Source organism: Cynocephalus volans, chromosome 5 (genome assembly GCF_027409185.1).
Source record: "Cynocephalus volans isolate mCynVol1 chromosome 5, mCynVol1.pri, whole genome shotgun sequence".
Lineage (NCBI taxonomy): Eukaryota > Metazoa > Chordata > Mammalia > Dermoptera > Cynocephalidae > Cynocephalus > Cynocephalus volans.
Genome location: NC_084464.1, coordinates 162,191,492 through 162,768,207, shown reverse-complemented (window position 1 = coordinate 162,768,207; position 576,716 = coordinate 162,191,492). Strand labels below are relative to the sequence as shown.

At 38.7% G+C, this 576,716-nt stretch overlaps 2 protein-coding genes across 2 annotated transcripts; both read left to right on the top strand.

Annotated features, from left to right (window-relative positions):
* The first annotated feature begins 129,585 nt into the window (after nt 1–129,585).
* On the top strand, nt 129,586–437,157 carry PDE10A (phosphodiesterase 10A). The gene is made up of 22 exons (XM_063098382.1): nt 129,586–130,462; nt 263,862–263,990; nt 306,215–306,243; nt 330,167–330,287; nt 331,543–331,592; nt 340,539–340,679; nt 342,432–342,587; nt 343,931–343,981; nt 345,032–345,090; nt 347,027–347,078; nt 362,584–362,726; nt 365,432–365,524; nt 368,032–368,218; nt 385,935–386,077; nt 387,147–387,230; nt 388,801–388,951; nt 392,924–393,079; nt 402,657–402,829; nt 425,541–425,652; nt 428,676–428,756; nt 434,057–434,145; nt 437,040–437,157. Exons 1-22 carry the CDS (start codon nt 129,586–129,588, stop codon nt 437,155–437,157), a joined length of 3,195 nt encoding a protein of 1,064 aa, XP_062954452.1.
* A 19,507-nt stretch (nt 437,158–456,664) lies between these two features.
* Nucleotides 456,665–476,771, top strand: C5H6orf118 (chromosome 5 C6orf118 homolog). Its single transcript, XM_063098380.1, has 10 exons — nt 456,665–456,689; nt 460,843–461,531; nt 463,265–463,387; nt 464,239–464,298; nt 465,529–465,653; nt 468,849–468,907; nt 472,648–472,829; nt 474,682–474,735; nt 475,278–475,339; nt 476,663–476,771. The coding sequence occupies exons 1-10, from the start codon at nt 456,665–456,667 to the stop codon at nt 476,769–476,771; spliced, it is 1,488 nt and encodes a 495-aa protein (XP_062954450.1).
* The last annotated feature ends 99,945 nt before the right edge of the window (nt 476,772–576,716 follow it).

The window sequence follows — 576,716 nt, the reverse complement described above, 5'->3', positions numbered from 1 at the left end:
GGATCCATTTTCTCCATGTATTCCAGAAGAGTTCAAAGTCGGGTGATGTTTCCCAGATGTGCTGCTGCTGAGGGAGAACCGGGAAGGTGTGTGATCCATCTTTGGCCATCAACCACGAGCCTACACAGCACGTCAGGGTTAGAGGGCGCCGAGGAAGAGATCTAACATGATCGATCACAATGTATATGTAATTCCACGGTAAACACTGCGAAATGGGCTTTTCCACATAACTTTTTCAAGGAGCCTGAGATACGCATGACTATCCGCTTTCTTTCGGCAGGGAATCGGCTCAGAGAGATTAGGCCAGGTGGGCCCTCTGTGCAGACCTCGGGAGCGGGGCCAGAGCTCTGACCGGGTGTGCAGAGTCCGACCTCTGCGCTCTCTGCCCGGGGTCCTCGCTTATTATGTTACGTGCTGCTTCTGTCCTTTACAGAATCTACTAGCACATTTGAGCAGAATAAAGACAGCATATTCCAAAAAGTACTAAATTGTCTCTGCCAAATACAACCTTACTGCGCAGGAGCAATGTCAGGGCGTGTTGATCATTTGTCCTGGGGAACAGCTGGGTGCAGGGCGGAGGTGCAGAAGGGGGGCCCTGTGCAATATCCATTCGAGGCCGCTGTGGGACCCCCGTCATCTCCCCTTTCACCTTTTAAATTTATTGACACAGACTTGTGAGTGGAGTTAAGAGACCGAGAGCTGGGGAGCCGTCGGGGTGTCGTGACCAGACGGGTGGGGCTCTGAAATGCGAGTGAGCTCTCGGAGCAGCAGGGGCCCAGAAGGGCTGGCGCCGGGGCTGGCCGGCTCTCCGGCCAGGGATCGCCCCTTTTGTCCTCCCCCGGGGGCTTTCCCACCCTCCAACGTGTACCTGCCTGACCTGGATTCTTTCTCTTTTTCGTCCTCGGCGCCTTGGCCTTCTCCCACCTCCCTCTGGAGCCCCGAGAGAGAGGGGGCGAGCCTCAGATGCCGCCCCGAAGCCCACAAGCATGGGGACTGCAGGCGCCCGCGGGACGGTGGCTCTGGCGGGGCGTCCCCACCCGCACGCCTGCGCCAGGCCAAGGCCACCCGGCCACGCGCTCAGGTCGCTGCGCCCCCGGCCTCCCCCTGGAGCTCTGTCCTGCAGGACGGGCTGCGCCCCGCGGCTCCGGCCCCGCTCGCCTTCCCCCCCGGACACCCCCACCTGCGGCCTCGCGACCCTCGGACCCTCCACCGGGACCCCCGTCTGTCTCGCTCCCCACGCGACCCGCGTCCTCCCAGCCCAGCGAGCGGTGAGAGCGCGTGGCTGCTCAGGGACGGCGACCTCTGGCCTGTCCCCAAACCCCTCCTCGCGGTTCATTCGGTCCCCTCCTCGCCGCCCCCCACCTCCCAATACAGCCACGTGAACGTTCTGGTTTTCTCAGTCAGCTGGGGACGGAAAGCAGCAGCGGGTATTCGAATGACTGAACGTGGGAAAACGGTGACATTCGAAGGGCATTTGCAGCACGTTCCTGCGGCAGCTGTCAACGCCTTAGCACGTTGACGGGAGAGAAGGCCGCACTGTGAGGACCTCGGGGTGCAGTGCTTTGGTGGAATGTTTCCCCTGGAATCTTCCCCATCGACCTGCCCCATCCGACCACCCTCCAAACACACCTGTTCCAATGGTGTTTTAGTATCCAACTTTGTGAACCCATGTTTTTACTTAGAAAGTGAAATTAAATCGAACAATAGTTCTTGGTTAAACACGTTTGTTTCCTCCTTTCATTCTCTAGTTTCTTCTTCAAAAACATCCACCTTGCAATTCTTGTTATCGAAAACTATGGCTCTTCCATTAATCAAAGTAGAGAAAAATAGAGGCCACAAGATTTGTTGCACGGGAGGCAAATGCGGGGCACACTGAGAAGGCCCCGCTCAGGGAGGGACAAGGACAGAGTGGTGCCCAGCAGGAAGAAGAGATTCCATGAACCCTGGTAACCACGTCTGCGGGATGGCGAGGTCGGGGGTGGCGGGCAGTGCAGCTGGATCCACCCTCACCCAGGGGCGTCCTGTGAGTGGAGCGGGACAGAGCACGTGGCCGGAGAAGAATTTACCTGCATGTCCTAAACGTCACTCCTTTTTTAGCAATTCACTCTAGGAACTGTCTGGTACACATCACCCATCCATCTACTCAATCCCAGGTTCACTAAATTCCTACCTTGATCCAGCTCAGGTGACGTCCGGGACATGGAAAGATGAACGAGACTCATTTCTGCCTTCCAGGAGCTTATCCTTTAGTACAGGGATGAAAAGGCTTAAAAACATTTTTTAAAACGTTTTCTTTCCCACAGCTGCCTTCCTATATTTAGATGTGGATGAAATTTAAGTTCAAGTTCCCTAGAGACGTGGAGACACAAGGGTGCATTTAGATATATACTTGAGTTCCGAGCACAGGGGAAAGTTCTGGGCCAGACATATACGTTTGAGGGGCCTCAGCACATATTAAAAAGGTGAAATCATGGGAGGAATTAAAATCACCCAGGGAGAATATGTAGAATGACAAGAGTAAGAAAGTAATTCCAGAGAATTTAAGCATCTGAGAGATGAATTTGGGAAGGATACCAGTTTATGTTCAGAGGTGACTCAATTGGTACAGCTGGAGGTGCTATAAAAATCACACCCTTTGGTCCTATCAAACATTGGTTTCAAAGTGTGGAATTATCAAGTTCAATCATTCCTTCCAACTATGACTCAAGCAAGTTTTAATCACCAATAATATGCTCAATATTATGCCAGACACCATGGTATCTGGAAGATAAAAACAAAGCCCTGCTCTACAGGAGCTTATAACTTGTTTGCCAAAATCCATCTAACTTAAACCAACTGAAAAATTATATGAAGTGCTATGTTTGGTGTAGGATCACTAAAAGTGCTACCACAATGCACTGGAGAGAGAATTAAGTGAGAATAATTGGTGATGTCTTCATGGAGAAACTGTGATGAACGGGGTCAGGTCCACTTGGTAGAATTTGGATAGGGAGAAGAGATTCCAGGTAGAAGCTACTAGATCAAACTCTTTTGATCAACGGTAGAGAGATGGTGGTAATATCGGAGACCCTGCACGAATGAACCATACCAGGTGGTCTAGGAAGCTGGCAGTCCCTCAGCTTTAGGGCCACTCATTTGCATTTGTAATTTTGTGGTATTTTGCTTCAAGAGGGCCGACTGATTGCAGCAGCGCCAGGCCCCACTCCACCTGGCTGCACCCTGTCGCCCTCTGCTGTAGCTGCCCATACTGACACATACCTAGCTTGTGTCTGCATGCCCGCCTGTCCCTGAAGGCAATGGGGTTCATGTCATCATCTTAGTATGCACACAGGGACAGGCGTGGGAACTTGGGTAACAGGCACTGTAGTGCAGATGACTGCAGAGGCAGAACCAAGGGGTGAGGTGCGGAAGGACAGGGACAGATGTCAGTGCAGCCTCAGGTGGGGACAGGGCTGATGCAGTAGGCGCGGGGCAGCCGTTCCCTGCTGCTGAGCGGAGAACAGAAGGAGTGTGAGGAGAAAACGCAACTCCCGGCAGCGAGACCAAAGGCAGGGGCCCACTAGATAGCTCTTTCGATAATTGAGGGCAAGGAAAGACCCATTCCCAATTATCATCATGTGGCATCTGTCACTATTTGTGAGTTTTGGACTCAGGTAGCACAAATCTTTTTGCTCAGCATCGCTGTCAGTGACTATGACAATCACCTTCATCCTTTCCTTCCCACTTTACTATAGGAATTTCAGGATCTTACATATTTCATCTTTAAAAAATCATCTCAGCATGTCGGTGTGCGTGCCTGTCTCCACTGTTGGTACCATGAGCACCCCCTTTAGTGCATATTGGGTCACTGGAGGGAGAAGCCGTCCTATGGACAGAATGCCACTAGAGATAATGGCCTTTGCTAGAATGTCAAACCAGCAACCACCTTGTCTCCTGGACCACCTCTCAATCCCGACAGCTTTCATTTCGATCTTTAATAGGGAAAACAAAAAGCTCAAAGCTTCAACCTTAAAACTAGTCATCTCCATAGCTCTATAACAAAAATATATAACAAGAACTAACTAGGAACACAGTGTTGATTTGGCTTGAAAACGGGTTTAAACTTGGAGCCGCTTGCATCTTTGAATGGGGACAATCAATGTGTCCTAATAATTTAGCAATTTTTTAAAATCTCAAGACAAAATGTTGTTCCGCACCGATTTCCTAAGCTGGTCCAAACTGAATGAGCGAATGGAAAAATTTGTGCGATGTTTTTGAAATGCTGTTCATGTTGGTGACATGGATGTACACAGGTCTCTACGATGGACACCTCTGTGAGAAGTTCTCTGCAGAAAGAGACATCTGGTTAAAGGATTTTAGAGAACAATTCAGGAAGCACTGATGATCTACCACAACTTATAAGATCTATGCAGCAGCTTTCTGCTAAATATTAATGCCTTTATAATGAGTTTCCGATCTGGGGTGATACCTATAGCTCTAGACCAGGATCCAGGCGATAGAGATTCTAGGCCCTGCTCTGTTCCTAGAGGAATTTCAACTCTCAGCTTATTACCGTGGGAGCAATAGGGTCTCCCCTGTGTCCTCTCAGGCTGGATGTGGCTTTATAAATGGATTGAAAATGGTAATGCGATCGACAGAGGTGGAGAATTGTTGTGAACCACTTCCAGTCTATGACTCTAGGGCACCAAACAGGGTGTGCACTTAGCTGTGCAGTAGCCACTAACTGATGGTCCGCCCCTGGACAAGTTGCTTCACTTCCTCACCTTTTTCAATAACATTATGCCAGACACCATGGTGTCTAGACCATGAATCTCAACCTTGAAATAGGGGCATGGGACTGCAGATTTCCCAGAGCCCTCTGGCTCCATAGGTCAGTCATTGCTATAACCAGATTCCAGAAAAGCTCTGCAGCCTCGCAGACCGTTATACGGTGTCTCCTTCAGCGTGTGGGCTGCTGTGTTGAGGCCAGAGAGGCACTCACACCTCTGCCAAGCCAGCCGCAGTGCCAGCTGCTGGTCCCCAGCCCTCCAGCAGCCTGCCCCACCTGTCTGTGTGTGCATCTCCCACGGCAGCCTTTCCAACGCACAGGGTGGAACTTCCCAATGTCCTTACCCCTTTACAGGCGAATGGTCCCCGGGGTCTGTGACACAATATAGTCCATTGTAAGAAGACAGAGGCTGGTCTATGTATCTCTCAACTCCTGACAAACTGCAGAAAAGAAAATCTAAGTTTTCTTTTCTTCTGTTCTTGTTCAGGGGTCAGCAGAATGGTACTTTCCTTTTTGGAGAACTGCCTGCGTATACTTGCTTTGAAAAAAGTTTCTTAACCTAGTTTTATGCAACTATTAATCCTCGATTCTGAGCACATCTGCTTAGAAAGATGCCAGGAATCTTACTCTCAAACAAGTAGGGACTGAAATGTACTCCTGGGGAAATTTAAAATTCCAGGACCTGCACTATTTATCTTTGATTTAAGCTCACAAGAAGGAAAACAAGAAAGGCCTGACAGATGTCCCAGGGGATCTGCAGCCCACGCTGTCCAGATGACCTGGTTAACGACATGAAGCACAGACTACACAGAGCAGGAGTGAAAGCACGCTGTTTTGTATGGCTTCGCACATAAAGAACTTTAGTGCTTATGTTCCCCTGGGTTATGATCTATTTAGCACGGATAATGATATCTGTAAAAGAGGGAGAGAGGTGTTCAGGCTCAGGTGTGTTTACTAATTTCAGTAGTAAGCCCCCAAAATAAAATCACCACCAATTTCTGAAGACGGTTAAGATAAAGTAGATAGTGTCTAGTGCAGAAAAGCGCAGGGAAACTGTTGGACTCTGGTGTGATGCCATGCACATAGATGCTTCGTGCATACTTATTGAAAGGGGGAACTAATTAACAGCCGATTTAACAATGCTTTGTGGATTGAGATACAATAAATCCCATACAGTAGATGATCCAAAACAGAAAGTGTTTTTTAAGCACTTTCTTCTAGGGAAGTCCCTCTATGATGAAAGAACTTCATTGTTATTGGCTTTTTAGATACGGAAGGAAAAATGAAATGAAATAAGCCGTCACCAAGAAGCAGGAGCAAAAATATGCCCTTTTAAAAACTTATTTTAAAAGTTTTGAAAAGGAAAAATTACCTCTAACCTGTGCTCCCCTATCCAGCTTAGAAATCCTACCCAAGTCGTCATTTGTTTGTAAGGTTTTAAACCACCCACAAAAGCAGCCAACAGGGAAGTGCTGGGTGCTTGCAGAAGCAGAGGTGAAGGTCAATGGCACAGATCTGCCCTCTCCGTCTGGTTCTCATTGCCCTTTGCATTCATGACAGAAGCTGGGTTTGAGCTCCACATCAGAGAACAGCAGCGCAGGCTGCCGTGGGAGTCATTCCAGCTTTGGCGTATTTTATGTGGTGGTTGTTTGGCCGGAACTGAAATTGGAGTTGCTGATGTTTTCACAGGGTCTGTTGTCTCTCCTTTTTACCACTAATACTCACAGCCTCATTCAGATCGAACTGCTCTTAGTATGCGATGGATTTACATTTAACTTGGATAAAACATCATAGTTTCACGTGAAGGTTTTCAAACTTTCTCTTAATGATGAGGCAGTTTCACATTTGGAGGGGGATTCCAGATTCTTCTCTCCCCAACCACACTTCCTCCTCTAGCCACCACTTAAAGAGCTAAATGCTATTTTGAAACTCTGGACAGTGGTTGCAGGTTCTGCAAACACATGCATATTTGGATTCTGTCTTCTGTGAGGTCTGGAAGTGACCAAAATGGCCACACGTCCTGACACACTCACAGCAGGAAGACTTATCATGGGGACCCACTGGGTCTGGGCAACAGAGACACAACAAACCTTCAAAAGGCCTCCCTGAGTTTGAATCTTGTCTCCTGTAATGTCTCTGTTACAGTTTTTGTCTTGATTTTCTCCCACGAGGACCCCATTTCACAAAATCTACCTTTTTTCACTTCTCAATAAAGCAAATAGGCAGAATATTTATAATTGGTCTTGACTGTATTTTTGAGAAATGTAGTATTAATAAAATCTTAAACTTTAAGAGCTACCTGATTTGCCAACTGAACATGGAGAAATATATACATATATATATATACACACATACATATGTGTGTGTGTGTGTGTGTGTTTGTGTATATAATTATATACCATCAAATAGAGAAGAGAAAACAAAACACCTCCAGAAACCCCAATAAGGAATGAGTCCAGCCACGGTCCTGTAAGCACAGTGTTCTTCTCTCTGCTCAGAAACGAGAGACATTTGGTGTATAAATATAATGTCTGTCTTTCATTATTTCAAGGGAAAGATTAGGAAATACTCATATCTTAAATATACCTACTTTCATGTTAAAACTGACTATAGCATTTTAGTTATTTGCTAAATTTACAGGCCACAATACACCTAAATTTATGATCACGTTAAAAACTTGCTTGCCATCAAAAAGAATAATTACTATAAATGGTTGTAAAATATTGAATAAATAAATAATCTTAAGGCAATGGTAATACTAAAAAGAGAGGAAACTCATTGCTCCCCTATTTGAGGTCACTGTTATTGCAAGTCCTCCTTCTGAAAATTATAAATTAAAGGGAAATAATTTACCCTGTCTTTGTATGAGGGACTGTAGTTTACCCTAAATAATGAGAAAAATATTTTCTCTACAAAAAATCCATGCTAATCCATGCAGCATAAATGATAGATTTAGAAAATAATTGTTTTTTTTAACACTTTAGGAAATAGTTGATTTGACAGGGTTACTGATGGGTTCTAAAACAACTGGATGAAAACTGCTGGAGGACCAGATTTTCTCCAGGTGCCTTCCCCCAAAATAATCACCCCACAAATTATATGTTTATTTGCAAATGGTAAAACAATACCTATACAATAAAGAGATCGAATGATCACCATTAACCAAGTAATTGAACGTAGCATCATGGTGCATGCCTTCCAATGCATGTCAGGGAAGCACCCAAAACCTATCAAGTGTCCTTGCCCGAAGAGCCCCCCCCGAACCGAATCAAGCCTTTTGACTGAGGGCCGCCATGTACCCACTTGCTAGACAGTCCTGTTCTACGCCTGTTATTCAAACACAGTTATTAATATTAATAAAGCCCTTTTTCTCTCTCAAAAGTATTTCAGTTTGGATAATTATTTAAACCACACTTCTAGTACACAAGAAATACAGGGGATAGAGGAGTAAGTTAAATGATACCATGAGGACGCAGCCAGTAAAATGCAGTGGAAAAGTATACTGAAAACACAGCCAATAAAAGTATTGTTCCACGGTGACAATACTTCGGTGGAACTTTCTACCGAAGTATTGTCACCGTGTCTTCAGAGCATTGGTGTTCTGACAATGAGGGGAATGAAGGGGGTGGGGTGGGGTGAGGTTTTACGTACTCAATGAGACTCAGGCCACCCAACCACCAAAATGCAGGGTGGAAGCTTGACTGGGTCTTGGTTTGGCATAATGAAAATAAAGCTTTAATAAAAACACTGGGAATAATTGAGAAGATTTGATTCTAGAAGTTGTTGGAGAACTACTCTTATTATCTTGTGAAATATATGTGAAAGAGAAAACATATTACTGACCTCTAGAGTGATAATCCCTCCTTCATGCTCACAAATAACTGTATTGATTTTTATATAACACCCAATATTACACGGCCTGGGCATGACTGCTGGCTGTGTCTCTACCATTTTGGGAAAAACTTCCATAGGCCCAGATAGGTAAGCAAATGGCCAAAAAGATGCAAGGAAATGAGGTCTTCTTCAAACTGCACATGTATTGAGAGAGATGTGTAAATGCATTCTAGTGCCAAAATTTCTGTGTTCCGTTTGCAAAATTTCCCTGTATTGAATTCAGAGACTTTTCATGTGCAAAGGCTTTGGATGAACATTGAGAGAACAAAAGCTAAAAAAAAAAAAAAAAAAAAAAAAGGCCCCAAATGCATATTGTAGCAGTAAGTCTAATCCAAAGGACAGTCTGACTGGTGTGGAGGGCAGCGAGGACAACCAGATGACATTCTTTTTGATTGTGCACGTTCACCCAGGTCATCAGCAGTAATAACATCTTTGAGGCAGGAGGGTGGTAAACATACTAGACTCAGGCCACCGAGCTCAGCTGAGGGCCGTGACCCATTTTTATCCTAAGAAACCAGTCTCGTCATGCAATATTCCATCAACGCCTGTGAGCAGCCAGTGTCACCTGTACTGGGCTCCTGAAAGGACACCTGAGGAGAGTCACCAGCAGTAAAATTACTGCTGGTAAGAAAATCAACTGCAGACAGCTCAAAGGTGGACTGAGAGTGAAAGAAACAGGAAAAGTGCTAGAGAATTTCCAGGAGGAAGAATAAGAAAAAAGTAGAGAAGAGAAAATGGAGAGACAGGGCGTTGGCAAGTCACCCTCCAGAGGAGGCACTTGTTTCAGGCTCTTCAGAACCACCTCCAGGAGAGTCAATTCGGGTGCACGGCGCTGGCAGGAACAATAGCGGGGAGAATGGGGTATGCAGATGGGGAAATTAACTCTCTTTTTGACATGAAAATGACAGCTATGTTTTGACAGAGCTCTAAAATAAGCCCATGTCACATAAGGTTTTCTTTTATAATAGAGCATCTATATAATTTTAATTTTTTTCTATTACAGGATTGTGTGCAGCACAAAACGATGGGTACATTCATGTTTATTCATTAATAATCTTGTAGATCTTTCTCATCAGTACTACAAGTTCTTTATGTGAGAAAGTTTCACTCACTCGCAATGACTTATAAAATTCAACGATAAAATCATCACTTCACTTAAGATGGCCCTTGAAAGTATGATTGTGTCCAGAGACATCAGCTCTCAGAGCATCTAATTGTTTCAATATCATGTTACTTTTTCGTTAAATGAGAACATAGTCGTCTGTGTGTGTGTTTGTGTGTGTGAGTCTGTGTAGGAGTGAGTCTGTGTGTGTGAGTGAATGCGAGAGTGTGTATGCGTGTGGGTGTGTGAATTTTATGTGTGCATGAGTGAGTCTTGTGTGAGTCTGTGTGTGTCTGTGTGTGTGTGAGTATATGTGAGTCTGTGTGTGTGTGACTGCGAGTGTGTATGTGAGTGTGAGCCTGTGTGAGTGTGCATGGGTGTGTCTACAGCAATACTGCATAATCATAAAGAAGAGACTGGGATATGGAGACAAACAGCTCAAGTTTTGAATCCTCTCTCGCTCTGCTCTATACCAGCTTTGAGATATTGAGCAGGTTTTAATTTTTGTGGGACTCTGTTTTTAAGTCTGTAAAATAAAAATAAAGTAATAATACCTACTTTATACGATTTTTGTGAAGATTAAACACAATAATTTGAGCAGTGTGAAAACCCCAGTTCCTAGCCCATAGCAAGTGGCTGGTAAACGCAAGTTACTGTCGTTCTGTGCCTGTCTCCTTTTCCTCAGATGCATTTTGATGTGGAAATCTTTAAAGCACATGCAGAAGTAAAAGTGGAAAATGCTGGCCTTCAGCTCGGTTATCTACATGCCTGCTGTTTGCCATATTTGCAAGTTGGTGGTGATTAATCACTTCCAAAGGCCCATTTTTAATGTTTGGCCTGAGAAAGTCTATACAGTCTGCTGTATAAAATAGTGTGAAGGCTTTGTATTGCTTTTTTCCATATTGTGTTATTTTTGAGCATTTAAATTTGCATTATGAAATGAAGATCTAATTCTTAAGGGGACTGACAGGTATGGAGAGCAGCCAGCCTCCTCCACTGTGTCTGCCCGGGTTTATCCTACCAAACAGGAAAAGTTAGGAGACATTCTCTTTGAAGGGGACTTCTAACAATTAGAGAATAAAATAAACTAGTAAGACTTTTGCATATGTGTTTATCAGTAAAATACATTGACTGAGTTAATGCTGATGCCACAAGAGCCACCTAAAATAATCCCCATCCCCCACAGTGTGGCATGTTTCTGGCCTGCACGTCTTCTACAAGTGCCCGGAGGATGGATCACAGCCACCCTCCAGTTCCCCCACCCAACTGGACATGAGTCTCAGCCATTAGATGTTTGCAGAAAGACATTAATTTTCAACTCTCAGCTGTGTGCCCACCCCTAAAATGACAGATCTGTGCTTCTATGTTTTTTGACAGATTTTATTTTTTAGAGCAGTTTTAGGTTCAGAAAAATTAAGTACAGCATACAGAGAGTTCTCCTAAACTCTCCCCCCGCTTCCTGCCCATCCCCCCCAATAGTTTCCCCTGTTACTAACACATTGCATTAGTGTGCCATACTTGTTACAACTGAGCAACCAATATTGACACACTATTATTAACTAAAGTCTGAGTTTACACTAAAGTTTGCTCTGTGTCGTACAGTTCTAGGGGTTTTGTTGTTGGAAAAGGGATTGATAGAGGCAGAATACCACTGCTTTGCAATTACAGATAAAAACCACACTTAGGGCTTGACTCAAAGTAGACGTAATAAGAACCTGCTGAAATAATGTGACTTTGGGGATATGGAGAAATCCCTTTTATCCTGAAAAAACAAACATTTTCTGGACACATGCCTTCACCTTACCAGTTCCTTAGTTCGTTCACTGTGTGCGTGCTCATGCCTGTGGTCCTGAGACTCACCAGGTCACATGCAGAAAGTCCTCCAACCTGACTCTTTTACAGCCCATTTGACAGTACAGTGCCTAGAACCCAGGCCTCATGGAAGTGCAGCGAGGCTGGGGGAGGGGGTCTCCATGGCTCCTGAGCTCCCTGTTTGCAAATGACTAGAAGATTCCTGCCCAAATATGCAATATTCCTGCCTCTGACGTCGCAAGATGAGTGTGTTTGTTTTTATACACTTGTCTGGAAATGCTGGAGCTTTTGGTTAAATCTTTGGAATAAAATACTGGCCCACAGAATGCTTACCCCCAACAGATGTACCTGGGGAGTTGTGCGGTGGGGGGAAGGGCGTGGGGACGTGTTGTCTGGGGCAAAGGCCACAATAATCACAGAAGCCCATTCAGTAGCTGTGGAAGCAGATCTGAAGGCCTAGTTTTTCCCAATAACCTAATAAAGTTCAAATTAAAGCGGTGAGGTTTAAAATGCTTGTTAGTGAATCTTTTCCTTTCTTCATTTCACTTCTTCAGCTTTTTAAGCTCCTATTTCTTCTCCCCACAACTTAAAAGCTATGAGTGTTTCCAGTCACTCCCACAAGCCCCCAACGTACCCCTTCCCTGTGAAATACCAAGAGGATAAACACCTGCCCCTAAACACACAGAATTGTGTGGGCACTTTTAGTGCCAGAAATGCTATAGATGCTTGCTGGCGTATAGCTATTTCATGCTTAGCCATACTTTCTTAGATTAAAGCAGGATAAAAACGAAAACGGGACCTCCTCCCCCAGACTCGTGTTCACACCGACCCCTTCTGCCTTTAGAGCAACATTCCACGTAGCAGCTGGGAAATCTTTTCCAAGGTGTATTTTCTCTCTGCTTCCCTCTTTGTCTCCTGAATCTAACTGGAAAAAACATTGTAAATATAAATATTGTGCTTTCAACATTTGCTAAATGTGATGTTGTCCTCACCGCTTCCCGTTAAAGAAAGCCACAGGATAATTGTTTTAGAATTTAGAAAATTTCTCTGGATAGTTACAGAAATACACACGAGGAACTACATTATGGTCCTGTGGGGGCAAAAGTCCTGACACGGGGGCAGTTGAAATTAGTTTGCAGGGGATTGCGCCTTCTCAGAGTCTCCCTCCTCTCTGCCAACAGGTTACAGGACACAATTTGAAAATGGACAGTTCCTAAAAATGTGGACTTTCTCTCTCTCTCTCTCCCTCTCTGATACACAAACACACGCAACCTGATTATCAGCTTGAATTACCAGTGTCAAAGTATCAATACTACAGTCACCATAAGTAAACCATGTATGTTTTTCCCATATATGCAAAAAAATAGTTGAGTGATAACCTAAAGTAGAAAAGTAAGATGAACCATGTCTGCAAATAATAAAATAATTGACTGTTAATCTTTTCAAAGACTGGAAGCAGCGGCCGACTGTACTCAGGACACCGTGTCTGTTGTAGGCTTGGGAGCTCAGCTGGTGTGGAAAAAGCCATACTTTTTGGTCTTACCGGATTAATATATTCAGACGACAATGACGCCATTTGTGTTTGCCATTTTCTTATGTAATTAAAGTAGTATACCTTGAGTAAAATCACCAGTGGCCAGGAATAAAAAAACAAGGCATTTGATTTATAAACTATTCCATTGTGCATCGGACCCCAAGGAACAACTAAAACATTTATTAATGTGTACGTTTACAAGCTGGTTTCAAAGGCTAAAAGTGAGTTTGAACCACATTTCACGGATTGGTTAAAGGTGCTCCCACGCTAACGTGTTTCCTGAGCCTGGTCATCTGTCGTGAAGTCCAAGACTTGTGAAGTTCTAGTACATAAAAATATGACTACATTTTTTTGCTAGAGGCCTATTATGAAATAGAATCTATTGAAAAAAAATACATTTTAAACTTAAAGGAAAAATTGCTAATTTCTGAATTGCTTTTTGTGCAGTTATTAACCAGCATTTAGCTGTACCCTGTGTACTCGGCACTGCCTCAGTTCTGAACTCCAGACCCTACAGTTTCCCCGTCTGTATCAGGTCACTTCCACACCGCCTCCCTCTCCTGCAAACTCCCCAGAGGCTGCTCTGTGCTCCTACCTGGACCCCCCCCCCCCCCGCCCTCAGCAGGAGTAGCAGCCGAGTGACCACCGCCCCACCTCTGCCTTAGCTTTTGCTGACCTCATCCTAGTGGAACCTGCCAGACGAAAGCAATTATGTCCCAACAGTCACCTTCACTGTCTTCACCCCAGCTTGTAACACACTTTCCACCCAAATCCTGCACAGAGAGCCACCTGAATCCAATCTGCCTCGTCTCAATGCCCCTGGCTATCCCAAGACCCATGATTTTTCTCACTCTAACAAGCTAACTCACCTGGATGGAAAAAAAAATAAATAAAGAAAATAGAAGCAAAAATGATTGGAGACACTTGGTCTCTATTAGGAGATTGCTGTTCGAATGGTAACTTTCAAGTGCACGTTTAAGTAGGTGATTTGGCATTTGCTTGCTATTGGTTGCATTTAACTCCTACTAAAAATAGAAACAACATGAGTTGTCTGTTCTATCTTCTACCATATTCAAGGTTTGAAATTTGGTGTTTAAATTTCTTTGATTGTCCTAACTTCCTGTAGTAGAAAGGGCTAAAAATAGAAAAGAGAAGAAAGGATTTAATTATTGAATAGGGCAAGAGATACAGTACACGAACACAAATGCACAGAAAGTTAGCATAGAAACTTAGAAACAAAGAAAAATAGAAAGGCTAAGGTAAATACTGTAGCAAGAGGGTACACATGTGACGAGTGGTTGATGAATGGCTGAGAGAGACAATCGATAAGTTTTATTGAACGCTGAAGTGCAGCACTACAAGTCAAATGAATGAACAACACACTTTCCTGCCTCCGCAGCCTCTTTCTCCTTCTGACACTGGTCCATTCATTTCACACCCTCAAACCTGGCTTGCTCCTGGCTTTCAAGCTAACTAGCAGTATGAACTTGGCGAGTTATTTAGTAGATCCTATGCCTGAAACTGTTTACTAGAGCTACTTAAATACCTCATTTGTTCTAATTTCCTCTTCTCCAAAATGAACGGGGTTGAATTAGATGGACTGAATTGAATTACTATTGCCCCTAGATCTCAGTGTTTTCTAGAGTTCTTTTTTTTTTTTTTTTTTTTTTTTTTTTCATTTATTTATCTTTTTCGTGACCGGCACTCAGCCAGTGAGTGCACCGGTCAGTCTTATATAGGATCCGAACCCGCGGCGGGAGCGTCGCCGCGCTCCCAGCGCAGCACTCTACCAAGTGCGCCACGGGCTCGGCCCTCTAGAGTTCTTTAAAAGGCCTGTCCACAGCTAGCAAAGGGTTTGTAAAGCGCTGATCCTATGATACTTTGGTTCCTAATGTGAGATTTCTCTAAAGCGGTATCACTGTGTGTTAATCCTTTCCCTCCATGCTTCTGATTTGTTTCTTCTCAGAAGGAAACTTCCTCTCTCCTGTGATTCACGTACACCACTACTTTAAAAACCAGGCCTAAAACAGAATCATCAAACTACTAACGTTAGGAGGGACCTCTTTTTAAGTGTACACATTTCTTTTTCTTTATTTTATTCATTCACTGTAGAAATTATATAAATGAGTAAAAACTGCCACATTACGTGCTATGGTGGGAGATAAAAATCTAAAAGGCCTTGTCATGCCCTTTAAAGAGAATATACCTTAGTACAACTAAGTCAAAAACTATGACTGTGACAGTAATTCGCATTACATTCTGTAACAGCTACTCGGGTATGTGCGACCAGACACATATGATAAGGCACTTTCCTTCGTAACTTTGGCAGCTCCAGTAAGGGTTTCAGTCACAGCATCTACTCAGGAAACACCTGCTAACTGAATAAAATATTTTAAATACTATTTCAGATTGCTAGGTAGCCAAAAAATATTTACTGCCTTTGATGACTTCGTAATTTCATTGAGTAGGTGAGTTATTACTAATGAATTTATAAGGTAAGAAAGTGTACATAGGGCACCAGAGAGCACTACAAAGTAACCATCAGAAAGCTATAGTAGTATGAAAAGAACATATGAAAATCTATGTTTTTGCATAGGGTTGCTTTTCTTCTTTCTTTTATACTCAGCAGCATTTTAAAAATTATACACAATTCACACAAAAATATTGAACTTGGATTTTGAAATTGGATTGTATGATTTCCTGCTCCCCACTGTGTACCAATTAAGTCTCGCTGCATCTGCAGGAGCTGGGCTGTTGCACTGTGGGGAGGTCACTGGGCACACTAAAAGATGTCCTTCTTGGCATCTTCTGAAAGGGTGTCTCCATTTTACAGTGAGTTTATGATGGGTACTACGTTTTTTGTGGACCCAGGGGAGATATGGTGAACTGAGTTAGCAGAGTTCCAAGTTCCACAGGAAATGTCAGGGGAGGTTGGATAATTGAGTCCAATGCTCACATGTGAAAGTCAAGTGAAAAACAGCGAAACTGCACCGATCTCTCCCTCTGGATGTAGCTCTTGGACACATCAGAACTGCCTCTGGGCACAACCTGTTTTTAGGCAATTAGTAATAAACATAGTCAGATTTCCCAAACCTTGGCCCTACTGTGGACTCTCTGACTAGGTTATAGAGTGATTTCCAGTTAGGATGGCCAAATACATTTCTGTAAATTAAAGTAAGAAGGGATGTCTACGGCACTGCCTGTAAGACAGACTTAAATTAGCAATATGACTTCTCTGAAGCAATAAATCAAATTCATGTGGAGGATGACAGCAAAATCTCAGAGGACAATTAACTTGTCAGTGATTCACATGACTTAGTCCTTTCACTGAGCTATATGCTAACTTTGTGATTAGATTTTGAATTATTAAGAAACTTTTGATTTAGGGAATTTAAGGTGAACATACTTTATTTAGAACTTTCAAATTACGCTTAGCTTAGGCAGTAAATCAACTACTTTTATTCTCATATACTTGGGTATTTTCCCCTTCCCTGGACATTTTTGCCCTTAATATATGAAGCATTGCATTATTTTTCTATGACTGATGTAACAAATAACCCAAAATGTTGTGACCTAAAACAATTATCTTACAGTTCTAAAACCACAGCGTTGGTGGGGCTGTGCTCCTTCTGGAGGGTCTGGTGGTGGAGGAATACGTTTCCTTGCCTTTTTCAGCTTTTAGAGGCACATGAGTGCCTTGGCTCATGGCCCCTGCCTCCATCTGCAAAGCCATCTGAATCTCTCTCATATAGCATCACTTGACCTCCTGTTCTGTAGTCAGATGGTCCTCTGATCTCCTCTCTATTTCTATCTTCCATTTGAAAGACCCTTGTGATTATATTGGACCAACCTGGCTAATCCAGGATAATCTCCCATCTCAAGATCCTTAGGTTAATCACATCTGGAAAATCCCTTTTGCCATATGAAGTAACATAATCACAGATTCCGGAGGTTAGAATGTGGACCCCTCTGAGGGGACATTATTCTCTACCTGGTGCTCACTAGGATGTGATTGATAGTGCATATGTACTTTATTTCTCTAGCACATAAAACTCTGGATGGATGATGTTACTTTTTGCCTCCACATTTCTTTGCATTTCCTCTAGTTCTTCTACTCTGATGCCTGTCTTGGGGCTGAATGCCCCCGAAAATGAATGGCAAAAGCTAAACCAAAGTTGGACCAGTCAGTTGTCAGATGTCAAACAAATACCAAAGTTAAACAATCATGAAGAAAATGCTGAGTTGAGGACACAGTCAAGGTCAGACACTAAACTAAATATAGCAGAAGAGCCAAGAGGGTCAGACAGGCAAATCCAAGGGCAACGGCTGACCTCGTGTGGGAAGACGAAAGTTTGCATAATATGAGCTCAGTAGTTATTTATTGTGTAAGGATTTGGTAAGAAAGAGCACAAAGATGGTGCAAATAAATTCTCATTGATGATGCTTTCTTTCAGGGTGGACTTCGTTGAGTACTGGGGGGTGGGAGGGAGGGACATCTGCATTCCAAGCTATGATATTTTACTTTATCATCTCCATTTATCCCTTCTAGAAGGATTCTTATTCTTTATAATACAGGTTCTTATGTATCATTTGGAAAACACACACTTAACAAATTAATCACATGAGGAATTTATTAACTGTTCTTATGATGCACCCACTTTGATTTGGAATGAAGGTAATTGTTATAAACTTATATTTGTGATTTTACTAGATTCAGCATCTCTGTCAATTTCATATTGAGATTCATTGTGCCTGGAATGGACCAGAGCGAGCCCACTGCAGGGCATAACAAAGCACGTGTCTGAATTAGGAAGGTCGAAATGAGGTTTGATGGGAGGCAATATGTGAAAGTGATATTACAGTGGAGGATTTGGTGATGGATTAAGTTAGAGGGTGAGAAAAATTTTAGATGCAAAAATAACTTCTAAGGCCATCACCCTGGAAATAAAAACAAAGAAATCAGATGGAAGAGGGAGTTACAGAACAACAGCAGTGTATACAAATTTAAACATTCTGAATTTGAGGTATTAGTGGAGTTTCCAGATGAGGATGCAGACTGGGGGGTTGGGAAGAGGGACTACAGCTTGTGGGAAAAGATAAAATACTTGGGGGTCATGAACAGAGCTACGGAATTGAAGCTAGAAAAACATAAAATTCATGAAAAGAAAGAAGTAAGCAAAAAATGGCAGAGGACCAGGACCAAAGTGTAGAGGAGCACCCATTTTTGAGAAAACTGGACAGGTAAGAGAAGACCCAAGTAATGCCAGTCTTACTGGAAACGAAATGAAGGGACTCTGAGATGCAACAAAAATGCCAAATAAAATCAGCCTTTAGATTTGTTCACTGGGCGGGCAGCCACGGCTTCCAGTGGACGGTTTTATTAGACCAGAGTCCACCTGGGAGCAGGAGGGGAGAGCTGGGGGCAGCCTGCAGCGCTGAGGGCCGGCTCGTGCAGGGCGCTGGGTTCCTGGAGCCCCCTGGACACTGAAGGGAATGGGCCAGCAGGAGCGAGGTGTGGACCCCACGGAGAGGATGCTGGAAGGAGCCAAGTTTCAGAGGAGGCGGTGGGGGATCGCTGGGGAACTCGAAGGTCCCCATATCCACAGTTTCTTCTGTTTCCTTGAATCACTCGTTACCCTTTCTATGGACTGACCCTCCTCTTTGCCCTGAAAACCCTCCTCCTCATTGAAGACTCAGCTCCTCTCACTCCGTCCAGGAAGTTGTCACTGAGCACCTGCCTCCACTCCCTGCCCTGAGAGGTCAGGTGCCGCTGCCAGGTGTGACCTGCAATCATACGTTCACCCCTGTTTTTGAGCTCAGCAGATTGTCGACAGCCATCTGTCTATGTCCTCGTGTGCCCCACTTGCCTGTGAGCTCCCATGGGCAAGAATCATGTCTTACTTTGTCGAATATCACCGTCACCTAAAACATACGTATCTGTTGACTGGACACCAGAGCAGACTGGGCAGGTGCACGGCTGGATAAAGTGGCAGGTGGATGGTTGTGGTGTTGAGAATGGGCTGAGTTCTCATGCTGGCGTGGATGCTGGCCCGAGTGCTGACAAGGCTGTCCAGGGCAGTATGTCTGGGGGATCAAGAGGAAGGTCACATGCATATGCATAAAGGCCAGGTATTCAAAGTTAGAGTATTTGATGATTCATCAGTGGGTGAGATGATGCTGACGGCCAGGAAGAGGTCAACAGAAGGAAACAGTGGAGAAGTGTGGAGAAGGTGGAGGAAAGCTCGAAGCACACTGGAGAAGAGCACAGAGAGCTGGGACTGCACCCTACAGAGGGGCCCATGCCACATGGCGTGGTGGGAGTGGCCTCACTAAGCTCCATATTCCTTATGAGACCTGCAGGGTGAGGCACACAACGGATGCTCTGGAAGTACTGTGCATCAGGGCATGAGTGAAAGAGTGGGCAAGAGCAGGGGACCGGGGAGTGGAAAATGCTCCTTTCCTGGCAAGTCAGAGGACAAGGCAGAAGTGGGAGAAGCCGCTCACTGCAGCCATGGCAGGGGGAGTGCCAGAGATAGCCATGTGGCAGGTGCAAGGTGAGGGAAAGGGCCGTGTTGTGATGGGTGAACGGGAATTCAGATCTGCAGGGAGCCTGGAACTCTGTCTGCCAGTTTGCCTGACGTCAAGAATTTCTGCAGTAAATTCCAGAAAATGCAATGCAAACAAAGTAAAATGAGTCAACTTTGTAGCCACCACCCCAAATAGTTAAGCAGTATTTTAAAAGCAAGTAAAGTTGTGTGACTCTTTTACAGGGCATTAAAATATAGTTGTTGGAAAAGGGATTAATTGAGGCAGAATACTACTGCTTTGCAATGACAGATAAAAACCACACTTAGGGCTTGACTCAGAGTAGATCTAATAAGAACCTGCTGAAATGATGTGACTTTGGGGATATGGAGAAATACCCTTCACCCTGAAAAAACGACCTTTATTTACACACGTGTGTGCACGCACGAGCATGCACACACACATTCATTCACTACAGAATTTCTTTCCATTATTATAAGGCAAACAATGACTTCTTTACCTATTGAAGCACTGGACCAAACACTGTTCTTCAGTAAATGAAAGTGAGAATGCCAAATATTATAAAGGTTTTGAAGACAACAGGGGGATCAGATCAGGTTCCCCTCACCCCTCATATCCACTTCTCCTTACATTTAAAGTGAAGAGTTGGAGAGATAATACACAAATACACAAGTCTGTATGTTTAATTTTGTTGCACGCATCATACACAGAGAGAAACTCTTACTGGAAGAACAGCCAGGAGATTTAGGTCCTGGTGCTGATGTGACCTAACCTTAGGCAGTTGCATTACCCTCTCTGAGCCCCAGTTTCGTCACCTCTACAGTGCAGTGACATTTGCCCTGCCCTTCATCCTCTGCTGACTTGACGAAAGACCTCCACGATCTCTTTCAGGGCTGAATACAACACCCGAGCGGGATGGACAGAAAGGAGGGCAAGAGGGAAGGAGAGAGAGGTAGGGTCAGGGAGGAAGGCAGTTCGACCACAGCACCTTGCTGAATAACACAGTGCAGGAAAAGGTTGTGTGGACTTTGGAGAGTGTTCTATAAATTTAAAGTGATTAATGCCATTACTAAGGTCGATTACTACTAATGATGATTATATGCATATCAAAAATAACTCCCTGCTCTGCAAGGAGCTAGATTGAAAGCACGGAATTCTTTTATATTTATAAAGCATTCATTTGCCTTGTATATTTCGCTGCAGTAGTTTGATTTCATAGAACTGAGCAAAAATCGCCAATGACTCTACCGACTTCTGAACTTGTTAAATCAGTATGGACGTTATAAGTCACTAGGAGAAAAGAAAAGCAGGAAGACTGTGTGTTGATGTTCTCCAATTTTCTTATATTTTTACCATTTTATACTTTAGAAAAGTTTAAATGTGTGTAATACAAGTGCATAATTAGTTTTAAAACCTACTTGATTTCTAGAATTAGCAAGGATCAATCTAAAATAAGTTTATTTTAATTAGTGTGAATTTCACAGCTAAAAATCTTTGTTAAGGAACAGCTTGGTTATTTTTTTCTCATCAAGTGGGATGTTTGAAAATCGTTAATAAATAAAAGCAGCCCAATACTATTGGCTATTTTCTCCCATTTCTTCTTGAATATACCAATCTGATAAAATTACTTCAAGACTTAGGCAATGTAGAAGCTGATAAAATTTAATATTCAAGAGAGTTCCACAAGAATATGAAACACTCTCTATCTGCAAGTAATACAATCACTGGCCACTGTCTTCTCACTGAAAATTAAGTGTAAGTTTCAAGCTCTAATAGTCGTTACAATTTGAGCATCAATTAAATTTTTATTTTTGCTAATTATGAACTTCGCAGGCATAGTTTAATAACTGGCTTCAAAAAATAAACCAAAATAGTTCCAGACTGCTTAAGCATATAGGTTTGTTTTCAATCAGTTTTGTTTTTTCTATTCTTCCGCTGCAGAGGACTAAAACATAGTCAAGCAACACTAGGACTTTTCCCTAATATCCCCAACATAAAATTTTATTTTCCCATTAGAGAAATGTAAAAAGTGCATTGTTTTTTCTCAACAAATTAGGCTTCATGTCCTACCATGTGACAGGTGAGATAGAAGAAAGGAGGGGGTCAGGCAAAGGAATCCAGGCAGGCTTGTTTTCAGCCCATGACCTTTTAAAAGTTCATGAACAGCAAATAGTCATCCTGTTGCCAAAATAACTGCTGATGTCAAAGTCAGGGTGTCACACAGGTTGATCAGGAAGTGCTGTGGTGGGTGCTGTTGTGCAGCTGGAGTGGGTGTTACAGGCACCCCACACTTTACAGAGCTGCCAGTCCTTCTGGAGAGGCTGGGAAGGTTGCCTGGCATCGCGCTGCAAGGGTGACTGTGACATCACCGTCCTTTTTGTAGCAACAAGCCAGTCCTCCAAAACGTTTTTGAATGGTTTGAGTTTGTTTACCCCCTTGATTATATTCTTGATAATATTACTGGGATAAACCAGAAGAAAAAAAAGTTTCCACATGGTCAGCTGGAAAAATATTCTCATTTCTGTTTGGTAGCATGGATCGTTTCCAAGATCGCCAATAACACACATCAGCTTTCACGTCACTCAGCCTCACAGCGTTTCCCAGGACTCTTGTGGCTAGCCTTTATTTCTCTTTTATAAAGGATGACGTAGGAAGATGCTGAGATAAAGGTACCCGCTTCTGAGGGTTTTTACACTCATTGTCAGTCCACATCACTGCCAGTCAGTGCTTTCATACTGGTGAGCTTTGGGGATTTTTTTTTTTTCTTTTTATAAATCTTAAAGAAACAAACAAACAAAGAAAACAACAGAGCTGTATCTCAACCATCTAGAATTAAGAGTTATAATTGTGTCACATTTGCTTCCTCTCTGTTCAAGTAAAGAAAATATTACTGGTGGCGTTGAAGAGTTTTGGATCCTTAGTCCCAGTTCCTCCTTAATGTCCAGAATCAAAGACTGTCAGGAATTCAGTGCGTTTTTTTCCAGCCCAGTTATTGAATATAAATATACTCAAGAGCTATGTATTCAGGAGGGATAGTCTTTTTATATGTGTTGTTAAAATATACATTAAAATATATATTTCTTTCTACGTGTCTCCACAATTCATTTTCTCCCTCAGCTTTATCTTGTAAGATAAATAATATCTGTTGTTGGAAATCTGTTCTTAGGAGTCTTGCTATTCAACACTCTCAGATGGAATTAAAACGTAAGGAAGCACCAATGTTGTAGTCACTTCCAAGTCACATTCGTCTCACCTTTCCATTTTCAGAAGTTCTTTCACTTTACACCGACCTCGTACTTTAATTTTTTTCTGTTTAGCTTTCAGAGGGAGCTAGTGTTTTAATCTGAAAAGCCTCTAATTATTGGGGATTCTTGAAGAAGCTGGTGTTCCGTGTAAGTGAATTTTCTAGACATTTGAAGTGCCAGAGATCTTTAATTGAAAAGTTTTGATGGAAGTCTTTCTGAAAGAATGTCTTAAAAACATGTCAGCCTTAAAAGAAAAAAGAAAGAAAGAAAGGGCACGTTGAATATGCGTGTTTGAATCACTTGATTGGTGGCAATGCAATGTTACTTTTAAGATTTTCCGGAACAGAGGGCTGTTTTTCCCTACTGTGAATGGCCCTGTGAGGTTTTGAGTTCTTGCATCTAGATTTTGCAGTTTTTCTGTCCATTTACTTATTGTCACACTGACAGCCATTTTTCTTTTCTGCTTCTTGATAGACAGTTACCTGAAAATATTAGCCCAAACTAATATTTTATCAGTAGTGGACTCATTTAGTGCATAAATTTGAGTCAGGGGCCTTTTGTTCTCGGCTATGACCTGGTCAAAATAACTGAACCTGAAGATCTAGGCTCTTCTGAAATTTGATTTAAAGAAGAAAATATTGTAAATTAGAAATATTTTCTATTCTTCAGCTTACACTTTTATTTGCAAATATAAAAAAATTTAAGCTTACACTTTTATTTGCGAATATGAAAAAAATAATGAAGCAATAGGGTATAAGTTGCCATCTCAAAATACAAGAATGACATTTCAAGTGTACCCTCTGTAGTGACATGAGGTAAACTCTCTGTGGGACATTATTTCAGATGTGGAAACATCTAAGAGGACTAATATGTCAACACACATTTCCCAAATTAATAGACAAGAGAATTTGTATTGTTAAGAAAAAGAAAGGATTATTTTTATGGAAGAGACCAGATATGCATGTGCCTATTTAAAAATAATCATCTGTGCTTTTCGAGTAGAAATAAGTAAAAGCTCCTTAATTTGAATCTGAATATAAAATGAAAATTCAGAGGAATACATGTTTGCACAGATCATTTTGCTTATCTACTAAAAAAATGATCTGGCCTAGGGAAATGATAAAAATGACTTTGCTGAAAGAATCATTTCTGTAAGGATAATACTCAAAGAACTCACATAACTGATTTTTCTGAAATGACGGTGGTGTTCAAACACAAGTCCAGCGGTGTCTGCACTTTGCAGGGTTGTGGGAATGTTGCTCATTTCAGTGCATACGTCCAATTGTTAAAATGTTGCTTCTAGAATATTCTGTCTTTTGGATTTTTCACTCTGTCTCATATCCTTGCTCCCCTCAAATCAACAAGCATAATAATCTTTCCTCTCTTTCCCCCTGTACATTTGTTTTCCCAATGAGATTCCTTTGGAAAATAAAGAACTACTGAAAATATGTAACAAGTAATAATCATAATTCATGGATCATAGAGTCAGGAAGGGGCCCTGAAGACCATGAGCCCCTCGTTTTCACGGGTGAGGAGACAGCCCAGAGAAGGAAAGAAGGAAAGAAACCTTTGAGGAATGTGCCCCCCCACCCCGGGTGGCAAAGTGGTCCCTGACCACAGGACAGCAGGGGGTCAGAGGTCAGAATGGAAGGGTCTGAGGATGGAGGGTCTTGGGTGCCCTTGGAGAACTTTGGTGCTGATGTTTAAGGTAGGCACTGGGAGCAACGGGGCTTTGAAAGAGGAGTGAAAGTGTCAGGGTTTTCCCCTCTGCTTTTTAGGGCTTTACTCTGTGAGAAAGACTAATGTCCATGTGGAGGAACGTAAAAACCGTTTAGCCCGCCTGCCGCCTTGAATCACTGTCGTGCCTCCACTTGACACTAAAAACAGTCCGCGTAAAGCCTGGCTTCTGTCCATGCTGAAGTTGCCTGGTCAGACTTTCTTCAGAAACACAATGCTTTATCATGCTTGCCATTGGGCCTAAACGCACTTTGTATTGTTGAAATAAGATATGATCAGGGTTAAGTGTTATTTTAGTTTCACAGAAATATGAATATTTAAGGTGGATCTTTTAAGGAAGCATTTCAAATGCCATAAAAGATGCAGGGTGTACAATACTAACCTCCAGGCAGGGTGGCAAGGTGAATGGGTGCTGAAGGTGCTGGAGACACCCACAGGCCACCACCACCCTGAGTCAGAGCTCCAGCCTCCCATGGCCCTCACGGCCCAACTAACAGCAGTGTGGGCGTCGGGGACAGGCCTGTCCCAGGAACCAGCTAGAGTTCGTCCAGAATGTCCCATGTCAGGAGCTAGAGCATTTGTGTGGTGTAGGCAGAGCTTAGATAGTTCAGTAACTTCCCGATGCTGCCATCAACTTCCCACCTAAAGCCTAAGTGACATGCAGAGATAAACAGGGCTTTTTATTTTGTCCTTTTGTTTTGCTTGCTTTTTTTAAAAAAAATGGAGATTGACAAAGGTTTGAGATGGGTTTTGAAATTAATTTTTTCCCCATTTTTGCAACTTTATTATTTGTTTTATTTATAGAATTGCTGAGGAACACAAGCTTTAGGAAATAAGTTTAATTTTCTGTTTATGTCACCCGCGTGATCTCTTGAGGTCTCTCCTCCATAACAGAACCTGGGTGTTGGGTGTGGGAATCACAAATGGTCTGGGGAGCCCAGCACATCAGACGTGCTGGTTACACTGGAACCCACGGGGTCTCCAGGGATCATGTGACTCTATAAGGCAGCAAATATTCTGGGCCCCATGTTGCAGCCACAGATTGTACTGGACACCACAGATAAAGTTATCAGCAAAATGTGGGTCTTGCCCTCAAGACCTCTTCTATAGATCAAGTTCTACAGTGGCAGTAACAGTCACTTTAGGAGCATGATCTCTGGGCAAAGTGTGATGGAGTGGAGAGTAGGGGACAGTGACCCTGTGTGGTCAGAGGGCCCGGAAGGACCCCCAGAAAAGCTGCCATTTGCAGGATGACTGGGGAGGGAAGGCTTGGCAGAGCACGGGGTGGCCAGTGCAAGCCAGTCGTGGATGCCCCTGGGGACAGCCAGCGAGGGCCTCAGTGCTCTCTTCTCCTGCAGGTGAAGCTGTGACATCACCTGGTTAGAGGAGAAAAGGACACTCCTGTAGTTGAGAGACCTCACCCTTGAGGGGACGTGGAGGATGGTTTAGAGACCAGCTTGAAAGCTAATACACACGATTAGGGCAGAGATGGGGAGGCCTGGGCCACACCAGTGACACCCTGCTGAGAGGAGGGGACACTGTGCTCTGGAGCCATTTCCCAGGCAGAGCAACAGGCTGTGGGATCAGGTGGAGGAAGGGCAGACAAAGGCCCAGAGGCGCTCCAGTGCTTCTAGGGTGCAGTTTCAGAGCACGCCTTCCAGCTTGCGAAACCTGCAGAACTTTATTTTATTCAAAATCTTTTAACATTTACTTGTATATTTTTGTGGGGTACAGTGTGTTGTTCCAATACATGCATACCCGGCACAATGACTCGCTTAGGGTAGAGAGGATAGTTTTGTACCCGTTAGTCCACCACGTCTCCTCCGTCCCCCCTCCCCTGTGTTACCTGAAACTTACATAACTTCTTGAAATAGAAGATTACCTATTACATATAAATGAGTATATGTAATACAGAGAACATTCTGGAAGGATACAAGGAGAAATGTTCTTTTATCTAAGCAGTGGATTGGGGGTTGAGGGTCAGTAGGAAGGACTGTAGTTACCATTTAATGCCTTTCTGCATGTTTGATTTTTTTTTTTAATAAACATGCTATTTTACAATTCCTAAGTCACAGACTCTAGGAAATCTGACTCGTATTTCCAGCGTGACTGGGTGCTTTTCGACTGCGTGAGAGAGAACCCTCACAGAACCTCCTGCAGTCCTGAGAAGAAAGAACCTACCTTCTTTTCTGTGCTTTCCCTTTCGGGTTTACTTTCTTTTGTTTGTTTTTGTTTGGTAGTGCAAGGGTACCTCAGAATGTTCGTGGGAAAATAGCACTAAAAGAGACAAATCTTTTCATGAATTTTTTGAGACACCCTCATATTTCTATTGTAGTGTTTCTGTACTTACTCAGAAATAGAGATGGGAGCTGGGATCTTGTCAAGACTCCTCTTGGAGCAGAGAAACTGTTTTCTTGAGATGTTAATATATCGGTCAATATTTCCTTTTTTAAAATTACATTATAAGAGAAAAATCAAAATTATGTAATAGATTAAGGGTGGAATTTGTACTTATAAGGAGCTTATGTCTGTAGAGTCCTTTCCACTTCTTAAGATAGTATGTTGCAGAAGTGATTTATTATATTTGCAATGTACACAGAAATTCACTAAGGCTCAGGTGCTAGGTAAGTGGGCAAGGTGTTCCTAAAACACAGTGCGGAGGGAGCCTCTCTCTCGTCCATTACCTGTTATAACATGCCTTGTGATCTCTGTTTAGATTCCAGACACTGCCTTTGTTCATGAGCGAATTCGGTAATGTTTTACATTTCTATCTGCATGTCATTTCCATGATTATGTGCTTTCCAAGATTTTCACAGGGAATAAAAAAACTATTAGCAATTAAACTTTTGTTTAATTTTAGTTACATGCTTGGCAGAGTATAGGGTGTATCCAGCCAGAAGTCTGCATATGTTCTTTGCTTTGGCAGAGAGAGAGGAAGTAAGTCTAGCAGTATGCACCACTGTTTAAATTAACCGACACAAATTACCCCAAGAGCTGTAACTTGCCTTCTCACTTTTTTTGAAATAGGTTATCATTGCAGTAGACTGCCCTATCTACTCTAATATTCATGCTGTTTTTGTTATTGTCGTTGTTTTTTCAAGAAGATTACTAGCTACCCGATGACACGGTATGATTATAAAGCTGTGCAGTCCAACACAGAAGCCACCAGCTACATGTGGTTATTTAAATTTAACTTAATCAAAATGAGATGACATGAAATATTTAGTTCCGCAGCCACACTAGCCACAAGTCAAGTTCTCGGTGGCTTTGTGTGGCCCCTGCCCTCCACGTTAGGCAGCACAGTTAGAGAACATTCCACCCCACAGGAGGCTCTACTGGACAGCACAGGTCTAGAGCACACAGATTTCACAAAGGGTTGAAATGGAAAAGCTTCTGCAATCATCTGGAAAGTAATGAAGGAAAAGATGCAGTTTTATGTACATTCTTTATAGAATAAAACCGAATATTCAATTAAAATGTCACATTTTTAAACTAGGCACACTTTTTACTGTTTTCATTTCGAAGTGTAACGTCATTGACTTTGTGGAGTGTGGTGCTCTGGTCTGTTTTGTTTGGCTCTTCCTTACGCAGAGGGAGGAAAGTTTGAGAGTAACAAAGATACTGATGGTCACAGTGTTCCTCTGGTTGGGCACTTCAAGATTTGACGCAAAAGCAGCTTCAGTGCCGCTTTGGGTGGAGTTACAAAGTTAACTGCCCTTAACTGACATCCAAGGAAAAGTTTCAGAGTCCAATCTTGACTTCCTGCCTTTCTTCCTAGTACTTTTTGAATTTCTAACCCTACGTTATGTTTTAAAAAAATATATGACATGCTAAGCTTCAAAAGGGCTTAGAAATACTGTATAATAAGATTACTTCCTATTAAATGCTGTTAATAATGTTAGATAATGTTTCCATATAAATATGGAAAATTTTGAAAATTAAGGGATAGACATTTAATATAAATTATACAAAATAAATTATACCATGTACAAAAATGTACGTAAAATAAATCAAAGACCTAAGTGTAAAAGCAAAAACTATAAAACTCTCAGAAGAAAATGTGTGTATGTCTTTCAAGACCTTAGAATAGGCAATGATTTCTTAGATATGACACTTAAAGCCCAAGCAACCAAAGAGAAAATAGATGAATTGGGCTTCACCAAAATTAAAAACTTTTGTGCTTCAAAGGACACTATTAAGAAAGTGAAAAGACAATCCACAGGATGGGAGAAAATACTTGCAAATCATATGTCTGGTTAGGGTCTGGTGTCCAGAATATATAAAGAACTCTTACAATTCAACAACAAAAAGACAAATAACCCAATCTTTACATGGGCAAAGGATGTGAATAGACATTTCTCTAAAGAAGATACACCAGTAGCCAATAAGCACATGAAAATCAACATCATCAGTCTTTAGGGAAATAAAAATCGAAACCACAAAGAAATTCCACTCCAGAGCCACTAGGATGGCTAAAATTAAAAAACAGACAGTGAGTTTTGGCAAGGATGTGGAGAAATTAGAACCTCTATGCATCACTGGTGGGGATTTTTAAATGGTGCAGCTACTTTGAAAAAGTTTGGCAGTTCCTCAAAATATTAAACAAAGAAACAGCACATGACCCAGCAATTTCACTACGATACCTACACAAGATAACTGAAAGCACACATTCACACAAATGCTTGTATTTGAATGTTCTTAGCAGCATCATTAGTGATAGCCAAAAAGTGGAAACAACCCAAATGTCCATCAACTGATGAGCAGATAAACAAAATATGTTATAACTATACAGTGGAATATTATTCCACCACCATTTTTTAAAAAATGAAGTTCTAACACATGCTACAGCATGGACGAACCTTGAAAATGTTATGCTGAGCGAAATAAGCCTGTCACAGAGGGCCACATATTGTATTATTCTATTTATACGAAATGTCCAGAATAGCCAAATTCATGGAGACAGAAAGTAGACTAGCGGCTGCCAGGGGCTGACAGGCAGGAGGAACGGGGTGTGACCACTAGTGTGTATGCAGTTTCCCTTGGGGGTTGTGAAAATGTTCTTGAATTAGATAATGGCAATTGCACAAACTTGTGAATCTACTAAGAACCACTGAATTGTGCACTTTTGAAGGATAGATTTTACGGTATATGTATTATATCTCAATGAAATATTTTTAGAGCAAGTATATATTTATGTGACTACAATTCTTAGTTGCTCTTTTTTTTACCATCTAATCTAGTAATAAATAATTTTTTTTCAGTGCCAACTGTCCCAGTCTTTTAGGGAACTTGAGGCAAAAAAAAAAAAAAAAAATCTAATAAGAACACATGTCAGAGTGAAATGATAATAGCAAAATCCAAAAGTCTATGTTTTTATGCAGAAGTACAAGAAGGCATCTCTTTTCACTATAGCTAGAAGTACAGATTAGCAAGTGGTGCATGTTATTTGTGAGCCAGAAAATTCAATTATAAAACAATGGAAAGTTTGAAAGACTCAAGTAGTTTGCATCTCTTTAGTCAAAATTACATGTTATGTAATCTTTCAACGGCAATATAAAAAAAGCTCTGAACCACATAGGATTTTCACATGTCTCTAGTCTCCAAAGTTTTTAAAAAATGGAATGGTTCTGAGTGCACCAGCAAACTATTAAACACATTTATTTCAATTTATTTGTCAACGTCTTTGCATTTTTATTTAAATACCTGTGAAGTGCCTGCTTCTCTCAGGAAGTGGAAATTGAGTCACTGCGGAGCCCACAGGTCTGCTGACTTCATTTCCTGGGTTGTACAAAATCCAAGCATTGGACACACTTCCTGGAGGAGTGTTTTCCATATGACTAATAAATAATAAAAATGGGAGCCTTAAAAACAAAAGAAATTGACTAGTTTGCAAAACAAAGCAAGTGCAAGTACATGGAGAATTGACCTTGATTTGCAAAAGCCTTCAGATTATCTGATGGGGTTTCCATTTCATTGTCTGAACTTTCTGTGGAGCTTTTTAATGGGGCACTAAACCTTGGTTTCTCTGCCCAATTAATCGTGAGGACTAGACAAATCAAGCTTTAAAATAAAATTCTTGGTAAGGCCTATAAGCCATGCATAGCTACGTGACATAATCATACCAGGGGTCTTCAAAAAGTTCACGGAAAATTCATATTATCTGTTAATTTTATTTTTCCATGAACTTTCTGAAGTGCCCTCATAGGGATGAATCTTTTGTAATGAAGAAAAGTTTTTCTAACCTAAAATTTTATTTTATTTTTATTTTAACTTCTCAATATGTATTGTAGTTGATTTTCATGTCCCTTAACCTGTTACCCTTTCCCCCCTCCTTCTCTCCCCTCCCCCCACTACATCATCTCTGTTCACTTGTCTTGACAAGTTCAAGGAAATGTTATTGTTGTTGTTCTTCCCCCCACTACCCTTTATTCGTTTGTATATTTATTTATTTTTAACTCCCACTAATAAGTGAGAACTCGTGATATTTCTCTTTCTGTGCCCGACTTGTTTCACTTAACATAATTTTCTCTAAGTCCACCCATGCTGTTGCAAATGGTAGTATTTCATTCTTTTTTATAGCAGAGTAGCATTCCATTGTGTAGACACACCACAATTTTCTTATCCACTTATCTGATGATGGACGTTTGGGCTGGTTCCAATTCTTAGCTATTATAAATAGAGTTGCATTAAACATTGCAGAACAGGTATCCCTTCGGCATGATGATTTCCATTCCTCTGGGTATATTCCCAGCAGTGGAGTAGCTGGGTCATAGTCTAACCTAAAATCTTTATTTCAAGAAAATATGAGTGATTATCACCCCATACACAGGATGTACAAAAGCAGCTGGAAATAAACCCTTTCCTCTCTGTTCTGGCCATCGGAACCTGTCAGTCACTGTCTGTGACACTTCCCACTGAGCATTATTGTGGAGCCAGGAGCTGAGGGGACTATGGGACAAATAGAGCTGGGAAAAGGCACTAGCAGTTAGGGACTAAGAAAAGGCTTTGTGCCATAGGCGTTGTCCACCTATTTATATTTTATGGATTCTATCCTTTAAAATATTTTCTCAAGTTTTAGAGGAAATGTTTTAGAAAATTGCAGGGCATTTTTAAAAACCTAGTAATGGGAAGTTTTGAACCAATTGCTTCACTGTTTTAATTAATCACTATAGAATATTACAAAGACAATATGTAAACTTTGTAGATTTTCCCAAATGGGATAATAATCAGAGTATTGCCCCATCTACTGTGTTTGATTTCATTTTTTTTTCTTTTCTTTTCCTTATTTTTTATTTACTTATTTATTTATTTATTACAAATATTCATGAAATACAAAGCTGATTGTCCCCCCTCCTGTCCATGATGTAGGGGCCAGATTCATACTGGGAGCATATCCATTACCAGAAATTGCTTTTGTACCTTTTGTCTCCTCCCAGTTACCCCCTAACCTCCCTCCCCTTCCCCCTCTCCCCTCAACTCCAATTTGTAGCCCTAGGAATGCTCCTTCCCTCTGTCGGATCACGGCACCACTGTGGTCTTTCTTTCCTGCCTTCCTTTTTCTCTCTTTGCTCCCATATATGAGCGAGCATATGAGGTATTTATCCCTCTGCGCTTTGCTTGTTTCACACAATGTAAGTTTCTCCAGGTTCATCCATTTTGTTGCAAATGGGAGTATTTCATTCTTTTTTATGGAAGAGTAGTATTCCATAGTGTATACATACCACAATTTCCTTATCCAATCATCTATTGATGGACATTTAGGTTGGTTCCAAATCTTGGCTATTGTAGACAGACCTGCAATAAACATAGGAGTGCAGGTATCTCTTTGACATGATAATTTCCATTCCTCTGGATATATGCTGAGAAGAGGGATTGCCGGATCATATGGAAGATCTATCTGTAGTTGTTTGAGAAACCTCCAAATAGATTTCCCAAAGTGGTTGCACTAATTTACAGTCCCACCAACAGTGCAGTAGTGTTCCCTTCTCTCCACATCCTTGCCAGCATTTGTTATTCACCATCTTTTTGATTATAGCCAGTCTAACTGGAGTGAGGTGGTATCTCAATGTGGTTTTAATTTGCATTTCCCTGATGACTAGTGATGTTGAGCATTTCTTCATGTATCTGTTGGCCATTTGTATGTCTTCATGAAAATGAAGAAAAATGTCTATTCAGCTCCTTTGCCTATTTTTTAATTGAGTCATTTATTTTTTTTTACTGTATAATTGCTTGAGTTCTATGTATATTCTGGATATTAGTCTCTTGTCAGATGCATAGTTGGCAAAAATTTTCTCCCACTCTGTAGTCTGTCTTTTCACTCTGTTGATTGTTTCTTTTTCTGTGCAGAAATTTTTAGTTTGATATAGTCCCATATGTTTATTTTTTCTTTTGCTGCTTGTGCTTTTGGGCTCATGTTCATAAAGCCTGTGCCCAGACCTAACTGCTAAAGTGTTTCACCTATATTTTCCCTTAGTAATTTTACAGTTTCAGGTCTTATACCTAGGTCTTTAATCCATTTTGAGCTGATTTTAGTGTATGGTGAGAGAGGTATATCTAGTTTCATTCTTCTGCATATGGATATTCAGTTTTCCTAGCACCACTTGTTGAAGAGGCAATCTTTTCCCCAATGTAGATTTTTGTTGCCTTTGTCTAATATCAGATGGCTATAAGCCTGAGGAGTGATTTCTGGGTTCTCAATTCTACTCTACTGGTTTGAATGTCTATTTTTATACTAGTACCATGCTGTTTTAGTTATAACAGCTTTGTAGTATAATTTGAAGTCAGGCAAAGTTATGCCTCTGGCTTTGATTTTTTTTTTTTTTTTTTGCTTGGGATTGCTTTGGCAATTCAGGGTCTTTTGTGTTTCCATATAAAAGGTAAGACTGTTTTTTCCTTTTCTGTGAAGAATGTCATTGGTATTTTGATGGGGATTGCATTGAATCTGTAGATCACTTTGGGTAGTATAGACATTTTCACAATGTTAATTCTTCCAATCCAAGAGCATGGAATATCTTTTCATCTTTTTGTGACTTGTTTAATTTCTTTCAGAAGTGGTTTGTAATTCTCATTGTAGAGGTCTTTTACCTCCTTGGTTAAATTGATCCCTAGGTATTGTATTTTTTTGGTGACAATTGTAAATGGGCTTACTTTCTTTATTTCTCTTTCTGTTAATTCATTATTTTAGTATATAAATGCTACTGATTTCTGGGCATTTATTTTGTATCCTGCAGTGTTACTGAAGTTATTAGCCAGCTCTAGGAGTTTTTTGATAGAGTCTAGGTTTTTCTATATATAGTATCATGTCATCTGCAAATAGGGAATGTTTGACTTCATCTTTTCCAATTTGGATTCCTTTTATTTCTTTCTCTTGCCTGATTGCTCTGGCTAGTATATCCAGTAGTATGTTGAATAGAAGTGGTGAGAGTGGACATCCTTGTCTTGTTCCTGTCCTTAAGAAGGCCTTCAATTTTTTCCCATTCAGAATAATACTGGCAGTGGGCTTGTCATAAATGGCTTTTATTGTGTTGAGATACTTTCCTTCTATACCTAATATGTTGATAGTCTTTATCATGAAGGAATGTTGAATTTTGTCAAATGCTTTTTCAGCATCTATTGAGATGATCATATGGTCTTTGTCCTTGGGCTTGTTCATGTGATGTATCACATTTACTCACTTTTGTATGTTGAACCATCCTTGCATCCCTGGGATGAATCCCACTTGATCATAGTGTACATTTTTTTAATATGTTGCTGTATTCTAATTGGTAATATTTCATTGAGGATTTTAGCATCTAGGTTCATCAACGATATCGGCCTGTAATTTTCTTTTTTTTTTGTTTTGTCTTTATCTGGCTTTGGTATCAGAGTTATATTGGCCTCACAGAATGAGTTTGGGAGAGTAGCATCTGTTTCAATTGTTTGGAACAGTTTCATGAGAATTGGTATTAACTCCTCTTTAAAAGTTTGATAGAACTCAGCTGTAAAGCCATCTAGATCCGGACTTTCTTTTTGTTGAAAGATTGCGAATTACCACTTCAATCTCCTTGCTTTTTATTGGTCTGTTCAGGTTTTCTATTTCCTCTTGGTTCAGTCTTGGTAATTTATGTGTCTAAAAACTTATCCCTATCTTCCAGATTTTCAAATTTGTTGTCATACAGTTGTTTATAATAGTCTCTAATGATTCTTTGTATTTCTGTGGTTCCAGTTGTAATGTCTCCATTTTCATTTTTGATTCTTGTAATTTGGGTCTTCTCTCTCCCTTTTTTTGTTAATCTAGCTAATGGTGTGTCTATTTTGTTTATCTTCTCAAAAAAATAACTTTTAGTTTTGTTGATCTTTTCTATTGTTTTTTGGGTCTCTATTTCATTTAGTTCTGCTCTGATCTTAATTATTTCTTTCTGTCTGCTGCCTTTAGGTTTGGATTGTTGCTGTTTTTCAAGTTCTTCGAGGCATGGAGTTAGGTCGTTTATTTGGAGTCTTTCCATTTTTTTTTGATATAAGCATTTACTGCAATAAATTTGCATCTTAGTACTGCTTTTGCAGTATCACACAAGTTTTGGTATGATGTATCTTTATTTTCATTAGTTTCTAGAAATTTTTTGATTTCCTGTTTAATTTCTTCTTGGACTCATAGGTCATTTGGGAGTCTATTATTTACTTTCCATGTATTTGTATAGCTTTCAGTGATTTGCTTATTGTTTATCTCCACTTTTAGTCCATTGTGGTCTGAAAAGATTATTGGAATGATTTCAATTTTTAAAAATTTTCTGAGACTAGATTTGTGACCTAATATGTGGTCTATCCTAGAGAATGTACTGTGAACTGATAAGAAAGTGTATTCTTTAGCTGTTGGGTGATATGTTCTGTATATATCTCCCAAGTCCAGTTGGTCTAGTGTGTAGATTAAATCCTCTGTCTCTTTGCTGACTTGTTGCCTGGAAGATCTGTCCCATACTGAGAGAGGGGTGTTCAGATCACCCACTATTAATGTATTAGGTCTTATTTCCTTCTTTTGGTCTAAGAGTGTTTGCTTAATATATCTGGGTGCTCTGATATTAGGTGCATACATGTTTATGATTGTTATGTCTTCTAGCTGGATAGTTCCCTTTATCATTATATAACGGCCTTCTTTGTCTTTTTTAATGTTTTTTGGTTTAAAGTCTATTTTGTCCGATATAAGAATAGCTACTCCTGCTCATTTTTGGTTCCCATTTGCATGGCATATCTTTTTTCATCCCTTCATTTTTTAGTCTATGAGTGTATTTACAGATGAGGTGGGTCTCTTGAAGACAGCATATACTTGGGTCTAGCTTTTTAATCCAGTCAGTTAGTCTGTGTCCTTTGAATGGGTAGTTTAGTCCATTCACATTCAGAGTAGTTATTGAGAAGTGTTGTTTAATTCCTGTCATTTAACTGCTACTTGTTTAGGTGGTTCAAATATCTTTTAATCATTATTTCCCCTTTTATTTCTCTTCTTCAATGTGAGTTGGGAATTTAAGGTGGCATGATTTAGCCTCTTTGTCTTTCTTGCTGGCATTTTTGTCTTAACTGTGGGTTTTGCTCTTTCTTGTGTATTTGTGATGATGGTAACCATTATTCAGATTCCAGATGGATGACGCCCTTGAGAATTTCTTGCAGGGCTGGTCATGTGGTGGTGAACTCCCACAACTTTTCTTTGTCTGGGAAATACACCATTTCTCCCTCATTTCTGAAGGAGAGCCTTGCTGGGTAAAGAATTCTTGGTTGTTCGTTTTTTTCTTTCAGTATTTTGAATATATCATTCCTCTTTTTTCTGGCCTGTAGGGTTTTGGTTGACAAGTCTGCTGTTAGGTTGATGGGGGTTCCTCTGTAAGTGACCTGATGCTTTTCTTTTGCTGCTTGTATAATTCTCTCTCTGTCTTTGAGCTTTGTGAATTTAACTATACTATGTCTTGGGGCGGATCTTTTTGGTTGGAATCTGTTTGTGGACCTTTCAGCTTCCTGGATCTGAAGATCTGTATCTCACACTACACCTGGGAAGTTTTCTGTTGCTATTTCCTTGAGTAGGTTTTTGATACCTTTTCCTTTCTCCTTCCCTTCAGGAATACCCACAATTTGGATGTTAGAGCGCTTGAGGTTGTTTGCTATCTCTCATAGGTTTTCCTCATTATTTTTAATTCTTTTTTCCTTTTTTTTTTGTCTGCCTGACTTATTTCGAAAAGACCATCTTCAAGCTCTGAAATTCTTTCTTCTGCTTGCTCTACCCTGCTGCTCAAGCTCTCTGTCATGTTTTTTATTGCATTGAGTGAGTCTTTCATTTCTAGAAGTTCTGTTACACTCTTTTTTATGGTATTAATCTCTTTGTAGATTTCCTCTTTCATATTCTGTAGGTTTTTTCTTGTTTCATTGTGTTCTCTAATTGAGTCTTCTTCTATTTCTTCAAGTTTTCTTAAGATCATTGCTCAAAACTTTTTAAAGACATTTCAAGGATTCCTTATTCGATGGAGTCTGACTTTGGGGCATTACTGTATTCTTTTGGTAGTGTCATTTCTTCTTGATTGTTTGTGCTTCTAGTGTTTTTCTTGCTGATGCTTGGTCATTTGGTAAGGGGTTTGCTTCTTCTATTGCACTGAGGTTGGCTGTGGAGTGGCCTTGGTTGCTACTGTCAGGGGTGAGTCGTCTTTGCTTGACAGTAGGTGTGGTGGTGGTTATGTTAAACCACCTTGGTTCCTGTTGTAGACTCTGTGGTCATAGAATAAACCCCTAGTGCGTGGAGTTCTGCTGGGCCAAACTTGGTGGGTCAGAACCATAGGCTGGTGCTCCCCCCGAGTCTGAGGTGGGATGAGGGGCTGCGTGGAGCTGCATGGTTCTGCTGGCTGCTGTTGCTGCCAGCCACCCCCAGTGGGCTTACCTGTGCAGAGCCAGTTTAAGGCGCAGGAGTGGGGCCTGGAACTCCCCCCGGCCTGGGTTCAAGGTGGCAGGGTGAGGGAGCTGCATGGAGCTGCGGTTCTGTTTTCTGGTGCTGCTCCGTGTTTGATTTCTTGCAAACAGATTAACACTAGGATATATTAAAACTGGCATGATTTTCTATAATGGTTTAGAATCATATCTCTCAGTTCTTGAGTGCATAGGAGGAAAGTACTAATATTACCCTGGTTTTCCAGATGGTAGAACTGAGATTCCAAAAGAAAATTCACATGCCATAGGGCAATAGCAAAGATTCAGAGCAAGGATCTGATCCCAAGTCTGTTGTTGACATAGTCAAAAGTTTCATCCCTCTGCTTCATTTTTCTGTAACCATGATTAGACCCTGAGATTCTCCTGGTCAGTCTCCTATCATCTGTACTGAATTGAATTCTGTTATTTAAAGGCAGCATTTTGTGCTAGTTAAACATGCTACTAATTCCATCACTTACTAGCTGAGGGGTCTGGTGACTCAGTTTCCTCATATATAAAGTGAGGAGTAATAACATGGACATAATAATAATGTCTACCTTATGATTATTGTCAAGATTAGATGAATTATTATAAGTGCATTTCTTAGAACACACATGGAACACAGCAAGCATTCAGTAAGAGGTAGCTATTGCTATGCACAAAATGCTTTCTATGCTTGTGGATCATAGGCTAGATAAGAATGCACAAATATTTAAATATTTGTTTCAATCGATGTACTGTAACATGAATTCCTATAAGCATGACCAGATGCTGCTGTGTAAAATCTTGTTACTAGTTGGACAGACATGACACTGTAGGGGACATGGGAAGACATCCCTTCAGCCACCTGAAGGTTCCCTGAAAAATCACCTGATAAACACAGGTCTCTGTGTAGAAAAGGCACCATGAGTTTTATAATATCATAGTTTCACATGACCTGGGAGCCTTCAGAATGAAGACCCAAAGATATAGGGAAAACTGTCCATTTTGAGGCTTGGGTTCTATGAGGCAGGCGCAGCCGTGTAGAAATGTGAAGGGACAAGAAAGGCATGATCTGATGTGCACAGACTGAGGGGACCCAGCAGGGCTGTCTGCTCAGACTCTTCTGGCCTCTCTGTGCAGCATTCCTTCCTCCAGGGTGTGGGGCAGGACCCTTTCTGCAACAGGGGTGTTAGGACCTACAATCAGACAAGGTAGGTCAGAGAATGTCTTTACAGAGAGGCAGGGGGGAGATGAGAGCATATCTGTGACCCGCTTTGGGGTAGAGGGATTCTAGTTTCTGTGGCTTGTCTCAGAGGAGAATGAGGCTGAGGGACGGGGGAAGGAGCAGATCAGAGGAAATCTCTGATTTTGAGGCTGCCTCTGAGGCCTTCACTTTGGGGTATCGCTTTCTGGGCCCCAACAAGAGAAACATAAGAAATCACAAGTTATTAAACAAAATCTCAGACATAAAAGGAGTATCATGGGGGGTTGTCAGGAAATACATCATGGTGATCTCTCTAAGGAAACAAGAAAATTAGGCATACGAGGGCAGTCTGGGGTGCTGGTGGTCAAGTCCAGTATGTAAAGTGAGGGGAACTCGTAGGGACGCTGGACACAGGGTGAGGGATGGGCATTCTGTCTCTCTCCATCAGTAAAATGGTGGCACTCTAGCTGCTGGCTTATAAGTCCTGCTCTTATGGATCAGTAAGTCACAAGACTTTGGACCAAAATGTGTATTAGTCTGTGGACAGTGTTCAGCATAATTTGCTTTTTCCAGTACTTTTGAAAGTATTTGTGGTTGTTGAGTTGGAGTTTGTTTTCTCTTTGCTTTCTTTCCTTTCTTCCTTCTTGTCTCTCTCTCTCTCTCTCTCTCTCTTTCTCTCTCTCTCTCTCTCTCTCTGTGTGTGTGTGTGTGTGTGTGTGTGTGTGTGTGTGTCAAGAGTTTAAGTTCTCAAAAACTTTGATGCAGGAGTCACCTGCTGCTTGGTTGCAGAGCCACATGGAATGCCACCCCAGAGATGGAGAAAAAGCCAAGTACAAGCTATAGAGAAAAGTAGTGCCCAGTGTGTGCCTGAGAACAACTGTTTGCCAGTGATAGTTTTTCCCAGGCCATGGTGACGTAGAAAAAGAAGCATAGAGGTCCACGTATTTGATTTGCAATCACTATATACTTTCGTTATAATTCACTTCATTTGTAATGATCTGTTGAATCTTACTAAGTGTATCATGCAATTGTAAAATGTAATTACAGAATATGTCTGACATTACAGATTGACAACCTGCATCTTGCCCTGCTCCCATCATCTTTATTTTTAATGTTTCTGAAATCTAAAGATCTGGGGACCACTGACATAGAGTATGTTGTAATGAACCTTTAAAAAGGCATCACTTAGAAAGACCACTCAGTGCATTTCCATTACAAATAGCTATAGAGAAGATCATTTACTAGTAACACAGCCACTTCTTATAGAAGGTAGTTCTATTCACACATAATGATGTATTTTTTTATATCAATATTATAATTCTGCATCTCATTTTCCTTTGAGAAGTGGTATTTCCTTAACTACTATATTAACTATAGCACACTAATAAATATTCATTAAAAGATTATTTGTAATTTATATTATTTGCATAGAACACTCAGCTTTTAATATTTTACTAGTTTAAGTAGAACTGTAATTGTATATAATAACTGAGCCTGTTTTTTAAATCTATTTTTCAAGCACCAATTTGTGAAGTGATGTCTTCACCGAACTTCACAGTGACCATTTTAAATTTAAAGAAAAGGCCAGGCTTGTATATTAAGCAAAACTGAAGGGAAATTGAAAAATGTCCTTTGCAAAAATGTGATGAATCCAGCTGGCCTTGCATGTGACCCACATGAAAGGGACGCTGGGCTGGTGGGACAGAGGCCATTCAGGGAAGAAAATTAGCTGAAAGGGGACTGTTGTCACCTTCACTCCCAAGGTCTACATTAATTTATTTTGTGTGTGTGAATTTCTGTAGCATTTTAATTCTCTATCAATAGTAGGAAATCATTTCATATTACCTTCTTGCATTTTTAGTCATGTCTGCTAGCTTGAGTGCAGCACTTTTTAGGAGCAGACAAGCAAGAGGCTTTGACGCCAGCTAGAGCTGCTATCAACCTCAAGCCCATGACTTGAATCCCTTCCCTGCCACTTACCAGCTGTGGGGCCTGTGACGTCACCTAATTTCTAGGGACCCAATTTTCTTATCTTTGACATGAAAACAATAGTGCCTCCACTGAAGGATGGGATGAAATGACATCTGTAAAACACCAGGTCAGTGTAGGAGTTCAATGAGTGTTAGCCCTTCATTTTCCTCCACTCAAGAAAGCAGATTCCTATATTTCATTCTTTTGCATGCATCCAGCAAAATGACTTGTTTAGTATGCACAGGGCATTCATTCATTCAACCAACAAATGGTTTATTGAAAATCTATTAGCTGGTATAATGAAGAAAAGCATGGAGAAGGAAGTCAGAAAATATGGTCCAAGCCCCTAAACAGCTGTGAAAACTGTGAACTAGAAAGCTGGATTAGCTTGCCCAGGCCTCAGTTCTCTCACCCTCAAAGTGTGGTGTTGAACCGAATAACATTTGCTGGAGACGGAAGGGAAGAAAGCAGGAAAAGAAGGACAGGATGGAGGAAGACGGAGGAGGGAAGAAAACACGTGCTTCATATTAACTGTGAGTCCCCCAAAGACAAAAACCATTCGTTCTTCTAATCCAGGCTGTAACCAAGGAGTGAAAACATTAAGCATGTGAATCTTGCATTTTCAACTTAAATTTCAACAATACAAAATAAAGGAAAGAAAAATTAAAATTTATTCTTCTAAAGGGAGCAACCATGAGGGTGCAAATAAATGCCCTTTGGAAATCCAGGGCAGTATCCAGGACAGGAGCACGTGGATAGACACCCCTGACCCTGCTCGTGGTGGGCCCGAGCCCCAGTGCCATGCCACGGAATGGACTGAGAGGCACCTGGCACATGGCTATGCTCACAAAGTGTCCATTATGATGCCAGTTATAGTCATTATAAGTTAGTATTTGTATCATTAACCTCATCACACTGGCCGGGATACACAAGCACTATCATTCTGCTGTTAAATAAATATACAAAAAGATGTAGAAAATACACTGTGTTGTAAATAGCCTCTTTGCATGAAATAGGGCTCTTCCTGAAAATAAAGCTTGGTTTAGGGAGCAATATTTATAAAAAGCTTGGGACTTGACAGTACAGAAGTGGGTGAAAAATGGCTACTACCAAAAAGCAAAGAAATGAATTAAAATCCTGTATAGTAAATAGCAGATCTAGTAGAGTAATCAGCAGGTGAAGGAAGCTGATAAACATCCAGGGAAAATGCAGTGACCATGTGTGTTTGTTCTTTAATGCTGGCATTGGTTGAACAGCCAGTTTCATGTTTGGGAAAAAATTACCTTGAAAATGAGTTTTAAGTAACCCCACTACGTGGCAATTCACGTGTCTAGTGTTTTAATGGCTGCAGTGAATGGCCCGGGAGCAGGTGGAGAGGTGGGCTGCCCTTCAAATCACTCTTAATTCTAGGCTGTGAGGTGGTGTAGGAAGAATAAATTAAATCACAATTTCACTGTAATCAAGATGAAAAACCTTTGTGACTGGGCATGCTTGCTGTATTAATTGGGCATGGTAAGAGAAGATGAAATAATTTGAGAAATATCTTTGCTTTTGTGCAAAAGAAAATTATTTTTGGAGAAGAGTCATGACAGTAAATTCCATACATTTTATTCTCAACCAGATTTAGCTTAATGTGCAACATTATAAAATTAATACCAGCACTGGGGCAGTACATGGATTTTAGCCAATACACGCAATTGAGTACAAAATAATTTTTCATGGTATGATGCAGAAGAGAAACAAAAACAATTCCACTTACTAGATCAGTTTTAGAGCTTACTTTCAGCCCACTTCAAGTGTGATTTAATAAAGATAAGGAGAAAACATAAAAGTAGAAAAAAATTAAATCCAACATGTAGGCACACAGGCCTAGATGGCCTGGTTGTCTTTGTAAACTACTTTTCCATGTTTTCATTGAGGTGACTGAGTTAACTTACCTTTAGGGAAAGTCCTTTTGGATGTTGCTATTTTGTGATCTATCATACAGGTGAAAAAATATCATTACTTGGAAGCTGTCTTCAGAAACCTACAAACAAGGTGACTCATGGTGGTATAGGAACCCTTAATATTCCTTCCTTCACGTGACAGTTGGTCTGCATGTTGGAGCCACATTTTCACAGAGTAGAAGGAGACAATCTGTGCGGTCTCAGAGAGCCCATCCTTCCTCGCCTTCAGAGAAAAGCAAAGTAAATCAGGGGTCTACCACATACTGGACGGCAGACTGATGCTTCGGGCCCATCTGAAGTGGGCAGTCCTCACTTGGACTGATTCCACCTCATGGCCAATGAGAGCTCACCCAGGAGATGCAGGATGAGCCCACAGCTCTGTCCCTGCAGAATTGCATTTGTCATGCATCATTAAGCTCACCTCTACCAGGGTGTAACTCAGGAAAGATAAAAAGCTATCCAAGGTTATTAAAAACAGCCCCCCAGGATTACACAGAACACTTTGTGTGTTCTGTGTACCACCTTCTTTTTAAAATGTATTTTTGAACCTGTCCCAGAAAAGTTTCTCCCCTTTACCTCAACAGAGCTGCTGTGGGCGTTAGGCAGACTTGCTTTCGGCCACCAGATGTGGGTACGGGGCTCAGTGTGCCCTTCATACCCTCAGCATTCATCTTAGCTGAGCGTGTGGCATTAAACCACTTTGTCTACATTTACAAATAATTTAGACATATCTGATATACTTTTATTTCATGTAAGTAAATGCATGTTTTTCAAAACTTTGCAGGATAATAATAAGAAGAAAATTTATATGGAGAAAATAACATGTATCTCTATAAGCAATTCAAGTGGGGACTTTGAACATACTAGCTTTTGTAACATTGTTGGAAATGGAAGAATTTTTTTAAATAGCCTTATTAAATACTTGGATATTTATAAATTGAAAAAATTAAGTCAGGAAAACATAAAAGCCTAATTGTAATTTTTTAATTTCAAGCAAAATTCAAGATAATTTAGCATCAGTCATAACCTTCCATTTACTATTACTAATGACAATTCTGGTGAAGAGCACACACTCATCAGAGAAATGATACATATGGATATTTCAATTTCCTGTCATTTTTATGTATTTTTGTCTCTGGAAAACCACAAATAAGCTTAACATTTTGTTAGGGTTAAATTTTTTAAAAATTAGAAATCAAACTGAATGTGTCATATTTTCAGAAAAAAAATTCAACATTGTAAAGTCCATTCTCTCTAAATTAATTTATGTCATCATTCCAATAAACATGAAAATCATTTTTAACTAGACAAGGTGATTCTAAATGTCATAGGGCAAAATATATGAATTGAAAACTGCCCTACCAGATATTAAAACATACCATGATGCCTCGGTAATTAGAACCATGAAGGCATGTGATAGACATATGAACCGATGAAACAGAATAGAAAGCCCCAAAGTAGATCCAAATCCATAAGAGAAGTTTGTACATTTTGAATGGACTACTCAATAAATGGTGTTGAAAAATATTGGTGCCATCTAGGAAAAATTAGAAGTGGTTCAATACCTCTTGCTGTAGTCCAGGATAAATTTCAAATGAATAAAAGATTTAAATGAAAAAAACAATAAGTCACAAAAATGCTAAGAAAATGTGAGAACTCTCTTATAAAGTCAGCATAGAAATGGCCTTTCTTACTATATTTCAAAATTTAGAAGCTATAAAAGGTAAGAATGATATATACTTCAAAAACGGAAAGCTTCATCATAGCAAATACATCAGAAACAAAATTAAAAGCAAAGGACACAATGGAAAAGAAAATGCAGCTCACACCATGGCTCTTGCAAGTTAACAATAAAAAACTGATATCCTAATGGAAAAATGGGATGAGGAGGGAACAAAGGATATGAACATTTGATTCACAGAAAAAGAAATAATTGTGATTCTTAAACACTTGAAAGATGACCCATCTCCCTCACTCAGGTACCATTTTTCACATAAGACTGGAAAGAAATTCAAATATTGGCAATACACTCTGCTGGTGGGGTGTTAAGAAAACAGGCACATTGATACATTTCTGAGCGGGCAGTTTGGCAATATCCACCCAAACTGGACAGATGTACAGCTTTGGATATTTTTAAATAACCCGCCACATGTTCAAGTTTGGTGTGGCATTGCCTGCGATAGCAAAGACCAGGAACAACCCCAATGACCATTAATGTGGAATTAGTTAAATGGACTTTGCTATCTCCGTCCATTTATCCATCCAAGCAGGTATAGAAAGAATGAGAGTGAAGCTTATGTACTGAGTGGGAAGGGTCTCAAAGACGCATTATAGACAGGAAAATGTAAGATGCAGAACTTAGTGTTTTAATAGGGAGAGGTAAATATTCTCTTTTTTGTACCTTTATGAACATCAAGAAAGTTACAAAAAGAGAATAATAACAGTGGTTAATCAATTGTTTCAGGGGTTGTGGGTAGTGATGGTGCATGGAGAACATAGAGAGAAGGGAGACTGTCCATATATGACTTTTTATAATTTTTTTTTTTATTTTTGAGCTCTGCAAATGCATAACCTTCTCAAAAACTAAACATGTTTTTCAAATAGGAAATCAGCAGGAGAAAAGAATTTCAGGACACCTCAATCTTCCTAAAAGGACTTTCCCAGTCCTTTTCTTAATGAAAATTTAAAATAACTTGTCTAACATTTCTAACACGATCTCTTTGTCAAATAATATCCTTTAATATCTGTGCGTCCCCAGAGCCTAGTTTATCCAGCATTGCTGGAGTCATTCAGGTTGCATGTGGTGCACGATTTACTTAGGACGCTGGCCATGATCGAAGTGTCCTGAAGGGGTGATGTGCCTCCCCTGGAACTTGCCACCAGACAGGAGCTCACACACCAGAAAATCAGCCTTACGTGGAGGGAACATGGAACAGGAGAATTGCTGGGGAATGTTCTGCTACTTCTGAGGTGCTTCTTCAGAACTATCGGGCCTGCGGTCCTGTCATGAGCTGTGCAGCTCAGTAAGGCGGTGACTGGATTGTCTGTTGTGACCCGCTGGAACTGCCCCTGACCGGGTAGCAGTATCTGCTCTCCAGCCTCTTCCAGATGAGCTGTCCTCTCCTCTTCCCTGTTTCATTTTCTACAGACAACCCTCGCCCAGTTCTTTCCCTTTACGCCTTCCAAAACTTTAAACCCTACCATTCCTTGGTCTCCATCACTGTTTATCCACCGTTCTTCCCAATTACCAGGTAAAGAACAGCTTTGAAGCTGACTTGATAAGTGAGACTAAACACTGTGCTTTTTGTGCTGTCTTTTAAGGACAAGAGTGATTCTAATAGCAGTGTTTCTGAGGGATGGCAGAACAGCATTTATAAAGAGAAACTTTTTTTCCTACAGGAGCCCCACTATGTGATCATTTCAAATACTTCATTTCTGTAGGGCAACTGTTTATTTTACAAATCTCATAAGTAAGCTTAATTAAGCAAGTGAGATTGATAACTTGCAATTATTATTTCATAGTATGGTGGGAGGTGGGACCTTGTTAGCATGAAATAATAATTGTCACTAGACAATTTCATTAAAAATCATAATTTTTTCATGAAAATGCAGACTATTTCAGCAAAGCACCGAAAGATTCAGGACTTAGATTCTTCTCCTAACTAGTGCTCTTCAGAACTATGCAGATCGGGGTTTCAATTATGGATTTGCAATTTTCTAGCCAGGTGTCCAGAGGCAAATTACTTGCCCTCTCTGAGTCTTGGCACCTTTAACTGGATAGTGAGGATAATACACACACACACACACTCAGTAGGTTTGATTGAATTAAATGCAGATTGTGTCTAGTAGTGCGAGGTCTACTGGCACTTAATATTTTGTTTCTGCTTTATGAAAAATAAATGAGTAATAAAACCTAAACAAATCAAACCTGTTGCAGGGATGATAGTTTTTCATTTTTCAGCTCTTCAAAATCAGTTTGCTGTTCCTTGACTGCTACAAGAAGTCCAGATATTATTTGGTCCCTAACTCTCATTATAAATATAACACTGAAAAAATAAATTGTTAAAAAACTACAAGGAGAGGAGCTCCTGCCATCATTTTCCATAAGGAGAAAGGGAATATGTGAATCCTATATGTGGCATTTTGTATTTGAATATGCTCCTTTGAGGGTTATTTCTTAAGGATGTGCATTTGAAGACATTCCCCAGTTGACTGACTGTCTTTTAATTACCATTTATAAATATAGTTTCTTATATTTTAACCTTTACAGTTCTATAATACATGAAACTTGCACAATGCATTTTTATTTCTAATATCAATACATGTAAAACATTTCATATTAGTGATTTGTAAGAAAATAGAGGATTTTTTTCAGTAAGTGATCATTAATGCATGTTCATGAACATTCTTTTATTAAAGCACATAGCACAGCTCCCTCATCTTTCACTGACTTAGCAACAGAAAAATGAGCACTGATTATCAGATGCCCACCGTTCTCAGAGACTAAAGTCATTGACTTTATTTATTTAAAGTCCTGAAATAATACAGCTGGATTCATAATTAACATTACTTTTAAGTCCTTCATTTTTTTCCCTCCTGAAGCTGATTCTCATTAATAATGGCATTAAGGAAACAAGCCTTCGAAGACATCTGTGAATTTCAATGGCCAATTATATTTATTACAAACTGCCCAGCAGTTTTGTTAGGACATGATTCGTCTTTATATAATTTCAAATATTATTTGTTAGCTAAGCATGTCTCTCTCTATAAAACCCTATTTTACTACTTGGGGCTTTTGTTCAATTTCAAGTATAAACATTTATTATTGAAACAAAAATATACTTTTATAGTATTTCTTAATAAAATTCAAGATAATGTGCCCAGATGTCCTAAATATGGATTGATTAAATGATTTAATGTAAGACAAGTGCTCAGATGAAAGTAAAATATCTCTATTTTTGACACAAAAGGGTGACCAGCTAAGTCCTTTACATGCTTTATCTAATTAATTCTTAAAGCAACCCAATCGACATGATACTACTATGATGGCCATTTTACAGATGAGGAAGCTGAGGCTTTAGGAGGTTAACCGACTTGCCCAAGTTCACATAGTAAATGCAGTGAAGTTTCAGTTCTGAAGCCAAAATTCCTGTTCTTAACCCTCAACCCCCTTCAAATATGCATATGAAGGAACTTTCAGTTGCACATTCCAATAGAACTGTTATATTAAAATTTAAATCTATTTTTTTCTAAAACTACTTTTTAAAAAATTATAAAATGTATCACATAAATTTAATGCAGAAACATTTTACAAAATAGTAAAGCTTACTGGAGTAGGCCTGGTAATTTTGTAGGCAGGGAACTGGAATTACGGTGTTACTTTTTTGTACATCATTAAATTAATAGAGTATTTAAAGTTTTGCTTTCTATATTGTCGAATTTACATACCAGCTGGCATTAGAAGTGGCGACCAGATTAGGTAAATTTGAGGTGCCTGTGATCTCTGTGAAGATGGTCTGAGATGTGGAAATAAAGGCGTGAGTCATGAGCATACAGGTAGGGCAGTGATTCCGGCTGTGGGCCAGGTTGAGATTTCCTAGCAAGAGGGCCCAGGGTGGGAAGAGAAGGGGCCTAGGAATGAGCTTTGAGGATCCCTAATTCTTAATGGCTGGATAGAAGATGCTTTTCCAGACGTCAGAAACTATTTCTAAAGCAATATTTGTCTCCAGCAACATTTTGATGATAGGCTTTAATTAGTATTAATAGTATTAGTAATCCTAGGTCTTCACTCCTCTATACCAGTGAAATGATTTCTGTAGTTTGTTTTCTGGAAAATATTTCCAATGTGTGTTTCAAAACATTGGAGGTTCAGTGCCACAGTTAGTTATTAAGCACCAAACTGTGTGCAAGGCACCAGGGCACAAATGAAAGCAAGCCCTGGAGGCTTCAGGAGCCCAGTGTCCAGCAGGAAGAAGGAAAAGCTGATAAATACTCAGAGGAAGGTAATTTTCAGGTACGGATTGAAAACACCTGCTGCAGGTGATCGTCTGCACATCAGGTAACTATGTCAAATGTTTTTCGTAGCTTGTTTTCTCTTAGAGCAGTACCCCATTTGCACATAAATCATAAGCCCTGTGAACGCTACCGGACCTTTCATAGTATTTCACCGAGAGAGAGGTCCATGAGGAACACCTTGTGTAAGTACTCGGCAAAGGAGCTGCCGATTTAACTACATATCTTACTAGTTTGACATGTTTGGGCTTTATTAACTCAAGAAAATGAAGTAAACGATTGTAGAAGAATTGTTTACGCTTTCTCATTTCTAGCTTGTAGTTGTTTCTATGCTTATTCCAATTTGGGGAAAAAATGTACATAATCATTAGTATTTCCAAGTATAGCAACATTGTAGACTCCCAGGAACTTTTTACTACTGTGGATTAAATAAGATTCTGTCATTTGAAGGAAGTTATTCAAAATTCTAGTAACCCTATAATAAATTATTAAACATCATTTAGTTAAAATTTAAGTAAGTTAGCACCTGTGGTAGAAAATAATTCCAAATACTAAAATTAAAATTTTGTCTATTTTTAAAAGTAAAACCTGAGAGTTCTTACATTTTTATATAAAATAAAACTAAAATTCTACATTTGGCTTAGGGAAAAAAGGAAGGCTAGTCACACAAGACTTCCATAATGTGAAATAAAATTCCTGCCTTAGATTCAGGTGATGGCACTGCCCTGCCGGTCCACCCTCTCACCAGAGTTTGGTCCTCACAGTCCTGTAGTGGCTCCTGTGATGGCTCAACTAAGTGAATGGAGTCCCAAAGTTGACCCCACCCAGCTACCTACCCTCAGCCCTTGTGAAGAGCATTCCCTCCACTTAACCCCACACGCCCAGGGAATGCTCTTGGGACTATGTTATTTAATTTGCTAAATAACACAAGGTGGCATTGACTTATTGCTTAGATTTCTAATGACTGAACTGTTTTAGTTACCTAAACTTTGAGTTATTTAGTTTCACATATCAAAAAAAATTGATAATAAATTTAAATGTTATTGAAATTTCTCTCAAATACTAACAACAGGTAAAGTATGAATTTCATGTTAAAGATAATTTAGTTATATATGGATGCATACGTATGTTTTAATATGTGTATACATGTATAGAACAAATAAATGGGTACAAAATTCCCTAATGTGATAATTTTGGTAATGACTTTCCCACCAGAATGAAAGAAAAGCATCAGAAAAATCTTTCTAGGTAATGTAGTTCACACTTTGAGTAACAATTAAGGGGTGATTTTCTTACGTCTCTGTTGACGTTGAACCATGCTAACATTAGTGTCCCGATAATGTTTCCTTCTGAACAGGGGCCCCAGGATTATAATCTAAGGGATGAATACGTGAGAATTTTAAACACTTCTGCAGTGTCAATATATTCATTAAGACTCTCTTGGTTGCAAATAACAGAACCAATTACATTCGTTATCTATTGCTGTGTAACAAATTACCCTAAAACATAGCGGTTTAAAGTGGCACCCACTTCTCTTCTGGCAGTGTCTGCTGCCAAGAGCAGGTGCAGCGTGGCTGGGCCTGGGGGGGGGGGGGGCAGCTCCACACACAGCTGCCTGGGCCGCGTCACAGGGCTGCTCTCAGCATGGAGCGAGCTTCAGAGAGAGCTGTGAGTCAGAGCTCAGAGTCCTTCGTCACCCCATCTCGGAAGGGACGCCCCATCCCTGATACTGTATTTGACCCTTTAGCAGTGCGTTCCTAGGTCCAGTCCGCTCTCAAGGGGAGGGGGTCCCGCAGGGGTGCACACCAGGAGGCGGGGATCCTGGGAGCCACCAAGGTGCTGCCTGCCAAGCCCACTCTGGAAGCGCAAAAGCAGAAAAGGTGAAGGTATTACAAAGATTTGGGGGTGCCTCTTGGAATCCAGGGGCAACAGTGCACCTGCGCCTGAAGATAGCGCTGACAGTTTCAGGTGCAGCCTCCGGTCGCCTATGCAATGCCGTGCGAGTGAGCACGTAATGCACCTGACAGAGACAGCGCCACCGCGATCACGCTGCTCGTCCTCTGTCCCCCTGCCGGGGAGCCCTGCGGTTGGCGCCCTGTCCCCGGGGCTCCTCTCCCTCCCGCCGGCCGGCGTCTCTGCTTCCTCCACTCCCGCAGGGCGTGTCGGAGGCACAGTCAGGGCGCTGGGGGGCTAACGCTGCGGCGCTGACGGTGGCACGTCGCACCATGCCACTGTGCCACCGCAGCGACGACGCGGGGGCCTGGCGGGCGTCCGCGCGAGCCCGCGAGCGCTCGCCTCCGAGGACGAGCGGGCACGTCTGTCCCCGTGCTCCCCGCGGTGGGCTCTGGGTGTGGGGACACATAACGCGCCAATGTGACTCTCAGGGACGAATCCAAAGAGTGGGTCTGACGTGGAAGCGACAGAAGCAAACACAAGAGGCAACTGCACCAGAACAGGGGGACCCGCACGCGGCCCGAGAGCTCAGCCAGAAGCCCAAGCACAGCGCGCACGCCCAGCGCTCCACGCGCTGTGTGTCGTGTGAGACACTCCTGCCCCCACGGCACTGCTTAGGGACCCGAAGTCACCTCCCTCTCGGCGTGGGGAGGTGAATCCCCCTCCACGCGGGGTGCGGGGTCCGCGCGTGGCGGAGAGACACGTGCACGGTGCACACAGGTGGGGCTGCGCCCAGGTGCGCGCGGCGCGTGGCCCTGCACCTGCCCAGCCACCTTCATCCTTGCCGTTATAGAATTGTCACTAGCTGTGTCGCTGTGAACAGTTGACTCCTAGAGCCCACAGATTCAGCCACTGCTTTTGGCACAGAAAACGTCAATATTTCTGTCACGTCCTCGACACTGAAATAACAGTGCTGTTAGCAGAGCCAGAGACTCTGAAGCACATTGGCAGGAAAATACTTGAGAGGTGGAAAAATGCAAACGTTGCGATTCCAGCACAAGGAGAGTGTCGCTGTGCATGATGCTGCGCTGCTGGCAACCACGCGACGAAACCCAAGCCCAGCACCCGGACCCAAGCGCTTCCCGAGGCCGCGGGGAGCTGGCCACTGCGCGCTTCCTAACCGTCCTGTGCATCGATCTTTAGACAAGAGCTGGCTCTTAGTCTCCTTCGATGCTCCAAGCACCTAACCAGCATGAATGATAAAAAGAGAAATTTACGATGAAATACTAAAAAGGGCCCAAGCTGTTTCTCTCTGGGCTGTCTCGTGTCGGGTCTCTGTGTCAGGTTTGTGGGTCCGTTTCTCTGCCGCATCGCCACCCTGAGCAGGACAGTCGGTGGATGGTGCCGGGTTGTGCAGGGCTCCCCACCGCCTGCTTACCTGGAGGGTACCTGAGCAGCCAGCAGGGTTGGCGGCTGGGACCCAGCTGCAGAGGGACGGCCCCTGCCTGCTGGATGCTGCAGCTGCCCTGATAGTCCCCTGTGGGTGGCTTAATGTTTTGAGAGAAGTGTGTGCTGCCCTTCTCTGCACGTGGTAAATGCTGAGCCGCTTGAGCTGTGTTGACTGGGATGGAGAGACCGAAAGGGGAAGAAAGGGACCAGTCTGTGCAGCGATGGTCAAACCAGCCCCTCCCGGGCCCTCCATCCGGCCTATGGGCCTCAGCCTGGGGCGTCATCCTGGCCCCACACAGACCTTCTGCCCGCGACGGAGGCCACCTGCTCTGGCGTGTGACCCACCTTTGGGCTCATTTTCTCACTGCCTTCAGGACATCTGCTAAGCTCTGTCATCCACGAGCGGAGCGGTCCCCTTTCCATTCTTTCTGAGGTTGTGGATTCATTCACCCATTATATTAAAAAAAGGTTACTTTATCGTTTTGAGCAGACTTGAACCAGACTGCCTGAGTTCCAACAGCAGCTCCTCTACGGTCTAGCAGCGTGATCTCATCTTGGTTTCCTCATCTATAAAAAGGGGACAACAGCACCACTTCACAACGAGGTTGCAAAGGTTAAGTCAGTTAATGGGAACGAGGCATTTTGAACATGATCTGACTGGCACAAATGTTTGCACATGTAACGCAGTCTCATGAGCTAGTGCAGACAAGTACATGTGCTCAGCCTGACATCTTCAATTGGAAGCCTGTGTTTCCTTTATAATTTAAAAATGATATTAACTTTAAAATAGTTTTTTAAAAAACTAAGTTGACTAAAATATATAAAAAAAGCGTCAACACTAAGAAGCACACACAGCCTTCAATCATGTCTGGTCTCCCTCCTCCTGCTCCAGGGTAATCACTGTCCACAGTTTGCCATTTATCTTTCTCTCACATGTTTTTATGCTTCTACAACATACAAACATGTATCTAAACAACACTTCATAATATTTTGCAAACTTAAAACTATGGGCTGACCGGTTAGCTAAGATGGTTAGAGCACAGTGTTATAACACCAAGGTCAAGGGTTCAGATCCTGTACTGGCCAGCCACCAAAAAAAAAAAAAAAAACAAAAACACCTGTATATAAATAATATTGTATTTACTATTCAGCAACTTTTTTCATACATTGATATATAGTTGTAGTCTATTTTTCCAATGCTATATGAGATTCTATTATACAGATATGCTTCCATTTTATCTACTTTTCTTTTGAAGAACATTTAGGTTGCTTCTGTTACTGAATTGAGAGGGGTCCAAATGACTAAATGGTCTCTCATGCCAAATTTGCAGTGATAAAAACCAGTTTTTTGCATGACCAGTCAAGGAGATTGAGGAAACTAAAGGAGCTTAAAGACCTCGAGCCTCTGAAGGCTTAAAATCGCAGATACTTAGAGGGCAGGAATTTGGGTGAGGGTCTCAGGGAGCGTGTGGGTCTGGGACTGGGCAGCAGTAAGGTCAGCGTTATTATTTCTGGCATCTTGAGAGATGTTTTCTATGGCTTCTCCAAGCCTAGGGGTATATGTGCGTCAAAGCAGTGATCACAGGTGGTCTGGAAAACATCTCAGAAGTGACATTAGCGATATTATCTATAGTCATTATCCTAAGAAACAAACATCTTGTTATCTTTGCATTATGTTTACCCTAAGCAAAGTCCGTGTTTAACTGCTTCTAGTTTCATCTTATTGTCAAGTGAGCTTTATTGGTATCCTAGGAATTCGGTGGTCGGCTTGGTCACGCAGTTTTTCTTTTGCTGTCTCCCTCTTCCCCAAGCCAAGGCCTGCTCTGACTGGGATCAGGGAAACAGCCAGGGGAAATCAGGGATCTGTCCCTCCTCCTCTGGTTTCACTTCTTTTTATGCTTTATTTTTTATATTATAAAAACATTTCTATGAAAGTTTTTGGTACATGCCTCCTCGTGCGTATTTATGAGAATTTTTGAGGATGGGTTATCTAGGTGTGCAGTTACTGGGTCACAGAGCGTGTACATCTGCAAGTTCTCCAGATGTTGATAACTCGCCTTCCAAAGTCATTAGACCAATTAGAAGTGGCTCCAAATTCTCTATAGCTCTTGGACATTTTAGTTTTTTTGCCAAAATTCTACATGATAAACAGTACTCGTGGACTTAATTGTTATATTTGATTACTAGTGGTTTTAAGCATATTTTCATGTGTCTATTGGATGTTTGCTTTTTTATTATTTTTTTTTTTCCATTTCATTTGCTAATTTTCCATTGGAGTTTTGGTGTTTTCCTTGTTGATTTGTAGTTCTTTTAATATTCTGGATTCTTGTACTTCCCTATTTATATTCACCATAAGCATCTTCTTGTTGTTCATGTCTTGATTTGTTTTAATTCTCTCTGTCTTTTGATGAACAGAAGTTTTTAATTTTAAAAGTTCTCACTTTCATCCATTATTATTTTTACGATTTGTGTACCTAGAACCTATGACTCCCAAATTTTCTTCTATTTATGCTGAAGGTGTTCTTTTTATATTCAGAAGTATATTTCTCACCTGAATTGATTTGTGTATGTGACACAAGATAGGGAGCCAATTTCATTATTTTGTTCAATATAAAAAACCAGATGTTCCAGAACTGTTTATTTAATTTCCATTCTTGTATAATCCTGTTTCTAGGTTCTGTTTCTTATTCCTTCTCTGCACAATTACATCATTGCCTTGTTCACCAAGTGCAAATTAAGTCTCGATGTCTAGTATGGCAAGTGCCCCCAGCCTTTTCTTCCTCAAAATGGTCTTGACTATTTTGGGGCCCTTTGCTCTTCCGTACTAATTTTAGAGTCATCTGGACCCTGCTGAGATTTAGGTTGGAATTGCGTAGAACTTTTAGATTCAGTTAGGGAAAACAAAGAACCTTCCTGTCTCAGGTACCTGATGTTGCACCACATATTTTGGCCTTTATAAATATTTTTCAGTGATGTATTCAAACGTTTCTGCATAAAGATAATGAACACCTTTTATGAGATTTAATATTAGTTACTCTAGTTTGAGTTGTTATCAAAACAGTATATTATTTAAACTACATTTTCTAAATAGTTGTTGCTAGATTATGCAGAGACAACAAAGTTGAATTTATTCTAGCAATTCACCTCTATGTTTCTTTGGGTTTTCTATGTAGTTAGTAATATTATCCATAAATGTGACGATTTTGTACTTTTCTTTCTAATAGTTTGAATCATTTATTTTGCTTGCTTCCAGTACTATTCTAGCTAATGACAGTGGTAGTGAACATTTGTGTGACATTTCTGATATTAAATGAAATGCCAGGCAGGAACAGTAGGAAAAAGTGAGTTACAAGTCAGTCCCTTTTATTAATATATGAGCAGCGGTTCATAAAAAATTAGCAAATTGCATCTGACTGAGTTTTTCAAAAATTATGACCAAGTTGCATGGATAGTTTAACACTGGACTACTTGTTATTAATCTACCACATCAACATATTAAATAGAAAAGCTATATGATTATCTTAACGAATGCAGGGAAGTATTCAGTAAATTTTAAAGCTTACTGCATATTTTTCTTTAAATCTAGAAAATCTGATTTTGAAAAAAAACTTCAAGTGTTTATGATTATGCCTTAGTTCTTGTATTAGTCTGTTTCTGTTGCATATAACAGAATATCTTAAACTGGGTGGTTTATAAAGAAATGAAATTTATTTATTTTAGTTTTGAAGGCTGGAAAGTCCATGTTCAAGGGAACACAAACAGTGATGGCTTTCTTCTGTGTGGGAACTCTCTACGGGGTCCCATGGTGACCAGGGTGTCACATGGTGAGAATGGGCTAAGCAAGAATCAGCTAACCTGCTCACTGGCTCTCCTTATAAAGCAATCAGAACCCACCCATTACTCCATGAATGGATCAGTCCACTCTTGAGGTCACGGTCCTCACAATCTAATCACCTCTTAAAGGACCCACTTTCAAATACCATAATTGGATTTTCCATCCTCTTAACACTGTTACAATGGTGGTGAAGTTTCCAATATACAAACTTCTGGGGGACACATTTAACTCATAGCAGTTCTTATGCATGGTTATTCTCAACATAGTAACTATTTAAATATTGACCTACAGTCAGGCTAAATGATCAGAAATTTGGCTTTCAAGCCCAAAAGTTGACTGTTGCTCCTCATAAAATTTTTATTGTTTTATGGATTGCACTCCCATCTTGTACAAGTGCCTTGATTTGAGAGGATGCTATTGCAAATGAGTTTGAGTGTCGATCACAGTGTTGAGACCTGTTTTCTCCCAGCAATGGTCTTTTTTATCACTGGCACAATGTGAGCTGGTGTTCATTTCCCTTCTGACCTCTCTGTAAGGAAGCTCAAATACGTGCTGGTCCTCCAGGCACTTTCCTAAGAAGTTTAGCAAATAATTTTGTACTGTGGGCCCTGGCTTTAAGTTAATGTTCTTAAACTCACTTTCGGGGTCTCAGTTCCTTGTATTAATTTTATCTTGGCCTGTTTTACTGAGTGTTTTTTAAATAAAAAAAAATACCTAAAGAATGAATGTGAGGCCAGTCATCTAATTAGTACAGTACTTCTAACTGGTTATCTGATTTAGTCCCCTGATCTGCCCTCCTCTGAAATAGATATACAGTGTCTGGATCACTCATTTGGTGCTTCTGATTGTTAGTGTTTCCTGAGCTACAGTCTGGCCTCCTAAATAAATTAAAAAATACTCAAGTGCAAGGATCAGTTCTAATATTTCTTTCCTACCCTTCATGCCAAGAGGCATGAAGCAATCACTGAGGTAAGAAGGTTGATGTGAGAGTGAATGTCTCCTGATCTTAGGCTAAATGCACAGAAGAACTTGCAAAGAGGATCGCATGTCATAAGACAGTACCCTCAAAGTTGGGAAAATCCTTACAAAAGGAATAGAGAAAGGTGAGATCAATGTCAGTTGTAGTCAATAAACCAGGTTTGAGTTTTGACATTATCTGACTAAAGGTACACTGTGAATTAAACACACTTATGGTAAACGAGTGGTTTACTGACTTCCATGATCATATCTGGGTCATAAAGTTATCTGTTTTTAATTCAAGAAAACAGTAAAAATAGTATTTTTAATTAGTTCTGAAAGGATATTGGTTAACTATTCAAATAGTTAGAGTTAACTATTCAAATTTCAGAACTGAAATTTGTCTAATAACAGAGCAATTTAAGACATCATGAAGTAAAAGCTGAAAGACCTGACTTATGTATGATGAAAACTGATACACTAAAATGCAACTAAAAAAAATCGTGGAGAAATATTTGTGATGTGATGGGCAAGGGTCGATATATATGGCATATCATACAAGTAGCTAAAAATAAAGACTGCACATAAGCATATCAGGAAAGTTCACAGACACTTCACATAAAAGAACTGTGACATGAACTTTCTACAACTCTGAGTGCTGGATGTCAGGAAATCATTTTATTAAACTCACAAACTGGAGAAATGGTTAAGTTTGCTAGTATCTGAATAAAAATGAACTAAAACATCAACATGTTAATATTTTAATCCTGTTAAAACTAAAATAAATTTGAGTTCTGGAGAGGTTGCAAGACAATAGCTATCCTAAAAAATTACTAATGATATTGTAAATCAGAATAACACTTTTAAATAAAAACATCTGTACCCCTTAGGCCAGGAATCCCACTACTAGAATCTTGTGAAAAATAAATAACTGAAATAATAAAAAGGCAACACTGGTCCACAATTCCTTATCCAGAACCCCACGATGGATGTGTTTTAGAATTCAGGATTTTTTTTAAGGTGTTCTGGTGTGCTTACTCTATGTCACATAACATCCCAAGGGTCCCAGACAACACCTCACATTCAAACACATCAGTACTTCTCCTGTGACATATGCACGTGTCCACTGCAAGCAAGATATTAACTCCCCAATGAGTTTTGAACTCAAATTTTTTAAAAAGGCTTTTAGTCCTTTTTTATTTGATAAATGTATATAAGGCCCTTATCTCAAAGAGATATTAATATCAGTATTATTTATATCACAAATAATGTTAACAAACTACAAAACAGTTTAAAATTAAATATGAAAAGTTTTAAGCAAATAGTGATGAATCAACTCAGTGAAATACGAGGAAGACAAAAATTAAAATTAGGGAAACTATGTACCAATGTGCACAGATGTTTAAAAACTGGCTCAGTCTTTACAATCAAATCTAATTTATTGTGGAGATTAAAATGCAAGCTTTCGTGCCTTATTTGCTTTAAGGTGTTTGCTCCATAAGAAATAGACAGATTTAGATGTACCACAGTTTTCTTATCTCCTCTGATGATGATGGACATTTGGGCTGGTTCCAACTCTTGGCTATTGTAAATAGTGTTGCAATAAACATTGGAGTATAGATGTCCCTTCAGCATGATGATTTCCATTCCTCCGGGTATACTCCCAGCAGTGGGATAGCTGGGTCATATGGTAGATCTATCTGTAATTGTTTGAGGAACCTCCATACCATTTTCCATAGAGGCTGCACCATTTTGCAGTCCCACCAACAACGTAGGAGGGTTCCTTTTTCTCTGCAACCTCTCCAGCATTTATCATTCTCAGCCTTTTGGATATTAGCCATCCTGACTGGAATGAGATGGTATCTCAAAGTGGTTTTGACTTGCATTTCCCAGATGCTGAGTGATGTTGACCATTTTTTCGTGTTTCTGTTGGCCATTTGTATATCTTCCTTTGACTCTGCTATAAAAATGAATGAAATACTACCATTTGCAACAGCATGGATGAACTTAGAGAAAATTATATTAAGTGAAACAAGTCAGGCACAGAAAGAGAAATACCACATGTTCTCACTTATTGAGGGAGCTAAAAATAAATAAATAAATAAACACAGAGACAAATAAAGGGTATGGGGGAAAGAAGACATAACAATCATAACAATTCCTTGAACTTGTTAAGACAAGTGAACAGATATGATGTGGGGGGAGGGAAGTGAGGAAGAGGGGCAGAGGAATGGATAAAGGGTCATGAAAATCAACTACAATGTATATTGAGAAGTTAAAATAAAAAAAAATAAAATAAAAAGTAATAACAAAGTAAAAATAAAATAAAGTAAAATAAGAAATAGAAGAATTTAGAATTTCTTTTCCTGTAAACAATACTACTTATAAAAATGAATACATTATTTCAGGACTATGTAATGTAATGAATCTAGTATCTTATGTTATTTCTGCCATTTTCCCAGAGAGACTTCAAAACCATTGTTAAAAAATATACCTTTCAAGCAGATGACACTTTACCTTCAGCTTTACCCTAAAGGGATTATTGGTGTGGTGGGTGTGTGGATAAATCACTATCCAGAATCACAATCTATCTTTGGCTGTGATTCTTCATGCACAAACTTACCTGTGTGTGAGCAAACATAGGTAATTCAGCCTGCTTGTCCAAGTCCTGTAAGGAATATTCATTTAAATAAAAATAAAGTCTGTGTGATCACATCGAACCTCCTTTTTAAATCTATACAGTGAGAATAATACTAACATTCTTGCTGAAAATTAAATAGGGAGTCAGAACATCTCGATTTGAATCCCAGCTTTTCACTTAATTAGTTCTGTGATTGACGCTAATGTAAATGAGTACATGTTAAGATGTTAATTGTTCATTGCGTTATCTCTGGAAGAAAGGAATAAAACTAGCAGAGCTGATATGGAGTCTGCAATATACACATCTGTATGCTACATGCATAAGGACATTGATCCATTTTATGGATTAAGAAACTGAGGCTCAAACCCACATATGTTGATAACTCAGGTCTCTGTCAATGCAGTCATCCAGTGATTCCACAGACAGAGAGTGGAAGGGCAGCATCCTCTGTACGATAAATCACAGGCAACAGTAAGTCATGCTTTTGACAAAGCAGAACTTCTGAAAAAGTGGTGTCCAAATAAAATCTGTAGTTCAGTTATTAGTGTCATACAAATGCTAATTTCTCAATTTTGATAATGTACCATGGTTATGCAAGATGTTAGCAGAGGAAAGAGGGTGACAGGCATGTGGGAGCAGTAGGCATTATGTCTGCAACTCTTCCACATATCTAAAATTATTTCAAAATAAAAAGGGTTTTAAAAGTGACTGGGAGCACTTACACCTTAATTCCGCTAGAATACAAGGGACTTCATCCCTAGTGCCTAGAAGAGTATTCAGCCCATGGTAGGTACACAATGAATTTTCATTAAATGAATGAATTTCTGGCCCATTCCCCCAGGAATGAATGCTGGCTGAGATAGCAGCAGGCTGCTCGTTGGGTGTTACAGGCTGTCTTTCCTAGGAAGAACCAGTCGCCAGGCTCTGACACAATTTACTAGCAACACTTTTTTTCTCTGTGAAAGACCAGGGGACAGGAGGAGGAGATTAATGGAACAAGTGCTGTGAGTACTGACACTCACACCGAATTATCTCATGTATTCTGTTGATGCAAGGAGGCAGGAGCTGAGTCTCAGTTTTTTGTCTTGAACTAGGAAAACAAACCCCTGCTTCTGCAGCGGGCTGCATTGAGGTGGCAGGAGGTGGCAGGGCATGGATAAGACAGACAGGCAGTGATGGAACAGGGAGAGCTGGAGCGTCCATCTATAGGAGAACACCTGTCCGAGAACTGTTGTGCCAGCCAGTGACCAAAGACTTAAATCTAGTCTGCTAGAGGCGTCCTTGTTAGACACACAGTCGAGTGGAGTACCTAGGCATTCAGTACGTGGCAGAGACCGTCGCCATTGTCATGACCTATACCAAAACCTATGTGGTTTAATTCAAATCCTGGTGTTCTTCACACCCAGCTGCCAACGTAATTGCATTATGCATTTTGCTGTCTCAATATGTCACCTTTGCAAATGAAATACCAGAAAAATTGAAATAAATTCTCTAGGGAAATTCGTTTTGCCTATGGTTGTGATCTTGTAAATTTAGAAATTAGGCTTTGCAGATTTTTTTCAAAAAGTAAATCATTAAAGATTTAAACAAATCTTCCTATATACCCACATTTCCTACCTACCTTCTTCATAAGAGATCGCTTACCTGAATTTAGCAACTTTCATTCCCATGCATATTTTAAAATTTTTACTATAGATGTATATATCCTGTATATATCCGTATATAATATTTAGTATTGCTGTGCATACTTTTCAATGTTATAAAATGACATGCTTTTTAAAAATTTATCATGCGTGGAGTAGAACTGCCGGGTAGTAAGATATGCTTATATTCAACTTTCCTACTTATAGCCAAATCACTCTTAAAATTAATCATATTAATTTAAACTTCCACCAACAGTTTCTGATGGTCCAGATCTTTGTCAACATTTAGACTTGTCAGGCTTTTTAATTTTTATCCACCTAATAAATTTAGAATGCTATCCCATTTTTGTTTTAACCAACAAACAGTAATTATAAAAATAATACCAATATAATAATACAATTGGATTAATAATTTTTTTTTTTTTTTTTTTTGTCTTTTTCGTGACCAGCACTCAGCCAGTGAGCGCACTGGTCATTCCTATATGGGATCCGAACCCGCGGCGGGAGAGTCGCCGCGCTCCCAGCGCAGCACTCTACCAAGTGCGCCACGATTAATAATTATTTTTCAGGCTATTCTTTTTCAAAGTTGCCTATATGTTTACCAATTTCTTCAATTTTTTTCCAGTGTATTTTTAAGGTATAATTGACAAAATGTGTGTATATTTAAGTGTACAAGGTGATGTTTTGATGTATCTATACATTTTGCAATGATCGCCATTGTTAAGCTAATTAACATATCCATCTCCTCACATAGTTTCCTCTGTGTGTGTGTGTGTGTGTGTGTGTGTGTGTGTGTGTGTGTGTGTACACACACGTGAGGGTACTTCAAATAGTTTATGGAAAGATTTGTATTGTCTTTCAATTCTGTATTTCCCAAACTTTTTGAAGTACCCTCCAATATGTATTACATTTTCTTGATCCATTTATGTGTCAAGAGACACAGGTTGATTCCATATCTTGGCAACCATGAATAAAGCTTCACTGATCATCAGAGTACAGACATCTCTTCAAGAGACTGATTTCATTTCCTTTGGATATATATCTAGTAGTGAAATCACGAGGTCATATGTGGAGTCTTTAGGGTTTTCCCTATATGAGGTAATGCCATCTGTAAACAGAGACAATTTTATATCTTTATTTCTGAATTGGATGCCTTCCTTTTTCTTTTTTGCCTAATTGCTCTGGCCAGACTTTCAGTGCTATACAAAATAGAAGTGGCGAGGAGTGGGCATCTCTGTCTTGTTCCTATTAGGGAAAAGTCTTTTTTCTTTTCATTATTGAGAACGATGTTATCTGTGGGTTTGTCATGCATGGTTTTTATTGTGCTGATGTACATTTCTTCTATACCTAATTTGTTGAGAGTTTTTAATCATAAAAGGATGTTGAAGTTTGTCAAAATCTTTTTCAGCATCTATTGAGATAATTTTGTGGGTTTGTCCATTAATGTAGTGTATTACATTTACAGGTTTGTGTATGTTGAACCAGCCTTACATTCCTGGGATAAGTCCCACTTGATTGTGGTAGATGATCGTTTTAATATACTATTGAATTTGGTTTTCTAGCATCTTGTTGAGGATTTTTTGCATCTATGTTCATCAGGGGTATTAGCCTGACATTTTCTTTTCTTGTGTCATTATCTGACTTTAATATCAAGGCAATGCTGGTTTTATTAAATGAGATTGGAAGTGTTCCATTCTCTTTGATTTGGGGGGGAAAGGTTTGAAAAAAATTGGCATTAATTCTCCCTTAACTGTAGAATTCAGCTGTGAAGCCATCCAGTCATGGGCTTTTCTTGTTGGGAGGATTTTTGACTGTTTATTTAGTTTCCTTATTCATTGGTCTCCTCAAATTTTCTATTTTTTCATGATTCAGTCTTGGTAGTTTTCTTGTTTCTAGGAATTCATCCATTTCTTCTAGGTTATCCAGTTCATTGGACTATATTTGTAGCAGTCTCTTGTGACCATTTGTATATTTGTAGTATCAGTAGTAACGGTTCCTCTTGCATTTATAATTTTGCTTATTTGAGTCTTTGCTCTTTTGTTCTTAGTCTAGTTAAGGCTTGTCAATTTTGCTTATCTTTTTACAAACCAACTCCTAGTTTCATTTATCTTTTCTATTATCTTTCTCTTCTGTTTTATTTCTGTTTTGATCTTTATTATTTCCTTCCTTCTGCTGACTTGGAGCTTAGTTTGCTTTTGTTTTTCTAGTTCCTTGAAGTGTAAAGTTGGGTTATTTATTTGATGTCTTTCTTTTTTTCTTTTAATGTAGGCATTTATTTCTATAAATTTCCCTCTCAGAACTGCTCTTTCTGCATCATATAAGTTTTGGTATGTTGTGTTTCCATTTTTGTTTCTCTCAAGACATATTTTGATTTCCTTCTTTAGTTTTTCTTTGACCCATTGGTTAAAGAGCTGTGGGCCTGGGGCCTGAGATCTGTCCTAGCACCAGGGTTTATTGGAGTGAGCCTGGTGCTGGAGTCCACAGTGGATTTGGAGGCTCACTTCACTCTCCATTACTCACAAGAAGAATATCTGTCTCTCGACATTAAGCTTGGGAGGGGATGGCACAGGTAGTGTGAAACTGTCCTTCCTCCCCTCTTTGATGCATTTTTTCTTATTTCTGTGCTCACCCAGGTGCCTTTATCCTTCACCTGGTTTCCTTAGCTCTTGTGAAGTGTTGTGTGTGTTGTACAAACTGATGTTTCTGTGAGGGGACAAGCACTGGAAACTCCTGTTCTGCTATCTTGCTGGTGTCACTCCTTGCCAGTTTCTATAGATTTGCTTGTATGTTTGCTGCCATTACTTCTGCCACCCACTTCTTTCTGGGTGAAGTTTCCATGTAACTGAGGAACATCCTACAGGTAAGATCTAGGGGATGTAAACTCTCTCAGACCTTGTTTTCCTGTTATAGTCTTTATTTTGTCCTTATTATTGAACAGTAGGTTAATTATAAAAGAAAATCTATGTTAATACTTATTTTTTCTCAGAACTTTTAAAACATTTTTCAAGTATTTTCTGATTTGTGAAAAATCCCTTGTACAGCCAAATTTTGTTCTATCATAGGTCAATATCTTTCTTCTCTGCTTGCTTTAAAATTTTCCCTTTGTCTTTGGTAATTTCACCAATAAAAACTCTGTGATGGTTAATTTTAATGTGTCAACTTGACTGGGCCATGGGGTGCCCAGATATTCAGCAAAACATTGTTCTGAGTCTTTCTGTGAGAGTAGTTTTGGATGAGAATAGCCTTTAAATTAGTAGAGTGAGTAAAGAAGATTACCCTCCAAATGTGTGGTAGGGGGGAGGGCTCATCCAATGGAAGGCCTGAATAGAACAAAAGACTGCCCATCTCCCAAGTAGGACAGAATTCTTCTGCCTAGAAGCTTTTGATCTCAGACACCAGCTCTTCCTGTTTCTATAGCATTTTCCAGAATTTGGACCCAAACAGGGACATCATTCCTACAGGTTTTGGACTCACCAGCCTCTGTAATCACATAAGCCAATTTTTTGTAATAAATCTCTTTCTCTCTCTCTCTCATCTCTCATTGGTTCTGTTTCTCTGGAGAATCCTGACTGATAGAGAATCCAAGTGTGAATATTTATCCTGCTTAGAACTCTCAGGTTTCACTCATCTGAAGGTTCATTTTTCAACCATCTTGACATTTTTCTACCATTTTCTCTTTGAAAATACGGTCTCTGCCATTCTCTTTATTTTATCCTCCTGGTGTCACAGCTAAGAATAGGCTGGATATTCTTCTATGTTCCATATCTCTTAACTTTTCTTTTATGTCTTCTAGCTCTTTGTGCTATGGTTGTATTTTTGGTAACCCTCAGTTCTATCTTTCAATTCACTGGTTCTCTCTTATTACTTTCATCCAATATGCTGTTTGTTTCATTTTTTTTATTTTCAGTGACTGCATTTTTGTTTCTAGAAGCTATTATTTGGTTCTCTTTCCAAATCTGCCTTTTTCTTTTTAAGTTTTGTTCTTTCATTATCGTTCTGAATCACTTTTTGTCTAAGAATTTCAAATATACCTATAGGTGTTTTGCTTGTTCCAGCTTCTGAAATTTGGGGAGTGCTAATCTTTGTTTTACTGTATGTACAGTCTTTCTTGTGTGCATTTTCCCCTCATGTTTTGTCATTCTTTACTTGGACATCTTTTTTCTGTGGGAAGAGGGTGTGGCTTAGGTGGTGGCAATGTCCTTCCGGACAAATTTGCTTCTCTTCCTGGCAGGTGGTCCAGGAATTACTTCCTTGAGACCCATTCTTGTTAGTTAGTTAGTTAATTAGTTAGTTAGTTAGTTAGTTAGTTAGTTAGTTTTTTCCCAGTGTGTGTGTTCTCACACCATGCAAATACAGTATAAGTAAGGTTAGTTTCCAGATCCATGGTAGGTGCAGGTATTGTGTTTTTATTTCCTGGAGACCTATCTTTTCATCATGAGACCAGGGAGAGAGATGTCCTATTGCAGTCTCTTTTTTGGATCCCTCTAGTTCCTTTTCCCATGGGGATTAGCCTTTCTAGAGTCCTGGTTCCAATGTAGCAAGCTTGGTTCCATTTCCCCATCTTGTACAGACCCCAATGCCTCATATCATATTCATAAATAGGAATTAAAAGTTGTCTGAGCACACAGGATGTTGTACTTTGGATCCTATATGTAAACATAACTCTAGGAGCTGATATTGAGAAAAAGGCACAAGTTTTTCTTCCCAGATCAAACTGTTACTTTATGGCATAGCTATATAATATTTTTTTATATATGGAGCTTTCTTGACGTCAGTGAAAGCTTAGTGCAGGAAGAAGAGATTGTGGGGTACAGTAAGTAATGAGACAGAGGCATTATATCTTTTGAGACAGGAGAACAGTTTAATTTTCTCCTATCAAACAACTGGGTGTTTTAATAATCTCAGCCTTTTAAAGTCTCAGACTTCTAAGCTTCCTTACATCTTTGACATGATTTCTCTTTGCAATTCCTCCCACTCTGTGAGAATAATAATGTACTAATGCTCTTTTCTTCTCCTGTGCTTTTTATTCAGAGAACTTCAAGCACTTTACAGACATTGCCATTTATCCTTACAACACCTTTGCATACTGTGGTAGCTAGTTTGTTAGCAGAAAATTGTTTTATGGAAAATGAAGACCAGACAGCCTAACTGCGACAACACTAACACAGATATCAGATTATACCATGAAGAGCAAGTTCACACAAGTGCAGCAGGAAACATAGGAAGGGTCTGTGTGCTTTATCCCAGCAAGAGGAAGCTAATTCTCATCTAAAATGACACATAAGAGAAGTAAATTCTCATCCCAGATATTCTTTAGGGAAGAAACTTCATATAATAGGTTCTTCCTCCCCCCCCCCCCCAGTTGTGAAGTGACATGCAGTCACCCTCCAGAAGGAAGAGTCCAAGGGCCCACAAAGTTCTTGAAAGACACTGGTCTCACAGCTCCCACTCTATGATAGGCTCTTGTTTGACTATTTTTTGTATCTCAGGTCTCGGTGGAGCACAGCCAGTGAGGTTCTCAGCAGGATAAAGACAGCATTTACTAGGGTAATCTTAGCAGGAAGGTTCTGGGGAAGTGAATATATCCACAGTACAGACTGGAAATGTGTTGCACATATAAGGGCATGTTGTTTCTGGAATAGCACAGGCTCCGTTGGCAGTGAGAACCTTTGGAATTTGGAGCAGCTGGTAGTTAGTCATCCCAACAGGCAACTAGTATCACAGAGAACTGTCACTGGGAACCAGGGGCCTGACAGCCAGCTACAGATCAGGTCCTGTAAAGGTACTAGCAGGAGGAAGAGAGGCTTGGGTTCAGGAGAGCCAGCTGCACTAGGGGCTGGCAGACTGATGCAATTTACCAGGACCAGGCTGATGCTGGGGAGAGGCCTGACGGGAAGAGCTGGACTGGGAATTGGAGACAGGGCTGATCTTCTAGGTAGAGCCTCTAGAGCCACTGCCACTCGTGGGGAGCTTTAGATTTGAGGCTGAGACCAAATGGGCATAACATTGTCTGCTTTTCCCAGTTTCACCCAATTTGCTTGTCCTGGAAATCTACAAAGTTTAAAGAGTACAACCTCAGCAACTAGTTGAGTTTGCTCTAGTCACTGATATTGTCAGAGATGAGCTGGCCCTGATCAGAATCAGCAGGGTGACCGTGATCAGCTGGCCTTGGCATGATGGCTTGTGAACAGCACCAGACTAAGCTATGTCTGTCTGATCCAGCAGTGTTCCCAGGTGGGACTGTGCACTGGCGCTACTCTTAGACAACATGGGGACAGGGGGAGGGTTCAAGTCCATGGGATGCTCACTGACTATTTTAGAGGTTAGCATGTCTGTGTAGCCGGCACAGCCACCACCAGGGGTGCCCCACCTCTGGGGTGGTCAGCGTCCAGCTCTCACTTCCTGTACGCCAACAGACTCATTTAAAAGAATTAATGAAATTTGTGAAAGACTGCCAGGTTATCCCTTTGAGTTAGCTCAGCCCATAAAAACCCTATAAATAAAGCAGTGAAACAAAGCCTGAAATAAGAAATGGCCAGGTGGTCATTGTCAGAAAGCTGAGCCTAGGTCCAGTTGCTTCAGCAAACTGTTTTCCTTTGAGCTTCCTGAGAGTCATGGCAAAAAAGAAAACAGTGCAAGTTAATTCATTTAAAATGAAAGGGTACTTTGTGGTCCATCCTGTGCTAGGGCTTGGTGCAGTCATGATTTTCTGGTAAACGGACACTAATATTCCCTGCCCAAGGTAAATCCAGAAAAATTAACTTCGTGAGTTTCACATAAGGGGATCTGAACAACACGGTATCCCCAATAGCAATTTAACCAAAAATCTAGATATACTTTTATTTGGCCACTTCTTACCTGGATTCTTGATACCAGGTAAAATATTGAGTTTTCTGCCGATATAACTTAATATAGAGATAATAGCTGAGTCTTTCTGAGCACTCACTAAGTACTAGATGTAGTTCTAAGTGTTTTAATACCTGCACTCATACGATCCTTATAACAACACTATGCAGTGTCTCCATATTGCAAATGAGAAAACTGAAGCACAGGAGGGTAAAAGAACTTTCAGAGCCAGAATTCAAACCTGGATATTTTGGCCTTAGAGGCTGAGTATTTAACTGCTGTGCAATGTTTTCTGGATCAATAAAACCTGGATACAGCTGAGGGAATTATCTCTAAGACACACTCAAATTTTGATCCCCGAATGACAATTTTTATTGGTTTGCTGTTATTGTTCTAAAATAGCTATTAGGTTTTCTCCTCATGAAATCTGCATGTATTTATGGTAGTGTGATCATGTTCCCCTTCTTCCAGTTACCCATGGAGACACTCTGCTTCTCTCTTGTCAATCTGCTCTAGCCACACTAGCGCTGGAGGCCTTTATGCCGGGGCCTCCGTACTGGGTGCTTCTGCCTGGAACCTGATTCCCAGAGGTTCACAGGTCCCCCCTTCTCATTTCCCTCACATCTCTGTTAAAGTGTCCACTTCTCAATGGAGGCTGCCCCGAATGCTCCTCTGCCCTTCAAACCCTTCCCCTGTGTGACTTTTCCCCACGGCACTTTCCATCATCCAATATGCAGTGTGCTTGAGTCGTGGATCTCCTGGTGTCTGTCTCTCATTTTTGCCCATCGTGTTCTCTGCTGTGGCTCCAGGATCCACAGGATGGTGTTTCCCTATGGGAGGAACATAGGGCCACTGCGGGGGGAGCTCTGGCAGCTCTGGGTGTGGCCGTGTCCTGGTGCCTGGCATGGGTCCATGGGCTCTGAGGTGTTGTCTGTTTTTAAGGTTGCGTGCATGCCTGCGTTTGTGCATGCAGGTTATGGTTCAGGATGATACAGAAAACAGCCTGGGATCAAAGGGAGTGAGTTACTCACATGGGGGACTGGGAGTAAGGACCAGCTTCAGGGACACACAGCTTTTGAGGTCAGCCTTATAGAATAAGACGAACTCTCGATAGAAATGACAGGTAGGATGCTGAAATACTTGACAGCAAATATTTGATAACTTGGTATTACTTGATAACAAATAGATATAAGGACCTGTAATACTTTCTCTTTCACAATTTTTTTTTAAAAGGCTCACCTCCAAAGTAATTCCTTCTGTGGGACTCACCAAGCATAAGGATTCAAGATATCTAAGTCAAAGGTGTATTAAGATTATAATTCCATTAATACAGTGACCCCCCCAGAACTTTGGGCTCATGTGTTTGGATCTCTGGTCACCCATGTGGGGGCCCAGATTGGATGAGTTTTGGGTTGCTGTCCCCCAGCAGTAGGAGCAGAAAGTCCCGATTTATCATTTTATTATTATCTCTAAATGTCTCTCAACACAATCCTTTTTAAAGCAGATTTCCAACTCTCTATGTGTAAGAAAACTGTTTCAAGTATCTTATCAAAATATGTTTATGTTTTCTTTTATCCCTTCATATATGTAAGTTAGAGGATAAAACCAGGTGAAAAAAAACCTCATGCTATGTTTTCAAGATTTTTCCATCTGAAAAGAATCGATATTCAGTTTTGCTGAGAAAAATAGAATTCCACTGGAAAGCTTTAAATATGTAAGTTTTCCTAAAAACTATTCAGACATTTATATGGAACAATAAAAGACCACGAATAGCCAAAGCAATGCTCAGCAAAAAAAATAAAGCTGGAGGCATAACACTACCTGACTTTAAGCTATACTACAAAGCTATAATAACCAAAACAGTATGGTACTGGCATAAAAACAGACACACTGACCAATGGAATAGAATAGAGAATCCAGAAATCAACCCACACACTTACTGCCATCTGATCTTTGACAAAGGCACCAAGCCTATTCACTGGGGAAGGGACTGCCTCTTCAGCAAATGGTGCTGGGATAACTGGATATCGATATGCAGGAGAATGAAACTAGATCCATACCTCTCACCGTATACTAAAATCAACTCAAAATGGATTAAGGATTTAAATATACACCCTGAGACAATAAAACTTCTTAAAGAAAACATAGGAGAAACACTTCAGGAAATAGGACTGTGCACAGACTTCATGAATACGACCCCCAAAGCACGGGCAACCAAAGGAAAAATAAACAAATGGGATTATATCAAACTAAAAAGCTTCTGCACAGCAAAAGAAACAATTAAAAGAGTTAAAAGACAACCAACAGAGTGGGAGAAAATATTTGCAAAATATACATCTGACAAAGGATTAATATCCAGAATATATAAGGAACTCAAACAACTTTACAAGAAGAAAACAAGCAACCCAATTAAAAAATGGGCAAAAGAGCTAAGTAGGCATTTCTCTAAGGAAGATATCCAAATGGCCAACAGACATATGAAAAAATGCTCAACATCACTCAGCATCTGGGAAATGCAAATCAAAACCACACTGAGATACCATCTAACCCCAGTTAGGATGGCTAAAGTCCAAAAGACTATGAACGATAAATGCTGGCGAGGCTGCGGAGAAAAAGGAACTCTCATACATTGTTGGTGGGACTGCAAAATGGTGCAGCCTCTATGGAAAATGGTATGGAGGTTCCTTAAACAATTGCAAATAGATCTACCATACGACCCAGCTATCCCACTGTTGGGAATATACCCAGAGGAATGGAAATCATCAAGTCGAAGGTATACCTGTTCCCCAATGTTCATCGCAGCACTCTTTACAATAGCCAAGAGTTGGAACCAGCCCAAATGCCCATCATCAGATGAGTGGATACGGAAAATGTGGTACATCTACACAATGGAATACTACTCAGCTATAAAAACGAATGAAATACTGCCATTTGCAACAACATGGATGGACCTTGAGAGAATTATATTAAGTGAAACAAGTCAGGCACAGAAAGAGAAATACCACATGTTCTCACTTATTGGAGGGAGCTAAAAATTAATATATAAATTCACACACACACATACACACACACACACACAAACCGGGGTGGGGGAGAAGATATAACAACCACAATTATTTGAAGTTGATACAACAAGCAAACAGAAAGGACATTGTTGGGGGGGAGGGGAGGAGGGAGAAGGGAGGGAGGTTTTGGTGATGGGGAGCAATAATCAGCTACAATGTATATCGACAAAATAAAATGAAAAAAAAAATGAAAAAAAAATATGTAAGTTTTCCTAATCTCTTCTTAATGCATCATTCTAATGACAATTCTTCCTCTTTTTTAGTAGATGTACATAACTCTTACATAATATACATTGCCCAGTAAAGTAGGCCTCAAAAACTAAGGACTTGGGGGCCAACTCATGCCCTATAGACCTATCCTGTTCAGCCCAGAAATTGATTTAAATCTTATTTGGGGGTGTCCGTGACTTTGAGTGTGGTACAGACTCTTCCTGAGGTTGCAGCAACTCCTCCCTGTTGTCTAACACCAGGATAGTCTACACTTTGATGTATCTTACCTAGATTTTGGATGGCTTGAAAATGTATTTTTGCCTTAAAATGTTATCATTCTAACACCCCTCTTTTTACCATCCCGGCTCCCTGACAATTGGGCAGTCATCCTCACATTGCCATCTTAAGGAGTAGTTTTTTTGCACGGTGATAACTGGAAGGTTGGAATTGCAAGCAGATTCTTTCTCTTCAAACCATCACTTTTTCTAAAGATGTGTATTATTTCTGGCAAGCTCCAAATGGAAGCAGGAAAGCCAGTCTTTGCATTGGGCTGGTGCCACGTGCCAGCGTATTCCTCCCGGAGGGAGGGGAGAGTCAGCCCAGTGTTACACATCCACTTACATGTGTGCTCTCTACTCCAGCAGAAGGTCTGCGTGTTTCTTGTTTTGCATCAGAAGCTGCTCAGGTGCATAAAAAAACAGCTGCCTGGAGAGGGCTGATGTTTACTGGAAATGGAAGGGTGGTTAAGAGCACTGACAGCTGGATGGGACTTTCAGATGCTCTGCCAGGGGATGCGTTTTACTCGTACAAGCAGGACATCAGTAAAAACCGTGCACAGGGAGAATTCCTGCCCGCCACCCGGGGTTGTTACTATTACTTCATCCGAAAAGAGAGTGTGCGTGTGTGTGCGCGCGCGTGTGTGTGCGTGCATGTGTGTGTGCATGCGTGTGCGCGTGTGCGTGTGTGTGCGTGTGCGCGTGCATGTGTGTGCGTGCGCGTGCGTATGTGTGCGTGCATGTGCATGCGTGTGTGTTGGGGGTGGATGGCTATTCCTTGGTCTGTTGGATTTTCTCCCAGTTTTCTACTAAAGACCAAGACCCAGTTGTCCTCCTTAGGAAAAATAAAAGATCTTAACCCCTTTCTCTTTCTCCTTTTCCCTTCGTCTCATTCTTGAAAACTTACAAGGCAGATTTGAATTTAGGTCTATTTCAGCCGCATAACATGAAAAGCAGCTGAGCAAAATAAAATGTCTTTGTTTTTCTGTGGAAACATGGATTATTCAAGGTACATGTTATTAAACAAACAAATATACTAGGATTTTTCCTTGCCACGAACCTAGTGGTTGGACAAGAAGGCAAGAGATTTTTTTCTTTTCTTTTATTTTTATTTTTCTTCTGAGTGTACATTGCAGTTGATTTTCATGCCCCTTTGCCCGTCCCTCTCCACCCCCCCCCCACGTCATATCTGTTAACTTGACTTAAACAGTTCAAGGAATTTTTGTGGATTTACTCTTTTTTTAAATATTTTTGATCTGTGGCCGTCCTCCTGCTATCTCCTCTCTCACGGCATCTTGAATTCTTCAGTGTCCGAGGGAACGGGCAGGGGGCTGGCCCACTCTGGGTCAGTTGGGGGCCGGCTTTTTCCTTCTGGTTCCTGCGGGGACTCTGAGCACCTGGCGAGAGACGGAGCAAGGAACGGGCGCCCAGCGGAGCTTTGGTCAGCGCTCGGCTCCCTGCAGGGGGCTCGCCCGGCGAGCGCTCCCCGGCGCCGGCGCCGGGGTCCTGTTGGCCCCGGGGCTCCGCACCCTGAGCCCTGGCGCTCCCCGGGGCTCCGCACCCTGAGCCCTGGCGCTCCCCGGGGCTCTGCACCCTGAGCCCTGGCGCTCCCCGGGGCTCTGCACCCGGGGCTCTGCACCCTGAGCTCTGGCGCTCTCCGGGGCTCTGCACCCTGAGCCCTGGCGCTCCCCGGAGCTCTGCACCCTGAGTTCTAGCGCTCCCCGGGGGTCTGATCGGCCCCGGGGCTCTGCACCCTGAGCTCTGGCGCTCCCCGGGGGTCTGGTCGGCCCCAGGGCTCTGCACCCTGAGTTCTAGCGCTCCCCGGGGGTCTGGTCGGCCCCAGGGCTCTGCACCCTGAGCTCTGGCGCTCCCCGGGGTTCTGGTCGGCCCCGGGGGTCCGCACCCTGAGCTCTGGCGCTCCCCGGGGCTGTGCACCCTGAGTTCTAGCGCTCCCCGGGGGTCTGGTTGGCCCCAGGGGCTCTGCACCCTGAGCTCTGGCCCTCCCCGGGGCTCTGCACCCTGAGTTCTAGCGCTCCCCGGGGGTCTGGTTGGCCCCAGGGGCTCTGCACCCTGAGCTCTGGCGCTCCCCGGGGGTCTGGTTGGCCCCAGGGGCTCTGCACCCTGAGCTCTGGCGCTCCCCGGGTTGTCTGGTCGGCCCCGGGGCTCTGCACCCTAAGCTCTGGCGTGAGCTCCTGAGCAAGAATCGTGACACCCAGTGGTAACATTGGGTGGCGACCCTCGTGCGCATGATTCTGGGGAGGGAAACGTATCCGTTCTGCAGAAGTGCCCCGCCTGGGGTCATGACGCCCATGTGTCCGTGCTGCCGTCTGCAGTCAGCCTCCGCCACCGGTGGCAGCGTCTCGAGTGCGGTCATCACGGCTGAGAACGGTGCCCGTGGGGGACGGCGAGCAGCACAGGCCCTGCGGAGGACCCCGCCGCAGCGTGGGCCCAGGTGCCCTCTTTGGTCCCGGTCGCGTTGTCCACCCGTCCTGGGGGGTGCTTTCCGTTTTGCTGGTTTGGAACGCATTTGGGCTTCCCTGTAATCTGCGGTCACGAGCGAAGGCAAGAACTTTTCCCAAAGGGAACCTTCGGCGGGGTTTTGTCTGGTAGGCCACCGTCCCTGTGAAAGACTGGACTGCGTGTTCCGTTCAGCGAGGGACAGCCGCTCAGGATGTCGCGTGTTGTCCCGAGCGCTCCGAGGGCCGGCAGGGCCGGCTGCTGGGCGCCGTGTGGGATCTAACTCTCCCACCTCTTCCTCCTGCTCAGTCCAGGGCTCACGCCACTCGGTTTCTCCCTGACGTGCTTGAATTATATCCCCCAGGTGGTCGTTCATTCTGCTTACTTGTAAGCAGCCACGCTTATTACCAATGTAGAATTTTGAAGGTTTCCGTATAACTGTTGAGCCTGATTGTTTTCCCCAAGAAAAAAAAGTATTTAAAAATTTTTTTCATCGACATATTTTTTCCCGACATTAGTGTTTTCTAATTTCTGCAACCTATTTCTCAATTTATTTATCTGCTTGCTTTAGAGAATAGAGAACTGCTGGAAATCCTCAGTGCAGAGGAGCTGGGACTCTGCAGGAAACAAATGTTCTGGTAGAACAAGTGGCCTGTGGTCTTCCAAAGCCCTGGAACTCTGTCCTGTGTGACTGTGCAACCTTGACGCTTCCTTCCCCACTTGGCATGTACATCGTCATACAATATATTATATACCTGTCTATATTAAATCAAGTAGAAATAGAGCTTTTATTTCTAAGACTATATTCTCTTACTTAGCAGTGAGTGTCAGCCCCTGAAGAAGATGGACTGTGCCACTTGAACTCCGTTTCTGTCACTCTGCACCAAGTAGACAGAACCCTTCAAAGACAGGGAGCTCAGAGCCAGCTCTCGCACCTGACAGAGAACAAAACTGCCGACTGGATGTCTGCAGAGGGTGCACAGAGCTGAAAACGACAATTCAGAAACATCTTGGTGGTCAACTGGTGCACAAGAGTGTGTCTTTATGGGAAGCAACAGACATGAGAAGAATGGTGAGGGAGGCAGGAGGGGGTGGCAGGGGACGTTCTCCCAGTTGAGCACAGCAAGGGAGGGACAAATAAAAATTTTCTGGAAGTACAAAAGGCAAAGCGACTTTGAGACAAGTGAGAGTCAAGAGACAGCCGTGAGCGTCTGTGTCCACTGGGTTCAGGTCAGCTCCTCACATCTGACTTTATGGGACCCAGGAATTCGGAGGACTCGTCACTTTGAGGAAATGACCTTTGATGAATGACCCACTATGTCCCTGTTCTCTGTCCATAGATAGGGAACCTACTTTTGCTTTACTGAGAAAGATGACACTGCAAGCCAGCGCTTAAAGGACCAGCTGCCACCTGACTTCCAAACGCTTGCGCTGCTTGGCCGCGCCCTGTGCTTTCAGGCTGTTTCTCTCTACCTAAGCCACACGAGTTAGCCCCATCTGATCACAGCCAGTTTTCAGGGAATGAGGACACTTGAGCAACTTCCACTAATTACTCTTGTAAGCATATCTTAGAATTATAAGGACCTGGTAGACCTGGTAAAAGAAACTTTAAAATTACCCTTGGCGTATTCAAAGACTAAATGACTAGATGGAGCCACAGGATATCCAAAAGGAATGCTACTAATGTGGGGGTAGGAAAGACAAGAGTGCGAGCCTGAGTTTTTGCTGCTCCTTTTCTGACAGTCTGTCTATACCTGTGGGTCTGTCATAATGCTGGTAATAGGCGTGATTATTTAATTGTGCATTTGTACTGCTCTTCTAATTTTCTCACTGCACTCATCCCAGTGACTCTCAGTCTCAAAACGGCCCGGAGGAGAGTCGGAAAGACCTTATAATCTCATTTTATAGATGAAAAATCTGAGCCCCTGGGAAATTAGACTTGGTGACTTCTACTGTCTTTCCCAACTCTAACTTCTGTAATTCTATTCGTTTAAATAAACTCCCCATTTTGCATAGTAAGCATATGGCAAAGACTTCCAGGATAACACCTTCCCGGCGTGATCTCTGTGCACACAAACAAAGGTCATTTTTATGTAGTAGTTTATTGATATTCAATGCTCTTATCTTAATTTTGATGGCTATTACATGCTACAAATGTTAAGCCCATAGTGTACAATGAAAAACCTGAATAGCCCTAGTTCTGGAATAGCTTACATAACTCATGACATGCACTTCTTAGTGAAGCAAAGTCCTTTTTTTCCCCCTGCATCATTCAGAGGGATTTTATTATTTGATTAAAATTCATAGACTGACCTCCATGGGAAAATTTTTTAAATAATTAAACCTTACTGTTACCCCCTTGTTTCTTCCCACACCTTCAAAATTGGCTTGAACATTTTAAGTAACCAACTGGAGACAATTAATTAGAAGCAGAATTCATATCATAAACAAAGCTCAAAATGAGATAGTTAAAATTCATGTCCTGCCTTACTTCTCTGGAAAGGGTGAGGGGTTATTTATTTTTCTGCTATTTCTAAAGTATAAAGCTTAAGTATGGAATTGTTAGCAACTATAGCAAAATATGTTCATTTTGAGCATTGTGAGATTCAGAAACCACACATCCTGCCACGGGCTCTCTGGAGCACGGCATGTTTGAGTTGGAATTACAGCTTTACCACTTTCTACCTGTCCAGCCATGAGCAAATCCCTCTGCTGGACCTGAGCACATGGAATTTCATATGAAATAGGAAATGAAACCTCACTGTTTGTGTAGCATATGTCATGTTATAAAAGACTCAGAGATTTTTATAGACTTAATGGCGAACACTCTCCCCAGTCTACTGAGAAAATAAAGGTGGAGAAAGCAAAGAGAGAACTGGCCAAAGGAGAAACAGCACATCAGTGCGATTGTCAAGAGCAAATCTCAGCCTCTTCACTCCACTACAGGCCACAGTTCTGGGAGACTCACCTCCTCTGACCCTCCACAGTCCATGGTGCAGTGCGACTCTCACCACAGTTTGCTTTAAAGCAATTAGCTTTTTGTCTCATGTCTCAAGTGGGTTGTGACTAACCAGAGTCAGAGGGCAAGTCCTGATCATTCACCTTATTCCCTAAAATGCAGGTGCACAGAGATGGTGTGTTGAAATTTTGGTTGGGTTGAATGGAGTGAGCCTTTTATTATGTTGAATTCAAACAAAAACAGTTCAAATTGTGCTTCTGGCTGCAAAAGAAGATACACATAGATTTCCCTAAAGTTGATCTAATATTAGGATTATATTAATGAGGTAGAATTACCTGACATGGTTATATAAATAATTCTGTACCACTTGAAAAATTTTAGAGAAATACATCTTTGATTAAATATATAAATTTGTGGTTAAGTGTGCATTAAGAAATCACTTTGGAATCCCTATGTTTAGAAAATAGTGTAATGTCATAAAAATGTATCATTTCAGCACCAATGACTTTTAGCTACATAGAGCAAGATTGTGATAAGTAGTTCTCAGGGGAAACTTTTAGCAGCTTTAGGAATTTTATTAGAGTCTTAATTTCTTTTAATTTATATATCAGTATCTTTTTTATTAGACTATATTTGCTTTCTGTCATTTAAACATTACAATCAATGAATTAATTAAGGGAAGAGCAGTGATATATGAGACAGGTGGTACCTGAGCAGACGGCAAATCTACAGGTGGGAATTGGGAACTTAGCAGGGGTCTCACAAGGACCCCTCTCAGAAGGGAACGAGCATCTTGGGGGAAGTTGATGCACATCCTTTTTGTCTGTCTGCTTTCCCTACACAGGAACTGTTTACCAGAAAGGGCATCTGGATTCCATTGCTTTTTCATTCCTTGTGGACCACTGAGGGAATCGGGAACCACTTATGTCACAGTCTGTAAGTGGCACTTAGAGTAGGGACAGGAAAATAGGAAGAATGACAAAAAGTGTTTCCTGTGCAGCTGAGGACATTTGAGTCTACCATCTTTCTTAGGAAATTCTCTTGGGTCTTAATTCGTACTCCAAAATATTATTCACCTTAAAGCAGATAAGAAGCAATAGAGTTTTTTCAAGTTAAGAAGTAATAAATGGGACTGCAGATGAAATTATTCCTCACCAAACAGCCAAATCAAATATTTTTTGAATTGTCCTTTCACAGCTCAAGGTTCAGGGAAGTGCTAAGTGCACTAAATCACAATCACTTCACACTGGAAGTTGGTCTCAGCCGGCTTAAGGAAGCTGTCCTGACCCGCTCCATAGGGACCCAGTTTTAATCCTAACAGTGCAGTGGCTTTGCTCCACTGTCCTAGAGCCCAACAATGCTCTTGAGAAGCAGAACTCCATTCTTCAGCTCCGTTCTGCTTCCCTTTCTTTTCTGCACAGCCTCTTTCCCTCTCCGGGAGCTCTTGACTCTTTTCTGGATCACTCCCCATGAAATGTCATAAGGGTGTGACTCGGGCCTGATCCTTGGCCATTCATTGCCCTGAGCATGTGACACACCCTTCACATGGAGACTCATGGACTCCAGCTCTGGGTCATTTATTTTCCTGTTTTACTTCTTTGAGGATTTCTTCCCCTCAGTTGCTTTTTATTTCTTCCTGTGCTGAATTAAACCTCCCCTTTTCTTATCTTTTCTCTCCTTTTGCTGTCTTTTTAATTTTTGTTCTATTTCTGGGGGATTTCTTCAATTTCATCCCCCAAACTATTGATTTTTAAAATTTTTAGTATTTTATTTTTTAATTTCTAAAACGTCTTCATGTTCTCCAGTGGTTCCTTTTACTGCATTCTTTTTACCATGAATGCAGTATTTTTTTTCTCCTCTCTCTGAGAATGTCAAAGTTTTAAGAATTTTTTTCCCCTCTCTGTATGATCTCTTTCCAAGTTTCTTTTTGTTGCAGTGGTGGTGGTGGATTTCTTTTTTAATTTTTTTTATTGTGCATGTTTATGAGGCACAGACTGACATTTCGATACATCAATGTCTTTCCCAAGTTTCTTTTTACTGTTTATTATTTTAGCCTCAGTCTTTCCCGTCGAAAGCCTTGCTTGATTGTGTTATCTTTTGCCATCCTTTCCTGTGTAAGCGTGAGGCACTAAAATGCAGATCAGAAGCTCCAGGGAAGGGTGGACGGCTGTCAGGGGTTGGTGCCTGGTGAGCTTGCTATAGAGTGATTGTGTGGGAAGACAGACACCCCCTCCCCACATTTCAATAACTGTAGGTTTTTCTTTGACACTATTTCTTATTGGGGGGAAGGGTAGGCATAGAAGCATTCACTCTAGGAGCTGGACAGGAGGAGATTGTTGGGGTGATGGGGTGGGACGTACCTGCCCTCTGATGTGTTGACTCTCATTGTGCTCTGTCCCGTCTACAGCCTCGTCTCTGCCCTCTGCTAGGCACAGCTTGTCCAAGTCCAGTCTCCCTGGTTTGGTTTCTCCAACGCACAAACTCTTTGCTTCTTCTGGGTATGGGGGACAGTGTATCATAAACAAAATTCATTTTTATACATTTATAAAAACTGAAAATGGACCAAAGAACTAAAAGTAAGAGCTAAAACTATAAAACTCTTAGAAGAAAACATACGGGAAAATCTTCAGGACATTGGATTTGACGATGATTCCTTGGATATGGCACCAAAAGCACAGGCAACAAAAGGTAAAAGGGATAAAATAAACTTTATCAAAATCAAAAACCTTTGTGCATCAAAGGACATAATCAACAGAGTGAGAAGGCAACCCGTGAAATGGAAGAAAGTAGCCGTAATCATATATCGGATAGGGGATTGTTATCTAGACTACGTAAAGAATTCCTACAGCTCAACAACAACAACGGCAACAAAAACATGCTGATTTTTTAAATGGGCAAAGGACTGGAACATTTCTCCAAAGAAGATACACAAGTACGAATGGCCAACAGGCACATGAGAAGACGTTCAGCATCATTACAGAAATGCAAACCAAAACCATGACGAGATACCTCCCCACACCCATTCGGATGGCTATTACCAAAACAAAGAAACAAAAACATAAACTAACAAGGGTTTTGGTAAGAATGTGGAAAAACTGGAACCCTCTTGCATTGCTGGTGGGAATGTAAAATGCGGTAGCCACTGGGAAAATGGTACCGTGCTCCTCAGAAGCTTAAACATAGAATTATTATACCCGAAAGAGACAAAGGCAGGGACTCGAAACAAATATTAGTGCAGCATGTTCGCAGCAGTATGATTCACAATAGCCAAAAGGCAGAAGCACCCAGTGGTCTCTCAGTGGGTGAATGGATCAACAAAATGCAGTATATTCATACAGCGAAATATTATTCAGCCTTCAAAAAGGAAGAAAATTCTGACACATGCCACGATATGAATGAACCTTGACAACATTATCCTAAGTGAAATAAGCCAGTCATAAAAAGACAAATACTGTGTAATTCTACTCATACGAGGTACCTAGAGTAGTCCGATCCATAGAGACAGAAAGCAGAATGGGGCTTTCAGAGGCCGAGAGCAGGGAGTCACGGGGAGTGAGTGTCCCGTGGGGACACTGTCAGTTTTGCAGGATGGAAAGAGCTCTAGAAGGGGGTAGCAGAGATGACTGAACAGTGAGAAGGCACCTACTGCCACAAAATCGAACACTTTAAAAGGGTTGAAACCATCGATTTTGTGTTATGTATATTTTACAATGATTTTAATGAGTAATTGTTTTAAAAAACAATTCATTATTCAAAACAGTTCATCCTTCACCCAAACGTCATCGTCCGTCTACTCTTCTCAGCCTGTGTCCCAGTATTCTATTGAAACTGTTCCCAAAGGTTACTACTGATGCCAATCTTCAGGTCCAGTATCTTTTTCTCGGGCCTAATCCTTTGAAAGCTGCCTGCAGCAAGCGACACACTTGCCTCTACCTTCCTGTTAAAGGACAAGGTGTGTGCTCCGTTTCAGACCCTTCACACCAGATCCCTCCTCCTTGGGAAGTCCAGGAGGCTTGTGTTTAACCCTGAAGCATCTTTTCCACATTGCCTTGCAGTGTGTGTGAGTATATTCAGAAAAAGAAAGACAAGATGCTATAAATCAATCCTATTGTGAGTTGCATAAACCAAATCAATCATAAATAGCCTGTGAATTTTCCAGCTGTATAGGCACAACCCAGGGCTCTGTGCAAAGCGTCAAAAAGGACTCCTACTCTGGGTCCACAGTCCAGCAGACTCAGTGGGCATCTGACCAGTTCAGTGTCCACGTGCCCAGGGCTGGGATGCAGGGTTTGAACCCAGGCACCTGGGGCTTCCTGCAGTCTGCCCGAGAGAACCCATTCCTGGGCTTGGAGCACTTTTAGAGGTCTTTCTGGGGGAACACTTCCATTCTCGTTGTCTGTCCTCGGCGTACAATGCTGCACTGTAGTACAGGAGCCAGAGGGGAGGACTCCTCCCCGCATTTACAGGAAATAACCCTGTATTTGATATGACATTGAACTCCCAGTCATGGCCTAGAGAAGAAAGGGAAACCTAACTGTCTGGCGGGACAGAATAAGGCTAGGGAAGAAAGGAATTTGCAGTAGTAACTTGGGTGATTCCACAGAGGAAGAAACGCAGCTGGGAAATTAGGGTTGAGCCTGTACCTTTTACCACAGCGCCCGGAGGAGGGACGCTCCCTGCTGTGCCAGAGTGTCTGATGGTCCTGTGCTTTCTGCAGAGCAGGCTCACATTCTGTCTTCTTTCCTAGACCTTGACCCACCTAATCCATCTTCCATTCTGCCCCACCCCGAACACACTGAAGGAGTCTCAGCAAGTGTGTGCACGTGTGTGCATGCATGTGCATTGTGTATGGGTATGTGCACGTGTGTGTGCACGCATATGCACGTGCATGTGTGTGCATGTGTGTATTTGTATGTATGTGCTTGTGTGTGCGTGCACATGTGTGAGAGCATGTGTGCCTGTGAGTCCCTCTCCTCACCCCTCTCCCCTTCATTCCTTTGGAATCTATTACTTCCCTGCAGGTTCCTTCTCCTTTGGGGGAACATGGTCTTTTCACTAAACCAAAACACAGCATTCCTGGAATCTGCTGAACAGTGGATTTGGGGAAAAAACATCTAAATACTGGCTCCAATTTAGACAATGCTCATCTGACCCACATGCAGCTTCTGTCGGCTGGTTTTTGAGTGCATGGGCAGTGCAGTGTGGTTTTAGGATGAGTGTCTTTGATCTCACTATTAAACGTTTTAAAGTCCTGATTCTCATCTGTATCCTTTGCAGTCAGTGTGTCCCAAAGCCTCACCAGCTGCTGAGCGTGAATAAGGGCACAGTCCAGGTCATGGTCCCTGAAACCCCTGTGAGTGTCCCCACCCAGGCCCCCATACTGGCCCAGTTGCCCTTGCTCCATGCAGTCCTCAGCTGTCTTTTGGACCCTAAATTGGGACTGAGTCACAATCAGCCACCACTTTGCCTGCAGAACTATTTCTGCCCTACAGCCTTGGACTCTGGGGCTGGATCCAGCCCACCACACAGATGCCTTTGCTCTAATGCATGAATTGAAGGACTTTTGTCTCCAGGGCCCCAAAGATCACCTTTATGATTCGGTTCCTATGACCCTGGTCTGAGGACAGGCCCACATATGCCTGACACTTGGTACTCCACCTTGTTTAGGTTCCATCCCAGGGAGACTGCCAGCCTCCCGTGAACAGGTGGTTGTGTCTGGGTCCATGTCGGGGCTCCCTCATCTCAGCGTCTCACTCTGAGCCACGTCACCTACTGAAACTTTAACTTTCTTTTATCAGCTGTCCTCATGATTGAATTTAATCACTGTCTATTCCTCTTATTTTACAAAGAAAGCTTGGCTTTGGTCTTTTACATTCAGAAAACATTAGAATGTACTGAAATTTGAAAGCAATGGACACAATCAGACACACAGGACTGGAGGCCTGGAGGTCAGCACCGGCAAACAGTGACTCCTCTCCCTGCTCCTCCCCATCCAGGTGGCACCACATTGGGGCTGGCATAAAACAGGGAATAAAGCTGGGTTTTGAACACAAGCCATGTATGGGAGTTGTCCAAGGCTACGAAGAAATTATCAGAAGTGGACTAGCGTATATTTACCAGACCCCAGTATATGTTCTGTTTTGTGTTTTGTTTCCACACCACTCTAATTACTCAGAATGTCAGGCAACTGATGGCTCATGGTCTACCCACATGTCAGAGTTTGTCCAAGGGCTCTGTCAGTGTATGGGTAGGTTATGTATCGATTATACCTCAGTATAGCACCCTTAAAATATTTTGTAATGTTATAGGTCATATTTCAATTCCAAATGTTTATTACACATCCAAAATCTTTCTCACACCAATAAAGCATTCTAATATCTACACATAGGACTTAGAAATTATGTATAATTGATCGTCATATGATTTTTTACTTCAGACTTCTGAGACTTCTGTTAATCATGCACCAAATTTAAAAATAGAGGTGCAGAGATCCATGAGCACGAGCTCATAGTTGCACTCACACTACACACAGAAGTCCTGTTCCTCCCCCAGCCCGTCCCACTGATGGAGGGAGCTGCATCACACTGGATGTTTGGGGTAGTTCTTGTCTGTTTCCCCCACTGATCTTCCTTGTCATTGAGCCTTACCCTTCAACCACCCTTTGCTGCTGTCCTCATTCTGTGCTTGTGCCCCACACGAGGCACAGAACCCAGCTCTTCTGACCTTTGCTGCGGTATCCCCTACGTAATAATCCTCTTGATTGTGAGCAAACTTCCATGACACACTTGTGAAAAGGACAAGCCCCACAGGCTCCCTTTTCGCTGCCTAAATTAAACCCTGTGTCACCTCTGAAGATAGTCTTTTTATTTCTTCCAGTCACTAGTCACTGTTCACTCCCTATGGATACAAGCACGCTATTGATGCATGATAACTAACTGGGAAAAGTTCCCAGCTGTTCCCCGTAGTTGACCAGATTGCCTTTGCTTGTGTAAATTCACACAGCGGGTGCCTTGGGGCATGAGGTCCGCTAGGAAAGTATGTTTCCCCACAATCTGGCCATGATGGATCCTCTTGGTTTGCTCTCTTATGGTTTTACCGCAACGCTGGGACCCTGAGGGTGTGGATCTAGAAAGGTGGTCTCAAGCCTTGTTAACCATGATGATGTTCACGTGTGCACCTCTCTCCCTTGGAAATATCCAGGGCCATGGGCAATTCCCACTGGATAACCGAAACCCAATGCCATCTCTCCCGCTGCTAGAAAGCGTTTCAGGTTGCAAAGGGGAGCTGTGAAGCTACTCATTCTGACTGATTTCTAAGGAAAGTGAAAACCTTCCTCATGCTTTAGTACTTATCAATTTATGTTTATTGTTACAAATTACTTTCAATAGCATAAAAGCTCATGGTGCAAACTGACTCAAGCTATCTGGGTATTTCTCACGCATCAGGTTCTTAATGGGAGGTGCTGGTGGGCTCCAATGGTTAGAGTAGGGCGAAGAGTACAGAGCCCTTCCCTATGGCCTCACACCCACTGGTACCTCCCAGGTGAAGAAAGTCTCAGAAGGAATCCTGCAGCACACGCAGACACTCGTTAGGGAGCAAGCACAAAGACACATCCTGGTCTGTAAATCTGATGAAAATGCTGCTCTTTGGGCATCCTGCCCATTGCCTCTCATGAAGCATTCACTTGAGGCGGGTCATTATTGTCCTAGCAGCAGCCTTTGGCTACCTTTGATTCCTCCCAGGTCCTCCCTGCACATGTAGCTCCCAGCACTGGGGAGAATTGCCACCACCGTGGCTGAGCCTGGAATTTTCTACCCCTAGAGGACAAGATTTTCATGTTTCTTTCAAATGTTATACACTTCCAAAGTGCGTCACCAATCAGGGTGCCTCAAATGCTGACTAATCACCCCTAGGATGTAGACTAAGCCCCACTCACTCCTATATCACACTGCTTATGCTAAAGCATTTTACAGTAAATTACAGATAATATAACACCAGGCACTCCTGAGTCACAAAAATGCATTTGAGATATGCTGGTCTGATGAATGAACTAGCACAACTCCTGGGAGTTCCTGAGAGGTTAGTTCCTAAGCTGAACACAGGTTGGAATAGTGACAAACAAACACACATGTGGAGTCCAGCCCTTCACCTTCAGTCTCTCTCACCTTCACCTCAACAACCCTCCCCACCGAGACACACACACACACACACTCATGTTCCTTACGGTTTACCGTTTGGGTCTGGTTGGAGGCTCTAGAAAGTGCAGTCTGAACTGAAATCCCCTTAGGAAAATCTCCGGAGGGAAGTGTAACTCTAAGAGCCCACTCCAAATAGCTAATGCTCACAGTCTGCCAGGCAGGGCCAGAGGTGAGATGTTCCAGCTCAAGAAATTGGCTGGTCTGCCCAGCTCTGAATCAACAGTTTGGAGCTGTAGTTGCAGGTGTGTACCCACATTCTGATGAAAGTCTGCCTATGTTTACTCTGAATCTTGCCATCCGTAATGGCACCAAAGGAGCCCAAAGTGGAGGGCCAATTGAAGCCCAAGTCACATTATACTTACCCCTGTAAGTGATCGCCATGGTTGCAGATGTCCAGGGAGAGCCCCGATCATGATGGGGTATGTCAGTCGTTTTTAACGTTCACACGGTGTCCTTTTTGCTCTCTCCAGCAGGCTGCCTCCCCTTCCCACTTAAAGGTGGGAGCAAAGGACCTGCTTTGCTGGCTCCGAGAAGCAGGACAGACCCCCAGGAGCAGATGAGCAATGACCCAGCAGAAAGCAGCCTGGACGCCTGCCATACAACAGGTACAAAGGAATCCCTGCTGTGACATCTCGTCCCCTGGAGACAATTCCCACCCTTCCCTGGCATTCCCTCATTGTTCTGAGCTGGAATCTCGTGGACAAAGTAGCTAAGAAAATTGCCCGTGAATGGGAAAGACATGAGGATTACCCATGTTAGAATAGGGCCTGGGAATACAGAAGTGGCTTTACCTGCGGTTTTTGAAGCCTCTTGTATGGCTTTATTTTTTATTTTTTATTTTTTTAAATTAGGTCAGCTACCTTCTTGATAAGTACAACTGCCAAATTACAATGAAGAATAACATCCTTAATGACTAATAAGTAACAGCACTTTCAACGTGAAAATAATTTACTTTCTTTTTATCTGATGGCTTTTACTACTAAACTTAGTACCTAACAAAAGTTCCTGATTTATTTGAAAAAGTTCACAAAATGGGATAATTAGAACCTTGAAGCAAAGTTCCTAAAATACAAAACAAATGCGCTTTTCTGTTTCTAAGGTAGAGAAGGTGGTGACCATCTTTAAAAGTGACCAATTAATATATTTAGACATGTTTTTAATAAGAAAACACTATAAGTTCTTAGCTGTCTATTTTTATATATTCGTAAAAACCGAAAGGACTTTTCACGTGGCCGGTGGAGGGCTCTCCTTAGCTGAGAGTGCTACTCCAGTGGTGATGTTGGGTCATTCTTCTGTAAGTATTATTGGTCCTGGTCATCTGATTAGGAGCAAGATACAGTCCCCGTCTCCAGGGGTTCACATTCTGCTTGGAGGCAGACACTAAAGAAGCGAACAGGTGCTGTGGTTTCAGAGAGGGATAAGCACCAGGAAGACAACCAGGCAGGGTGTGGGACAGTGGGTGCGGAAGAGCCGCGGGAGCCGCGCAGCCCCGTGTGAGGACATGGGAGGTGCCTTCCTGCAAAGACAAGTGCACGAGTCAAGGCACTGAGGCCGGCCGCATACAGCGAGCAAAGGAGAGGAGCAAGGCCACACAGCCCTCAGCAGGCACGGGTTTTGGTCTTCAAGTGCTGGGAAAACATGACTGAATTTGAAGCAAAAGAGTGAAGGGATGTGACATGCGATTTTAGATGACCGCTCCTGTGAAACGACTGCTGGAGTGAGGCTGGGGGTGCAGATCCCAGGAAGGAAGGACAGGCGGTGGCACTGGGGAGAGGGAATGGAATTAGGATGAAGAGTGATCTCCGGGAAGCAAGAGAAGGAATGTTCCTGGGTTTGTGGTTTTGTGTTTTTGTCCTGGGCCCAGTTGCCGTGATCTGGGGAGTGGGGCCACTGAACACTGTGTTGGGACAGGCTAAGAGTGGGGAGCCGTTTAGGTATCCATGCAAGGGACCGTGAAGTGCATGGTTCTGGTGCTGAGAGGACTCATAGCAGCTGAAGATGCAAATTTGGGAGTCACAGAAAGATGTATGGCATTCGAAGTCATTGTACTAGTTGAGATCTAGAGAGAGAAGTGGCGTTAACAGCTGAGATGTGAGCCCGGGAGCATCACACTCTCTGGATTCAGGAAGAGGACATGCCACCAGCAAAGGCCCAGAGGATGGAGGGAGAAAGCCAGCAGCTGTGACAAACGCATCTGGGAGCTGAGGGTAGGGATTGGTGATGTGGGTTTCAAGGTGACCTTGACCAGAGCTGCTCAGTGCAGGGCAGGAGGAACGTCTGACCGGAGAGGCTCTGGGGGGAGACACTGGGGTGAGTGAGTGGAAAACTCTTCTAGAGGGTTCTGTCTTAAGGAATGAAAAAGTGGGATGACAGCTGGCAGGGGAGGTGAGGTCAAGAGGTTTATTTGGTTTTCAGTATTTCTAAACTATAGGGCAGGGCAGATCTGTTGGAGCCTTTCAGCAGAACACAGTGATTGTCTAACAGCCATCAGGAGAATTTCTCTTTTCTGTAGGAGGATAAAGGGCAAAATCAGTGCCTTTGTTTCATCCTTGATCATAGGGAAACAGCTGCTTACCCCTGTAGTCAAGAGCCCTTGCAAGAAAAGAGACTCAGGCAGCTGCAGACACCCCAAACACACGGACGTGCAAATATGTCAAACCCAATTCCAGTGCACAAACCAATGAGAATGTCCTTACACAATTGGGTGGCCATTCGTTGTCATTTAAGTTTAAGTTAATCAAAATTTAATGAAGTTAAACATTTATTTTCTCAGTCGCACCACTCAACAGCCAGGTGTGAGGAGTGGCTGGAGCTGGGCTGTTTCCGTCAGTGCAGAAAGTTCTATCGGATAATACTGTTCTCCATCCTAAAGGAACACAGCGTTGGGATGGAAAGAGAGGAGGTATTTGTTGGAGAAGGAAATAAATTGAGAGACTTGTCAACCCAGAATCATGCTGACAGTAAAACCAAGCATTTGAAGAACGGGAAACAGCAAAATCATAGGTGGCCCATGAGAACCTGAAAGGTGAACTCTAAACCCATGACAACTAATTGGAGTTGAATGTGAGAGAATAAAAAATAGAAAACAGTAAACATACAGTAAAGACAACCCCAGCAATTGTATTTCAAATTTTTATTTGTAATTCAGTTCCTTGCAACTCAGAACACAACTCCCTTGGAACCGAGACTGTTTTATGATTTACCCGAGGAGCTTCCCACCTGCCCCCGACAGCATCCTGGAATTATGAACAGAGTCGTATTAACACCTTGAGGCTTAGACATGCTGGCTTCTCAAAAGATGGAAGATGGAAGTGGCCTCTTGAGTCCTGGTGCAGGGCCTTCTCTGTGACCCCAGTATCCCTGTGTGAGCTCCATCAGAGCTCCGCGAGCAGGACCCCTAACTAGAGTTTGAGAACTCAGTAGTACTCAAACTTGGTTCTGAGCAGGGTTCCATGCCAGCCCAGTGTTGGAGCGGGACTGGGGCGGGACCGGGAGATCAGCTGCAGCAGACTCGAGGAACCTGGTTCCAGGCCTAGGGACCAAGACACAGTGTCTAATCAGGGTCACTATCAGCCCCATTTTAGCTACTTTGGGGGTCAAATAGGATGTTCTGGGATTCCCCCAGGAATTTCCATAATCTTAAGACTGTTTCTAAGGGAAAACATTTCCTGTGTTTTAAACAACTGACTGAAAAATGAACTTCTGGAGCCCAACTTTTGTATGCTAACATCTCTAGATGTGATTACCGGGTTAACATTTTTCAAAGGCTTAAGTAGCATAATGTGGAACTGTGCCTTCGTAACATAGGACTGTGCCTTGTTTTGTTCAGTGAAATTCTGATAGGATGGTCCTGGGGTTAAGGCTAAGAAAAATGTTTCATCTTTTGAAAACTCATTTGAAAAATCTGCTTTTTGGTGAATAAAACCATGTAAATCTGTTATTCTTAAGTCTTTTTCTCCCTAACATCTGCGTGGGAAATGAAAATAGGAGTTGATATCTCCTAATATTGGTTCTCAAAGGCTCCTTTTACTAGGTAATAAAAATAAATTATTCTCCAAGTTTCCCCTTTTTGTCTTGGCTGCCTGGAAGCTCTTAGCAAAACGTACTGATTCTAGAAAGTCATAATGAAGTTATAATGTTGTATTAGTCTGTTTTCTGTGGCTTATAACAGAATAGCTCGAACTGGTAATGTATAAAGAAATGACATTTATTTCTTACAGTTTCAGAGGCTGAGAAGTCCAAGGTCCAGGGAATACATCTGATGAGCACCTTCTTGGTGGGGGCTCTCTACAGAGTCCCACAACTAGGGTGTCACATGGCAAGAATGGCAAGAGCATTTTCACGTGCTCTCCTTATAAAACCACCACTCCACACCCATGGAAACCCCTTAACCCGTTAACCCATTACTCCGTGAATAGATTCATCCCCTCAGGACTGCATAGTTCTCACTACCCACTCACCTCTTAAAGTGTTTTCAAATACCATAATCTGATTTCCCACCCTCTGAACACTGTTACAAAGGGGATCCAGTTTCCAACACATGAACTTTGCAGGGACGTATTCAACCCCTAGCAAATGGGGAGAAAGTGTTAATGTTAAGGCCAAGGAGTATCAACAAGATAGGATCGTCAGGCTAGGGAGAAAGGGACAGTGACTTTGACTCCAGTTCAATCCCTATCCTTAGCTTTGCAGGATCAGAAATTGGGCTTTATCAATTGACCTACATAATAACTGCTACCTTGTGTATTCATCAGAACACGAACTTATTGACTTATAATGGCAATAATCCCTCTTTAGCAACCTGAATATTCCTGTCCACGATCCATGGACACCTCTGTCCTGATACTGAGATACCTGGGAAGTCAGAATCGTAATTGCAAGCTTGCTTCGTGAACGCAGAATTAAGGGGAAGAGGGATAAGTATCTGGAAGTATATTCCATCCACACCACAGTAACATTGTTGCAATATTCTTGCTGCCCAACTGAAAAAAATTTCCTGAGGACTTACTTCTGTTTCTCAGACTTTATCTTTTTCCCTCTGCACGGAGCCAAACACTACTAGCATAAGCACTTCTGGAACCAGTTTGCCATATCAGCAGTCCCCCTGCATGTCCTTAGGATGTGTCACTGTCACGGGCGGTGGTAGAGGTACGTACCAGGAGGGTGGCAACTCTACTCAGAGGACAAGCATTTCTTTTTCCTCCATATTCTTGGGGGAGCATGTCACTGTCCCCTGTTGACTACCAACAGCAGGAACTATCGCAGCTTAGAATCTGGGTAAGTCCATTCTTCCCTCTGTCTTGGAGTAGCTCTGTTATTACCATTAGCAAAGTCAGTTGTTTTTGGAAGGAGAGAGAAACTTTTTTGAATGCAAATAAATAAGATTCCCAACGATTGCTTTATTTTTGTCTTAATATTTTTAAAGTTATGGCACCTATTTTTAAAAAAGTAAACTCCATATTTTGCCTTTTATCAAGAGTATCTATTACCTGAATTGTAATAGCCATCTTATACATCAAAAGAACAATATATGAAAAGTTTTTCAGCTGAAGGTTTCCTTATTGTCAGGTGTATTTGACAGAGCACAATTCTGTTACAACAAATTATTTGAACACCTGCTTGAATTCACAGAACTTGCCTGACCACTGTAAGAGTATTTTTTGAAGACTTGCTCTGCATTTGGCACTATGCTAGATGATTTGGGGAACACGATAAAGTCTAAAACAATATTTCTAGTTTAAGAGGTTTTGTCCTAGAAAGTGTTGCAGGAATCCCTGAGTCCCATCTCCTGGTACCGTCTCCTTAGTCATGGTGTGGGACCCTGGGATGCAGGTAGTTAACAGACAGCTCAAGCTTTCTGTCATGGCAACAGGGCCACACCGGGAAAACTGCTGTCCTTTCTTAGGGATATAAATAATCGGGCCAGTTGTTTGCAGCTGAGATGATTTCTACCTGTTCTTAACTTCACCTGTCTCAGGGGTGGAGACAATTGGAACTCAAGCCCCAGCACACAGGTTCACCAAAACTTGCCCAACCATACTTTCTCCGTTCCACAGCTGGTCACTGGGCACACACATGGTGCCAGGTGCTGGTGGCAAGAAACACCCTGTGGGGGGGATCAAGGTTTGGGCTTTGAAGCGTGGCTTTGAAGTTTGGGCTTTGACAGTGGGGTCTGCAGTGAAGAGGAAATGGACTAAGAGGACACACCAAACAGAGGCCCTGAGGGGTCAGGGCAGAGCAATTGACCTGTGGGAGGGAAGCCTAAGAGACACAAGCGGTGTCTGGCTCTGGACTTCTGTTGACTGATGACAGAGTTGGTTTATTTTTTTTAAGTATGACTTTTATTTCTCTTAACAAAAAAGTGTGACATGATCAGGTAGTTAACAAGAAAGCTGTTTTCATTGATCTATTTGGTTTTGCATCTCTCTGTGTTTATCGTCAGCTATCACTCTTCTCATATAGATCCACAAAAATAGGGGTATTTCCTGTTCAGTAAAACCTGTTCACAAAACTTAAAACTAATCAACAGAATTTTTTTTTTTTTGCTGTTGATGAAATCTCTTTGATTTTTCCCCCCTCTCTTAACAGTTGACACGGTGGTGTATTTTCAGGTGTGGTGGTAGAAGCTGAAATGTCTCAAAGGGCTTTAGGGGTAGCGAATAGGATAATGTATGTGAGCTCTGTGTGAACTCTTCCTGGAAAAGACGCCATACGAAGAAACCCTGGGTTGCAGCAAAGTTTGCATCTGTTATTCTTGCTGCCGCTTTTTCCTGACGTCATCTTAGCCACCTATATCCTACCTTACTGATTGGGCAGTAGTGTCATCGGTTTGGTTTGTGACCTCAGTGGGTGTCTCGTACGTTCCTCCTCCCTTTCTTTCCTGATCTCCAGGAGCACAGTGGATCCTTGCAGAGCCGCTGCCATCCTGTGAGTCTGTTCAGCTGGCTGTGGAGTTGTTCAAGGACCGCAGCCAACATCACCCACGGTTTTTGCTGGCCCGGAGCCCAAGAGCTTGAGCCAGTTCCCAAATGTATACAGAATCTCTGTGTTAGGATACAACATGCTGTTGTATGTGACACCCCTGCAGCTGAGTTTACTCCCTCCTCAGTGAACATGTGTGAATATGTTTGGGTGTGTGTACGGCAGCCTTGAAATACATGTGGGAACAGATAACACTCGAAGCTCCGTTTTCCGTGACTCGGCTACCCCTGCCACGGGCTGTTCCTCCATTCATCTTTGGGATCTGATTCTGTGATGTGAGAAGTCATATCCCACTGCTGTGGTACCAGGCCCCAGTCTCCCTTCCTGAGAATCTCAAGGGATTTGGAAGCAGGGAGGGAGGCGGTGGGTCCCTCACCCGCTGCTCTGCTCGCGCCTTCTGGGCAACAAAGAGGAGGGTCAGTGGCAGGGACGGTGGCTGTGGGGAAGGAGAGCTGCTCAGAATAGGACAGAGACAGGGAGACAGAAGTTCCCGAAGGTCAGGTCACCTGTTACTGCTTTAGGCCTAAGGCCAAGACTCACAGAGCAAAGGGCCATGTACAGCATGATCTTTGCAGTAAGTGAGCAAGTCAGACAGAGTTTCTGAGCATTCAGATGCCCAATGTTCCTTATCTGCTTTCTTACAAGAACGCGCCAGATCCATGTCCGTGTTCCTTTAACTTCGTGTCTGAAGTGAATTCTGAACTCACTTTCGAAGCCCTGAGCTGATCCACATCTCGGCTGTGCCCTGCCGTTCTCTGGAAGGTGTGGAGAGAAAAGCTCACTACAAGCCAGTGTGAGTGACGCAAGGCAGCCAGCTCTCATCTCTGGCTTTACTCCCAAAACCCTTGTGTAAAATCTCTGAAGTCTGCTGAGAGGGCGTGCGTGTTTTTGTCCCCCACCTGTACTGAAGGGAAGGTGGAGCTACACCAAACTCATGTGGGCCCAGCGTTCAGAGCGCAGTGCTCCTGAGATGGCCCTTCTTGAGAAAGGAACACAAGGGACCGGAACTGTCCTGGGCCTTGCGTCAGCCATGGGACAGGGTGACTGCAAAGTCCGAGTTACACTGTTGGACTTATGGAGATGTTACCGTTGTGTCCAGCTAAAAATAATTTGCAAGGTTGCAAAACAGACCTGAGCTCTGCAGCCCAGCACAGTCTTTACATATCCAAAGCGAGCTGTTCTTTGAGCAAGTGACATGTGTGCACTTTGTACCTCTAAGGGACACTGAGTAATTGCTACGGAGCCGTGTCCCAGTCTGCACAGGCAAGCAGATGAGCAGCACCCCATGCACTGAACCAAGCTGCCCGCCTCGGCCACCAGCCAGCTGTCACCTCTCAGCCTCCGACCCTTCCCACAGCAATTCCTGGTTCCAAGATTCCCCTCTCATGGATTAAGAATATCAGGGCCTCATGTTCATGTGATTCTAGAGCAGATTCAATCAGGGAGAGCGCCACTGTTGTGAGACGTGTGACCTGCAGGCTTCCTTCAGATGACTCGGGGACTCCAGCCACTGTGGGGGCAACAGGCTGGCTGCCCAGGCCCGACCGGGGCCTCGTCTGGTCTGGCTCCTGGCGTCTCTGGATGGCGTGATGCTGTGACGCTTTTTCAGTTGAGCACTGTGTTCATAGGCACGCCACCACTGCCACCCTCCCACGGGCAACAAGTTGATCTTAACAGTGCGCTCATTGTCACACAACAGGTTTCTGAAATGCTACTGACGAGCTCCCTCTTCTCTGCGGGCTGGCCGGCTTGTGCGACCCGGAAGGGCAGCGCTGTCACATCTGAGTGTGCGCCTGCTCGTCACCAGGGGGTGAGGGACGCTGCCGAGATTAGCATCACGCCCTCAGGGCGGCAGTGAGGTCCCCACTCAGGCAAGAAGCCCATTGACGTCAGCAGCTGGGGAACAAGGTCTGGCTTCACTGTAGGTTCAGAGTGGTCACAGTCAGAGGAGGACAGGCAGGGTGTTTTTAGAAAATTGCGTTTGAAAACGTACCTGCTCTCTGCTCTGCCTGGTTTTCTTTGGCAGCTCATTGCAGCCGGAGCTTATCCTGCTGAGTCAGACCCTTTGCGGTCTCGGGGCGTGCTCTGACCCTGAGGTGGCCCCACCCTTCAGGGGTTCAGACATTGTTTGGCCACTTAAGGGAAATATAAATACACTCTAACACAGCTGAGCCAGCCTGCCTACCCACTAACTGTGTCCTCCTGCCCTCCCCCTGGCACCCCAAGCAACAGCGCCTACTGCCAGGCTGCCAGCTGCTCTTCCTGCCCACCATCATGCTCACATCTCACGAGGGCCCTTTCCTGTGCCTCTGCTCCTCCTTTTGCTTCCACAGTGGTCATTCTTCAAGATGCATTTCAAGGCTGTGAAGCCCTCCCTGTCCCCCACTCCAAACACACACACACGCACACATACACACAGAGTAGACCATCCCCCACTTTGCGACACCAGAGTATCTTGTTCTTATAGCTTTTGCTGTTCTGCAACTATTATGTCTCCCTTCTCTTCCAAATTATGGCTTTCCCGATGGCAGATCATTTCTGTATCCCCAGAACCTTGCACAGTGTCAGAACATGCCAGAAATTCAACCAGGTTTTGTCAGATTGAAGGGAATGACCTAGTCCAAGCTTGTATGTCTGAATAGCTAGCACGCACAGTGTTCTCCTGTGAAAATAAAAAGAACAGTGACAGTGATAAATTGTGTTGTTAGTTTTGCAGTTCTGCACGCAATCAGAGGACAAAGGAAGCACACCTGCATAAGGCATGTAGCCACCCAAGACCATCAAATGGTTTCTGTCCATTGATGCCTGGACAGGTTGCTCTTTGGCAAGCTTTCCCATTTTCCCAGGCATCTGAAGCCAGGGCCTTCTGTTTTAACAAAGTAGCGCTCCTCTGCAGAACAGTGGGGCACTTTATAACTGGTCTGTTTGGTTTATACGTGCAAGGCATTTAACTGAGTTGCTATAACCTGTTAGGCACAAGAGAAACTATTACGTTAAGTAGGATCCGCCTTCGCCCTCCTGTTGTCACGTGATAGAATGCGGGCATCAGACACAGCACGTTGAATACCCAACAATTTCCCGCTCAGTGCTGCTGACAAATCTGCACAGATAAACCCTTCAAATGTCTTACTTTCTCTCATTGGTAACTATGAAATCATCCCCATGATAACTCATCCTCCATCCAAGACCAAGTCCCTTAAATGTTCGGCAGCAACTTCCTCCTCCAGAGGTCCTTCTGGGATGCAGCGACCCTAGTACACTTTGTAATTTAAATGTTATTCAGAAATCGAAGATGAGCTGGTGGTGAAATACTTCTCTGTGATTCTATACTTAGTAAATACTCTTACCACTGGCACCCGAAGATGTGGTTTCATTCCAAGCACAATGAACTCCGAGCATTATCCTTATTAAACTGGGTGTAAAACTGGATATACCATGTAACCTGAGCAAAATCTGATTTAAATTCCAATGTGCCTGTCTGATTTTCTCCAATCTCCAAGCTACCCAACATATTGGGCGATAAATGGCATTTCAAGTTTTTCCCCCAAAGTGTATTACACTCTGTATGTTACCTGCAAAATGGTAAAAGACAAGGACACATTGTACAGGTGCCAATGTCAGGAGTCGAAATATGATGTGAGCATTTTTGTAAAAACAGCTTTATTGAGATATTACTCACATACTGTACAATTCACCAATATGAAATGTGCAATTCTGTAGTTTTTTACATATTCACAGGTATGTGCAACCAACTGTTGCCACAGTCAATTTAGAAATTTTGTGTGTGGGGGGGTTATCTTTTTTGTTGTTGTTTATTTATTTATTTATTTATTTTACATTCTAAGATGTTGCAGGCAGTTGGGGGCAGGAGGAGAAGGGAAAAAGGAAGGAAATAGGATGGGAGAAGGAGGAAGGAGAGGGATATGGTTGAAGCCTGTGGCATCCCCCTCATTCCTGCAGGGGAGACCAGGGGACTCCCAGTGTTGGCTTGGTCATTGCTGGGCTGAGTGCAGATGTCAGGGAGTTGTGGCTAAAGTGCTCAGCCCCCCAGTGTCCCAGCTTAGGAGCCCAGGGTGTTTCCAGTGGTGGATCGGTGGTCATCACTGGGCGGGTTGTGGGTGTTGGGGGGATGTGGTCGAAGTTCTTGGCCCCCAACACCCCAGCTCAGGGGCCTGGGGCATTACCAGTGGTGGCTCAGTGGTTGTCACTGGGCTGGTTGTGGGTGTTGAGGGGGCGTGGCCAAGGTCCTAGGCCCTCAGCCCTTGGTGCCCCACCATCCCATCTTGGGAGCCCAAGGTGCTACCTGTGGCAGCTCGGTGGTAGTAGCTGGGCTGGTTGCTGATGTTAGAGGGCATGGCTGAAGCCCTCAGCCCTCTCTGCTCTCTGGCTTGGGAGCCCAGTGGGCTTCTGGTCATTCTAGGTGTTATAGGTTGTTCTTTGGTGATGTGAGACATTTACTAGTTAATATCAGAACTTTGTCTCTGATCAGTGGGTATTTTGTTTTTTCTTTCAGATCAGTGTTGGATTATTTCCTGTTTCTACTACTTTAACTCTGCACTGGAATTATTTATCCTTTGCTTACTTCTAAAATAGGGGAACTTCCTGTGGGGACAAGCACTTGAGCTCTATAGTTGAGCTAAATTACTGCTTTGCTGCTAATTTTCTGGACAAGGCTTTTTGTGCAGATCAGGTTTTAATTGTTGACCTTGTATGTACTTCCAGGTCTTGTGAGTTCTGGTACGTCTGGGTTATGTGGAAACTCTGGTCTGGGCCTGAGACTTTTCAGTGAACTGTACCCCTTGCAGATCTGTATTCCTGACCAGTCTCCAATGAGTGGTCCTCTGCTAATTGGAGGGCAGATCAGCTGTCCATGCCATGCCCCAGTGTTCTCCCAATGGCCTGTCTCCCCCACTGCCCATGCGCCAAACACTTCCCTTGGGACAGGCCATGTGCCATTCCCTTGTAATGACTCACTGGACTCTGCATGGCTCCTTTTTTCAGTTGGCTGTGGCTCCTTGCTCCTATGTGGGTCCACAGGAACCCTGTTAGTGGTCTTGCTGGCCTGCGGGCACCAAAGACCTCTTCTCCCCTCCCGCTTCCAAGCAACTCCATCTGAAGGGCACAGCTGCAGCTTTTGCCAGCCCCTGCTCTGTATGCTCAGCAGCTCCAGCCTGGAAGTAGCCAGGATTTAAACTTGAGGGAGATCCTTTCTTTCTCTCATTGTGGCTTTTCCTGCCTTCATGAACTCCATAGGTCTCTCCTCCTCTTCCCCGAGCTTTACCCTAGAACTTTCTTTTATTTTAAAAAGAAACCCATGCCTTTTAGCTCTCACGCACTCTATCCCTTTCCTATTCCCCTTCCCCCACCCCAAGCAACCATCTTCCATCTTTATAGATTTCCTTATTCTGAACTTTCACATGAATGAGATCATATAATATGTGGTCTTTTGTGACTGGCTTCTTTTATTTGGCATAATTTTTTCAAGGTTTATCCATGTTGTAAGATGTGTTAGGACTTCATTTCTTTTTATGGCCAGATAATATTTCATTGTATGGATATACAATATTTTGTTTATTTATTCTTCCATTAATGGACATTTGGGTTATTTCTGCTTTTTGGCTATTATAAGTAATGCTGCCATAAACATTTGTGAACCAGGTTTTTATTTCATTGATTTTTCCATTGTTTTTACATTCTCTGTTTTATTAATTTCCACCCTAATCTATAATTTTCTTCTTTCTGCTTGCTTTAGGTTTAGTTTGCTATTCTTTGTTCAGTGTCTTAAGGTGAAGATGAGGTTATTGATTTTAGATCTTTCCTCTTTATTAATATAGGCATTTGATGCTATAAATTTCTTTCCTAAGCACAGCTTTGGCTACATCCTGTAAATTTTGGTAAGTCGCATCTTTGTTTTTATCCATTATTCATTGTCTATTTCTTCTTTCATGTTGACCAGGTTTTGCTTCATATATCTTGGTTCTCTGTTGTTAGATGCACATATCTTTATAATGATTATATCTTCCTGATGGATCGACCCTTTTATCATTGTAAAATGCCCCTCTATATCCCTAGTAACATTTTTTTTTGTATTAAAGTCTGTTTTTTTCTGATATTAATCTAGTCAGTCTAGTTTTCCTATGGTTGATATTTATATAATATTATCTTTTTCATCTTTTTACTGTAAATCTATTTCTATTCTTAAATCTAAAATGTATCTCCTGTACACAGCACATAGTTGGATCATATTTTTTATCTAAACTGACAATCTCTGCCTTTTGGTTGGATTATTAACCCTTTTACATTTAATGCTATTGTTAATATTGTTAGATTTATTTCTGCAATTTTATGTCTTGGTTTTTATATATCTCATGGCTCTTTTGTCTTTCTATTTCTCCTTTATTACTTTCTTTAATATTGAGTGAATATTTCTTAATGTAGCATTTTAATTTCCTTAATTATTTTTTATTCTTTTTTTTTATTTGTTTGATTTCAAATCCTTTGCTCTTTCCACTACATCAGACTACTTCTCACATTTATGATTACATGTATTCCCTTTGTATGGATCCAGCCTGGGTTGCCTGACTTCTCCTCGGGTATTAGCCTTTATTATGGTTGTTTATTCCAGTTTCACTTTTTTATAACACTGGGAAAGGGATTAGAATTTAAGGCTTAACCCAGAATTTCTGTGTTTTTTCTGTAGAGACAGAGGAGATTGCTAACCAGAGCTCACCCAAAGCAGCCTTGGGCAACTAGTATTATTAGTTTATAATAATCTCCCTGGTGTTTAGGGGAAGCATTTATAGCATTTATAATTCAGTTAGGTACTAAGGAAACATGGTTTGTTTGTTTGTTTTAATAATAGGAAAATGAGAGGTGGAAGGGAAAAGAGGGATTCAACTCATGGTATTGATTTTATAAAGCCAAAGCCTGAGAATAAAATAATAGTCTGAGGTGCTCATTCTAAGGGTTGGTGGGAACCAGTACTAACTACTGTCAGTGGGAGCGATGACAGAGTAGAAGGCATAAGCCAGCAATGTTTTCTGTTTGTCTCTTTCCCTGTAATTACAATTTGTTCTCTTTTTGTGGTAGTAAAATATACATAACATAAAATTTACCATGTTAACTATTTTTAAGTGCTCAGTTCTGTGGCATTAAGTACATTAACACTGTCATGCAGCCATCACCACCATTTCATCTCCAGAGCTCTTCCATCTTCCCAAACTGAAACTCTGTCCCCATTAAACACTCCTCATTACCCTTCCCCTTCATCCCCTGGCAACCACCATGCTCCTTTCTTCTCTAGGATTCTGACTACTCCAGGGACCTCATGTAAGTGGAATCATGTAATATTTGTCTGTTTGTGGCTGGCTTATTTCACTTAGCACAATGCTTCCAAGGTTCATCCATATTATAGACTGTGTTTATTCATGCAGTCTTACATTACAGTCTGGGGTAACTTGTTTTCAACCTGAAGAACTTTCATTAGTATTTCTTGTAAGGTGGGTCAGCTAGTATCAAATGATCACAGTTTTTGTTCATCTGGAAAAGTCTTTATTTTGCCTTTAGTTTTTGATTACATCTCTGCTGTATATAAGATTAACAGTTCTTTTTTTTTTTCTTTCAGCACTGAATATATTATCCCACTGCTTTCTGTGCTCCATTGTTTCTGCCAAGAAATCAACTGTAGACTTATTAATGCTACCTTTTATGGTGCATCATTTTTCTCCTGCTGCTTTTAAGGTTTTCTCCTTGTCTTTGACTTTAAGAATTTTTATTATTATGTGTCTTTGTTTGGGTCTCCTTGAGTTTATCCTACTTGGAATTTGTTAAGCTTCTTGGGTGATTATTGTTTTTCAATAAATTTAGGAAGTTTCAACCATTATTTATCTGAATATTTTTTTCTTCTTCTTTCTCTCTCTCCTCTCGTACTTCCATAATATGTATTCTGGTGTGCTTTATAGCACCCCACTTTTCTCTGAGGCTCTGTTCACTTTTCTTTATTCTGTTTTTCTCTCTGTTCTTCAGCTTGCATAACCTCTATTAATCAAGTTTGCTCTTTCTTTCTCCTGCCAGTTTACATGTATTTGGGGGCCCCTCTGGTGTGTTTAAATTTCAGTTATTGTACTTTTCAACTTCATAATTTCTATTTGGCTCTTTTTCATAATTTCTCTTTCTTTATTAATATCCTCTACGTGATATGGTGACATTGTCATAACACCTTCCTTATTTCTTTAATCATATATGTATTTTTAGTTCTGTGAACGTATTTACAATGGCTCATTTGAAATCTTCTTCTGTTAAACCTGACATTTCTTCACTGTCACAGGCAGTTTCTGTTGCCTGTTCGTTTTTTGACATTTCACCCTGGTGTACAAGTATAGGTCATACTTTTCTGTTTCTTTACATGCCTCATAATTTTTTGTTGGAAACTGGACATTTCAGATGATATATTGTACCAACTCTGGGTACTTGTCCTCCTTACCCCCAGGGCTCATTATTGCTGTTTACTTGTTTATTTGGTTAGTTACTAACTGGATTATTTTAGTGGTGCCTATCCCCCCCCCCCCCACACACACACAGTGTTATGCCTCTGATGGTGCTTCTCAGGGAGGCATAGCTTTAGGTATGGCCAGTCACCATGGGGTGACAAGAGTACTAATAGGACTCTCTTCCTCTTTCCTTGATTACACACAGCTCTAAACCCCCTAGGGTAGTGCCCTCTTATCCACAGGGGATATGTTTCAAGACCCATACTAGATGCCTGAAACTGAAGATAGTACTAAACTCTGTATATACTATGTTTTTTTCTATACATACATACCTATGATAAAGTTTAACTTATAAATTAGGCATGTAGGAGATTAATAATAATTAATAGTAAAACAGAATAATTACAATAATATGCTGTAATAAAAGTTATGTGAATGTGGCCTCACTCCTTCTCTCTCTCTCTCTTAGAATATCTTGTATTCTGCTCACCCTCTGGTGAGGTGATCATGTCAGATGATGAAATGCCTATAATGAGATAAGCTGAGCTAAATGATGTAGGCATTGTGATGTACGTGGAAAATTCCAGAAATATGCAATTCATAACTTTTAAGTCACATTCTGTTCTGAGTAGCATGATGAAATCTCACGCTGTCTTGCTCTGTCCAGCACAGATTACTGTGAGCCACTTAGTAGCTATCTCAATTATCAGGTCAACTGTCATGGTATTGCAGTGCTTGAGTACGAGTAACCCTTGTTTTCCTTAATAGTAGCCCCAAAGTGCACGAGTTGAGATGTAATAATTTTGGACCAAGATTGACCAAGGGTAGCTTAAACTGTGGAAAGAGAAACTTTGGGTAAGGGAGACTACTGTAATTGCCTTGTTGGCTGACTGCTCAATGTATTCAACAATATGCTGGGGCATAAATTGCTTTACAAAGGAATCCAATCAAATTCTAGCTCCTCTGAAGGGATAGTTTCTGAGGTCATTGTTTGATATTTATTCTGACCTCAGGAGAGCTCCTGACAGCTTTCTTGTTCATTGGTTCTCTCCTGCAAGCTAGCCAGCCCACCATGTAGTCTGTCTCATCATTAAATCCACAGATTTCTTCCCAGTTGACTTTCACCACAACCTCCACTGTTCTTGAGAGTGCCCTCAGGTTTAAACTTCTCCAGGTTCTGTTGCAAATGAAGTCAGTTCCTCTGGAAGTAGATAGGAGCTATCTGTGTTACAGCCGGCCTGCATCTGCCCCACCCCCTGACAAAATCCTTGAGCCAGGGCTTTAGGACTGGCGGTGGACAGAGTGCCAAACTTCTCTCTGAGTGACCCCTCTGCTCTGGGAGCTGAGCACCTGTAGGGGAGGGGGGAATAGGCAGCAGCCTGGGGTCCTCTTGGGTTGCCTCTCCTGGTGTGAAACTCCTGACTCACAACTGGGGAAGAGCAATTGGGAGCCCAGTATTCTCAGTATGCACATCCAGGGTAGATCCCCCATTCCATGAGTGGGGCGTGGGCAGAAGAGAAGAGCCCCCACCTCTTGACCATACTCACCTGGCACTTAGCCTTGGCAATAGGCAGCTGGGGACAACATGAGAAACACTGGCGTCCTGTTCCTCCCAGGGGGAAAACCCTCTGGCTGGGTGCTGGGAAGGGGTTCCCTATGTTCTTGATCTGGGGGAGGGAAAACCCTGGGTTCTCGGCTGGGGCTATTTGGCATGAAATCTCCACTTTGCTGAGTGGGGAGGAGGGAGCAGAGGCACATTTTTAGTTCAAATACCATAGACTCTTGCATTCTCACCAAATTTCAGTAGATTTTCTTGAATAAATGTTTTTTTCATTTACTGTTTGCTCCTAGGACCATTTCCAGAGGCTTTAAATGGTTGTTGTTTTTTTTATAGTTTTCACCAGTTTCACCAGGGAGGGAGTCCAAGGAGCTCACTACACTGCCACGCCAGAAGTTGGTCTTTAAATGACTCACTCTTAGTATTATGCATGTTGTTTGTCTTAGGGAAAAAATTCTCATTTATGTCTCTGTATAAAAAAAATGTTCACTTCAGGGGAAAATGCGTTACAGAAATGGGGCTGTAAAATAAATGTAATTTCCATTGACTTCATTTTCAAATAAGAGATTTATTCCTAGGGGGGAAAATCCCATAATTGACTAAATTGAAGGCTATGGCAAATACAGAGGGAAAGCTGCCAGCTTGTTAATATTGTGCTTTTAGAGAGCTGATGTTCTCCATGAATAGGTGTTTTTTTTATTGTTGTTTGGTTTTTATTTTTGTTTGTGTGTGTGTTGGTTTTGTTTCATTTTGGAGCCTGATTTTGTTCTCAGTTTGCATTTTCCCTGTACCTTCAACATTCCCTTCTCATCTACTCTCTGCCCCAGATAGTCTGAAATGAAACCCTGCTGGATGGCTTTTTTGACTCATAGAAGCTTCCAGCAGGACAGGAACTTAGAGAACATGGAGTGCAATCTCCACCTTTTCTATAAATGAGGAAATGAAGTCCACAGGGGTGGCTTCCTCACAGTAGACCAGCCATGGGGTGGCAGAGTGAGAGTCCAGGTCTTCCTACCCCACCCACTGCTCTTCTGACCCACCTGCTGGGAGCAGTGGATTCTAAACTCCAGCACTACATGGTTGAGTGGCGGTGTTTGTGCATCTGACTGACCTCTGCTCCATCCTATGGCATGTAGCTCCACGACTGCACTCCTTGCCTCCCTTATTTACAACACTACTAATCAACCTGGCCACAGTCTCTCACGTTCCTTGCCTGCAGCTACTACAGCTAAATATGGTGCATAACATCCTGAAAATTGTTTAATTACAAGGCTGAGGGTAATGTTAAACAAAATAAACAAGATTCCCTATTTCCTTGATTTTGTAAGTTTGTCTCTGTATTTCATTAACTTATAATAAGATATACCTCTAAACTGCCCTCAAAGAAAGCAAGCCTGTTAGAGAGCAAACCAGCTTCTGCTTTGAATGATGTTGCATTTATAGTGCCTTAAGTTATGCATTAGCTAACACTTTTGCACATCAGGGTTGTGTGGTTTTGTGAGATGTTTCAATTTCTATCTATTAAAAGTAAAATATTTACTTCAAACTAGATATTAGGAAATCCGGAATACATTTTAGAAGAATTGATTTTTTAAAATTCTGTATTAATTAGGGAAAAAACTTCTAAGACTCTTTATAAGCATTTATGGGAACAGTAGATATTATCTGAGGTATGAAAACTGCTTCACCAAGGCCCTGTGAATGTGTTAATTTTTTACGCTCTTGCCTGAAGTGAATTGACTCTCCCCACTTAATCCCCCCAGAGATGAGTGTAATTGGTGCCAAAATGTGGGGAATAGAATGCTGTCCTTTGAGACTGGTGGACATTGTTCAACCAAATCAGGTCCTCAAAACCAATTACTGAACATTATTGCCAAGAAAATGCTTCCTGAGGGTTTGAGGAGAAACACTTCCCCTGATATACGCAGCCCCTGGAGGTTTTAGCCACAGGGCAGCAGCAGAAGAGAGGGGGTCTGAAGCACTGTGAGCGTAGTAATAAAATGTGCCCTAGGGGGACAGATAGCATTCCTGGGCCAGTGACCCAGAAGGCTGAGCCCAGGCAGCCAGAGCAAGCAGAAGTCTGGTAATGACGCCATTACCATAACACTAGGGCATGCACTCCTGTTCCCATTCACAGCTGCTGAGAGATGTTAGCCTCTTTCATTAGTGTCAGCATAACAGGCCGCCACCACCCAGTTATTCCCAGTCCATGCTGAGCTCTTTGCCCCACCCACTCTCAGCAGCACATTGGTCTGAATATAATGAGAATGTAGTGGCATTATCGAGCATCAGGCTCCTTTATAATCTCACCACAGTTCCCTGTGGCTAAGTTTTATTATCACCTCTCCTTAAGGGAAGACAGATCTGGGGTTGAGCAGGCTATGAGCCCACACAGTCCTGCCTTGACATCCCCCACCTCCTGTCCCACCGACGGCCACCCTGAGCCTAGTGGTCCAGGAACCAGATCTACATTTGAGAGTCAGTCCTGCCACTAATTAGGTACTTTCTAAAATCAAATCCTTTAACTTAAAATTACTGAGCAAAAGGGATCTATTCAAGAGATGACACACTGTAAAGACTTCAAGGGATGACACAGTTGCCAGCTTAGTGATTCGTACCATTTGCTTTCAAAATGTACAAAGGATATCATTCAAATTAATTGATTCAATCCGTACTTATGGAATGCTTGTTTGAAAAGTGTAAGGTAAAAGGGTAAACAGGACTAGCACAGTTCTACCCACCCAGACTTCATAATCTGGCAGGAACACAGGACAAGTATCCAGGCCACTCCAGGGCTGTGTGCCACATACTGTGCTGGGAGATGAAGGCATGACAGGCGGCCTCGTCGGGGGCAGCCAATATAGGCTCAGAAGCTCAGAGAAAGCCTCCTGAGGACATATGAACTAAAGCCTGAATATGAGCTGCCCAGGAGGGTTGGTCAGGGTTCCCCAGAGAAACAGAACCAACAGGTGTGTGTGTGTGTGTGTGTGTGTGTGTGTGTGTGTGTGTGTGTGTGTGTGTGTGTGTAGAGAGAGGGTGAGAGAAAGAGAGAAAAGGATTGATTTATTATAAGGAATTGGCTCATGTGACTATAGAAGCAGACAAGTCCCAAGATCTGCAATCAGTAAGCTGGAGACCCAGGAGAGCTGGTGGTATAAGTTCTAGTCTGAGTCTGAGAGCCTGAGAACCAGGAGAGCAGATGCCCACACTGGGGAGAGCTATCAGCTGTACTCAGTCTCTGATTCACATGTTAATCTTATTCAGAAACACTCACAGACACATCCACAATAATGTTTGACCAAATATCTGGGCAACTGTGGCCCAGTCAAGTTGATACATTAAATTCATCATCACACCATGTAAGAACGGAAATGAGCAGAATGGGAAGATTCGGGGAAGAGCTTGTGTGAATGTCTGGGAGACGAGATGGACCAGCACATTCAGGGAACTGAGAGACATTTTGTACATTTGGGAGTCTGTGTAGGTTTGGGACTGAGGCTGGAGAGCCTCGTGAACATTGTACCCGCACACCAACAAGACTGAACTTGCTGCCAAGAGCAGAAGGAGTCACTACAGGGTTTTGAACAAGATGCAATCAGAGTTGCCATTTCTAGAGATTACACAGCTTTATAGAAAGCCAGGAATTGGAGCAGAGTCAGGCTGAAGGCAGGGAGTCAAGAAGCCAAACATGGGTGAGTGATGCCCATTTGTGAAAACATTTGGTGGAAGAATTTGTAGGGAAATGTGCCAGAAGAAAGGTGAGTGAGCAGCCCACAGCTGAAGACTCATTTTCTGCTGGAATGAAACCATGTGAAGGACAGGAGGTCATGTGAAGAGGTTCAAAACCTATTGAAAAATTAGTAATGGTCCCTGCAGAGTTGGCCAAGCGGGGCTTGGGCTGCGACTATTTGACATTAAAATGAAATAGGAGGTAGCACATGGAGGAAGGATCACGAGCTGTGGTGTGAGGCAGCCCTGGATTCACACCCCGCCTCTACTGATCCTGCCATTTGACCAAAGGAAACAACAGAACCCACATGGAGAAAGCGCTCAACATTCTGTTGTTAACATGCCCAGAAAATGAAATCCTACAGTGCATACGAAGTGCCTGGTAATGAAAGGCAAAATAAGCCACCTTACTTATTAGAGAAAGATAAGACCGACCCACGGACACCCGACGAACTCTGCATTGTACTTCGTGTTGAAGGAGCTTGAAACAGCACCAGAGTATGAGAGGTCTCTGAACTATCATAGCCATGTTTTTTGCTGTTTATTACAGAATACCTGAAACTGGGTAATTTATAAAGAAAAGAGGTTTATTTTGTACAGTTCTGGAGGCTGGGAAGTCCACAGTTGAGGAGCCACATCTGGCGAGGGCCTTCTTCCTGGTGGGGACTCTCTGCAGAGTCCTGAGGCAGTGCAGGGCATCACGTGCTGAGGGGCTGACTGTGCTAGCCCATGTCTCTCTTCCTCTTCTTATAAAGCCTCTGGTCCCACTCCCATGATATCCCATTAACCCATTAATCTATTAATACATGAATGGATCAATCCACTCATGAATGCAGAGCCCTCAAGATCTGGTCACCTGTTAAAAGCCCCACCTCTCAATACTGCCACATGGGGGATTGAGTTTCAACGTGAGTTTCAGAGGGAGAAACATTCAAACTGTAGCATCCCACCCCGTCCCCCGCAAACTCGTGTCCTTTTTATGTACGAATACACTGATTCCATCCCCTTAGCCCCAAAGTCTTAACTCATTCTAGCACCAACTCAGAACTCCACAAAGTCCAGAAGGCTTATCTGTGAGCCTGTGATATCAAAACAAGCTCTCTTCCTCCAAGATACAATGGTGGTACAGGCATGAGGTACACAGTCCCATTTCAAAAGGGGAAAATGGACCAGAAGAAAAGAGTAACAGGAGCCAAGCAAGACCGGAACCCAGCAGGGCAGACAATGAATCTTAAAGCTGGACAATAATCTCTTTTGGCTCCATGTGCCACCTCCTAGACGCACTGGGGTGGGGCCCCCAAGGCCTCAGGCAGCCCCACCCCCATGGCTTTGCTGGGTGCAGCCCATGGGGCTGCTTGCACAGGTTGGAGTCTGGTGCCCATAGCTTTCCCAGGCTGGTGCTACACACTGGTGGCTCTACAGATCTGGGGTCTCTATGGTGGTTCCACTCCCACGGCTCCAGTAGGCATTGCCAAAGTGACACTCTCTGCGGCAGCTTCAACCCCACATTCAGGTCATAGCATGATATATTGAATACACACCATGGGCCAGGTACATTACCTCGTTTAACTCTGGCAATAGCACTGAGGGTGAGTGTTGCTGTATCCATTTTAAAGGTACTGAAGCCAAACTGTCACAAGCTTACATGACTTGACCAAAGTCACACGGCTAATACAAGGCAAAGCCTATACTTGATCCCAGATATGAGAGATTTTAATCGCTTGGTTAATTCTACGTGAATTGCATTCATATCCTACTTAAACCATGCCCGTGGAAGATGTTTTTATTTCTGTTTTCCAAAAACAATTTAATTCATTTGATTTGAAATAGAAACAATATAAAAAGGCATACTTTGAGAAGTCTTACTTCTACCTCTGCCACTGTCCACCGCAGTGCCATCTGTCACACACACACACACACACACCATGGAGGGAGGGGGAACCATTCTTACATTGTTTTCCAATGTTTCTTTACACAGTGCATGGAAGTATGACCGTATATCACTTTTCTTGTTGCAAACACCAAAGGTAGCATTACAGAGTCACTGTTCTTCACCTTGTGCTGGGAAAAGATAGGGAAATGGTCAGGGCCCCTCAGATGTTCAGAATCTTGCCGAGCATTTGCTGTAAATGTCCTCAGGTGTTCCTTGTTACTACTTAATGTAATTGGGTATGGGCACCCAGGTGTCCTGGGTTGTGGACCTGAGTATAAAGGACTAACGGCTCTGACACCCCCCCCCCCCCCCCCCCCCCCCCCCCCCCCCCGTGCTTCTCAGAACTCTCAGGGAAGCCACTAGGATGGCTGTTCCTAGCTCTGAATAAAGCCTGTTAATGTTTTACCCACGGCTCCCAGGACCTTTTTCCTATTACCGAGCTCATGGATCTGCGTGTGGAGGGTTTGTGACCCAGTCTGTGCACCAGACTCAAGGGGTTTTTGAGCCCTAGCCCTAGCTATAAACCTTGCTTTCTTCAGACGACGATTCGTCCTGGAGATCTTCCTACATCAGACGTAGATCTATATGTGTTCTGTTCCACTGTGTGGCTGCGCAACAGTTACCTATTAAAATGTGCCGTTTGAGAGCAACCTCATGTGATGCCCGTGGGGTCCATTGAGGCCTCGCTTAGCTGGGCCTTCCTGCTGTCACTTCTAGTCCAGGGAAGTCCCCTGAGTTGGCAGCCACCTAGTGTGGAGCTTCATCAGTCACACTGCTCAACCACTCCAGCACTGGTCCATTACTAGAAGGGGGTGATGTGTACCCTCAGATTTGGGATTCATCGAGATTATGCTCAAGTTAATTTGTCAATTTGCATTCTCTTTCCCTTGACTTCTTTTTAAGTCCATGTAAACCAATTCTCTTTGGATTTTTAAAAGTGCATCACTGTAGAAGGAAGAGATAAAAAGCTAGACGTAGTTCCTTGAAGTCCCACTTCTATAGGAGGAAAATGCATGTCCCTATGTGGCACTTGGGTGTGTTTTCAGTTTCTTGGGTGTAAACACCCCACACAGTCCCTGCATTTGTGGCATTCACACACTGGCCTGGGGCAGGGGTTTGGGGGATGAGCTGTGGAGTCAGTCGTTCATGCCTGGTTCACATCTGAGCTTTGCCACTTACCTGCCATGACCACGGGTGAGTTCCTAACCTCTGCATCCTTCAGTTTTCTAGTCCCCACCTCACGAGGCTGTTTAATCATGATAATTAAATGAGTGAATGTTTGGGAAGCACTTAAAATAATGTCTGGCAAAGAGTAAGCACCATATTGTGTTTCTTTAAAGAATATAAATCTCTCTAGGACTCTTAATCTCTGCATCTAAGGCTGTGTATTGAAATGTGCAGCCAGTAATAATATAAGATTGTGTGAAATAAAGTGTGTAAAACAACTTAGAAAAGATATACCTTGATACATTATACTAACGTCAGCTGCTCTCTGATACTTGTGGAATCTTTTTCCAATTGGTCCCTTGGTAACACTATCAAAGCAGTGAGAGTCAATGCTGAAAATCGTGTCTTGCTAATGGAACTAGTGGGAAAATCAAATTGGTTAGGCAGTATTTAAAGATTGTCTCACTAGATGGGGTGATAGTTCAGAGCCAAAATCTTTTATTTCATGATCTTCTCAGTTTTGTGATTCCGCAGTTCTTACCAGAGTGGAATATAATGTATGATCATTTACCTTTATTTTAAAGAACCATCTCAGGTTTTTTCAGTTTGATAACTTTGATTCCATAGTTAAGAAATCTTCCTAAGTAATGTGTATTTAAAACTTTCTCACAGAAAGCAGGCCTCCCGCATGTGGGCTGCAGCCTGCCTCTGGGCATTGTTCTGAGATCTGGGCTGTGGTAGTGACAGGTGCTTGCAAGAAGAAGGAACATGGTCCTTCGTCCCAAATCATACATGGGACATAGGTGCATGTGTGGGTGGGTAGAAAGGAAGGCAAGGGAGATGGAAGACAGCCCTGGTATGAATTGTTCTTGGTGTGCTAAAACTTACCTGAGTTTAAAATGTCTCTCCCCAACTCTTCTGCCAAACGAGCTGAGTAGAGCAAATTTTTAAAGTCATTTAAAGGAACTATTGTTTTAGCTGGTGTAATTGATGTCATTCTGCTGACGCATTACTAATAGCATTTAATAGGAAAGGCAGTTCTACAGACGCACACGCTTACATCAGCACTGATGTCTGCGATGAGCTGCTAAGGAACCACTGCGTGAAGATGCTCACGGCCATTGACAATCAGCAAAGGAGCTGGCTTCACTTGTGTTTGTGCATGTTCTCTCAACCAAACGGTTGATGTCTTCCATGCTTTCTAAGGGTTTTATAAGAAGCACTTACAAAAAAAGCTGGAAACAAAAGAACGAACACAAACATAACTCATGATTTGATGGGAAACACTGCTATTTCTCTTCCTACAAATGCACATGACATTGTGGTCCTTTGTTTTAGAAGCTGTTGTGCTCTGTCCTTCTTATTGATAATTTTAAATATTGCCACTGCAAGAATTCAGTACTCACCCTAATGTTTAAATCAAAAGGAATAAACCAGACTTCGGGAGTGTGACCACCGCTCCTCCCAAGCAACACCAACAGGATGCTTATACCTAGAGCTGAAAGTCAAAGAGCATCAGACAACAGATATGGCAGCAGAGTGAGAGAGAAACAACCAAGACCAAAGACGGTGGACGTTTAGAGAGTCAGACACACAGGGGAACTGAATCAGGAAATACTTACCGAGCATCCTTTATCCATCAGGCACTGGACCCAAAAGACCCAGGAGTTTTATGGTTGAGAATGAACACATCCTATCTTAGGACCCACACGCTACTGTGCAGAAAATGCTGTCATGAATGTCCCTCATCTCATGCTAAAGACACAGCATGTGCATATGTGTGTGTTCATGCACATGTAGGATTGGGAAAAACATTTGCTTAAAAGGCAGCTCTGAATTCTGCCACAGTGATTTCCAGCCCATCCTCTGATGAACCAATATTAAAACTGAAAAATGGCTGCCTCTTTCTCCATAGGCTCATGTATTGAATTTATTTGTTTTAAATATTATCCTTTTTTTTCTTAATGGCTTCTGTTACCACATGTCTATACTAAAATCTGGTATAACTAAATCAGGTGTATTATATTCTAAATCATACATAAATCATATTTTAAAGTTTCATACATCAGATTTTGATAGTGTTCACAAGAACATTGTGACCTTCTGGTGTTTTGCCACCCAAACGTGTTTGAGAAGCCTGCTGCTCATGTCAGCATCCTCGGAGAGCATCGATGTGTTTAGCTGGTATCTAGCTGGAGCTCTGCCCTCTCTCCTGCATGCCCCACCCCAGCTCAGGCATCCTGGCTGGGCATCAAAAGGGCTTATGTGCTCATGGGGGGAATTGCGCTTTGGATGGTTGGGTAACGAGTAAAAGAGTAGTGCAGGTCATGGTGGAGAAACTGTTTGGGAGCCTACACAGTAGACTTTCTCCAGAGAAAAGGCAGGGGTTCCTGTCTCTGAGCCTGCACTGAGGAACAGTCAGACCCTCTTTATGAATTTGCAATCGCAGTTAATGGCGTGTCTGATTTTCTCTTGGTTAGCTTTGGAGTTATGAACTGAAACATGGCCTCAGAAAAAGGCTGACTCCCAAACCCACACCCAGTTAACCACCAAGCAGAAGGACACACTTAGTAACCTTAACATTGAACTTACCTGCAAATATAGGTCATCATTTTGATTCCTTTTATGGTGCTGATGAAATGGTTCTCTTTTGGTGAATTTTCCAAATCCTAAGTTAACAGGTGTCAGTGAGTCAGTTGCTGTAAGACTTAAACAGAAGTGGGATTGTTCACTATATTCTTACACGAGCATATGATTCAGGTATCCATAAAATTAAAGCTTTAATGAAGGAGAAAATGGGCTCTCTTAGAACTCTCAAAGGAATTTACAGATTATGAAGAGCAATGGAACAATTATTACACGGGAGTGTTTCTTAGGCTATTTCTTATACTAGTGAGCATTCGCTAAAAAAATAATTCCAGAAATCACAGACGTATTCCTTGGAGCTTATAAAGGCAGTCTTTTTCTAGATGGCCGCATATTTAACTTTAAAGAAGTCAAGTTAACATCTCGCTGTCCACTTTCCACAATTATTAATGCATTCATTCAACTGATCACAGTGTTATTCAAAATACTGATACTATGGCAGAAGAGATTTTGAAAGAAATTTAAAATCACCAAACAGTATACAGAACTTTCCATATAATTTTAACATCAAACAAGTTTTATTAAAAGCCAAAGTTTACGTATTCATTAAATTCATTTAAACTTTAAATGTGGCCTTTGGGGAAACATCACTGAAATACCCAAACACAGGTTTTTGAAGGAGCCAGGAAATTATTTTGGGGAAATCATTAGCTCCTTTGCTTATTCTTTGGACATATATTTATTGATTTCCAGGTACGTGGCAGGGGTGGTGCTCTTCTGCATTGGACGTAGTCGTTCATGGAGCAATCGTTTGTTGCGCATCCACATGCAGCAGACTGCTCTCCATTCTGGGCTACAGCAGTGTGTAAAACATGAGTGTCACAGTCCTCAGGGACCTCAGCAAGGGGAGACACAGTAAATTATTAAGCACAGAGTGTATCAGGTGCAGATCAATGTTGCAGAGAAAGAAAAAGCAGGGGAGGGAACAGAAAGGCAGTGAGGGGAGAGGTCCGGGAAGGCCTCACTGAGAATTTGAGTTTTGAGAAAAATCTGAAAAAGGTGGAAAATATGGTATCTAGACAAAGAACATTCCAGACAGAGGGAGCAGCTGATGTTAAGGCCACAGAGTCCCATCTCAAACCTGGCACATCTGGGAAACAGCAAGGAGGCCAGAATGAGCAGGGGAGGTGTGTGGGCAGGAGACGCGTCACAGAGGCCGTGGAGAGGCGCAGAAAACCTTAGATGGCGGAAAATAATAAAAAGCTTGATGAGTAATATCATCAATAAATTATGCCCAAGAGCGCCGCAGAGTCAACACATGTTGGGTCCTGTGGCCTGTACCACCCGACCCTGCGTCACATCGACGAGGCTGCATCACAGCCCAGTGTCCTCGAGAAGAGAGTCGCTTGTGTTGTGTAGGCTCAGTTTGCAAACTCAGGGAGGCTTGTAATATACTTTGGAAAGTGTGCCGTTTAAAACATTATAATAAAATGTGGCCCTTAATCTTCAGTTATCTGGAATAAGAAACACTTCAAATTACTTAAGCAGGATCTCAAATTAAGCATCCCGCAGATGAGCCCTTGTGTCTCTCACACTCCCACAGCTTATTGGACAAATGTGACCTCAGAGCTAGCGTACTGAGGTCTTAGCAGAGCAGCGTGTGCATGTGCGTGCATGTGTGTGTATGTGTGTGTGTATGCTTCCAGTAACGTTTTCTGGAAGTCTGTGTTGGTCAGACCCCATTCAGAGGTCTTCAGTGTTCTAAACATCACTCATTTTTGCCCATGCTGCTGTTTATTGCATCCCTGCCCTTGTCATCTGAGAATTGTGTCAGTCCCCTGTTAATCCGTCTCTTTCAGTTACTGTCTACATGTTCAGTCTTCCTTCCTGCCTTTCATTCACTCAACAAATACTTTTGTGAATGTGCACCACGTGCTAGGAGCTGTGCTAAATGTTGCAGATGCAACAGTCAGTGTAGACCTGGCCTCCACCCACACATACTTTTCCTTTCTGGTAGGGGAACCAGACAAGTAAACAGGCATTTTTAACACAAGTTAAATGCTGTGATGGGGGAAAGTTTGGGTGTCTGAGGGGGCACCTAACCCAGTCCTGAAGGGGCAGGCATAGCTCGCTGGAAGCAGTGACTTAGTAACTGACAGTCAGATTCCAGCCCTTTATGGTTGATCTCCATCTTTCTAGGTGATGGTAAATATGATGTATAGATGCCTTAGTCCATTTAGGCTGCTCTTACAAAACACCATGGACTGGGTGGCTTATAAAGAACAGAAATTTATTTCTCACAGTTCTGAAGCCTGGGAAGTCCAAGGTCAAGGTGCAGCAGATTTGGTGTCTGTTGACGGCCGCTTCCTGGTGCACAGACAGCCGTCCTTTCACTGTGTCCTCATAGGTGGAAGGGGTGAGGGAGGCCTCTGGGCTCCCTTTACAAGGGCATTAATCCCATTAATCTCCACCCTCATGACCTGATCACCTGCCCAAGGCCCCGCAACCTAATACCATCATATCTGGGGGTAGTATTTCAACACATGAATTTTGGGGGATACAAATATTCAGCTTACAGCAATAGGTAAATTTGACTACTTTTATAGACTGATGGGATATCAACAAGTGAAAACCCGATCAAGGACAACTTAGAGAAATTTCATAATGGCTACGTGAAATATATTTTCCAGAATTTCAGATAAATAATTTCAGAAAATCTAAACTCCTTACCATTAATACAAATGGACATGTCGTCATTAAGTTGGTTTGGAATCTCAACGAGCCTCTAAGCTTCTCACTTCTTTGCAGAACAAGTAGTAGTGGTGATGCCTTTGCAAAACTGAAGGGGAAAAGTATACAAAATAATTGTAGATTCCTTTATGGTTCTGAAGAAGGAGTAGCCTTATGCTGGGCCTGCAGCATCAGTGTCACCTGGCAACTTGCTAGCAGTGCAATTTCTCAGCCCCCCTCCGGAGCTACTGAGTCGGAAACTCTGGGGGGTGGGGGGCAATCTGTTTTTAAGAAATTGTCCAGATAATTCTGAACCATTGCTTTAAGAAAAAATATATGCACACATACACACACATACATACACACAAATAAATATATTTTTCCAACACAATTTTTAAAAAATTTTAATTTATGAATATACAGTGTAGTTGATTTTCATGTCTTTTGACCAATTCCTCTTTCCCCCCTCTCTTTTCCCCCTCCACCCATCAATATCATATCTGTTCACTTGTCCAAGACCATTATTGAGGTTAAGTATTGATGCCTCACAGATGTAATATTGAAATTTTCTTTTAAAATTTCCTCTTTTTCTATAGCCACATGGAATCAAGCAACAGGAAACTGGCTTTTTAATTCCTTTTGGTACAGCAAACTCTCTGTTCACCACCTGGAAAACCAACTTAATCATGCAGATGCTCATGCAGGTGTGTCAGGTGAGGTAGACTAGCGTCCTTGCGACACACAGGCGCTGTTGTCATGAGAGACGCCCAAGGTTGGTCTGTAGTATGTGAATGCAGCAAGTCCCCTCTGTGCTGTCCAGGAGCTTCTCATACACAACTTACAAAGTGATTTGAGAGTCTTCAGAATTAAAGGCTCTGCGGCAATGTAAAGACATTAGGACATAAAAGCATTTTCTTCAAGTTGGCGCCTAAGTATATGGAAGGAAATAGATGTATCTAGGCAGGAGGCAATGAGTGTTTATGAAAGGAAGCATTTTTGTGTGTATGTGTTACGCAGTGGTAGAAATTGTCCAAAATTCTTTTATCGTTACCTAAAAATTGTCTGTAGATTATGACTCAGGTTCAAGGTCAATTTATGGAAACAAGATTCCATTTATCTTATTTTCTTATTGTACTTGAGAAGTGCCTGTCTCTACAGAAAGCACCTCAAATTATAGCTGGAAGTTTGCCTTTTGGTAAAATGGAGAAAGTGTCATTTCTCCCCTTGTGTTCTCAGTGGAGGTTGCTACAGCTGAACGGTGATCTTTTTGCCTTTTTGGCAGCAACTCACTTAAATTTCAGACATTGCAAAATATTATATTTGGCTTTAAATCTCTCTGCTATATCACTCCCAAAATCTTTCAGAGGAAATTTTATGATGTTTTTTTTTCACGTCTCCCCAGTTAGATGTTATAATCCTTAAGAGAAGAACCAAAGAACAAGATCCATGTTTTTTTGTTTGTTTGTTTGTTTAATCTAGTCCCAGTGGTGTACTTAATACCAACAGTACCCACCGTGGGTATCCAGCAGTATCCATGGTAATCAGGATGGAGATTATTCCAGGAGAGCCACTTCCCAAACTCTTCTGTCTTCATCCCTAAATTGGACCCATGAAATCTTGCGGCTCTGTGCTTTAAAAGGAAAGTAAAAGAAGGCATAGCTATGCATGAGGCTGAACCATGTAAAAATACCATTTCTGAAAGTCCAAAACACTTGACTATTAGTAATTTCATAGGTCCAACTTTACTGTACATATTTTTCCAAGCTGTGAAAGAGAAGAGCCTTTGGCCTTAAGGAGGCTGTGAAGTATGTCCTCTGCGTTCATCAGCTCTGACAGCCGTGGAAGCCCAGGCTCACTTTGCTAACAGCATCTCCAGAGGGTTTTGTCTGGAGGCAGAGGGAGCTTCACAGGCCCTCAAGGGCTGAAGGAGGGAAGAGCTGGGTTGGAGTCTAGACTTCCCTTTCCAAATAGTCTTTCTAATCCAGTGTCTATCTCTGGGCTTGGTAGGAAGGTTGGGAGAAGGTTCTTCCCAACTTTTCTGTATCAACTTTGAGGCACTATTTTTTCTGCTTTGTAGCATAAAGAACATTAAGGTAAAGATCAGGTTATCTGGGTTGAAAACAAAATTTATCTGCCTGAACTAGTGCTTCTTAAATAGGGCTTCATTACCTCACTCCTGGCAGTTCACCTGGCATGCAGATTAGGTCTGACCTACCTGCCTGGGGAGGTTGTTGTGAACGTGAACTGAGTGATCCATACGACAGCCTCTTGTACTGGACATCCCAGGCCATAGTGACCTAAACTCACAACATGCTGCATACTTAAAATGTCTATCACGCATAATATGTTTTCAAAATATCCTTAGGAAAATTCAGAACCTCCATATGGATCATTTCAATGGGATTTTCTTTTCTCGTTTCTTCTCTCATCTAATACTGCATTTCTTAACATAAAAGATTCTGGAAAAGTTGGGCTGTTTCTAATGTCTTTCTAGAAGAAAACAGACCAGAGATCCTGGTTGAATGACAGTTGATTTGGTGGCTGTTGCTAGGATAGAATTTCCACCATGTGTAAAAAGAATGTGCATGCTAATTTATCAGAGAGGGATTTCTTTTCCTTTTTGGTAAGAGCTAATGTACAAAACCTGTTAGCACGAGGAGTGAAAGAGAGGTGGAAGCTGAGTGTGGGTGGGTGAGGGCGCCAGCACCGGGAGAGGGCTTGAGGTGAACGCTGCGAACGACACTAGCTGGGGCCTGGGGTCAGCATGAAAAGTGTCACGTAAGTGAAAACTGATCCCACAAGACATGGGGGTAGGGTGACAATTTTTAAGAACTTTATTTTGGAATCCAAATGAAATGGCTGTGAGGATTTGAGCATTCACACTTCTAGTTTAAATTTTAAAAAGAAATCCTCAAAGCTTATAGCTTCTTAAAAGATAACAGGATTATTTTTCAGGAATACAAAGAAAAAGGTCTGAATACAAAGGTGGTGACGTGACAGCAGAGAAAGAATTATAGGGAAGTGTGCTGGTTAGCGTTCTCCTGAGAAACAGAACCAGCAGGGGAGATGCACACACACACACACACACACACACACACACACACACACACACACACACACACACACACACACACACACACACACACACACACACACACCACATATATACAGAGAGAGATTTTAAGGAATCATCCATCTCTCAGCATCCCAGCCGTCCTAGAGAGTAATTCAGGGAAAACATACACGTGAAATGTGAGTGATTTTTTGAAACAAAGGTCAGTTCATATGAGTCCACCAGTGTTTCCCATTTCATGAAGAACGAAGCCACAGGCCCTGGCCTGGGCAGCCCGCCAGAGCTGGTCCCAGCGCCTTTCCGGCCGGGCCACCCACCCTCCCCTCCTGGTGCTGTCCGCGAGGCTTCTGCACGGATGCCACCCTCAAGCCCGTCACGACCCACCGTGGGGTGCCCTTGCAAGCCACGTGACACAAAAAATGCATTTATGCTATTTATTGCTTCTTATTCTCCATCCTGTGATGTACGGTTCACAAGAACAGGGGTTTGTCTGTCTGGTCCACTCGTGGTTCCCAAGTGCCTAGAATAATGTCTGAGTTAGGGTAGACACCCAATTAATGCTCATTAAGTGAAAAATGAATGAATGATTTTCCAGGATGGCAAGAGGGCTGGCAGTCGGCTGCCCCAAGTCCCTTACCAGCAATCCTTCTGGCTTTTCCTCATTAGCAGGACTGAGGTGATTTGGAAAGAGCAGGGAGTCATATTCCATGTTCAGATTCGCTCTGGGAGCCTCCAAGCACAAATACCTCAAGAGTATTTGTACATCTGATTTTAAATGATCTTACTTCAACTAAATGTAGAACACAAATCCTCTACCAAATTTTTGAATTTAATATTTTGAAGGCTTTTTCCTTTCCTTGATATCCAGAATATACTTAGAGAACAATATACTTCCTTCTTAGCAATTAAAAATAGACCCTTATGTATAGGCCCATGCACAAACAAACACTGTTACTGTCTTGCCAGCAACTAGTCCAATTTTGTTTACATTTTCCAAGGATGAAATGTGAGGTTTTATGGTTTAGTTTTTCACTTAACACATGTCCTCCAAAACAAAAGCAAGCAAACACAGCAGATACTTAAATCTCAGGCTTAGAAAAGTATTTAAGATCTGCCTGATTGCAGAATAACAAATTTGTGTTACAAATATAGCCAGATTTTTAGGGCAGACACAGGAGTAGACAAAACCATTGATTTTCTAGAATCAAATAATCCTGATGTCTCCACCTCTTCCTCATCACTAAGATGACTAATTCTGAAAACTACAGCCTGACAACGTTGACCCTTCCTGGCACAAGAGAAGGTCCTGATTGCAGGGGGTTGGTTTGTGCTGGGGGCACCTGGGAGAGGAAAGCAAAGACCCAGCGGGGAAGATGGGGTCTGAGAGCAGACAAGGAGAGATGCTCAGAGTAAGGCAAATTTCCCCTATCTTTAGGAATTGGGCATGGGATTCCCATACAATGCAGGAATAACCCTACATTGGGAGTTGGTGTTGGAAGCTAGGACTACAACTTTCGAAGATGGCTGCGTACACGTGTTGCCTCTGTGCTCCTGTTGGAAGAGACGTCAGAATCCAGGCATTCTGAGCTGCTGTTGGCTTCTGTCCTTGCTTTGTGATAAGCTTCTTGGCCTTTGTTTGGCCTGGTTACGCCCTCAGTAATAATAAGTTAAGCTAAAAGTTCGTTAGCTAAAAGCACAAGTCAGTCAAAGCTGTCTCATTCTGCAGTTCTAACAAAATGAGTAGGTCCCAGTTACTGGGCATGTGCCCTATGGCAGGCACTGGCCTAATGGCTTTCATGCATTTTCAGTGATCCTGCTGTTATTCCAATAGCACTTCTTGAGAAAACTCAGAATGTGAAAGGACTTGCCCAGGGGAAGCTGGGAAGTGGGAGATCTAGAATTCAAGACCAGATCTGTTCTGAATACAGAGACCAAGCTCCTCCTTCGTCCCCTCTGCCTCTCGTGTCTCTATCCTTTGTGTGCTTACTGCATGCCAGAGACAACTCTAGGCATTTTTATACAAACAGTCTTATGGAATTCTCACAGCAACACTAAGAGGTGAACATTGCTATTGCTTGCAATTTATAGACGGAAAATAAAGCTCAGAAAAATTCTACATTTTGTCCAGGGGCAAACAATGGGAGAGGGGTAAAAAGCAAGCTATGAACCTGGCAATTTGTCTCTAGAACAAAGACTCAAGTCCTTGTTTCTGTGTGTCTGACCAGTGCAGATTCTCACTCCCTGTTGGATGTTTGTAAACTTTAATCATGTATGTGGACACACAGAGCACTTTGTTTAAAATTTGAAATTAGAGATTTTATACGTCATTTTCTTTTACTATAATCAAGTCAAATCAAATAATAATAATGTAGCTGAAAATATTCTTAACTACTTGAAAATTAATAAGTGTACTTCTGTAACCCATGTATCAAAGAGGATATTAAAATTGAAATTGAAGACCCATGTAGAAGGATATGAAAAGGGGAATATTTTATTTTGAAAACTATGGGATCCCCAAAAGCTCAACTCAGGGAGAAATGTATAAATAAAAATACCTCCAATAATAAAGAAAAAAGACCAAAAATAAAGAATGAATACACACCATAAAAATCAGAAAACAAACAAAAAATCAAAGTGTAAAGAGAGAATAAATAGCTGGAACTAATAACATCTAAAAATAGGGAAAGTAAAAATAAACACATAAACTGATTCTTTGAAACCAGAAGTGGCTAAAGAGGCTTGAGTGTGGGTTTGGGAGAAGGTCTCAGGGTCCTCGAGGGAGCCACCTGCCTGGCTACCCCAAGTCAGCCAGGGTGTCCCACCCATGGGAAGCCTAGGTTTTAACACTTGCCCTTCTAAATACAATGGAGAAGCTACATTGGTCTAACAAATCCAAACCTACTGTGAATGACATGAAATAGAACTTAAAAATATTTGACTGCTCTGCTTTGCTTATTTCAAAATAGTATACATCAAAGTTGAGCTATAGACTCCTAGAAGAACCTGTACATGTGAAGCTCACTTTTGTAAATCAGCTTCTACATAAAGGCACTGGCAAGGTCTGTACACTCACAGGGAATCTGTGCAATATTCAGGACTAATGGTGCATGTCGCTTTCTCCTCCTTCAACCTAGTTTGTCTGTTGAAAAGTTCAAATTTTCACTAATTCTGTTTTCTTCAGAGTTTACACTGTGCTGGTGACTGCTTTCTGGGTCAGTTCACCTATACGTGAAAGCTCTGGGACTTGTCAAGTGGTTAATTCCAGGTTTAATTGCTAAGAATGGTGTAGACCCTGCTGTTAGCTTACTTAATCCATCGTATAGGGGTGGGGGAAAGTGTTCTTTTATATCCAACAAAAATTGGCAACTCCAGTCAATTGCTGGAATTATTTTTAAAGGCTTTGGTCAAGCTAAATGAGATTGCTTTATATCATTGACCAGTAAGATATATATGAGTGTTGCATATCTCTGTGTAATTAACGAGTTTCTGATGAACTTTGTGGAAATCTTCTTTTTTTATAAATAGAACCAAGTTCTAAATTCAGAAAGCAATCTTCAGTATTCACAAGAATATTTTAGTGAATCACAGATTTCCCTCTTTGGATTGACCTCTCTCCTGAAAACTTGTTTATGTTAGATTTGTTTAAATCAGATTTCAAAAAGTAATATCGGACTTCACCTGTATTTTATGGGTACTTAACAAATAACATTTGACTAAAAACAGATGGGATGGATTTTCATAGCATACATTACTTACCCAGCTATAAAATAGGGCTTTTTAATGTGGAAACTTGCTTTTATACGGGAAGGGCATTTTAATTGAGGCCCCTCTAAAATAAGCTCACCTTAATATACACAGAAATCTAGGAATACTGAATGTTAACACCCTGCCTTAGAGAATAAAGCACACAATATATATCGAAAGGGGACATCAAAACCCCTACTTTGCCCTCTAGTTACTTTTCATTAGTTTTATAATTCATATGTGCAAAAATCTATAAAATGGGCTTAAATCCTAGCTGTTAAAGCTGCCCCTAAGGGCTGTTGTTAGGTAGTTACAGGAGTATTTAATTGAGTCTTTGAGTGCAGTCATAATAAGCACATTATAGAGAGATGTACAAAAGAGCCAACGTGAAGGTGGCAGAATGAGCGATTTACTTTTTCTTCTGGGTGACACCTCGTAAGTGGCTGTGTAAGCAGAGCTCGTGTTCATTTCTGAGCAGTGAGGGACAAAAGTAGTTGGGCTGTCTGGGGCTCTTCAGAGACCACACTTACTCTGTGATCACTCATAGGTTATTGTGCTTATAATATCCCTAAAAAATAAAACCACCAAGTTGATCAGTCTCAGTAGAAGAAGGTTGGGGAAATTTGATCAAAATAGTTAAAAAAACAAAAGAGGGTTTCACTCTAGACTATCACTGGATGATATTCATAAAAACAAGTAGACTTCGGGAATTAATACCAAGAATCATTTTTTCTTTATCCTTAACAAATAGTGAACTTCTTGCCAAAAAAGGGTGATTTAACATTGATACATTAAAAACCTGTAAGTTTCTTCACCAGTGCAGTCTGATCTAAAAGGTGGGTCAAACGACCTTAGGTCATAGAAACATAAAGCAATCATTTATTTGTTGGACTTCAACAATTAGAGAGCATGCAGTGGGATGTGATCAGCAGAGACACCTTGCAGATATACGATCAGCGTCTCCTTCAGACTTTGAGACACTACCATAGCTCATCTACAGGGTCCCCACTGCTACTTTAACTTCTAAATTATTCGAATACATTTACCCCCTTTCTCATTCTTTACCAAAAGTGTATATAATCCCGGCAGTTTGGGGTATTCTAAGACCCCAGGAATCTGAAACCCTCTCTACCACTCCTAACCAGACCACCTTCCCCATAAACAATGCTACAGCTGCTAGGTAACTCCAGAAAGCAGAAAAATGCATTCATAGGAAATACTCATATTTAAATTAAGTTGATTATATCATGATTTATTTGTCAATTATATAAAATTATCAGATTAAAAATCACAGTAATTTTTATCTTGGTTTTAATTGTTCAATTCTATTTTTTTAATCAAGTAGGAGAATTGTTCACGATGCACATGTTAACATTGCATAAACTTTTATTATTGACTGAGTTGAATCTAAGTTAATGATGTTCCATTGTATTTCTCAGTGCACCTCTGGTAAGACCTTCATGCTATGGATCGAAGAAATAGCCACCGCTGAATGGTAATAATGCTATAATGGCCTTAAAGCCACCCTTTGTTCCTGTGTTTTATCAAGCGCATTTTCTGTGACTCACGTGAAGAGACCTAGTAGGGGTACATTCGTTTAGATGCCACTGAGCCTCGTGCATTCTTCTGTAAAGTTGGAATTTGCCTTGTTTACCATAGTGGTGTCCTTCAACCCGAGGGTCTCAGGGCACAGGAGATGAATGATTCATAATAAGTAGAAAATAAAATTGAGATTTATTATGGATATTTCAAATCAGGAGAGTATATTTGATGTTTTAGTATATTTTGATATTGATGGGCTAAATATTTTGTCGTCATTACTGATCGCAAGGATGGTGAGTTACGTGAGGGGGGCAAGAGTCCTATTTAGGATTACTTTGAACATCACTAGGTGTGTAGGTATAAGTCCAGGGGCACTACACTCTTGGGTTGGAGATTTCTGGAAACTTCCAGTAGAAATCTCTACTAGAATTGGAGTGCTGGAGTCAGAAGGAGAAAAGTGAACTTTCATGTCACCAGTAGGTCACAATAATCTAAGTGGAAACCTGGAGTCAAGTGAAGAGACAGTGATTTGAATTTGGGAGACTTCCAAGTGCTTCACTAGCCTGCTGTAGTCACTAGGTATACCCAGTTTGAAACAATGACAACCTTATGAAATTATTGCTTAAACGTATCCTCCACTGTTAGGAGAATAATGCGGGTGCTAATGAGATCCTGGGTGGAGAAGAAATCCCCCTTTGTGGACATTGCCTTTACTGTTGACTAAGGAGTCAGCGCAGCATATAAACACAAAGTTATTAACCCCAGTTTCTGAACCAAATAAATGAACGTGACCAGGGGATTACAGAAGATATATGGCCGAGTCTCAACTTCCCCTCCCTTCAACTACCAATCTGATTGATGTTAGCAGATTTCTTTGGCTCTCCGTCAAGTCATACAGATAAGAAACATGGCTGGGAAAATAAGGCTGATTATCTCTTGGCTTCTGTGAGTTATTCTCATAAGGGTGCATTTCATAAGATTGAATATACAAAGTTCTACTTACTTTTCACATGTTGCTCTTACAGACGCTGGGTGGATGGTCTGTGTGCCAGCAACAAGGTCTGACACAGTCTAGACTAGGGCCTTCTAAATCGTAAAATCCAAATCTCTGAGAAAGTGGCCTGGGCACTGTGTCTGAGAGAGCGTAATGCATGTCAGCACCTGGGGGCTTGATCAAGGCATTTGGCTCTCTCTTGCCCTCCTTTTCCTCCTGGCACTTTAATAAGAGAAGCTCAGAGACAAAAAGCATTGCTTTCTCCTCTTTAAAACCTCTCCTCTTTATAAGTCAAGGTCTGACATCAGAACAATTCACCCATGTTAGTGAACTGGCCTCAGCATTATGACCTTAAATGCCATCCAATTCTGGTCCAGACTGGAGTGCCCACTTGTGCCCTGGGCCATGCCTTGCTTTTGTTTGAGGTGAACAAAAGAAAACCAATTCTCTGGGTTAAGTGAGCCATTTGTCCTTTATTTTTGAGACAAATCTCAAAGAGCCAAGGTCATCCCTTCTTCCTATAATTGCATGAGACCCCTTGTATACATGTCAAGTCCTATTGTAAAAACTTGGCTATTAAAATTTAAAATGTTTGCAAGAAAAAGATTCCTGAGCAACAGATGAAGACTTGCTTATTTCAAACTGCAATTAACAATACATAATTCAAACACCACACAATAACTTGTGTGGGCTCAAGGGGTCATCATGGTGGGACAGAGTTAGGGGAAATTTTGGCAACCCTTGCTGAAGCTGTATGCTCATTTGTACAGAAAGTGTTCACAGGGTTCGGGATATAGCCTCTTCAGAAATTCCAGCCATGCCCCAGCCAATCCATTTTATCTCTAATGTCCCTCCATGTCCACTGTCTGTTTTAAACTGGACTTTGCTTCTCTCAAAGAAGTATTTTCTTTCTTTTAGGCTTGTAATTATTATTAACTTTTTGAGGTATGATTCTCTCACACTGCTTTTATTTACTTCTTAAAACAGTCTCAAACATAATCGATACATCTGATTTGTGAAGGTTTGGTGAAAGAATTGAATATTTAAACAGAACTCATAGTCCTGTTCTGATTTGTATCTGTTTTTAAGAATTGAAAACTGCTGTAGCATTCTACAAATGCCAATGGGTTTCTAAAGTGATTTGATATTTTTAATGGCAACATATTTGAAATTTAGTTCTTTGTCACAACTTGGCAGTATTATATAAAAGAGTTATTACTCACATGGTTATCACAAGAACTCAGTATTGATTATATAACCTCAGGAGCACTTTTTAACACCACTATCTTTAGGGCTGGATACAGCCATTATCCAGAGTTTATTTTCAAGAGGGAATTAAGTGTTTTGCTTTTGATTAGTGAAAATTTCTACTTGGATCTTATTTTAATCATGCATAACCCCCTTCTCAGATGAATGTTTTAACCATCTGCATATTAGCACAAATATTGTAATTGAAAATGAGACACTATTTTGATGCTTATTAAATAAAGAATAATATAACCTATACTGGTTTTTACTTGTTTTATAACATAATCAGATTGATAATAAAATTGAATTTGTTTTATAGGTAATTTGCTTGCATTCATAAAAAACAATTTAATTGAAATTGAAGATCTGGGAATATTACTGGTAGCTGAAGTAGTTATTTTTATAAACTTTGGTCTGTTTTCAAGACTGCCCTATTCAGTGTACTCACTTTAATAATAATATTTTTCTTACTAAAATTATAATTTTTTTTAGGCTTGACTATGACAATACTATAAGGATGCACACCTCATTTTAGTCAAGATTTGTTAACATCAACAGTAACAGAAATTCGTAATCAATTGGCATGCAGGTGACAGGTGGGAATCAATTATTGAGTGTCTATTCTGTGCTGGCTTTATTAAAGGTTATGAATGGTAAGGGATGCTGAACCTGTAATGTTAAGGTGATTGAAATGGAATTGACAATGCAAATTACATGTGCATTAAGTTTCTTAAAAAGAGATTTAATAGAAATATGTTACTATGTGCAGATTAATACATGAGTTCCAGGAGTCTAGACAACAAAGCTATGATGGATTGGGAATGAGAAAAATTGAGGGATGCTTCCAGGAAAGACAAACTTAGAACCAGTAGTGAGGGATTTGTTTAACTTGGGAAGGTGTGAATAAAAACCTGTAAGCTGGACTTTACTTTTAACATACCAGCTAGTTTATAAAATATCTTATCAGAATGTAGAGAGTTCGTGTGATATAACATATCACAACTTACTGTGGTCATCTACTAGCTCTTAAATAGAAAAGCTTGACATGTAAAACCCGTGTGTTTTTATTGAGCTTGGAAACAATAGCCACTTGCTTATGAGTTATTTTGCTATGCATTTTAAGTGTTACAAAAATTAAAATCAAAGTAAAAAAGAAAGTGCCTTTTATAGATCTTATCTGTATAAGAAGATGAGTTTCACATTTAATTAACCTTTGTTTTTATATATTTATAAAGAAAGGTTATAAGCATTTTAAAAGAGAAAACAGGTTTTTCAAGAACCAGTGATGTAAAATTTACAGCCGTGAGCACTAATATCAAAAGTTGTAAAATGAAATCAGTGAAGACAGAGACCAGCATGTTTACCCATAAGTTCCTAAAACATTAACTACGTTAGTTATGAACCTAACTTTTGGTAATTAAAAGCGGTACATGGTTAAATTATCACAAATACATTTCATAATTTTCTGAGAAAAATCATCATTAAAAAATGTCCTAGGCTCTACCTTGACCCATGTTTTTAAGAACAAATAATCCAAAGTAGGTAATAATCAGGCAGGTGTTATTTCCTCTATAAATACATTTTTAGGCATAAATACAAAAAGTAATATACAATTAACTTGATTTTAAAATAACAATAGACAGAAAAATGTTTAGAGAATTTAAATAAACTTACGGTTTCATAGGTCCACTAGTGTAAGGTTTCATTGCCAATACAAAACTCCTAATCATTTTCCTCAGCAAAGGGTGAACACAAATGCTTTATATTCTTTTAAAATGTTGAACTACTAGTAAGGGTCATCCTAATTTTGTCAACTGTACCGGTGTTAACTGCCCTCTCAATATTCTTTTAGTTTTTATTCTTTGCAACGTGGGCTGACATTTCCTGGAGAGTGAGGAAAACCATTAATTGTACAAGAGCACTGCAACGGTGTGAATTTCTGCCACCACTCTTCCCACGCTCCTGTAATTACAGTTGTGCTCCAGTTGTGACGTTATCTGGTAACGTTTTGGCTATACACTGTTGCAGACTTGACGGGGACTGTCAGAATGCAGTGTCCACTTAATTTTGGGCTAGTGCGTTTATTCATAAAAGGTTTGGAGGGACAACTGTTTAGTGGCACAGTCCTCTCCCTTTTCTCATCTATCACTAGAGAAACTCAAAGGGAAGGAAAAGAATCTGCAAGAAAACACATTCTGCAGGTGTTTTCACACCTCAACACGGGGTGAGTGATGGAGTCTTTACGTCTGTGCGTTTGTAATTTACTTATCTACCCGAGCAGTATTTCACGAAGGAAAAGTAGCTGACTGCCTAACAGCCCTAGATTAACAGACGTGGACACCATTTATCAAGTAGGGAGAACACTTATCAGATTTTAATTGCCAATCAATAAACACCTCCTCAAGTTATTCCTTTTCCGTTGTCATGCTTTATGAGTTTTAATTTGTCCAGGAAACCTGTCCCTTCCTGCAAGCAGTTGGAGAAAAGAAGGACGAAAAATAGAAAGGTTCTGGAAAAGGGTTCATGAAAATTCTAGAGTTTGCGTCTTGATTTAACAAACACGCATAGAGCAAATATTTGATGTTTTCCACCCCCCGCCCCCTGCGCCCGCAAGGTGGTTTATATTCAAGTTAAGTGTCAATTTTCTTGTTCACTGGAAAACCGCTTTGCTGACTCCAAAAAATGCAACTAGTGAAACTTAAACGACAGGGAGAAATATTTTGCATGTAAAGGAAATGAACGACAAACACTCCGAGGAGGAGCAGCTCGTCTTCCTTAAATGCGTGGACAGCCCCTGAGACCCTTCCCGTGCGGTCCAGTCCCCGACGGGCTCCAACTCCGGTCTTTCAGCAAAGTAGCAAGTGTCGGGTCTGCGCGGCCAGAGAAGCGTCCAGCGGGGACGCTGCAGCGGGACACCGGGCAGCGTCGCTCCACGGTTCTAGTTTTTTCCTTGCCGAAATAAACGCAAAAGCAATGGCACCCCCGGCCCCCGTAAGGTAAGAGTCACAGGGATAATTTTCTTGTTCGGCAACTTTAGGGATTCCGACCTAGTGAGTGCCAGGGCTGGCGCCCGTTACACGCGACACGCACAGTCCTACGGGAATTGCGGAGACCCCCGTGCACGTTCCTGGTCGAGGGGAGCAGCACCACGTGCCTGGCGTTTCACCTGCTCAGTTGGTACAAATACAAATATGCCCTTTTCCACTGTAGGGGGTTTGGATGGGATGCAGGAAAAGCATCGACTAGGGAAGAGTCTGGAGCACGCTTCAAAACAAGAACGTGAAACGGGAGAGAAGACGTGGAGGGAGAGAGATGGCCCCGGGGCAGGCACACGCACGGAGCCCAGGGCCCCGAGTCAGCCCCGCGGCCGCATCACACAGTGCAGCGCGCGCCTCGCTCTCCGCGAAAGCCGGACTTTGGCGCGCGGGCTCCATTCCAGGGAAGGTGACCTAGTCCAGCGAGTCTGGACAGCTCGTCGCGCAGTGGGGCAGCAGGGCCAGCGCCCCCCGAGCGGACACAGCCCTTGGTGGTGGTCCCGCCGCGCATGCCTGCCCACACGCGGACACCTGCGCATCTGTGCGCTCTGGCGCTCCAACTTCTCCAAACTTCTGGCAGCTGCTTGTTCTGAGCGCCCGTTGGGCGGCACATTTCGCTTTGGTGACAACTGTCTGGATCCGTGGCTGCGGAAGGGGGGCGGGGGTGGGGAGGTATTCCAAGAGAGCCACGACCTCAGGGTTTTGGGGGCGATGATTTCACAGTTTTGCTTATGTAAACCATCGTGTTTGCTCTTTCCATTCTCTCACCCCACAGAGGCAAACTGGGCTTGTGAACTCCAAGTTTATTTTCAAGTGGGCATGGGAAAGGGAGTCCTGGGGATGAACCGTCTTTCAAACCTTAGTTTATTGGAGACACTGTGCGTTGATTTAAACCCTACCCGAAGTTTGAATTCCCCTCCTGGGAGCTCTGGCTGAGCACAGCCCGGCTGGTGCTGCTGGCCCGCCACCAGGAGGATTCCCTGTCTCCAGCCACTGCCAGGCCGACGTGGCCCGCCCAGCGGCGCACAGCTGGAGCAGCTGCAGGGCTGCGGATTTAGGAACCAGAACACCGGGCCCAGATGTGACAACGCCCTGCAGAGACTCAGGCGTTCCCTTGCCCGCCCTCCCCGACCCGGGGTGCACGCGGTGCGCAGAGGACCGCTTGGGTGCCAGGGCCTGGCGCCTTGGGGGGCCCAGTCCCGGCCGGGCGCGCTACGTGGGCACGGGCGGCGGCGGCGTGGGGAGCGCCCCCTCCGCCAGTGGGCGTCTTCTGCCGCCGCCACCGCCTCCACGGGCAGCGGCACTGCGGCGCTTTTCTCCGCTGCTCGTGAGCGGTCGCCGAGGCTCCGCCACCGAAGCGCGCACAAACCACGCCACGCCCGCAGGCAGCGTCTCCGCAGCCCCTCGCCAGGCCCGGGAAGACGCCGACTGTGCGCGCCAGCCAGGAGCCAGGCGTGGCCGCTGGGGACTCGCCCCCGGCCCCGGGTCCTCTGGCACCGAAGCGGAGAACAATGTGAAGACTGGGCCGGGAGCACAGCCCACGGGAGAGCAGGACCGACCGACGCTGGGGCGGGCCGGCCGGGGAGGGCAGGTCCTGCGAGGGCGGAGCCCGCCGAGCCCCGGCCCGCCGCGCCCCTCCTGCCGGCGGCCGGCCCCCACGGCGGCCCGAAAAGGAGGGCCATGGCCGGCCCCGAGAAGCCTTTCGCTCCCCGCCCCCAGGCTCCCCCGCCAACGGCCGCGGACGAGCCGGGCTCCGACCCAGGCAAACTCCGCCCGGAGCCCCGGCGCAGCGCGGCCGGCGGGGAGAGCGCGGCGGGCCCGGGCCCGGCCCCCGAGAGGCCTGGCCGCGGCCAGGCCGAGCGCGCCGCGCCCCCGCGCCCGGGCCCCTCCTCCGCAGCCCGCGCCAGCCCCGCGGGGGGCCCCGGCGCCCTCTCCGCGCGCGGCGGCTGCGGTTGGGTCGCGGCCCGCGCTCCCTCGGCGCTCGCCTGGTCCTCCCCGGCCCGCTCCTCCGCTCCATCTTCCCTCTACTTCTGGCCGCCGCCCCCTCCCGCGCTCCCCCCCTCCTCGTCCGCCTTCCACCTCCCCGTGCGTCTCCCAGGAAGGGAGGGCGCGGCGGCGGCTCGAGGAGGCGGCGGCGGCGATGCTGGCGGAGGAGCGGGAGGCGGAGGACGAGAGGCGGCTCCCTTGAGCGTCCCCCCCAGCGGGAGTCACCGCGGCGGCGGCGGCGGCGGCGGCGGGCGGCGGCGGCTCTTCCTCTTGCCTGCGCTCCAGGGCTTGCTGCTCCCAGCCCGCGCCGGGCCCCGGCCACCGCCGCCGCCGCCCCGGCTCCCCCTCGGCCCGGCCGCGCGCCGCGCGGGCTCCCCCGGCTTCCCGGGCGCGGGCGGGGGCTGCCCCGGCCCCGGCCCAGGAGGCGGCGGCCGAAGTCCCTGGCGGCCCCGAGGCGCAGGCTTCGCCCTCGCCGCCGCGTCCCCGCTGCTCTTCGGCTCCGACATGGAAGATGGACATTCTGCTAACGCGAGCTGCTTCCGAAGGCTGACCGAGTGCTTCCTGAGCCCCAGTAAGTGCCGGGCTCCGCGATCCCCGGAGGGGGGGACAGAGCTGCCGCGACGCGCGGTGGGCAAGGTGCGTGAGCCCGGGCCGCTCAGCGTCCGGAGCACTAGCCGGGAGGCGGCAGGAAGCGCGGCCGCGTCCGTCAGCGCAGGGGTTTTCCAGGCTCCTGGTGCACCCGGGGGCTGGCAGGAGCCGGGCGTGTAGAACGGGACCTGCTGCCCGCCTCGGCCCCTGGTGCTGTCGCTGGCCACGGCTGCCCGGCACAGATTTCTACTCGCAACTTTGTGACCACTTAGCCAGGTTCCTCTGTGTCGAGCCCGTGGCAGCTGGCTGGAGTTAACGCTCTTCCCTCCACTAGGGGGTCCCGCCCGCGGGGATCCTGTGGCTGGGGTGGGGGCAGGCCGGGGTCCCGGAACCCCGCGCCTCCGACTAGGAACGCGCTGCGGCTCCCGCGCCCCTCGCGGGGACCGTGTTCTGGAGCGTGGCCCGGCCGGGGTGGGCGCGGGGGCAGCACCGCCACCCGGAGTCCTCTCCGTGTGCACGGGCTTCACGCGGCCAGGGATGGGCTGGTGTTGGGCTTGTTAAAGAGAGAGAAGGACAATGGGCATGGGGGTGCGGGGAGGAGGAAGGCGCCGCCGGCTTCGACCCGCGAGGCGCGTGCCCAGGCCGACGGTGGCGTGGCCACTCCGCCTCGCCACCCGCGCTCGCGGGGCCGAGGGCACGCTGGGGCAGGGGTGGCAGGCGTGTCACGGGGGGAGGGTGACAAGGTTGAACAGAGAAGTCAGGGCAGAGGTTGGCTAGAAGGCAAGAGGCAGGCGGGAGATGTTAAGGAAGGACGCGCCCGGCGTGCGGAGGAGGGGGTCGCCGTGGTCGCGGATGGAGGGCGAGCAGGGTGAGGACGGGAAGACCGGGGCGGGCTCGGCTGGGGGCGCCTCGTGGTCCGGAAGGTCGCGCCGTGGAGCACCGGGCGAGTCGGGCGCCGGCCGGGCCTGGCGCGGCTCCCGGCGGCCCCGAGCGCGGCTTGGGCGCCGCCGTCCACCGCGTGCGCACCGAGCCTTTGTCTGCTCCGCGCCCGGGACCCGCGTTTCCGCGGCGCCCGCTCTGGGCGTTCTCTCTTCCACGGTGGCTGTTTCGGCTTCCCGCTCAGTCCCCGGCCACTGCTGACCCGCGTTCCTGGGGCGCTCGGGGGCGAGCCCCTCCTCGGCCGGAGCGGGTCCGGGCTCACTGCCCGCTCAGGCGCCTCTGGGCTGCCGCTCCTGGGCGTGAGCGCGCGTCCCGCGCGGGACTCGGATGCCCCCGCGGTCCCGCCTCCCGGGCGCCGGCCGGTCCACAGCGGCCGCGTGGCCCAGCGGCCTCCCGCACCTTCGCGCGCTGGCTCCGGCTGCCCGTGGCCGGTCCCTGCTCGTAGTTGCGGGTTGACTTGACGGGTCGGCGGCGGGGCACCGGCCCTGTGCTCCCAGCTGACCCTTTCGTGCTGTGGCTTCCTCCACACTCTCCCTCCCCACCCCGCTGAGGGTGTCGGCTGAGTTCACGGATGCTGCAGTCGAACGGGGATGCGGGGCTGGGTGTGCGCCGGAGAGCACGGCCCCGCCGCCGCCCTGAGGTGTGGTCAGCAGGGATACTTTCACCTACTGAAGGGGACCCCCCGTGGCCCTGAATTGAAAATGGGGACCCCACCCGCTCTCCAGCGGTGCTGGCGTTAGCCCAAAGTCTGTCCTAGGACTGGCATTCCTGCAGGTCGCTTTCCTGGCACGTCGTGAATTCCTTCAACAAAACATAAACATCTGCTTTTCTCATTTGGCGGTTAAAGGGCAGGTCGGGGAGGGGTCGAAGGCCAGTGTACCTTGCAATGACAAACACTGTCTTGGGGAGAAGATGGTGCTACAGAGGCTGGGATGTAGGCATTTGGAAGAAAGGCCCTTTCCTGGCATGGTGGTTTCTGTTGTGCTGCTCTAAGTGCTGCTTGCTTGTTTATTCGGGGTGGGGCTGTCCTTTTGACGGAGGTTGTGGAGCAGCCCAGGACAGATGGTTAAGTTGCCCCAGGGGATCCCTAGCAAGCTTTCCCTTCAGCAAGACAGTACCTGGAGAAGAGGAGAGACGTTAGAAGGGATGCACTGCAGAGGGTTCCGACAAGCAGAAGCCGAAGCCTCAGGGAAACCAGAGCAGCCGTCGTGCCCCAGGATCCCCCACCTCCCCCAGTCCCATGTCAGGACGAGTAACTTGGGATTTGGATAGAAGCAAAGGCTACAACATTCTTATTTGGAACATTACTAAGGTAGTAAGTACTAAGATACTTTTAAACAAAATATGTTATTAGACTCACCTCACTCGAGTGTGACGAGGATAGATTGATTCTTAAAGAATAACTGATTTCATCTCTGACACTCACATCTCCGATTTTTGGGTCTTTATTTCTGTCTGTCACCGCATGACGAGCCCTGCTAGTGTGAATTGCTGAAGAACCTGTAGCCTGGCAGATTTTTTTTTGATAATTGTCACTAAAAGCGAGCCGTTTGGAAAAAAAAAAAAAATTCCAGATTTTGTAAGAATGTAAAAATGTCCAAATGCATACAGTTATTGTCTAACATTGTCTCCAGGTCTGGCAAGCAAGTTGTCATGTAAAGGCCGATGGGTCCAATTATTGTTTGTAGGAATGTCTGTTTTGTTTTTGTTATCATCAAAAATCAAATTGTGTGTTGAAGGTACACTGTCCAGTTCCATTCCTGTCCATTTTAGCTCAGCATTTTGGCTCACCCTGATCAGCAGTTCATTTAGTCATATGCTAAACAAACACTTGTTGAAAGCTGCCCTGTGCCAGGCCCTGCCCTAGCCAGGCCCCGGAGCCACGAGACACGAGTAGAAGCCATGGACCCTGCCTGAGAGGGGTTTATCAACCAGTAGGAGAGAACTAGCTTCCCAGAAGCAGGTCTAGCATTAATGCCCAGTGCCACAGGTGGTCAGTGGTCAATGTGCCTGATGCCCTTGCTCTGTCCTTATCAGGACATTCTGACTTCAACTCATTTCCTGCCATCTGCCTTTAACTGCTGTCCCCTCCACTTTTCCTCAGGCACCCAGCTTCACACTTCATTGATAGGGAAGTTGCTGGTTGGAATAGAAGAAAATTCTGCTCATGGAGAGCCCAGACTTTTCCAGAGCAAATTTAGTGAAGTTCACTTTGCAGTGTGATGTGTATACAATGGAGGGCTGTAGAGAAGTCATGCTGCGGTAGGCCAGTATGAGTTGCATTCAGTCTGCTGGAGAAAACAATTTCAGTGGTCTGCACTAGGTGGTCAGTGGTGTTGCCCACTGTAACACAGCTGGAGGAGGTGCAGTGGTGGCAAGCATGTGAGATTCACCTGTGGAAAAAAGGACTTTTGAGGTTGAGAATAATGCCTTAAGGACAATCAGAAGCCACAGACATTCTCAAATCTCTCTGTGTAATTTTTTGTTTCACCTGTTAGCTATTCTAAATGAGACAAAGGGTTGATAGAGGAAAGAAAACACTAGGTGGTCAAGTAGGGAACAGAGAAATAAAAAAAGATGTGAAAAATTTGTGAATGCAGGCTGTGGATACCTTCAGACTCCAGTTTCTTGTATATTTCTCAAATATGCGAGAAAAAATGTACATGTTTTCAAGAATAGTGGCTTTTAAATATGCTCCGTATCCATCAGGAACCACTCTTATTCCGATTCTTGAGACATCAGATACTGTGTGGCCAACACTTGAAGAAACTGAGATGAAACTGAGATAAGTATGGTCCCTTTTAAGAGCAAATGTGTTTAACATGTACAAGCTACGTGAGACTTCACGTTGAACTTATTTTTATGGGCTCTGTGAGACTGAGGTTGCAGAGGAATGCAAGACCAACAACACAGTAATAGAAATGGGTCTAAATCACTTAACAGCTAACTAATAGATAATTGTCAAGGACGTACTCAATGTAAATTGTTTGGGGATAATGAAAATAATGATAAGAATTCTCTCAAAGGACCTGAAATGTAGATGTGCATAGTTAAGAAGATAACCAGCAAAACAAGGCTGTGAATTCTTCCTTCGAGGCTGGGATGGATGGGATGGGGGCAGGGAGTGTCCTTAGCTGTCTATGGAGAGGTGAGCTATTTTTTGGCTGGTTAATCAGAAAGGGCTTAAGTCCAAAGGGCAAAACTATTTAAACTGGATGGGATTATTTAGGCTATTAATATGTAATTTCATGAAAGTGCATGTTTAATTTAAAAAAAAAAAAAAAAAAAAAACCTTTGTGGACAAAGATAATCCCTAAAATTTTAAAACATTAAATATTCTTTCTAATTTTTAAATTAGAAACAGAAGAAACATTAGAGATGGTGTCTTCTGCTATCTAAAACTGATGTAATTTTTGCACATAAAACTTTTTCTATCCCATCAGGAAGAAAAAAAAAAAAAAACAATGCAGTGCAACAGAGAGTTAAGTGAATATTAGGTTTTGTTTACTATCATGCCAATTAAACATGGTGTGCTGAACATTTCACCAACTAGTACATTGTTAATTTTTGTTTGTTAAAAAACGTCTGATGCAGACTGAAAAGGAGAGAAAAAATATTTTCCATGTAAAAGGAATATTTTCCCTTAAAAGGAAGACTCTTAAGTTGAATTCAAAACATTTTAATTTCCTTCTAAAATGTAAATCAAGCTCTAACAGCTGATCTTTTTTCTAAGTCTATCTAAAAGGAAAACTCCCCAGTGACAGAAGAGCTCGTAATCTTGCAAAGAAAACAAAAGGTATCTAGCACTTTTATTTTATTTGCAGCGCTGATACTTTCTGGAATTGTCTTGCTCTTTTATTGGCTTACCTGTTTATCATCTGTGTTCCCTTTCTAGAAGGCAAGCTTCCTTCTAGGACTCTGCCGGCAGGGGCTCATCTTTTTTGATTATGTCCCTGGCACTGTAACAGTGGCTGCCCATGTATGGAAGGTACTCAGATATGTGTGTGGCAAGTTCAAAGACGAAAACAAAACAAAACAAAAAACAAAACAAACACGGTGCCTATCATCAAGAAACTTAGAAATTGATGAGCACTATTGAAAGATTCTTTGCATGAGTCTCTGTTCCAGGGACCCAGGATTCAAAGGTGTATGAGACAAAATCGGTTCTCTCAAGAAGGACACAGCTAACAGAAGAGACAGACCAGAGTTTGCACATGTGTTCACCACGCCACTGAAGAGCTGTGTAGGGTGCTCTGGAGACAAAACCAGGCACTCTCTGACTGGAAGGCCCTGAAAAGGTTTCACTGGAGGACATACCTTAGACTTGAGGGTGGAGGGGTTCTCTGGAAGCCTGGGAGAGGCCTTGCAGGCCAAGGGAAAGGTAAGAAAATATCCTGGGACAAAAAGAGGGGAGGAAGGGTGGTAAGAGGAGAGAGAATTCTTTGGAGCTAAGCTAAGGATTCTTTACTATTAACCCTCAGAAAATTGTACAACAGACAAGTATGGAGGAAAGGCAGGAAGATTACCTTCTGTGGTGGAGCTGAGAGCAGGTGAGAAGAGGTGAGAGCCCCAACCCAGGCAGGGACCATGCAAGTGAAAAGTCTGGGGAGTTGGAAACCATAGGTAGCAGGTAATATTTACATGACTGGGTCACTGATTGAATGAAGTAGGAGACATTTGACTCAGTTTCTGGATTGGAAAGATGGGTGTTTGTGGGGGTCAGTAGTGTTAGGGTAGTTTCACATCCAGAGATAAGAAATATCAGAATGGGAAGTATCAGAATTGAGCCCCTGCTTTGTGTCCAGCACCACTACAGTAGTGTGGAGTCTCTGCTTCGTCTGGTGCCTGGAGTCTAATGGTGTAGATAATAACAAAGGAAGCAAGCAAACAAAAAATACCAAAGGAGCTGTGCAGCGAATTAAAACTGGGAAGTGACTGTGTGGCTCCTTTAGTTCGGTCTCTGAAGTTTTCTTGGGTAAGGGCTGTTACCGAGCACCCCAGGCAGAGAGAGTCTCCAAGGTTAGAGGAGCAGAATGAAGCTCTGTTTTCCTGGGGCCAGAGCCGACCAGACAGTGGTGTGCAATGAAGTGGGAGAGGCAAAGGGGCCAGATTAGGGCTTTGTAAGTCAGGGGGAAAACTGCATTTCACTCCACGTGCGAGGGGAAGCTTTTGGAATGTTTTGAGCAGGTGGCTGATGTGTGAGGGCTGTAAGGAAACAGGGAGTATATGGAGGCTACTGCAGTAGTCAAGACAAGAGATGATGGTGACTTGGATCGGGGTGATGACAATAGAAATGAAATGTAGTGGGTGGTTCAGGAGGTGTCTGCAGGTAGAGTATGTAAGACTTGCAGGTGGATTGGATATGTGGAGTAAAGGGAGAGAGGGCAGTCAAGAATCCGTGTCTGGGTTTTTAGCTGGAGTGACTGGGTCAGTGGTGGAGCTGTTGGATGGGAAGCCTGGAGGAGGAGCATATTGGGGGTCGGCACGGAATCAGGCGTTCTGTTTGGCAGTGTTAAGTCCGAGATGTCTACTGCACAACTTAGTAGATGTTTCGAAGGCCGTTGGGTAAACAAAGTCTGGAAATCAGAGGATTGATCAAGACTGGAGAATAAAGACTGTAATCACGGTATTTATATTACCATGGGATTGTGTGCCTCCCAGCGAGAATTTATAGATGCTCCATATGAAGTCTGGGGACTTTGAGGGAAATGCAGGTGGAGGAGGCAAATGAACAGTTGGTTGGTGTGTTGTAAGTGCTCAACTAAAATTTGGTGAATGAAAGGATGGCCCCCTGGAATTCCATGGTGTGAAGTGGATTAGAGACAGAGATTTGTGACTCTTTAGCACCAAGGTAGTTGTGAATGGAAGCGGGAAATGAACAGTGGGAGTGAGAAGAGAGCAGACGACAGATATGACAGGAGAGGGAAGAAGAGCCGTGGAATTCCCTGGAAAGGAGTGATCCGAGCGAGAGCAGGTGAAATGGAAGAGAACATGCCATGGAGTTCAAACGAGGCACCTCGAGATGGGAAAAGCCAGGTGCCCAGAGGTCAAGTAAGTTCCAGCAACCAGGATGTTATTGGTGGCCTTTGTCGAGAGGTTCTGAGTGGAGGGCAGAGATGGAAGCCCGATTTCAGGGGGCTGGGGAGTGATGGCAGACACGTCTATATCCGGCAGTTTCAATCCTCAGTAAAGGAAAGGTGAGCGGCAGTCCCATAGGTGTCTGCAGATAAATGCTGTTTTTCCCCATGGAGGACGGACTCAAGAATGTTGGAGAAAAGGGATTTGAAGAAATAAGAAGAAGAAGATGTAACAAAACCTTAAAGAGGACAGGAGGAGTAGAAGGTAGTAGACATGAGAAGGCTTCGGGCACTAGAATGACCGTCTTCCTGCTAGAGGGAACTGTGGAAAAAGTGGGCGTGATGCTGATGTGTTTTTAGGTGTGGGGGGCGGTTAAGAAGTGAATGGTATTTTCACCAGGTACTATCAGCCATTTCCCCCGAGTGGACAGCATTGTGGTCATCTGAGAGTGAGCAGACTAGGAGTGTGAGGCCTGAGGCACTTGGGATGGGCTGTGGACAGCAGGAATCGTGTTGCCCAGGCCACAGAGAGGAAGCAGCAAGATGCTGAAGGCCCTGCCAAGGCTGGAAAGGGTGGGCTGGCAATTGAGAGACTAGGTGGGTGAAGGGGAATGTCTGGGAGGTCTGTAGAAGGAAGGCGATGTGGTTGAAGCATGTAATAGTTAAGGAGGACTTGCCCACTAGTGGTGTGCACAGTGAACTGGACTGGAGAGCGGGCGGAGTAAATGTGCACACTCTCTGCTTTTAGCAAATACACTAAGCCAGAAAATGTGCACACTTTCAAGCTTCCACATAAACATTTTGATGAAAATTGACCAACAGGATGAAATTTGAGTGGTGTCTTGAGGGAGGAGGAGTATTTGTACGTGGAGCTGAATGAGGGAAAGACTGCAGAGAGAAGAGAGGACCTGGAGAGAGGCATGAAGGTAGAGACATGCAGCCAGGACTCAGGAAGCATTAAATGGCATGATTTGATGGTGGCTAGGGCTTCATGCAGAAGAGATGTAGGAGGTAGGTAGAGCTGGAAGACAGATCAGGGAAAGACTATCAGGTCTTCCTTAAGAGAGGTCATTCACATTTCCTTAATGAAGGTCATTCAAATATATTTGATGCATAAATACTTGTGGAGCATCTACTATGCAGCAGTTACTGTCTTAATCATTGGCAGTAAGTATGTGAAGACAGACCTGTTCCTTGCGTTCAAGGAGTTGCTGTTTCATAGGGATCCAGACAAGACAGAAGGCGATGACAATACCTCTTAACGAGTGACAATTGGTAGAGGAGCACATAGTGGGACAAAACATTTTCAAAGGCATCCATTGCCCTTGAGGTAAAGCCTGAGTCCTTCATATGCTCCTGCTGTGACCCCTGCCTTCCTACCCATTTCTCCACTTCCTATAGTGTGTTTTAAGCACCAGACTGCTTGTAGTTGGGGAACTTCTGCCCTGGGTCATGATGTCTCCTCTGACTGGGAGCTTTTCCTCTTGGTCACCAGCTTCCTGTGCCCTAGAATCCCTTTATAGGCTTCCTCATGTTCCTGTCATCTGTGCTTCCATAATAAATGGTGCCGGTCATCGTCCACTTGTGTGTGTGTCTCCCATTTGCCTGTGCAGTCCTGAATGGCAGGACATGTGTGTTATTCATTTTCTTAACCCAGTGCCTCGCATATTGCCAAGCACAACAGGTCTAATGAGCGAAAAAGTAAGTGAAGGTGTGTAAGTGGGAGAATATGATTGAAATAGTCCTTTAAAAATATAAGGAGTCTTCAACAATTTCATGGGAAGAATCGTATTATCTTTTAATTCCATTTTCCACAAACTTTTGGATGTACTCTTGTATTGATTTTCCTAAAAGTAAAGAAAATAAATAATATGGTTGTAAATTTTGCTGGCATAACTTGAAACTTTATTTGATTCACTATTACTATATTTTTCCATGTAATCCAAATACCCTCTTTGGCACTGATGAGCAGGGCTTCTGAGTTACTGTGAGCGTCCATGTGCCCGAGTGGCCAGCCAGCGCCATCAGTGTGGAACCACGCTGCAGTTGATGGGAAGGAGGCAGATAAATGGTGAAGCGTTTTGGATACCGCAACTTTATTCCTGAGGCAGTGATAAAAAGCTTTTTACTTTGACAGAAAAATTTTCTCCATAGCAAAGAGAATGTGTTGCTTATAGTTTGGATATGATGAATTATTTATAAAAATAAAAGCATATTTGGACTTTTGAGAGTTAGCAAGTACTATGGAAGGAGCAATCCTGCATGAAGAGTGGTTCACTCTGATGAAAACAGAAAGGGTAGGAGGCGACAATAGAGCTGGGGCGGGGGAATGATGCAGAATGAGGAGAGAAAGCACGATGCTCTGTACTTACCTGCACATGATGTGATTTTATGTGTTTCTGTATTATAGTTTTAGAAGCTTCCAAAATAAACATCTAAAGTGATATCCAAAAGGGCTTGATTACTGTGGCTTCCTGGATTTGGTAATTATATATTATATCTGTTGTTCTCAGGGTTGCATACATTTTCAGATTTTCTTTTTGTCCCAGGACCAGAAGTTTACTTTTAATAATATTCTTGTCTAGTCAGTCATCATGCCTTTTAAGGACAATACTCTTTGTTCTCATAATTAAATATATCATCTAATTTTTAAAGGCAGATTATAAAACCTCAATAATTAAAATAACATGGTATTGGCATGTGAATAGACAAATCAGTGCAGCAGAACAGAGAAGTCTTAAAACAGACCCAGACACATAAAGCAATCTAGTGTATTATAAAAGTGTCATCTCTTATAGGAGAAGAAAAGATAGACTACTGAATAAATGATTTGGGGAAAACTAGATAGTCATTTAGAAAAATTTAAAATTAGATCATTCCTTGCATTGTACCTCCAGGATAAATTCTAAATGGATCATATGTTTAAATGGAAAAAAGGAAACATAAAAAGAAAAAAAAAAAGGAGGAAATTTCTTTCTAGCCTCAGAGTGGGGAGAATCTTTACATTTGACTCAAAATCCAGAAGCAATCAAAGAAAAGATCGATAAGTTAATGTACATTAAAACAACAAAACAAACACCTTTTTGTGGCCCCAAATGCCATAAGCAAGGTCCTCAGGTATTCCTGCAGAGCTCCCCGTGCAGCTGCTCACTGCCTTTCCACCCGTCTCTCTCTCTCTCTCTCCGCTTCCTGCAGCATGCTGTAAGCTCCAGCGCCACCAAACTGCTCGTGGTTCTTGAACACAGGCCCTAGGAAAAACACCTAAAGCTCATATCACAGAAAAGGGCTAACCTTCTTAATATGTAAAGAGCACCTAGAAATGATTTAGAAGAACAACCTAATTAAAAAAAGTCAAAGGATATAAACAAACAGTTCATAGAAAAAGGGAAATAGATGGCTCTTTAAAAAAATGAAAGGAGGCTCAATTTCATTCACGGTACGATTAATGCAATTTAAGATAAGACCAAGGTACCATTTTCACCTAGTAGATACTCTCCTACCTCCTGGTGGGGGTACCAATTGGCACAGCCCTTGAAGAGGGCAATTTGGCAGTATTAATCGATATTAAGCATGCATGTACCCATTGAACCAATAATTCTACTTTTGGGTATTTATTATTCAGATATACTTGCACATGAGCAAAATGACTAAACAAGGTGTTAGTACAGTGCTGTACTGTTTGAAATAGAACATTGGAAACCACCTGAAAGTCTATCAGTGGAGGCCTGGTTAAAGAATATTTGAAGCAATAAAAACTAATGTATTAAAGATCTTCCAGATACACTGTTATGTGAAAAAAGCAAGGTCTAAAATAGTACACACACACAAACACACACACACACGATCACACTCACACGAACACACATATACTCACTCATTTTTCTGTTAGGAAGGAAAATAAAGTATACGCTTGCCATGTGTTTGTAACTGCATAAAGAAACCAGGAAGAAACACAAGAAACTATTAATAACACTGGGCGGAGTAGGGTGGCACAGGGAAGGAGTGGGACCTGGGTGGACGGGGGAATGTGACATAGGGAGACTTTTCAGCGTATGCCATCTTATATTTTTTGATTTTTGAACAATATAACTTGTAACCAATTTAAAAAATAAATTTAAAAATAAGTCAGAATTTACTGAAGTGCCATTTACTTACTTATGCGTTGCCTCACTGTTGCTGATGTTACGCTTTTTGTTGTGTTTTTCCTGTCTTCCCATTGAGGTCGTAGCTTTGTCAGCCTCTAAAGTTTGTTCAGATGATTTTTGTCTTCCTCTAGCCACCCACTTACTTCTCCTACATGAGACCCCAAAATGTCAAACCATAAATATTAAAAAAAAAATATATGCATCAATGCCCCTCATAGTTATATCAACTCCTTTTCTACGTCATGCACAGATTTGAAAATGGAAACAAAACGCTTCTATTTTAATATGATTTCTGACTGTCATACAGTCGATGGTTTCATATTTAAGATATGAACTATTGTTTAAACTGTTGGAGACCTGCCCAGCCAGCATCATCTGGTAGAAATCACTACATTTTGGCAAGAAACTGAATGTCTGCGTTGTGAAAATGTGAGCTTTACATTCTAGCACTTTTCAAACGAGTGAAAATGTAGTTTCAAGTGGTATTGCCACTTAACGATACCAGTAAACGGGGGTCCTGACAGTTTCTTATAAATTATTCTAATACGACACAGATTTGAGTAATAATTTGGAGCAGAGACAGTGGGAGGGAACTCACGCCTTTGTTCTTCACAGACATTGCAGACCTGGTGTGGGAACCGTTCTGTGCGAGGTGCTGGGCCATCCAGATGAGAGAATCTGTCCCGGTCAGGATGGACAATGTCTTCTCTCTGGCTGGGCCTTTGTGGTGGAACTTGAATTATTTAGAGTATTTGATCTCTTTCCTGATTCCTTTTGGGTTTAAAGTTCATACTGTTCTGTGAGTATCAAAGTGGGTTCCATTCCTTCCACTTCCCTTGCTCTTACCCCTTGGTTTGGATATCAACCCTGCTTATTTTCCTGTGTTCTGCTTAAAATGTTGACATTTTTCTTTGTCTTATCACTTAATATTATTTCCTTCTAGTCCACCCGTTGGTTTTATTTTAGCTGCTACTTCCTTCCTACTTACTGGATTTTGTGAGAACCCTTTCCTAATCTTAAAAGCCAGCCCTCTGCTACCCTTGCTGGCTTCTCTTGGGAACCCTGCCTCCGATCTTCTGAGATCTCTGTGCAGTTAGTCCATGCTGCAGACCCTAGAGCGTGTCAGCTTGCACATGCTTAGGCTTCTTTATTACGGCTGCTCTTTTTTCTTGGCTTGGGGCACAGGGATGGCGTGGGGAGAAGGCAGCATCTCAGTCCTTTCACTCCACTGAGTGCTGTGAATCCTTCAGAGGCTTTGGAGGCCACCAGGAATGTCTTTATGTTAGAGGTTATTCTTTGTTAATAACGTTACTGCCCCAGTTTAACTTCATTTCTCATAAGATCCGACTGTATCTGCAGAGTTTTGGCACATTCTTTGTTTTGTAACTGTTCTGTTCTTTTTGTCAAATGGGCCATCATTAGGAAATCTGTCAATTTTTAAATTTTCTTTTTGTTTTGTGTTGGTACATTTTTAAATGTATCTGGCCAAATTTTTGAGATTCAGAATTGTTATGATTTCATGTATCTAGGTTACAGTCTGGTGGGAAGTACCACATATGGTATTTAGTACCAGGTTTTGGGATGACTAAAACTTTTTCTAAATGGCCTTACAGGTGTGACTTCAAAAAGTTCATGGAAAGGTTCATGTTATCTTTAAATTCTATTTTTCCATGATGTTTTTGAAGTCCCTCACATTAGATAGAGATCTCCAGAGAGGGTGGGCTTGTGTAGAAAGAGATACAGTTTCCTCTCGCTCTTTTTTTCTTTTTTGCTAATACACTGCTGGCCCTTGTCAGTATTTACCTTGTGCTTTGTGACTGGCAACTTCTCAATGAGAAAAAGTGGATAGTCTGATGTGTTGAGAAGTGTGTGTGTGTGTTTATGTTTGTTAAACAAGGATCACGGAGGCAGTGTAAACTAGTGCTTAATTGCGAGTGTGGTCTCCGAGTGAGACAGACCACACTGGAGTGCTTGCTGTGCCACAGTCGAGAGATTGTTGTGAGGGTTAAGTGAGATGACACATATATATCCAGTGATTTTTTTTATGGTGCCTTGAACGGAGCAAGCGCTGAGACACTGTAGCTGTTGTCATTTCCTTGGATTCTGAGCCAGCCCTTTGAGACAGACTTTTCTGGAGCGGCCGCCTGGCAGCCCCTCGAGTGCGGCCCCAGTGGAGGGAGCATGGTCTGGAGGTGAAGAGCAAGGCCGCCCGGGAGGGTGTCTCTGCGTAGTTAAAGGAAGGGCAGCTTCGCAACACACTGATACCAGGAAGTGGCCGGAGTCGTCAAGCCATTCCACTTTCTTGGCAAGAAATGAAAGGGAAATGTGTTGAAAATAAAAGGAAAGAATTTTTGGAAAGAGAAAGAACTTTTTTAAAAAAGTGGCTGTCATTACAATTCTTCCATGTAGGGTAAGCTATTTTTTGAAAGACTGTTACAGTCATTCCCCCCTTTATGGAGCCTCCACACCTCCAAAAGATGTGACCTCTGTCCTCTCATCTCTGAATGCTCTGCATTCACTTGGCCCTGGCTAAAAGAGGAGTGATCCTGCCGGGCCTCCCTGCTGTGCAACGGGTGGGAAAGCCGGGCAGCTCGGGCTCTGGAGGCGAACAGCCCGGGGAGGTGTGCCCGGCTGACAGTGCACCTGGCCCTGCCCGCCCTCCCCTCCGTGGGCCGTTCTCCAGCGGACGCTATAGCTTGTATTTGATTTGCATGTATTCATTTTTCCTTTGTAAGTAGTTATTTATTTATTTTAGAATTTTACAGGTTTGTTAGTGTATATTCTCAATTAACTACATGCGTGGTCTTAGTCTCATATATCCATTAATTTTTTGTAATTTAATTCACTCTAACTTGAAGAAAGGTGAGAATGTGCCCATGAGTGATTATCTCCTTAAGAGTAAATTTTGAGAAGGCTACGTTTTAAACTCCTTGAAAAAACTTTCTACATCTACTTTCCATTTATTTGAAACAAAGCTATCAATAAATTTCATTTTAATGTAAAACTCTACAAATAATTTGAGGAATTACACTTTTATCTGTTATGATACTTTGGAATTCTTAAATACTATAGAATAAAAGTGTGCTTCTTAAAAAAGTATGGAGTGGCTTCTGTTTTTCAGTAGATTATATTTCATAAATAGTAAAGGAAAGCCCAGGTAGGCCTTCAACTGTGCAGCCGTGGCCAGGTGCTCCTCCCTGCACTCTGTGAAGAGAACCAGGGTAGTAAGTGTGTGGTGACACCAACGTGACCTCCTGCTTGTGTCTCTTTCCTTGACATTGTAAGCTTGAGGTTTACTGTCTGTCCCAGGCAACTAGCAGAGTGTCCCTTAGGAATCACGCACTGGGTATGTATTGAATGAAGTAATCACAAGAACAAAAAGCAATACAGTGCAACTGGAAACTTGTGTTTTGGAGTAAAATTAGGCCTTAAATGTCAGGTCTGTTTTAATTTCTCAGGACTCTAATGTCCTTATCTGCAAAAGAGGTGTTCAGTAAATGTTAGTTTCCTGCACTACCTTTTCCTCTAAAGAAGAAACTGTGGATTTCTTTTAGGTTATAATACTTTAAAATTTTCCTGAATTGTAAAAATTTTACATTTGTTATATTTTTGTTTTGATTTTATATTAAGTATGAGAGGCTCAGCTTTGCTTTTTTTTTAATATAAAAAGAGAAAAGAAAATGAAGAACAGTTTTCAGAAATCCTTAAAATGTTGCTTCTAATTTTTAAAAGAAACTGTGACTTCATGAAAAGGTCTATAAATGAATGTCCTTGCCCTGTTTGGGTGGGGACAGAGCTGCAGTGAGGCCTTTACCCTCCTGCTCCTGAGGCTGCTGTAGAATTGTTCCCTGGTCTGTGCTGGTCTGGCCCATTTTCCTGAGAAGACTCAAGCATGCTCCTATTTTAGGATTTGACCTGCTGCTTAGCCTGCTGGGTTATTTTGCTTTCCTTCATACTTGTTTCCTACCTTAAAAAAGGATATTGTCCTCAAGTGGAAGAATATGTGAAACTATTTGTAGTCATGTTCAGTAGTTGTTTTGGTGAGTTTTAGTAACTGGCTGAAGGAAGTAAACTTTTAAGGAGACCTCAGTTCACTACTACTGTAGGTTTTGCCAGATTTAAGTGTGGTTGCTTTTCTGTGAACTCATCCTAAGGAAATCTGATTCCAGTGGCTCTCTGAATTACTCAGTTTCCCTTGAAGAAAGATATCTATGAACTCCAGATTCTTGGTTTGGGTTTCCTTGAAATCAGCCTTAGATAAGGACAGGTAGTTTATCTGGGAGGTGATTCCAGCAGACAGGCGGGAGGGAGCGAAGCAGGGGTCCCTGGCAAGGAGCACGAGCCACAGAAGGTGAGTTATTAAAAGTGCCCATGGGAGCAGTAGGGCTTGGCTCCAGCAGGAGCCCCCTCCCAGAAGCACAGAAGACAGCAGCACCCTAGTTCTGCTCTTCCAGATGCTTCTTGCTGGAGAGCCGAGTGGGCGCTCATGGCCTTGTGATGAGTGCTGGACAGAAAACAGGAAGGCTCCGAGTGTGCCCCTGAAGTGGACTGCTGACCGCTTCTGGTGGGTCTGACCTCACTAGGAACAGGCCACCATGGCTGTGGTAGAAACCAGAGGTGGGCTGAGAGGATGTGGCGTTGAGTGCCACAGGCTTCTGCTACCAACAAACCCTCTGATTAGATGCCATTTATTTTCTTCATTCTACTTTTAGAGTCTGAGACGTGATTTTTTAAAAAAGTATTCATTAATTTTTTGAATTCCAAGGTTTTTCTTGAGATCAGTATACATCCAAATAATTGCACTTTTTCTCGATGTGCAGTTTGTTTCTAGGTAAAATTATACTTATCTAGAGGCAAGGCAGTTCCTTATCAAAGAAAGTTTAATTTATATTCTTGTTTACTATTTGTTAAGGCAGGAATGTGAACATACACATTTTGAAAAGGGTTTAGCAGAAAAAAAAAAAAATTGAAAACAGAAAAGGTTTTCTGATTAACCATCAATTAATGAGAATGTTAAATAAGCTAGAAAATCCTATTCAGAGAGCATTCAAATTATCAGGAGTTTCCACCATTTTGGTGCTCCTAGTCTTTAGCTTTTAAAAGTGATTCTTCTAGATAATGTATTAAAACCACATAGGGAATGCAGCTTTATGTATAAATTTGACACAAATAGGATTTAGTTTAGTAAAAAATACTTTTATTATTGCATTTTTCTGGATTAGAAAATTTTATAAGGTAACTGATTAAATTATTAAAATGGTCACTGTGCAAGACTAATGATAATATTTCAAGATAAATACTAAAAATAGTGTATTCTGTAAAAACACCTGTATGAAATTATTGTCACAGAACACGCGCAAACGTTTTCTGTAGAGGGCCAGATGGTACATATTTTAGACTTTGTGGGACTCCAGCCTCCCTTGCAGCTACTCGGTTCTGCCACTGGAGCTGCCACCATGCATGAGCAAGCATGATGAGTGCCTGATGACTGAGCTTTGTGGTCCCAACGAAACTGTATGCACAGAAACAGGCAGTGAACTCCAGTTTGCTGACCCCTCCCTGTGTTAGGAGAATGCTATTTTTGATACACACAGATTCCCCTCTTTGGGTCTTCAGAAAGCCACAGCATTTTCATGAAAAGAGGGTCCTGTCGTCAAGATCATGTTCACAGTTTGGGAACATCGACTCTCCCCACCAGTATGACTTATTGGCTCTTTTCCTTAGTGGATCACTTCTATATGGGGCTTGGGTGCGCTGCTTCCAATGATACAACTTCTGTGGGAAGCTGTAAGGGCAACATTTTCATGAAACAGGAATTTTTTTATTTTCACCTAGAATTTATAACACTGATTTTCATGTTCTTTAGTTATCTTGTAGTCCTACATCACTTTACAAGGCAAGGAATATAAGTAAAAAGACACAAGTGTAAATGCGTAGCCATCTCTGAGAATCATGTGATATATGTGGAATTTCTTTTGGCAGAATGCTTTATGTGTTTTATGTATGGTTGAACTGGCTTGGAGAGATGATATTGCTGCATCCTTTTCTGTGGGTAACTACATTAACTTACACAGAGGTGGATGCCATAGGACTCAGAGTGGCCAGTTTATCAAGAAATCCCTGTGTCATCCTTGTGTCTTTTTAAAAAAAAATACTGATTACTGATCCTAGTGAAGATTCAGGTAGTACAGTATTACTTATTATTTAGATATGTTAGGAAAACTTTATCAGGCCTTTGTAATGAATATACAATATATGTATAATGTATAATAACATACATGTATTAATTATAATGATTATAATACCTTGCTGTATAGTAATGAATGTGCAGTCACGAATGAATAATGTAGTGAGTACACTAAAGAAGGAAAAGCCTGAGGGAAAACCACTGGTGCCTCTTCACATGTATGATGCCTGGGGGAAGGTCAGCGAGCAGGAATTCTAGCAGTGCCCTTCACTCAGGGAACGTGAAGGAAGTCTCCAATCCTGTGGCATCTCTTGACATGGAGTTTCTTTATCAGCTGTCTTTAGACTGGCGTACCCACTTTCAAGAGAGTACATGGACATAGATTGCTTTAAATAAATTGATTTCTGTATCCTCAGTCTTCATAGAGACTCTTAAAAATGAATATTCCTGAGAATGTTTGCCTGACAACAGATATGCCAGTTCTATTTTTCTGCTTTCCTTTTAAAAAACATTTTATTTCTAATTAACAAATAATAATTGTACATGTTTATGGGGTACATGTAATAATTTGATACATTGTGGAATGACTGAATCACCTAATTAACATCTATCACCCTACCTACTTATTGTTTTTTTGGGTGAGAACATTTAAAATCTACTCTTTAGCAATTTTGAAATGTATAGAACATTATTATCAACTGTAGTCACCTTGCTCTGCAACAGATCACTCAACTTTGACCGACACCTCCCCTTTCCTCATTTTCTCATCCCCCAGCCTCTGGTAACCACCCTTCTACTCCCTACTTCTTTGAGTTTTCTAGATTCCACATATAAGAGAGATCATGTAGCATGTGTCTTTCTGCTCCTGACTTATATTACCTGCTTTTCTTTTCATGATTGACCTTCTTTCATCTTTAGAAGAAGAAAGGCATACCTCTTTCCTGTCCAGAATCTTACTATGGTTCATTGCCCCAGCATGTAAAAATCTCTAGCATACTAAATAAACTACAGTACAATCTGAAGGCTCAGTTCCTGAGGGAGAGTCTAGGGAAAGCAAAGCAAGGTGAGTTTCTGTGAATGTGGGACATTCTTCCTTCTACCAAGCCAACAAACTCATGGCGAGGTGCATATCTCCACCCATCCAAACACACACCTACCCATCCACCCACCCACCTATGCACCCACCTACCTATCCGTCTACCTACCCACCCACCCACCTGTACATCCACCCACGTGCCCACCTATCCATGCACCCACCCACCCACCTGTCCACCCACCTACCTATCCATCTACCTTTACATCCATCCTGCCCACCTATCCATCCATCCGCCCCCCCACCCACCCACCAACCCATTCACCCACCTCTCCATCCATCCACTTACCCACCTATCCACCCACCTGCCTATCCATCCACCCACCCAGCTATCCATTCATCCATCTGCCTATCCATTCGTCCACCCATCCACCCACCTATTCAGAAGTGAGAAATTGCCACAGGGATGCAAGTTAGATTATGTATTTAAATTATAAAATAACCTTTTCAGACAGAAATTACATCTGATTTAGCTGTTTGACTTGACATTGAAGACTGGCTTTCCAGGAAGGTTGTATGATGGACAGACTCCGTATACTGAATGGACTATTTCTTAGCTCCAAGGTTTTGACAAAAATATACATAAGGCATATTTTCTGTAAAAAAGAAAAAAATGTGGGAACATACATCATTCACAACTACTTAAACTTGTGATAAAATTTTTTATATGACAACTTAAGAATGTGTGATAGGGTGCCAATTCTTTTGGCAGTATGCTGCAAAAGAGTGAGTGAATGTGAAGGGTGCTTTAGATCTGAACTGACAAACCAGGTACAAGTGTATTACCTGGGCTGGATGGCATTTACCCACCTGAGAGTGGCTGAAAGCTCAAAGGCTGGAGTGGTAAAGCAACAAGTGTAAAGATTACAAATGGTGATTTTACTTAAGACTTGACTTAGAAATCTCTTCAGCAAGATCAGAGAGGATTCCAGGAATGAGTCTTCGCATTTTCAACCAGTTAATACCTCTATTATAAGCGGAATGATTATTTGGGATGTGCATGCCTTAGTGCTTTGCAGAGCACTACCCCTCTAATATCTCTGTAATTATATTTTATTTATTTTAATTTCCATTTTTGTGTTTGTCTCCCACCACAGGATTCAGTTCAATTCAGTAAGTGTTTTTTGAGTGCCTTGTATGTGTTGATACAATGGTGAACAAATCAGACACTTTCCATGTTAGTCAAGGCAAATCTAGCCAAATACAGCATGCTGGGCAACTAGTGTGGGGCATCTGACAAAGTCTCCCTGAGGAAGTGACAGAGGAGAAGGAAAAGACTGAGTTAGTGTGGATGTAAGGTTGCGGGACAGAAGGTGTTTCTGGTGGAGGGAGCCACGTGTGTAGAGATCTGGGGGACGGGACTTCTTGCTGAAGTACACACATGAATCCAGGTGTAGCTGTCTTAGAACAACAGAATCACGGTGTACTGCCTTCCCAGAGTCACGGCAGTGAGTTACATTCCTCACAAAAGGAACAGATCAGACACACACACATCCATGAGAACACATCCCTAATGGACGACAAAGGAAGCCAAATTCACATGAGGGCATGCCTGTAAAGTTTGAGGCTGATGTCCCGACGACAGATGCTGCTTAGTGCTGCTGTCAGAGGCAACCAAGCTATAGAGTTAAGATGGATAATAGCACCACTTTACAGATATTGGCAGATTTTCAGTGTTAAAAACTGTTCAGTATTCATGATCTTGATTGGTTCTTATAACAGTCCAGATAGGATGAATTGTAAGTGAAGTGAGGCTCAGAAAGTGAGATGTAAACCCCAACACTGTAAACGCAGTGAGGGCAGGAGCCCTGGTTGCTCTGCCCTGCCGTACTCAGGGTCCTGGTGGAGTGCCTTCGCTTTATACGCTTTCAATACATATTTGCCGAGTGGGTGAGTGCCCTCTCTTATTGTGCATTATTGTGGTATAACGCACTACCTTTTCCTCTGAAATCGAGCCTTTCTGGGGAAGAAAGTATCTTCCAGATTACTGAAGTTTAACTTTTAAAACCCCTATTTTTAATGATATAAATCAGTTTACATATAAATCTTTTAAACATGTGTGATGCCTATGCCTTTCTTATCTTCTCTGATGTAGTATTATGAATCTAATATTTTACCTTTTATCTTTGTGAGAATCAATTATTGTTCTTTTATAATATAGAAGTGCCTTTTAAAGGGCTATTAAGGTTTATAGTTCTACTTGCTGCTACAGTTAATAGCCTCTGATTGTAAGCATATTTAGTTACCTTCTAACTTTTAAAGTTTTCTTTTTTTTTCTTTTTTTCTGTTGATCTATGGGCATCAGTCACCCTGCTGCTGGTCCCCACATGCCTGCTCAGAAAGCCTGGCCACCTTCCCCTCCCCTAGTCAATTTGTTGCAGCCCTGTCCTATGGTCAGGTAAAGCAGATAACCATATTGCTGGGTAAGTTATTAGCTGCACTTGAAAACAGGAAGGAACTGAGGGGCTTGCCTATGGATGTCACCGCTTTGTGACAGCTCTTGTGACTGCGTAGACAGTAGTTATTGGAGTATTGACATCAGATAAGTGATACTTACTTTGTATGTGAGTACTCTGAATATTTTCCAGTAGATGCTGGCAGAGGAAAAAGTAACAGTCAATACAAAGTTATTGTACTTACTAGATGAATTGTATTATTATCTGTCAATTATATAAAACATTTTTAATAAGTAATTTTTATAAACAAATTTACAGATTACTATTTATGCAATTTGGGTTTGACTTAAATTTATATCTTATAGAAACAACAGTGCATGGTCCACTAAAACTTTGTTTTACTCATTTGATATCCAGATAAGAATATGTGTAGTTTCAGCCCTTTTGAACAGAAGAGTTTAGAAGAAGGGAGGCAGTGGAGGAACAGCAAAGCAGTCATTAATAGTTAATAGTGATGTACACATTATTACATAAAAGCTCACCTTAACTTTTACTTAGTTTTCATGTTCTTTACATTTTCTTTGAGCCAAAGAACTATTTTCCTTCCCATTTTGGAGTTACCTTAGTAAGCTTGCTTAAATTTGGCAATCCTGTTGATTTAATAACATGAACTTTTTGCTTTTAAACCTGTACAGACCAATAGTACAATGTACTTGCTTAATACATCTGTTCACTGGATAAATAATGTATCATGGTTGGTGGTTTGAAAGAGGTGTAAAAACCTTAATATCACATATATAATAACACAGAAACAGTAAGGCATGCATTTTTTTTAAAGGATTTTTTAAAAAATGGTAAACAGAAGCCATTAGAATCTTTATGATTTGAAAGCCTCTTGGCAGTTTAAAAACATTTTCAGAATCTAGAGTTTCATGTTAAGTCTGCATTTCTTGCATCCTAATCGAAAAGAAAATGCATGCATACAACTTAAAGAACTTTGATCCATTTGATGTTACATAGACTATTTTTTATGTTTCCTTCCATTTTTTATTTTGATTAATTGCAGTTGAGAATTATAATAGGTGTGGCTTGCTGTAAAAATAAAATTAATCTCTGAGTTTCAATAATACAAACTAAGGTAATGGATGAAAAGTGATATAGCAGCAAACCGGGAAGCTATAGGTTTCAGAGTATAAGGTAAAGAACTTGAGACTTGTAGCCAAATGACTGGAGTTGAATGTTGAATAGTTTGAATATTAATTCCTCCATCCACTGGCTGCGGACTCCTGGGCAAATCATTTAACTTCTGAATGTTTTCCCTAATCTGTAAAATGGTGGCAATCTTACTATCACACAGCTTCCTTCCTTCCTTTTTTCTTTCCTTTTTCCATCCCTTCTGTCTCTCTCCCTCACTCCTTCCCTTTTCTGGTCAGAATAAAGATGAAATAATTAATGTGTAAGTGCTCTGTAAACTATAAAATTAAGCACAAATATATTGCATTGTTAGAGTATCATTACAAAATCAGGGGGATAGGAAATATAAAAGTTAACGATTCTCATCGTTATATAATGTTTGAGTGGCAATTGTGTGTTCTAGGTACTTAGAGACTCGAGTTCTCCCTTAGTATAGTAGTTAATTTGCCATTGTTGCTCAAATATTCTATTTTAGGTTGCTAGGTAGGCAACTAAATACATACCTTATTATTCAATGTGGGTGTTGTGTGGGCAACTTAACCTTGGGATGACAAACTTAACTTTTACCAATTTTGACTAGTACGTATTTAAAGTGATGAATTTAAGATTTCATAGTATATGCTTTCTCAAAATTTTATTTTTGTGCTCTTATCTGTGTAATAATGTTAACAATATAGAATACAAAGTTTCAATGTTCTTTCTCAAAAACTAGTGCAAATTAGATGATCTGTGCACAAGAGTAAGGATTACATGTATCTTTTCAGAACACAACACAATGGCAATAATTGGTATAAAAATTAAATTAATTTTCTTTTAAAGCTAGATTTCCTTTGATATAAAATGACCAACTCCTTCCTCCCTACCTCCCTTCCTTTCTTCTTTGATAAAATCCATGTGCATTTAGCTTTTATTTGCATTTAGTTTTGACCCCTACTGTGCTTCAAGTAGTCAGAGTTATGAAGTGGAAATAAGATGGAGGGTGGATGTGCTGCACAGAAGAATCTCTTCCAAAAGGAAAGGGCTAAAATACTTTTTGGGGGGTGGGGGCAAAAAGTAGAAGGCTTTACACTGAGGCATTTCTCAAAAGTCATAATCTCAGAATCTGATTAGGTCCTATTCTGAGTTGGCCCCTTTCAACCAGTATGAAGAAATTCTCACCCATCTTTAGAGATGTCACTGACAGTATTTACGAACAGCAAGTGAAGGACTGGATGGAGGAAATGAGGAGATGAGAAATGAAATAAAAACATATGGGAAAGTGGGATTGTGGAGAACGATTGCTAAAAAACATTTTCTTGTTTCAAGATGTAGAGACAAGGCGCATTTTAAAAAATTATCTTTTGGCTGTGGGGCAATTCAAGCCAGCTTTTGCCTTCTGCTTTGGCATCTTGCCTTTATTGTAAATATCATTAGAGAATTCAGTGATAACTCTTTAAAGGTTTCGGTATATATCTGGGAGGACGCTCCCAGCCTGTGCCAGTAAAGCTCAGGATCTGGTCCTTGTTCTTTCCCCTGCCACCCTTGGATAAGAAGAAATTTGTAGTACTGGTGCAAAGCCTCTTACATACCATTAACAATGATGCCTGGTAACAAACAGAGGTTTTATTTGTCTTTGTGATCTCATTAGCTGCCTGACACATAATGAGTGCTCCAAGAAATATTTACTGAATGCTGACTGAACACAGACTCTTTTTTTTTCTCATGCCAAACATGGATATTTTTCCAAAGTCTTGTGTATGTTCCCACGATCGCCGTAAAGCTCAGTTTCTGGAAATGGAACAGGTGGCACACAGACATTTGGTCAGGTATAATCCCTGCATGTTACTGATGTGTTTATCTGGTCGTGAATACATGCTCTAGAATCCCAGGCAGGACCTCGGTGGTGTAGTCACTTTTACAGCAGTAGATGTGGGCAGTGACAGAAGGAGAGCCCATGTAAGCCACAGCCTGGTATGGTAGAGGTGGATAATCCTTTTTTTGACTAGTTCTTTTTGCTTCAGCCTTGATCAGTGTTCTTTGCCATCCTACTGAGCATTCTGGTTAAGTGCACTGGTCCTGGGATCACAGTAGCTAGTTTCAAACCTGGCCCTGTCTCTGATTGTGTGAAGTTAGTTGCATAACTTTTTTTTTTTTTTTTTGCCTCAGTTATCTCATGTATAAAATGTGATGAAAATAATAGTATCTTGTTCATAGGGCTGTTCTAGTGATTAAAATAGTTAAATAATAGGCATGTAGTACAATGCACTGAATACATATTAACTACTATTTCATTCCTATGATGATTTCATTTATAATATGATGCTTTCACATTAATCTTCTCAGGTGTGTTCATAGCAGTCTTGCTAGAGAAGCAGGCTGTTGTTACTATCCCTTGAAGTGACAGATACTGAAATTGGTTTTGAGGTAGTAGGTGACTAGCCCTTCAGAGGTGAAGAGAGCTGGGACTGGGGCAGGATTTAGAATCAGGAGGTATGTACTGTAGATAGAATAATGCCTGATTAAAGCAAACAAATACACAACATCAAAAGGAGGCCTATTTCTGTACCGCCAATTAGTTTTTCACAAATGTGTTCATGCAAATGCATAAACAGTCTATCTAGTTTTTGCAAAATAATTGCTTGTGTGGCAAGTCTCCTTTTCTGAATAGTAAGTGTTGCATTTACTGTGGGAAGTGTAAGGGGAACAGACAGCTGCTGTTCGTGGGGACTCAGTTAGGGCCTTTGCGATGGAACGTCTGGAATGTGAGGTTTCCTGTAAGTGCTGGTTTTGCCTGCATTCTTCCTTGTGAAGATTTTTCAGAAGCTGTAAATTGTAATAAGATTAGAGTGCTCCTTTTTAAATGATTGATCGTTAATACTCAAACTTCTGTATCAGTGGAAAGACTATGGATTTCATAAACATAACTGGCAAATTTTGCTCTAAGGAGTGTGTATGTGTGTGTATGTGTGAAAATTTCCTTTTCAAGTAGTGAACTAGCTTGTATGTTTGCTAATAAGATAAAGTATGTGAGATGCAAGCATATCCTCACCCAAGGATAAGAAATATGGGATTCTTTTGATAATATGCATCATATGCCTTAGGTAGACAGGAGATTTTTATTTGCCACATGAATGTAAATGTCTATCTCCAGATAGAATTATGTGTTTGAAATTGGTAGAAAAAATAGAGAGCAAGAGCTAAGGGACTTTCTAGAGGTCATGGGAATGGCTCCCATTATATTAAAATGCTTACATAATGATAACATTTAGCTTGTGATATTTGCAGTTATTTTGAATGTTACTCTTTGAAACAATGCATATAGGCAGCTCATTGTAATTGTACAATATGTATAATTTTTCTGTTAAGAAAATGGAATCTTCTGTTTCCATTAAATTAAAATGTGATATTCCTGTCTCTTCATTTTTTGTCATAATTTTTCCTTAGGTGGTTATAAAACATATCTTCTTTCTTGTATGCCCCAAATTAGATATCCTGCCAAAAACAAAGATAATTCTGTGTTAACTATGGTCTTTAAAATTTTTGATTTATACAGACATATTCATTTATTTGGATGTAAATGAAACTGTCCTCTCTAAGAATTCCAAATTTCTGAATACATTTTACAAAATGCATAGGTAAGAAAATATTTAGGTTTGCCACCAATCTCTTTGGAATAAGTTAAAGGTAGATATAAATATACCATAACTAAAGCATCCACCTGTGTTCTGGTATAGCATAATTCCAAATCTGCCATGACACTTGCTTTGGACAGAAGTTTTCTAATTTAATTGCTTATGCTAGTTTCCTTACCTGCTAACTGATTTAAGCTGTTTACAGGTGTTCATTCAGTAAGAAGCAGTATATTACTGAACTCTGCCTTCTTCCTAACGGCAATGAACACACACATAGACACACACACACATACTCACTTGGCTCGCAGCATGAGGGCAAATCCAATCTCTGACATTATGCCTATGCCAAGACTAAACTGGTGCCGACTTTCAGTCTTATAAAATGATAAGTAACAACCACTACCCCCTAAATAATATCCCTTTGGGTGTATGCCTTTTATAAATCCAATCACTGTTCTGGGCACTTGCCCTTAGTGCTGTCTTATTTTGGAATCTTAGTTGCCTGTTCATCTCTCAATTAGAGTGAATCCAAACATTTTTCCAAGGAGAATACTGCCCCTGACCAGGGGAAGCTCTTAGGCTGCCTCTTAGTAATTGTGAAGTGACCTCTACTAGGAATGTGGATTGTCTACTCAATTTTAGTAAAGAAATATCCCCTTTACCTGCCTCCTCAACTCTCAATTAAGGCAAATGTGTCTGTATTTAACTAACAACTCTGAAGAGCTCTAGTCCAGCCAGTTCTCAGGAGGTAAAATAGAGCAATAATTGCTGCATAAAAGCTTGATTTTAGCCAGGCCAGAGACTTATGGACCCACCTAGACCATGTCACGTTGAACCTGTCATTATGATACCAGAGGAGAGGGTCTAGGGAGTACAATAGCTGGCCTCAACCCACCTGTCCTCTACCAGGTTCTTCACTCTGCCACGGGACAGAATTGAAGAGCAGAGGCACAGTAGAGAGTGAAAAGAGGTTTAATACAGAGAATAAGAAATACAGACTTCACAGGGAAAGTGCGGCCTAGCCCCAGAGAGTTAGCAACAGCTGCAGCAAGTTTAATACGAAAGTAAGAAATACACACTTTACAAAGGGCTGACTTGTCCCAGAGTGAACAGCAGCCTGCTCGAGGCAAGTTTGACGCAAAAAGTAAGACGTGCACACTTCATAGGCAAAGTGTGGGCCAGCCCCAAAGAGAGTGAGCAGCAGCCCCACCTTCCTCCTGGATCTGACTTTTATAGTTTGGCTATCTAATACATATTCATGCTATCTAATGAATATTCAACTAAGAGGGTCGTTGCTAGTTATGTAACCTAGTCTTGCACATGCTCAGTCGGTCTCTTTTAGAGTATGCTCACTGGTCAAATTCTGGCACATGCACTGAATATATTCAAATACATTCAGTGCTCTCTGGCACCTCCAGTGGAAGGTCATTTAAGGGGTCAACTCCTTTTTACTGAGCATCCTCCGCCACCGAGATAATACAAGTTTGCCTCCTGTGGTCTCAGTCTCTAGGTGTTGGTACTGAAAATAGGTTCTATAAGCCCCTGTAGCTCAGGACTCAGAGGTGGAGCTTGAGTCCTAGGGGATTGGTCTGAGTCCCAGGGGAGTGGCCTGAAACCTGAACCCAGGGGGACTAAGTAACTCCTATCTCAGTTATGAAGCATGGGTCTGTTTAGGGGACATAATGAGACTGTGTCTACAAAAAGTTTGTTAACGAAGATTGACAATTGGGGGGCATGATCATTCTCTTAATTCCAGGAATATTGTTCTGTTTTTCTAGAACAAATGGTCTGCTTTTATTCTATGGGCACTGAGTTTAGTAAATGTTCAGTTTGCATTTTTACCTTGAGGGTCAGAAAGTTTACAGTTGATTTATGGCTTACATGTAGCATGCATGTCATTGTCTGTGGTATGTTTTGTTTATCTCCACTCCTGTCTCTGTTTTATTCCCCTACCTTTTGTTTACCGTCTCCTTCATTTCTGTTTAATGTATGTCATCTTTTGTCTTGCTGTATTTTAAGTATACTTGAAAACTTACTAAAATATTTTCTGGAGCAAGGCAAAGTAAATAATCTTCCTTTATTCATTATTAAGCCTGAGACAGTAGAGTGTATTGAGACACAAGAGTACCCAGTAGTTTTGTGGTCACACAGCTAATAAAAGGAGTTGAAGCTTTGAGGTTCAGTTTTAGGTCTCTTTCCTAGAAAGTCCAAGCTCATTCTACAAGATACCATGTTCTTCCTCAGAAAAATCAACACATACAATACAGCAACCCATGGTACTCCGCAAATACAAATAAACTTCAGTGGGCAGGGCTTCAGATACATCCATACCACGAACCTAACAAGTCCATGTCTACAGAATTGACCTAAGGCATTGGTTCTCAAAGTGCATTTCATGAAAATTCACTAAAATCACAAATTCCTGGGCCCCACCTGAAACAGACGCTCTGAGGGTGAGGCCCAGCAGTGTGTGAATGAGCACGAGGTAATTCTGTTGCATTCTTAACTATGGGAACCACTCAGGAGATTTTTCACTTTAGAAGAAAATAATTATTTTGCTGATAGGATTTTCTTAAATAGCAGACCCTTTGAGTCTATTTACATTTGAATTCAATTTACAAGGACTCAGTTTGTACTCAGTTTGTATATATCACTTCAGGAAAATACCTGTAGTGAAAAAAAGGAATTTTTAAAAATAAAAGTGGTCTAAACTGTTCCAATTCTGTAACATTCCTCCAAACAACCTTTCTTTGTTTCCTTTGGAGATGTAAATTTTGCATTTTTAAATGTATATTTGTTCTTTAGTTTTATTTCTTAATCATTCCATCTCCTTTTTCTTTTCTAAGGGTGTTTTTTCAGTTTTTTTTTTAATCCTGTAATTTCTATAACCATAAAGAAAAAGTTAACCCGAAGGTAAAGATTTTATCATACCTTTACTAGAGATCCCACCTTTGCACTTAACTTTTTTTTTCAGTTTCAGTACTTTTATTTTTTTAGATTTTATTTTATTTTATCAATATACAATGTAGTTGATTTTCGTGTCCCTTTACCGAATCCTTCCTCCCCGCCCCCGCCATCAGTATCCTATCTGTTCACTTGCCTTAACAAGTTCAAGGAATTGTGATCGTGGTGTCTTCTTCCCTGCCCCGCATTTGATTGTGTATTTATTGACTTATTTTTAGCGCCCACAAATAAGTGAGAACATGTGGTAACCTTCTGATTTAATGCTAAGGGACATCATTAAGTGCTATGTCTTCTTCCCGCTCCAGTGAGGCACCTGGCAGCTCGCATTTCTCCAGGTGGCAGGTGATGCTCTTCTGCACAGAAGCAGCCGGCTGCTGTGCTCCCAAGGCGGCTACTCCTGGGGTAGCACGCGGTACCTCCAGCACGGAAAGGCGGCTTCTGAGCTACATTTCAGGGACATTAACTTAACAGAGTGTGCCAACTTGTGGCCTCTTATTATTAATTCTTGAGTTTCTCCTTGATGCTTTGAGGCTTCAGAAATGTAGAGTCTGTATAGTGCCTTCATTCTGATGTAGATAAGTGAGTCTGCATTTTACACGTGTGTAAACCAAAGGCATTTATTTTATTCTGCAGTGTTAAATCAGACCAAGATCAAAAGCTGTGTTTTTTCTATAGTGACTTTTTAAATTCTCACAAGGGAGTACAATATGCTCTTTTTAGAGGTTGTGAAGTAATTTCTCCCAGCATATCGATTCACTGAAAAATACACAAGGTGAATGGTGATGCTTTAGTCACCCAGCCTCAGGTTGAAGGGGTGCCCTGTGCATTTCAGCTAGAACTGTGATCCTGTCTTGGCAAATATGAGCAATTCTTAGGTGCGCAGCACTAAAAGGCAAAATGTCCTGACAGAGGTATGTCAATAGGACTGTCCTGTAGCTGCTGCTCCATAAGCCCTTAAGGGCTTTCCATTTTGAGTTTATGTGCCCAAAGGGACACCCGTGCCCATATTTGTGACGAAAGTATTGGACTCAGTCTGTTGTGATCTGGTTACTCCATGGCCACTTCACCCCGAAGGGTTGCATAGTTTGGGCAGAAATTCTCTGACCAAGATTTACCAAGATACGTGGATCAGAGTCATAGCAAGTCCATCATTTTTGGTTTGTTTGTTTTTAATTGGAAATCACAAGATTATTTTGAAATACAGTGATTTTGAAGAGCTCTTCCTAACAGCTTCTGTTGACAGGTGAGACTGAGAACACTGCTCTGTGTCTTCAGGACCCTCAGTCTCAAACCAGTGCATTTCAGAATCACTCTGAAGTATGAGTTTCGTTAACGTTACCGTGTAAATAAAGTTCTGAGTGGAGAAAGAAGGTCCCATTATTCTCTGTCCGCAGGGGCATTCTGTGTATCTGCTATTTGATATATGCCATCACAGGCTCATACCTGAGCTTTCCTGAGTCTTAAACTAGAGTTTATTTCCTTTGATTCAAGACCAGCATAGCTTCTGTGGCTGCCAGCTTATGAGGGATGGCGTTCATCCCTTGTCTTCTGCAATCTCAGCCTGTTAATATCTTTAAAAAAAAAAAAAACCCATTTCCGTTACATCACTTTTACCTTGAGTATAAGGTAATGTCTTTTGGTGGTCATTGTTTATATCCCGCTGCTACCTGTCCAAAGATGTTTCTGTTAAACTTAAATTTTGTTTAAGATATAATATTGGATAGACATTTGTAAGTACTACATAGGTTATACACACCTTATCTCTCTACACTTTACTCTTGGTAATTACTAACAATTCTGATTTATTGGTATAATGTTATATTTATCCATGGTTCTATAACAATAAACTTAATCATGTAATAAAAATGTAGAAATTATGTAATTCAGACATACAGATAATGACATACTGTAATTAATAAATGTAGTGATGTCAATAATGCAGAATTTCATTTTTGGAAGGAAATCATGATAATAGTTTACTTTTATCCAAATTGTCTTACTAAGAAAATGCTAAGAGTATTGACATTTTTGTGTCCCAACCCCTTCTCCCAGGGTGGATGTTAAGGGTGATGTGTACATTTACTTGGACATAACAACGTTAGTCATTTTTCTAAAAAAAAGTTCACCTTGCAAATTATGCATATAACAATTCTCATTGAAGTCAATTAAAATCAGTACATATGTCATCTGTCGTTGTCATCAGTCCTCCTGTTTAAAGATTATGGGTTGAATCATAGACCAAACTGATAATATATAAAATTGAATAGGATTTGTCTATTTCTTCAAAATTGTCATGAACAGAGATCAACATGAAATGCCAAATGGTTGAATTGAAATTAGCCTTCCTTTATTCTATCTAAGGAAAAGAGCTGGCTTCATACGTACTGCACAGGAAAACAGCAATTCCAATTATTTTTGATACCTGAAATGTAGTTAAAATAAAATTCATTGCACTCACCTGATTTGCAGGATAGATGGAGCTTTGGACTTAGAGCAAGTAAGAATTCCATCTGGCTGATTCTGGTGGGGCTATCCCTTTGTTCTATCTCTCCAAGATTTCCTTTATTCTTCACCTTTTCTACTCAGAAGACTCTAAGTTGAAAGGTACTAGGTCTTTGGTCTCTTTCTAGGCTGCCATTATCATGCTTTTTGTGAGGGTGCTGCACATTTCCCTCGTCTACATCTCAACAACAGGGATGCCAAGTGTACATACTCATCTGTCTAAGAATTTATAGTACAAACACTTTCTTTTCCAAATATACTCTGTGTCCTACCAGTGTAAGTCATGGAGATTAGAATCAGAGTATTCTAAGTGTGTAATGCAGAGTAAGTCTGAGACAAGTCTTGTCCTTAGTCCTGAGACAAGCTTGTATGATTCCTTGCTATACTTTAAATTATATAGAATTACCAAAATCCGTTTTCTACATAATCACAATCCTTAAATACATTCAGATCCAAATAGCCATGTTTGGATTCTGTGCTTTTATACTGAAGTTAGGAAGCTTTCAAGGAATTTGAAGTGTTTCAGATGATGAGTGTTTCACATATAATTTTTCCTAATTGTGGATGAGATCTTTATATTGACAATGGTGTTTAATTGAAACCAAGATGAAACTGGTACAGAAAAAATGATTTAGTATGATATCAATTTATTCTTATTAGTTTTTAATTGAAAGCAGTTACTATTCTTCAGCTGATTAAAACTCTCTAGTTTGCTTTAATGAGAAAAACAAAAACTCTTAACCCAAACTAGAGTAATTGAAAATAGTTTTTAAGATTCGTTCATGCTTTACTTGGACAATTTATAAACTGATTTATATTTAATTAAGAAAAAAACAAAGTTTAGACTTGAACATGTCATTCAAATGGCATGTTTTCTGGCTTTATAAATGCAGTGTGATGATATTTAAAAACTCCAGGGAGGGGAAACTGTTTTCTATAGAACCTTGGCTATGTGCTGTTGAAGTCATACTTCATACTGGTACACAATTTTCTAGAATTCTCTTTTCCTAATTCTGTTTTCACTTTGGTGTCTAAGAAGAACAAATAACACACGTTATGCAGTGGATCGTTTGTCATTAAGTTTTCTCTGGATTTTAGTTGATTTGGTCCTATGCCTTTGAGTACACTGCTACAAAGTTTAACTTCCATGCACAACACACAGCTTAACTTTTCCACCTCTTCGGAACTCTTCAAATTTTATTTCAACTCTTAGTCATCACATCCTCCCACACCATCTACCCACTTGCACATCAAAAATCCTGAAATAGTGTAAAGTCATTTATCTCTACGTTAAAAAAAAAAGCCATAAAATAATGATATTAGGGATTCTGACAACTGTGACAAAAGTCTGGGCTTTTAAAACACATGGGTTTGCTGCCCTCAGTTAGAGGGTCTTTTCAATACCTAGATTTAAAAAAAAAAATTCAGCACTTTGATTATTCAGAGCATTACAATTCTTTTTACTATGAGAAAAATGCAGTAGCAAAATCTCAGTGATCTATAATTCTGGAGGTTTAGATTATTTAGTGGATTAGTCAATTTGATTTAAAGCACCACACTTTAAAAAATTAGCTACTTTGGGTGAAAATCTTTGGAATTTTGTTCAAAAATTATATGTGCTACTCTAACTTCCAAATCAGGGCAAATCAGTATTACTTAGGCTTTTCTTGATAGAAATAATAGGCATTTGTATATTCTTACCTTGTGTAAGGCACTGTGTTCAGAATTTTGCCTGGATTATTTTATTTACATTACTGTGAGGTGGTAATGACTATTATCTCCACTGAATATTTAAGGAAAATGTGTGTCAGAAAGATTAGGTAGCTTACTTAGCCTTTGAGCACACAGAGTTTCAAAACGCAGGCATGCTGATCCTAGAGTGGTACTGTAAACTGTTCTCTTTAATTTCTGATGGTTTACGATTATGGTAACTCCATACTAGTCTCTTAGATTCTGATGATATAAGGTGATTATAATTCACAGACATTTTTGTTTTTCAGTACCTTGGCTCATGGTTTTAGAATTGTGTGTAAAGCAAGAATAAATCAGTTTCAAGTGCAAGACTGAGAAGCAACCTTGTTGGCAAATGGCTTCAGCTTTATTGATTGGACTTGGTGATAGGTAAGGAGGCTTTTCTGACTTCATTCAGATTACTTCTTGGCTCAGAGCTTTGCTCTGATAGGCACAGTTACCTGTTGCAGAGTTCTAGAGGGAGGAGATAGTGATATGCCACTTAACACCTTCAATTATTGACAGCTCTCTGGATATAAAATAATATGAAAATCACTGCAATTTGTAAACTGAGACTGTTTGTGTGATATTTGATTTGTTCTGGTCATCAGCGGCTAGAGGTGTTACTCCCACCTCAAAGGCTATTAGTCCTTTTTCCTCAAGTGGCAGAGGGGCTTGGATGCAGCAGGATGCTCACAAAGCCTGGTCTCTGTATCCTGGTTGTTTGATATGATAATGCGAGATTACGTCTTCTATAATGGTTTTTGTGATACTCCTTGGCAGCATTTGGACATTTAGGACCATGATGTAGCATCATCTTTATTTAGTTCCCATTTGCTTTGTAAGAATTAATCATGTGACATGAAGATTGTTGAACAGTATGCTTGTGGGAAAATTATGTAGAAATGAAAAAGAACATTGACAGTATATGTATTTATTAAAACATCAAATCATGTTACATTGTGAGGCCTTCAACAAATAGTTAATATTGTCTATTTAAAAAATACATATATAAGTCATAAAACGTCCTTATTACTTGTCTTCTAAATGAAACCTCAAATAAAGGTTCTATATGCGCTTAAGGCAATTGTGTAGTTTTTGAACCAATGAGGTTACCCAGAATACTCTGATCCTGCCTGTCTAAAAGGACAGGTGTAGAGAAGTGGAAGAGGTCAGTTGCATATCATTTTCTGCCATCTCCAAATTGTTGTTTTTCCAGGTGCAATCTGGATCACTATTTGATGTGTTGCTTAACTTCTAAGTTTCTAGACCTCTAGACTAGATGTAGCTTGTGTTGTACAACTGCAAGTCTTCGACCCAGAAGGGCCACTGGGTGCATTCCCATTCCTCATGATGGGCTCTTCTGGAAGGACCATTGTGTGCTACCTGTCCCTCTTCCCTGGCTACTCCTGGCCCTTTTTCTTTCTTATTTTTATCACTGTGAGTAGTAATAAAAGTGAACAGCAACAGAGAAGGAAATTGTAAAGTGCTTTTCAGTTTCTCTTTTAACCCTTAATGGTAGGAAGTTCTTCTTTTCTAACAAATTAGTAGTTTCAACGATAGTATTTTAGGTAAAATACTATGAAAGATTTGAGAAGTGATTTCTGTCAAGAAAAATAATTATCCCCTTTTAAAAATTTGTATATTACAAATATTTTCTCTCTTTGTTAGGTTACTGAAAGTCTATTATTTGAATAGTTATTTCCTATTAGTTATAATTATAAACTCAAAAGATTTTCTATATGACTATATTTAGCAAGATTTATTTAAAAGTTTTATTTTAGAGTTAAGATTAATCATCTGCATGTTTTCTACAATGGAGTTGTTAATGTTGAAACATTAGAGAATAGCCGTAGTCAAAGAACAGACATCTTAACATCTAATCTAAAATAGAAAGCATCTGGAATAAACGACTTCATAAAAATCAGTTCGACATTAATTTTAGGCTTTTGTGTAGTTTTCTGACAGTGATTCCCTGATCTAAGAGACTTTTTATTACTGTGAGGGAGAGAGCTGGGGTTTACTTTCAGTTACTAGCATTTGACAAAGATGACTGCTTCCTCCTCCTTGAATAACTGTTGTTATTTGGTCCCATGACATTTCTTGAGTTGGACTTTGTCCTCTGCTGGCTTCTCCTCATCTCAGCCTCTAAATGTTTGAAGGCTCCAGGACTCAGGCCTCCGACCTCTCTCTCTCCTTATCCACTTAGTCCTATATCTTTTACCTATAAGCTGGCAACTCCCAAATTTATCTGCAGACTTTACTTTTCCTCTCAACTCAAGGATCATGTATCAGACTTTTTATTCAGTATTTTCATTTAAAGTTAGGTATCTCAAACTTGCTCAAAACCAAACTCTAGGCTTCTGCACTCAGCTTGTTTCCTGTCTCTACCCTTCCCTTACCTCCGAAAATGACATCTCTATTCTTCTAGGTGCTCAGGCCCAAATCTTGGAGGTCATTTTTGACTCCTTTCTTTGTCTCTCACCCCACCTGGCAGGTAATCTTGTTGACTCCAACTTCGCTCGATTTTTACCAGCTGTAATGCCCTCCCCTGGCCCCTGCCCAGACCATGGTGATAGCCTTCCTCTTGGTCTCTCTGCTTCTGCTCTTGCTCCGTGGCAGGCTGTTTCCACACAGTACAGAAGCAAGCCTTGTGCAGGCTCAGTCAGCTCTGTCCATTCTGTGCTCTCATGGTCCCATCGCAGACTGGGTCAAGTCCAGCGTCCTCGCCACTGTCCAGAGGCTTATTTCCTTCCTGGCACTCCACTCCCTCCCAACCCCCTCTTTCTCTGGGCCAAGTACTTTGTTCTCTGTGCTCAAAGAGCACACCAAACACCTTCCCCCTTGGAGCCTCTGTGCTAACTGAACCCCTGGTGTAGAAAACTCTTCCTCCAGATACCTGAGGCTCAGCCCTTGAATGCACTTAGAACTCCACTGGAGTGTCTCCCTACCACAGAGTCCTCCCAGACTAACTCAGCCTCCTCCGTGTGTCAGCACTCCGTACTTCTTACTGTGCTTTACTTTTCCCCGTAGTAATTTTTGATCATGCGACTGATATTTATCTCCGTTTTTATTGTCTTGCAGTCTGTAAGCTCCATAGGGCAGAACTCGCTTGGTGTTCTTCACTATTGTGCTTCCAGTGCCTGCAGCAGTGAATGAATGAATACCCTGCTGTAGTCAGTGGTTTAATCACACAAGGTTAGGGCTTAAAACTCCTAAATTGATTACCAATCTCAACTATTTAGTAGCTGGAATTTTGAACTGGATTTATTTTATATTAGAATTTTAAGTTTGGGGAGGGCTTAAGAGAAAGGATGAGAGATCGAGAAATACTGCAAGAGATATTCATGCCAAATCAGAGCTAGTAAATGACAAAGTTTTGTCTCTTGAAATTAAAGTCTTAAACTCCTAAGTTGCTTGCATTATTTGGCAATCAAATGTTCAAATCAACTTAGAAAAGAATTTACTCAGATGAAAGCGTTTTGGATCTGGGAATGACCTGAAGGAAGACTGATGTGCACAGGTTGGATGGGGAGGGAGAGAGACCAGATGCAGAAGAGTGTGCCAGGGCCAGCCTAGAGCAGCCAGCCTACAACCAAGAGGCCTGGGTCGGAAGAGGGACAGTTCTTGTGAGAAATGGCGTGAGAGGTGAATGAAATGACTCAGGGACTGATCTGATATGGTGACAAGGAAGAAGGGGACGTTGCCAGATTGAGTGACAGAAACAACTTGGTGAGGGGGTCTCCACTTCGTGGAGAGATTACTACATTCACTTTTTACCACTGTTGAGTTTGAGTTTGAAGAAGCAGCAGGAAATTCACATAGAGATGTCTGGAAGGCAGCCAGAGAAGTGTGAAGGCAGCTCAGGAAAAGACCAGGCTAGAAAGGGACCTTTTTTGGGGGAGGAAGGGTGGGGGAGTTGAGCTGTTGTATACATTTGTCTGCAGTATTTCATCTCACAGAGCACATCTCCTAGCCCCACCAGGTCAGGACCTGTGCCTTCGCATGTCTTCATAATTTTTAGAAAGGAGACTTTTTAAGTTATTAGAATAGACAGATATTTCAGAGGTTTCAAAGAACAAAATTAGAAAAACCTTGGAGAAATATCCATAATTGGGGTCAGGAAGAGAAACAGTGTTTCTAAAAGAAGCATCATGGTCACAAAGTAAACAGATGTCAACTGGTCGGGGAAGAGGGGGAGGAAAAGCTCACCATCGGGTGCCACAATTCCGAGGTCACTGGTGACCACAGCGAATGCAGTCATTGCAGTCTGGAGACTTTATCTTCTGTGATGTATTCCCAAGCTTCTATTCCTTCTTTCTTTAAGTTTAAAATATATTAATAATTTTGTGCCATTTTTAAGAGTTTGTGTTTAAATTGTGCTTCCTTTGATAACATTTCTGACATTTGCTTTTTGAGAGTGTTTAGGTTTCTCTGGCTTCTTCTCACTCTCCTGTTCTTGCTCAGCAATTCCTGTATCATAGGTTAAAAGGCACAAGAGAAAATAGACTCCCTTGGCGTGTAAGTTAATTATAAAGGAGTTTCTTTATAGCGTTTCTTTTTAGCACAAACTTTTCAATAGAACATGTTTTCTGATGGCTCCACTCTGAGTGTGTGTATGTTTGTGTGTGTGTGCACGTGCATGTGTTTACTGTAAGGGTTTTATCAGATATTTTAGGGTAGAAAGGAAGTGTATTAGGGTTCTGTAGGGAAACGGAACCAATCAGAACTGTGTGTGTGTGTGTGTGTGTGTGTGTGTGTGTGTGTGTGTGTGTGTGTGTGTGTGTGTGTGTGTGTGTGTGTGTAGAAAGAGAGAAAGAGACAGAGAGAAGTTGACTTTAAGGAATCGGCTCATGTGGCTGTGGAGGGTGGGAAGTCTAAAATTTGTAGGGTAGGCTGCTACTCTGGAAATTGAGGTAAGAGTTGGTGTTGCAGCTTTGAGTGTGAGTTCTGCAGAGCAGCAGGCTGCAAACTCAGGCAGGGTTTCTATGCTGCAGTCTTGAGGAGAATTCCTTCTTCTTGGGGAAACCTCAGTGTTTCCTCCGAAGGCCTTCAACTGATTAGACAAGGCTCATCTATATTATGGAGGATAATCTGCTTTACTCAAATTTGACTAATTTAAATGTAAATCACATTTAAAAACTACCTTTGTAACTACCTTTAGACTGGTGTTTGACCAAACAACTGGGCACTATGGCCAAACCAAGTTGACACATAATATTAATCATCACTAGAAGAAGGGAAACAGTTTAGGAAAATGCTCTGTTGGTTGGAAACAATGGGTATGATAAAAAGTAAGGGGAGAAACCTCTCACTATCAGGGATTTGGTCGTCTTTATCAGTCTGTTAGAATTATTTGCTGACAAATTTGATCACATGCAATTTGTCAGAGATTCTATTTTAAAAGGGAAAAAGGTTTTTTTCAGTTCCAGAAAGAATAGGTTTGACTTTCTAAATTTTATATCTAAGCATTATAGACAGTACTTTATTTTATTTTTTATTTTTTATTTCTTTAAATTTTATTTTGTCAATATACATTTTGGCTGATTATTGCTCCCCATCACCAAAACCTCCCTCCCTTCTCCCACCCCCCTCCCCCCCAACAATGTCCTTTCTGTTTGCTTGTCGTATCAACTTCAAGTAATTGTGGTTGTTATATCTTCTCCCCCCCCCCCCCCGGTTTTGTGTGTGTGTGTGTGTGTGTGTGTGTGTGTGAATTTATATATTAATTTTTAGCTCCCACCAATAAGTGAGAACATGTGGTATTTCTCTTTCTGTGCCTGACTTGTTTCACTTAATATAATTCTCTCGAGGTCCATCCATGTTGTTGCAAATGGTAGTATTTCATTCGTTTTTATAGCTGAGTAGTATTCCATTGTGTAGATGTACCACATTTTCTGTATCCACTCATCTGATGATGGACATTTGGGCTGGTTCCAACTCTTGGCTATTGTAAAGAGTGCTGCGATGAACATTGGGGAACAGGTATACCTTCGACTTGATGATTTCCATTCCTCTGGGTATATTCCCAACAGTGGGATAGCTGGGTCATATGGTAGATCTATCTGCAATTGTTTGAGGAACCTCCATACCATTTTCCATAGAGGCTGCACCATTTTGCAGTCCCACCAACAATGTATGAGAGTTCCTTTTCTCCGCAACCTCGCCAGCATTTATCGTTCAGAGTCTTTTGGATTGTAGCCATCCTAACTGGGGTTAGATGGTATCTCAGTGTGGTTTTGATTTGCATTTCCCGGATGCTGAGTGATGTTGAGCATTTTTTCATATATCTGTTGGCCATTTGTATATCTTCCTTAGAGAAATGCCTACTTAGCTCTTTTGCCCATTTTTTAATTGGGTTGCTTGTTTTCTTCTTGTAAAGTTGTTTGAGTTCCTTATATATTCTGGATATTAATCCTTTGTCAGATGTATATTTTGCAAATATTTTCTCCCACTCAGTTGGTTGTCTTTTAACTCTGTTAATTGTTTCTTTTGCTGTGCAGAAGCTTTTTAGTTTGATATAATCCCATTTGTTTATTTTTCCTTTGGTTGCCCGTGCTTTTGGGGTCGTATTCATGAAGTCTGTGCCCAGTCCTACTTCCTGGAGTGTTTCTCCTATGTTTTCTTTAAGAAGTTTTATTGTTTCAGGGTGTATATTTAAATCCTTAATCCATTTTGAGTTGATTTAGTATACGGTGAGAGGTATGGATCTAGTTTCATTCTCCTGCATATGGATATCCAGTTATCCCAGCACCATTTGCTGAAGAGGCAGTCCCTTCCCCAGTGAATAGGCTTGGTGCCTTTGTCAAAGATCAGATGGCAGTAAGTGTGTGGGTTGATTTCTGGATTCTCTATTCTATTCCATTGGTCAGTGTGTCTGTTTTTATGCCAGTACCATACTGTTTTGGTTATTATAGCTTTGTAGTATAGCTTAAAGTCAGGTAGTGTTATGCCTCCAGCTTTATTTTTTTTGCTCAGCATTGCTTTGGCTATGCGTGGTCTTTTATTGTTCCATATAAATGTCTGGAGAGTTTTTTCCATTTTTGAGAAAAATGTCTTTGGAATTTTGATGGGGATTGCATTGAATTTGTATATCACTTTGGGTAGTATGGACATTTTCACTATGTTGATTCTTCCAATCCAAGAGCATGGGATATCTTTCCATCTTCTTGTATCCTCTCTAATTTCTCTCAGCAGTGGTTTGTAGTTCTCATTATAGAGATTTTTCACCTCCTTGGTTAACTCAATTCCTAAGTATTTTATTTTTTTGGTGGCTATTGTAAATGGGCAGGCTTTCTTGATTTCTCCTTCTGCATGTTCACTATTGGAGAAAAGAAATGCTACTGATTTTTGTGTGTTGATTTTGTATCCTGCTACTGTGCTGAAATCATTTATCAATTCCAACAGTTTTTTTGTAGAGGTTTTAGGCTGTTCGATATATAGGATCATGTCATCTGCAAACAGGGACAGTTTGACTTCCTCTTTTCCAATCTGGATGCCCTTTATTTCCTTCTCTTCTCTGATTGCTCTGGCTAGTACTTCCAACACTATGTTGAATAGGAGTGGTGAGAGTGGGCATCCTTGTCTAGTGCCTGTTCTTAAAGGAAAAGCTTTCAGCTTTTCCCCATTCAGGATGATATTGGCAGTGGTTTTGTCATATATGGCTTTAATTATGTACTTTAAATACTTTAAAAAGCTCAGTTATTGTTTAAGCTTAAATTTTCTCTGTGAGGCTTTACTGAGCATCAGTTCTACTTTTTAAATTTTTAGTTCTCTAAATGTGTTGAGTGTACCTTTAAAAAATGTAGTTTGCTTACTGGACTTAAAAATCAGTTTAACGCTTTACAGTGTAATTTTTATTAGCAACAGTTAAATTTGATGAGAGTCTTACAAAATTTGTTTTTCTCAAATACTCAGGACAATATATAGAATAAGAATAAGAACTGGATTAAAGAATAAAAGTGTGAGCAACTATAACTTTCTCTGTCCTTTTTATCCCGAGAGAACTTGTGCTCTAGAATCAAAACTTGAGTCAAGAAGACTTCTGGGCTCTTCTGTGATACTTGCCACCATGTGAAATCCTACCTTGCCGCCCCATATCATACATTATCTGTTCTTTGACACAGATATGTTTTCTCCTCCTTTGGTCTTAAATTGCTCTCCACATAACTTCACCATTTCCTGGGCTGTTTCTACACGAGGGAATAGCCAGGTTTTCCATAGTTCCCAGATGGTGGGCCCTCAGGTATGCTTTGTGGCAACATTAAGTGCGAGGCTGGTAGGAGATTGCTCAGCTTTGACTGGTCTCAAGATGTTTCATTCAGATACTTACAAGTAGTATCTCCTTTTCCACTTCTCCTACCCATCATCACCTCCCCATACCCAAACACTGCTGGGCTGGCCTGGGTGGGGACATGAGGAGTAGACACAGAAGAAAACAAGAAACTGCTTTATTTGATGTCATTATTCCATGAGCATAGAGATTGATCCTTGGTATGAAAAAATGTATTGTGGCCTAGAATAATGAGTGGCATGTCAATTTTTTTTTCATTTCTTTTTTTTTTTTTTTTTAAATTAGATAGAGGTTAAGAATTGACAGGAAAATAATACAGTTAATGGGAGGGAGTGAAGAGATATGAAAAGGGGAAAACTGAAATGTATTCTCAGCTTTGTTGAAACAGATTCTTCATTTTAGAAATCTAGCTGACCATAGGCTAAGACCTTGGAAGTTAGTACAGGGGTAGCTAAGAGTCAGTTATTATAAGTTGAGATTGACTGGGTGCTTATTAAATATATCATCTCATCTCGTGTACAGCTGCTCTATAATCTAGGGATAACAGATGCTAAAACATGCTCAGAGAATGTAAGCAGCTTGTCCAATGTACTTTGTAGTGTGTTTGTCTAATTCCTGAGATTATACTCTTGATCACTACACGACACATTTCTCTTATAGTAACTAACCAGGGGACTAGCCCACTGCCAAACTCTTAGGGCTCTTTTGGTTACCTCTTTAACATTTTTTAAAAATGCTCTCTCAACACATTTCATCTTTGATGTTTCATTGGAGAGTTTGTACTTCTAGCAACACCCAAGGCTTATTACCAAGAAAGTTAGTACAAATTACCACTGTCTGGACATGGGGAGGGGAAGGGAGTGGGGACAAGGGGCAGAGCTGTTGTTGTGACATATCAGTACAAACTGCCCTTTTGCTGGAGACCTGAAAAATTTTTTTTCTCAGGGGTCCCTGAACCCATTCTTTGAGGGTCTCCAGATGGAAAAGGGCCATGTAATTCTTTGCCTCCTGGCTTGTGACCATTTTTTCCTTTCTATTTTTGGTCCTTCCTTCACATAGGCCAGTTTCTCCTCAAGGATAGAGGGCTATATGTGTACATGAGTTGCAGTCAGTTTTGTGTTTGTGGTATGAAAAGACAAAGGCTGACACAGATGGTCAACATGTAGCCACTTCTGGATAATCCCCAAGTGCCTTTCCTATGTTGGTTGAAGGTGCAGGTTTGGGGTGTAATGTGCATCAGGTTTCTGATCTTTGGATTCAAGAATTTCTATCAGAGAGTAAGTTCTGCCCCTGTTTCTTTTACACCTGTGTAACTTGCAAGATAAATTTTTGTTGTCCTAAAACAGAGTAACAAAAAAATCCAAATTATTACACAACTATATTGGACAAATTGGTTTTCTTTTGCACTAATTTTTACTAATGTAGCAAATACACATTTAAACACACATAAAATGCATATATATACATATATATTTTAATAAATTATGTTTGCAATCAGAGAGGCAGTGTCACCGTATTCCTCTCTACTTGTTTTACTGGTCAGTTTTTCTAACAATTAATATACATAATTTGTTCTGGGGAAAAGCAGCCTTACTCCCTATGATTATTTCACTGTTGACACTTTACTTCAGTTCTGAGAACAGTCTGATTAAATATGGGTCTTAAAGCAGAAGTCCAGTGGGGTTCATCCTGTTCTGATTGATTTTGTGTTTGGTGACCTGTACTTTGCTCAGCCCCAGTGCTTTAGTTACACTTATGCTGGTGAGGCTGACCAACTGGGATGTTCCCAGTCTTAGTACTGCAAGTCCCATGTCCTGGGAAACCTCTCAGTCTCAGGCAGACCAGGACCAGTCTTTCCAACAAGGACATCACCATGGGGCTCCCATTATTCACAACTCCTTCACTTTAGTACTTCACTTTAGTTGATAGCTGACCAGATGCAAAGGTTTATTTTAAATTGTTTACATCAAATTTAAGGGTGTGGCACTGTGATAGATATAATTCCTAAAGCTGTCCCTCGTCCTGATTTTTAGGTATTGCTTTCTTGGGGGTGTGATCCCTTTGCAGGGCTCACTTGCCCGATTTCTTCGGTAAGAATGAATGGTCTTGATCAGACTCTCAGGCTTGCTGACTTTCTGTTGTCCCAGAGCTTCTCCTAGCATTTCTGTTTAAGGATGTTAAAGGTAACCATACTTGAGAAAGCATGATGCACTTGAAAAAATGCAGTCAGTCTTTTGTCATTGGGAGTATGTCTAATATCAGTACACATTTTCTTGAAGTTATGCCCATAGCTTTGATTCTAAGCATCTAATACAGAAATAGCGTCGACTCCTTCTGCATACACTCAATAGATGTCTGCCAATTTAATTAAAAAAATATTTTCAGTAAAATACATTGAAAAAATTCTCTTTTCACAAATTTTTGTGTAGAGATTTAAATGTTTTGTGAAAACTCTGTTGGTGCACAACATCGTGTGTGCCTTTCTCTTTACAGATTAGAGATCAACTCTATTTTTCTTTTATTTGAGTAGGAAAATGTAGTGCATTTTAAGTTGTTGGACTCAGGAGAAACTGATCGTAATAAGTTGTCTATTAACAAAATAATTCATTTGTGCCAGAAGGAAGCTAGTCTTTGAAATTCAGTGGCTGTATAATAATTTGCTAGTAGGATTTTAATTTGGCATCTGAGCCAAGTGCATGTTGCCACGACACTGGCTTCTCCATATGCATTGACTGTACGTTGCTAAATCTAGTTAACAGAGAAACTTTAGAAAATTTCACAATAGATCTCCCAGCCTTTAGGCTGTGTGCCTAAAGAAAATGTTTTTCTAAAGGAGTGAAGACTACTTGGGGATGAAATAAACTTTTTTGAAAAAGTGGTTTACTACTGCCTGCCAAAGAACAGCTCCTTCACGAAATCATGCAGTGGCTGCTGAAAGTTGTTCCCTGAGACCTTATACTGTTTTTTTGCTAAATGTAGTTAGGAAAATTTATCCCCTTTGTGATAAATTGAGTACTTATTTCAGAATAATTTTATAAGTGAGTTTCTGATAGGATTCTGGATAAGGATGGTAGAAAACTAATGTCTCCTTCTTACATTTAGTTCTGTTAACTTGTATCCTTATGTCACATGAATGGGGCCAAATAGGGGACTAAAACACATCTGACCCAGAAAATGCTTTCTGTGCAGCTGGAACGAAAACTAGAGGAAATTAGGTTGAAACAACTTACTAGAAAGTCAATTTGCAAACTGCAAATCAGGCATAAAACTGAAGGAGGAAAGTTCAAGTTGGTGGGTAAAAATCAGGATTTAAAAATATATAATGTGAATTAATAAAAATAGATTTTGCTTTATTCCCCCTTCTTCAGGGTGTGGATTCATGCATTCCCCTGCAATGCTGCAAACCCAACAAGAACATGAGGTTAGATCATAGGAATCAGAAAATGAAAATGACCACATTCAGGGGAAATGGTATAAGCTCACAGCGGGCACTAAGTGAGGGGCTGAGAGAAGGCAGCATAAACGTGAAAAGACATTTGAATTTTAGTAAAATAAACTGAATAGTACATGAATAAAATTAATATTGATCTAAACGGACCAAATAAGTCTTATTATTATGCATAAAATATTACTTTGCAAAAAGAAGATTTAAAATAAAATTTACTTTAAAAATTTTGATTACCTGTCATTTTGAAAAGGACCTCAGACTCACAAATCTCTTGCTTTGTCAATTTAAAAAATATTCTTCTTTGAAAAAAACAACAAAGTGTGATAATATTCCACTGCTTTCATTGTAAACTAATATTTTTTGCCTTTTGCTTCTGTTTGTTACGCATGGAAAAAATCCAGACTCACTTTCATCACTTTGGTATCAGAAACATTTGACAGAGTTTAAGAGTATCTGAATAAAATGTGTTTAGAAAACTGACAGATTTAAAATGATAGGTTTCACGTAATTGTTATGACTTAATTAGTCACCTTATCAAATTTGATTTATTTTAACTGAAAATAATTAATAGAATTAAACTATTTATTTTGCATATTTCTGTAAATCCTGTCCAATAAGTTTGTCACTTTGCTTAGATTCTTATTTTATCACATTCTTTACAATGAATCATTCCTGCACTTAGTATTCCTTATTTCTGTTTGGTCAGGAGAATCACTGAGCCTATCCAGGGATTTTGAAATATATTCTCCATTTCAAATCATTATTTAGTTCTACAGATATTTCCTGATTGTCTACTGTGTGCCAAGAACACTGCTCGATGCTGGAAATACAATAGTGAACAAAATGAAAATAGTCCCCATTTCCTGAGAGAATACAGGGAGAAAGCCTATTCCAGGCTTGATGTGTTGGAAAAAACTTTACTGGAATTAGTTATATATCGAAGTGAAGCTTCAAAGATAAGTAGGAGTTAACCAGGTTGGGATGGAGGTGGGGTTGCAGGAGGCTGGATGATCTAGAAGAGGAAAGCAGCACGAGAGGCTGGACGTGCGAAGCGTGCAGAGCATGTTCCTGAAGCTGAGCGAGGTCGGTGGGCTTAGAGCCACAGGAGGGCGATGAGTGGTGGAAGCTGGAGCTGAAGAGCTGGTTTGGGATCAGATGTTTGGAGGCTTTACAAACTGTATTAACATTTTGGAGTTTATCTTCAAGTGATGAGGAAAGGGTAAAGGGTTTTAAGGTTGGCAGCACAGGGAATAACATTCAATTAGCATTTTACAAAGGTTACTTTGGCCTTGATGCACAGTGGTTTGGAGGGGCAGAACTGAAGCAGAGAACACTCAGCAGAGTGGTAAAACAACCCAACAGAGTGTTTAGGAGCTCATGACTGACAGAACGGGTGAAAGTCAGTGGAAATGTCTGAGAAATGTCCGGGTGGTACAATCAGCACAACTTGGTTGGCCGCCTGTGGCAGAGATGGGAACGTGGCCAGCATCCCCGGATGACCTCCAGTTTCAGGTATGGCAGGTGGCGATGCTGTGCCATTCAGTGAGAAGGAAAGTGCAGAGGAGGGGCCAGCTTGGGGAGGGAGAGGTTGAGTCCAGTTTGGGGCCATTTGAATTTGAAGCACTAGTTAGGCAGATAAATAGAGGTAAGGAGTTGGTATCGGTAGTTAATGTAGGGGTCTCAAGCTGAAGAGAAAAAAGGAAGGGCTGGGATATAGTTATTAATTAAAATATCACTGTCTTTAACTTTTATATCACTATCCAGAAGAGGAACTCAGTGGTACATAGTGATTATCATTTAGATAATTTCACACTTACTTTTGAACAAAATAAGTTTTATAATCTGTACTTTACAAGTCTATGCCTTCCCCAGTATCCACAAATTGGCAATTTCTTGACTATAAGTAAGTATTTGGTCCATTGAATACTGGATTATAACGTGTGATATGTTGAAAAAAAATCCAAACACATACAAAGAAAAGTGAAGCATTATTCTTCACGAAGCAGCTTCTTTTGGGAAACTAACATTACCTGTTTCATCACATGATGCAAGGGATTGAAACAAAAGTAAGAGATTTGTTTTTCAGTTTAAAATATGCCTATACAAAGAAAAAGTGGTTAATATAAAAGAGAAGCTATCTTCCCAATAAAGAGAGAATATCCTTTTCTGATTGAGTTTTTAAATATTTTATGTGTCAAATTTGCATGTGTTTTCATCCTTAAACATTATTTCTGATTGCAGATGCAATAAAAGGACTATTTTGCTAATAGTTCCACATTATTTACAAATAACATGTTTGAATTTATGCCCTAATAGTTAAAATGGTAAGATTTTAGTTTTGGATGTGTGGATGCCTAGATATTTTTAGTTATTCAGGAAAGAAATGTAGTGAGGTGAGACCTTCTTGCCAGAAAGTATATTTTGTGAGCTATTTTAGTATTGTTTTTTGTAGCATACTTCAATGTACATCCAAATTGATATGGTTCAAAAAATATGTTTATTTCTCATATTATTTTCTAATGTGAAAACTTTTGAAAGTGTACACAGATAAAGACAGGGTGTACCTCTTTACATACATGTTGTTGGATTGGGGAAGAGAATGACAGAAAAGATCCTCCCCTAGGGTTCCCACAGTTTGGAGTAATAGGAGAACAACAAAGCCTTTCCCACAAAAAACCGACTTTCTATTATTCTCTGAGCAATATAAATCTCATTTGGTTTATATTTATAATATTTTATATTTATCATAGGTAGTATAGCACGGATATTCCTCTGCAGATATTTGTTGTTAATGATTATCGTTCAGTATATGATGATTTTTGAAAGCCTGAATGAAATTTGTGTTGTCTTTTGCATGTGGATGTCTGTGCTCAGTACTAGGGAGAAGAGCACAGAGGCGGTGTGTGAAGGAAGCAGGGAAAGACAGTGTCCGATATTGACACCACATGGAGTTGTTTGCAATCATTATTGATGATAGTATGATTTTCAAATGGAATTTGCTAAGTTGGTTCACAGGCTGAGAAAGAGAGTTGATTTTGAATGAAGGAGGTCAAATAACCTAAACAGTACATGTTCTTTGTTATACTGTGGTAGTGTAAAACAAACATAACTTGTTTAATCCAAACATTGCGGCAGGCTTTCTTACAGAAAATTGTATTAATATTTATGGAGAACTTCTTCATGTTTCTTTCAAGGAAATGGAAACACTATGGCTACACTAACAATGCCGATAGGCTAGCAGGGGACTGATTGCTCAAAGATGAAGTTAGATTAGAAAGAGAAAATTCTATGGATAGTAATAATCACTGCTTATTCTCTGCCCCATCAGCTTTCCCATGTCCCTTCTGGTGTCAACCCAGCTGTCCTGCTGCAGCAGGAGCCATATGACTTGGGCCTGACACCTCGTAACATCTCAGGGATTTGACCATAGCAAGGCTCATGAGAGCCCTGTCTCGGGACTGAGGTTGTTAAGCAGGGGTGGATATGTTTTCAGTCCTGGGAAGAAGTCTGCATATCAGTCAGGACAGGCTAAGTTATCATGTAGTGACAAGTGCCATGAAAATCTCAAAGGCTTAGTATAAGAAGAATGTATTTCTTTTCCACACACACACAGTATGCCATGGGTCCAGGAGATAGATTCATGGGTCAATGAATGACCTTTAAATTTTTTTTTTTTTTGCTAAAGTTAGTATGAGTTGGGCTTTTGTCTCTTGCAGTGGAAAGGAAAAACAAGTGTATTGGGTTTTATTCAATGGAAAGGAACACTATTTTAAGAGAGAGAGACAGGCAAAGCTAAGGGTTAGGAATAGCATTAGGATTTACTCTAATAGCGACTTAGGACCTCAACTGTTCCAACTTAAGTTAAAACTTAAAGTTGGACTAGTGGTACTCCTTATTTATAGAAGTGAAATCTGAGATGAGGTAATCTGCAGAGAATTTAGGCCACTTGCTAAAGGTCACATAGGAATTTAAGGACAGGGACTTAAACCAGAAATAGGTTTTCCGACTCCTTGTGCAGCGATCTTTCTGTTGCTTTATGATCTTTCTCTCACAAATAAAGGTGGAACTTATACAGTAAAGTTTGAAAGCCACTTCTTTATAAAGCATCTAAAGGAAAGGAGAGGTGTGTATGAGGGTAGCCAACACAGTGGGTGCATTGCCTACAAGCTGGGAATTGTATTAAAAAATCCTGTGAGTTATTACTTATGGCAGCAGAAGCAATACTTGAATTAAAAGAACAGTTCTAGAATAATACAGTGCGTCTTTGATCGGACAGGCATTGAGGCTTCACCTCATAACGCACCACAAAGGTAATGTTGTGGGTAATTCCCCTTCTGTGCTCTGTAAACTCAGCTGAAGACCCCCTTTTACATCAGATCTGGATTCTAGGTTTTAGCAGATAAATGTGATGCAGATCTCAATTTTACGCTATTAAAAATGTGTGGCATTTCATCCATAGGAACTGAACTCATCTCCAAAATACATGATGAAAAATGTAATCTAACTCATTTGGAGATACATTTCACAGATGTGAAACTCTTTTCACACTGCACCTGACTAGCTTCAGTCTTTGAAACTTGTTGTCTTAGTTGGTTTTAAATAATCAAAGATAAAGCTCTGTCACACACATTTAATCAAGGAATTGGATATATAGTATAAACTTGGCCTCACCCTTCTAGTGAGAAGGAGACAACTGCTTCTTATGGAGAAGGGGCATGTGCATTAGCTCCTTTAGGTCCCATAGTCAATGAACTTCCAAAAGTTGAACAACTTCTTTCTCAAGTGGAACTATAGTTACCAGAGGCCAGGAGGGAGGGGGTGCAGGGGAGAAGTGGTGGATTAAGGGATACAAAACTATGCTCTCTACCCTAAGTGAATCGTAATGCAGTATATGCATGTATTGAAACGACACCCTGTACCCTACAAATTTGTACAAATAAATGTTAATATTTTTAAAATTAATTAAAAAAAATAAAAAAACATTCTTTCTCTTTCTAAGTGGAAAAATACTTTGATTTTTTTTATTGTTGTTGTTGCTGCGTTTTACAAGTTGTGAAGCAAGGAAATAGATAAAACATGAGGATAATATATTTCCTACTGGAACATAAAGAGCTCTAAGTTGATGCCAGAGTGATTGTATTCAATTACAAATATTATTCTGTTGATCCTCTGGGTTCTCACCACTCATATGATCACCAATATATCAGAAAAGGCCTTAACAATCTGGCTCATCCTATTCCTTTACCTAAGCTCCTGCAAAGCCCCTACACACTCTGTGTTCCAGCCACACCAAACCATAGGTGCTTTTCCCAGACCTGACTTACTGTTATCTCTGTTGACCTACCCCAACTTTCTCCTACTTGCTGTACCTGGTACACTTAACTCTTAAGAAATGTTGTTCAGGTGCCACTGTTCATCACATTAGTGGTGTGACATTTCTGGGTTTTTTTACTCCTGGGTATGAGGCAAGATTTCACTTTCCATCCCCTTCAACTTTATGACCATGTGCCTTGCTTTGAGCAATGAAAGGTTTAAAAGTGAGGTGCGTAACTTAACAGTGGACAGCTCTGATGCACGATCTATTGCGCTGCCATTCCCTGCCATGGTAGCCAGTGCTGTGCCACGTGATCTTTCATCTAGAGTTCCTGAGTGAGAATCCCCAGAACTTTAGAGGACATGAACAGTGAGTGAAAAATAAATCCTTGGTGTTTAAGGTACCAAGATTCAGGGATAGTTTATTACTTCAGCAAAATTTAGCACTTACTGACACATGCCCCTATAGTGAGCTTGTTCTTCCTCATTGTTATTTTAACACTTGATAGCATTTTTGAGAATTTATTGTGTCCCAGGCTCTGTGCAAGTTGCTATATTTATGTTATCTCATTTGCTAATAATGTTACTAATTTGCTCAAGGTCATGCTGCATGACTCCAGGGCCCATGCTCCGAAGGACTCTCACTCCCTTGGCTGCATTATTCAACAGATATTATTCAACACATATCCATATCCATGCTGTGTGCCAGCTCTGTACTAGTTCTGAGGATCAAAAGATGAATCAGAAATAGTCCCTGTCCAAAGATAATAAGTATCTTATAGGGAGAAAGAGAAATTTAAGCAAGTACAATGACATGTTACGAAAGGTAATACAGCATAGTGGGGGTTAGCAAGGTGTAGAATCAAAACCGACCTTTTTCTCCAGGTATTCTTGGACATGTGTCTCTCTGCTCAGCTCCCAGCCTTTCTTTCTGACTTCTATTTTCTTGTTCCTAAAGTGAGGGAAATTTAAAAATTTTATAAGTTCTAAGATGCAGATGGCTACCTACCACAAAACAGCATTGGTGTTGAATGAGACAAAGTATTTGAGGCCAGGCACTCAGCAGAATATGACAGCATACAAGAAACTCATAGTTTCTGTCTGATTTTGTTGTTTCAGTAGAAGGTTCCCTGAGAGCACAAAGGAAGGAGCAAGATGCTTGAGGAGAGAAGGAGCAGAAAAATGTTATGGAGCAGGTGATGCTTGACTTGAGTTCTTAAACAAAGTAATTTTACTCTGACAGGAGGTAGGAGAGGGAAATACACTCCAGGATAAGGGAAGTAGCGGGTACAAATTATGAAACATATGGGGGGACTACAAGAATTTTATTATTAGAAAAATGTGGAGCACAGTGGCAGAAGCGGTAGGAGATGGTCTGGGCAGGTGCCTGGACAGCCTACGCTGACTGCACCTTGTTGCACGGGCTATGCAGAACCACTGGGAGGGTTTACTCTGTGCTGTTTTTTTTTTTTTTATATATGGGTTCTGGAAGCATGAAAGCAATGTCGAGGATTAGAGGAGACACAGGTGAATGAAAGGAAGCCAGTTGGTAGACTGCTGTAAAGAGAGATGATTAAATTAAGGCAGAGGGGATGGAAGAAGAGAACAGAATGAGCAAGGCTGAGGAATTAGAATTGATTAGACATAGCCCATGTGAAAATTTCAGGACTGAGGGAAAGTGGGGAGCTGAGGAGAGGCCCTAAGTTTCGAATTTGGTGACTGGAAGGATGTTCATAATAAAGATTGAGGGTATGGAAAGAGATTCGTTTTTTGTTTGTTTTTTAACTATCAAATTTTTTTTTCTGTGTAGGGACTAGTCACTATAAAAACTCAAACAATGTGAAAAATGTTCAGAGTAAGCAGAGATTACACTACCCATACATGACGCTGTTAGCTTTTTCCTACACATTTAAAACCAAATATTTATGTAATGATCATCTTAAACAAAAATGATACCCTTTGCAGCTTTGTTTTGTCATATAATGACATAGCATAAGCAGCTTTCTAGCTTTCCTCTTAAGAATAGAGAGACAGACCTACTTTACTCATTAGAGTAAAAGGATAAGTATCTTATTCCATTTAGGATGTTTCTATCTATTTCTTTTTATTTACTTTCACAAGTAATGCTATCAAGGCCACTCCTGTCTATCTTCTTTTTTTTTTTTTTTCATACTTTTGATAGTATAGAAATAGATTTTTTAGAAGGGTATTAAGTTCAGTTTTGTGCATGTATCTTTTAAGTAATCAGTTGGACCAGAAAGTGTTCATGTTTAGGAGAGGGCTGAACTGTATTTGTAAGGTATCAAAGTGTGAATAAATGGTACTTGAAGACATAGGCAATGATTCATTTACTGAAAATATTTATGGAGGGTCTACTGTTTGCCAGGTATTGTATTATTCTCGGGACATAATAGTCCCTAACCTCCCAGAGCTTTACTGTAGAAAAGGAAGAAGACAATTAAATGAATTTAATTTACTATTTAAACAAATTTACTATTAAAAATTGTGATAAATGTTACAAAAGAGAAGAAATGAGTATTAGGTTGGAACCTCATTTTTAGATTTGGTGGTAGGGGAATGCCTCCCTATGTCTTTCGCATACGTTTTTCTTAGCTAACCCTAAATAACGTTTTCTTTATGTACATGTCTTGATTGGTGCACTTTCCACGTATCCTAGAACGGGCAGGCTGTGTAAGAATTGGCTTAAACAAATAGAAACATTCCTGCGTGGATGATAATTCATGTGGTTTCATTACCTCCTTTAGCAAATTGGGGATAGTATTCCATTCTTTGCTTATACTACCTTTTATTCTTCCATTCCCCAGTAGATAAACATTTAAGTCATCGCCAATTCTTTGTTATTATAAAAAATAGCTACTTCAGAAAAAACATGTGCAACATGGAACTTGGTCTTTCTCTCTGTATTTCTAGTACTGTTTCTGTATGCAGGTGTCCGTGTGCTGATGGCTGTAACGAAGTTGCTCTCTGCTTGGGATGCAGAGCTTGGGGCTCTCCCTGGAGTCCTCATGGCAGACTGTCCCTCCCCAGACACTCTGCAAGTGACCTTCATCTGAACATTGTGGGGAGGGGACTTAGAGTGCATTAGGAAAGAACAGCATATCTTAAGGACTGAGTGCTTTCTGGTAGACTTTCCTCTGTTACTCAAAATCCTTTCATTATGGTTATTTTCTGTGTTTTCACTAGAATGACTTTCAGCTACATCATGGGGTGTTAGAAGTGTCATTGTTGCTACTAAATGTGACTTCTCTGATTTTATGTTTTAACTGCTTCCCGCTTAACCACATGTGGGTTACAACTGCCTTGACCCTATATCACTATAGTACAATGCTAAAATATGATCAAGTATTCTAAGGAGTTGCTGTTAGGTCTTTTGCGTGGGCTCCTCAGCAGAATCCTGTGGAGGAGCTTCGTGGTCCCTGTCCTAGATTTATTATTCATGCAGACTCTTTGGATAATATATTTTTGTAAAATATGCCTGTGGGTTACCAAAGTTGGCTTGAGATATATCTGAATAGGAGGCATGTCATTAGTATTACATTATCTTTTAACGTAATTGTTTTGTTCTTTTTAAAATGAAATTTAGCTGCAGAGGCAAACAGGTTTATTCTCCGAGGCCAACTGTCCTGGGTTAGTAGTCGCCTGCTGGAGTGCTTTGTTGAGAAAAGGGTGTGAGTCTCCAGTTGTAGTGCGTCAGCTTCTTCATCTCTCCACCTCACAGGGCCGGTGTAAGCACCACGTAAAACACTGCACAGCACATAACAAGTACTCGATAGATGTTAGCAAATTATATACAGAATTGTTTGCAAAACAGAATGTTAATGTTATTGCATTGGAGTAGCTAGAGGGAAAAAAACACTGAGATCATACTTAAACCTTTGAGTACTAGATTTGGCGAATATTGCTTTCAATATCAGATATGTTTAAAGGATGAGACCTTAGTTGTGAGGCAGGAGTGGAGAGGATAGAGTAGGAGCAATATTTGAAAATATCAATTTTTGATTGTTTTTGATATGATCATGTCAGATAGTCAAAAGCAGTTTAGTAGGTCCTGCAGGTCCTGCTGTCAGCAAATACTTTGTGTCCTTAAATAGTCTCAAGGCCATTAAACATTACACACTGTGGGAGTGAAAAGGTTTGATGAGAAATATATGGATGTACATCTGCTAGGAGGAAGGTAAGTGGATGTAGAGAAAAAAATAAAATGAGGAAGTGAGAGGGGAAGCGAGCTCTGATATGCTGTAATGAACCCTGGAGGAATTATGTACTACACTGTAAACGGAAGGGCACATTAGAACATTCACAGGTACACATACACCGCACACACACACACACACTCCCAATGTGGTGTCTTGAATAGATGCAAACACCCTCAAAAGGCAACCCACTTTCTCACTGGATTAGGTTTTACCCTGATCGTAAAACCTCACTTTACAGAGAGCTCACTCACTGCCATCTCATAGACAGTCCTTCCTTAGAACTGTGCACTGGCTTACCCCTTGCCCTCTATGAAGTGGTCAGCATTTTGGAAAGGCTACAGGCTGCCGTGGCAGTTTGTGCTCAGCATGTAGCTTTGAAAACCCAGTAAGTCTTCTGTGGTTCCTGAAATCCCTGGAAGAGGAGTGAAGGTGACTGATTGTAAGGTGCCAAAATCTCACTTGGGGTGGGAAGGAAGTGTTGATTTGAAAGAGACTGGAGCCTCTGCTGGGAGGGGTGTGTGAGGCGTGGTGAGGTGAAGATTCCAGGGCCGGACTGTGATGTCAGCGGCGCCAGAGGGAACAAGCTGGTACTCAGCCTCCAGCAGCTGGAATCTGTTGGAGGGCAGCTGGTCAATCCTTGGCCTGAGAGAGCTGGGCAGTGAAGACCCCACCAATGTGGCACCTTTGACTTCAGCTAGAAAGAAAGTAATGTCAGGATTTGTGTGAGTCCATGTTCCCAACATAGGCTGTGTAACTGATGCCAAACCCAGAAGTAAGGCTGCTGACAAGGCCAGGGAGGCACGTGCATGTGCCCTGTGCCATTGGCTAGAGAAGTGTTCCAGCTTCTGCCTTTGAACCCAGCAGTTAATGGTTAACTGTGGTAGGGCAGGATTATATGGTGAGAAGGGTGCTTGTTCAATTGATAATAGCAACAAATATTAAGCTCTTACTGTGTACCACGTATTCTGCTAAGCCAGTTTAAGGACTCTGAGGTTCTTTAAGGGGTTGTTTTTTGATACCAGGATGTAACTAATGTGCACCTAATATTTTCCTAATGAATATGGGATGGGTTAAGTGATGGAAGCAGTAGCTTCAAGAGTTCCTCTCACTTTTTATTACTCCAAGAGATCAGGAGAGAGACTGGTGAGAAAAGAAAAACTGACTGCTGAAATTTATCACAAAGCTTGGAAAGAGCTAGTACTGAAGAAGAAAAAGAGAAAACTAATGAGACGCTCTGCATTTGCGGAGCAGAGAAAGATTCAACCTTATTGCAAGGGAGTGCATTGAACCAAGCAAGGACTGCACGTGAAAATGTGTTTGACTTGTAATGGGTGAGGACTTAAATTTTGTGACTGCTTCTTTTTGTTTGCTTCTTTTGATATGCTTTTGTTTTCAGCAGAGCATTTATTACTTGCCGGAAACACTGGCAGTCACAGTAGTGGAGGAGTTGGCATAAAATTCATTATGATTATTTGTATTTCTTAAAATTCGTCCACAATTGCCCTATAATGATAATTCTAAGATTACTAGAATGTCTGGATTAGAGTGAAGGCTAATCTGGAGGTACTCAAGGTAAGACCTTTTTTCACCTGTTTTGAAGGGTTGCATATTTTGGGTTGCATTTGAAGGGAGGCATATTTAGATAAGGCAGCACCACACCAGAGGGAGAGTATTCCATAAAAGAGAACTGGAGATCTCTGCCGTAGGTGAGAGAGGATGAAGAGGTGCAGAGGGAGTCATAGGTACTGACCTTGTCACTGTATTTTACGTAAGTTAAGGTCCATAGCCACACTCCTAACTGGTAGCAAAAGCAGGTCCAACCCCTAGTGTTGGATTAGTAGTTTAAAGTTTTCCTAATTTATTTGAAAATTGGTAGGAATAATGGAATTTTTTTCTTTGAAAATTGATTTATGATTCTACTCACTGTATATGATTAATAGGAAGCAGAAGAACCCAAGGAACCACTTACTGAGCAATTACCATGTTTCAGACAATATATTAAGACTTTTACGTGCATTATCTTTATTAGTCTTCATGATAATCCTTATAAGATTGGTATTATTATTATTATTTTTTTTTTTTCCTGACCGGTAAGGGGATCGCAACCCTCGGCACGGTGTGGTCTGCACCACGCTCAGCCAGTGAGTGCACCGGGCATCCCTATATAGGATCCAAACCCGCGGCCTCGGCGCTACCAGTGCTGCACTCTCCCAAGTGAGCCACGGGGCTGGCCCTATAAGATTGGTATTATTATCACTGTTTTACAGTCTGAATCTTAGCATAAGTTAATTGCCCAAGGTCACACAGTAGGGACCATATCATTAGTAGCATGATTATAAATGAAAGGAAGAATTCTTTTCTTTCATGGTATTGAACAACTTCTATACCAGTGTGTTAAGTTTGGAAAATTTTAAACACACTTTTGCTAAAAACGTCTTCTCCATATTTTTCCTGTTTTGAAAGAAATTCTGACAATAAATTGCCAATGCATTGCATGTAACTCTTGAAGGTTTTGCTTTTAAACCTTTGTCAGATGTACAGTTTGCAAATATTTTCTCCCATTACATAGGTTGTCTTTCTGCTTTGTTGATTGTTTCCGTTGCTGTGCAGAAGACTTTTAGTTTGATATAATCCCATTTGTTTATTTTTTCTGTTGTTGCTTGTGCTTTTGGGGTTAAAAAATAAGTTATGTTTTTAAGATCTCTGACTTTGTTAGTCTTGTGGTGCTATCTCTCTCCAAGTTCTAGAAATACAGAGAAAAGAAATTAAATATGAGCACTAAAGTTTGCTTCAAACCTTGCAAAAATAAATTCTGTCATTCTTATATACTGTTATATAATTGCTAAGATACATGTTGGTATTTCAAGATCTAACCAGCAAACTGACAGGTTTGGGGTTTTTCCTAAAAAAATAAGTGGTATAAAAGAAAGTCCTTTAAAAGTAGACTTATGAGTTGTTTTTGGCCTGACTCATGGCACTGAGCAGGCCAGGAGACCAGAGACCAAGATGTTACCTATGCTAGTGTAGTTCTTGTTGCCATAAGTGTCTTGTTCCTAAGGGGACATTTTCTACTTTCCTGTTACATGTGGGCCACACACAGATGACCTTGGCTGCCCTTTCTCTTTTTTCCATTATACCAGCCTCACGGTCTTTTTTTCTACTAGCTTCTATTTACATGCCATTATATATAAATGGATTAAAGGGTCTACGAAGGACATGACCAAAACTGTAAGTAAACCTAAGATCATTCAGGTTTTCTCTTGTCTATTTGAGTTTGACGTTTCTAAGGTCTTGGCCAGAGCTCTCTAACCAGCTAAGCTAACTGGCCAGCCCCTCATTTGGACTTATTTGAGGGAGTTTTTCCTCCTTTTAATTGGTCAATTTAATATCATACATAAGTCACATTAACACTAATCAACCCAGATAACCTAAAGGGAGAAAAAAATTTTGTGGCTAACACCTGAGTTCTATATAGGAAAATGCTTGGGTGCAAATACAACCAAAGACTCATTGGCTTACTTTTCTTTGTACAATTTGTTTTAAGAATTGAAATAACTTCGTGACTAGTTCAACATTAAAATCTGAGTTGGCTTTTAGTACTCTATATTAGAAGAAAGTGGCTTTTTAAAATATCTTCATCTACAGAATAATTTTCTTAATCCAAGCTCTATATGTGTGGGTTTGTCATATATTCATTTATTCAACAGATAATTAGGTGCCTACTATGTGCCAAGAACATTTTTAGGAATTGTGAATATAGCAGTAAACACACAGATTTAAAAATATCTCTCTCCTCCCGAATACCTGCATTAAGGTGGAGGAGGGGTAAAATAGAAATAAACAAATCAGTAGAATATATAGTCCATCAGATTGATGGTAAATGCTCTGGAGAAAAATAAAGCAGTGAAAGGGGGATATGGAGTGCAGTTATAATTTTAATTAATCTGGGCAGGGAAGATTGAACCAAGAAGGTAAAATTTGAGCAAATATTTAGAGCAGGTGAGCCATGCAGCTAGCTGGTGACAAGAGTTTGGGCAGAGGGAACAAACAGCGAGTGTAAAAACTTGACTGAGAACCTGGCTGGCATATCTGAAGGCATGGCAAGCAGGCCATGTGGGCAGGAGAGCAGAGCAGAGGTCGTGGAAGATGTTCAGGGTCCCATGAAGGATTTTGTCTGCACTCAGTAAGACAGGAAGCCACCGAGGGGATGTGATCAGAGTGACCTGGTCTGACTTACTAAGCTCATTTTGGCTGCCGTGTTGAGAACAGACTATAGGAGAAGGGTGGAAATGCTGAGTCATGTTAGCAGGCTGTGACCAGGCAAGGGACAGTGGTGGCTTGGGCCCTGGTGGAAGCAGCATATTGGGTGAGAAATGGTGGGATTATGGGTAAATTTTAAAGGTACAGCCAGCAGGATTTACTGATGGATTGCATGTAAACTGGGAGAAAAAGATGCCGATGTTGGTATCAAGGTTGTGGACTAAGCAACTGCAAGAACAGAGGATCAGGTTTAGGAAGAAAATCAGGTGTTTGGTTTTAGACGTTGCTATGTTCTGAATGTTTGTATCCCCCATAATTCATATGTTGAAGCCTAATCGCCAAGGTGATGGTTTTTGAATTTGGGGCCTTTAGGAGGTAACTAAGCCATGAAGGCTCTGCCCTTGTGAATAGGATCAGTGCTCTGACAAAGGAGGCCCCAGATAGCCACCTTCCCTTTCCGCCGTGCGAGGACACATAGAAGGCACCACCTGTGAGGAACGAGCCCTCACCAGACACTGAATCTGCTGCTGCCTTGACTGTGGACTTCACAGCCTCCAGAACTGTGGGCAGTAAATTTCTATTGTTTTAAAATTGCCCTGTCTAAGGTATTTTGTTACAGCAGCCCTAATGGACTAAGACAGACATGCTAATTGGAGATATCGAATAGGTTTTTGGCTATATTATGGTAGAAATCTGGGTGTTAAATGCTAATTAAAATGAGCATTGATTTTCACTTGAAGCTGTTATAATGGATCATGGGCAGACATTTCACGGGTATGTCACATAGTTGATTTTACTCATTTAAATTGACTAGAAAAATAAAATGATGTCTTAATTTTGGTCGTTCTATAGGCCTATCTTTATTAACTTTGCAGTGATCCGTCTGTATAATAATTGAGCCAGTTTTTTTTGACTCTATAATATTGCTGTCTTTTCTGTAACAGTGCTGTTGCCCAGCTTTGGTGGGGAGACATACTAGTTTGAGTCTCATAAGAGGTCTGATGTAGAGACAAGTAGACTAGAAGAGGAAGGAGTGAGTATAGGGCAGGGGAGCTGCAGGGCTGGCCCCTAAAGGAGTTAGCCAGTGTTTAAGGGAGCAGTCTACATGTGACTAGACCTAGACTTCGGACCCAATGGTGGTTAGGGTTGCCAGGCTCCTGTAGTCCAAAGAATCTGGGTTTTAGAATCAGATGAACTTGGTTCATATTCCAGCTTTGCCAATCACTGGATACTTACTTAACTTTGAGAAAGTTATGTAACTCCTCTGAATTTCAGTTTCTTCACCTGTAGATTGGAGGTAATCATAACTTCATGATCTGGATCATATTTACCATACCGGATTTACCTACTGCCATCCCTTTAAGTGCACTTCTTTTTCAAATTATGCAGGAGACTAAATGGTTCTCTGGCATAGCACAAATTCCCACTGCACTACTTAACGTTATTTCTATTTTTGGTGATGCTAAATTTGCTCACTAGGTTTAGATGATGTCCGCCAGACGTCTCTACCTTAGAGGTATCTTTTCTCCTTTGTAATGAATAATCCATGGAATGATGCTTTGAGAACATGGTGACTATCATGTTTCTCAACACCCTGCTACCATTCATTGATGATTTTTGACTGAATTCTTTATTATTTGGGGGCTTGCAAACTAATTATTTTTGAAAAAACATCTAGTATTCTATGTTTGAAGTTTGAATTCTTCTGGAAAGAAGAGTTCTTCTCAACCCCCCCCCCCCAACCCATCCCCTTTTTGTTTAGCCTTGCTTTGAGTTATCATTATGGACTTCTGGGTTCCTTTTATATTCAGTATTATAGTACATTACCATATTTATCCTTTTCCCTTTTATATTTATGTGTTAAGCCTGTTACTGTACTTATTGTTTCTGATCACCAGACTGCCCCAGATTTGGCAACTATTCCATTTCCTTAGTCCGTTTCACATGACTTCACTAGCCTCAGGCACTTACTTGCTCTTCCAGCACACAATTTTCCATATTTACTTTATACTTGTCTATCTCAGACCTGGAATCAGCCACTTCTTTCTCCAAGGATCCCTGTTTCTGTTCAGTGGGAAATGGTATTTAGAAGCTAAGATCTGAGCACTGGCTGTGTTCATTGCGACTCAGATGTTTGTTATTCCTTTAGGCCCTTTCAGTGGATAAAGCAAGGACATATATGTTTAAATGATGAATTTATAATGCTATTTCCAATTCAAATCCAATACCATAGGGTTCTTACTCACCAGCAAAGGCAATGTTTAAAATTATTATAAAATATGATTGGTGTGCAATTACTGGACAGTTTATATATTATAGGTTAGTATGATTTAGTAAGAATCTTGTTATATGGAATAGGCATATTATTGATTTAGCTCACTTGGTATAATTTCTTTTGTGGGCTATGACAGAACATGAAATCTGAGGAAAGTTTTCATTGTCTTTGGAATTTTGTGAGCACCACGCTCAGCCAGTGAGCGAACCGGCCATCCGTATATGGGATCCGAACCTGGGGTCTTGGTGTTCTCAGCACCACACTCTGTCTTTGGAATTTTGACTGGATTTTGCATCCTCAATTTATTCTGAATAACCTACATAATTCATATCCGTGTCTCTACAAGATGGATAGTTTAGGAATATACTTACCATTTTAAAATTTATTAACAAGTTAGAATAAAATGTCTTTATCAAACATAAATGTTTACAAATAAGGCTTTAAAGGAATTAAAATGTGACTAATGTAATGTCTTAATATTGGTTGTAGATTTTGCTCATTTAATGGTCAGTATATGAATTGTTTATTGATGGCTTTGTTTTTAAGTTTATAGTAGTACCCTGTATTTGTGCTGCTTTTGCTAATATTAAAATACTGACTCATAGTATCAACTTTCTTAAGTAGGACATTTTGAACTTTTAGTTTATCATACATATGTGAGGATTTGAAAACTGATCAAGCTGCAGGAATGGTTTTCATATGCTAGTATAGCCGTTTGGTCTATTTTTATTTTAAAATGTATATTTGATCTTTTTGTGATGAACACATAACATAGTGTTTTAATTAAAAAGCGCTGATGAATGGATGGGTCATCTTTATAGATTTTTAAGTTTCTTTCTTCTGGTGAACAGCATAAAATCCACTGAAGGCAATGTTAGGTAGACTATATTCTTAATTTATATCATGATAAAATATATCTAGCAGCTTCTTAAAAATTTTTTTAACATCTTTTGAAGAGTTCTTTGAGCTCTTCATTTTGTGTGTTCCAAGTGTGAGGTGATCTTGACATTGCCTTTTGGCCAAGATTGCAGGCAGAACAGGACCAGATGAGTAATGCTTGTGGTGGTTCAAATCTCTGGTGACCCATTCCATACAGCTGTGGTTCTTGTTATTGGAAAACCTGGGCTTTGAATGAGGGACAGCAGCTGGGACCAACAGGTTTTACTATAGTAGAGCAGAGCCAAACAAAACAATAAACAATTTTTGTGGTTCCAATTACAGTTGTACCAATTTTACTTCACTGCATAACTTAAATCTCATTCCAGGTTCTGCATTTAAAGAACAAACAAAACCAGATTGAAAATACTTGTTAGAGAAAATGCTTGAAATCCATTCAGCTAATTTTGGGGCTGGGGAAGAAAAGCCCCCTTTGTGTTGGCCATTAGGATTTATAGACAGGAAGGTTGCAACACGATTCCCTTTTGAACCATGCTACCTAATTTACAATAAATTATACATGATCTTTTAGTTTCCCCTCTTTCACACCACCCTCTGCTCCTCCCTTGCTTCCCAATAAAAATACCTCTTTTCTTGCTTCGCTGCTTTTATCATCCAGATTACTAATATGATACAATGAGAAAGTATCTGGGCAAAGCAACTCCGTCTCATTTTCTGATTTATTTTGATTTAAATACTTTGCTAATTGAGGGGAGATAACTATGCAGATCTATGATGTCATTATCTTTGCTGTAATTGAGTTAAACATCTAGACTGTTTTTTTAAAATGACGTTTCTTTAACCTAAGTCCTTTTTTAGTGTCTACCACATTGTAAATTTATGCATTACATGAAGAAAAAAGAAGTGTACACTTTTGCAACTGGCGCATGATAAGCACACAAGAAGTGTTTGTAGGGTAAAAATTAAAACTATATTCTCTTTAAGTTTGGTATTAGCTTTGCATTACGGTTCAGTTTGATTCAATATGTGTTTCTAGTCTTCTGACTTACAGGTGTGACTCTGGAAGCAGACCCTTGGGTTTTCATCCCGGCTCTACCACAGATTAGCTGTGTGACCAGCCATTTAAACTCTGTGCTGCAGTTTCATTTGTAAAATGGAGCAAATAACAATTCCTACCTCACAGAATTTTTGTGAAGAATAAATGAATTAATAATCAATAGGTATTAGCTATTATTATGACTACTTTTCTGTAAATGAATATTACTTGCTTCTATATTCTATGGCTGAACCTCTTCCAGTTTTTATAAACATCTCTGAAAAATGTTCACCAGTAATCCAATAACTTACCTCACCTAAATGTATACAACTGAAAATTCAAATTCTTCAAGTAACTTTCAGAAGAATCCGTCTTTTATACTTTTAGTTTTTAGTCATAAAAACTGAAATGATATAGTATGCATATTTAAACTTAACATTTTTGCCTTTGAAGTATTTTTAAAAAATTAAATTTATACTTTAAGGTGGAGTTTAAATGTAACTGAAAAATTTTTATGTACCTAAATGGTTAGACTTGTTGAAAACCTATTCCCTGGCTTTCTAGTTTCTTATTTAACCTGCAATTCATAACACATTGCAGATAAGTTATTTACTCTGGGCACATAGAAAACTCCAGTCTATGACTTTTTCCAAATTCATAATTCTCCTCTTTCTTTCTTCCTCCTTCCCTCCCTCCCTCCCTTTTATCCATCTAGAAACAAACATTCTCTGTGCCAGGCACGGTTAGGTGTCTGGGGATAAATGTAATTAGTTTAAAACATGAGTAAAATGAGTGCCCATGTACTCATAAACCAGCTTGAGAAATACTGACTTGATTTTCAAAAAAAAAAAAAAAGGTTGTAGTGTTCATTTTTTCTATTCTTTCATTGTTTTTATTTTACTTAAAGTAAAATGAAATGATAAAGAAATAAAACGTTTCTTAAGTTTTGACCAATACAGTTTAAGTGGGAAGGAATAGAAATGTTAAGAAATAACTGAAAGTGGGAAAATTTAATATTATCTATTTCACAAGCATGTGGAGGTCATATGTGTTGAGTGCTACTGGGAACACAGAGCCAAATAGATAGAGACATTATTGAACCTAAATTCTAAATTCTTGTCATTTCAAGTCATTTTACTGAATTAACCTTTTTCTTGTGCTTTATCCAGTAAACAGATGTAGAAGCTATATAAGGGCCTACAATTTTTAATGGCACATCTCTGTGTGTTTGTAATTGATGATATTTTTATTTTTTGGATTTCAGCAATTTGCAGAGAAATGTACAAGGACGCTTATATATTTTGGCAGTATATTGATCTGTGTTGAATATTTTAGTTTTGTGGCCATGGCTGATTTGGAAGGAACTGCTTTCTTAATAATTTCACTGGATAATAAAATGTTAAAAAATATATTTATTTTTTGGTCACTTTTAAGTTTATTTATTAATATTATTATTTTTTACATTCTATGATGTTGTTTTGGAGCAGTTGGGGGGAGTGGGAGAGAGGAAGGGGGAAGGAAATAGGGTGGGAGGAGGAGGAAGGTGGAGGGGCAGGGTCGATGCCTGTGGTGGCCCCCTCATTCCTGCAGGGGAGACCAGGGGGCTTCCAGCAGTGGCTTGGTCATTGCTGGGTGCAGATGTCCGGGAGGTGTGGATGAAGCCCTCGTCCCACACCACCCCAACCTGGGAGCCCAGGGCTCTTCTTGCGGTGGCTTGGTGGTTGTCGCTGGGCTTGTTGTGGGTGTTGGGGGCCATGGCCTTAAAAATATATTTAAAGAGCTACATTTGTTGAGTACTTCCTATGTATTAGGGCTATGCCAGAGCCTTTATGTACATTATCTCATTTAGTGTAGATGGTAAAATTGTTCAGAGAGGTTTAAGTAGCAGATTTGAGATTCAAGCTCACATCTATCTGTCTGATTCTGGAGCCCATGTTTTTTCCACTACACTAGTAGTTCACAGACTTGTGGATTTCATGAACATAATTTCTTAAAATGTGACAATAACATAGGTTTTATTTTGCTAGATAAGAATATTAAGAATAAATTTCTTATCATTTCATTTGAAAAACATGGCTTGATACCCTGAATATAGTAAGACATCATCTTAACATAAAATACAGCCCTTTAAATAGAATAAACCTAGTTTTATGAAGAAATGATTACAATGAGCTGTGAACTTTTCACATTGCAAGGAATTACTATACTGCTTGTTCTATCTGATACTACTTTATCCTCCAAGCCAAATTTTGTTCAGTAGGGAAGGGCTTCATTGAGGTTGTTGGTAAAATGAAGAACACCATAGATGCAGAGATAAACTTCAGAACCCAGAAACTAGAGTCTACTTTGTAAGCATTAGACTCTGTATACTTCCTTTGGTATATTTTGCCAAATGAAGAATATTCCAGCCTCTGGGGAAGATATCATGTGTGAGTTGTATTTATTGCAATATATGGGTTTGCATTATTATTAGGAATTGTTGAATTGCTATTGAAATTGCTGAAATTAATATTAAATGGTATTTAAAATTAAAAGTACTTTCTTGATGGCAGGGGACTCAGTAAAATCATAAAGCTAACTTTATTTCCTTCACTCCTTAATAGTTTAATACACTCAAAATAATGTTTAATATTTAATAATGTTTAACATCTAATATTAAGAGGAGGGAGAGTATTTTCCTCTACTGTAAATTACAAGAAGAATAGCTTAGTTTGAAAGGTATGGACATATAGTTAAAAATACCTATCCATTTTTTAGAGCAGTATTTACCAATTTTATAAATTACCTTAAGTACAGAAGATACATTTCTGGTTAATGATAAGAAAAATATAAAGTCTAATGCTAGTTAAAATATAATACAGTCCCCATATTTTTATAGGAGTGGCAATAAAAACAAAACTTAAAGAAAGCATTGTAATGAAACTTGGGTTTAGTTGCTGGCTCTCTGAGCCCTCTGTGCCCTGAGCGTTGTCTATCAGCAATGTTTTATGTATGCAGAGACATTTATGAAGTGTTTAACCTCACTTAACCTCTGTATTTTGCAGCTTGAATTTTAGAAGTCCAAAAATAATTGTTTTTCTTTTCTAGAAGACATGTGAAAATTATCTTTTTTTTTTTTTTTCATAATAGTACTTTCTCAAAGTTCTTATATCTTAGTTCTATCATATCAGTCAGGTAAATAGGAAAAGAAATTATTTGTATCTTACATTTAGAAAAACATCCAAAATACCTGACACTCTTGTTGATCAATTTAAAGTCAGTTTACCCAAGGTCCATACATGATCCTCTAACAAACTAGGACCAGAAGGGCTTTTTGGAGGGAGGAGCACTGTAAGTAGTGTTCTGTTAGGCTATATGCTTTAAGACTGACTAAAGCTTAATTTTTAAGACTTACTAAGCATTTTAGTAGATTTGTTGCTGCTGTTTATAAAACCTATAACTGTGAAGCAATTAGCATGTGTTTGAATCTTTTCTAACTCTTCTGTCAGGAACTTTATAAAAATATCCCCTCCCTTCCACTACCCACCTTTGCCCAGTGTAGTCTTTTCCATTCTAAAGCACTAGCTGAGAGTTTTCCTCACAGCTAGACTTGAATAAGTATGGGTGGGTCTGGAATCTGCTAATTGCTAGGTTTTTTCCATTTTTACTTGATTAAATGTGTAACGATTAAATTTTCTATCAGTCCTGCTAGTGTTAATAAAATGAGACAATGAATTAAATGAGAAATTCCTTTATTGACTCTGGAAATAAATACTAAAAGTTGATAGCAAAAAATAACTTAAACCCATCTAAAACCTGAGAGCCTAAGGGAATTATCCATTTAGTTTTCCTTAACCTGACGCTAAGGATGATAAATACTACTGTTAAATTTAAATTTGAGTGGTCAGCCCCCACCACCCAGCAGCAGGGAGGAGCATGCACAAGGTCCTAGGCAGGAGCTGTGGGCAGTGCCCATTGCCTGGCAGCAAGGAGGAGCACACCAAAAACACCACCTCCACGTGGTTGGCCCATCATAGTCACTGCCACAGCCTTAGCTGCCACTAAAGTGGCTCAGCACCAGAGTAGTAGCAACAGCCACCATGTAGGCAGTTCACCAGCATTCAACTGCATTGGCACAAGGAGAGTCTACTAGCAGAGACTGGAAAAAAAAGAGGAAGTCTCTCTCTTCCAAGTCCACTCCAGAGTAACAGATGAAACATCTGCTCTACCAGATGGCCAGATATCAGTGTAGAGATACTAGAAATATGAAAATCCAAGGAAATATGACAACACCAAAAGAATACAGTAATCCTTAAATACCAGACCCTATAGATCAGGAAATCCTTGAAATGACTGAAAAGTAATTCCAAGCAACAGTCTTAAGGAAACTCAGTGAGATATGAGAAGACTCAGTTAGACAACATAATGAAACAAGAAACAAAAAATCCTGGACATGAAGGAGGAAGTTTACAAAGAGATTAACACCTTTAAAAGAATGTAGCAGAGCTCATGGAACTGAAGGATTCATTCACTGAGATTAAAAAAAAAAAAAACCACAACCAGGAGTTTAAGCAGCAGGCTAGAACAAGCAGAAAAAAGAATTTCTGATCTTGAATATAGTCTTTTCGAAATAACCCAGGTGAAGGAAGAAAGAATTTTTAAAAATGAAGAAAATCTAAGAGAGCTAACAGACAACCTGAAGTGCACAAACATTTGAATCATGGGTTTTCAGAAGGGGAGGAGAAAGGAAAAGGCATTGAAAATCTTATATAGGGAGATACAGGGAGAGACATGGACTTTCAGATCCAGGACACTCAAAGATCCCCAAACAGATTCAGTACAAAAATATCCTCCCTGAGACACATTAAAGTCAAACTGGCAAAGCCCAAAGACAAAAGGAGAATCCTAAAAGCAGCAAGAGGAAAGCATCAAATCACCCATAAGGGAGCCCCTATCAGACTAAGAGCAGAATTCTCAACAGAAACTCTACAGGCCAGAAGAAATGGGAAGATATATTCAAAATACTAAAAGAAGAAACCCTCCAGCCAGGAATACTATACTCAGCAAAGGTACCCTTCAGAAATGAAGGAGAAATAGTTCATTTTCCAGACAAAAACTGTGGGAGTTCACCACCACACAACCAGTCCTGCCATAAATCCTAAAGGGAGTCCTGCATCTGGAATCTGAAAAACAATAATCCTTACCAAGAATACCTAAGAAAGAACAAAACCCACTGGTAGAACAAAAAGGCAAACAAGAAATAGAAAGAAACTAAATTTTGTATCCTCTAAAAACCAACAGACATCAAAGACAAACAGTAACAGGGGAAGAAAGGAACAAATGATATTAAAACATCCAAACAAAAATTGATAAAATGCCAGGAGTAAGACAAATACCTTTCAGTAACAACCCTAAATGTAAATGAATTAAACTTCCCACTCAAAAGATACAGATTGACTAAAAAGATAAAAAGATAGGCCAACTTTATGCTGTCTTCAAGAGACTTACCTCACCTGTAAAGACACACGCAGACTAATAGTAAAGGGTTGGAAAAAAGATATACCACACAAATGGAAACCAAAAAACGATCAGGACTAGCTATTCTTATATCAGATAAAACAGACTTTAAGCCAAAAACCATAAAAAGGACAAAAGCAGCCAGTATTTAACAATAAAGGGATCTATCTAGCAAGAAGACACAACAATCATAAATAAATATGTATCCAACATTGGAAGACCCAGATATATAAAGTAAACATTATTAGGCTTAAAGAAAGAGGTAGACCATGATATGATAATAGTAGGAGACCTGAACACCCCTCTGTCAGCACTGGACAGATCATCTCAGCAACAAATCAACAGAGAAACACAGGATTTATTTATTTATTTATTTATTTTATTTTATTTTATTTTATTTTTTTTTTAAACCTATATCTTTATTTTTATTATTATTATTTTTTTTTTTTGTCTTTTTCGTGACCGGCACTCAGCCAGTGAGCGCACCGGCCATTCCCATATAGGATCCGAACCCGCGGCGGGAGCTTCGCCGCGCTCCCAGCGCCGCACTCTCCCGAGTGCGCCACAGGCTCGGCGAAACACAGGATTTAAATTACACCTTAGACCAAGTAGACCTGGCAGATATCTATAGAACATTTTATCCAACAACTACAGAATATACATTCTTCTGAATAGCACATGGAACATTCCCCAGGATAGAGCATATTTTAGGTCACAAGTCAAGTCTCAACAAATTGAAATTGAAATCATTTCAAATATGTTTTCAGACTACAATGGATTGAAACTAGAAATCAATAACAAGCAAAACTCGGGAAACTTTACAAACACATGGAAATTAAACAACATGCTTCTGAACAACCTATGGGTCCAAGAAGAAATTAAATAGGAAATCAAAAAATTTCTTGAAACTAAGGAAAATAAACATACATCATACCAAAGCCTATAGAATACTGCAAAAGCAGTAGTAAAAGGGAATTTTATTGCAATAAACACATCAAAAGAAGAGAAAAATTTCAAATAAAGAACCCAAACTATACCTCAAAGAACTAGAAAAACAAGAACAATGCAACCCCTAAATCAATAGATGGAAAGAAATAAGATCAGAGCAGAACTAAATGAAATAGAGACCCAAAAAACAATACAAAAGATCAATGAAACAAAAAGTTGGTATTTTGAAAAGAAAAAGTAGACAAGCCATTAGATAGGCTAACTAAAAAAGGTGAGAAGACCCAAATAACAAAAATCAGAAATGAAAAAGGAGACATTACAACCAATATCACAGAAATACAAAGAATCATTAGAGACAATTATGAACGACTATACACCAACAAATTTGACAACCAGGAGGAAATGGATAACATTTTGGACATATACAGACTACCAAGACTGAACCAAAAGAAATAGAAAACTTGAACAGACCAATAACAAGCAACAAGACTGAAGCAGTAATCAGCAATCTCCAACAAAGAAAAGCCCAGGGCCAGATTTTACTGCTGAATTGTACCAGACCTTTAAAGAGGAATTAGTATCAATTCTCTTCAAACTATTCCAAAAAATTGAAGCAGAGGACATTCTCCCAAACTCATTTTATTAGGCCAGCATCACCCTGATACCAAGACCAGAGAAAGATACAACAAAAAAAGAAAACTACAGGCCAGTATCTCTGATGAACATAGATGCAAAAATCTTCAACAAAATTTTAGCAATCAGCATACAGCAACATATCAAAAAATATTATACACTGTGGTCAAGTGGGATTCATCCCAGAGATACAAGGATGATTCATATGCAAGTCAATAAATGTGATACACCACATTGACAAAATCAAAGACAAAAGCCATATGAATATCTCAATAGATGCAGAAAAAAACATTTGACAAAATTCAACATCCTTCATGATAAAGACTCAGCAAAGTAGTATAGACGGAAAGTATCTCAAAACAATAAAAGCCATATATGACAAACCCACTGCCAATATCATCCTAAATTCAGGAAAAGCTTTCTCCATTTTCCAGAATGGGGAACAAGACAAGGATGCCCACCCTCACTACTCCTACTTAACATAGTATTGGAAGTACTAGCCAACACAATCAGGTTAGAGAAAGAAATAAAGGGCACCCAGACTGGAAAGGACGAAGTCAAATATTCCCTGTTTGAAGATGACACGATCTTATATAGAGAGAAACCTCAAGACTCTACCAAAAAGACTCTTAGGACTGATAAACGATTTCAGTATAGTTGCAGGATACAAATACAACATACAAAAATCAGCAGCTTTTGATACACCAATAAAGAACTAGCAGAAAAAGAAATCAAGAAAGGAAGCCCATTTACAATAGCCCCCCCCAAAATAAAATACCTAGGAATCAATCTAACCAAGGAGATGAAAGATCTGTACAATGTGAATTACAAATCAGTGCTGAAAAAAATTGAGGACACAAAAAGATGAAAAGACATTCCACACTCTTGGATTGGATGAATTAATGTTGTTGTGATCCCCAACAAAATACCAATGACATTCTTCACAGAAATGGAAAAACAAAACAAAACAAAACAATTCTAACATTAATATGGAACAACTAAAGACCTTGAATAGTTGAAGCAATCCTGAGCAAAACAAAACCAGAGTGATAACACTATCTGACTTCAAATTATACTACAAAGAAGTACACAAGATAGCATGGTACTGGCATAAAAAACAGACATTCAGACCATTGAAACAGAATAGAGAACCCAGAAATCAACTCACATACTTAACAGCCAACTGTTATTTGACAAAGGGCGACAGGAGCACAGCCTGAGGAAAAGGACTGCTTCTTCAGTAAGTGGTGCTGGGAAACCTGGACTTCCATATGTAGAAGAATAAAACTAGACCTGTACTTCTCACCATATACCCAAATCAATTCAAAATGGATTAAAGACCTATATATAAGGTCTGACACTATAAAACTTGTAGAGGAAAACATAGGAGAAACACTTTAGGAAGTAGGATTGGGCAAAGATTTTATGAGCAAGACTACAAAAGCACGGGCAACAAAAGATAAGATAAACGGGATTGTATCAAACTAAATAGCTTCTGTGCAGCAAAAGAAACAGTTAATAGAGTAAAAAGACAACCTACAGAATGGGAGAAAATATTTGCAAACTATGCATTCGACAAAGGATTAATGTCCAGAATATACAAGGAACTCAAACAAGTTAACTGTAAAGAAACAAGTAATGCAATTAATAATTGGACAAAGGCACTGAATAGACATTTCTGAAAGGAAGATATACAAATGGCCAACAGACGCATGAAAAAATGCTCAACATTACTAAGCATCAGGGAAATGCAAATCAAAACCACACTGAGATATCATCTCATGCCAGTTAGACTACCCAACATCAAAAGGACAGAGAATAAAAAATGCTGGCAAGGATGTGGAGAAAGAGAAATCCTCCTACACTGCTGGTGGGACTGTAAATTAGTGCAGCTGTTATGGAAAATAGATAGAAATTCCTCAGACAACTATAGGTAGAACTGCCATACAGTCCAGCAATCTGCTGCTGCATGTGTACTGAAAGGAATGGAAATCATCATGTTGAAGAGACACCTGCACTCCTGTGTTTATCACAGCTCTATTTACAATAGCTAAGAGTTGGAACCAACGTAAATGTCCATCAACGGATTGACTGGATAAGAAAAATGTGGTATATGTACACAATGGAATACTACTCTGCCATAAAAAGGAATGAAATTCTGCCATTCACAGCAACATGGGTGAACTTAGAGAAAATTATGTTAACTGAAGTAAGCCAGGCCCTGAAAGAGAAGTACCACATAACTTCGCTCTTAAGTGGTGGCTCAAAAAAGAAAAAAAGATACACCAATCACAATAATTCCCTCACCTCTCAAAAGGAGAGAATGGAACTGAGGACACGAGAGATGGGAAAGAGGGAGGCAGAGGGGGGCGAGGGAAAAGTTGGTAAAGGGCCACAAAAAGTGTTTACATTGTATGATGATAAAATAAAAAAAGTAAAAAATAAATCATATTATTACAAACTTTTTTTTTTTTTTTTAATTTGAGAGCTGGGTTTTGGAAATAGCTTTCTCCCTGAATTATTGATTGCTTTCTCTGCACACATACTTTCAAAAGGTTTGTACTCTTCCCTTCTTTCCTTCCATTTACTCCCAACCCCACTAATAAAATTCATGGAAAGAGTCATATTATTATTTAATTCCATTTTTCCATGAAATTTTTGAAGTACCCTCGTATTAAGAAAGACTGCTGTAGGTAACAATAACTACAAAGTTCTAGATGTTGAATTCCTGTCAGATTTTAAATCAAGGAAATGAATTGGTATTTCAGCTTTTGAAGACAACTAACATTTTTATGAAAAGTCAGTTAAAGCATTAACAGTCACACACTTCGGCAGCTTCTAGACCTTATCTGCAGTTAGATTCCTTAACATGGTACCACATTGTAGAATGATATAGAATATTGTTTCTGCAATTGAGTTTCAGGTATCTAAACTATCTTTTGACCCTTCTGGGTGTTATTAAAAATTTTAATTAGAACTTTGCTTCCCTTCTTTCAGCCTTTTAATATAAAGTACCACTTGTCTTCTGGGACATGGCTATTTGCCAAACCTGGTCAGAGCCCTGAGAAATGGGAACATAGGACAGGAAGTATTGGAAATTCCGGAATTCATATTTTGGGGGGTTCAGGAGGGAGGACATTCTAACTTTCAGTGTCTGCATAAGAACTCAATATTAAAAACTAGTTTTATTCGTGTAGTAACTTAATGGAAGCATGGCCTATCTCAATATTTCTCCTTAATGTTACGTGCTTCCTATTGTACGTTTTATTAAGTACCTATATTAGTTTCCTATGGCTGTTGTAACAAATTCCACATACTTGGTGGCTTAAAACGACAGAAGTTCATTCTCTCACAGTTCTGGAGAACATAAGTCTAAAACAAAGGTATCATCAGGGCTGTGCTTCCTCCGGAGGCTCTAGAGTAGAATCCTCTCTTGCTTCTTCCACCTTCTGGTGGTTCCAGGCTTTCTTTGGCTTGTGGCAGCATCACTCCTCTGCCTCTGTCTTCACATGGACTTCTCTCTGTGTCTCTCTCTCAAAAGTCCTTCTGTCTCTCTTATAAGGATACATGTAGTCACATTTGGGGCATAACCATATTATCAGGGACAATCTCCTTTGCTTAAAGTCAACTGATAATAGTTGCTAATCACATCCACAAAATACCTTCACAGCAACATCTTGATTACCATTTGATTGAATAACTGCGGATATTACATTAGTTAAGTTTGCACTTAAAACTGACCATAAGACCTCACCCCTTGTCACCTTGGCATTCATACACATCTCCTAAACCATAATATCCAAATAAAGACAAGTCATACTTCCACATAACATGAAGCAACTATCCTATGCACAACTGAAAATGTGCTAACCTTTTCCCCAGAAGAGGATGCAAAAGTTCTTGGTTAATGCGCACTCTTTTCCGTCATATCCTGCAACTTAAATACTGTGATGTAAAGTTAACTATTATTAATACATCTTATGTTAGATGATAAGGTAAGAGAGGGAAGAAGACAAAGATACTTGCTAAAAATTTATATACACACATATTCATAACAAAATAAGAAGGAAATACTCATAACAATTACTCCTTTCTGCAACTGGCCACATGGTCACAGGTGGTATTTATAACTATCTTCTTGTACTACTCATTCCATATTGTCTCTGCCATTGGCAAGCACTTCATGGTTCTTTGCCTTTAGGGTGACCCAAACCTTCATTCCTGAAGGGCCTGGGCCATTAATAGTCCTGCCTGAACTGGGTTGTTAGTTTCCATTGACTTCAATCATAGGGCAGGATAGTAGGAAGAGATGCACGAGGGTATCTCTTGCATTATACACATACTCTTCTTTATATCCTTTATGCAGCTGACAAGCCAGCCAGGTGACCAGATGGCTGATTAGGACGAGGGGCCAAACCAGAAGTAACAGTCACTATTCACTTACTCGGACAGTGCAAACAAGAGACACAAAATGGTGCTGTCTCTCCAGTGTTCCATTTTTCCCCACAGAACAGTACTAGGTCAGGTGGATCAGCTCAGACGGGAGACTCATTGTACTGCTGAGGAGTCTCACACAAAAGGCTCTTGCCTCTATGGGCCTGTTGACTCCGGGAAGGGCTGGGAGTGGAAAAGTACTGAGTCATGTGGAGAAAATGCCTCATCCAAGGTCCTCGATAAGAAGGCCGCTGCACGGAGATTCCTGGTCTAGGAATGTAGGTATGTGTAGGAGTGTGGCTGGCCCAGTGGGTGGGAGACCCTGAGTTGTCAACTGCAACTCCTTCCAGAAAACGGCAGTGCACCGGCTGTGCCCCATGTCTGGTGTGTGTATTGGGGCGAGAATCTGTTTCCTATGAGGACTGCCAGGCAAAACTTTGTAACTGCCCATGGTTGGACCTGAAGGATCCCAGGTGGAGCTGGACTCCTCAGTGGTAGCAGCCCAATGTCCTCTTGGCAATCTGGATCAATTACCCCAGCAAGTACAGTAATGCCCTTCTTTGCCTATTGATATAGAGGCATGAGGAGCCCAAAGTGGCTGGTGATAGTCTTAACTAATAGTTAAGTGGAGTTATTGTGTTTCCTGGTGGAAACATTCCTCCCTTTGAATCTAAGACCTCTTAATAAGGTTCTGGGGAAAAGAAGTAAATATTTTGGTAGGGGATTACTAGGAGTAGTAGTGAGTGGTGCCATCCCCTCCTCTCCCTCTTCACTCTTGATTCCTGGATCCATGAATCCTGGCTGTGGGAGAAACAGCACTATATATTAGATGCTGGTTTAGGGCATATAAAGTCTCCCACAGGACATTTCCCAGGTCCTGCAAGATAATGTATCTAGCTACTGGTGAGCCTTCAAATGCCATTTTTCTGTTCTATCAAGCCAGTTGCTTCAGGATGGGGACATTATTTGACCAGTGAATTTCATGATCATGTGTCCATTGCTACACCTCATTTGTAGTTAAATGATCAGAAGTAAAGCTATGTGAAATACTGTGACTGATTACATTTAGGGCCACTTGGATAATATCGGATAAGCTCCTGCTGTCAAGATCTTTAACTCTAATCTTGTCTTTTGCCATATAAGGTAACAGTCACAGGTTCCAGAGATTTTATGTAGATATCATTTGAGAGGCCATTTTTTGGCCTACTATAGTATCTTACTTTCCTACTTATAAACTGTTGAGAGGCAGTAAGATTGTGAGGCAATAAGAGCATAGGTGTTAAAGAGCATGGAATCTGAAGGCATAATTTGATTTGAAACATAGCTCAGGTACTTATTTGCTCAGTAAACTTTGGCAAGTTACAGAACTTCTTAATCCTCTCCGTAAAGTAGGGATAATAATAACAATATCATAGGATTACTTTGAAGATTAAATGATTTAATAAATAGAAAGTGATTAGTGTAGTGCTTGGCATATAGAAGACACTCAACAAATATTGACTAATACTATTATAAGAAGTTGGCTCGGAAAATCTGCATAAATCAAGGAGCTGTGTAGGCCAGTACTTGATGGTGGACACATTTGATGTGTTTTGTTTGTATTTATGAAAGTTGATTGAGTTATTCGCCACATGAAGAAACACTGGGAAGACACAGAAAAACACAGCTGTGCGTGTTTGGTGGGGAAGAATCTGGAGAGGGCGAGACTTCTCAATATGTATGTTTTTTATGTTGTTTTAATTTTTAAATGTATAACATTTTGAAAAGGACAATTAAATAAAGGAAGTTCAAGAGATGGAAGTTTGTAAATAGAGGATTATGTATACTTATCATGATTATAAGACAAGCCAATACAAATCCCTGAAGAATATGATTTATTTATTTATTTATTTTGTCTGTTCCCATGACTCATGAATCCATGTTGTTTTCTTTGGGTATAGAGTTTTTGTCCTTTGAGTTGAGTCTGAAGTTTATATTTGGTATTCTTTCTCAGGAACCTTCCATTTACATTTCAATGTTTTTTTAAATTGTACTTTTAAACATAGGTAAATTTATTTAGACTTGATAATTAGGTCATTTGTTATGAACTCTAACTTAGAAAAATGTACTTAATTGGAAATACAGTTCTTTAATTGACCTTTCTATTGAACTGACAGAGGATTCATTTATGATGTAAAGTATATGCTTCTGCATAAAGAAACTCTCACCATACAATTTTTATTTTTCCACTGGTTGTATTTTTTAACTGTATTAACTGTAAATTAACACTTTTATTGCAGTTCACTCACTGACTTTTTATTGTATGGCACTGTATTTCTATGTAGCTTATTAATAACCTCTATAATGACTACTCAAACAGCCCACATGGAGAAATCTGCTGTTGGTGAATATGTGCCTTAAAATATTATCACTTTACTTGTGTGTAGAGCTTTAAATTTTTGAAAACATTTCCACAGTTTATTTAAGCTTCACAAAAGCCTTGGGAAGTAGATGGATCAAGCAGAGCTAATGTAATTTATCTTCATCTCTTATTGTTCACCTGCTTGAGTAAAGAGGCAGGGACCATGTTTTTGTCATCCTTAGATTTAAAGTATCTAGCATATTGTTGGTGCTCAAAAATAGTTACTAAATGTACAAATAAGTGTATAGTTGGAAGCAAAAATAAGAAAAATTGCTAAAATCACTAAATGTGATTTATGTGGCAAGTAAGTTAACCAAAATCCATGTCCACAGATTTCTAGTCCAATGTTCCTCTCAGAACTGAGTGATTCCTATTTTCTGCTTTAAATGTGAGATCAGTTTAGGGCTATCTAAATCCTCTGTACCAAACAGAATAAATTAATCCCCAGACCAAGTAAGATTTAGCACCTTTATTCATTAGAATAATCAAAGAAAAATTCTCAAACCTGAAAAGACTCAGAAGCACATGATGAGAAATTTTTATTTTGTTTATAAGTTTTAAGTAATATGTTTATTCCCCTCTGTCTTAGTTCGAGCTGCTATAACAAATACCAAAGAGTGGGTGACTTGAACAACAAACATTTATTTCTCCTAGTTCTGGGGGCAGGGAAGTCCAAGATCAAGGTACTAGCTGATGCAGTTTCTGGTGAGGGCTTTCTACCTGGTTTGCAGATGACCACCTTCCTGCTCTATCCTTAAATGGCTGAAAAAGAGGAGATCTCTCTCTCATCTCGTATAGGGGCACTAATCCAATCATGAAGGCTCTACCCTCATGACTTAATTACCTCCCAAAGACCCCACCTCCAAATATCATCACACTGGGGATCAGGGCTTCAACACTTGAATTTTTGGAGGACACAGACATTCATTCCATAGCACTATCCCTTCATCAAAGTGTGGTGATTGATATTCGAATTAGTATTAAATGGCCCAAATTGTTCTTCTCAATTGGGAAGATTTAAGTTGATAACTAAATATTTTTATTTTTATGACTAGTAAGAGATATGGCAGTTGACAGGTTTTCTTACCTCCAGTTTCTCTCCACGATGTTACCATAATGTATCTAAAAAGGAAATTAACATTTATCACCTATTTTTCTAACTTAAAGTGCTAAAAAATGTATAATTTAATATATCCAAAACTGAATTTACCATCTTCTTTCTCATTAGGTAGTTATGCCATACACATAACTACCCAAGCTTGAAAACCTGGACTCACCTTTATTCTCATTTGCTGCTGCCATACATTCAGTCAGTTAATAAGTCCTGCTGGTTATGACTCTTAAATATTTCTCAAATGCATCCCCACTGCCCAATATGAATTTTCCCTAAAATTAACTGTCCTAACTAGAGTCAGATAGATGTTTCAAAAACTCACAGTAAATTTACTTGAGCTGGAATACAAGGCATTCTGTAATCTGACCCCTTGGCTAATTGGCAAGCATCAGCCTCATTTCTGACTCTCTGCCTCTTAAGCTCCAGCAACATCAAACTATTTGTAGTTCTACACATGCCCCTTTACCTTCTTGCATCTATGTCTTCCCATGATGTGATCCCTGTCTGAGAACTCCAAAACTGCTTGCTTGCTTGCTTAATTTCTTCTCATTAAGACTCAGCTAAGGCATCATTTCCAGAAGGAAAACATAGCTGAGTGCCATAGGAAAAATGCTTAAGTAGAACAGACTCAAGGGTATCAGAACTCGTCATTGGGTGCTGGGAAACAGCAATGTTTAATATCATGTAGCCCCCACTGAGGAGGTGACATTTGAAGAATGACTTGAAGGAGTTGAAGGATTTGTCCACATAGAGGCCTAAGAAAATAGCATTATTCCAGGCAAAGACAACAGCCAGAGCAAAGGCCCCAATGTGAAAGCATGCCTGGTTTTTCCAAAGTCAGAGAGGTCATGAGGAGCTGATTATATACGGCCTTGCAAACCATCATAGGACTTTGGCTTTTACTGTGAAAAGGTGGTTGAGAGTTTTGAGCAGAGGGGTGGCATGATCTAACTTAAGTTTTGACAGGGTGCTATATTTAGAGTACGTTAAGGAGATGCAGGTTACCTAGTAAGGAGGCTCTTGCAACATCCAGATGAAAGAAGATGGTTTGAATGAGGGTGTTGACTATTGGGAAGGTGAAACGTGGTCAGATTTTGGATGTTTTTGAAGTTGGGAACGACAGATTGCCTAATGGTTTGGATGTGAGGTATGAGAAAAAGACGAGTCAAGGATTACTCTGGTATCATGTCATTCTCCTTAATCCCATGAATCTTACCAGTAATCCAGTCTTGTTGTTCTAGCACTTAATTATCATTCTTTTATTCTACTTTTGTTTCTCAACGGCATTGCTGCAGAGCTGACTAATGGGCATTCCTTGCTTCAATCAATTCTTTCTATAGGAGTAAAGATCAAGATCGTTTCGAAATGCAAATCTGCTTATATCATTTTCCAGGTTAAATCCTCTGTGCTTCCAGTCCCCTACAAATTAGAGTTTAAAGTCCTTAGCATGGCATACAATATCCTGAAACCGCCACCTGCTTACTTTAAAAGCCTTATCTTCCACCTATTCCACATGCCCTTTTTCATCTACAGTTTCTGAATTTCCTAAATGATTGATTCTTCATGCCTTCCTGGGAGTGTATGTACTTCTGTCTAGGATACCCTTCCCATCTTGTCTGTTAGTGGATTACAAAGCTAAATTTGGGTGTCCATTTGTCTGTGAGAGCCTTCTCTCACCTTAATATCTCACCTAGACTGGTGCTTTTCTTTCTTTTCCTTTAGACCTCGTGCAGTTGTTAATTCTCATTCCACTGTTTTGTGGCTGTTTGTGGTCTTTAGGGCAAGAGCAGTAGTAGTATTTTAACATTATCTAGCACAGGCCCAATACATTCTTGGTTGACTTAAGGCAGAAATGGATAGAAATCAACTGGAAATAGTGACGTTATAGTATGCATGTAAGAACAAAAGTAAAAAAAAAGAGTTTGGTGGCCAAAATCGGCAAACACATTTGGCAGGAAAGAAATGAAGAGTAAGTGTGGTTTCCTTGGAAGTGCTGAGGGCCATAGGAGAGGTGAGAGTAGCAGGAAATGAAGGTGGTTTGGGGCCAGATCACAGAGGCGCTTCCAAACCTCAAGAGTTTTTCACTTTGTTCTGAAACAGTGAGGATCAAATACTTTCTATTTTTAAAAATAAAAATCTGAAACAGATTATTCCTTTTGGTTACAATGCATTTTGCTCATATCCTACTGTTTCATTGTGTTGTGGCATTTCCAAAAGAGAATCTATAAAGTCAACAACAATTCTGGCTTCTTGCAGGAGAGGACGGACGGGGAGGTGGGTGGGGGGTCGCGGGGGGCGGGGGAAGTTATAAGAGAATTTGAAAAGTTGTCTCAACAGTTTAACAGTCCGGAGAAGGAAGAAAGCTGCAGTCAGTTGCGCTGAAAGGGACTCCGGGCTCCCCCGAGGCGGTAGCTCCGGTGCGTCCGAGCTGTTCAGCCCGGTGTGGGAGAGCGTGCACGTGTTTACCTCGGCCAGTCAGAATTAAATGGAACGGACACTTGCTGCCCCTCTTCGGGTGCAGCTCGCGGCTCATGTGAAGAGAATCACAGTCGGTGTCCACAAGCAGGTGGGGACTCTTGTGGACCTTTGCTCCTCTTCAGCCTGCATGAGGCACAGGGCCAGAAGAGGTGGGGCACAGCCGACCAGATGCGGGGAACTGGGGGGCTGCACGTGTAGAGCGTTTTTCAGGTTTTTGAAAATCCCATCCACTAGCTGAGGGCCCCGGGTTCGGTGCCTTGAGCTCTCCTCAGCTGCAGGAAAATTCCCGTGGGTCCTGGGTGCCTTCTGCTTGTGCCCGGAAGCCGGTGGGCGGTGTTTCCGGTGTGGGTGGACGTCTCCGGAAGTGCCTGGAGCCCGGAAGTGCCTGGAGCCCGGAAGTGCCTGGAGCCCGGAAGTGCCTGGAGCCCGGAAGTGCCTGGAGCCCGGAAGTGCCTGGAGCCCGGAAGTGCCTGGAGCCCGGAAGTGCCTGGAGCCCGGAAGTGCCTGGAGCCCGGAAGTGCCTGGAGCCCGGAAGTGCCTGGAGCCCGGAAGTGTGAGGCCGCGTGGGGGGGCCAAAGGTCGCTCCAGGGGCCATGGCCGGGGGATGAGGGGCTCGGCCTGGGTTGGTTTTGAAGCAGTTGGTGGCTGGGAGGCCGTTGCTCATGGCCCATTGCCCACGTGTAGAAGCTTCGAGAGCAAGGCCATCTAGGGGAGGTGAGTCCTCCTGAGGACAGCCAAGCCCCCAAGGGCCATAGAGTGTGAAGCCCGTGGGCAGCCTCCTTGGGTGGGCACCAGACACTGTGGTCACTGGGGCCTTGGGAGCAGTCCATTCCATGGCTGTGCGGTATGTGATGGTGACCAGCGTCCCGATGTGCTGAAGCCCTCAGAGACTTTCCCTGAGTTACTTGAGCATGGAGTGTGACGCAGAACCGCTGGCTGTCCCTGAAGGCCCTGGTCATTGATGATGATGTCTGTCTCGCCAGCTGTGCCTGGCACCAGGTGCCTCCCCTCATCCCCCTCCCCAACCCAGAGAATATGCTTCTGAGACTAGTGTGAACAAAGATTAATCAGGAGACCTGAAATCAGAAAGACTAGATGAGGGGAAAGACTGTGCACTGGTTGCTTCAGGGGGCTGCATCAGGGTACGTTTTGGCTACAAGGGAGAGAAACCCAGCTTCTAGATTGCTCAAACAGTAAGGAAAATTTTTGTCATAAAATGGGAAGCCTTGAGTTAGGGCAGCTCCAGAATCGGGTCATTCAATGACTTACTTAAGGAACCACTTCTTAACCTTCCCACTTTGCTAACTGGTTTTGTTCTAAGACGGTGGCAAGATAGACGCTTTGGCTATAGTCCTGTATGCATGTTGGAAGGAAAGTGGTTTTTCTGTGTGATGGCTGAACGAATGACTTGCAGGGGGAATGAAAGTGTTACCATGATTGATTAAGCTAGTCAGGATTTATCCTGAGCTAGAGATAGTGACCTTCCCTGAGAGGGGAAAATAGTGACTATGTTGTGAACAAAGGCAGTAGCAGTGGGAATGGAAAATGTTAAAAGAAAGCAAAAGTATTGTGGAGGAGGTATGGACGAAAATGAGCAATATTTGTATTTAGGGATTGAAGTAGAGGGTGGATTGGCGGATGGCTGGCATATTTAGGTGACTAGGAGGATGATGATTTTTACTTAAAGAGAAGGGGTTCAGAAAAGGGAGGAGAAAGTATTCAAGGAGGTTAAGGTATAGTGATGCTGAGAATTATCTGACAGTTATTTTTGTTTGTTTAGAAGCTAATAGTACAGCTATAGGCATTCTCCATAGAGGTGTTACAGTTGAAGTAGGGCTAGAGAAGACTTTGAAGGAAAAGAATGTAGAATGAGGATAGAAGAGAGGACATTGCAACGTTTAACAGATGAGTAGAAGACACTAAGGCAGCAAAAGAAATTTAGAAGGGATATTCAGATAGACAGGAAGCAAATTACTACTTTGTAGCTCTAAGTTTTAATCTGCCAATGTATTAAAATTATCAATTAACTACAACTTGTTTTATGCATACATTGAAAATTTTTTACACCAACCCACAGTCAACCCCCAACCCCTTCAGTATCACTGGCAGGGTTTATTGTGTTAAAATGTTTATGATATTTTATACTGGATGGGTTAAGTCAAATAGCTTTTGAGGATTTCTGTGGCATTCTAGTTGGCTGATTTCCATTTTGTTTTTTATAGGATGGTTCGTCTGTTTAATAATCTATTTGCTTTAGGCAAGTTGATTATTGGTTAATTGGCCCACTTCTTTGCTGTGTTATATGGGAGAAATTTCGAGGAAATTAAGGGTTAACGATATCTGGTCCTGCTGAGATTGAGAAAGACTGAGATATAACATTGAGTAATGATATTCAACAATTCAAGGAAGTTTGGTTTATATTTCAAAAAGCAATTTCAGGACAGTGCTGGAGGCTGTAATCATAGGGTCATGATTAAGGCATGGTTTAGAATTAAGGACATTAAAATAAACACTGGGCTACTCTTTTGACTTTGATGGTGAAAGAAAAATGGAAGATGTGATGGGTTTACCAGGTTTGAAGGAAGTTCTTTTGTTGGTGATGTTTCAGGATTGGTGGAAATGTGAGCATATTAGAAATCTAATTAGAAGGGAGTACAGAGAATTTGAAGACATGAGACGTCGAAGGGGAATAACTGAATGAGCAAGGCAAAGAAGGAATCACAAACCCAGAGTGAGAGCTAGCTGAGTTAAGAGAGAAGATAGAAAGTGGGTAGAGGTTCAGAGAAATGTTGAAGAGGAAAATTGAAGGATCCCCTCAGGAAGAAAAGGTCAAGTCATGGGTCAGGGAGATAATGATGTGTCTAGATACTTAAGAGTAATGGAACAGTCTTGGTTCAGCTGCTGTGGGATCAACATCTAGGGGGAATTTAAAAAATTGGCATGACTGTGAATTTTCCTGTAACCAATTAGAAATGCTAGTGACAGGAACTGGATGGTTGTATTTACCTAGTGTTGAGGTCAAGCTGAGAATTATGTGGTGTCATTGCAATAACTGGCAGTGGTTTTCAGACTCAATAGGGAGGCAAAGTTAATTCAAGTGGCAGAGAAACCCGGTTAACAGGGACCAAAGTGTACCGTTGAGGGCAAAGACAGACTCAATAGTAATGAAAGGAAGAATGAGGTATAAGGATAGAATGAGGTGGTTAGAGAGGGGAATTTTGTTATGATTGGGAGAGAACAATTTTTCCACTTATTCATGGTTTATAACAGCATGACCTCCAACTTATATAGAGAACTATTTGGGTGCAGATTGGTTGTATTTATTCTGACTTAACAGGAAAGCTTGAAAGATTAATAAGCAGTAGGATTAATGTAATATCAGAAGTCTATTGTTTTATTAGGTGTATAACCAGTATGACAGGGCAGTTTGTGAAGTGCACTTGGCCCTGGCCCTCTGTACACGGTTTCCGAATCCGAGGATTCAAACAACTATAGATCAAACATTTTTTTAAAAAAGCAATAAAAAATAGCAATACAGCAATAAAAAAAAATAAAAATACAGTATAACTACTATTGGAGTCTTCAAAAAGTTGTTGGAAAGATTCATATTATCTTAATTTTATTTTTTTACAAACTTTGTGTAAAGTGCCCTCGTGTGTAGCATTTACATTCTATTAGGTATTAAAAATGATCTGGAGATGACAAAGTATACAGGAGGATATACACAAATATGAGGGGTCATCAAAAAGTTTGTGAAAAGATTTATATTATCTTTTAATTCCGTTTTCCGTGAACTTTTTTGACATACCCTCTCACTAGACCATTTTATGTAAGAGACTTGAGCATCTGTGGGTTTTAGTATCCTGGGTGGGGGAGGGAAAAGGAGTCCTGGAACTAATCTGTCAAGGATATCGATGGACGACTGTATAGTACTTTGAGATAACTGTAAATCACGACAAATGATTTTCAATATAGAGCTATTTAATATACAGTCTAAGTTAAGACTAATAATTACAAATCTTTTATTTTTGTTATTCAAAATGTGTTTATAATATTGGCAAAATTAGTTTTCAGTTAGCAAGTGTGGTGTTTTCGTAAATATTTAAAATTTGTTTTACATCAAGAATCCTTTTTTTAAAAAAATTAATTTTGGGATGAGGCAGTTTTAATCAGACAGTTTCTTCAGGAAACTCTCTCGGAGTTCTCAGTCCTGGTCTGAGTGGTGTGACTGTTTGAGCCCCATCCTACTGAGTGTGACTCTGCTCACTTCCTTGTGTTTAGAGGTGTTAATATTGACCAACATTTGAAAGCAATTGTAATCCTGTTCCCACCCCTCAAGCACCTTTTTTAGAGGAGTTAATGTAAAAGTTACATTTACATTTTCTAACAAATTGCTTTGTTTTATTAACTTATAAATGGAATGTAAGGGAATCACTTTCTGGAACTATAACTTTGACATTCATTTGCATAAGTAGAAAGAGAAGTGATTGTTATATATAGCTAGAGCACCCTTTTGAAAAATTACTTTTTCTTAAGATTGAGTTTAAGGGAGAGACTTTGGTTATAATTAATATGTTGGACAGTTTGTTTTGTTAATAAGTTGCTAAAACCTGCTTTGCTCCTAACTTTAACCTACACCCTCACAATTACACACACCTTCCTTCCTTTAGGGTTCACACAGTAATGGCTGAAGTGCCAGACACTATAAACTGATAAGATAAGAAGCACACGGTCCATTGCCATAAGCCAGGGGTCCCTGCTGGGCTGGCTGACGCACACAGTCCTCCTGTGATGTCAAAGGGCTGATAAGTAATACCTTGGCTCTTTTCCCAAATTTTGTGCCAGAGCACGGGAAAAGACTCTTTGTCTGAAAAAGCAGCTCTATTGAGGTATTTTTTTTTTAAATACTGCTTTTTTTGACTGTAGGCCAGATTCCTGTCTGTTTAAATGGCTTAGTATTATTTCTGAATTGTTCTACAGACATAATGTTTGTTAGTAAAAATATGTTTAATTCATTATACACGATATTTTACGATATGCTTTTTGTCACTTACAATGGCTTCACATTTGGTATTTGTTGTTGAGAAAATAAGTGTGGCAAATTTGATGAAAGGGATAGTTCAATAGTTCAATGAAGAGACTTCTACTATGTCACCAATATCTGAGCATTTTCCCTCTCTTAATAAATCTATGAAGAGGGGGGGAAAGTTGAATGTACAGTACGGTTATTTTAGCAACACTTAACATCTGACAAACTGTTTATTTCAACATACTTGTTGGTATGTATACTGAAAAATGGGGAAATATTAGATTCACTGTTCAAGACTGGTGGTAATCTACTGGTGCATATGCCAAACAGATTCTACCGATTAAGAACAATCCAGACATCAGAACATACTCTATAGCCAAATTGTTATTATAGTGATAAAATCTGAGCAGTATGTCCTGTAAAATGTCTGCTTAACTATTTCAATGGCTCATTATGAAATCCTAGAAATTGAAGTTAACTGCATACCTGTAATTTTATGTGTGCATTGTTAGAAAGGGGGAGCCTAAGGTGCCTATATCAGAATGAAAAATCTGAAAATCCAAACAGCTTAGCACATTATATATCAAAAACTATTAGTAATTATGGGATTACATGAGGTTAGTGAAATTTGGCAAGTTTTGCATTATTATCTAAACTGGAATTTTAAATACATACTAGTTAAATAAAATTAGGAATGGGAATTGTGGATTACAGTAATAAGCATTACAAAGAATGGTGAAATGCAAATGGTAAAAATTAAAAAGCTGAGGAGAATGACTGTCCAATGTTTATATTTTTGTAGCCAAGGAAGCCAGAAAAATGTTTTGGAAATTTAGAAATGCCACTGAATTCTTAAAATGCCATATTTTTAATTATTATTTTATAGTGTGTATTTATGGGGGAAGGACTGATATTTAGATATATGTATACAATGTGTGATGTTCAAATTGGGATAATTAGTATATTCATCACAAGCATTTATCATTTCTTTGTGTTGAGAACATTTGAATTCCTCTCTTCTAGCCATTTGAAATTATAAAATGAATTATTGTTAATTATAGATAACTAGCACTACTATAGAACACTAGAACTTGTTCTATCTACCTGTAAGTTTGTATCCCTTAACCAACCCTTTTCTATTCCTCCCCTTGCCCCATCCTTCCCAAATCCTGGTAACCACAATTCTACTCTCTACTTCAGTGAGCTCAATGTTATTGGCTTCCACATGAGTGAGAACATGTGGTATTTACCTTTCTGTGCCTGAAGTATTTTGCTTAACATAATGGCTTTCAGGCTCATCCATGTTGCTGTGACTGACAGGGTTTTATTCTTTTTTATGGCTGAGTAGTGTTGCATTGTGTATATATACACACCACATTTTCTTTATGCATTCATCTATTGATAGAGACCTAGGTTGAATCCATATCTTGGCTGTTATGAATAGTGCTGAAATAAACATGGGGGTACAGATATTTCTTTGGTATACTAATTTCCTTTCCTTTGGATAAAAACCCAGTGGTGGGATTGCTGGATCATATGGTAGTTCTATTTTTGTTTTTTGAAGAAACTCCATTCAAGTGCCATTTTTGAGTTAAGTTATTTTACTGAGGCAACTTTTTTAACAACAGAGTATTGTATCTTTTGTTGACTGTTTTGTTGACAGGTATATATAAATTAATTTTTATACCTAAGTGCTAGTAATAGCTGAAATCTGCTGAACTCTATTTTAAGCAGTTTTTAATCTGTGATCCTTATTTAATCCTTAAAACCTGTAAGGTGTAGGTATTATTGTCTCCCTTTTCCAGATGAGGAAATTGAGGCACAGAAATGTTAAGTAACTTGTTACAGTAATTCAGTAAATGGTAGAGCTTATAATATCCTGGTAGTCTGTCTTTAACAACTAGAATTTCATGCTGTAAATTAAATGGTGCCATAGTGAGCAGAATAATAATGCTGCCTTTCTCTAACTGGTAACTTACTATCATGAAGTGATTGAACATTGGGGAAGGGCGTTTGAGTTTTAGAGCTAATAGGTGAGACGTGAAATTTTCAAGAAAGCAGAAGTACTGCGTTTATATTTAAATCATTCTCTGATATAAAGATAAGTGAACACAGTCCTGCTGTGCTTTGCTGCTTCTGTGTAGTAAGTTCATATTAGCAGCCTGAAAAGTTTAGATGCTTATATTCCTGTTCATAGCATTTCTTAGTTACCAGGGAGAATTTGGCTCACTAATTATTAAGAAAGAAATAGCAGCTGTTACAGTGTAAGGGCAAGATGTTTGATAGCAGTGTAGCAAATTGGGAACTGTGTAATGAATGATTTGAAGTGGAATAGGTATATATAGTGGGAGCAAGTGGATAGAAATTTCTGAGGTATTTGTAGTACAACTTCAAACAGTACCATGACTGTGGATTATGAGGAAATAAACATAGGCAGATGAACTGGCCCTAAATACTTATAAATGTGATCTTTTTGTAAAGCAAAATCATTTTGCCTAACAGGTGAAGTGTGATGCTTCCAAAGGGTATCACAATGTGTTTAAATGGCTAAATTCACAAATTAGAGAACTGTCTTTCCAAGAACAAAATGTGTTAGCCATTCTGGCCTAGTTTTCACTCAGATAACATTATCCGTAATGATGATATTGATTGTTAAACATAGGAATGTTTTTAATATCTCAGTGCTGATGCCTGAATAGTACTTAATTTCTTGTTGCAGTATGTTGGCAGGACTTGAGTTCCTAGGTTTCCCAACAGAATTTAATGGTATGTGCTCCTCCAGTGTTTTCATATTTATCAGCAGAAAGCTAGCAAAATAAAGAACATAAACAATGAGAGAAGCACTTTTGCTAGATAGGTAAGGCAGAAGATGGGAGACATAGCTTCCATGGACTCAGATTGCATGTCTGCTAGCAGACAACTTGGGTGAACATATATACTGCTTTCAGCCCCGGTGGATTCAGTGCAATATGAGTGTGTCTTAAAAAAAAAAAAAAAAAAATATGAGTGTGTCTTAGATGGGATCAGAATAATGAAATTACAAAAAGTAATGAAAGCGCCTCAGTATGTTAATGTTTTCATTCATTTATGTATTCAATTCCAAAACATTTGTCGAATGCCTACTGTGTGAAAATATAGTAAAACTTTATTATTCGTGTATTCTGTATTTGCAAACTTGCCTACTCACTAAAATGTATTTGTAACCTCAGAATCAATACCTTAGCCTTCCCTTATTTGTGGGGGATAGTTTGCAAGACCCCCAGTGGATTCCTGGAACCACAGATAGTACCAAACCCTATAAAAACTATATTTTTTCTTACACATACAAGGGGTTTTCAGAAAGTTCATGGGATGTTTTAGATTACCTTTTAATTCCCTTTTACCACAAACTTTTTGGAGTACCCTCTTACATAGCTATGATAAAGTTTTACTTATAAATTAGACACAGAGATTAACAACAACTAATAATACAATTAGAACACTTTTAACAATATATTGTAAAAAAAGTTATGTGAATGTGGCATCTCTCTCTTTCAAAATATCTTATTTTACTATACTCACCCTTCGTGTGATGATGTGAGATGATAAAATGCCCATGTGATGAGATGAAGTGAGGTGATAGTGTGAGCTTGTGACGTAACGTTAGGCTACTACTGACTTTCTGAGGATGTGTCAGAAGGAGGGTCATCTGCTTTAGGTGATCGTGGATCATCAAGCTGTGGATGCTGTAATGGGTTGAATTCTGTCCCCCCAGACTCACTGAAGCTTGAATTGTGTCCCCCAAGTCTTATGTACTAGAAACTTAGTCCCCATGGTGACTGTTAAGAGGGAGGGAAATCATATTATGGTCATTGAAAGGTGGAGCCTTTAAGAGGTGATTGGATTGTAGGACCGTGCTGTGGTGAATGTATTAGAAGTGGTGGTCAAGGCCATGGTTCTGAGGGCTTTAAAAGAAGAGGAGAGTCTGTCTTGCTCTCTCTCTGCTTCCGCCGTCTTGCAATGCGAGACCTCTGGGTCACTGTTGCCACCACCAGATGGACTTTGGACTTCTCAGCCTCAGAAACTGTAAGCAATAAATTTCATTTTCCTTTATAAATTACCCAGTTCCAAGTATTTTGTTATAAGCAACCCAAACAGACTAATACAGATGCTAATGGTTGGATGTCAGGAGTGGATGATGTTGGTGACTAATAGGCGAGTAGGGTATACAGCATGGATACACTGAACAAGAGATGTTTCACATCCCAGGAGGGACAGAGCAGTATGGCACAAGATTTCATCACACTTCTCAGAATTCTCGCAATTTGAAACTTACGAATTTTTCATTTAATATTTTCCAACCACAGTTGATCTTGGGTAACCGAAACTGCGAAAAGTGAAACTTTGGATCGGAGGCTGCTGTACTCACTGTGCTTTCACTGTCATTTGTTGACACACATGTGCAGAGCAAGGTTATATATTGAATGGTTGATGAAACGTCACCAGAGACGTGCAGGAATCTAACCTGTATTTCTCCTAGGGGCAGTGGTTCAGTATTTGCTGATTCAGTATTTGCATTGACCTTATAGAACATAACTACTACTTCTAACAATAATCTACTGTAAGTACCAGGCTCTGGGCATAAGAAGAGGAAGAAGATGTAGTTTCTGACTTCAAACATCATGCTAACTATGGAGAGAGATGTTAAGTCTATATAGCCTAGATCTTGCAGCTATTTATCTTGATATTAATATATTAAAATAATTTGAATTGTAAAATTTAAGCCTGCTTTTTGAAAGGATGTTAAAACATTACATTAATTCTTACTCAGGTACTCTCCCATTTATTATGGTTGTTTCTCTTAGTGGGTTGAACTAAATGTAAGCATTAGAAACTCTGTAGTTTTACATTTGTATGTTTTAGGTATCAGATCGATTGTCCATATTTTTGCATGTTTATTATTTTTTGACACAACTACTCTTCAGTTATTAAAAAGATTCATTCTGTCTTTAAAAAAATTGAGAAAGTATAAGATATTCAGAAAGGAGTGTATTAGTTTGCTAGGGCTGCCGTTAGGATACCAGTCATACTGGATTAGTGTACCACCCTATGGGCCTTGTTTTAACCTAATCGTCTCTTTAAAGGTCCTGTCTCCAAATACAGTCTAAGGTACTGCATGTTAGGACTTCAACATTTGAATTTTGGAAGGACACAGTTTAGCCCATGACAGAGAGAAAAACTTACATTTTAATTTCTGTCCTAACTTTTCTTGTCTATCTATTGCTTAAGTCATTTATGTGTAGCTCACATTGTAAAGTCCCTCCTGCTAAAAATTTTCCTCCCCAGAAATCAAAAGTTTTTGGCACTTTCATGTTTTCTTTTTTACCAGGCAGCAAAAAGCAAACATGAGTCTGTGCAACCTTTTGCAGTCCTGCTTTTCCTTTTTTTTTACGTTGCTCATTGATAGCACCTACACACACAAAGTATTGGTACATGGGGAAGGGTAAACTATAATGAGAGTACGGAGTAACATTTCCTGTAAAGCATTCTTCCTTGGTTAAAAAAATATTGGGGTTGATATTTAAGAAGAAGAAATGATTGGGACTGACTGGTTAGCTCAGTTGATTAGAGCATGGTGCTAACGCCAAGTTCAAGGGTTAGATCCCTGTACTGGCCAGCTGCCCCCCCCATCCCCCAAAAGTGCAAGGAATCAGAGAGGGAATGTTATATACCCCTTTACTTATCTCCTATTACTTTCCAATGTTTTCAGCATGTAAAATATAATTGTGATTCGGTGACTACCCATTTTATTTCTGGAGCCAAACTGCCCCTCAGAATATACTCCTAATGGCATTTCTACCAGCCCTACTTAACATTAATACTTTAAGGAAATGCGGGTCAAAAACTATCTTAAAGCTGATATCATCTCCAAAGAATAATCAATATCAGCACAGAAGCATCAACCACAAGTGTGTGAGATTCTTCTAGCTCACCTCTTTTGAAGAAAACTTTTTTCACCTGTGTTATGTGTGTGCGTGATTCCAGTTTGGCAGATTTAATTGTATTTGCCTTGGGTTGAATGTCCCCCCCAGACTTAAGCCCCGCTGTAACTGTTGAGTGTAGGAAATCCTATTATGGCAATTGAAAGGTGGGGCCTTAAAGAGTGATTAGATTGTAAACTCCATGCCATAGTGAATGGATTAATAATGGTAGTCAGAGGCATGGTTCTGAGGGTTTTAGAAAGAGAGCACGTGAGAGTCTCTTTTTCTCTGCTCCACCATTTTCTGCCATGTGAGACCCCTGCGTTGCTGTAAAGCCTTCACCAAGGAAGACCCTCACCAGATGTGCTCCCTAGACTTTGGACTTCTAGCCTCTGAAACTGTAAGCAATAAATTTCATTTTCTTTATAAACTATCCAGTTCCAGGTATTTTGTTATAAGCAACAGAAAATGGACTAATATGGTATTCTTAACCAAGAATAGCAGGAAACAGGGCTTTGACAAGTAAGAGACTACAAGTTTGCCTCCTGTTGTGCAGATGTTTAAAGGGTTCTTTTCAATGAAACATTCATTGCCATATGCAGAGCAAGCTAATCTTTAAAAGAGGTTTGCAAATTTGATTTGGTATTTAAAGTAAACTTAGTGTTGAACTCTTTTATAAAGAAAAGGAACCTTTTGTAAAGCATACAGTTCACTCATCCTTTTAGTTAATTCAGACTTTTTACACGCTAGATTATTTGAGCCTGTCCATAACAGATGTGTGCAAAACTTCCTAAAGATCATTCACTTTGTAAGATAACCCAAGATATCATTTCACTGAAAGCATAAATCTGAGAGTGAAGGGGATAGTGCACAGTGCTGGATAGTTTACTTTTATTCTCTTTTTATTTTTTGTTTAATAATCATAAAATCCCATCGGGCAGGTGTTCTATCATCTGTCAAACAAAAGATAAAACTGTAGCCCAAGAAGATTAAATAATTTATCCAAAGTCACACAGTTACCAAATGTTAGAGCCACTTTTTTGATCCAGGTCTGCCTGACTACATTCTTCTTTTTTCCCTGATCAGTCATCAGAGTGTTTTGTTTTTATCATTCCTGTGAACAAAAGCCAAGATCTATGAACTGGAGGACAGAGCCAAGTCACTCTGCAGAGAAGAGAATGTAGTGGGTTGAATGTCCCCCCTCCTTAAGGATATATCCATGTCCTAAACCTACAACCTGTGAATCTTACCTTATTTGGAAAAAGTGTCTTTGTAGATGTGGTTAAGAATCTGGAGATGAGAAGATCCTGGAGATTACCCTGCTAGGCCCTAAATACAATGACAAGTGTCCTTCTAAGAGAGAGGCAGAGGAAGATTATACAGATGGGAGAGGAGACAGCATTATGATCACAGAGGCAAAGACTAAAGTGATGTGCTATAAGTCAAGATATGCCAAGAAACAGACTTTCTTGATTTTGCCATCCATAAATGTGAGAGAATGAATTTATGTTGTTTTAAGCCACCCAGTTTGTGGTAATTTGTTATGGCAGCCACAGGAGACTAATATAGAGAATAATTAATTGCTTATTCTGAAACATTGCTATGATGGGTCTGAAAACCTGGCTTGAGTCGTCACTCAACCAATGACTGACTAGCCTTAGATTCTTGGGCAATCACTTACCTGTCTCAGGTTTTTCATCATAAAAGGGGATAAGAATAACAGCCATACCAATCTCCAGTATTTTCTTATAGTCACATGAGACAGTGTACTAGGTGAGCTGTAAAGCTTTAAAGAAATATTGTATTGATACAACTTATGTTACCTAGATCAAGAGAGTATTATTTGTTTTACATGTGATGTTTAATCACAATCTTAGTCCACTTACTTACTGTAATAAAATACCTTGTACTAGATAGCTTATAAACAACAGAAATTTATTTCTCATAGTTCTGGAGTCTGGGAAGTCCAATATCAGGCACCAGCAGATTCAGTGGTATGAGTCTTCTTGGTTCGTAGATGGTACCTTCTAGTTTTGTCATCAAATAGTGGAAGGGACAAGGCAGCTCTCTGGGGTTTCTTTTATAACGGCACTAATCCCATTCGTGAGGCTCTGCCCTCATGATCTGATCACCACCCAAAGGCCCTACCTCCTGATACTATCACATTGGTGATTAGGTTAAACATAAGAATTGGGCGGGAGTAGGACACAGACATTCAGCCCATAGCAAACATTTAAAAATGGTGAGGTCAAGATTAATTTTTAAGTAGATTGGCGAAGTTGGAATATGTTTTTTGAATACTAAAACAGTCTTATAATACTCTTGCAAGAGAAGAAAAAATAATAAATTTACTTCTTCATGTGGAACCCAGAACAAAGGGTGGCAGCTGTGTGAACTGTCAGTTTTCACTGTGTGTTTTAATAGTGTAAATAGAGGGAAAGAGAGATCTCGAATAAGGAAAAAAAAAGTGGTTCTTAGAACAGTGTTGTCAAATAGAAATATAATGTGAAGCAAAGATGACAGATGTAAGTTGTATATTCTGGTGGCCACTTTATAAAAATAGGCGAAATTAATTTTATTAATAAATTTGACTTAACCCAGTATATCAAAATGTTAGAATTTTAGCTGCAATCAATATAAAATTATTTAATGATATATTTTACATTCTTACATTTGTACTGTTGTCTTCAAAATCCCTTATGTATTGTACACTTGGAGCACACCCCACTTTGGAGCAGTAGCTTTTCAAGTGCTCAGTAGCCACATGTCGCTAATGGCTACTGTATTGGATAAGCATAGCCCTATAAACTGAGTACGAGAATAGTTCTTTTAGTTCTCTTTCCCCAGGAAATGTAAGTGTTTCTGGTGAAATAGGAAGCCCTTGGTGAGTATTTGTTGAGTGATCTATTAAGCACCTGTGTATTCTAATAGAACCCGTATTTTTTGTCTTCAGAGGAATTTATACCAATTAATTGCTTAGTTCTTTTACCTCTTTTTTTTCCCTTGTGGTTGGCTAGTACAGGGATTGAACCCTGGACCTTGGTGATTTAGTTCTTTTAAAAAACCCTTTTTGAGTGCCTGATGTGTACTGAGCACTCTTCTTAGGTCAGATGTTACAAAGGTAAACAAGTTAGAGACTTTTTGCTTTCAAAGAAATTAGACTCTGAGGTCAAAGAAGATAAATAGATCACTAGCAATAAGATAAAATGAAAGATGGAAACATATTAGAAAGAGCTTTGGATTTGGATTTAGAAAGTCTTGGGTTTGGATCCTAGTTTTAGTACATTTCATCCATGTGACATTGGATTATTTATCTCTTGGAATCTCTATATTCTTATTGAGAAAGGTTGAAAAGTTTGTCACCTAATATGTGTTCAATAAATGATAATTGAAAAACATTTTGGGATACAAAAAACCTAGGTACTGAGTCTGTTGAGGGTATGGGGAGAGATTGGGAATAGTTTCAAAGCAGAAAATAAGCAGGTGTTTACATGTGAGTGAACAGGGAAAGAAAGGCACTATTTGCAGTGGAATCAGCATGCACAAAGGCACAGGGAGAATAGCAAACATTGGCTAAAAACCATGACAATTTTTCTGAGTAGTTTTTTTAAAAAAATATTATTATTAGCATATTCATCATTACAAATTGTGATTTTTCTTTATGCCTTTACCCAACCCATCTCTCCCCAATCCCCCTCCCTCCCATCTGTCATATCCTTAGGTTTGTTCTCTCCTTCTGAAAGTTCAACATATTGTTGTGGTTCTTCCCTCCCTCCCTCCCTTCCTTCCTTCCTTCCTCCCAATCATTCCTTCCACCCAGCCAGTTATGAGTGAGAAACATGCAGTATTTCTCTTTCCTCATCTGGCTTATTTCACTTAACATAATTTTCTCCAGACCCATCCATGCTGCTGCAAATGGCAGAATTTCATTCTTTTCTATTGCTGAGTAGTATTCCATTGTGTATATATACCACATTTTCCTTATCCAGTCATCCATTGATGGACACTTAGGTTGGTTCCATATTTTAGCTATTGTAAATAGAGCCGCAGTGAACTTGGGAGTGCAAGTATCACTTTGAAATAATTATTTCCATTCCATTGGATATATACCCAGCAGTGGGATTGCTGGATCATATGGTAGTTGTTTGAGGAACCTCCATACTGTTTTCCACAATAGCTATGCTAATTTAGAGTCCTGCCAACAATGTAGAAGAGTCCCCCTTTCCCTGCATCTTTGCCAGCATTTGTTATTCTCTCAGCATTGTTATATTTGTCATTTTAATAATGGCCAGTCTAACTGGGGTGAGATAATATCTCAATGTGGTATTGATTTGCGTCTCTCAGATTACTAGTGATGCTGAGCATTTTTCATGTACCTGTTGGCCATGTGTATGTCTTCCTTTGAAAAATGTCAATTCATCTCCTTTGCCCATTTTTTAATTGGATTATTTGTTTTATTACTGTAGAGTTGTTTGAGTTCTTCATATATTCTGGATATTAATCCCTTGTTAAACGTATAGTTTGCAAATATTTCCTCCCATTCCATAGGTTGTCTTTCTACTCTGTTGATTGTTTCCTTTGCTGTGCAAAAGCTTTTCATTTTGATATAGTCCCATTTATTTATTTATTTTTTCTTTTGTTTCTTCTGCTTTTGGAGTCTTATTCATAACGTCTTTGTCCAGTCCTACTTCCTGAAGTGTTTCCCTGATATTTTTCTTTAGGAGTTTCAAAGTTTCAGGTCTTATACTTAAGTCTTTAATCAATTTTAAATTGATTTTGGTATGGGCGAGAGGTGCATGTCTTCTTTCATCCTTCTGCGTTTGGATGTCCAATTTTCCCATCACCATTTGTTGAAGAGGCACTCTTTTTCCCAGTGTATGTTCTTGTTGCTTTTGTCAAAGATCAGTTGGCTTTATGTGGGTTGATTCCCAGGTTTTCTATTCTGTTCTATTGATCTGAGTATGTGTTTTTATGCCATTACCATGCTGTTTTGTTTGAAATTGCTTTGTAATCTAATTTAAAGTAGGATAGTGTTATGCCTCCAGCTTTATTTATTTATTTATTTTTTTGCTTAGGATTGCTTTGGCTATTTGGGGTCTTTTGTTGTTCTATATGAATGTTAGGATTTCTCTTTCTATTTCTGTGAAGAATGTCATTGGTGTTTTGATGGGGATGGCATTGAATCTGTAGATTGTTTTGGGTAGAATGGACATTTCCACAATGTTAATTCTTCCCACCCAAGAGCTTGATATGTTTTTCTGCCTTCTTTTGTCCTCTTCAATTTTTTTCAGTAGTTCTTCTTGTAGAGATCTTTCACATCATTGGTTAAATTGATTCCTAGGTATTTTATTTTTTTGGCATCTGTTGTAAATGGGCTTGCTTTCTTGGTTTCTTTTTCTGCTAGTTTGTTACTATAGTATAAAAATGCTACTGAATTTTGGGTGTTGATTCTATATCCCGCAGCATTACTGAAATCTCGGTAATCAGCTCTAAGAGTTTTTTGGTAGAGTCTATAGGTTTTTCTATATATAAGATCATGTTGTCTGCAAACAAGGACAGTTTGACTTCATACTTTCCAATCTGGATGCCCTTTATTTCTTTTTCTTGCCTGATTGCTTTGGCTAGTACTTCCAATATTATGTTAAAAAGGAGTGGTGAGAGTAGACATCTTTGTCTTGTTCCTGTTCTTAAGGGAAAAGCCCATGCAGGATGATATTCACTATTGGTTTGTCGTAAATGGCTTTCATTGTGTTGAGATACTTTCCTTCTATGCTGAGTTCACTGAGAGTCTTTATCATGAAGGGATGTTGAATTTTGTTGAATGCTTTTTCAACATTATTGAGATAATCATATGGTTTTTGTCCTTGATTTTGTCAATGTGGTTTATCACATTTATTGATTTAAGTATGTTGAATCAACCTTGCATCCCTGGGATGAATCCCACTTGATGTTGGTGTATAATTTTTTTTATATCTTGCTGTATTCTAATTGCTAATATTTTGTTGAGGATTTTTGCATTTGTGTTCACCAAGGATATTGGCCTGTAATTTTCTTTTTTTGTTGTATCTTTATCCGGTTTTGGTATCAGGTGATTCTGGCCTAATAGAATGAGTTTGGGAGAATGGCTTCTATTTCAATTTTTTTGGAAAAGTTTGAAGAAAAGTGATACTAATTCTTCTTTGAAGATTTGATAGAATTCAGCAGTCAGACTATCCATTCCTGGGCTTTTCTTTGTTGGAAGATTGCTGATTACTGCTTCAATCTTATTGCTTGTTATTGGTCTGTTCAGGTTCTCTATTTCTTCTTGGTTCAGTCTTGGTAGTGTGTATGTGTCCAGAAATTTATCTGTTTCCTCCAGGTTTTCATATTTGTTGATACACAGCTGTTTATAATAATCTCTAATGATTCTTCATATTTCTGTGGTATTGGTTGTAATGTCTCCCTTTTCATTTCTGACTTTTGTTGTTTGGGTCTTCTCTCTCCTTCTTCTTCTCCTCCTCCTCCTCTTCCTTGTACTTTTATGTTAACCTAGCTAATGGTTTGTCTATTTTATCTTCTCAAAAAACCGACTTTTTGTTTCTTTGATTTTTGGATCTTTTTTTGCATTTTTCTTTCAATTAGTTCTACCATGATCTTAATTGTTTCTTTCAATCTACCACTTTTAGGATTGGATTGTTGTTGTTTTTCTAGTTCTTTAAGGCATAGTGTTATATCATTTATTTGAATTCTTTCCTTTCTTTTGATGTAAGCATTTATTGCAATAGATTTCCGTCTTAGTACTTTTGCAGTATCCCACAGTTTTTGGTATGATGTATGTTTATTTTCCTTAGTTTCAGGAAATTTTTTGATTTCCTATTTAATATCTTCTTGGGCCCATAAGTCATTCGGGAGTCTGTTGTTTAGTTTCCATGCACTTGAATAGCTTCCAGAAATTTGCTTGTTACTGATTTCCAGTTTTAATCCATTGTGGTCTGAAAAGATACTTGGAATGATTTCCATATTTTTAAATTTGCTGAGACTTGATTTGTGACCTAACATGTAGTCTGTCCTGGAGAATGTTCCATGTGCTGATGGGAAGAATGCGTATTCTGTAGTTGTTGGATGAAATGTTCTGTAGATGTCTGCCAGTTCCAAATGGTTTAAGGTATACTTTAAATCCTGTGTTTCTTTGTTGATTTGTTGCCTGAAAGATCTGTCCAATGCTGAGGGAGGGTTGTTCAGGTCACCCACTACTATCATATTAGAGTGTTTCTCTTTTTATAGGTCTAAGAGTGTTTGCTTTACATATGTGGATGCTCCAGTGTTGACTGCATACATATTTTTGATTGTTATGTCTTCTATCTGGGTAGATCCCTTTATCATTATAATGGCCTTTGTTGTCTCTTTTATGATTTTTGGTTTGAAGTCTGTTTTATCCTGTTTAAGAATAGCTACTCATCATTTTTGGTTTCTATTTGCATGGTATATCTTTTTCTGTCCGTTCACTTTTAGTCTGTGTGTGTCTTTATAGATGAGGTGAGTCTCTTGAAGACAGCATATAGTTGGGTCTATCTTTTTAATCCAATCAGACAATGGATGTTTTTTGAGTGGGGTGTTTAATCCATTTACATTTAGGGTTGTTATTGACAATTATTGCTTTACTCCTGTCATTGTATTGCTTTTTGTTTAGATGTTTCAAATATCATTTGTTCCTTTCTTCCTCTTTTACTTTTCATATTCAATGTTAATTGGATTTTTGAGGTAACATAATTTAGCCTCTTTCTCCTTCTCATTTGCATTTTGGTTTTAATGACAGGTTTTTCTCTTTCCTGTAAGTCTGTGATACTGATTATCATTTTTCAGATTCCTGATGCAAGACTCCTTTGGGAATTTGTTATAGGTCTGGTCGTGTGGTACTCTCATAATTTTTGTCTGGGAAATACACTATTTCTTCCTCATTTCTGAAGGATAATCTTGCTGAGTATAGAATTCTTAGCTAGCAATTTTTTTCTTCTTTTAGTCTTTTGAATATAATATCCTGTTTTGGCCTGTAAGGTTTCAGTTGTGAAGTCTGTTGTTACTGTGATGGGGGCTCCCTTATAGGTTACTTTACACTTTTCTCTTGCTGCTTTTAGAATTCCCTCTTTGTCTTTGAGTTTTGCTAGTTTGACTATAATGTGTCTTTGAGAGGATCTTTTTGGATTGAATCTGTTTGGGGATGTTTGGGCTTCCTGGACCTGAAGTTCTGCATCTCTCCTTAAACCTGGGAAGTTTTCTGTTATTAATTCTTTGATTAGGTTTTCCATACTTTTTCTTTTCTCCTCTCCTTCTGGAATACACACGATTCAGATGTTTGTGTGCTTGAGGTTATCTGTTAGCTCTCTTAGATCTTCTTCATTTTTCTAAATTCTTTTTTCCTTTTATGTCTGCCTAGGTTATTTCAAAAAGACCATCTTTAAGTTCTAAAATTCTTTCTTCTGCTTGCTCTAGCCTGCTATTCAGCTAGCTGTTCTGTTTTTTATTTCATTGAGTGAATTCTTCAGTTCTAGGAGTTCTGTTACATTCTTTATTAAGGTATTAATCTCTGCAGATTTCCTCCTTCAAATCCTGGATATGAAGGATGTTTCTTGTTTCATTCTGTTCTCTAATTGGTTCTTCTCTTATCTCTTTGAGTTTTTTTTTAAGATTAGTGCTCTGAGTTCCTTTTCAGCCATCTCAAGGATTTCTTGCTCTGTGGGGTCTGGTACTTGAGAATTACCATATTCCTTTGGTGGTGTCATATCTTCTTGTTTATTTTTAGTTCTTGTATTTTTTCATTTATGTTTAGTCATTTGGTAGGACACTTGTTATTTTATTGCTTCGGATTGGGCTATGTGGGAAAAGACTTCCCCCTCTATTTGTAGGCTCTGCTGGTGACTTTTCTTGTATCTGTGAAGTTGAGTGTGCCTCGGCTCCCATTCGGTCAGTGCGTAGGCTTTTCCAGGGCTTGGGCATGAGCCTGAGGCTGCTTCAAAATCAGTATACAGGTCTGGTGCTCACATGGGTGCCTGCTTGGCCAGTGGGCAGGCCCCTCCAGGGCTCGGGCATGGGCATGCAGCTGTGTCAAGTTTGATGTGCGGATTGGTGCTCAAGTGGGCACCTGCTTGATCAGTGGTTGGGTGGGCCTCTGGGCTTTGGATGTGGGCCTGCAACCATGTTGAATTCAGCATGCAGGACTGGTGCTCACCTGGGCGCCTGCTTGGTTGGTTGGTGGGCCTCTCTGCCCGGGCGTGGGCCTATGGCTGCCTCTGAGTAGTTTTTAACCCATGTCTATATATTTTTCTTAAATCAGGTAATCCTAGGTTTGAATGGCATTTCTACCATTTACTAGTTGTAATTTAACCTCCTAGTCTTAGCTTCCTTGACTGAAATATGGGGATGATGATGATAATAATAATAATAATAGTAGTAGTAGTAATAATAATAATAGTAGTAGTAATAATAATAATAATAATAATACCACCAGTAGTTCTCTTATGCCCCCTTCTAGTTACTGCCCCTAACATTAACCACTTTTCTGACTCCTTACAGATGGCGATTATTTTCAGCTTTTTGTGAATGGAATCATGTGGCATTTTCTCTTTTTGTGTTTGCCTTCTTTTGTTCAGAATTATATTTGTGTACTTTACTCATTGTTGCATGCAGTTGTAAATAGTTTGTTGTCGTCGTTGTATAATATTACATTGTATGAATATTCCGGTTTATTTGCTGACTCTACCTTGATGGATGTTGGGTAGTGTATTAGTCCATTCTGTGTGTGTGTGTGTGTGTGTGTGTGTGTGTGTGTGTGTGTGTGTGTGTGTGTGTGTGTGTGTGTGTGTTGCTATAACAGAATATCTGACACTGGGCAAATTATAAATAAAAGAGGTTTATTTGGTTCATGATTCTGGGATAGTTTGGTACAGGCCTGTGTCTGGTACAGGCCTCAGGCTCAGGCTGTTTCCACTCATGGTGGAAAGCGGCAGGCAGCCAGAAGGTGCAAGATAACATAGTGAGAGGGAACAAGAGAGAAAGGGGAAATGTCAGGTTCATTTTAAATAACCATCTCTCGCACAGGAACTAACTATCCACTTACTATCCCCTCCCCATTGGAGGGTATTAATCTACTCATGAGGGATCCACCTCCTATGACCTGAACAGCCCCTGACACTGCCACATTGGGGATCAGATTTTGACATGAGTTTTGGGGAGACAAAACTCTGTCAGGTAATTTCCAGATTTTGTCTATCATAAATAGGGCTTTGTTGAATATTATTATAATATATTATATGGCTTTTGATGGATACAAATATGCATTTCTGAAGGGTGAGATTCCTGGGTCATAGGGTATGCATATGTTCAACTTCAGTAGATGCTGCCAAACAATTTTCCGGTACAATTGTACCAATTTATACTCCCACCAGCAGTGTATGTGAGTAAGGATGGGGATTTTGACTTGCTTATTTTGCCATATTTTACTTACTGAAGCTGGTTTGATTTTTTTAAAAATGTGATTTTGATCATGTTACTCATGCCTTAGGAAAGCCCTTTAGCAGCTGTCTGTTGCCTTAAGGACGAAGCAGCTCATGGCTTATCAGGCACTTTGTGATCTGGTGTTGACTGTTAGGTAGAAGCTTCTCCTTAGCATTGTAGCCCTCAGTGTTCCTGCTCTGTGTTTTCAGGTACTCATTTCCAGACTTTGACCGGTACTGTTCTGTTACCTTTGCAAGAATACCTTCCCTCTTCTTCTTGGCTAACTGTTAATAGTCTTCCAGTACCCAGTTCAGACATCAACTCTTCCTGCAGCCCTCTCTGACAGGACTTTTCATACAGATGTTTGTGACTCCCTTACTAGATTCTGAAATGTTCTGTAAAACTAAGGATTATATTATTGTTTTATTTTGAGCATACCATCGTACCTGGTGTCATGATATGTGCTCAGTAAATATTTATTGAATTATAAGAGTTTCTTTATCTGTAAAATGAGCATAAATGATACCTAATCTGCTGCATTGTTTCAAAGATTAAATGAGATCAGTAAGTGAATAGTTCACTTAGTAGGCTAGTGCTTGTAAAGAAGATTCTCCATTGCTGAGAGCCTTTTCTAACCTGATTTTGTGTTCTTTGGTTGAAAAGGTTTCTATTTACCTCCTGATTAAGACCCACAACTTCCGTCTTCTTTGTAAAACTGTCACTGACTATTCAAACCAAACTCATTGGGTTTTAATTCTTTGCCATTTACTAATGGTTTGTCCTTGGACAAATCTCTTAATCTGTTTGTCCCTGTAAAATGAAGGAGATGGAAAAGCAAGAGGAAGAAGAAGACAGGGAGGAGTTAGGGACAAAGAGAGAAGGATGAAGGAGAAGAGGAGGACTAAACGTTGTGAAGGTTAATATATATATGTGTGTGTGTGTATATATGTATATATACACACACACACATATATATTTATTGTATAACACACACATATATATATAAGCGCTTACAATAGAACCTGGCACCTTATAAATGCTATATAAATGTAACTATGATAATTTATGTTAGCACTGAAATGCTTTTTTGCACTTTGACTTGTTAATACAGAATTTAGCATTAAATATTTTCTGTTTTGTATTCTTAAACTTTTAAAGAAGTATCTGTAAGATGGTACATTGAGAGCAGAGGCTATGTTAATATGTTTTGCAATGCCTAGCAGGGTGCTGGACACATAGAGGTACTCAAATACTTGCTGATTGGTCTTTTCTTCTGCCTGTTTCAGTAAATGGACCCTTTCATTGATAGTCTGCTGTATTTTGAATTAACACTACTGTCTTTCTTTTTCCTACCCTTTCGTTCAGATCAGTATGTGTTTATATTTTTAAAACATCTGTAACAGAGAAAAACAATCTGTGTACCAAAGAGGGTTGAGGAAATAGTTTGATAGCAGTAGTGTGTGTGATGTTTCAGTTCATTGATAACTTAAATTATTTTTCTTTTAAGATGTTGTAGGCTATTGAATTAAAAATAATGTCAGCATTTATTTAGCATTTCTAATGTGTCACTTTATTACAGTTATTATTTTATGACAAAATCATAATCTTTTTAAATATGTAGTTTAGTTTTTTTTTTCTTTCCGGAATATTTCCAGGAAAACATGGTTTTATTTTTATGATGGAAATGTTTAGGAAAATGAATTTGATTTATAGTTATTCACTTTATAGTCAAATTTTCTAGAACATTCTGTAAAGTGAGAAGTAAATCCTTTTTATTATTTGTATTTACTAGTTCTGTTGTCCCTTAGTTAGTATTTATATTTGTTTATATTTAGATTAGCTCAAACTTTTGGGAACTACTGGCTGTCAGATAGAGTGGCAATATCTTGGTGGTGAACCAGAGTTCTGGTTCATCCTAATCTTATTTCCTTACATAAGACTCCACTTCATTAATAATAATCATAATTTATTAATTTGCATTTGGAGATACAGCTTTCCACTTACGTGCTCATTTTTATTAAACAAAATAGCCCTGCCTATCAGATGAGGTGAAACCATATTACCAATAAGAATGGTGCTTGGTAAGCAGACGATAAGAACACAGAATGTGAAAATTTGAGGGACAGGTATTGTAGATCCAGGAAAATTCTAATGAATAATTTATTTCTCATGTCAGAATACCACTCAGCTGTCAGTGTATCCATCGTATAGCTATTTTTCTTTCTAGTAATATGCTGTTTAATGTTTAATAAAAGTTACTCAATTCTTTTTTTTTTGTTCCCTAGAACAAAAAAACCCTTTTTTTTTCAATGAAGACAGAGACTACATTCTGGTTTTTGTGCGCACATGTGTACAATTGTATGAATTTAACATATAAATTCATAGATTCAAGTAACCACTACCACAGTCGTGATACACCTTAACATCCCAAATAAATCCCTTTCCTTCCCTAATTCATGACAACTTACTACTCATTCTCTATTTCTGTAGTTTTGTCTTTTCCATAATGTCATATGCATGGAATATTCATACACCATGTAATGACCTTTTTGAGACTAGCTTCTTGTGCTTAGCATTATGCCTTGGGAAGTCATCTGAGTTGTTACATTTATCAGTAGTTTATTTTTTTTATTACTAAGTAATATTCTGTTGTATGGCTCTACCACAGTTTGTTTATTCATTTATCCATTGAAGGACATTGGGGGTTTTTCCAGGTTTTGGTGATTTTTAATAGAGCTGCTGTAAATATTCATGTGCAAATTTTTGCATGAAGATCAGTTTTCATTTTTTTAGGGTAAATACCTAAGAGTGGCATTAAAATGTCACATATTAAATTATTGTTTAAAGTTATATAAAAAATGGCCAGATTGTTTTCCACAGTGGCTGTACCATTTTGCATTCCCACTAGCAAGGTCTGAGAGTTTCAGTTGCTCTGCATCCTTGCCAGCACTTGCTATGTTAGTGTCTGAAAGTGGACCAAAGGCAAAATGTCCATCAAACTGAGAAGGTATCACAAGACAAAAAACGAACAGGTGACTTCATACTTTATTATTATTAAAGGTTTATTATTGGGTAACTTACGTACAGGAGGGATTGAGTTGTTGACAGCCAGACCTTTGCAGCTGTGCCATGCATTGCCTGGAGGGGGAGTTGAGGCTTATAAGGGATTTAGAGACAGAAATGGAACTATGCCAAAGAGTGAAGTGGGTGATTCCCAAGTGCCTTGCAACTACCTGTTGTTTATCCTAGGAGTTGCTTGCTTCACCTGGAGTGATTGGTCCCTTATCTTACACAAACATAGCATTCCATTTCTTTGGTTGCTAAGTAACCTGTGCAGGGAAAGATTGTAACTATTGAGCCAGAGCTTTGAAGGTCATGAAGATTGAGTTAGTTCTGACCAGCATCCCATAGTTAAGTATAGCCATTCCAATAGGTGTGTAGTGGTATCTCATAGTGGCTTTAATTTGCATTTCCCTAATGGCTAACGATGGCAATCTTTTCATGTGCCTACTTGCCATCTGTATTTTCTCTTTGGTGAAGTGTCTGTTTAAGTCTTGCCCATTTTCTAATTAGGGTGTTTGTTTTGTGTTGATTTTCAAAAGTTCTTTATATATTCTGGATATAAGTCCTGTGTTGTATATGTGGTTTGCAAATAGGTTCACCCAGTCTTAGCTTTTCATTTCATTCTTTTAAAAGTTTCTTTTCCAGGCCGGTCCCTTGGCTCACTTGGGAGAGTGTGGCGCTGATAGCGCCGAGGCCGCGGGTTCGGATCGCATATAGGGATGGCCGGTGCGCTCGCTGGTTGAGCGTGGTGCGGACGACACCAAGCCAAGGGTTGCGATCCCCTTACCGGTCAAGAAAAAAAAAGTTTCTTTTCCAAAACAAAGGTTTTTAATTTTGGTGGTGTCTAATTGTGCTTTTGGTGTCATATTGATGAAGTCTTTGTATACGTTACTTACTTGTGCCTAATTTTCAGTTACTTTTGTATTTACTGGATAATGTCTTGGGTTATTTCTGCTGAAGACTAAATTGCTTCAGTAAGTGTTCTGATTATTTTCACTTTCAAAAACCACAAGTTGTTCATCTCAATAATTCTTGTATGTAAAGAAAAGGGATAATTTATACAAATAATATAATATGAGCAATTCATGTGTTTAGAGTTCTTTGTACTACGCTCAGTATAGCTGTTAAATAATAATAAATATGGCCAATGGCTAATGTAAATATTTGTGTTTACTGTTTGGTTATCAGATGTTACTGCTGATAAGATGACTCAATTTTCAGAAAATGTTAGGTCCCAGTAACAAGTAACTTTCTTTAGCCTAGGATAACTTTATAAAGTGATCATAATTTAATTTATGAAATAGTAGTACTATTTAGTAGAACAAATGGGGCTTTGCAAGAAAATTTTTTTAATATCTAGTTTCAAGGCTACCAGTTACTAGGCTGTATATTTTTGAATAAGTCAATCACTTTGACCTCAGTTTCTTATCTATAACATGGAACCAGAATATTTCCTCAAAGGGCCATTGTAAGCATAAGGGTATATAATATATGTAAAGTATCTACAACATAGTATGTCTGTTCCTGCACCTTCCTTATATATCATAGGGACTTTTATTAAATCATTTTATTCTTTTGCTAGATTTGTTGGTTAACATAAATTTGGAAGATCTTTAATTTGAGCTCTCTTATTTAAACACTTCTTTTGTATTACTTTTGCAATTGATAATTGATAATATGTTGTTATTTACTTGTTTTATATCTATATTTTTTGCTCCATACTGAGGTTGTAGAGTCCAGGAAGGCAGGACTTTTAAAGCTTTTATTATTTTCTTTTTTTTTGCCAGTACACGGATCCAAATCCTTGACCTTGATGTTACAGTACCATGCTCTAAACAGCTGAGCTAACTGGCCAGCCCAGTTGTTATTTTTTAATTCCTCATACCATCTAGTATATCTGTAGCTCTCAGGGGTTTGATGAAGCTTTTTGTTGTTCTTGTCATTATAGTGATGCTGGAATTAAAAAAAAAATTGTAGTGAAATTGATATAACATAAAATTAACCATTTTAATGTGTATAATTCATTGGCATTTAGTACATTCACAATGTTGTACAACCACTACCTCTTTCAAGTTCCAAACATTTTTCATCATCCCAACAGAAAACTCTGTCTCCATTAAGCAGTCACTCTCCACTACCCTCTCCCCACATCCCCTTGTAATCACTAGTCTCATTTCTGTTGTATGGATTTATACCTATTCTTTCATTTAGCATAATGTTTTGGAGGCTCATCCATGTTGTAGCATGTATCAATACTTCAGTCCTTATTATGGCAAAATAATACACACACAACAGCCAATTGTTTCTCCATGCACCATCCATTGATGGATGTTTAGGTTGTTTTCTACCTTTTGGCTATTGTTATAGTACTGCTGTGAACATTTGTGTACAGGTATCAGATTGAATACCTGGTTTCAATTCTTTTGGGTATATACCTAGGATTTACATTCCCACCAGCAATGAATGTATGAGGGTTCCAATTTCTCCACACATCCTTGCCAACACTTGTTATTTTCTTTTTTTTTTTTTTTTAATTATAGCCATTCTTGTAAGTGTGAAGTGGTATTTCATTATGATTTTGATTTGCAGTTCCCTAAAGACTAAAAATATTGAACTTTATTTTATGTGCTTGCCTTCTGTTTACATATTTCCTTTGGAGAAATGTCTATTTGAGTACTTTGCCCGTTTTCGAATTAGATGGTGTTTGTCTTTGTTTTGCTGAGTTTTCAGAGTTCTTTACATATTCTGGGTTCTAGTTCCTTATCAGATATATGATATGCAAAGTTTCTCCCGTAGACTGTCGTTTCACTTTCTTGACAGTGTCTTTTGATGATACGTTGTATGATTTCAATTTTTTGAAATTTATTAAGACTTATTTTGAACCTAGCACGTTGTCTGTCTTGGAGAATATTCTGTGTGTACTGAGGCAAATGTGTTTCCTGCTGTTTTGGGGTGGAGTATTCTGTATATGTCTGTTAGTCTTAGTTGGTTTATAATGTTTTCCAAATCCTTCATTTCCTTATTGAACTTATGTGTAGAGTTTCTATGCATTATTGAAAATAAGGTATTGGAGTCTCCAACTAATACTGTAGAACTGTATATTGCTCCTGTCAATTCTGTTAGTGTTTTCTTTGTGTGTTTTTGAGCTCTATTAGGTTTGTATATGTTTATAATTAATACATATTCCTGATGAATTGACTTTTATCAATATATAATGTCCTTGTCTCTTGTTACAATATTTGACTTAAAATCTATTTTGTCTGGTATTAGTATAGCTATCTTAGCTCTCTTTTTTTACATTTTAGCTTTTATTTCCTTTTCCAAACATTTTCTTTACATATAATTTTCAGTACTTCATAATTAAATGAAAGATCCATTTATGAGGTTTTAATTTGTGATTTATCACTGGTGTCTTTCAAAAAACAAGTCATTTTAAGGAATAGAAAGCTTTATCAAAATAGAGTAGTGCAATATTTGGATAACACTCATGATTACTGCTCTAACATGTAGCTCTAAACTTCAATTCACATAGCTAAAACAAAAGAAGGAAAACAAATGTTTTCTAATTCATATTTATGATTTTTTTAAAAAAATAGACTTTATTTTTTAGAGCAGTTTTAGGCTTAAATTGAGCAAAATTGAGAGGAAAGTACAATGGTATCACGTGTACCTGCCCCCACACATGATTCCCATTTTCAGCATCACTCCTTAGAGTGATACATTTGTTGCAATTAATGAACCCACTTTGATACATCATTATCACCTAGGGTCCATAGTTTACATTAGGATTCCTGTTGGTATTGTACATTTTGTGAGTTTAGAAAAATGCATAAGACACATGTCCACTGTTACAGTATCAGACAGAGCAGTTTCACTGGCCTAAAAATCATCTGTGTTTTGCTTGTTTATCCTTTCCATCCATCCAACCATGGCAACTACTGGTCTTTTTACTGTCTCTTCTGTTTTGCCTTTTCCAGAATGTCATATAGTTGAAATCATATAGTATTTAGCCTTTTCAGACGGGCTTCTTTCACTTAGTGATAATGCTTTTCCGTTTTTTCCATGTCTTTTCTTGGACTGATAGCTCGTTTCTTTTTACCACTGAACAATATTCTGTTGTCTAGATGTATCACAGTTTATTCATTCACCTACTGAAGGACATGTAGATTCCTTCCAAGTTTTAGTAATTATAAGGAAAGCTACCATCAACATCCGTGTGTAGGTTTTTATGTGGACATAAGTTTTCAACTCCTTTGGGTAAATACTAGGGAGTGTTATTCCTGGATTGTATAGTAAAGATATGTTTAGTTTTGCAAAAATCTGCTAAATTGTCTCTCAAAGTACCATTTCATGTTCCCACCAGCAATGAATGAGAGTGCCATTTGGTGGTGTCAGTTTTCTGGATTTTGGCCATTCTAATAGGTGTGTAGTAGTATCTTATTATTGCTTGAATTTGCATTTTCTTGATGACATATGATGTGGGACATCTTTTCATTTGTTCATTTGCCACCTGTACAGGTTGAACATCCCTAAGCTGAGAATTTGAAATCCGAACGCCCCCAAATCCAAAAATTTTTAAGCATGAACATGATGCTCAAAGGAAATAATCATTGGAGCAATTCGGATTTCTGATTTTCAGTTTTGGGATATACAACCAGTTAAGTATATGCAGCTATTCCAAAATCCAAAACAATTTGAAATCTGAAATACCTCTTGTCCCATACATTTCAGATAATGTAAATCTGAAATATACAACTTGTATATCTTTTTTGTTGAGGTGTATATCAACATGTATATCTTTTTTGTTGAGGTGTCTGTTAAAGTCTTTGGCATTTTCTCTAATCAGGTTGTTTGTTTACTTATAGTTGAGGTTTAAGAGTTCTTTATCTATTTTGGATAACAGTCCTTTATCTGATATGTTTTGCACATCTTTTCTTCCAGTCTGGGGCTTCTATTTTATTCTCTTAACTGTGTCTTTCACAGAATAAAATTTTTAATTTTCTGAAGTCCAGCTTATCAATTCTTTCTTTCATGGATTACGCCTTGGTGTTGCATCTAAAAAGTCAACATCAATCTTTTGCTCTCAGGAGCAGTGGGTTATTCCTTTATCTTTCAGTGCTTTTCTGGAATGCTTTCCATTTAGCCACTTTTCTGACTGAGAGTTTCAAGTTAGATGAAGCAAAGTCATGTGCCTAAGGTCAGACCTTCAGGTAGCCCCAGACAGGTCGAAATAGACAATCCAAAATCTTTGAGAACAAGGTCTGCCCTGTTCCCTCTGAAACCAGTTCCCATACTGGGAACGTGGGCTACTTTTTCGAGACTGCTGCCAAGCCAGGGGTTTGGGGTAGGGCAAAGGAAATGAAAATGCTGCAAAGCTTTGGTACTGTTTTTAAGTTTGCCTTGTTGTTCTAAAAGTTTGATTATTTTCCAGAGTTCCAGCAAAGTTGGTTCTGGCAGTTTTTGCTTTTTTGGAAGGATAAGCCCTTTGAACTTCCTGCTGTGCCATTTCTTTGTCAATCTAAATGCTTTTTAAAATTGATCAGAATTGATTTCACCATATTCTCTTAGGAGTGAATGTACTGCAGTGAGAATCACTGTAATTTCATTCCTCTAAGCACTCAATAGATTATCCAAGGGATGCAAACCTTTTATTATTTTAAAAAATATTTTTAGTCCTGTTCAAAATATTTCCCCTATGCAGATTTTTGAACTAAGGGTCTGTACCAACCTGGCAGTGTTTTGTAGTCTTAGAGACTGGAAATGTTCACCAATAACACTGTGGAACTGAGCATGCCATTTGAAAGCCTTAAGATGGGCCAGGAAGAATTTTATTTTCTAATGAAAAAAACGAGAGACTTAGAATTATTTTGGAGAAATAATGTTGCAGTAAGAGGTGGGGCATCTTGGTTCTATTACTCTGGCACACCTACTTTAGTCTCTTCACTAGGTTTTAGCTTCCCCTTTTATAAAATAAGATATTTAGTGTTTTCCAAAATTCCTTCTAGCTCTAAGACTTTAGCATTATATTTCATATTGATTCTTAGCTATAGTAATTTTATATATATAGCTTAGCAGTGAAATCTTAGAATTCTTAGAAATTCTTAGAATTTCTATACATATTGCTTTGGGTTGATTCAACAAAATGATTCTTGTCTCTAGATTTTATCTGTAACCTTGTAAGGCTTTTGTATATATTTTGCATATTTCCCCTGGACTGTTATTGTCAGTTTCATTTCTTTGAGGGAATTCCTAACTTCTCAATGTATATCATAGTGTAAATTCTTCTCTTTGACACTGTAGTGATAATGTCAAGAATTTTTGACATATTTTACGGAAATTTTTATTAGAAGTCCAATTCTAGCTATCTCTGACTACTCCCTTGCTCCACATCTTTAGTTAAGAATAATGGGGAGAATTAGTTAACTCTTGCCTCTTATGAAAAAGACTTGATTTATCTATTGTAATTTCTGTTTTATAAGTGGAGAATAAAATGTTCACATTAAAATATGTTAGGTGCCAAACAAGTAGTTAGTCAGACACTCAACAGTTACTGATAGGGATATATCAGAAAATTAGAGACACTGTCTGAAACTTAATCTTGCATACATTAAATAAATAATTTGAAATAATAATTTAACCAACATGTTATGAGGGTGAAGGACAGAGACTGTTATTAGGGTGAGGGCTCACCTAATTTGGTGGACTAGGCAAGGAGACAACATGTCTACAGTAGTTACAAGTAGCTTATATGGATATGGAATACACCAAGGCAAGTGGCCATAAATAATATTTCCAATTATTGTCTGAATTGGCTAGACACAAGATTTCTTTCTTTTAATTTATGAGTAATTTCTGTTTTAGCAACATTTCATTGTTGTGTACTCAGGATTGTGAGAAGGGGTCCTCTCAGTTCTTGTTCTCACTCTTGTGTTTGGTTAGGCTTAAGGAAGAGAAGCAGGACTAGAGAGCCTTGGGTGCCTTGGGTACCTTCAACCCCCAGTCCTGTGTGTAATAAGGATCAAACACAAGTTCTTGTGTTTCTTGACTCTCTCAGCAGCTCTACTGTGAGGAACAGTCTTGGACTTCTCAGGAATCCTGTCCTTGAAAATCCACTGTTTAATAATCTTGACTGTAAATACTTATTCTGAAGGATATGGGTTTGAGTTGAGGTTTTTTTTTCAAGGATTTTTGGGAAAGAAAAATTTCAGTTAAGGGTTTTGTGGCTAAGAGATTATTTATTTAATTTGATTCTTTTACTGAAGTAAACACAAAGAATAGTTCCTCTGAATACTATGAACCTATAGAAGAGAGATGAGAAAGGGTGACCTGTATAGGGAGGGGTGTGTCAGCTATATTGTATATTAAATTATAATTCAAACTTTTATTAAATCTTCCCCATGTGCCAGGCATAGCACTCTACACTTCATTCAGTCATTACAGACATAGATACTTCTATTTATTCCCATTCAACAGATAAGAAAACTGAGGTAGAAGTGGTTAAGCTACACAGCTGGTAGGTGGATTAGCCTGATGTCAGATTTGGGTTCTTAATCACTAGGCTATAATACTATAGACCGTGTGTGTTGCCTAAGAACCTAAAACCAATGGTTTCTATACGAAAATGTGTAGTCTCAGTTCCAAATATTATAATTAAAGGTCCAGTAACTACCTTATGCAGAACTCTCACAGGAAGAAAAAAATTATTAAACAGTGTCTCTATATCAAATAACCAATCACAGATTCATGTACAAACTCTTATCATCCAGCCAGTTTCTAAATTATAAGCTTAATTTATGACCACCATTCAAACATTTCCTTTTAAATCTGAAAACACTAAAAAATGTATAAGAAAGTACTTTTCAATGCACATTTACTCATTCTAGTGTATTTCTATGAGCTCTGTTAAACTGCTGAACCTGACTACTTCTTCTACCTACCTCTCCTGCCTCAACTTACCCTATCTTTGCCACTCCTCAGGTACTCCAACTGTAATCCTGCCTGGGTAGCATCCACCTAAGAGCTGCTCTTCCCCCAGATTTAGCGAGGCTCCTCCCCTTCCATTTCTCAGCTCTTAGTTCAAGCAAGCCCTCCTCAGAGAGGTCTAACCCTGATGTTACAATGGCTACCAAGTCACTAGGCAACAGGAATTTTTCAGCCCCATTATAATCTTATGGGACCACTGGTTGTATATGTGGTCTGTCACTGACTAAAATGTCAATATGCAGTGTATGACTATATATATATATATACAGGTATATGATTTAAAAATAACATGTATGTGTGTGTGTTTTGAAGACAGACAAAAAAAAATTTCAAATTTTGGTACTGCCACTAACAGGCCAAATGATTTGGCAAATTATACAGGCTTTTTAACCTGTTTTCTAATCTGTAAAATAATTACACATCTAACTAGTGGCTTTCATGAGAATTAAAAATAATATATGCTGTATCTTTCTTTCTTTCTTTTCTCCTTTTTTTTTAAAACTCCCACTTATGAGTGACGACATATGGTATTTCTCTTTCTGTGCCTGGTTTATTTCACTTAATATAATTTTCTCTAAGTTCATCCATGTTGCTGAGAATGGCAGAATTTCATTCCTTTTTATGAAAGAGTAGTATCCCATTATGTATATACTACATTTTCCTTATCCAGTCATCTGTCAGTGGACATTTAGGTTGGTTCTAACTCTTAGCTACCATAAATATAGCTGTGATAAACATGGGAGTACAGGTACCCCTTCTGTGTAAATGATCACAATAATTCACTGCATTTTCAAAAGGCGAGAACAGAACTGAGGCCACCAGAGGTGGGAAAGGGAGAAGGGGAGAGGAGGTTAGCAAGAAATTGTTAAAGGGCCAAAAAAATGATTACACTGTATAATGATAAATATACTAATTATCCTAATTAGAGGATCATGTATTGCACATAGGTATTGATATTCAACACTGTACCCTGTAGATATGTACTATCATATTTCAATTAAAAATAAATTTTAAAAAATCAGAATAAAGAATTCCTACAATTCAACAACAGGAAAACAAACAACTCATTTCAAAAATGCACAAAGATTTAAATAGACATTTCTCCAAAGAAGATATACAAATGGCCAGTAAGCATCTGAAAAGATGCTGAACAGTTTTATTCATCAGGAAAATGCAAATAAAAAACCACAGTAAGATACCACTTTAGATCTGTCACAATGGCTATTATGAAAAGAAAAGGAAAATAGATGTTGGCAAGGATGTAGAGAAACTGGAACCCTTGTGCACTGTTGGTAGAAATGTAAGATGGTGTAGCTGCTGTAAAAAACAGTTTGGTGGTTCCTCAAAAGTTAAATATTTACTATAATGATCCAGCAATTCCACTCCTAGGATTCTCAAAAGGTCTGAAAGAGGAACTCACACTGATAGTTGTACACCAATGTTTATAGCAGCATTTTTCACAAAGGCCAAAAGGTGAAAACAACCTAGGTGTCTATCAACAGATGAATGAATAAACAAAATGTGGCATATACACACAATGAAATATTATCAGCCATACAAAGGAATGAAATTCTGATACATGCTACAACCTGTGTGGATCTTGAAACATTATGCTAATGTGACGCAAGTTCGGTACAAAAGGACAAATATATGATTCCACTTATAAGACGTACCTAGAATAGGCAAATGCATAGAGACAGAACGTAGAATAGATGTTACCAGCTGTTAGCAAGCAGGAAGGTAAAATGGGGGATTATTGTTCAATGGGATGATGAAAAAGTTTTAGAAATAAATAGTGGTGATGGTTGTAAAAAACATAAATATGTATATGCAAAAAACATAGAAAATGGTTCAAAAACTCTAGCTACAATGATGAGACAAATGATGACACATAGGCGCGCACACGCACGCACACACACACACACACCTGACACTAAAATAACTTGGGCATAGGCTATGAGTTGTCCTGCTCACTGTCTGTGTTTCTCTTAGATTTTTATTCTATTTTTTATCTTCCTTTTAATTTTGTTTCTTCTTGCCCCTCCTCCTTCCTATCCATTAAAACTTCATTAGTCATTAAAGAAGCTTTGTTCAGTGTTGTTCAGCTTGAGATCCCAACAATTTATATTTATGCTATAATGTGTTGTAGCATTTTTTGTTTTTTGTTCTCTGTACGGCAGTCCGTTCTGAGTTAGAGCTGGGGTGGCACGTTGCCTTATTCAGTGCTGTGGGGAGGGGTGGCCTGAGCTTTCTCTTCTCATTTGAGAGTGAACAGCCACTTTGGGCTTGCTGAAAGGATTTTTTTCTTTTGGGTTGATGCTTTGAGGGGGTGTGGAGCTTCCCTGATGAGTAGCGGATCCTGCCCATGGACATAGCCATTTGCTGCTCAGTGAAATGAGTGGGTATCAGTGTTCTCTTTTATTGTTGATGCTGAACATCGATACTTTCTTGTGCCCCTGGTTTCCATATAATTAGGAATTAGAAGCATATTGCTTAAATTTATTTATCTACGATGCCATAGGAAATTAACATCTAGATCTCATTACTAAATACACATTTATCTTATGAATTAAGCTTTATCTGCATTTGATTGTGGGGTACTTAATTTTATATACCATGCTTTTATGATAAAATTATTCTGACTGCAAAATTTTATACAGCTGTTATTGTAAAAAAAAAAGAAAATGAGAAACAGCTTTTTAAAATTAATTAACAGTAAAGTTCTGGATTTCTAAAATGTACCTTAGTGTGCACTTGAGATTTACTTATTTTCCCAGTGTATAAGGTACAGATGTGGAAAGATGGAAGTAATATTATACCATTATCATACCATGAAAGAAAGTAGGTATCTTTTGAAGAACTTTCACTTAATATAAGCATTTCAAATATTAAAGCAAAGGAAAAAAAGATAAGTCAATCTTCTCTGAGAATGTGACTTAATTTACTTTTTCAAGTTTTGTGACCACATTGCACAGAAAATGGTTTCCTTGCTTAAAAAAGTCAGTCTAAAATTTCAGCTCAGCTGAGCAACTAAATGTGACATATCAACTTCAGGACATTATTGAAGCAAAAGGATTAAGTTCTAGGTTAGTTGATGGGGCCCATAGAACTCCTTGAGAATCTGACAAAAGCTTATTGAAAAATGTACATATGTTCAAGAATGCATATTCCACAGATTAACCTGAGGGAGTTTCTGGGACACCTTGAAGCTCATCCATATGGGGTTCACAAACTACTCTAGCAGTTGGGAGAACTCTGGGAGAAACCAACTCCCTGTGAGCTCATTCATAGCATTAAATAGTGTAGTGAAAAATAAATGAAGATTAGATTTTTCATACTGTTCATGTCCACTGTGATCAGAAAGAAACCACTAAAACAGTAATTTTGGGGGAGACAAAGGTAAATAAAACTTCTGGGCTGGTAAACCTGTACAAGGATTGCTTATATCTTAGAGGACTTTCTTTAGAGAACATCCTCTGTACTAGTCTGCTAAGGCTGTCATAACAAAGTGCCAAGACTGGGCAGCTTAAACAATAGAAATATATGTCTCACATTTCTGGAGGCCAGTTGTCCAAGATTAAGGGTTTGGCAGGGCTGGTTGTTTCTGAGGCTGCGAGGGAGAACCTGTTTCAGGCCTCACCCTTTGCTCCTGGTGCTTTGCTGACAATCCTTGGTGTTTCCTTAGCTTGTAGAAGCATAACCCCTATGTCTGCCTCATCTTTACATAGTGTCCGTTCTCCATGTCTTTGTGTCTGTCTCTTCACATGGAGTTCTTTTTATAAGGACGCTGGTTATATTGGGTTAGGGACCCTTTCAACTCTAGTATAACCTCATCTTAACTAATTATGTCTGCAGCCACAGTCTGAGGTATTGGGGGTTAGCACTTCAATATATGAATTCTGGAGGAACACAATTCAACCCATAGCACTCCTTAAGTGATTTTTAATTGCCATAATTTCATAGCCCTTTTGTTTGAGATGGTTACTAAAAGTCTTAGAGTATGAATAACAAGGTATTGAAATCAAGCATTATATCGACGACATCAGCTGCATTTCTTGGAACACATCTCCATAAGCATAACCAAACTACTCTTTTAAGATCTAATTGTTCTCCATTAAAAATTTTTTTTCCTCCATCTTTCTTATTTATCTGTATATGTTTACTTATTTTCATTTTCCTAAAACCTCCATTATTAGAAGATCTATAGTATTAATTCTTTCAGCAAACACTTATTCAAACTAGAGTTTCCCGACCTCAGCAATATTGACACTTTTGGTGGATAAATCTTTGCTGTGGGGGGCTGTCCTGTGCATTGTAGGATGTTTGGCAGCATTCCTGCCTTCTACCTACTAGACGCCAGTAGCACCCCCTCGCTACCCTTGTGACAACCCAAATCCAAAATGTCTCTAGACGTTGCCAGACATCTCCTGGGGGCAAAATCACACCCAGCTGAGAACCACTGATTTAAACTGTACTATGTGCCACAGCATGTACTGGGGAATCCAAGGACTGACTGACAATTAGGTCCTCAAGGAACTTAAGATCTAGTGGATGTCACTGATAACAGTACTACAGCATGGTCAGTATAGGGCAGTAGTGGGCTGTGCGGTGTGTCAAGGAAACTTGGACAACAGGCTTGTGACTCAGATTGTGGCAGGGATAAGGATGAAGTGGTACAACCAGGAAATCTACAGGCTAAATGCAAAACATCAGCTGCTTTTTCAAACATATCTTGAAGAAATGATAGTTGTTTTTAATAGTTAAGACTTTCCTTTGATATTCTCTAGATTTTTTTCATCTTTGTCTTAAGTTGTAGTTTTAAAAATATTTTTCTCGAAGTCATCTTGAGGAAGAGGTAATACTAGTGTCTGTGTTTTAATGTAAAATAGTTGGAAAACTGAGAACTTTTGTGTTGATTTAAGAAGGTCTCATTTATTACTTTTCCTCAGGCATATAGGTTTAATAACAGACTATATTCTATTCATGAACTTTGCCCTGTGAATATAAATTTGGTTTCTATTTTTTGAACTATTTTAAATGTTATAATTGTTTTAATTATTAGAACAACAGTGTGCCTATTAAAAATGATAATAATAAATAATAATAATAGTAAAATAGCTACAGTTTGCCTAGTAAACTAATGATTGCCATGCTGGGCTAGTCATTTAGTTTTGTTGCTAAGGAACATTCTTTGAGAGGGTATAATTGATGTTAGCCTCAAAGAAAGAGATCATATCAGTGCTTTTAAAATTATTTCTTAATGCAGTTAGATTAGGAAATAGATTTTCTTTTTGGCAGTCTTTTTCTCTGATAAATTGTTTTATAATTTTTAAATCACTTAAGTTTCTAACGTTGGGATTTAGAAACAATACACGGTGGCACTGAAAAGTAATGAAAGTAAATTCATATAAGATTTGTGAAATCTAATTTTAAGGCTTCATAAAACTTTGTATGTTGGGGGAGGGATTTTCTGGGGTGAAATATATGGGGGGGGGTCTTCAAAAATAGAAAGATTTGTATTATCTTTTAATTCCATTCTTCCATGACCTTTTTGAAGTACTTTTGTAGAATTGAAGTTAATGTGATTAATCTTTTATGAGTTGATATTGGTGATTATTGGCCTGATTTTATTCATCACTTGTTAACATAATGTTTTAGAGGAATTAAGTCCTTATTATTATTAAGTATTAAAAGCCCTTTCTGTATAGCAAGTCACAGGCATTTTGACTTCTTTTAAGTGACCTATATGTTTTGACTTTATTTATTTATTTCTATGATGAGTTTTCAGACTTCACAGTGTTATAGTTGATGGGCTGCTTGTTCTGTTCTTGCAAACAGTAAAGGTATTGAAATGTATAAGCATTATGCAGAGCAGAGGGACAATGTGTCCTGTGTGTGTATAGACAGGCTCAAAGTCTGAGTTATTTAAAGACTTGTTGAGCAACAGAGAAGGTCAAGATTTAGAGATATAAGAAAAAAATGTATTTTTTCTTTTCAAAATTGAAGTCTTGTATGAACTTCTTTTATGTATAATCTATCTTAGATTTTTAAAAATGATCCTTCTGGAAGATAAATTCTGAGGGCTTTTTTTCTTGTAGTTTTTTTTTTTCTTTTTTCTTTTAACTTCCTGGAAGAATAGTGGCTAACAATTTCTCCCCCCATAAATATGAATCTCTCTCTGTCTCTCTATCCCTATTTTAAGAGATATTGTAAAGATCAGTTTGTGCAGCAATGTAAAATGTATTTTTAATATTTTTCTCAAAATGCATTTCTCTAGTTTACTTGACAAGGACTAGCTTGTTAACTTTTATTGGAACTCTTTTTTCCCCAGATATGTTTGTTATTTTGGGCATCAAATTTATTTCTGAAGTACAAATTCAATGACTTAAAATATGCTTCTCTTATCTCTTCACGAGAATTTGATAAATAATGGTTATAACCTGGCAACTATTAAAAATAATAATGCTAAAATTTTCTGGCTCCATATTTCTTTAGATTTTATACAATATGATATAGTTTTCTTGTGAATAAAATACATAAGTGAATTTTGACAATCTGCATCAATTTTTGTTAACAATTAAAGATATATATCATAATTCTTCTCAAAGATTTTCTGTTTAAATACCTGAAACACATTGTAGTCATGTATCTCTTGTCAGGGATACATTCTAAGAAATACATCCTTAGGCTATTTTGTTGTGTGAACATCACAGACTGTACTTTACACAAATCTAGATAATGTACTACACACCTAGGCTATGTGTACAGCCTATTGCTCCTAGGCTGCAAACCTATACAGCATGTTACTGTACTGAATACTGTAGGCAGTTGTAGCACAATGGTGAATATTTGTGTATCTAAATATAGGAAAGGTATAGTAAAGATATGGTATAAAAGATAAAAAATGGTACACCTATATAGGGCACTTACCATGAATGGTGCTTGCAGGACTGGAAGTTGCTCTGGGTAAGTCAGGGAGTGAGTAGTGGGTGCATGTGAAGGCTAGGACATTACTGTACACATTATAGGCTTTATAAACACTGTACATTTAGGCTACACTAAATTTATAAAAAAATAATTGTACTACAACATTAAGACAGTTACAGCATCACTAGGCGATAGGAATTTTTCAGCCTTGTTATAATCTTATGCGACCACCATCAACAGACTGAAATGTTATGTGGCACAAGACTGTAATTTGTTATGCCAGAAAAATGTCATGCTACTCCTTTACAGCAGTAAATGTTAGGCTTTTGTTGTTATTTCCCTTTTCTGATATCTTTGCAGACTCTTGGTCAAATTCTAAAGGCTCACATGATTTTAATCTAGTCTTGCTCTGAACTGTATGCTTATTTTTATAAAAATTAGCTTATTTTTTATTAGAAGTTATTAAAAGACGTACACATTCATTTATTCAGCAGATATTTGTTGTGTATTTACTATATGCCAGGCACTATTCTAGGCTGGGAATAGATCATGAAGGAAGGAAACAAAACTGTTATTTATGTTAGCAATATATGAGTATATGTATTAGTCTGTTTCTGTTGCTTATAACAAAATACATGGAACTGGGTATTTTATATAGAAAATGAAATTTATTGCTTACAGTTTCTGAAGCTGGGAAGTCCCAAGTCCAGGAAACATATCTGGTAAAGGCCTTGGTGGTGTTGACAGTGATGGCAGAGTATCACATTGAAAAATGGTGGAGCAGAGAGAGCAGCAAGAACAAGAGAGAGAGACAGACTCTCCTCTCCTTTTAAAGCCCTTAGAACCACCCCTGACCACTGCTCTTAATCCATTCACTACTGCACGGTCCTACAATTTAATTACCTCTTTGAGGCTTTACCTTTCAATTACCATAATAGTATTTCCCACTCTCTTAACATGCACAGTGCGGGCCAAGTTTCTAATACATAAAACCTGGGAAACACAATTTAAGCTTCAGTGAGTTTTGAGGGGATTCAATCCATTACAATATACCAAAAGAAAAAATAAGCAGAGAGGAGGCTTTTTTTTCAAAGGGATTTTTGGCAATTCAAAAAAGGTGGCCAGGGAGGCATCACAGAGAAAATGATAATTGAGTCACTTAAGTCCTGAAGGATGTAAAGGAGCAATTAGGACCTCTGGGGCAGGAGTTTCCCAGGTGATGAAACCCAGATGCAAATGCCCTGAGGCAGTGTTCTTGGCGTGTCTGACTAAGATGGCTGGAGTGGAGTGAGCAAGAGTGAGAGTAGAGAAGTGAGGGCTAAGGAGGTGCAGATCATGTACAGTGGCCTTGGAGGTCATTTGGGAGACTGGCTGTTACTCGGATGGATGGGGGAAGCCGTTGCAAGACCTTGAGCCAAAGAGTGACATGATCTGACTCTTATTTTAGCAGGATTGCTGTTGCTGTGTAGCGAATAGAATGGGTGAGGGGCAGGGCAAGGACTGTGGCAGGGAAACCATTTAGGATTTAGAAGACTACTTGAAGTAGTGCAGGTAAGTGAGAATGTGCTAGAACCTGGTAGGCAGGAGTAAAGATATTGAGTAGTTGGATTCTAGATTGATTTGATTGGTTTTTGGCCAGTAAGAGGATCAGAACACTTGACCTTAGTGCTATAATGCTGTGCCATAACCAGACTGAATCCTTTTTATAGCATAACCTGTTTTTGAATGTCTTTATCCATTTTAGTCTTCACTGTGGAGTTGTGGTTATTCTGAGTCATAGAAAGGGTAATTTTGGTGGGCTTAAGCTTACTCTTAATAGTTCTACTCAAAAATGATTGGGTTTTTTTTTTATCTTTTTCCATCTTTATCTTATCACTTTGATCAGCTCAAATTATAGTTGGTTCTTTCTCAGTTAAGGAAATTTTTATTGATGTTCTTAGCTAGGGGAAAGCACGTAATTCATGTCATTTGGTTTAGAAATACAGCAGTATGGGCTTTATCTTCTGATAAATGCAAATTATGAAATATTAGAAACAATGTCTTCTCTGCAGCTAAGGTGCCCCTCAAGCTGTTAATTCACGTGGAATAGGTAATCAGTTATGTAGGTCAGATACTGGCAGTATATTAAACCAGGGTTCATTAAAGGACTGCTTTCTAGGTCACAGGCAAATCCCCTTTTAGTGGGAATGTACTTGAGTGGAAAGAAATTATTTAGGTGAAATATGTGTGTGTGTGTGTGTGTGTGTGTGTGTGTGTATGAGACAAGGATAAGTATTATAAGCCATTTGTTTTTAGTTTGCTCCCTGTTTTTCCTCCTTGATTAGAAAGAATGGTATCAGTGTTTATGGAGTTTAACAAAATCCTAAGACGCATCTTACCTCTTTGTTTCTGTTATAAATTTACAACCATATTAATGATACTGAAAACCACTGACATCTGTCACGTGATAACCTCCATTTATCACTTATAAAGGACTTTGCCTTTTTAAGTAAAACCCAAAGTAAATGAAATTTAGAGCCTATTCATCCATTCCCTGATTCAATAAATGATTAGATGGAACTGCTATATAAATCCTTATGTTCATAAACTTTTATAAAAAGAGTGACATACTATACATAGGGACATATTTGCAGAGTTAGTACAATATTATAGGTGGATTGAAGGATGTCAGAATTAGGAGACTGTATTCAAAATATAAAGATACTAATTTTTCAGAAAACTTAATATAGGTATTTAAACTCTTTGGGCAAAAAAAAGGGAAGTGAAGGTAGAAATAAGAGAATGAAGAGAATCTCATGTAGGCTCAGGCAGGAATGGGAACTTAGGTAGATGCAGCAGGCTACTGAGAGAGGGTTCCTTTGCTTGGGCACTTGCTTTGGGACTTGGGATTGCTGTGGGGTACATATGTAATCTTTTAGAACTGGGCACAGTTTCCAGCAAACACATCTATACTACCTCCTTCCTAGACTTCTGTGCTGTCATACAAGACGAAGACTTACTCATTGGTTAATTCACTTAATGATGATAGTCCCTGTGTTGGGGGTCATCAGCATTACCCTTAAGTTTGGTGGTTTGTTAGGAAGAGTCACAGGACTCAGTACGTAGCTGTGTTCATGCTGAGATTTATTACAGTAAAATGATACAAAGCTCAGTCAGCAAAGGGAAAAGGTGCACTGGGTGAAATCTAGGAGAGATCCTGCACAAGCTTCCAAGAGTCCCTCCTAGTGGAGTGACATAGGATGTTCTGAATTCCTCCAGCAGTGACTTGTGACAACATGTGTGAAGTGTTGTCTACCAGGAAAGCAACTTAGATGTCGGGTCAGCCGCCGGCTGACCCGAACAGCCCTAGCCTCATTATCCGTCTCTCCCTGGGTGTCCCTTCTGGTGGGCAAGTGGATGGCCTGGATTACTCTTTCCCTCTGGTCCCCGTTGGAAGGAGACGGGGGAAGAGAGCCGCGAAGAGAGGTGAGCACAGCCGCCAGCCCCAACTAGCCTGTTAAAGGACACTCAGACACGGTGGGGGTTCTGTCGAGTAGTTCCTTTTATTATCACACAAGCACTTGCTTTTAAAGGCAAATGGGGAAGGAAGGTTTTTACATCCTCCAATCAGCTTAAAGGTTAGGAGAGCATGCATCCTGTCTCAATGCCTAGCTGTTGCAATCACGCAGTGTTCACGAGCACGGAAATGCATATTTGGCTAAGGCAAGGTTCCCGCAGACACTCCCACCCTACTTCCTCCCGGCAACATCTTAGGCTGCTACGTTAATACGCCCTTGTGAGCCCATAATGGCGCTGCTTGTAATGTCACTTAAGGCCTTAGTTTTTAAGGCCCGACACTTAGAGACTCAGTGCTCAGCGTTTATTGGGGCTTATCATGTAGGCACCGTCTGCCTGGCATGTACCAACTTTCAGACTCCCAGAAGAGAAGCAGGTGTTAGCATCATCCATATTGTTTGTATAGTCTAGGCACAGTGGCCCACCCTTCAGATAACTGTTGACTGTATGACATATCACTCCTAGATATGCCAGGCAGGGGCAAGCAGCCTTTCTAAGGAGAGCACTCTGTGGCCTGTTCTGTTAACTCTTTTCTGCATAGAGCCAGGCATTGTGCTGTGTGGAGAACGAGACAGATCAGTTATTGACTTCATCAAGTTTGTACTCTAATCGTAGAGGCTGAAGTTTATAATTGCCTACTGAATTAGTAGGAGATTTCAACTTGTGATGAGTGACTTGGAGCATAAGAGCAGGGTACAATGAGAGTGTAGTGCAATGGGGCAGTAAATGTAGTGTGTGGTTAGTGAAAGAGTCTCTGGGGAAGCTGCTTTTAAATTGGCTGAATATCTCAATTAGCCAGGTGAGGAGTAGCGTATAGAGTCAGGGCAAATAGCAGTGAAGACCATGAATGGGGAAAGGGCTTGGCATGTTGGTGGAAAGAAATGGAGGAAGCATGGGGCAAAGTGTGGTCATTCTGCTGACCCTTCCCTTTTCATCCTTAAATCAGATTTATTTTCAGGACTAGCCTTGTGACTCCAGAGGCCTTTCTGCTTCAAAGATTTCTTTCTACTCCCTATCAAAGCCTGAGATTTAGCAGTAAGATTTTTCAATTTATAATTTGAATATGAAAAATGTAATTCCAAATTGGAGGTAACACTGACCAGTAGCAATCCCATTAAAGTGTAGTAAACTAAGATAGAAGAAAGGGAGAAAAACAAGAGGCAGTTTGGCTTTAAGAGGTGAGCTCTTGGGCTTGTGTCCTTGTTCCTACCTTAGTTATTGCTTCTGTGGCAAGTGGAAAACTAATTCAATTATTTAACTTCTGTTTTCTTAGTTTTCTTATTTTATACTCTGGGGATTATATAATTTATCTATTTAACAAATATTTATTGAGCATTTACTGTGTGCAGTATACATAATGCTCTGAAGCTTAACTGAGCTAATATGGTAACGGTACCATGTATAGCATAATGTCATATATGGAAAGTATTCAAGTGAGGCCAGTGGTTATCAACAAATGCTGTTAGCTGGTTTGTCTTTTTGGTAAGGGAGGAAGTTCAGTAGTTGGAGAACAGAGGCAAGAGAGGTAAATACCCAGTAAAGAGAAGGCGTATAAAGTTGAATTCTGAGATTCTGAAAACAGACTTAACTGATTTCACACTTTTTTCTCTGCCAACCTTCATTTACTTTTGGGCAAACAAAGGTTTTGCATAGATGCATATATATGCAACCTAGAACAATTATATGCAATTTAGGAGAATATGCACACACACATAAAAGTTAGCAGGGACATTGCTATCCAGCACTGCTTCCTATGACATAAGATACTTTTGTTTTAAATAGACAGATTTTGTTATTAAGGTGCTAAAATGATTCATTTGTATTACAATATGTATTAAAAAATTTTACATCTCTGGTATATGTTTTGGCAGTGTCTTTCGAAACTAAGAATTTTTAGTGTAAATTTGTACATATATTTATCTCTTGGGTCCTTGGAAAATAGGAGGACATCCCAGGCTGTGAAGCATCTCTAAAGTCATTGGAGTTTCCTCTCACTGAGCCTCTCAGTTGTAGGAGAATGCACTGTCTGCTGAGATAGCTTGTGCCAGTTACAGAAGCCTTGTTTCTTAAAACATTCTGCCTGAAGTTAAATTGTTATCTGGCTTCCTAAATTGTTATGTAGTTTTGCCCCCTGGGTTCATACATGGAAAACAAAACAAACAAAACAAAAACAAACAAACTGAAATCTCTTAACCAGTTTTCATTAATAGTATTCAGAATAAGCGGTAATGAATGTTCACCAAGAATCTTGTGTTCTTCAAACTAAACATTTGTATTCCTTCACCCACTCCTCATATGACATGCATTCCAGCCCCCTCATAACTCAAGCTGTTCTTTGACAATTGAACTATTATAGTACAATATTTAATAGCATGAAATGGTATTTTTCCCCCAAATGTATTTTACAGTTGGACTAAGACTTTAAGAAGCTGAAAATGATTTTGCTCATTTCTCACACCTGGACTAAACACAGAGGAAATTGTAAAATTGATACAATTATTATGATAAATCACAGAAAAGATTATTGGTCTTCTATACCTTAAATAAAAAAAATAAAATTTCTTTAACCTAGCTGAGTTTCGGTACAGTGAGATAATGGGAATTTTATTTTTTCCTCGTTTCTGTGATAGTGAAGGGACAGAGGGCTTGATGATAAGACATGTAATGTGGGAGAAAAGAATTCTTTTAAGGTCAGGGAGCCCTGGGTTAGGGTAATATAAGGGCACTGTGGTATGGAAGTTAAGGAACCAGAAGTGAGGTGTCGTGAGGGAGAGGCCCAATGGAAAGAGGGGGAGTGTACTGGACTCTTGCCTTATGTTTTTGACTTTTTTTTAAAAAGTAGAACAGACATAGAGTTGGGATTTTCCTCCACATTAAAATGGTAGAATTAATACTTGAAAAATAATGCTTTTTTCTATTTCCCAAAATAGATCCTTTAGTACATGTGATTAGTAATTTCAAATTATCACTCAGAATGAGAAAAACATTAATTTTTTAGCCTCTGATTTAAAACTTATTTAAAAAATAATTACCTATGGATATCAGTATGATAGAACTTCAGAAATAATAAATGCTTCAACATATAGAAACCCATTATTAGAAGAATAAATTGTTGTAAAGATTCATTTGACAATATATCTGAAGTGAACCTAAATTTGCATCCAGTTACTGGCATAAGCACAGAGAGATGAATATTCCAAGCAGCTTTAAAACACAGTAGTGTGTATATTTGTAGTGGGGTATATCCGAAAGGACAAAGAAACATACCTTATATGTTTACAGCACTCATATACTATTGTGTGTGTACTGTGAAATAGAACAAAGAAGTGATTATGTAGTCTGGTTTCTTTATTTCTGGAATGGAAGTACCATTACCCACTAAAAGGAACCAGAGATCCTGAGGAAAAATGTCTGAATCCAGATCTGGGGCAGAAAGTAAGCAGGATGAACCCAAGACACCTTATATTAGCAGATAGGAGAGAAGCTGTCAAGAACTGCTAGATTCTTGTTAAAATGACTCAGAACCAGCTTGAAGAGCCTCATCCACTGGCTGAAAGTGGGGCAATTTGTATACCAATAAAGGATAATCATTACAATGGAGGAAAAGATTAACTTATTGAAATCTAAGATTTCATAGCAATACAAAATTTTTAGTTGCTTACCCATGTGAGAATGTTACTGTACCCACTTATTATTTTGAAAGCTGGCAAATAAAGGGGAACAAATTAAGCATTTATCTTGTCTTATCTATATGAACTACCCCATTGGGTAACTCAGTTGTAGATGAGGCAAAGTTTCTCTTTATATTATTTCAGCTAATAAATGAAGAAGGCATGATAGAATAAGGAAATCACCATAGTTAAGCCCTAATGAATTCATGATTCAAGAGTCACTAATGCTGTTAATGTTAAAAAGAAAAAAAAAACAAAACAAAACATCTAGATGGTATGAGCTTGTGACAGAAAAGCACAGTACCACTTAACCAAATTGACCCTACCCACAGTTGAACCTCAACTCTTCAGATCTCTAGGTCATTAATGTCAAATTTCAGGAAAATGCAGAGGGCAGAGGAATATGCTAAACACCACCACAGGGATAAAATCAGGAAAATCCAGACTGAAGTAAACCTTAGGACTAAAGACCTATATTATTCTATTATTATTCCTATAATGGGGAAGGGAAGAGGTGGAAGAGGAACTTACAGAATAAAAGAAACCTAAATGTAATAAAGAATAAATAAAATACCAAAGAACTGCAACATGTAGACCACACTTGCGTTCTGGTTCAGACAAATAACCTGGCAAACAAACAAACAAACAACAAACCCCACAAAACTGAGAATTAGAAACTTGAATGATGCCTGGATGTTTGATGGTATTAAAGATGATAATTTCTCTGTAGATGCGATAATAGCAATTTTGGTTAGAATAGTTTTTATTTTTTAGAGACACATATTGAAATGCATGAATGTATTAAAATGATGTCTGGGAGTTGCTTCCAAATTATATGAGAAAGGGAGTGGGTTGGGTTGCAGATGGAAAATACTGGCTATGAGTTGATAATTGTTGAAGCTGGCTGTTGAGTACATGGGAGTCATTATAGTTTTCTGTCTTTCTATAAAAGTTTAAAATTTGTGTACATATATATGTGTATACACACACAATCTCCATCTGAAAAAGAAAGTTGAATTTGTAGCTTGCAGACAGAGAAAACAAAAGGGGTAGCATAAATAACATATTACATTATTAGAAGCCTGTAAGATTTCTGTGAAGGCAGAAGAAAGGTAGCCTTTTAATGCTACTATTTTAAAAGACATAAAAATGTATCATCATTGATGTTAGTATTTTGTTATTGATATTTTGCTTTACCTGCCTGGAAACCCAAATGGTGCTAATTCTTTTCATTACTACTGTGTAGTTCAATAACAGAAGGTTGAAGTAGGAGATATTGATGTGACTTTTATCCATCTGTTTGTCTATTTCTTTAAAAGAAAATCTATTCCTTATCTATACCCCAGGTTGCTGGCTGAATTACCAGCCACAGAAACAGTTACCTTTACTAAAATCTTTATCAGTGTTTATTATGCTTTTTGTTATACATCTTCAGAGTTACTTAAATCTAACCATTAGATGCATCATTCTGCTTTTCAGCTTTGGTTTTGTTTAGATTGTAATCTTTCATGACATTATTGGTGGGCACTTGTAAATTGCATTGTGAAAATTAATAAAATTCATCCAACTCTTTCTGACTTAGTCTGATCATTCAGTCTATCAATGCCCTTGTGCTTCGCTTCTTTCTCTCATGACTTTAAACCAGCTCCTGCTCATTGGCACCCCTGCCAGATGTTGAAAAATGAAAGTCAGTTTAATTAGTCTTATCTGTTTGCACTCTGGCAAAATATTGCAGAGATGAAAGGATGTAGTTTGTTAGCAGAAACACAATATTTAAAATGTATTGGTTCAAATATACATGTTACCTTGCAATAGTTATTTTTATTAGTCTTTTTGTATGATTTTTTATGGATTATTGGTGGCAAATTTTCAATCATTGGCTGTTCCAAACTTATCTTATGTATTTTCTGTTCCTCTCCTAAAATTATTAACCTTTTATTGGAGAATGGTATTAGAAACCAAGAGCTGGGTGCTACATGTGCTCATTAGTACTGGGATATTGTTGCTTCTAGGCCTTCTCAGCTAACATAGAAAGGTAAAATATTTGTGTACTAACCTGAGTATATGAAGGTAATTCAAAAAGTTCATGGAAAATTAGAATTAAAAGATAATACGAATCTTTCGCATGAACTTTAGAAGTACCCTCATGTATACCTATCTACCAGTATTTCTATACGTAACCATCTGTGTCTGTGCTGTCATACATAAGTTCATACTGATAGTCCAGCTCTAATCCATTACCACATGGGTCATTCTAAACTCTTCATTTTGCTTATCTGTAACATCCCACTCTACCATTGAGAAATCTTATTCCCACAGTCTAACAACCGTTTATTTAATTGTCCAATTTAAGCATGTATGCATAGTCGTGTTAAGCTCAGAGTTGTTCAACTCTACCCTCATGGAATAACAACTTTATCAGCTAGAGTATAGTGCTTATATACAGTTTGTTTTGTATTTAGTCTTACAGACTCCACTCATTTTCAAAATAATACAGGTCAGCACCTTATCTCTCCACCCCCTTCAGTGAAGTTGTTTCATATACATTTATAATGCATTTAGATTCATTTGTCACATTCTTCCTTCCATCCTGGGGATCCCCTAACCTTCTAAGGGATTTTTTAAAAAATTTGCTTGCATTATAATTTATTCCTTGTGCTCTAAAGTTCGGTGGATTTTGGCAAATGCATAGTGCCATGTATTTATCATTACAGTATCACGTGGAATAGTCTCATCACCCTCCTTGTTTCATCCATTCAGCCTCTTTCCTTCCACCTGGACTCCTGGCAGTCACTGATCTTTTTACTATCTCTATAGTTTTGGCTTTTCTAGAATGTTATGTTGTTGGAATTATATAACATGTAGCCTTTTCAGAGTGGCTTTTTTTCTCTTAGCAATGTGTGTTTAAGACTCATCCATGTCTTTTCATGGCTTAATAGCTCATTTCTTTTTTTTTTTTTGTCGTTTTTTCGTGACCGGCACTCAGCCAGTGAGTGCACCGGTCAGTCCTATATAGGATCCGAACCCGCGGCAGGAGCGTCGCCGCGCTCCCAGCGCAGCACTCTACCAAGTGCGCCACGGGCTCGGCCCTAGCTCATTTCTTTTTATTGCTGATAATACTTAGTTGTATGGTTGTACGACAGTTTTTTATCTATTTACTTACTGAAGGATATCTTAGGTGCTTCGAGATGTGGATGATAATGAATAAAGCTGCCATAAACATTCACATGCAGGGGTCTTTTAAAAAATTAATTAGTTTTTATAATTTTTTATTTTATTTTTTAATTTACCAATATGCAGTGTAGTTGATTTTCATGTCCTTTTACCAATTCCTCCCCTCACATGCAGGTTTTGGAATAGACATACATTTTTGTATCAGTTAGGTAAATACCTAGTAGTGTGGTTGTTGGGTCAAACAGAAAAACTGTATTTAGCTTGGGAAGAAACTGCCAGTCTTCCAAAGTAACTGCACAATTTTGCATTCTTATCAGCAATGAATGAGAATTTTTGTTGGTCTGCAATCAAGTCAACAATTGGTGCTTTCAGGTTTTTGGCTTTTAGCCATTCTAATAGGTGTGTAATAGAATCTCATTTTTGTTTTAACTTCAATTCACTAATGACAAATGAGTATCTTTTTATGTATTTATTTGTCATATCTATCTCTTCTTTGGTGAGGTGTCTGTTCAGATGTTTGGTTCATTTTTTTTTTTTTTTTTTAATTTTATTTTGTCAATATACATTGTGGCTGATTATTGCTCCCCATCACCAAAACCTCCCTCCCTTCTCCCTCCCCCCTCCCCCCCAACAATGTCTTTTCTGTTTGCTTGTCGTATCAACTTCAAGTAATTGTGGTTGTTATATCTTCTTCCCCCCCCCGTTTGTGTGTGTGTGTGTGTGTGTGTGTGAATTTATATATTAATTTTTAGCTCCCACCAATAAGTGAGAACATGTGGTATTTCTCTTTCTGTGCCTGACTTGTTTCACTTAATATAATTCTCTCAAGGTCCATCCATGTTGTTGTAAATGGCAGTATTTCATTCGTTTTTATAGCTGAGTAGTATTCCATTGTGTAGATGTACCACATTTTCCGTATCCACTCCTCTGATGATGGACATTTGGGCTGGTTCCAACTCTTAGCTGTTGTAGAGAGTGCTGCGATGAACATTGGGGAACAGGTATACCTTCGACTTGATGATTTCCATTCCTCTGGGTATATTCCCAACAGTGGGATAGCTGGGTCGTATGGTAGATCTATCTGCAATTGTTTGAGGAACCTCCATACCATTTTCCATAGAGGCTGCACCATTTTTTTGGTTCATTTTTTAATTGGGTTGTTAGTTTTCTTATTGTTGAGGTTTAAGAGTTTTTTTGTATATCTGAGAAGTAATTTGGCAAATAGGACTTGTATGATAATCCACTAAGATGGAATGTGATGACAAGGAGGGATGGGTCAGTTATAATTTTGTATTTTCAGCCTGGGTTTCTGGGGAAATGAAGAGTAATAGTAACAGAAAAAGGAAAATTGTGATTTAAAATCTCTTTGGGAAAAAGTGGGAAGGAAGTGACTCATTTAGTTTTTGACTTCAGTTAGAGCTTGATTGAGGTGATGGAAAAATATCTGAGGACTGGAGATCAAAAATATATTAAGATTCCTGATTCAGGTTTTGGCGCCTTCATCATGGATTGTTGAGGAGAAAACAGAAATCAAGAGCGGTTAAAAAGTTAATGTAAGAACTGTATAGTGCTGTGTCTTGTAACTGATGGAAGGAAGCTTTAAGAAGGAATCAGGTGTTGAGAATGTCCCACTGTGTGGGACATAATCAAAGAGAGTATGAAATTTACATTGTCTTCTCAAAGGTCAAGTATGCTATCGGCTCACTTCAACACCCTGTGCCTTTTGTATGTTGGGACCACAACTTGCTCTGTCAGGAGGTGAAACTCTAATGAGTCGTCGTCTTTAGTACCTTGTAGAATTTCTCAAACGGAATTTTACACCACCACACTCTTTTGCAGGGTGAATCTAGACAGGGGTCTTATTTTTCTTTTCTCTAATACAACTATATTTATATTTTATATATATGTATGTACATATATGTATGTTTAAATTGACTATTTAAGTACTGATTTCATTGAAAGAAATCATTTGCCTTCTCAATGATACCATTCTGTTGTAGAATCCTAACAGTTGTGACTTTAGCTCCCTGCAGAATTAATCAAAACATATATAAATTTTGTGCTTGTCTGTTTGGGAAGACATACAGCCTACTCCCTGAAGTCATAAAGATATGTTTCCTTTCTTTTCTGTCTCAAAGTACAATTTTTCATTGCCTTTTTTATCTAATAATCTCTAAGGAAGATAATTTATTTAAATAATTCACAGAGGAGATGCAGTAGTAAAAATAATTACCATCACTGAGAATAATTATTCATAGCCTGTTTGTGTTTGAGGTTGTTTAATGAAGTGGCATACCAACATGAAGCACCAATTGGAAAACATGTAATTTTATATGTTCAATATGAAAACATGTTTGAAAATCCTATGTATATTTAATAGTTATCATTAGACTGAAAATATTTCAGTAAAACTGTCTAGAGTTTCAATGAGCAAATGTCAAGATTCTTATGAACTGAACATTTGTTATACCATTGGGTTTAGTGCCTCTGAGAAAAGGAAGAATTTGTGTTGTAAGGCAATAAAAGATAGGAATTTATTTATTTATTAAACATTTTTTAGCAGCTATAATGTTTCAGTGCTAGATTCTCCTATTTGCTACTATCCCTTGCTTTGACTATTAAATTTATGATAACTGTTTACAAACAAATAAGCTCTTTGTAAGGTTTAATGCACAACATTTTATCACAGAATCAGTTTTTACATAACACTAAAATTTACAAAGCTGTTAGAAAACAGCTGTGTAACGTGATGTAATATCTACAATTAAAAATCGCTAAATTTCTAGCTTTACATTATTTTTTAAAATTACTTTTTATTGTGGTAAATATATACATAGCATAAAAAATGTTTTAACCACTTCAGGCGTACAGTTTAGTGGCATTAATTATATTCATAGTGTCATGCTGTTGGGAAAAAATGCCAAAGTAACTTTCTCATAAGCCTGTTTTGTCCTTGAAGTAATATTTTGTCTTTGAAACAATGTTTGCTTGTTGCACTGGTCTGGCCTCTAAACACTGCTTGCATTTTTGGCTTCTGTAACTTGCTTATCTGCCTAGACAACATGAATGCTGAGAAAGCAATGCCTAAAACCTGGAGAAGTTTGCCTACATTAGTCCTGTGGGACCTGGGCTCAGGGTCCAGATTTTTTCAGGCAGTAGTCTGTCTGGGCCTGCTAGCGTAGTAAACCTCTGGCTCTCCAACCCTCCAAGTGTGGGGTCGCTCGCTTCTTGCCTAGTCTGTTTCTCCAACAATGCAGTCATTGCCCTGTCTACTTCCAAGACTTTGCCTTGACTCCAAGCAGAACCTCTGTAGCCATGAGCAGTAACTCCCCCATTTCTGCTCTCGCTAGCCCTCTCTTTGGTATAAAAGAGGGTACTGGTTCTTAGCATATGTGTCATTGTAAAATATCTTTCACATAGATGAAGATGTTGTATAGGTGAATTTTACTCTTTTCAATTCTTTTACAGGTTTGACAGATGAAAAAGTGAAGGCATATCTTTCTCTTCACCCCCAGGTTTTAGATGAATTTGTATCTGAAAGTGTTAGTGCAGAGACTGTAGAAAAATGGCTGAAGAGGAAAAACAACAAACCAGAAGGTAAGATCTCATTCAGATTGAGTGTCGACCAATTTTAAACCAACTTTTTCTAACTTATGGCAAAAAAAACAAGCATTTAATATGTTCTAGATGGCAAAATATAAAGTAGGCAAATGTTTAACATTTTAATTCTGTCAGAGTTTTAGTCTGTTTTACAAGCTAAGTAAAGTAGAAAGAAGTAAATGCAAAAGAAATATTCTTGACTTAAAAAAAAAAACTTGACAAGTAATTCTTGAGAATTCACTTGATTTAGATATGACAACACTTATGCAGAAATCAGTTACACTTGCTTTTATTTAATGGTTATTACTAATTATTAGAAAAATATTGTTTGTATGTATTTCAAAGATATATTTATATTATTTGTTTTACGAAAAGAAATCTTAGAACAATTTTTATATACGCATAGTAGGGAAAGAACTGTTGACCTGGCGTTTGACTTTTCATTCACACTCATAAACTCTAACAGAACGTTTATTGTCATGAAGCTTTCAGTAGTAGAACAAGTACATGTTGGACTTAAATTATAGAGAAATTAGAAAAAGAGTAGAGAGACACAGTTTTAACTTTTGGATTCCTGGGATTCCAAGCGCATTTAATTTTCTGCAAAGTAGCTGTCTACAGGAGGGTTCCCTTTGTATGTCGTATTCTTAATCCCTAAAATGCATTTATTTTTTAACATAGAGACTGCTTAAGAAGCAGTTATGTTTATGAAAAAAGAAACATAGGCTCAAAAGGGATGTGAAATCTAGTACATTTTCCCTCAAATTGAATATATATCTGTGATTTGAATATTGTAGTGTCAATTTTATTTTGGTTTTAAATGAATTTATATTTGGCCAAACTTGACTTCTCATTTCACTGAATATTTTTTTTACGGTGGCAATTAATTTTATGTATAATTTTTACTATATGAATACGTTATATATTAAAACAAAAATGCTAATTTGGAGGAATGTTGTTGGTGTAAAAAGATTCTATATTTATAGTATAAAAATGATTATTATTAACATTTTATGATGCTAGAAGTGTAGATAATATTCCTCACTCTAGTTTTTAGTTTCTGTAATTTTCTTACATGATTTTAATAATAAAAAGAGGTAAATATTTTAAAGAGTACGTTCTCACTAAAATATGAAATAGTTTTTAAAGTAAGTGTATATCAGTGTGTGTGTATGTGTATGCATGTATGTGTGGATTGGGAGGGAGGGAAGGAGAGAAAAAATAAGTCAGAGATAGGTATTTTCTTCTCAAAACAGATGTAGTATTTAAAATCAAGAGCAAAGTTTGACACAGCATATTTCAGTTATTACAAACCTCAAGCGTTTGAAAACAGAGATGTTTAACACTTACAAAACATGTGGCTGAGCTTTGCTTAAAGCACATCAAATTTCAACGTGCAGTACAATGAAGGATAATAATATGTTGTAAAAATGTGTGATCTCTGTAGGATATGAAATTGAGTACAGGTCTTAGAAAATGAAAAATTTTACCTACCATTTTAGTCTTCCTGTGGAAGAACTGTTGAATTTTTATAAATATTTAAATGTGTCATTCCATATCTTCCAAATCTCTGTTTTCTGTATTTAGTTAATCAAATAATACTTTAAACTCTTTAATACATATACTGAAGGGTTAAATTATTGTTGAAAATAGCAACATGTAACTGAAACCTGGCTCAGGTGTTGCCGCCCCTCCCCCAGTTTGATTGTATAAGGAGATGCTTTTGACTTTGCTCTGCAGAGGGCTAGAGCCTATGGATGAGGCTGTGAATGAAAAGAAGCTGAGTGAGAGGTGACTTGGAGTTTACCATCTAGTGGCAGGGGCAAGTACAGAAGTAACCACATGGAAGAATGCAGGAGTAGTGAACAGGGGTGCGGGCAGCTTGTAATGGAATTCTAAAAAGAGGAACCTTTAATTCTGCTGTCTAGTCTGGTGAGATCCTCTTTACCGCCTCTTTCTAAGGGAGTTTATCAAAAGGATATATCTCAGTATTATTATTATTATTAATTGAAAAATAATTGATTAAATGTATTTGTGGAGTACAGAGTCGAATATCAATTCCTGTGTACAATATGTGATGATAAAATCAGGATAATTAGCATGTTTGTCATTACAAAATGCGATCATTCCTTGTGTCCATTAACCAATTTCTCACATCATGTACTACTTCATGTTCAGCAAAATCCTGCAGCATGGCCCTTAAGACTGTTTAAAAGAAAATTTTCCTGCCCTTTTCCCTTCCTCCTCTCTCTCTTCCTTCCTCCTTTGCTTTCTCCATGTTATTTTTTAAAAATCTCCTGTTCTCTTCCAAGTCCCTTCATTAAAAACTTTTTGTGGAAGAAAATTTTTGTGGAGTTGATTTCCAGGGATTGTTTCTATTTCAATGAGTGGATCCCAGAACAGAAACTGTGACAGATAGAAGGTGTTAGAGAATAGTTTGTTGAAAATGAGACAAGTATATCCAGATTATTTCATTTTGTGTCATTTAGAAAAAGAAAATGAAGTTAGGAACACTGTGCTGAAATAATTTGCACAGTGCTTTGTACTTTTTAAGTACTCAGTAAACATCTATTTTATTTTTATTTTGTAATCACTGATTAACCAGCCTCATATGGAAAAGATACACACTATAGAAATAGAAAATTGTGTATAAGTATATTCTGCTTGCAGAAAGATCATATATAAAAATTTGAATTTATAAACAAATGAAAGGGGTGATTATTTAAGTTACGAAACTATATTTGCTTTTACAATTGTCGGTGTCCATATTGCTTACAGTTGCTTTTCAGTGATGACCTTGTGCTGTCCAAAAAGTAGTTAATCCTCCTTTATTTATTCAGTATTTTATTGAGTACCCACTGTTTGGTGCTCATAAACAAAATACTTTAAATAATAGGGAATGCATGGCATATTTCAAGTAAAGTACAGTGATAATGCATCAGTATTGTGTGTTTGTAGAGTGGTTTTAATTTCCAAGGCCTTTCTCATATATTCATTCTTTACATCTGATTACAATTAGTGAAGTTTAGGTATAGTTATGTTCATTTGGCAGATATTGAAACCGTGCCAAGGGAAGCTAAAGGATCGTCAGGGGTCAGGCATCTCGTTTTTGATAGTCATCAGACAGTAACCATAAGAGCAGTTTGAAGGCATTGGCTATCGGCATCATAGACATTTTTGTACCCTTCACCTAACAACACACCTGACACATAGTAGGGGGCTCTGTATTTTTGAATGAATGAAGGAATTAGGTAGGGTTAGATTCTAAACCTCCAAGTGAACCATTGTGGTGCTTGTCACTACACACTTGGGTATCACAATGTGCTGACACCAGAACTACTTTTGTGCTTATCTCTTCCATACTCTTTTAAAATCTTCTTGAGGGAAAGGACCATACAATATTTATTTTTAAATCCCTTGAGGTATGTTGTGTTTTTATTCATTCATCAAACTATGTGTCAAGCACTGTGTAGATACTGGGATTATTGTTAAGTGGTTCACAGTCTAACAAATAGAAGGAAAGAGCTGTAACTTACTGTTTTCTCCTAGTTAGTGTGACAGTGGGTTAAAGCATAGTCCAAACTTATAGATTATGAGTCAGAGAAGTCTTATGGAGAGCAGGAAGGGACGACAATGGGTCACTGTCTGTATTAGTCCGTTTTGTGTTGCTGTAACAGAATACCTGAGACTGGGTAATTGATAAAGAACAGAGGTTTATTTGGCTCATGATTCTGGGACAGCTGCATCTGGTGCAGGCCTCAGGCTGCTTCTACTCATGGCAGAAAACGGCAGGCAGCCAGAGAGAGAGAGAGGAGGTGCCAGGGACCTATAAACAACCAGCTCTTACGGGAACTAATAGAGCAAGAACTCACTCCCTACTCCCACCCCCAAGGAGAGCATTAGTCCATTCATGAGGGATCTGCCCCATGACTGAAACAGCTCCCAGCACTGCCACGCTGGGGATTATACTTCCACATGAGTTCTGGGAGGACAGTAATCCAAACTCCATCACTGTCTAATTTGTTTTGATAGAGACAAGGGGCTTTTGGGAAAGCTGAACCAGCACATGTCTTCAAAGATTTGAATTTCAAAGGTCTTTTTTTATTGTTATTGTTTTCAGTTTAATTTTATTGCTTTCATACCATTTTCATTTCAAATGTATAACTTTCTGTCTAACAGTGGAGAGGCAAATTGCCTTTTGAAGGTTGACCTCTGAACCTAAATTCCAAACAACCAATGTTTAAGTGATTTTTAGAAATTGGGGATTACACTTATTTCTTTTATGACATGTTCTACTCATTTAGAGAATGTGTAAGAATTTCCTCAGAAAGCATTAAGGATTGTACCTCCTCAGAGCAGAATATAACTTCTAAGCAGAATTTTGAACAGGTTTCATCAAACTCCTATACTTCTATTTGGAAAAAACACAGGAAAGAAAAATTATTTAGATGGTATATTGTTTCACTAAATGTTATATTTTTATGCTAATTTTAATGCAATGTAAATTTAATAGGCCTAGCTGGTACCTTTAAAGACTCAGATTGCTAAACTATTTAACTTCTACACATCTATATTTATCAAAGTATAAATACACATCTATAGTTATACAAAGTATAAATATAAAATTATTGGATAAATATTAGGATATGATAAAGATCCAAGAATCTGCATGTCTTCTGAGAGCATTCTAAGATAGAGCACACTTGCACACCCTCATGCCATTCCTATGTTTTAGTTATGTGCGGGAGAATCATCAGTTACCTCGACTACCAGCAGGGTCTCCTTTTAGCTACTAATGTAAAGGCAGTGTTGGTGGCATTAGATAGAAAAGAGTGCATGGGTAAGTGAAGTCAGCATAACTGTCCTTATATCTTTTGGTATTAGAATATTTAAAATAAGTGGATTAATTTTTAAAAAAACAAAAATGTAATCATATTAATTTCCTAAAGGCAAGTTATTTGTTCCTCCAGAGGATGATTGATTAAACCCAGATCATTTACAAATTAAGATTAGAATGTCATCTTTTGTGGCCAGTAATTTTTATTATTTTAATAGCAGACCATACCACTGTCAGCATACTTATAAACTTCAAATAATTAATAATGAAAATATTTGAAGATCGACTATCTTAAATTTTATTAACAAATACATGAATAGTTTTCTTTTTACTCAAAGAATGTAGTTATTACCTATTTTTTCCTCCTTTCCATGATTCTAGAAATGGGATTTAATTTTCAGTCAAATAAAACTGGTAGATATTTATGCTTAGAATAAGTAGGATTTAAATTATGCCCTCTAAACCTACTATTTGATCACCTAAAATTCAGATTAAATTGCATTTGTACTGTTTAATATATAACAGATGGTTTCTATGCTAGTATATGTAATATAATGGGATATTAAATTAATGGGGGCATGAATTACTTTGCCAAAACATGCAGTGTTGGAAGGTTTTAGTAAGTAGGACACTAATTAATTCAACTATTAGTACAGTTTACATGGAACTTGATTTTGAACACTTTTCTGTCTTTTCCTTGAAATTAATTTTTTCTCCTTTATGGAAATTATGTTCTGACATAGAACTTTCTTATATTTTATTTATTTGTTTTGTAATGGAAACCAGAAAATGGGTTGAATGCCTTGATCTGAATTACAAATAAACATGAGTCCACCATCTGGTAACTAAAAAGGAGATAAAGTTGATATTAATTCATTTGCGAAGAGTTATTTGATATATTCCATCAATTTTGTTAATTGTGTATTCATATTATCATAAAGGTGTACGTTTGATATATTATTTTTGAAAGTATTTGGCCAGGTTAGTGAAGTGGCTTGTGCCTTATAACTAAGGCTCCATATCAATTCAACCAAATCGATTGGGATTTTGATAATTTTAAACATTGTCATATCATTCAAATATTGTTAGAGATTATGAAACCAATTCAGATAAATACAATAGCTTTGGTACAGACTAAATGGATTTCTGAAGCAGTTTTTATAGTACCTGTGAAGTTCCTGTTAGTGGTAGCTATCATTTATGCATTCAAAGTCATTTCCTAAGTAAAAATCTTGTTTACAAGGGGTTCTAACTAGTGAAAATGTTATAAGCTATCAGATTTTTGAAAACACTTGTTTTCATTGATGTTTCTTCATATAAAAATTTGTATCTTCTAATTGTACATGTTCTAGAAAAAGATGTTTGCTAAAAATAGTTGTGTCTATTTAATAGAATTCTTTTCAGCATTTAACATTTTGTTTCATGTAACAGATTTTTAAAAATAAATTGTAAGTGGCATAATCGTTTCTCAGCTTTGTTTTCTTAAGAATTCAACCTCTTAAAAGCTTCCTGAACATTTAACAATGATGTAAATTATTTTACCTAAGATTGAATAATCATTTATAGAAATACCCATTTGAGTGCTTAGTTGTACCTGGAACGTTCCAAGGGATTAATTGTTTTTCAGGCTAGTCAGTCATTCAGTATGCCAGTTAACACACATTTATTGAGTACCTGGTGTGACTGTATAATTGAACAAAGAATACAATATAAACTTCCTCTCTTCAAGAAGATCACATTCTTATAGTGGAAGTCAGATAATAAACGCATAATCAAAGAATAAGATTATTTCAGTGTTGTTGACTGTGTATATCTGAAAAAATCTAGCATAATATCTAGGAAATATAAAGGTCTTTTTTTACTATTTCAAGTGACATTTTATTTTTTTAACCTTGTACATATTTATGGGGGCACAGTGTGTTGTTTTAATACATGCATAAACTACAAAATGATTCACTTAGGGTAGATAGTGGAGTTTTGTACCCATTAGTCACCACTCCTTCCCCTGGCCTCCTGCACCCATAACCGTTATTCTACTCTGTACCTCTGTGAGAACCAATTTTTGTTTAGTTTTGTTTTGTTTTATTCCACATGTGAGTGATTTCATGTGGTATTTGTCTTTTTGTGCCTGGCTTACTTCACTTAACATGATGGTTCCATCCATCCAGCAACATCCATCCATGTTGCTGCAAATGATAGAATATCATTTTTAAAAAATAGCTGAGTAGTATTTTATTGTGTATATATATATATACCACAGTTTTTTTATTCATTCATCCATTGATAGACATTTATGTTGATTCCGTCTCTTGGCTATTGTGAATAGTGCTGCAGTGACCATAGGAGAGCAGGTGTCTTTTTGATACACTGATTTCATTTCCTTTGGATATATACCCAGTAGTGAGATAGGTGGGTTGTAGGGTAGATCTATTTTTAGTTCTGTGAGAAACCTCCGTACTGTTTTCTGCAGTGACTATACCAATTTATACTACCATTAGCACTATAGGGGAGTTCCTTTTTATCCTCATCCTTGTCAGCATTTGTTATTTTTTGTCTTGTTGATAATAGTCATTCTAACTGGAGTGAGATGATAGCTCATTGTGGTTTTGATTTGCATTCCTTAAGTTGGTAGCTGAACTGGGGTCTGGAAAGCACACAGCTCAGTTTTGGTCCCAGGTCGTCATTTTAGGCTTACATTTTATTTTACTCAAATTTACCAAATATCTACTATGTTCTTTGCATTTGCCAACCATTAGACATGGATTCGGCTGTAATGGAGATTACAATGGGCAAAAAATAGTAAGCAAGTAATTAGATCATCATTATTAAACTCAGTTATAAGAACTGTTAAAAAGAAAGGGCAGTGTGCAATGAGCGCATGTAGCAAGAGGATCTAATCTCATCTGGGAATTAGGAAAGGGTTCCCTGAAACAGTAGAGTTTAGGCTGAGGCCTGAAGGGTGACTATAATTGGCTAAATAGAAGGGAGGAAGGGAGGAAGTGATGGGAAGACTCCAAAGCAGGAAGGGACTTCGTTGGAGCATTGTGGAGGAAGAGGATGGAGAAGTGGGCAGGGACCTGTCTTGTAGGACCTTTAGGATATGTTTAAGGTTTTGGTCTTTAAGAGCAATGTGAAGTTATTAAAAGGTTTGAAGGAGATTGGATGATACATATTTTAAATGAATTTTCACAATCTGTACTTTTTATTTAGTATGAAAAAAATCAATGGACTGAAGTTCAGTCTTGCAGACTGATTGTTGCCTCCTCGGAACTCATCAGCACGTTTGTTTGGTGGTTTGTTTTGTCTGTATCAACTGATAATTGCACATATCTTAATGCAGTGGCTTACCTTTTGTAATTGAAACAAAAACTTTTACGTATCTATAGTATGTTTGTGAAATATCAAGGAATAAAGTTTTGCTGCAAACTTTTTATAGAACCTATGTGACTTTACTATTTTCAAGTGGAGTAAATGAATGTTCTCTTTGGTCTTGGTAAAATTTAAAACCTAAAGATAAAACATTGGGTATAATTGGGAAAAAGTATACCTTGAGTGATAGGATTCAGGAAGAAGGAAAGCACTCGTCTCTCTCATCTGTCTAAATCATGAAATATTATCAAGAAGAACTCATAGAGCACAAAACATTGAGCAGAGATGCGACAGAACAGTGAGTGGTTCTCAAACTTCTGAAACAATAGAACATGAAAAGACAAAAATGATGAAGGGAATGATTTATCCTACAGTCATTGTAAACACCACGAACTCAAAATCAATAAAATAACTATTATTTCTAGGGACGTTTTAGAAATTGATCTCAGGCTAACGGTTTTAAAAGTTCAGGGTCTTTAGATAAATCATGGCTAAAACTCCTTATTTTAGAATTTGTATGATGTTTTTCAGTTAAAGGGATTATCTAAAGCACATATAAACAATCATTTATTTTCCTCATCAAATATTTATTAAATTTATTTCAGATGAGCTTATTAACTATTCTCATAGCTTTAAATATTTTTGTAGATAATTTAGTGGAGCCACTTAGATTTCTATTTGGTCTGTAATTGTCTTCATGTCATAGTACCTATTCAGCTTTATGTACATCCTTTTACTGTGGGGCTAAAAAAATTAAATTCTACAGTACTATCAAAAAGTGCTTTATGTGAAATTCTAATATAAGGGAAGGAAATTTAGAATATGTAAAATTACCGGAAGTTATAATATATGACTTCAGTTCTTTTTGGTGTTATTCTAAAAGGAAAGTTAGAAAGAGGATTGATGTTAAACTCAATTATTTTAAAAATAATTTTTCACTATAAAAGACTTCTTATATTTTCCCCATACACATTTTAAAAATGTAACATGTAGCATATTTATAAAAAAAAAATTTTTTTTTGAGAATTCAACTCCATTGCCTAAAACATTATACTGTTACATAGGATTCTTGCTCAACATATTTATTGAATGTAAGAATACATTTAAGTATGGACATCTAGAGTTTCAGTAAAACTGGGAATTACCAGTATGAATCAATCAAACCTTTAGGAAATGAAATTAGCGCCTGGCTAATAAACATTTATAGAAAGAATGAATGAGCACGTGAAGTGAAGCCCATGAGGTTGCAGAAAATCCCCATATTTTTATAAGAAAAATTTTCAAATTTCTCTGTTTTGATGCTGTTTAAAAATAAAACAAAGCAAGAGTTTAATAGGAAAGAGCAGGTATAGAAGATGCTACTACAGATGAAAACTATATTTACTCAAATAGAAGCGAAGATCTCAGTGAAGAGTTATAAATTTATATAAAGGAATATTACATTTGTATAGGAGATTAAATTTTCCAATAAGAGTAGCACTTACTTATGTATACTTATTATTTGCCAACTGCTATCCTAAGTGCTTTACATATATTAATGCCGCTAATCATTGCAACAATATGAGAAAGTTTGTTATCATCATTCATACTTCACAGACGAGGAAACTGAAGCAGGGAGCTGTTAGGCATCAGCTGGGACATGAACACAGGTGCTTTTGTGTCAGAGTTCTTAGGACTGTTTTAGCTTTCTCAGTCAGGTCAACATATGCCAGAATGTGAGGCTTGACTTTAAGTGAATGAGACCAGCTCCATGCCTGGTGTACCGTAGACCTTCCCTCTGCAAGTACGAGGTTATTTCCTATTTTCATTTTATCGTAAGCTGCTTGTTTCAGAGTCACAGTCAAAAGCCTTACTTGAGACATCTGCTGAGAAAATAATATCCTAAGGAGGTTATTCCCACATGAGACTGAGATCCTGGCAAATAGGTCATAACTTGAGGGCAACCACTTATTGATTGGCAGTGTGTGGAACAGAGTATTAATAAGGATCCTGAGGCTACATCTGTGTTTAGTAGGAAAGTGTGCTGCATTTGATTAGTGCAGCCATGTTTTATGGTTAGGTCATCTGTAGAGGAAAGGGAGCATCACGACAGTCTTACTCCCTTTCTGCCTTCTCTGGCCTGGTGTATACCAGAATGTAGAGAGGAAAGAGTCCTTCCTCTGCTGTCTCCCAGATTCTTATCTGGGCATTTAATTTTAAAACTGCTGCTATATCTTAGAAGTTTTACATGTTAAGCTGTTCCTGGATCTTAATATTTGTGTTACATTAGTTTTATCAGATGAGTTTCTCCCAAGACAGCTAAGAGAGCATGAAACTAAAAGATTTGTTTGCATTGTGACAGGAAACTCTAGCAGAAGTAATGGTGGGAAGGGACGATCAAATGGGGTGAGAGAGCTCCTCAAAAAACTGCTCTCTGTACTGATATTTGAGTAGGTGTTTAGAACATGTAAATTCCCAAGTTTTCCTGTATTAATCCGATGATTTAAAACCCAGCACTGGCTACCCAGAACTTTGGGGATAAAGTTTGTAGTCCTTAGCTTACCATCTAAAGCTTTTAAAAGCTGCCTGCTTCATGATCACCCTTTGTTCAATCCACACAGAACCACCAACGCAAGGTTTTGTTTTATGCTCTCATTCTGGTCCAACTAACATGAATGCTCTTTCATTCCTTCCCCTTGTTTTGGCTAAACATATTTGTCTTGAAAAATTTAATTTATGCATTAAAGGACGCAATCACCAGACTGAAAAGGTAACTCATGGTATAGGAGAAAATGTTTGCAAATTGTATATCTGATAAGTGGCTAATATTCAGAACATATAAAGAACTCCTACAATAAAAAAAAAAAAAAAAAAAAAAAAACCTAAAAAAAAATAGGCAAAGGACTTGAACAGGCATTTTTCCAAAGAAGATATACATGTGAACAATAAGCACATGAAAGGTGCTCAACGTCAATAACATTAGGGAAATGCAAATCAAAAACACAGTGAGATACCACATCAAAACCATTAGGATGGCAATAGTGATAATTTTTAAAAATCTAGAGAACAAATGTCGGCAAGGGTGTAGAGAAATTGGAACCCTTATACACTATTGGGAATGTAAAATGTGCAGCCACTATGGAAAACAATATGGTGGCTCCTCAAAAACTAAAGAAGAATTATCATAGGACTCAGCAATTCTATTTCTGGGTGTATTCCTGAAAGAACTGAAAGCAGGAACTCAAAGAGATATTTGTGTACCCATGCTCATAGCAGCATTATTTGCAATGGCCAAATGTGGAAGCAGTGCAAGTGTCCATGGACAGATGAATGGATAAAAGAAATGTGATCTGTGCAACAGTGGGTGTTCTGACACATGCTATAACGTGGATGAACCTTGAAGACATTATGCTAATTGAAATAATTCGCTCACAAAAAGATAAATCCTGTGTGATTCCACTTACGTGAGTTACCTAGAGTAATCATATTTATAGAGACAGAAATTCTTGTTTTAATTTCTGTTATAGTAAATATCAATACTTATTAAACACATAAATAAAGCTCTTTGGGGTCCTTATTAATTTTTAAAGGTATGAAGGAGTATGAGACAAAAATTTGAGAACCACTGTTATGTAAGAATCTTCCACATCTCCCATAGCTGGCTTTTAATGAAAGACTAAAGTCTTTTAAGAAATTATGATCTAACAGAGAATTCTAATATTATATACTTTGTTTAGTAGAGTTCATATTGTATGTATTCATTTAATTTATTCAATTTTATAATACATTAACATTTTATTGCTTTCTGACATTGTTGGGCATACAAAATATGATGTGTTTGTCTTACTAACGCCAGGGGCGTTTTTGCTAATCAAAGGCTAGTTTATAGTTTAGTACATTGAGGACATATTTCTTTGCTCAAATTTATTAACATTTCCATCTTAACTGACATTTGTAATGCAAATCTTAAAAGTATGTGACTAGGTAAAGGGAGAAGTAATGTTTGGGAAATGAACTTTTAAAAGTATATGAGCTCTAGTTTTTTTTTATGAAACATGAAAACAATCATTATACAATTACTATATAGTTAATATCAATCATATGATTGAGAATGTTCAATATTTACTTGCTGTTTTTATGAAGTGATTTAGTCTATAAAATAGTTAATATGCTTCTTAAAAATCTTGCTCATATAAATGACCCACTTGTCATGTAATTTCGTGATATAAATATATTTGCTGTCATTAGATTATATTTTCATAACTTTGTTTTCTTAATTTGTAAGATATTTAAAGTTTTGCCAAAACTCATTTATTACACATCCTTTTGACATAATAAAATGAAGCAACACCATTTGTATTTTATCCACACTGATAATTTTCATTGTTTTGAAAGACTATTTACAACAGTACTATTTCCAACAAAATTATGTTTTGCTGCCCCTTCTGATTCCATTCTAGTATATATCTACCTTAAATTAATTAAAATGGAAAAGTAGTATGTGCTTTTCCAGTAAGCGAGCCCTTGCTACAATTAAAATTCTGTTTGGACCCTTAAGAACTCCATTACTATTTCCCTAACCCAGTCAAAGCAAATTTGTGAAACAAATGATTTTTATTTTAAATAATTAAAACATTTTAAAAAATTTTATTATTAGCATATTCATTCTTACTAATCGTGATATTTCTTTATGCCCTTTGCCTGACCTATTACTTCCCAAACCCCCTCCCTCTCTCCCTATATCTCTAGTATCTTTAGGTTTGTTCTCTCCTGAAAGTTCAACATATTGTTGTGGTCTTTTCTTTCTTTCTTTCCTTCCCATCCCTCCCTCCCTCCCTTACTTTCTAGCAACCAGTTATGAGTGAGAACATGCGGTATTTCTGTTTCTTTGTCTTATTTCACTTAACATAATTTTCTCCAGACTCATCCATGTTGCTGCAAAGGGCGGAATTTCATTCCTTTTTATAGCTCAGTTGGTTAGAGCACAGCCTTATAACCCCAAGGCCATGTGTTCCTATTACCATACCAGCCAGATGCTAAAGAAAGAAAAATATTTTAAATAGTTTTGAAGCATGTCAAAGATGTAACTGTAGGTTCACATAAATAAAAATTTCTTATTGAACCTTCCCCATAGTCTCTTGAGAACTCAGAATTTCACAAAGCCACAAGATTGATGACAAATATGTACAGAAGGAACCCCTGGTGGACTGGAGAGGCTTATAATAAGTAGCTCAGGCAACTGGTAAATTTTCAAGAATTTTATGAGCCAATTGATATCTAAGTTGGTAGCTTAAAATCAGATATGGTAGAAGTATTTACATCACAGAAATTGGCAAATGCTACAGATCAGGGTTTTTTTGTTTTCGTTTTTTCTCCCCTCTCTGAGAACTGGTTGTTAAACGTTTACTAACACAACAGTTAAATACTTCCATCATGGACGATTTCAAGCTACCAGTGTAAGTTCACCAAACACAGACTTAAAAAAGAGACACAGTAGAACAATATTATGTAGTCTTTCTACCATACAGGTACAATAAACATAACCTCAAGAGCATAGGTAATAGTAAAATGTTATAAAATAGAGTGGCAAGTATTTAGTGTTTGTTACCTTTTAAATATCATCTATTCAATTTTAAGTTTATGTAATTTAATTAATGGCTGTATTTAACAACCAGCTCACAAAACTCTTGAAAATTTAAAGATTGGTTCTTGCAAGACTATGCAGACTGTCTTCAGCACATCACTGGAATATTTATATCCCAGAAATTGGCAAATGCTACAAATCAGAGCATAGTTTCCAAGGAGGTACTTGTTAAACATTTACCAGTCCACTACTGGAGATGAACCTCACAATGATTCAAAGGACCTCCTAAAATCAGCAAAATTTTTAGGTGCTCAGTGATCTGGGACATTGCCTTCAAAGTAACATGCAGATTACTGCGTCTTGTACCTTCTACTACATAGAAGTTAGCACATTCCTGGTAGTCTATTCAGCTTCTTGAAGATATTCAGGGTATTCCACACCTGAGAACATGCTCCATCGTATATACTGAATAGCATGAAAGGCTGGGCTTTGATTGGGTTCCAGAGCAGGAATGATCTCTTCATTGGATTCAGGCAGAAATGCAAATGATCCTGCCTCTTGAGCCATAGCATAGGACCTGGCATGTCCTATGGTAAAACATGTTATCAATGAAAAGACACTGTGCCACACAAAGCAGGTGGGATTATGTTGGTACTGCAGTGATTGTATTGTAAATGGGAGAGTAAATCCCCGTGTAGGGTATTTAAAGATGATTCCAGCAAGGCTGTGGGAATTATACTGGGAGAGGCACATGAAATTAAAGTATTTATTAATTAAACTCACAGGTCCTAGAGATGGAGGTGTGGCATGCCCAGAGGGTCATACAAAATCAGCCAAAAGTCAGAAGTTAGGTCAAGTCAAGCAGGGAGAGAGAAGAGCAAGGACCCATGGACAGTGCCTTTATTCAGGGTCACGGGTGGAGTGGCTGTTGCACAGGGGAACCATTCTCATTGCGCAATTTGAATGTAATCTAGTCAACATAAAAAGGAGGGAAGGGGTAAAATGGTGAAGTCATCATGAGGCTTCTGGTTTGAGTACACACACGTTGGGGACAGATACCCAGAGATGACTAGGTAAAACTTCAAAACAAGCAGCGCCAGGTGCCAGCACTCAGGGAGCCACTGAGGCAACAAATAACAGTTTCACATTACAGTGAACCACTTGGGTGCCTTTTGGGGAACTATTACACTATATTGATGGTAAATAGGCAAGTTCAGCAATGAAGGCCTGCTTCATCAGGGACATCCTTAAATGAGACTGGCATTGTTTTTTCTACAGGTGTGAAAGATTCCAAAAGTTAGGCAGTACTTAGCACCACTTTTGGTTGCCTCTTTATATTTACATAAAAGATTTATATGTATTTTTTGCAAGTCCGTGGCACAGAAGAATGCGATTTCTACTAGTATAGTTTGGTACCATTGCCTCGCTATGTGTTAAGCTGCCAGAAGTTTTACCAAGACAAAAGTAAATACAGTTGTTCTGTGATAAATCATGATACTCCAAAAAGTTATTCAATACTTTGACTATTTTAGCACCACTTGAGTTTGTTGCTCAGTATTCATATAAAGGATCTTCTTGGATGATTATTATGTGCTGATTTCAGACAAAGTCAAAACAAGGAGTCCAGCCACATCTATAAGTTTGTTTATTGTAAGGTAAAATTAAATTTTGCAGGTGTGAACTCAGCCTTTATATTCACAAATAAGTCTTTAATCAATTAGTATATCACTGGGAAGTGCCATCATTGTGAACTCTCTTCCTGACTCTTCGTGCAGCAGGCATTCGGCAGTGTCAAGTGTGTAAGCACTTTATTACTTTCTCAGCTATTTTGCCTGCTTCTCTAGTCAATATAACTTACTCTGAAGCCAGTGACTTTGACATTTCTAGTTTAAAAAGCTATAACAGTTTTGGGCTTTTAAAGGGTACATCAGGTCTACGTTTAAAATATTCATTTTCTTTTTCTTTACCCTGTGAATGATTGGTCTAAAAATAACCTGCAACTTAACTGGTACCATATTATTATTTTTAAATGTTCTGTTTCATAAGGCAGATTAAGGCAATTTATTAAAGCCAAGGGAATGATGCTTTATGATATTTTTGTTTATTATTTACAGTTTTAATCAGTTTCTTTGGAGGTAATTCCTCCATTCTATAAATCAGGGCATCTTCTGATAGGTCCGTTTTATCTTTTGAGTATCTTTAATTATAAATAGTGCAGTAGTAAGTTGAGAAAATGAATTTGTTAAGATCCCCCTTTGAAAGCCCATGATCCAGTCTTAAATATAAGGAAATATAAATAAATTTAGTTTATGATAAAATAATTAAAGCATTATACTAAATAATAATAGTTTAGATAAAAATAGTGTATATTTTATGTTTCTATGTAGGTGCAAAGGTGGGATTTCAAAATAACTATTTATTGAATGTTAATGAAGTTGCAGAGATGTAACCAAAGAGAGCAAAAAAGAGCACTGTAGAAGTATTGAGAACATATTAGTTAACCTTTGAAGACTCAAATATTTCTATTATAAACCTATTACCCTAAAAACATTTTAGAAACATTAGAACACAAAGGCTGCTGGACTTGCCAGCCCCCAAAACTGTAAGAAATAAATTTCATTTCTTTGTAAATTACACAGTTTCAGGTATTCTGTTATAAACAACATAAATTGATTAATGCATAAGGTCTCAGGATACATGATAAACACACAAAAATCAATTGTATTCCTATGTACAAAAAAGAAACAGTCTGAAAGTAATTAAGAGAATAATTTCATTTATAGTAGTATCAAAAATAAAATACTTAGGAGCAAATTTAGCAAAAGAAATGCAAAATTTTTACACTGAGAACTCCAAAGCATTGCTGAGAGAAATTAAAGAAAATCTAAATGAGTAGAGACAGATTTCATGTTTGTGAATTATAAAATTCAGTATTGTCAAGCTGACTGTTCTCCTCAAAGTGATCTGTAAATTCAATGTGCTCCTTATAAAATCCCAGGAATTTTTTTTTTGTAGAAATTGAGCAGTTGATTGTAAAATGCGTATGGAAATGCAAAGGATCTAGGAGAGCTGTAGTAATATTTACAAATGAAGTTCAATACTGGGGACTTGTATTACATGATTTCAGAACTTGACTGTACCCAATACTATATTTCAGACCATTTGATACTGCCACAGATAGACATGTAGATCAGTGAAACAAAATTGAGAGTCCAGAAATAAATGCATACATGGTCAACTGATTTTTAACAGAGATGCCAAACAATTCACTTGGGGAAAGGGAAGTTGGTAAGGAACAATTGGCTATCACATTTAAAAAATGACTATATATCCTTTCCTCACATTATAAGTTAAAATTAATTTAATATGGTTCATATACCTAAGTATAAGAGCTAAATTCTTAAATTTCTAGGAAAAATTAGGAAAAAATCACAATCTTGGGTGGTTCAAAGTTCTTGCATGTAACACCAAAAGCATGATCTATAAAAAAATAATAAATTGGGCTTTACGAAGGACTTGTATCCAGTATATATAAAGAATTCTTAAACTAAATAAGAAAACAACCCAATTTTTAAAAAGATAACAGATTAGAATATTCCTTATTCCAAAGAAGATTTATGAATGGACGATAAAACATGCTTAACATCATTAGTTTTTTGGGGAAATGCAATGAGATACTATTCTATGCTCACTGGAGTAAGTATAGTAAATCAGATAATAACAAGTGTTAGCGAGGATGAGGGTAAACAGTGAATCTTTATGCATTACTTGTGGGAAAGTAAAATGGTAAACATACTTTGGAAAACAGTTTCTCAGTTTATTAAAAGGTTACACATATCTTGTAACTTATCAATTGCATTCCTGAGAATCTACCCAAGAGGGAGGAAAATATGTTGACATCAAGACATGTATGTGAATCTTCATAGCAGCATTATTCAGTATAGCTCCAAACTGTTAACAATTCAAGTATCTATCAGCTGCAGAATGGATAAAATAAATACAATATATCCATATAATGGGATACTATTTGGATGTTTTGCTGAGTAATAAAAGGAATGAAGTATGAATATATGTTCCAACATGTATGAATCTCGGTAACATTGTGCTAAGTGAAAGAAACCAAATGTAATTGACTACACACTGTGATTCCATTTATATGAAACATCCAGAAGAAGCAAATGTGTGAAGATGGAAAGCACATCACTAATGGCTGGGCTGGGCATGGGAGCAGGGATTAAATGTCAGTCGCATGAAGGTGATGGTGGAAGTTTTCTAAAACTGGATTATTGTTATGATTTCACAACTTTATAAAATTACGCACATTGGATTGTATGCTTAAAATGGGTGGCTTTTATAGTATATAATTTAGAACTCAGTAAGGTTGTTCATGAAAAAACACCATGAGATTGATCACTGCACACCTCTTACAGTGGCTAAAATTAAACACAGTGATCATACCAAAGGTTGTCTAGAATGTGGAGGCCCTCCACATCTCAAACGTTGCTCGAGGGAACGTGAAACGTTATGACCACTTTGGAGAACAGTTTGGCTCTTTCTTAAAAGTTAAACAGACACCTATCATATGACCCAGCCATTCCTCTCTTGGTTATTTACCAAAGATAAATGAAAGCTTATGTCAGTGCAAAAACTTGTACAGGTTTCACATAGGAAACAACTCATGTCCACAGAGAGGTGAATGGATAAACAAATTGTGACATAGCCATGCAATAGAGTACTACTCTGCAATGAACAGAATAAATTATTGATATTGATATCAATGGTGTGGATGAATTTCAAGACAATCATGCTGAGTAAAAGAGGCCAGACATAAAAAGAGGACCGTACTGTGCTATTCTGTTTATATAGAATACTAGGCAATGTAATGTCATCTGTATGGATAGAAAGCAGATCAGTGGTTGCTTGGGAATGGGAGTTAGGAGGGTCTGTGGAAACTTTTGGGGTGGTTTATGTATCAGTTATTTTAGTTGTGGTAGGGGCTTCATGTGCATATATACATCCGAACTTATTAAGTTGTTCACTTTAAATATGTGCAGTTTATTGTCTGCCAACTATACAGTAATAAAACTTTTTAAAAAATGTAAGTAATGGCCTTTTTTAATGCTACTTCCCAGTTGGAGAAAAGTCTCTTTCTTACCTCTGAGCTTTATGTAGATGTATTCTTTTAAATGGTTATTCAGGTGGTTTTTAAAATATATGTAATCTTATTTGAGGTTTATTTAAAGCCTAAAGAAGATGTTTCATTTTATATGACATTTTGTAAATAGCCCAGAATTTGCTGATAAGATAACTATAAAATTTGTGTAAGATTTTCAAAGTTTTTTTTTAAGGGACCAGAAAACTAAAAATATTTTTATTACCCTAAAAGTTCTTAAAATAATAGGACATGTTAGTAGAATTCACTAATTCCCAGGAAGTGTGTAATAAGTATTTAATTGAAAAGTGGAGTAGAAAGGAAAAAGAAAAAAGAGAACTAAAAGTCATTCAGTTATGATTATATATTTCTTGAACAGTTCATATCAGTGATAGGGATATGGACAAATCTGGAAGGAAATGGGCTAAGACCCTCATAAATGCAAAACTTTCTCAGCTTTGGCTTGGTGTAGTTAGACAGTGATGCATGTAGTGTCTGTCTTCCAGGTGGATCGTAATAGTAAGAGTCTCATGACTGATGCATATAAAGGGAAAATGATCATTAATTTATAAATTACCATGTCACCTCATTTAATCCTCACAATGGCCCTAAAGAGTAGGAAGTCAGCAAGCTCTTTCTTTCAGTTTTGCAAGTCCTTCCTCCTTACACTGTACTACTGTACTTTCTCAATACAAATAGTGGAGGTATTTGAGTCTAAGCAGAACTCCAGCTTGCCTCAGCTGTAGAACCAAAGTGAGCAAGATCTATTCCTGTCTGAATACCTTCCATCCAAATTGGAAGCCTTGTGAGAATTACTACTCAGCTTGTTTGGGCTCTAGCCAACCATGTTAGGATGTAGGACAGAATTTCAATCTCAGCATGAAACAGAAGTTCTGGGTAGGGAAACTGAGAGGAAAAACCTAGCTGTAAGACAGTAGGAACAGTGGATAGTTTCAGCAGCCAGAACTCTTTCCAGGATCACCAAATGGTGCTTTTTTAACAGCATAAATTCTAGACCTCAACTACTAACAGGGACTAAGGCTGCTAATACCTCCTGAGCTGATGATCACTGGTTAGAAGAAAAAACACGGAGGCTGAGCTTCCTGGACAAAGGGAACAGACACTGCAGTAGAAGGGAGTAGGGCTAAAAGACATCTTGGGTTACTATGACAGTATTTCAAGTGTACTAGAATAAACCAGAGAAACCAATGTGTTATTTATAGCTGGCCAGAATATAAATACTGTACAAATAAAAAGGGCTATGGATACAGGATCGTTTTATAACTTTTTTGAATGGCAAATAAAGTACATGTTCTTACTTTAGCTTAAGATACTTGAAATTAAGTCTGAAGGCAAAGCAGATAAGTGCCAGAAGTTTTTGTAAGATTGTATACCTCTCAATTAAAAATTATTAAGAACAGTTCTTTTCATCGTATCAGACAATAAATACCTTTTTACTTGGAGATATTATGTTGTCTGTGCCTGCAGTGCTTATTTAGCTAATATTATACTGTTCATTGGTGCTTATTGTCTGTATGTTATACAAAAGCCTCCTCTGTAGGAAAGTAACCTTTATCTGTAACTTTTTCCTTTGAGGGAATATTCAATATATTTATTTATTTATTTATTTATTTATTTATTTTTTCTGTCTTTTTCGTGACCGGCACTCAGCCAGTGAGTGTACCGGCCATTCCTATATAGGATCCGAACCCGCGGCGGGAGCGCCGCCGTGCTCCCAAGCGCTGCACTCTCCCGAGTGCGCCACGGGGCCGGCCCTATTCAATATATTTAAAGCAGAGAGAATATTAAAGACATGTGCCAGAATATTTATCATAGCATTGCTGATAAAGTACTGAAATTAACCTAAATGTTCAATAGGGGGGTAGTGAATAAATTGTGATATATTTATTTTATGGAATGTCACACTTGTATTCAAAAGATTGAGACTCTATTGTTCATGAAATTCTAAGTGACGAAATTAAGCTGCAGTGTAATGTGTATAGCACAATGCTATTTTAGTGGGGAAAAAACCAACGTACTTACATAGATATGTTTATATGACTATGGGGAAAAGATGGGAAAAGAATATCCCAGACAGTTAACATTGGTTACCATGAGGGAGGCAGTGTGGAATTAGAAAATAAAACTGAAAAATGAGAGCAGTAATATTATCCCGTTTTTCACTATATGTTTGGTTTTATTTCTACTGGTTGTATGTATACCATGTGAATGTATGCTACTTTTAGAATAATTGAGGAAGAATTTTTATAAGATTTTTTCCCTTAAAATTCAGAATTTAAAATGGCTTTTATACCGACCATCTGTTGAATGCAACAAATTTACAGCTTGATTACAAAATCAAACTGGAGTTCCTGTGACCCTTCTTAAATTACATATATAACTTGTGAATGTACATTCATTTTTCTGAGAGAAGGTTCATGGCTTCTCTTTAAAGGAATTTAGGCTCCAAATTTAGTTAGGATAAATTCTTAGAGAAAATTTGAGCTAAATCCTTTTACAAACCTTCATGTTAAGACTTAGGTGTACAATGTGACCATTTTAGTAATGATAAGGAGGAAAGATGTGGACATCTCAGTGCCATGGGTGCAAAGTCTAACCAGATATTTACAACTTGGCTCCCATTCCAGCTTCATTCTTAGTTTTCCAGATAACCCACCTAGTTTTCTGAGTATGTCTCTATCCTATCCCCAATCCACAAGAATAGATCCACTGTGGGGTTAAACACTTGTGCTTATCCAACAGGTAAAGCAGAAATTTTTATCATTTCTCAGACTCTGTGATGGTAGCAGCAGCTTCTTGGAATTATGCACTTACATGGGATGATTTTGTCCTTCCCTAATTCAAACGACTAGGCCTCTTTGACTCCTTTAAAGGCTGTAGACCCCTGGCTCTCCTGTCTTGTACTTCCCAACTAAACTCCTCATGGTTGCAGCCTGCCAGAATCCTGTTTCCTCAGGGCTTGTCACCACCCTGTGTCCCCTTGCAATGACATTACCTCCTATGTAGTACTCCCACCACCTCTAATCTTGGAAACTTGAGCTCCCTCTAGAATTTCTCTGGATATGATCTTCTTTTGGTTCCTGAATACTGAATGTAAATTGACCGAATCTAGCATTTTTATGATTAGCCTGGGTTTGGGAAAGGCACCTACAGCCCTGCCCTAGTTTCTCCACAGCCCGGGTACATTGCCTTTGCCACTGTTCTTCACTTTACTCCCACACACCAAGTGTTAAGTGCAGCCTGGAACATCCCTGTCACTTGCCAGGAGCAAGCCTTTATGTGGCACTTGGAATACATAGCCACAGAACATGGTGGCCCAGATGACAATCTGGACCAGCAGTAGTGTGAGATACCCTAGTACTGATTGATTTCATTCAAGAAATAGATGAGTGAGAACTACTGGATGCCCAGACAGGAAGCTAGGCATGCACAGAGTCTACAGCACTGAACAAAATAGATGGAGCCATTTGTCTCATGGAACTTATTTTAATGAGGAAGGAGAGTCTTTAACTGTAGACAGAATGGAGTGATGGGGCACAGAGAGGGGCATGGTGTGAGAACCTGGGTGGGCTCTGGCATCAGGGTAGTCTTTTTTATTTTTTGGTGACTGGCCAGTACAGGGTTCCAAACCCTTGACCTTGGTGTGGGGGTGGGGGAGATCAGGAGGTAGTCTTTCAGTGGGTTGTAAGGCTCCTGTTATATGGGACTGGACTACATGTTCTCTAAGGTGTCTTTTAGCCATAAAATATTTTATGTTTGGCGGGCTAAAATTTTTAAATGGAAATTTCTGGTTCGTTATTAAAATATTACTAATCTATTAATTTATTTTATTGAAACCTAATTGATTATACATATTCGTGTGGTACAGAATTGACTATTGATATTTGTGTACAATATGTGATGATTAAATCAGGATAATTAGCATATTCTTCATTGTAAGACATAATCATTCTTTGTGTCCATTAACCAATTTCTCCCTAATCCCCCCACCACACACACACCTCTAGTAACCACAGTTCCATTCATCCTACTGAGAATGGGCAGTACTTTTAAGACATTTTTAAAAAGCAACAATAATGTCAATTGAAATCATAGATTTAGGACTTACATTTGTTATCATGAAAGGTACACATATATACATACAGTTGTGCACATAAAAATGTTTCTTTTAGCATTGTGTGTGACACTGGAAACATTTCTCTCTGTATGTGTATGATTAGTTAAATTAAATAGGATAATTTGGCCAGTGGAATACTATATAGTATTCTATTGTGTGAAGTGCATACAATGTGACATACATATGCAGTGCAGCATAGCTATGTATCATAATCATAAAATGATTCGTTATACCTATATTTACTTGCATATAAAGATGTTGATGATATATTTCTAGTCTAAAAAAGCAAATTAAAAATAGTTTATATAAATAGTTTATATAGAATGACACTATTTTATGACGTACGAATTATATTTTCATGCATATTTAGGCATAGAAAAATACAGAGGATACTTAAAATTTTAATGATGTTTAACTGATTTATGTATTGTATTGAGTGATTTAGATTTTGTTTTTATTATATTTTCTTTTTTTTTTTTTTTTTTCGTGACCGGCACTCAGCCAGTGAGTGCACCGGTCAGTCCTATATAGGATCCGAACCCAAGGCGGGAGCGTCGCCGCGCTCCCAGCGCAGCACTCTACCAAGTGCGCCACGGGCTCGGCCCTTTATTATATTTTCTAGTTTTTCTATAGTAAAAATGAAGTAACAAAAGTTTACATTTTACATTTGTGTGCATGACTGAAAGTATTATTGTGATTTGATTTCCTCAGATATAAGCAGTATACTTATCACAATCTTATAGATATACAAATAATGTATGCCTATTAAGTCCTTATTTGCCTAAGGATTTAATGATTAAAGATGAGTATAATATTTAAAAGAAATGATCGTGCTGCTAATTATTTTCATTCACTCATGGGTGATAGCAATGGAACAAAAAGATTAATAATCTAACATGAAATAAAATCTTTTAATTTCCTTGTAAAATCTAGGGGAGATGTTATTTTATCTATATTTGGCTTGCCTACAAATACACGGATTTAATATTTTATTCTCAGTATTTAAAAAAAATTACCTACCCAAACACTTTGTCACTTTTTACTCCTGTAATGTTGGTGAACATTTTATTTTCTTTCTAAAGTGTTGATAAGCAGCTTATTGTATTCATAATATCAGGTGCCATTTTGGCTTCAAGCTTCCAGGTTATTTATTCACGTATAGACATCTGGCTCCCATTTCTACAGCACTGAACTTTCTCAAATGTATAGCTGTGTGGTTTTGTATTTTGAAGTGTTCATTTGAGTTGTTTACTAATTTTTAATTGATTTTTATTTTATCAGCACTTTATGAAAATATTTTTAGTTAATTAGAAGAATACATAATGTCACAGTATGGATGAATTCTTTGCCTATATCAGAGGGTTGTTAAATTTTCTATTTAATATGATAGTAGCTTCAGTTTATTATAAAGCAAATTGATTTTACTTATCCTGTACTTTTGGTGCTGTGGTGGATATAAAATTTTTAAACTAAAGCAATTCAATTCATTGAGGAAAGATAACATCTTTTAATATTTTCAGGATGAGAACTTAGTAGGCATTGAAGAAATATTAGTAATCAACACAATAAATTTACTTACCCTATTTTCTACCCATAACCAAAATTATTTAATGTAGCTTGTAATCAGCTAGTTATGTATCTTATCATTCAACGGGTATTTACCAAGTTGCCTGCTTTGTATTCAACACAGTTTAGGCACTAAAGATACAGAAATTTACAAATGAGACACATCTTTACTCTCTTTGAACTTTCCTTGTAGTGTGGGTGGGGGAAGACGGACAATAAGATAATAAATTAATATATTATATATTATGATTGAGGCTGCCAGAATTAGGCAAAAAACAAAGGCCAGGGTAAGGGACAGGTGAGAAGCATGGGGAGAGGATGTTGTAATTTTTTATACAGTATTCACGGGCATAGAGCTCACTGTTGATACTTCTGTATAATGGGAAATTCTAATGAACATTACTTTAAAACTTAAATAGAAGCACATTTAAGTATATACAAGAAGAAACGAAAGAGATAAAATGCTAAAATTTCAAATCCAAGGGAAATGTTTGGGGAGTTGAAGCTTATGTGCCAAGAATTTATGGAAATCTTCTTATGAACCTGAAATTGAATTTAAAATATGATTTTCTAGGCCAACTATCTCATACCTGAACCCTCTCTGCTTATTTTATTTGGATACATTTCATCTTATAGATCATTCTCAGACCTATGATTTAGAATATTCCTTTTTTCTTTTTAATTGTGGCGTAAAACAAAAAGAAAGTAACAGGAAGTAAATCACAGAAATAGTGGTTTTTGTGCTGTTTTGCTCTGCTCTCATCTTTTTTGAAAAAAGTTGGATCAGTGCATATTTAATCACAAGAAAGTATACAATAGTTTGCTTATTGTGTGTTTGGGTGTTTCTTGTTATAAGAAATGTGAGTAGTTATATATTTATTGATTCAACACTGAAAGAAAAAATTTGTAAATACATCTTTTTTAAGCTTATGGATCATTTTAAGCAAGTGTCTTTTGAATTTGTGAGGCAGTCTATAAAATAAGCAAACAACAAAACTCCCATAGCAATATTTTACCTTTTTTATCTTGTTATCTATGTGAATCAGTCTCTGAAGAAAAAAGAAAAAATCCAGAAATAAATCTGATTTCAGGGCTGACATAAGGCTACAGATGTCCTCCATAATGTTCAGTTTCAACTTTTTTTGTTAATCAGAGCAGTTTCTTTGTTCTCATTTGTTGACTTTATAATAAGATATTTTATCATTTCTAACATTTACAGTAAATTTTTACTAATAAAAGACATTAGTTAGGACTTCGGCATAGATAATAGAAACTGAAGTAAGTTAGTTTAAATAGAAAGAAACATTGTTAGGCAATTTACAAAATCATCAGAAGGACTAGAGGGGTCAAATCTAGGTGTAGGTACCAAGAAAAACTGGCGAGGCCCAGAATTTCGCTTCTTGGATGTGACCAGTAAAGCACTTGGCTACCAGAAGCCGGCGTCAGAAATCTGGTGGCTGTAGAGCCACACTGTCTCTGCATTGATGTTCCCCAGAAAAATGGGAACCTAGGGCCCTGCCTTCCTTCCCTCTTAACTCAGTTCTGAGTTCTGTCTCACGTTAGTAGTACATCTGATTAGGTTCAAGGAAATCTGAAAATGCAGATCTTAGCTTTCCAGTCTGTGCAGAGAAGGAAGGAGGTCTCAAAGGAAATTGGAATTGATATTGACATAGTTATGATATCTGCCACCATATTTCTTTTAATCCAGTTGACATTGATTTTCCATATAAGATTTATTTAGAAATGAAAAACCTGCCCTGTTAGAAAAAGTTTGAAAACTACTGATATTAGTTCCAAGTTGTAAATCACCATACTCAGTACCAAAAACTAGATCTTCTGATAACAAGTGAAGAGAAAGTCTCTAAGGACATTGAGTTGAAGCTCCAAGAAGATGTTATGGCTACAACCATGCTGGAGAACTGTAGCCAGTTGGTTTAGAGACCTCAAGGTTATTGGCCCAGGATCTTACTGGTGATGAAGAAAATTCAATCATTTATCTAAGATGAATGATGCTGTAATTTATTTTTAAATCATTCTACATATTTAATGCTATTGCTATATGCGGTTAATTTTTTATAGAGACATTGTATATTGATTTCTAATGCATTTTAACTTATGAATGTGACCTCTTATCTCTGTTTACTTGTTATCGCCTCAAGTTTTCCAAAATGATATTCTAAAAAATAATATCTCTGTAGGTTATAATTGTTCTACCTATCTCTACTTGGTAGGATTCTAGAGTTATTTCCTGTCATCTGTTCTTTTATAGATTTCCAGAGAAGCACGAGTAGCAGTGTTTTTTAACTGAATAGCCTTTTCTGCAAGTAAATGTTTAATTCACTTTTATGATTGATTATTATTGACAGATGCTAAAGAATAATGAATTTCATGATGGTATTTTAAGGTTATTTGTGGAAATAGCATAGCAAGATTGACTTGGATATGCAAAAGAATGTATAATTTTATTTTGTTTATCTGATCTTATCCTGCTCTTGTGTTACATTTTCCGCTGATAGTAGAAGACACTTTAATCTTATTAATTAAAGTTCTCTCAGTTACTTATGTTTTAAAACCTGCTTTTTTGCATTATCTTAGCCTCGTTTGGACTCTTGGTTTTTTGTATACTTAGTTTTAGGTGGATGCCTAGGATTAGGATCTCAGAAAGTGCCAAACTGTTTTCCAAAGTGGTTGTTCCACTTTGGAAAATAGCTTTCGTGTAACCACCACCCCAGTCAGCATTTCTGGAGTTCCAGTCTTTGATGGCTTCTTTCTAACTCTTTCTTCTTGTTTCACGTGGATGTTGAAGTTGTGCAGAATGATTTGAGGCAGTTTTGAGGAAAAGGAGTAATAGGAGTCAGGTTGCAAGGTTCTTAGTAAATGTGGAGGAATGACCTTAGGGTTGTGGGTGACAGTGAGACGAGTGGAGGGGATGAAGGCAGCGTCAGCATCTCACTCCCTGCTGCCCCCAGCCAGGGCCGAAGCGCGGGTTCAGGACACCCTAGACAAGATGAAAGGAAACACAAGCCAAGAACGGAGTGAATAAACCCAGGGGCTTGCTTCACACTGAGTTAAAGCCTACGGAGAAGACATACTTTTTGTTTAATCAACTTCATTAATTTATATACAGTGAATCTGACCAATTTTAAGTATACGGTTCAGTGAGTTTTGATGCATGGATGCTTTCACGTAACCACCACCCCAATCAGCATTTCTGTCATCTCAGAAAGTTCCCATGCACTTCTCTGCAGTTAATCTCCCCTCCCTCACCCACCTCGAGTTCCCGATAGCCTGTGATCTGCCTTTTGTCTCATATGAATGGACCCAGACAGGATGTAGTTGATTTTGTCTGCTTTCTCTCACTTAGCATGATGCTTTTGAGATTCACTTATGTTGCTGTGTATATATTCCATCATTTGGATATACCACCCTTTTAGCAGTGTGTAAAGTTCCTGTTGCTTCACATTCTTTTCTTTTAATTTCATTCATTATAATGGGAATGTGGTGATATCTCATTATTGTTATAATTTGTATTTCCCTAATGGCTAAAAATGTTAAACATAATTTTTTTTCATGAGTTTATTTGCTGTTTCTAAATCTTCATTTGTGAGGCATCTATTCACATCTTCTGCCCACTTATAAATTGGGATATTTGTCATCTTAATATTGAGTTGTAAGTGTACTTTTTATATTTGGGGTGTAAGTCTTTTACCAGATATATATTTTAAAAATACTTTCTCCCAGTCTGTGGCTTTTCTTTTATTTTCTTAACATGGTCTTTTGAATAGCCAAAGTGTTTAATATTGATAAAGTCTGTTTTATCAACTTTTTTTTTTTATGGTTTGTACTTTTTGTGTTTACTCTAAGAAATCTTTGCCTAACTCCTGATTTTCTCCTATCTAATATAAGTTTTATAGTTTTCGCTCATATATGTAGTATGTGATTCATGTTAATTTTTGTCTCTGGTATGAGGTGACAGTTGAGGTTTGCTTTTTAAATATATAAACATCCATTTCTTCCAGTACCATTTGTTCAAGAAGATTGTCCTTTCTTCAGTGAATTACTTTGTTATCTTTGCCTAAAATCACATACCTGCGAATGTCTTATTTACAGATTCTATTTTGGTTCATGGATTTACATGTCTCTTGTTATGTTGGTACCACACAGTTTTGATTAATGTAGCTTGATAGGAAATCTTAGAATGTAGTGTAACTTATATAACTTTCTTTTAAAAATTGACTTGGCTTTTCTGGGTCATTTAAATTTACCATGTAAATTTTACAAATGGCTTGTCAAGTTATACAAAAAACTTGCAGAGATTTTGCATGGCCTGCATTGACTCTTTAGATCAATTTGGGGAAAATTGAAAACTACTGTGATCCTTAAATAGGGTGTATTTATTTATTTAGGACTTGAGTCTCTCTGACCTTGTATCTGTAACCTTCCTAAATGCACTTACTCATTTTAGTAGTGTTTTGTAGATTCCGTACGACTTTTTACCTAGATGATCATGTCATCTGTGAATAAAGAGTTATTTTTTTCTTTCCAATTTATATTGTATATAATATAAAATATTTAATTCATATATGTATACAAATACATATGCATACTTTCTTTTTTTTTTTAAAGATTTTATCGAATAGGAGTGGTGAGAGCAGATATTCTGCCTTGTTCCCTTAGTGGGAAAGCATTTAATCTTTCTCCATTTTGTATGATGGTACCTGTAGGTTTTTCACAGATGTTCCTTATCAAGTTAAGGAAATACCCTTAAATTTTTAGTTTGCTGTGAGATTTTTATCCTGAATGACTTCCCCCCCCCAAATGTTCTATCTCTGGGATCACAGTCTTATGTTGCCTGGTGTCCAATGTCTAAAAACCTTCGTTTCGTGTATTTTATCTGGTTTTCTAAAGTTGTTTATGAATGCAAGGCAATTCTGTAGCAGTTGATCCTTCATGGGTAAAATTGGAATGTTGTTTTTAATAATATATCTAATTAGCTTTTCCCCAGAACATAAATAAAATTGCTTTCTATAAAAAGTGTAAAGTTTTGTCACCCATATGCAACTTTAGGTGAAGGAAAATAAGTGTTTGATGATACATTGCTATAAGCTGCTGTTAATTTTAAATTAACTGAAAAGTCTTAATACAGAATTACTTACTAGTCATTACTTCTTAAACAATACCAGAAATACTAAAGAATTAGAATTGTGATAACAAGAAAGAGCCAGTATGCTGAAAATTGTGGACAATTTTTTGTTTGCTTGTTTTAGTATTTATTAATTAGCATTTGTCCTAAAAACACCAAGCATTTGCTAGATTTCTTTGTTTTATATGTTTGGGTTGTATCAATAATAATTAAAACATATGTCCAATGAAAGTGTATGTATTTTGTAGTTAGGGAGGGTGCCTTCCTAGAAACTGAAATGATTCTCTGATGAAAGTGTACTTTTAACTGAGGCGGGGTCATCCCTCACTCCAAGGGGTGAATTGTCATCTCCCCTGCTAGTGTCCCCTTGCTCCTGCTGGCCTGAGCAAACTCTCCCCACTAGGCTTTCTTCAGCCTGCCTTGTCAGAGTCTGAAGCAGAAAGAGGACCACTCAGAGTCTTCACCTTTCTGAAGATGTTGAGAATTTTGTATGAAGTACTCTGGTGTCTTTTCAGTGTACACAGAAAATAGAAAGAGAGCCAATATTCTGAACTTTCTCCATTTACTGCACATTTGACATCATGTCAGATAAGTGGAGCAAGCATGAGACTTCATAGAGGCATAATGAAGCTTTAATTTTTCCTTTCAACAGTTTTAGTGTAGAACTTCAAAGACGTACAAATGAAGTTAGTAGAATTAGGGCAATAACAGACTCACTAGTAATAAAAATATATGTAAAAAAAAATTTGCATATTCAAAAGTAAAAGATTTGCAGTCAGCTAGGAACGTTTGCAGCACATTTTACAACTGATTTAGTGTTATTATTGTTATTCAAAATGAGATAATTGGGTCAGCAAAATTTCAACCTTCCTCTGAGTTCCTAATATCTATATTCTATTTAATGCCATGATCATCTACTATTATCAATTTCTAATTAAGATCTCTGCTGATATAGTAGTATGTGATAACCAAATTTCATGGAATCATATATTCCCCAGAGAAATTCTGGAATCTGGAGGTGAGCCATATATTCTGGGGTGTTTCTTTTTTTTTTTTTTTCCAGCCTCACAAAACTCCCAGATCATATACACTTTGATGCTTAGCTCTTACTCTGTTATTAAATTTTTATAAATGTAATAGGAAAACTTTGGGCTTCTCATTTTCCTACATGCTCAATATGGAAGCAACTTAATAAAGTTGTTTTTAAAAAGACACAAAATGTTGTAAGAGTTTTAGGAAGGCTCAATAATTTTTTATTTACAATTCTAAAAATTTTTAGCTGTTTAAAATAGCCATTCGAAACTATGGATTTTGAAAGATATTGAATGTAGAATTTCCCATGTTCAGACAGTGAATAATACTCCAAAGGTCAACAGAGTTTACATTTAATTACTTGGTTTTTGTCAGAATCATAAAAGTGTTTATATATTTCCATAGCTTTTAAAGTATTAATTAATACACTGAATCAATATAACAAAACAATTATGTGTATTAGCCTGTCTAGGATAGATTTTGCTCAGATTTCTAATGGTGAACCTTAAGGTTAATTTGCTCATGAGCATGATTCTGTGCAGAAGAAAATAGTTAGGACTTATGGAGTTCACATTACAAAATCCATACAGTCTTAGGTCATTTAGAGATAACTAAGTTCTATGATGTAATCTATGGGAGGAATAGCATATTAAGTGATTTTGTCATGATGCCTTTCCTGAATTTGCTTCTGTGCTCTTGATAAGTGAAATCTAAACTATATGTAATATTTTCTCTTTGCTATTAGAGAAAACTGTATCATGTAAGTACTTATGTAAATAGTACTTATTCTGTCATATTCATATTTCTTATGTCTGTAAAAATAAAATAAGGAAGGCAGTTTAGAAATTGTTACATTTTATATAAAGAAGAACACCTGCAGTTCACACTATACCTTTTAAAGCCATCTCTTTTCACTTATGGAATTGGAAAGCTTCATGGACTAAATTTCACTAGGAATGGTTCATTCTGTTCATATAGTATTAAGTACGAAAACTTAGACTACAGCACTATGTGTGAGAAAATGTGATTCTACAAGTTATTGAAAATCATTATACAGTCATCCCTCAGTATCCATGGGAGATTGATTCTGGGACCTCCTGTGGATACCAAAATTCACGATGCTCAAGTCCCTAACCTAAAATTGTGTAGTATTTGCATATGACCTCTTGTGTACTTTAAATCATCTCTAGATTACTTATAATACCTAATACAATGTAAATGCTATGTAAATAGTTGTTATACTGTATTGTTTAGGGAATAATGAAGAGGAAAAAAACGGGTACATGATTAATATAAATGCAATTTTTTTCCGAGTAATTTTGATCCATGGTTGGCTGAATTCTATCAGTACAGAACTCATGGATACAGAGGGCTGACTGTATATTCTCTCATTTTGTAGACTGTCTCTTCGCTCTGTTGTTTGTTTTCTTTTCTGTGCAAAACATTTTTTAGTTTGATGTAATCCTATTTATCTGTTTTTTTCCCCAATATTTTCCATCCTCAGTTGGCTGAATCCATGGATAGGGAACCCACAGATGGGGAACCCATATTTGGGAGGGCTGACTATAATACCTCAGGGGAAAAGAAAAAAAAGATTGTTTTTCCTGTTTTATGATATGGCTCGTGAACTTCTATATATTCCCCCCCCCAACCTTTTTATTTCTGATCAAGGATACCACAAGTAGTAGTTCTTTATACTTAAACAATTATTTAGTGATTTATAGTTTATTTGATGCGTCCTAATTAGTAACTGTGCAAATTGGAGGTTTTATTGGCACAAACTAATTAACATGGTACTTTGATTCTTGGCTACTTGACTTATGTTCTCCCATAAATGCCTGACTTTTGATGTTAAAAAAACATAAAGTAAGGGAGGAAAAAGTGATTTGGGACCTGAATTTAACAGTTATATTAAGATTTTAGATGACTGGCAAGAGTAAAGTCATCTAGCATTTTACCACTCTGTTGCTGGCTGAAGAAAAAAACTCTATGCAAAAGCATTAATGTATGTATTTTAATCATTTCAGAATCATTTTTGGAATGTAATGTAAAAGAAATATTAGATGTGGTCTTTTGTCACCAAGAACTTTATGTTTAGTTAAGAAGTAAAGACCCTTATATGTATCTAGTTAACAATTGAAGGCAAAGTATTGTTAATGCCCAGTTGAATGAGGAAGAACAAAACTACAAGTTATTGAGAACCTGCTCTGTGCAAGAATTTTATGTACATTATCTCATTTAGCCCTAACATCATCTTAAATTATTTCATTTTATAAATATGAAGCAAGCAAGTTGTAAAGGTCAGGAAACCAACATATGGTTGGTAAGGGAAGCTGAGATTTGAAAAGAGATCTGTTCTGACTCCAAACTTATCTTCTTTATTTTCTATAGTGATGCCAACCAAAATCCTGAAACATCAAAATGTAGAAAATATAATTATGGAAAAAAATAATTAAAAAATTCTTTAGAAGACATTGTTTACATTTTCAAAGGGTGTTTATTTGAGAAACATATAAAAACACAACAAAACACTTTATAGACCTCTTTATACAATAAAATAGGCAATAATAATATACATATTTTTGCATTCATAAACACTCAGGTCTATTAACCACAGTATTACGGGTATAACAGTTATGAGCAGATGAACTGTATTAATAAAGAAACAGGTCAAAAAGTGAAATGTATAAATGCATATTACTATTGTGTAATTACATATTGATAATTGTGTGTACCCAGCTTTATAACTGCGGTCATCTGAAATACTCTGACAGACAGCCGAAGTCTTTTGGCGAGATAGACCAGAAACTGTGATGTGTCTCCACTGCACATGCAGTTGCCCAAAGAGATAAGATTTTGAGAAATTTTCTCTTTCGCAAATGCAGATGTACAAAAAGACATCTTTTCATTTCTTGAGAAAGTTTGAATGTTTTTATGTACACACACAGTGCTTACACACAAAGTCAATGTTGTGATAATGAACTTCCATGGAATCAAATTTGCAAAAAATTCCTAAAGTGAATTAGAACTTTCTAAAAGTCTTCACACAATTTTTACCTCTAGTATTGGAAGTGATGTCAAGATGAAATACATAGGATAGCAAATTATAAAAAATAAAAGTCACTAACCCCTTCCGCACGACTCCTTTTTCAGGTTTTCAACATTTGGGATTTTGACCTTTCAAGATTATGATTTTGGGGATTTTAGACATTAGAGATTTTGGACTTTAGGGATTTTGGTCATATGGGATTATGGCCCAAACCTTTTCTGTAGTACTGTGCTTTCTTAACAGGAAAAGAACGTATAAAAATTCTGAGAAAAGAGAGATCAGTGGGCTTGTGGTTCTTGAGAAGACCTCATGGAAAAACTAGAAGTCGAGCTGAGTCTTCAAAGACTTACTGTTAGGGAGGAAGGAGGCCATCACCTGTGACAAGAATACAACACGCACACTCCTGTCTGGTCTCGGGGTCTTTGCTCAAGTTGATCCTTGTGCTTGGAGTACTCTTCACTAAGTAGCTACTTTTTTATTTTTCTTTAGCTTATTTCTTGAGGAGGCCTACTATAGATACCTTTTCAAATACTACATCCACCCCCACCATTGCCTTCTGATCTCACCACCCCAAAAAGCACTTACCACTTCCAACTTACTATAAAATTTAGTTATTTATCATGTTTGTTGATAGTTTCCTGCCTTTAGAATAAAGCTTCACGAAAATAAGGATTATTGTCTTTTTTTTGTTGTTGTTTTCCAAGATATTTAAGCACCAGGAATGGTGCCAGGCACTTCGTTAAGTGCTCAGTAAATATTGGTTTGAAAGTATGAAGATTTTGAGTTTAGAGTAAACAAAACCTATAAACATATTTGGGGATCTAGTGAGACCAGTTGTATTGAAGTAGGAAGGGAGTCTTGTGTGTTGTACGCTCCAGTTGGGAAAATAGAGCAGAACTAGGTCACGAGGACTGAAATTCTAAGCAAAGGAATTTGTTTATTATTTGGGAGGAATGGGAGAAATTTCTGAAGATTTTACTTTAATAACACTGTACTAATTTAATGGTGTAAAATATCCTAGTAACATTTTGTTGTCTTTTTAATGCTCTCTTGAGTGTTTTTAGTTTTACCAGGTAAATTTGGCTAAGTCAATAGGGAAATTAACTGTCTCACATATTAAATAGTCCCTAGGTGAGATAGGCTTCAAGGGTGGCTGATTAATATGGTCAGAAATGTCCCCAAAGACTCAAATGCTCTCTCTCTTCTCCTCCCTTCCTCTCTCCTTCTCGCTCTTCCTCCCTCTCTCCCTTTATTTCTATCTTTCCATCTCCATCTCTTTCTATCTCTTTATCGTTCCTTCCCTCTCTCCCTCCCTCATCTGTCTTCCTTGCTGGGTTGTTGTTAATTTCAGGTTGACACCCCACATGATTATAGGATGGCTGCCACCACCAACTAGGCCTAGAGTCTTCCTTATCTGTGTTTCTCTCAAAGCCATGAAATTTCGGTCCTTCTCTTCACTTTGGTTGGACCAACTGAGACATTTGCTCAGTATCCGGTACATATTAGATGTTTGATAAATACTTGTGGATTGGATTGTTAAGATCGCATCATTGTTAGATGACAGATGGCTGTCTTTACATAAGCTCCACCACTGTACCAGTATGCCAGCAGTGGCTGGAGGAGGCTGGGTGGGGCTGCTTCAACTCCTAAGGGATAGAAATATATAGAAGAGATGGCTGGTTTATTAATTTCCATGCCCTCATTATGAGAAAGACAGGTGTTCTCCATTTAAGAGTGTTAGAATACCTACAAAACCTGAAAGGCAAAGTGAGGTGGTCAGTCTTGAAGGATGAGAGGCACAGTGAAGTCTTTCTAATGATTGTAAAGGTCTCTATGTCCTGGGCAGTGTTTCTTCTCTCTGCATACATAGTACCAATGTGTAACTTCTCGCACTTCTTTTCTTATCCTTTGGAATGAGCACTGAAAGCAGAAAACTTTTCCATGGAAGACTTAGTAAAAACAACTTCATGTTAAACTTCAAAGAAATTGGGAATCAATTTAAAAAGTAGAAATTTTTCAAAATACATTCTTTTGAATTTTGTAATTAGGTCATATGAAAATCACAATTTAAAATTTGGAATGCAAAGTGTGGCTTATAGTCCTATTTTGTAATGTTGGCATTAAATGATTACCTCCCCTTTATATTCTGAATTTCTTCCCTATTACATTAATCAAACCATTTCACTTTATTCTTTGTTACTTTGCATGTAATATTAACGTGCTTATCATAGAACTTGAGGTGCATAGTTTTAACATTAGATTTAAGCTTTTCCTGAGTGGCAATATATAAAAAAAAGACCAAATTTTGAAACACCTTCATATGTGTAAAGCAAATGGCAAGCACAGTATCATTCCTGTAAAAGCCTCCATGTCAAATTCCTGTAGAGCTCATGGCCAAGGAAAGATTACATCTCTTATAATGCAGTTGTTTATTTTACATTAAGTAATCAAAATCACATCTCCCATAATTTTCTGCTTTACTTTGGGTAATAGAAATGGTATTGTCCTTAAATCTTATGTCATAGATTTTTAGATATGATTTCCTTTGTTCTCTTTTTACTGTTGACTTTGTATTTTCTATGCTAATAGGTTTTGCTTTTTCTTGGTCATATTAAAATGGCATTTTTTCTGATTATAAATGTAGCAGTGATGTGCATCCTCTTTCTTCTCTGTTTAGGGAATACCAGGACATCCTGGTTGAATCTCACAGTGTAGGGTTTCTACTCCTGGTCCTGACTGAACCAACCAGGGGGGGCATTAGTGAGTTGTTCTCCTCCTGTGCTCACATTGCAAATCCTGACTCACCTGGGGCAAGCACCGAAGCACACAGAACAAGTGAGCAGGTCTAGGTATTAGGAGGCTGCACTTTGCAGTGTTCCAGGAGGAACAGCAAGGGAACTTCTTTCTGTGTGGCCACAATGGGATTCTGCAGGTAGATGCAATAACTCTACTAGGCTTCCTGGAAGCATGGTGGTTCTTTGGCATTTCTACCTCTTCACATGCACTGAAAGTTGATATTCTGGTATCCACCTTGTAAAAGTGGAGAAAAAGACCCACATGTTTAAATTACAGTTTTTTGTAGTTTATTATGATTGTAAAAATTCAGAAATGTGCAGTGGAAAAAAGGGAACATCATATAATCTCAGCATGCAAAGATACTATTAACACACACATTTACATTTATATATAAAAATATATATTAAGATATAGTTTTTACTTCAGACTTATGAGATAGCATAGTATCCTTCAGAAAAAGTAATTTATAATTGAAACAGATTTGTGTCTGTACGTATATATAATTTGTAAAATGAGTATAACATGCACATATAGATTAAATACATTTTTTTTTTTTTACCCAGCATGGGCTTATATAATAGTTTTACTTTTATTCTTTTTAACTTAACCAATCGTGGGCAACTTTTCATGTAAATAAATATAAACACTCGTCATTTTTAGCAGCTGCATTTTGGATAATGTTGTGTCTATATTTTTAATTGTAAACCTTTTCCAATCCTTTTTTAGTAGGAAGACATATTAGAAAATTTAAAAATACCATAATTTTTCTCTAAGTTCATCCATGTTGCTGTGAATGGTAGTATTTCATTCTTTTTTATGTCAGAATAGTATTCTGTTGTGTAAATATACTACATTTTCTTTATCCAGTCATCTGACGATGTATATTTTGGTTGGTTCTAGCTCTTGGCTATTGTAAATAGAGCTGCAATAACATGGGAGTACAGGTGTCTCTTCAACATGATGATTTCCATTCCTTTGAGTGCAGTGGAATTGCTGGAAAATTATGTTAAGTGAAATAAGCCAGGTACGGAAAGAGAAATACTGTATGTCCTCACTTATAAGTGGGAGCTAAAAAAAGAAAAACAACAAAAACCAAAATAAATTAAAAAAGAAAGAAAGATACAACAATCACAATAATAGGCTATACTTTCACAAGAAGAAAACAAAACTGAGGTTACCAGAGATAGGAAAAGAGAGAGGGGAGGAGGGGTAGGGAAAAATTAGTAAAGGGCCATGAAAATTGATGACATTGTATAATGTTGAATATACTAATTATTCTGATTTGAGCGTCACAAATTGCACACAGGTATTGATATTCAATGCTGTACTCTACAGATAAGTACAATCAACTATATTCCAATAAAAATAAGTAAATAGAAAATCAAAAAGTAAAAAATATACTTACATATTATAAGAATAAATCAAAATCCATTTTTACTCTTTAATTCTTGATTTTAAATGGATCTTTTTTATATCTCTAGTAATTTACTAAACTTGTTTACTCTAATTTTTTTCTCATGTTTTATATTTCTTTAATGTTGTTTACTTTTGTCTATAGTTTTTATGAGTCAAATAGCAAGGAAATTTAGTAATTCTTTGTTGATTCTAAAGTATGTGAGGTTTAGTGGAATTTTCCCCACCTCTATTTCTGGGATCTCTACCTCAAAGCTAAATGCAGAGTAAAGAATATACAAGCAGCGCAGGACTTTGACCAAATTGGTAGCTACATGAAAGCTATCACATCATCCAACACAAAAGAATTACTTTGAGCTCTTGTAAATTTGGATCCATTACTGAAATCCTATCTCATATCAGAGAAATATCAAATGTGATTACAAAAAGAAAAGTATAAATATGTACATGTATAAAGATTTACAAAATGTTGAAAATTCAGTACTTACCATGAAAGATACACCATTGAGTATATACTGTAAAATTATACTTACTATGAAATCCCCTTAGGGAGTTTTTCCTGTGAGCTATTATTGCTCAGTCTTTTAAAAATTATTAAAATGATGTTTGGATTGAAGATGCTGTCTCTTTTATTAAAAAGTAAATTTACTAAGCAGTCGTTACTTTTCTGAAGTTATTTTATTTATTTGCTTTTTTGTTTATTCATCCCACTAGAATGCAGCTCCTTGAAAATAGGGATAAGTGCCTGGCACATGGTGATTCCTCAGTAAATATTGTCGAACAAATGTTTACAGAACCCTGCACAGAATAAAAAGAAGTGTCTTCTGTTGGGAACCTTTTTGTTGCAAATTTGATGCTCCTGGATGATTCAAAATTTAGTATCCATGGAAATTTCCTCCTTTCTCATGATCTCCTGCCCTTTTATTTTAAAGTGAGCTTTATTGCTGAACTGTGTGAAATGTCATTCCAGCGATTCAATCATGAGTGCATGCTGGAAGTGTACAGGAAAGGCAACATTCTAAGTCCTGGTTCTTAACCTGGAATTTGTGTATGAGTGGCAGGGAGTCATGAACTGCAGGAGTGGAAAGGGGTGTTCTTGCCTTTCTGTTACTTTGAAATAGGTCTTTGCAGGAAAAAAAATCATTTTCAGTAACAGTTTGTATTGTTAGGTTATTTCACTTCAGACTTGTGAGGTGGCAAAAGAAGTTGGGTACCTTGCGCAGAGTTGTACAGGTAGTGACTGCAGGTTCAGTCTTCAAACCATGGTCCAGACTCTTAAGTTAGTAAGGACACTGACTCTTATATGTGTTCTTACAGTGCTACTCCATTGCAGAAGAGAAATTAGAGGTATTGTCTTCAACATGGTTAAATTTTTCTTGGGCAAGAGAGTTCAACTAAATGAAAAGTTCCAAATATAAGAAATGGAAAAGAGGCTTGTCTGACCTAGCAGATTTCACTGTGTTCATTAATTTCCTCCGGTAGCTAGAATACTGTATTCCTTAAATACAATAGACTTGACATTCATTTAACAAAAATTGTTTGATTGCTCAGTTGGAGGAAGAGATAGAGAATACATTTCTAAATAAGCTCATAAGGTGAAAAATTCAGAAAATTTAGAAATCATCTATTTTTCTTTCAAATGTTTAAATTGCCCATAAATCAAAAAATATTTGGTTTCTTAAATACATAGCAGTAGGGAATCCTACACACACTGAAGTTCTGCAAGTACTAACTAAGCAAGTCTTAGTTAGAAAAAACCAAAGGAACATTTTTTTACAGATGTTTGGACATTCAAACTATTTTTCCCGGAACTAACTTTCAATGATGGTTGGTGGAGAGTAGAAAATTTCAACGTGTCATGGCTTCATTAACTCTGTTCTTAATTTTAAGCCTATTCACACCATGAAGTTTTTTGTTATATGCTTTTAGTCCAGTTTGACTTTTTCAGTCATGCTCATTGAATTTCTTAGATAAGAACTTAAAAAACAAAAGCATTTGTCTCTATAACTTTAGAATTTGTTAATAAGTTTGTTGTAAGGATTACACTAAACAGTCCCATCTTCAGAGCAGTCAGGAGAGGATAAGGAATTAGGAACTGAAGAGTGAATGAAATATTTCTGTGATTTGACTTTAATGTAGAAAATAAAATAAATGTTTTTTCTATAACATCATTACATTCTTAGGGGAATCTGATGCAATACTCTAACCATTTTGCAAGTTATAAGAAAATATATAAACAAATGTGTATTAATATAGAAATACAAAAATAGATACTGTTTATTGAACACCTGTTATCTGATAGCACTGAGCTTGGTACTTTTTAAAGGTGTCTAGGTAAAGTCAATGTGTAGCCAGTGTTGAAATCTAGTTTACTTTAGGTTCTGAAGCATTTGAGGGGCATAATAGATTTTTAAAAGACAAACTGGGTGAGAGAGGGTGTGCCTGTGTACGTGCATGTGCATGTGCGCAGGCATAGGCATGATTTGCCAGAGCAGATATGGATTCAGGGACCAGCTTGGAAGCTACTGGTGGATATGTAATTTGAGACTAGACTTGGTGTCATCTGTGGAAATGCTGGTAAGCCGTACTTCTGAGAAAGATTAAAGAGGAAACAGGAATCAGTGGTTTAGTCAATATGGATATTGAAGGAGAAAGCAGAATCACAACCTTGTCTGAACTTTTGGGAGAGAGATGTGGGGCATATTTTTGGCTGTGTCAAGGTAAATTAGACTGTGCTTTGTAGTGACAGAGACTATGTTCAATTTTTGGCATGTTAAGTGTGCAGTGACAGTAGCAGACAGGGTTTGTTTGGTAAAGAAGACACAGGACTCCAAACAACAATTCTTGGCAAATCTAGTTTATTTCAGGAAAAAGACACTATATTGCAACAGCATTAAATCAAAGGCTGCCTCCCAGCAAGAGGTCTAGAGAGGCGGAATTGTGCTCTACTAGTCCTTCCTCTCTTAGGCCCACACCAGCACACTTTCTCTTGGGTCAGAACCAGTGGCCTGTGAGAGGGGCCTTCAGAACCAGCAGACCTAAAGGGAGTCTCTGCCAGCTTGCTTTTTATACCCTGTTGGTCACACAAACATTTTCTTGCCTGTAGCCTGCCCCAGTGGAAGAGTCCTCCAGGGGATCTCACCTAGACCAGGTGCAAGCCATCAGCCTCACTTTACCAACAGACAATTCTGACAAGCTGTTACAAATAGCCCTGACTTCCCAGACCCTATCAGAGGGTGTGTTTTATGCCACATTTCTTACTTCAGCAAAACAGCTGAGGCCTTCTCTAGATCTGCTGTAATTAACCCTTATGGTGCAAATGTTAATGGTCCTTTGAGATATTCATGTGGGTTGTATCATGCAAGTGTTGTAAACCCCATTTTAGGTACGTGTAGTTGAATATACCACAGGGTAGCTGTATTTGCAGGCATTTCCATTTTAGAAACTCTAAAAAGTTAATCTGGAAAATGGTGGTTGTGGTGGTGGGGATATTTCATGTCTCCTCAAAAATTGATGTATATTTCTAACTCTTTGTTTATATTTATCAGGGCATGATTCTTGTACTGGTCAGTTGCAAATAAATAAGTAAATAAATAAATAAATTTTTTATACTCTTATTTTTTTTGCTTTTTTTATTGTAGTATGAAATATTTGTAACATAAGGGTTACCATTTTAAGTGTTTTTAAATGTAAAATTGAGTGGAATTAATTACTTTCATAGTGCTGTATGACCACCACCTCTACCTGTTTCCAAAATTTTTTGTCATCGTAAACATAGACTCTGTACCCATTAAGAAATAACTTCTCATTATTCCTTCCCGCCTGTGTCTGCTAACACCTAATCAACTTCTGTCTCTGAATTTTTTTTCTTTTTATATTTTTTCTAAATTGGCCGGAATATGGTATTTGAGTACGTTTATACAGTGAACAATGATCATACGAGGGTATTTAGTATATTCATCACCTCGAACATTTTTCACCTCTTTGCGTTGGGAATATTCTTAACTTTATAGTGTTTTAAAATCAACGTTTTAGATTTTGTAAGAGGAAGCATTGCAAAAAAGACTTCAAGTTATTTGAGAGCAAATGACATGTTGTATATTTCAGAACCTGCTCGAGAGTTTCTAATTGTGTTTCTTCCCCCTTCCTTCTCTGTCCCCCAGATGAATCGGCTCCTAAGGAAGTCAGCAGGGTAAGTAATGTGAATATAATTTCTACTACTAAATATAGGAAATAAATTCTTTTATACATTTTTTCAGTGATCTAACATGTTTAAGTATTAGAAAAATAATGGCAAAGACTGGGTGCCCTCACCAAAGTATCATTCATTAATATGGAATAAAGTCAGTAGAGAGACAGGTTGCAAATTGGAGGCCTCAGGGTTGAGTACAGCTAACAAGTGTGTGTTGTTTGGCCTGCACATGCTTATGAGGTCTTCTGAATCAGTGGCCAACATTTAGAAATTGAGAGACTGCACATAAAGATTGGATTCCGGCTTCACATGAAAAACCAGAAGATAAGGCCACACTGACACAGCATTCCCTCATTGCCACAATCTGCCAAGGCCCAGTAGCAGAAGCCGCCTTCAGGTGCATCATATGCTGTCCACTTCCCACCATCCTCCACTGAGCCAACTCTACTCATGTATGTTACCTGTCTAACCGCTGCCTTTGAGTTCACGCACCTTCTTTTTGGGAAAGCAAAAGATGACAACTCATGTATTGAAGGCATGACATTGCTCAGCACTTTTAGAAATATTAAATGTACTATTTTCCTATCCTACAGAAATATTTAGTGTTAACTTAAGAGACTTAGCAAACTTGAAAACTTATGGGAGATGAGTTCTGAAGGCATTTAGCATACTCTGTTTAATACTACATAATAACAATTAATTACATATGAGAAAAGTACCTTGTTTCCTGTATATAAAGACCTTAAATGTGAATTAAATATTGAAAATAATCAGTTTTAATTGTACCTGATGCAACCTTATGTAAGAAATCACTCTTTCTTGTAAGATATAAACTGAATTCTTAATAAAATCACATATGCAGATGTATTTCTTTATATTTGATCATCTGAAGGAGGAAATCTATAAAATGATTAGGGCCAGGGCTGGGAGATAGGGGCTGGGGACTAGGTAGAAGTCCCTCTGTCCAACTTAAGAGACTCTTAAGGTTTCTGTGAGTCACAGGGTTTTACTGGGTGCCTTCACTATTAATTTTATACTTACACAGCACACAGAGAATTTCCAAATTTGGGTGCTCCAAGATGTATCAAGAGGTGGAGGGGTCAGCCTAAAATTTTGGCAGCTGCTAGGAGCAGCAGAAAATGCTAAAAAATGATGCTTGAGGATAAAAGGGAATTCTGACAAGTATACTTGGGCGGGGTCATAAATATTGGGGTGTTGATAGTGACAAAGCTGCTACGACAGTACTTTGAAAAGTTCATGAAAAAATAGAATTAAAAGATCAGACAAGTCTATCCATGAACTTTTTGAAGTACCCTCTTATCTCAGATCTCTGAAGTAGCACCACATGTTTTTAAATCAAGGGCCAGTGGGAAGAAAACTGCTATTTACTCACCGGTAATCTTTTTATTTTTTAAGCTCAAACTAACTTTAGTTTATAGAAAATGCCTACCCTCAATTTAACCTTTATGACTTTGAACCGATTTTAGACTTTGTTGTTATTTCTTTGCTCTTTTTGAGGGAGATTGGAGGAAGACCCCAAATAAGAGGTTTCAACCCAAACATGTGTTTTCCTTGCATCCTCTTCTCTTGACAGCAAAGACTAGAATTGTACTCTAATACCTTGCTTATGTCAGTATGTTAACTCTGTTTCACCTTTTTGGTGGAATGCTCTCCCTTAGCCTCCAGTGTCGCAGAATATAAAGATTTTATATCGTTGTTTCATAACTGATTTTGCTATTGCCTCTCACTCCTTCAAATATAATCCACATTGTATTTAGGGAGAATAATTATATAGACAAAGACCAGACTTTTTTATTTAATAGATTTCTGTGTATTTCACTTATGCAAAATGTTGCTTCAAGGTTTCTTGGATTTGGATAACAACATTATGCACATACTTCTTACTGTGCTGGTGTCTCATTTCCAGGTGAAGAGAGGAGAGACACCATATGTCCAGACAGTACCACTGACAATACCACATACTATCTTTAAGACCATTAGAAAGAGTGATGAAACTATGCATAAAGATTTCTCTTTGCTATTATAAGATTCTCTTACATTATGTCAAATTTGGAGAAAGTGCATCTCTAATGAGAAATACTAAATGTATGAGCTGGTAACCTAGAATGATATCACTTGCCATGATCTTTTAAAGTTTTTTTTTTTTCTGAATATACCCCATGACTTGATTAATGCTTATTTGACTGATACTTAGAATTTGCTTTATGAAATAGTATACCACTGTTTAAATTAAGATTTGTCAATACCTAGGGCGACCTTTTGATAGATGGTGACTGGCCACAGGGCTTCTGTTCCAACACATTCACTGTCAAAAAGCATGCTTTGTTGAGGTAGGTTGTTATACCCCCAGGCAGTTCTAATTATTGTGAGGTACTTTCTCACTTATAGACAAACGGCTTCCAGTTCATTGTTATCCGTTTAGTATTACTTTTGACTTTCCTAGTAACTCAGAAAAGCTTATGCATCCTACTTCATATGCAAGCTCTTTAAACAGGGATTGTATTCTTTTCTAGTAAAACAGCTTAGTTTTTAAACTTTTTTCTTCCATATGCCTTCCTAGGATCTGGGTTGACATTATCTGGACAAACTATGTGTTATTAAATATGTTTTAAAAACAAAGCAGCCATAATATAACACTACAGACCAATTGTGTCTCAACCCTAACAAAATGAGGTGGGACATATACCTGTCTTGGTTTTGAAACTATGTATCTGTAGATACAAAGAGAAGGGAGAATTAGCTTTTTAAAGAAGTTACAGGACATTTCTGGTTATTGAGCTTTTTGTAAACTAATTTTTTTAATGAAGTCAAGTGAGATCTGTAAGTCTTAATTTCTTCCCCTGTTCCTCTCCTCCTTTTTTTCCCCTTTCTCCTTCCCTCTCTCCCCTTCTTTTTTCTTACCTGTCATGCGGTTGAAAATATTTATTGAACATTTTTGTGCCAGGCATTGTTCTAAGGTGCTGGGTGGGGATGCAGTGGTGAGCAAAGACAGTATTCTGGTTGTCATAGTATAGAAGGAAGTGATGGAGACAGTTGAAAAAAAATTAAAAAAAAAATATATATATTTTTTATTAAAAAAAGAAATATATATCAGGCAGTGATAAATAGCGTAATAAATACATAGAAGAATAAAGCAGAATAAGGGGATGGAGAGTGACGGTGGATTAGGGGTGGGTTTATACATATGCAGTGGTCAGGAGAGGTTAATTCCATGTGTTAACATTTGAGCAGGGATCTGAAAAGAATTAGAGAATCAGCCAGAAGGAGACAGCAACTGCAAAGGCCAGTGTGACTGCAGCAGGGGAGTAATGGGGAGAGTGACAAGAGATGAGGTTGGGATGGAGAAGGGGTGTTTACAGCCTAGTAACCTACCGCATAGCCTTTGGATTAGATTCAGGTAGCATTTATGAGCCATCAGGTAAATCGAGCGGACAAGTGGCATGATGTAACTCACATTTTAACAGAATCACTCTAACTCTGAATGGGGGCCCACACAAGGAGGTGAGGGTGGAAACGGAGACGCAGCAATAGTGTAGCAGTAGGGAGGATGATGTCTAGCAGTAGGGTTGTGACAGTGGACTGTAATCAGCAGCTGGGTGTGTTAGGAAAGAGTCACTGATGGGCTTTGCTTATGGGCTGTATACAGTTATGTGAGAAGAGTCAGTAATGACTCCCAGCTTTTTTGGTCTTAGCACCTGGTAGAATAAGTTTCTCTTTAATGTTATGGGGAAGACTACAGGAGGAATGGGGTGAGGTTGGGAAATTATTAAGTTGGTTTTCAACATGTTAAATTTGAGTTACCAGATATGGAATTGGAGATATTTAGAAAGTAACTGTGTGTATGGTCAAGTTAAGAGGAAAGTCCATAGGTAGAGATATACGAGGGTACTTCACAGAGTTTGTGGGAAAATAGAAACAAAAGATAATACAAATTTTTCCATGAAATCTTTGAAGTACCCTTGTATATCTGGAAGTCTGTAGCATATGATGACACTTAAATTATATTACTTAGGGAGCTCAACTGTGGAGGAAAGCGTAAAGATCTAAGTACTGAACCCTGGGTGCTCCAGTTGTTGAGTGGTGAGAAGATTTGGAAAAATCAGCAAAGGAGAGGAAGAAGGAGAGACCAGTGAAGTAGGAGGAAACCAAAACACTTCTTTGTCCACAGATTTTGTTTTAGAATTTTAACTCGAACACTGTGCATTTTTTTCAGCTTCATTTCATTTTGTTTTAACGCATTTCACCATATTGAGATGAGTCTCAATCCTATTTCTGTCATCTAACCTACTATCTAATTCTCTATGTTTTGAAGCCACATATTTGAGAAATTTTTCCAAGTTGTTTTCCTATGCACTCTTTTCAATAATTTATCACCTAGGACGATGTTAAGTATAGAAATGTCAACTATGAGAATAATGTGATATTCTGTAAAATTCTTTGTTGAAACCAGCGTATATTGCCTAGTCTAATATAGACTAATTTTCTAATCAGGTATCAACATTCAGTCAACAAATATTAACTGAATTCCCAATCTTCTAGGCTCTTTGGGTAAAACAAGGAAGAAACTAGGCACAAATTCCTGCCATCTGGTAATTTAGTCGTTTTTTCGTGACTGGCACTCAGCCAGTGAGTGCACTGGTCAGTCCTATATAGGATCCAAACCCGCGGCGGGAGCGTCGCCGCGCTGCCAGCGCAGCACTCTACCAAGTGCGCCACGGGCTCGGCCCTGTCGTCTGGTAATTTATATAGTGTGGTGATAGAGTCAGTAAACACAATGAATAAATAGCATGTGCACTTTGTTTGGTGTTGATGAGTGCAATGTAGACAGACAAAGTGAGAGGCAGGGTAGGTATGTTGGGCTGGGCATGTGTGAGTATAAGGCCAGGCAAGGCTTGCCAGGGACACATTTGAGAAAAGACCTAGGAGAGGTGAAGTAGTGAACCATGCTGAGGACTATGGAAAAGCATTCCATGCAGGTAATAGAGTAAGTGCATAGGGCCTGAGGCAGGAATCTGCCTGGTACGTTCAAGGCACAGCAAGGAGGCCATCTAAGCTAGATCTGAGTGACTGAAGGAAAGGGCCTTGGTCGGAGAGGCTGGGCAGGGTAGTATTGACAGATACAGTAGCAGTCATATCTTTTTTTTTTTCTTGGAAATATATAAAGTCTTTTTTTATACTTTAAAAATAATTAATTTATCAATACACAGTGTAGTTGATTTTCATGTCCCTTTACCAATTCCTCCTTTTCTCTCCCTCTCCCCCAACCCCAATCAACATCATATCTGTTCACTTATATTAACAATTTTCAAGGAATTATTGTGATTGTTGTGTCTTTTTTTTCTCCCCATTTATTTATTTATTTTGTTTAGCTCCCACATATAAGTGAAAACATGTGGTATTTATATTTCTGTGCCTGGCTTATTTCACTTAATATAATTTTCTCTAAGTCCATCCATGTTGTTGTGAATGGTAGTATTTCATTCTTTTTTACAGCAAAGTAGTATTCCATTGTGTAGATATACCACATTTTCTTTATCCACTCATACAATGATGGACATTTATACTGGTTCCAAATCTTGGCTATTGCAAATAGTGCTGCAGTAAACATGGGAGTACAAGTGTCCCTTCTACAAGATGATTTCCATTCCTTTGGGTATATACCCAGCAGTGGAATAGCTGGGTCATATGATAGATCTATCTGTAATTGTTCAAGGAACCTCCATACCATTTTCCATAAAGGCTTGCACCATTTTGCAGCCCCACCAACAGTGTGGGAGGGTTCCCTTTTCTCTGCATCCTTGCCAGCATTTGTTATTCTTCGTCTGGATATTAGCCATCCTAACTGGAGTGAGATGATATCTCAAAGTAATTTTAATTTGCATTTCCCAAATGCTGAGTGATGTTGAGCATTTTTTCATGCATCTGTTGGTCATTTCTGTATCTTCCTTTGAGAAATGCCTATTCATCTCCTTTGCCCATTTTTTAATTGGGTTGCTTGTTTTTTTGCTGTTAAGCTGTTTGAGTTCCTTGGATATTCTGGATTTTAATTCTTTGTCACATGCATATTTTGCAAATATTTTCTCCCATTCTCTTGATTGTCTTTTTGCTCTGTTAATTGTTTCTTTTGCTGTGCAGAAGATTTTTAGTTTGATATAATCCCATTTATTTATTTTTCCTTTGTTTACCTATACTTTTGGGGTCATATTCATAAGGTCTGTGGCTAGTCCTACTTCCTGAAATGCTTCCCCTATGTTTTCTTTTAGAAGTTTTATTGTTTCAGGCTGTATATTTAATTATTTAATCCATTTTTAGTTGATTTTGGTATATGGCAAGAGGTACAGGTGTAGTTTCATTCTTCTGCATATGGAGTCCAATTTTCCCAGCACCATTTACTGAAAAGGCAGTCTTTTCCCCAGAGTGTGTTATTGGTGCCTTTGCTAAATATCAGATGGCTGTAGGTGTGTAGGTTGATTTCTGGGTTCTCTATTCTGCTCCATTGGTTTGTGTGTCTGTTTTTATGACAGTACCATGCTGTTTTGGTTACTGTAGCTTAGTAGTATAGTTTAAAGCCAGGTAGTGTTATGCCTCTGGCTTTATTTATTTATTTATTTTTCTCAGAATTGCTTGGGCTATTTGTGATCTTTTGTTATTCCATATGAATGTTTGAATTGTTTTTTCCATTTCTGAGAAGAATGTCATTGGAATCTTGATGGGGATTGCGTTGAATCTGTAGATTGATTTTGGGTAGCATGGACATTTTCACAGTGTTAATTCTGACAATCCAGGAGCATGGGATATCTTTCCATCTTTAAATTTCTCTCAGCAATGGTTTGTAGTTCTTGTTGTAGACATTTTTCACATCCTTAGTTAACTTTATTCCTAGGATTTTGTTTTTTTGGTGACTATTGTAAATGGGCTAGCTTTCTTGATTTCTTTTTCTGCATATTCACTGTTGGAATATAGAAATGCTACTGATTTTTGTGTGTTGATTTTGTATCCTTCAACTTTGCTGAAATCATTTATCAACTCTTAAGAGTTTTTTTTATAGAGTCTTTAGGCTCTTCTACATATAAGATCATATCACCTGCAAAAAATAACAGTTTGACTTCATCTCTTCCAATCTGGATGCCCTTTATTTCTTTCTCTTCTCTGATTGCTCTGGCTAGTACTTCCAATACTATGTTGAATAGGAGGGGTGAGAGTGGGCATCCTTGTCTTGTTCCTGTTCTTAAGGGAAAAGCTTTCAACTTTTCCCCATTCAGGATGATATTGGCAGTGGGTTTGTCATACATGGCTTTAATTGTGTTGAAATACTTTCCTTCTATAACTAATTTATAGAGAGTCTTTACCATGAACAAATGTTGAATTTTGTCAAACGCTTTTTCAGCATCTATAGAGGTGATCATCTAGTTTTTTCAGACCACAATGGATTAAAACTAGAAATCAATACAAACAAAATTCTGGAAACTATACAAGTACATGGAAATTAAACAACATTCTACTTAATGATATATGGGTCCAAGAAAAAATTAAGCAGGAAATCAAAATTTTATTGTAATTAACTAATGAAAATAATGACACATCTTACCAAAACCTGTGGGACACTGCAAAAGCAGTACCGGGGGGGAAGTTTATCTTAATAAATGTTTACCTCAGAAGAATGGAAAGATGGCAAGTACACACCTGAACACTTCATCATAAAGAACTAGGAAAAAAAGAATAAGCAAAACCTGAAGTTAATAGATAGAAAGAAATAATTAAGATTAGAGCAGAACTAAATGAAATACAAACCCAAAAAATAATGCAAAAGATCAATGAAACAGAAAGTTGATTTTTCAAGAAAATAAAAGTGACAAGCCATTAGCTAGGCTAAGTAAAAAAAAAAACAAGAGAGAAGACATAAATAACAAAACTTAGAAATGAAAAAGGAGATATTACAACTGATACCTTGGAAATACAAAGAATCATTAGAGATTACTATAAAACACTATATGCCAATAAATTTGAAAACATGGGGGAAGTGGTTAAATTTCTGGACACACACACATTACCAGAATGAACCAAGAAGACATAGAAAATCTGAACAGACCAATAACAATCAAAGAGATTGAAGCTGTAATCAGCAGTCTCCCAACAAAGAAAATCCCAGGACTGGATGGCTTCACTATAAAATTCTACCAAACCTTTAAAGAAGAATTCTCTGCAAACTATTCCAAAAAATTGAAACAGAGGCCAGTCTCTCAAACTCATTCTATGAGGCAAACATCACCATGATACCAAAACCAGACAAAGATACAGCAAAAAAAGCAAACTACAGACCGATATCTTTGATGAATACAGTTGCAAAAATTCTCAATAAAATATTAGCTAATGGAATACAGCACCACATACATAAAATTATATACCATGATCAAGTGGGATTCATCCCAGGGATGCAAGATTGGTTCAATATGTACAAGTCCATAAATGTGATACACCATATCAGCAAAATCAATCATATCTCTATTTATCATTTGTTTTTATCTAATCAACACTGTTAGTAGTCGTTCCAGCTTATAAGCAAGAAAGATTTCTGACAAGAACAGGGAGAGAAAATATCAAGATAAGAATAGTTGGATTCTGAGTTGCTACAATATGCCAAATTCTAGCCAGGTTTAGAATTCTTGGGTACAGTCTTTGCCACACAAAATTCTATAGATGTGTTTCTTTATACTCTTGTATTTAATGTTTTGAAGGAGAAAACTGAGACCATTCTGATTTTTTTCTTAGTAAATGTTGCCTTTTTCATTTCTGAATATTTATAAAAGTCTACCATTTTCTCTTGGAATTTATTATTTTACTAGATTACATGTAAATATTCTAACTATACTTAGCCTGGTATGTGGTAAGCTTTCTCAATCATTTAAAAAGTCTCTCTTTAGTTCAAAATACTGTTTTGTTTGTTTTTTGGTGAGTTGGTTCTTTAATATTTGTTTATTCTCTTCAGCATCACCAAATACCATGTTTTTCATCTTTTCCTGTTCTTTTGCTGCACATGCTAGGACCGTTCAGATTTGTTTTCTGCGTCATTGACTTGAACTTCTGCAGCATAATTCTGTTCTGTACTGTTTCTCATTCTACTTCACCGTGGCTCTTTTTAATTAAAATTACTTCTGTATTTTGGGTGTTTTCTCTTCATTTTAATCTGTGTTATGATCTCATTGATAATCTCTTATTATTAATTCTTTAATTTTCTTGAGAGTGCAAATCAGATGCTTTCCTAAAACCATTTGCATATATCTTTCCTCCCTTGACGTCCATAATTAGCTTTTATCTCGCGTTTACTAGTATAATACTTACAACTTGGGTATTTTCAGTAGGTCTTTTTCTTTTTTCTTAAATGTTACATATGTTGAGCGGTCATTTCTTGATTTCTTTTTCTAATATTTGTTTATCCTTGAATGACATTAGGTCTGTTATTTGTAGAAGAATTTTCCTTACATCTGTTTACTATTTGTGTAAATGTCCTTAGAATTCTCCTGTCAAAATTTCATGTTGGGAAGTCTAGATAATAGGGTCAGTGGCCCTAGTTCAGTCTGAAGTGACTGAGGGGAATTGCCCAGGGACCGTAGCTGTAGACATTTCCATGGAGAGTGATCTTTGATTTTTCTCCAAAGTGATTAAAACAAACTGCTGTACTGGAATCCAGATTTCATTATCGCGTCTTCATTTTAACTTGGCCTGGTAAACATTATGACTGTATCCATTCTATTTAGTGTTTCTGTATGCCAAGTTAAAGAATGCTCAATTCTGTAAGTGAATCATGAAGTTTTTCTGGGTCTCTGTTCAGTGTTTTGCTAATACAGGGCCCTACTGCAGACATAGCATGATCTCATATCCAGCTTTTGCCATGTTAAATTGGGATCCTATTTCATTGTTTTCCCCAGAATATTTTTCATTTACGTTATGCAGCAGTGTCGTTTTCTTGGGAAGGGAAATTTTAAGTAAGCCCTTAGTAACTCTTTTCAGTTTGGCTTCACTGGTCTTATGCTCAGCAAAGTTGTCTTGAAATTTATGGCGTGAAGTTGTTACAGTTGCCCATTTTCATCACTAATTCTGCTTTTCACTTGTTTTCACTTTCTTTGCTTATTTAGTAAAATTAAGGGGGAAAAGGTCATAGGATGCCAACTTTAAAATAATTGGTTTTTTTTGGGGGGGGGTAGCCAGTCTTTTCTTCCTGTTTATAAAATATGTTATAGCATTTAAGAAATTTCTGAATTATCTACTTAATACACATGACTATACATTCTACAGATTAATTTTATATTATGTGATGATTAGTTTTTCTATAGGAAGAAGTAGTGTCATAAGGAGGGCAGGAAGGTTCCAGTTAGGGTAAAAAGTAAAAAAAAAAAAAAAATTTTTCGAAGGAGTTAAAGATTTTCAGAGGAGTTAAAGGTTTGCTGATTATAGTGAGTTCCAGGGCACAATGGAAGGATTTGATTGCCAGGGAGAGAGGAGTGGGTCATGCGGTGGATATATGGAGTGACATGTGATAAGTGTCCAGGTGATGTTGGCCATTTGTAGGTTTGATATTTCTAACAGCAGATGGAAGCACTAAAAAGCTATAGCCTGAAGACACTTACAAACTCTCTTGCTCTCTTTTTCTCTTTTTTTCTCTTTTTCCATCTCAATTTCAGAAGTTTATTTAAAGTTTTTCTTTATAAAGCCTAGTTTTATTTGGTTGCAGTCACATTGCTTTGCAATAGTAATATCACTCAAAAGTTTAGGATGTAAAATGTATGTCTGAATACATAAAAACACTTAACAGTAGATTTAGGATCTCATTCATCCTAACAAGAAGTTGAGTAAAATAGATTGTTTTCCTTCAGAATGTTTACTACAAATTTGAACTGTAGAGCAATGCTCAATTTTACAGAAAAGGAAAGAAGTTCATATGAAGTTGAACATTACTTCCTTGAGGAATATTTTGGCAATTTCATGTGAGGAATTTTTACCCTGCTATTCAGATCTTTGTGTCTATTTGTATTATCTATATTCTTTCTTCTTTGCAATATAACTTTTTTTTTTTTTTTTACCCAACAGTTTTGGTAAAGAGTGTTGGACCCTGAGGGACTGGGTGATAGAACTTCCTTAATTGACATTTCAGCTTAAGAACCTTCCATCTGCATAAGACGTAGGGATGGATGCTTTGTTGCTTCAGCTCTTCAAAATGTATCATCTCAAAAAGTCAGAGTAAACTCTGTAAAAGACATTCCCTCAAACCCCAAAAAGAGGATTAACTTAATCAACTAAATCATGTGACTTCTAATAAAACTTGAGTAACATCTGATTAGTTGTGATCATAATTATGTTCCATGACTAATCAGAGTCATTGAGTACAGAATTTAGAATTTCCAGAGTTTCTGTGTTAATCTGTTTGCAAAACAATATGGAATCATTAGTTTAAATGAATGAATGACTTCAAAATTAAGAGTATATACTGGAGGCTTGTGAAAATCATTAAACCAAGGACCAGATAATTATTATGCAGGTATGTAATTTTTCTAAGTGGAATTTCCTTAAAACAGATTGCAACAATCTTAGAGAAAACACTCCCAGTACATGGTTCTGAATGTCACCTGTGTTTAGTTGTTATTTAGGTTATTATTATTTTTTCTATTAAATATGAGCTTTCTTTGCTGATTGGGTGTACTGTTTGCTGTTGCTTGGTAATACGGGCTTGATGAGATTTCTTTACATGGAAGGCATTCTAGATTTTTGCTCCTCACTTAAGTTATAGCTACCTCGGTATTTATGAGGGGGCTGAGGCTGTCTGATTTGAGCACCTTTTGTTTTTTTAGTCTGTGTATCGAAATGCCTCTCTAGCTTCTCTCTTCTTCTATTTGTATTTGAGCTTGAGTATCACTCTGTGACTTGCCTTCCAAAGGCTACTCCCAGCATCTGTGCTTTTTGATCTCGGTCCCATCCACTTTGTCTAGAGCTACTTTTATTGTTACAATTATTTATACTTGCATTTTTAAAAGATTACAACTATATCTCTAAGTACATTAAACCTACTTTAATCCAGTCAGTAATATCAGTTGGGAGTATTTCCTTCTAGTCTTTTCTTCACATGCATATATTCACATAGTAATGATTACGATGCATGTACTATTTTGATTTCTGTTTTTTTTTTCATTTTGCATTATACCATAAACATTTTTATGATCTTATGCTAATATTATCTTTAATGACTAAAAATACCCCATTGAGTTTGTATGTGATAATTTTTTACTTTTTTATTGTATTGTTAAATCTTTAGATTGTTTCAAATTTTTTCATAGACTGGTTTTCTTTATGTATGTAGCAGTTTTATTCTTGTGAAATATTTCCTAAGAAAAAATGCTAGAATCGGAAGTCACTAGGTCAAAAGATGTGACTACATTATGACATTTAATATGCTTGCTAAGTTGGTTTATCAAATTACTGTTCCAGTTGAAGATTTCATTTTTACCCCATTAAAATAGCGATTATATATCTTATGTGTGAATTGCATGACATTGTTTTAATGTTCTTATTTAAAGCAAATGAACATTTTCATATGTTAACTAACTATTTCTTTCTGTGTGAATGCATCTCTGTACCTTCTATGTGAGAAATATTTAAAAGAGCTTCTCTGGTGTAGTATAAATCACACTTAGATTTGAATTCCTGCTTTGGCATTCTTTATCTGGATGACCTTTTGAAAAATAACGTTTTAAGACTTCAAATATAAAATGAGGACAAAGTCTACGAAACCTAACTAATGCCACCAAAATAGGATGAAAATTTATATTCTTACATTTATTTATCTGAGAACCAAAAAAAAAAAAAAAAAAAAAAACTTTTAAAAAGTAGAGGGGATGAATTAATAAAATATGAGAAGAAATTAATGGACCAAAATTTAAAATATAGACTTGATTAATAATGTAAAACATATTTCCTTAAATAGATCAATAAAATAGATTCTCTTTGGCAATCTTTCAAGAAATAAGAAAATACAATTGTTAGGAATGAGAAAGGGAATATAAATATAGGCAACAGGGAGATTAATCAATTAATAGCTGTATACTCACATATTTGAAAACTTAGATGAAATGGCCAATCTGAGGGAATTATAAATTATCAAAATTATTGAAGAAGAGTTACGGAACCTGAATATCCTGTTAATCTGACAGTGATCAACTGTGTTGATTGCTGCTGGTATTTCAAGGAGTCCTGAGAGGTAACCTTTGGATTTGGTAATGTGGAGGTGACCTCAGTAAGAGTTGTTTCATTGGACTGATTACAGTGAGTTTAAGAGAGAGTCAGAGAATAGAAATTGTAGGCAGCAGATACAGACAATTGTTTTATGAATTTCTGCATTAAAGGGGAGAAGAGAAATGGGGTGTTAACTAGATAGGAAGGGTGCTAAGAGAGATGTTTGTTTTTAATTATTTTCTTTTTAAAACTGTAGTAAATGACAGTATGTGTATGTACTTATGAAAATGATTCAGTTATAGAGAGTTTGATGATACAGGACCCAGAGGGTGTATGGCTGAAAAACAGTCCTTAAGTGCTTCGAGGAGCCATATCGACCTTCCAAAGCCTCCCCACCGCAGGTCTGCCTTTTCCTTTATAACTAATTTACATTTACTCACTCTCAATTTCTTTTCTTACTGTATCATTTAAAAAGACATTTTCTATTTGGTTATCGGAAAAACAAATATAACCAAACAAATAAAGCAGAGGAGGAAATAAAAAGAAAAAGTTTATGAGTCAATACTTTTCTATGGATGAGTAGAAAACCTGGCTTTTAATTTCCAGCCAGGTAAAGTGTAAACCCAAGTAACTTGATTTATTTATTCTCTAAGGGAAGTATACCAGTCAACTTTGCCCTGTTAATTAATACTGCATCTTATGAAAACGCAAATCTAAGTTACATTTCTGATTTTACAGCAATCTTCAAGTTTCAAAGGCATAATATTATAATGTGGCTTGATGTTTAGTAAGTGAAGGTGACCAAGTGGATGGCTGAACTAGGGTAGACACATGTTAGAATTATCTGGAGTAATTTCTCATGTTACTTACGCCCTTCCCTCCGGCTGGTAACTACAGGGTTCAGGTGATACAACCCAAGGGTAAAAGTAAGAACACATGGAGAAATGGATAGAAAGTATCTGTTTAAATCTCCCTAAATATAATTTCCTTTAAATCAAGCTTGGCTAAGATGTGAGCTTTGGTCAAGATGTTACTTATAAACAAGTTCCTGGAGGGCAGGCAGATATCCTATTCCTGTTGATTATCAACATATCTGTAAAGGAACAGGTGATGTAAAGTAAAGTGAAATTATGACATTTTGAATTTTGAAAATCAAAGAGCCCAACAAGTATTTCTCATCCAGATGGAAAATCACCTGACCTTAAAAAGAAAGACCCTCACAGGATGCCTGCAAGAAAAGTCCGTGTTTTCCTTATTACACAGGTTGAAATATCTTCAGGCACTTGAATTTGTGTTTTGTGATAACCTGAAAGAAAAATTCTTATAAACTATGGATTATTTGTTTTAGCCTAAATTTCATTTCAGAGGCTTTGCTACTAGTCATTAGCAGTAGCTATAGAAACCTCAGAAACCTATGTGGAGCATCGATTCTAAGAACGTTCGCTCCTGAGTGAATTAGCTGCAAAATGCTTCCCTGTGTAATGGAATACATCATTCTGCTATATGGAAATAGTTCATACTGGCCATTTAAATACCGGAAAATGTTTGCCAAAGACTAATTTTTGTTTGTACTTAAAGCAAAGACTATACTCTTAACAGTAAATTAAACATGGACCATTTATTTATTACACTTGTTCCAGATTCCATGTGTATTAGTCCATTTCTGTTGCTTAAAACAAAGGAACTGGGTAATTTATAAGAAAATGAAATTTATTGCTTACGGTTTCAGAGGCTGGAAAGCCCAAAGTCCAGGGAACACATCTGGTGAGGGCTCTGTCGTGGTGGTGACTACAGTGATTCAGGGTATCACATTTTGAAATGATGGAGCATAGAGAGACTAACCTCCTCATTCACTCTCCTTTTAAAGCCCTCCAAACCATGCCCATGACCACCATTTTAATCCATTCATTATGGCATGTTCCTGCAATCTAATCGCCTCTTCAAGGCCCTAACTTTTAAATACCATAATAGGATTTCCCATCCTCAACAGTTACAGTGAGTGTTAAGTTTTTGGGGGGCATTCAACCCAAAGCACCATGATAATGAAATGGTGTCGGTAATATGTAGAAGATAACATATGTTATTAATCATTATGATAGTAGGCAAGGAGTCATTTCAAACCATTTTGATAAACATTTTAAAAATGGGAACTAGACACATTTCTCTTTCACGAGATTTTAAATTACTACTAGTTTTGTCACACCATTCTTGGCAGTCACAAATCTAGGTTAGATTATAGATTTTGAAAAGTATTAGAACAGAGGAACTGTATTAAGCCCTTACAGATAACTGGTCCTGGTCCACAGAATCAAAGCCTGTTTAAAGGTTATTGGTTTTGGCACATTTCTTTATTGTGTGGAAAAGAATATAATAATGATTCAGTAATAGAGCGATTATGCATAAAAAAACAATTGCTGCTAGATTGCTGTTTATTACTTAAAGATGGCAATGAAGATATCAAAGATGTTTTGTTTTTGTCATAGATATTATCACTGGCTGATATTTTCTTGTTTATCTATTTCTCTCAATTAAAATTTAAACTCCATGAGAGCAGGAGCCTTATCTGATACTTACAATAGTACTTGACACATTGTTGAAGAAATATTTGTTTAAAAAAGACTTATCTACATACTGACATTCAGAAACATATCTTTGAGTAAGGTATTTAGACCACATGTTCCATTGCCTTAACTTTCACATTATTCATCTGCCACTGATAAGGTAATTCTTTTCTACTATCAGTCTTAAAACTTATCAAAAAGGGTTTGCTGTATCAGTCAGCAATTTAAAACTATTTTGTCTCGTGGATCATTTTTTCTAAATTAAATGTTATAAAAAGCCCTTTTCGACTTGCAAATCTTTTTGTCCAAAATTAAATTAGTTAATATTATAAAAAGCCCTTTGAAATCTATCATGTTCTTTAGGAATGTCAGTTTTTATTATTTCTGTTTTCTCACATTGGGAGTGCCTCACTTGTTTTTAGAATCCCTGCTTGTTTGCTTTCACCCCTTTTAACATCCTACTTGCTGCCCTTCTGTCCACTAAGTGTTTCCTCTTCTAGCTTTCTTCATCTTTTCTAGCATTCTTTAAGATGACATCTCCAAACTGCTAAACTGTGATGCTTGTAAACCATGTCTTCCTTTACCCCATATGATACTTTAAAGCAGTTCTGTGTAACATTTCCTCTGCGCTCGGTTACATTGTGAGACAAGTGAGGGCAGCTGTTTTTCTTTTTTCCATAGTGCTAGGATAGGCTCAAGATGAATATCTACCAATCCTTTGTTTGCTGCTTAGGATTTTCAAACTTTTTAAAATAAGCGCTTACAAAGGGTCAGTGGCATTTTCTGTGCTACTCCCATGCTCTTCTACCTCATGCCTGGAGGCTCACAGATTCCCTTACTTGTTCATTGTGATTGTTCATTCTTAGAGTAGTTAGGATTTTTTAGCTTATGGTGTTTGTATGATATAAATGACCTTTATTTATAACTTATTATTTTTTTAAATCTCTAAATCATTCTGTTAGAATTTTGTCCTTAAGGATATAAAGCATGGAAAAAGGTTTGGCAGTTTCCTGTGAAGTTAAATACACATTCACTTTGTGACCCAGGAGTTATACTCTTATATTTACCTAAGATAATTGAAAACCTATGTTTACAAAAAAGACTTCTACAAGAATGTTCATAGTAGCTTTATTTATAATAGCCCCAAACTGGAAACATTAATGTTCCAAATGTCCAACAATAGAACAAATAAACAATTTGTGCTATATCCATACCACAGAATTCTACCAGCAATAGAAAGAAGCAAAGTACTGAAAAACACAGCAACATGGGTGAATCTCATTGATATCCTGTTGAGCAAAGGAAGCGGGTTCAAAAGAGTGCATGTCATATGATTCCATTTACATACAGTTCTAAAAACTGGCAAAACTAATCTATGGTGGAAAAACGTTAAAAGGAGTGGCTGCTTTGGGGACAGGGACTGATTAGGAAGCACTAGGGGAGGGACTTTATAAAGAGATGAAATGTTCTATGTCTTGATAAGGGAATATTACAAGGATTTATCTATTTGTCAAAATATAATGAATAGTACATTTCAGACTTGTATATTTCAGTGTTTTAAAATTTTGCCTAAAAAAATGTAAAAAAATAATATCTTGTTAGTAGGTTTGCTATTTGCAGTGGTATGGCCTAGCAATTCTGAAACTACCACTGTGCAACCTAGACTTTAGGAAATATGTAAATATGTTAAATATATTGACAGCCAGCTTTCTCACTGTTTGGTAAGAGAATTACAAATGTAGAAATGGGGAATACTAGTATGTACACTGTGGTGTTTGATTGGAACTGGAGGTATTAAAATGAGCTCATGGTTTTTAATCTCTCTTTATATATGTATATATAAATTTATAAGTATAGTATTATATATATACTTTTATAAATACCTTTGTGTGTGTGTGTGTGTGTGTGTGTATTTATGTGAGATCCTCTCGTATATATAATATTTATATAAATGAGAGGGTTCAAAAGCAATGACAGCAGTGTATATACATATAGCTCCAGCGCTTGGATTTTAAGTATCACTCCCTACTCAGAGGAACTGGGACTTCTTTGAGAATTAGAAATGGCTGATTCAAAAGCTGGCAAAGTATGAGATGAGAAAGTAAGGAAGTATTGAAAGAATTATGAGGACATGTCACAAGGATACAGTCTCGAAGGGGTTCCTGCTGGCTAAATCTGAGACAATTTGAGCATCAAATGAAATGACAATATTAATGGAGTACGCCCTGTTGAATAAAATAAGAGTTGATATTTATGAATGAATGAATGATAGAAAACAGAAAGCTCTTCCCCGTAGAATGCCAATTGATAGATAAAGAAGGGGATGAGGGGTTCTAGTTTCATCACTTCACTGTGTTGCTGCCAAAATGCACAATCTCAATCTGATTTTGAGAAAACATCAGACAAATCCAAATTCGCCTGTATTCTTCAAAAGTATTAAGTTCTAGAAATGCAAAGAAAGGCTGAGGAGGCATTTTACATTAAAAGATACTAAAGAGATCTGATAGCTAAGTGCCATATATGATCTTGGATTTAACTTGGACCTGGGGCGGGGGGAGATAGCTGTAAAGGACATTATTGGGACAATGCATGAGATGTGAATGTGGATTTTTAATTAGCTAATATTGTTGGAGCAATGATAAATTTTCTGATCATGGTAACTGTATTGTGACTATGTAACATAATGTTCTTTTTCTTAGGAAATGCATACCAAAATGTTCAGGGGGGAAGGATCACATGAACTTGCTCTTAAATATTGAGAAAAAATATTTATTACTATTGTGTGTGTGTGTGTGTGTGTGTGTGTGTGTGTGTGTGTGTGTGTGTGTGTGTAAAAATAGAAAGATGGATTGATAGAATTTACTGAGAGAATGATAAAGCAAATAAGACAAAATGTGTACTATTAGTAAATATGTGTTTCTTAGTTCAGCTATGTAACAAAGTGCCGTAGACTGGGTGGCTTATAAACAAGAGAAATTTATTTCTCTCAGTTTTGGAGGCTGAGAAGTCCAAGATCAAGATGCTGGCTTCAGTGTCTGGTGAAGGCCCACTTCCTGTTTTGCAGGCAGCTGTCATCTTGCTGTGTCCTCACATGGTGGAAGGGGCAGGGGAGCTCTCTAAAGTCTCTTTTATAAAGGCACTAAACCCCTTCATGAGGGCTTTGTCCTCATGAACTAATCACACCCCAAAAGCTCTACTACCTAATATCATTACATTGGGAGCTGGGATTTCAATATGGGAATTTTGGGGGGATATAAACATTCAGCCTGTAGCATTGGGTAAAGGGTATACAGGTGTTTCTTGTACTGTTCTTGTGATTTTCTGTAAGATTGAAATTGTCAAAATAAAAAGTTATAAAAGTGATAAATTAAAAAACAAAAAATCTAAAAAGTGATGAGAGGAAGATAAATATTGAGATTTATACTGAGAACAGATCTCCTTTTTATGGTAAACATCCAATTCAGCACTCCTCTCCTTATGTTTTCTAGTGTATTGTTACCCTTCAGGATATGTTGGTGCTGACTCGTAGTGCTAACAGGGATCACAAGCTCCCATTTGGTTCTTGAATTGCCACCTCTCAGTTTCTTTCTGAACCAAGGATTAATACTGCTCCATTCATTACCATTGTATCTCGTAGAATTATCTCTCTGAGCAAGAGAGTGGCTTGTGTTCCAAATGCCCTGAAGAGCCACAGCAAACTCACAGGGGTGATCCGGACATATTAAAACTTCATGGGAAACACAATAGTGTATGTTGGACAGAATTTGACATAGTTCACAGTTCTAGTGTTACCTTGACATAGTTCAGTTTTAATATTAGGTCATCACAATCTTTTCATCAATATCATGTCTTTCTAAGCTATGTTTTCACTGGTTGCTCTAATAAAAAGCAAGTACTGCGTGAAGTCAGTGTGGAGCAGAAAATGGGGATAGTGATGTCCCATTTGATTCCCAGGTTTTGGAAATTGTGCAGCTCCCAATTTACTCTACCTTGGAATTCTAACTCATCTTTAATTTTGAATGTCTCAGTGATACCCAGTGTAAACTTTATGTAAGTTCTTATAATAAGGGCAATAATAGGACTTGGTAATGTTAAACATACTGCACAAATACAAGTTTTTTTGTATCTTTATTAGTGTGCTATTATAATTTTCTATTAGCCAAGTCATAGAACTGAAAGTTGAATTGAATTGATTTCTTAGTAAGCTTTCTTTATTATGTGTTTTTCATAAGATCATCTTAGAAGTGTGTGATTTGACATTCATCTTCATTTGTTTCCTCTGCCTTTCCTTTCATAACAATACTGATGAGTAGCAAAATAGCGTAAGAATAACAATCAAGTAATAATTATGCTTAATATTTAATATTTCAATGTAGTTTTAAGTTTTACAGTGTATTATCATTTGAATGATTCACTAACTATGTAGATAGGCATTTAGTATTTGAGAGTTAATATTATACAAATATGAAATTAGTAATCATAGTAAAACATTTTGCTGTTATATTTTTTATACAGTCGTAATCAGTAACCAAAGGAAATAGTATGTGCTGACATATTCTATTAGGTTAAAGGTTAGAATTTGAAACAATATAAACAAGAAAAAAATTAAAATCTAGGTTGGAGATTATCACATAAAGTTAGGGTTGAAAGCATCTTAAAGACAGTGTAATTCATCCTTCTTGTCATACAAATGAGAAAACTAAAGCCCAGACCCATGAAATGAAATGTGATAAACTGTCCATATCCCAGAATGTCTTCTTATTCTCACTTGTTTGTGACAATGCATATCCTATCCAGTTGAGATAGATAACCGCTGGTTATTGATCTGCATACAGGTCATTTGTAAAGGGCTTATTCTCAGAATTACATTGTCAGAGGAAGAAGTCAGTGTGTATATCATTTGTATGAGTACTTTGCTACTGAATGACTAAAAACCCACCTTATAACTAGCTTAAGCTCCCCTCCCTCACAAAAAAGTGAAGTATTCAGAGAATGTATTGCTACATGTAAAAAAAATTGTCTAACCATAGATTTTTAGGCATGAAGGCTTTTTGCATGGCTGGATCTAGGGGTTCAAAGTCGGTCATCATGACTTAGTCTTTAGGGCCGGCCTGTGGCTCACTCGGGAGAGTGCGGTGCTGATGACTTAGTCTTTATTGGCTCAGCTTTCCTTCAGGTTACCTTCATTCTCAGATAAACTCTTTCACAGGACTTTGGGGGAAAAATATAGAACTAGTGGTACTGATTAGAGGTAAGGAAGAGCGGTTATGTTTAGAGTAGAATATATTATCTGGAGTTCTTCAAAACTTGAAATAGCTCAAATAGGATTTTGTTACAGATGATAAAGGAACAACTTAAGCTTTTGAGACCTTCCACAATGCTGCCATGTTTTGGAGGCATCAGGATTTCAAGTGTTCATGATTTTTATGCAGTTATGACAATCACACTGGTACCTGCATAAGAACAGGTCTTGGAAAAAAATCTAGAGCGAGAAAATAACTGGGAAGTTATGGCTAACTATTAACAAGATAAAATTTTAGCAATAAAAAGCCACAGGGCTGGAGGTCAGCAGTTTGTTATGGTTGAGTATGCAACAAAGCCAGTATACGGTCCACGGGGCTAAAGGGAAATCAGACCTCAGATATATTAGGTACAGCCCAGAAATGCAGCAGCTGTGAGGGCAGAACACCTTGGAGAACCTGGTCTTATAGCTGAAGCTCTCTGTGTTTGGGAAGAGATACAGGCATGGCAACAGTAGGTAAGACCCTAAGAGTTACAGTTGGTAATTTTTCAAGTTTGTGATGAAGTATAAGAGTTGCTTGCTAGGTTACTATTTTGTAGCTTTTTGGTCATATTCATTAATTTATTTCTATTGTTCTTTCTACTCGGAAAGTTCTTCCCCCAGATTTCTACAAGTCTCACTTCCTCACTCTTTCTTTGTGAGGATCCTTAAGTGTGGGAATTCTGCCAGTTGCTGAGTTTGTCTATTCCAGATGTGCATTTTGAAACTGCAGTTAGTTCAGGGTTTGTTTGAGAATCCACTGGGGCTCAGTTCTGAGAGACCTGAGCTAAAACTCCATTGATCACCTGATCTTCATAAGCCCCTCTGACTGGTATACCACAGTGGTGTTTGGGAATCTTAAGATTTAGTGCCAGTGTAAAGCTGGTGTCCAGTGGTCCCCCAAGTCTGGTAATTTCCTCTTCTTCCATACACAGAAACCCAGGTAAATGTCTGCAAGCCTCTTTGGGGAAGGTATGAAGAAGATCTGCACTATAAATTTTTTGCCTATGTATCAAGATTCTTCTTCAAGATTACCTGGTCTCCCCTTTATTCAAGGGGTTCTGGTACTATGAATTGGCTCAACTCTGGGAACTCATTGAGGCATTATGACTTTTTGTTGTGGTGATGAAGTCAAATTTTTGTTCACTTGAGCCAGTACATTTCTGCTTGGACAAAGGAGCGGGGGCAGAACTTAGGCTGACCTGTTCATTTCCAGGGACACCATGATAAAGTAGCTGATGCCAAAGATCTATGCTGGCCCAATCGTTCTGATTGCAGCCTCAGTTCTGTCCATTATGCTAACAACACCCAACTTCTCTCTGGATACTAAGTCTAGCACTTGACCCTGCCACACCAAGATCACGTCTTCTTGGTGAATTCAGGGAACCTGGGGGGATGGCTGCTGTTCCCACATTCATTTCCAGCCCACACCAGAGAGCTCTTCACATGTGCCAGTGACTCCTCCCGTTAATGTATTTCTCATGGCCTTGGTGAGGGAGTGTCGATAGAACACAGATAGGGGATGGGTAAATGGGTCTTCCATAATCAGTCAACTCCAGCATTCCAAGACTTTGAATGTATACCAGGGAAGTTCTAGCATTTCAACTTTATTTAGTATAGACCACTTTTGGGAACAAATTTCAGTCAACCCAGCACTAGCACATCACACCCAGAATCTCTGCTTAGCGTACCCATGTAAAAAATCGCTTTACTTACTGATTTCCTTCCAAGTAGAATGTAAGCTCCTTGACGACAGAAATTTAATCTTGTTCACTGCTCTAGGGTCTCTGGTGTCTAGAAGAGTGCCTGCTATAGCACATTGTCAGGATGGTCAGTGCCTGTTTATTGAATAATTGACTGATTGGTTCATTTATTTGTTCATTCCACAGATATTTGTTGAGTACAGTGCCCAAGAATAACAGCAAGTAATAGACCTTTGGGAGTGAAAGATATCCACATGGTCAAGAAGACAGAAAGATAGCCACATGGCCAGGGTTGAGACAGTGAGAATAGAGGGAATTGGGGTGCAAGAGATGAAATACTCAAGATGGATAGGAACCACATTTTGTAGAGTTTGGGAGGCCTTCGTGTAAGGAATTTGTCTGTTATTCCAAGTGCAGTAGGAAGCCCCATGAGTATTTTAATCCAAGGAGTGACAAAATATTATTTTATTTTTAAAGTTTACACTGCCTGTTGTTTAGCAAGCTTGGTAGCAGGGAGATTAGTTAGAAGAATGTTTTTCATTACTTTAGAGAAGAGACAGTGTAGCTTGTGCTAGGGCTGGGTGGGGTCTGGTAGCTTTCTGTCCACCTGCTGTTGGCACTGGTGTTGTGATGAAGCCTACTGCTGCAGACTTGTGGTGGGGGCTACTGCAGCAGTGGCATTTCTGTGCAAGCCTGTCCTTCCTGTATGGTGGCAAGATTGAGAGCAGATTAGTTAATGTTCATTGCTAGGGAGCTTGTTTCACCGAGTGCAGTGCCCATGGTAGATTTTTTCAGCATCTTACAGTATTTCACTTGGCAAACTTTTGTACTGTTTTTGCTAATCAAGTTACCTGATATATTATACATAAAAATTCATAAAGTTATAATTTGTAACATTGATATTTTAATATAAATATGCAGCATAGATGCAGTCTATGGATAATTCTCAAGAAGTCATAGCAATTTTAATTTTCAATCTATTTTATATAATTACAATATTTAAATCATGCTCTATAAAAGAATAATAAACAGCTAGTATATGAAGTCATGTATTAATAGTATATTTTATAAACTAAGTAATTTTTATTTTATTTTATTTAACTATTCCCTTTATTTTTGTTATTTTCTATACAAAGTACCAAGATACGAATATGCAGGGAGTTGTATATGAACTAAACAGCTATATAGAACAGCGGCTGGATACAGGAGGAGACAACCATCTACTCCTCTATGAATTGAGTAGCATCATTAAAATAGGTAAGAAACATTTTGTATTCCTCCTAGAAAACTTAAACAGAAGATTATTTTATTCCATTGCAAAAAGTAACCTAACATGATTTATTTACAAAGAGACAGATGAAAGTCATTTATTTACTTCTACTGCTAGACTAAGTCTGAAGTGAAAATATTTTATTATGAAACTACCAGAATAAGTCAAACCTAAAAATTCCTAAATTATCTAATCTCTATTAAGTGTCTGCCTGATATATAAATGGAATATACTATGCCTTCTAGTTAATACCTAGTTTTCTTTGGAAAGTATAGTTATACTGAATTAAAATCACATCTTTATAAAGGAAATCATTAATTTTTAAGGAGGAATAAGCATTTTAAATTTGTTTGGGTAAATGAAAAATTTTATACTATGTAAGAAATGGTTTATATTGTGAATAGAATGGGGAAAGTTACATCAGAAAGGTAATTTTTTAGAGGAATGCACCTTTTTTGGGATGTGAAATTTTTAGAAGGATGCACACTATGGTGAAGGCATCTCTTTTTATTTGAAAATAAAAATATACATGATGTAATGATAGTGATAACATTTTTATTATGTATTTTACTGTGTGCTAGGCACTTTCCCACACATATTACATGCATTAACTCATTTATTTTCCTTAAAACCTCTTGAGGTGATTTCTATTATTATCACCATTTTACTGATGAGGAGTCTGTGGAATAGAGAGGCTAAAGACACACAGGTAAAAAGGAGTTTAGTGGGGGTTTAAATTTAGGCAGTCCCTCTAACACTATGCCATTGATTGCTATGGTAATGGTCGTCATATGACCCTGAAGCAATTCTAGATAAGTTGAATTATGTTCACTTCAGTAATGACATGTGAATGAATACATCATCCTTTTTGGTCAGTGATTATTTTGGTTATTTGATATCATGAATATTGCTTTTGTTATTTCTTAATACTTTAAAAATTTAATAATTCTCAAATTTAAAAAATATTCTATAGTAATTCGGAATTCACTGCTATATGCATTTGAGGATGTCATATCTTAAATTTTGTAGTTACTGAGAAAAATATATGAAAATATTTTAATTCTGTTGCTGAGTAAAGCTATAAATTATTTTATTCTATTTACTGCACGACCATTGATTATTTTAACAAATCCATTCCGTAGACTCATATCTGAGTCTCACCATAGAGAATTTATACATGTTATATTCGTCCATTGAGATTAGTTTTTTTTTCCTTTTTTTTTTTTTTTTTCCCTTTGGCAGCCACAAAAGCTGATGGATTTGCACTGTATTTTCTTGGAGAGTGCAATAATGTAAGTACTCTAGATCAGATTTCAGTACTCTAGATAAGAAAGTATCATACGCTTGTTTCAAAAAACCACGTTACAAACAACTTAACATATATCACAATTAAGTACTTTAAACTCAATTTGTATTTTGTTTCTGTATGTGGTTATTACAATCAAGAATTTTAGTAATGGCAACATTTAGGCATAAAAAGTATTTCAAAGATGTTTAATTACTGGCATTTGGTTTTTGTTATATATTAAAGACATATAATATATTTTGGCATGATCTGAGACAACAATACTTATCATAGCTTAAATGTATAAAATTCACTTATAGATTTATTTGGAAAACTTTTGCTGTGTATTTCTTATGTGTTCGCCGTTTGATATTTGGGATGTGTTTTTGTAATGTGATACCTGTATTCTTGAATAAACAAAATATTACTGTTTGCATTATATAAAATGTTAATGGAATTGAGACAAAAATGTTCCAAGACTTTTAATGCTACTCTTGAATTACAGTAATGCAAAGCATGAAAGTAGTTGCATGAAAAATGTTTATTGGCTGATTTAACTAACTTATAACTGATCCTTTTCATTTCCACAGCCATTGTTTTTCCCTTGTATTATAATAACTTCCTTATGTTTATTACCTCACAAGATTAAAATCTCCTTAGGGCAAGGACTTTTCTTATTTATTATTGTATCCTACTAGTACCTCTCCTCGTGCTTTTCATATATGTAGTAAGACAAGAAAGTTTATTAAATTGCATCATTCAGATATTACTACCACTTCTAAATACTTTAAACTATATTTCAGACATTGATAGTATTCTAAAATGGCTAAGCCACTAAAATGACAAATGGGTATTACTTTTTTCCTATTCATTTAAAAAATTTATTTCTAATATTTTGGGATTTTTATTGAAAATTAAGAATTCTTTTTAGAAAATCATTATACCGTCTGCCATTATTTTTATAATTGGCTGATATCTATGTGAGCTCAGTGTAATTATGGCAGTCAATGTCTCATTACGCATCCCGGGATGGCCTCCAAACAACCAGTAAGGCTGGCCATGCGGTCCTGCTTGTTTCCTGGAACTGTCTCCTTTGGATCGTGGTTCTTCAGATCATTGTGGACATGAGACTCAAGCCGGGACCTGTCAGATTCTCTGCTGAACCTGGATCTGAGACTCAGCAGTTCTAGATGTTCACCTGAACAGGAGTGAGGCGCACGCTCAAACTGAGGTTGTCACTGCAGGGTGGCCCTCTTCGGCTACATGTGAAAGAGAGTGGGCAGGGCTAGTGTGTGGAAATGGAGAAGCACAGGCGACAAGACGCCATGCAGCTGAAGTGGGTGTGAGCCCCCAAATGCTGATTTCCTAGATACGTCTTTTATACTCCAAAACCCGTGTTCTTAATCATTTGGCTGGTTTTTTGTTTGTTTTGCTTTGCTATTTTCAGACTTCTTTGTACGTTGACCTCAGTGAAGTAGCTTCTTCATATATGATTTAGAAAAAGATTTTTTATCTAAAATATCTAAACTATGATTCTGTGTATATCAGTTCTCAGTCTTTCACTTTTACTTATCTTTCACTTTTGTAGCTTAATTAAGCAATGGGCATCACATCCTCTCAGGCTTTATATTCTAAACTCCTAAGGCCAATTAATTCACTTTGGATGGTTCTCTCCAGGGACAGCGATTCCTTGCTGCTTCTTTCTTTTCCACTTCTCAGGGACGAGTTTGTCTCATTCAGCATGATATCCCTAGGAACAGCAGGCCATATGGAAAAATCATAACTTTCTCTGACCTTCCTAAGTCAAATCCCATTGTATTTTGCCTTCTTAATATCATATACTTCTCCTTCATGGAACTAAGCTGAGTATATAATTGTTTGTTTATCTGTGAATTGTGTGATTATTTGTTTATCTGGCTTTCTCACTAGAACATAAATTTTATGAAGGCAGAGACCTTCTCTGCCTTGCAGGATAATTTGGGGGGATAATTACTGTGTTTTGTTCACTGTATTTTTCCTTTTATGCATTCCATGTTGGTAACTAAGCCCTTATTATTTCCTTAACCCAGGGATTTCTTTAAGTATGAAGAGGACTTTGTCCGAAGGCTTAAGTTCACTCAAGTGTTTCCTTGGAAGTATCTACATAATTGCCATTTTCTTTGCTTTTCATTTTTTCTTGCATCTCAGGTCTTCCATTTGGAATAATTTTTCTTCTGTCTGAAGTACACTGTAGAATTTCCCTTAGTGAGAGTGTTCTGATGAAAAGCTTTCTCAGTTTTTGTATCTGAATATGAATTATTTCATCCACTTTCTTGAAAAATACCTTTGGTAGATAAAGAATACAGGTTGATAAAAAATATCTCTCCAAATATCGACTATTATAAAGATACTGTTTGTTCTTTTTCAGTTTGTTTCAGTCCTTCATTATACGTTTTATTCCCTGGTCATATTTTCATGCTTATCTTTTGTTTCTTGAAATATATGATCTATAACTCTTTTATATTCTTTCTGATTTTACAGTTTCTTGGTTTTTGTTTTGTCTGCCTCTCACAAATGGTGGCTTACTTGTTCATGTGTTTTATGGTTTTCTTTTTTTTTTTTTTTTTACTGTGAACAATATTCTTTCTTGGGTCCTTTAAGTGGATATTCTCGAGTGGTTATTGTTTGAAGTTCCTTTCCTGTTTCTTTCCCAGAGGTAGGTGTGTATTTGTTTTTGGCAGTCACTTGAGCTGCTACCAATCCAGAATTATTTTAAAACAGATTATATGGTTGATATTTTTTTCAGACTGCAAAGTGGTATGGATTAAAGTCGAAATTCATACAATGCAGTTATGTTTTCTCAGAGGTAATTTTTATTTTCCTACTAGTACTAATTTCAGTTTCTGTTTCCTTGTAGTCCCATTGTAGGGGCAAGTGTTTTTCCCCTTCAGTCTAATATGAGAGTATAGCTCATTGCCTTTCCTGGACCTATGAAGGAGTCTCCTACTAGACTTGCCATGTAGAAAGGTCCCAGATTTTACCTCTTGTCTCCTATTTGCCATGCAGGGAAAATCAATATATCTAGGCTTTAGCTGGTATCCTCAAGAAAAAGCCAGCTGTGGGATTTGGTTATCTAGCCAGGTTCCTTTATTTACTTCTCTTTCAGTTTCTGTGAATTCCTTTTATTCTTCTCAGCCCAGTGATGCATTATAAAAGATTTGTAGAATATACTTTATCCAGCCTCTGAATAATTTTTAAATTGTTTTTTTTTTCAAGAGTGTCAGTCAAATTATCTAATCTGCTGTATTACTTGCAACAGAAGTTGATATACTTCTAAAATGTAAGCTGACCATATTAAGTCAAATAAAATTTTTGTACATGTGAACAGGTACATTTATATATTCTATCACTCCTCTTTTGTACATGAAAGGTAGCATATTATAGGTAATAATCTTTAAAAAAGTTACCTCTGGATTTTAAATCATAGCTAGAAAGTCTTTAAATAACTCAAATTTTTAAACAAATTGTATACTTTAGTGGCAAAATTATAATGATGCAACCCAAATAGATTGAGACAATGTTCAGTCTATATCAACAAATACCTATGGTTAAAAAATGTTGGGAGGAATAATAAAATTCTTATAAAAGTATTTATTTTTTTCTCATAAATGAGAGTCAGTAGCAATAATTTAATTTCTGAAATTGATGTAGTGAGAAATATAATTTCATTAATATTTAAATGTCAAAAATTTTATTAATAGAATTTGAAAACCCACATTCATGTTACCAGAGACACAAAATTTAAAAAACACAGAAAGTTAAGCAGGAAATAGAAAACCAATTAAATAGTAAAAAGCACTGAAAATAAAATATAAAATATGATATAGAAATCATTATGTAATTACAACAAAAATTACTAGTGAAGTAGACCCAGCTGTTAAAAGAAAAATAACTCTTAAGTCAGGTGAAAAAAACCCATACTGTCTTCTGTTGCAGGAAAATGCAGACAAAAGGAGAGCAGGTGACACAAGATCAATAACAAATTTTAATTCAAGGAATAAATGGATTAAATTGGAAAAAAAGGGTCACTTCTTATTTGTGGAGGGTTTAGTCCCCAGTGAAGGTAGAATAGTAATGAAGTTTATAGAATAGATAATCGATGTATTGAAATTTATAAAGCAAAACAATCATACTAAGGAAAATAAACAAATACAATAGTATTTTTAGTTACTGACAGATCAAAAAAACAACTTAAAGAAGGTTAGTAATATTGCTTAGGTTTATCCAAATTTTTTTATATATATAAAAATATATATAATATATATAGCACATATATATTAAACTCAGCATATTATTTTAGGATTTAGCAACTTGGGGTTTCTTTTCTGAGAAAGACCCTAACTTTGATGCACTTAACTCTATTTAAGAATTCTTTTTAGGATTCTCATAATGGCTAAAAAACAAACAAAATTAAACCTTGGAATTTAAACATAAATAATATGCCAAGTAATTCCATGCACAAAGAAAAACGTCAAATATACTTAATGGAATATTTAGAGAATAATGTTTATGAAAATGAGTTGCAGTTTTGCTAACCGTCTGAACAAAGTTGTTTGTGATGGAAGATTCACATCCTTGTAGTGTTAAACATTTCATTTGTATTCTTGAAGCACTGATAAATAAGAGAACAAAAATACATTCATTCATTAGTTCAACCCATTTTTATTCATTTAAACTTAGTCACATATTTAAACTGTCATATGTTATACTTTAATATTATTATTATGGTTTTACTTGAGTTATCCATAATAGTTGTTTGTGCAAGCTGAAAACCTTATGAACTTTAATTATACTTTAAAATTTTTATTTCAAAAGTTCGTTGATAGCTTTTCATAAGGTAACCTCTCCATAATTTATAGGTTTGGTAAGAAAGCTTAGTTAAACAGTTGTTTGTTATTTTTATTTTACCTGTGAACATGAGCAGCTAGATGGTTATAGAACAACTTGATTTGTAGAATGTCAAAGCTGAAAGAGATACTTCAAGATTATCTAATCTAATCTTTTCATTTTAATGATGAGGTAACCAAGGTCTAGTTTGGTTAAGTGACTGTCCGAATTCATACAGCCAGTCAAAAGCCAAAGCCTTTACTCGAGTCTTATTCCATAAGCTCCCATTGCAAAGTTTTTGTGCTTTTCATAAAGAGCAGCTCTGCTCTTTCTGCCCTAATGCACTGCCTCTTTTAAGGACATAGATTTTTTCCCCCTTCATATTACTTAGTTTTCATTACCCATACGCTTGGAAGAACACATTTCAAACAGTTTTGTTACTTTGGGTACAAATTGGGAAAAAATGGAAAAGCAGAAGAATCCAAGTTTTATCTTTAGTATATATACCTTAAACAGTTGCCTGAAAATATTACATTCTTTGTATTTAGAGCTGGTGGTTTGTAGTACTTGTGTGATATTTTTCAATTGTACAATGGACTCTAGCAAGTTTATTTTTAAAAATAATGCAAACAAAATTAGTTATCCATATTTCAGTTTCAGGCGAATGTAGGGGCTAGTTGCTGTCATGCCCATCTACATACATCTAAGTTTGTTTTCTATTCAGTGCCATCTAGTGTCTCATAAGGAAAATAACTTAACAGTAAGCCTAAATAATTTTTAATTTCTAAAATTTAACTGGTTGTGAGTGGAAGTCTTAACATTAAAACAAAGTTTCACGAATAAAGTGATCTTTGAATTGTGTATAGAAAAAAAGATGAGAGAAAGTGTTTAACAAGTGAAGTATACTTATTTATATGGATGAATCAGATTTTTTCATTTCATTAAAAAAGTGTTTTTATAAATTGTAGTAGTCTAGTCTCCTGTTCATTTTCTACCAAATCTATTTATTTCTCCAAATTTGCTTTTTTATAATTTGAATGCTTTTTTATTTCTTCATTGATTCAAGCTATTGGTTATGACCACTGCTACCAATCTTTTTAGTTTAAATTATCTAACTTTAGAAATATAGATAAAAATTTGCTGTTATCACAAAAATATTGGCTTACATACATAATGAGTTTCTTTGAAAAACTGAAAAAGCTAATTCCTCCTTAGCACCTCCTGGCCTCTGACTGCATTGATTTCCAGCTCTGTGGGCAGTCTCATCTCTGCTAGTTGGTATGTGGAGGGACTAGTTGTCATGTCACCTCTCAAGCTCTCAATTCAAAAGAAGAATCACAGCAGCCATTTGTCAATGTGATATCCAGAAGGCAGTTAATTTCTTCTCTGGAAAAGATAGAAGTGGTTGAGGTTTGGAACTTTGAATCTTTTCCTTGTTTTTAGTTATAGTTTTTATCTCTAGCCCATATAAAATGTTTGTTTAAACAAAAGTTTTCGTAGATTTATACAATATTAGAGTGGGAATTTAATTTTAGAGACTCAGTTCAACACTGGATCTTATAGATAAATTCAGTATGTAAACACATGCATAGTAGTCTTAATACCTTCTAAAATATTGTCTGTTGATGGTTTTATGCCTCCTTCTATGAAAATAGTGAGTTTAATATTTTTGTTCTTATTAATCTGAGTATCCCAGTCAAATCCTTAGGTCAAAAATTATATTAATTGATTTTGAGAAATAAAGCTCCCATTTCCTTTGTAAATTTCTTTAGAACCTTACATTGCACCCACCATTTATTAATGATTTATTAATGCATTAATGTAGACTCTTCACTAATGAAAGCTACAAAGTTATGTGTCTTGTAAATTATGAGTACTTTGAAACATTGAGAATCAAGGCAAGACTTGCATTGCCAAATCATAAATTGTACTATAAAATTACAGTAATTAAAACAGCACGGTACACAAATAAACCCAATGATACAGAGTTGAGAGTTCAGAAAGAAACCCATGTATACTTGAGGATTCAGTGTATAGAGGCAATAAATATTTTATAATGTTAAATAAATGATCATGTAATAATATAGGGTTGTATAAGATATTCTATGATTATTGAATTATGAAACTTAAGTGTAACTTGAAGATTTTATTAAATTCAGTAATAAAGTTCCTATGGCTAAATCATTCAGAAAAGATGTACATTGTATGTCTTCGAACAACACACAAATAATGCTGACAGCTATGACAAAAACAAAAAAATTCAAAGTTACTGTTGGAAGCTTGCTGCAGAGTTTACTTCTGTTATTGTCACGGGATGCTGTTCTGTAAGAGTTATCTGAAGTGCTCAGTTCAATTTAAGTTCACTTCCTGCAATTCTGTCTTTGGTAGAGAAAAGAAACAGTTGCTCAACATCCTTCTTATGATTACTTTTTCATAGTTTGAGAAAATCATTGTTAATTCTGATTTTTCTTTAGGCTAAATATATCATATCTTTTAGATATATTCTTGTAGTCATCTCTTCTTCCTTTTCTTGAATCACTTTTCTACTCTTCTAGCGAACTTAAAAAAGGGTGACACTGAATTGTATTTGGACAACAGTAGATACTAAATCTCAGGATGGTTTTACTTCTTTTTTGTTGTATGTATATTGGTGTATAATAGAATTATAGTAACTCTAAAAACAGTGACACTGATGTCTAGTCTTTTGAAAAATAAATAACATGTAACTGACATTTATCATCTTATATGTAATTTGTTTAATCTTAAGTGTATACCTTGTATTTAAACATATTAGGCTTAATCCTTTTAAAAAGAATCACTTAAAATATATTTTTCACATGCATTGTACTTAATAGAAAATACTGCTTAAGCACATTCCTAACTATGTAAATATAGTTGGGAATATAAGTATTTTGAACTTAGCTTCTGATAATTTACAATGATGATTTATTTAAAGTAGCCAAGGTTAAGCTGAAGCTCTGCTTCCTTATTTAGCCAAGGAGTTCAAGTTACAGGGTTCATTCTCTTGTGATTGTAAGATGTTGTTTGAAGAAGAGTTCTCTGATATTACAAAACTTGAAAGCCACTTGTCTGATAAGAACATCTATAGAAACGTCTAACTAATGCAAACATCTAACTTACTGTATCACCCTTAGTAATAGCAAGTATTAATAGGAACATATTTAGGTTAAGAGAGTTATTTAATTCTTATTGCTTCAGTCTTTAAGTTACAGTAATCCAATTTAAGATAAAAAGTAAAGTGAACTCTGAGAGAAGTTACCTGAACCTTAATATTTTTCAAATTGGATAGATAATCATGAAACAATTATGTTAAAAATATCACACCCAATCCCTAGATGATTTGTTTTGAGTAGCAATTCTTATTTAGTGGAAAATGATTTTAAAAAATTAGATTTTGTCAAAATAACTGATCCTATTTGTAAAAACAGATTTATTTTAAAATAGTTTCAGATCTTTGCTCGCCTCCTCAGTCATTTGAAAGGGAAAGATCACCCATACTTGTCAAGATTTTTATTAGAGAAGAGCAGATATTTCATAGAGAGTTTTCTGAATCTGCAAGTTTATGGGCATGCAACTTTAAGCAGTGTGAGTGACTGAGGCTGAAAAGTGGAAATAATGTTCTGAGAAAAATATTTTTAATGAAAATGAAAAATGTAACCAAATCACTTGACTTGTAGCTACTGGTCCTCTCTTCAGTCTGTAGGGAGATTGGGCCCAGGGTTTGTTTATGGTCCGATAGAATCTTGAGCCCAATGACAGGATATATTTCTTTTTCTCCTTTTATTATTTTTTGTGTATCAAAATAAGAGACTATTGTAAGAGTTTTTCTGTGCCTATACATTCATTTAAGTCTTATTTCAAACCCATATTTTGTGTGCATTGGAAATACAAGAGTTTCACCTCAGATACTCCAGTTTGATCATTACAAAGCACCTTTCCTCATTTTATGTTTCTTCTTTTAATTGGCTCACAGATTTATTTTGACTATTAAGTAATATCCAGTTGTCTTTTTGTATGTGCAAATGTACAGGAAAGTCAATAAAACATGTTTTTTTCTTCTTCCAAGAGCCTATGTGTGTTCACACCACCTGGAATAAAGGAAGGAAAACCTCGACTCATCCCTGTGGGGCCCATCACTCAGGGCACCACCATCTCTGCTTATGTGGCCAAGTCCAGAAAAACATTGCTGGTGGAAGACATCTTTGGGGTAAATGGCTTTTTGATTCTTTGTGGCATTTTTAACCTTAGATGTTTAATTAAGAAAGATGACATGCCATTTTGGTGTCATAATTTAAGCCATTGCATAAAAAAATAAAAGCATTAAAGCAAGGTACATATCAATAAATGAATTTGTATGCAAATTAGTTTTTTGTACTCAGAAAACATATATCCACTGAGAGGTAGATTTGAACAGTTCTTATTTCAACATGCCAGATGATTAAACATAAAAATACATATTTATATTCACGTAAAGTGAACAATTACTGTTTTGTCTTTCATATCTTGCCAGGACATATTTGAATCAGTTAGCTCTTGCTGTATAACAAACTACCCCAAATTTTAGTGGTGCCATACAAGAGCCACTTGTCATTTCTCATGAGTCTAAGGAATGGGCCATTCTGCTGATCTGTGCTATAGTCACCAACTGGCCATCAGTTAGGTGCTGACTGGTATCTTATGGCCTCAGCTCTCCATGTGTCTCTCACTCTCCTCCAGTGAGGCTAGCCTGGCATGTTCTTAGGATGGAAGCAGGAGTCTGAGAGAAGTGATAGAAACATGTAAGTGTGTTTTAAAGCCTCTGCCTGCAACAAATTTACTACCCTACCATTAGCCAGAGCAAATCACATGGGCAGGCCCAGACTCAGCGTTGGAGAGTACTAACAAAGGACCTGGATACAGAGAGACATGACACAGTGGACCCCTTAGTGCAGTCTTCCACAGTACATGTGAGCACTTCAATGATATGTCACTACATGGGTACAGACTTTAAACGACAAGTACAGTAAGGAATTTGCTCTGAAATGCCAAAGTGGAGTCATGAACCTGTACTTTAGTTTTGCTTTTGCTGCTAATTATCTCTATGACCTTGAACAAATCAGGTAACTAGTTACTTTATAGAAAGTGAGAGGGAGAGAGAGAGAGAGAGGAGGAAAGAAAAAGGAAGGAAAGAAGGGAGAGAGGGAGAGCTAAAAGTAGATGCTATATAAGTTCTTGTTCGAAATGTTCTATTGTGTGTGCAAGCTTTCAAAAGATCTGTAAACAGTAAGTATACATTAGTACTATTCTTGATTCAATTCACAGTTCTAATTGATGCCCAATAGCTTTCTACAGACAGTAGTATTTGAATAAATAGAATTGGCATTTTTGATTTTAATTCATTCTATTTCCCGATTCTTCCTTTGAGTTATTTGCTAAGCTAGAAAATTATTAAATTAAACTCAATCAATTTTATTTTTTATGATAAATAATTGATAATCATTAGATGATTTAAATACTTAGTATGGGCCTTTGAAGTATGGTTAGAATATTACTAACATATGCTTCTGTATTATTCTATCCTTAAAAATAGAAGAGAAAAAAAGGTTATATATATTTGGAGTAATTTTCACTGTGACATGATACCCATAAGGCCCTTAGGGTACTTCTGGCACATAGAAAGAAGGTGATGATTACTTTTATTATTACTGCATGAAATTAACATATATCATTAATTCATTAATTTAAATTGTATAAGGATAAATAAGCATTAAAGCAGTATTGGATGTATAGATTTCATATTGTTAAAAGTAATTTTCTTTAACAAGATTTATGGTGACCATTGTTACATTTGGCTTTCCTTTGAAAAGGACTGCTTATTATTGATTGTAAGTATCATGGCAATTTCTAATAGAAATAACAATCATAACTTAATGATCCTGTTTCTTTCACTGAATTTAAATCTTTTCCCTTTATTATTCAGGATGAACGATTTCCAAGAGGTACTGGACTGGAATCAGGGCCTCGCATCCAGTCTGTTCTTTGCTTACCAATTGTCACTGCAATTGGTGATTTGATTGGTATTCTTGAACTGTATCGGCACTGGGGCAAAGAAGCCTTCTGTCTCAGTCATCAGGAGGTGAAGTTTTAAACTTTGCTTGTTAGCATTTTCAGTTGTGCTAGCTCATTTAAAATCACAATTTGCTTAATAGTGTTTTGATACTAATACTAATGATTTTAAAAATCAGGGGGTTTTTTTGTTTGTTTTGCAGTTGTTTAGAGAGGAAACGGATTCAATTAGAACTACATTCATTTTTTTTTTTTTAAGATTCCATTTTAACAATAACAAGTATGCCACACCGTGAAGAAATAAAGTAGTGGATGGCTTTGGAGAATTTCCACATTCTGGTTGTCTTTATGTCTTCTTAAAAATGTCCTCTTCCTAGCTTGTGTCCTGAAAAAAGATTCCAGTGTCAACCACATTTGGAAAACAATGAGTTCCATTCACTATTCACAAAATTGGAGTTGGCTCATTAATACTAAAACCAAATACTAAAATTACACATTTATCACACTCAGTATGAACCAAGTCCCTGCAGTGGCCTGTTCACTTACCTGCATGACCCTGTCCCTGCTGCTCCAGGTGCTCATCTCCCATGACAGCCACACCGGACCCCTGGGTGAGGCTGGCAGAGCCTTTGCATTTGCTCTTCCCTCTGCTCGGATTATGCTGGTGTGGTCCCCCTCACAGACGCTTCCTTTGGGGATTTCCTCAAGTGTCAACTTCTGTGTGAGGCCTTCCCTGAAAACTTTATATACATTTGAATGGCCCCTGTCCAGTATTCCTTTTCCTTGGTCCTGCTTCTTTTTCTTTGTAGCACCTGTCACCATCTGAATTACTCAGCTGCACTTACTTCCTCTCTTGCCATTCCCTGTCCCCGCAACACACTGAAGCTTTTCTACTTTCTGTTGTTCTTTACTGCTGTGTCTGCAGCACCTACAGCAGTGCCTGCTACATAGTAGGCACTCAGGAAATATTTGTTAAATGAATGAATAATAAAAGTATGATAACTAGTAATTTGAGAACTTGTCAGCTAGTGTATACACAAGATTTTCTTCTTTTTAGATATATGTTATCATTTTAAAGTGGTCATTAGAGGCCTTTTTATTAGTATTTTTGTTAAACTGAAAAGTAATGGTTTTATGTTAAAATCATTGGGCATAGCTCTCTTAAACAATCATTTTATCATCCTTTGTATCCAAAATTAGACAAATGAGATTTTTAAACTCAATTAAATAGAAGGGGAAAATAGAGAAACCTTGTAAATATTTGGGGCTTTGTGTTTGACAAAATTTCAAAAGCTTACTGACTTCAAAAATTCTTCATGTACATTTATGTTAGAGTTCTTTGCTGGAATGCCTCCATGTATCTAATAAAAACTTTTTTCATATATATATATATATATATATTTTTTTTTTTAGGTTGCAACAGCAAATCTTGCCTGGGCTTCAGTAGCAATACATCAGGTGCAGGTGAGTCTTTGAGATGTTTTTACAGAGGCTTCCTAAGAGAGAAGAGCTATTTAGAGTGCAGCACTGGGGACTCGAGTAGAGATTAATAAGTAACCTAATGCTTCTGTTTTAGGTTTTAGAATATTTTGTTATTTCTAAAAATTTTTATTTAGTTAGTTGTTTATTTTTTTCCACTGAAAATATAGGAACAGTCTTCTACTGGGAGTTGCATTGGTATTTTTATGATTCCATTTCCTAAATTAAATTGTCCTGTAAACTAAATGATATAGAAAACATTATTCTTAACTTTAAATATCTCGTTCTCTTGAAGGTATGATGTAATTTAAAAATCACAAGCTACTTAAGAGTATTTCTGGTAACTAACCTGCAATGTTCAGGAGCGTGGCAGCAGTGTGGTGCTGCTTTGTTTCTCTGCCTCTTCCTCCTTTCTTCTCCCTCTTCCCCCTTTCCTCCTCTTCTTCTTCATCCTCTTCCTTCCTCTCTTTCTCCTCTTCCTCCTTTCTTCTTTCTCCCTCTTCTTCTTCATCCTCCTTCTGATTCCATTTCAGCAAACTCAATTTGATGAGGAACTGTATGAAAGGAAGAAAAATAGAGTTGCAGGATGATACTATGAGTAGCAAGGATTTCTTGGATCATCAAGTGTAGGAGAAATATGTGCCCAACTGCAGTTTTGAAAGCATAGTTTACAGTAGTTCTAAACAGCAGCTGGGGCTAGACTGCCTTGATCTGAGCACTGGCTGCACCACGTCTTAACTATGGAAACTGAGTAAAGTTCTCAAAGTTTTTTTATGCCTCAATTATAAACTATAAATACCAAACCTATAGTGTTTTATGGTGATTAAATGAAATAGTAAGTATTAAGTGCTTAGAATAATGTTTAGCACATTTAATTATTCAATAAACAATAGTTATTGATTTCATTATTATGTTATAAACCAAGTGGTTGCCTTAGGCTTTTTTTCAATAAGTAAGGTAAATAATATTCTGGAATTTTTATTCTTACATAAGCAGAAATCTCTGATAATTAATAGCCACTATTTTATATGGCAGGTATGCAGAGGCCTTGCCAAACAGACTGAATTGAATGACTTTCTACTCGACGTATCAAAGTAAGTGTTCATTTCTAGGGCTATAGTAGTAGTTATTGATCAGTAGTTTAAATTAAGTGCAGTCAGTGACAGTGATAGACAGCTATTCGCTGCAGCCAATAACTGAAAGATCGGTCTTTGCACAAGTAGTCTGGGATGGATGGTTAATCATATTTTGTACTATAGAGTTGCATCCTCATCCATGTTCACTTTATAAGTGAAGGATTGCAGATGTCTATGTGATCTTAATTTTCAATTTGATGTGCGTTTCTAAATAGACTCTCTCAATACATGTTAAAGACACTGAGTATCTCCGTTTTGCAGGAGAATACTGACAGCAATAGGAGAGGAAATTTTCTAGTTATATTTTTCCAAAAGTCCTCTTTGGCATTTTCCAACAATGGCTGTAAATTAAATAGTATTATTAATATTATTATTTTAATTTTCCCACGTATAGTATCTCAGATATAATTTTTGAAAAAGTGTTTCGTTTCCCCGAAGTTTGACCTAGAAAAACTCCCTTGGGCTGGCAGTGGAAGCAATTATAGATATTTACTAAATTCTAGGTTCATATTGGTATTGCTTGCTACCGGGGAGATCTTCTATATATCTGACCAATCTAATTAATCATTAAACTCTAAAAAGATGCCCCAGGCTGTGGTAACTTCAGGGTCACATTCTCTTAAACGTTTACTGAAGGAAGAATGTACCTGTTCTTCCATGGCATCCAGCAACAGCTATGTTATGTGTTGTCTCTCCTGTATCACTGTGGCAGTACTTAACAATTTACCCATCAAGAAGTATTGTAATCCCCATGAGTAATTAGTTTGAAGCTGATAGTTCATGTTACATTTATTTTTTGAAATATATCGTTAGAGAAGTATGGAAATAAAATATCTTTTGGTCACCTAAGCCAGCTATCTTCTTTCAAACCAAATTAAACATAATATCTCTGAGCTACATGCTAATATTACTTCAAAACATGTAGAAAGGAAAGTTGTGTATCTTCTTTTGCTAATGTATTTGAATATCCTTCAAGTCTCCCATAGTCAACTAAATATCTCATGTGACACTTTAAATATATTCCTCCTGTTTTTTATCCCCCCCAATGGGAAATTCATGTATGTCACCATCTTTCTTATAGTGTATTCTTCAGTGTACAGTGTAATGAACTGTGCTCTGTGTCTCAGTGACTTCAAGCTAAATAATTTGTTGTTAAATAAAGCATTGTTTATTGCTATAAATTAATTAATTGTGAGTACATTGCTAAATTTCCATGAACCTGAACTGAGAGTAGAGCCCCTATTAAGAGTACTTTACATATTCCCTATATTGCATGCCTGTTGATTTCCTTTTTAATCAGGTTTACATTTCGATATATATACCATATTCCTCTAAGACATTTACTTGCCATTTGTAATAATAAATATATATTTTACTTAGATAAAGTCATTAGATCCTTATCATTACTTGTATTCTGATATTTCTCCACAAATGAATTACATTACTTTCTCAAGGCAGTTAAACTAAATTTAACTTTCTTCAATTTTTTAGTTATAATTTACATTTTAACCGTATTATAGAGACTTAGCAAACCTAAATATTTTAATTTCAGATCAAAGTTATTAATAAAAATAATAAAAGTTGTGTACCCAATTTTATTTCTGCATAGTTTTAGTTCCGTGCTACAAACTTTCTATGTTGGTACTTAGCAGTAAAATAATTACTAAATGCTTCCTCTGGAATTGGAGTCCTTATGCTAAAGTTAATGATAAAGTTTTATTTATCTCTTTAAAATAATATTAGTAATTGTTTATACAAAAGGACAAAAATCAAACAACATATATCTCTATGTTTTTTATTTAAATGTAGACAAAAGCAGGGAATGTATTCAAAGTTTAAAATATACTGTGATCTAAATAAGATTACTTACAGGATTTATGTTCCTCTTTTTCAGAACATATTTTGACAATATAGTCGCAATAGATTCTCTACTTGAACACATAATGGTAGGTTGCCTTTTGTTTTGAAAATAATTTTATTTAAACCTTAGATCTACGATCCTAATATATGGTATATAATTTTAATTTATTAGACACACAAGCTCTTTTGAATGTTATAAAAATGTGGTTCTTTAGGAATCCACTCTGATCTTTTTGTCACTTCTGTAAATTTGTAGAGAGAAGGTTTCAATAACATTTAAAAAAAACTCAAACTTATTTTTTATTTAATGATTTATAGTATACCTTGAAAAGACATTTGGTTTCTTTGTGTATTCTCCAAAACTTCTTCCGGTTCTTAAAGTTCATTCTACTTAGTTTTAGTCTCGATTACTCCTCTTCCCTATAAGGCTAATAGGCGCTTTGTGCTGAAAGCTATACGAAGTGTAGACTTCTATAGTAGAACTATAGCCATAATTCTCTGTGTCACTGCTTTAGTTCTCTAGCAAGACTCCATTAAAGAAGAGGCTGCCAGTCACCAAAGTAGTGTGTATGTGTACCCAATAAATAGCCAGGTACCATTCATGCCCTGTTGTATGCTTGGATAAATGTTCTTCTTCTCATTTTTCTGGTCCATCTCAAAATACAGTAATCCTCTGCAGTAAGAGGTTTGCTCATCCACAGGTCTTATGATACACCACTGATCTGTTTTTCTTTGACATCGTAACAGACAAGTATAAAGTGTGATATGTGCCGTGTCTTACAGAGACAGAAGGTTTACTAAGGGTAATTAGAGAGTAATGCTAGGGATTATTAATTACAGAACATTCTTTATGTGATTAGTTATTTTGATGATTTTATCTGGACAAAAAAGAGAATAATCTATTATACATTAAGAAATAACTTTTCTGTGTTTATGACAAAATTTAAGGAATTGGTTAAAACAGTGAGTGGTATTAACAAAAATATAAAGCTATAAGGTGGACTGCCATAGAACTTGTACTAGGGGTACAAGAAGTACTTACTAATTAATCCTTCTATAATTATTATCTTTTAAAAAACAACTTTATTGATATGTAATTCACATACCATACAATTCATCCATTTGAAGTGTTTAATTGAATGGTTTTTAGTATATTTACATATATGTGCACCCATCACCAGTCAATTTTAGAATATTTTCATTACCTCAAAATGAAACCTTATACCTTTTCAGCTATCATCTCCTTGGCTTATCACTTCCTTATACCCCTGTCCTCCCTCCTCACCAGCCCTAAGCAACTGCTAATCCACTTTCTTTCTCTGTGGATTTACCAATTCTGGGTATTTTATATAAAATGAATCATGCAATACCTGGCCTTTTGTGCCTGGCTTCTTTCACCTAGCATGTTCTAAAAGTTCATCCATATTGTAACATGTGCCAGTACTTCATCCTCCCTTTTTATGACCAAATAATATTCCATTTTATGGCTATGATTACCACATTTTTTTTTTTTTTTTTTGGAAAAAGCATTCATCAGTTAATAAACATTTGGGTTGATTCCACATTTTGGCTCTTGTGAGTAGTGCTACTGTGAACATTTCCGTACAATGTTTTGTTTGAATGCTTGTTTTCCATTATTTTGGATACATACCTAGGAGTGATATTGCTGCTTCATACAGTAATTCTATGTTTAAATTTTGAGAACTGCCAAAATCATTTTATGGCAACTGCACACCTTTTTTCATTTTCTTTTTCTTTTTTTTCTGAACTGCATAAATCATTTTTTTTAATTGAAATATAATTGATTGTGGTTTACAACATTGAATATCAATACCTGTGTGTATATATGATGCTCAAATCAGGATAATTAATATATTCAACATTACACAATGTAATCATTTTTCATAGCCCATTACCAGTTTCTTACTAACTCCCCTCTCCCTCTCCAATTCTCACCTTTGGTGGCCTCAGTTCTGTTCTATCCTTTTGAAAGTTCAACAGATTATTATGATTGTTGTATCTTTCTTTCTTTCTTTTTTTACTAATTTGTTTATTTTTCTAGCTTCCACTTATGAGTGAGGACATGTGGTATTTCTCTTTCAGTGCCTGCCGTATTTCACTTAATATAATTTCCTGTAAGTTCATCCATGTTGCTGCAAATGGTAGGATTTCATTCTTTTTTATAGCAGAGTAGTATTCCATGGTGTGTACATACCACATTTTCCTTATCCAGTTGTCCATGAATAGTTGGTTCCAACTCTTGGCTTTTGTAATATAGCTATGGTAAACATGGAGATGCAGGTATCCCTTTGACATGATGATTTCCATTCTTTGGGTGGTTGGATCATATGACAGTTCTATCTGTAGTTGTTTGAGAATTCTCCATACTGTTTTCCATAATGGCTGCACTAATTTACAGTCCCACCAACAGTTTAGGAGGTTTCCTCTTTCTCCACATACTTACCAGCATTAGTTATTCTGTCTTTTTGATAATAGCCAGTCTAACTGGGGGAGATGATATCTCTGTTCCATTTTGATTTGCATTTCCGTGATGCTTAGTAGTACTGAGCATTTTTTTGTGTGTCTGTTGACCATTTATATATCTTCCTTTCAGAAATATCTATTCAGCACTTTTGCCCATTTATTAGTTGAGTTATTTGTTTCCTTACTGTTGAGTTGTTTGAGTTCTTTGTGTATTCTGAATATTAATCCTTTGTGAGATGCATAGTTTGCAAATATTTTCTCCCATTCCATAGGTTGTATTTCTGCTCTGTTAATTCTTTCTTTTGCTGTGTATAAGCTTATTAGTTTGATAAAATCCCGTTTGTTTGTTTTTTTCTCTTGTTATCTCTGCTTTTGGGGTCTTATTCATAAATCCTTCATTCAGTCCTACTTCCCAAAGTTTTCTCCCTATGTTTTCTTTTAGGAATTTTATAGTTTCCGGTCTTATATTTAAGTCTTTCATCCATGTGGAGTTGATTAAGGTACATGTTGAGATGTATGGGTCTAGTTTCATTCTTCTATATGTGGATGTCCTGTTTTTCCAGCACCATTTATTGAAGAGGCAGTCTTTTCACCAATGTATGTTCTTGTTGCATTTGTCAAAGATCAGTTGCCTGTAACTATGTGGGTTGATTTCTGGGTTTTCTATTCTGTTCCATTGGTCTGAGTGTCTGTTTTTATATCAGTGTCATGCTATTTTGGTTACTATCGCTTTGCAGTATAATTTGAAATGAGGTAATATAATGCTTCTGGCTTTACTTATTTATTGCTCAGAATTGCTTTGGCTGTTCAGTGTCTTTTGTTGTTCCATATGAATGTTAGGATTATTTTTTCTATTTCTGTGAAGAATGGCATTAGTATTTTGAGAAGGATGCATTTAGTATGTAGATTGCTTTGGGTTAGTAGGGACATTTTCACAATGTTATTTCTTCCAATCCAAGAGCATGGAATGTCTTTCCATCTTTTTGTAGCCTCTTTAACTTCTTTCAGCAAGGATTTGTAGTTCACATTGTAGAGATCTTTCACCTCTTTGGTTATGTTGATTCCTAGGTATTTTTTTTTTTTTAGCAACTATTGTAAATAGGCTTACTTTCTTTTCTAAAATTTTTTTTATTATTATTATTTTAACTTATTTATTGAATCAAAATCAATTATACATATTTTTGAGGTTGAACATTGAGAAATGTTGATCAAATCAATATTACTAGCATATATATTGTTAAAAATCATAATTATTCTTTTTGCCCCTTGTCCAATCTCTCCCCAGCCCCCTCTTCCTCCCCCCTCTCCCCTCTAATTACCCTTGATTTCTTCTCTCCTTCTGAAAGAATAATTGTTACTCTGTTAATTTGTGGCCTAGATTATCTATCCAATGCTGAGAGGTGTGATCAGGGCCCCCAATGTTATCGTAGAGCAGATGCTTCTTCTGTCATTCTGAAATGGGCTTTGTGGAGAGAGATATCCTCTTCTTTTCTTTACCTCTGCTGGTGATTCTCCCTGTGTGAATGCTCCTTCTGTAGTTCGTTAGGGCATATAAAAACTTCTCATTCTTGCATGTTGGCTTGGTATCCTGGAACTTTACTGAAATTGTTTATCAACTCTAAGAGATTTTTGTAGTCTTTAGGATTTTCTGTGTATAGGATTATGTCATCTGCAAAAGGGACGGTTTGACTTCATCTTTTCCAATCTGGATGCCCTTTATTTCTTACTCCTGCTTGATTGCTCTGGCAAGTACTTCCAATACTGTGTTAAATAGTGTTGAGAGGGGGCATCCTTGTCTTCTTTCTGTTCTTGAGGGAAAAGCTGAAAGCATTCTGGATGGTACTTGCAGTGGGTTTGTCATATATGGCTTTTATTGTGTTGAGATACCAGTTGATCATGGTGTAAAGTTTTTTTCATGTGTTGCTGTATTGTTTGCTAGTATTTTGAGGATTTTTGTATATGTGTTCATCAGAGATATTGGCTTGTAGTTTTCTCTTTTTGTTGTGTCTTTGTCTGGTTTTGGTAGCAGGGCGATGCTGGCCTCATAGAATGAGCTTGGGAGAATGGCCTTTGTTTCAGTTTTTTCGAATAGTTCTAAGATAATTGATATTAACTTGTCTTTAAAGGTTTGGCGGAATTCAGCAATAAATCCTTCCTGTCCTGGGCTTTTCTTTGTCAGGAGACTACTGATTACTCCTTCAATCTCATTGCTAATTATTGGTCTGTTCTGGCTTTCATTTCTCTTTTGTTTAGTCTGGGTAGTTTGAATGTGTCTAGAAATGTATCCATTTCCTCAAGGCTTTCAAATTTGTGGGCATATATTTGTTTATAATAGTTTCTAATGATTCTTTGAATTTCTGTGGTATGGCTTGTAATGTCACTTTTTTCATTTCTGATTTTTGTTATGAGTCTTCTTTCTTCTTTTTTTGGTTATCCTAGCTAATGGTTTGTCTAGTTTGTTTATGTTCTCAAAAACTGACATTTGTTTCATTGATCTTTTTGTATTGTTTTCTGGGTCTGTTCTGATCTTAATTTCTTTCTGTCTACTGATTTTGTGATTAATTGCTGTTGTTTTTCTAGTTCATTGAGATGTAATGTTAGGTTCTTTTTTGAAAACCTTTTATTCTTTTGATGTAAGCATTTATTACAATAAACTTCTTTCTTTGAACTGCTTTTATAGTATCCCAATGGTTTTGGTATGGTGTGTCTTTATTTTTATTAATTTCAAGAAGTTTTTGATTTCCTATTAAATTTTCTGCACCCATAGGTCATTCAAGGGCAAGTTGTTTAATTTCTACATATTTGTATAGTTTCCAGAGTTTTGCTTGTTATTGATTTCTAGTTTTAATCCATTGTGGTCTGAAAAGATGTTTGAAATGATTTCAGTTTTTTAAAATTTGTGGAGATTTGGATTGTGACCTCACATGAAGTCTATTCTGGACAATGTTCCATGCACTAAGGAGAAGAATGTATATTCTCTATGTAGCTGTTGGATAAATGTTATGTACATATCTGCCAAGTCCAATTTGTCTAAACTGGATGTGTTGCCTTGATTTGTCCAGTGCCAAGAGAGGGGTGTTCAGGTCCCCAATTATTACTGTATTGGGTTCTCCCTCTTTCTTTAGGTCTAATAATGTTTTCTTTATATATCTGTGTGCTCTGGTATTGGGCATATATATATTAATGATTGGTATGTCTTCTTGCAGGATAGATCCCTTTATCATTATATAATGGCCTTCATTGTATCTTTTTAGAGTTTCTGGTTTAAATTCTATTTTATTTTGTATGAAAATAGCTACTCCTGTTTATTTTGGGTTTACATTGCATGGTATATCTTTTTGCATCCCTTCACTATTAGTCTGTGTGTCTTTATAGGTAAGGTGAGTCTCTTATAGACAGCATATAGTTGGGTCTAGCTTTGTAATCAAATCAGTCAGTCCATGTCTTTTTAGTGAGGAATTTAATCCATTTACATTTAGGGTTGTTATTGAAAGGTAGGTCTTTTTAATTTTTTCAACAATGTTTTGTAGTTGACAGAGAATAAGTATTGTTCTCATTTTGGTAAATTTATTCCTAAGTATTTTATTTTTTAATGCTATTACAAATGGAATTCCTTTCTTAATTTTATTTTTGGAATTTTTTATTGCAAATATATAGAAAAAATTGTTTTTGTATATTGATCTTGTAACCCACAACCTCGATGAATTCATTTATTAGTTCTAATAGTTTCTTAATGGGTTCTTTAAGGTTGTCTGTATACAGAATCATGTGATCTGTCGTTGAGATAGTTTTACTTCTTCCTTTCTAATCTGTATACATTTTATTTATTTTTCTGGTGTAATTGCCCTGGCTAGCATCTACAGTACAAGAGTATTTAAAAAGTTTGTGGAAAAATAAAATTGCAATATAATGTTAATCTTTCCATGGACTTTTTGAACTGTCCTCATACAGTATTGAATAGAAGTGGCAAGTGTGGACATCCTTGTCTTTTTTCTGATCTTAGGGTAGAAGCATGTAATCTTTCACCACTAAGTATGTTGTTCTGGATAACCTTTATCAGGCTGAGGAAGTTCCCTTCTATTTCTAGTAATTTTTGTTTGTTTGCTTTTTGTGTTTTTATTGTGAAAGGGTGTGAGATTTTGTCAAGCAAATTTTTTGCATCAATTGAGATGATCTTATAGTTTTTGTTTTTAATTCTTCTGAGATTGTGTATTACATCAATTGATTTGGGGTTGTTTAAATAACCTTGCATTCCTGTGATGAATCTCACATCATCCTGGTGTGTAATTTATATTGCAATTGCCTTACGTTTATAGAAAACTTGGGTTGATATCTTCAGCATATAGAGTCTTCCTATCTGGAAACATTGTCTTAGTTTAAATTTGTCTTAAAAATATCTCTCTTAGCTGAATGTATTTATTATAGTTCCCCCATATTTATTAACTTATTTTTTCTAGTTTATAGTCTTGAATTATTAAGGTAGACATTGATTTATAATTCATATAATAACACAGTTAACAGTAGTTCTAGTGGTTCTTCTTTTCTAGTTTTTAAAGTACTTATTTCTTTTTGTGTTTTAATGTATTGACTAGGACCTAAACAACACTGTCATATGGAAGCAACATTTATCCAAAAGTGAATATGTTTTCCTTAATATGTGTCCTTCTCAAATTTCATTTCTATGTATACTTGTTGTAGATCCTCAGCAGATAATATTTATTAACTTAAAAACTTCCTGCTATTCCTAATTTGCTATGAGTTTGCATCTGATGTGGTGTTGAGTGTTATCAAATTTTTGTAAGTTACTATTAAAATGATTCAACCTTTTCCTCCTTTAATAAATTGGAATAGGAAATTGTATTAATTTATTACTCAGAGTAATCTTGCATTCCTGGGATAAAGTCTATTTAATTGTAATGTATTCTTAACTCCTGGGTTGGTTGTTAATATTTATTTCCAACTTTTTCATCTGTGTTCATAAGGAAGATTGCTTAATAGTTTTCTTTTTCTTTTCTTTCCTTGGGTAGTATTGTTATTAGGTTATGCTATCTTTACAAAACTAGTTGAGAAACATTTCATTTTTTTCTATAAACTAAAATGGTTTACATAGTATATGAATTATTGGTTCCTTTAAGGTTTGATATAAATCAGCTGTAAAAGTCTTAGGGATAGATGTCTTTTTATTTTTGTTTTATTTATTTATTTATTTTTGGTGGCTGGCTGGTATGGGGAACCGAACCCTTGACCTTGGCGTTGCAAGGCTGCCCTCTAACCAGCTGAGCTAAGTGGTCAGCCCCTAGATCTCTTTTTAAATTTCTTTTATAGAATTGATCTGTTCAAGTTTTCATTCACCTATTTCTGTTATAATGTTTCTTCATATTTGTTATATTCCTGTACTAGGTAGAATCTGGTGTTATGAAATGGTGAGCAAAAACCTTCACAGTTTCTGTCTTCATTGAACTTACAGTCTAGTGAGGCAGACAGACATGAATCAAATATCAGCATAAATGGAAAATTGTAGTCATATTCAGGGCTATGAAGGGGCAGAAACATAGTGCTCTGAAAGCTCATGATAAAGAAATTTTACCCAGTTGGCCAGGATGTGGCAGGCTTTCTGATGCTGTGACCTAGGTGTGGAAATTACACAGGCAGAGAAGAAGAAGGGGTGTAGTTTAGGGGAGTGAGGAACAGTATGCTTCTATATAGGAATGTCCCTGGAAGGGCCACGTCTTCTAGGCTTTGGAGGGAGTTTTGATTTAAGGCTTCTAAGCCAGAGAATGCAATATCAGATTTATGTTTTTGAGAGATAACCCTGAATTAGCGAATATGGGAGGGGAAGAATGAAGTTAGTTTTTTGCTTTTTGTTTTTGTTATTTTTTAAAGGCTTTTTAATAATACGGAAAATATTTCTTATTTCCAGATCAGAAAATTTGGGTAATCTTTAAATTTCTAGGTGATAATTTCATCTCTCAATGGAGGCAATTTTGACATTGTGGGCAAAACAGTTCATCCTTAGAAAGGATTGTCCTAAGAATTGCAGAGGTTTAGGATCTTTAACCTCTGAGAACTAAATACCAAGAGCAACCCATCCCACCTGCTCCTTGCAACAAACAGATGGCTCAACTTATTTTCAGATGCTTCGTAGCCAGGTGGTTTGTCTGCTAGTTGAGAATCAGTGAATTAGAATTTCAAGTTAGTTTTTACGAGTTAGTAGGTACTTTATATTCCCTTCCTTCTCGAAAAATGCCAACTACTTGACTCAAATTAGCTAAAGATAGTAAAAGGAGAATATACTGGCTCATATTGCTGAAAAGCCTTTGGATATTCAGGCTGGTATAATTACTATACATGAGGGCTCAAATTATATTTTCAGGAATATGCCTTTCCTAATCTCTGTTCAGCTTAGTTCTATGTAGTCCTTCTCTCCGGCAGTCTCTCTCCTCATGATGACAATGACAGTCCTGCTATCTCTAAGCTTACATTTAAAATAAAGTTTTCTATCAAGATCAAAAAATAATCATTGTCTATATCAAATCAGCCACTTGTTCAACAAGATAATCTTTTCAGACTACAGTGGATTAAAACTAGAAATTAATAACCAACAAAACTCAGGACTATATACAAATACAAGGAAATTAAACAACAGGCTCCTGAATGACCTATGAGTCGAAGAAAAAATTAAGCAGAAAATCATAAATTCTCAGAAAACAGTGAAAATGAAGGCACATCATATCAAAACCTGTGCAATACTGCAAAAGCAGTACTAAGAGGGAAGTTTATAGCAATAAATGCTTATATCAAAAAAATAAAAAGATTTCAAGTAAACAACCCAACCATACACCAAAAAGAACTAGAAAAATAAGAGCAATCCAATCTCAAAATTAGTAGAAGGAAAGAAATAATTAAGATTATAGCAGAACTAAATGATATAGAGACCCAAAAAACAATACAAAAAGGAAAGTGAAACAAGTTCATTTTTTGAGAAGATAAACAAAAATGACAAACCATTAGTATGGTTAACAAAAATAAAAAGCACAGAGAAGACCCAAATTACAAAAATCAGAAGTGAAAAAAGAGACATTACAACTGATACCACAGAAATACAAAAAAATCATTAGAGACTTTAACAAACAACTATATGACAACAAATTTGAAAACCTGGAGGAAATGGATAAATTTCTGGACACAGACAAACTACCAAGACTAAACCAAGAAGAAATAGAAAAATAGACCAATAACAAGCAGTGAGACTGAAGCAGTAATCAGCAGTCTCCCAACAAAGAAAAGCCCAGGCTTTACTGCTGAATTCTACCAAAACTTTAAAAAGGAATTAATACCAATTCTCTTCAAAACATTCCAAAAAATTGAAACAGAAGCCACTTTTCCAAATGCATTCTATGAGGCCACCATCACCTCGATACCAAAACCAAAGATACAACAAAAAAAGAAAACTACGGACCAATGTCTCTGATAAGCATAGACACAGAAATCCACAACAAAAGATTAGCAATCAGAATACAGTAACACATCAAAAAAATATTATTAGATTTTATATATACACCATGATCAAGTGGTATTCATCCCAGGGATGTAAGGATGGTTCAACATATGCTAGTCAATAAATGTGATACACCACATCAACAAAACCAAGGGCAAAAACCTTATGATTATCTCAATGGATTCAGAAAAAGCATTCGACAAAGTTCAACATCCCTTCATGATAAAGACTCTCAGCAAACCAGGTATGGAAGGATAGTATCTAAACACAGTGAAAGCCATTTATGACAATCCCACCACCAGCATCAATCTGAGTGGGGAAAAAGTTAAGGCTTCTCTCTTAAGGACAGGAACAAGACACAGATATCTACTCTCACCACTCCTATTTAACATGGTACTGGAGGTACTAACCAGAGCAATCAGGAGAGACAAAGAAAAAAAGGGCATCCGGATTGGAAAAAACAAGATCAGACTGTCTCTGTGGATGATGTGATCCTATATATAGATAAACCTAAGACTATATCAAAAAACTCTTAGAGCTGACTAATAATTTAAGTCATGTTGCAGGATATAAAATCAATGCCCAAAAGTCACTTGCATTTATATTCTCCAATAATGAACTATGCTAAAGAGAAATCAAGAAAGCAAGCCAATTTACAATAATCATCAAAAAAATAAAATAGCTAGGAATCAATTTAACCAAGGAGGTGAAAGATCTCTACAACAAGAACTACTAATCACTACAGAAATAAATTAAGGCACAAAAAGTTAGAAAGACAGTCATGCTCTTGGATTAGAAGAATCAATATTGTGAAAATGTGTATACTACCCAAAGCAATCTACAGGTTCAGTGCAACCCCCTTCAAAATTCCAATGACATTCTTCACAGAAATAGAAAAAACATTCTAACATTTGTATGGAACAACAAAAGATCCGAATAGCCAAAGCAATCCTGAGCAAAAAATAAATAGATAAATATATACAGAATCATAACACTACCTGATTTCAAATTATACTACAGAGCTATGCTACCAAAACAGCATGGTACTGGCATAAAAACTGACATTCAGACCAGTGGGACAGAATAGAGAACCCAGAAATCAACCCACAGACTTACAGCCAACTGATCTTTGACAAAGGCAACAAGAACATACATTGGGGAAAAGACTGCCTCTTCAGTAAGTGGTGCTGGGAAAATTGGATACCCATATGCGGAAGAATGAAACTGGACCTGCACCTCTCACCATATGCAAACATCAGCCCAAAATGGGTTAAAGACTTAAGTATAAGACCCGAAACTGTAAAACTACTAAGGGAAAATATAGAGGAAACACTTTAGGAAGTAGGACTGGACAAGAACCCCAAAGCACAAGCAACGAAAGAAAAAATAAATGGGTTTATAGCAAAGGAATAATCAGTAGAGTGAAATGAGAACCTTCCGAATGTGAGAAAATATTTGCAAATTTTATACCCAACAAGGGATTAATATCCAGAATATACAAGGAACTCAAACAACTACCCAGTAAGAAAACAAAAAACCCATTTAAAAAATGGGCAAAGGAGCTGAATAGACATTTTTCAAAGGAAGACATACTCATGGCCAACAGGCACTTAATACAATGCTTAGCATCACTAGTCATCAGGGAAATGGAAATTAAAACTACATCGAGATATCATCTCACCCCAGTTAGACTGGCTATAATCAAAAAGACATAATAACAAATGCAGGAGAAGGTGTGGAGGGGAAACCTCCTACAGTGTTGATGGGACTGTAAATTAGTACAACCTCTATAGAAAACAGTATAGAGATGTCTCAAACAACTACAGATAGATCTAGCATTCAATCCAGTAATCCCACTTCTAGGTAAATATCAAAAGGAATGGAAATCATGTTGAAGAGATAACTACATTACCATGTTCATCACAGCTCTATTTACAATAGCCAAGATATGGAACCAACATAAATGTCCGTCGATGGACAACTGAATAAGGAAAATGTATATATACCCCATGGAATACTACTCTGCTATAAAAAAGGGTAAAATTTTGCCATTTGCAGCAGCACGGATGAGCTTGGAAAAAAATATGTTAAGAATTCTGACACAGAGAGAAAAATACCACATATCCTCATTCATAAGTAGGAACTAAGAGAGAAAGAAGAAAGGAAAGAAAAACCACAGTGGTGTGTTGGGCTTGCAGAGCGAGAGAGCATACCTAGGGGTGCTAGGGGCCAGGAAGGGAGAGGAGGGACGGGAGGTCAGAGGTTAATTGTGTGGGGACACTGGTAATAAAAAAAATTAGTCTTTTACTTTCTCCCTTTTTAATCTTTCTTACCTGCTAACTTTACATATTATTTGGATATATAAATATTTTAATATATATTTTAGGTCTGTTTTTTAAATTAACTTTTTTACATTATGTCTATAATTTCTTCTATACTATTTACTAACCAGTTTTAGAGCTTTATTCTATTTTAGTGATTTCTTTACTCATCACTCTTTGTTGGACTCCAAGTCTTCTCAGGCTTTCTTGTTTTTATTTATCTACTTATTTTTGCTTGAGCACATCTCCCTTTCCAAAATAGTTCAAAGGTGGCAATCTTCTGAGTGCTGTGCACTTCTGAAATATCTTTATTTTGCCTTTATGCTCAAATACTGGTTTGGTTTGGTAAAGAACTTTAGGTTTAAAATTAGTTTTTCTCAGAAATTTGAATACATATTTCCACTGAATTTTAAACCCACCGTTGCTATGAAGAATTCTCTTCTACTTATTAGTAAACCTGTTGTGTGTGCATGTGTTTGTAGAGGAGTGCAGGAGGCTTTCAGAATGACTTTTTGATGCTTGTAGTTAATAAATAAAGATATGTCTAGGGATTTTTAAAAATTCCTTTTCAGCATCTGAGCATCATTTCTAACTGAAAGAGTAATATTTAAGGAGAATGAATGGGTAAATTTATATTTAGAGTCACTTATCTTAAAACAGAATCCTTTCTTACTAACTGTGGTTGTTTTTCAGTTGATTTTCTTGACTTTTCAATATACATAGTAACATTATCAGCAAACAATAAAAGTTTTGTATTTTCAATTATGTATACTTTGCATCTTTTATTGACTAATCTCAGGTTAACAGTCATAACATATCTTTGTCTTGTCCTTAACCTTAATGTCTTAACTTTGATGGAATGATACTGATATTTTACCATTTTCTATGATATACACTATTGTTTTGAGGAAAATATTAGATTTTATATATATTCTTTTATTCCATTTTACTGAAGTTTTTGTCATGAATGATTGTTCAGTGGCATCAAATGCTTTTTGAAAGCCAAGAAAATAATCATATAGATTTTTGTCCTTTGTCTTATTGCTGTTATGAATTACAATAGAAGACTTTAAAGTATATTTTTATTTTGTAATATTTGTTTATTGTTAAATTTTATATGGTAATATTTTTATTTATAATTTTTCTTCTGTTTTCAAGATAAATTGGTCTGTGATTTTCTTTTGTATAGCTTCTTTGTCAATTTTCAGTATCAATGACATAGCAGGGATTGTAAAAGTAGCTGGAAAAGTTTTGTTCTTTTCTGGATTTAGAACAGTTTAAATTCCATGGGAATTTTTTTGTCAAAGATTTTTAAGGAATCCACATTTGAAACCATTTGGGCCTGGTGCCTTTTATGGGGATTGTTCTTTGAGAAGTTTTGAATTATCATTATGACTCCAATTCTAGTCCTATTTTTTACCCCTTTTAAGCTCATTTTATTTTTCTATAAAATTGTCCATTTCATCCACATTTTTAACAGTTGTTAACATATTTGTGCCAAAAAATTATTAAGCATCTAACATGACCCTAGGCATTAGGGATGCAAATTTCACTAAATATAATTCAATCTTTAATAATGCAGGATCAATATTGTTACTTAGTAATTCAAGATCTCACGAGGTTGTAAAATAGATGAAGATTCTTCTGTATTTGTCCAGTCCCATCATTCTGTCCCTACCTCTGTGCCATTTACCCTTTCTCAGATATTTATTGAGAATTTTAGGTTATGGAGATCTTATGTGTTCTAAGCTAGTGATTGGCAAACATTTTTTGTAAAGAGCCAGATAGTAAAGTTTTATGCTTCATGGACCATATTGTACTGAACTCTGCTATGATAGCGGCCATAAACAATACAGAAACAAATGAATGTGGCTATGTCCCAATAAATCTTTACTTACAAAAAGCAGGTGGTAGGACAGTTTTGACCCATGGACTATAATTATCCTACTTCTACTCTAAGCCTTGCTCAGGGTATTTTGAATAGTATGGAAAAAGAAAAAGTTTCTGCTGTTACAGAATTCACAGGCTGCTGGAGGCAAGAAGTAACGTGGAAGTTCTGATACTGGTAATAGTACACTCATTCCCTGCACAGTGGCCATAACCAGTATTTGTTGAGTGAAAGAGTACAGTTCTGTAACAGCAGTGAGGACAAGCATGTCATAGAAAGATGAGGAAGGATACCTAACCTACTAAGATTTCATTAAATCTGTAAGTTAGTTATATGTGAGATTTTATGTTTCTCTGGTCACAAGGTGGTACACATTCCTCTTACATAGACTTTGGGATGGCTATTTTTCTCTGAGAATTAATTCATTTTTTCTGAAAGATAATTTCATAGCTGTAATCTGGATAGTTGAAGTTGCTAGAATTCTCAGTACAGGTAAATTTATAACACAACTTTAGCCCCAAACCACTAGGGTCAGTGGGATATATTAGGCATTAAAGAAATAATTGTTGAAGTTAATAGATGAACAAATGAATGATGAAATTAATACGCAGCTTTCTGTTCAGAAATGGAGAAGCATATTTGTTATGAAAGCATGGGCCATGGAAATACCAGTGTGAATTCAAATCCACTATTTACTGTTCATGTAGAAGTGGGACAAGCTAAGTTACCTCTCAGTTCCTCAGTTTTCCTTACACGTAAAATGGGTGTAAAATTTTCCCCTCAATGAATATTGTTATTGTGAGGATTGCATAAATTAATGCACACGAAGTGTATAAGTAATTGTTACAAATCATTATTAGGAAGTTCAGCAAATAAAATTTAGCTAATGCAAATATAAGAACTGTGTGCCTCCTTGAAGGTTACATTTCATATTTTTTACAACTTCTGTGTCACAGACACCAACCAATTAGAATGGATGGTGTCCTTAGTATTGATGGAGACTCAGATTAAGGAGGAAGCAAGAGGGGCCTGAGCAGTTCCGGAAGAGGGGTTCAAACAGTAGAAGGGCTTTTGGGAAGTTAGTCCAGTAGCTGCTTACCAACCAAATATAGAATTATTTTAGTGTTCCAACATCCAGCACAATAGTATGGATGCATATCAGCTATTTATTCTTGTTTGTATCTGCTGGTATTAGCACATAACAGTGACTTATATGTAATATGTATATATATATCTGTATATATATTTATATATGTATGTATCTGTTTACTTATAATGCTAATTTTCTACCCAATTAGAATATAAAAGAGCTGAAATTAGTGTTTACCTCATAATAAAGTTTACCTGTACGTTCTTTGAATTTCTCACTTGCTTACTTGTGTTTTGTTATTTGTCTTCAGATATATGCAAAAAACCTGGTGAATGCCGATCGTTGTGCACTTTTCCAGGTGGACCATAAGAACAAGGAGTTATATTCAGATCTTTTTGATATTGGAGAGGAAAAGGAAGGAAAACCTGTCTTCAAGAAGACCAAAGAGATAAGGTACAGCTAGATTAGAATGTCCTATACTCTGATTACAGATGTGCAGGTGTTCTATTACCCATTTTTCTGTGCCTATTCACAGGTATGCTGACAATACTTGTCATACTGTGATATCATTCCCACCAGGACCCGCCTCCTGAAGGTAGTACTTCTGGGAATGACATTGCAGTGCCAGGAAACCGCGCCTAGGAAGCTTTAGCGTCACTCCTGGAAATGCCGTCTTCCGGAGGCGGTCCTTTTGGAAATCATGTTGGAAAAAGTTACTAGTGCTCCCAGGTAGGTAAAGGTACACTCCACCTGGAGTCTGCAGGTCTTCCCATGTCTAGAAGTGAAGGTGAACTTAATCAATTTGGCCCCTTCCTCTTCCCAACCTGTGGGACTTTCTCACAGTCCAGACAATAGTAGACATTGATCCAGTATATTTGATGACTTAAACACATTCTATAACAGACCAGTTGGTTTAGTCAATCATATGGCACACTTTTCTTAAATCTTGAAACCAAAGCCTTCTTTGTTTTTTATGTGGCAGCTATTGTCACTTAAATGAACAGAATTAAGTATATTTTGTCTGTGGAGGCATGGTGGCTCAATCATATTACAATCTGGAAACCTACAAGGAGCACTGTCACAAAACTTAAGAATCAAGCGTAACATTCAAAGGTGAAAAACTTTTTTAGACATTTGCATTTCTTTTTTTTGTCTTAAATGGAAATGGATATTTCTGTTTTTTTAATTGAAATATTATTTGTTGAACATATCTGTGGAGTACAGCATTGAATATCAATACATGTGTTCAATATGTGATGCTCAAATCAAGATGATTACTATATTTATCATTATGTAGCGTAATCATTTTTTGTGCCTTTTACCAATTCCTTGCTAACCTCTTCCCCCTCCTCCTGTCCCTCCTCTGGTAGCCTCAGTTCTGTTCTCTCCTTTTGAAAGTTCAAGGAATTATTGTGATTGTTGCATCATTCTTTCTTTTTTCATTTGCTTATCTTTTAGCAGACATTTGCATTTCTTTTGCTTTGTGCATATTGTTTAACTATTTTTCTACATAATATTATAAAGTTCTCTGGTAATTACACCATTCTAGTAAAACATTGTTCCTTATTAACTAAGAATTGCTCTTCATTTGGGCGGTCTATCATATAAGGAAATTAATGTCAAGGAAACTGAAAAGTATGACCTACACCATGGGGCCTCACCACTGTCTGCCAGTGGGCACATCCAGATGTTTCTATGGTGATAGATTATATATTCCATATTCACATAGCGCTGACTCATAGGCACCATATAGAAGTTTGGGCTTTTAAAAAATTTTATTTTTTGTTTGTTTTTTAGCTCTCAGTGTATCAGTCTAGATATAGTCACTTAGTCAAAGTCATTTCTCTTGCTGAAGGTTTGAATGTTCCTTAACACTTCTGGTATTGATCTAATTTTGAAAATAATCAGTTAAGGTCTGTGTTTACAAGCATAGGAAAAACAGAGGAATGTGGTTTACTGTAACTCTCAGATGACTAGTTGGTGCCCACCATTTATATAAGTAAGGGCATGCTTCTATTTTATGGGTTTCCACTGACTGCAGGTAGCAAACCAGAGAGTTTAAATAAAAGTTATAGTTCAGACTACTCTCAGATCAAGACAAACAAGCATAAATCATGAAATGGGTTCTGATATTCTTTGCTCATGGCAGTCTAATTCATTGCATTCATGTTGTTCATAGCATAAGAAAACCAGAAGAAGAAAACGTGGGTTTTATGAAATGTTTGGTACACTTTTTGGTGTTTTAAGTTAATTCTCTTTTGTGTCAATTCTCTTTTGAATTTTCCTGATAATTGTTAGGGTGAAGCTTTATTTCAATAATGATTATTTCCTATAATGTTGAAAATGTAGTATTACAGAAATTATTTTTGAACTATTGAAAATTATAGATATTGTGAATTATAGACATCTTAACTAAATTTTGAAATGCATCCAAGTATATTGATAATATAGTAATGAGAAAAATACTTATAAATATGAGAATATATTTACAAAAGGAAAATGCTAATATTGGATATCAAAAACAATTGAATGTAATCAGGTAATGCTTGTATGTTGATTGTTTTAAAATTTAACAGGTTAGAGAATAAAAACACTCAAAGTTATACATTGTGTTATTTCTATATAGTCCTAATATCTCAAGGTACATACTCAATCTGTGAGTTTGGTTGTATGTGTGGTGGAAAGCACACTGGTGTAGATCTGCGTTCTAGTGTTATTGTGCCACTGATATTTTAAGAATGTTGGCAAGTCATTGAACCCATATAGGCCTAAGCTGACCCTCATTGAGAATCCCCTAAGAAAATTTAGGTTGAAACATCTTGTATATTATAATTACTTTGCATATGTAAGGGATTATTTATTATTGTTCAGTACAGGAGAATGCTAGTTAATTTTTCAATTTGCGAACCAATATAATTTAATATATTGTGAATTATATTTTAAAACAAGGTTCTTAAGTGTTTACTATGTAATGCCTTTCTGCTTTACTTTTACGTATTTTATAAGAAAGATGACAAATAATGTAAATGTAAAATTAATACATGCATGTAAAATATAACAATGCCTTTTTAGTCAATATTTGGCAGTAATTAAATATTTCAGAATTATTTTACAGCATCTATATTTTAATTAGCATGTTTTCTCTTTTCTGTATGCAGATTCTCAATTGAGAAAGGAATTGCTGGTCAAGTAGCAAGAACAGGGGAAGTCCTGAACATTCCAGATGCTTATGCTGATCCACGCTTTAACAGGTCAGAAATGGTTTATTACTGCATCATCTCCTTTAATTTCCCGCTCAGCTGAAACCGCTGTCATGGAGCCCAGGTTCTTCATGTCCCAACTCAATTAGTTCTTTCCTCCTTAGTTTTCTTCTTTGAACGAACTCTATTATCAGAAGTCAGTATACTTATAAAATGATGAATTCTGAGTCAATATATGATGATATCCAGCTGTAGGAGTTTAAAATGTTATAAAAACAAGCAATAGGCAGGAATTTTAGTTTATTGAGCTGTTGTGGATTTTTAAAAATTATAGTGTCATCATTTTTTTGTGAGCATATTCTCTGTCAAATCATATACTAAAAGGCTGCAACACAGTAATAAAATGACATACTTCTGAGATCGACAAGTCTGGTTTTAAATCACAGTTCTGTTATTTATTAGCTCTTGAGTGGCCTGGGATAGGTTATGTGATTTCTCTAAACCTCAGCTTTCTCATTTTAAATGAGTATGATAATTCCTATTTTGTATTTTGTGTGTGTGTGTGTGTGTGTGTGTGTGTGTTTAAGATTACACATAACATTTGTAAAAGGTCTGGAAATTCTGTGATACGAAGTAGGAACTCAGTAAGTCACAATTTTTACAGAGTATTATTAAAGTTGGATATCAGGATAGCTTATAAAGATTTTTTGTTTTGTTTTGCCTTTCTCTGGAGAACTAGAAACCAAATTATGTGATACAGTTTTAATAAATCTTTAGAAATCGAAAGTCCCAAGATTGATGCGATAACTGTTAAAGAGTAATATTTCAGATATTTTGACCAGATTGTTTAATTAATTCAAACATTTGGTTTACTTTAAAAAACAAGTAAAATAAGCAATAGAAAGATATTTTTGTGTATTTGATCTTGATTGATATATGTCACATATACACACCTCATATGTACATAGCTATATTCTTGTAGTATATTTTATCAATAAATCAATAATATTCTGAAATTTTATTTTTTCCAAAAAACAATATTGTCATTTCAGTGCTTAAATTTTGAAAGTATTTATATATCCCAGTATAAAATTTTTATATAAAAAAATAAATTAAGAAATTTAAAATGCAGACAATAAGAAAATGAAAATGCAAGTAACAGATTGGAACAAAATATTTGCAAAACATATATTTGACAAAATACTTGTATCTAGAATATATAAAAATCTTTCCAACATATTAAGAAGATCCAATTTAATAAAAAGGGCAGAAGATTTTAACAGACACTTCACAAAAGAAGATATATGAATGGACCTTAAACACATGAAAATATGTTTGAAATGAGGGGAATGTAAATTTAATTGACAATTAGATCCCACTACACACCAACTGAAATTTTAAGAACACTTTATCAACAAGAATTGGAAAGGATGTGGAGAAACTGGGACCCTCAAATTTTGCTGGCGGAAGTGTATAATGGTACAACTGCTTGGGAAAACAGTTTTGCAGATTTTTGAAAAATAAGCATACACTTACTGTAGCTTCATTCCTAGATATTAGTTCAAGAAAATTAAAACATATGTCCATACAAAGACTTATATGCAAATATTTAAGGCAGCATTTTTCAAAATTGCCAACAACTGAATATTAATAAATAATATTGTCCGTTAACTGATGAATGGATAAACAAAATGTGATCTATCCATTCAATAGAGATACTACTCAGCAATGAAAAGAACTGAGCCACTGATACATGCAACAAAATGGATGAATTTCAAAAATGTTATGCTAAATGAGAAAAGCCAGGCACTGATGACTACCATATAACCAACTACCATTAGTTATATGGTTGTTTCTGTGGAACTTTCTTATTTTCAGCAAGAATTTCCTCAGATCAAGGGTCAGCAAACCTTTTCTATTAAGGAACAGCTACTAAGTATTTTGGGCGTTAGTATCCCTAAGGTCTTTGTCACAAGTCTTCAGCTCTTCCTTGTAGGGTGACAGCAAACTCAGATAATCCATAAGTGAGTGGTATGGATGTGTACCACCAAAACTTTACCAAACGGGGGCAGGTTGGTTTGACCCATGGTGTGTAATTTTTCTGACCCTTGCTCTATATTTATAAGGTGGTAGCTCCCTTTTAAGTTGGTTTTGCAAGTTATATCTCTAGTAAACATGACCATGTTCAAAGGAACATGTCATTTTACCAGATTTATTATATTTTCCCTCTGATTCCACATTGTTTGTCTCTTTACTTATTAATGCTGGATACTTAAAAGGAAAAACAAATGATAAGCTGAAAGCCTCCCAGAGACTGTCCTAGAAAACTCCCTTGAAAACAAAACAAATTGGTTAGAATAGTTTTGAAAAGGTTTTAATAAAACGCTTTCAAATGTTACCTAGTCCCCGAGTTTAGAAGCTAACAATGCTATTACACTTATTTGTAATAGAAGCATATAAATGGCAAAACTGAGTTGAGATTTGTGATCGAATGTGTCATTTTTCTTCTGCTTGTTTTTTCTTCTTGGTTACTATTTTGTTCTTTCATATTCCCTCAGAGAAGTAGACTTGTACACAGGCTATACCACCCGAAATATCTTGTGCATGCCCATCGTGAGCCGAGGCAGCGTGATAGGCGTGGTGCAGATGGTGAACAAAATAAGTGGCAGTGCCTTCTCGAAAACAGACGAAAACAACTTCAAAATGTTTGCTGTCTTTTGTGCTTTAGCCTTACACTGTGCTAACGTGAGTACTGCTTTTTAAGTACCTTTGTTTATAGCTCAGTATTAATTTAAAGCTTTTAAGTAGCTTAAGGTCCCCCCCCCCCTGCCCAACTTATGTTCTTATATTCCCTGTAGAAACCAGCAGTAGTGATGCCTGGTTGTACATATTTTAGGAAATGCCTTAAAATGACTTGTAAGAAAATAAATCCTTATATTTTGCATTTCTTTCAAGGCGTGAATTTGTTAAAAAGAAAAATGAACTTCATGTGTAGATAAAATGTTCAAGCATTAGGCTTTAATTTCACAGTATCTACTGAAATTAATAAAGAAAATCTTATTATAGCCCTTATTGTCCGTCATATGCACTGCATTTGAGATTCTTAAACAAACAGAAAAAACTCATGTTTTCACACCAATCAGGAAAGTTTTGTTTGTGAAAAAAAGTAAGGCGCCGTTTAGTACATGTGTCAGACACGTTATGTGTTAACGCATTTAATCCTCATAAGAGTCCCGCCCTGTTCACTGAAGAATAAAAGGGTTCAATTTATATTCTTAGCTCTCCCTCTCAAATGGTAGAATTTGTGATCTTTCTTTAACATTGTTGTATCTTAAATGAGTTGAACAGTTAGTATTCCATAAACTATAGTGGCCCTGTGGTGACATTACTAGAATTCTGAAGCTAGAGAAAACTTTAGTATGGTAACCTTTTTATAAAGCTAAACCAAAGTAAATGGTAGTTATCACCTTGATAATTTAGAGAAGTTGCTTTTTGGGAATAGTGCTGAATTTTATAGGAGCAACCACATGACTAATGGAAACAGCCTAGAAATTATTAGGAACAAAAATTGCAAGAAATAATATTTTGGTGAGTAACCATAACCATTTTAAATTCAATTAGTGCTTTTTCATGAGAGTTTCCATCCTCGCTCCTCACATCAATTGGTTCCCTCTTATGGGACATTTATTGTTACTTACCTCACTGGACATAAACTAGTACAGTTGGTAAGTGCTTTGGCTTCAAACATTTTAAATGTCTGTGTATCTCTCGTAATAAAAATATTGACAGCTTACACTTGTCTTACAAAGAATGTGATTCCTAGTATATTCTGATTATTGACTGTTTCATCATTTTTAAGTGGATTCATTAGCATCTAAGTATATAGCAACTTGATATCTGTTATAGTTCATTTAAAAAATACAATAATAAGATCTTATGATTGGGAAATTTAGTGATGTTCTTTTTTCTCTCTGAACATGTATTTCTGTTATACCACAAAAGTTTATTCTAGTATAATATAAATTATGCTTTAAAATATTTTATTAATTGCCTCAAGATAATATTCTAAAACAAACATGTATAGTAAGTGTTAAAAATTAGTTTTGGGTGGTGGTGATATATATATTATATATCATCAGTAGTATATATGTGACCAGAACAACATATATCTGTGTTAGAAAATTTTGATAAAGATCAAAAGTAAAAAGTAAAAATATTACTGAAAATGATTTTCTTAACAAGATGTCTCTGGCTTAAACCACAATAGTTAGTATGCCTGTTCATAAATTTTACTTATTGTTAGACTGAAACTAGGTTTAGCATAATTTTTTTACACTTTTTATTTTGAAATAATTTGACAAAAAGCAAAGTTGCAAAATTAGTACAAAGAATTCCCTTATACCTTTATTCATAATCTCCAAATGTTAATATATTTACCATTTTTGCTTTGATATACTTTCTTTCTTCCTCTTTCTCTTTTTCTCTTACATAGGTATTATTTATCTCTGATCTATTTCAGAGAATGTTTCAGACATAGTATCTTTTAACTCCTAAGTGCTTCCATTTGTATTTTCTAAAAATAAAGACATTATCTTATTTTTCCACCGTGTGATTAAAAAATCAAGAAGGTAACATTTGTATTGTATTAGTTTGCTAGGCCACAGTAATAAATACCACAGACTGAGCAGCTTAAACAACAAAAAATTATTTTCTCGCTGGTTTGGAGGCTAGAAGTTCAAGATCAAGGTGTCTGCAGGGTTGGTTTCTCCTGAGGCCTCTCTCCTTGGCTTGCAGACTGCTGCCTTCTTGCTGGGTTCTCACATGGTTTTTCCTGTGTGTGCATGTCTGTGTTCTATAAGGACACTAGTCATATTGTATTAGGGCCCACATGTAATACTCATTGTACCTGGGGTTAGGGTTTCAGCAAACAAATTTTGGAGAAAGAATCAACCCATCACAGGTACTGTACTTTTATCTAATATGGAGATGTCTTGAATTTGGAACCATTTGTTAGTCTTTCTTAGTCTTTCATGACCTGGGTATTTATGAAGCATGTAGGCCTTTTATTTTACAGAATATTTCTTAATTTGGATTTGTCAGGTGTTTTTTCATGATTATATTAAGTTTATAATTTTGACATGAATATCACAGAATGATGTGTCCTCGGGGCACCTTGTTAGCAGGCTTATGTCCCATCACTGGTGATGCTAACTTTCTTCACTTAATTAAGATAGTGTCTTCAGGTTTCTCCACTGAAACTTTGTTCCCCCCTTTTCTCACTGATTTCTTTAAAAGTGAGTTTCTGCATAAACTTCTATATCCATTCTCTCTCTCTCTCTCTCTCTCTCTCTCTCTCTCTCTCTCTCTCTTTTTCTCTCCAAGGTACATATTGACACCTCCAGTCTAACACCACAAAATGGCTTCCAGCCCTCTTGTTTCCATCTTTCGGAACTTTTTTGGTGACAGTGAGAAGTTTGGCTCCCACTATTCAGCATCAATTTTGTTCCAATTTGTCTGTTTTCTAAAGAAGCTGAAAGAGTATATTCTGTTAATAAATAGATGAGAGCAGAAAAAGTTTTACTATAGCAATTTCTCTGAATTCCACCTGAGCTAAGATGTCAAAAACTACTAATAGTTCTGTCACCAAAAATTATTTTTAATTATCTATCAGTTCAAAAGTTATTTTGCTCCACCTTCAATATTTTGTAAAAGCTTTAGAAACCATTATTAAACCTCATTAACACCAGTATTTTATATTGTCTCTTTGTTTTAAGAGGTACATCTATTACAGTAACTTGAGAACAGGACTATTTTGAAATAGGATTTGGGGAAAAGTCATTTGTAGGTAAGAGTATGTGTGAAAGTTAAGAATGTAGAAATTGATCCTCTTAAAATCTATCTGTTGGTCCACATATCTCATGAAAAATTGTTGTGTACTCCAAGAATACAAAAACATAAGCTTAAATACAACTGAGTTAATTTAACTGTGTTATTTGAGGAACTAGACCAGTGGGTTTTAAAACTTTTCCAACCTACTAATTGTTTTATAATAAAACCTGGTTTCAATCATGATTAACAGTAAAATAGAAAAAACATAATACTTCTTCTGAAAAGTCATGAATTAGTAAACTGGCATTGCATTTTGCATTGATTATTTAGGTAAGTTGTGTAGGGTAAAATTATAGCAAAATGACGGAAACTAGTTTGTATTGGAAATGATTGTCACTTTGAACCTCATCATAATTATTGCTGTTCTCCAGCAGTGACAGGTAGTGTCTGCACTGGCAGTCAGGTTAAGACCTTGCTGTCACCAGGTTCAGCAGGGCGAGGGCTGGTTGCCTTTAAGGCACATAATGAAAATACATGCAGTGCAGCTTCAGGCTCTCTGTGGAATTCATTATTATTTTTTATGATAATATTTTTTCTCCTTGCTAAAGCTTATAAAAATTATATTATTTTTGAAAGCTTTTCCAGCTCAAAGAGAATAAGAGACTTCAGAATGTGCAACCTCAGAGTGACTCCTTTTCTCTCTTTCTGCCCTGTGTGTCCCCCCTGCCCCATGGACTTCCAGTCTGATGATGACTTGTTCCTGAGTTTATTTCAAAACTTTGTTCCAATTCAGAAAGAAGACCATTTCACTATCTTTTTTAAAGTGTTACTTTTTGCTTTGTTGAAGCAAGTGTTCTTCTAAATCAAAAATAAAAGAAAATCTGTTCTGATTTATGTTAGTTTCAATACGATAACAACCGGTTTCTGTAGTGGGGTCCTCAGTTGAAGGTGCTGGTGTCATAAACCACTACTGTATGGGCCAGACCTGAACTCTAGTCATTACTCTTGATGTTTTTTTGAGCAGGTTTGCTTCACTGTTTTGAGCATTTTTTCCCAAGCATAATATTAAGATTAGGACAAGCACCTTGTAGTATACATTGTCCTAAGCAGTTAATCAAACCTGCGGGCTCCCTGATTTTACCTGAATATTCTACTTCTTTCTAGAGAATGTACGTAAATACTTATTAAGATCATAATTATGAAAATGCATTGTGCATTATAAAGTGCCTTTAAATTGTTGACTATTAAGTCAGAATAAATGTTTTGATCCTGAGAAATTCAAAATATTTCTGCTCTTGAACATATTATGATGTCCTTAATAGGAGTGTGTTTCCTACATAAAAATTGCTTCTAATACTGAACATGATAATGTAATGAGATATTTTATTGTTGTTAGGCTGAGTGGTCTTGATTGATTAAGAGGCCTAAGAGGCAGGGCACATGGGCCATATAAACACTCATTACATCTTTATTTTTCTTTAGATCGTCTTTAGATATATTAGATTACATTCCTTTTATTGAATTAAAGGGGCATGTCTCTGATTGGCAACATTTCCGTTTCATTTATTGAATTAACAAATAGTTGGAAGTACTATCAGTGGAGAGAAAACCATGTATGAACAGTGAAAGATTCTTTTAAGAGTCAAATATTCATATGTATTATGATTTTAAAGAAACAATTTGATATGATGCAAGAAGCTAACAGGATAGTAATAACTGTTACGTCTTTTGCCTAGAAAAAGGAGTCCTTTAAAATGGATTATCTCTGTATGTTTTGGATAGAAAGACATTTAACATTAAAAGAGTATGGAAAACAAATACTATTAAAATGAAACCAGTTGGCTAGAGACAGATATAATAAGTGATTCAACCTTTATTCATTCCTGAATTTAACAACCAGACATTGAATATCTTTTCCATATCAGATGGTGGATATAAGAATGACTATAGTAAGAACAGCTCTTATTTGATATAACACTTAACTATACAGGCATTGTTCTGGGCACTTTACGTATAAAAACTCTTTCAGTTAGTCTCACAACAGTCCCGCCAGTGAGGTTATTATTATCTCCACTTTACATAAGAAAAAATGGCACGTAGAGTTTAAATAAGTTGCCCAAGTTTGCATAGTAAGTATGTGACAAAGCCAGGGTTTGAATGCATTTAGACTGGCCCCAGAGCTTCCTAAGTACTACCTTTAATATACAGGCATTGTTCTGGACACTTTACGTATAAAAATTCATTTAGTTAATCTCTCAACAATCCTACAGGGAGGTTGTGATTATTTCCACTTTACATAAGGAAAAATGGGCACAGAGTTTGAATAAGTTGCCCAAGATTGCATAGCAAATATGTGACAGAGCCAGGGTTTGAATGCATGTAGACTGGCCCTGGAGCTCCCTAAGTACTACCTTTTGTTTTTCACTGTTCTTTCCTAAGGTTGCTTATAGGGAACACCAATATTAAGAAAGTGTTTTTAAGTTTTATAGATGGTGCTTAGGAGGGTGTATTAGTCAGGGTTGTTATAGATACATGAGAAGGGATTCATTAGGGGAATTGGTTCATGTGATTATGGAGGTTCAGAAGTCACATGAGAGGCTGTCTGCAAGATGGGGAACCAGAGAAGCATGGCTCAGTCCAGTCCGAGGCCAAAGGCCTGAGAACCTGAGGGTGCAGCAGGTGAGGTTCTGGAGTCCATATGTTGGAAAACCTGGAGTTCTGGTGTCCAAGGACAGGAAAAGATTCCCACCTGTAGAAGAAAGAAAGAAAATTCACCTTTCCTCTTCCTTTTTGTTCTAACTGAGCATTCAGCCAGTTGGATGGTGCTTGCCCACATTGGTGAGTGTGAATTTTCTTTTCTCAGTCCATTTATTCAAATGCCAATCTCTTTCAGAAACACCCTCACAAACATACCCAGAAATAATGCTTTGCTGGTATATCCCTTAACCCAGTCAAGTAGACACTTAAAATTAATCATCACTGAGGATATGGTTAATTTTGTCAAAAAGTAGGTAAACATTCAGAAAAAGCCTTCATAGATAAGGAAACCAAGATGATACAGCAAAGATAGGATTAATGAAAGTTTGGAATAGATTGATAGAAACTTTAACATTCATGATATACATTGAAGGAAAATTATGGAAATTAAATTTGTAATTGTAGATGATGAACTGACTGTTTAGTAGAACAAATCTCCAACAAAAGATTTCTGAGAAATATATAAAATACATCTTATTTGGTAATGGATTGAGAGACAAACCTATTTCCTAAAATTCAACTGTCTCCTTGTTAATGGTAACATGGTAACATGGTCTCTCTCTCTCTCTCACACACACACACCCTTTTTCCCCATAACATTTTTAATACTAATACTCTTAGATATTAATGAATAACAACTCTTAGAGACTACATCTTTTGGTCAACATGAAAAATAAAAGTTTAATCCTTCTCCAAATCTACAAATGTATAGATAAATAATTTAAACTGAATTCAGAAATTTTTTTTGGCTCTAAAGCTGAAAAGTTTATAACTGACATGGTCATTTGTTCATTCCACAAATAGGAATTGAGCACTTATACATGTTAGGTTCTGTGCTAGTACAGATTAAGAAATTAATAGGCCCTAAAACCTAGGTGGTTTCGTGTCCCGTATTTATATATATATTTTAAGGAGTTCTTAGGCACTGAGTACAGGGCAATTTTCCATTCTTTAGTGGATCTTAAAGGCTTCACTTCCAAAAGTGCGTGCTGTGCAGTAGGTATAGCTTTTCTTCAGGTGTTATTCTATACCCTCCACCCACCCGTGTCGTTCTCTAAACCACTCTTTGAGTTCTCAGTGTGTGCTGAGTGTCTTCAAAACCGAAACTTCAAATCAGGCAGACTTTCATTTTAACACCTGCTCTATCGCTTTCCAGCTTTTTGACCTTGCACAAGTTAGCTTATGTTCTTGAGCAACCTCAGTTTCCTCAACAGGTGAGTAGGAATAATAAAAGAAAAAGCTCCTTTTTTTCTGTTCAGAGTTTTCAGTTCAGCCCCTCTCATGCAGCTTCAGCCAAGTCTCTTGTCCTATGTGGGCCTTCAAATCCCAGAACCAAGAGCCAGACCATCTGCATGGTCTGTTATTGCTGTGGTTTACTGCAGCACTATTCTGTGCTACTAAATAAATAGCACAAGGTTTCTTATTCAGTACTTTCCAAGCTACTAAATAAATAGCACAAGGTTTCTTATTCAGTACTTTCCATACCTGTGTGGCATGTGTGTTTGATTTTAGGATTTACTTAGAGAACGAATTTAATTTTATTTATTAAAAATATGTATTTTAACAAATATTTTGTCAATTAGATTTGAAATGTACATTCAGTAGATGGGGAAAAGAGTGCACAATTTGTAATAGTAGGACAATAATCATTGTATCTCAGATTTTCCCAAAGTTAAACTACTTGTATCTTGAAGACTCCCTGTATTCAGTGGTGTGCTAGTGAATGTTTAGCAACCAGCTCTCTAAATAAAGAAGAGTCCTGATTTTTGTGTTTTCCAGTTTCTGTGGTATATTTACTCCCACTATGGGGAGGAAAGCTACTCACATGACATACTGAATGCAGAGTTGGGAAGAGATGTTCATTATTAGCTCTTGCAAGATAGCACAGCATTCCATTGCCACTCAAGAAGACTAGGTACTCTTCTTGATTATCACCAAAGTTAAAAAAAAAAAAAGAAAACGAAACAAACAAAAAACACCAAATGGAATGGCAACACATTGCTGATATCCATCTAAGATGAGTGAGTTGTAAGAGCTAATAGCACTGAGAGCTTAATAGTCACAGGCCAGTGAACCCTCACAGTCTGCCATGGGTGAGATGCAATAGTACCTTCAGTCTACAGATGTGGCACCCGGGACACAGAGATTAAGTAACTTGCCTAATTAATAAATGGTGGAGAAGAGATTCAATCCAGTAGATGATTCCAGAGTCTAGGTTCTTAAAAAAGGGTAACTAAAGTGACTCCATGCTCTACTGTGAACAATAACAATATCAGGGTGTCTACTAAATACCACCGTTTCTAAACATGACATGCATTATTGTATAAATAATCCCCAAGAAAAACATTCTAAACAGTCACTAACTAGATATTCTTGTGTGCCAAAGAGTAGGGATGTTATTTTATAGAGTATGAATGGCTATATTTTTACCATATGGTAGAAATATGCTATGTTACACTTCTGTTTCCCATTCTCTTTATTATTCTGTCTTCTGAGTACATATGCCTTTTTCATATCCTAGTGCCTACGTTTGATGTGCCGTTGAAATAAATTTGTTTTAGACCAACAGGAGATGCTTTGTCTAGAAGTCTTTTCTAGTTGGACAGGGAGTCCCAGATTAATGATTCAATTGTCATAGACAAATAATTTATGCAAAGTGAACTTTAAAAGACAATATAGTTTACTGTCTTCATTAGTAATTTGCAGTATAAATAAGGTGAAATTACTTAGTAATATTATTTTCTACTATTTGTAATGAATGTCATTTAGTAAATGGGAAGTAAATATCTATAAAATTTACCAAAACTAATTATTTTTTGCCCAGAAGTTGAAGTAATTAAGTTTTGTAATTAATGTTTGTTTCTTATGCTAATTACAAAATAAGATAATAAGAACAAAATTTGAAATTAAAAATTATATATGTTTACAATATATTTACATTATAAATTTATAAATAAGAATAAAATTTATCCTAATTGAAGGTCTTAAACTTGTATACAATGACAATAAAATAAATAGCCACCTCATAGGAATTTTGTGAGGATTACATAAAATAATGCATGCAAAGCACTTAAGTGCCTAGCACATACTGCCTAGCACATAAGTGCTCAATAGTATTAATGATTATAGTAGCCATGTTATTTTACTATTTAATGTAGTTGCTTTTATAGCAACTTTTCCATAGGATTACACTGACTACAGGTGGTACCAAATTATAGTAAATGCTGTTAATTGTTTACCTTCCTGCTAGAATCTACAGTATCATCTCTAAAGTGGAAAGTGAATGACATTCCATTGAGATGTAGGAGGAAAATGTGAAAACATTTCTTGGTATGTTTTTAGGTAAATGACATTAAAGAAACTATAATTTCTTATTTTTGTTTCATTTATTTTTATTGATTATATGTATTCAAAGGGCACTGAGCTATCAGCACCTGATCCCAAGATATGATGATCAGATCAGTACTATCAGCATGCCTACCCCCTCAACTTGCAGTTATTCCCCATATCTTCATTCCCCTCCTCCACTCCTTCCCCCCCCCCCCCAACCCCCCCGAGCCTTAGTTCTTTTCTCTCCTTCTGTAAGTCCAACACACCACTGTGGTCTTTTTTTCCTTCCTTCTTTCTCTCTTAGCTCCCATTTCTGAGTGAGGACATGTGGTATTTTTCCTTCTGTGCCTGGCTTATTTCACTTAACATAATTTTCTCCAAGCTCATCCATATTACTGCAAATGGCAGGATGTTATTCTTTTTATGGCAAAGTAGTATTCTACTATGTATATGCACCACATTTTCCTTATCCAGTCGTCTGTCAATGGACATTTAGTTTGGTTCCCTATCTTGGCTATTGTGAACAGAGCTGTGATGAACATGAGAGTGTAGGTGTCCCTTCAACATGATGATTTCCATTCCTCTGTGTATATACCCAGAAGTGAGATTGCTGGATTGTAGATAGATCTATCTGTAGTTTGAGAAACCTCCATACTGTTTTCCATAGTGGCTGTACTAATTTACGGTCCCACCAACAGTGTAGAAGATTTCCCCTCTCTCCACATCCTTGCCAGCATCTGTTATTCTCAGTCTTTTTGATAATAGACAGTCTAACTGGGGTGAGATGATGTCTCAGTGTGGTTTTGATTTGCATTTCCCGATGATTAGTGATATTGAGCATTTTTTCAAGTGCCTGTTGGCCATTTGTATGTCTTCCTTTGAAAAATGTCTATTCAGTTCCTTGGCCTATTTTTTAAATGGGTCATTTGTTTTTTTTTACTGAGTAGTTGTTTGAGTCCCTCTTATATTCTTGATATTAATTCCTTATCATATGAATAGTTTACACATATTTTCTCACATTCTGTAGGTTGTCATTTCACTTTGTTGATTGTTTCCTTTGCTGTGCAGAAGGTTTTTATTTTGATATAATCACACTTATGTTTCCTTTGTTGCCTGTGCTTATGGAGTCTTATTCATAAAGTCTTTGTCCAGTCCTACTTCCTGAAGTGTTTCCCCTATGTTTTCCTGTAGGAGTTTTATAGTTTCAGGTCTTATATTTAATTCTTTAATCCATTTTGAGTTGATTTTGATATATGGCTAGAAGTGCAGGTCTAGTTTCATTCTTCTGCATATGGATATCCAATTTTCCCAGCACCATTTGTCAAAGAGGCAGTCTTTTTCCCAATGTGTGTTCTTGGTGCCTTGTCAAAGATCACTTGGCTGTAAGTATGTGGGTTGATTTCTGAGTTCGCTATTCTGTTCCATTGTTCCATGTGTCTGTTTTTATGCAAATAACATGCTGTTTTGGTTACTATAGTTTAGTAGTATAATTTGATGTCAGATAATATAATGCCTCTGGCTGTATTATTTATTTACTTTTTGGTCAGGATTGTTTTGGCTATTTGGTGTCTTTTGTTGTTCCTTATAAATGTTAGGATCATATTTTCTATTTCTGTGAAGAATGATATTGGTATTTGGATGGGGATTGCATTGAATCTGTAAATCACTTTTGGGTAGTATGGTCATTTTCACAATGTTGTTTCTTCCAATCCAAGAGCATGGAATGTCTTTCTGCCTTTTTGTGTCTTTAATTTCTTCTGTAGTGATTACTAGTTCTTGTTGTAGACATCTTTCACCTTCTTGGTTAAATTGATTCCTAGGTATTTTATTTTTTTGGTGACTATTGTAAACAGGCTTACTTCTTGATTTCTCTGTTAGTTTGTTATTGGAGAATATAAATACTACTGATCTTTGGACATTGATTTTGTATCCTGCAACATTACTGAATTTATTAATCAGCTTGAGGAGATTTTTGGTAGAGTCTTTAGGCTTTTCTATATATAGGATCATGTCATCTGCAAACAGGAACAGTTTGACTTGTCTTTTCCAGTCTGGATGCCCTTTATTTCTTTGTCTTGCCCTTTATTTCTTCGTCTTGCCCTTTCTTTCTTCCTTTTTCTGATTGATCTGGCTAGTACTTCCAATAATATGTTAAAGAGGAGTGGTGATAGCGATGGAGCTTTCAGAAATTTCATACATCAGATTTGATCTCTTACCCAGCGTGCAGTCTTCTTTGACAGAGTGGGCCTTCTACATCTTGGAAAAGGTGACAGGGGTGTCCAGCCTATGCTTGTAAACCTTATCCAGGATTTGCCTCAACCAGATTGGGGGTGGGGGTGGGGGTGGAATTATTTGGTAAGTTGGCCAAAACAATTCAGCTATGAAGATGGCTTTGAAATGTACATGTATTTCCATTCCACATATTTACTGTTTGTGGCACAGAACTTGAAACAGTTGTTGAACTAATAGATTATTTAGACAGCTTCTTTCATTAAAAGACAAATACAGTCATACCTAGGCGATATTGCAGGTTTGGTTCTAGACCACTGCATTAAAGCGAATGTCACAATAAAGTGAGTCATGTGGATTTTCTGGTTTCCCAGTGCATTAAAAGTTATGTTTATACTACACTATAATCTGTTAAGTGTGCAATAGCATTGCGTCTGGAAAAACAATGTACATACCTTAATTTAAAATACTTCATTGCTAAAAACTGCTCACAGTCATCTGAGCCTTCAGTGACTTGTGATATCTTTGCTGGTGGAGGGTCTTGCTTTAGTGTTGGTGGCTGCTGACTGATCAGGATTATGATTAATGGAAGTTGGGACAACTGTGGCAGTTTCATAAGCTACAACAATGAAGTTCACTTGCATGAAAGGTTTCTCTGTAGCATGCAATGCTGTTTGATAGCATATTACCCACAGTAGAACTTCGTTCAAAATTGGGGCAATCTTCTCAGATCACTCTGCTGCTTTATCAACTAAGTTTATGTAATATTGTAAATCATTTGTTGTCATTTCAACAATATTCACAGCGTCTTCACCAGGAGTAGATTCCATCTGAAGAAAACACTTTCTTTGCTCATCCATAAGAAGCACTACTCCTTGCTTAAAATTTTACCATGATTTTGCAACAGTTCACTCACATCTTCAGGCTCCACTTCTAATTCGAATTCTCTTGATGTTTTCACCACATCTGCAGTTACTTCCTCCACTGAAAATTTGAACCCCTCAAAGTCATCCATGGGATATGGAATCAGCTTCTTTCAAACTCCAGTTAATGTTGATATTGTGACCTGCTCCCATGAGTTACAAATGTTCTTAATGACATGCAGAATGGTGAATCCTTTCCAGAAGGTTTTCAATTTACTCTGCCCAGCAGATCCATCAGAGGAATCGCTTATCTATGGCAGCTATAGCCTTAACAGAAAGGATTTGTTAATAAGACTTGAAAGTCAAAATTATTCCTGGATCCATGGGTTGCAGAATGGATATTGTGTTAGCAGGCATGACAACAACATTAATCTCCTTGTGCATCTCCATCAGAACTCTTGGGTGACCAGGTGTTTTGTCAAAGAGCAGTAATATTTGGAAGGAATATATTTTTCTGATCAGTAGGTGTCTACAGTGGGCTTAAAATATTCAGTAAAATGTGCTGTAAACAGATATGCTGTTATCTGGACTTTCTTGTACCATTTATAGAGCACAGGCAGAATATATTTAGCATAATTCTTAACTGCCCTAGGATTTTCAGAATGGTAAGTGGGCATTGGTTTCAACCTAAAGTCACCAACTGCATTTAGCCCCAAACAAGAGAGTTGGCTTGTCCTTTGAAACTTTGAATCCAGGTATTGACTTCTCTCTAGTTATGAAAGTCCTAGATGGCATCTTCTTCCAATAGAAGACTCTTTCAGCTACATTGAAAATCTGTTGTTTATCTTACCAAGTTGGAAGAAAAAAAGAAAATCTGTTTAGTTTGTCTGTTGTTTAGTTTGGACACCTTCATCAATGACCTTAGCTAGATCTTCTGGATAACTTGCTGCAGCTTCTACATCAACACTTGCTGCTTTATTTTGCACTTTTAGGTTATGGAGATAGCTTCTTAAACCTAATGAAGCAACCTCTGCTAGCTTCAAACTTTTTCTTCTGCAGCTTCCTTATCTCTCTCAGCTTTCCTAGAGTTGAAGAGAGTTAGGCCCTTACCGTGGATTAGACTTTGGCTTAGGGAATGTTGTGGCTGGCTTAATCTTCTACCCATTCCACTCAAACTTTCTCCCTATCAGCAATAAGGCTGTTTTGCTTTCTTATTTTTGTCTTCACTGGGGTAGCACTTTTAATTTCTTTCAGGAACTTTTCATTTGCATTTACTAGTTCACATTTGGGGCAAGAGGCCTAGCTTTTGGCCCTTCTTGGCTTTCGATATGCCTTCCTCACTAAGCTTCATCATTTCTAACTTTTGACTTAAAGTAAGAGATGAGTGACTCTTTTTTTCTTTCCTTTTTTTTTAGCAGGCCATGGTAGGGTTATTAATTGACCTAATTTTGATATTGTTGTGTCTCAGGGAATAGAGAGGAGAGAGAGAGAGAGAGAGAGAGAGAAGCTCATTGGTTGAGCAGTCAGAACACACACAACATTTATTGATTAAGTTCACTGTTTTGTATGGGCAGGGTTCTTTGTGTCCCAAAACAGTTACTTTAGTAACATTAAAGATCGCTGAATCACAGATCACTGCAGCAGATATAATAATAATGAAAAGGTTGGAAATATTGTGAGAATTACCAAAATGTGACATAGAGAGATGTAAATTGAGTGCATACTATTGGAAAAGTGACGTCTATAGAGTTACTTGATGTGGAGTTGGTACAAATCTTCAACTGGTAAAAAATACAGTATCTACAAAGTGCAGTAAAGTGCAACAAAATAAGATATGCCTGTATTTCAAATTTGCTAAACTTTTTTTAATGATAAATGAGAGTCAATATTTTATTATTTTGAAGATGTAATCAAATAAATAACATTTAATTTGAACCCTCAAGTTGCCAGTGACATTAACACTGAATTAGAGCCGACCCCGTGGCGCACTCGGGAGAGTGCAGCGCTGGGAGCGCGGCAGCGCTCCCACCGTGGGTTCGGATCCTATATAGGGATGGCCAGTGCGTTCACTGGCTGAGCGCGGTGCGGCCGGTCACAAAAAAAAGACAAAAAAACCCCAATGAGATGATAATTGCTTTCCCGGAGAAATTCCTGCTCTGAAAAAAGCACTTTGAAAATGGACGTTTGCAAATATTTTCATTGTCATGTGACTTTTTTCTGAAATTTATGTCATATATATAAATTGTTACATCTGTACCTGTAAAAAGACTGAGAGCAGAAATTTTTAAAATAGTTTTACTGAGGTTTGTTCTTACACAGTAGAGCGCAGATGTTTAAAGTGTACTACCTGATAAACATGCACACGCACGGCACCATCACCACAGTCAAGGTAATGAGTTTATCCATTGCCTCCAGAAGTTTCTCAGGACCCCTTTGTAATTCCCCCCTCTTCACTCTTCCTCTCTTCAGGTGACCAGTGATCTGCTTTCTGTCACTGTAAATTACTTTGCATTATCTTTGACGAAGGGTCTTTCTTTTGCCCATTTTTTGCATGTGGCTGTTTGTATTCTTATAGCTGAGTTTTGGTAATTCTTTATATATTCTAGATACGAATCATTTAATTGAACTTTTAGATAGGTTGTTTGTAAATATTTGCTGCAAGTCTTTGGCTTGTCTTTTTCTTCTTTTAACTGTTCCTTTCTAAAAGTAAAAATTTTTGATTCCGAGGAAGTCCAATTGATCAATTTTTCCTTTTATTATCTTGCTTTCAGGATTGTATTTAAGAAATGCTTGCTTAACGTAAGATCACAAAGACTTTCTCCTGTGTTTTCTTCTAGAATTTTTATAGTTTTAGCTTGTAGATTTAGGACTATATTCATTTTGAGTAAATATGTGTGTAGGGTACAAGGTGAGAGTCAGAGGTTGTTTATTTATTTAACACTTGGATATTCAGTTGTTCCAGCACAATTTGTTCAATAGAGCATCCTTTCTCTACTGTCCTGTCTTTGCACCCTTGTGGAAAATCACCTGCCCATATATGTGTGTAGGTCTATTTCTACATACTCTCCTTTTGTTTTTTCCAGTTGATCTATTTGTTTCCCTTATGCTAGTACCACACAGCTTTAATTGGATTCAGGTAGTATAATTCCTCCACCTTCATTCTTTATTTTCAGAATTGTGTTGGTCATTCTAGGTCCTTTGTATTTCCATGTGAATTTTAGAATAAGCTTTATTTACTGTGGAAAAGCCTAGCAGAATTTTGATTAGGTTGATATATTAAAAACTGAGATTGTGGATTTTCTCTTTGTGTGCTTCATGTATTTCAAAACTGTCTTATCAGTTGCATGGCATTTAGGATTGTAATTTTCTCTTGATAACCTGATCCCTTTATCGTTTGAAATAACCTTTTATTTGCTCTGAAATCTACCTTGTCTGATATTAATAAAGCCACTCTTTCTTTTGACTGGTGTTTAATGGTATATCTTTTCCATCCTTTTAGTTTCACTCTATTTGTGTCTTTTTATTTAAAGTAGGATTCTGGTAAGTGGCAAGTAGTTTGGTTGTGCTTTTTCATTCAACATGAAGAACTTTGCCTTTTTAATCGTGATGTTTAGACCATTCACATTTCATGTTTTCACATAAATCTCCCATCCTGCTATTTGTTTTCTCCTTGTTCCATCTGTTATTTATTCCCTTTTCTTCTCTCTCTGTCTTTAAAATGAGATGTTTTTCTTATGATTTCATTTTATGAAGCAGGTTTTAATTAATAAAAACATTTTCCATGAAGAGTTTGCACTGAGTTTCACTGGGTTTTGAACCAGTTTTGATAATATATAAAAATACCACTGATGGGTTTGCAGGATTGACTGATTGGCATTAGAAAAAATAGAAATTTATCTGAATTTCAACCAGACATATTAGTGGTTAGGAAACAAAACTATAAGTGTGATGTTTAAAACGGCAAATTCACATACTGTTTGGAATATCTTTCTGAAATAGTGTAACTGAAATTCTAAGTACTGAACTAAATTAAACTGAACCTTAAATTTCTACCTCACAGAGTATCAAAGAAAAATTTGAAAATCAGTAACATATATTTAACTAATGCTTTCATTTGAAAGTACATGCTACCTTAAACAGAACAAAGAGTCTTGTTCAGTAGTAAAATAAAATATTTAAAAATTGCACATTTTATATTTTGTTTTTAATTTCTATTTTTGTTTACACTTTAAAATATAAACAATATGTTAGCATAGTGCATGTACGTATTATTACTAAAGGAGCATTCATTCATTAGGAGTGCATCTCCTAAATTCTTTTGCTGATAAAGGGTTTCACAATCAAAATTTTAAAAACCCCTGGACTAGAGGACTTTTAGATCACCAAGAATTAAGCTAAATATTTTTTATAGTCGACATGAAGAATATATCTTAACTCTTGATCTATTTAGTCTCATTTATATTATTGTAGACTACGGATATAGTCTTATCTACAGATGGTGAACTGTCCTGTGTTACATTATGTGAAAAAATGCAAAATATTAAGAAAGCTACTGAATGTCACCGTAATAACATGTTTTCACTCTTAATTGCCGGAGTGGGCAGTCACTGCTCTTGATTAATCTCAGCTGCTTACTAATTCACAAGTATAAATATTGACCCATTCCAGTGGCTCCACTATTCAATTTATCTCACATATTAGTTTACAGTTATTTGTAAAACTGCATTTGCAAACAAGTACAAACGCACAAGATCTCAATTTCATAGGATGGTGAAATGTACCTATTCATTTTTTGTTAATGTAATTACCGATTTGTATACTCACTATGTGAGGCACAGTCTATGACTGATACATGAACATGTTGTATGTTTGAATTTATTGCTGTAACGCCAATAAAACCCCAAATTCAGTCCGTTTATGAATGGAAAAAATATATACAGTTAAATCAGGACTAATCAATGGAGAGGAAATGATGAAGTCTTCCCAAGGAAGTTGAGTTTGATGTGCTGGCGAATTGTATAATTATTCAAGGTTTTACTTTAACAGATTTAGAAGCACCTTAACTCTTATATTGCTTAAAATTATTAATACTCATTCATTTTCTGGTAATAAAATGAACATGCTTTATTTTTAGCATTTTTATTATTAAAAATTTGGAAATACAGAACATTGTAAAGAAGAGAAATACCAAGTAATCTCATCTATCCAGAGATAATGTCTGGTAAAGACATTTGTTACAGAATTAGATAAGACTTTTAAAACAGAAATATAATTTTAAAAAACCAAAAAACTATTTGTTTTTATATTCAAAGTCACATGTGTTAATATCTTCAGTGTATGTGGAAATATGGATAATAATAAATCTACACTAGTTTTAATCACAGTTCTAATTCTTTAATACCAAATTCTGAACTTTAATGACTTTATTTTTCCTTTTTGGATTTGCTTTCCAGATGTATCATAGAATTCGTCACTCAGAGTGCATTTACCGAGTAACTATGGAAAAGCTGTCCTATCACAGCATTTGTACTGCAGAAGAGTGGCAAGGCCTCATGCGTTTCACTCTCCCTGTTCGTCTCTGCAAAGAAATTGAATTGTGAGTGTTTTGCTTTGTCAGTTTTTTCAGGAAGAGATTTTTAATTTGACTGAACTTAAAGTGAAACAGGTTATAGAATTAGTTACAATTATTATACACATATCACCTGTGTAGTTTCTTGTGTTGCTATTTCCCCCTTCTGAAGTGACTCCAAATCATGTGATAGAACTTGGAAATAAAGGCCAGACCTCATTACCTCAAAAAACAAAATCCTAACTCAGTTTTGAAATGAGTTAACCTAAATGTTAGCGTTTCTCATTAGTCTGCTGCGTACTTTACACCATATAATATCTAATACTCAAAATGGAATTAATATCAGATATCTAAAGTTTTCATTTTTATGTAAACTTAAATTTCCAAATTAAATTCAAGAAGTTAGTAATAATTAGTTCAACTTTTATACTTTGTTTTCTAATGCTATGCTAATGTATTTGTTACTAGTGATAGCATCTGTGATAATTTGTATGCCCATTTTAAGTGCAAGCCAACACTATTTAACCACTTAGGAAATCTCCAGAAGTGACCTAGAGCTGATATCTGCCTTATAATTGGAAATATAGTATATACTTTATTTCAGTTGAACATTAGTTACTGAACTGGCAATGGAAAAATAAGTAATAACTTTAGGTGTATATATTTAGGAATATTTTTAATCTCTTTATCCCTATTTAAATAGGAGAAGGACCAATTTCAACTCTGAAAAAGTAATTCTGATCAGGCTTTTTTCTCCCTTGTCCATGAGTTATGTAATATATGTGTAGTACTCACAATGTATTTTTTCTACTTTTTTATTGCTTTGATAACAACTGAAACATCTTTCTTTAATAGATAATGTAATAGAAAATTAATCATTAATTTAAATGGTGGACTAAGTTCCTAAGGGATTATGTGGAATTTCTTCCTGGAAACCTTTCAGTACAAGAGAAATGTGACTGAGAGGCAGGAACAGGGATGGCTGAGCTCCTAGTGTCTTTTTAGTTTCTTGGAAGACAAAAAGTTAGATGATTGCCTTACTTAGAATGTTTACCCTAATTGCATTTAGTAATAAACTGCCCTCTTGTGATTTCAGATTCCACTTCGACATTGGTCCTTTTGAAAACATGTGGCCTGGGATTTTTGTCCATATGGTTCATCAGTCCTGTGGGACATCCTGGTATGAATGACTTAAAAACATCCTTTTTTAAAAATAATGACTGATATGACATCCTCCTCCTCGTACCTATATGCCTCACCACCTTCTTTGTTCATAATTGTTTTAAAATATGGCATATATAGTCTTTTTCCTAAATATTCATATTAAAAAGGGCTGAGATTGTTGGATAAATCCACAGCCCTTCCTGTCAAGGTTGCTGGGTTCTGGGGCAATGTGATTGTAACCTGGTTAACAACCAAACATCTAACAGTCTGTCATAAAAATAGAGGTTGAAATTGCTTTCAGTTGTATAACTGAAAGAGCCAGGGGTTACTACTAAACAGAATTACATACTTAAAAAAAAGTTATATTTAGAACATTGCATGTAAATTTAGCATCAGCTTTCAACTTACATTACATGCCTATTAGAATAGGTACAAAAGAAATGTCTCCTAATTCAAAGTATGGTACTTTGTCAGTAATTTAATTACGGCACTGTTTCATTGCAAATCTTTCCCCACCATTTTGGCCTGTCCTAGAGGCCTTTAATGACTTACATCTGATCTTTTACAGATTAAGCACACAAATGTAAAATGCAGAGAATAATTATTCTTTTGCTCCTTTTTACTAACTTAGGCAATAAATGCTGCATAGAGCCTCTTAGTTCTCTAGAACTGAATTGTCACTCCTCCTGAATTTTATGTCTCCTCTCTTACTTCTATCAGTGACTTCTTATAAATTGCCATTTGAAAGGATACACACAGGTTAACTAACTCCAATTATTTCTTAGATATCAATTGAGAGTTTGACCAGTTGGAACTCTTAAAATGTCATATGTTATACTTCAAGAACATTTGGAAATTTTTCATTGGAGAAAAACACAGGTTAAATATTTTTAAAAGTTTTTATGAACTCCCTGTCTTCTTGGTTTTTCAGAGAGCACTGTTTTATATTGATGTGCTTTGTCTTAAGCTGCCTTAAATCTATTTTGAGAGTGGGAGGGCCTTGAATAAGTATAAACATATGATCATAGTATAAAAATATATAGAAATAAAATATAATAACAATGTATATAATAAAATATATATCATATTCTTTCGTGTACTGTCAATATTTGGATATGGTCATTTGCTATTAAATAATTTGAGTGTATCATAATACTTTGGATTCATTTTGTAAGGATAATCACTCATTTAGAAAAATCTCATGATATACATATTTGCAGTTTGAGAATCTGAATATGCTTTTTGGGAAATATTATCTCCAAATACTCTTGAGTGGGATGATGCTATTTTGTTGTCTTTTGAGCACTGTGGGGTGTAGGAAATGCTTATAAACTAAGGAAGAGCGTAGGGGTTAACGATAGGTGACTGCATGCTGATTCTGGTACTTTGTTCCTGGTGGGACAGTTAATATATCAGAACAGAAACAATAAAAGTCCCCGTCTGCTTACTTGTTTCTGGCTGGAGAAATGGAAGGGCAGTGATGAGTGAGTTTCCAGTGCTCAGGGGTTCATCGAGGAGGATGTGCACCTCCTAGAGTGCAGCGATGCTCCACTGGTTTCAGTCCTAACAGTTTCTTTTCCACACAGCTTTGAGCTTGAAAAGTTGTGTCGTTTTATTATGTCTGTGAAGAAGAACTATCGGCGGGTTCCTTATCACAACTGGAAGCATGCGGTCACCGTGGCACACTGCATGTATGCCATACTGCAGAACAATCATATGCTTTTCACAGACCTGGAGGTGGGTGTGCACGTACTTTCCCCCTGTTTCACATAACCTCAGTGGATTCACTCCTCTATGTCAGGAGCACATTTATGACATGATTTGTGACATGTTATTCCAGGACAAAGTTTGGTTCAGTAAATAAATAGAAGCTGATTTTTTAGATTCCTGTACCCAAGCATTTAGCATATTCTTCTATATAACAAATATAAAGAAATTTCAACTTCACCAAAATATCCCCCAAGGAAACACTAATTTTTGTAGTCTTTCTTCTCAATTAAAACTTAAATGTTCTGAAAGGATGTAGACAGTGAATTTTTCTCAGTTCCCATGTGCCTTGGATAATGTAGACATATTCTCCTAATTTGAGAACCCAGAACATTAAATACAACTAAGACATAAATTCTTTTTGATCTCTTCGAGCATAAGGAAACAGAGACTCTGAGATGCTTAACTGGTTTACCTGACTTTGCGTACCCAGAGTTGGTGACATACACAAAGCTTTCAAAATCCCAGATTTGGAGACTACCTTGTCCGTTCACCCATCGTAGTTGAATCCTCTCACTTGAAAGCCCAGCCAAGTGCTTAGTGATAGGAAACTCCTTGGCCCAAATGATGCTGGTTCCACATCTGGACAATCCTGATGTTGAAGGATGTCCCTCTGACCACGCTGGTCCCGGTGGTGCCTACTAATACCCTAGATCAAATTCTCCTTTCTCTGCTCCTCTGTAAAACTGATATCAGACTTCAGAGGACTTCTGCCTGCAGAGAAGGGAGCTGTCATCTTTGTGATAAATAAATTGTGCATCTCTTAAGGCCACATTCAGACTAGAACCCAGTACTCCTGAAGTCTATTCCTATTCTTTTTTCATCCTTTCAGACCAAATTCACAATCTGAGCAGAAAACTTGGAAGGTACGTTCTATGTGGGAAGAAAGTATCGTTTTAAAGAAGGAGTCAAAAATTTTCCTGTTCTTTTTTTTTTATTTTTTAAAAATAATCTTTGGTTGAAGTGAAGTTTAATCTCATAAATATTATTATTTATTACTCCCCCCAGATGATCCACATGTCTGCTAGATAATTTTCTATTCCTTTGAACCCCATATTTTTGAGATTTCCAGCATTCTCCATTCAGTATTTTTTTTTTTTTTTTGTCTTTTTTTTTTTCGTGACCGGCACTCAGCCAGTGAGTGCAACGGCCATTCCTATATAGGATCCGAACCCGCGACGGGAGCGTCGCCACGCTCCCAGCACCGCACTCTCCCAAGTGCGCCACGGGCTCGGCCCATTCAGTTTCTTTTAATAAAGCAATTTCATTGTCTTTTTTAGCCATAGGATAGCCTATGAGTTGGAGAACTATAGAAAATATCCTTTCAAATAGCATTGAAATTTATATTTTTAAAAAATGGAAAATTTAAAGATAAAGAGAAGAACTTTGTTGATAAATATTGATTCTCATGTTCCTAATTTACTTCTGGAATTGTATCATTACATTTTCGAAAAACCCAGGTATTTCTGGCTAAAAATAATCCTAAATCAACATGTAAATATTTAAAATATATTTTATAAAAATGATTTAATGTCTAATAGAGCTATGAGAAAATATTAGATCTTGTTAAATGAAAATGTTTACAAAGGCAAAAGTAATTCTTTATAAATTATTTTCAGAGGCATGATTCTGGCATACTGCTAACAAAACTATTGAAAGTTATGTCAATTAAAAAAATGGTTGAAATATTAGAAATAACAGCTTTACCTTATGTGTAAGATTTTAAAACTTTGAAATTTCTTACCAGATACATGATGTTGACACAGTAGCATAAAATATCAGAACAACCCAAAAACAAAATGACACTAGAACCAAAATTCATTCATTTCTCTTAAGAATACCAAACACGTGATTGGTAACATGACACTTTGCCAGTAACTGGTGAGACTTCCCTTCCAATTAGGTTGTAGGAGAAACCAGTTCTTAGGGTAAAGAAGGAGCAGGGCATATAGAAAAAAATGTGCTTGCGAGAACTTCTGCTGACTCCCATGGGACATCCCCATCTGCCCTCAGTGGGCTCTGCCTCACATGCTTCCCGTAAATGAAATCTCCATGCTCCTCTCCAGAGTGACCCACTTCATCGTGTCCATCGCCTCCCACCTCTTTGAGAAGACTGCCTAGGAACTCTTGTCTCTCTCTCCTCCATTATCATCCTTTCTCTTCTCTTTACTGGATCATTTCCATCTGCATGTAAGCATGCTGTTATTATATCTTAAAATACTTTCTTGATCTGCTTCTCTGCTCAGCCACCTTCCTACTTCTTAGCTCTTCTCTGCAGCAAACCCCATGTAAGAGATGCTCACTGGCTCTCACCAAATCCTGTCCTCCCATTCTTTCTAAAACCAACTCTGATCAGGCTTCTGACCCCAACGCCCCAGGAAGTGCTATAGTCTAGGTCACAGCACCTGCACCTTGTGAGATGCGAGAGTTAGTGCTCTGCGTTTCCTCTTTAGTCAGTGTCTTTGCTTAACTCCCTGGACCCCCAACACTTTGGTTTTCCTGTAACTTCCCTGGCTACTCCTTCCTTGTTTTGTTATGGGATGTTGTTGTTTTTTTTATTTTTTTTATTTTGTGGCTGATTCTTTCTCTTTCCTCAGACTTCTTAGAGTTCAAGTACTTGAGGGCTCAGACCTTGACCCTCCTCTGTTTTCAAACTACAACTTTGGTGAGCTTACCTAATTCTGTAGCTTTTATTGTCACATGTACCCTGACAGTTTTATTTCTCCAGCCAAGGTCTATACCCAGAACTTTAGACTGAAACAGCTGGCTGTCAGCTCAAAATCTCCATTTAACAAATCTCCACTTGAGTATCAGACATCTCACCTCAATCCAAACCCGAACTCCTGACCTTTCTCCTCAAACCTGCTCCAAAAGTTGATGGTAGTCATTACAGTTTCTAAGGCCAAAACTCTTGAAGTCATACTCAGCCTCTCCGCTCCCCTCCTTTCTTTTCACACCCTGACAGTCAGAAAATCCTGTTGGTTCTGCCAGCAAAATGCATTCATCGTTTAATCACATTTTATAAGCTACCAGTGTTTTTATCCTGGTCTAAACTTCTATTACAGTTTGCCTCAGTTACTGCAAAAGTCTTCTTACTGGTCTCTCTTACCCTCTTAGAGTCTGTTCTTAATGTGGCTGCCAGAATGATCTTTTAAAAATATAATTTAGAAGATGACAACTCCTCTTTTAAAACCCCTGCATAGCCTCTTCCATCACTTAGCATGTAAGACCTATATAACTGCCACCTCCCTGCCCTCAGCTCCAGTGGCCGCCTTCCTGCTCCCCTGACTCTCAGGGCTGCTCACCTGGCAGCATGCGTTCTTACTGCTCCCTGCCTGGGTACTCCTCTCCCAGTCGCCCTCTTGCCTCTCTCCTCATCTCGTCCACATCTTTGCTCACATCCGACCTTGTTCATGAGGCCTGCCCAGCCTACTTTGTTTAATACTGGACCTGCCTCCTTTTAAAACCCCTTTAGCCTGTTTGACCTTTTCTTTTTTCTATATAATTTGCCTCTTTATTTTACATGATAAATGATTTACTTCTTCTATTAATTGTTAATAATAGCAATAACATTGTTAGAATTTAACATTGAATAGATTTCTGAAGGAAGCAGAACCGAAACTGACCTCTCCTTGTGCAGATTTGCTTTACCTGTAATGTTTTAGAACATTTGCTTTTTATACGTTTAATTTGAGATGTCCTCAACTTTTTCCCACATTTGAGAAGCAGGAAAACTCAAGAATAATTTGACTGTTAAGTTCATAAGCAGAGAGACAGAAAAGGGGGTAAAAAGAAGTGATATCATCTGGAATTTCAGAGACTGCAAAGGGTGCTGACTGTATGATGGGTAGAAGTTGATGTGAGGTGGATGTAAGCTCTCAGTCTCCTTACATGCTGTTTTGTATTGTTGTTATAAACGTGTCTGCATTATTGTTTTTTAAGCGCAAAGGGCTGCTGATCGCGTGTCTGTGTCATGACCTGGACCACAGGGGCTTCAGTAACAGCTATCTGCAGAAATTTGACCACCCCCTAGCAGCTCTCTATTCCACGTCCACCATGGAGCAGCACCACTTCTCCCAGACCGTGTCCATCCTGCAGGTGAGCTGATCGCGTGCCGTGTGCATGCCTGCGTCCCTGCTTGGTCCTGGGGATTTTCGCAGAGATAGTCATACTTTATAAGTGAAAGAGGGATATTGCTTACTTTAATAGCAACAGTTACATTTCATTGTAGACCCTTTTATTTATAGGCATAATTAAATAATTGTAGTTTTTTGGTAAAGAATCCTTTATGAAGATTTTGAATATATGTATTTTGCAATCACATTTGGTTTTTAGGTGTTATTTCAGTAAGCACATAGTACCCTAAGCAAAGTTTATTTTACATAGTTTAATTATGTGGATTGCCATTTTCTTGAACCAGAATGTATTGAATAGTTAATCTTAAAAGTTAGGTGAATTCAAGATTTTAAGTGTGTTAAAGTCCTTTTATTTTTTCTTTTGTCTGTTTTGTTTTTTTATTTTATTGCTTTTAAGACATTCTTGGTAATTGATCTAGATGATTGAAGGTCTCGCTTTAATATAAGATATATATGCCTCTTCTTCTTAAATCTTTTTCTCAAACTCACCTTAGGGTACGTATTATATTATAGTGGTTTGATTCCTATCACAGACAATTCTTAACAATATGATCTGTGTTTGGATTAAGAATTGTGGTCCCTGTCTCTTCTTCTCATAGTCAGTGCCTCTAACTAGGAAAAGAAATCCTCTGCCGATGTGTCTAAAGGAAGCAATTTGAGTTTTCAGAGTTATGTAGCAAATCAACAGCAGTGACTGTAGCAGTGGCTGGTTGTTGTAGACAAGTTGTGATGCAGAGTGGCTTTTGCCACTTGGCGCAGTTTTCCTTTCTTATGTAGGCCAGGTCTCCCTCCAAACACCCAAGATTTTCTTTGCCTCCCCATGGCTTCCGAGACACTTTTCCTAGTGCCTCCTCAAGCAGCCTAACTGTCCAAGTGATTGATACTACTGCATGCTCAGACCTTTGTGAAACTCAGCAAAATGTACCTGTGCAGGTCCCAGTTCCTCAGGTTTGAGAAGGTAAATGAGCAACTTACTGAAGTGTGGGTGCTCTTGTGACTACCTGCTGAGTAAAAGTGAAAGGTGTTTTAGATATGGAGTTACTTCAGTCGTTGTCAAGTCCTGTCCAGTAGGTACTGAACGTTGTGCTTGTACGTGAGCTAGTTCTGTCCCTGCATGCAGTGTAGAATCACCATTCCTGATGCTCACTGGGCACCAATCCTTTCTTTTAGAGATGGTATATGTTTGGGTAGATAAATACATACATGCCTACATAGACATTTAAGCAGGATAAAAGATGGTTGTGTGTGGGCGTGTATACGTATATTTACTTTTTCTCAGTAGCTGAATATTATAGAACTTGATGACAGTTTATATCTATTTTGACCTCATTCATCATTTGAGGCTATTTATTTGTACAAGAAAGATGAATACCAGAATAGACATCAGGATGCCTTCATTTAGAAATAAATGGACTCACTAAATTGGCATCTCATATCCTAAATGCAGGGATTCCAGATTACATGATGTGGTATTCCTAAAATGGTCAGAACATGGTAACAGGAACTCACAGCAGTAAAATAAGTTCAGAGAGGCAACCTGTTGCTATCCAAAAAGTTGTTGGTAATAGATTCCAGGTATTAGAGGTGGAATTTCAGTCACTGGTGGGACAACAATAAGGACAAATTTGTTCTCCTGTTTAGAGAAGATAAGGTGCTAAATACATTACTAGAACAAGAAACTGGGAAGAAGAACTGGGCATTGCTTTAGATTTTAATGAAAAGCACCACTAGTTTTAAAACAAATTCATGTACTAGATTGACTAAAAACCTCCTATGTGAGCTATGATAGGAAGGAAAGTATTAGAGCCATAAACATCCCAATCTGCATGCATAGGTGTTGCTTTTCCTCCCACGGATTTGTCACTCCTCTTCCCCTGGGTGATGGAGCCCCAAAGGATTACTCAAAGCCCATTTCTTTTGAGCAGTGAGAAGCCCCGAAAGGGGTTAATCTCCCAGAACCCTCAAGAGAGAGGCATTCCTTCCTTTTGGGAAATTAGCCACGAACTGAGGTTTTCACCCCACATTTGTTCTCCAGATCAGGAAGTTACGGGAAAAGAACATAGGTGGGGTTTTTGCTAAGTATAGTTTAACAAGTTTAACAATAGGGGCTGATAATATCAGTAAAACAAGCAGAGTGACACTCCATGATGTGATTTGCAAAAGGTTAAGTCAATTCGCCAACAAAAGCTTGATCTTAGCAAACATTCTCTCCCCTACAGCAATTTCCCAGTATCTTTCCATATCAATTAGTAACTTGTCTGTCCTTGAACCAGCAACCTTGCTGTGCTACAACCCTTCATCCACATCAGAGACCCTAGCCTGAGGAAAATTTCCTGTCTTTGGCAAAGTTAACATTTCTGTATGTACTTTTAAGAAGTTAGGCTCAACCTGAAACTACAAGAAACTAGGCCCTGTGAAATATATTTGCTTTATAGTGTACTCCACATCTCCTCCATTTTATTTATTTAATTAAAAGAAAAAACAAAAGCTATAGATCACGTTTTCACAGTTAAGACAAAGGCATTTTGTTGAAGCAAAGTTAGTGTCATTTAGCAGGGCAAATCCTTTTAATTTACTTCAGGTGAGGACTGATGATGTCATCATCTCAGGGCAGTTGCATCAGCATCATCAAAAGTGCTGTGAATTGGGTGTAATTACCAGTTGTTGAAACTCTGGAATGGGATTCTGCTCCCTATAATAGTTGATTTTGAGTCCAAAGAGTTTGTTAATGTTCACCTGTCCAGGACATTGCTGTTTCCAGAGCATGTAGTCTTTGTAACAATTTTTGATTAATTACAAATCTTTTGTTTAGGAGCAGGATATCTCATCCAAGTTACAAATACCCTCTTTAAGGCTGAGAAAATTTAGAGAACCGCTTTTGTAGACAAGATACTATTTTCCCCTTTATGATCAAGGCATTCCTCATAAAAGCATTGACGAGCAATAGTTTGATTGAAAAGGTCTTAGTTTTCTTTGTATAAATCCCACGGTGCTGGGACAGCTGATTCCCAGGTTGTCTGGTCCCACGTTGGGGGGAAAGATGAAGCAGCAGTTAGGCCAAATTAAGGCAACATGAAAGAGGGGTCAGCAACTTAGAAGTGAGACATGCTATCTTATAACCAAAGTTTTAAATTATATACTGTTATAAAGAGAGAGAGTTAATTTTCATTGAACTTATAAAAATAGCCACATTGTCATAATAATCATAAAGATACTTAATGTAATCAAATTTGGGGGGAATCAAATAGAGAGAGAACAAATGCTTTAATTTTTGTTTTAAGTGATATTTTACCAAACTTGTCAGTTATAGATAGCTTAAGAGAGACAGAGTTTTCTTAAATCTGGAAAACAAAACATTAAGAGAACCAGCAGTGTTTCAAAATAAGGAAATTGTAAAAACCCATAGTTCTTTTTAATCAGTTCATTAATTAACTTTTGTTGTTTTGACCTAGGTGAGTAATTTCACAAACCCATCAGTTTCTTCATTAGAATCTTGGAAATTTAGTTTAAAGGTATGAACTCAAAGTTTGTCAGGAAAGTATACTTATCAGAGTTTTTTCGTGAAATATTTGAAGACATAACATTTTAAAGTTATAATTGAACCAAGATTATGACTAGTAGCATTTATATCAAGACACAGATATTTAAGAACCTTACAAGATTTTGAAACACATATCCATAATACCTTCAGTACTGACAACACTTTCCCATATAGTCTAATTATCAAATCCAGTTAGTTCTGATACATCTTTATATATCCTTTGAGAAGCTCCTGGGCCCTTGGAACTCCTCAAAGTTACTTTAAACCAAAAGGTTCAGCTTTCAGAATTTAGTTTTGGAATGTTTGCCAAATAACAAAAGGCTTAAAACATTTAGTTGAATGAGATCACAAATTACTACAAAAACCAAAGTGACAAAGGATTTCAAAGGCAGAGAGCACAAGAACTTATCGTGTACAACTTAAAAGACCTCTATAAAAGACAAATGTAATCCTTTTTGATTAGTAAACCCAAGCAAAAATGTGTGCTGATAAGAACAATTTTATACATTTAGGTTAGTAAATAGGCCTCCATTTGTCAGAGCAGATTACACAAATCCCAGTTTGATTCTTAGCTGTTTTTACCAAATACATATTTATGGTTTTCCAGCCAAAAACTTGGTGTGTTAAATCTATACCCTTATCAGTTAATGTTAACTAGGGCTTATGTGATATCGGGCATAGGTCTTTTTTTATTAGCCATCTTGGGTCCTAGGTTTCCACATGGCATTTAGGGCCATATGGAATCCAGAGAGGCCCTGTGGAGCAAAGATAGTGTCTGAAAGATATTGTTTCTCTCAGCATGACCAGGAGGCAGAGGTGAGGTAAGGAAGAGGCGTATTGACCTTGAAACATATTTAGGTAAAAGGTTTAAATCAAATTTTGAAGATATATTTATTTTGTCAAAACTTTAGAAAATTTAAGTCACGTGAACTTGAAAAGTATACTTATTCATTTAATGAGCGTGCATTAATTATAAGGTAATTTGGTACCATGTAGACAATACAAACACACATACAGACATGAACATGTAGACATCACATACAGCTTACATACGTATATATACAGACATATACAACAAAAACAAATAAGGACCTTATAGGTTTTGTTTTAAATGTAATAAAAAAACTCACTAGCATAAGAGGACAGTCAGGTTTAAATTGTGTTTCTAAATAATATTAGAGCTTATTGGTGAGGCTTGTAAACCCTGTTTTAGAGAAAACAAGATAACGAATTTACATTGTAAAGCAAAGTATGCAAGCCTTTTCAAGAAGATGCAGAGAAAGCTTTCTTTTTTAAAAAATGGCATAGAAATTTACCAGAAGATTTTGTGAAGAAATACATAGATGAGCCTAGAAGAAAATTTAGAAGTCTGTTCAAGATAACCAGCTAGATACCAGAAAATTTGAGACCATCTAGTTAAACAGGTAGATTTTAGTCTAGTTTCTGTTTCTCAAACGGTCTACTGAGCTTAAGGGCTGAGCCACCAATCAGAGATGAAACCATTTGACTCTTGAGGCTTTTAAAGAATGACAGCATACCCAAAAGAAGGCGTGGTTAGCATGCCATGGTTGTGTTTCTCACAAAGCCTCAGAGCTGAGAAAAGAACCACTGCTTTAAAGAGAGAAGCATTGTGCAGATAAGAAAGGAAAACATGCTCAAGCAACACCAGCACTGCAAAGAAATATTAATTTCTTTTACTTTAGATTGTCCAATTTAAAGTTCTCTCAGTCACTGGCAAAGATTAAGTTTTATCCTTTTTTGGTGCTGTAAACATATCTTTGCCTTTTCTTAAGGTCTTGGATAGTTCTCAGAGTGACTTCACATAGATTCCAAGTTGTTAGGTGGGAAGCCTTAATGAGACCCATTGCATAATAAATCAGTGACCAATTTGTTCCCAAATTCTCATGTTAAGGCTCCCTTCCTTGAGGTATCAAGGACATGGTTGTTTAATATCCACTAACAGTTTTACAAGCTGCCATTCAGTTACTTACAGCCTGCTGCTTTAAGGAGACATTGGAGTTGTATGCTCAGTCTCCCCTTTATTTAATGAATTATCCATATTTTAAAAGTAAAAAGATGGGAAAAATGCCTTTGGGGTTGAAAAGACCTAACTTTGACATGCCACAGGTGTGGACCCCTAACTGAGAACAGCCTGTGATCCCCCCTTTACTGGGGTGATTCTCTCTTACTGGGAACTCCCTTTTGTCAGGATGAGTAGTGGACGTCCTATTTCTTTCATTTCCAAGGCTTAGCAGGTCAGTCTCTGATCGGTGGAGCAAGAACTCCTCACATGGGGCACCATTTTGTTGCTTTGCCTCACACAGATTTGTCACCCTCTTCCCCTGGGTGATGGAGCCACAAAGGATTGCTCAAAGCCTATTTCTTCTGAGCAGTGAGAAGCCCCAAAGGGGTTAATCTCCAAGAACCCTCAAGAGAGAGGCATTCCTTCCATTTGGGAAATTAACCACGAGCTGAGGTTCTTGCCCCGCATTTATTCTCCAGACCAGGAAGTTACAGGAAGAGAACATTGGTGGGGTTTTTGCTAAGTGTAGTTTAGCAAGTTTAACAATAGAGGTTGATAACATCAGTAAAACAAGCAAAGTGACACTCCATAATGCAGTTTGCAAAAGGTTAAGTCGATCCATTAACAAAGGCTTGATCTTAACAAACATTCTCTCCCCCTACAGCAATTTCCCAGTATCTTTCCATATCAATTAGTAATTTGTCTGTCCTTGAGCCAGCAACCTTGCTGTGCTACAACCCTCCATCCACATCAGAGACCCTAGCCTGAGGAAAATTTCCTGTCTGTTGCAAGGTTAACATTTATATATGTTCTTTTAAGAAGTTAGTCTAAACCTGAAACTACAAGAAACTAAGCCCTGTGAAATATATTTTCTTTATAGTATACTCCACAGGTAGGAGTATTCAGGAAAGTGTTCTTTTCTTTTTCGAAAATTACAAAATATTGATTTTTCATTCATGCTCATGATCCTTCTTTAGGTGTTTTTTCTCAGATTTATCTAACTGCCCTTTGAAATTCAGTTGAACATTTATTGAGCTCCTTCTATTTGCCAGCACTTGTTTTAGGCACTGGGGGTATAATAATAATGAAAATAAATATACATCCCTGCCTCCTGGAGCTCACAGCTAGAATGGGAAAGTCCATGTCCCTAGAGTTCTGCCCTCAAGCTGTTGTTCTTACTGACCCATCTGGTCCACCTGTGGTTCTAAGTGACTGTAATATGCTAAGGGCCCTCAGACCTGTGTTGATTCAGTGTAGTGCTCAGTAAGACTTCTGTTTCCAACCACTTGAACTCAGCATTCAATATGGCCAAAATTGTGTTGCTTATTTTTTCCTAGATACATTATTTATTTTATATCTCCTGTGGTGGCATGCACAGGTGGTGACCTTAGAGTCATTGTTTTTTCCCTTCCTTTAAGCCTCATTCCCCCAACCCCTACCCAGTCACCAAGTCCAGCCAATTTTATGTTTTGTCAAAAGACACCTCCAGTCTTGATCAGTTAAGGTAACAGTAATTCCAACTTCCAGTAACTAAAATGAGACAGAACAATATATAGTTACATCGTTTAAATACCTCTGATACCTCTGTTTATCCACAATAGACTTTTCCTATTGCCTTCTTGATCTCTGCAGCGATGCTTTATCTCCCTTTTACATATTCCTGAGCACCTCAAGTATACATACACCTCATATTGAAATTTTCTGCTTGTGAGCTCAGTTTTCCTCCTCCTCTGAGTTATAAGACAGTGAAGAAGGGCAGTGTCCTTACTTATCTCCCTACCTGCAGGCCCACCTCTGGCATGTTGATGTGGGCAGAGGTGGAAACTGAGGTAGAATGCGAGTATGACAGAATGAAGAGTGGGCAGAGCAATGTGGGCAAAGCTTGGAGACCAGAAACTTTTATTTAGAGGAATGTGGCTGAGTAGTGGAAGGCAAGTGGAATGCCTTTAAGTGGATATTATTTTGTGTGGACAGTGACACCCAAGATAGTAGGTAAGCTTTGTTTTGTTACCTAAAGCTTAGCCACATATTTTTAGTAATTGTGATAAAACCATTATTTTTGGTATACTAAATCCATTTATTCTCTTTTCTAATGAGATGTTAATGATTATGTTGAATATGGAATATGTCCTTTTTCTGTCTTTTGCCTTTTGTGAGTACCTCATGTTAAGTACTCAAATGTGAAAATTTTAGAAAACAGACCAAGTAGAAATTATTCTCATTATTAAAAAAAATTTTCCTTAATATTCCATTTAATTTTGAATTACCTGGTGCTTTTAAAAGTGATCAGTTTTCATGAACCTTTCTTTATACCCAAAATTTTGAGATCCCATCACTTTTTTATTACTTTTTATAGCAGTAATATTTCTATGACTCAGCTAAAGAGTTCTTCCAATTTGTCTGCACTAGGTAAATTTACTATTGTCTTTTGCAATTATAGAAAAATCATTGCACTTATATTCAATACTAGCTTACAAATAATCTAAAATGTATGACATAGAGGCTAGCTTAAATCTATCCTTTTCTACAGATGTATTCTGAATAGAAATGATCTTTGGCCATCAAATTCATTTCTGGGCATATCTGTTTGTTTTTGTTCTCTCTTTTTGTTAACTCTGATTGCAGACATTTATCAGTTGATTTTATCATTATCATCATCACCATCATCGTAATAATCATTTTATCACGTGTTGGACACTTAATATGAACCAGAAATTTCAGCAGTTTGCACATATTAATGCATTTGAAATTTTTATAGTGTCCATATGGTAGGTATTATTATTCATTTCAGTTTCACAAATAAGAGCAATAAGTATCAAAGAGGTTACGTAACTTGTCCATTTGTCACACAATTAGTAAGTGGCAGAATGGAATTGAAAACTGAAATTGTTTGACTCCAAAGCCTGCGTTCTTAATTACAGAGTAATAATGCTTCCTAGTATATGGTTTTATGCACTAAGTGATTAAATATCCAAATAAGTATTATATATCTTTTAAAGGCACTGTTATCGTGACTTTGTGCATCATTGACTTTTTTCATCTCAGAGCAACTGAATGATTCAAGCCATACCTGTGGCTTCCTAACTCAGTTGAGGCAGGATCACTGGGAATCAAGGCCTGGATTGATCAGCCTGGAGCATAGAGATCTGAGCTTCAAGAATCTGAGCTAAGCAGCATAGGGCTTTTGGGGAGAATTATTTATGATTAGTAATAATATTTTTTAAACATTTTGAGGAGAGATCAGTCTGTCTTCCTGCATTCGTTCTGACCTACCTCCAATGCACATTTTTGCCAGAGCTACCATTCTAAAACAAAAACCTCATCAGCTCACCACCTCAGTTAGTAAGCCTTTTTTTTTTAACTCTTTGACTTTAATTCTCACCATTTCCATATTCAGTTTTCTTCAATTGTATGCTTTATGTGAATGTGTTCTTGTCCATAAAGAGAGTTTTTAATAGGTCTGAATAAACATTATATTGAGGTTGTGGGACATTTTCTTCTAGGATACAGAAAGGTAGATTATTACTCATTAGGCTTATTTTGATATGATGCAACCTGAGGTAGAGAAGGATATAGATGCCTTTTTAAGCCCACTGTGTTCCAGTATGATATAGCAATTACTAAATGTTTTAATTAGCTTGAGAGAAAGTCTTTAACTTTAAATATTGTAAATTTTCCGGTTCTTTAACTATTAAAAATATTGGTATATTTAAATCGCTGAGCTTGGTGTTGTGGTAGCAAATGATGTTACTGTAGGTAAAATAGTTCATTTAAGCGGTACCTTTATTGTTTTTGTAGCTTAGTTAAAGAAAAACCAAATGCTATTTTTGTTGCAGTCATTTCAAACTATTTTGAAAACCTGTTATTAGTGTGCCGATTGGCATTGACTGACTATGTTGTTTCAAATACTGAAAATGTCATAAGATTAGAGCTTGTGCTTGTTATTGGTGGTTTTTATTTGTATTTTTTCCATAGTTGGAAGGGCACAATATCTTCTCCACCCTGAGCTCCAGTGAATATGAACAGGTGCTTGAGATCATCCGCAAAGCCATCATTGCTACAGATCTTGCTTTATACTTTGGAAACAGGAAACAGTTGGAAGAGATGTACCAGACTGGATCGCTAAACCTTAATAATCAATCACATAGGTAAAAATAGTTTTTAAAAGTTCAGTTGCCCAGGAAGTGTTATCTGGAATAAGTTTTTATTTAAAAAAAATTAATTTGGCATTAATTTATATTTGAAAGAAGAAATGTGAAAATATTATATGTTTTTTGTTTTATGTGCATTTTGTTTGTATTTACTTTGTATTCTTCATTGTTTGACAAAATTGCCAACAATGTATTGTGAGGATAATTAAAATGCAAATTGGAATTTAAACTAGTCATGCAGGCATAGGCACTTTTTAAGGGAATGGCTGTCAAGTCTTTCTTCCAAAAGATTCCTCCCTGAATGTATTGCAGTGCAGGGTTTGGTCATTGGCCTCACAGACTCAAAAGCAAATGAAAATGGATTCATTTTTCAGAATCCAAATCCTATTAACCAAACCGATGTGATTGGCATATAAAACTGGACTTCCATTTTATTGATCTATAAACATATACTCAGTCACAGGGATCAGAATGTTCTCATTCTGTGTGGGCAGAATCATTTAGGAAGCCAAGTAGCAATCAAAAATTTGTTTAATGAACATGGAATCAAAGCAAGAAGAATTAGATTAATTAAATGTTCTAATGGCATTAGGCTAAATTAGTCTGAAGTCTTTTTTTCTGAGGAGGGGTGTCTTACCTAGAGGATTCAAAAATATGTCAGGTGTGTTCATTATGAACCTGTCCACCCATCTGTACATTAGGTCTCAGTCCATTGGCTAAGCTGACTTCTCCCCTTGACAGTTCCTAGGTGGTTACCACCAGCTTTTATTACATTGACTTTCCTGTTACTGTTTCCATGTCTGGCCAATTTCATCTTAAGTGCTGCTGTCTTTATCTTTGGATTTGTGAACATTCGTTTATTGGATCTATGCCAGTCTTGATGAACTTGGATCTATTCTCTCTGTTCTAGTGCTTGGCATATCTCCTCTGTGATCCATTAAATGCTGATCTTAACATTACTTTCTAGGATGCAGTCTCTGTTTTCAAGTTCTTAGAAGCAATTCACTCAGTTATTCTTAACACAAAGCATTAGTTTTACAAAAAATATAGATATATATCTAATGAAGTTTACTTTTTCAAAAATAAATATCATTTGTATAATGATATCGAGGTTTTGATTAAGCAGCAGTTGTCTGTGATTCACCTTACCTTCAAACAGGTGCAGATCCAGATTTTGTGGAGCTTGAAACTTACACAATTTTGGGAACCTTACTTAAGAAAACAATACACGTTGTTGGACACATCGCCAGGGTCCCTTGCAGGACCACGCAAAGGATCAGTGGCAGTGAAGGCACCCTAAAGTTTCATTCGGGTGTTTTAGCATATTCTCCCCTGCCTTCAATCTGAGTGACAAGTATGGTCTACAGTCTTCAGCTCTCCAAAATGTTGTATGTAGTTCTTGTATTAAGACACGTAGAAACAGGTGTGTGTTCACAGTTCTCTTTTTTCTTTTACGGTAATTAGAAGATCAGAGAAATATAGCCTTGGTGAAGGATTCTTTGGCTTCTTGAAACCCATGTACTTCCTTTTATTTTTTTAGATTATAAATAAAAATCACATAACTAGTGCCAAGTTTTTTATTATTTTTAGCAAAATTATTACAATTATTATTATTACTAGAAAACAGAATTTAAATGTCTAATTGCAAATAATATGATTTTTGGTGCTTAATGCATATATATATGTGAGTTAGTGATATATAATATACTGTGTAGTTATGTATGATTAAATAATTTTTTCAGTTAATAATTTTAAAGGTAATGTATGTTTGTTTTAGCAATTCAAACAGTGCAGAGATATATACAGGAAAAATAATAATACTCTGTTCTTTAGCACTCTCACAAATAGATAATTGGTGTGATACCATCTCATGCATTTTGGGGGGTTTTTCAAAGGGGTGTGTGTGTGTATACACAGTATACATACACATATACTTTTTTCCCCCTCTCTTTTTCTCAATGTGATTATACCAGCTGTATTCTAAGAGTTGTGTCACATTATGTAGTCTGGAGTATATAATGTTAAAGTTTTATTTAAAAAGGTTTATTTAACCTTTCTCATATTGCTGGTCAATTTTTCTAGAATTTTGCATTATAGGTAATGCTGCAATAAACTCTTGCTTACCTATTTATTCTTGAAGAATGTATAACATATATGGCTAGAAATTTATACACATATTAAATTTTCTAAAAAGACTGTAGAAATTCACACTCCTCCTGACATAAGGGTAAAAACGGTTTCTCATTAAATATGCCATTCTCTACTCACTGCTTCAGAGAATGGGTCAGTACATGCATTTCATGTGTGTTTATTATCATTCCTACTTCTTTGTATTTGTCTGTTCTTAACTTTTTATTATTTTTTGAATTGTTTACTTTTTTATAAATCAGTTTACATTCTATATATTTTTTAAATTAATATTATTACTGTTTTTTTACAATCTATGATGCTGTTGTGGAGCAGTTGAGAAGGAGGGGGAGAGAGAAAGGGAAAGGAAATGGGATGGAAGAAGGTGGAAGGAGGAGGGGAGCATTGAGGCCTGTGGCACCCCCTCATTCTCACAGGGGAGACCAAGGCCTTCCAGTGGTGGCTGGTCGTTGTCAGGCTGGGTGCACCTGTCGGGGATGTTGCAAAAGCCCTTGTCCCACCACCCCAGTTCAGCAACCTGGGGCCCTTCTTGCTGCGGCTCGATGGTTGTTGTAGGGCTGGTTGTAAGGATTAAAATTTCCTGTAATATATGAGTATTACAAATATTTTCTTCAGGTGGTTTTTAAAAAATTTATTCAGATTTTCTTTTAAATACAAGGAAATTTAGTTCCATCCTGCCAAATCTGTCATCATTGGTTTTTATCCAACCTCACAGTAATATAAATAGAATTTAAAATTTTCTTTATCTATTTTTATAGTTTTATTTTTTTATTTTTAGATCTTAATTCTTCTGTAGTTATATTTTTATGATCATAACTTTCTTTCTGGTGGGTTGAATCAATACCACTATGAACAACCTATTTTTTCCACTGAATTGAATTTAAGTTTCATAAAATCTTGGATAATTCATTGGATCCCTTAAGGCACTCATTGCTAATCATTTAATCCTCAACTACAGTTATACTGTTTTGATTACTATGTCAAAATTTATTATACGTCATTTATTATTAAATTTATTATTATATGTAAAAGGTAAAATAATTCTTACCTTTTTCTTATTTTCTAAAAAAATCATGGATTTGTCACTTAGCTAATGTATTTTTATAAATTTTTTATAGGAACATTTTCAAACTTACAGAAGAGTAGAAATAATCAAATCTGGTAGGGAACTCAGTGGGAGCCCACTGGGAGGTGATCAAGTTATGAGGGTGGAGCCCTCATAAATGGGATTAATGCCCATATAAAAGAAGCCCCAGTGAGCTCCCTACCCTCTCCCAGCATGTGAGGTTACACCTAAAAGATGGCTGTCTATGAACCAGGAAGCAGGCCCTCCCGGACACTGAAACTGCAAGTGCCTTGATCTTGAACTACCCAGCCTCCAGAAATGTGTGAAATAAACATATTTATAAGCCACCCAGGCTATGGTATTTTGTTGTAGCAGCCCAAAGGGACTAAGATATAATCTATAAATACAGAATACATTGGTGACTAGAAAGAAGTAAAATGGTGACAGAAACTTTCTATATCTTGACCGTGAATGTGGTAGTAGTTAAATTTGCCAAAACTTAAAATGGGTATATTTGCTATGTTAATTACACTTCAGTAAAGTTGCTTTAACAATAGTCTTTTGGCTTCATTGATTTTTCTCTATTTTTTTAAATTTTATTAATTTCCTCTGTAATCTTTATCTGCTTTCTTCTGCTTGCGTTAGGTTTAGTTTGCTACTCCTTTTCTAGTATCTTAAGGTGGAAGATTAGGTTGATTTAAATTATTTCTTCTTTTTTAATATAGGCATTTATGGCTATAGATTTCCTTCTAAACACTGTTTAGCTGTATCTTGTAAGATTTGATATGTTGTGTCTTCATTTTCTTTCATCTCAAAGTAGTCTTACATTTCCTTTTGATTTCTTCCTTGATCCATTGATTATTGTATTCATATCCTATGACTGCCATAACAAAGTGTCACATACCTGGATAGCCTGAAACAACAGAAATCTATTCTCTCCTTTTGGAGACTTGAAGTCTAAAATCAAGGTACGGGCAAGATTGATTCCTTCTGGAGGAGTCTGAGAGAGAGTTATGCTCCAGGCTTCTCTCCTAACTTCTCACAGGTGACAGTGTCACTCATACCTCTGCCTCCATTATCACATGCCTTCCCCTCTCTCTCTGTGTCTCTGGCCTCACCCAGTGTTCTTCTTTCTTTGTCAGTCTTTCTCCTTGTAAGACACCAGTTATATTGAATTAAGGTCCCATCCTTTTCTACGATGGCCTCGCCTTAACTAATTATGTCTGCAACAACCCTATTTCCGTATAAGGTCACATTCTGAGGAATTGAGGGGTAGGACTTCAACATATATCTCTTTGAGGAACACAATTCAACCCATAGCAGTTAAATAAGAGTGTGCTTTTTTAATTTCCACATACTTTTAAGTATTCCACATTTCTTACTCTTGCCAATTCCATTGTGGTCAGAGAAAATATTTTGTATCATTTCTGTGCTTTTAAAATTATTGAGCTTTGTCTTATTGCCTAGCATGTGGACTATCCTGGGGAATGTTCTGTGTGTACTGAAAAAGAATATATATTCTGCCATTGTTGGGTAGAGTGTTTTCTGTATGTCTTTTAGGTCTGTTTATGTATTGCTCAAGTCTTCTGTGTCTTATTCCTGTGATTTTTCTGCCTAGCTAGTCTATTCCTTATTGAAAATGAGGTATTGTAGTCCAAATATAATTGTTGAATTATCTGTTTTTCTCCTCATTTCTGTCAGTTTTTGCTTCATTTATTTTGGTGCTCTGGTGTTAGGTTCATATATGCTTAGAATTGTTATGTCTTTTTGATGGAGTGACCCTTTTATTTTTATAAAATGCCCCTCCTTGTTTCCAGTAATATTTTTTGTTTTAAAGTTAATTTTGTCTGATATCAGTATATCTACTTCATGTTTCTTGCGAACAATGTTTCTGTGATATCCTTTTCTATCCCTTTACTTTCAGCCTGTATGTATCTTTGAATCTAAGTGTGTCTACTATAGATAGCATATAGTGGGATCCTGTGTTTTAATCCATTCTATCAATCTCTGCCTTTTGATTGGGTCAGATGTCCCTGTTTCTTTGCATATCTAGTAAATTTTATTGGAAACTAAATATTTTAGATATTATATTGTAGCAATTGTGAGTAATGATTGTTTCCCTCCAAGGCTTGTTATTGTTATTGGCCTGTTTGTTTATTTAGTGATTGGCTGGGTTGTTTTAGTGAAGTCGGTGCTCCTGGCCTCAGTGTTCAGCCTCTGATGTTCATCAAGGAGTACAGCACTGGTGTGGACAGTCATCTGGGATCGCAGTGGATTTTCCTGGTCTCCTTTTGACGGTCTCTTTCCTGACCACACCTCACCTTTAAACTCTAATAGTTGTCTGCTGATTGTTTATGACAGTGTCCTGGGGCGGAAATTGCTTTACAGACTATCTTGTCAAATTCTTTCTCCTTTCCAGGGATGGTTCCTGAGGTCAGTGTCTGAGATATGTTCTGACCACAGCATGTCTTATCCCATCTGTCTTTTTCCCAATTTCTCTTCAGCAAACCTTCCAGTCTACAGTTTAGTCCATATCTCCAATGAATCTGTCCATGTCTTCCTAATTGCCTCTTACCACAACTTCCACTTTTCATGAGATAACTCTTAGGCAACTGGCATTGGATAGCAGGTGATAAGGAACTACAGTTCTTGGGAGAACGGAAACATATTAACTAACTTCCATGCTTATCTACTTGAGGACAATTTCCTGACTATGGCCCAAGGAAGGGGAGCCAAAGCAGAGCATGATGAAAGCACTGAGTGAAATACTGGATCTGAGGGAATTGTGTTGGAGGCTCCGCATGGGTCATTGGCTGGGCTGAGTTACTCATACCCAGGGTGGGACTCCACGAGCCCTAAGAGAACAATTACTGCAGGGCTTAGTGGCACAGAGATAGTAGAAGCTGTATAGTTTTTGGAAACAGAACTCCATCCAGAGTGGAGAGACCTTGTTGACACCACAGGTGAGAACAGCAGCAAGACCATCTCATTGATGTGAACCACCACACGATAAAATAAGGAAAACACCTGATCCTTTTGACCAAAACCTGAAACTAAGCTTCCACAGGAGCAAGGAGAGGCACCAGTGAAGGAATTGCCTGGCAGAACAAAACTCAAAAGGAAGACAACATAATCCAGATTTCTTAAAATGGACTGTCAAAAAAAAGGGGTCAGCAAACTAGGGCCCACAGGCCAAATCTGGTGTGTATCCTGTTTTTGTGCACAGCCCATGAACTGAGAATAATTTTTACATTTTTGAAAGACTGGTAAAAAGAAAAAAGAAGAATATGTTACAGATACAATTTATGGCACACAAAGAATGAAGTATTTACTATCTGGTACTGTATAGGCATAAATAAAAAATCACTGGAAGTGTAAAGAAGCAGTAAACTGGGACCCATAATCAAGAAAAAATAAGTAGTCAGTAGAAAGAGATCCCAAGATGACCCAGATTTTGGAATTAGCAGGCAAGGATTTTATAGTAGTTGCTCTAAGTATGTTCAAGGTCTTAATCAAAAAATTGGCTTTAAGGAGTTTAATGAGTTTAAAAATTGGTTTTAATGAGAATAAATGCAGAATTTCAGCAGAAAAATGGAAATTATAAAATAGAACCAATTGAAAACTTGACAATAGTGAAGTACCAGAGAGAAAACAGGGTAAAAATTATATGCATGATGTATGTTTCTCATCAGAAGTAACGGAGAGCAGAGGACATGGACTTGTTTAAACTACTGTCAACTCTAGATTCTATATTCATTAGAAACATTCTTCAAAAATGAGGCTGCAATAAAGATCTTTTTATGATTAACAAAAGCTGAGAAAATTTGTTGTCAGCAGACCTGAACTACGTGAAATACTAAAGGAAAATCTTCAGGCTGATGCATTATCAGATGAAAACTTCTATCTACAGAAAGGTATGAGAATCACCAAAAGTGGTAAATATGTGGGTAAACAGAACCGATTAACAGATTACTTTTTCTTTTCTTCTAATTTCCTTAAAAGATAAATGAATGGTTAAAGCAAAAATAATATGGTAAGGTAGGGTTTATATTATATTTAGAGATTAAATACAAAATAGCACAAAGGATAAGGATACACAGAATTATAAGTTTTTTTACATTTTTGAAGGATAAAAAGTGAAGCGTTCAGTGGAATAGTATTAATTTTAAGTAAATGTGATAAGTACGCATTTGTAATCCCTCAGAAAATCATCAAAGGGGTATAGCTTTAAAAAATAGAGGAAAATATTGAATAGTACAAAGGACATTTGATTAATTCACAAGGAGGCACAGGGCAAGAGACCAAGAACAGGTGCAACAAATAGAAAACAAATATGAAGATGGCAGACTTGAGCCCAATAAACCAATAATTAAATTAAATGTAAATGGACTAAATACCTGAATTAGCCAGAAATTGTCAGACCAGATAAAATAGCAAGGCCTAATTCTATGTTGTCTATGAGATATGCACTTTAAATAGAAAGGTAGGTTGAAAATAAATGATGGAAAAAGATATACCATGCAAACAGCATTTAAAAACTGGTATGGCTATATTAAAATCAGACAAAACAATTTTCAAGACAGGGAATATTGCAAGACATAAAGAGAGCCAATTTACCATGATAAAAGGGTCAATGCACAGAAGATATACCAATCAAAATGTACATGATCCTAATAACAAAGCTTCAAGAACACAGGTACAAAAATCTTACTGAACTAAAAAGTAAAATAGATAAAATTTTAGTGGGGTAGTGGAGAGTTTTACAGTTCTCTTTAAGTGACTTATAGAAAAAGTATATAAAAGTTCAGTATGGCGAAGGAATATCCAAATGACAGTATCAACATGACCTAATTTATATTTACAGAACACTACAACTTGCAGAATGCACATTCTTTCCAACTGGAATGCACATGGAATGTTTAGATAAGCTATGTACTCGGACATAAAATCTCAACGTATTTCAAAAGATTGAAACCATAGAATACTTTTTACCGCAGTGGAATTAAATTAAAAACAACAATAAGCTATCTAGAAAAGCCTAAACTGTGTGAAATTTAGCAGCACAGTTATAAATAACCCAAGGGTCAAAGGATAAATTACAAGGGAAATCAGAGAATATCTCAAACTGAAGAATAACGAAAACAAGCCATATCACAATTTGTAGAGTGCAGCTGAAAGAGTGCCAAGAGGGAAATTTATAACTTGAAATGACTATATTAATCAGCGATTTAAGATAATACCTTGAGCAGCTAGAAAACAGAGAGCAAGTCAGAGCCTAACTGAAGGAAGTAAGTAATCAAATAGGAGTAGAATAGTAAAACATAAAGCAAGCAAACAATTGAGAAAATTAGAAATGCCAGAGTTGGTGCTTTGAAAATATTATTAAAGTGGGTAAACTCCTGGCAAGACTAATTAAGAAAAAAGAAAATACCAATCACCAATATTAACAGTGAGAGAGGGGGTATATCACTGTAGATTACAGACATTAAAGTAGTAATAAGAGATCACTTAGATGAGATGGATAAATTCCTTAAAAAATATAACTTACAACTGACTATGCATGAACCAAAAAGAAACAGAAAATCTGAATATTCCATTAAAGAAATGTAATGTTAAAAGAAATAAACCATAAACCAAAAAAGAAAAAAGAAAGAAAGAAACGCTTTAGGACTGGACCTCATGATTTCACTTGACAATTTTATCAAACAATCTTGCAGGAAAAATTTCCAAAAACAGGAATAGGACCCATTCCCCACCTTATTTTATGAAGCCCGCATAGTCCTGATACCAAAATCTGACAAAGACATTACAAAAACTAGTAAATTATAGGTCAGTATCTCTCATGGAAAAACTACAAAATTACAATTCAGTCACATGTAAAAAGGACAATATAACTTAAGTAAATTTTATTGCAGGATTACAAAACTGGCTTTTAACATTTGCAAATCAATATAATTCACCACAGTAATGGAAGAAGAGACACCATATGATCATTTCAATACACGTAGAAAAAGCATCTGACAAAATTAAACCACCATTCATGGTGGAGATAGAAATCTCATCCAAGGAGTACAAGAGAATTTTTTTATTTGGTAAAAAGTATCTCTGAAAGAAAACACTATAGCCACATGACGATAAGTGATATATTAACTACATATCTTCCAATACTAGAAAGAAAACAAGAATGCCTGCTCTGATTGCTATAATACTTAGAGCTGGAGGGTCTAGCCAGTGCATTACAGCAAGATAAGGAAATGAAAAGCATAAAAATTAGAAAGGAAGAAGTAAACCTGTCTTTATTTTTAAATGATGTGCCATCTACTAAAAAACTCCTAAGGAATCTCCAAAAAATGTACTCGAATTAATAAGTGAATTTAGCAAGTTCACAAGATACATGGTTAATATTTTTAAAATCAATTTTATTTTTGTATATGAACAGTTATCGATTAGAAATTGAAATTAACCAATTTCATTTTAATATGACTAAAACATAGGAATAAATTTAACAAATGATGTGCAAGTCTCTATACTAAAAATACAAAACATTCCTGAGAGAAATAAAACAATACCTAAATGAATGGAGAGAGATAGTAGGAGTTTCGAAACTCAGTATTGCTAATGTATCAAGTCTCCACAAATATTTCTCCAGAAATGTAATCCTAATCGGAATCCCAACAGGCTTTTCTTGTGTGTGTAAAAATGGACAAGTTGACTTCAAATTTATGTAGAAATATAAAAGACTTAGAATAATCAAAACAGTTTTGACAAAGCAAAAACTAAGTTTGGAGGACTTAACCTGATTTCAAATCTTAGTTAAAAAGTAATGGTAATCAGGAGAGTGTGTACTGGTGTCAGGGTAGACAAATTAATTGGTGGAACAGCTTACAGCAGACTTTACAGTATATATAGCCTATGGAGTTTTCAGCCTTGTTGCCAAGGGAATTCAGTGAGGGAAGGGATAGTCTTCTCAGCTAATGATTCTTGAATGATTGGGATTTCAGTTGGGTGATAGACCTAAATGGAACAGCTAGAACTATAAAATTTCTAGAACAAAACCAAGGGGAAAGTTTTCTTGACCTTGGGGTGGGCACACAAAAAGGATGAACCTTCAAACAAGCAAATGATAGATTGAACTTTATCATATTAAAAATTTATGATGTTCAAGAGATGCCTTAATGGGAATGAAAAGACAAGCCACAGAACGAGAAAATAGTCTCAATGTTTTTATTTAATAAAGGTCTTATATAACTCTTAAAATGGGTAATAAGACAAACAACTCAAGTAAAATTACATTAAAGGCTTTTGCAGAGCTTAGCCCAGAAACACATGAAATTTACTCAAAATCTTTAATCCTGAAGTAAGGAAAAACCAAATTAAAACCACAGTGATATACCACTGCACACCCACTAGAACAGCCAGTATTAAAGAAACCAACAATAGCAAGGGTTGACAGGGATGGGGAGCAGCTGAAATATTCATGTATTGCTGGTGGGGATATAGAACTCTTACAACCACTTTGGAAAACACCGTGGAATTTTTTTATAAAGCTAAGCATATTCTTACACTGAGACCCAGCAGTCCAGTCTTCGGTATTTACTCAAGAGAAATGAGAGTGTATATTCATACAAAGACTTTGACACAAATGTTGACAGCACCATTACTCATAATATATCTAGCTGGAAGCACCCAAATATCCAACACCAGGTGAGTGGATAGACAATTTCCAACATCTGTACAGTGGAATACTGTACTAATCAATAAAAAGATTATGAACTGCTGATTTAGGTGATGACATGGATGAGTCACACAAACATTATGTTGAACAAAATGTTACATACTGTATAACATTCTTAAGAAGTTCTAGAACAGGTAAAACAAATCAATAGTGTTAATGATTGTGATAGAATTCACGTTGGCACTTGTTGGGGCTGGATGAGGGACATTGACTGGGAGGTTTCTGGGTGATGAAAATATTCCTTGTCATTTGTGTGGTGGTTACAGAGCTTTCCATCTAGTTTAGAATTATTATTATTATTATTATTATTATTATCATCATCATCATCATTTTTTTTTCTTTGCAGTTGGCCAGTATGGGGATCAAATAGAATAATTAATGAGTACAGAATTCACATAGTTGACATTGCTTTGGTGGTCTTTCATTGATTTCTTCGTGGGGATTCTGCAGTTGTTTGTGTAACAAATTGCCCCACAGAAGCCATTCTGTGCTGTCATGGGAAATGGACCAAATAGAGTTTAGTCACTGGGAGGCTCTGACTGCCTTCATTGCTGTTGGAAACCCTTCTTTTTTGCTCCTCCCCATTTTTTAGAGTTCCTATGACACTTGATTTAACACAGACATCATTTCCTTTGTGAGTAGGATGTACACTCTACCACTTGTCCTTTCCAAAGATGCAGGTTTGCTCAAAATGTTCCATAGGTGGCATCAACTATAACTTGTCATTTCTCCAGTGGGAACAGCAGTCTGCAGATGGATATTACCAGAGTGGTAGAAATAACGCAATTGAGTACTGTACAGCAAAGACAAATATCATCTCCAGCTTGTACTAGGTTTTATATCTTACTACTTATTTCTTGCTTGGACAATTCTTGTTCAAAAGAAACACAGGTAAATACTCTCTAACCTGGTTTCACTGGCAATAGGGACTAATGTAGTTCTCCAGTGCTGGTTATTCTTGAGTCATGGTGGCTAATGAGTTCTCTGCATACTATTTAAAAAGGACACTTTCCAGTTTTATTTTTTCTCTATTAATTAAGGCAGTGGTTTGAAGCTGGAAATATATTTTTATACTGGTTTCTGTTATTTTGCTGTTTATATTTGCATATCAATGTAGTATCATTTTTTATTACAAATTCTTGTTCTCTTTTGGGACTTAATTCCAGCTGTTTTTCTAGTGTGAACATTTACCTCAGCCTACTAATTTTCCCTTCTCTTATGTGGGACTATAACTTTTTAAAAAATTATTAAACTTTATATTTTAGAACAATTTTAGGTTCACAGAAAAATTGAGTGGTAAGTACAGGGTTCCTTCATACCTCCTGTCCCCACACGTGTATGGCCTCCTGCAATATTGATATCCCATACAGAATAGTACATTTGTTACAATCGATGAACCAACATGGAATCGTTATTACCACCCAAAGTCCACAGTTCACATTAGTATTGACTCTTGGTGTTGTACATTCTGTGTATTTGGACAAATATATCCACCATTGTAATGTCATACGTAACAGTTTCACTGCCCTGCAAATCCTCTGTGCTCTACCTGTTCATCCCTCCTTCCTGTCACCCTGGCAACCACTGGTCGTAGTTTTCACTGTCTTTCCCTATCTTCATAGTTTTGCCTTTTTCAAAATGTCGCATAGTTGGAATAATACAGTATGTAGTCTTTTCATATTAGCTTCTTTCACTTAGAAATATGCATATAAGTTTCCTCCATGTCTTTTCATGGCTTGATAGCTAGTTTCTTTTTAGCACTGAATAATATTCCATTGTCTAGATGTCCCACAGAGTATTTATACATTCACCTGCTGAAGCACATCTTGATTGCTTCCAAGTTCTGACAATAATGAATTAAGCTGCCATAAACATCCATGTGCAGATTTTTGTTTGGACAAGTTTTTAACTCCTTTGGGTAAATACCAAGGAGTGTAATTGCCAGAACATATGGTAAGAGTACATTCAGTTTTCTAAGAGATGTGCAAGACTGTCTTTCAAAGTGGCTGTACCGTTTTGTATTCCCACCAGCAGTGAGTGAAAGTTCCTATTGCTCCACTTCCTCACCAGCATTCGTCACGTGTTGTCAGTGTTCTGGATTTGGGCCACTCTAACAGATGTGCAGCAGTATCTCATTGTTTTAACTTGTGTTTATATGACATATTATGTGGGGCATCATTTCATATGTTTATTTGCCATCTGTATATCTTCGTTAGTGAGGTGTTATTTAAGGTCCGTGGCCCATTTTAAAATTGGGCTGTTTTCTTATTGTTGAGTTTTAAGGTTCTTTGTATATTTATGATAACAGTCCTTTATCACATATGTCTTTTGCCAATATTGTCTCCTGGTCTGTGGCCTATCTTTTCATTCCCTTGACAGTGTCTTTCACAGAGCAGAAATTTTTAATTTTAATGAAGTCCAGCAGTTTATCCTCTTTCATGGATCTTGCCTTTGATGTTGTATCTAAAAAACCATCACCAAACTCTAGGTCATCTTGAGTTTATCCTGTTTTCTCCTAGGAGTTTTATAGTTTTGTGTTTTACATTTAGGTCTGTAGTACATTTAGAGTTAATTTTTGTGAAGGATGTAAATTCTGTATCTAGATGCATTTTGTGTGTGTGTGCGTGTGGATGTCCAGTTGTTCTAGCACCAATTTGTTGAAAATGGAACTATAATTTTAAAAAATGCATGTTTTTATTAGCTTGGTAAATATACAGTTTAGTTTTATTTCTTTTTTACTTCTAATAAAGCAATTTGTCTGGTACTGAATCTTTATAGTTAAGCATATGATGATATTTCTTACATAATCCTTTTTGGAGATATTAATTATAATTATTCCTTTGGGTAGTTGATAGATGACAGACAGTTGTCTCTCCCTTTATACCTTATATTTAATACTAAAACATAAAAAAATTGTATCATTTGTCTTAGGAAATAAGCGGCATGTTTTGGCCAAGAACTATAGTAACCTAGTATAAAGCTGTGCATTTTTAATTTATATTAAGAATCATTGTATTTCTAAATCATGAGTAGATAGAGGGATTAAAGTAGCTGCTTACAAAAGCATTTAGTTTGGTTATGTGTGTATATATATTCTAAGAATGTTTACATGGATATCTTTTCTTCACTTTTATCTTGTGAGAAAATCTTAGTTAATATTTCAAGAATAATTCTCAAACTATTGATATTCTCTTTATTTATTTTGTGAATATTTCATGTTAAAATTAGAGTGATCACACTCCCCAGTGGATCAGTCTCAGTGAACACTTGTGCTGATGTAATTCATAGCAGCACCCCTTTCACTCTCAAAACAGTGTCAGCTTGGACATAAATCACGTGGTAGAGTATTCATCTTGTCTATAATCAGAGGATGGAATGCCATGTGACGGAAGGAATTACATTCTAGATTTTTGTCCAGTGGTGGGGCCCACAGATACAGATAACTGTGACAGTGCTTAGCACATAGCAGCTGTTCAGTATCTGTCAAGTAAACAGATAATCCAAAATGGCAAATAATAAAGTTTAGGTTTTATATGTGTTTATATACTTATATTAAATCCTTGATTGTTGGTATTTTGTGTCCTGGTTACAGATATTTTATATACAAACACACTCATATAGAGAGAGAGAGATTTTTTTTTTTTTTACTTTTTTTCCTGTAATTTTTTTATTGTGGTAAAATACATACAACAAAATTCACCATTTTTAACCATTTTAAGTATATAGTTCAGTAAAGTCAAATGTATTCACACTATTGTGCAAGCGTCATTGCCATCCATCTCCAGAGTGCTTTTCATCTTATAAAACTTACACTCTGTACCATTAAACAATAATTCCTTATGCCCTCCTTCCCCCAGCCATTCTACTTTCTCTCTCTATGATTTTGACCATTCTAATTACTTCATATACATGGAATCAAACAGTATTTGTCTTCTTTTGACTGGCGTATTTTACTTAGTATAACGTCCTCAAGGTTTACCCACGTTGCAGACTATGTCAGAATTTTGGTCTTTCTTACAACTGAATAATATTCGGTCGCATGTGTATGTCACATTTTGTTTATCTCTTCATCCGTGGGTGGATACTCAGGTTGCTTCCATGTTTTAGCTATTGGGAATGATGTTGCAATGAACATGGGTGTACAAATATTTATTTGAGACCCTGCTTTCAATTCTTTTGGGTGGATATTCAGAAGTAGAATTGCTGGATTGTACAGTAATTCTATTTTTAATTTTTCGAGGAACCCCCATACTGTTTTCCATGGCAGCTGTATCATTTGACGTTCCTATCAACAGTGCATAAGGTGCATCTTTGTCAGTGCTTGTTATTTTATGTTTTCATTTTTTTTATAGTAGCCATCCTAATGGGTGTGCATTTATATCTCACTGTAGTTTTGACTTGCATTTTCTAAATGATTAGTGATGTTGAGCATTCTTCATGTGCTTGTTAGCCATTTGTATATCTTCTTTGGAGAAATGTCTATTCAAGGCCTTCACTCATTTTTTAATCTGTGGTTTTTTATGTTTTTCAGTTTTAGGGGTTCTCTGTATTTTCTGAATATTAATCCCTTATCAGATCTGTAATTTGCAAATGTTATCTCCCATTCTGTGGATTGCCTTTTTACTTTGTTGATACTTTCTTTTGACACACACATTTTAAAAATTCTTATGAAATCAGTTTGCCTGTTTATTCTTTTGTCACCGTGACTTTGATGTCATATCCAAGAAATCATTGCCAAATCCAGTGTTGTGGAGCATTTGTCCTATTTTTTTTCTAAGAGTTTTGTAGTTTTAGGTCTTATATGTAGGTCTTTGATCCATTTTGAGTAAAATTTTGTCTATGGTGTTAGGTAAGGGTTCTACTTTATTCTTTCACTTGTGGATATTTTTCTTCCCAGCAACATTTTTTGGATAAACTTTCCTTTTCCCATTGAATGGTCTCGTCACTCTTGTTGAAAATCATTTGACCGTATATGTGAAGACTTCTTTCTGGGCTATCTGTTCTAGTGCATTGCTCTGTATGTCTGTCTTTATGCCATACCACACTGTCTTGATTACTGTAGCTTTGTAGTTAATTTTTTAATCTGAAAGTATGAGTCCTCCAACTTTGTCCCATTTCAAGATTGTTTTGGTTATTTGGTGTTCCTTCAGATACCATATGAATTTTAGGATGGGTTTTTCTATTTCTGTGAAAAGTGAATTTGACAATATTTTACATATCCTGATGAAGCTGGAAGTCTACTCCTTGGCACCCATTTCATTCTAGAAATGGACAGTACCATCTTATATATCTCAACTGTTAGTCAAAAGCACAGTATTCTAAGTATGCTCTAGAGCATGGCAGGTAGTTGTTTTGTATCAAAAGATATGATGCACTCTCAGCAAAGCAGATGGCCTCATGTACTTAGCTGTCTTATCAGTTATAAAGTCATTTGATCTAAAAAAGATAAATTCAATGATGAGTGGCTTAAAAATATAGGGTTCTATTTTTTTTTTATCACATTGTAAAAAGTCTGAAGATAGTTCAGTTGTTCAGTGCTGCTATCAGGAAACCAGGCTCTATTTTTCTGCTCCATTGTCCTTGACATGTTGGCCTCCTATTAGTTTCTTATTCTTGGGTCCATTGGGTTTACCCAGGTCATTCTATCATTTTATTGCTGTCTTGGCCTTTGTTTTATTCATTCTGGAACTGAATATCACTTACATTCTCCTGACCTTTACTGGAAGTCCTAATCTTTTGACACTTGCTCCTTACCTTTTGTCCTTAATAATGGTCCTTACCACCTACCCCTGACATTTACTATTATATCATTTTAATCTAATGTCATTTACTAGTGTTGACATTTTGGCCACAACTCTGCTTAAAGATACTAGGTAATTTTTATTATTTTTTTATTTTGAAAATGAAACAACTAGATACCAGTTGTGTATGAAAGTCCTTGTCTTGTATCTTTAAAATGCAAAGGAGTTTTTACATTAAACATACATTTCAGGTTTCACAAAATCTTACGTTGATAATGAATAAATTTTTAAAATTTTATGATTAGCATAGGCTGAGTGAATTAAGGGCCCCCAAAATGAATTATTAGATCAGTTTAAATCAAACTTATAAAAGATAAAGAGGAGGAGAAATATAGGGAACCAAGGAGAAAAATAGAAATCACCTGTACACTGCTTGATTTATTCACTGAAATTTTCCTTTGACGCACTTTCCCTCACCACAACTAGAAATGAATGTCACATTTGGAAATCAGCTCTGTACTCAAGCCAATGGTAGGCAGAGGATAGTTTCATTGTTTTTCTCTAAACCAAGCATTCATGGTTTCCTTTTGACTAAATATGACCAGAGATAGTCTTGCCTAAGGACCACTTCAGCAAATAACAGAAAAGAACACAGTGTGTTTTTCTAAGTGGTTTGTAGTTTTAGGTCTTACATTCAAGTTAGAGTATCCTTTTAAATATTAAAATGACAAATGTATGTTATTGGCAGGTTTTAAAATTTTTATTTTCATATATTTCATGTTGGAACTGCCTTTCTTAAACATGTATATTAAAGGTAAACTAATTTCATAATTTGAAAATTATGATTTCCAAAAGTTACAATTTCTGTGATTTTTGTTATCTTTCTAAAATCACTAGGAAGTATAAAAATAAAAATGTTTATTCTCTTAGTCCCAAGGAATATTTGTGCACTTCAAAATAATTTCTTAGCTGCACTTCTGTCTAAGTCTTTCCTTAAAGTGTGCATCAAAGAAAGGGTACAATATTAAACACATGAACAGTTCTTTACTTGTTAAAGAATTATTTAAATCTTTAAACAATTTTAAATAGAACTAGAAAAGTTAAATACTTTTAGTGCTTTTGCTACTGTTACTTTGAAGAAGAACAAATGTGTCTGTGTGCTGTTTTTTTCTTAGGCTGTAATGCCGTTTCCTCTAGTATTTTCTGAATGTGACAGCAGCCATCAGTCTTTACCTGCTGTAGTAAATGTCTGATGCCTCAGGCTGTTAGGTATGTTTGATGTTTCAGTGAACAACTTGGAATGTGGGGAAACTAAGTTCTAAAGTCAAATCACTAATGTCCTTATTTGATTTAAAGTTATGCATAGTGCCCCCACGTTACTATGTATGGTTTCTCAACTCTTGGAATAACACAAGGATTCTGTTAGGCAAATGAATTTTAATAACAACAAATCCCTTGTGGTACACCTTTGTTCAAGATTCATTTTCCATTCATATGTAATTTCTTGTTTCAGTGGTATTTTTAAAAGAAGCAGCATCGTTAGGGTTCTATGAAATTAAAAATTTAGAATGTAAATTTAAAGTTTATTATAGGGAGTTGATCACTTCATCATGTTGATTCTTATATTAAAGTTATCATTCGTGTCATTGGAAACAGTCAGATTCTGAAATCTTTTCTATAATTTTGGGTTTGCAGCTGTTCAAATAATATTTTCAGAGAAGCTACATCATCCTGAGTCTAATTTAATATTTAACTAGCCAAAATATGTCACAGTATGAGGGAAGTACAGTAGTTATTATAGACATGATTTATTTAATTCAGTGACTGCAGTGGGCAGAATGTGTCCTCCAAAAGTTCATGTGTTAGAAATTTGGTCTCCATTGTAGCAGTGTTAAGATGGTAGGAAATCCAATTATGGTATTTGAAAGGTGGGTCCTTTGAGAGGTGATTAGATCATGAAGACTGCCTTCGTGAATGGATTAACCTAGTCTCTTTTCAAGTACTGTGTATGACCTTGTTTAAAATGAAATGAAGGAATTAAAATGAGACTTGATGACGGTTTCTAAACAAAACACCCAGTATGTATCCTGCAGGTGCTTGGTTTTTACTCAACCATCTGACATCATTCACTCAACCACTGTTAACAGTCATGATTAAGACTGCCTCTTACTAGTAATTTGGTCTTTGCTCTACATCAGTATACCTTTGAATATGGTAATTCAAACAGGATTTCAAGGATTCAATATAAAATTAGATAATTTGTTGATTAAATACTGACAGTGACATAATAAAATATGTAAGTAGTGAAATGAAATCTGATCTTTGATCAACTTTGTATATGATCCTTCTGAGATAAGCAGGGCATGTATTTGTTTTCTTTTTTCCTTTTTTTAAATTTTTTTTGTGTGTGGTACAGTTTTGTGCTGGGCTATCAAGACCCTTTATCCTGGGTCCTCAAGGACTAATGGCACGGATTTTCTTAAATAAATACAAATTTTGGCTTTAAACTGTTTTTCTATTTCTATGCCATATTGATACATGAATAAGTAGGTGCAATTTGATATTGAAATAGTTTGTTTCCATTGTGTTTTTCAGTATGAGTAACAGCTTTTTAGCACTGGCCTCTGAGGTGCTCTGTGTGCTAGGTAGCCTCCCTTGCCCTCCAGCTCCCAGCTGGATTCAGCCACTGGTGGAATGAACAAAAGATCAGAGGATGGGAGGAGAGAAAAGTTGATGTGTTTATTCCCCTGGCATCATCTCTGTTGGCCATAGTTTAACAGTGCTTCTGCGGGAGGGTACTTTCTGCCAGTATAGCCCTTGCTGAGTAGTACGAGAATACATTCTGTATTTATCTTCATACCTCTACCTGAAATCTTTTGTAAAGTTACTTAAATGTCTCATCTGTTCCTGCTGGGTGTTTCTCCTTCTTTTTCAACAAGACATCATGTCCTTGGCTAGTTAACTTTATACAGTATGTAGGGTGGGATGGGGGGCAGTGTGGGAGGGCTGGGTTTTCCTTCTTGCCCATCAGTAATTCATCCGAAGTCCTGCAGGCTATGTGGTTTCTTTTCCCTTCCTTCTGTGAAGGCCTGTGGCTCTATGATCTTCTGATGTGGGAGGAGAATTTTGAAATAAGATGGCACTGAGAAGGCAAACATGCACACTAGTGAAAGTTGCGCACACTAGTGAGAGTTGCGCACTCCTTTCAGGTCATAATGTCTGCACACCTGTGATGGATCCTGTCTCCCTTATTTACTCCATCTGGTCTGCAGTAATGCACGGGGGTGGGGGAGGAAGGAGAGGAAGACTGGAAGAGAGAGAGAGGCCTTGTCTTTATAATTCCTGTGGATGTTGTATTTCCACTTGGGTCTGCCTCTAACATCTAGAATCCTTGTACCTCCCTTGTTGTCACTGTAATTCAGGCTGCCATCATCTCTGATCTCAACTTCTCTATTGTTCTCCTAAATGTTCTCTCAGAATCCGCCCTTGGACCCCCACAATTCCATAAGTCGTTCTCTGCCCAGCAGACCTGAATGATCCTATTTAAAACTTGTATCATGTCACTCCTCTGGAAAAAGCCTCCAATGTCTTCCCATCAGACTTGCAATAAAAGTTAAACTCCTATCTTGTCTCCAGCCCATCTCTCCAAACTTAACTGTGTTGCATGTTTCACCTCATTCCCTGCGTTTCAGCCAGAATGGCTTTCTTTTTGTTCCTCAAACATGTCATGCTTGTTTCCATGTTAGGACTTTATGGGTCCTCCTCTCTGCAGGAACTTTCACAGGTCTTCACTTGGTTGCCTCTGTTTTTGTATTTTTTTTACACAGCATTTATTGCTGCATGAAATTTTTACCTACTTTTTATTGTCTGCCTTCCCTACTAGAACCTTAGTTCTACAAGAACAGGGTCTGTTTCATTCATTGCTATAACTGTTACTGATACATGAAGGCATTCAAAACCTTTTGGAATAAGTGAACATAGTAAAACCCTCTGAAATTACTTGACTAAAAATCGTTGATATAATAGCTGTTGTGTTGGGCTCTTACTTTATTGTTCTTAGTGACTGAGTTATAGGAGATCATACCAAGAGTATTTTTAGCATATACTTAATCTCTTCACTGTTGGTTGTAAATACACATTAAACATTAAGTATTTATACCAGCTAGGTGTCTACATTCCACTAATGGATAGAAATAAAGCGTTGATTGAAATTCATGTTAATATTTCTGTACAACCATGACCATCTAACTGATTTATAATTGAGAGTAAAAAATGAGTAATTATATTAAAGACATTTAATGCCAAGCTTCTAATATGTTTTATTTTTTGATTAACAGTAAAAATAACCACTGTTAAATTACTTTGTCTAAGTAATTTTGGCAGCAAAATCTAAATAATAACTATTTCATAGTCTTCCCAATCTTTGTAGTAGCAGCTTTACATGTGGAATCATTTCCAGTGAGAAAATTGCTTCCATGTGTCTTGTAATGCCCAGTACTATTAACATTTCTTTTATTTTACAGATTTATGAAATAAATATTTTTTGAGATAAAGGTTATTAGATTATTTAAGCCAAGAAAAATGAATGTTGGTTTTTTTGGTGAATATATACTGAATGAGATTGAATTATTTCAATCCCATGAAATAATTATTTGTAAACAGAATATTAGTGGTTTTATTTCCATATTCTATTCCTGCTTAAATGAATTTACCTGTGGAGAAAATGTACTCATTCCTTTAGAAGCCCAAATTCAAAAATAGGACTGATGGAAAATAAAAGAACTCTGCAATAATTGTTATTAAAGATGTGCTTAATAGGAAGAATCAGGCTCTCGCAGATGTGCGGGAGTCATAGCTGCAGGGAGCACAGCTAGATCAGAAACTCTGCCAAATTGGCAGAGAGATGCTCCACTGTGGACATGCTGCCTCCCCTGGTCAGGACACATTCAGGAACTAGGGCAGGATTTTGCCCCAGATGGAGAATATCTGTGGACCTAGAAGAAGTAAGACAGTGCTCAGCAGTAGTGGATTCCTCAGACTCAGTAAAATTTAGATGTGAGCTAGAAGTCATAACATCATCTCACTCATTACACCGTTTTGTATTTTTGTCGATAATTTGTCTTTTTAAAATTATGTAATTTGCTTTATAAAAGTTAAAGTCAGTGTATTAAAATTCCATAATAATTACTGCTTATTTCTTCCATTAAGTATAGACTTCATTTAGGGTAACCACATATTACTAGACCAAATCCATTAAATTATAGGGGATACATATGTTCAAATATTTTAGCCTACTATTATTTTTCTTCAAGAGAGAAAAGTTTAAACCAAACCATATTTAGAAAAAACAAAAAGGCATAGAACACATCGTTGTATAATGCCGAGCAGCCGAAAGGAAAACTCATTTCAATTGAGAGCCTAAGTGATTGAAAAGGAAGAGCCGATAACACAGAAAAGCCTAGTGTTTGGAGGCCGAGTCCCATTCCACACTCTGCATGTGCAGACGTGAGACACCAAGCTGCACACCCACGTCCTGCTCTGACCTTGTCATGAGCCACTACCCCCTTGGACAAGTCATTTCATTTCTGTGCACCTCAGACTTTCCTTATATAAAATGAAAAGATTGGGATAGATTTTCTTTTTAGGTTTCTTTCCACTCTAAATTTCCAAAATTCCATGGAAATGAAAACCTGGTCCATGGCGTTAAAAGTGTACCAGGGGATTTAGATGATAACAGAGCCATGGACCACATTGTATTTGTTTTCAACAGTAATAGTGAGGCAACAGGAACATGTAATATACTCTTCATGGAACAGTGATAGAAGTGACTGATGTTCTTGTGATTAATTCCATTTTACTGTTCTGCCTGTTACTTGTATCTGCTCTTTAATGCCATCTCTCTCCCTTCATGAAGTAATCTATCTACTTAAGCCTCACTCCTGAAGATACAGAAGTCTTTCTAGTCCTTGTAAATGTGCAAATGCTACACTGACCAGTCTTAATATTGTTGTGTTCTAGAGACCGTGTAATTGGTTTGATGATGACTGCCTGTGATCTTTGTTCTGTGACAAAACTGTGGCCAGTTACAAAATTGACAGCAAATGATATATATGCAGAATTCTGGGCAGAGGTATGTCCTCAATTCTTACATTAATATAGATAATATCAAGAAATGGGAAAATATTTGAGGAGAAATTAAAAATATGGATAATTCACTAACAATATTTTAGTTGCTCATGTTGCTAGTAATTTCAGAAAACTATGTTCAGTCACATTTGATAAAGGATTTAACAACTATGCGGATTCAAAGTGAGAATTATTATTCTCTTACATCTTCCTTGAATGAATATGTGTGTAAATTCTCTGGTCTCAACCAAAAGAGTTTAGGAACTTATTCACTGGACAGTAGTGCAACAATTTACTTTACTTAATAGCTGATCTTTTGTTCATTGATTCAATAAACATTACTGGACATCTTCTTTAGATAAGCACTGGACAAAGCACTCAGAGGGACTCATAATATCATGGGCTATATCTGCCTGCAGTTAGAGATTCAGTAGAATGATTATTTGGTACGATAGATATATGAGAATGTGTAAATATGCCCAATGGTTAACTCACCTGCAAATTATGAGTTATATAGAATGTATGGAGCATTAATTCATGATACCCCTGAAACATGTAAATGAATGCATTAATACATTCCCTTGACTGCCTGACTAAATGATCATAGAATGCATTTTACCATCAGTTTGCTCTCTGAATTGTCTAAGTAGAATGTAATTCTCCTGCTCAAATGAATCACAAATACCTATGTCCTGCACATTCAAAGATTACTTATGAAAACAAAGCTATAAATTCTTAGGGGTGCCTCTTTTGGTTTGGAGAAATAAAAGTAAATTTGGAGGGCAAAGAGTTTCATAGTTGATGATTCAACCATATATCTCAGGTGGCTCTAAAGCATAAAAACCAGCAAATCATTCAGCCACAAGTATAGTAGGATAGTTTATAACGTTTAATTGTTTCATAGTAGTAAAGCCAAAGAATTTTTATTGCATGAGGACCATAGACCTTGCATTGATTATACTCATGGTGTTATTTCTCCAGAATGCCTTGTGTATTGTGCGTGCATGCTCTTGCATGACCTTTTTTCTTTATTTTATTGTGTGTCAGAACCTAGTTGCCATCAGGCTCAAATAGGAAGATTGTTTTAGATGCACATGTCTGAACTACAAGTAATATTTGACTTTATCATCATAATCAACAGTCTTAAAGTAGTAACCTAGAGTACATTCTATAAATATAGGAAAACTGGTCTGAATCAAACTCACTCTTTTGCACGTAATTTCAACCAGCTATGATATATTTAATACATTAACAACTATATTAGTATTTTAAAATGTGAAACAAAATGTGACAGATATGTAATGTGATTTTCCCCTTTATACTACTCCTCATTGATTATTCACTCCACAAATATTAAGCTACCAGCAAGTTCAAAGTTGCAGTCTTCAAGGACCTTATAGTCCATGGGAGGAAGCAGGAGTATAATCAAAAAATCCTGCCATTGGGTCTAAATATACATAAAGTCTGTTCTCTTTTACCCATGCCCACAATCTACCTACCTCAGACCATCACACCTTGAAATTACTGCAACATTTTTACTGGATTCCTTGCTTTTACCTTCTAGAATGAGTATAACAGTACTTAAGAGTGTGGTCTTTGGTGTCACATTGCATGAACTTAAAATCCTGCTTTGGTACTTAGTATATAACCTTGGACCAGTTTTGTGATTATTTGTGTCTCAGTTAATGCATTTAATAGGGAAAATAATAATTCTGATTGCATCAATACCCTGCTTCAAATCTTCTGAGGCTGCTGTGATGAAGACCAAAATCATGAACTTGGTGTGCAGAGCCCCATGTTGCCGTACCCCTGCCCACTGCCTCTGCAGGTGTATCCCAGCCCCTCTGGGTGTGCTGACTCCACCTCTCTAGCTGTCATCAGGTTTTTGTTGCAGTCTCTCTCCCTAGAGTGATCTCCCCACCCCTCTACCTTCCCTTCGCATTTCCCGGGACTAGCTCAGCACTCCATTGTGTAAATGGTCTGAACACTCAGGTGTTTTCCTTTTTAACATTTATCCTTGTTCGAAGTACATGTTCAAATCATTGTTTATTTAAAAATCTATTTCTGCATTGGACTGCAAGACACTTAGTATGTTTCATTTTTAGGATAGAAAAGAAAAAAGTTTGAGAACCACTGGTTTTAATATTTAAAGTCATAACAATAGAGTAGAAGCTGTGCTTCAAGTGCCTTTACTTTGTTAGGACATGTACCTTTGTCACATACTTAAAAATTTGTTATGAGGGTTATAGCAATTTGTTTCTAGACCCTATTTTAGCAAATCTAGGGAGTTTTTAGTGTGTACTTCTGATTTCAGAAAACAATCATAATTAAACCACTAGAATAATAAAGAAATGTCAGGGAAGAGTTAGAAAAAATAGGAAATGCTAAGGAAGAAGATTTTGACAAATAATTAAAAAGCAAAATAATTTTTAAAGTCTATAAAATGGGGAAAATGTATCTACCTCATAGTATTCCATTAGGATTAAATGAGATAATATTTACAAATGATTTAGCTCAGAGCCTGTAACATAGTAAATCTTTATCAAGTATTATCTGTAGTTGTAAATTCGAAAATGTAATCAATTATACTGTATCTTTATTAACACATTTCAGCAAACTGTCGTTTATTCTTCTCTGTCAATATTCCTCTCTAAAGCCTAGCTCCACCCAGTTCAGTGCACATGGAAGATCATCTGAAAGCAAGGAAGTCCTTGAGCTTATTCCATATTTTGTTGTTATTGTTCCTCCTATTTATTGTATTTCATCTTATAATTTTTACCAATTTGTGCAAAATGAAACCAGAAGAGATGGCTGGGTCTCTGGTAATGCAGTACAGGAGAATATCGGGATAAAACATCAAACAATAATATGTTAAGTTTATTATTATTTTGATATATTTCTTTGGTTAATAACCAGAAATATTTGTTTTGAAGAAAATTAATGAATAAAGGGAGCAACTCATTAATACAAAAATTTTATAACTATTTGAAAATTGAGAAAGCATGATTTTCCTCCTGTTTATCTTAGGGTGATGAAATGAAGAAATTGGGAATACAGCCTATTCCTATGATGGACAGAGACAAGAAGAATGAAGTCCCACAAGGCCAGGTATGTATTATGAAAGTCAAACTGCTATTGTTAAAGTCAAATAGTGTTCAAGACGGTCATAAAATCATACATGAATAGAAATCATATCCATCTTATGTTTGGTTTCAGGGAATGGGTCATTCCCATTCTGGTGATTTTTTTTTTTAAATTTTTTAATTTTGGGGAGGTGGTTGCTGGTAAGGGGATCCAAACCCTTGACCTTGGTGTTATCAGCACCACACTCTAACAAAGTGAGCTAATCGACCAGGCTCCCAGGTCTGGTGATTAAGGTAGAAACTTTATCGATTTATCCTATAGGGGCTGCTAAGACACTCTTAGGTATCTCATTTGTGTGATGAGAGTACATTCTAGAAGAGTTTGTCAGTCTGGTCAAGATGGCAGAATAGAAGGTTCCCAGTGTCACTCTCTCCCACAAATCAACCAACTTACAACTATAAAAATGTAACATCAGCCAACCTGGGGCTGCTGGAGCTCAGGGGAAGAGGAGAGACCTACGGAGTTCATGAAGGTGGGAGAAGCCACAATGAGAGAAAGAAAAAATTGCTCTGAGCATTTCAGGCCAAGGCCGCTTTAAGGCTGGAGCTGCTGAGTGCATGGAGCAGGAGCCAGCAGAAGCCACAGCTGTGCCTGTCAGATGGAGTTGCTTGGAGGTGGCAGGGGAGAAGAGGGCCTTGGCAGCCCCCAGGACAGCAAGACCACTAATAGGGTTCACGTGGACCCACGCAGGAGTGACAAGCCAGAATAGCTGAAAAAAGGGAGTCATTCAAAGACTGGTGAGTCATTGCAAGGGACCAGCACAGGGCCCATCCCATGGGAAGTGTTTGGAGCACGGGCAGTGGCGGAGACAGGCCCACTGCAGGAACACTGGGACATAGCAAGGACAGCCTATCTGCCCCCCAATCAGTGCAGGAGACTGGTCAGGAATGCAGAACTACATGGGGTGCAGTTTGCTGAAAAAACTCAGGCCCAGATCAGAGTTTCTGTACAACACAGATCCACTGGGTCTCTGGAGAACCAGAAGTACCTGTAAGGTCAACCAGTAAACCCTGAGCTGCACAAAAAGCCTTCCCTAGGGAAAGAGCAGCAAAGCAGCAATTTAGCTCATCCACACAGCTCAAGTACTGGTTCCCACAGGAGATTCCCCCATTTTAGAAGTAAGCAAAGGACAAAAACTTAGTTCTGGCCCAGCTACACCACGAGGACCTTGGGGCCCACCTTGGAACTGGAGACTTGGAGCCAGGGACCAGCCCCCACCCCCATATCCAGGTACACCACGCCAGCATCTCAGGGCTTACCCAGGGACCTCAGTCATGGAGAAGGAGACCAGACCCCCTGCATACAACCAAGCACACCATGCCAGTGACTCAGGGCCTCCCGGGGAACCTGAGGTATGTAGAAGGGGACCGGACCCCTCTCCCACAATCAGACACACAGCCAGCACCTTGTGGCCCCTTCTGAGGACCCAGGGCTTGGAGCCAGGACCCGGACCCCCCTCCCACAACCAGCCCCACCATGCCAGCACCTTGGAGCCTGCCTGGGGACCCAAGGTATAGAGAAAGGGACTGGAGCCCCCTCCCACAACCAGGCACACAACACCAGCACCTCGGGGCCCATCTGGGGACCCAAGTCATGGAGCTGGGGACCTGACCCCTGCCCACAACCAGGCACACCACCTGTGTCTTGTGGCCCCACCCAGGGACCCAGGGCTTGGAGCCAGGGACCAGACACCCCTCCCTCAACCAGCCACACTTTGCCAGTGTCTTGGGGCTGACCTGAGGCATGGAGAAGGGGACCAGACCCCCCTCCCACAACCAGGCACACGGTACCAGTGCCTTGGGGCCCACCTAGGGACCCAGGCATGTAGCCAGAGAACAGACACACCCCACAGCCAGGCACACTGCTAGCACCAAGGAGCATGCCAAAAACATCACCTCCATGTGAGTGGCCCACCACAGCCACCTCAATAACCATGGCTGCTGCAAAAACGGCTAGATGACACAACTACCACACAGATAGTCCGCCAGCCACTGGAATGCATTGACACAAGGAGAGTCACCAGCAGAGATAGAAAAGAAGAGGATGTCTCTCTCCACAAAGCCCATTTCAGAGTGACAGAAGAAGCATCTGCTCTACAATAATATTGGGGGAACTGATCACACCTCTCAGCATTGGACAGATCATCTAGGCAACAAATCAACAGAGTAACCATTATTCTTTCAGAAGGAGAGAAGAAATCTAGGGAAATTAGAAGGGGAGATGGGGAGAGAGAGGAGGATGGGGAGAGATTGGACAAGGGGCATAAAGAATAATTATGATTTTTAACAATATATATGCTAGTAATATTGATTTGATCAACATATCTCAGTGCTGAACCCCCATAATATATATAATCAATTTTGATTCAATAAATAAAATAAAATTAAAATAAATAAATAGAAACAATAAATAAATTAATTAAATAAAGGGGTTTGTACTTTTAATCTGGGTTTGAGGGCCAACTCAGACCTCTGATTTTGTTCCCAGTGCTGCAAACCTAAAAAGGAAACCTTGAGGGTATGGCTGTATTGTGGGCTGGGAGGATTTAGTTCTCAGTGGTCAGAACCTAGAACCTTCTTCATTCAGAAGGAGTTTGGGAATAGTAAGACCAAGGTTAGGAAATCCTCAGTGGATTTAAAGAATTCACAACCGTCCTTGCCATCACTTTTTTCTACTGATATGATTGCATTAAGTGGGCTTTCTTTTCTGACTTCAAAAAGAGGGGATGGCTGAATTTGAATTGTTAATAATTTTAACAAGCAGAAAATATTTTGTCATTGTCTATACAAAAATGTTTTCTGGAGAGTAACATAGATTTTGAGTCAGGTCCATTTTTTTCTAACAGATAATGCTTAATATTTCAGAACGTTTTGAGACTCGTCTCAGCATAAATTGACATTAACTATTCTCTTTCCAGGACTTACTATATAATTTATGTTAATTTTTTTAACATTTTGAGAGTTCTTATTCCCTGTTACTTTTGCATGGTGTATGTGTGGTGTGATTAATTAGTTCTTAATTACAGATTATAGTCTTCTTAAACCACCAATCTTCTAATGGCATAATGAGGAAGTTAGTTATGGACAAATGATTATAGTATAGAATTTGTTTAGAAAACATTTTTAAACATTTACAAGATGAGATGATGGTTTTAGATAAGTTCTCAAATTTTCCTACTTTATTTAAAGTTTATTCATACTGAAGTTTAGAAAAGTCTACAGCTCGTAGAGGGCACCAGCACATCAAAGAGGCTGAATACTTTGCTCCTGGTCGTTGCCTCCACTCGTGTCCCTAGCTAGTTCTTTTTTGATGAGATGCTGCTCATTTTTTCTTCTTTATTTAAAAGTGAATCTGACATGCCTATCATGCATGCTACAAATACACAGATGCTACTGCATTTACAGTGGGGTTACCCCTGATAAACCCACTTATAAGTTGAAAATAGTGTAAGTCAAAAATGCATTCAGTACATCTAACTTACAAAACATCATAGCTTAGCCTACCCTACCTTAAACATGCACAGAACATTTGCATTAGCCTGCAGTTGGGCAAAATCTTCCAGTACAAAGCCTGTTTTATAATAAAGTGTTGACTATCTTATGTAATGTATTGAATACTATCCTGAAGGTGAAAAACAGAATGGTTGTATGGGCACTCGAGGTACGGATTCTACTGAATGTGTTGCTTTTGTGCATAAAGTCAAAAAACCCTGAGCTGAACCATTGTAAATCAGGAACTGTCTATTTTGTAGTTCAACTAAATTTTAACGTTGTTTATGGAACTTTCCTATATATGGAGTCACAGCTATTAGTCTTTCCTATCAGCTATCTGCTTTTCATGTCATATTTTAAAAGTCCTTTCCCACTCTGAGGTTATTTAATTATTTGTCTATATTTTCATGAGTTACTTTTTTTGTTTCATTACTTTACATTGATTTGTCAATTCATTTGGAATTTATTTTCTTATATGATTTAATAGGCATCTAACATTTTTTTCTTTCCGAGTATTTCAACAGTCGTCCCAACAGAATGCATAGGATAGCTGAAAATTTCTCACTAATGCTGTCAAAGTATGGGTTCTGCTCTAGTTTTTAATTAAGATAATAGTTTGTGTCTTGCCAAAATTCCAAGTTCATTTGATCAACTAATATTTTACCAACTATACTACTCTAAATTGTTGATTACTATGAAATTATTCTTTGCCATAATAACGAAATGTCTACTTTCCAATAACTAATCTCTTTCTTGGAATCTTCTGCCCCATGACATCTGCTCAATATTAGAATAAGAAAATCTCTGCATGAATCATAAAGTTAAAAATGGAAACGCACAGGCATTATTTTAGTAAGATTGCTGTGGTGACAGACTTAGGAGAAAACTAAAAGTGACCATGTAGATTTTATCCTTCTGCATCCTTTATGCATCTCATTGCAATTCAGATTTTTAATGAACTTGGTAAGCTGTGGTTTTGGGGTGTCACCTCATCCAGGCAGTCAATTTTATCTTGCACATATTATCAACCACTTGGCAGTTATTTATTGATAGGTAGACAATCTGTGTTCTCCGGCTAATCGTCTGGTAGCAGGCCAGTCTGAGGTAGTATCATTTATTTTCACAGTGGCCCACAATTCCTAATAAAATGTTCTTTAATATTTTTTTAAAAGTAATACAGACTTTAAAACTGTGACATCTAATGCATTGAGAGAATGATAACCTGAGAGAGCTATGAGAAAATCAGTGGCATTTGTTGTAGGTCTAAAAAAGGGGTGGGAGGATGCATAAAATATGAAGAGACCAAGGAAGGTGCCAAAGCCAAGGGCAGGAAACAGCCAGACAGAACACACCGTAGGAATTCCTGAATGCGAAGTCAGAAGAGAGTCACACATAGAGAAGAAAAGCCAGTTTGATATTTAAATGTCTATGGTAGAGCACTAAATTTGACCAGAGATAAGAACAGGACTTTAGTTATAACTTCACTGATCTATAGAATCTCATTTAATGCACGTGGGTTTTACATGTCAATAGGTATTAACTTTATAATGTGTATTAAATTTTTGTTTTATTTCTAGAATGTATTTTAACACACTTTAAAATGCATTCTACAATAGTATTCATTTGAGCCCAAATATCACATACAGCAAAACTAGAACATTTCATTTTATAGCTAGACTTCAGAAACAGGAAATTCACTTAAGAAATATAAGTACTACTAGAGTTGCTAATGTTCAGTTTTGTTTCTCTTCCATGATTTCTGTACCACGGCAGCTCGGATTCTATAATGCGGTAGCCATTCCCTGCTATACCACCCTTACCCAGATCCTCCCTCCCACCAAGCCTCTCCTTAAAGCATGCAGGTATGTACAGTGGGCTGTCATGTTATTTTTTAAAAAACCTAAGACTCTGTATATGATTTTTTTACTCCATCAACATGCGTACGTGTCTTATCTACAGTTTACCATAAATATAATTTTATGTGCTATGTGTTTGCTTAGATATCAGGTTGTTGTGTTCAAGGGTCTCAGGTGGTCCTAGTTAACCAGCTTCCATGGGAGCAACTTCTCCCCTTCTGTCTGATTCTTATCAAAGATGAGTTGTCGCCACCATCAGATGCTCAAGCAGTTTCTTCTGGCAGTGCTCTTACAAGACAGAGGGCGGGAGCAGGTGGGAACCCACCTGACCTGGAGGGTCTCCGTCCAGTGACTATTTTCAGAGTTCGGGAGATCTTTCCTCCTTTCTTATACCTGTATTCAGTCTGGGTCGGTTACCAGGTATTTCTTTCAGAAAGGGGTTTAAGTTGTTCTTGTAAGAGTGCCTTTTGCTATAAGGTTCATGAGAGGTCCATCTGTGCTGAGGGGGCCTTGTCTTCTGGAAATCCCCAGGCTAGATGGTAACATACTGCTAAATGACACCTGGCGTCTGTCCTGCAAGATGCTGGAGTGGGCCTTATGGCAATCATTGATCTCAAGGCCAGGGTGTGTCTCTTAAACAGTATACTACATAAGTACTTGTATATGTGAAGAGTATTTATTCAAAGTCATTCAATCACCAAAAAGGAATGAAAAGGTCTTTTTGTTTTTGTTTAATGCAGAGGTTTCCCATTTAATACAGTTTTCAGAAAGACAGGACAACAATGTCTGTTCAGGGGTGCTTATTAGGAAAGGGGCTCAACTTAAATTACATAGTTTATTGCTTAAATGCAAGAGAGAGGAAACTTGAATGGGGATCCCCTCCGCTTTAAGGGCTTTTTTTTTTATTATTTCTAAGCAGAAATAGAAGCCGTTACCTGTTCTAGCTTTAGATTTCTCCCTGTCCTTTCCTCATCTTTTTTGAGGGCTGAACTCAGTTAAGAACATTGGAATTTTAAAAACATTTCTATTTTACTTTTAAAAGGCGTTCCCTCTGAGGAAGGTACAGGGCGACGGCCAAGCAGCTGTGTGTGTGAGTTCTCTTGGTGAATTGTTTCTAACTAGCCATAGCCAGACGTGGGGGTCGGAGTAGATGCACCATGGGAGGACAGAGGACAGACATTTGGCCAGATGGCTTTAAACAAAACCAAAAACCTAAATAGTGCATTCCCATTCTCTGCTGTTGAATCTTATTTTATGGGCTGTTTCTAAAAGGAAAACAAAACCAACAAGCAAGAACATTAAAAAAAAAAAAGATCTTGTCTTTTTCCTGTTTAAAAAATGGTTCTGTTTCCTCTCTACTCCTGTGGAGATAAATGTGTAACATCCCAGCTTATTTTGTTGAGCCTTAACTGACTTTAATTAGTGGTTAGTTTATTAAAGTCTTATCTTATGACATGAGGGCTAAGCCATAATGGACAATATGGAGTGTGAGCTAGGACTCATTCTTGCTGGAATTAGGTTGTAAAAGGCAATGCACCATTAAAGAGAAATTAGAAGATCAATTTAAATCCAAATATGTTTAAAAAATCCTAAGCAATATTCAAAGGTCATTACATATTCAAAAACTCTCTGTGTTTTATGCTAAATATTTCGAAACCAGCAGAATAAATGCTTACTATGATCATCAAACGTGGGAATAGATTATTAATGTACTTCACTTGGAAAGCTCTAAGGATATGGTGTCCAGCTCTTCTGGCACGTTTGATGCCTTTCTGCTTCAGTATACTGGACTGAACCACACAATCACTTAAAGGCTATTTACATTTTATTAACTTAAGAAATTTATCATGTATCATTGGTAGTCAAGGAAACATACCAAAATTAGTGTGTGCCTTTTACCAATACATCAGAAAATCTCTAGGATCTCGAAAATGATACCTGATGATATGGTATAAAAGTTAAAAAGCATTATACTTTTCAGTTTATATATTAAGGATTTCTTTTGTCCAAAGGTGTCTTAGCGTATTTGGTAAAAGGAATTTGGGGGAAGAATTTTAAAATTGTATTTTGTATGAACTTTGTGTTTGCCAATGCCAAGGTTCCCTTCTGATTTTGACTTTGCATATAAGAAAGCAGTACTGACAGGAGCCCTGCCAGGTCAGCCGTGCCAAGCAAGGTGGTGGCTGTGCAGTGGTGTTGATCACACCATTAAAGATGACGACGATGCCTGTGACATTTGAACTGAAAATATTGAGAGAGATTAGAGGAGTGGGGGAGAAGTGAGGCCGTGCTTCAGATGCGAGATCACCAGAACACAAATATGGTTTTATTGTAACAAGGACATTTCAAAAGTTTTGCCAGGTGTAACTTAAGATGACTGTATATATGACACAGTGTTCAAAATAAGGACTCTCTCCAGGTTCAAGTGTAGGGTTTATAAAGGCCTCCTGGGAGCCTCACTGTTCCCACCCCTCCGCACATGCAGCCTCTGGCCATCCATGCTGTTCCTGAATGTTCTTGCTGCTCTGTGCCTTCCTTCCTTGCTGTTTATCCTGCATGCTCCTCAGCAGTAAGTCCCAGGTGCATTCCCAGTTCAAGTTGGTCCTTATAACTGATTAAGAAATGACATATCCTGAGCCCCAGCATTGCTTTTTGCCTTTGCAGTCTGGAGCTGATGGGACAAGGAGCCCCTGATGCTTTCTTTGGTGGCTCTTACGCTCTTTCCTGAGGAAACATCTTGCAAGCCTGCCTGACCGCATCACTCTGGTTTTTGTCAGTCAGAAAGGCACCGCAAAAAGCCATTATGCTTAGTTACAACGTAAGACTGTTGGTTAATTTTTGAGACAGAGTTCAGAAATGCTTTTCTAAACTTTGCCTGTAACTGCATCTTTTATCCCCAGGGATAATCTTAGTCAGTGGGAGAAGGTGATTCGCGGGGAGGAGAGTGCGGTCTGGATCTCGTCCCCATCTGCGGCCCAAGGGACCTCTGAGAAGCTGCCTGTTAAGATCGATCATTGACCGGCGCAGACACGCCGTCCAGCCTCAAGATTCCCATCTTGCTTCTTTGACTTTTTTTTCCTTTTATTTTTGTGGGGGAAAAACCTACACCTGGTAACTGGGGTGCAGACCTCTTCAAGAAGGTACATCGAGTAAATATGTGAAGTCCCGCCGGTCTCATGTGTAGTGTGTCCCAGACAGTAAACAACAGGACCCCCATGTGCAGAAACCAGCTGGCCAGGTGATTCCATTTGACTTGCAAACTGGCCTTTTATAACAGGCTGGTTTGCTGAGCTGGAAATGGACAGAAATTACTGAGAAGGGTACTTTCCGTTATGTCTTTCTAGTGAGGGTTGAAATGGTACTATGGTGATATTGTACTTTGGATTAACACAGTGTTGCTTTGATGTTGTTGGCTATAAATAGGAATTTTTACACATTACTGTTGTGAGTGTTCACGTGTGACCTACTTGTGATTAACTCGAATTGTAGCCCACAGCCTCGGAACTAGTGCCACTGAGGCTACAGAGGAAGAAGTGAGGGGGAGTCAGCTCCCCACTTCAGAGCTTTCTGAATTTAGTTAGGCAGACCACAGTATATTCTTTACCCTAAAGACTAAGGGAAAGTAGACTTTCTGTCCTTTTGAGAAGAGATACAGTTGTACATCACAGTAAGTTTCATAACTTCAAAATTCATTCAAAGGATGTCAAAGAGTCATTTAAAAATTGTTTCTTTTTTTTAGTCTTGGCGAATTTACTGAACCCTTTGCATAAAAAAACAAAATAAAAGAAAGGCATGTAAATTTTTTTAACATACAAATGTGAATTTTTAATAATGATTTCTTTATATTTTCACTTTGTACCATTGCAAAATTTCAGACTCACATTCAAAATGGAAGTCTTATTCTAAAAATTATTTAATTAAAGTGCCATACATTTTTCTTAAATTCGAATTAATCCATAAAATATAGGTCTTCTGTAATTTTACTTTGATCTGCTACATTCATCTCCCATTGGATCCTTATGCTGTGAAATCATATTTCATAAGCTTTATGTCCAAGGCATGGAAGTTGAAGAAGGTGGCAGCGCAGTCACATTGCTCCGCATTTCTGTCCCCTTGACCCTTCTCACAGATCAGGTATCTACATAGAAACCTGTGGTTTAGATAGTTTCTTCCATGCAACTTATGGTTGACTAACATTACTGTGCAATGTACATTTTTTGAAAAATACAAAAGTAATACTCTGGACCCCTTCCTACAAATATTATAAGGCAATTACTTCTGGTGCATATTTATACTTTAAATTTAGATTTTTAGCACAATGGCACAGTAGCCTCCAAACCTGTGATTCGCTCTAACCGGAAGAAATTAGAGTCTCAGAAGTGACAGTCCAATCCATAACAAAAAGCTTAGTCACTAGTCACATGGCAGGAAACTAGAATATGACTTTTAACAAAATAAAGTTTTAGCATATGCTTCTACACATTCAATACTTTACATGTTGTTGTTCATATGAGCTGGGTTCTGCACAATTAAATTAGAGGTTTTTACAACATGGTTTATTTATGTTGTAGTGGAGTTGGCTATAGATAAACATTGTTCTTATTTTAAAGTTAACACTACGTGTTCAGTTTCCTTATGGTCTGCTGAAAGTTGCCACCTTCCCTACATGGAGCTCCATTTGCAATTGTAATTATACAGTATGAAGTAAAATGTAATGACTACAGAGAGAGGAATACCACTGTGGCTAGATACACACACAAACATGTATGTGTGGATGTAATGTATGAAGACACACACTGACATAGATGTATATATGATACACACTCATATGTATGTATGTAGACATACACACGTGTATATATATTATACACACATGTATATATGAGAGAAAGAAGGAGAGAGAAGCAAACATGTATGAAAAGTAAACATCAGCCCCATTTCTTCAAAAGTGGTGATTTTTTTATGTTGGAAAACATATATTATTACTTGATAAGGAATTGATGCGAAAATGCCATTTTTCTTGTTATTGTATTCACAGAACTGAATTCTAAAAAGTTGCATAATTTTCTGCATACAAATTTGTGCAACTATATACCACGGAATACAGTTTTAATCACAAAAATTTATTTAGTCATTTAATTTAACTTGGAGATTGAATTGCAGAGGGCGGGGGGGAATATCATTTAAGATTCTTGTTTAACTTAAAGGATTTTAAAGGAATTCATTAATTTTGCCTCTTGATATAGAAAACAATAATGGGGTGAGAATCTCATGGTTATTTTTGCATTTTATGGCTGCTGTTCTGATAATCGTATTACAGAAAATTCTCTTGATTTGATATAGCCACGTACGTAATATTGTGTGACCTCTACTTTGAACAGTTTTCCAAAGAAATGTGCATGGGTTTATTGGTTGGTGGGTTTCTTGGGAAATATTGTCATAATAGAAACACGGTTTGAACAAACGACTATATTTTGACATAACTGTTAACATTGCTTTTACCAAGTTTAAGATTTACACAGGAGTCATAAATTTACCTAAAATAACAGGACCCAGGATGCAATGATATTTAGTTAATAATTTGTTTTGGAAAACATGCAGTCAGGAGATTTTTTGTATTTTGGCAGATATGTTTAGCATACAAATTTTTTTGAGTTCTGTTTCTCAACTTTTCCCCAGATCTTTGCTTAAAAAAATAATATGAGAAGCCAGGCAGATGTTTTTATTATCAGATCTTTTGATAAGTTTCTCATTAAGATGGTATTTAATATTGGGCCAAATTTCCCTGTCCAGTATAAATTTGATAACCAGCTATGATTATATATAGAATGTTCGATTTACAGAAATTTATATTGGTTATGTTGATTTATATATAATAGACAAGTTTTATGGTCACATGCAGTTATTCCATTATATTTCCACACTTCATGAATGTGTTCTTTTAACTAGAAATCTTCTTGGAATATAAATGCATGCCAACAACAACATAAAATATTGAACTTGGGCAGTGGAATAAAACCCTTGAAAAATGCAAGCATCTTATTAATTAGTAATTGACTCTAAGAATTAATTAGAAAAACTTAAAAAAAAAATGCAATGGATGTGGAAACTAATTCTCAAAAAATGGCCCTTTTGCTAGGGTAGGGATTGTGATCCGTTACCTGGCTTTTTAGTTGCAAGAAGCATATGAGAAACCAATCTTAAAAAAAGCAGCCAAGTTGAAATATTAGACACCATTGTCTTCATTCCTGACTCTTCTGCCCTGGAAAGGGATTTGTATAGACAATTACAGTGTGCTCCAAGTGGCTGCTTCTCACAGCAACAAATGCAGTTCATTTGAAACTAGATTTGTTCAGTATAGGTTTCCTCTTTTTCGCATGCTTTTTAGATAGTTTTAATTTTGTGCAATCTCAGTGAATTTTGCTTTATTGGTATGTTCATGTACACTAGATATGTTTGTACAGGATACACACAGATCTTTATATACCTGCCTTTTTAAATAGAGTTAGATTTGGATATTGTGTTCCTGGTCTTTTAACTCAAAATTAAGATTTGAGCTTTAATAGGACTAAATGATTCACCATGCCTTGGCCTGTGCCTTTATTTTAAACACTGTAATTTTACTTCTTCATTCACATATTCATTACTTTACTTTTCTTGCTTAATTGAAAACATTTAAAGGACACATCTGTGCTTAATGTTATCAAGTTAAATGAGTAGGACCATCCTTTTCTCTCCTGATTTCTATCCTTCATTTGACTTGATTGACCTACACCCTGGTGACTATAACCAATGAACTGTTCAGATTCACTCGGTCTTGCAAAGACTTCCAAGAACTGTGACACTGATTGTGATGTGATTTTCTTGGGTTTCAGGTACATAAGCATGATTTAGATGTTGAAAATCACTTCTTTATATATTTTCAAACATGTGTTTGCTTTCTATACTTTGCTGATTTTATTTAGGGTTTAATTCTTTAAAGACTTTATTCATTTAGTCACTTCAGTGTATCCCTCCTATTGCAAGTATTAGTCTGATTTAAAAATCACTGTAAATGTAAATTAGCCAGATACGCTCTCAGTTATGTTTCCCCATGCTTGTCAGTGCATGGCTGTTATATTTTTACATGTGCAAAGTATCCTGATACAAATATGTTGACTTCTTTAAAAATGTATATTAAGTTTAAATTAGTGATACCCAATGCAATATACACTTTTTTGTTGTTGTTTTTTGTCTTTTTTAAAAACTGGATATTTTGGTTGTCTAAGCATTGGATGTATTGCATTGTGTGTGATGACAAAAATAGCAAAAAAGAAAGAAAAAATGTTTCAACAGTGTTCTTGTTTCAAATTAAGAAGATACAACAAAGAGAAAGACTTTAATGTTTCCCAACAAACACGTTTAAAATCCAAAGAAGCATTACTATCGTCACTTGATTTTTCTTTTCTCAACCCAACAGTGAAAAGCTGTATTTTATAAGTTGTACATAGTCTGCCTGCTCTTTACTGCAAGTACGAGAAAACTAACTGAAAGCATGCAGACCGGCACGGTTCTGCGAGTGCACAGAATAACGTCACTGAGGGCCGAGGCAGAAACTTACAGCCAAGTCCAGAGTTTGCCAGAGAGGGAAGTTGGTTTACATTTTTCAATTCTTAGCTAATATTTTTGAAGTACTGTATATTTGCAGAAGTTTAAGTAGACAATTTGTATTCCTATCGTAAGTTAAGTTTTAAAAGTATTATCTAATACTCTAGCCCACCTAAAATGTCCATATATCATGGGCATTGCAACCTTTGTTTATTCCTTCAGTCACCTTAATACCCAGTCCTATACTGTATCTCAAATATCCTATATAAATGAAATATGGGAATATTATTTTCCATATGACATGTTGTATGGTGTATATGCTGTGTGTTCATTTAGTGTGCAAGTTGAAAGTACAATAGATTTATCTATAGAAGGTATTTCTCTATGATGCCCCTATTTGAAATTATGTGCTTGCCCAAAACACTGTGAAACAGTTACCAAAATTTGTACAAATGGCAGTATCTTGACTCTAAGAAGGAAAGATGACTTTCTTTACCTGAACATATGAGCAAAAGAGGTAACTATATCCATACCTTACTAAGACATGTAAGAGTTTTCTGACGATCATCTACTTGCTGACCAAAAACTGCTGGAGTGTAATACAGGCTATGTGTTATCAAAAATACAATGCTTATAATAAACTGATTTGTAGAGTCAGTGGATATGTATTCAAAGTTTTGATAGGCTCTCTTTTGAATGAAGAAAGAATTTCAAGCTAACCATATCCAACTTTATTATAGTTGATGAGTTAGTAAATTTTAAAAAATGATTTTATATGTATGACATATAAAAATCTTTGTAAAATGCGCAAGTGCAATAATTTAAAGAGGTCTTAACTTTGCATTTATAAATTATAAATATTGTACATGTGTGTAATTTTTTCATGTATTCATTTGCAGTCTTTGTATTTAAAAGAAACCTTTACTGTTATGTTTGTATAATAGAACAGTAATCATTTATTATAACCGAGGCAAGTTGTAAATAAATTCATAATTCAAACAGCCAGTATATATGCATATATGGGTGTTATATCGCAAAATCTATCTTTGATTTACTTACATGCTTAGAGCAGCAAGAAATCTTTTGTTGATATGTAATTATACATATAATATATATATATGTATGATACATGAAATATATTTAGAAATGTTCATAATTTCAATGGATATCCTTTGGTGTGAATAATTGAATACAGAGTTTTTAAAATATTATTTTTCACGTTTATCATTTGCTCTCATTTGTGGGGAAGCTAAGAGTCATTTTATAAAAGCTCATTTGAAAACGTCTCAGGCCTTGTTTGCCTAGAAGATACCTGTCATTTGCTTCATTTTCTAGCGGAAAGGATGAAACAACATAAAATATTAAATTTTATAGGATGATTGAGTAACTTCAATTAAATTGTTTAACTTTAAACATTCAAGGACTATTTGGGGAAACAGTCATTTTTTAGAACGATTGCTTCAGATGATGGAAATAATCACACTGAATGGTGACCCAAACACTCCCCAAGTGTTTTTCAGCCACAACCCAAATGCACAGTCACTAGGAGAACATCATCACGGGAAGAGAAGTGCGGGGCAGGAAGCAGAGGTGCGTATGTGTGTGTGCGCATGTGCATGTGCATGCATGTGTGTGTGTGTGTGTGAGCATGTGCACGCTTGTGTGCATGTGCGTGTCAGTACTGAGATTCTTTCTGCTACAGTAAAGGACATTTGCTAGGCTCAGCCTCACTTAATCTGTACACAGCGGTGACTATACTTATGGTTTTCTCTTTAAAACTCTACTTCAAGAAATTGTTTTGTCTTTTTTTCATTTTGGCTATCTCTGCTTGCCATCAGGTGGGTGGGCAAATAATAAATATTTAAGACCAAAAAGTTAAATTTCATTTGTATCCTCAGACCATGCCTAACTTTAAACGTATTAGAGCTAAATTAAAAATAAATTTACTGGAGTAAAGACTTGCTGCATTGTTAAATATGAGTGTCCACAGCCTTGTGAATGAGAAGGAAACTGTAGGTAGTGCTCAAAATGGAATTTGTCCCCAGGACCAAACACGCACTGATGGGTGCCCTCCGAATGAATGGCGCTATACACATTGCTGACAGGATTTTTATTACGTATTCATTTTCAGTGAGTAAAGCTGAATAAAGTATTTACTGCATTCAAAGTAAATTTCATGAGATAATATAATATATAAAATCATCTGGCGATTTGAGTTGCAGATTGGCACTCTGCAAAGCTGATGTGAACTTGAATCCTCGTTTTGATTTCTTCCGTCAACTTTACTGTATCTCAAGAGTTTGGGGGAGAATCACATTTCTCAGTCATATTATTTCCTAATGCAAAAGGAATCCCCAGAAGCGACACTTAGCAAACATTTATTCAGCTAATAATTACTGGGCTCTCACTGCGTGGAAGGGAGGAAGCTGGGAAGGGAAGTGAGGGAGCACGAGGCGGACACGTCTCTGTGGGCTTGGACTTGACGTCTTGGTCTCACCGACGCCGACGGCCACTTGCCACTGCTTCCTGTGCACTTTGTCCTTTCTGTAGTTACTGTCTTCAAGTCACAGTCCCTGAAAGATGGAAGGGAAACCACACATTTAAAGACCTGAAAATCTCAGAAATTTAACGACCATTAAGAAAATTTTCCAAATAATACACAATTGACGCTGTTCTCAGGAAAGGAAACTAGACGAGACAGAAACCAAACAGAAGCATGTCCTTCACTCTGCACTTTTCTCCTCCTCCGTGTCACACCCTTTGCTCGCCATCAAAGATAAAGAAGTCTCCCATCACATATTGAGACTTTTCCTGAGGAGCAAAAGGAAAGTGACTAGAAAACAAAATCAGGAATTTATTTGAAGTGTCAACTTCCAAATTCCTGACTGATCATTGTACATATTCACATAATATCTAGCCTTTCTGATGTCTGTGTCACTAATAATACAGAACTCTTGCTCAGAATAACGCCCTTTGAGCATGGTAAATAGTCATTAAAAAGAAAAAAAAGATTTGAACATTTTTAACAAACAATGACAAAGGCACATGGATATGATATCATATTCATAAAGAAAATGACATATGCCTGCTTAAACCTTGCATTAACTAAAAAAGTGTGTACCAGAACACCCCATTTCCTAGGTCTTCTGGGTAATTGGATTTTGAATACGTGAAATCACGAGTGTTAGGGGTGGGACTTGGAGGTCATTGGTACAACCTCCCACCAGCCAGTGGAAGATCCCTTACTCGCTTTCTGATATGTGGTCATCCAACTTCACACCGCGCCTGGGGTAGACAACACACTACCATAATGCGAACCAGAGCGTTATTTGACAGCTCTAGTTGCCAGAAAGTTCTATTAAAAGTTGGCCTGAAATCTGTTGCTTTATGATTTCTATTGCAACATACTAGCTCTGTACTTACAGCCACTAGAGAAGTCCACTTCCTCTTTATCTGGCAACCTTTTAATTATTTGAAGACGGCTATATGCTCAACCCAGCCTTTCTAAATAGCTTTAAAATATAAATTGGCTAAGCAGCCTGAGATATTCTTGACATTCTCCCCTATAAATTTGCCGGGTGGCCTTCTGCTGGGTGCTCAGTTCAGAATCAAGTTGAACTTGTTAAAAGCTCATCAGCTGGGGCTTCAGATGCATCTCCTGCTGCCTCCCACCTCCCCCAGCTCAGGCACGTGGAATTCACTCCCATTCTTTGAGCATCCCAGGTCCTTTTGTGAATATGTCACATAACGTGCTCACTGCTGGAGTAATTTCACTCTCTGTTTTCTGTTTAGCTAACTCATTCTGAAAAATTCAAATAACTTCCCCTGTTTCTCATCATCAGTGACAGGCTCCCTCCTCAATGTGTTGTCTCAATGTCCCCACATCATGGGGCTGGGGCTATAATGCACATCACACCCAAATTCAGGTAACAAAGGGGAACGCATACTGAGCATTGACTATTTGCCAGGCGCTTGAGATCCTACTTGTATGGACAGTCTCACAGCAGCTCTGTGAGTTATGCATGTTATTGCCCCCTTTTGAAGACGATGAAAATGAAACCCAGAGAAGTAAAAAGAAATGAGAAAGCAGGGGTGCATACTCATGCCTGCTGGGGTTCAGAGACAGCACGTGTGAGCACCATGCCACCCCGAAGTGTGCCTTGCTTCACTAATGTAGACTACATGACATTCAAGATGCCAGTCAAGGTCCTGATCGCAGACCTCCTGGTTCCTTACAAGTGATGCGCCTTCTCAATCCTGGCCTTGCTGGAGATCAGGAAGGTGAGAGCAGGGACTCAAAGAAAAAGAAACAGACAAATGCTCTGCTTTTCACCTTCAATGTAAGATTTGGAAATTCGCAGTAGATGAAGTCTTGGGAGAAACACTTTCATAGATATTTATGAGCTAACAATCTAGCTTAAACGAGATGCTTTTAGATTTTTCTGCTCCTGGTACTGAAGGTTGCCTGAACTGGGGAAGGAAGGAAAGTGATAAAGCAATTGGAGGTGTCAGTGGACAGTCTCCAGAAAGGGGCCCAGACCCCATTCTCCACACAAGGTGAGAACCCGGGGAGGTCAAGGGGGGATGGACAGGGAGTAAAACCCCCAGATCAGCTCAGAGGAATTTAACCAAGAGGGTCCTTGTGCCTGTTTTTTTTAGAGCTCAAAGTGTTTGGCGTGCCCCACAGCTGAAGCTCCACATCCGGTCCAGCCTGGCAAGGGAGAAAAATGAGCAGGAGAAGGTGACCAGGTGACCAAGGCTGTGGGGGTGGTCCCCTGAAGGGAACTCGTGGTCATGGCCTGGCCACACTGTCCATGTGGTCAGAGGTCACATGGGGTCATTGCCTCAGGAAATACCCTCCCAGAGAAGCACAGACTGACTCAGAGTATGTCATGAGGACAGATGGCAGAGGCCAGGACCAGCAGGGACGTTGCACAGAAGTGCCCGAGAGCCTTTCTCCCAAGCCCATGTGGAATCCCCACCCCCATTACTCCAATCTCCACTCCCTCACACTCAAAAACCAAGTGGGGAGAGTAGTATGGGAGAAAGGCTTTCAATTTGACTGATTTAAAACCCGAGTGAATTCAGGAAGCAGTGAGTTTAGTAGAATTTACCTCAATATGATGACTGAATTAGGTTTCTCTCATTAGACAAATTAGGAATTCAAGGCAAATACAGTTCTAGAAAAATAATTTCACTTTTTCACATTTGAATTCAGGGCCAGTGAAATGTATATTTTCTACGTTGGTATAGCCTATTCTGGGTTTCACATCCTTGGCTCCAATAGCTTGAAGATTTCTTTAACTTGTACGTCACAAGGGTCAGCTGAGACCGGCGACTATGCAGTGGACCAAAAGTGACAGAATTTGATATAGAGTTAATATGTGCATATATGCATCACAGTGTTAATGAGTCACAGTGAGGTGCTATTATCAATGGCTACTTGTTCCTCACTAAAGGAAGTGCTAACATTCTTCTTGTAAGAGTTGCTTTTCTTTCAGAAGAAAAGTGCTCGATGCCCTGTTAACATTCATGGTCTATCTGGGTTTACCTGTTATGGACTGACTGTTTGTGTCCCCCACAAAAAATATATACGCTGAAATCTAATCCCCAAAGTGATGGTATTTGGAGGTGGAGCATTTGGGAGGTAATTAGGTCATGAGGGTAGAACCTTCATGAATGGGATTAGTGCCCTTATACGAACAGGCCAGAGAGCTAGCACACACTCTTCCCACTATGTGAGGATACAAGGAGAAGCCAGACACCCACAACCTGGAGGTGGGCCCTCACCAGAACCAGATCAGGATGGCACCCTGATCTCTGCTTCCAGCCCCAGAATTGTGATAAATGGATTTCTGTTGTTGATAAGCCAGTCGGTTTATGGTATTTTGTTACAGCAGTCTGAGCCGACTAAGACATTACTCTTTCAGACCTTAGTCTCATCCAGAAACACCCTTACAGACACACCCAGGATATTGTTTAACCAAATATCTGGACACTACACACCTCAGTCAAGTTGGTGCATAAAATCAACCATCACAATAGGAATGTCACTTTCTTTCATCAAGATACTTGAAGACATTTTCCAAGTCCCCAGTCCTCTTGGATATCCAGTCTTTAACTGTGTCTGTTTGTCTCTTGGTTTGGTACTTGGACACTCCTCCTCGAAGACACTCTATGCAATTCCAGCTGCCCAGTTTCCTTGCTCTGTAGGGGCGGCTGTGTGTTGTGCAGCTCTGCCTTTGAGCCACTTGCCTCGTCTCCTGCCTCTCTGTCACTTCCTCAGCTGGTGCGAGTCTCCAACCCAGCCTGGCTCTGTCCCAGACCCTGGGCATTCGACCATGAATAAAAGCAATTAAAAACACCACTTTCGAGAAGTATAATATGTTCTAGTGTGGAAAGATGGATGGTCAGCAGGCAAACCAGTAAATATATAATGTGTCAAGTGGTAGCAACTGCAGTGAAGAACAGGGTGGGGTAAGGCCGAGTGATGGGCAGTGATAGACATTTGTAATGAGATGGGATTTCAGCAGACACCTGATGAAAGTGACCTTGGGGTAGGCAATGGTTTCTTAAATATGACACCAAAACTACAAGCAACAGAGAGAAAAAAAAATACCTGAATTAGATTTCACTAAAACTAAAAACCTTTGTGCTTCCAAGGATGCCATCAGGAAAGCAAACAACAACAACAACAACAAAATCCCCATAGACTAGGAGAAAATATCTGCAAATAATACATGTGATAAGGGACCTGTATCCAAAATGCATAAAGAGGTCTTAGAACTCCACAATGACAACACTAACAACTCCATTAACAAACAGACAAAAGACTTGAATAGACATTTATCCAAGGAAGATGAAGATATATATATATATATATATATATATATATATATAAATGGCCAATAAGAACATGAAAAGGCATTCAACATCATTAGCTATAAGGGAAATGCAAATCAAAACTACAATGACATCCCACTTGACACCCACTAGGATGGCTAAAATAAAAACGACAATAATAAGTGTTGATGAAGATATATATAAAGAAGTTGTAAACCTTATTATACGTTGTGTGGGGGGTTGTAAAATGGCACAGCCACTTTGGAAAACAGTTTGGCAGCCCTTCAAAAATGTTAAACACAAAATTTCCATATGCCCCAGCTATTCACTCCTAGGTACTTATCCAAGATAAATGAAAACATATGTCCACACAAAAATTTGTATGCAAATGTTCATGCAGCGTTACTAATGATATCCAGAAAATGGAAACAATCCAAGTGTCCATCAACCGGTGAATGGACGCTCAGCGGTGATCTATCCACAGAATGAAATATTCTTCCATTGCAAAAAGGAGCGTAGCACTGACACATGCTGCTACACGGATGAACCTTGAAACTTTATGTTAATTGAAAGAAAACGGTCATGAAAGACTACACACTGTGTGACTCCGTTTATGGGAAATGTCCAGAGTAGCCAAATCCATATGACAGAAAAGTAGATGAGTGGTTTCCATAGGCTAGAGGAGGTGAGGATGGGAGTGACTGCTAACGTGTAGGGGTTTCTTTCTGGGGGGATGAAAATGTCCTAAAATTACATAGTGGGGAGTGCTGACAACCACTGACTTATACATTTTTAAAAGGGTGAATTCTGTGATATGTTAAAAATATCTCAACAAAACTGTTATTGAAAAGAATAATGACCATAGTTGATTGTATTACATTGAATAATCCATAAATCCATTATGATGTTCAAGATGAAAAGAAAGAATATGTTAATCACTCAGTTTTGGAGGTGACTACTACACCAACTCCTTACTTGAAAAGTGGCTATAAGTGGAAAAGAATAAAATACTTCCCTTTCTAGGAGATTAGATCCCAAGTTGGTGAGTGAAGGGCTCTTTTTTGCAGAATGACATCTTATCGGTGTGGAAAAAATAATGGTCATTAATGTGAAGGAAATTGCCATTTGCACCCCCCAAAAAACTAATGGGCGCAGGTAAGGAGCGTCAGTGGAGGTGACAGGTTCTTGGAGAACTGGAGCGTTTCAGGGCATCGAAGTGTCACCTGGCAGTGCACTTGTAAGAGCAAAGGAAACACTGTTACAATAACAAGACATGGTGGTCACCCACCCCCTGGTGAGCTGATCTAATCTCACATTACCAGTAATGGGAAGTACAGATCCACGCTGATGAGGTATCACCAAGCCCATCAACCTAAAGACAATCAGTTGAGCCTTGGACCAAGCTTACACTTTTTTGATGATATAGGGACAGACAGACAAGTTTAACCACAGCACAAGAGGAGATAATCAGACAAACCCTGAAAGTGGACAGCTTATAAGACAACCTGCCTGGTCCTTTTGAAATGTCAACGTCATTAAAAAGTGAGACGGTGTGACTGTTCTGGGTGAAAAGAGGAGGACTCTGCGACTTACTGAAAACCACTGCATTGTACTTCTTAAACGGGTGAATTGTGTGGTATGTAAATTATATATGAATAAAGCTATTAAAAATCCACAACTAAAGGTAGGGATTCTTGTTTGAAAATACAGCTACAAAAGAGATTTTGTGGATGAGCAGGGAGATGTGAATCCCTGCTAGGTATTAGCAGATAGTGATAATGACTTGATCTTCTTAGGTAACAAGGGTCTGTGATTTTGGCGGTGCATGTCTTTATTTTAGAGATGAGTGCTGAATGCTAAAATATTTAGAGGTAAAGGCTCATGACATCTACTGACTCTCAAAAATTTCAGAGAGCTAGATAAAACAGATACGTCAAAATGTTAACTTTAATCTGGCATCTAGATCATAGGTACGTGGTGGTTCTACCATCCTCTGCTCGAAAGAGTAGTACACAGGACATACGGTAGGCATGAGTTTTACTGTACAGTGTAGATGCATAAAAATGTGAAATTAATTTTCAAAACCCAAGGCTGATTGATAACTCCCTTCCTGCTAGGTGGTGGGAATTTTTATCTTATTTATCTCCGGGGACCTCCTTCTGTGCCTGGGAGACTCCCCAGGGACTGTGCAGAACACTCAGGGAAGGCCTCTGTGCCTGACCCCACAGGAGTTCCTGACGATACAATGCACAGTTGTCCAGGGCAGCTGAGGGCAGGATCTGAGCAGCGTCATTGCTGAAGTAGGGGTCCCCATCCACCCGGCCCCCTCAGAAGTCCAAGTCTCTGGGTGCTCTGGGAGCTGGTGCTGCTGGAAGAAGCCCAGGCCACGGTCTCCTCCTTAGGAGCTGGATGCTCCCGCTCCTCCTGCAGCCTCCGGTCGCTGTCTCTCCATCTCTAGCATACGTCCGTCAGTGAAATTAGGTGTCCTGAACAAACACCAAGAACCAGAAAGGAGAATAATTCCAAACAATGTCTGTTTTCTTCCTATGTCACAAATCCCTCCAGGACTTGGGAACAGGGAAGGGAAGACGAAAGACAAAGCAAAAATTAGCATCACTTTAAATTAGCCTGTGCTCCCCACTGCTTCAAAAGAGAATAAAACAAACTTAGCATTTCTCAAAGCATGTTGCATGATCAGGGTAGTGCCTTGAAAAAAAAGTCTCGTGGTTAAATCAGTTTGGGGAATGCTAGAAGGAAAGAACTGAGGAAGATCCTGAGAACCCTCCAGGGGTTGAGTGGATACTCTTCTCAGTATATTCTTAGTACATTTGTGGTGTGTGATTTGAGGAGACTGTTACGCTGCATTGGGAAGAAAGCAAATCAGCCCAGAGAGATCCAGTAAGTGCCTGAAGTCACATAGCCGGTCACCCTGTAAGCTTGTCACCCTGCCAGGCAGGGAGGTTGCAGCCCTGGCCTCCCTTCTGCAGAAGGCTGGGGTCAGGAGCCACCTGCTTCATGTCTCTGCCCTGATATCTCACATTTCTTTAACTTAAAAAAAAATCACATATAAATATTTTCTCTTACATTGACTTAAACTCTGGCCTTATTTTTATTAGCATAACAACTCCCCACCCCCACCCCCACCCCCACCTCACCCACCCCATCCCCACTCCACGAAAAAAAAATCCTTTCCTCTGCCACATTGTCAGGAAAACAGCCACTGGAAAGACAAACTAATTGTTGCCACAGCTGCCAGTGCTCAAAAACACAAGGGAAACCCTGGGCTTTATTTGCAGCGCTTGTCAAAGTGGGGAAAGCGGTCAGCTCCGGGGGGGCGTTTAATTTACTCCCTTCTGGCTCCTGCCGTCAGGTCAGGAGCAGCAGGCCTCCCCACCTGGGCCTTCATTCATTGCTCCTGACCAAGAATGCTCTTCCTCCGGCTCTTTGTCACCTCGTCTGGGAGGTTGTGCTTGCTGAATAATGGCCCACAAATAGGTCCACGTCCTAATCACCAGAACCTGTGAATATGTCAGGTTACAAGGCAAAGGGTACCCAAGGCTGCAGACCGAACGCAGGTTGCAAATCAGCTAAGACAGGGAGATTAGCCTGCATCGTCTGTCCCAGGGGCCCAGTGTAATCACAAAGGTCCTCATGTGCAGAGGGAGGCAGGAGAGTGTCTGTCACATGAGCCAGACAGCCAGGCGCGCTGGCTTTGCAGGTGCAGCAAGGCCAGGAGCCGAGGAAGGCAGGTGCCTGGAGAAGCTGGCAAAGGCGATGGAATGGATTCTCCCTAGAGCCTCCAGAAGTATCCAGCCCTGCTGGCATCCTGAGTTTATCCATTGAAACCCATTCCAGACCTGACCTCCAGAACCGTGAGATAGTAAATCTGTATTGTTTTAAGCCACTAAGTGTGTGGCTATTTGTAACAGCAGCCACAGGAAGCCGATAGAGAGGTGTCCCCGATCATCCTGTCTGAAATAGGAAGACTCACCACTGCATTTCAGACATGTCGTTACAACAACTTGTTTTTTCCTTCACAGTTTAATTGTACATTTTTCTCCTCTTGACATCTAATTGGCAACCTCATATTGGCAAAGATCAGAACGTGTAGTAACATTCTGTTCAGGAATGGCATTTTGTGGTGAACAAGTGCTATTTTGCAGAGGACCAGGCACTCTTGTTGTTGCTGAGATGTATAAATTGGTGCAAGCCCTTTAGAGAACGATTTGATGAGCTTTACCAACATGACATGGGCACAAACCCTTTGACTCAGGGACCCCCACCCCGCGTACTCACCCTGTGTATTTACCTACAGATTCACATACGTAAAATGACCTAAACAGAAGCAGTGGGTTTAAAAGCAGAAGAACAGACTCAGCATAAATGTCCATCCATGGTCTGTTGATTAAATACATGGTAACGCAGCCATAAAGTGGCATACTGTCCCAACTATTCAAAGAGTCAGGTGGCTCTTCATGTGCTCATACACAGTGACTTCCTCTGCTATCGCCGTGTAAGAGAAGGATGGGGAAGATTGTGTGCGTGGACTCTCCTATGTGCAGACTGTGCGGGAGTCAGACAAGAAACGGGCCACGGGCTCGGTCTCTGACGAGCGTCCCTAGAGGCTCCGGGGCAGGTTGCCGGGGGGTCCTGCCACCCCCTGTATCCGCCGGCCCTCGCGTGGAGGGGAAATCGCCCAGAATACCCAAACCACTCTCACGGGGGAAATGCTTCAGTGGAGCCTTTGGAAACAAGTTTACACGAGTCATAAGCGACTTTTTGAAAGTAAAGAAACGCAATTTTTGTGTACAGAGTTAATCGAGGGGAGGCTTGCTTGGCTTTCTGCAGGAGGAAGAGATGTGATGGGAGGTGGGCAGGGCCGTGAGGGCCTTCGGGAGATGCTGTTGCTGCGCCCTTTGTCACGTCTTCAACTTTTTGGTTCTTATGGCTACTTTGCCCTCAAATACCGTTTAAACATAAAGTTGTATTGCAGAAAATCACCTTTAGGGCAACATAAAGGCTGTAAACAAGGTTTGCCATCAGTGGGACCAGCATGCCTGTGGCTCAGACGGAGTGACACCGGGGACCCACCTGGCAGGGGACACAGCAGAGCCGTGTGCATCCCGTCTCCTCCCTGGGCAGACAGGCTGAGTGCTCCCCATGCCATCGGCTCTGCCCAGAGCCTGCAGCTACAGTAACATGGGGTCAAAGCAAAGGTTCTGTTCCTAAGATGGTCTTTAAGGTGAGATAGACAAAAAGAGCATATTGTTTTCTGATGGAAATGTTCCCATAGAAAAGCAAATACTGATGATGTAAGAGAGAGACAGACAGACAGACAAAGGTCCCAGGACCACGGCAGTCCTGGCCCTCGGTGGCTGGAGAGATGCTCTTCTGCTGCCTCAGGAGGGAGGGGAAGGCCGTGGCGGGATCGCGGGCAGCCATGGCCAGCACGTTCCGGGCTGGGGGTGTAATTCTTGGCTCCGACCCTACCCCCATTATTACTCTGCAATATGTAGCAACAGAGTTACGTTTCTAAATGGAAATCGGATGAATCTTTTTTCCTGTTCAGTTTCTTTCAGTGACTGCTCGCTGTCTTCAGGATGGAGCTGAAGTTCCCTCTGACTCTGCTCTGGCTCCCGCCGTTTCTCCCGCACCCTCTCTGCGTCCACCTGCCAGGTCGCTGCTCTCCTCTTCCTTCCACGATTTCTTAAACACACCATTCTCTTTGTCCAGAGCTTAGGAAGTACAAAGATGTTTAAAAAGTTGTTGGAAGTTTGTTCATTTTTGCACAGCAAATTCGAACAGCTGACAAAGCAGTCACTGGAAGTGTTCGTTACGGGCTCGTTCACCTCTCCAGCCTGTTTGCTGTTCCGACTAAGACCCAGCCAGACTCTCCTCCCCTTGGCTGTTGGTCAGGAACCCTGCTCGCCATCACGAGCGCCTTGCACGGTTGCTCCTCCGGGGAGCTCCCCAGCCCACCCGATCTGGGCCTTTCCTCCCTGCTCTGTGCCCGTTGACTCACCTCTCCATCGCTGCTCCCATCACACTGGGATTTACTCCCACATTGACTCCTTTCCACAGAGCATCTTTAGAGCAGAGAACAAATTGTGCATTTCTGCATACTCAGCAAAGTAGCAATAGCAGACAATACATTTTTTTTTGTCTTTTGCTGTTCCTTGGGTGAGGGGTAGGGTGAAAGGTTGGGTGGATGGATGGATTAGTTGGGATGGTGGCATCTCTCCTTGCTGACTTGCTTTCAGTAGCTATGTGCTTTAGAATGTGTCCAAGTGCCATCTAGAGTTGGGAAAACAAAATAGCAGTAAAGCTGCAAACCTCCGCATGCCCCGTTGGCGAAGTGAGCGTTCGTGGTGATCTCTAAGCAGAGGTCTGGCCTCAAGGAAGACCCCGTGTGTTTTCGGCAGATCAATTCCTTGCACTGATAAGGTAATCATTACATATGTTTCTGCCTTAAACACTTTGATGAAATATTTGGCAACAGGAGAGCCACAGGTGGAATTTTAAGGCCTGATATTGATTTGACCATTGACTTTCTGATCTTTAGGATGAAGAGCAGGTTAATTAATGTAACCCTATTTGTGTTCTGTCATAAGGAATAGCTTGGGAGAAGCTTAGGTCCTGAAAATAAATTATTTTCTTTCTGATCTAAATGAAGACACTAATGCCCTGTACACGAGCCAAATCCGTTTTTGTGCCAACCAACAGGCATGAGGACGGCACCTGCCAAAGCCTGGAGGTGAGCAGCTCGCATGGGCCAAGCTCCCACCGCCGGCTCCGCCGAGGCCTGCAGCGCTCACCCATCCGCCCGTGTGTGGAAGGAGGGTGGGGGGCACCCGCTGTCCCCTGTCTGCATAGTGGGAAACAAGGGTGTATTTTCGAATCTATAGAAGTCAGCCATATACTAAATCACTAAGCAATTATGAGCACAAAGTCTCATTTCTTCATCTCCAGCAGTTAATAATGTTAAAATCCTGGGCTGCTACCTTTGATCCTGCATTATAACTAACTAAAGCTGACAGGTACAAAGCCTTCCCTCCAGCGTGGATACTGAGGTCACCTCCTGCAACGTGGACGCTCGCATGACACTGTTTCTAGTTGTGGTTAGATGCATAAATACTATGAACACTGGAGAGAGAAACCCAGTCAAGGCTTTGGTTACCTTCTCACCGGTTAAATTCAAATACACCTAACTATGGAGCCACCTGTGCAGGTGGCAGTCAACGGCAGATTCACGGTTGGCGATATGTTTACCTTTAATGTACCCAACCTGCATACATGGAAACACAGACAAGCGAAAGTGGTATGTGCCCCACATCTCTCACAGCACCATCTAATTTCATTCACACGACCTGGTGAGCATTACCCCCTGCCTCATTTTAGAGACGTAAGTAGTGACGGCTGCTTTCAAATTTACTCCTAAGAGCAAGTACAGTCCCCATTCCACTATAGTCTAACTCTTTCTGGCTGGAAGAAATTTAAATAGAATTGCAGTTTTCAAAGATAGGAGGGGGTTTTAGCTTTTTCCCTCACCTGACACAAGGGTGGCCTGAGGAAAATGTGTAGACTTTGCAGTCAAACAGGTGTGTGTTTACAATCTTCTTCTACTGCCTGCTAACTGATTTGGGCAAGATACTGTACCTCAGAGAATCTCAGTTCCCTGCTAGGAAGTACATGGATGATAGTTCTAAAATGACTAAATGATCATTTCGTGATCTGCACCTCCTCTGTGCTAGAATTCCAGGTACAGTTGGATGGGTTGTGCACTGCACAATCCGTGCCTCTCTATAGGAGACGCCCAAAGACCCCGTTACCTTTTGCTCCCTAGGATTTGGAAAGGAATTAGAGTGCAAAGATATATTGATGTTTTCAAATCACAAAACTGATTCACTTTAAAAAGTAAAATAAGCGAGCAAACATCTAGTAGTCCCTGCTCAAGAAGGTCAGAGGCATGGGGGGGCAGGAGATTCCATGCAGGGGCTGCTGCTCTGGCTGCACTGTGGGGGAGGGGCTTAGAATGTTTGTCGTTTCCAAGGCAACCCGACAGCCTGGGCCAGGCAGCTGCCGTGGGAAGGCCAGGATGGCTGAGGATCCAGAGCCTGAGTGTAAGTGGACGTTGGGTGTTGTGTGTTTGGCTTTTGATGTTTGACGGCCTAGAAACCTGGCTCCTCTGAAACCGGTTAGGGAAATAAAAACCTTTCTGGTGGCTGCAAATCAACTCCAGGATCCCTAGGATTTAGGGTTGGATCGGGAGATGTGTTGCCACCTCACAAAATATAATAGCACCCAAAATAAAGAAGGAGGGTGCGTGTGAGTGCGTGTGTGCACCTGTGTGCGCGGGTGCGCGTGTTCTCTCAAAGGACGACGAGGAGGAGGGATGAGGCAGGTTTCCAGATGCGAGTTCAGAGTGTTCTTTTAAAAAAGCTGAACTTCAGGAATGTTCTGTGTCACGTTGCCATTCTACAATCAGACACAAGGAGGGTGGTCCCCCACCCGCCCAGCCTGTTCTCTGAAGCTGCCTGGCTCTGCCCGGCCACACCTGTCCCCAGGCCAGTGAGCCTGCGGGGTCCTGGACCTGCCTGCTCGGTTCTCTGAATCCTTTCGAGGAACACACCGCCCAGGGTGTTGGCTACCCCAGGACAGGGACGGGGACCAGGCAGAAACACAGGCAGGCAGCACTGAGATGCTCTGGAAAGACTGGTGGGCCTTCCCACCCGCTTCTAGGGGCCCCAGAGGTCAGGTGGTGTGGGGCAGGGGTTTTTACCTGGGTTGACATCACAGACCTGTTGCTTCTATCCTGAAGAAAGACGAATTCCTAGAACATAACACCCTGTGTTTAAAAATGTTAAGTGCTAACACTGAGAAATATTTATTAATTCAAACCTAGTCCAAAAACCTACTACTGTGTCTTCCTAATCAATACACATTCAAAAAGTCACTTTGGCTTTGCTTGAAGTAAGTTTGTGTCGAGATCATTTGTAAAAGAACCACATTTTCCAATGGATTCTTTCAACTTTCAAACTTTCTTTTTGCTGTCAGGTAGAAATGACAGGAGATGCGAAGAACGTTTTCAGTCAGGAAAATGATTATACGATGCACGGCCAGGGTGGATTTCCTGGTAGAGACGATAAGACCTTGGCAGATAGAAATGGAATCTGTATGTCTCCGGTCTATGGATGCAAGTCTTACCACAACCAAAGGGGAAATGTATGCTAAATAGGAAAACGTGCAGATTAATTTGCTGGGGACTTCAAATCCTTTTAGGGAATTAAATGATTAACACAACAACAATTAACAATTAATGCCCTTGTCCACAGAGCATTGGTCTAATGTGTCTTCTAGTGTTTCAAGTGCTGATGCCTTTGATGAATTACAATGACTATCTGTCTTGATAAATCGTTCTATTAATATTTAATCATTTCATAAGTGGTTTCTTTGAAGTACTAAGCTAATCAATAAGGGGAATTCTCAAGAATCCCACTGCTGAAAGTATTTACTCCAATAATATTCAGCCATAGCGATCAACCCAGAAGGCAGGTAGGTTTGTTTTCACAGTGCAGGGGGGCTGGGCTCTGGGCTCGACCATGCCCCCAAGGTGGGCAGAATTCCGAGATTGCCCCACGTTGCTCTACCGCGCCCCTCAGTACATGCTTTGCCTCATTCCCAGGTCTGCGAAAATGAGTAGATAGGGCTTCTGTGGTCACTCTGTGTGGTAGGGCACAAATGACCTCCAGATAGGGAGTGTCTCTGGAGGGCCCACTGAACATTAAAGGCTGGGCACAGAGGAGAGATTAAGAGTTGGGGGCACAGGAATCCATTTCGGGTATGAAGATGAGGGCCTCACAGCATCCGGGAACGTGGGCGGCCCTAGGAGCTGCAACTGCAGCTGGTGGCCATCAAGGAACTGGGGGCCTCAGTCCTACTGTTATCAGAGGAGAGGATCTGGGGAGGTGAGATACCTGACCTCAACCCTGTCCCCTACCAGGTTCTTAACTCTGCCAAAGGAAAGAATTCAAGAGCAGGGTCAGAGTAGAAGGCAAAAGCAAGTTTAATGTAAAGAGTAAGGAATACACACCTCACAGGCGAAATGTGGGCTGGCTGAAAGGTGAGCAGCAGCCTCACTTTGGTCCTGGACTCCACTTTTATAGTGGGCTGTCCATACGTAGTCATGCTACCTGTGAATATTTAACTAAGGGGGCGGCTCCTGGTTATGTAACTCTTACTGTAACTCCAGCCTCGCACATGCTCTGTCTGTTCCTTTTGGTGCCTGCACAGTGGTCAAATTCCAGCATATTCCAATATCAAATTCTAGCTCCTCTAGTGGAAGCTCATTTAAGGACAAGCTCCTTTCTACTGAGCATGCTCAGCCACTGAAATTGCTCCGACTTGCCTCCTGCAGTCTCAATCTTCCCCCACTGGGCTTGAAAATAGGTGCAGCATTAACAGTAACTCTCTTCTGGCTCAGGGCCCAGGGGAGGGGTCTGAGCTCTAGGGGAGTGGTTTGAGACTGAGAGGAGTGGCCTGAGTCCCAGACTCTGGGAAACCGAGCACCTCCTGTCTCACTATGACCCCAGAACTGGATTCTGACAACAATGAGAATGAGCCTGGAAGTTATTTCCCCCAAAGGCTCTAAGAACCCAGCTGCCACCACCTCAACTCCAGCCTGGTGACATCTGTGCCGAGGCCCCAGCCCCAGGCTGATGTTGTATCCTGCAGAGCCCACAGCTGATATGCAGTGTGGCTCAGCTGTCATGTGTGTGGAAACTTGTTGTGTAGCAAAAGAAGCCATCACAGCCCATCATTTTCTATGAGCCCTCAGTTCCTCCCTTAGGTGAAAATAGAGACTGTGATGTGTCCTGACTTCACTGTCATCACTTTTAGACATGGACTGGACACAGAGATGGGTTTGGATATGGCATGGGTCTCAGAAAGCCCATCTCCTGCCTTTCCTTGCTCTGGCAGTTGTGGAATAAGGGAAATGACCCCACTGCTAGGGTAGAAGGCTGTGTTCAGAATCCAGTTCTGTCACTGAGCTTTCCTTTTTCCAAGTGGGGATGAGACTAGTTGCAGATGGGATTGCCATGGAACTAGTAGAAGTGACACGTGTAGATGAGGGTGAATCCTTGGCTTTGTGGCTCTGGTGGGCCCTGTGGGCTCAGTGGGCCTGGCTTTCTCTCCAGCCAGTGCTCACCACAGCTCTGGTAGCATGGGGTCCCAGCCTTGCGGAGCAGAGGAACATCTGATATGTCCCCAGGGCTGTCTGAGAAGGTCACGCCACAGGCCGGCTCCTCTGTGGTCATGACAGTGCAGCGTCCCAGGAAGAAACCCTCTTTCCTCATGTTGGAAAACAACATATCTAAGGGCAGTCATCAGACGTGTTCAGGAAGGTGTTCCCTGTACTAGCGACCTTCAACAAAAACGGGTACAACATAGAAATCCCTATTCCATGTCATGTGCTTCTTCACAGATGTGGTACCATTAGGGTGTCAATCAACCGTTTTGTGTGATGAGATTGTCCCGATTTTCCTGAGAAAGAAGCTAAGGTTCAGAAAAATGACGCAGGATCTATGAGCTTTCACAGTCAGACCAGGCTTCCCACTGTTGCATGCCCTGGGCCTTGTGCTCACAGGGAGCCCTGCTGTGGGGACCCGGGAGAAGCTCAGGTTTGGTGGGGAGAGAGGTAGGGTCTTGTCAACAGACCCATCTGTGGGGAGGGGAGAGGAAGGGGTGAGTGATCTGTCAGTCATTGAGAGCTTTGATCAGGGATTCCTGAGACATTTTAGTATTAAGGGAGGAAAAAACCCCTCAAAAACCAAAATGAAACAAACAAAAAAACCCTTCATTTATTCCCGGGCATGCCACGTGAAGTGTATTAAAGTTGTCTTTAAGCATCTTTAAGCATCATCATTGAGAATTATAATGAAGTGTTTAGACTTTTCTTCTGGAACCTTTGCTAATATTGTAAGAAATGCTCTGTTGAACTAAAACACCCCATGCTCTTTCTTACTGGCTTTGCAGGGTCCTGGGCTTTCTGACCAGAATTGAACCTTAAATGCACCTGCATGCCCTCGTCTGTACTGCCCCAGACCTGATGCAGGTTTCTTTGACTTTTAAGTGCTACGCCAAGAACTCTTTTCCTCTCTTCATCTGTACACCGCTAGCTTGGGTATGGGATATGCCTGCTCAGCAGATGCGCACAGCTGTTTGATTGTGGAACTAAGCGTGGTATTTACTCGTCTTGTTATCTCTCCTGAACAGTTTACCTAAGGTGGAAACACTGTGAGACGCCAGCTGTTAAGAGTCTATGCAATCTAAGGAAGCTTCTGAACAGACTCCAGAAGGACCACAGAGAAGACATCTGTCTTTATACCTCTGGACACCTGAATCCCAACAAGCTCTACCGGCCTCCTGAGACAATCTTGTGTCACTGGCGCAACGCCCACAGGCCAAAGGGGGAAGACGTCCTCGGAGTCAGGAAGCCGCCCGATAGGAATGTTGCAAAGATGAAGGATGCTTTGGCTTATTTCACCATCAACACAGCTCTGACTCCGAACGATGCCCAGAACACACGTCTGTTCAGGAACCTGCACCCCCAGATACATGCTTTCCCCACTTCAGAAGAGGATCTCGTGCCCGGGAAGGTTCCCAAAGAAGAGAAGGAGGAAATGAGCAAGAGCACTCTGGCTCGGCGCGCGTGCGAGCTCAGGCTGCCTGAGCTGAGGGTGCTGAGGAGCAAAGAGGTGGGCTCCAGTCGCCAGTGCGCCGGCTGTCCCCCAGGCAGGGACGAATACCTGTATGTCAGCTCATACTTAGCTGGCATAACTAACACGGATAGGTATAAGAAGTTCATGAATTTCCAAAAAGAAGTTCTTGCAAAGCAAGATCTCCCGAAGAATGACTTCACCGGGAGCAAGGCAGCGGCAGGCCATGAAAAGAAGCTGGAACGGGTGAGGATTTTGCAACACCATCCACGTGGCTCGGGTGCAAGGAGTCCAGCTACTGTGGGCAGAGGCTCTCATCCTCAGATACCCCACTTACATTTCCAGGTAGAATGTAACAAAGGTGCCAGTTGCTGAGAATATTTGACATGGTGTCAAGCTAGGGCTAGGGCTCACAGACCCCTCAAGCCCATTGTACAGACTGGGTCACAAACCCTTCACCTGCAGATCCACGAGCTAGGTAATAGGAAAAGATCCTGGGAGCCATGGGTAAAAAATTAATAGGCTTTATTCAGAGCTAGGAATGACCTAGTGGCCTCCCAGAGTGCCCTGAGAAGCGTCGTATATCAGAGCCATGAGTTCTTATACTTAGGTCCATGACCCAGGACACCTGGGTGCCCCTACAGACTTACATCACATAGTAACCAAGGAACACCTGGGCGCACGTGCATATTTACATCAAATGTTCAGCACGATTCTGAACATCTGAGGGGCCCTGAATGTTTTCTTATGTTTTCCCTACACATGGTCAGTAGATGATGACAGTTAGGATGCAAAGAAAGGCTAAATTTGGAAATTGGTAATTTGGAGGCGAGTTGCTAATTGAAAGCTTTAGCAGCTACGTGGCAGCTGTAGTAAACAACACATTTTCAGGGCAGCAGGAGGATGTGAGGAGAGGTTCGCCTACCTCTTCACCGAAGGTAGGAGGCTGGCGGTTCCATAATGCAGGTGGGGTCTGCCCGGGCCTCAAGCCTCTGCAGATCGGCTGTGTTAGTGTGCTGGGAACTTCACGGGGCTGTGAGCAGAGCACACTGACTGACTGTCAACTGCGTCGCAAGGGTGAGGATGCAGGAGAGAGAAGAAAATAGCAGTCTACATGGGAAATCACCAGACCTGGAGGTCTTTGGCTGAAGGGACCTATGGAAAAGAGAAAGGACCTTGGGATACAGTGGAGGCAGAGAGAACACCCTTGAATACAGAACATAGGGGAGTGAATAAAGAAACAAAAGACAGAAGAAGTCCTGGGTGACCAGGTGTATTAGTCAGAGTTCTCCAGAGAGACAGGATCAATAGGACATGTTATAATTATGTGAGAGGGATTTATTAGGGGAATTAGCTCACGTGACTATGAAGAAAAGTCCCACGATAGGCCGTCTATAAGCTGGATGCCGGTAGCATGGCTCAGACCAAGTCCAAAGGCCTCAAAACCAGGGAAAGTGATGGTGTCCTTGGTATAAGTCCTGGAACCCAAAAGCTGAAGTCTTGGGCTCTGATGTCCACAGACAGGACAGAAGAGTGTGTCCCAGCTCCAGCGGATCAGATAGAGAGAGAGCTTCACCTCTTTCCTCTGTCTTTTGTTCTCTCTGGAACCCCAGTAGGTGGGATGGTTCCCACCCACACTGAGGGTGGGTCTTTCCCACCCAGGCCACTCAGACTCTCATACTAATCCCTGCTGGAAACACCCTCATGGACATACCTAAAAAGATTGCTTTACCAGTTTTCTCAGCATTCCTTCATCTAACCAAGTTGACATCTAGAATTAACCTTCACACCAGGTAATCAAAGATTCTCAGCAACTGGTTGGAGGGAATCAGAATCAAACTGGTTTGCCATGTGCTCCACTGAGACCAGGCACCTGGGTCGGGGGAGCTGTGCCATTTCTGATTCCTTAACCTGAGAAACTCTGTTCTGAAAGGAAAATGAAGATATCCCAAAGTAAGCTGATTCTGTTTTTCCTCCAGGAGCTCCAGAAGATATGCATGTGCGACCCTCAGCAGTTCAACAGACTGCAGGTCTTTGGAGAAGTCTTCGAGGATATCTGCAATGGTTCTTTGGTATTTGGTGATCTCTTGAAAGAAATTAAGGTAATAGAAACCTACATTTTCCACGTACCAGTTGAGCACTCTCCATGAGGTTCTGCATGTACAAAGGATCACAAGCTTCACGGAAATCCTGCCACGTGTCAGTCACTGTTCCACCGACGAGCAGCATCACTCGCGAGACTTGAACTAATCTGCCCACGTCACAAAAATCACAACAGGGTCGTGTGGAATAAACACTCAGTTACCTCACTCCTGAAGCCCATCTTTTTCCACTAAAGCTTCCAAATCATAAGTAACCTTTTATAAGTTGTATATATGTGACACACAAACTTTTATAATTATCCAAGGGTCATTTTATATAAATCTTTATGGAATTGTAGATTTGTTGTAATTTCATGATAGTAAAAGTAACCTTCATATGGAATCTGAGTTGAAATTAGGCTGCTTGAAGATCGTGCTGTTCTCTGATTTCCCTAATGACAAGGGATGCTAACAATGGTGACACGGTGGCCTCTTCTCCAGAGATGTCCTCGTCACTAGAGGCTCATCTCTGGCAGGTCAGCAGGATTCGGATCCATGGAGCTTCCACATGGCGGGAGACCACCTGTTGTATGTGTGTCTCGGTATCTTATGATAGTGTTCTGAGGTGATCAACAGTTAATACTCGAATATGCTTCAAAGATGGTGTGATTTTATACATTTTAGCATGTGTATGGTTTAATACTTTGTAGGAACATTTTATATACTTTTTTGAAATGTTCTAAACTCTCTCTCTCTCTCTGTCACACACACACTCATGCACATGTACAAACTACTGTCATCTCCTAACACGTTTCCAATCGAGATATATATATAAATATATATATATATATATATATTTTTTTTTGGTATAGGAAGAATATGATCTCTACGTGGCAATACTTCTGGACTCCCAGCCCACACCACAGTATAAGGTAAGAAGAACTTAAAAAGAGCCTATTTATTTTTGGCTTCATATCTTGTGGACAGTAGAAAACATTCTGGATCCCAGAAGCCCCATTTGTGCCTCCAAAATTTAGAATAGCCAATACTTTTGATTGGTGAAGGGCTTTACACGAGCTTCAGGACATTATTAATGAAGAACTTTCCTCTAGATTGACCTAGCCTTATTTATATTTCCAAGAAGCACCATACAGTTGTCTGGGGGGAACACACGGAGGTGGCGTCACGACCACCAGCGTGCAGCACACCGCAGCACAGGCCCACAGTCTCCCCGTTTATCTGGTGTTCCCTCCAGGGTTAGGTGAGACATGCCATTGTCTGGGAAGAAAATATGCTACTGGAAAAACCTTATCATTTACAATAACTATGAAAATATAACACTGTAGGTGAGACGACTTTGACATTTTGAATTTAATGAAGTTTAAAAGTTCTGTCTTATAAATTAGGAAACATAGTTTCTTACTCTGTATATGAAAAAATCACAGCATTACAAGGAGGTCAGTTCTGACTTACTTCTTAATCTAAAATCATATGTGGGCATCATTTTCCTTGTCTGAGACTTTTCATGGTGAAGAAAATCAGCTTTTGTTTTTGTTTTTATAGGAATAAACACAGGCTCCAACTAGGGATCTACCTTATACCTTACTTTCTGAGGTTGAGTCAAAAAGGAGCATATATATATTTATATCTCAAACAGCAGAATGAAAAACTCTGCAGGCCAACAGGGTTCTGATCTTTCTATTTCTGAAAACCTGGCAGTCATCACCTAATGAGGGAGAGATGTTTGTTGATCACATTCGATACAGTATCGCTGTATCCATATACAGTCGCTGAATTAACAGTGTTCCTCACTAATTTAGAAGAAATCATTGTGGCACTGATAACAAGGTACTGAAGCACTTCCTTCAGCAGGTCCTTCCACCATACAAACCAACAATGAAACCCCTCCATCATTTAAAAAAAAATTCTTAGAAAAATAATATCTTAAAATATTGGAAAAGGTATTCTACCCAGAACTTCACAGGACCAGCCATCCCTCTTCCAACACCTCTTTGTCTCTTGAGTCCCCCCAATTTACCTATTTTAAGTAGAATTTATATTTTAGCCAAGGACATCTTGAATACACAGCAATAACAAAAAAGGAACATTCTCACACCCTTCCTGTATGTCTATCCCCCCTCCATGTGCTCTGTCCTGCCCAGACTCTTCTGGCTCAATTCGAGGGGCTGGAGAGAAGTCCTGTGAAGACAGCTGATGTGGACCAAGCCAGGGAGGAGCTCAGGATGCTAGTGAAAGCCACCAAAGCAGCCCTGGAGCACAGTGATGAGTGAGGCATTGACATCTGACTTGTTCTGTTTGAATTACTCAGGATCTTAAAACTGCGTGCCAAATCCCACGGGCCGAGGGCTGCAGAGTCAAGACCTCAGCAATTTTTAAATTAAAAAAAAAAAACATCTTTTAACCTCTCTGTATAAACTTCCAGGGCCAAATCACAATTGGATAGAGTGTATTGTTTGTAAGGATTAAAAAAATAATTAAAACAAATCTGAAACACTGCAAATATCCTCAAGAAAACAAAGCAAGAAACAATACAAAACCAAAGAAACAAATTTGCCTTTAGTATAGCTAGAAGACAGAAAGATGTATTTTGCTCTAATTTTGTCTTGAGGTCTCTCTCACAAGAGTGGCTATAGATTCTAGTTCTTTCCTGATGGGAACCAGGGATCTGGTTGGTTGTGGGTGTTAACAGTGTGCCTTTCACAAGCTACTTCTTTATCCTGGTCTTTAGGACTAATGCAGAAGGGTCCTACATGTGACCAGGTGTTCTCTCATGGAAATGTGTCTGTACTGGCAGATGCTTTTGTGCTCTTACCTGACCAGTGTCCAGTTTATTTCTACCAAGATAGCCACTCTTTAGGGGAGCCCTGACTGGGAAAGAAGTTAGGTTCAGGTGTGTTGGTCCTGAGACCCAGAGAAGTCAACACGGCAAAACACATGAAATAACAGAAGCAGCATGTTACTCGCAGATCCTACAGTGGAAGAGGACAGCAGATCTCACAGGGTCAGGAGGAAGGGGGTAGACAACCAGACATGTACACTCAACCCATGGTTTGGGAGCAAGAGAGACAGAGGACCTGTGGACCAAGGCCTTTATTTGGGTTCAGGGTATTACGAAAGCAGGTTTTTCTCGGGAGTTCTAACTGGTGGGGTTAGAGCAAGCAGGCACCAATTCTGTGGAGGCACACTGTGACAGAGACGGGGTCACTGCAGTATATCTGTGAGGTCCATATGGGGGTGGGGGGTCAATGGGGTGAGTTGAGTAGGTTATATCCAGCTCTCCCATGGGGAGGTGGTCACCAGGTGGTTGTTTAAGGCAGATAACTTGAAGATTTGGGAGGAGGCAGAGAATTGGCAATTTGTGTTAAGGGTGACTGAGCCCTGCTTCTGGTGGGAGAAAGTTAAATTTGTATCCAGAATGAATGCTGAGGCAACACACAATTAAAATATTTCACTACAAAAGCATCCACAGCTCAAAATAACTGAAAATGGAAAAATAAACATCAAGTGCCAGTGAATCATTTTCTATGTTCCTATTGCAAACCTTTGTGAGAACAAGAGGAATTCAGGGAAAAGTGTGTGGAAGAGAGAAGAGTGGAACTGGTGGAAGGCCTAAAATTGTTCTAAAACCACTGTCAGGGAGAGAGAATCTGCCTAAACTATGAAAGCATTCTGGTGGATTGATCTCAGTGCTGGCTAGGCAGGGACCAGAAAGTGAGGGCAGAAGTAAGGAAACAATTTTGCAATGGTGATGATGCTGTGAGAAGAGTACTGAAAAGAAGTAGCAGCATCCTTTGGAACTGCTCAATGAAGGCAAAGAAGCAAGAAAAGAAAGCTTAGAATCCTGTAAAAGAACAGTGAAGGGCATGCAACCCACCCCCATATGTTCTTTTTTTCCTCCAAACAGAAAGCTATCTAGTAATATTTAAACAAATCAAAAGAAGAACAAAAAAATCCAAATCAACAACAAAAAAGCATAATTCGCTACACTGACAGAAAAGTGTCCTCTTGAATAGAAATCTCACATACTATCCCAGATCACTGACCCTGCCTGAAAAAAAAAGGAAGAGAGAGATGTAGACAATCTTTGTCTATGCAAACTACTCTAGAAATAAAACAGAAAATGAGCATCCAAAGAATTTAGCTGAAGAAAATCCCTGCCATAAAAAAAGTTGAAGAAAAACTGTAACATAGCACCCCAAACTAAATTAGATACTCTCAAAAGAGCATTTCAGGATATAGAAACAATCTTGAGTCAGAAATTTAAAAACTAAGCGCAGAAATCAACAACAAAAAAGGAAAAAATGAAATAAGAAAGACTTGGCCACTGAGGAAAGAAATAGTTGGAAGAGTCACAATCATATTATAGGTCAAGACTAAACTATGACATGCTCTAGGAAGAACAGTTTTGAATGAAAATATAATAAGGGGCATTGAAGAAAAGCAGGAAACCAGTTAAAAGAATGAAAATGAAGTAAAGAAATAAAAAAAGTCAGAAAAAGTGATTGAAATAGAAGATAGGCAAAGAAGATCCAATTCACATATAATTAAAGTCCCTGAAAAAGAAAAACAAAGCAATAGAACAAAACCATAAGTAATATTTAAAAATATAGTATATGAAAAATTCCTGGAAACTAAACCCTCTGAATATACATATTGAAAAGGCTGTTAATATTAATCCATTGAACTCTCAGTTTCTTAAAATTGGGGGTCATAATTCTATTCTGTTTTTCTTTTGATCTGTAATATAATGAGCTAATATGTATGAAAATCTTAAACTATCAGGCCCCTGCGGAGATGTGGTATTAAATGATTTGTGGTGTTGATGCTTTTAACCAAATTACAGTTTTCCCCTTACTATACATAAATCTACTAGAAACAAAATAATTCATTTAGTTTACTTTGAACCAAGAAGAGGATATGAACAGATTACAGAGGATTTTTTCCATCTTTTAAAATTTCTTGTATATTTGTTTTGGTTCAAATGTAGTGAAGTTTGTAAATTGTATCTGTGGGCTGGAATTATGACACACAGGAAAATGCAATGTCTATTACAACCTCAGTAAGATCTTTTCATAGCCCTTAATTGTTGTTTGCCTCAGTTTAAAATGCTAATTTTTCTTTTGTTGTTGTTTGTTTGTTTTGCCTTCTTTCTTCTTAGCAATACAAGTCACAAAATAGTATCAATGAACACTATCGAAAATAATTCATTTTAAATTAACCAACTCCTTTAACTAATGGTTTATGCAATCTTGATAAAAAGAGTATTCTTTTGCCTGTTTAAATTAACTGACGTAAATTCCCATTTTATAAACATCTTCAGATTACCTTTTGTGTTAGGAAGTAAAAAGATCAGTTTTTACTTCTCAATTAAAGAAAGACTTATGGTTTAAAGTGGACAAAAGAAAAAAAAGGTACAACAGGGGTTCTAATATTTCACTATTTTTTAATTATCAAATTGTAGACTCAGAAATGAACTGGAGAAGGAGCGTGTGTTGCTGCAATCTGCAAAGGAAAAATCAGGTGAGTGGTTGTGTGACATTGCTCTTCTAACATGCATTTTGTGTGGACTTTGTGTGATGAATCTTCAAACCTGCCCCATTGCCCCTGGCCTCCTGCCATTAGTTATTTGAAAGAGCTTTTCAGACAGGTTATTAATTCCATTCATTCATATTTTCCCATCAGGTATTTTGGAAATAAGGCAAGTTTTCATTTAATGTGCAGTGGTTTAAATGAAATATGTTAAAGACCCAATGACCCAGTTGATCTCTTGAGAGCTTCCACCAGGGTTAAGAATATGATCCCAGTTTTGGTTGCTTTAGGTACCTCTAGGTATTTAGTTTCTCTATATCCAGATACAACATGTGTATGTATCATTATTCTCTAAGAGCTTTGAGTTTTTTAGTGGAACATAGAATCAATTCACGATTTTACCTAGAGAGAATTTTGCCAACTTTCGACCAAGACATTTGGAACAGATTCTAAGAAAATAGACAAATGGTATAAATATGGGAATTAGGTTCCATGAGAAAGTGTTGAAGGACTGAAAGTTATTTATTAGAGGGGAACTGTGACCCCTTGTTCAGCACCTCCACACGAGGCTGAAACAGAGGAAGTGGGGCTATGGCCTCTGGTGGTTCCCAGGGTAGCAGCAACCAGGATATGGTCCTTTCCGGTTCTCAGAACCTTTACTTTTTTATTCTTATCTCAGGGAGTAAGCTTTTATAGACAACAGTCAGTCTCTAAGGCTGTCCAAATTTGGGATTCACTCCATCTTGCAAACATGTTCTTAACCTCTGTCCATCTCCACCCTTGACCTCACATGGCAGGTGGACAGCGAGGTGCTGCTAAGGCTGGACCTGCTCTCCTGGCTGGCAACACGGCTGGTGAGAGCTGAGAGTCTCTCACCAGGTTCCCTAGGGACCCTTGCTATCGTGTGGTGTGCAGCATCGTTATTTCAGCTGCGTCAGTGTCAGCTGTCTGTTAGGTTGGGATGACAACCGTACTTCCCTCCTGGGTCAGTTGTGAGGCTCAAACGTGATGCTCCGTGGAAAGCAGCATCTCAGAGCCTGCACGTGGCCGGCTTGTTCTTCCTCGCCTTCTTATCACTTGTGAGGAAGAAAACACATTGCACGGGAAATTAATTACATTTTGTGAATATTTATGCATTCAATGGATACCAAAATTATTCTAAGTTTAGACACACAATTTAGAACGTGATTAATCAAAATAAGTTCAGCTAAGTATCTTCCCCATGAATCTTTACCGTTTCCCCATGATTCAGTCAAATGCCATTTTCCCTCCAAGTGTGTTAAACACTGACTCATGCTGGAATACTTCTTTTTTTTTTTTTTCTCGGCATCTTTTAGGGTATAACCACAGATCTAACCTGCTTGAAGTTCTTAGCAGATTTGGCCTCAAAGGTTATTGCCAGAGTCCTTGTCTTTTCTCCTGCCTGTTCCTTCTTTCCTTCCTGGGAGCAGCCGTGCATTTATCACGCTGGACATCTCTGCAGGGGTTTCCCGTGGCTTCCCCACCCCTCCAGTTCTTTGTGCCAGGCTGACTCTGGGCTTCGCTTTTCATCTCCTCTCAGGGCTCAGAGGTGGACCGGTGCCCTCGCCCCTGCGCCACACTGCTCGTTCTTTGTAGGGGTCCTCCCAGGGATGGCCGTGGAGTGGGGCCCCAGCCCGGTGCTTTTCTGCTTCTTTACTGTCTCTTGAAACAGGCCCACCATTTAAAACAAAAAATTAAGGGTTTTATTGCTAACCACTAATAGAAAAAAATGGGAAAAAAAAATAAAAATAAAAATAGTAAAGAAGAAGCAGAACTCTAGCCAGGCTTTCTTCACTCTTTCAGTGCTGCTGAAGAAACTTTGTGTCCCATCGTTTTTCTCCTTTCTTTATCCCTAAAGGTTTCTCACTCAGCCCTCTCTCCAACACACACACTTCCTGTGGAATTTCCCCCGTTTTGAGACCTCACTCTTCCTCTTTAGGTGTTTCTTTCCGATAAAAAGGAGTGACCTTGGGAGGGCACTCGACTGGGCTTGCTCTGCACTGGGCCTCTTTGTCCTTAGGCAATTGTTTTGGGCTGAAGCCCTCAGCTTAGGTGAAGGTGGGATCAAAGATTTCATTTTGTTCTTTTTCTCAGACTTTGTGCAGAAGCTTAACTACGACCAGTTTCGCCCCCTCAGCTAGTTCATCATGTATGTGCTTAACTAGACCCCCAAATTTCAGAACTTAACTTCAAAATTTTCCGTTCTTCAAAATCAGGCAAAATTAAATAATGGCGATGACGTCCATCTGGTGTATTATCTATGCATCAGTGTTAGCAATCTTTCTACTTGTCTCTTTCCCCATCCAAAAGGAGTGGTTGTTCTTTCTCAAAAATATTAAGTTTTAACACTCTAATCAGTATCTAACTGTGGTGACTGATGACAAATGAGTCTTATCAGTGAGTTACTTAACATCTCCCTCTCCTTTCTGTACTCCTTAAATATTGATGTTCTTTGGAGTCCAGCATGTCTAGAGATCACATGTCCTTCATTCCAAATCTATTTTTTCTCCCAAAAAACTCTTTTTGGAGCTTGCGATCTGTATATCCAAATACCTACAGGATGTGGCCATGCAAGTGTCCCATGGACACCTCAGCTCAACATGTCCAAGATTAACCCCACCGTCTCTCTCTCAGTTGGCATCTCCCTGGCCTTTTCAGCAGACGGCTGCACCAAACACACAGAAGCCCAAGTCAGAGAACGTCTGCCAGGCCTCTTTCCCCCTCAGCCACTTCCGACACAGCTGGAAACAAGTGGCCAAGCTGGGATTCAAACCCAGGTTTTCCTCACCTCGATACGATATTGAACTCATTATCGACTTCCCACAACATCTGTTTCTAGCTACAGCCAAGTGAAAACCTAGAGGTTATTTTTGACATCTACCTCTCCTCTTCATCCCAGATGCAGTCAATTGCCAAAGTCTCTCCCCCCAACCCCCATTTTCTAAATAGTTTTTGGATCTCTGCACTGTTCTTCGTGCCAGGGGTTACTATCCTGACCTGCTTATCTTGTTTGAACGATTGCAGTAGCTTTCTGACTGGTCTTCCTGATTCTGATCTTGCCCCTTCTGATCCACTTTCAACACTGTGGACAGCGTGGCTATGCCCAGGTTGTGTTTCTCCCCAGCTTAAAAGGCTTCAACAGCTTTGACCGATTTCTTAAAATGGGAAGATTTCTCAGATCTGCCCATTTCCTTTCCAGCATCATCACTTGGTGTCTTGATTCTGTCCTCTGCCTTCTCCCCTTCCACTTGTCTAAGCCTTGTTCATCCTTCGAGTCTCACTTAGTCTCACGTCGTCCTTGAGTGTCCCTCCCCCTCACTGTGTTCAGTGCTGTTGCCTTATCTCCCCACTGTGCCTTCTTCTCTCTCCCTGTCACCTTCTTGTAGTTTCTTGTTGGTCTTTGCTGCTAGAATGCAAGCTCTGGAAAGGGCAGCGGGTTGTAATTCACCATCGAACCTTTCCACCTACTTTGGTGTGTACACAAATTAAGTATCTGATAAATACTTATTTCTTATGTAAATGGATAAAGGAAGAATACCTCATTTTGGGATCAGATTATTTCTATTGTTGTGCTTGGAGTTTGAGTTACATTATATTTTATACTTAAATCTATATTATCACATATATAATATTGATACTAATACACAGTGCTATTAAAAGAGCTAAGATATTAAACACAGTAATACTTTGCTTTAAAAAAATATTTTCAGAATCATCTGAGAAAAATGTAATGGATGAAGAGCACCTTACTCTTATTGAGAAGGTTGAAAAGAAGAGATGTGAAATACTCAATAAATGGGATGAAATTCAAGCTCTTAAAAAAGAAATTAAAACAACTTTGGTTCATACTGGAATTTCAGATATCACTGAGAATAGGGTTAAAAGCATAGAGGTATGCAATTTATTTATCTAAATGTTACAATATTCTTTTTCTTAAAGACCTTGGCAAATATACAAAGCAATTTGATTTGTAATAGGGTAAAAAATATCATAAAATTTGGTCCAAATATATTTTCATTGGAAACGTTTCTAGCAAATAGAGTACTGTAGTTAAGATTTAGCTAAATCAACAAAAATGAAGGTGATAAAAAATTCTACAGAGCTCTGTTAATGATGAGAGATTAATTTTTATTTGTGCAGAATCTGACTAAATGTAAACTCTAGTTAAAGAGTTTATAAGTGATGGGTGATTATTCTTTTTTCTTGTGGTTATATAGTTGCATATATTTTCCCAGGATTACTTTTTTTTTTTTTAGCAAAATTATAAAGTGCTAAAAAAAGAAGGGTGGTCATATCCAAACTGTTTTTTCGTTCTCCCCCTCTCTTTTAAGATAATATGTTCAGAATGTCTTCTGTGTTTTTGTTTAAGGTTTACTCTCTTTTCTTTCTTTTGTAAAAAAACTAAATACTGTCTTTAGAACAAAGACTAATTTATAGTTAAATATTTAAACAGTGAATGTAATGACATATATATATATATATATATATATATATATATATTTATATTGCCTGAGTATGATAATGTCAAAATCATGAAAACTTTTCTTTCATAATTAAAATCTCTTTAAATGGTTGAATCTGGGAAATAGACTCTCTATAATGATTCCACATCACTAGTTTATTCTACTTTATTTACTGTCTACATTTGGCTTCTTAATTCAAATGCTGGAATGTACAATAGAAATGTATTTATTCTCCTATTAAGTAATTAGTTTCTGGTTCTAGATTTGAAATATGCCATTTCTAACAACAACAGCAACAAAAAAGCTAAATGTATTGAGGTTTACATGAGTCAGGCAGTGCTATGAACATCTAAAAAATAACGATTTCATGTAATTCTCAACAACCATAAGGGACAGCAGCTAATATTAACCCTATATTCCAGGTAAGAAAATGAGGCGTGAATATGGTAAGTCACTTTATTAAGGTCACAGTTAGCAAGTAGTAAAGTCTGCATTCAGACTCAGCCTGGGATTTTAATTATAAACTGTCCTGCCTTGCTGTTATAATTGCTACTTCTTTTTTACATACTGGATATCTGGAAGATCAAGTCTTTACACCCCCTGCCCATCATCGTTTTGTTCACAATTAACTTGGATATTCTCAGTCACACTATTGACTAATTTTTCAAGTTCCATTAATAATACTCTTGGCATTTTGCTTGTGCTTAGAATAAATTTATAAATTCATTTGGGAAGAAGTGACAGCTTTATAATACTAACACTTCTGTACAGGATTGTTTTATATTTATTTAACTTATTTTTATGCCTTGATATTCAACACTTTTTTTAATGTTTATTTTTATGACTTTATGGGATCCATTGTTATTACAAATGTAAACTTAAAAACATTTTACATTACAGTTTATAACTAGTCATTGCTGGTATATATGTGACTTACTGGTATTTGTATTTTTATATTATATCCAGACACTTTAGCAAACTTTATTATTACTTCTAAAAAATGAGAAACTTTTCTGGAATTTCTAAAAATTTTTTAAATCTTTTGAAGCATCAATCCCCACCTCTTCTAGTTTATGACCCAGAGGGCCAGGACCTTTCTTTCTTATCATTTGTCCTTCATTTTTTGCTTTGTTTATTTAATTGTTTTTGGATGATGTGTTACTGAGTACTCTTGAAATTATAACAGCATTCACATAATACTTTTTGTTTCATACAAAGAGAAAAATAATTAATAAGTATTCTTAACCAAGGATCTTGCCTTTAAAACCATTTCTCCTTCAGATTGAAGCTATAAAATTGGAGACAGCAAATAGAACTTTAATAAAGAAAATAGAAGTAAGTTTTTTGTGTCTGTGAATCAGTGTTTATCAATAGAAATATTTCCTCTAATGCCTGCTTGTCCTGTGTCTTAAACCAAATAATAATATATGCATTCTTTTTCTAAATAATAACTTCCTATAATGCTAGGAATATCTGGCTATGCAGATATGAGATTAAAACTGAACAGGTGAAAGCTAATGCATTAATAAAAAAAATTAAACATTTAGTTTTAATGGTTGAATGTGCCAATAAGAAGTGACCATTTCTTTGGCCCCTTCTCACATTACAATTCAATGTAATGAGTGTATTTTGTGACAAGGAATATAATAAACTAGTTCTCCTTATGACGTTTAGGGTACCCCTCTGAAATACATGATAGCAAGTTGTTGCTTATAGTTCTGCTTCTATTACATATGTATATCTCTCTATTATGTATAATATGAAATAGTTGTATGTTATACCTGATTCTAGAAGAATCAGGATTCAGTATTATTGCCATTATGCATGACCAATATCATGCAATTATGTGTGACCAAATGACTTTTAATTCTTGGTAGGTTATTGAAAACCATGTAAAGCAGAGCATGGGAAGGAGTAAGATTAGTGAGGAGGAGCAGCAGTAAGTATTGAAACCATGATTTAAAAAACTTGAACAATGTCATGCTATTCTCAAAACCATTCATTCCAGGCTAGATTAGATTAGACGGACCTTTAAAGTGCTCACAGTCATGAATGTTAACTTTAAATATACATTTCACTCTTTTCTGTGCTTAAGAATGCCTAGTCTAAGATTTAAATCTCAATTTGTACATATTATTTAGTGATATTAAAATAAATCCATTGAGAAATGCTGAAGAGTTGAGGGTGAAATCTCATGGGCAGAGATTAGGAGAGTGGGGAGGCATGTGCCTGTAGGTAGCTTTCTTTTCTCAAATATTATAGCTTTTAGAGTTGTTAAATCTTTAAAAGTCCTGTATATATATTACTCTGAAAGTTTTAATTTAAGAAGGAAGTGTTTCATTTATATTATCTTTTATGTAAGTTTATACTTTATAAAGTTACTTTTCTTAGAGCTGGTACTACAGTTCCAGTCTCTGGATTTGGTATGACTGAGAGCTACAGAAAATTGTACAGTGATTTAAATCCAGAAAGGCTGATTTTTGTCAACAGTGAAAATAATTAGATGTTGGTTGCCTGGGCTCAGTGATATTATTGAAGAACTAGGCTTCTTCTGTTGTCCATCCCTCTTTTCCTTTGAGTGTGGATTTCCTCTTCAGAGTCTCTATATGGCTGCCTTCGTGCACAAGGTTCATCTTCCATGGAGGAAGAAAGGGGAAGATGAAAAACATATGATAAAGTGTTTTTTTGTGTTATTTAGCAAGGATAGTCCTACCTAGGGATTCCCACCCTCATCTCAACGGCCAGCACCATGTCCAAGGCCATTTTGTCAGGGAGGCTAGAAAATAGGACATTCTGGTTTCCAGACCACATGGTGTAGACAGCCACATGAGCAAGGTGTTGGAACGAGGGCTGAGTGAGCCACGAGGTGGGTCCAGGAGTGTGGTTCCTTATATCATTTTGGGTGTCCTCAAAGGAAAAAAATATAATTACAGATACAAAATTGGGGAGGCTCCTTCCACAGCCTTGGCAATGAGAGCAAATAGAACTGACATTTAAACAGCATTATCCTCTGCCTCTTCTGCCACACTGTACTTGGTCAGGGAAATAAAATATATATCCATATATTCAGAGCATCTTTGCTACATTCAAGGCTAAAACTCTACTAAAAATATCCTTCAAAACAAAAATAGTCAAGTACAAAGTATCATCTTGTCTGTTTTTGGATAAATGTTTCCTAAAATAGGTATTTTAATCTTGAAATTTTCTTTTGTGCTTAATGTACTTTTTCCCTAATCTACTGTATTCATTTGTTTATTTTAAGGAAACTGTGGAAATTTATTAAGGAATTTGTAAAATTAGAAGAAACAGATAATAACTCTGAAGTGACTGGAAAAATGACCTGTGAAAATTCACAACTGCCTTGTACATAGTGTGAATGTTTGCAAAAAAAGTGATGGATACATTTCATTTTGTCAGCTTTAATCCCTAATAAAATTAATGTGATATATGTATCCTACTCAATATATTATATAAATCCACATGCACATGTGGTTAGCTTTACTTTTGTATGCATATTCATAACAATACTAGTTCTCAGAGTATTTTCTGCTTTCATTTAATAACTTTCCCCTGGGAAAAATACTTTTGATTATTTGATAAGAATAAGAAATTCAGCACTGCTGTAATAAAATCAAATGTGTTTATTAGCTAACACAAGTTTTTATATATGCATTTAATAAAATTGAGAGGTGATCTAATTAATATTAATTTAATTAAACAATCTTTACTGATTGGAAATGATCCAGTGCTCTGGCAACACTACCACAATGCCACGGTGTTTTGCACTTCACAAATCTCAGCTGATTGTGAGGCTTGCGAAAGCCTTGTGACTTGGGCTTGTTTTATTCCCACTTAGCCTATAATCTCATCTAAGCGTCTAGAGCAAATACAAGTTTGACTTCTTTGAACAACCATGTGTAGGGCTATTTTGAAGATCAGATGTAAGTAGTGAAGTACGAATACATGTGATTCAGTCCTAAGTTGGAATAGTAGAGTTTAGCATTTGGGGGGTGAGGGTTGGGGACAGAGAGAGAAGCAGCTTCGCTTTCTGTGGATCAGGAGATCACTGCCTGGTTTACATCTATCAGCTCTCCCCAGAGCATGATTCACTCTGCTTTTAGAGATAAAATGGTGACAGCAACTTACAATTTTTATCATGTATTGAAATTAACTGGACTTTATTAATGTTTATTGAGTTCTCTATGTTTAAGTTGCTTTCTACTCGTTATTTACATCCACTGAAAGCCTTCTAAGTAGACATAATATCTTCCATTATATAGGGTAGAGAACTGAAATGTGAAGTGGTGAATTGATTTGCTTAAACTACCCTGTAAATAGGAGAGCTGGGTCTGGACTCAGGTTTGGCTGACTCAATTCCTAGACTCTCATCACCACATCTGATCGTGTCATTTACATACATCACAGTAGAGATATAGGAAAATGAATTTGTGAATTGTCAAAGTGACAGACCAGTAGAACTAAAAACAAACAAAGCTGAATTTATTTGCTTGCCAAGCAAGGGAGAGCGACTCACTCGAGAGGTTCAGGGAGTCTCCAACTTAAAAGTAAAGAGCTGGAGGTATAGGCAGAAGGGGTGTGCGAGTCCATATCCAGGGGGCTGTAGGCAGTAGGTTCTGAACATATTTGTGGTAGGGGTGAGGAGGCTGAAAGTCCTTTTTTTGGATTGGCCATTTTTATGGCTCACATCATAAAAGCGCTGTTTTTAAAGAACTATGAGGGGGGTTATAACACAGGTTTATCAAGATCAGAGTCTTGTAGCAGGTGCCTTGATAAGTGCATCCTTGGGACTGATAAATATATATTTCTTTAAAAAGCAGGTAAGTAATCCTACTGTTCATACTTTTATTCAAGCAAAATTCATTATATCAACATTCAAATATATTTCAGACCATTTTCCAGTAGTTGGTAGTATGGAAATTGATAAGACATGGTCCTAATTCCTAGGAAGTTTACAGTTTGTTGTACAGACCTGTGAGAAGAATAACAACCAAAAGACAATCTGATAAAGCTAAGTGCATGCAAGGATGTGAAAGGGCAAACTCTTACCCTCTGCTGGAGCAAGTGTAAATTGATATAAAATACAAGAATCTTATTGTGTGTTTAATATTGATAATGAATTCGTAGATTTTAGTTATTTTCTATGCAGTACTATGTAGTAATTATTATACTATCTAACAATAATCAAGCACTTGACATATACTAGACACTATTCTATACACTTTACCTGTATTAATTTATTTCATTCTCACATGACCCTACCTGGTAGGTTACACTTATCATTTTCATTTTATAGATGAGGAAACTAGTTATTTTAAATGTTTCATAATGTAAGTTAAATACATTTTATAAAGTAATGAATGCAATAACTTATTCCGGGTCTCTGATGTGTTTGTTAATGGCATAAGGAAAGTACAACGATGGACTCAAAGGATTCATTAACACATCCATGGGGGAGAAGGATTGGAAATGCTTAATAACCTTTGACTTTTGGAAGATGAATCTTGAAAGATGAGCAGCCCTGATGGGAATGATGTTTTTAGTTAAAGAAAGCAGTGTGAATAAAAAAGCAAGGATTTTGCCTCTGGTTTGGATGGCGGCGATGGTGTTGGTTGGTAGTTGTGCTGTGGAGGTGGTGGTGGAAGTGGAGATAATGGTGGTGATAGTGAAGGTGGTAATGGAGGAGGAGGCAATGGTGGTGATGGTGGAGGTGGAGGAGGAGGCAATGGTGGTGATGGTGGAGGTGGCGGCAATGGTGGTGATGGTGGAGATGGTCATGGTGGAGGAGGAGGCAATGGTGGTGATGGTGGAGGTGGTGATGGTGGAGTTGGTAATGGTGGAGGTGGAGGTGATGGTGGTGATGGTGGGGGTGGAGGTGATGGTGGAGGTGAAGGTGATTGTCGAGGTGATGGTGGAGGTGGTAATGTTAGAGGAGGAGGCAATGGTGGTGATGGTAGAGGAGGAGGCAATGGTGATGATGGTGGAGGAGGAGGTGATGGTGGTGCTGGTGGAGGTGGAGGTGATGGTGGTGATGGTGGAGGTGATGGTGGTGATGGTGGTGGTGGAGGTGATGGTGGTGATAGTGGAGGTGGTGATGGTGGAGGTGGTAAAGTTGGAGGAGGTGGTGATGGTGGAGGTGGTAAAGTTGGAGGAGGAGGCAATGGTGGTGATGGTGGAGGTGATGATGGTGGAGGAGGAGGTGATGGTGGTGATGGTGGAGGTGGAGGTGGTCGTGATGGTGGAGGTGGAGATGATGGTGGTGATGGTGGAGGTGGAGGTGATGGTGGTGATGGTGGAGGTGGATGTGATGGTGGTGATGGTGGGGGTGGAGGTGATGGTGGAGGTGAAGGTGATCGTCGAGGTGATGGTGGTGATGGTGGAGGTGGTAATGTTGGAGGAGGAGGCAATGGTGGTGATGGTTGAGGTGATGATGGTGGAGGAGGAGGTGATGGTGGTGATGGTGGAGGTGGAGGTGATGGTGGTGATGGTGGAGGTGGAGGTGATGGTGGTGGTGGAGGTGATGGTGGTGATGGTGGAGGTGGTGATGGTGGAGGTGGAGGTGATGGTGGTGGTGGAGGTGATAGTGGTGATGGTGGAGTGGTGATGGTGGAGGTGGAGGTGATGGTGGTGATGGTGAAGGTGGTGATGGTGGAGGTGGAGGTGATGGTGGTGATGGTGGAGGTGGAGGTGATGGTGGTGGTGGAGGTGATGGTGGTGATGGTGGAGGTGGTGATGGTGGAGGTGGAGGTGATGGTGGTGGTGGAGGTGATAGTGGTGATGGTGGAGTGGTGATGGTGGAGGTGGAGGTGATGGTGGTGATGGTGGAGGTGGTGATGGTGGAGGTGGAGGTGATGGTGGTGGTGGAGGTGATGGTAGTGATGGTCAAGGTGGTGATGGTGGAGGTGGTGATGGTGATGGTGGAGGTGATGGTGGTGATGGTGGAGGTGGAGGTGATGGTGGTGATGGTGGAGGTGATGGTGGTGATGGTGGAGGTGGTGATGGTGATGGTGGAGGTGATGGTGGTGATGGTGGAGGTGGTGATGGTGGAGGTGGAGGTGATGGTGGAGGTGGAGGTGATGGTAGTGATGGTGGAGGTGGTGATGGTGGGGGTGGTAATGGTGGAGGTGGTGATGGTGGAGGTGGAGGTGATGTTGGTGATGTTGGAGGTGATGGTGGGGACAGTGGAGGTGGTAATGGCATTAGTCCCTAACGAGAGAGTCAGCCTGTCCTTTGAGGCTTTGGACCAGGGGCACTGACTTCTTCCTAGCTAACTTTGTAGTTTTAACACATGTACCACGGCTATGTAAGACATGAACGTTGAGAGAATTTGGGTGAAGGTATTTAGGAACTCTCTATGCTATTTTTGTAACTTCTCAGGAAATCTAAAATAATTCCAAAATAAAATGTTAAGACACCAAGGTCATATGTTAATTTAAAAGTGAAGAAGCCCAGGGGTAGGCAGTTCCAGCGTTACTTCAATCCTTCAACAGTGTCGTCAGATTTCCGAGTTCTTTCCATGATCCTGCCATCCTAGTATTTTGGCTTAATATGGAGGTTTATTCTCCCACAGTAAATTGGTGGAAGAAAAGAGGTATAAAATGTTATTCCTCTCTCTTATTAAGAAGGAAAGTCTTTCTTAGGAGCTATCAACAGGTCTCCCAGGACAGATCTGGTGGATGCCTAAACTCTAGCTGCGGGAGAGCCTGGTGCCACCGTCAGGGCCCGGTGGAGAGAGGCACCCTTAGATTAGCCTAATTCGAGGACAGCCTGTTTACTCAGAGCTATGTACAGAGGTGTGGGAGTGGGGACCCACAGCACTAGGGCAGTAAGCGTGACGCTGCTTTTGGAGTGTTTGTACACGAGGGCAAAGGGATGCGGGGAGGGGACAGTTATCAGAAGCAGTGTCTGCTAAAGGTGACCACCTAGGGAAGAGCGGGCCGGGCGAGCCCCGGTGAACCCCACGTAGAGGGGTCGTTGCCTGCTCTGGTCACGCTCGTGCCTCTTCTGGTCTCTGCAGCGCAGACCTTCAGCAAACCCAACCTGGAGGAGTGTGGGAACAGCTGGGCCTTCCAGGGTGGGGAGCTGGGTGCACCTGAGGAGGCCCGTGAAGGCGTCTGGCACAACAGGGAAACTGAGAACCTGGCATTTGCAACCCCTACAATGGGAGGCGGGGAGGGCATGGGAGAGCAGCCTGGCGCCGCCAGCACCCCGTGCAGACACGGTGGCACCCCGCAACCCCCACACCGACAGGGTGGCCCCCCGCAGCCCCCACACAGACAGGGTGGCCCCCTGCAGCCCCCACACAGACAGGGTGGCCCCTCGCAGCCCCCACACAGACAGGGTGGCACCCCGCAGCTCCCACACTGACTGGGTGGCCCCCCGCAGCCCCCACACCGACAGGGTGGCCCCCTGCAGCCCTCACACTGACTGGGTGGCACCCCACAGAGCCCCGCATGGACAGGGTGACCCCCCGCAGCGCGCTCACCTCCCTCCGTCAGTTTCTCCCTCCATGAAATGACAGCGAAGACCACCGACCCCTCCTTCAGAGGCTTATTTAGGGATTAAGTGGGAAAACTAAGTTAAACCCGTAACACACCGCCTGGACTGCAGCAAACACTCGGCGAGCGTGAGCTAGAGTTAGTGCGACTCCTGCGAGTCTCTTTCCTGACCTGACCCCTTTCCCTGCACTCGGTGTGCTGGCAGCCTCGATGGGCGTCAGCATCACTGGGGACTTGATAGAAATGCAGACTCCAGGCCCACCCCAGACAACCCAGGCTTCAGGGGCCCTCAGGTGGTTCTCCAGGTGCCCTCCTGGCCCATGGGGGAGGGAGGCTGCAGGCAGGAGTGATGGCGGGGGCTTAGGGGCTGCGGTTTGACGTTTGGCACCTAAGTCAGCTTTCCAGTGTGCACCCCTCTGGTGTGTAGGGACAGGGGCGCTGTGATGAGGACTGACCCAGGAACATGGTGAAGAATCCTGGGGAGCCCTGGACGTGCTCGGGAGAGGGGGGCCTGCAAAGCACTGGCCTTTGTGGACGTGGAGTGTGAGAGGCTAAGTCTCGTTCTGTCGGGACAGCAGGTCTGAGTGTGACCCCAGCTCCCTTCATGCTGACGGACAAGCCTGGAGAGCTGGAGAAAGATGAGGCTCTTATGACTGAGTGTCCACATTTATTTCTGTAATAAGGTCACTGTCACCGGCAGTCTCTGCTGATGTGGAGAATGGAGAGTGGGCTAGGGCTGGAGCACTAAGTCGGCTCCGACCCCCACACCATAACAGAGTCTCTGCACATTAGCACTATCTTACGTGTGCTCTGGGTTAAAAAGCAATGAGAAGGGGTTTCCTAAGGAATTATATTTTATTTTCTATTTATATTAGGGCAAGATTGATGCATTTCTTTCAAAGAATTCTAAATATCATATATGGGGGTACTTCAAAAATTAAGTGGAAACATAAAATTGAAAGATGATACAAATCTTTTCATGAACTTTTTGAAGTACCCTCATACATATATATAACCCCAGTCATAATAGAAATAAAAAACATCGGCCAAATTATGAGTGAAATAACAGTAACTTTAATCAAACACTATTGTCTTTTTGTGTGAAATAGTTTTATAAACTTAATTAATTTGAACTTATAGAGAGTGATAATAAGTTAAACTTATTTTCAAGTATGACTTTATCTTTATAATCTTGATTAGGTCCTATAGTCTGATTTGCTCTTAGGTCCATTCGTAAATGTAAAAATAAATTCTAAGGAAGAACTTTTTTTGCAGGAGTAGCTATAACATTTTTCGTAGTCTCCATTTACTGGGATTGCAGACCTAAAATTACTACTTTGTTATCAGAGTTTGCTCAGCTTTGGCCCTCTGTTCAGCCTTCTAACTATCATATTTAAATGAGTATTGTGTTTTATGTTCAAATGTATATGAATCCCTTGGCTCTCATTTATTCAAAATGTATATTACTCAAAGATGTGTTAATGGGTATTACCTCCAGAACCATTTAATTTGGTCTGTGAACATGCCGTTTCTCGCTTCTTTTCCTCTTGCAAAGTTTAATAGGAGGACTTTCATTCCAAGATTAGTTTGCAGCTTCTGCTGTCAGTGTGTGTTGTAGAGTTGTGCTAGTACCTTTCTTCCCAGGAATAGAAAGAGTCAGGGCATTGAATAGTTCTCCCATGCTCTAATGGTGCGGGACTGTTGGAGCTGAAACAGTCATAGACTAAAAAAGCGCCACCCTCTAAGAGGGGAGGAAACAACTTTTGGATTCAGTGCATCCTCATAGAACAGCTCTCAAAGGCTCACCGCCTAATTTACACACTGCCTAATAACTTCCTGTCCTAAACAGCAGCTCTTTCTTGATCTTGGAGTCTACTCTTATTTGCAAGGGACTCAAAGGTGCATTAACACGGCTTTTACATCCACCTTAGTTGGTGTGAATTCCACATCCCTGGAGATACCCATTCGTGACTCTTCCACATCCTTAACCTCTATCATTCCCCTCAATCCCCCCTTCTGTCCTCAGCTTTTCCCTTAACTCATGAGCATGCTTAAGTTTTCTGCCTACAAACGAACATACAGCCAGGAAAACGTACAAAACTGTTTTGACTTTATCCTTCTGTACTTTTGGCTACCTACCCAGCATCCATCATCCATTTCTGCCTTCCTAAAATAATCTGTGTTGTTAAATTATTTTTTATTAATTCTTTTTTTCACCTATCCCTCCTCCATTATAGCCTCGTAATATAGCAGACCTGACCCTCCCTCTACCTTGAAGAGTGGATCTCAAATTAGTCTAAGTCAATGATTACCAATTTTATCCGTACATTAGACTCATCTTGGGTGGCGGGGGGGGGGGTAGTTTCTAAATAATATGGATGCCTGAGCCTTGACTCAAGACTACTTAAATCAAGAGACTGTTGGGATCTGGGCATTAATATTTTTAATAAGTTCCCATAATTATTTTAATGAACCAAGCTGGTGGTGTTGACCTCTTTCCTCCCCGTACTTGGTTAGGAACCCAGGTGTAGGCTGGTATGGTGCTCCCCAGTGCTCTCACAGGTCTAGGGATGGAAAAAGAACTAGATTGGCCCAACCAGACCAAAGGGAAGGATGTCCCTGCGCAGCCAGGAGGAGGTTCTCCAGTCCTGTGATGACAGGGAGTGTGTGGCTATGCTAAGGCCTGGAATCTTCACAGCGCCAATTGCCTACCTCTTAATCCTGTTCGTGATGCCAATTGTAAAGCTAGGCAACCACGCTAGTTGACAGGCTTTTTTACCTGCAGGTAATCCTGCACTGACTGGGCCGATCGTTGAGCTAGGGCTGGGTCTGGAACCCACAGACCCCTCAAGCCCATTCATAGACTGAGTCACAAACCCTTCACATGCCAGGCTGGGTCACCAGACCCCTTCACACAGGTCTATGAGCTAGGTAACTGGCCAAAAGTTCCCTGGAACCATAGGTTGGAAAGCATGGCTGCGCTGGGAGGATGCTCAAGGCAGACACCCGCCTGCCTGCTTCGCTAAAACTCAATCTCTCTCTCTTTCTCTTTCTCTGTCCCTCTGTCTCTGTCTCTGTCTCTCCCTCTCTAAAGAAAACAAGAATAGCAACAAAACTAAAAAGATACATTGGCGCGCATGCTCACTAACTCCACACACACACACACACACACACACACACACACACACACACACACACACAATTTGCTTATAAAGGATGCTGAACCACACCCAGCTGGACCTGAGGCAAGGGCCCTGACCCAACTATTCTATTTTCCCAACAGGGAGACAGCCACCTAGCTGCTGCTGGCAACTCTGTGGCAACCATGACGAGGGCATCAGAAATCAGCGCACACTGACAGGATGGGCACAAGGAGGAGACGGGCACGCTGACTGTGACAAGACCATGGCCATACTCTGATGAAGCCCCTGCCTCAGGTCTTCTCAGCTGAGCCGCATTGAGTCCGATGACCACTGCTTGGAGCCTCAGGCTTCTTTCTTTTCACAGCGTCCTTCTTTATTAATAAACTACCCTAAAGAGCTGTTTGGTGTTGCTGCCTTTTGACCTCCTCACTTCCAGTTACAGGGGCTGCTGTGGGACCTCTGCCCATAGTGCAGCTGGGACGCTGTTCTTGCTGGAGTGCTCGGTGGTTTCCTTTAGTTCCCCTGTTCATCCTCTCACTGTGTCTGTCACAGGCGCTATGTCTTTCATCTTATAGGGGAAGATCTAGGTTTTTCAGCCTGGAACACCCTCCCTTCTTTCTTGCTACAGGAGATGGCTTCATCTTTGAAAATCAGCTCAGGTGTTTATATTCTCTGAAAAACCACCCTTCACCCTCCCAGAGTGGGCACAAAGCCCCTCCTGTGTATATGTCATTGCAGATCTATCCGTGTATACAGCATATGCACCATGTACATATATCTGTGATTATACATATAATTTTCTATTTATGTGTCATGGTCTCCCTGGGGAGATTCTTGAGGAAGGGGCCACGACAGTATTGCCTGGAACGTCAACATCTTCATACACTTGATGCATTTTTGTGACTGTTACGAGTTGGATCAGTTCCCCCAAAGAGACGTTGACGTCTTAACTTCCAGTACTTCAGAATATGACTATTTTTTTGTAAATAGGGTCTTTGCAGATGATCAAGTTAAGATGAGGTCAGGAGGGCAACCCTAATTCAATATGACTGGTGTCCTTATAGAAAGGGGAAATTTGGACACAAACATAAACACGGGGAGAACACTGCTAAATAAAAAAAGGAGGCTATTGCTGTGGACTAAGCCCCACTAGGCCCCAACAGACCAGACTGAAAGTCAAAATTGAGTTACCTCTGTCATGTTCCAAGTCACTTAGGTTGTGGTCTGAGCTTCCAAGAAGTCAGGACAAAGAGGTAACAGCCAATTTCCCAGACAGGCTGGTTTCAATCTTCAGTAGTTATGATAGTGAAGTTCCCTCTGCTTTAATCCTTCCACAAAAGAGACAGCCTGAAGTAACCTGATGTTAGCTAGTCAGTTATTTTCTATTGTTCTGTCTTTCTGTCCCCACCTGAGAAAGTGACTTTGAAATGACCAGTCTACTTTGTGTTCTATGTTTCTGCTTTCTTCAGCTTTATCTGTCTAAAAGATCCTCTGCTAAAACTTCTCTGCTCAGCTCATCGGAACACTTGTTCCACTTTATGGAATAACGTGTGGCCTGATTCTGGAATTGCAGGATAGCCAGTGGAGGTCTTTAACAAAGTGTGTTGTAATTTTGTCCTTTGAGAAGGCCGTGTGAAGACTGGAGTGATGCTGCTCCTGTTGAGGAGCCAGCAGGCGCGGGAGCCGGAGCGAGGCCTGGAACAGGCACGTCCCTGGCCCTTCAGCGAGAGTGTGGCCCTGCCCACACCTGAGTCTGGACTTCCGGACTCCAGATCTGTAACAGCCTGAATTTCTGGTGTTTAAGCCATTGAGTCTGTGTTCTGTTGTTACAGCAGCCATTGGAAACTAGTACAGAGAGGGATAACTGCCTGCATGCTGGATGACTCAGTGAGCAGGGAAGCAAGACCTGAAGCACAGGCACGAAGCTCTAACCCCAACTCCAGTTGCACCCCAAGGGTGGTGGGGTGGGCACATTGAGTGCAGAGGTGCTGTACTAGTTAGGGTTCTCTAGAGAAACAGAACCAATAGGAGATATATCTCTATCTTGATGTCTCTGTATCTACCTATCTATGTCTCTCCATCCCATCCATCCATCCATCTGCCTATCATCTAGAAAGAGATTTATTATAAAGTATTGGCTCACACATTATGGACAATGATATGTCTCATTATCCCAGTATCTGCTGTTTGTAAGATGGAGGCCCAGGAAAGCTGGTGGTGTACGTTGAAGGCCTGAGAGCCAGAGAGCCCATGGTGCAGATTCCATTCGAGTCTTAGGGCCTGAGAACTGGAGTGCTGAGCGCAGGAGAAGATCAGTGTCCCAGCTCCACAGTCAGGCAGGGAGAGAAGTCGCCCTTCCTCTGCCTTTTGCTCTATTCATGCCCCCAGAGTACAGGATGAGGCCCACCCTGGTCCTAAGAGAAGCTAATCTCTTCTGGAAACACCCTCACAGACACACCCAGCAACAATGTTGAACCAGATATCTGGACATCCAGTGGCTCACTTAAGTTGACACCTACAATTAACAATTACAGGTGTGCTCTGCCTTGAGATTCAATTCTAGGCCACCCTTGCTCAAAAACGGCATAAGTGTTGGATGTGACTTTTTACACATGAATTCAGATGCCTCCTTTTTAGTTAAGAAAACTGTCTTTGAATCTAAATTTTATATAAATTACTTATTGTCTACTCTTTTAACAATTTATCTTGGATGTTTCTGAAATGCAAGTGCTTTTATAAGCAACCGCATATTTAAAATCTATTTCAAGGTAATTATTTGCTTCACTGTATTTTCCATTTCAGATTCTCTTGGTCCATTGGAGGTAATTCAGGTTTTCCCTCTGCTCCAGACGATGCTTTGTCAGGCATTTTCCTGTACTTTCAATACATACTGAACTCAGAATTTTGGGCGGAAGTGATAAACTAGTGCTAAAATTCTCTTTAGGTAGTAAAGTGAAACGGACCTCATTGATTTCTCCAATCTCAAGGATTTTTCACGCATATAAAATTGGCTCATGTTCTTGTAAAATGGATGAGCCTTTATTATCTAATTGTTTCAGAAGTGTAATTATTAGCTAGTCTTTCTTGGAACGTCACTCTTCACATTTGTAATAAGCCTGTTTAGCTATTATGTTTCCTTTCTATGTGTAAGGTTTAGAGCATGACTTTTCATTTTCTCCTGCTTAACTCATGCTCTTTTAAGTTTCCCTGGCATGTGAAGAATCATGACTTTTGGAGCTAAGCTGACTGTAACTGGCACATTATCCAGAACATTACAAGGAAGAACCCCACGTACTTGATGTGAACTTCCTATCAGTGGAGCCAAAGTTGGCACACATGACCCTTCAGTCTCAGCTGTGTGCCTGACTGGACTGGCGGTGTTGGGAAAGGTCTGAGCGCAGTCGAGCTTTACTCCTGGTCCAGCGCCTTCCTGTCCTCAAGTTTCCCTTCTTCAACTGGGGACGACGACAATGATGATGATGATGATAACTCACAATAACCGATGTGAAGATTGAGTCTGATGAGGCACTCCTTTTGGAGAGCAGCTCCCGTGCACTCCCTGGGGGTGGGCAGCAGGTCACCAGGTGCCAGTCCTGGTGTCACAGGATGGACACCTGCAGCCTGGGATCGCCCAGCAGGAAGCACATTGCAGGCCTGCTGTGGGCAACCTGGTGGATTGGGAGAGTCTGTGTAAGACATACTGAGTGCTGCCACCAAGCAGTGCAGCAGCTGGGGTAATTTTCCATGAGTCCCTATCTTTCCCTGGGTGGGGATTGCTCCTGGGGGTGTGTCACCACCTCCACCCCCCTGCATGGGCCACAGGCCTCTGGGCCAGCAAAAGTTCACAGGCAGAGGCACGGGGGCTCGTGGGAGTGTGGGAACTGCCCACCAAGCTGCAGGCAGTGTCCAGGGCGGGCTCAGTGACTGTGGGTGGGTGCTGGCAGCCCATCAGAAGCAGGAAAGGAAGAGGTGGATGTGCCCTGCGGGCTGAAAGGCAGAGTATTGCTTCCTGACTCCTCTGGGCCTTGTCCACACGGTGTGGCTCTGCTTGGGTGTCAGAGTCCTGGCCAGGTGGGTGCCCACAACCTCCCCTCCACTTAGAGCCAGTCCATGTGGATTTCTGTTCCTTACACCCGCGAGCCCCGATGAGAGCAGCTGAATGACTTCACGTACTCAGCATTTATTCATAAAACTTGACCGAGTGCTGACGCTGTGCGGACCGTGCTGGGGAAACAAAGGCCCATAAATCGCAGCCATCCTCGGGAGTCGTCTACACGGTGTGGAGCTGTTTAAACTGAAAACGGTTATCACTCCCAAAAAGAGGACAAGGAGGCTTTCATGGATACAGGAATGTTTTAGCAAATGTTTGGAATTCAGATTTATATGCTAGCTACCTTGAAAAGGAGCAGCCTGGAGAAATGTGCTTTTATTATGCCACGGAGTCTCCTGCTGCCGACCCAGGCTGTCTGGTTCCGGTCGGTTCTGCCGGGCCTCTGGGCCTGGGCCTCGGCACCACCTGGGGCCAGGTCCTCTCCTGCCTGCCATCAGGGTTGTCTTTCTGCATCCCAGTGGGTTGTCCCTGAAACTACCCAAGAGGAATATTCTGCTTTTGGTATTTTTATCCCTCTTCCCAACACTCCCCCCCCCCCCAGGAATGCTCAAATTTCGCTAAGAAAAACAATTTTTCCTCTTTGACTTATACCTCTTCTAAAGAAACATTGTTCAAAATATCTAACCTAAAGATTGTTTGCTGCAGTTTAAGCAAATTTCTGTTTTTAATCCTCCGTCTGGATGGAGACCCCTGAGAGAGTGCGCAGTTCTGATACTATTCTAACTGTGGAACCCCTCCCATGTCTATACATTGCACTGAAAATAGGAAGCCCAGAATTGGAGACAAAATGATACATGCTTGGCTGGTGACACAGTAGTACAAACCACACGTTGTGGTTGCAGGGTAGAGTTTCTCAGTGATGGGGTGGGTTGCTGAGATGCAGGCGGGCATCTGCTGCTTTGTTCCAGTCAGTCCATTCACAGAGGCCTTTTACCTTATTGACTCGTTGCACATTCCTAAGTCTCTCTACTTTTAGAAAATATTATTACTTTGCAATCTATACAAAATATGTTAATTAAATTTCTACTGAACTTATTTTTGCTGTATTTATAAGCAATGTCCAGGAGCATAGACATATAGATCGCTTAGCTCTGCAGAATCAGAGAATGAATATCTGGGTCAGCAAGCTGGTTCAAACACACGATCAAAATCATTTTAGTCTCCAGCTCTCTCTGACCCACCACCCCTGCTCATTTGTGTAAGAAGAATTCATCAAGATGCAGTAACATATATAAGTGTTATATTCCCTGTTAAAAATATCTCTGCTTAATATTGCCAAAACTGAAGTCTAAATTAAGTTGAACAAGAAATTAAAATGTCTCTTCTTTTTTATTGTAAAAATACTTATTTTATTTTATTTTTTCTAAAAAATATTTATTTTTGATTCTACATATGTTGCCATTTTGTGTTGCTATAACAGAAATACCTGAGACTGGGTAATTTATAAAGGAAAGAGGCTTATTTGGCTCACGATTCTGGGACAGCTGCATCTGGCATGGGCTTCAGTCCACTTCTACTCATGGTGGAAAGTGGCAGCAGCCAGCAGGTACAAGCAGATCACATGGTGAGAGGAAGCAAGAGAGAGAGGGGAGGTGCCAGGGTGTTTTAAACAACCAGCTCTCGTGGGAACTAATACAGCAAGATCTCACTCAGGACCCACCTCCCCCAGGGAGAGCATTAATCCATTCATGAGGGATCTGCCCCCGTGACTCAACCAGTTTCCAACACTGCCACATTGGAGATCAGATTTCCACATGAGTGCTGGGAGGATAAAACATCCAAGCTCCATCAACATAGTTATGGGCACAGCATTGACTGTCAGTATTTGTGTACAGTATGTGATGATCAAGTCAATATTATTAGCATGTTCATCATTACAAATTGTAATTACTCTTTGTGTCCCTTACCCAATTATTTCCTAACCTCCCTCCCCCTCCCTTTTTCCCACCTCTAGTAACTACAGGTTTGTTCTCTTCTTCTGAAAGTGCAATGTTTTATCATAGTAGGATGGATAAATAAATAAAAACCATTGAAAAAAATAACTGCACTTGCTTTAAATTCAAAGTAGGTTCAGAATGTCACACTACTCACCCACCCGACCACGGGCACCACCCTGGGCTGAGCCACTGTTGTATTTGTCCTAGAGTGCAGTGGTCACCTCCTCCTGGTTCCCCTGCTTCTGTCCTGGGGCTCCCCAGCCCGACAGCTGGAGGCATCCTTGTGGAAGGCCCTGGCCCCTGCTGCCTCTAGCTCCCAGTGATCGTTCTGTGACCCTCCTTCACTCACTCCCCTTGTTCATTCCACTCTAAGGAAAATGGGCTTCTCTGTACTTCCCAGAAACCTAGGGCACATTCTGGCCTTGGGCACTGCACCATCCACCCCTCTGCCGGGAATCTTCAGGGTCTCTCCTCCTGAGGATTGAGCAAGTTTGCTCAGAGGTGCCTAAGGCCTTTCATGACTTCCTTATTCAAAACTACAACCCCCCTCATCTCCTATCCTTCATTCCTGCTTAACTCTTCCCCCAAAAGTATCTATTATGTAAGTTCCCATATTATTTACTTATTTATTTTGTTTATTGCCTGTTTCTCCTTGCTTTAATGTCAGCTCAAAGAGTTCTAGGATTTAAGTTGCTTTGGTCCACTCTATCCACCAGCCTAAACCAGTGATGGGCACAAAGAATTGTGAACAGTTATTCTGATGCTTTAAGTACCTTCTGTATATTAATTCATTTAACCCTCATACTATCCTTAAAAGCAAATATCATTATCCTCACTTTATGGAGAGGTAGCTAAAGCAAGAACTAAGCACTCCTCACCTGGCTGAGTTCATAGAGTTTGGAAGTGTGGAAGGCACCTGCCTCCACAGCTCACGTTCTTCAATGTTGTGTGACAACTCAAGAACAAGTAGACATGACATATCACAGCCATTATGGAAAACAGTATGGAGGTTCCTCACAAAATCAAAAATAAACTACCGTATGACCCAAAGGAAATGAAATCAGTATCTTGAAGAGGTATCTGCACCCCCGTGTTCATTGCAGCATTATTTGCAACAGCCAAGATATGAAATCAAACTAAGTGCCCATCAATGAATGAATGGATAAAGAAAATGTGGGACATATAGATTGAGTATCTTTTATCCAAAATGCTTAGGACCAGATGTGTTTTGAATTTTGGATTTTTTAAAAATTTTGAAATATTTTCTTATACATAATGAGATATCTTGGGGATGGAACCCAAGTCTAAACACAAAATTCATTTATGTTTCATATACATCTTATACACATAGCCTGAAGATAATTTTATAAAATATTTTTAACAATTTCGCTATGAAACACATGACCTATCACATGAGGGCTGGTATGGAGTTTTCCACTTGCGGTGTTATGTCAGTGCTCAAAAAGTTTTGGATTTTGGAGCATTTCAGATCTCAGATTTTTTGATTAGGGATTCTCAACTTGTTTACACAATGGAATTCTATTTAGCCTTAAACAAGAAGGAAATGTGGTCATTTGAGACAACATGGGTGAACCTGGAGGACATTACTCTCAGTGAAATAAGCCAGACACCGAAAGACAAATGCTGCATGGTCTCACTTGTACATGGAGTCTAGAATGGTCGAACTCATAGATGTAGAGAGAATTGTGGTTGCCAGGGACTGGTGGGTGAGCAGATGGGGAGATGTTGGTAAAAGGATACAAAGTTTCAGGTAAAGCAGAACAATAAGTTCTGGAGATCTATTGTGCAGAATGGTGACTATTGTTAGTAATGTGTTGTATACTTGAAAATTGCCAAGAGGTGACAGATATGTTAATTAGCTTGATTTAATCTTTTCACAATGTATGTATATATTGAAACATCATGTTGTGCCTTGTAAGTGTATACAATTTTTATTTGTTAATTATACCTTAATAAAGCTGGAGAAAAAAAGAACTAGTAGGTCCCTATTGTACAGTCCACCCTTGTGATGAGTCATCAGCTCAGCACTGAGGCCTGGGCTTGGCTCATCGCTCCAGGTTTGTTTCTTTGCCCTGTTGGTGGACGGGAGCCAGTGGGGGGCTTGCTCCAGGTGCACAAGTATTTAGAGGTATTTACCATAAGATAATTATGGATGTCCCTCTGACACGTTTCTCAACTTCTTTCTTAACAGATGCAAGAGGACATGTCTAAGGTCTTATTTCTTCTTAATTTACTTTACTTCTCCTAAAATACTTTATTGTAAAAACCTTGACTCTTGCTTTGCCCTCTGCTTTATGTTCCATTTCTATACTCAGCCCCCAGAATTCCCTGATGATCCGCAGGAGAAGACAATGGAATTCCGTATATCCAGGGGCTGAAATTCTTGTCACTATTGGGAAGAAATTCATAAATAAATTTATGCAGACTAGAATTTTGCCTAAGTGCAAATATTTGGTTGTGGATGGATATTGAATATAAAAATTGAAGTGTAAAATAAGCATAAATTATGAGCACAATTAATCATTAGAAAACATCAAAGAGATAAAATAGGCACATTTTCATAGGTTTTTAAAAATGGATTATTTAATTTAATCTGTTGATTGTGTTTCTCCAGTAAATTCCCCATTTCCTCTCTGCTCTATCTCCTGTTTTCATCTGCCATGTGGCCCTATACCTCATACTCCCTTTCTCATGCTTTATTTTCTTCCCCCGAAGTATTTATCACCTTCCAACATACTATATATTCTACTTACTTGTTTTCTAGTTTATTTCTGCTAGAACGTAAGAGTCCTGAGAGCATGGACATTTATTTTATGTTCACTGATGTATCTCAAAAGCCCTGGAGAGTACCTGGCATGTGGTAATGTTTCAGTTAATATTTGATGAATGAATGGATTAGTTGTCAAAGAGTGCCTGGTCTTTATTTATAATTACATTTTTTTAAAAAAAGGAAAGTTCTCCTAATCAAATCAAATAAAAAAAAATAAATTCTGTGACTTATCAACAATTAGTCCTTTAACACACAAACTCAAGACTAGGCTAAAATGCAGAAGTTTTAAATATGATTTCCTGAAAAGGCTCGTCTCTTTTTTCTCTAGTATAACTTAATTACAAACTCTTCAGGCAAAATACCATAATTGAATAAAATGTTTTGAAATGCTGGACCTATTTTTTCCCTAGTAAGGCTGTCAACCAAAGTAAAAGTTCTGACTGATTAAAAAAAAGTTGTATAATATTTTTTAATAATAAAAATAAATTCATCGAAGAACTTCCTAGATGACTTCAGTTTGGAAGTGAAAATGAACCCATGTGGAATATGATGAGATGCTAGGAAAAGATTAAATAAAGAAGGAAAAAGTGTGAGATGAAATACAATTCAACCAAGATAACACAAGAACAATTTCAATTAAACTCTAAATACATTTACTAATGCCTAGCATGTGAAAAGCATTGTATTAGTGCCCATGGAGAATGTAAGGCAGACTAAACTAGTCATTTATTTAGGTGATGTGAATCGTATGAGTTGAAGTGGCATATGCATTTTATTTGAAAGTGCCAAGAGAGAAAAAGCATACATCTAATTCTCAATGTTCTATGAAAAAATTTATGTATATTTGGGAGACAATCTGGGGAACAGCAATAACAACTATAAATAACTGAAATAAGCAAAACATGGTGAAAATGTCTCTGTCATATTCTACTCTGCATTGTTCCTGACAAGGAGTCTTCTGTAATTCTCAATATTGTTACTCTGTATGTTATATGTCTTTTTTCTTTGATAGCCTTCAAGTTTTTTTTTTGTTTTGACTTTCTGCAGTTTGAAGATATGTTAAAGTCTGCATGTGTGTCTTTTAATTTTTGATTACATGCTGAGCATTATTTGTAGACCAGTAAAGACTGAGGTAAATGGTGTTTACACTTGCACCTGAGTCACCGTTTCCTCTAACATGCTTTTAGTATGGGGTGTAGAGTCAGTCTGCTCAGCAGCTGAGCTGGAGTTAGGTTTTGTTGTTCTGGTTACATTCATTGCTCCACCAGCTTCAGCCTCCTCTAGCGATTGCTTGTGTGTGCAGTGGTGACTGGTAGAGGAAGGGGTCGTATTCTCCACTGCTACTTTCAGTGATTGCCTCCTCCAATGACAGCTTTTGGTCTCCTTTATGCCTGTGGGGGGGAAGGCAGGTATTATTGGTCTCCCAGGGCAGCTATAGCAAATTACCACAAACTTGATGGCTCAAAACAACAGAAATTTATTTTCTCATAATTCTGGAGACTAGAAGTCTGACATGAAGGTATCGGCACGGACACTTTCCTCCCAAGTCCTCCTCACCTCTTCCTGTGGCAGCGTCACTCCAGTCTCCGTCTGTCTTCACTTGGCCATCTTCTACATCTCTGTGTCTCTGGCCTCACGAGACGAGCTTCCCTCTGTGTCTTCATCCAAATCTCCATCATCTTGTAAGGACACCTGTCATTGGATGAGAGCCCAACAACGCAGCAACCTCATCTTAACTTGATCACATTGCAAAGATCTCCAAATGAGGTCGCATTCACAGGGGTTAGGAGTTAAATATATCTTTTTAGGAGATTCAATTCAACCCACCACAGGGGCACTCTCTCTGTGCCCTTGTCCCTCTCCCAGTGTAGATGGTGCCACTTTTTTCTCTGTGCTTGCTAGCCTGATGGTGGGGATTGGGAAGAAGCATTTCAGCCTTAGGCAGGCCTTACGAACCTGGTTCTTGGGGGTCTTTCTCTGTGATTAGGAAGGTCTTGTATGGAAGAGATTTTCTTTTCCTCTCCCACTGGCATAAGACCTCTAGTGCACTGGTTTAGAGTCCTGGACCCAGGAGTTTTCCCTTCACTTTTCCCAAGGTAGAGGGCTTTTTTTTGTTTTACACTTTCCCCAGCTGCAATGGGTCATTAACGTATATCAGTTATGACTGGGTTTTATCCTCTACTGGTAGCTTAAAGCTTGATTTTCACAGGAGAGAAGAGTCCAGGAGCTACTTTGTGCTTTAAAGTAACCACCCTCTCCTCTGGGCTGCCCCACCACAGAGGGATTTCTTTGGTCTCCCACCCAGGCCTTGGCCTTCTTGTGAGCATCTAATGAAAGTAAATAAAGAGCCCACTGTGAGCGGGTGTTCCTGCCTCGCGTGTCTGGGCTGCCTGAGGCTCCATGCTCTCATGCTTGCCCACACATGGCCTGTAGGACGTTTTACTATTATTTTTTGCTGAATTCTTTGTGTCTGCTGGTGTGGTTTTGCTGCTGCAGGTGAGCCCATGCTCTGTCTCACCTGTCCTGGGATGGCTATGTCTTTCCTTAGATTTTAGGCTTACTTGCTCTGTGAACTTAGGTCTCTGATGGATTAAGAGAAACTTACGTTTTTTGAAATCATCTACCATTTTTTTTTGTGGCTAGGATGGTACAAATGCTCTTTCCAGCTTTCTGTATCCTAGAGAGAAGTGGAAATCCTTCTTTCTGTCATATTAACAATGGCAAATCTGTACTAATGGCTTCTGATACATTTTGTCAACAGGTAATTAATTTTTACAAAACTAATCCCAAGACGCTGGAAAAACTCGATAGGCCTTCTGAATCATGCCAAAGTCTGAATGTTATCTAGTATTGCCTTGGAATTCTATTTACTTACAGATTTCCAATCTGTTGAAAATGGGTTGCCCCCACAGGGCATACCCTTGATGAACATCGAGCCTCCAGGTCCACTGTTCAGGTTTCTGGAACAGCCCCGAGGAGCTGAGGGGAGATACCACCCATGGAGGCAGGCAGGCCAGGGGGTCCCACGGGATCGATGGTGTGTGCTAATCTGCTCCTGCAGATCGATCATTACTGCTGAGGACTGTAGCGTGTGTTGTGCTGCTGCAGAAGCTTTTGGGGCTCATTCTTCTGTGTGATTTGATCATTTATTATCCACCTCCCTGCTGGCTCACCCCATGCTGTCTACCCCCTACTTCTGGTTTGATGTTTTTATTCTCATATCTAGTCATTTAAAATAGCTAAAAGTATTTTCCAGTTTGCATTTTTATTTTTCACTCAAGACTTTCTATGGGACACCTCAGTTGATGATGGAAAGAAATCTTTATAGTGGAAGGGTGAAATATTCATTTTCTATTCAGTATTATATGTGATACATTTGAAGTCACCTGCTGGAGTGACACAACGGATGGATAGATAACAGTAGGAATTGCATGGGATGGAATAGAATAAGGATTTTTTAAAAATTGGGTATCCCTAGGTATTATGGAAATGCTTGTAAACTACATGAAGTATATCATAGAGTTATTTTTTCCACCCTTTGGTAATTCCTTGTTCTTGAAAGCAATGTTCTTTTTATTTAAATTGGCTTAAGTCTCATATGTAAATGAGATATAGTATATTGACATATGAATGACTAAGCATATTAATTGCTATTAATTTTGTCAGGTTAGGAGTTTAGAAAATTCAGCAGAAATATTAAATTTTACTCAGCAAGTCATTTTAATATTCATGGATTCTTTATATCATATATTCTGTAATAATGATGAAACATTTTAATGCAAAACTTAAGGTCTTTCTAGTTCAGGAAAACCTATGTCTATTCCTATGGAGCTGTTCCAATACTGACTAAGCCCTTCTATGGGCTACACACTGTGATAAATAAGGCTTAGACCATATTGCCTAGTTGTTTGTATTCTAATACAAATGACAATGGTCCTAACTAAACTCATACATTTTCCGTTTTCTTCAATGGAGAAAAGAAAGGATTTTATGTCACTCTGCATATTAACCTTTGCAACATTAATTTCTTTGTGTTTTTACAATATTTAACCTGTTCAAATGAATACTTCAGTATTCACTAGGTTTTTCCTCTAACCAGCTTGACGTTTTTATTCATTCAGATTGATTGAATTGACTCGTGGTTTTGGCTCTGAGAACAGAGAGGCAACAACAATTTTCAAGCTGATCCTTAAGTAAAAGTTCAGTCATCTAAACCTTTATGTAGATATTATACTGTATCAGTTTCAGACATCATTGCAGACCACTTTCTAACTTCCCTTCCTATTTCCTATTGACCTGTGGAATACCGAAAACAAAACAAAACCAAAAAACGGTTTTCAGGACAAGTTGCTACATTGAGTACGTTGTGAGTTTCATTTGTCTTCTCTTATACTGATGGTCTCTGACCTGCCACGGTTCGACTTGTTGATGTTTCGACTTTAGGACATATGAAAGTGGCATAGTTCATGGAGACTGTACTTCGTGTACTGTCCAACCTCCTGCTGTACACCTTCAGTGCAGTGCTCAGTAAGTTACACGAATGTTCAACACTTTATTATAAAATAGGTTTTGTGTTGGATAGTTTTGCCCAACTCTATGCTAGTGTGAGTGTTCTGAGTACATTTCAGGTAGGCTAGGCTAAGCTGTGATGTTTGGTAGGTGTCTTAGTCCGTTCCTGTTGCTTACAATGAAATACCTGAAACTGGTGATTTCTAAAGAAAATGAAATTTATTGCTTACAGTTTCTGAGACTGGGAAGTCCAAAGTCCATCTGATGGTGGTGACAGTGACCCAGGGATCTCACATTGCAGGATGGTGGAAGCAGAGAAAGAAAGAGACAGATCCTTCTCTTTTTTTGAAGCCCTCCGAACCATGCCCTGACCACCATTATTAATTCATTCACTATTGCAGGGTCCTACAATCCAATCACCTCTTCAAGGCTCCACCTTTCAATTACCATAATAGGACTTCCCACCCTCTTAACAGTCACAGTGGGGGGCAAGTTTCTAATACATAAAACTTGGGGGCCACAATTCAAGCTTCAGTGAGTTTGGGGGAGACATAATTCAATCCAGTACAGTAGGTTAAGTGTATTAAATGAGTTTTTGATTTATGATGGGTTTATCTGGATATAACCCCATCATAAGTTGAGGACTATCTATGTTATAAATTTTAAAAACTTCATATTTTCCTGATGCCTTAACATCTCCACAAGCAGTCTGTCAGCATCCTGCCCGGGTGACCAGATGCACGGCTGGGATAAGGCTGGTCCATGCTACAATTTCCTCTTTCTTCCCTCCTATGACTATGACCTAGTGACATTAAAGCTCACCAATACTATCCCCGAGACTGGGTAATTTATAAAGACAAGAGGTTTATTTGGCTCACGATTCTGGGACAGCTGCATCTGGTGCAGGCCTCAGGCTGCTTCTACTCATGGTGGGAAGAAGCAGGCAGGTGAGAGGAAGCAAGAGAGAGAGAGAGCGCGGAAGTGCCAGGGTCCTATAAACAGCCAGCTCTCACAGGAACTAATAGAGCGAGAACTCACTCACTACCTCTCTTCCCCCAGGGAGAGCATTAATCCATTCATGAGGGATCCGCCCCCATGACTCAAACAGCTCCCAGCACTGCCACATTGGGGATCAGATTTCCACATGAGGTTTGGGGGGAAAATAACATCCAAACTCTATCATCCCCTCATGCATTCTTTTGTGTGTACTCCACCCTTCCCCCAATAAATGCACTTGCCCAGGGCTCCACACTCTCTCTGCTCACCACCTGCCTGGCTGAGGATGCCCCTGGGAACTCCTCCCATGTGGCCCCCAGGTGGTGTGTCATGCCTCTCTCTCTGTGTAATAAATCCTTTCATTTCATGTTCCTCTCCAAGTGTAATTTCTATAGCCATGATGGATTGATCCTTAAAAACCTCACAAGGAGGACTTGCTCCCCCATTTACAACACACCTATCTTTAAAGTCATTAGAATATCTACATATATTTGATGAGGAGTCCTTGGTCAGAATATGTTTTGGGGGCAACTTTATAGTGGACATTAGTAGGGTACCTAGGAGTGTGTTCGTTTTTAGGGAAACTCCATTACCCTAAAGACGGGCATTTGCATTGGGAAAGTGATTGAGAACTTTTATTCCAGACTTTCTATATTAGCTGGTGAGTTTATGGTGCAAAGGACCCTCAAACATGTAACAATGGCTTTCCATCATGATCAGTTGCTAGAAAGTCATACTTGAGAGGAGGCAGGGATCTATCTCGGCATGAATTCAAGTAAAAACATCTAGTGATAATCGTACCTCAGGGAGACTAGAGTTAAGCATAATGGAGAATATTATATCAGTTGCTGCTCTTTGAGCCTAATAAAAGTAGTAAAATCTAGGAGAATTAGTACCAAAATTGCAGGTTTAATAAGCTCTCCACTTGGATGTTATACCATGTTCCTTCAGTTTGTGGATGTTGTTGTTTACCATTTTTGCTGAGCAGGTGAGAGCACTTTAAATGCTGTTTTTCAGTGTGATCCATCTGTCACCTGCATCAGCATCTCCTTGGTTTTGGAAACTTCAGATTTCCTGCTCCTAATTCAAAGCCACTAAATCAGAATCTCTGAAGGTGAGGCCTGGGAATCTGTACATTTCATCTGCTTCCCAATGACTGCTTTATCTTTTTAGGGTTTGATTTCCATTTATTTAAATCAGTGGTTAGATTGAAATCTGGAAACGTTCCCCATGTGATGTAGTTACAAGCCAAGGAATCAGACATCAGAGCTGGAAGGGGCAAAGAACAGATTCTGTCCCAAAGCCTCTGTAGTAAATACAGCCTTGCCAACAGCCTCATTTCAGGCCCTGGCCTCCAAAACTATAAGAAAATAAATTTATGTTGTTTTAGCCATCAAGATTGTGGTAATTTGTTACAGCAGCCACAGGAAGCTAATACATGATGGGTTTTATTGAATATTAAAATATTACTTCTGGGCAATTCTACTTTCATCAATTGATGGGTTATCTGGGATTAGGTTTATCCCTCTGTTATTAAAACACTGGCCAAAGTAATGAAACAACTTCTTTTGACATTAGACAGCAGACAGTGTGGTGCTGTGTCACCTGGGAGAAAGGAACAAATAAAGTGGTCCTAGGAGTGGGGGGTGGGTGGTCACAAGTGAGTGACCTAACTGGGTTGAAGAGACAGAGATTGGCAGGTGGGGACACAAAAGTTGCTAAAATTTCCAGGACAAAGTGCAGAAGAGTTGGGAGTTATACAGAGAAAAAGTTCCAGGAATCTACTAAAGGGATTTTTTCAGCATTTGCTGGATACTAATTTGTACATGTGTAATGCAAAACTTCACAAAGCCTCAAAAAGAGCAACAGCTGGGGATGTATATAAAGTGAACAGTTCTTAGAACTCACACAGGGCTGGGGATAGGAAACATTTAAATCTCTTCAGCCAGAGTAAAAGTCCTTTTAAATACTGGTGGCAAGAAGCAGATGTAGCAGAAGTGTCACATCTAATAAGTAGGGCTAAATTAGCCCTGGAGTAAAGGTTACTGCAGAACTGACCTTATTAAATCACAGCATTTAAAAAGAGCAACTGGATTTACAATTGTCATAAAATAAAGTAAAGCAAAAACAAAACCAAAAATATTTCTTAAAGAAGGAAAACGAAATCCAAACACATAACAATAACAATGTAACATTCACAATGTTTGGCACCCTATAAAAAATTATGAGCATGTAAAGAAACAGCAAACTGACCTAAAAGAAAAAAAAATCAATACAAATGTGCCCAGAAATGACAAGAACCTTAAAAGAGGTATTATAAATACACTCATAGAAATAAAGAAAAACATAAATACATTGAGGAGAGAAATTAAAAACATAAAAAGAACCAAATGTCACTTCTAAAGGTGAAAAATATCATGTCACTGGATGGGATGGCAGTATACTAAACAAAGGGAACACTAGTAAACTTGAGAGCACAGCAACAGAAAATACTCAGGTAGAGGCACAGAGAGAAAGGACTGAAATGGAGGAAAATATTTAAAGAAATAATGGTATAAATTTGGACAAATTTGGCAAAAACTTTAAATTCACAGATATAAGAAGCTAAACAATTGCTTTAACATAAGTGATGAGGAGAAAATCTTATAAGCAGCTGGAGGAAAAGTGATACATTTTACAGAGTACCAAGTAGAAGAATTATTACAGACTTCTCTACAGAAAATATGCAAGCTAATGAGCCAATGGAACATCTTAAAATTACTGATAATATTGTGGGGAGGGAGGGACACTTGCCAATCTTGTATTCTATATAGAGTAAAAATATTTCCAAATAAAGATCTTTTCAGAAAAACGAAAGCTGAGAATACTCTTCTGCTGAGCTGCACTACAAGAAATGTTAAGGAAATTCTTCAGGGCAAAGACTAATATTAGATGCAAACTGGGTATATGTAAAGGAATGAAGGACACTGGAAATGGTAAATGTTTGAGTAAATAGAAAACAGTTTTTTTTTTTCTTTTTCCTTCTCTTTCAATGATAATTGACTCTTTAAAGAAAAAATAATGACAAGGTACTGTGGAGATTATAACATATGAGGACAATTCAAAAGCATAAGAGCACAAGGAATAGGAAGTAGAAATGAAAGGACACTGTTTTAAGGAGCTCGCACTCTTCATGAGTAGTACAATATTACTTGAAGGTAGATTGTGGTTATATAAGGGTACATATTATGAATCCTACAGCAAACACTAAAACTATAAAACACAATGTCAAACATTGTAAATCCCAAAAAGGCATGAAAAAGAGCAAAATAGGGACAAAGAACATATGGGTCAATTATAGAACAAATATCAGGATGTAGATTAAACCTGACTACATATATTAAAAATTACAATAATTATAATGGTCCAAACATTCCAATTGAAAGGCATGAGGAAAATATATCCAATGCAAACACTGTTGAAAGAAAGCTGGGGGTGGCCATATTAATATCAGACAAAATAGACTTTTAAACAAGGAATATTGCCAGGGTAATGATAAGCATTTCATAGTAATGAAGGGCTCCATTCATCAAGATGATGTAACAATCTCGACCTAACAAGGTGACAAACAATGACAATATATACACTGGGAGAAGAAGACTGTCAACACATGTATCTGACAAAGGACTGATATTTAGAATATATAAAGAACTCCAGCACTCAATAATAAGAAAATTTACCAAATTAAATAATGGGCAAAGGATTTAAATAGACACTTCATAAGAGATTATATTATACATATACAATATATATCATATAATCTATATGAAGTCATGTGTTGCTTAACTATAGGGGTGTGTTCTGAGAAATGTGTCATTAGGTGATTTTGTGCAAACATCATAGAGTGTACGTACAGAAACCCGGATGATATAGCTTACTACACACCTCGGCTGTGTGGAACAGCCTATTGCTCCTAGGGTGTAAATCTGCACAGCATGTTACTGTACTGAATACTGAAAGCAATTGTAACTAAACAATAAGTATTCATGTATCTAAACATACCTAAACATAGAAAAGGTACAGTAAAGCTATGATTCAAAAGACAAAAATGAGTGCACCTCTATAGGGCACTTACCATGCACGGAGCTTGCAGGACTGGAAGTTGCTGGGTAAGTCAGGGAGTGAGTGGTAAATGAATGCAAAGGCTAGGACATTACTGTACACTATCATAGACTTTGTAATCTTTATTCTTAGGCTATGCTAAATTTATAAAAATATTGTATTACGATGTAATAATGGCTCTGATTTCACTAGGTGACAGGAATTTTTTTAGCTCCATTACAATCTTATGGGGCCACTGTCTCATGTGATGTCTATTGTTCACCAAAATGTCATTAGGTGATGCATGACTGTATATATATTGCCAATGCACATATGAAAAGATGCTTTTCATTATTAGCCAGGAAAATGCAAATTCAAACAGCAGCGAGACATTACAGCACACCCACTTGACCGGCTAAAATGAATTAGACTGATGTTACCAAGTGTCACCGAGGATGAGGCGTGACATAGCATTGGCATACGTTGCTGGTGGGAATATAAAGTGCTAAATCTGCTTTGGAAAAGGCATCACACACATACATGGTGACCATGCGAGTTTACTCTAGGCATTTGTCAAGAGAAATGAAAAACATGCGTCGACACAAAGACTTGTATATAAATGTTCAGAATGATTTATTTATAATAGCCCCAAACTGTAACAACGGAAATTTCCCTCAGATAGCAAAGATAAATGTGGTATGTGTATACAAAAAGATTTTACTCAGTAATGAACAGGATACTGATGCACACACAGTATGCATGAGTCTCAAAATCTTTATGGTGAGTGGAAGAAGTCAGGAAGCAAAGAGAAAATATTGCATGATTCAATTTATAGGAAATTCTAGAGCAGACATATATGGAACAAAACAGAGGCAGTCAGGGCTGATATCAGGGAGTGTAGGTTTGTGGCAAAAGGCATGAGGGAAGTTTTGGGGGAGATGAAATTTTATGCGTAGTGGTGGTAACACTTTTGTTTACATTTGTCAAAACCTGTTGAATTATGCACTTGGAATATGTAAATCAGTGAATTTGATGAACAAAACGTGTGCCATGAATCTTTACTGAGAGTTCCAAACACGGGTCAGTGAGCACTGTGGGAGTGTTGAAGGGGGCCAGGTCGAAGGCCTCTGCCACCCCACTTCTTGTTTTGGTTCTTTAGAATATTCCATTTGAAATGTGCACAATGTCATCCCAAATTATAAAGGCCAAGTTTTTGTGTTCATTTTGGACAGAGAGTTTTTCTCTGTATTTGCCACAAGGTGGCAGGGCAGCCCGCTTTGTGACACGTAGAAACTCTGCACCCTAGGTCCAGAGTTATGCTTAGAGTATTGTTGTGACTCTAACCATGACGATTTGACATTTTGGAGGCAAACTTCTCTGTGTAGCTGCATTCTGAACGAGAAGGCCATGCCTTCAGCAGGGATTCCCGGCCGTGCCTCGTCCTCTGAAGATCTGTGTACAGAGCTTCTGTGGGACTTCTGATGCCCGCAGATTCCTCAGGATGCATGCGTGTAGAGTCAGGCAAACCTCAGCATAGCCCGGCAGCCCTTAGCAGACACTTTTGCTCATTCATAAATGCGAACTTTTGAGATGCATGCCATCATGATGTCATTCAATGCACACCGAGCTTCTGTGTCACCAGGTCTTCTCATGGGAGCTCTGTCTCAGAATGCTTCCATCACTGGCTTGCCATTCCCAAGTTCTTTCCTTCACACCTGCTGACACCACGGAGGAGAGGGGAGGGTGGCAGAAGGGACGGGGAGGAGGACAATGACAGTGGGCCTCATTCCCCTGCTGGCTCAGGAACAGCGAGCAGGTGCGACCCCGGCCTGCGAGCTCGGCCTCCCCTCCTGCCACCTCTGCCTGCCCCGCACCAGCCGCAGCTGCGAGGCAGGAGCCTACTCATCCCAGCCCCCACGGAAGGGGAGGCAAAGTCCAAAGGGCCAAGGACAACAGCCCTCAACAAGAACAAATAGAAATAAGGCGAGGAGCTGCGACTTTTAACCCCAGCTGCTGCAGCCAGGAGGTGGGTGTTTAATAGTGTGTGGCTTCAAGAAACACTCAGTAAGCACAAGTGCAGCCCAGCTAAGAGGGCATCTTTATGTCACTGTGCATCAAAGAGGCTAAAGAAACACGCAAAAACCACGACACACAAAAACGAACGTCTGAGAACCGCATGACAGTGATTGGTAGAAGAAATTTTTCAAACTGTGTTTGCCCTGGAGGAGATCTTCATAGACTTCTAACAGCACCGCATTTTACACATTGGAGCAACAAATATGTAAATTATCTAAAACAATAGATAATAAAATTACATTTTTGTCTGAAAGACTAAATTTTAATGAGGCTAATGTAGTGAGGTGCCTGACCCAAGGGGTGCCCTCCCGAAGGCTAAGTTTGTATTTTTCTTATTTTTATTGAGGGAATGCCAGATCCTTGATGGACAGCCGGGACTGCGATCCCCTATGAATTATAGAATAGATTTTTCTTAGAAGGGAAGGAAGAGGCAAGGAGCTCCAATTGTCTGTGGAAAGGTGTGCAGCAAAAACTTTGTTTTCTGAGGATTTAAAAGAAAAGCTGTTCTACCCCTTGAAAGATGGTGGCTCCAGAGGAAAGGGAAACTGGCTTTGGCTCTGAGACATGATCGGCTCTGTGGTTCTGACCCCGTCCTCTGAGAAATGCTCTGCATGGAGCCAGAAAGAGCTCCTGCCAGAGCCATGACACTGGGCCCAACCGGGGAGACTGTAGAGTAAGCCTGAGGGAGGGGACCGTCCTCGCCTGAGTGGCCACATGGCTGAGCAGGATCATTCCAGACTGACAGGTGTTGTGGATTATGCCAGACCCAACCTTGACTGCAAGAAGCAACAGCATTAGCAGCCCGGCCCCTCTCCAGTTCTGTCTGAGCCTTGTGCAGAGGGAACACTTAGCTCCCTTGCTGCCCCTGGCCTCCATGGTCCCATTGGACCAAATCAGTTCCTGGGGGTCTGGGGCCGTGCAGGGAGGTGGGGTAGAAGTTTGAAGCTTCCAAACTTTCTGCAATTAAAAAAGATGGAATCTTGAGAAATTTAGTGAAAAAGTTAAGAGAGCTGTTACTGTATATATACATATATTCCAGGGTCACAGAGTGGCTTATACCAATGACACAGATTGAATGCTTTCAAGAGTCATGTTCCCACCGACTTGAGAAAGTGACCAGTCTTGGACTGAAATGAATTAGCAAGGGGCACTGTTTGGCATGAGAAGCCTAAATGGATTCACAGCTGATGGAAAATGAACCAGAGCATCAACTGTAACCCTTAAGCCCTCTGGGTTGTAGCTTTTCCTTTCTACTTATAGGAAAAAATTAATAGTTAATGCCAGAATATTAGTCATGGGTGCCTCATAATTGAATAATTGTGCATGTGTGTGGCTAAGCACTTATAATTATATGTTGGATACATTCAGTTAGTATAATACACGTAGTGCGAGGGTATTGTAGAAAATTCATGAAAGGATTTGTATTACCTTTTAATCCTATTTTTCCATGAAATTTTTGAAGAGCCTTCCCATAGTGATACATGTATATATATTCATATGTCTGTCTGTCTATTTCAGCCAGGAGAAGTGCCTCAAGCAGGTTGACACAAATTACTATTACAGCCAAGTTCCAGAGGGAGTGGCCCAGGCAGAGAGGAGAGCTTTAGAGGATGCCTCTGAAGTCAGATAAAGGACTGCTGAGGTGCAGCCTTCCTATGTCCTGGACTGGCCTAATGTGGCACCCACACACAAAGGGGCTAAGCATTAGAAAACTGGTGATTTGTCATTGTTTTCAGGAGTTCTTGGAGTCCTCTTTTAAAATGTAAATGCATTAGGCTGTCAGTCCCTCGATCATACAGAGTGTGAACTGGTAGAGTTAATTGCTACCTACAAAGTCAAGCACCTGTATGACACTCACCGAGGCAGGGGAAATGTTGTCAGCTAAATGACAACATTTCTAAAGCATGGAGCGCTGGCCAAGGGGTCAGGTCTGGATGGGCAACACTGTGAAAAACCTGAAGTCACTTGAGGGTCTAGGTTTTAAGGTGACAGAAAGTGACATCTTGGGAGAAGGGCGTTCTTGCTACATGAACTTTGTGGCTTTGTCTTAAGTCACAGTGGTGACAGCTCACATGAGAGGAAATGCTGGAGGAGATGCAAGTGTGGGGACAGCCAGTGGCTTTGTCTTGAGCACCGACGCTTCCTGATCGGGCATGGCTGTCTAGAGAACCATCTTGAGAAGGATTTTGAAGGTGAATCCAATTTCCAACAGAAAAGCATTTTGTTTGTGTGTGAGTAGAAATGTCTTCTTCAGTGCAGGAGTGGGATGGTGAACGGCAGGTGTGATATGCATCTGCCATTCCAAGTGGAGACAAATATATTTAGTTTAGAGCTATGGCAGATATAAGTAGGTAAGATATAATATTAAGCAAACCTGTCAGGTGTTTAAAAAGCGCATGCTCAAATGTTGCTGCTAACTATGCAAATTAGTACACCTAATTTGTGATATATATTCAAATGTGCACAGCTTTCACTCTGTAAGTTCACTTCTAGGAAATTTCTCTTGTGAAAACAGTCAGAGATGACCATATATACATGGCAAGAATGATGTTACAGTACTACAAAAAACTTTTAAGATATGTATCAAATAAATTTCATTTTTAACTCAATAAAATATTGGGAGGCAATTACAAAATCATAGTTTAGAGGAATATGTAATAATTGGAAGAGTAAGACTCTCATCTCTGAAAGATGGCTTATAGGTGAGTTTTTTTTCCTTTCTTACTTTTTTGTATTTCCTAAATTTGCTGCGGTTTTGAAAAACAGACTATCAAAAATCTATGCCAGAATTGCAAATAGATTTGATATTTAGCTTACTTAGTCCAGAAATCAAGACTTAATCTTTCTGTATTTCTGGGTGAATCCAAAAGACAAAACTTGATCAAATTAAAGATGCCAAAGAAAATTGTTTACAGCTATCTAAAAATCACAGACATAACGTATTTACTTCCCTGATAATTTTCAGAGGATATCAGTATTTTAAAGAAATTTTGTATTTGTTCTACCAAAATATTAGTTAAATCTTTTAATTATTCAACCTGGCCAAGATGTATCTTATGTCCTCAACTTGACCAGGCGTAATTGTCTACAAAGCAACTTAGTGTGCATGATAATGCATACTCGTGGCATCTCAAGCGTTCATCCCAATAGTTCCACGCTTCATTTACATCTAGCAAATGTATAGTTATGCTGTATTCTCGGTGCATTTTATTTTCATCTGTTTTTGAGAACTGTTTTATTATCACATGCCTTTGGTAATTTCTAGGAAAGGAACGGTTCATCAGATGCCCCCAAAAGATTTGGCTTTGTGAAGACAAGCCCCGCATGGAGAGTTGGCTTTTAGTAGCCCTGTGTTAAAAAAGACGCTGAATAGGCTGTGGGCAGGGATGGTCCTCTAAGCGAAGAACTGGGTGATGAAAATTATCTTTAGTATTCAGTGTGCCTAATTTTCAAAATGTACTGGGACACTTTTCTTCTTGTGTTTTTCCTCCCACAGATTTGTTCTCACGTAATGAATCTTTTTTTCAATTTTCTGTACCTCAGAGTATTTGCTTTTCATCTCCTTCTCTGATTCTCCTTTTACTCAACACCCCTGTTGTTTTACTGCCTCAATGCTTTTCTTATTAAAGACTTCATTTTATTTCATTTGTGAACAATTCGTTTGTCTAGTTTGCCAGAAAATTTTGCATTGCTGTAATTAAAGTGTTTAGCCATAGTAAAAGAACATCTTAGGGCCGAGCCCGTGGCGCTCTCGGGGGAGCGCGACGCTGGGAGCGCAGTGACGCTCCCGCCGCGGGTTCGGATCCTATATAGGAATGGCCGGTGCGCTCACTGGCTGAGTGCCGGTCACGAAAAAGACAAAAAAAAAAAAAAAAAAAAGAACATCTTAAGTACTATTCAATACACACTTATATTTAAGCATGAGATGAGAGAAGCTACCAAACTCTCATCTATATTTAGATGAGAGGAGTGACAGCTGATTGATTGATGAGAAATCAAAAGGTATATAGCAGAAATATGAATATTTATTGCTTGTTATATTATCGGTGTAACTTAGATGTCTTACAACTAGGAATGTTTATTTGACCTTATATATGGCTGGGGAAAATGTATTTTTATATATGGTATATAGTGTCCTAGTAGAAAATTCTAAATGTGTCAAGTCTCTTTACTGGGTCTAAATATCTATAATGATAGTTAAGAAAGAAACGTTATTTCTCTCTCTTTCTATCACACAACCATACACATATATGAGAATACGTGCAATATATTTATTCAAATGTTTATCCAGTGGTATTTGCTTATTTATCCTTTTTACATTCTGATAAAATTAGCCTTTGAAAGCTGTGAATTTAATAAGAATAGTAAGAATGCAGCATTTCAGTTTTGTAAAAGTGGCAACCACGGTGAGATAAAGCATAAATACTGGCAGAAAAGTATTTTTAAAATCTGTTTTAAAGTGCCTTGAACTTGTTAGGGAAGAAAATAAATTTTAAAGTGAGGTGCAGTGTAGGAGTTGCTCAACTCTTCTACCAAATGATTTAAAAATAATGTTTATTAAATTTAAATTGACTTTCATGAGAAAATAGATTTTTCAAATGAAAGCACATCTTTTTCAAATGAAAGCACATTTTAAAATAAATTAATGTATGAAAAGTTTATCTCTCATATGGATTTGAATATAAAACTCTAAAACTTATTTTGGTTAATTTTTACCTAGAAGGGTTGTCGTACAGTTGATTTAATGTTGGTACCATGCTGTGTGTTCCATAAGTGAATAATTGAGATTGGAAGAAAATCGCACCTTTGATATATATGCAAAATAAAAGACAGACTGTGATAGCAAAGCCAGAAATGTTATTAATGGGAGACTATGACACTGATCTATGAGAAAAATCAATAAAACCATGGCAAATAAGCACATGAAAAGATATTCAATCCTGCTAGACTTTAAGGAAATGCAAATCAAAACTATAATAAGGCACACTATTAGAAAGTTAATATGAGAAAGAAAGGCCACACCAAGTATTGGTGAGGATGGGGACGACCCGGAACTCTCACGTGCTGCTGACCTGACTGTAAAATGGCACAATCACTTTGGAAAAGAGTTTGGCAGCTTCTCAAAAACTCTAACATGCACCTTTCCTATGACCCTGGAATCCTATTCCTAGGTGGGTATTCAAGAGAAATGAAGGCACGTATCCATACAAAGCCTTGTACACAAATGTTCATAGCAGCTTTATCTGCAGTAGTCCCAAACTGGGAAAAAACCCCCAAATGTCCATTAATAGATGGGTGGTTAAACACAATGTAATATATCCAGACAAAGGAATATCACACAACAATGAAAGGGACTAAACTATTGATACATGGCACAGAATGGATGAATCTCCAAAAAATGATGCTGAATGAAAGCAGCTGAATAATAAAAAAGTTTATATACTGCATGGTTTCATTTATATAAAATCCTAGAAAATGCAGATTTATCTATAATGACTGAAATTGGATTGCTGTAGATTGAATTGTGTCCCCCAAGTTCATGTATTGGACAACAGAAATGCACTAATTCACAGATTGGTGCTTTGCTTGGGATGGGGGTGAACTGGGAGGGGCAGGAGGGAAGGATTTCAAAGAGGCAGAAAGAAACTTTGTACGTGGTGTATACATCCATGAGCTTGACTGTGATATAAAACTTGTCAAAATCATCAAAGTGTGCCATTCAAATGTGTGTAGTGCATTGTATGTTAGGTATATCTCAACAAAACTGTTAAAAAATACAAAAGTTAAAAAAAAAAGAAATACTAGAGAATATTGGCTATTTACCTCCAAATAAAAAATAATTGTTTTAGAAAGTTTATGGCATAATGCCTATTTTACTAACAGAGTGATTTGCTTTCTGAAAGTTACATGCACGGTCTTTTCTGTCTTATGCTCCAACAGCTCTGGCACCTGTAAGACCGTGAGTCTGTCTGGTGTCATTCCCCTAACCAGGGACTGTTCCTAGCCAGTGACTCTTGTGTCAGAGGCTACTGCATGTATTACTTGGTCCCTAGAACAAAGGTAGGAATTCTGAATTCTTTGCTCCTTTCTGTGTGTGCGTGGGACTCTTATGGTTTTTTATTTTTTTTCATCTAATATGCATACCAAATTTTGTTTGTACCTAATTTCAGGGCTTATTTATTTTCTCAAGGCTTTTGAGCACCACTGGCCAGGCAGGTGAAGTCCTTTCTCTGCCTCTACCGGCTGTGTCTGATGGCACCGGCAGAGGGCAGGCAAGGCAGGAGGGATGACGACATTCCTTCTTGTTGTAATCACCAAAGTGACCTACCTACACCTCTTAGATTTTGGTCTCCCACACATAAATCCTTCAAACAGCATTTGCTTTGTGGACAGCAACATCAACAGATAGAAATTGGCACTCTGTCCCGCCTGCGTGGAAGCCGAGGCAGGAGGAGGTGTCCCTCTAGGGTGCCAATTCCCTACGTGCATCTGAGGGTGACAGGTGGCTGAGACTGTGCGGGCTCTGAGCATTCAGGTGTCCTCTGAGAAGCCTCAGCGATGGGCCTGTGGATGGCATCTCTCTGTCCCCCGACTCAGAGACTCAGAGGCGTCTGTCTCTCTAGGGGCCAGTGTTGCCTACTGGGCTCTCATCCTCACCCAAAGTGGCCTTGAAGCACCTGCCACTTTATTCTTCCGTGCAGGGGCCACCACCAGCGCTGACGCTCCAGGGCAGATGGCACAGGGTAGACAGTGGCACAGTGGGGGTTCCCGTCCGGGTGCCTGTCCTCGGCAAGCCATGCATCATTGGAAGCATAAAGGCTCTTTCCGTGCGGCTGGGTAAGAGAAATCTGGGGAAAATAAACGCTTATTATTTTTTCTCTTGGAAATTAAAAACAAAAAACAACAACAACAAAAAACCAAGCAGATCAGGTTGTACCTGCCGATTTTTATTCAATTCTGTGTTCAGAACACAGAATTTCTCTGCTTCCCAAGTCTGTCCCTACCCAGAGCTTCTGCTGGGCTGTGGCAGCTGGAGGCTCTGGCCCCTCAGAGGCGTGATGGGGTTGGGGTGGGACATGTGGTGCTCTGGATCCACGGACTCACGGGGAAGGATGCTCAGGCGTGGGTGGCCTGTGAACCTTGGCTGGGTTGTCTCAGGCCGGTGACTCTGAGTCTCATGCCTGAAGCTCCCCCTCGCCTGCCGCAGTCAGGGCTGTGAACAGTGACTCCCGTTCGTGCTCCCTGCAGTTCCACGGTATGCAACTTTGTCACATGCTCCTCTAAATGAAAGAGCTTTTATCACAGCTTTTGGGATTAGATATTGCAACTTTCATTGCAGGAGTGAATGTACATTTTTTTTTTTTTTTTTCCAAAGCATTCTTCATCTCTGTTGGGTTCATTCTGTTCCAGGTGCTCATTTTGGAGTAGTTTGTGTTTAAGCTTTACTCTAAAGGATCAAATATCACACTTACTTTTGCTGAAGGCAGGACATGGCACCAAAGAAACCTTTATTCAGACCCAGCATAAATACAAACACATTTCTGTTGTCTTGTCATGTGAGAAGAACACGCTCTTGGCAGTCCTGGAGACTTTGGATGTGGTGGGTCAGTGTTCCTAAAGCAGTGATCTTTTCAGTCTCAACATGAATTTTACATCTTTTTTCCAGCATACTTTGTTTTTCTCACAATGGACTAGGAGTTGTCCGATAAATTCTCAATTGCAGAAGGGAAGAAAAAGAGAAAAAAAATTGGGGCCTTATAAAAAAATACTGATTTTACCCCAACTCGTGATCGTCCTGAAGTTAGAAGGGTAAAGCATACACCCTCACAGACGCAGATCTTCAAGCATGAAAAGAATCTGAATTAAACCAGGCACCGTGCAAAGGATGGGGATCAGAGCAGAGAGCTCCGAGGGCCCTGACGAGCCTATTCTTTATTCTCTAGAGCTAATTGTGTCACTTGACTCTCTGGCATCAGGAATAGTGAAATTCTGACAGGGTAATTTGAGCTTGCGGTTCCAATGAAATGTACATAAGGCACTTGTTATATTTAGTGACAATCAGTGTCATTTTCTGTTTAAAGGCAATCCATGTATTTGGTTGCCTGTGAGTGCAGTATCCCGTCAAGGTGAATGAAAAGGCTTAGTTCAGGGTCTGGTTATGGTTGGGACCATCTGGAGGCCCAGGAAAAGGAGGGAAGGGAGGCCCTGGCTATCAAGCTGGTCTGGGTGAAGTGTAGGCAGGGCCTGGGAAAACTGTGTGATCATTACAATCTTGCATTTGACAGTAAAATACAAAGCTCTCGCCTTGCCTAAATGATTTCACCGAACTGTCAGGATCTTACAGATTTTGACTGGCAGAGATTCAAATGGTAATTTTATTTGATTGTAAGTCCAGCTTGTTGTAGTTTTAAAGTAGAAAGATAAAAGCTAAATCTTTATGGATTTAGAGAAACACTGTGTGTTAGGACAGGAAAAATAAATAGATAAAATGAGACTGGAACAGGACACATTTTGCCAGTAGGTGGCAACATCAAACCATGAAGAACACTTCTTCCTGGCTCTGGTCTAATTGGGGAGATGAGAGCTGTATAAAATTTCCTGTTGGCATAGAAGGTGAAGTCAAGGGTTGTAATAAAGACCACTTTGAGTCTTTGAAAATGCCGCATGTCAGCAGCGACTAAGACTGACCCTTTAAAAAAAAAAAAAAAACCCTAGGAATGAGGACGCCAGAGAGGGTATGAATCAGTGTCCTAGTTGAAATAGGCTCTGATGTCATGGTGAAAATGGGCATGCAGATCTCATCTGTTTATCCTGGCCATAAAGTGGTCACATTCATTAAGTGACTGCAAGTTCCATTTAATTATAAAAGAGAGAGCCATAATAGAAAAAAATGCATACAGCTTCTTTCTCAAAAACGTATAGAAAATATTCTAAATAACGTATTTTCTAAACCTCGGTCTATTTTTTTTTTCTTTCCCTTTCTGAAGGAATCTTAATGCTTGGAACAGGAAGGACTGTTGGGGTCAAGGTAGTATGTAATTACACTGCCAGATGGGAGACTGTTCCTGCCAACCACGGTTCTAATTTAGTCCTTTCCTTTATCCAGGACTAAATTGACTCTTCTTAATAGAGCCACACACTGCCAAAACCACCACACTGCCTGCGTAGCATTCTGATTTGTACCTGTCTTGTAACATTTCAGAGAAGCCACGGTTTTAGATTGAATGAAGGTGAAATAGCAATATTATAAGAATGACAAAGCTCCAGAGAGATTGCAGAAGATTTAAGCAAAGTATAAACTAGGCTGAGATGTGCTCTGACCCTGAAAATCCTTCTTGGGAGGAAGTGGGGGGACATCCCAAGGGCGTGTTGTGGACTAAGCTGCTATTTCCTTAATGTCAAGCCAGAACTATCCCAGCAAGATCTTTTGCTCTGAAATCTTTATGGAGCCAATTTATTTCCCCCTTACTGAGAGTGATCATCAGCTAAAGCTTTAGTAAGTCCCTTTCCCCCCAAATTACTGTAGTTTCAGGGCAATGAAATGTAATTGAGCCACAGATGTGCTATTTTTTGAGAGCAGTAGTCCAGCAATGAGGATTTGGGGGTCTGGCTTCTCTGCAGAGAGGTGTGTTGGCTCCATTTTGTTAGGGAATAGTAAAGTTGGAGACGGAAATATAACAAAATAGGGCTTAGAAAACTGGCGAGAGAGTGAAAGATCTCAGAAGGATCCGAGTGTTGGTAAAGATAAGCAGCTCAGCACAGGGGAACACCGTCCTGGAGCCCCTGTTTTGTTTGGCTTATTTTCTTTTCTTGTTAGAATGATCAAGTACTACCCAAACCAGAGTCCTATTTAGGCAATTCTGGCAATTTTCCAAAGGGAATTTAGAACAGGTCTATTTCATATACTCTTTTGTTACTCAGGTAAGCCCTCAAACCAACACTTTGTTTACTTGTCACTATTGGACACAATCACTGCTCAAGGCATAAACTCTTCTACATCTCTCCTGCAGAAAGAGTCTGGACGTGCAGTTGAAAGCCCTTCCTTACATCTCAAGTCCATCATTTGCTAGTTCTGGGCTCCTCTCCCAACCCACACCTGGCCAGGCCATGCTGACACTACTTTCCAGAGCATCCTTCATAGAGAGCTTCTTTCTTCCACATTTCTGGACACACTGAGGAAGGAGATGGGTGCTCTTTGGTCTTCTCTGTACTTCTAGGAGGTTTTCCCACCACAATCCCTTCACAGCCCCTTCTCATTTCAATCCTCACCAGCTGATTATATTACCTCTTCAAATTATTGATGGCCCTGGTCCGTTGACCTTTATCATATTCTGACACCTTCTCAAACCACACAGGAGCCTCTGCCCCCTCATCACGAGGCCAGGCGGGTGCCGGGTAGAAAATGCATAGAAGTCTTGGAAGACCAGAGTCATGAGATGCTGTTCCTGGATCTACCACCAACTCACGCTTTCTTTCCTCGGCCGGATGTCTGGTCTTCCTTTCCAACCCTCTCAAAGTACGAAGGATCCTCATCTCAAGGGCTTACCCTTCCAGTTGACGTCTCTGTCTCCTTCAAGATCTTATTCTTTTAATTTTTCCTTTTGTCTTGTATCTTAAAATTCTCTCTCACCACGGCTCCTTTTCTGTGCCTTCAGAATTAGTCAGATATTTCACTTAAAATAAGGGGGAGGGTTTGTCTTCCCCTGGAATATTGTCAAGCCTCACTTCTAAAACCAAAATTATGACCTTTTCTCTGGAAACCACTCAGAAACTCAGCATCCCTCCTCTGAACTTTGGAAGTGGTCACATTTTCGGTTTCTTGATTTCCATTTGTGTTCCCTCCGTACTATGTCCCACACGTCAACACGAATGACCTCTTTTAAACATAAATTTGTTGTATTACTTTATGGTCTAAAATAGTCCAAAGTCTTCCAATTACAAAACAAACAAACCAACCAACAAACAAACAAACAAAAAACCAAGGACAAGAACCAAGCTTCCTGCCCTGTGTGCGAGACCCGTTCCTGCAGAAGGGGGGACGGTGCCTGGTGCGGCAACCTCACTTTGTGCTACTTAAATCCTTGGCTGTCTTCGCGCAGCCAGCCCAGTCTACTGTAACCATCGAGCACAGAGACTTCGCCTGTGCTGTGTCTCAGGAGTGCTCTTCCCCAGCACTCTCTGGGGTGCCCCTCCCACACTTCAATCTTATAGAACCCAGTTCCTCTCTTTGTAGCACTTACTTCACATGATAAATGATTTATTAATGATCCAACTTGTCTAGCTTCTGTCTCCTCCACTTAAATGCAAGCCCCATGAGGGCAGGACTTATTTCTGTTTGGTTCATGCTTGTATTCCTTGGACTCACTCAACTTGGTGTCTAGTACATTAAAAACATTAAGTAAAAAATTATTGAACTACTGGATTAATGAATGAATGAATGAATTGATCAAACTCTGACCTCAACCAAACATATGCAGTGTGTCAAGAGGCCGCTAAACCCGGCTACTTCTGCTCTTGCTGTCTGACACCTGCTGTCCTCTGCCCCCTTCAATCCCACCTGAGCTAAGTTAAGGCACAGACCCCATCACCTATTCTATCTTCTCCTGTCCTAATCATTTGAGACTAAGGTCACCTTTCCCTTTTCTCTGAGTCCTAGTATATTACCCAGTGCTAGTCATGAAAAGGCAACTCTTCATGAAAACGTGCTTCCTTCTCTTAACCTGATTATGAGCCTTGAGGACAAAAACCGTGTTTAATATCTTTTCAGTTTCCTAGAGATCTTTAGCACTATGATGATTGACTGACAGATTTGAAAAAGACGACACTGAAAGAAGCTAACATAATGTTTAACATTTCATCCAGATGAAATAAGTCATATGAGATTGAAGACTGAGCACCTGTGACTTTCTTAATCTGTATTTGCTTTGCTCTGAGATTTCCTTGTACCACGATGGAAAAAAATAGAATATTTAAAAATAACAAATGGTTTGCAGTGTACTTCACCAGGTGTGACAAATGTGCTGTAACATAGAAAATAAGAATGTCACGCCAGTGATCCTGAGGCCTCCACCTTTCCAGGAGAAATTCTTTCACTTTTCTTTTTAATCTCACAAGTGGAGTTAGGAGCTACTTACTCAGAAAATCAGTAAGGGAAGTCAGTTAGCAAACAGGACTGTTGGCAGGTTTGGATGAGGAGAGGTTCTCAACCGGGTACTCACGACGGCACAGTAGGGCATGGTCTATACACAGAGGCTGCGACTAGTTTGTGTGGATGTAGCAGTGGGGCTGCTAAATGAGTTTGTTCATGATATTGAAGTCACATAATGATGTGGTCATGGTGAGGACACCTTATTATCAGCTCAGTGTCACTCACTGTTGGATAAAAAGTTTCTGAAGTGGATTGAAACAATGCTGTGGGTCGCTCTGATTCAACGAGGTGGAGTGATATAAACGACTTGTTACCACTCTAGTGCTCAGGAAGCTGTGGAATTTCTTCTAATCAAGATGCACTTGAACAAGGTATCTAAGGCCAGTACCATGAACTGAGGATTAAAATGTAACATGGAACAGAGACACTTCGGATGAGTTAGAAATGTAGGTATAAGATGATAAGCCATAATTTAAAAAATGCAACATGATTGGTCATCGTTCAAGTATGAAAAAATAGTGAATGGATTCTCAGGAGACAGCTGGGCTGGAGCGAGCTAATCAAGTTAGAGTTGGACGCAAATGTCAAGTTGGAAGTCAGCAGAAGGGGCAGGCGAGGAAGGTCGTAGGAGACGTTCCTCAGCCTTCTTGCTTCTCTCAGAAAAAAAGCAGATGCAGGAGGACGGTCGGATTGTCTGTTCCTTTGCTTCTCCGTACACCTGTTTTCCTGTCGGGAGAAATCCAGTCCATTCATTGGACACCCTCTTTCTTGAGCACGTGTCGGGTTCCAGACACAGTCCTTGGCACATGAGGTGCATCAGTGAACAGAACAGAATTTTGCCCTCCAGGAATTTGTATTTCAATGGAGGTGGTGGCTTGAAGACAGAACAAAAGCATGGTGTATTTAGATTGTAATGTGTTAGAGACAATGAGCGCAATGAAAAAAGGAATATATGAAAAAATAGGGTATTGGATAAATGTGAGAAATGAAAGAGAGGAGTCAAGAGTGTTTATGATGAATTATTCATTGAAATGTGTATGTGAAACTATTATATTTCTCTCATGATTTTTCCCTCTTCAGGGTGTCAATTATTTTAGGATACAACATGGGCTAACTTAACAGTGTCATGTTTGTCAATCTGCGTGTAATAAGGACCAGCTTGTTTCTTACAGAGCAAAAATCTATAGCCTACGTCCATGTAATGAAACTGTGTGTGGCTTGGGTGGTGAAAGCTGTCTTCTGCTGAATTATAATGTGTGGAATATGCTACTGATTTTCTGAGTCCCCTTCCCTAGTGGGCATCCTGGTAAGGTTAACCTGGTGGTTGGTTGTAGGTCCCAGTGGACCTGGGTGGGTGGGAGGAATATCTTTGACTCCCACCCTCACTTTTATGACCTGAAGGGGCATTTAATGTGAGTTAAACTTATTGTGGGATGAAATTAATCACTGGAGGGCTGTTTCCAAATGGATTGTCAAATAAAGTAAGTCTGTGCTTGTTTAGTGAAACCAGAGTGTAGAGAGCCAGAGACTCTCATGGGCATAGTGAGAGCAAAAGGCCACAGCTTGAATCAAGGGACAGAAGGAAGATCTGGTCAACCCCAGAGACAAGGTGCGAAGGCCAGGACTGCACATCCTCAGATCACGAGCATATAGTTGTAAAAGTTTTAGGTGGAGTGGACCCTAAAGGGGGCTAATATAGCCTTGTCTGATTTATTCTGGATGCTATATTTTTAGATGCCTGTTTCTTTGGGACACCGCTCATGTCACAGCTGTCAACTGACACATTTGCTGAGGGGAAGCATTTTCTCCTGTGGGGTAGGTCTGATGTCACAGGTGGGAGGAGAGGCTCGTGGGAATATAATAGCATACTGATGCTTGGTCAGTTCTGTGTTGGGGATGGAGTGCTATGTTCAGAATGGAGGTCAGATGGGTCCTAAGCAGTGTCTTTGGGCTGACTTTTTCCTCCCTTTGGATCCTCCATGGTGTTTTAGTCTCTTTGGGCTGTTATAACAAAATACCTTAGATTGGATGACATAAAACCATGGAAATTTATTTCTCACAGTTTGCAGAAGCTGGAAGTCCAAGATCAAGGTGCCTGCAGATTCAGTGTCTGGTGAGGGTCCTGCTTCCTGGTCATTGACCACAGTGTTCTCATTGTGTCCTCACATGGTGGAAGGGGCAGGGGAGCTCTCTGAGGTCTCTTTTAAAATGGCACTAATTCCATTCATGAGGGCTCCACCTTCATGACCTAATCACCTCCCAGATGCCCCACTTCCTAATACCATCACCGTAGGAGAGAGATCACTCTTCTTTTATGATTAAGTTCCTGGGCTCATTTCTGTTCCAGTTTTTGCCTTTTCTCCCATGACACCTGTGATGGTTAATTTTACGTGTCAACTTGACCGGACCACAGGAAGCCCAGGTGTCTGATCAAACAATATTCTGGGCATGTCTGTCAGGGTGTTCTGGGATGTGACTAACACTTGATTTGGTAGACTGAGGGTAGATTGTTTTCCCTAGTGTGGGTGGGCTCCATCCATCAGTTGAAGACCTGAGAAGAACAAAAAGCAGACTCCCCTAGAGTAAGAGGAATCTCCTCCTGCCCCACTACCTTGACCTGGGACATCTGCTCTTCCTGCCTTCAGACTCAAACCAAAGTATTGGCTCTTCCTGGGTCTTAATTCCACTGGCCTTTGGGCAGTGCTCTCCTGGGTCTCCAGCTTGCCAGCTGCAGATCTTAGGACTTGTCAGCCTCTATAAGGGTGTGAGCCAATGCCTTGCAATAAGTCACTTTCTATGAGTCCTATTGGTTCCGTTTCTCTGGAGAACCCTGAAGAATAGAACATCTCTATTATTTCATCTTGCCCATGAGTATCTAACTCACACAATATATTTAGATTTAAATTAGTTTGTTATTGCATGAGCAAATTTATGGGTAAAATTTTGTAGGATTGGTGGATTATAATAGGGACCTAGTCAGGTTTTCAGTCAATGGTGTTTACTGGTAAACAAAAGAAAATATTCGGATGGACTGGAGTGAGTAGCTTAATCTTGGATTAGGGAGAGACGTCTATAAATGGCAAAGACAAGGTGGCCAGGAAATGTGGGGACCACAAATGTGAGGGAAGTAACCATGAAGTTCCCTAACACAGCTAGTTAAAATTACCCTAAGGTTAAAACACTCAGCTGTGATTTGAGCAGATGCTGTGAGTGCCGTGCTGCCATAGATACAGTCAGAGAAGGCACTATCAGAGAGGAAAAGCCTTGGATCTGCAGGCTTGGTCTTTGACCGTGAAGTTGGTCCTCCTTTAAAGAGAAGTCCTGTGTGGAGCCCTGGAATGCTGGGATTCCTTTACAACCCCACGACCGGAGCCACAGCTGGGCCTGCATGTTCTCCTGCAACCGCTGTTCACCCCCTTCCCACATGAGACAGGCCCCTTGTGCACATCCGAGGTCTGGACCCTCCTGCTGTTCTCTGTACACCATTCACAATCTCCTGAAGTGCTGCCTTCTTCCTCTCTACTGAATTATTCCTATCAGAATACAAACATGCTCTAGTATCTACCATGAAAAGCTCCCCCAACCCGTTTTTTCTTTGCCTCAAGTGCTCTTCCAGCTAAAACTCTAATTCTCTGTTCTTAGTCACAGCAGGACATTTTTAAAGAGCTGCCTCTGTATCTAACTCTTATTCACTTGGCCACCCAATGTAATACAGTTTCATTTCTCAACACTCCACTGAAACAGCTTTTGTCAAGATTACCAATGACTTTCCCACTGCCAGGCCCTGTGGCCACTTCTTTTTGCACAGTGCGTGCGTCTGCTCAGTGGTGTCTCATGCAGCTGACAACTCCCTTTGTCTAGAGCAGTGGTCTTGACTGGGGCTGATTTTGCCCCTCAGGGGTTACTTGGCAATGTCTAAATACATTTTTTTTTGTTATCAGAAATGGAGGGGGAGGGACCTACTGGCATCTAGTGGGTAGAAGCCAGGGAGTCCCCCACAACAAAGAATTATCTGGCCCAATATAACAATGGTGCCAGTGGTGCCAAGGTAACCTTGTATTTGTGGCTGCCCGATGATTCCCCTGGGGACTCCTCAACTTCATTTGCTGGCTTGTCTGCGAATTCACCTCTAAATATTTGGTTTTTACAAGGTTGGTTTCTCTATCTACATCCTCTCCACAGGTAATTAAAAATGTTTTCACGTTTTAAAGTACCACTAGTATGCTGATTACTCTAGTTCTAAACTCCCAGTGACCTCTAGACTCATATATCTAATTGCTTACTCGACACTGACATTTGAATGAATAATAGACATCACAAACTTAACATGTACAACATGGAATTTGAATTGCTTCTCCAAACCCACTCCTTCTCCACTTTTTCACCTCTTAGTGAATATTCCACAACTTGTACATGATCTAGAGCCCTAGGCAGCATGATCAATTCTTTCCATCGACTACCACAGTGAATATGTTAGTAAATCCTATGAGCTCTATTTATGACATATTTCGTCATTTAATTGCATTTTCTCCAGCTCCATGGCTGCTCTCCCAAGACACTGACAAATATTGCTTATATGACTGCAATTATCTTCAACTGGTCCTTCTGCTCTGTTCTTGCCCTTTGCACCCTATTCCCCATGGAGCATCCCTCATACTTCAAAAGCAAAATCACACTAACTCACAGTGACTTCCACTGCACTTAGAAAAGAGAGCCCGTCTCCTCATCAGGCCTGAATAATCTGAACGCTGCCGATCTATGTCTTGCCTTCACTATGCATCAGCAGCTGAGGTGTAGATGGCAAGAATGGCCCCAGATATTGCCCTGTTTGGGTCTGTGACTCTGCAATGTGACGTTGAAGCGTCTCCTGTGAAGGGATAAAGACTGTTTCTCTACCCCAGGGATCTGGCTTGGTCTTGTGACTATCTCTGACTAAAGGAACACAGTAGGAGTGATGTTGTGTCAGCTCTGAGTCCTTCAGAGGGGCCCAGCCAATGAGAAGGCTGTGTGCTGGAGGATGAGATACCGTGTGGAGCAGAGCTGAGCTGTTGTAGCTGAGGACATCCAAGATCAGGAAGCTCCCAGCAGACCCAGCAGCTGAACCTGCCCAAACTGCTGACTCACAGAATTGTGAGCCGAATCATTGCTTTTTAAGAATATTTCAATTTTTAAGTGGTTTGGTGTACAGCAACAGCAGACTTGTTTCTTTCCTCTGACTCATCTGTTCCCTCATCTAGATCTTGGCACCTGCTGTCCCTTCACCCAAAATACTCTTAGCTCTTTTCAGTCTTAGCTGATTCTGACTGAGCCTTTATGTCAGGAAGAAACCATTTAACAATTTTGCATGGATTATCTCATTAATTTTGACACTATTACTTAGATTTTACTAATAAGAAAATTGAGGAATTGAAAAATTAAGTGTCTTGCTAAGTTTCATAGGTAGCAGGTGGATGATGTGGGACTCAAACCAGGAAAATTATGATTATTAGAATCCAAGCTTTTAATAACTATGCTGTTCTCTTTCCCTTTATGTACACACACATTAATATATATGTTTTTAATGAAAAATGAGTAATCAAATGCATCATTCTTGCTGTGGATTGAATTGGTGTCCAGCACAGTCCATGTATTAGAAACTGAGCCCCCACTGTAACAGTGTTAGAAGATGGGATATCCTATCATGGTAATTGAAGGCGAGTCCTCGAAGAGGTGATTAGATTGTGAGGACCATGCCCAAGTAGATGGATTATCAATTGAAGGTTAACTGGTGGTTGTGGGCATGGTTCTGAGGGCTTTAAAAGGAGGAGGTGTGAAGAGTTAGTTCTCTTTCTGCCCCACCATTCTGCCATGTGAGACACCTGCATCACTGTCACCACCAACAAAGCCTTTATCAGATGTCTCCCCTGGACCTTGGACTTCCAAGTCTCCAAAACTGTGAGTGATGAATTTCATTTTCTTGCAGATTACTCAGTTCCAGGTATTTTTTTTATAAGCAACCAAGACAGACTAATACATTTCTCTTTTAACATTTAAAACATACCAGTATAAAGTTATAAAGTTACAATTAGACAGAAAAAAAAAAAAGTTCTGGTGCCCTAGGGTGACAATAGGTAGTAATATTGTATTGTATATTTCAAGATAGCTGGAAAAGAGGATCTTGGATGTTATGACCATAAAGAAATGATAAATATTTAGGTGATAGATATGCGAACTATTCTGATGGGATCATTATATAATGTATACATGTATTGAAACGATAAACTGTACCCCATAAACATGTACAAAGAAAAAATAAATTAAAAAAACCCAAATATATAGGAATAGTACCCACAGCATTAAAAACACTCATGTGCATGTAGACACAATCAGAAAACTACAGTGAATGGATGGACTCTACTGTTTGACAAAGTGACACAGACACCCTGTAGATGTCATCGATAAGAAATGTACTTTAAAAAAAAAACTAAGTGCTGTCATTGTACAACAAATTCAATGGGTTTATTTATAATTGCTATATATTGAATTGCTGGAACTTGTTTGTTGACAAAAAATTAGAAAAAAAATTTCTAAGAAAAATGAAACATATTGGAGGGATAGTGTATTAAGGAAACTTTAAACATTCCTAGTCACAGCAGGTTTATATTTAATGATCTGGGCTCTGAGCAGAGAGATGATGAAGCAGCTTTATCTGACTCCACATTCTCCTGCTCGATGGCCCTTTCCCTTCCCAGAACAGCTCTGGAAAACTCCCAGCCCATTTCAGATACTGACAAAGAGCTTGCTCTACAGAACACGCCTTGTAATCTAAATCAAAGCTTCAACTTCTCATTCGACTGAAACTTTCTCTCTTTTCCTCTATCTTCTGGCCTGGCCCAGGCTCAGAAGCCCGTAGTGAGGCAGAAGGTGTGGTTTGCTGTTGTCTCTCTGCTCCGAGAGGGGCGAGGAGGAGTGTTAGGAATGTCAAAGTCTTGCTTGACCGGTGCCATTGACGCTCTGTTTTTTCCGTCGTGCAGGGGGCACTCATGGTCCTTCCAAGACACCCCATCCCCTTGCTGGGGCATCGAGGTTATGCCTCCTCTCACCTTCTGCATCTTGGGACACACCTCACATAGACTCTTCCTGTTGATGTCACCCCTCTCTAGAAAGCTGTTGTTGGGAATGGCCTCTTTGGTGACAGTTCCTGGGCGACTTTCCACGGTGACCACTGTGGCCCATGCAGGGTACCTTCTCACTCATCTGTCACAGATAGCTCCACTTACCACTTGCTTTTAGACTTTTTCTCAATAAGGGTCAGGTACTCAGTCTCTATGTCTTTTAAACTGTGTGAGATAAATGTCATGCTCCCATCTACCAGGTTTGAATTAGAGAAAATACCCCCTTTGTCTGGATGGGGTTGGGGGACACGCAGTACTCTTAAAAACACTCTCTAGGAAAGTTGTCATCACCAATTTTCTTTTCCCCTTAGTGACCAGTCTCCTGTGCACAGGCTGGGGGAGCTCCAGGGGTTTTACAGTCATGTCCATGACCTGTTTGCAGTGGCTTGTGTATCTTTTTAGAACACGGGGATGCTTGAAACCTGTTGTCCTGAGCAGAAATTCTGACTGGCAACACTGAATTTAACATATTTAAGAAACCAATCAGTTTCTTAAAAGGTAGCTTAGATCCAGTGACTGAGCAAACCAGTGGAAAACAAGGAGGAAATGGCTTGAGCACGTCAGGGTTGCCATCATGCTGTGACAGGTACCACGAGGCTCATGGAACGTGGGAAGAAGGATGCTGTCTGCTGGTGGGGCAGCAGGTGGGTGCCCAGATGAAATGAAATTAGTCTAATCTTGACAACAATGATCTATGATATTGTTATTTTCTTTTTACAGATGAAGAAACAGAGGCTTACACTAGTTATAATATCTTGACTGTTTTCTAGACAAAAGAGGGGACACATATTTGGATGGTATCACGATGAAAATATTATCACCCAGTAAATATGTATTTTATTTTCTGTTTTAATTTAATGAATAATTTTAATTGTGCTGCTTTGTTCATTTCACACACTCCAATGGGTAGAATGACAACTGACTTTAATGTCCCAAATGTCACTCACTTTAACTTTTATGTTTTATTTCACACTGAGTTGTCACCCACCAGGTGATGGATAAATTGCTCCACTATCAAAGTGAATGAACCGCTCTACTTAATTCCCATCCTGATGCATTTAAAAGTTTTACCAGTTTGGGCTATTAAAAATAATAATTCATGAGCACATTCAAATGTGCTCCCTGTTTCTCCCAATTCTCTCCCTAACTCCTTGTAAAATGACCTCACTGCTGCCTACTCTACCATTTTTACACACACCTACTTCTATGATGTTTATCTGTGGTATCTTGGCTCTCTGAACAAATAAATATTCACTCAGAATGAGGCAGAAAGACTCAGCGTAAGATTCCAAGGGAAACTAATCACGCACTCTTTATCTGAATGTACACACAGAGTGTAAGAACAGGTGTCAAGAGCTTTTTAGTCTATGTAGCGATAAGAGAGTTTTTCTCACCTTCCAATTTATCACTGCCCATTGGAATGTTTATCCAGTGTCAGGAAAACAACCCCAGGCATTCATTTTCTACTTTAATAGCCTGACAGTTACGAGTGCCCAAATGGCTTTTATTTTTTAAGATAGTCCCTTTGCCATTATTTTTACTGTCTGTTGATTAGATATTGCTTGACATAACAAATTTGACTGGGCTTTTAAAATATGTGACATGACATGATTAGGGTTTAGGTTGTAGACAGTTTGGACTGAACGGTGTTGAATTCCACCTTGCACAATCAGATTGCGTCTTTTGTTGGTGGCAGAAACATGAATATATTAGAGTCACACGATCAGCCTTTCATATCAGAACTAATGGGATGCAGACTTTAAACAGAAAATAATGACGGCGACGCCGTCAGCATTCCTATCACAGAAGCAGCTGTTTTGCCACACTTCTCTTTCCCCAAATCTGTGTTCATGTAAGACGTCAAAGGGTCACAGTTGCTTACAGCTGCAACTCCCTGAGATCTTTCATCAGGGTAACCGGCTTTGAGGTGACACCATCTGTCCCATTTATCTCTGCGGAATGTCCATTTAGGAAAATGAAATGTCTGAGTTAAGATTTTAGGATAGTTGCAGCCAGGCTGGAATCTCTGTTAATTAATTTTCTCTCCCATGCTATTGTCTAATCTACTTTAACACAGTAAACATTAAATGCACATAAACACTGTAACAACACAGAAGGTGTACTGCTTTAGAAATAAGACAGACACAAATTCTTATGGGAGCAATTATTATTTCCTACATGCACGCCTCGCAGACGAAAGCAGCCAAGGTGTCTCGGTGAACCTCTCGCTACGTGTGGCTGCTGCCCTGAAGTTCAGCCGCTGGTGTCAGCAGCAGCACTGCTGTCTGTTAGGCGTTTTCCTCGAGGTGGCGATGCCAAGAGTCAATTCTGAAATTGAACTGGCATCAGAAATATTAGGTCCACAAACTATAATTACTTGAACTGAAAACTGACCTGGTCACAAGAACAGATATGCCGTATCCTACGAAAGCATCTTAGGAGGTCCCTAAAAGAATCTGCTACCCCCCGTGCCAGCTCAGGCAGCTGCGGTGTTTGCCAGCTACAATACCCTCCTCACCCCAAGCTGTTTTTATTGCAGATAAAAATTCCGACTCAATTTCTTTACGTCTACTGTTTGAGACACATAATAAAAACTTTCCTATAGCCACCACAGTTATGAAGCAAATGTTAAACATGATGAGAGAAGAAAGCAATCCCTGCATGGGTCAAAGAATGTTCAGAGCAGGACGTATCAGACAGCCCTTTTAAGAATGTTTTTCCCTGCCTTTTTTTCTATTTCTAGTCTTTTTCCTTTTGCCACTGGACCAGCTCCAAAGGAAGCAGAATAAATGTGATTGAAGATAGTAGGAGGCTGCACTGATGTTTCCACCTACGCTGCCAACTGTTTACTTGTTTTCCTGCTATCTAATGTCTTAACATGTTATAGAATGTATTCACATGTTATAACATATGAGCCATCTTTCTCAGAAACGTCAGTATAAGCCATAAGCTAGTCATCATTTTGGAAAGCAAAGTGGTCCTAGGAGGTCCCAGAAGGGTGAGACAGAGGATTAGCAAATAGTGAAAAGAAGGAGGCAGTCTGAAAGATGTTATGCTCGTTTCGGGCGGCAAGAATTGAAGACAGCAGACTTAGTGGGCAAGCGCTCCAAAGCAGGGTACCATGAGAAGGGGTGAAAAACCCTGTGATCTCTACTCAGGCAACGTCTTCCTATTTCTCAGTTTTTGCTGAGGATGATCCTGGATAAGAACATATTCTAAAAAAACAACTGGCATACCTGGAGGGCATTAGATTAAACCAAGAAATGTTTGCCTTTCTTATGCAGCATTTTCTAGTGTCTAGATTTATAATCATAAGAATTCCAGAAAACCTCTCTAAAAAGTATTACTATTAGAACCTAAAAATTATTTTATTCCAAAAGGCATACAAATGTCCGTCTCATTTTTAGCTAGGTCATCTTCACCAGTTGACAATGTGATGCTTTAAATAATAAAAATGAAGCTTGTTAGAGGACAGCAAATGATATATAACTACTCTGTTTTTGATCTAAGATCATTTGCTTATAATTCAGGAGAAAAAAATCCATCTTAGCAAAGGATATTTCATTAACAATATTTGTATGTTCCTCAAGAAGTAGAGGTCACTTGACCATGTGGATTTTTGTATGTTTTTGTAGTTTTCATGATGGGACACTGAGATAATAATTATGTACTTTTTCTGTAATTCAAAAGCATGTATTGAGTACCTCTTATAGGCCAAGCACTGTATCAGGTACTTACTGAGGATAAAAAGCAAATGGATAGTAATAGATTCCTGCTTTCAAGAGACACTCAATAAATGGCAATTATTGAGGTAATATTGTTTCCCAGCTCATGTTGAACCAGTAGAAATAACAACGTAAAATTTGTCATTGCTTAACTCTCAGGTCTACAGTGGTTACTTTCTGTTGACCATTTCAAGATTAGAGAATCTTTCCGTCCATCCGTCCACTCACTCATTCTCACATTGATTCAGGAAACATTTAATACTTTCAAGTGCAGTGTATTAAGGTAATGGGGAAACACATATGAAAAGGAACAAGGCTGTCAAGGTGTCCGTCATCGCCTAGATTTCAAAGAAATAGGGAGGATGCATTTCAAAGTAAATGGGCAATAAACTACAAGTTTTCAAGGGAAAATCTAAAAATAAGGAAGACATGGAGGGAGCCCTGTGGAGAAATGATTAAGAAAGAAGTCTCTTTCCTATTTTTGTCCCTTCTCCCCCAAATTTCCCTTTTCCTTACCTGGTCATCAGACAAAGGGAGATTTTAGATCAAGAGAAACATTTAAGGCTTTTTTTTTTTTTCAAGTTGTCTCCTTTGTGTTGTTAATGCTGCCCTATTTCTTTCTTACTGAATTTGTGGTAGAAGTTTCTTTTTAGCCAGTGCTTTTGTGTATGTGCGTTCTTATGGGGTGCTGAGGCCTACATTAGAGGGGTGGAGCTCAGACACAGTTTATGAGGCACAAATACCCTAAATCTGGAGAACAGCTGACAGGAAAGAGTGTGCAAAATTTTGTAAGTTTTATTTATATATTTGTATATACATATATATCTACATGTAATTATATGTCTATAACTCTCTATGCATTTCTTTGTTTCTGTGTTTGTCTATCTCTCATTCTCTCTGGGGAGAGATTGGAATAACATACAGCTTGGGGGTGGTGGGAGAGGAGTAGAAGGCACCTTTTTCTTTTATATAATCTTAATTTTGTAAAATACAAAAATAAGTAACATGTATTACTTTTTTAGACTGCTTTATTGGGATATAATTCACATAGGCAGTTTACCCACTTGTACAATTTAACATTTTTTAGTGTATTCACAGAGCTGTGTAACTAATACCACAATCTAATTTTAGAGAATTTTCATCACCACCCCAAAACCCCCATATGCATTAGCAGTCCCCAGTATACCATCCCCCAGCCTTTGGCAACCACTTTCTCTCTCTATGGATTTGTCTACCCAGTATATTTCACGTAAATGAAATCATACAGCATGTGGTCTTTTATCAGTTAGCATAATGTTTTCAACAGTCATCCAGGTTGTAGCACATATCAGAGCTTCATTCTTTTATTTGGCAAATAATACATCATTGCATGAATGTTAGCACTTTTGATTATCCTACCTAACAGTTGATAGAGATTTGAATTGTTTCCACTGTTTGGATATTCTCATTAACACTGCTGTGAACTTTATGTGCACATTTCTGTGTAGACACATGTTCATTTCTCTTGGCTATATATGTAGAGATGGAATTGTTGGTGTGGTTTGAATGTGTTCCCTAAAAAGCCTGTGTTAGAAATTTAATTCCCAATGCAACAGTATTGGGAGCAGGCTGAGCTCTCACAAATGTATTAATGCCGATTATTTAAAAAAAAAAAACAAAAAACTTGAGACTGTAAGTTCACTCTCTTGCCCTCCCACCTTTTGCAATGTGATGACACAGCAAGAAGGCCCTCACCAGATACCGGCACCTTGATATTGGACTTTCCAGCCTCCAGAACTGTGAACCAATAACTTTCGGTCATTGTAGATTACCCAGTCTCAGGTATTCTGTTATAACAGCACACAATGGACTAAGACAGTTGGATTTTATGGTTATTCTGTCTTTAACATTTTTAGAAACTGCTAAACTACTTTGCAAAGTGACTGCATCATTTTACTGTCCCACAAGCAATGTATGAGAGTCACAATTTCTTCACATCCTCATTAACACCCGTTATTGTCTGTTTTTCTTTTTCCTCTTAGTTTAGCCATCCTAGTTGGTGTGAAGTAGTATCTCGTTATGATTTTAATCTGCATTTCCCTAGTGGGAAATGATGATGAGTATCTTTCCATGTGCTTATTGGTCATTCATATGTCTTTGGGGAAATGTCTATTCAAATCCTTTGCTCATTTTTAATTAGGTTACTTGCCATTTCATATTGAGTTGTAAGAGTTCTTTATATATTTTGTATGTAAGGTACTTATCTGATATATGGTTTACAGAGATTTTCTCCCATTCTGTGTGTTGTCTTTTACTTTTTTGATGGTGTTGTTTCATGAACAAAAGTTTTAAACTTTGATGAAGTCCAATTTATCTATGTTTCTTTTGTTGCTTGTGTCATATAAAAGAAGGATTTGCCTAACCCAATGTAATAAAAATTTACTCCTTATGTGTATGGTGTGAGGAAGGGGTCCAACTTTATTCTTCTGCACAGAGATACTTAGTTGTCCTAGAACCATTTGCTTAAAAAGAATTATTCTTTGCTTAACGAATTTTGTTGGCTTAAAAGATGCTTGTAAATTCCACATTCATTTATGATAAAAGCTCAATAAACTAGGTATAGAGGAAATGTACCTCAAAGCAATAAAGGCTATATGTCACAAGTCCACAGCTGACATGTTACTCAATGGTGAAAAGTACTGGAAGTCCTAGCACTGCAATTCAGCAAAAAAATAAGAGAAATGAAATGAAAGGCATCCAAATCAGAAAGGGATAAGTTAAATTGTCTCTCTTTACAGACCACTTGATTTTATACTTAGAAAACCCTAAAGACTCTACCAAAAATCATTACAACTAATGAATTCAGTAAAGCTGCAGGATACAAAATCAACTTTAAAAAATTAGTAACATTTCTCTACACTAATAATAAACTATCCAAAAAAGAAATTAAGAAAACAATTCCGTTTACAATAGCATCAGAAAAAAGTTGCCTAGGAATAAATTTAACCAAAGAAATAAAAAATCCATACAGTGAAAACTATAAAACACTAATAAAAATAGTTGAAGAAGACACAAATAAATGAAAAGATACACTGTGTTCATGGACTAGAAGAATTAACATTTAAAAAATGTTCGTACTACCTGAAGCAATCTACAGACTCAATGCAACCCTTATTTGACTTCTTGTTCTGTGGTTCTCTTTGGTGAATTTCTTGTTTATCTATGGTTTAGGTTGATGATAATGTGGAACTATTAGCCTCCTGTTATTTGCTTATCACCAGAATCTCCATTGTTTTCAAAAACACCCTTAGGCTTGAGCTTCCAAGGCAATTTTCCTAGCAGCAACCACAGGAGACCACAGATCTTCTTTCTGTCCCTATGGTTTTTTGTTTCTATAGTTTTGAACACATGGAATCATATGGTGCATACTCTTTTATGTCTGGCTTTCACTCATCATGATATATTTGAGATTCATGATATAGCTGTATTCCTTTTTATTGCTGAATGATATTGTATTGTAGCAATAGTCCACAATTTGTTTATCCATTCATCACTTGATGAACATTTGGGTTGTGTAGTGGATTGAATTATGTCCCCGCAAAACTCATTGAAGCTTGAATTGTGTCCCCCAAGTTTTATGTATTAGAAACTTAGCCCCAACTGTGACTGTCAAGAGGGTGGGAAATCCTATTATGGTAATTGAAAAGTGGAGCCTTGAAGAGGTGATTAGATTACAGGATCACAGCATAGTGAATGGATTAAAAATGGTGGTCATGGGTGTGGTTCTGGGGGCTTTAAAAGAAGAAAGAGGAAAGTCTGTTTTTCTTGCTTGCTCTGCACTCTCTGCTTCCACCATCTTGCAATATGAGACCCTTGGGTCACTCTTGCCACCACCGGATGGACTTTGGACTTTCCAGCCTCAGAAACTGTAAGAAATAAATTTCATTTTCTTTATAAATCACCCAGTGTCAAGTATTTTGTTACAAGCAACAAAGAAAGACTAATACAGGTTGTTTGAATTTTTGGAAATTTTGAATAAAGCTGCTATAATCATTCTGAACAGCTCTTTTTGGGGACATATGTTTCAATTCTCTTGGGTAAGAACCTAAGAGTGTCATGGTTTTCCAAAGTGGCTGTACTATATTGCATTCCTGGAGGCCATGGACAAGAGTTCCTGTCACTCCACATCCTTACTAGCAGTTGGTATTGTCAGTTTAAAAAATTTTAGTCATTCTAAAATATCTAAAGTGGTATCAAATTGTAGTTTTAAATTATATTTAACTAATGGCTAATGATGTTAAGCATCTTTGTGTGTGTGTGTTTGCCATTTTTACATGTTTCTTCCATGGCAAGTGTCTGTTCAAATCTTTACCTTATTTTTTAATTGGGTGTTTTATTTTATTATAGAATTGTAACACTTTTAAATATTTTGGATGTAAGTCCTTTATTAGCTATAGGTTTTTGGAAATATTTTCTACCCATTGTAGCTTGTCTATCATTTTCTTAAAAGTGCCTTGTGAGGAGTAAAAATTTTTTATTGATCTATTTTTTTGTTTGTTTCTGCTTTTTGGTAATAAGTCTTTGCCTAACTTAGTGGGTTTTTCTACAGATATTTAAAATAATTTTATCTTGTTATTGGATTTATAATTCATTTTGAGTTAATTGTGTGATAGCGAGAGTAAGAATTGAGGTTTCTAAAAATGTATTTACTTTTTTTGTTTGATTGATGGATGTCCAGTCATTCTAGCATCCTTTGTAGAAGAGACTGTACTTTGCCCATTGAACAGCCATGGCTTCTTTTGGTGAATATCCATTCTCCATACTCTATTCTGTTCCATTGATCTGTTTGTCTATCCTCATAATAGTACCACACTCTTATTTACTGTAGCTTATATAAGTCTTGAAATTAGTTTAAATACTCCAACTTTGTTTTTTTACAAAATTGCTTTGGTTATTGGAGGTCATTTGTATTTCCAGCTGAATTTTAGAATCGGCTTGTCCATTTCTATACTAACATCTGCTGAGATTTTGATGGTGGTTATGTTTAATCTATTGATCAATCTGGGGACGATTATCCTCTTAATAATGTTGAGGCTTCCAATACGTAAATATGAAATATCTCTTTTTTTACTTAGTTCTTCTTTTATTACTCTCAACACTTTCATGCAGATTTTAGGGTACATGTCTTGAACATATTTTCATAAACTTATCCCTAAGTATTTCATGTTTTGGGATTTATTGTAAATGTCATTTTCCAAGCCTTAATTTTCTATTCATTTCTTATACATAGAAACACACTAGATTTTTATATATTTACCTTCTATCTTGAGATCTTGACAAACTCAATAAGGCAAAAAAAAAAAAATCATACATATTGCAAAGGAAATGCAAAAATCTCTTTATTTGTAGGTAGTATGATTGTACACATGGAAAATACTAGGAATGTGTATTCATTTTTAAATAAAAAATTACAACTCAGTTACGTATAGCAGTGGTTGCCAAACAGAGGCCATTGATCAGCTGCATCAGAAACTTCAGGAGAACTTTAAAAACTACTCTTTTCTGTACTCTATCTTAGGGGATTCTTACTTAAACAACTGGAGAGAACTTGTCATTTTTATTTTTGAGAAGTTTCCTAGGTTATATTGATATATAACCATGTTTACTTATGCTTATTTACAGCATTTAGGGGTAGGGGATTACGAAGACTGTGCTACAATGTCCAAGTTTCTTTGTAGGGTGCATGACAGGGGTATTTCCATAATCACTGAAATTGGAATTTTGTAGGGAGAGATTTGAAAGGAGGGAAGAAGCTCAGCTCAGGACATGCTGCCTGCGAGATGACAGTTAACACCCAAGTGCAAGGAAGTGCCTTACAGGCATCTGGAATCCCCAAAGAACTGTGAGCTGGGGAAATATATTTGAGACTCATGCATGTTGGAAGTGGAGAGGAAAGTGATTGCCTTTGTGCAATGATGGCTCCAACATAGAAAGAAAAGCTCTGTGTTTTGCTTTGATTTTGAAATAAAATCAGAGCTCTTAGGATGAAGTGCATCCATAGTGTGCTAGAGCACTTGGAAAACAGCTCTTTGTTGTATTATCTGTCAAGGCCAGGCTGCTTTACCAGGAGGAGGAAGAGAGGAATGGGAACAAACTGCAGACCAGGGCAAAGCTAACAATGTGCGTATTAAGGCCTGCATGCGCTTCGAGAGCGAGTCCCAAGACATTCCGGCTGCTCATATGAGTCTCTCTCTCTCTGTGTACACACACACACACACACACACACACACACACACACACACACACACACACACACACACGTATATACTTATATATTCCAACATGTTCCAATGTGTATTTATATTTATTCCAATTGGAGTTAATTAATTCCAATTAATCATGACATGTAATTGTCTAATTATTTAGAATTGAAATTGATCTGGGACTAATATCAGGTAAGAATTTCCCCCCAGAGATTCTCAAAAAGAATTATATTCTATGTGATACAATGAACGAAATTCTCAACAATATCATTACATAGAAACTGTTTGGTTACGAGGGAATATCTCTCCCCCACTCCTGAAGTTTCCCTCCATGTGGAGGATACTTTATTAGAGAAACACTCCCGATCTCTTTTCATCCCCTCATTTCCTTTGTGATTTGGTGGGAGGTAAAACTTGCATGAAAGGCAGGGCTGCTGCTTCTCCTTCTTGGAAGTGAGCTGCCTGCTGGAGAAGATGCTTTCATTTCCTCTTACTTTATTGGTTGTTACAAGAAAACCCCACTGTCACCAAAAATAATTGATAATGCTGCCAGTCCGTTATTGCCTATGACTGGTTGAGCTCATCTCCTGATTCTGTGAATCAGTCTTAGTAATTCTGTGCCTGAAGATGCTTAATATTAGTTTATCAGTCAAAAGATAATATGTTGGATTCCATCTATTTACTTGTTGGCTTATTTCTCATTTAGCTCAGGTATGGCATTGGAAAGAGATGTCTATTTACTGGGACCCCTAGGAATGCAATAATGTTCACAGAATTGTTTATTTTAAAAATAATCAATGTAAGCTGATGTCATATAAATAACTCTATGGTGAAGAAATTTGATTTGGGTACCCAGTATTTTGCTGGATTTTCTAGATCTAGGAATGTGCTTTAGAATATCTGGGAAAGAATGGTTGGTCCACGCGGCCTCGAGTTCATTCTGTTTGTTAACATATAGTAGGAAGAGCCACTTGTTAGGGTCAGGAGACCTTCGTTGTATTTTTACCTCTGTTACTTGGTTAAAAATTTGGGGCAAGTCAAATAACATCGTGGGAACTCACGCTTTCTCCTCTCTGGGAAGTTCTTCCCAAATCTGCAGATCGTCACATGTACTGAGGAGCTTGCCTGTGCTGGGCCCTAAAGATTCTGAGCCATCAGGTCTGGGGCAACCCTTGAAATTGGACTTGATCCAGATTTGATTCATGAAGTAAGGTCTCTTCCACTTAAGGATCCATGATTTCCTGAACTTTCCAACTGATGGATGACTTTTTCTGTTTTATCCCTGGGTGCCACCAACCACAACATTCCCAACATCATCTTCATGTGTGTGTGTTTATGCAAAAGATTTCTAAGTTGCCTGGTGATACTGCACCTACCTGCAGGAGTTTTGGATCCTGTTTTTATGATCACCTTTAATTTGAAGACTCTGGACGACACAGGGCCAAGAGACTCACCATTTTGCTTGGTGCTGGGAGTGACACGTAATCCATGGTTTTAGCAGCTGCTGAACAGATCTAGGCTGCTGCAAACATGGCCCCCTTTGGTTTGCTTCAAATCACTCATTATTCATCTGTGTGTGGTGCTGTGTAAAGGAGCTGCCCACATGGAGGAGGTGAAGGCCTCACAGCAGAGCCCTGACAATGTACCCTATCAGGTGACTACTCCCAGACACAAATAAGGAATCTTTTAGACAAAGTGTCTCTTCAATCCGCAGTTTGTAAATTTGCATAAATAGGATTTTTGATGTGATGCTTTGGAGCAGCCCCACAAATGCTTTGTCAATGTGCTGTGCTAACCTAAAAAGAGCTGTGATGACATTAATAATGTCATGGAGGGCCAACCTTGTTTCTGAGCCGATGAAGTAGACCTTATGCAAATGTAGGGTAAGGGATGAGGAGCACTAAAAAGTGGGAAGAAAAGGGATTCACTGCTTTTTTTTTTGTCCCCCGTAAAAGGACAAGAGATGGATGATCAGTCCGTTTGTCGTCAGCTGTCAGACCTGTCCACAGATACTGATAGAACCACAAATGTTTTAGAGAAGAAATGAACTGGACAGTTTATGTAGTTAAATCTGCTCACTGCAAAAATGAGGAAGATGGTTTTCAGAGCTGTGAAGTGAGGTTTCTAAGATAACAAAGCTGGTTGATGGTAGATCCAAAAATACAGGGTAGTTTATCTTGTGAAAATAGTAACTAGATATATTTTTTCCTGTCAATTTCCAACTCTCTCTGAAAGGACTATTATTTTCATTTCTTAACTGTCATATAATAAGTATATAATACTCTCATGGTTTCCTAACTTATGCATTAAATGCATTATTTTCTTCATTAAATGCATTCTTCTAAATCATTTCCCCAGCTTATCAAAAGCAAAACTCATGCCAGTGACTCAGTGGGCTTCTGAAATGGAGCAAAGATTGGTGACGTGAGCTTTGAAAGATTTGGTTGACGTGGAACCGCAAGGGACTCAAAGACAAGGAAATTCCTAAATATGGAGGAGCATTTTATGGTTTACTTGAATATGCATTTCTAGAAGGATACTGGGATTATCCAATTTAAAATAAAGAGCATTAAAATAAAAGACTGTGTGAGAGAGAGTCTGGGAGTAAACCCAGAACACTTGCTTTGTATAGCAAACAGCACAATGGCCATAGAATCAGCATCTCACAAGTTTATTTGGTTGCTCTAAAATATCTAATATGTGCTGAAGTTCTGACATATTAAAGACCCTGTGAATTAAAGGCAGAGTTTCTGGAGACCATAGTGGTAGTCACTATAGAAAAAAGAGGGGCCCAGAAATAAATGTTCTTTTTTTTTTTTCTTTTAAGGATGTTCAATGAATTGAAACTGGCTACAGTGAAATAGATCATGTTACTATCTTCTATTTTACATTTCATGTGCTTTTATTTAGGGAAGAAGAAATAGGATGCTGGGTTTGGGACAGAATTTGAATAAAGCTTGTGATCGCCAATCACTCAATATTAGTTCTTGATGAATTGGCAGAAAAGGGGATCCTGTTATCTCACAGTGTCAGAGCAGGGTAAGTGTTGATGTTGGATCAGAGTTGAGGTGGGTACAGGTGGTATGACAGCAGCTTTGCAACATTTCTGAGGGAAGGTGTTCTCTCATTCATAGACTCTTTTCACTGACCTGTTTAGTCATGCAAGTAGATCATCAATATGATATTATTGAAAGTAAGAGATAGGGCAGGACTTGAACTGGAAAGATTCCATCACCCTCTCATTTCCTGGCCCATTTACTCTCTTATCACATGTGTTTTATTTTGAACACCTGCTATGTACAAGGAGCTCTGTTAGCTGCTGTGGAGAATGCCACAGTGAATAAGATATGGTTGGGTTCTATCCTCAAGAACAGGGTGATACCCCAAAGTTTTTAAGGTGGTTTGAAAATAGAAAATGTAGATCTGTTATTTTCTCCACTCAATGTATTTAAACATTTATATAATGTCAGAATATGCAGAAAATTCATTTCTTTTGTTACACCATGGGGATCATTTCTTAAAGTATCAGTTTTCAAGTTTAACAACTCCAGTACTTGTGAAAATAAAGATTGTGTCCCCCCAACACCCCCTCCCCTTAATATAAGAGATTAGGGTATGACTCCCACTTGGAGAAGAAAACCCTAATATGTATATACATATATATATATATACACACACACACACATAGATATACAAACACACACACACATATATAATTATTATTAACTTTTGTTTCTAGTCCAGGTATAAAATTGAAAAATTCTTAAAAGTCATGTCGTCACTAAATCAGCTCCATAAAAGCACCACCTTTGCTATGCTTTTTTGTAATTTGGTTTTATATATTCATGTTAAAAATTGGTAAAATTTTGTGTCTGTAAGCATCTGTATTGAATTTATAAGCTTCAGAAAAGTCTCACATTTTTGTGAAAAATAAGCCTGCCAAATTAATCCGCTCTCTTTTCTGTGACAGAATGAAAATTCTAGTTATCCAGGAAGGCAAAGGTTTTAATGCACACTGACCCAGATAGATCTTGTAATCTGAATGTTCCCAGGGCACAGCCTAATAATGACGGTGAGAGAGACAGATAGACCCCAGCTAGACATGGTCTCGCATCCTTTACACCAGCCACGCTAGTCACTTCCACACTGTTGACTTTAAGCATTCTGGCTAGATTTTATTTTGTTTAATATTTTTAAAAGGGGGAAGGAGAATTATTTTTTGACAGAAAACTTAGTTACGATTTTAATTCATCCCCAATTCTCAGTTTAGTTTTCATAGAGAAGAATATCACAGGTGACTTGGGTGAGGTGCAGACCCAAGGGGAAGTCCTCTCAACTAGTACTGTCTACAGACGAGCAGTGATCTGGGATTAATTCTAGCAGTCCTCATTAAGTCTTAATTGAGATCTGTATCATAGTGAATCCAAGAATTCCTATTATCTGGGATTTTATTTAGATGGCAGAATTTTATTCTTACTGATTTTGTTCTGATATGCTGTCAAAATCCATTCTCTGTTGCTATAATGCAACACCACAGATTGGGTAACTTATAAAGAGCAAAAGTTTATATGGCTCATGGTTCTGAGTCTGGGAAGTCCCAAAGCGCGGCACCTGCACCTGGTGAGAGTCATCCCATGGCAGAGGGTGTCGAATGTCAGGGAACTGCGTGAGAGAGATGGAGAGAACACTGAGCCAAACCCATTCCCTTCTCAGGAATCTGCTCCTGAGATATCAACTTGCTCCCGTGAAAATGTCAGGCTGCAGATTGAATGTCCCCTCAAAACTCACTGAAGCTTGGCCCTCCCCCCCCCACAGTACTAACAGGATGGGAAATCTGATTATGGTAATTAAAAGGCAGGGCCTTTAGGAGGTGATTAGATTGTGAGGACTGTGCCCTCATGAATGGATCGATTGATGGAAGAATGGGCGTGGTTCTGGTGGCTTTGTGGAGGACAACTGAGAAGCTTAGTTCTCTCTCCTGTTCATGCCATTTCTCTTGCCACATGATACACTGTGTTGCTGTGGAGAGTCACCACCAAAAAGAAGGCCCTCACCTGATGTGTTCTCCGGACATTGGACTATACAGACTCCAAAAATGTAAGAAATAAACCTTTTTTCTTATAAATTACCCAGTTTCAGGTATTCTATTACAAGCAACAGGAAACGGACCAATACATGGCTTTAATCCATTCATGCGACTAGAAACCTCATTACTTAATCAACTCTTAAAAGCCCCACCTCTTCATACTGATATAATGACAACTAAGTTTCCAATACATGAACTTTTTTATTCAAACCATATCATGGGTTCAATTAAAACCTGTTCAAACGCTGGGTGGTTTTGAAAAGCAATATATCCTATTGGTAGATGCACATAACTTATAAAGAACATTTTAATATGGCCATTCAATACATTTTGTAAGGTAATCGTAGGCATATGGAGAATACATGATTTTAATGTTTCTCAGTGCTTCAGCTTCTGGAATGAATGCTTGGATTTGGGCAGGAAGAATGAGTGAAGGGATGCAGGTGCAAGGCTACCTGGGCAAGTGCCCCATGGCATGTGACATGAGGATGGTTTTTGTAGACTTCTCAGAAGACTGGCACATGAGATGTCTGTTGCTACAGAACATACTATTACAAAATCTAGGAGCAAGACTAGGTTTGGGTCCTAGAATGGTATAACTGGATATTTTGGGCTATTTCCTGTGAGCAGTCAAGCACTGGCCGGGGCTTTAGGCATCTGAAGACCTGATGGGGCTGGAGACCTACTTCCAAGCTTACTCAATGGCTATTGGCAGGAGGCCTCAGTTCTCCAAGTGAGGGGCCTCTCCCTGGGGCTGGTGATGACATGGGGGCTGGCTTCCAACAGAGTTAAGTGACCTGGGAAAAAGTGTGTGTTTGTGTGTTTGTGTGAGAGAGAGAAAGACAGAGAGAGAGAGAGAGAGAGAGAGGGAGAGAGAGAGAGGGAGATGGGAGAGCAAGGTGTCTCAGAACCTACTCTCAGAACCTAATCTTGGAAGTGACACACCATCACTTCTGCCATATTCTGTTGGTCATTATTCTGTGGACAAACACTGAAACACTGGTACAAAGGGAGGTGGAGTCAGTGGATCCATCTGAGAGCTACCATGACTGAGAATGGACTGAATGGAACTGAGGATCCTTCTAGCCCTGTGACTCTTTGATATATAAATTTATCTGGAAAATTAAACCTATTCTGCTTTCCTCTTTGGCCCCATTAAATAGAAGTAAGAAAGGTTCTAATGAACTTGGAATACATAATAGAAGATACCTTATAATACTCGTACGTTAGTAAACTTGGACCTCACAGCCTACGGAGTAGGACATGCTGGAGCTTGGTGAACTGTAGCTGTACTCCTGTCATCTGGAGGCCAGGTCCAAACAGAGTCAGTGCAGGAGACCAGAATCCTAGTCATGACGACCCACACTCCCTGCATGGTGTCCCAGACGGCACAGACAGTGGGGCGAAGCAAGTGTGGACAGAAAGAATCTTGGAAGGAGAAGCTGAAGGTATTTATGAGAAAGTCATGGGGAAATGGGTCCAAATCTTGCTCCTCAGCAAACAAACCTTGATTGTATGAGTGAGTCTGGGTGAAAATCATGGCGGTTGCTCTTCCTGTCGTTTTCCCAAAGCACCTTTCGCCAACTGCAGTGATTCAGGCTCTGGCTGGAATCCTCACGTGGAGCAAGCTCGCCTCCTGCCAAGCCACCAGTGCAGGGCGGTTGCTCCTACGGAGAGGGAGGCCCACTGTAGGTTGAGATTAGTGATTATGTGAGATTACGTTCAGTCCTCGGGCCGTAAGAGGCTTACACAGCAGTGGAGATCTGTGTAAATGTTATTAACTTCAGCTAATTAGGACCCCTCTAAACCTGAGAAATCTGGATTCCAGAAGCAGAGATGAGAACACTTGGGCCCGTTTACTGAATTACAAAGCAGCTTACATTTGCCTGTGGCTGGTGCTTGTTGAAATCCTTAAGTGGTAAAGGTTTTAGCAGAGGATATTCAACATGGCCTGAATAGAGCAACTGTGTACAAAGATCTTGGATTTATCCCCCAGAGACACTGGGGTTTTGGCTGTTTGACTGTAACGGTACAGGTGGGTCCACCCAGCCCAGATCACTTGAGAAATGCAAAGAGATTCTCTTTACCTGAGAACTCTGAGGAAAAGACAGCCCTTGTTGAACCTGACACAGCCTGTTTTCTGGACTGAGTGACTGAGGTGTCTCTTCACGGATGTTAGATGTGCTTCGAGCTACTGCTCTGGAAAAGACTGTGTGGAAGTTTTGCTTTTGTTTCAGTTTCTACCTGACTTAAGGGGGATGTTTGATGGACACCAGGGAGATCACTCCTTCCTGTCTCGCTCAGTCTCTTTCAGGTTCTCCCGGTCTTTCCTCCACTGTCCCATTGTTCTTGCCCAATGCACTGAAGTTTTAGGGCCCTTTGAGACTTGCAGAACACCCTCAGCCTTTGTGTAGGTGCACATTCAAAATTCCTTTGATACGCAGTTTTAGTAACTTGTTCCTGTCCAGGTTTGTGTATATAATGTGGGCTGAAAGGGCCGGCTGCACAGCACCCCGGGAATAGCTCCTCTGGGCATGTGGTCCCCTCTCTGCACCGAGGGCCCTGAATGCCATTAGTTTACTCTCTGTGTTCTCTGCCACGTGGGATGCAGGGGGGTGTGTGGAGAAGGATCATGTCCTGATCTGGAACATGCACTGAAGACCAGGACTTTGCTTTGAAGAAGTGCTATGCTACTGCCTTTGTAACGACATTTCATATCTCCTCAGAAACCCTGCTCCTCTCATGACTAGCAGGGGTGTGACAGACAAACAGACCCCCCCCCCAAAGATGCAGGGCCACTGGTATTAACCATTTCATGCTAATTTTTACGGGCCCTAGACAATTGTTATCTAATTTGCTTGGGATTCGAGACTAGAGGTTAAGAAGTCCAGCTCTAGGGACAGCCCCGAGTCTGAATCTTGCCTTCCCTCACTGTTGGACAAGAGCAAGTTATTTAACTTCTCTGTCCATCAGTTTCCTCATCTAGAAAATGGGTATCTATCTGTCTACCTACCTGGCTATCCATTTATCTATCCATATATTATATCATATCTATTGACCTTTCATCTATCTATCTATATAATATATCGTATATACATACATCTATTTATCCACTGATTATTGTCTATCTATCGTCTGTCTATCCATACCTCATATATTGTTATAAGAATTAAATAAGTAATGTGTGCCGAGTGCTTAGAACACTGCCTGGCACGTAGTAAGCATTTAATGCACGTTACCTTTTAAAATAGTCTAGTGGCACCTGTCAAATTGCCCATATTTATAACTGCCAACATTTTCCTCTCCCTTTTCTTTCTTGCATCTGTGCCCTGCTGTTTTGCTTCTGTCTTTCACACTCGTGTATGTGTTTATCCCCCCTCTGCACTGGAGGGCATGAAAGGAACGTGGAAATGTAAAGTTGTCAATTCTGACTCAATAAATATACCCATATATTTAGTAAAACTCCAACCAGAATCTTAATGCTTTTTTTCTAGAACTTGGTAAATATTTTTCTGGAGTTTATGATGTAGAAATGTGTGAGAATAAAGCTATTTTTGTGAATTAAAAGGGAGTTCCCTTGCCATATAAGACATCATGTTGAGTACCCAGGTTAGGGTGATTGAAAGGACTTGTAGACTCCAGATGTGACCTCACATTTGTAAAGATAAAGGCTGCAACAAACAGGAGAAAGTGACAATGGCCATAGTCACAGAACGATTCAAGAATGTCTGGGTGCACCTTCCCCCTCCTGCTGCCCTTCTCTTCACTGTCTTTCTCACTTTCACAGGATGTGCTTGACAAACCACTGACCAATAGACTTTGATGCAATCTATACACGTCAACATCAGGGAGACCAGGCAGCAGTAAACTGAGTCATCTTCTATATCCCACTGGACATGCAGGTAAGCTAGAGTGTCCAGCCAGTTAAAGCAAGTGCAAATCATTTATCTATATGTCCCTAAACAAGGTAAACAAGCTAATCTCAAGGGAGGTTTCAAATTTTAAACAGCACTTTCTCAATTATTAGCCAACCATCTTATCCTTATTTTGGTCAAGGGGCAGGACCAGACTTCTGGGCATGAGGTAAGAATAGAGCTGTCCCAGTCCAGCTGGAAGACAGCTCTCTTCTTACACAGCTGTGAATACACTCTGTAAAGCTACAATATTCAAAACAATATGGGCTGGTGAAGATCTAGACAGATATGAGAATAAAATATATATTAAAAGTGGTGTTTCAAATCAGTGGGGAAAGGATAATTATTCAATACGTTGTATTTCAGTATGTTCTGGGCATTTGTTGTTTTCCCAGAGCAATTATTTCTATTTTATTATGTAAGTGAATTTAATTTTACTCATTGGTTCTCGGGGACTCTCCCAATGGAAATATTGCAGTAAGATACCAAAAAACATGCAAATTTAAGGGCAAATACATCATTGCAGTTCTCCATCAAATTTCTCAAAATATAATATCCTATGTGACTGTGATGACATAGATGGTGGAGAAATAGGAAAAATAAAGAGAAAAATACTGTATTTTTTGTTTTATTTTAATTTTTTCTGGAAGTCCATGAGATTTACTAAGGAATCTCTTTTTATTTGATTTTTAGACATTTTTTCTTTAATGCAAGCTAATTTTTTTCTACAGTCTGTAGTATGCATTCAGGTACATATTCAGTCATGAACTTTAATACCAAAATTTCTTCCAGTTTCTCTTTTTATACAGCAATGTTTTTATAGGCATCCTTAAAAGTACCCTTTAGAGCTATACATTTAATTTTATTTATCATCTTCATAAACATCACATTCGTTAATTATTATTTGTGCTTTCTGAGTAATGCGCTTCATTTTGTCTCCTAAGTCTGTTTCAGGGACTGGAACTTCCTTGGGGACAGAGCATAGGTATGCTGGCCATTGGAAAATTGTCTATTTTCTCATCATTATAAACTAACCTTGCCTTCCCTGGCATTCTGTGTTGCAATCTGCTGGCCTGGCCTCTGGAAGGCTGAGTTAGTTTAAATCAGCTCCCAAGAGTTTTTACTTCATTCTCTAGAATTGAGAATAAAAGGAACATTTTACGGCAGAGGTCAGAAAGAAAATCCTACCACAAAATGAATTAGGTATGGTGCATATGAAGGCTGAACTAAACAGCTTTTTGGGACCATTTCTGATCAGAAAAATCTAAGATTCCACACAACTTTGTAATCTTATAATCACATTATAATATTGTAGTGTTTTGCTCTCTCTTTGTGTGTTCCAGTTTTATATTAATGACTAATTCTTAGCCAAACCATACTTGCGTATTTTAATAGTCAAGACATATTTACAACAGAAAAACTGTTGTCTGTGGATAGCAGCAAATGAGGACTAAAAAAGATACTGTCAGTACAAATGCGCTGTCCTTCTACCCTTCACGAATTAGAAAGCTTAGTCAGTGATTGCTTTAAATTATAGGCTCCTAATCGTCCACCTAGCAGGCACCTAATTACCAGGTACTTATCTATTGCCCACTAGTCTTCCATTTGTAATGTGTCTATTTTGTAATGAGAAGAGATTCTAAAATAAGAAGAATAATAATTAAAAACTCAAAATGCTCTGGCAAACAGGAGCAAAGCTACTTCCCCTTCATCTCCTTGCCGACATCACAGTCGAGCTTGAAGACTCTACCAGCATCTGTGATATTTGCAGAAGGCTGCCATTGTTTCAAAGTGAAGTAGGGGTTTGACAGCAACACTGAGTTTGATATAATAAAATAAAAAATGAAGATATTCAATCTTAAATGGTAACTGAGATCTGTTGGCTTCCCTCTTGTAGATAAACATTTGCTATTGTAAATAAACACTTGTTAAGTTTGCCTATATTTTGGGGGGGACCAACTAAGCATTTGTAGGAATTTCCTGTCTAAATTTCATAAAGCAAATCAGGATAACTGAAGAATTGAACCCATTTGATATTGAAGATATAACAAACACGGGAAGGCCCCATCGCAATACCACGTTTTTGAGGTGAGTGCATTTCTAGGAAGGGAGTCAGAAGACCTGGGCTTCTCCAGCTGTTGTGTTTGTTTTTTTGTTTGTTTGTTTGTTTTTCCTGTCACTAAATTTGTACCATTTTCCTCATTGGTGAAATGAGTGTGTTGTATTCAATGATGTCAAAACTCTCAGAGTTCTAACATTTCCTTACGGCTGCATATTCTAGGGTCATTGTGAGCATGCATGAATTTTAAAAGTTTGATGAACTAGAGGAGGAGAAAAAAATCGTAGAGAATCATTATTTACTTTTTCCAGAAGCAGTACTTTAGATTAAAAACATATTTTGTTTTAGACACTGTGCTAAACACTTTCATCGCTTATTCTATTAAAATAGCCCTGGTCATTTAACAACTAAGAAACTAAGGGAGAGAGTTTAATTGGATTGTTGAGGTCGCACAAGCAGCAAGTGGGGTGGCAGGGTTGGGATGGGACACAAGGTCTGCTGTCTCCAGACTCAAAGCAGTTTCCCTGAATCTCTGGCTTTGCATGATACTGTCACTTGATTATAATCAGTGTTAATGTTTTCCCAGATGAGTTGTTTTACAGGTAGTCATTGAAGGTTGCACGTGGTATGGTTTGAAAAGATGGTGATGAAATGTCTGTCACTGATACTTGAAATTATCTTACGTGCAGTGATTATTTTGGAAAAAAGTGATTCTTCAATCTGCCTGTATTTTTAACTCCTCATAATAAATTCATGTATCTAATAACAGAAATGCATAGGTTTTCCAGGTTCCCAGCCACGTTGCTGGCATGGGGTTAACTCACCCATTAAAAGAAAACTGTTTTCACAGTGGCATATAAACTAAACCGAAATCCATGTTGTAAACAAAATCATGCTTAAAGCATATTGATTTATAAAGGCTAAAAATAAAGAGATAACCAAAGGTATTCTAGACAAATGTAAACAATGAAAAAATTGGAGTTACAAGCCTAGCTCTGACAATGAGAACAAGATAGTGGAAATGAATGAATTGAATTTACAACTTAAGAAGTTATTCAGAGAATAAACAGGGTAAAAGCACAATAAGAAAATAATGAAGAAAAAATTAATGAGGTATAAAACAGAGAAATATTAAGTCAAACTAATAATTCAAAATTTGGTTCTGTGAGGATATGGAAAAGATCTGGCCAAGTTCATCAAGAAAAAATGGGAGAAAACCTAAATGTGCAAAGTATCTCTGACAGAGGAAACGTGAAACAATATGACATTATTTTTTATATCTCTATGCAAATACATTTCTTAGGAAAATAAAATTTATCCATGTTGATCCCACTTGAAATAAAAAGCTCGCACAAATTCCCATGGAAGAAATAGGAAAGATTATCAAGGCATCATCCCACAGAAAAGTACCAGGCCCAGATGCTATCACAAGGGAATTCCGTCAAAGCATCCAAACACCAGATAATCCCAAAGTCAAAAAAAAATTGTTTCAGGACATAGAAAATGAGCAAAAACTTCTATATTCATTTTATGAATCAAGGTTAATATTGAAATCAATGGATACGCCAGAAAGAAAATTTAGATCAATTTTGCTTATGAATATTGACACCAGAATACTAATTATAATATTAGTAAACAGATTGGAAAACCACATTAAGAAAAAAAGCACACGCCATGACTAGGTGGAATTTACGTCACAAATGAAAATCTGGTTCAGTATTAGGAAATCTGTTAATATAATTCCCTATACTAATGGGTCTAAGAAGAAAAATCATCTGATTATCTTCAAATGTGTTTTAAAAGGCTCTGGCAAAATTCAATACCCATCCTATTAAAAATTTCCTAGAAAATAGGTGTGGATGGATATTTTCTTACTATCATAACATACAAATACCTCAATTTAAAAGCCATGCTCTTGTTGGGGAGACTAGAGGCATTTCCTCCATGATTGAGAGCAAGGCAAGGATACCCACAGTCTTTGATACTATTAAGCATGCTATGAAAAACTAGTGCAGTTAAGCAACACTGAACAGTGAGCGACAGGCATAAGAATTAGAACAGAAGTAAAACCATGGTTAATAGCTGATATGAAAGCATATCTGGAAAGCCCTAGAGAAGTAATAATAAAACTAACTCAAATAATGAAAGAATTCACCAGGGTGGTTGGATATAAACTTTGCATATGAAAATCAATAGCCTTCATATACAGAAAAAAATAAACAATTAGAATATAACAAAAGAGAAAATGCCACTCATAACAGTAACAAAAAAAACATACTTAGGAATAAATTTAATGATTCAAATTAATTATATTATCAATTAAGTGTATCTATTAAGATATAAATATTATCAGAATGGATTAAAAAAATCCAGCTAAACGCTGTTTACAAGAGATATGTACTTTCTGTGTACAAGGACACAGAAAGACTGGAAATATAGAAAATATAGAAAGACCACAAAGATATTACCTTAAAGAAAACTAGATTTGCTATATCAAAAAAAAGTTATGGTGGAACTGAGGATATAGAATGGCATTTCTTAATGATAAAAGCAATAATTCGTCAAGAATATACCAAATCACGTTCCTTATTCACATAACGCTATGGCCTCAAAGTATTTACAATAACAGAAAAAGGGTACATTATAAAAGTCATTGAAAAATCTACTCTCATATTAGAGGTTTTTAATAATCTGATAGAATAAATTGATATGGGCTCAATTGCCTACTGGGCTCATCGCCCGTTGTAGGTATTGCCTTATTAGTTCTCACAATAGTCCTATGAGATAGATATGGTTATTATCTCCAGTTGAGAAAACTGGGAGCACAGAGTGGGTAAGTAATTTTCCCAAGGACACACAGCTAGTAAATGGTAGACCCAGGAATCAAAACTTGGTGATCTGGCCCTGAGCCTGTGTGCTCAGACCAAGCTGATTAGGATTAGCTGTGACTTCAAGTTACCTTAAAGGAATTCATGGCACTTAGGTTCTCAGTTTACCATGGCATATGCTTAGTACAGTACCTGGTGCATAGTTGTCTCAGTAGCTGAAAACTATCAGCAGCCTCAACAACCTGCCATGCTCTCCTGGACCCAGCCCTGTTCTCATGGTTAGAAGCTGGACGCCTGAACTCACCCTCCTGACTTTCTCCATTATGAGCTAACTCGACAATGGAAGGTGTATTAGTCCGTTTCTGTTGCTTATAACAAAATACCTGAAACTGGGCAATGTATAAAGAAATAGAATTTATTCCTTACAGTTTTGGAGGCTGGGAAGTCCCAAGTCCAGGGAACACATCTGGTGAGGGCTTTGTCCTGGTGGTAACCACAACAACTCAGGGTGTCACATGGTGAATGTGGTGGACCGGAGAGAAAGCTAACTCCTCACTTCTCCTTTCAAAGCCCTCAGAAGCACGCCCGTGACCACCATTAAACCATCAATGGATTAATCCGTCCAATACTGCACGGTCCTACAATCTAATCACCTCCTCTAGTCCCCATCTTTCAATGACCATAATAGGATTTCCCGCCTTTTAACACTGTCACAGTGGGGGTTGTTTCTAACACATGGACTTGGGAGACGCAATTCAACCCACTGCAGAAGAGGAGAGGAGGGAAGGAAGGAAGAGAGGGAGGATGAAGGGAAGAGGGGCAGGGAGAGGAGGAGGAGCTGGAAAGAAGAAAGGGCCCTAGTTGATAGAGGTTTATCTTACGCCTCTGAACAGCAGCCCCTGAGGATCCTGGACACCACTTTCTGATGTTTCTGGAGATTCTGCTCCAGAAGTGGCTGGCGTGGCAGTAGCAGATATTCTTCCACTGGCTGAGAAGCAGGGTTAAATTGACTGATTGGTTGATTTAATAAATAAATACTTATTTTTTTTATGAAAATAAAGCAGATATTTTTGAAACGCATCTACTTAATTCATAACCCAGTACATAAATTTTAACTTTCTGAATAAATTTCAAGTTTCTTTATCAATTTAAAATAAATAAGCAATAAAATGCACCAGCTGCCATCCTGGGGATGGCAGAGTGCTGTGGATTTGGGGTGGGTTCTGCTCTCGGGGGCTGACGGTCTGGCGATTCCTCTGAAAATATACTGCGCCACTGATTTACACGCATCACATCTGAGGAGAAGCCACGTGGCTCCTCAGAAGGGACTTGATTTCTATGCATGCCCAATAACTTTACTGCTGGGCTTATCCAGCACACAGAGGGTTCTCTTGGGTGATCTTTAATGAATGTTTTTCGGAAGTGCTGAGAAATTCATCGACTTTCTTCAGATCTTTGCCTTCCAGGTATCCATCATTTTTTGAATTTAATATTAAGGGCCAGTACTTAGACCTCCTCCTCGTGCTGTTCTCTATCAGCACAGGGGCTCCTGCCGCCTGTGCTGACCAGGAGGTCAGTGTTTCTGTCTGGTACCTTATAATTCTACTGTAGCAGTTACTCTAACACTGACTTAGTGCTGCTAAATGTATTTCGCTAAGTATCTTTCTATGGCATTCGAGCTCTATACCACTCTATGGTGTGTTTTCTTTATTTTCAATACTATTCTCCATGCCTTTTTTTTAAGAAGAAAAATGTTCTTTATATTTTTTAAGAGGAAGAAAGAAAATCTCCCAGGGTGAAGACAAACCTCTCTCTAAGTGTTTGTGGCAGGGAGGTGGTGTTTTTTTTTTATTATATGGCTCGCTATCTTCTCAGTGCACAAAATGTCACATTACAGGTAAAAAAAGGAAATGCTAAACCTTGTCAGATATTCTAGTATATTTTCCTTCACTGATTGTGAATCTTTAGGACGTGTTATTAATAAAAACTAGCTGTCCTACCTTTAAAGAATGTCTATGTAGTTTTCATGTAGAATAGAATCTTTGATCCTTTGTATTTTAGAAAAGCACATAGTTAAAGGATTTTCTATATTTTCCTTGAGGCCTTCCACAGACCGCAAAGCTTCCGGTAGCCAGGAAGCAACACAGAGGGTTCCAGCAGGAACAGAATCTGCTGCCTGCTTCTCCCTCTGAAGCCGGACTCCAGGACCTGCTGCAAGAGCAGGGCCCACAAAGGCTAGTGGCCAGAGGCACTGCGGCCCCTGCCACCTCCTCCTGGAGCCACCACCGCCTGTTGCTATTGCATGAGGCCACGGCTGCAAGAGAACCTCTTCTTCTCAATTCTGTCTCACCCGACGTTCTGGGGCTCCTGACATGTCATTCATTCAGGCAGCAAGTGTTTATTTATGCACCTGTGATGGCCTAGACCCTCTCCAAGGGCTTGGATGCATCAGTGAAGAAATGGACAAAGATCCCTGCCCTTGTGGAGCCTCCTATTGGAGTGGGACTAAAATATCCAATCTGCAGAGCGTTTGGAGAAACAGGCCTGCTTGGAAAGTCAGAGCAGAACAAGTGTGAGGGTCCCCATTTCCGGGTGGGGGCGGTGCTGGGCACTAGAACAAGGCCACAGACACCTTGCCTGCTTGGTTAACTGCTTTGTCACTGGCATTGGGTGATCCAGGAGCAGAGCTATGGACAGGAAGGGGAGGCCATAAATCAAGTGTAGATGAAGCAACCAGGACGCTTTCATCCACGGCTGTGTGAATGGTCACCATGAGCTGCCCATTTTCTGTAGAAAGCACTTCTTGGCTTGCCTGGAACTTTTCTGTTTGCTTGTTCCTTAGAGTGAGACTTTACTTTGTGAATTCTGTCCTGCTGAAAAGATGGAGAGTTAATGAACTGCTAATGTTTCTTCCGGCTTCAGCACACACAAAGTCGCATGTATAATATTTCAGGCATTTACGTGGATTACAAACATGAGCCTCTCTAATCCATCGTCCAAATCTAGTCCTGTGGTTTCTGGGTCTGGTGCAAATATGTGTGCATTTGTTCTGGTGCTGGGTCATCAACTCGCTGGTTCTGAGACTGAGACACTTTGGAAGTGGAGCCTCCAGCCCAATCAAGCCTTTAGATGACACAGCCCCAGCGGACAACCTGACTGCCACCTCCTGAGGGACCCCAAGCCAGAATCCCCGGCTAAGCTGCCCCCAGATTCTTGACCCACAGAAATTGTGTGTGATAATAAATGCCTGTGTCATAAGCTGCCAAGTTTGGGGGTTACTTGATATATACTAATAGCAAATGGATTCACATCTGAGAGGTTGTTGTTTTTTCCTCTTCCGTGGCTATGATGAAGGAGGTACTGGGGATAGGTTCCCCTGTGGCTGAGTAACTTGCAGGCTGCTTCCTGCTTGTGCAAATGTTAACTCCTGAAGGCTGTTTCAAGGCTCATCTAACAATTGCAGACTTTTAAAGACCGGGCTCGTGGTTCTTGGGCAACACCCCTCCCTCAGAGACTGACAGGTTTCTGACCTATTTACCAGTCAGTTCCGCGAGGGAATAACCATGTCCAGCCTCATTCCTACACATGCCTTTTATCTCTGCTTTCTTTGCCGTGATTCTTTCTCTCAGTTTACTGGGGGCTGTGCTGAAGCCATCTCACATAACAGACTTGGGGGTGGACTCTGGTATTTAACTCAGGTCCAAGTCAGTCACTTTGTTCAACTGTGAAGTCTGATTAGCCTTTGTTGGTCAGGGTTCTAATCAGGTTTATTCCCTTCTATTTGCGGCTAGAATCATTTGGCTTTTTTAACCCTGGAAGTTCCTTATTTTCAGATGTTCTGCATTTTATTTAATTTCTGATTGAACATCATCCATGTTTCGCCTGAGCTTATTTCCTGCCTTGCTAAAGGCAGCCCAAAGTCGCCAAGCACAGGAAAGCTTTGACTCTTTCCACCCGCTACCCCAAAGCAACAGGACCAGTTGGAAGTTGCTCTGCCTGCCACGTGGGTGCAGGAGACAGTTTTGTGAGACATTTTGCTGTGGCATAACAACACTTTCCAGTTTTCCAGCCTGAATTAGCTCCCTCGCCACCTGCTGCCTGACTGTTAAAACAATGCCACATGCTTTACAGTTTCATTAGAGCAGCGCCCTACTTCCAGATACTAATTTCTATATTGGTTAATATAGGTTAACTTACTATCTAAAAAATGCCCAAATTTCATTTGTTTAATAGGAGAAAATTTATATCTTGCTCGTCTAACCAGACCATATAGGTCCAACACAGAGGGGTAGAAATAGGGGGCTCTGCTCCTTGCATTTTATTCAGGGATCCAGGCTGCCAAAGTGTTAGCATTTTCAAATTTGCTGCTGAGTCACATTGCCTGCCAATGTTCAGCCAGCAGATATATAAATGTGGTAAAATTCTTTGCTATGGACTCAACAATGTTTTAAGGTCTGAGTGACAATTAGAAGTATGCCAAAAATACCAATTTTGTATCAGTGTATTAAACCACTATTTTTTTTCTCAGTAATAAAAAATATTTTCACAATGTTACATGCTTTTATTCCAATTTTAAAATAAATATAAATCTAATAACAGAGTTTATTAAAAATAAAAACTTAAGGGAATATTTATAAATTATAGCACAAAACAATCACTAATACATTTTCATATTTATTTCTAGTAATTTTCTATGCAAATACACACATATAAAAACATGTTTATATAGTAATATATTTGTTTATACAAATATGTATGTATAGAATAAAATTGAAATAACCCTATATGTGACATATTGTGTATAACAGAGTTATGAATTCTTTTTTTTTGGTTATGATATAATGAACATTTTTAAATATTCCTAAAGATTTATTAAAAATGTTACCTAAAAACAACTGCACAAAATTTCAGTATAGGTTTGCATTTTTACCATTTTCTTGTTATTGGTTCCTTGGTTTTCTGTTATAAATAACATGTGAACGATGTTCAGTATTATGATTTCTTTAATAACAGACTCTTTCTTGGAAAAGGAATTACTGATTTACAGAGTATGGATTTTTTAAAAACCCTTCACTGATTTGTGCTCTCACCAACAATGTACATTCAGAAATCACTATTTTCATTTTAAAATTTTCACAAAGATTAGGTATGGATATAATGTTCCATTGTTTTAAGTCACATTTCCATAATTACTAATAATTACATAAATTATTAATAATCATTAATTAAAATTAATAATTTCTTTTCATTTTTATTAGCTGTTTATGTTTCTTTCATAAATTGTCTTTTCTTGATCTTTGCCTCCTGCATGCTATATTAGTCTTGGAGACATGATAAAGCGCCAAGAAAGGGATGTGAAAAAATAAATATTTTCTTTATTTCGGGATGTGATTATTGATACAATTAGAGTGCCTTTTCTCCCTCCCTACTGTGTTTCACCTCTACCACCTACTCTACAGCTCATGCTTGTAGAAAACAACAAGGTTGAAAGCAGGTGGGGTGGAGGGGAGACCACTGACTTCACAGGCAAAGGGCTCCAGGGAAGGAGCCTGATAGGAAGACCCTTACAGCTGTGCAGCCTGGGATTTGTGGTTGGTCTTGTGCTTTGTTGGTGGGGAGTGTTATGAGAGCCCAGATGGATAAATGTCTACTGGACACTAGCATGTGGGATAGAAATTGTGCACATCAACTTGCCCTGAGTATCTGAGTAGGAAGTTGATTATCACCCAAGCGGTTGTGGCATGGGTCAAAAGCAATCCACATATTCAGCTGGTGGGCAAACAAAGATTCTGGTTAGATATTGCCTTATTTTAACAAACAAACAAACTAACTAACTAACTAAAAAGTGTTCTATGCAATATCAAAAGGGCAAGTGTATTCATCAGGATTCTCCAGAGACACAGAGCCAACAGACTGTCTGTCTGTCCATCCATCCATCTATCTATCTATCTATCTATCTATCTATCTATCTATCTATCTATCTATCTATCTATCTATCTATCTATCTATCTATCTAGTCAAGAGATTTACTATGAGGGACTGGCTCACATGATGATGAAGTTTGAGAAGTCCCATGACCTGCTGTCTGCAAGCTGGAAACCCAGGAAGGCCAGTGGTGCAGTTGGAAGGCCTGAGAGTTGGAGAGCTGATGGTGTAGATTTCTGTCTGGGTCTGAAGACCTGAGAATCAGGAGCACTGACAGGAGGAGAAGATGATGTACCAGCTCAAGTGGTCAGGCAGAGGGAGGATAAATCCAATCTTCCTTTGCCTTTCTGTTCTATCCAGGCCCTCAACAGACTGGATGAAGCCCACTCACATTGGGGAGGGCCATCTGCTTTACTCAGTCCACCAATTCAGAAGACACCCTCACAGACACACCCAGAAATAGCGTTTACCAAGATATCTGGGCATCCCATGGCCCAGTCAGGTTGACACAATATTAATCATGACAGCAAGTGAATAATATCTTGAATTATAGAGAAAATATAACAATTTTTAATTGCTTTATTTCATGAATAAGAAGAAAAATATAGAAAACTGCTTAACGTCCTCAATAGGTTGTCAGATAGAATGAACTCTAAGAAACAGGGGCAATAACACATAAGAGAAGAAACCAGGAAAAAATTTCAATAGGGTAAAATGAATATAGAGATGCACGAGTTTAGAAAGGACTGCAGTGAAATTAAACGATGTAACAGTACAATTAAGTCAACATAAAGGAGTCTTCTCCAAAACAATGCCTGCATTTTGGGGTTAAAAGTGGGATAAGATTCACTATTAAATCTATGCAGGTATTTTTCTTTTTTTCTTCTTAAATAGACTTCATTTTTTAGAGTAGTTTTAGGTTCATAGAAAAATTGGGCAGAAAGTACAGAGTTTCCATATATTTCCTGCCAGTCTCTCCTACTATGGTATTTTTCTTTAAGTTACAAGAATTTAGAAAGATTTTGAAAGTTTCAAAAAAGTATAAATATTTACATTCACAGGTGTGAAACTTAAGTTTACCATCATTTTTTCCTCTGCACCTAGTTTCAAAAGACAGTCCAGTCACAGTCAACATTTTTTTAGATAAATGGCTGTTATGCAAGAAGTATATGCTCAGAGAATTTGTCTTTTATGCAGAAAGACATTAAAGACATTTTTAGATATGCAAGAACTCAAAAAATACTGTAAATTTGCTATTCTTAGGGTTAAAAAACCCTCTTGGAAACATATCTAGATTTATTAAAGCTATAACTTTAAGAGCAAAATATTCATTGTTTAAACAGATTTGCAAGTCTTCCTTTCTTCGGTATTACTATTGATTCTGAAATCTAGTTGAACCGTTCATTTTTCTCTAGGTGCTGCAGGTGGAGCCAAGCTGGGTTTTGCTCAGAGGTTACACCCCTGACTGCTCTTTTCTCATAAGGATCCTTTTCTTAGTCATGTTCTTTCCACACACATAGGAACAGAACTTCCTGCTCAATTTTATGTACAGTTAATAAGACAGCTATTTTTATCTTTCAGTACCTCTCAATTTTAGCAAAATATTTCTTAAGTTGAACTCAGAGATGGAAAATTACTTATTAAAAAATAAATTTAATCTCAACGCCTCTTCGAACAAAGTTGTGAAAAGCAACAAAATGTTCATTTATGAAATAATTTGAACGATAGTTCTATTTTTCTTCTAACCTCATTTTGAATGACCTATATCCTTGCATATTTTTAAATAAGGGAATACCAATAAACAACTTATTGATAAATGTTATTTGCTTACAAGTTTTCACTTATTTCTTTTCCATCTATTGCCTGTGAATACAGCAGTATTATCATAATTATGATTAAACAACCATCCCAGGTAAAAAGTGCTGGAAGAAAATACCTTACTCTAGTTCGTTGTTATTCTGCCTAGTTGTTCTATTATTGAAAGTGGGGGAAAATTCTCTATTATTACTAAATTATCTATTTCTCCCTTCAGTTCTGTCAGTTTTTGCCTCATGTATTTTGAAACTCTATTGTTAGGTACATATATGTTTAAAATTCTTGTATCTCTCTGAGGAATTGACCCTGTTATCATTATAAAATATCCCTCTTTGTCTCTAGTAACATTTTTTTTAACACAGTCTAATTTGTCAGATATTAGTTTGGCCACTCCAGCTTTCTTCATATTACTGTTTGCAGGGCATATATTTATCCATAATTTTACTTCTAACCTACTTGTGTCTTTAAATCTAAAATGATCATTTTGAGACATAAATTATCTCCTTTTAATCCATCCTGCCAACTGCTGCCCTTAGAATAAGCTGTTTAATCCACTTACTTTTAATGAATTACTAATGTAACGTAAAATATATTACTATAATTAAGTTTTTTTGTATACTTTGTCTTTTGCATTATTCTACTCCTCCATTAGTGTCTTTTTGTGTTAATTAAATATTTTGTAGTGCACCATTTTAATTCCCTGTTGTTTTTACTATATTTCTTAAATTAAGTCTTACTAGTTTCCCTGGGAATCTGAATACAATGGTGTTTACAATTAATTAACCACAACCAAGATTTCTTTGTTCTCTCTCCACTCCCACTGCTTCACTTGACTAGTCTTAAAAAAATTTTAATTTATAACCATTTGGATGGTATATTTTTATTATTGAATCGTAATTGTTTATACATTTTTTTCGGTTCAATGTTAATGTATGTTGATCAAATATATTATTACAAATCTTACTTATTCTTTACACCACTTGTCCAATCTCTTCCTATCCCCCTCTCCCTCCCCCCTCTCACCTCTGATAACTCTAGATTTCTTCTCTCCTCCTGAAAGGTAATGGGCCCTGTGGCAGCAGCAGCATGCCTGGTTGTGGGAGGAGGGGTCATTCCCCACTCCAGACCTCAGGACCCTAGGCAGGCCCTGTGGCAGTGGTGGCATGCCTGGTTGTGGGAGGAGGAGGTGGTCACCAGCTCCATCTGTTTTAACATTCTAAGTTGTTGTTGCAGAGCAGTGTGGAAGGGGGAAAAGGGAAAGGGGGAGCAAATAGGGTGGGAGAAGGAGGAAGGGGGGGCATGGTTGAGGCCTATGACACCCCCCTCATTCCTGCAGGGGAGACCAGGTAGCTTACACTGGTGGCTTAGTTGTTGCCGGGCTGAATACAGATTTCAGAGGTTGTGGCTGAAGCCCTTGGCCCCCACTGCCCTGGCTCGGAAGATGAGGGGGCTTCCAATGATGGTTCAGTGGTTGTCGCTGGGCTGGTTGTAGATGTCAGGGGTGTGTGGCTGAAACCCTCAGTCCCACACTGCCCCAGCTTGGGATCCCAGGGTATTTCCTGTGGCAGCTCAGTGGTCATCACTGGGCTGATTGTGGGTGTCAGGGGCATGGCTGAGACCCCCAGCCCTTCCCCCTCCCTGGCTTGTGGGCCCAGGGAGCTTCCAGTCCTTCTAGGTTTTATAGGTGTTCTTTGGTGAAGGGAAAACTTTGCCAGTTAATATCAAACTTTGTCTCTGGTCTGTGGGTATTTTTTTTTTCTTTCAGTTCTGTGTTGGATTTTTCTCTATTCCCACTACTTAAACTCCTCACTGGAACTAATTTGTTGTCCTTTGCTTACTTCTAAAATGGGGGAGCTTCCTGTGGGGACCAGCACTTGAGCTCTGAAGTTGAGCTAAATTGCTGCCTTGCTGCTGATTCCCTGGGGAAGGCTTTTTGTGCAGCTCAGATTTTAATGGTTGACTTTGTAAGTACTTCTGGGTCTCATGAGATCTGGTCCACTGGGTTGTGTAGAAACTCTGGTCTGGGCCTGAGTCTTTTCATCAAACTGCTCTCCCTGCAGTTCTATATTCCTGAACAGTCTCAAGTGAGTGGTCCTATGCTGATTGGGGGGCAGATCAGCTGTCCTTGCTGTGCCCGATGTTCCCCCAGTGGGCCCATCTCCCACACCACCCATGCTCCAAACACTTGCCATGGGAGGGGCCATGAGCTGGTCCCTTGCAATGACTCACTGGTGTCTGAGTGACTCCTCTTTTTCAGTTGTGGCCTCTTGCTTTATGCGGGTCCACAGGAACCGTATTAGTGATCTTGTTGGCCTGAGAGCCACCAAAGCCCTCTTCTCCCCAACCCCCTCCAAGCAACTTCATATGAAGGGCACAACTGTGGATTTTGTGAGCTCTTGCTCCATGCACTCAGCAGCTCCAGCCTTGAAGTGGCCAGGATTTGAAATGGTGGGAACAGTCCTTTCTTTCTCTCATCATAGCTTCTTCCACCTTCATGAACTCTATAGGTCTCTTTTCCTCTTCCCCTGAGCTCTAGTGGCTGTCATTACTTTTGTATAGTTGTAAACTGGTTGATTTGTGGGAGACAGTGAGGCTGGGGACTGTCCATTCTGCCATCTTGACCAGAAGCTGTTGGTTTGTATTAACATCAATTTAATTTCAATAGTACACAAAAAATTTGCCCCTATATAGCTTCTCTCTTTTTCTTCAGCTGTGCCATTATTGTCATATAAATTATGACTTTATATAGTAAAGCTCATCAGTACAGTTTTATCATAATTGCTTAATGCAATTGATTTTTGAGTCAAGTAAGAGGAGAAAAGAGTTATGAAGAAAAAGTATGCTGTCTTGTACATTTACCTTCATAGTTACCTTTGTTCTTTATTTGTTTATATAGATTCAAATTACTGTATAGGTGTCCTTTCATTTCAGCTTAAAGGACTAGGACTCCCTTTAGTATTTCTTGGAGGGATGCATGTTAGCAACAATTTTCTCAGTTTTGTTATCTGGGACTGTCTTAATTTTTCTTTCATTTTTGAAGGATAGTTTTGTTGCATGTAGACATGTTGGCTGACATTTTTTTTTTCCATTCAGCACTGTGAATGTTATTACACTGCCTTTTGGTTCTCCATGAGAAATCAGCTATTAATATTTTTAGGGTATCTTGTACATGGCACTTTGCTTCTTTCTTGATGTTTTAAGTTTCTATTTTGTCTTTGTCTTTGACAGTTTTATTATGATGTGTATTGGTCTAGATTTTTAAATTTTTTTCTACTTGGAGTTTATTAAGCTTCTTGGATGTGTAAATTAATATTTTTCATCAAATTTGGCAAGTTTTCAGACATTATTTATTTCAATACTTTGTTTGCCCCTTCTTTTCCGTACGCTTTTTCTGGAACTCCCATTGCATATATTTGGTACACTTGATGGTGTCCGACAGGCATCTTTGGGCTCTGTTCTTTTTTTGAATTATTTTTGCTGGCTGGCAGGTATAGGGATCTAAACCCTCAACTTTGGTGTTATCAGCACCACACTCTAACCAAGTGAGCTAATCAGCCAATCCCCTTTTCATTTTTATTTTTTATTTTTTATTTCTATACCTCAAACTGGATAATACCAATTGACTTATGCTAAAGTTCCCAGCTTTTTTCTTCTACTACTTCAAATCTCCTGTCATACCTCTGTAATGAATTTTCAGTTGTTACTGGAGTTTTCAATTCCAGAATTTCTATTTGGTACCTTTTTCTAATTTCTACCTCTTTTTTGATATGCTCTATTTGGTGAGACATTGGTCTCATATTTTACTTTACTTCTTTAGACATGGTTTCCTTTAGATTTTAAGTGTACTTATAATAGCTAATTTGATGTCTCTGTTTAGTAAGTCCAAAGTGTGTGCTGCCTCAAGGACAGTTCCTATTGACCACTTTTTTTCCTGTGCATGGACCGTAACATACTGCTTCTTTGCATGTCGTATAATTTTTTTTTGAAAACTGGAATTTTAAATAAAATAATATGGCATCTCTGAAAATCAGATCTGTCCTTCCCCTTCAGAGTTTGTTATTGTTGTTTCTTTGTGTTGTGGATGAACTAATTTTGTAAAGTCTGTATTCTTTATCATGTGTAGCTACTGAATCTCTGCCTTGGTTATCTTGGTGGTCAACAAATGGTTGGACTGAGATATTTAAAAATGGCTTGATCCAGTAAGTCTCAAGGTTTGCTGTGCATTTGTGTTGGGGAGTTGTCTTCAGTGCTTTTGTAGTTTTCATCTCTGCCTTAGTTTTCACTTCCTGCTTGCACAGAGCCTCAAGTTTCATCATAGATGAGATATTTGGGCCTTCCCAGGTCTTTGCTGGGCATGCACACAGCCCTGCATATGTATGTGGGCTTCTAAATTCCCAGGAGTATTTTGGAGCTTTTCAAAGTCTTCTGTAGATATCTCATTCCTCTGGTGTGTGTGTGTGTGTGTGTGTGTGTGTGTGTGTGTGTGTGTGTGTGTGTGTAAGCCTCTTGTTTTCCCCAAATTTTGTGCCCTCCTCAGGTACCCATGATTCAAAACCATTGTCACTGCTTATTTTTATGCCTGGAGAAAAAGAATTCACAGTGTATGAGTTCTGAGTGAGATCAAATAAAAAAAGCCCTGAAAGTGGGGTTTTCCAGAGCACATCCAGAGGGGCCGAAGAGAGACAATTTGCAAGGGGTAGAGCTTTGGAGAGCTCTGATACAGCTCTCCCCCACCCAGGGGCAGCTAGGCTGCTGATCATTAGATAGCCTGCTGTTTTGAGGCTGTTGCTTTTTACAGCTACTGCAAAGGTGGGGCAAGGAGAATGCAAATAGGATAAGTTAAAACACCACAACCTTACTGGAATTTTTACTGAAATTCTGTTCTTTTTCTCAAGTAAACGCTACTTGGATTGTTGCAAGCCTTTGTTTAATTTCCAGAGTTCTGAAAAAGTTGATTTGCCATTTTCCCAGTGTTCTCATTGCTTCCATGGAGGAGCGTATCTTCAGTGGTCCTCCCTTCACTATGGCAGAGGTCGCCTCCCCTTTCCACATTTTTCTTACCTGGAATATGGAAGACATGTCTGGAGGTGGCGCATGAGCATGACAGTCCCACAGTAAGGATGGCAGAATGGGAAGATAACAGGAGCCTAAACCCTTCATATTGCTGAACCACTATCAATCCTGCATGGGGTTTTCTTATTTGCGGGAGAAAAAATGAATCCCTTATTGTTTAAATCATTGTTTAATTTTTTTTTGTTACTATTACTCGTGACTGAAGGCAAGAGCAGCACAGTGCATGGCACAGGACAGTTGCTTAACAGATCATCTTGGAGAAACATTCATTGATTGATAACCTTTATTATATAGGACTAACTGTTGGCTCACTAGGAAATGCTTCCTTTACGATAATTTCTGATGACTTGCTAAATAGATTCATCTGAGATAAGGGGATTGGAGATCTATCCTGAAGGAATATGATGGGCAGAGCAGAGCTGGAGATAAAAAGTGTCAAGAGTCCACTGTGAGGCATGGTGCAAAGGCAGACAATGTGAGGTATGAGAGGAGAAGTTAAGGAAATGCAGGTTGCACAGAGGGAGCCGAGCTGAGAAAGTGATAGAGAAGTCCAGTGTCAGAGTACCTTCGATGGTAGTTAAGGAGTCTGGCCCTTCTAACACATGCAAATAGGTGGTAGAGTCTGTGTTTCCCCAGAAGCTAAGAAAAATTCCCTTAAAATACTTACAGTCTTTGCTTTAAAAGAGTGAGAACTACACACTACAATTTTTCCAGGCTGCCAGCCCTCAGCTGGCATGGAAAGATAGGACTGGTCCAATTTCAATGTCACTATCTCTTCTACAGACACATTAGAGCATGACCAGCAATAAAAATGGAAAACACACCCCAGGGCTTGATAAATACCTCTCAAGAAATGTCAGTCTTCCCAGGGGCAGCTTCATCTCATAAATAATGGGAGGACTCATGAGAAGGGCTGCTCCTGTGACTCCACAAATTTGGATGGATGGGAAGTAAAATACATAAAAGATTTAGCTAAAAAACCCCCAAATAACATACTACTGTTTCACAGAATTTTTCCACAATTATAATCTTACACGTCTCTTTAAAACAGAACTGTTTAAATGTTTTACAGCAGTTTAATAATTTTCAATAAAATCTCTAACATATCAACATGAAAAATATGGAGACGGTTAGTCTTTATACTGCGAAAAATTTAGAAAATGGATTTTATGAAATGGTGAGACATTAGCATGTAAATCATCACTGCACATTAACTTTACTTGAGAGGTACATAGCAGCCACTATTAGAAGCCCGAATGATAAAGATTACTACTAATTAGCTGCAGACTTCTTATGTTTCATCCTTGGAACGTCCATATGAAATATGTTATTTACATGTAATTAATAGTTCTATCCATGAGCCCACTGATTTAACAATCAGTAAAGACATTCTTTCTGGTGGAAGCATGTCATCCCTCTTAGGTATATACTTTAATAAGAAAAAGAAAAAAAATTGAGAGGAATTGATCTTTTTGTCTATGGAAAAACTTCTAATTGGACAGTAAAGGTTGATGCTTAAGGATAATGCAAGTATCCCTCCAAACCCACCTTACATGTGCTTTCACGTCTCCTTTAATACTTAATCAGCTTACAACTCCACAGCAACGTTACTTCCCATGATCGCTTGCCTGTGTTCTAATGAGAACCCTCTGACATCACTTCTGCCTGTCTAAAAAAAAAGTGTTGAAAGCTTAACGTTTCCATCACCTAGCCTCCACATATGTAAATTCTAAGTACTTCTACTGTATGCAGTATAGGTTGGGACACGATGGAGAATTAATATCTTTTTCCATTTGGATCTGAAAAAAAAAATGTGCTTCCCTTGTGAGTAATTTTAGATTAGTGCCATGCAATAGAAATTTCTGTTGTGGCCATTGAACACTTGACATGTGGTTGGTGCAACTGAGGATCTTTTATTTATTTTTTTAATTGTTAATTAACTTAAATTTAAGAAGATCCAATGTACTAGTGGCTACCATAGTGGACAATTCAATTCTTGATAAACTTAGTGTGTAGATTAAATTACGATAACTATTCTTAACCTACTGAGAAAAACGTTATTTAATTTGGGTTTGAATGCATACTTCTTTTTGAGCTTTGGATAAAGACCTTCTGTAATAATATCTAGGTCAATTGCTTTCAAATCAGAAAGTTGGCTTTCTGTGTGAGTGCGCATCTTTTTTTTTTTTTAATTAAGCCTTAGTGAGGTATGATTTATATTAGATAAAATTCACAAATTTTTAGCTACAGTTCAATCTTTTTATGTGTTTGTAATCATATAAATACCACTACGGTCATAATATAGAACATTTCCATGAAAATTTACTTCTATGCCTTTGCAATCATCCAAGTCCCTCAACCCTGGTCCATGACAACTACTGCTACCATTTCTGTCATTATGACTTTGATCTTTATGTCTGACTATTTGTCATTGTAATGTTTTTGTGATTTATTTGTGTTGTTGCCTGTTTCAGTAGTTTGTTCTTTTTTACTGTTGAGTAATGTTCCATTGTATGGATTTACAACATTTTGTTTCTTCTTTCATCTATTGATGAATGTTTGAGTCATTTACATTTTTGCTCCTATGACAAAATCTTTGTACAGACATGATTTTTTAATTTATAGTAGATTAGAGGTGACTGCTCGGCTGTATGGTAAATGTATGGTTAACATTATAAGAAATTGCCACACTGTGTTCTAAAGTGGTTGTACCACTTTGCGTTCCCACCAGCAATGTGTGAGAGTTCCCGTTGTTTCATATCTTTGCCAAATTGTAGCATAGTCAGTCTTTTTATTTGAACCATTCTAGTGCACATGTAGTGGTTTATCATTGCAGTTTTAGTGTGCATACTTACCTAATAACCACTGATGTGCAGCCTCTTTTCTTGTGCTTAAAACAAACACACGACAAGAGGCTGGGCAGTTGAAAACTTACATATGATGTGGATACAGGCACTGGTGAGCACTTGCCTCTTGTCGTGTGTTCGTTTTATAAGCTCATCTGTCTTCTTTTTCTGAGATCAAAACCTTGTTTCTACGCTATTTTTTCTTCTTTCTTCTTCTTCTTCTTCTTTTTTTTTTTTTTTTTGTTGGTCATTTTAGCACAGTTTTGAGCATTTTGTCAGCACTGAGTAAGGAACAGCTGATTGAGTGATGCCCACAGGACATTGAGGACTGTCACAGATGTTTATGAGTGGCACGCTCATGTTCAGAGAGGGCCAAGGACACAGATTCAGTGAGCTGGTGTGGGAAAGACCGAGCGGGTGAGGACTGTGATGTAGCGTGACCCAGTAGTGATTGTGTGGCCCACGCCGAGTGTTAGCCCAGTCCCGGCGGGGGCTGCGTGTCCCTGCATTTCAGCAACGCGGCACTTCTGAGATGGTGCCTGAACTGCGAACCCTTTTCCAGTCCCTTCTCCCTGCCTCTGAGAAGACTCGATCTAATTACTCCCTGTTCTAAGGACTTCAATGTCGTCGTCTTACATGATAAGATAAAACCCTCTTACCTGATTTTCTTCCCTTTTTTTCACCATCTGGCCTCTGCTGTTTCATTCCTTATCAAAACCCTCATGTACATACCCTAGTTTCTAAACTTTTTCAGAAATTGAAATATTTCTTGAAAAACATATAGAGAGCAGATCAAACAGAACAAGCCCGTAGTGGTGGAACACTTGTCGGTCCCTAAACATGACCTGTAATTTTGCTCTCTGCCTTTTTATCTGTAATATCTTTTTCTCCAATCTAATCTGAGCGAAAGAACTAGCTCACATGTAAAATCCTTTAGGAAATCTTCCTTAATTCTCTGTCACAGTGAATCTGCCTAAATTAACCCTCACAGAACACTTACGATATATTTTTTTCTGCTCTTCACTTACACCTTTATTTTGTATGTATTTCCACTACAGCACATATTACGTTTGCTCTGTATTACAGCAATTTGTAAAAATTTCCTCGAGGGAAGGGATCTAACATTTATATGAATTTTCCTTAAAGCAGTTAATACAGTAAACCATATAGTAGGTTCTTATTAAATCTCTGATGAATAAGCTTAAGCTAGAGTAAAGAAAGATCCAAAGTTTCAGAATAGACAGAGCAATGAAACCAGGAGTAATAAAAATTATGTGAATTTCCTGCTACAGCAGTCAATCACATACCCAGTATAGATGGTTTGTAGAGGTTCATTTCCTAATGTAAATTGCTTGTTTAAGCAACAGGTCTCATCGTAGCTCTTCTCATTAGCAACTGTTAGTAGAAATAATATACTTTTATGTACATTTTTTGCACATTGCTGTTCTTATTAAGTGTGAAACAACTACTGCTCGAATATGCTAATGCCTCTCATAAGGAAATGAAATCTTAAGGAAATTCACCTTGAAATAAACTCACAGATTATAAACTTAATTATATAAATCAAGAATTTCTTAATAGCTCAGACTTTAGTTGTATATATAGACGTAAATTTGGAGTATTTTTGTCTCATAGCTATAAGCACACACACACACATACACAAGCACAAACACACACAGCCAATTCACCCATGGGTATTAAAATTGTGTCTTTAAGTTGAGTGTCATTACTTTCACTGTAAGAGATTGTTTGTTAAAAAACACTTTAACTTGAGTTAGTTTTGCAAGACTTTTTTTCATATTTTATGATGTTGCTGAACTCTAATCCAGGATTGGATTTTGTTGTCAGTCTTACAGCTTTAGTTAAGAAATCTAAGAATTATCTTGAGCCCATTGAGAAATGTGAGTAACTTATAGTTACAAGAGACAAGAAAATGCCAAATTGAGCTGTGCCTAAGAAATAACTCATGTTATTACAGACAATTTACATAATTTAATACATTGTGTATTTTCTCACATGAAGGGAAAAATCAAAACCTGAGTGAACTTTAAATGTTTGATTTAAAATACGGTTTAAGGAAAACAGTCCTATATCTTAAAATAGCAGATTGTTAAATCCACAGTATTGTTGGTGGCAGTGGGGAGGGGATATGGAGATTTAGGTAGGGCTGTATCGAAGAAGGGAATTATAAGAAAGCATCGATTGAGCTCAACAATTAAACGGTTCCACAAATATTGAAGCAAAGGATGGGTGACCATTGGGAGACAGACTATAGAAAACGTTGCAATGTAGGGAGCTTTTCACTGGACAGTGGATTCACAAGGAATTTGCATTGGGGGCAAAATCTGATATGGTAGTGAAACATTAGTCCATAGTCTCACGCCTTCAATTTTTCTTTATAGATATTATCTACCTGGATGATAATATTTACAATATTTGTACAATGTTTATTCTAATGATAATATTTACAAATGAAATCGTTATTTGCATTTTACACCTCACAGAACTGATTTTATACACTATCGTATTTTCTACTCTGTCATGTTTTTAATAAATACCCATACTTTTTCTCGTGTATTGGGCTTTTAAGCTGTTATAATGCAAAGCTGGGTGTAGGCAATAATATTGTGTCTTTCCTTTAACCCTTGGAGAAATGCCCATGCATCTTCAAGACCATGGACAACACACTAATGATGGCTGGTTTTTTTTTTTTTTTTTTTTTTTAAAGGCTGTTCATTTCTAAGCTTTCAACACTGAGATTCTTACAATGTATGTTTAGTCTCTCTCTTTTCAACTGAGGTTTCTTCCTAATATATGAAACAAAAACAGTATGAATATTTTTGTACAAATTTTAAAGAAAATACTAGAAGCAAGGTAATCAAGAAAGAGTTGAAATAAGAACTGTATTTTGCCACATGCCAACTGTAAATAGAATTGTCTGTGCATTCAATCCCGGCACTTTAGCTTATGTTGCTGCACTTCTTGCACCTGTTATTATTCAGTTCTTGAAATTGATTTTTCATGGATATGTAGAGTTTTAAGTATTTGTGAATCATTAATAAGGGATATATTTCTCTAGATTTTTCAATTTAATTATGCTTTTAAATTTATCCAGGTTCTGGAAGTCATTTGATATGATATAAAATACTGTACTCTGAAAATTGTATTTTGGAAGAAATGAAAAATTGAAATTGCAAAACCTCAAACTTGATCTGTCACTCTAATCCTATAGTAACATGCATAAAAATTTTAAAAAATAACTAATTTCAGTCTGACTTTATTGGATCTGACACTTTCATCCAAATTCAGAGTACTCTCATCTCCTGATGGAAGAACTTGAATACCATTTCCCTTGGAATGGAATAAGGGCTCCTTAGAGAAATGGCCCATTCTAGATCTGAGAGTGTTATAAGTTTTGGACATTTTGTTGTGCCAGAAAGCAAGGATGCTTCAAAGGCTACAGGAGTAGCTTTCCTTGAATATTTTCCATTGTTAAAATCAGGGTCTGTGCTTAGTCTTTAGCTCTGTTTGCCTCTGGCTGCAGGGATGAGTATCTATTTAGATATTGCCAAGGAAGTTTACTGATTACATGTTATTCTCCAAATTGTGATTAATAGATCTGAGCCTGTCACGTTCTTTCTTCAAAGAACCCACGGCACTTAGCAATATCCACCCAAATCCACAGTCTTCATAATTTCCATTTCCCATATATATATATATTTAATGCCAGAGAAACTGTAAGAGCTAGTGCATTCCTACCTATGTTTATCCTCTTTCATGTGACCAGGTAAAAATCTTAGCAATTACACGGCTACTTGCTAGGTCTTATCAATGCTCCACCTGCCACCAGTCAAAGGCACTTCATCCTCTTCAGGTCTGCCAGAGATAAGGTCCAGAATCCCATCCTAGGAGTTCATATCTTAGGACCTCTATGGTCACCAACTGCCCGAGATTGCAGTTCCTAATCAAGTGTTCAGTGCATGTGACTTATTGAGGGGATGCTCTTCAGAAAAATGCTGTGGTTATAAAGCAAGGGAGGGCAGGAAAAAGATTTGAGCAAGCTGGTCTTGGGTGTAGTCCAGCCTTGGAGCTTAAACCACATGAGAGTGTTGTTTCCACTCCCACTTGAGTCAAGTGGGCCAGTCCCTAACACCCCCATATCAGTCAGTCACTGGCTTTGGGCCATCAGGTGTAAATGGTAGGAGTAATTCTCCAGGTGAGGCAGCTTTTTTTAAGTTGTGGGTAGTTCTCCAGAGAAGGGGAACATCTAAGAGCCTTTAGCAATCATCACTCAGCACAGCTGGGGGAGGGTCTGCTGGACTGGTAGAGGTGACCTGGGAAACGCCACGGCATCTTCTACAATAATTTAGCTGAAAATATGGGGCGTAAAGCGACATGTTAAAATTCAGAATGTAGATGTGTTAGTTTGCCAGGGTTGCTATAACAAAATACCACAAATTTGGTGGCTTAAACAACAGACATTTATTATCTCACCATTCTGGAGGCTGGAAGTCCAAGATCAAAGTGTCGGCAGGATTTGGTTTCTACTGAGGTTTCTCTCCTTGGCTTGCAGAGGCTGTCTTCTCGCTGTGTGTCCATGTGGCCTTTTATTTGTATATCCCTGGTGACTCTTCCTTTTCTTATAAGGACACCAGTCGCATTGGAGTAGAGTCCTGCCTATATGATCTCATTTGTCCTTAATCACCAGTTAAGGTCCTATCTCCCAACACAGTCACATTCTTAGACACTGGGGGTTAGGGCTTCAACATATGAATTTTGCGTAAACACAATTCAGTCCATAACAATGGGAACTTCAATAGGAGTAATACCCAAATGTCTTTACACACTTTAAATAGGTGAAATGATATGAGGTCTGGGATTTGCATTAAAATGGCCTGGATATGCTTCCTTCCCTAAACAAAAGTGGGTGGTATATTGATAAAAAAATTAAGGAAAAAGCCTTAGATATTATTGAAACTGGACGATATGTTCATTTTACCATTTTCTCTAATTTTGTTAAAATGTTTATAAAAATGTTAATTAAAAATAAGTTAAAAACCTTACTATCCTGACTTAAAAATGCAAGAAACAAGATTTTTCATGTTCATCTTTTTCCATGAAAAATCTTGTTTCTTGCATTTTTAAGTCAGGATAGTAAGGTTTTTGGTGACTCAGCTAAACACAATTCCCACCCGTCTATCCTATCAGCAATTCCTTTTCAGCAGCAGTGATAAATTTGGGTTTTATTGCTTTTACTTTGTTGGACCCTATAGCAGGCCTGACCTCAGACTTTCAAGTCCCCATTTAAAATGTTCTTCCAACTCTGCTCTGACTCGGTTTTCCCCTCGCAGTTCACTTTATCTTCACCAGTATCCTTTTTTTTTTTTTTTTTGTGCTCCATCAGGTGCTAGGGTTGTTGATATATTTGCTTTATCTTCCCTATGAAATTGTGAGTTTCTTGAGGACAAGGAGCAAGTCTTCCTTATTTTTTATGACTATATCTATTACATTTTTCACAGGGTCTTGCACAAGTTAATGCTCAATAATATGTAAATTAGCTATTGATTAGAATGATAGGCTCATATTTTATATATATATATATTTAGTTCCTACTAAATGTTATACATTTAAAAATGTTTACATATATTGGTTTCTACCCAATTAATTTGGATAATTTCTCTATTTTTTTTTCTAAATAATTTTGACTTCTAAATTTCTTGCATTATATTTGTCAATGTAGACATTAAACAGGACAGGTTTAGATAATAGGTATCATACAAATCTCAGTAGGCATAGCACAAAAGGTTGCATGAGCGACCACTGAAATTCCTTCTGCGTACTCTAAAGAACTATGTTATTATAAAAAGCTGAGATTGCCAATATATGAAGAACTCTGAAACAAAGAAATTTATGTATTAAATTAATATCTATTGAAGACTCATGTTGTTTTAAGGGCATTCCCCAGTTAACTCCAAAAGAAGTAACATCCAAAACTTTGAATTTTTTGTGTACTGACCGCCAGGGAGACACTTGAAGGGTCTCTCTCTCTGTCTGTCTCTCTCTTTCTCTGCCCCATCTCTTTCTGTCTCTTGATCTCTCTGTCTCTCTGTGTCTCTTTTTCTTTCCATCTTTGTCTGTCTGCCTCTCTCTTGCTTTAAACCTGATTATAGGCACAGAAGCTTGGAAGCTAAGAAGCAGATGAGGATGATAATCACTGAAGCATTGGCATACTGGCTTTTAAATCAGAAACATTTTTTTTCATTCCAGTCATCCACAAGGTGACAATAAGAAGCCTTTGGTCTGGGCCGAGCCCTTGGCGCACTCAGGAGAGTGCGGTGCTGGGAGCGCGGCGATGCTCCCGCTGCGGTTCGGATCCTGTATAGGACTGGCCGGTGCACTCACTGGCTGAGTGCCAGTCACGAAAAAGACAAAAAAAAAAAAAAAAAAAGAAGCCTTTGGCCTACGAGTGCCTGGCACATGCAGCTTTTTGTTAGGAAGGACACAGTGGCCACCTGCTGTAGCCAACTGTGGCAAATCTCTTCCCTGTGAGGGAAGAACCCGTGGCTTTGCTTTGCTGAACCCATCTCAGATCCGAAAGGAAAGAACAAGTGTGGAGGCTGAAGTCTCTTGATGTAGCTTAAGATTTCACTTAGGAGTCTGGGCTTCCTTCCTTGTAGACACTGGTTCCCTTTTGCTTTCAGAATATCTCTGTGGGCTGCATAGATATTGCTGAACTTTTTGATAAAATTCAGATTACAAAACTAAGCTCCAGCTGGAAAATAGATGCTTTGGCTTTTGGATAGTCCTTGTTGTGATTCATAAGTTTTCTTCTTTTCACAGTTTCTGTGCTTACTCTGTTCTGACCCTTGTTTTATATCTTTAGCAGCAGCCAGAAAAATCTGGCATTGCTAAAAAGTGTCATGTTCTGGAAAGACTAATTCATAAAATATCTTGTATTCTTAGGCAAGACATTAAGATGTTAAAAATCTTTAGAAAATAAAAACTCATGGAAAGTCTTTCTGAAGAGCCTGGAGTTTAAATCAATGCTATATTCTTCTTGTTATTTCAACAATTATTTTGTCTTTTTACTAAACAGGCAGGCAAAAACCTAACAATAACACCAGTTTGGGAAAAGGGCTAAAAAACATGTCAGCACACAAAACAAACCCCTAATTTCCTTTGACTTGCATTTTCTTTTTTTTTCTTATTTTCTATTTGGACACAGTTGTGCTAAAACAGCAACAGCAAAAACAAAGCAAAACAAAACAAAAGAAGGTCTTATTATTGGCAGCCTGATACACATAGGAGCCTGTGGGCTCACTACTGAAATTTTGACATAAAAACCTACAGTGGGGCATTCACTTTTTATCTCCAGACAATCAGGCAGATAGGAAAAAAAACATTTAATATAGGTGGAAAACTCTTATTTAATATAAATCATGTTAGGCCACAAATCAACTCTCCACAAATTTAAAAAAAAAATTGAAATCTTATGAGGTATCCTTTCAGATCACAATGGATAAAACCAGAAATCAATAATAAGGGAAACTTTGGAAGCTACACATATACATGGAAATTAAACAACATGCTCCTGAACGACCTATGGGTCAAATAGAAATTAAACAGAAAATCAAAAAAATTCTTGAAACTAATGAAAATAAAGACACATCATACCAAAACGGATGAGATACTGCAATAGAAGTACTAAGAGGGAAGTTTATGGTAATAAATATTCAAATAAAAATATTAGAAAGACTTCAAATTAACAACCTAACATTGTACCTCAAAGAACTAGAAAATCAAGAGCAATCCAATCCCAAAATTAGTAGACAGAAGGAAATAATTAAGATCAGAGTGGAACTAAATGAAATAGAGAACAAAAAAGCAATACAAAAGATCAATGAAAGGAAAAGTTAGTTTTTGAGAAGATAAACAAAATATAGACAAACCATTAGGTAGCCTAGCTAAAAAATGAAGAGAGAAGACCCAAATAATAAAAACCAGAAATGGAAAAGGAGACATTACAACCCATGCCACAGGAATACAAAGAATCATTAGAGACTATTATAAACAACCATACACCAACAAATTTGAAAGCCTGGGGGAAATGGATAAATTTCTGGACACATACAAACTATAAAGACTTACCTAAGAAAAAAATAGAAAACCTGAACAGACCAATAATGAACAATGAGATTGAATCAGTAATCAGCAGTCTCCCAGCAAAGAAAAGCCCAGGACTGGATGGCTTTACTGATGAATTCTACCAAGCATTTAAAAGGGGAAAGATTTATACATTTTGAAGAGAAACAAGAGCATTCTACCAAGCATTTAAATAGGAATTGATACCAATTCTCTTCAAACTATTCATCCAAAAGATTTAAACAGAAGCCATTCTCCCAAACTCATTCTATAAAGCCAGAATCACCCTGAAACCAAGACCAGACAAAGATACAACATCACAAAAAAGAAAACTACAGGATAATATCCTTGATGAACATAGATACAAAAATCCTCAACCAAATATTAACAAACAGAATACAGCAGCACATAAAAAAGATTAGACACCATGATCAAGTGGGATTCATCCCAGAAATGCAAATTTGTTTCAGTATACCCAAATCAATAAATATGATACACCACATCAACAAAATCAAGGAAAAAAATTACATGATTATCTCACCAGATGCAGAAAAAGCATTTGACAAAATTCAACATCACTTCATAATAAAGACTCTCAGCAATTAGGTATAGAAGAAAAGTATCTCAACACAATAAAAGCCATGTAAGATAAATCCACCACTAATATCCTGAATGGGGAAAAGCTGAAAGCTTTTCCTTTAAGAACAGGAATAAGACAAGGACTCCCATTCTCATCACTCATATTTAACATAGTATTGGAAGTACTAGCCAGAACAATCAGCAAGAGAGAGAAACAAAGGACATCCAGATTGAAAAGATGGAGTCAAATTGTCTTTGTTTGCAGATGACTTGGTCCTATTGTAAAGAAAAACCTAAAGATTCTGCCCAAAACTCTTAAAGCTGATAAATGAATTCAAGAAAGTTGCAGGATACAGAATCAATATACAAAAATCAATAGCATTTTTATACTCAAACAATGAACTAGCAGAAAAAGTAATCAAGAAAGCAAGCCCATTTACAATAGCTACCAAAAATATAAAATACCCAGGAATAAATTTAATCAAGGAGGTGAAAGATCCCTACAGTGAGAACCACAAATCATTGCTGGAAGAAATTAGAGGACACAAAAGGATGGAAAGACATTCCATGCTCTTGGATTGGAAGAATTAATGTGAAAATGTCCATATGACCCAAAGTGATGTACAGATTCAATTCGATTCCTATCAAAATACCAATGTCATTCTTCACGGAAATAGAAAAACAATCCTATCATTCATACAGAATAACAAAAGACCCCTACGATCCTGAGCAAAAAAACAAAACAAAGCACTGGAGACATTATGCTCACTTCGAATTACTCTACAAAGCTATAGTAACCAAAACAGGATGATACTGGCATAAAAACACACAGACAAATGGAACAGTATAGAGAACCCAGAAAGTAATCCACATACTTACAGCCAAGTGATATTTGACAAGGGCAATAGGAGCATACACTGAGGAAAGGACTGCCTCTTCAATAACTCGTGCTGAGAAACCTGGACATCCGTATGTAAAGGAATGAAAATAGATCTGTAACTCTCACCACATACCAAAATTAATTCAAAATGGATTAAAGACTTAAATACAAGACCTGAAGCTATAAAACTGTTAGAAGAAAACATAAGGGAAACACTTTAGTAAGTAGGACTGGGCAAAGACTTTACGAATATGACCCCCAAAGCACAAGGAATAAGAGAAAAAAATAAATGAATGGGATTCTATCAAACTAAAAAGCTTCTTCACAACAAAGGAAACAATCAAGAGAATGAAAAGACAACCTACAGGATGTGAGGAAATATTTGCAAACCATACATCCAACAAGGGATTAATATCCAGGATATACTCGGGACTCAAACAACAGAACAAGACAAATAATCTGATTTAAAAATGGGCAAAGGAAGAAATACAAATGGCCAGTGGGTACTTGAAAAATGCTCAACATCAATAATTATCAGTGAAATGCAAATCAAAACCACACCAAATTATCATCTCACCCCAGTTAGACTGGCTATTATCAAAAAGACAGGGAATAACAAATGCTGGAAAGGATGTGGAGAAAAAGGAGCTTTTCTACACTGCTGGTGGAACTGTAAATTAGTGCCGTCATTATGGAAAACCATATGGAGTTTTCTCAAAAAACTACGGACAGATCTAGCATATGATCCAGCAATCCCACTACTTCTATAGGAATGGAAATCAATGTGTTGAAGGGATTCCCACACTCCCATGTTTATTTCATCTCTGTTTACAATTGCCAAGATATAGAACCAACCTAAATGTCAATTAACGGATGACTTGATAAGGAAAATGCAGTATATATACACAATAGAATACTAATGTGCTGTAAAAAAGAAGGAAGTTCTGCTGTTTGCAGCAGCATGGATGAACATAAAGGAAATTATGTTAAATGAAATAAGCCAGGCACAGAAAGAGAAATACCATGTCCTTGCTCATAAGTGGGAGCCATAAACAAACAAACAAACAAATAAATAAATAAAGGAAAGAAAGGAAAAAACAACAATCACGATAATACACACTGAAATTACAAAAGAGAGATCAGAACTTTGGGTCCTAGAGGTTGGAAAATGGGGGGAGGTGGTTAGCGAGGAACTGGCTAATGGACACAACGAATGCTTATGTTTTGTAATGATGAATACATAATTATCTTGATTTAGGCATCAATTATTGTACTCAAGTCCTGATATTAAACTCTGTACCTTACAAATATGTAAAACTAAATAAAATATAGTAGGCATTAAAAATACTAAAGCACAAATAGCTGAAATAATATCTAAAGAACTTTAGCAAAGAGGTAAACCATTTCCAGGTGCAATCTTTTCATTTCTTTTCCCCTCAACTTTACCAATTATAAAAATTCAGAGGGATAAAGACATGACAGAGAAAAGAGTAAAAATATAAAGTTTCTGTTTACAATAGTGAGTTAACAGCCATGACTCAGTGGCCTAGAGAAAGCAGAATGATTCTGCTGTCACCATCAGCAACGCTACAAAAAATATTCTACAATGTTTCTTCCTCTTTGGTCCCAAGGGCAGAGCAAGGTATTGAGGATATTCAAAGAAAATACATGAGTAGTTTATTTTTTACAAATGATAGAAGAAATTCCTTTAACTCTTCCTCCTGAAAAATAGAAATAACATGCGCACCTGTGAACACACACACACAGGTCACAAACCGAGTGCTGGTTGTGACAACTTCTAATGGCATTAATGGATTGTATCAGACAGCGCAGCGTGAGGACAGCTCTGCCAGTGGGTGATCTGTGGGCTTTCTCACTTTTCCAGAACGTAGAAATGAGTAAGTTTTTGTACAGTGGCGGAGGTAGGACAAAAATTACTCTACTGCATTTGTCCTACGCTGTTTAGTAGAAATGGCTTCTAAGTTGTTTTCGTTGTCCTGATAGACCAGAGAGAACACAATTTTAAGGAAATATTCCATTTTACAAAGGAGAGGGGGGTTGCAGGGCGAGAGGGAACAGGAATGACTGTTCTGCACTGGTTTCATTGGCATGTACTTCAAAACGCCACAAAATGAAATTTAAGGCAAAGTTTTCCAGAAAATTATAATTCAAAGAGCCCTCAAGTGTCTGTATTTTATTGGCTACCCTGACCTATTAATGTTAGAAAAATATTATTTTTATTTAACTCTCTCCTAGTTTCTGAGGCTATAGTGATTTATTGCCGCTTAGACCAGGGTAAAGTGTGTATTAGCTTATTGTTTAGAATTTTCCCCATGACATTCTTATTTTGCTGTTTTTCTGTTTTAACTCTGACATAGATAAGAAAAAAAGTAGCCATATCCCCTATAATTAAAATGCAAACATCTATTTTTATGCGAATTTTTTCTTCCAGGAGAAATTTCCCCTTGACAATGCTCGCACATTATATATGTTGATAATAAATAGCAATTTATGCCTGATATTACGGAGAAGAAGTCACAAAAAGGTCTGGGATCCCTGTGGACCAAAGTAGATAAAACAGGATACTGCAATTAGCAACTAATGTAAGCCCCGGAGAGGCATAAAGAATGAAAAGAGGTATACACGTTTTTCTTCTGGAAGGATTTTAAGAGAACTAAAGCAAAGAAGGATATTAAAGTGGCGAGATAATGGTTTCTTTTATACGTCTACCAGGATAACAG

Bases quoted from the DNA above. Each gene is read 5' to 3' on its own strand.
- PDE10A (XM_063098382.1), top strand. From the start codon at position 129,586: ATGGCCGGCCCCGAGAAGCCTTTCGCTCCCCGCCCCCAGGCTCCCCCG. The intron at 130,463-263,861 runs GTAAGTGCCGGG...ATTCTTTTACAG, and splicing joins CGAGTGCTTCCTGAGCCCCA to GTTTGACAGATGAAAAAGTG. The intron at 402,830-425,540 runs GTAAAAATAGTT...GTTGTGTTCTAG, and splicing joins CTTAATAATCAATCACATAG to AGACCGTGTAATTGGTTTGA.
- C5H6orf118 (XM_063098380.1), top strand. From the start codon at position 456,665: ATGGCTGAGGATCCAGAGCCTGAGT. The intron at 463,388-464,238 runs GTAATAGAAACC...TTTTTGGTATAG, and splicing joins ATCTCTTGAAAGAAATTAAG to GAAGAATATGATCTCTACGT. The intron at 475,340-476,662 runs GTAAGTATTGAA...GTTTATTTTAAG, and splicing joins ATTAGTGAGGAGGAGCAGCA to GAAACTGTGGAAATTTATTA.